This window comes from Drosophila erecta, unplaced genomic scaffold (assembly GCF_003286155.1).
Source record: "Drosophila erecta strain 14021-0224.00,06,07 unplaced genomic scaffold, DereRS2 tig00000021-arrow-pilon, whole genome shotgun sequence".
In the NCBI taxonomy this organism is placed as follows: domain Eukaryota; kingdom Metazoa; phylum Arthropoda; class Insecta; order Diptera; family Drosophilidae; genus Drosophila; species Drosophila erecta.
This window is the reverse complement of record NW_020825198.1, coordinates 5,545,249-6,078,687: the sequence shown is the minus strand read 5'-3', so window position 1 is coordinate 6,078,687 and position 533,439 is coordinate 5,545,249. Positions and strand designations below refer to the sequence as shown.

General features: G+C 44.6%; 103 protein-coding genes and 1 long non-coding RNA gene across 168 annotated transcripts; 57 read left to right on the top strand and 47 right to left on the bottom strand.

Moving 5' to 3' along the window:
* Positions 1-272: 272 nt before the first annotated feature.
* LOC26526422 (putative neutral sphingomyelinase) lies at positions 273-2,050 on the bottom strand. Its single transcript, XM_015158789.2, has 2 exons — positions 1,871-2,050; positions 273-1,775 (listed from the first exon to the last, which is right to left on the bottom strand). The coding sequence occupies exons 1-2, from the start codon at positions 1,909-1,911 to the stop codon at positions 491-493; spliced, it is 1,326 nt and encodes a 441-aa protein (XP_015014275.1). The 5' UTR covers positions 1,912-2,050; the 3' UTR covers positions 273-490.
* Positions 2,051-2,115: 65 nt separating this feature from the next.
* On the top strand, positions 2,116-10,045 carry LOC6544351 (protein KIAA0100). Its single transcript, XM_015157866.2, has 10 exons — positions 2,116-2,297; positions 2,378-2,504; positions 2,562-3,098; positions 3,154-3,429; positions 3,486-3,629; positions 3,692-5,757; positions 5,815-6,295; positions 6,358-7,396; positions 7,453-9,554; positions 9,617-10,045. The coding sequence occupies exons 1-10, from the start codon at positions 2,245-2,247 to the stop codon at positions 9,686-9,688; spliced, it is 6,897 nt and encodes a 2,298-aa protein (XP_015013352.1). The 5' UTR covers positions 2,116-2,244; the 3' UTR covers positions 9,689-10,045.
* On the bottom strand, positions 9,704-21,882 carry LOC6545415 (trafficking protein particle complex subunit 11). The gene is made up of 10 exons (XM_001971678.3): positions 20,969-21,882; positions 20,682-20,912; positions 20,186-20,623; positions 19,729-20,127; positions 19,237-19,671; positions 18,942-19,135; positions 11,249-11,757; positions 10,391-11,185; positions 10,136-10,330; positions 9,704-10,078 (listed from the first exon to the last, which is right to left on the bottom strand). Exons 1-10 carry the CDS (start codon positions 21,706-21,708, stop codon positions 10,052-10,054), a joined length of 3,963 nt encoding a protein of 1,320 aa, XP_001971714.1. The 5' UTR covers positions 21,709-21,882; the 3' UTR covers positions 9,704-10,051.
* Positions 12,112-14,098, top strand: LOC6544349 (trypsin alpha-3). Its single transcript, XM_015157867.2, has one exon. The coding sequence runs from the start codon at positions 12,112-12,114 to the stop codon at positions 12,946-12,948; it is 837 nt and encodes a 278-aa protein (XP_015013353.2). The 3' UTR covers positions 12,949-14,098.
* Positions 12,129-14,173, top strand: LOC26526638 (trypsin beta). Its single transcript, XM_015158835.1, has one exon. It carries the CDS (start codon positions 13,091-13,093, stop codon positions 14,087-14,089), a length of 999 nt encoding a protein of 332 aa, XP_015014321.1. The 5' UTR covers positions 12,129-13,090; the 3' UTR covers positions 14,090-14,173.
* LOC6544348 (trypsin alpha-3) lies at positions 14,727-15,613 on the top strand. The gene has a single exon (XM_001971682.3). It carries the CDS (start codon positions 14,788-14,790, stop codon positions 15,562-15,564), a length of 777 nt encoding a protein of 258 aa, XP_001971718.1. The 5' UTR covers positions 14,727-14,787; the 3' UTR covers positions 15,565-15,613.
* LOC6544347 (trypsin alpha-3) lies at positions 15,702-16,566 on the top strand. Its single transcript, XM_001971681.3, has one exon. The coding sequence runs from the start codon at positions 15,702-15,704 to the stop codon at positions 16,485-16,487; it is 786 nt and encodes a 261-aa protein (XP_001971717.1). The 3' UTR covers positions 16,488-16,566.
* LOC6544346 (seminase) lies at positions 16,689-17,810 on the top strand. The gene has a single exon (XM_001971680.3). It carries the CDS (start codon positions 16,689-16,691, stop codon positions 17,460-17,462), a length of 774 nt encoding a protein of 257 aa, XP_001971716.1. The 3' UTR covers positions 17,463-17,810.
* On the top strand, positions 17,949-18,919 carry LOC6545416 (seminase). The gene has a single exon (XM_001971679.3). The coding sequence runs from the start codon at positions 18,073-18,075 to the stop codon at positions 18,817-18,819; it is 747 nt and encodes a 248-aa protein (XP_001971715.1). The 5' UTR covers positions 17,949-18,072; the 3' UTR covers positions 18,820-18,919.
* A 213-nt stretch (positions 21,883-22,095) lies between the features above and the next one.
* Positions 22,096-23,101, top strand: LOC6545414 (stress-associated endoplasmic reticulum protein 2). The gene is made up of 3 exons (XM_001971677.3): positions 22,096-22,201; positions 22,328-22,444; positions 22,774-23,101. Exons 2-3 carry the CDS (start codon positions 22,361-22,363, stop codon positions 22,882-22,884), a joined length of 195 nt encoding a protein of 64 aa, XP_001971713.1. The 5' UTR covers positions 22,096-22,201; positions 22,328-22,360; the 3' UTR covers positions 22,885-23,101.
* Positions 23,102-23,509: 408 nt separating this feature from the next.
* On the top strand, positions 23,510-24,109 carry LOC6545413 (UPF0235 protein C15orf40 homolog). The gene has a single exon (XM_001971676.3). The coding sequence runs from the start codon at positions 23,647-23,649 to the stop codon at positions 24,064-24,066; it is 420 nt and encodes a 139-aa protein (XP_001971712.2). The 5' UTR covers positions 23,510-23,646; the 3' UTR covers positions 24,067-24,109.
* Positions 24,105-28,006, bottom strand: LOC6545412 (heat shock protein 83). Its single transcript, XM_001971675.3, has 2 exons — positions 27,611-28,006; positions 24,105-26,660 (listed from the first exon to the last, which is right to left on the bottom strand). The coding sequence occupies exon 2, from the start codon at positions 26,658-26,660 to the stop codon at positions 24,504-24,506; it is 2,157 nt and encodes a 718-aa protein (XP_001971711.1). The 5' UTR covers positions 27,611-28,006; the 3' UTR covers positions 24,105-24,503.
* Positions 28,007-28,576: 570 nt separating this feature from the next.
* LOC6545411 (intracellular protein transport protein USO1) lies at positions 28,577-30,436 on the top strand. Its single transcript, XM_001971674.3, has one exon. The coding sequence runs from the start codon at positions 28,651-28,653 to the stop codon at positions 30,319-30,321; it is 1,671 nt and encodes a 556-aa protein (XP_001971710.2). The 5' UTR covers positions 28,577-28,650; the 3' UTR covers positions 30,322-30,436.
* LOC6545410 lies at positions 30,437-31,136 on the bottom strand. Its single transcript, XM_001971673.3, has 2 exons — positions 31,084-31,136; positions 30,437-31,006 (listed from the first exon to the last, which is right to left on the bottom strand). The coding sequence occupies exons 1-2, from the start codon at positions 31,102-31,104 to the stop codon at positions 30,581-30,583; spliced, it is 447 nt and encodes a 148-aa protein (XP_001971709.1). The 5' UTR covers positions 31,105-31,136; the 3' UTR covers positions 30,437-30,580.
* Positions 31,137-31,323: 187 nt separating this feature from the next.
* On the top strand, positions 31,324-33,126 carry LOC26526380 (chitinase-like protein PB1E7.04c). Its single transcript, XM_026977145.1, has 6 exons — positions 31,324-31,390; positions 31,440-31,652; positions 31,710-31,758; positions 31,840-32,130; positions 32,317-32,911; positions 32,967-33,126. The coding sequence occupies exons 1-6, from the start codon at positions 31,367-31,369 to the stop codon at positions 33,085-33,087; spliced, it is 1,293 nt and encodes a 430-aa protein (XP_026832946.1). The 5' UTR covers positions 31,324-31,366; the 3' UTR covers positions 33,088-33,126.
* An 87-nt stretch (positions 33,127-33,213) lies between these two features.
* On the bottom strand, positions 33,214-34,430 carry LOC6545409. Its single transcript, XM_001971672.3, has 4 exons — positions 34,249-34,430; positions 33,698-34,178; positions 33,498-33,637; positions 33,214-33,438 (listed from the first exon to the last, which is right to left on the bottom strand). Exons 2-4 carry the CDS (start codon positions 33,722-33,724, stop codon positions 33,318-33,320), a joined length of 288 nt encoding a protein of 95 aa, XP_001971708.1. The 5' UTR covers positions 33,725-34,178; positions 34,249-34,430; the 3' UTR covers positions 33,214-33,317.
* Positions 34,431-34,474: 44 nt separating this feature from the next.
* On the bottom strand, positions 34,475-35,764 carry LOC6543748 (cell wall protein DAN4). The gene is made up of 5 exons (XM_001971671.3): positions 35,571-35,764; positions 35,416-35,512; positions 35,060-35,363; positions 34,714-35,001; positions 34,475-34,660 (listed from the first exon to the last, which is right to left on the bottom strand). The coding sequence occupies exons 1-5, from the start codon at positions 35,595-35,597 to the stop codon at positions 34,534-34,536; spliced, it is 843 nt and encodes a 280-aa protein (XP_001971707.3). The 5' UTR covers positions 35,598-35,764; the 3' UTR covers positions 34,475-34,533.
* Positions 35,707-42,155, bottom strand: LOC6543747 (girdin). 3 transcript variants are annotated; one of them, XM_001971670.3, is made up of 9 exons: positions 41,616-42,155; positions 40,312-41,048; positions 39,974-40,252; positions 37,852-39,910; positions 37,555-37,793; positions 37,428-37,503; positions 37,179-37,342; positions 36,942-37,046; positions 35,707-36,730 (listed from the first exon to the last, which is right to left on the bottom strand). In XM_001971670.3, exons 1-9 carry the CDS (start codon positions 41,682-41,684, stop codon positions 36,313-36,315), a joined length of 4,146 nt encoding a protein of 1,381 aa, XP_001971706.1. In that variant the 5' UTR covers positions 41,685-42,155; the 3' UTR covers positions 35,707-36,312. The 3 variants fall into 3 exon arrangements, with proteins under 3 accessions (XP_001971706.1, XP_015013787.1, XP_015013788.1); XM_015158301.2 differs by having other exon boundaries at positions 35,707-36,727; XM_015158302.2 differs by lacking the exon at positions 36,942-37,046.
* A 223-nt stretch (positions 42,156-42,378) lies between these two features.
* LOC6543746 (titin homolog) lies at positions 42,379-48,344 on the top strand. Its single transcript, XM_001971669.3, has 4 exons — positions 42,379-42,813; positions 43,382-44,145; positions 44,213-45,626; positions 45,721-48,344. Exons 1-4 carry the CDS (start codon positions 42,735-42,737, stop codon positions 47,805-47,807), a joined length of 4,344 nt encoding a protein of 1,447 aa, XP_001971705.2. The 5' UTR covers positions 42,379-42,734; the 3' UTR covers positions 47,808-48,344.
* Positions 48,345-48,511: 167 nt separating this feature from the next.
* On the top strand, positions 48,512-49,530 carry LOC6543745. The gene has a single exon (XM_001971668.3). The coding sequence runs from the start codon at positions 48,602-48,604 to the stop codon at positions 49,391-49,393; it is 792 nt and encodes a 263-aa protein (XP_001971704.1). The 5' UTR covers positions 48,512-48,601; the 3' UTR covers positions 49,394-49,530.
* LOC6543744 lies at positions 49,517-51,913 on the bottom strand. Its single transcript, XM_026977510.1, has 3 exons — positions 51,806-51,913; positions 50,063-50,224; positions 49,517-50,001 (listed from the first exon to the last, which is right to left on the bottom strand). Exons 2-3 carry the CDS (start codon positions 50,222-50,224, stop codon positions 49,828-49,830), a joined length of 336 nt encoding a protein of 111 aa, XP_026833311.1. The 5' UTR covers positions 51,806-51,913; the 3' UTR covers positions 49,517-49,827.
* On the bottom strand, positions 50,238-51,798 carry LOC6543743 (tRNA (guanine(37)-N1)-methyltransferase). The gene has a single exon (XM_001971666.3). The coding sequence runs from the start codon at positions 51,665-51,667 to the stop codon at positions 50,294-50,296; it is 1,374 nt and encodes a 457-aa protein (XP_001971702.1). The 5' UTR covers positions 51,668-51,798; the 3' UTR covers positions 50,238-50,293.
* Positions 51,914-52,204: 291 nt separating the features above from the next.
* LOC6543741 (mediator of RNA polymerase II transcription subunit 24) lies at positions 52,205-57,708 on the top strand. 2 transcript variants are annotated; one of them, XM_026976654.1, is made up of 8 exons: positions 52,205-52,232; positions 52,415-52,573; positions 54,311-54,397; positions 54,456-54,613; positions 54,683-55,525; positions 55,591-55,951; positions 56,015-56,832; positions 56,980-57,708. In XM_026976654.1, exons 2-8 carry the CDS (start codon positions 52,484-52,486, stop codon positions 57,602-57,604), a joined length of 2,982 nt encoding a protein of 993 aa, XP_026832455.1. In that variant the 5' UTR covers positions 52,205-52,232; positions 52,415-52,483; the 3' UTR covers positions 57,605-57,708. The 2 variants fall into 2 exon arrangements, with proteins under 2 accessions (XP_026832455.1, XP_001971700.1); XM_001971664.3 differs by lacking the exon at positions 52,205-52,232 and having other exon boundaries at positions 52,357-52,573.
* LOC6543742 (chaperone protein DnaJ) lies at positions 52,554-54,256 on the bottom strand. The gene is made up of 2 exons (XM_001971665.3): positions 53,519-54,256; positions 52,554-53,419 (listed from the first exon to the last, which is right to left on the bottom strand). The coding sequence occupies exons 1-2, from the start codon at positions 54,114-54,116 to the stop codon at positions 52,665-52,667; spliced, it is 1,353 nt and encodes a 450-aa protein (XP_001971701.1). The 5' UTR covers positions 54,117-54,256; the 3' UTR covers positions 52,554-52,664.
* On the bottom strand, positions 57,662-58,985 carry LOC6544398 (nedd8-conjugating enzyme Ubc12). Of its 3 annotated transcripts, none has more exons than XM_026976657.1 (4): positions 58,861-58,985; positions 58,606-58,787; positions 58,229-58,530; positions 57,662-58,011 (listed from the first exon to the last, which is right to left on the bottom strand). In XM_026976657.1, exons 2-4 carry the CDS (start codon positions 58,703-58,705, stop codon positions 57,868-57,870), a joined length of 546 nt encoding a protein of 181 aa, XP_026832458.1. In that variant the 5' UTR covers positions 58,706-58,787; positions 58,861-58,985; the 3' UTR covers positions 57,662-57,867. The 3 variants fall into 3 exon arrangements, with proteins under 3 accessions (XP_026832458.1, XP_026832457.1, XP_026832459.1); XM_026976656.1 differs by having other exon boundaries at positions 58,606-58,781; positions 58,861-58,963; XM_026976658.1 differs by having other exon boundaries at positions 58,606-58,778; positions 58,861-58,948.
* Positions 58,986-58,993: 8 nt separating this feature from the next.
* On the top strand, positions 58,994-60,327 carry LOC6544397 (probable deoxyhypusine synthase). 2 transcript variants are annotated; one of them, XM_001971662.3, is made up of 2 exons: positions 58,994-59,323; positions 59,382-60,327. In XM_001971662.3, the coding sequence occupies exons 1-2, from the start codon at positions 59,132-59,134 to the stop codon at positions 60,294-60,296; spliced, it is 1,107 nt and encodes a 368-aa protein (XP_001971698.1). In that variant the 5' UTR covers positions 58,994-59,131; the 3' UTR covers positions 60,297-60,327. The 2 variants fall into 2 exon arrangements, with proteins under 2 accessions (XP_001971698.1, XP_026832456.1); XM_026976655.1 differs by having other exon boundaries at positions 58,999-59,323; positions 59,393-59,772.
* Positions 60,328-62,091: 1,764 nt separating this feature from the next.
* LOC6544396 lies at positions 62,092-63,458 on the bottom strand. Its single transcript, XM_001971661.3, has one exon. The coding sequence runs from the start codon at positions 63,359-63,361 to the stop codon at positions 62,186-62,188; it is 1,176 nt and encodes a 391-aa protein (XP_001971697.1). The 5' UTR covers positions 63,362-63,458; the 3' UTR covers positions 62,092-62,185.
* Positions 63,459-63,824: 366 nt separating this feature from the next.
* Positions 63,825-64,399, top strand: LOC6544395 (vitelline membrane protein Vm26Ab). The gene is made up of 2 exons (XM_001971660.3): positions 63,825-63,925; positions 63,991-64,399. The coding sequence occupies exons 1-2, from the start codon at positions 63,917-63,919 to the stop codon at positions 64,387-64,389; spliced, it is 408 nt and encodes a 135-aa protein (XP_001971696.3). The 5' UTR covers positions 63,825-63,916; the 3' UTR covers positions 64,390-64,399.
* A 13,662-nt stretch (positions 64,400-78,061) lies between these two features.
* On the bottom strand, positions 78,062-78,890 carry LOC6544394 (APOBEC1 complementation factor). Its single transcript, XM_001971659.3, has 3 exons — positions 78,743-78,890; positions 78,494-78,672; positions 78,062-78,437 (listed from the first exon to the last, which is right to left on the bottom strand). Exons 1-3 carry the CDS (start codon positions 78,854-78,856, stop codon positions 78,062-78,064), a joined length of 669 nt encoding a protein of 222 aa, XP_001971695.2. The 5' UTR covers positions 78,857-78,890.
* A 1,286-nt stretch (positions 78,891-80,176) lies between these two features.
* On the top strand, positions 80,177-82,096 carry LOC6544393. The gene has a single exon (XM_026977144.1). It carries the CDS (start codon positions 80,232-80,234, stop codon positions 81,894-81,896), a length of 1,665 nt encoding a protein of 554 aa, XP_026832945.1. The 5' UTR covers positions 80,177-80,231; the 3' UTR covers positions 81,897-82,096.
* A 1,763-nt stretch (positions 82,097-83,859) lies between these two features.
* LOC6544392 lies at positions 83,860-84,559 on the top strand. Its single transcript, XM_001971657.3, has 2 exons — positions 83,860-83,971; positions 84,038-84,559. Exons 1-2 carry the CDS (start codon positions 83,942-83,944, stop codon positions 84,251-84,253), a joined length of 246 nt encoding a protein of 81 aa, XP_001971693.2. The 5' UTR covers positions 83,860-83,941; the 3' UTR covers positions 84,254-84,559.
* A 2,353-nt stretch (positions 84,560-86,912) lies between these two features.
* LOC26526428 (vitelline membrane protein Vm26Ab) lies at positions 86,913-87,548 on the bottom strand. Its single transcript, XM_015158792.2, has 2 exons — positions 87,464-87,548; positions 86,913-87,398 (listed from the first exon to the last, which is right to left on the bottom strand). The coding sequence occupies exons 1-2, from the start codon at positions 87,470-87,472 to the stop codon at positions 86,979-86,981; spliced, it is 429 nt and encodes a 142-aa protein (XP_015014278.1). The 5' UTR covers positions 87,473-87,548; the 3' UTR covers positions 86,913-86,978.
* A 3,125-nt stretch (positions 87,549-90,673) lies between these two features.
* On the top strand, positions 90,674-91,411 carry LOC6544391 (vitelline membrane protein Vm26Ab). Its single transcript, XM_001971656.3, has 2 exons — positions 90,674-90,752; positions 90,955-91,411. Exons 1-2 carry the CDS (start codon positions 90,741-90,743, stop codon positions 91,330-91,332), a joined length of 390 nt encoding a protein of 129 aa, XP_001971692.1. The 5' UTR covers positions 90,674-90,740; the 3' UTR covers positions 91,333-91,411.
* A 6,293-nt stretch (positions 91,412-97,704) lies between these two features.
* On the top strand, positions 97,705-99,017 carry LOC6544390 (eukaryotic translation initiation factor 4E1). The gene is made up of 6 exons (XM_001971655.3): positions 97,705-97,889; positions 97,951-98,209; positions 98,272-98,346; positions 98,402-98,501; positions 98,563-98,650; positions 98,708-99,017. The coding sequence occupies exons 1-6, from the start codon at positions 97,838-97,840 to the stop codon at positions 98,866-98,868; spliced, it is 735 nt and encodes a 244-aa protein (XP_001971691.1). The 5' UTR covers positions 97,705-97,837; the 3' UTR covers positions 98,869-99,017.
* Positions 99,018-100,437: 1,420 nt separating this feature from the next.
* On the bottom strand, positions 100,438-103,841 carry LOC6545806. The gene is given in 6 exon segments (XM_026978103.1): positions 100,438-100,507; positions 100,509-100,595; positions 100,597-100,646; positions 102,449-102,745; positions 102,905-103,602; positions 103,660-103,841. Coding segments are annotated over 6 exon segments (1,380 nt in total). The 5' UTR covers positions 103,838-103,841.
* Positions 103,842-104,222: 381 nt separating this feature from the next.
* LOC6545804 (Down syndrome cell adhesion molecule-like protein Dscam2) lies at positions 104,223-148,544 on the top strand. 3 transcript variants are annotated; one of them, XM_026976644.1, is made up of 32 exons: positions 104,223-104,571; positions 111,973-112,354; positions 118,538-118,674; positions 119,083-119,204; positions 119,282-119,340; positions 124,110-124,186; positions 124,359-124,548; positions 126,510-126,675; positions 129,417-129,507; positions 129,841-129,928; positions 130,009-130,157; positions 133,481-133,604; positions 135,671-135,798; positions 136,401-136,537; positions 137,143-137,285; positions 138,143-138,304; positions 138,897-139,041; positions 139,141-139,577; positions 139,771-139,924; positions 141,113-141,230; positions 142,049-142,211; positions 142,579-143,076; positions 143,411-143,557; positions 144,034-144,186; positions 144,452-144,546; positions 144,893-145,943; positions 146,006-146,152; positions 146,212-146,546; positions 146,626-146,698; positions 147,058-147,138; positions 147,264-147,432; positions 147,503-148,544. In XM_026976644.1, the coding sequence occupies exons 2-32, from the start codon at positions 112,303-112,305 to the stop codon at positions 147,648-147,650; spliced, it is 5,739 nt and encodes a 1,912-aa protein (XP_026832445.1). In that variant the 5' UTR covers positions 104,223-104,571; positions 111,973-112,302; the 3' UTR covers positions 147,651-148,544. The 3 variants fall into 3 exon arrangements, with proteins under 3 accessions (XP_026832445.1, XP_026832443.1, XP_026832444.1); XM_026976642.1 differs by lacking the exons at positions 104,223-104,571; positions 111,973-112,354; positions 118,538-118,674 and having other exon boundaries at positions 119,099-119,204; positions 146,212-146,416; positions 146,468-146,546; positions 146,989-147,138; XM_026976643.1 differs by lacking the exons at positions 104,223-104,571; positions 111,973-112,354; positions 118,538-118,674 and having other exon boundaries at positions 119,099-119,204; positions 146,989-147,138; positions 147,487-147,542.
* Positions 148,545-149,215: 671 nt separating this feature from the next.
* On the bottom strand, positions 149,216-156,633 carry LOC6545803 (collagen type IV alpha-3-binding protein). Of its 3 annotated transcripts, XM_001971651.3 has the most exons (9): positions 156,478-156,633; positions 155,941-156,248; positions 154,610-155,002; positions 154,395-154,543; positions 154,075-154,135; positions 150,778-151,002; positions 150,482-150,713; positions 149,969-150,307; positions 149,216-149,906 (listed from the first exon to the last, which is right to left on the bottom strand). In XM_001971651.3, the coding sequence occupies exons 2-9, from the start codon at positions 156,211-156,213 to the stop codon at positions 149,779-149,781; spliced, it is 1,800 nt and encodes a 599-aa protein (XP_001971687.1). In that variant the 5' UTR covers positions 156,214-156,248; positions 156,478-156,633; the 3' UTR covers positions 149,216-149,778. The 3 variants fall into 3 exon arrangements, with proteins under 3 accessions (XP_001971687.1, XP_026832446.1, XP_015013783.1); XM_026976645.1 differs by lacking the exon at positions 156,478-156,633 and having other exon boundaries at positions 155,941-156,376; XM_015158297.2 differs by lacking the exons at positions 154,075-154,135; positions 154,395-154,543; positions 154,610-155,002; positions 155,941-156,248; positions 156,478-156,633 and adding an exon at positions 152,844-153,202.
* A 514-nt stretch (positions 156,634-157,147) lies between these two features.
* LOC6545802 lies at positions 157,148-162,216 on the bottom strand. The gene is made up of 4 exons (XM_015158296.2): positions 161,855-162,216; positions 158,278-158,650; positions 157,798-158,209; positions 157,148-157,742 (listed from the first exon to the last, which is right to left on the bottom strand). Exons 2-4 carry the CDS (start codon positions 158,627-158,629, stop codon positions 157,469-157,471), a joined length of 1,038 nt encoding a protein of 345 aa, XP_015013782.1. The 5' UTR covers positions 158,630-158,650; positions 161,855-162,216; the 3' UTR covers positions 157,148-157,468.
* A 1,772-nt stretch (positions 162,217-163,988) lies between these two features.
* LOC6545801 (ras-related protein Rab-43) lies at positions 163,989-165,383 on the top strand. Its single transcript, XM_001971649.3, has 4 exons — positions 163,989-164,342; positions 164,407-164,491; positions 164,683-164,939; positions 164,993-165,383. The coding sequence occupies exons 1-4, from the start codon at positions 164,130-164,132 to the stop codon at positions 165,095-165,097; spliced, it is 660 nt and encodes a 219-aa protein (XP_001971685.1). The 5' UTR covers positions 163,989-164,129; the 3' UTR covers positions 165,098-165,383.
* LOC6544778 (ADP-ribosylation factor-like protein 5A) lies at positions 165,367-166,704 on the bottom strand. The gene has a single exon (XM_001971648.3). It carries the CDS (start codon positions 166,161-166,163, stop codon positions 165,624-165,626), a length of 540 nt encoding a protein of 179 aa, XP_001971684.1. The 5' UTR covers positions 166,164-166,704; the 3' UTR covers positions 165,367-165,623.
* Positions 166,705-166,717: 13 nt separating this feature from the next.
* Positions 166,718-169,293, top strand: LOC113563875. The gene is made up of 2 exons (XM_026976533.1): positions 166,718-166,800; positions 166,951-169,293. The coding sequence occupies exon 2, from the start codon at positions 167,036-167,038 to the stop codon at positions 169,124-169,126; it is 2,091 nt and encodes a 696-aa protein (XP_026832334.1). The 5' UTR covers positions 166,718-166,800; positions 166,951-167,035; the 3' UTR covers positions 169,127-169,293.
* Positions 169,290-171,020, bottom strand: LOC6544776. Its single transcript, XM_001971646.3, has 2 exons — positions 170,695-171,020; positions 169,290-170,330 (listed from the first exon to the last, which is right to left on the bottom strand). Exons 1-2 carry the CDS (start codon positions 170,861-170,863, stop codon positions 169,465-169,467), a joined length of 1,035 nt encoding a protein of 344 aa, XP_001971682.2. The 5' UTR covers positions 170,864-171,020; the 3' UTR covers positions 169,290-169,464.
* A 411-nt stretch (positions 171,021-171,431) lies between these two features.
* Positions 171,432-174,007, top strand: LOC6544777. Its single transcript, XM_001971647.3, has 2 exons — positions 171,432-171,514; positions 171,665-174,007. Exon 2 carries the CDS (start codon positions 171,750-171,752, stop codon positions 173,838-173,840), a length of 2,091 nt encoding a protein of 696 aa, XP_001971683.1. The 5' UTR covers positions 171,432-171,514; positions 171,665-171,749; the 3' UTR covers positions 173,841-174,007.
* LOC113563876 lies at positions 174,004-175,734 on the bottom strand. The gene is made up of 2 exons (XM_026976534.1): positions 175,409-175,734; positions 174,004-175,044 (listed from the first exon to the last, which is right to left on the bottom strand). Exons 1-2 carry the CDS (start codon positions 175,575-175,577, stop codon positions 174,179-174,181), a joined length of 1,035 nt encoding a protein of 344 aa, XP_026832335.1. The 5' UTR covers positions 175,578-175,734; the 3' UTR covers positions 174,004-174,178.
* A 411-nt stretch (positions 175,735-176,145) lies between these two features.
* LOC6544775 lies at positions 176,146-178,721 on the top strand. The gene is made up of 2 exons (XM_001971645.3): positions 176,146-176,228; positions 176,379-178,721. The coding sequence occupies exon 2, from the start codon at positions 176,464-176,466 to the stop codon at positions 178,552-178,554; it is 2,091 nt and encodes a 696-aa protein (XP_001971681.2). The 5' UTR covers positions 176,146-176,228; positions 176,379-176,463; the 3' UTR covers positions 178,555-178,721.
* Positions 178,695-180,469, bottom strand: LOC6544774. Its single transcript, XM_001971644.3, has 2 exons — positions 180,123-180,469; positions 178,695-179,758 (listed from the first exon to the last, which is right to left on the bottom strand). Exons 1-2 carry the CDS (start codon positions 180,289-180,291, stop codon positions 178,893-178,895), a joined length of 1,035 nt encoding a protein of 344 aa, XP_001971680.1. The 5' UTR covers positions 180,292-180,469; the 3' UTR covers positions 178,695-178,892.
* Positions 180,470-180,664: 195 nt separating this feature from the next.
* LOC6544773 (selenocysteine insertion sequence-binding protein 2) lies at positions 180,665-181,949 on the top strand. The gene is made up of 3 exons (XM_001971643.3): positions 180,665-181,321; positions 181,383-181,603; positions 181,657-181,949. The coding sequence occupies exons 1-3, from the start codon at positions 180,681-180,683 to the stop codon at positions 181,881-181,883; spliced, it is 1,089 nt and encodes a 362-aa protein (XP_001971679.2). The 5' UTR covers positions 180,665-180,680; the 3' UTR covers positions 181,884-181,949.
* A 5-nt stretch (positions 181,950-181,954) lies between these two features.
* Positions 181,955-183,788, bottom strand: LOC6544772 (gustatory receptor for bitter taste 66a). The gene is made up of 2 exons (XM_001971642.3): positions 183,379-183,788; positions 181,955-183,309 (listed from the first exon to the last, which is right to left on the bottom strand). The coding sequence occupies exons 1-2, from the start codon at positions 183,617-183,619 to the stop codon at positions 181,967-181,969; spliced, it is 1,584 nt and encodes a 527-aa protein (XP_001971678.1). The 5' UTR covers positions 183,620-183,788; the 3' UTR covers positions 181,955-181,966.
* Positions 183,789-183,814: 26 nt separating this feature from the next.
* LOC6544771 (bax inhibitor 1) lies at positions 183,815-185,667 on the bottom strand. 2 transcript variants are annotated; one of them, XM_001971641.3, is made up of 4 exons: positions 185,418-185,667; positions 184,809-185,262; positions 184,410-184,580; positions 183,815-184,016 (listed from the first exon to the last, which is right to left on the bottom strand). In XM_001971641.3, the coding sequence occupies exons 1-4, from the start codon at positions 185,483-185,485 to the stop codon at positions 183,978-183,980; spliced, it is 732 nt and encodes a 243-aa protein (XP_001971677.1). In that variant the 5' UTR covers positions 185,486-185,667; the 3' UTR covers positions 183,815-183,977. The 2 variants fall into 2 exon arrangements, with proteins under 2 accessions (XP_001971677.1, XP_026832396.1); XM_026976595.1 differs by lacking the exon at positions 183,815-184,016 and adding an exon at positions 184,253-184,342 and having other exon boundaries at positions 185,418-185,485.
* Positions 185,668-187,207: 1,540 nt separating this feature from the next.
* LOC6544770 (cleavage and polyadenylation specificity factor subunit CG7185) lies at positions 187,208-192,327 on the bottom strand. 2 transcript variants are annotated; one of them, XM_001971640.3, is made up of 7 exons: positions 191,866-192,327; positions 190,733-191,452; positions 189,782-189,922; positions 189,056-189,522; positions 188,484-188,783; positions 188,340-188,408; positions 187,208-187,921 (listed from the first exon to the last, which is right to left on the bottom strand). In XM_001971640.3, exons 1-7 carry the CDS (start codon positions 191,926-191,928, stop codon positions 187,726-187,728), a joined length of 1,956 nt encoding a protein of 651 aa, XP_001971676.1. In that variant the 5' UTR covers positions 191,929-192,327; the 3' UTR covers positions 187,208-187,725. The 2 variants fall into 2 exon arrangements, with proteins under 2 accessions (XP_001971676.1, XP_015013780.1); XM_015158294.2 differs by lacking the exon at positions 189,782-189,922 and having other exon boundaries at positions 191,866-192,326.
* Positions 192,328-195,457: 3,130 nt separating this feature from the next.
* LOC26526189 lies at positions 195,458-195,906 on the bottom strand. The gene is made up of 2 exons (XM_015158752.2): positions 195,694-195,906; positions 195,458-195,644 (listed from the first exon to the last, which is right to left on the bottom strand). Exons 1-2 carry the CDS (start codon positions 195,782-195,784, stop codon positions 195,502-195,504), a joined length of 234 nt encoding a protein of 77 aa, XP_015014238.1. The 5' UTR covers positions 195,785-195,906; the 3' UTR covers positions 195,458-195,501.
* A 2,076-nt stretch (positions 195,907-197,982) lies between these two features.
* LOC6545722 lies at positions 197,983-199,381 on the top strand. Its single transcript, XM_001971639.1, has 2 exons — positions 197,983-198,359; positions 198,970-199,381. The coding sequence occupies exons 1-2, from the start codon at positions 197,983-197,985 to the stop codon at positions 199,379-199,381; spliced, it is 789 nt and encodes a 262-aa protein (XP_001971675.1).
* Positions 199,382-202,941: 3,560 nt separating this feature from the next.
* Positions 202,942-204,261, top strand: LOC26527080 (cuticle protein 8). The gene is made up of 3 exons (XM_015158907.2): positions 202,942-203,135; positions 203,225-203,456; positions 203,988-204,261. The coding sequence occupies exons 1-3, from the start codon at positions 203,130-203,132 to the stop codon at positions 204,164-204,166; spliced, it is 417 nt and encodes a 138-aa protein (XP_015014393.1). The 5' UTR covers positions 202,942-203,129; the 3' UTR covers positions 204,167-204,261.
* Positions 204,262-205,703: 1,442 nt separating this feature from the next.
* LOC6545721 lies at positions 205,704-207,444 on the top strand. Its single transcript, XM_026976594.1, has 3 exons — positions 205,704-205,828; positions 206,395-206,533; positions 206,587-207,444. The coding sequence occupies exons 1-3, from the start codon at positions 205,796-205,798 to the stop codon at positions 207,351-207,353; spliced, it is 939 nt and encodes a 312-aa protein (XP_026832395.1). The 5' UTR covers positions 205,704-205,795; the 3' UTR covers positions 207,354-207,444.
* A 6,534-nt stretch (positions 207,445-213,978) lies between these two features.
* Positions 213,979-215,727, top strand: LOC6545720 (histidine-rich glycoprotein). Its single transcript, XM_001971637.3, has 3 exons — positions 213,979-214,099; positions 214,905-215,144; positions 215,262-215,727. Exons 1-3 carry the CDS (start codon positions 214,088-214,090, stop codon positions 215,496-215,498), a joined length of 489 nt encoding a protein of 162 aa, XP_001971673.1. The 5' UTR covers positions 213,979-214,087; the 3' UTR covers positions 215,499-215,727.
* Positions 215,728-216,402: 675 nt separating this feature from the next.
* On the top strand, positions 216,403-217,633 carry LOC6545719 (peroxisome biogenesis factor 2). Its single transcript, XM_001971636.3, has 4 exons — positions 216,403-216,544; positions 216,609-216,686; positions 216,742-217,173; positions 217,228-217,633. Exons 1-4 carry the CDS (start codon positions 216,509-216,511, stop codon positions 217,537-217,539), a joined length of 858 nt encoding a protein of 285 aa, XP_001971672.1. The 5' UTR covers positions 216,403-216,508; the 3' UTR covers positions 217,540-217,633.
* A 21-nt stretch (positions 217,634-217,654) lies between these two features.
* On the top strand, positions 217,655-221,730 carry LOC6545717 (DNA primase small subunit). The gene is made up of 3 exons (XM_001971634.3): positions 217,655-217,857; positions 220,301-220,463; positions 220,520-221,730. Exons 2-3 carry the CDS (start codon positions 220,310-220,312, stop codon positions 221,674-221,676), a joined length of 1,311 nt encoding a protein of 436 aa, XP_001971670.1. The 5' UTR covers positions 217,655-217,857; positions 220,301-220,309; the 3' UTR covers positions 221,677-221,730.
* LOC6545718 (UPF0183 protein CG7083) lies at positions 218,095-220,211 on the top strand. 2 transcript variants are annotated; one of them, XM_001971635.3, is made up of 2 exons: positions 218,095-218,425; positions 218,488-220,211. In XM_001971635.3, the coding sequence occupies exon 2, from the start codon at positions 218,494-218,496 to the stop codon at positions 219,808-219,810; it is 1,317 nt and encodes a 438-aa protein (XP_001971671.1). In that variant the 5' UTR covers positions 218,095-218,425; positions 218,488-218,493; the 3' UTR covers positions 219,811-220,211. The 2 variants fall into 2 exon arrangements, with proteins under 2 accessions (XP_001971671.1, XP_026832393.1); XM_026976592.1 differs by having other exon boundaries at positions 218,095-218,429; positions 218,488-220,193.
* Positions 221,731-221,742: 12 nt separating the features above from the next.
* On the bottom strand, positions 221,743-223,578 carry LOC6545716 (heat shock 70 kDa protein 14). Its single transcript, XM_001971633.3, has one exon. The coding sequence runs from the start codon at positions 223,400-223,402 to the stop codon at positions 221,861-221,863; it is 1,542 nt and encodes a 513-aa protein (XP_001971669.1). The 5' UTR covers positions 223,403-223,578; the 3' UTR covers positions 221,743-221,860.
* Positions 223,579-223,842: 264 nt separating this feature from the next.
* LOC6545715 (rab GTPase-activating protein 1-like) lies at positions 223,843-229,620 on the top strand. Its single transcript, XM_001971632.3, has 9 exons — positions 223,843-224,816; positions 225,113-225,391; positions 225,588-225,771; positions 225,834-226,021; positions 226,080-227,176; positions 227,233-227,421; positions 227,484-228,203; positions 228,266-228,718; positions 229,091-229,620. The coding sequence occupies exons 1-9, from the start codon at positions 224,510-224,512 to the stop codon at positions 229,256-229,258; spliced, it is 3,585 nt and encodes a 1,194-aa protein (XP_001971668.1). The 5' UTR covers positions 223,843-224,509; the 3' UTR covers positions 229,259-229,620.
* A 9-nt stretch (positions 229,621-229,629) lies between these two features.
* On the bottom strand, positions 229,630-233,934 carry LOC6545663. Of its 3 annotated transcripts, none has more exons than XM_001971631.3 (6): positions 233,315-233,934; positions 232,922-233,252; positions 232,454-232,858; positions 231,583-231,951; positions 230,818-231,522; positions 229,630-230,751 (listed from the first exon to the last, which is right to left on the bottom strand). In XM_001971631.3, exons 1-6 carry the CDS (start codon positions 233,909-233,911, stop codon positions 229,874-229,876), a joined length of 3,285 nt encoding a protein of 1,094 aa, XP_001971667.2. In that variant the 5' UTR covers positions 233,912-233,934; the 3' UTR covers positions 229,630-229,873. The 3 variants fall into 3 exon arrangements, with proteins under 3 accessions (XP_001971667.2, XP_015013777.2, XP_026833751.1); XM_015158291.2 differs by having other exon boundaries at positions 229,630-230,765; positions 233,315-233,664; XM_026977950.1 differs by lacking the exons at positions 232,454-232,858; positions 232,922-233,252; positions 233,315-233,934 and adding an exon at positions 232,011-232,442.
* LOC6545662 (isocitrate dehydrogenase [NADP] cytoplasmic) lies at positions 233,713-238,356 on the bottom strand. 4 transcript variants are annotated; one of them, XM_001971630.3, is made up of 3 exons: positions 235,826-236,404; positions 235,327-235,383; positions 233,713-235,248 (listed from the first exon to the last, which is right to left on the bottom strand). In XM_001971630.3, exons 1-3 carry the CDS (start codon positions 235,925-235,927, stop codon positions 233,968-233,970), a joined length of 1,440 nt encoding a protein of 479 aa, XP_001971666.1. In that variant the 5' UTR covers positions 235,928-236,404; the 3' UTR covers positions 233,713-233,967. The 4 variants fall into 4 exon arrangements, with proteins under 4 accessions (XP_001971666.1, XP_015013773.1, XP_015013774.1 ...); XM_015158287.2 differs by having other exon boundaries at positions 233,713-235,218; XM_015158288.2 differs by lacking the exons at positions 235,327-235,383; positions 235,826-236,404 and adding an exon at positions 238,223-238,356 and having other exon boundaries at positions 233,713-235,218.
* Positions 238,357-249,855: 11,499 nt separating this feature from the next.
* Positions 249,856-267,700, top strand: LOC6545661 (myb-like protein X). Its single transcript, XM_001971629.3, has 7 exons — positions 249,856-250,058; positions 252,217-252,486; positions 256,472-256,643; positions 257,194-257,325; positions 262,948-266,780; positions 266,846-267,395; positions 267,493-267,700. Exons 2-7 carry the CDS (start codon positions 252,391-252,393, stop codon positions 267,561-267,563), a joined length of 4,854 nt encoding a protein of 1,617 aa, XP_001971665.1. The 5' UTR covers positions 249,856-250,058; positions 252,217-252,390; the 3' UTR covers positions 267,564-267,700.
* An 863-nt stretch (positions 267,701-268,563) lies between these two features.
* On the top strand, positions 268,564-269,524 carry LOC6545660 (serine protease 1). The gene has a single exon (XM_001971628.3). It carries the CDS (start codon positions 268,711-268,713, stop codon positions 269,491-269,493), a length of 783 nt encoding a protein of 260 aa, XP_001971664.1. The 5' UTR covers positions 268,564-268,710; the 3' UTR covers positions 269,494-269,524.
* Positions 269,525-271,910: 2,386 nt separating this feature from the next.
* On the top strand, positions 271,911-278,170 carry LOC6545659. 2 transcript variants are annotated; one of them, XM_001971627.3, is made up of 5 exons: positions 271,911-272,263; positions 274,617-274,676; positions 275,375-275,662; positions 275,848-276,410; positions 276,479-278,170. In XM_001971627.3, the coding sequence occupies exons 3-5, from the start codon at positions 275,392-275,394 to the stop codon at positions 277,706-277,708; spliced, it is 2,064 nt and encodes a 687-aa protein (XP_001971663.1). In that variant the 5' UTR covers positions 271,911-272,263; positions 274,617-274,676; positions 275,375-275,391; the 3' UTR covers positions 277,709-278,170. The 2 variants fall into 2 exon arrangements, with proteins under 2 accessions (XP_001971663.1, XP_026833979.1); XM_026978178.1 differs by having other exon boundaries at positions 275,803-276,410.
* On the bottom strand, positions 277,895-281,080 carry LOC6545658. Its single transcript, XM_026978179.1, has 3 exons — positions 280,995-281,080; positions 279,880-280,287; positions 277,895-279,824 (listed from the first exon to the last, which is right to left on the bottom strand). The coding sequence occupies exons 1-3, from the start codon at positions 281,068-281,070 to the stop codon at positions 278,251-278,253; spliced, it is 2,058 nt and encodes a 685-aa protein (XP_026833980.1). The 5' UTR covers positions 281,071-281,080; the 3' UTR covers positions 277,895-278,250.
* Positions 280,316-280,997, bottom strand: LOC113563981 (tRNA 2'-phosphotransferase 1). The gene has a single exon (XM_026978180.1). The coding sequence runs from the start codon at positions 280,973-280,975 to the stop codon at positions 280,349-280,351; it is 627 nt and encodes a 208-aa protein (XP_026833981.1). The 5' UTR covers positions 280,976-280,997; the 3' UTR covers positions 280,316-280,348.
* A 14-nt stretch (positions 281,081-281,094) lies between the features above and the next one.
* Positions 281,095-283,028, top strand: LOC6545656 (NADPH-dependent diflavin oxidoreductase 1). Its single transcript, XM_001971624.3, has one exon. The coding sequence runs from the start codon at positions 281,210-281,212 to the stop codon at positions 282,956-282,958; it is 1,749 nt and encodes a 582-aa protein (XP_001971660.1). The 5' UTR covers positions 281,095-281,209; the 3' UTR covers positions 282,959-283,028.
* LOC6545677 (intraflagellar transport protein 122 homolog) lies at positions 282,937-287,267 on the bottom strand. The gene is made up of 11 exons (XM_001971623.3): positions 287,085-287,267; positions 286,774-287,004; positions 285,251-286,705; positions 284,708-285,190; positions 284,380-284,654; positions 284,175-284,322; positions 283,916-284,116; positions 283,733-283,853; positions 283,525-283,681; positions 283,192-283,469; positions 282,937-283,136 (listed from the first exon to the last, which is right to left on the bottom strand). The coding sequence occupies exons 1-11, from the start codon at positions 287,147-287,149 to the stop codon at positions 283,041-283,043; spliced, it is 3,510 nt and encodes a 1,169-aa protein (XP_001971659.1). The 5' UTR covers positions 287,150-287,267; the 3' UTR covers positions 282,937-283,040.
* A 233-nt stretch (positions 287,268-287,500) lies between these two features.
* On the top strand, positions 287,501-291,520 carry LOC6545676 (exocyst complex component 7). Its single transcript, XM_001971622.3, has 8 exons — positions 287,501-287,660; positions 287,714-287,879; positions 287,940-288,451; positions 289,833-289,897; positions 289,960-290,690; positions 290,750-291,072; positions 291,135-291,268; positions 291,324-291,520. The coding sequence occupies exons 1-8, from the start codon at positions 287,613-287,615 to the stop codon at positions 291,424-291,426; spliced, it is 2,082 nt and encodes a 693-aa protein (XP_001971658.1). The 5' UTR covers positions 287,501-287,612; the 3' UTR covers positions 291,427-291,520.
* Positions 288,577-289,599, top strand: LOC26526900 (protein matrimony). The gene has a single exon (XM_015158870.2). It carries the CDS (start codon positions 288,710-288,712, stop codon positions 289,361-289,363), a length of 654 nt encoding a protein of 217 aa, XP_015014356.1. The 5' UTR covers positions 288,577-288,709; the 3' UTR covers positions 289,364-289,599.
* Positions 291,457-297,911, bottom strand: LOC6545675 (agrin). The gene is made up of 4 exons (XM_001971621.3): positions 296,570-297,911; positions 292,439-293,459; positions 292,187-292,384; positions 291,457-292,125 (listed from the first exon to the last, which is right to left on the bottom strand). The coding sequence occupies exons 1-4, from the start codon at positions 296,787-296,789 to the stop codon at positions 291,582-291,584; spliced, it is 1,983 nt and encodes a 660-aa protein (XP_001971657.1). The 5' UTR covers positions 296,790-297,911; the 3' UTR covers positions 291,457-291,581.
* A 2,664-nt stretch (positions 297,912-300,575) lies between these two features.
* LOC6545674 (E3 ubiquitin-protein ligase CBL-B-B) lies at positions 300,576-307,541 on the top strand. Its single transcript, XM_001971620.3, has 6 exons — positions 300,576-301,533; positions 302,068-302,475; positions 302,595-302,719; positions 302,790-302,911; positions 302,970-303,101; positions 304,747-307,541. The coding sequence occupies exons 1-6, from the start codon at positions 300,980-300,982 to the stop codon at positions 306,025-306,027; spliced, it is 2,622 nt and encodes an 873-aa protein (XP_001971656.1). The 5' UTR covers positions 300,576-300,979; the 3' UTR covers positions 306,028-307,541.
* A 1,035-nt stretch (positions 307,542-308,576) lies between these two features.
* Positions 308,577-314,619, bottom strand: LOC6545673 (cold shock domain-containing protein E1). Its single transcript, XM_001971619.3, has 9 exons — positions 313,791-314,619; positions 313,111-313,646; positions 312,643-313,037; positions 311,854-312,580; positions 311,630-311,783; positions 311,398-311,567; positions 310,391-311,338; positions 310,145-310,322; positions 308,577-310,081 (listed from the first exon to the last, which is right to left on the bottom strand). Exons 1-9 carry the CDS (start codon positions 313,825-313,827, stop codon positions 310,065-310,067), a joined length of 3,162 nt encoding a protein of 1,053 aa, XP_001971655.2. The 5' UTR covers positions 313,828-314,619; the 3' UTR covers positions 308,577-310,064.
* A 2,651-nt stretch (positions 314,620-317,270) lies between these two features.
* On the bottom strand, positions 317,271-317,999 carry LOC113563866. Its single transcript, XR_003407640.1, has 2 exons — positions 317,936-317,999; positions 317,271-317,319 (listed from the first exon to the last, which is right to left on the bottom strand). It is a non-coding gene; the product is annotated as an uncharacterized LOC113563866 (long non-coding RNA).
* Positions 318,000-318,593: 594 nt separating this feature from the next.
* Positions 318,594-324,975, bottom strand: LOC6545672 (UPF0687 protein C20orf27 homolog). Its single transcript, XM_001971618.3, has 2 exons — positions 324,700-324,975; positions 318,594-320,081 (listed from the first exon to the last, which is right to left on the bottom strand). Exons 1-2 carry the CDS (start codon positions 324,734-324,736, stop codon positions 319,576-319,578), a joined length of 543 nt encoding a protein of 180 aa, XP_001971654.1. The 5' UTR covers positions 324,737-324,975; the 3' UTR covers positions 318,594-319,575.
* A 464-nt stretch (positions 324,976-325,439) lies between these two features.
* LOC6545814 (arginine-glutamic acid dipeptide repeats protein) lies at positions 325,440-347,084 on the top strand. 11 transcript variants are annotated; one of them, XM_015157884.2, is made up of 15 exons: positions 325,440-326,053; positions 327,339-327,680; positions 337,159-337,290; positions 338,262-338,495; positions 338,561-343,325; positions 343,386-343,509; positions 343,589-343,733; positions 343,794-343,954; positions 344,116-344,172; positions 344,667-344,750; positions 344,822-344,939; positions 345,341-345,440; positions 345,537-345,631; positions 345,683-345,735; positions 346,398-347,084. In XM_015157884.2, the coding sequence occupies exons 3-15, from the start codon at positions 337,228-337,230 to the stop codon at positions 346,411-346,413; spliced, it is 6,015 nt and encodes a 2,004-aa protein (XP_015013370.1). In that variant the 5' UTR covers positions 325,440-326,053; positions 327,339-327,680; positions 337,159-337,227; the 3' UTR covers positions 346,414-347,084. The 11 variants fall into 11 exon arrangements, with proteins under 11 accessions (XP_015013370.1, XP_026833006.1, XP_026833005.1 ...); XM_026977205.1 differs by lacking the exon at positions 346,398-347,084 and adding an exon at positions 345,994-346,106 and having other exon boundaries at positions 326,016-326,053; positions 337,159-337,275; XM_026977204.1 differs by lacking the exon at positions 346,398-347,084 and adding an exon at positions 345,994-346,106 and having other exon boundaries at positions 326,016-326,053; positions 343,797-343,954.
* Positions 347,085-348,053: 969 nt separating this feature from the next.
* LOC6545813 (tetratricopeptide repeat protein 28) lies at positions 348,054-365,604 on the bottom strand. 2 transcript variants are annotated; one of them, XM_001971616.3, is made up of 8 exons: positions 365,427-365,604; positions 364,457-364,546; positions 360,104-360,295; positions 353,882-355,951; positions 352,648-353,815; positions 350,908-352,585; positions 350,077-350,846; positions 348,054-350,006 (listed from the first exon to the last, which is right to left on the bottom strand). In XM_001971616.3, the coding sequence occupies exons 3-8, from the start codon at positions 360,245-360,247 to the stop codon at positions 348,271-348,273; spliced, it is 7,566 nt and encodes a 2,521-aa protein (XP_001971652.2). In that variant the 5' UTR covers positions 360,248-360,295; positions 364,457-364,546; positions 365,427-365,604; the 3' UTR covers positions 348,054-348,270. The 2 variants fall into 2 exon arrangements, with proteins under 2 accessions (XP_001971652.2, XP_026833003.1); XM_026977202.1 differs by lacking the exon at positions 364,457-364,546.
* Positions 365,605-365,742: 138 nt separating this feature from the next.
* LOC6545810 (zinc finger CCCH domain-containing protein 3) lies at positions 365,743-368,082 on the bottom strand. The gene is made up of 4 exons (XM_001971613.3): positions 367,244-368,082; positions 366,601-367,146; positions 366,308-366,503; positions 365,743-366,249 (listed from the first exon to the last, which is right to left on the bottom strand). Exons 1-4 carry the CDS (start codon positions 367,921-367,923, stop codon positions 365,863-365,865), a joined length of 1,809 nt encoding a protein of 602 aa, XP_001971649.1. The 5' UTR covers positions 367,924-368,082; the 3' UTR covers positions 365,743-365,862.
* Positions 368,083-368,286: 204 nt separating this feature from the next.
* LOC6545809 (pseudouridylate synthase 7 homolog) lies at positions 368,287-371,294 on the top strand. Its single transcript, XM_026978040.1, has 5 exons — positions 368,287-368,492; positions 368,548-368,750; positions 368,811-369,182; positions 369,237-369,339; positions 369,394-371,294. The coding sequence occupies exons 1-5, from the start codon at positions 368,374-368,376 to the stop codon at positions 370,811-370,813; spliced, it is 2,217 nt and encodes a 738-aa protein (XP_026833841.1). The 5' UTR covers positions 368,287-368,373; the 3' UTR covers positions 370,814-371,294.
* LOC6545807 lies at positions 371,023-379,173 on the top strand. 3 transcript variants are annotated; one of them, XM_026978038.1, is made up of 7 exons: positions 371,023-371,320; positions 374,159-374,253; positions 374,471-375,525; positions 375,585-376,138; positions 377,731-377,789; positions 377,857-377,958; positions 378,013-379,173. In XM_026978038.1, exons 2-7 carry the CDS (start codon positions 374,177-374,179, stop codon positions 378,203-378,205), a joined length of 2,040 nt encoding a protein of 679 aa, XP_026833839.1. In that variant the 5' UTR covers positions 371,023-371,320; positions 374,159-374,176; the 3' UTR covers positions 378,206-379,173. The 3 variants fall into 3 exon arrangements, with proteins under 3 accessions (XP_026833839.1, XP_026833840.1, XP_026833838.1); XM_026978039.1 differs by having other exon boundaries at positions 371,193-371,251; XM_026978037.1 differs by lacking the exon at positions 371,023-371,320 and adding an exon at positions 373,162-373,344.
* Positions 372,052-373,103, bottom strand: LOC6545808. The gene is made up of 2 exons (XM_001971611.3): positions 372,862-373,103; positions 372,052-372,803 (listed from the first exon to the last, which is right to left on the bottom strand). Exons 1-2 carry the CDS (start codon positions 373,007-373,009, stop codon positions 372,355-372,357), a joined length of 597 nt encoding a protein of 198 aa, XP_001971647.1. The 5' UTR covers positions 373,010-373,103; the 3' UTR covers positions 372,052-372,354.
* A 134-nt stretch (positions 379,174-379,307) lies between the features above and the next one.
* LOC6545778 (pyrimidodiazepine synthase) lies at positions 379,308-381,108 on the top strand. The gene is made up of 2 exons (XM_001971609.3): positions 379,308-379,530; positions 380,105-381,108. The coding sequence occupies exons 1-2, from the start codon at positions 379,503-379,505 to the stop codon at positions 380,800-380,802; spliced, it is 726 nt and encodes a 241-aa protein (XP_001971645.1). The 5' UTR covers positions 379,308-379,502; the 3' UTR covers positions 380,803-381,108.
* A 185-nt stretch (positions 381,109-381,293) lies between these two features.
* Positions 381,294-382,080, top strand: LOC6545777 (pyrimidodiazepine synthase). Its single transcript, XM_026978042.1, has 2 exons — positions 381,294-381,887; positions 381,946-382,080. The coding sequence occupies exons 1-2, from the start codon at positions 381,327-381,329 to the stop codon at positions 382,078-382,080; spliced, it is 696 nt and encodes a 231-aa protein (XP_026833843.1). The 5' UTR covers positions 381,294-381,326.
* On the bottom strand, positions 382,080-384,202 carry LOC6545776 (pyrimidodiazepine synthase). Of its 2 annotated transcripts, XM_001971607.3 has the most exons (3): positions 384,048-384,202; positions 382,379-382,965; positions 382,080-382,319 (listed from the first exon to the last, which is right to left on the bottom strand). In XM_001971607.3, exons 1-3 carry the CDS (start codon positions 384,076-384,078, stop codon positions 382,182-382,184), a joined length of 756 nt encoding a protein of 251 aa, XP_001971643.2. In that variant the 5' UTR covers positions 384,079-384,202; the 3' UTR covers positions 382,080-382,181. The 2 variants fall into 2 exon arrangements, with proteins under 2 accessions (XP_001971643.2, XP_015013772.1); XM_015158286.2 differs by lacking the exons at positions 382,080-382,319; positions 382,379-382,965 and adding an exon at positions 383,046-383,868.
* A 193-nt stretch (positions 384,203-384,395) lies between these two features.
* Positions 384,396-385,646, bottom strand: LOC6545774 (pyrimidodiazepine synthase). The gene is made up of 4 exons (XM_001971605.3): positions 385,443-385,646; positions 384,802-385,385; positions 384,621-384,742; positions 384,396-384,543 (listed from the first exon to the last, which is right to left on the bottom strand). The coding sequence occupies exons 1-4, from the start codon at positions 385,468-385,470 to the stop codon at positions 384,513-384,515; spliced, it is 765 nt and encodes a 254-aa protein (XP_001971641.3). The 5' UTR covers positions 385,471-385,646; the 3' UTR covers positions 384,396-384,512.
* A 470-nt stretch (positions 385,647-386,116) lies between these two features.
* LOC6545773 (zinc transporter foi) lies at positions 386,117-394,655 on the top strand. 4 transcript variants are annotated; one of them, XM_026976996.1, is made up of 6 exons: positions 386,117-386,411; positions 391,314-391,892; positions 391,966-392,305; positions 392,372-392,541; positions 392,604-393,620; positions 393,685-394,655. In XM_026976996.1, the coding sequence occupies exons 2-6, from the start codon at positions 391,464-391,466 to the stop codon at positions 393,826-393,828; spliced, it is 2,100 nt and encodes a 699-aa protein (XP_026832797.1). In that variant the 5' UTR covers positions 386,117-386,411; positions 391,314-391,463; the 3' UTR covers positions 393,829-394,655. The 4 variants fall into 4 exon arrangements, with proteins under 4 accessions (XP_026832797.1, XP_001971640.1, XP_026832798.1 ...); XM_001971604.3 differs by having other exon boundaries at positions 386,117-386,592; XM_026976997.1 differs by lacking the exon at positions 386,117-386,411 and adding an exon at positions 389,550-389,658.
* An 882-nt stretch (positions 394,656-395,537) lies between these two features.
* LOC6545772 (protein ERGIC-53) lies at positions 395,538-398,508 on the top strand. Its single transcript, XM_001971603.3, has 5 exons — positions 395,538-395,792; positions 395,980-396,698; positions 396,771-397,246; positions 397,475-397,600; positions 397,666-398,508. The coding sequence occupies exons 1-5, from the start codon at positions 395,561-395,563 to the stop codon at positions 397,700-397,702; spliced, it is 1,590 nt and encodes a 529-aa protein (XP_001971639.2). The 5' UTR covers positions 395,538-395,560; the 3' UTR covers positions 397,703-398,508.
* A 7,605-nt stretch (positions 398,509-406,113) lies between these two features.
* On the top strand, positions 406,114-435,165 carry LOC6545869 (talin-2). Of its 5 annotated transcripts, none has more exons than XM_015157887.2 (16): positions 406,114-406,264; positions 416,527-416,758; positions 422,263-422,521; positions 422,587-422,985; positions 423,044-423,314; positions 423,373-423,876; positions 423,940-424,028; positions 424,381-424,469; positions 424,818-424,934; positions 424,995-429,582; positions 429,649-429,839; positions 431,792-431,908; positions 431,970-432,485; positions 432,846-433,505; positions 433,720-434,294; positions 434,353-435,165. In XM_015157887.2, exons 3-16 carry the CDS (start codon positions 422,386-422,388, stop codon positions 434,609-434,611), a joined length of 8,511 nt encoding a protein of 2,836 aa, XP_015013373.1. In that variant the 5' UTR covers positions 406,114-406,264; positions 416,527-416,758; positions 422,263-422,385; the 3' UTR covers positions 434,612-435,165. The 5 variants fall into 5 exon arrangements, with proteins under 5 accessions (XP_015013373.1, XP_015013371.1, XP_026833483.1 ...); XM_001971602.3 differs by lacking the exon at positions 406,114-406,264 and adding an exon at positions 407,577-407,809; XM_015157885.2 differs by lacking the exons at positions 431,792-431,908; positions 431,970-432,485; positions 432,846-433,505; positions 433,720-434,294; positions 434,353-435,165 and adding an exon at positions 431,164-431,562.
* Positions 435,166-435,233: 68 nt separating this feature from the next.
* On the bottom strand, positions 435,234-436,914 carry LOC6545868 (isovaleryl-CoA dehydrogenase, mitochondrial). The gene is made up of 3 exons (XM_001971601.3): positions 436,582-436,914; positions 436,400-436,525; positions 435,234-436,338 (listed from the first exon to the last, which is right to left on the bottom strand). The coding sequence occupies exons 1-3, from the start codon at positions 436,794-436,796 to the stop codon at positions 435,417-435,419; spliced, it is 1,263 nt and encodes a 420-aa protein (XP_001971637.1). The 5' UTR covers positions 436,797-436,914; the 3' UTR covers positions 435,234-435,416.
* Positions 436,915-437,730: 816 nt separating this feature from the next.
* Positions 437,731-460,713, top strand: LOC6545866. 12 transcript variants are annotated; one of them, XM_026977677.1, is made up of 8 exons: positions 437,731-438,150; positions 440,316-440,472; positions 446,795-447,771; positions 448,267-449,741; positions 454,485-456,453; positions 456,632-456,873; positions 456,940-457,182; positions 457,499-460,713. In XM_026977677.1, exons 2-8 carry the CDS (start codon positions 440,361-440,363, stop codon positions 459,993-459,995), a joined length of 7,515 nt encoding a protein of 2,504 aa, XP_026833478.1. In that variant the 5' UTR covers positions 437,731-438,150; positions 440,316-440,360; the 3' UTR covers positions 459,996-460,713. The 12 variants fall into 12 exon arrangements, with proteins under 12 accessions (XP_026833478.1, XP_026833481.1, XP_026833479.1 ...); XM_026977678.1 differs by lacking the exon at positions 437,731-438,150 and adding an exon at positions 439,447-439,676; XM_026977676.1 differs by lacking the exon at positions 437,731-438,150 and adding an exon at positions 439,447-439,804.
* Positions 460,531-461,981, bottom strand: LOC6545864 (negative elongation factor E). The gene is made up of 4 exons (XM_001971597.3): positions 461,732-461,981; positions 461,157-461,674; positions 460,932-461,098; positions 460,531-460,867 (listed from the first exon to the last, which is right to left on the bottom strand). Exons 1-4 carry the CDS (start codon positions 461,810-461,812, stop codon positions 460,791-460,793), a joined length of 843 nt encoding a protein of 280 aa, XP_001971633.1. The 5' UTR covers positions 461,813-461,981; the 3' UTR covers positions 460,531-460,790.
* Positions 461,982-462,005: 24 nt separating this feature from the next.
* LOC6545861 (60S ribosomal protein L14) lies at positions 462,006-463,474 on the top strand. Its single transcript, XM_001971596.3, has 4 exons — positions 462,006-462,108; positions 462,385-462,486; positions 462,717-462,911; positions 463,181-463,474. The coding sequence occupies exons 1-4, from the start codon at positions 462,106-462,108 to the stop codon at positions 463,379-463,381; spliced, it is 501 nt and encodes a 166-aa protein (XP_001971632.1). The 5' UTR covers positions 462,006-462,105; the 3' UTR covers positions 463,382-463,474.
* Positions 463,475-463,489: 15 nt separating this feature from the next.
* LOC6545737 (LETM1 domain-containing protein 1) lies at positions 463,490-465,257 on the bottom strand. Of its 2 annotated transcripts, none has more exons than XM_001971595.3 (4): positions 464,981-465,257; positions 464,346-464,930; positions 463,990-464,278; positions 463,490-463,930 (listed from the first exon to the last, which is right to left on the bottom strand). In XM_001971595.3, the coding sequence occupies exons 1-4, from the start codon at positions 465,070-465,072 to the stop codon at positions 463,592-463,594; spliced, it is 1,305 nt and encodes a 434-aa protein (XP_001971631.3). In that variant the 5' UTR covers positions 465,073-465,257; the 3' UTR covers positions 463,490-463,591. The 2 variants fall into 2 exon arrangements, with proteins under 2 accessions (XP_001971631.3, XP_026833482.1); XM_026977681.1 differs by having other exon boundaries at positions 464,346-464,924; positions 464,981-465,220.
* A 3,825-nt stretch (positions 465,258-469,082) lies between these two features.
* LOC6545736 lies at positions 469,083-478,985 on the top strand. The gene is given in 6 exon segments (XM_001971594.3): positions 469,083-469,459; positions 470,524-471,156; positions 475,566-475,727; positions 476,559-476,766; positions 476,834-477,029; positions 477,186-478,985. Coding segments are annotated over 5 exon segments (1,443 nt in total). The 5' UTR covers positions 469,083-469,459; positions 470,524-470,964; the 3' UTR covers positions 477,871-478,985.
* A 136-nt stretch (positions 478,986-479,121) lies between these two features.
* LOC6545735 (cytosol aminopeptidase) lies at positions 479,122-481,330 on the top strand. The gene is made up of 3 exons (XM_001971593.3): positions 479,122-480,409; positions 480,465-480,929; positions 480,982-481,330. Exons 1-3 carry the CDS (start codon positions 479,348-479,350, stop codon positions 481,120-481,122), a joined length of 1,668 nt encoding a protein of 555 aa, XP_001971629.1. The 5' UTR covers positions 479,122-479,347; the 3' UTR covers positions 481,123-481,330.
* A 452-nt stretch (positions 481,331-481,782) lies between these two features.
* On the top strand, positions 481,783-483,975 carry LOC6545734 (cytosol aminopeptidase). Its single transcript, XM_001971592.3, has 3 exons — positions 481,783-483,083; positions 483,137-483,601; positions 483,659-483,975. The coding sequence occupies exons 1-3, from the start codon at positions 482,031-482,033 to the stop codon at positions 483,797-483,799; spliced, it is 1,659 nt and encodes a 552-aa protein (XP_001971628.1). The 5' UTR covers positions 481,783-482,030; the 3' UTR covers positions 483,800-483,975.
* LOC6545733 (TBC1 domain family member 13) lies at positions 483,923-485,819 on the bottom strand. Of its 2 annotated transcripts, XM_015158285.2 has the most exons (6): positions 485,636-485,819; positions 485,490-485,569; positions 484,959-485,431; positions 484,878-484,883; positions 484,297-484,820; positions 483,923-484,243 (listed from the first exon to the last, which is right to left on the bottom strand). In XM_015158285.2, the coding sequence occupies exons 1-6, from the start codon at positions 485,653-485,655 to the stop codon at positions 484,129-484,131; spliced, it is 1,218 nt and encodes a 405-aa protein (XP_015013771.1). In that variant the 5' UTR covers positions 485,656-485,819; the 3' UTR covers positions 483,923-484,128. The 2 variants fall into 2 exon arrangements, with proteins under 2 accessions (XP_015013771.1, XP_001971627.1); XM_001971591.3 differs by lacking the exon at positions 484,878-484,883.
* Positions 485,820-486,265: 446 nt separating this feature from the next.
* Positions 486,266-500,603, top strand: LOC6545730 (PDZ and LIM domain protein 4). 11 transcript variants are annotated; one of them, XM_026976617.1, is made up of 9 exons: positions 486,266-486,572; positions 488,857-489,005; positions 489,265-489,568; positions 496,397-496,597; positions 496,880-496,959; positions 497,539-497,610; positions 499,249-499,408; positions 499,954-499,992; positions 500,060-500,603. In XM_026976617.1, the coding sequence occupies exons 1-9, from the start codon at positions 486,372-486,374 to the stop codon at positions 500,144-500,146; spliced, it is 1,293 nt and encodes a 430-aa protein (XP_026832418.1). In that variant the 5' UTR covers positions 486,266-486,371; the 3' UTR covers positions 500,147-500,603. The 11 variants fall into 11 exon arrangements, with proteins under 11 accessions (XP_026832418.1, XP_026832419.1, XP_026832420.1 ...); XM_001971588.3 differs by lacking the exon at positions 486,266-486,572 and adding an exon at positions 488,106-488,408; XM_026976618.1 differs by lacking the exon at positions 497,539-497,610.
* Positions 493,273-495,922, bottom strand: LOC6545731 (cell division control protein 6 homolog). The gene is made up of 2 exons (XM_001971589.3): positions 494,178-495,922; positions 493,273-494,078 (listed from the first exon to the last, which is right to left on the bottom strand). The coding sequence occupies exons 1-2, from the start codon at positions 495,760-495,762 to the stop codon at positions 493,660-493,662; spliced, it is 2,004 nt and encodes a 667-aa protein (XP_001971625.1). The 5' UTR covers positions 495,763-495,922; the 3' UTR covers positions 493,273-493,659.
* A 4,198-nt stretch (positions 500,604-504,801) lies between the features above and the next one.
* On the top strand, positions 504,802-507,773 carry LOC6545393 (alpha-protein kinase 1). Its single transcript, XM_001971587.3, has 3 exons — positions 504,802-505,241; positions 505,301-505,468; positions 507,234-507,773. Exons 1-3 carry the CDS (start codon positions 504,954-504,956, stop codon positions 507,591-507,593), a joined length of 816 nt encoding a protein of 271 aa, XP_001971623.1. The 5' UTR covers positions 504,802-504,953; the 3' UTR covers positions 507,594-507,773.
* A 1,355-nt stretch (positions 507,774-509,128) lies between these two features.
* On the bottom strand, positions 509,129-510,968 carry LOC6545392 (dual specificity tyrosine-phosphorylation-regulated kinase mbk-1). 2 transcript variants are annotated; one of them, XM_001971586.3, is made up of 3 exons: positions 509,930-510,968; positions 509,333-509,453; positions 509,129-509,247 (listed from the first exon to the last, which is right to left on the bottom strand). In XM_001971586.3, the coding sequence occupies exons 1-3, from the start codon at positions 510,661-510,663 to the stop codon at positions 509,179-509,181; spliced, it is 924 nt and encodes a 307-aa protein (XP_001971622.1). In that variant the 5' UTR covers positions 510,664-510,968; the 3' UTR covers positions 509,129-509,178. The 2 variants fall into 2 exon arrangements, with proteins under 2 accessions (XP_001971622.1, XP_026832848.1); XM_026977047.1 differs by lacking the exon at positions 509,129-509,247 and having other exon boundaries at positions 509,383-509,453; positions 509,930-510,060; positions 510,236-510,821.
* A 254-nt stretch (positions 510,969-511,222) lies between these two features.
* On the top strand, positions 511,223-515,140 carry LOC6545390 (peroxisomal targeting signal 2 receptor). Its single transcript, XM_001971584.3, has 4 exons — positions 511,223-511,392; positions 513,647-513,756; positions 513,821-514,591; positions 514,658-515,140. Exons 2-4 carry the CDS (start codon positions 513,665-513,667, stop codon positions 514,830-514,832), a joined length of 1,038 nt encoding a protein of 345 aa, XP_001971620.1. The 5' UTR covers positions 511,223-511,392; positions 513,647-513,664; the 3' UTR covers positions 514,833-515,140.
* Positions 511,398-513,105, bottom strand: LOC6545391 (phosrestin-1). The gene is made up of 3 exons (XM_001971585.3): positions 512,104-513,105; positions 511,843-512,037; positions 511,398-511,782 (listed from the first exon to the last, which is right to left on the bottom strand). Exons 1-3 carry the CDS (start codon positions 512,957-512,959, stop codon positions 511,628-511,630), a joined length of 1,206 nt encoding a protein of 401 aa, XP_001971621.1. The 5' UTR covers positions 512,960-513,105; the 3' UTR covers positions 511,398-511,627.
* Positions 515,141-533,439: the final 18,299 nt, after the last annotated feature.

Sequence of the window (533,439 nt, the reverse complement as noted above, 5' to 3'; positions counted from 1 at the left end):
TCTGTGTTCACTTGTCGGTAATTGGTCGCGACGAAAGTACAGCATACTTTGAGGCGGTATATTGATAATTAGTTCACCTAATGTAGGTTTTAAATCGATCTTCTATAACCTCGAATGAGGTTACTGAACCTCTATTTTTTCTGAGCATTTTTTGGGATATGGAAGATAACTTGTTGATTAAGTTAACTAAATGCGAAACTATAGGATTGTATTTACTAAATTCTGTAATTATTTGTTGATACATAGAATATGTAAGCATCAATACACTTTTGTGTTCCTAAATAATTTTCACTTTTATTGAACTTTAATTCCTGGGATATGGATTATGGATGACGTTACAAAGAAAGAGACCATGGAATTGCATTGAAGATTACATGACGTAAAAGATCAAGTAAGAGTTATATAAACTCTAGTCAAACATACATCGCTGCTTAAACTATGCTACACAGTGATTTTAAATGCGCATTGAGCTTGGTTACTACCCACAGCTTCAGTAGAAGTACTCGTACTTCTGGGCGTGGTGCAACATCACCTCCATTGACTTCTTGCCCTGAAGGACTCCATTTCGTTCCATATAGTTCCAGATGGAAGCCATGAACAAGCAGAACAGGATCACGCCAAACACGATGAACTTGAGCAGGAGAAAGATCGTGCGCATGCCCACAGGGGCGGTGAATTCCACCAGCAGGACCAGGAGGACGAACAGAAAGGTGGCGGCGCTGTAGTACAGTATTCGATCAGTGTTTAATTGAAGCAGGGAAGCATCGCACAGAGCCAGAGCTTCGTGAAGGGCAGCAGTTCTGGCGGCGGGCATGGATTGGATGGAAGTTGAGCTTCCATTGCATTGAATCTCCGTCTGCTGCTGTGACTGATCGTCCTCCCCTGTCTGAGCATCGCCTGCTCCTAGTTCCCTTACCGCACAGCTTTCACCATCCTCTACCAGGCAGTTTACCTCTATCGTGGCCACTGGCTCCTCACTTCTCGGTGCTAGCTTGAATAACTTCAGCTTGGCCATCACTGCCTCGTGGTCGGAGAAGCTAAATTTCTCGCCGGGCACTCGCTCCGGAAAGGGTAGATTGTACTCCGCTATTTCAGCATTCACGTGATCGCCACCACGCACAAAGATGTGATCGATGCGGATGCCCTGGGGATTTCTCTCCCGTGCTTGCTTAGATGTGTACGAGTTGTGTTCACATTCGTTGGTGCGAAAAGAGTCCGAGGCGCAACTGTCGAGCATCTTGGAGGTGTAGAGCAGCACCTTGTAAGAGATGTCCTGTGGCTGGGCATTCAGGTCGCCAGCCAGGATCTGCAGCGCAGAGTTCCCCCTGGTGGCCTCAATGAATTGAGCAGTGTCGAAGGCCTGGATGACGCGATGCGTCTTGTACTCGTCGTTGGCATTGTCGTACTCCGCGTGCAGATGGGCATTGTATAGGTGCACCATCTGCCCGCCGACGAGTATGCGGCACAGACCCACACCCTTGCCGCCGAACCAATCCGCATGCTGAATACGGTGGAAGTAGCCATTCACGGACCACGCGTGGAACAAAGTGCCCAGTATGGGGTACTTGGAGAGCACCAGCAGACCAGCGCCCATCACGCCGCTATGAAAGTAGTGGCTGTGGGGCAGGACCGCCTCCGTACCCTTCTGCAACAGCTCGCTGTCCTGTTGCGCCCACACCTCCTGCAAGGACACAATATCATATTTTCCGCTGTTCAGCTCCTTGCAGATGGCATCGATGCGCGGTCCGCGATCACTCGACACATACGGAATGCCCCTGAAAATGCACATAATTAGCTTCCAGAGATCGGTGTCAAGGCAAGTGGTGCTCCAGCAGCCGTAGAAGGAGATGCCTTAGATGCATGCTCTCACCATATATTCAGGGTCAGAATGTTCAGCTCCAGCAGCAACATAGCGACTTCTTCGGTTGGGTTTCACGTTCGCATGCTTACAATGGAATATCGCGGGAGCAGCGATAAGATAACTTTTTGATTTTGTTATTTTTAAAAGATATAAAGTCACAGTGTGACCGTCTGGGGAAAGCCAAAAAAAGTTTTTCTTATTTTATGCATATCGCGAAGGGTTAAACATTTAAAAAACTGATAGCTTATGGAGGTATTTTTGAATTTTATGCACTGGTCACTCTATTGCCGCAACTAGTAAATTGTTCAGTATTTAGTCAAAAAATTTAAAAACATTAAAAACACAACCTAAATGTTGGAACACTATGGTATTTAGGCACCAACATGATGCTACAGCTGCTCCTATTCTGCCTGGCGCTCTTCATCTTCGTTTATTGGTAAGTTTTAACTGGTCTGGGGCCTCATAAATAATCCGTCATCGTTATAAACATACAACATTTATCACTTTCCATTTTAGGGTCTTGCCCACGGGCATTAGTTGGTATTTGGTCAAGAGATTTCGGGTCAAAGTACGGATTGGCCGTATTTCGCTGCCCTATTTGTCCCTGAAGAATGTGCACATCAGCAAGAGTGGATTCTCGGTGGTATGGATAATATTCGTACTCTGGTTTCCAAGCGATAAACACTTATATTTTTTACAGCAAATCGAGGAGGTGTGCCTGCGTAGCAGTTTCTTCACCACCGAGGTGACCAAACTGCTCTCCATTTACATCCGCGACATTCGCATCAACAAAGACATTCACAGTCGACAGGATGACTCCCAGGACACCTACGAACTTCGGCGGACTCAGACGTCGGAGGGCAAACCCTCGGAGGCGAAGGGTGTGCCAGATTTCCGGCAAACGAAGGTGCCGGCGAGCATTATCACATTTGCCCAGTTCATGTCAGTTCACGTGAACAACATTTCAGTGGTCTTGATGAACAATGACTTTGATCCGGGATGGTTCATCCATGCCACAGCGAAGGAGCTTCATTTAGACGGGAGTATAGTGCAGAATGCTCGTGTGCTGTTGGTTAATGCAGCCCTAAGCGAAGCCCAAGCCAAGATGTTGAGGCACTGCAGCTCTCGCCGTCAATCGCTGGAGAATCTGAACAAGATTCGGCCTTGCTTGGGCGAGGTCAGCTTCGACATGACTCTGGATGCATCGCTCTTTGCCCAAGGCCCTCTGTCCATGGATGTAAGTGATATACTTGTGTCTCCAGTGCATAACTTACATTGATCTCCGTTCGCAGACCCTTAGCCTGGTCATCAACAATGCCAAATCCGTCATCCACGGCGGACTGTACGAGTTCCTTAGTGAGGCCAAGCGAAGGACATCGACCGGTCAGCAGTCGCGACGCTCCCCACAAGCCCTAGCGCCCTCGAAGAGGTCCTACGACAATGACAACTACGAGAAACTGGCGCCCATTATACCAAAGAACTTTAACTTTAGCATTAGAGCGGCAACATTTTCGGCCGTCAAAGAAAACTCACAAAACGATTTTAGTGCCAAACTGCAGTCGTTTCAAGTATGTTAAAACCACTCCTATGAGTTCATCGATAATACTTAATGGTTTTTACACAGATCTCGGGAAAGTTTAACTCGAAAGTAACCGATGAAAAGACGTTGTTACCGTCAATGCTGGCCAAATTGGGGTTCCATCATTTAGACATTGATACCAAATATGAAAAGCTTCTCTTTGTTGAACAATTTACCATAGACTCTGTGGTAAGTAAAGACATTATGTTCCACTTAATTTATGAAATACTAATTAATGCTTAACCTTTCAGTTGGAAAAAGACATATTCAACTTGTATGTAAAACTTAAGACATTCCAAATCATATATAACCATAGTGAGATTTATGACTTTGTCAACAACAACTTCCTGGCCCGCCAGCGATCGAGGGGAGCGCAGCCCATGCAGTTGATACATAAGCAGAAATCACTGCCGGATCACTTGGACCTGGACACGGCTGTGCAGAGTAATCTCCGGGCGAGTCAGCGCCGCGAGGGAGGCGTTCTCGAGTGGATTATGCAGCGAATTGTTGTTAAAGGCTGCGCGGAACTGTTTAATGTGTCACTTCTTATGAAACTGGAAGATGAGCATATTGCTATGAGTGTGAGTCACACGAGATTCCTCTTGGAGCAGATCGAGGAAAAACGAAGTAATCTCTATGAAAACAAGTTCCTGAATTTATTGTTGAATCAGCGACAATGGAGTATGGAACTCATGGTGGAAACTCTGTGGTCAAATCTAGGAAATTCCATCAACGATACCAACAACTTGAAAAAGACTCATTCGCCTGGGTCGCCGTTTTTCCTCGGAGTGAGCTTGGTGAAGCTCTGTTCCTATGCAAACACAACTAAATTGGACATATCAGTGCACACTTTCCGCACGGAATACAGCATGCAGCTGGCGGAATTTGTGGTCAAGTCAATGGAGTGCCTTCGGCAGTACGGGGGAATAAAACCAATGACTATGTCGGGACAATCTCAGGCTAGACCAAATGCAGGCCTTACATTGTCCGTGCAGCCATCACAATCATCTACCTCACTGCGGGTGTCTGTTAAGGTCAAGGATATTACGGCCTACTTTGTCAATCATCATAATGTTTATACGCTGCTCAGTTTCTCAGAGCTAAATTTATCACGGTCCCAAAGCCTAACCACCCTAAAGCTTGAAGAGTTTCAGATGGCAATAATGCGCTCAATGACGGCTTCCTCGCTTTGCCTCACCGACTTTTCGGACGTTTTTGCCACTTGCAAAATGATACGACTGGAACATGAACAAGTTGAGGGGACACTGGGAAAGTTATCCATTTACATACCCGGCAACATGGAGGCCACGTGGAACGCTAACTTGCATATGCACCTGTTGACATTAGTGCGGGATATGCAAGACCTGAAGACAGAGCTGGCTATTCCGGCGTCGTCTGTTAAGAAAACCACTCCTAAGGGAGGACTTGTAGTGGAGTTGTCTGCAGAACGTAGCACCATCTTCGAAATAAAGTTTTCTGATCGTCACTCAATTCAGATCTTTGTGGAAAGCCTCTTCTTCAGCCAAAAGGAACGATGCATCATTTATGCGGAGAATGTGTTTGTCAAGATCGATGATCAGCACATATTTACTGTGAAAGAGCTCGATCTACAATCAGTTCCACGTCTCGAGGTACTCACCCAAGAAAGACTAAACTTTCCTGGTTTTCAACTGCCCTCCAACAAGGTGTGGGTCACCACAATTGGATCCTTTAAGGCCATTTTCCCGTATGACCACGACTTTTATAACGCAGTCAATGGAGAGTGCACATCCCACTTTAAATGGCTAAAAATGGTTCACAACTACAAAAAGAAACCTTTTACAGTGGACTCACCGCTACCCTGTGATTTGGTTATTAAGATCAAGGAGTTCTTGCTGGAAATTAGCGACGATCCCTTTGAGGTTAAACTTCGTGATAACTATGTTCTACTAGTGGATGAATACTTGGAGAGCTTGAAGCGCAAAGCGCTTTTTGATAAAAAGATTGGCGAGCTCTGCTCAGAACGTCTTTTGTTGCCATCTGGAACGATCGAGGGCCTCTATGCGAACCTGGTGAAAAAGAACTCAGAGATCTACATTCAGCGATCAAAGAAGATACGAGAAAGTGGCCCAGTTCGTACCCGACTGCTGGCCTGGATCATGACGGACGTGAATATAATGGCAATGGCGGACACCTCCATCCATGGCTACGATAATGTGACGCGTATTATGCGCGAGATCGATCACGAGAGTCCCTGGCCGGAAGAGGGTTTGGAATTCTCTACACTTTGGTGCCGCGGGGTCAACATCAGCTGTACTGAATGGAAGTTTATGCTGAGGTGGGTGGTAATATAGTGGGACAAGTTAATTCAACATTCATTTGATTATATTTTCAGGGATTTCCCACAACCAATGTTCTGCGTAAAAAGCATGCGACTGTATGGAAACCTTTGTGGAGCCGAGCAAATGGGCTCCAAGCGAGCCAAGCGCGATGTGTTCATTGACGTGGGCGAACCTTTTGGCACTGATGTGATTCAGCGCAGCATGCCCTCCCTAAAATTCTACCATGACTTTGATTGCGAACTGGAGAGCTGTAGCTACGCCTTTGGGGCGTGCTGGGAACCAGTAATGGCCCAGTGCAATCTAAGTTTTGAGAAGATATCGGCTCCCTCTAAGGATCCCTCGCCCCCTTTGCCATTTTGGGATAAGCTGCGATTGCTTTTACATGGTCGGTTGACTCTGATAGCCAAGCAATTTACAATACTCCTCCACGCCTCGCTCGATCCGTATAACACGACAGAGGAAATGGAGTTGACCTGGAACAATTGCGGGATCGTGCTGACGAATGCCAAGATTATGTTTAAAGGGGAACTTAATGTAAGCGTATTGCTTATTATTTTATAGTTGTTTGTACAAATTAAATTATGCTCTTCTTTTAGGTCACTGTACGAACCGCGTCCCGCTACGACGATTGTCGTTTACTTCATTTTCCCAATCTTAAGTTGACGATTAAGCTGAAATGGGTATGCCTGGCTAATCCCAACGACCACCATGCTGTGATGCCCTGTGCCCCAGACAAACTGCCAGAGTACTCCAGTAATCAAGTTCACGACTCCTTCCGCGCCTTCCGCTCACTTAATCTCAACATTTGGATATCGTTCGAGACTAAGCCAAAGGCGGGCGAAGATTTGGAAGTCGACATACCCAGCCTGGTGCTGTACGGCAGCACTTTGCGATGGTTTGAGAGTCTGCAACTCATTTTATCTGGTGTAACAAGGCCCACGCGACGGGGTCCGGTCTTTAACAATGTCAGACCGCGAAAGAAACCCCTTAGTCGACACTACAAGAAAGCGAACTTGCAGATGTGCTTACATAAGTTTCAAGTGCTTTACTGGATGTCCCACGCCCTCCAAAAGGGTTTCCAGTTGAATGGCCGGCGAGTGTCTTTCAGTTCTGAACACTCGCTAACCCTGAATCCTATTGACGATGGGCTCATCCATCGGCCACGAGCGGATTGGTCAACGATCTACATGAACTGCGAGCTCAACGACGCAGAGATCTGGCTTAAGAGCATTCTCACCGAAAAGATGGACAGCAGCTCTGAGAACTTGGCCAGTGCAGCAGATGCCTTCAAAATCGTGAGATTCTACTTCCTCAGCGTGGCCAAGGTTTCCTATGGACGCGAGGCACTGATACCCACGACGGCCACAAGCACGGAAGAGGATGTTAAAGCGCAGTCCACAACACCCACGCATAAATTGGTAGTCTATGACCTAAAGGGTGCCTGGACAAAGAGCAATCGAGATGTGGCTTTTGCTCTTTTTGATTCCTTCATGAAGTCACAGAAACTAAAAAACAATTTGTCCACGGAGGCGGTAAAGAGCTATCGCAAGGAGGGCCCAAACTCTGCTGTTTTGAAACATAAGCGAAGTGACAGCACCATTACCTTGTCTAGCACCAACAGCGAGGTTTTGCCAAGTGAGCTGCTAACTCATAACTTTTTAGTTTTTTTTTTCTAAAAACCTTTCTTCTAGTTTCCAACCCAAATGCATCGCTGAAAAAGGCCCCCGCTCAGATTCATGCTACAGCCATGTTGCAGCAGCTCATCGCAGAGGCGGACCACAAATTCAATGTGTATAGTGATGATCATAGCACCCAATCTAGGGAACTGCAGCTCCAGGGCTTGCAGGCATGTTCCGCTCAGGATATAATCCACGAGAACTGGTCCATCAGTCTGGTGAACTCGCAAGTACTGCTAAAAGGCTGTGAGACGTCTGGCTATGTAATTATCAGTGCTGCCAAAGCTGAAATTTTGCAGCGGGAACATCGTCCAGTTTGGCGCGAGCGCTCGCTAATTTCAAAAACCACATGGAAGGGATTGTTGGAGTGCATGCAGTACTATGCAACAGTTAGTGCGGGTGATAATAATTCCCTGTTGGAGAAGGAGATCATGTGGCTGACGGTGGACAACATTCAGGACAAGGACGAGACTGTGATCAACAACTTGCCGGACATATCACATTTGGTTGGCAGTGGGCGCAGTGTGGGCGGCGTAGTTTCAGAGACTGTTGGAGCTTTTTTGAGCGACAATTCAGGAGGTGCACAACCCGTCCAGTTGCAGCGGATTGTGTCCAAGTGTAAGTGCGAGTTCTTCTACGTGAGCTACGGCGATGCCATCGATCCAAATAGCATTACGGAGGTACCGCCACCTCCTTCAGAGGAATTGCAATCGCCATGGGAAAAACAAGACGATCCCGTAGATGCTTTCACACTCATGCATCACGACCTGGATGTATGCACCAACTCGCTGCAGTACGCCATGATCCTGGATATTGTCAACAATCTATTGCTTTACGTCGAACCCCAGCGAAAGCAGGCGGCAGAAAAGCTGACAAGGATGCGCTTTCAGCTTCAGTTGCACTCGACGGAGGATCAAAAGCGACCCATCCAGCAGAAGCAAACGGTAATCCGTAGTCTACTGATGAAGATTCGTTCGCTGGAAAAAGATACACACATGATCAGCAAAGAGCGGATTGAAGATGGCGACTCACTGGAGCTGCGTCAAGAGTACGACCATGTCCAGCAGATGATCCGGGAGAGCAAGGAGGAGCTGAACACGTTTAGCGAGGACCTGGACATGATGTTGCTCTGCTACAAGGAAACTCAGTTGTCACAGCTTAGCAAGATATCGAACGTGCGCTCCGACGAGTCGGTGACGATGGTGCGTACCAATGAGATCTGTTTCAAGCGTGCCCAGTGGCGGCTTACCGAAACGGATGGACAGATTGGCATAGCTGATCTTGTCCTTAGTGCTTTTTTATACACCAAGAAGTCCAAGAGTGACGATTCGGTGGAGCATCTGCTGGAGCTGGGCAACATACGCATGGAAAATCTTTTGCCACGAGAAATTTATCGCGATGTTTTGCTGGCCACTGAAATCCAGAAGGACATGCCCGTTGACACCCACAAGCGGGTGCTGCGTATTTTCTGCCGTGAAAAAGCTCCAGTGGGCGGCATATCCGTGAAGGAGCATTTCGAGATTAATGTGGCTCCTATTACAATTGCCATTACGAAAAAGTTCTACAGCACCATGCTGAAGTTCTGTTTCCCGGACCGCGATGCCTCCGAAACGGAGGTTAGTGACGAGCTGGATGACAACGCTTCGACTAGTTCGGCGTCCACAACGAATTTACAGGCCAAGTCATCGTCATCTTCGTCGACCAAACGTTCGGGCAAGGGAAAGAAAGGGGCCAAGGACTCCGAGTTCTATGTAAAGATCGAAAAAGATGACGTGGAGAAGATGAAGGAGCGCGCCGAGAAAAACAAGCTGTTTATCTACATCAAGATACCCGAAGTGCCTGTGCGCGTCAGCTACAAGGGTAACAAGGAGAAGAATCTAGAAGACATCACAGACTACTCACTAGTCATACCTACGCTGGAGTATCACAATGTGACATGGACCTGGCTGGACCTGCTCCTGGCCATGAAGTCGGTGAGCCGGCGGGTGATATTCTCGCAGGCCATCAAACAGAAGCTACATATCCACCAGCGGCAGCCGATTCTGTCCGCAGGGGAACGTGCAACCCCGCAAGAAGCGGAGGATAAGGCTGTGATGTTGTTCGGAAATCGCTTATTGGTAAGTTTACTACATCTGGAAGATAAGGAAGTTGTGGTCCTCACTGCTTTGTGTATTTGCAGAATGAAAATCGTAACCAGAAAAAAGGCGTGTTCAAGTTTGCCTCGAGCGGAAAGAGATCCGGAAATGATTGAAATGTTTGTGCTCTCTCAACGATATTTGTATGCTTTATTGATTTATTACTGTACGTTCAAAGGATGTACGAAAATATGTGCAGTTTGCGGTACTGGCCAAGACTTAGTACTGCTTATCTAAAACGCTGTAATCAACTAACAATAATGTCGAGTGCGTCTTGGCCCGTTTAACAATACATTATACAATACAATCACACACACTCTCAAGTATTACGCTATGCAACTCTCTAAATATAGCTATTTATGTATGTATTTTTGTTGTTAGCAATAAAGAGGGAGTAGGCGTAGTTAATTTTTACACACCAGTGATATTTGTAAACTTTAAAACACTTAAACTAAAGCGGCATTATATCAGTATCATCCCTACTTGTTCTGTTGCTTCAGAGGTGGCTGGGGGATTGAAATTAATTAGAATCGGAAGAAATCTAAACATGAGTGACCACTTACCAGCACAAAGACTCGTTTGGGCAGTGCACGCTGCACCAATTCGTCGAGCAAGGCATTCTGGCTGTCTTTCTTCTGTGGATCGGCCTTGGTATTGTACTCCAGACTCAGCACTGGTAACTCTTGCCAGCCCACTTGCAATGGATACAGGTTGTAGACCAGTTCCTTTTCCTCGTAGGCCATTATGGATATATCCAGCTGGAACGATTAACAGTTTAATTTGGGAAAAACCAAAGGAGTTCCATAAAAAGGACCAACCTGCTTGTGACCCGAGCATATAAAGTTATCCGTCTTACTGATGCTGAGGTTGGCTATCAGGTGAAGCACATGCGTCGTGGGATTCTTCAGCACCACCTTAAAGGCCATGGGCATTTTCACGAACATCTTCTCCTCGATGGTGCAGTAGATATTCAGCGGTGGCTCTGCAATGTCTAAGCCCCGGATGACGAACTTGGACTCGTTCTCTTCCATGCCATTGGCCCGTCGCCAGCGAATGCAGAACACCCCGAAAACGGGCACAGTAGAAGGATAACCCTCCAACGTGTAGATACCCTTGATAAAGCCGCGGCAGTGTCCCGTGCCCTGCACAGCTTCCAAAGCCTTGTTGTATATGAGCCGAGTGGTTTTGATTCCCTCTTGGGTATTTATTGCTTCCTCAGCCACATTGACATCATCCGAGTGCATTGAGTTGCTCATCACTCCAGCGTTGGCGACCTGCAGTGCATTGGACACAGCCGAATTGCTGTTTATGATGGTCATGGTAGTGGGTATCTTGGTCACCAGACTCTTGCTCATGTAGGCACTCATTCCGGCTGGCGGTGTGGGAGCAAGAGGCTCCTCTGAGGCAGGTTTAAGTGCGGGCCTGATAAACTTACTAACTACCGCCTTGCCCTCCAACTTGCCGCGGTGATCCAGATCTCGGGCAGTCGTCCAGTCCCGCAGAGTGGCATTCGTCCGGAGGACTATCACGCTTTCCAGTTGCTCACCGGCGCTGTACTTGTTGGTGTATTTCTTTTGCTTAAAGCTGTAGTTTGATTGCACTATGTTGTGATCCTACAAGGAAACGATATATGGCAATGAGCCTATGGTTTTTTGAATGTCCTAAACTACACTTACACATATAAAGAAGCTGTCTAGTATCTCCACATCGTTCACGGCCACCACTTCCGTGTTGGATCTGAGCAAAAAGTTCTCGCCACGATACACCTGGTTCAAAGGCTTCCTATCCATCGTGTAGAAACGTGCGGTGAACTTAAAGTCGCCGTAGCATCGCACAGTGAGCGTATCCTCTCGTGACTTTCTCAAGCGCGTCTCGTCCAGGTACTCGATCTGCACCGGGGAAATGGCAGCCAGGCTCTGGGTCACACTCTTCACCTCGTGATCGGGCGTAGATTCCGAGCTGTTCGGAGCTGTGCTCACCCGGGCATTGGTGCCACTTCCTCCTGGACCGCGATCCACATCCAAAGTGTAGCTTAGTCTCTGTTGCAGCTTGATTTCCGCCTCAGTCAGGCTGAAGATATAGAAAGTGGCCGTGTTGCTCCCGTGGGCGGACAGCTCGCCCACGTCTATTTGGATCTGAGAGTGCAGCTTTTGGCGACCCGGAGAGATATCCGTGGTGAGGAATACTAGAAGTTGCAATATTAATATGTTAATTGATGGATGCATAACATACATATATTTTATGTGCATTTTATTTTATTGCATAAATTTTTTAATTCAATTGGCATTCAAATTTAAGCGAACTGTGATGGAATTTAATAGCATCTAATGGTCGGAGCTAACAAATCAATAAGAGTAAATGTGTTCCCACTATTCGTTATCTATTTTCCAAGCCCTAAACAAACACCATCGTGCTTCCTCGTAGTAGCCTCCACCATACCAAGTTCATTGCCGTCTGTAAACACCGAAGAACAGGTGTTTTTGTAAGTGGTTTTCGTTGAGAAAGGTCAGTATCGCCCCGCTCTATAAATGATTGTGCTATGCAGCTCGTCGTTCTAGTCGTCCGACGTTCACATTACAGACGAGTCGAAATCGAGATGCAAGGTATGCTGCTGCCAGTGTTGTTGTGGATGATTTGGAGTCCGGAGTCTGCGGCTAAGGAGCTGGAACTAAGCCGAAGCCCACGTATTGTGGGTGGCCACCCGAGCGGTGTGCGGAACCAGCCGCACGTGGTTAATATCCGGCGACGTGGGAACTTCGAGTGCGGCGGTTCCCTGGTCACTCCACACTGCGTCCTGACCGCCGCCCACTGCCTTAAAGATGGCAAACCATCGGATTTTGTGGTTCGTGGCGGGGTGACCTATCTAACTGATATGCGTAACTCCCGCTATGTGAGGAAAATACTGCTGCCATCGGCCTACAACCGCGCCACATTGGACCACGACGTGGCGCTCCTCCAGCTTCAGCAACCGCTTTCAGCCTCCATTGCGAAACCCATCTCCTTGGCCGTGCGGTCTCCGCCATCTGGATCTTTCGTCCGGGTTTCCGGCTGGGGATTAACCAAAGCGAGCTCCAAGTCGCTGCCCAATCAGCTGCAAAGTGTCCATGTGCAAGTGATGCCCCAACGGGAGTGTCGGGAGTTGTATCGGGGCTACCGGAACATCACGGCCAGCATGTTCTGTGCATCCGTGCCGGGCTTAAAGGATGCATGTGCCGCGGATTCCGGAGGGCCAGTGGTCAATTCCCAAGGCATCCTTGTGGGCGTCGTGTCGTGGGGCAGGGCACATCGGTGTGCCGCCAGGGATAGTCCAGGAGTATACTCTGATGTGAGCTACCTGTCCGACTGGATAGTGGATAATATTCACAGGTACTGCTAGCTCCGCTTAGATTCTTCGACTTATTAATCAGTATTAGATAGTTAACCCTGATCGTTGATGGCACCTGGAGCTGGAATGCCATTGAAGTGGCAATGCCTGCCATTGTGACCCGTACCGTACTGTTTGCTCAGGTGATTTCTCGATGTTTTGCCAAATATCCGGCCATAAAAGCCGGGGCAAGGTCATAAGCACAACAGTTCACATCGAGATGCTTTGGCGCTGGGAGTGTCTTATTTTGGGCATGCTGCTCTTGGCCGAGCTCATCCAGTTGGGCGAAACCGTGGCAAGCAATCAGCAAAGGAGAAACAGGAGACTGAGAAGAGTCAACGGAACCAAGCAGTTGGCAGGCAGAAAAAACCAAACCGGAAACAGAAGCAAGCGCAACCAAACTACAGCGAGGAAACTCAACACCAAGGGCGTCAACCAAAACAAGAAGATCGCCACATCGAGCAAGATTCAGTCGAGGATTGTGGGTGGCACAAGCACCACCATTTCCACCACACCCTACATTGTCCAGTTGCGTCGAGGCTCGAGTCTGTGTGGTGGTTCCCTCATCGCCCAACAATGGGTTCTAACTGCCGCCCATTGTGTCAAGGGATACCGTGCCTCCGATTTCACGGTGCGCGGTGGAACCACTACTTTGGATGGCAGTGATGGCGTCACTCGCTCCGTCAGTTCCATTCACGTGGCGCCCAAGTTCACCTCGAAGAAAATGAACATGGACGCCGCTTTGCTCAAGCTGAACCAATCCCTGACGGGCACAAATATCGGAACCATATCAATGGCCAACTATCGACCCAAGGGCGGTTCAAGGGTACGCATTGCAGGATGGGGTTTGACCAAGGAAGGTAGCAAAACGGCATCCAAAACGCTGCGGACCGTACAGATAAGGGTGGTCAGGCAGCAAAAGTGCCGGAAGGAGTACCGCGGTCAGGCTACCATCACCAAGTACATGCTCTGTGCACGCGCTGCCGGCAAGGATTCCTGCAGCGGAGATTCCGGTGGCCCAGTGACCAGGAACAACACGCTCGTGGGCATCGTATCCTTTGGTTATGGGTGCGCCAGAGCCGGCTATCCAGGCGTATACACAGCCGTGTCTTCGATCCGCCAGTGGGCCACCAATATCATGGCCAACAATTGAGAATCGCAAGTTTGAGCGATATAAAATTAGAACTACCCTAGATCGTAAGGTCGTTGAAAGCTATTTGCGACATAATAAAAGTTTGTTAACTAAACACCATCTTTCATGACATTTTGCAATATGGTACTTAAAAATAAATTCTATTACTAAAGAGAGGTCTCATGATCAACAGATATATCTTGACGCAGGAAACGTTAGCCTCGCCTATAGGCAATATAAATAAATATATTAGAACAATAGAGATATGAAGACATTGGAAGTAAACACGAAACGAAAACGAAACATAAGTGGGTTTGGCAGAGAAGATAAACAACTGCCTTAAGTAAATGCAATGCAAACAGTTAACGAACTCTCAATCTAAAAATTGTTCTTAATAACAGCTTATTGTTCCTCAGATCTTAATGACGAATAACCACTTCAGACAGATCTTTAAAATATTTGTACATATATGAGGTAAACATGATTGGGAATATGCTGTCTATGAAGTCCATAACAGATTATTTTTGTTACGTACGGGATTAAATCCAAATCTAAAATGTGAGCGTTTCCGTTTAAATATCATTGATTGCGAGTTAATTAAACTTCCCAGCAAAGATGTTTGATTGAACAATTGTGCAAATGTTGAAGTCTTGTTCCGTCCGCACTTACATAATATATAATCAAGTTTCAGCTTCATTCGGTATAGTTGGATAACCGCAATGATTGACCGGTGTCTGGCTACGCTGTTCCTTGTTCTGATTTTGGTTTTCCTTTCAGCTTCGGACGCACATCCCGACAGCGTGGAGATGCAGCCCCGCATCATTGGTGGTTATGTGTCCAGCATAAAGGAGGAGAAATATCTCGTACAGGTTACCACAGCCGAGGAGCTATGTGGCGGATCATTGATCAAGCCCCGATGGGTTATCACAGCGGCTCATTGCGTTTACAACAAGACCAAAGATGACTTCAAGGTCTATGGTGGTGCCTCCAATCAGGGTGGTCCCTACGCCATCATTCGCACTGTGGATTTCATGGCGATTCGTCCAGATTTCAATCACAAAACCCTCAATATGGATGTGGCTGCCTTGCGCCTGAGTTCTGATATGATCGGAGCTAACATAGAGACCATAGCTTTGGCAGCACAATCCGTTCCAGCTCGCGCTGTGGTCAAGGTCTCGGGTTGGGGTGCCCTAAATGCCGATACGTCAGAAACTGCCATGCGGGTGCACAGTGTCCTGGTGCCCATGTGGTCACGCGCTTCCTGCGTCTCTGCTTTCAGAGGGAAACATCGCATTACTCGCTCCATGGTGTGTGCCGCGAAGCTGTACAAAAGGGATTCCTGTGACGGCGACTCGGGAGGACCTTTGGTGTATCGCGGCCAGCTGGCGGGGATTGTATCCTTTGGGTATGGTTGTGCCTCCGCCTTGCCTGGCATATACACCAGTGTGCCTGTGATCCGCAAATGGTTTCTGCGCGTCGTGGAGGAGCATTCCTGAGCGTAATCTTAAGTCTTAGCTTTAACGGTTAATAAATAGTTTAAGTTTATCTGAAGGCAATTAACTGGGGAATGCAGGAAGAGATAGTATATAATGATACATATAAACTTGCTTCCAGGCTGACACTTCCGTAGACCATGTTAAGACTCCTTATTGGACTAGCACTGCTCCATCAACTGGAGGGCAGCTCCCTCTTTACTCCTCGTCAGGGTAAAATCTTTGGAGGAAAAACAACGTTGGTGAAAGATCATTCCTTCCTGGTCAATCTTCGACGCGGTGGCAAGTTCCGTTGCGGTGGCGCCATCATCTCGCCAAACTGTGTTCTCACAGCAGCTCATTGCCTGGAGGGACGACATCACCAGGTCCGGGATTTAACTTTACATGCCCAACAACAGTGCCTTGGCGATAAGTCACCGCCGGAGCATGTGCGTTCGGCCTGGTATGTCGGCGTATCACCAAACTATTGCCGTCAACGTGGACTGGACTCCGATGTGGCAGTAATCCGATTGAGTAGTCCCTTTGACATCGCCGGCAATGCGAGCATGGTGAAGATAGACTTCAATGACCTGCCACCGCATTCAAATCTCACGGTTTTGGGTTGGGGAGCGATCAACGAGGAGGGTCACAATTGGAACCAGTGTTTGCAGGAGGCCAATGTTAAGCTCATCTCGCACAGCGAGTGCATCCAATCAGTGGGATCAGAACAGCAAAAAGTAACAAACAACATGTTTTGTGCTCGGGGGGATAACGCCAGGGATGCCTGCCAAGGTGACTCCGGTGGGCCCATAATCCACGCTGATCGCTCAGTGGGCATAGTATCGTGGGGCTACGGATGTGGCAGTGGTTATCCAGGCGTCTACACCCGCCTCAGTAGTCCAGCGATTACGTACTGGGTGAAGAGCTTTATAGAGCGACATTGCTAAAGATCTACCAATCCATTTGTTTAAACTTTAACCCAATAAATTGTTAATAAGGCAGTTATCCCATGCAGTGGTATTGCAATTGAGATATTTTTCCGAATATGCAATAATAATCCCATTAGTCGCATTTCCGGAACAGATGCAAGCCAATCACTTCGAAAACTAGAGAGCAATATACATAGTAGCCGTCAGTCTGGACACGCCATGGTTGGCTTGTGGTTGCTCTGGTGGCTCTGCCATTTAGCATTCGTCGTTCCCAGCTCCTCCAGCAGAACGCGCATAGTGGGCGGCAAGGAGACAACTATTTCGGAGGTTCCGTACCTGGTTTACCTGCGGCAAAATGGTCACTTTATCTGCGGAGGATCCCTAATCTCCACCACAGTAGTCCTAAGTGCAGCGCATTGTGTTTATGGATCCCAGCCGGTGGACTTTACGATTCATGCCGGCGCAAGTCGTTTGGAGCAAGAAGCTCCAGTGGCTCGCAATGTAGCTATGTTTCACACTTCGCCCAGCTACTCTTCCACCAACTTCGACATGGACGTAGCTTTGCTGGAGCTGCAGGAGGCCGCTTTGCTAATCCACGGTAAAGTCGCCACAATTAGTCCTTGTCGCAATCCGCCGGAGGGTAATGCGTATGCCAGGATTAGTGGTTGGGGAGTGACCCGCGAAAACGACCGTGATCCTGCCGAACAGGTCCGCACTGCCACTGTGCGAGTGCTTCCAGGAGCGGAATGTAAGCTCTCATATGCCGGAGTTGGCCAATTAAGCGATTCTATGCTATGTGCCGCCGTGCGCGGTCTCCGCGATTCTTGCTCTGGAGATTCCGGAGGTCCTTTGGTCTACCGCGGTCAGGTTTGTGGCATTGTCTCCTGGGGATTCGGCTGCGCACGACCTTCTTTTCCAGGTGTTTACACCAATGTGGCTAGCGGAAGGGTTCGTGACTTTATAGAACAAACTTTACGCAGGATTGGAAACTGAAATTGTTATGGAATGTGCTTGTTGATTTGCAATTTGTATTAATCATCTAATGATTATAGCCATTACATTTTGATCAGACAGTATTGAATCTTGTTATTTTTTAAAACTATTAGACCTCGACAAATCGTTTCCTTATTAATTGAGGTTTCATGATCACCATACCTTTGTATCGGAAACGGGCTAAATGGAACAACATTTAAACGAAATTAGAATGGCACGATGATCTTAAAAAAATACAGTTTAATCGCCAACTATTCAATGAACTAATTTATGGATTTGAACCAACGGCAGAAGGTCGGTAAAAGCGCCTAGAATACCCACATAAAGCCCCCTTGCGCAGCACTTTTTGTTGGGTTTCAGTTTCTAAAGTAAATACGATGATGGAACCCGGCGATAAGCCATACAAAATGGTTTATTAAAATAATTAGTAATTGCGCCATAAAATAATATGTGTGCTGTGTAATGATTGTTTGCTAAGAGGCATATAAATCGGAGCACAGAGCCGCGCGTATTGACTCGGAACAGCGATCGCAGCTGGCCAGCGACTCGCAAACTCGGTTGGTAGTTACATCTACCGGATACGGCAAATATCGAGGGATGGAGTGAGCTGATGGCGACGCTATGGCTCGTGCTCCACCTGATCCCACTTTGCTGGGCGGCCAGCAACGAGGCCAACAGTCGGATTGTGGGCGGTGTACCGGTGGACATTGCTAGTGTGCCCTACTTAGTGAACCTGCGCATCAGTGGGAACTTTATATGCGGCGGTTCATTGGTTACCCCACAGCATGTCGTCACCGCGGCCCACTGCGTCAAGGGAGTCGGCGCCTCTCGTATCCTAGTCGTCGCCGGGGCAACGAGACTTACGGAGACGGGTGTAAGAAGTGGTGTGGACAAGGTTTATACCCCAAAGGCTTACAACACCCGCACCCTTGCCATGGACGTGGCTGTATTGAAACTAAAAGCTCCCATCAGCGGTCCCAAAGTGTCCACAATCGAGCTGTGTAATGCTAGCTTTAAAGCTGGTGATCTGATCAAGGTCTCCGGCTGGGGAAAAATTACGGAACGGACCAAGGCAGTGTCAATGCAGGTGCGCAGCGTGGATGTGGCGCTCATTCCCCGTAAGACCTGCATGAGTCAGTATAAGCTGCGCGGAACCATCACGAACACCATGTTTTGCGCCTCAGTGCCGGGCGTCAAGGATTCCTGCGAAGGGGACTCCGGAGGACCTGCCGTCTATCAGGGTCAACTATGCGGAATTGTTTCGTGGGGCGTTGGATGTGCACGAAAAAGTTCACCGGGAGTCTATACCAATGTCAAGACTGTTAGGAGCTTTATCGACAAGGCTTTGGGCATGTGAAACCAATTAGTACAGTTTGTAGATGCTTAGCTTAAGTCGAATAAGGACTAAAATTCATAATCAAATTAAAATTTAAAGTTTTCCACTAATATAAGTTCCATTACATTTTATCTCGTACTTACCACTATTTCGAAGACCCACGGGAATACTAATGTGCACGCCCACATTCTGCAGATATACATTGTATGGATTGCTGACAGTGGTCACAACAGGATAGTACTCGTTAACCAGCATTTTTGTAGCCACCACTTCCTTTTCCTCACTTATGCCGCTATCATGTCCATGGCCAAGGTTGGTTTGCGTGTCCAAATGAAAGCTGGTATAGAAAACCGTGTTTAGTAGAGCATTAAATGCGCTGATTGCATGCAATTGTCCGGAAATAAGTCTCTGCTTCCGTTACCAATCGCTTTGACCTACGTGGGCGCAATGTAGCAAATGGGATTGATCGTCACGTTATCATCGAGATCGCGACTGCGCGTGTGATGTCGGAACAGCTGCCGTGAGTAGTTGGAGCTGCACGTGAGTAGGGCGGCTACCTGGTCAGTGCCCATGTGGGCCTCCAGTCGGACGATGCGCAGTTGAGTGTTCTCGTGAAACTGCTGTGCTTCAGTGCTGCAGAAAAGTTGGTAGTAGGAGCCGGGCTCCAATCTCATATTCTTTTCAAAGTTTTTGGGCTCCTTTAGCTGAATTTCCAGTTGCTCCTCATCCGGCTGCTTTTGGCCCCGTAGCTGCGTGAGGCTGGGAAAGCAGAAATACTTGAGGGCCTCCAGTTTGTAGCTGTTCTGGGGATTCCCCGCATCGGCTAAAATGACATGGAAGCTGCGTATTCTCAAAGGAACATCCGTGAGCACACTAAGCAGAAGGAAAAATAAGTAGATGCACATAAGTTGTAAAGAAAAGAAAACTTACCGCACTATTAGTTGCAACTGGAGCAAGTCGTCGTTGTTCAACTGAACCCGCTCGAATGTGGCACACATTTCCACTACATCGTTGACCTTATCTAAATCAATTTGAATGGGCGATTTCACGCTGGCCAGCGCACTAGTCCACAACGCCTGCGCCTCGGGCATCAGCTGAGTTTTCGGTATGGGTGGCACGCCTTGAAACACCTGCCAAAGGTTCTCCAGTATCAGAATTCGCTCCGACTGCTCGCCTTGATGGCGCAAAGACAATGCTTCAACGCTGCATGCAATGTAGTCAGCTACAGATCCCGAGAGCAACGCACAACGGAGTGTTTTAAGCAAAACATCAGTGAATATCGTAGACCATTTCTCTTGACGATAATCGGGCAGCATTAAGGAATACAAACTTGGGAAAGAATTGAAGTTAATTTTTTTGCAACGGATCAAATAAAACATAATCTTACGTCAAAGCCTTGGCATGATCCCCACTCTTCAGGTACTCCTCGGCCATGTCGATCGCTAGTTTCTTTCGAAACCTGAGGCACTTGTAAATTTTGAACTGGGCCATGGCCTGGCTGAGCAGGGCTATGATTCCCGCTGAATGGTTATAGCTGCGCTCCTGATCACATATCTGCATATTGGCTTGTTGCTCGGCCACCAGATCGCCGGTCTTAACCGCTCGGATCCCGAAAAACTCTGTGTACAGGGACAAAGGATTCTGAACCGCTGTGGATGTAGCTTCTGAGGAGGATTGAATCGCAGCATAGGCCTCCAAAGCTGCATCACGTCGCTTCATCACATATTCAGCTGCTTTGTGGTAATAGATTCCAGGGTGTTGCGTCTGTAGGGCGGGCAGTCCGTTCTTGATGGCCTCGCAAAACAGCTCAGCGAATACGGAATGTCTATAATAAAATGGTAATTAATTATGATATCTAAAGAAGTGCTACAGCTCGGTATTACTGAGTGCTTAACCAGGCGTGATGCTCAAAGGCTAGATCCTTGAAACCCACTCTAGACTTGTATTTCTCCACATGGATAATAAACTGATTAATGGCATCCCTGGGAGTCTTTAGCTTAAACATAAGCCGACAGATTTTATAGTTCAAAAATCCTGCCAGAGTCTTAATCTCCAGGCAATTGCCGTCATTGATGCGAATCTCGTCCAGATTGGCATAGGCTTGGAAATAGTGCCTGCGAGGAAATACATAATACTTAAATGCATAACGAAAAGGCTAAAGAAAACATACTTTTGGCCAGTGCTGAAATCTTGCCGCATCTCCGCCACGAACCCCAATTTGAACTGGTGCCGTATCTTCAACGATGTGTGCGCCGCCGTCAGCTGATCCCGATGGTTGCGTATCCGTTTGGACATGAGGGTGTAATAGGACTGAGCCATATCCAAGAAGGCGGACTCTAGTCGCAGGGCGTAGCCTGTAAGATGCTCTGTGTGGGGGAGAATAAACAGCATCTTGCTAGTTATTGCACAAGCGTTTGTCAGACTGGCGGCTCGCTCTGCAGCCAGCAGATCTTCGCCAGGTGGAAGCGGCGCTGCCTTTTGCAGCAGCACCAGGCACAGCCGGGTATTTCTCTCTTGCAGGGCGTTCTTTAGGGCCTGCACAATTGCCGCACACTGCACCTGCTTCTCCGTCCACTGTAGATCATTCCACTCCATATCTTGGAACAGCACCACCACCGAGGGCAGGACGTGCAGGTGCTTTAGCATCCAGTTCCGCTTGAGTATGCCTTTCGGGTGATACCACTCGTAGTTGGCCCGCTTGGGCTTGGCTACCGGAAACTCATAGTTGGGGGGCAGCAGCTTGTACTGCACGGCTGCCCGGTCTGCGGCCTTGCGTTGCAGACTGCCGCTAAACGCCTCCCAAACGGCCTTGTGCACCGACACCCGGGCCGTGTCCAGCCCACAGAAGCCAACCAGCGGCTGCGGGGTCACGAGCAGCTCCGACGGCAGGGCGGTGGCGTCCATCGTCATGGTTCCGGCCGCTCCTGCTCAGAATTGGATGAGATCGATCTCTTCGTCACCAACTGCCACTCCTCTCCTGCGCTGCAATTGATGATCTTCTCCAGCTACGTCGTCTAGGTGTGACCGTGTTCGCTTGAGGACTATGCGACTCAGTGCGACCGTGCGATGCTCCTACAATAACGGTTACTAATAGCCAGATGACTAGCTGAATGTTAAGGTACACAAATGTAAGTTATAACATAATTATGTTGGAAGGTTTTAATCTATCATATCTTTGTGCAATGATTAATTTAAATCAAATAAATCCTTACATTACATTACATGCGCATTAATAAGGCCTATGTTTTTAAAATGTTTAATGAACTCGATTAATGTTAATGCAAGTTGAATGGTACTCTGCATCCCTGACAGCCATCGTTTGCAGCCCTCGCCAATGCAGCCCTGGCAGTATACGTGTCGTGTCGTCGCTTTCTCATTCGTTTTGTTATTTTTGAGCTGAAAGGTACGGTGTTTTCTCGGACAACTGCAAAGCGACATCTTGTTCCGTTTCATTTTGAAGTGATCAATTGCACGCAAGCTGCAGCTCGAACAATTGGCAATTGACAATCAATTAATTTACTAATTTCAGTGCGATTGTGCTTCACAACAACAACACAAGAAAATGGCTCCACCACAGAGAATGCGCGTCGCCAACGAGAAGGCCAGCAAATATGTGACAATGCGTGGCAATGTACCCAAATCTTCGGTAAGTTTCGCTTAAAACTAATAGTTGAAACCACTCTGATTAAGGGAAAGTGGAGATAACAGCAAAAGGTTGATTAAAATTGCTTGATAATCAATGGCGAAAAGTGCCACGCCGTCATTGATTTTATTATTGGTCATATGTATGCATGTTTGTACACATGTGTGCGGAGGCTGGCGTGTGTATGAGACTGTTATCGGCACTTCTGGAAATTCTGATTAGATGTTGCCGTCCCATCGACGATTTCCACTAATCTCTTAATGCAATATACAATATACTCCCTATACAAGAAGTGACAAGTCAAAGCTAATCTGAACTACTCTTCTTCGCAGAAAACGAAAGAGGGCCAGTATTCCGTGGGACCTTGGCTCCTGGCGCTGTTCATCTTTGTGGTCTGCGGCTCTGCCATTTTCCAGATCATTCAGTCGATACGCGCCGCGTAAGGAAAAGCTCCAGCTCCCATATGATACACAGAGAGCAGCCGCATCTGGAGGAAGATAATAGAACTTTCCGGAACCTCCACTTGCTACTACTAACACCTTCCCTAGCTGAATAGTTCCCGGCAACATGTGCAACCAGAGGATGACCCCAAACAACTTGGCTTTATTTTCGTGTCCGCAATATCTACTCCCATAAAACACATACAAAATTTAAGTCCATTTAAAGCATTTTGCATTAATTAATTTAACTGTAAGCTCTGCAATGTGCATTCCTGCAATTCTCTCCTAAGCACTCACACAACAAAATCAACTGAATAATGATCCCTGATCATTTATAGGCGATAAATGCATTTTTAAGATGCTTCTCGGCGCAGTTTTAAATAGTGCAAAGTGTTAAAGCGTTGTTTTCTAATGCAAAGACGAGTAGAGAAGAAACTATGAGTACATACAATGATGAATATATGATAATTTTTTACCTAATCATATTTTGTTTTAATACAAGGAGATTTCTTTTAATGTTGGGTGTAAGGAAACTTTTGATTCCGTTTAGATAATCACTAAGTTATAATTAACGAATTAAAATACATAGAATTTAAATTAAAATTTTTTTTCACTCACGAGATATGCTCATCCCTATTTGTGCGGCATCCCTGGTTTTGCCCAAGAATCAGCTGATAGACGCCAGCAGACTTCACAAAATTTGCCACAAGTTGCTATTAAAATGCATTCAAACTTCTAAATTATTTAAAAATAGCCAAAAAGCTAATGCGACGCTTGCTTACATCGGTCAACGCCCAAATAATGTCAAAGAACAAGGGAAAATCAAAGGCCGCCGTTGAAAGTGCGAAAAACGTTGCTAAATCGACGCCGGCTAAGGAACCCAGTCCGATTTCAGTCGATAAGAGCGGCAATATATGCATACAAATCCTGGCCAAGCCGGGTGCTAAGCAGAACGGAATCACAGGAATTGGCCTTGAAGGAGTAGGCGTCCAAATCGCCGCTCCGCCCAGCGAGGGAGAAGCCAACGCGGAACTGGTCAAGTTTCTCTCGAAAGTTCTGGGTCTCCGAAAGAGCGACGTTTCTCTGGATAAGGGATCTCGTTCACGCAACAAAATAATAATGATAACCAAGGGAGTGTCCACGGTGGAGGCCATTGAGGAGTTACTGCGCAAAGAATCCGATTGATAGATTTGCCTCTTTTCCAATAAATACTCATTCAGAACTACCATTTTTAAAACACTTGTTTATTTGGTTTTATGTTTATCATCGATCGGGTCATCAAACCTTATTTATATACTCGATTCTTTATATAGCTATACCAACTATGTAGCGCGTATGTAGTCTTTAGTTATTATACATAAATTACTTGGATTCTAAATTATAAGTTCTTAAAACGACAACTGCTCTTGAATGTTCTGTGGGATCCTAACCATTTAACGAGTTATTATTGGTTGTTTATGATTTAAGCGTATGTCTGTCGCTTATAACGCGGCAAAATGTTAATGAATACAAAATTTAACTCGGCCGTAGTAAACTCAGTATAAAAGTTCGAAACGCAAGTAAATTGTGTATGTGAATGCGAGTGATAGAATGAATTTTGGTTGTTTGTTTCGGCTAGTCGCTTAATCGACCTCCTCCATGTGGGAAGCGTCCTCGGTGTCCTCAACCAGCGGAGGGGCATCTCCGGCGCTCTGGGCATCTTCGGTGGTCATGGGCTCGTCTTCGTCGATTCCCAAGCCCAGCTTAATCATGCGGTAGATACGGCTAGCGTGCACCTGGGGACTGTCCAGCGAGAATCCGGAGGACAGCAAAGAGGTCTCGAACAGCAGGATGACCAGATCCTTGACAGCCTTATCGTTCTTGTCGGCATCGGCCTTCTGGCGCAGAGTCTCCACAATTGGATGATCGGGGTTGATCTCCAGCTGCTTCTTGCCGGCCATGTAGCCCATGGTGGCGGTATCACGCAGAGCCTGGGCCTTCATGATGCGCTCCATGTTAGCGGACCAGCCGAACTGCGATGTGACAATGCAGCAGGGCGAATCCACCAGGCGGTTGGACACCACCACCTTCTCGACCTTGTTGTCAAGGATGGACTTCATCAGCTTGCACAGGCTCTCGAACTTGGCCTTGTCCTCTTCGCGCTTCTTCTTCTCGCTTTCATCCTCAGGGAGCTCCAGACCCTCCTTGGTGACAGAGACCAGCTGCTTGCCCTTGTACTCCTTCAAGTGCTGGATGACGTACTCATCGATGGGCTCGGTCATGTAGACCACCTCGAAGCCACGGGCCTTGACGCGCTCCACGAAGGCAGAGTTGCTGACCTGGTCCTTGGACTCGCCAGTGATGAAGTAGACGTGCTTCTGGTTCTCCTTCATGCGCGACACGTAGTCGGACAGGGAGCAGAAATCGTCGCCGGAAGCCGAAGTGTGGAAACGAAGGAAGTCGGCCAATTTGGCACGGTTGTTGCTGTCCTCGTGCACGCCCAGCTTCAGGTTCTTGCTGAACTGGTCATAGAACTTCTTGTAGTTCTCCTTGTCCTCGGTGAGCTCCTCAATAAGCTCCATGGTCTTCTTAACCAGGTTCTTGCGGATCACCTTCAGAACCTTGTTCTGCTGCAGCATCTCACGGGAGATGTTGAGGGGCAGATCCTCGGAGTCGACCACGCCCTTCATAAAGTTCAAGTACTCTGGGATGAGGTCCTCGCAGTTGTCCATGATGAAGACACGACGCACGTACAGCTTGATGTTGTTGCGCTTCTTCTGGTTCTCAAAGAGATCGAAGGGCGTGCGACGGGGGATAAAGAGCAGAGCACGGAACTCCAGCTGACCCTCCACGGAGAAGTGCTTGACGGCCAGATGGTCCTCCCAGTCGTTGGTCAGGGACTTGTAGAACTCGCCGTACTCCTCCTGGGAGATATCATCGGGATTGCGGGTCCAGATGGGCTTGGTCTTGTTCAGCTCCTCATCCTCGGTGTACTTCTCCTTGATGGTCTTCTTCTTCTTGGCATCCTTGTCTTTCTTGTCGGCATCCTCATCCTCGCCAACATCCTCGATCTTGGGCTCATCGGTCTCCATCTCCTTCTTCTCCTCATCACCTTCCTTCTTCTCATCATCAGCCTCATCGTCGCTGACCTCCTTCTCGCGCTCCTTCTCTACGAGCAGCTTAATGGGGTAGCCAATGAACTGGGAGTGCTTGTTAACAATCTCCTTGATCTTGCTCTCCTCCAGATAGTCGGTCTGGTCCTCCTTGATGTACAGCACGATCTTAGTGCCGCGGCCCAGGGGCTCAGAGTTGTCGGCACGGACGGTGAAGGAGCCTCCGGCAGAGGACTCCCACACGTACTGCTCGTCATCGTTGTTCTTGGAGGTGACAGTCACCTTGTCGGCGACCAGGTAGGCGGAGTAGAAACCCACACCGAACTGACCAATCATGGAAATATCGGCGCCAGCCTGCAGAGCCTCCATGAAGGCCTTAGTTCCGGACTTGGCGATGGTTCCCAAGTTGTTCACCAGGTCGGACTTGGTCATGCCGATACCGGTATCGATGATGGTCAGGGTACCAGCCGTCTTGTTAGGGATCAGCTTGATGTACAGCTCCTTGCCGGAGTCCAGCTTGCTGGGGTCCGTAAGGGACTCATAGCGGATCTTGTCCAGGGCATCGGAAGCGTTCGAGATCAACTCACGCAAGAAGATTTCCTTGTTCGAATAGAATGTGTTGATGATCAAGGACATCAGCTGAGCAATCTCAGCCTGGAATGCGAAGGTCTCTGCTTCTTCCGGCATCTGCAATGGATTTACAGAGAGATTAGGATTAGTTTTAGTCTGTGGGTGAAAAATCAGGGATAAACAGCTGCATTTTCAGCAGCTGCTCTCCGTTTTATTTTTTTTTTTACCCCCTCTTTCTCTTTAGCACATGCCTCATTTAACATGCGCATGTACAAACAGTGGTGGTCGAAATTATAGCATTTACTTTGCCAAGTTCAGAAGTTAAATCTATCATATAATTAAGCTACGCGAACTCTTTCATCGCAAAAGATTGTTAAGTCAAAATATTTAAATATTATTATGCAAACTTGGTTGGTTGCTAATTTTTCTACCCCTGCTGTGCCAACTCGTGTGTAAGTAAGCATTGCATTGAAAATTCGTACATCACCAAGGAAATTTGTGGAAACGTCTAGAAGCCCAAGGAAAACTTATCTGCCTGGCAACCAACATAAAAATGGAGCAAGTAGAATTAAAAACCGCAATATTAAGATTAGCCGACTGACGCCACATTTTTATTTGGTAGTATTCGTCATTGGCTTGCATGTGTGTGTTTGTGCACACGCACATGTGCATGTGCAATTTAAAATGGAAATGCAAAGAAAGCACGTGTAATTGTACATGAAGGAAAGTAATTTATAATTAAAAGGCCCATTTGGCATTAGGTTTAATTCATGCTGATGCATAGAAACTCTTAGAACATTCTCGAGCGACAGAAAAAAAAAAAAAAAACCGGCATTTTGTTACTAGGCACGTTGTCACCCCTAAAAAGAGCGGCATAAGTCCATTTAGTAGTAAAAGACTCTTGCGTTAACATAAAAAATAAAACTTGGCTTCTAGAAATTTCAAATCGATATCTTGCATTTGGGTCAAGAACATTCGAGATGCCAGGACCAGGCAAAATGCACATTTTAACCATTGCCACTGATAAATAAATGATTCACTATTTTTTTTGCAATTTGCATACTCACCTTGTATGTATGTTTTTCGTTCTATTCACAGAATAAAGGTAAAAATACAGATATTTTCACTTTGCTTTGTATAGAATTGGAAATTCACAAAACTTCAGACGCTATTTGCTGCTACGACGCGCACTGCACGAAATTTTTTCAAGACTCGAACCGGCGAACGCCGCGAGTCTGCTTTTATAGAAAAATCCGACCCGAAATCGAAGCGTCCAGAAACTTCTAGAGTCTTCCAGATGCCAGGGATGCAATTTCCTGTGAATATTAACGTAGATCAGTGTTGTAATACGGTCGAAAAGTGCGCAACCTGTGCGGGCGAATTCAAAAATTGTACTGAACTATGTTTGGTGGAAATTCGTCTAAATGGTCTGAACGATTGAGCACAGCCCACTGGGATTACTTAAAATACTCCCATTGGTAATAAAAAGGCCCACTAGGTTTACATTGTGATTAAATAAAGAAAATTTTATTTTCACCCAACCTAATTTATTTGTTTTGTTCTGAAAACAAAATAATGTAAATATGCCCAGCATATGATTTGAAATTTGTTTGCTTCGTTTCAAGCTTGTTTACTTTTTCCCACCAGACTATCGATATTTCCAGAGTTTCGGTGGAGCAGTTCGGTGGAGCAAGTTGGTTCCTGTGGAATAAACTAGATCAATTTTAAGCTGAAAGTAAAATTTGAAATGGCTTGAGTGGTTTTTGGAAGAAAAAATATTAGAAGGATTTCCTGGTTAAGTTGTTTAAAAACAGACGTGTTATATTCCCGAAAATCATTGCTTATTTGAAAAACCCGTTAAGCACACATTCATTATTAGGTCCAAGTATAAAACCTTATTATTTAACTAATGAAGAAATAAATAAATAAATAAATAAATGTTTTTTATTAACTAATTTAGGAAGTATCAAATTACTGATCATTTCGTTATAGTCATAGTATTTCGTTATAGTATTTATACTATCGATAACTCCTATCGATATCCTCAGCTGACCTTAACTTGTCCACCACTAAGAAACATAAAAGTTGTTTATTTATATTTGAACAAATGGGCGGCACTAAGTGTTGTTTTCGTGATTGTCCGGTGGGTTCTAGCCGCAACCCCAATATGCACTTCTTCAAGTTCCCCGTTAAGGATCCGAAAAGGTTAAAGGACTGGGTGAGGCATTGTTCCAACCCTGATGTTTCAAATGCACCACCGGCCAAACTGGCAGCTAAAACAGTTTGTGCCCGGCACTTTCGTGTTGAATGCTTCATGAACTACAAAATGGACAGACTCATTCCCATGCAGACGCCCACTTTGTTCAGGATCAACAGGGATCTGGCACTCGACTTTGAAAGTCTCGACCAGAACGGGGAAGCCCTTCTCGTGAAGTTAATGCCTCCAAAGCAGCCCCATCTAATACCTCCCAGGGATTTTGAGTGTCCTCTGGGATTCGTGGATGATGAGACACAGAATGTGGAGGTTATTAAGAAACTGAATACAGTTGACTTCAGTGAGGAGGAGGAACAGCAAAAAGAAAACGATGTAGCCGACGAAGTTTCCGGAGATTTTTTTGATTCGGAGCAGGAGCAGAAGCAGTCGGTTGTAAGCAAGGAGAAAGCAGCGGTGTCAGGTAATACTTCTACAACATCAACCAGCGGTTCGGTGATGCCTCAAAACATTCTAGATATAATAAGTCAACTGCAGCCTTCATTGGGCATCAAATTGATTAAAATGCCAGTCACAAGTCAACCAATAAGCGAGAATATCTTGCCGCTGCTTGAAGAGCAGCTCCTAAAAGAGAAGACAGATGATCTAAGCATGATGAAAACAGTTACTAAGGAAGCAGAAAAGCATCTTAAATCGACAAGTTGTATTATTGACGTCATTGAAATGCCAAAACTTGCCGATAAATGTCAAGAAAAGCAAGTCCCCACCAAACAAGAGTACCGGCAAATTAATAGGACTGTGATTAGAAAGCGTGGGATGCAGGAAAGAGAGGCCGATAAACTGTATGAAGAGCAACCAACCGAGGAGCAGTCTAAAAAAAGGAAGCCACCCCAAGAAGCACTAAATACGGACCCCTTCGCTCAAACTGAAAACGGTCTTATATTGAACCGAAATAGACAACTGCAAGAGAAAGTCTGGGGTGAGCAGAAGCAAACTGCGAAATTTGAGAAACCCACTCAATCAATCCAAGAAAATCAAAGTAATCCCATTTCCGAAACCTTATCTGAATCCTGTATAAGCCTTGAAGAGAATACACTTAGTAGTGACAGTGAGGACGAGTCTGCACCAGACGAGAAACCATCTTCCTCTGAAGATGGCCTGCGCGACAAGCTTCGTCAATCCTACGATAACCTACAGGCCGAGTTTGCCAAGCTGTCAGAGGAGAATGCTAAACTGAAACGACTGCAAGCGGAATACGCAAAGGCTTCAGCTCACGTCAAACCGGCAGCCAGCTCCCTGACCAAAGCTCAGCTTTACATGGCTATAAAGAAATACGTGGGACCCACTATGGCCGCCTTGCTACGCATGGAAATGTTCGGCGGCTCTGAGGATCGCACTTGGAAGGATGACGAGCGGGAGTTTGCAATAGAGCTACTCCAACTAGGCGATGAGGTGTACAAGTACTGTTGCGACGAGTGGCGCTTCCGCTTGCCCTCCATTCGGATTGCGCGCTCCTGGCTAGAGAAAAAGAAAACGGAAGATTCGGAAGAGTTTCTTGACTTATAGTCTATTTGCCATAATTGGCTAATTTAAAAGGTATTTTATTCATAAATTATTTGATATTTTAGTTTAAGGCATAACATCAGTTTCGATTAATTTAATAAAATAAGTTAAAAATCCATTTACGCACAAAGAATTTATATTTATTACCAAATTGAAGCAATGATTATATTTGACATAACATTTATAAATTCGTTACAAAAGAATAATATTATTAAGCAAAAGCAAGTATGTATATGCTTCTTACTCCATGTAAATACCAAGGTTAATTCAAGTGGCAGATGATGGAGTCATCAGTGGCCTTAGTGACGCAGATCTCCTGAGTTGAGGCGTCGCAGAAGTAACCATCCGGGCAGCTTCCGGTCACATTTGTGGGCGTTATGGCGCCAAAGCAGAAGGCGAATGTGGAGCGCGAGGTGCAGGCGAATGTGTAATTGGGAGCACACTGGCCACAGCTATCCGTATCGCCACAGCTGGCGGGAGTCTCGCTCCTCTGGAAACAGATCACAGGCTCGTCCGTGCACACCAGGCCATCCGTGCAGACAAAGGTCTGGTTGGTATTCGGCTGAGAGCCGCCGAAGCACAAATTGTATGCGGTCTGGTTGATGCAGGAGGCTCCATTTGATTGGCACACATTACAGTCTGCCTGGATCCAAGCGATTGGAAAGGCCCCCAAGGCTGCCAAAGCAATCTGAAAGTATATAAGGAATGTTCAGACAGAACATTGTCGTACAAAACCTTTAGTGATCAACTTTCTTTTAAACTTACCAAACCAAGCAATTTGTACATCTTCACAAGTGTGTGGATATTCTGCGAATGATCATACACCTAAGTGCCAGTCTTATTTGTACATTTTGGCAGCCGTGCCGAATTTTGTTCTATGACACGCTAAAATTTAGGAGCCTTGGGTGATAAAAATATCTGGTTATCTTTTTATGGGCGCTAAGCAAACGCTAACTGAGGGTGTGGTCCGGCTTAGGCTCTATAAAGAGAATTGACACTTTAACCAGCCATCACAAGTAAGTTGCTCTTCCCGGCAAATAGACAAACTATGCCAGCCAAAATTACCCTAAAGGTGAGTGTGCAGTAAACCAGAAGAAAGTAACCCATTTCGCATATTCCAGGTTCTCCTGCTCCTTTCGATTTCGAAAGCGGCTCTTGGGCAGTCCGATTGCTCCGACTGCTCCTTGACAAATGAACAATATGCGTGTGTCAGTGAGACTGCCTATGGGCTTTGCTTTGATCAAGGCACCGTGGACGAAAATGCGGTCCACAACTGCCGCGATGGGTACTACTGCGTTCTTGAGGGATTCTGTGCACCCATGGCCTCAGCAGAAGTGAGATTTAGTTAGCTCCGTGGACACTTGCCAATTCTCATACTTCTTTTCCCTCAGCCGGCTTGTATCACAGTCACTTCTACGACCACAACGGATATAGTAACAGGTTGGTAAATATAGCACATATCTCTTTTTTTTATGAGTTTATTGCCTGCGGTTTCCATTATTTTGTACTTTGAAACCTTAGAAACTACAGAGTCAACAGTAACCACTGCAGCTGAAAACACCGATTTTACAGATTCTACTACTTCTGAAATTATTACCGAATCTAGTACAGATTCTACTACTTCTGAGCCTACTACCGCCGAATCGAGCACAGATTCTACTACTTCTGAAATTAGTACCGAATCCAGTACAGATTCTACTACTTCAGAAATTATTACCGAATCCAGTACAGATTCTACTACTTCTGAAATTAGTACCGAATCCACTACAGATTCTACTACTTCTGAAATTAGTACCGAATCTAGTACAGATTCTACTACTTCTGAAATTATTACCGAATCCAGTACAGTTTCTACTACTTCTGAAATTAGTACGGAATTCACTACTGATTCTACCACTTCTGAAATGACTACTGATTCGAGCACCGATTCAACAACAACTGCTACTAGCACGGATTCGAGTATTCCGCCCTTTACAACTGAACCATCTACCAGTACTCCAACTACTTCTGAAATTAGTACGGAATCCACTACTGATTCTACTACTTCTGAGCTTACTACCGAATCGAGCACTGATTCTACTACTTCTGAAATTAGTACCGAATCTAGTACAGATTCTACTACTTCAGAAATTAGTACCGAATCCACTACAGATTCTACTACTTCAGAAATTAGTACGGAATCCAGTACAGATTCTACCACTTCTGAGCTTACTACCGAATCGAGCACTGATTCTACTACGTCTGAAATTAGTACCGAATCTAGTACAGATTCTACTACTTCTGAAATTAGTACCGAATCCACTACAGATTCTACTACTTCAGAAATTAGTACCGAATCTAGTACAGATTCAACTCCATCTGAAATTAGTACCGAATCCACTACAGATTCTACCACTTCTGAAATGACTACTGATTCGAGCACCGATTCAACAACAACTGCTACCAGCACGGATTCGAGTATTCCGCCCACAACAACTGAACCATCTACCAGTACTCCAACTACAGTACCTTCGGAAATAGATCCTAACGTCTATTGTGCAAAGCTGAAGACCAAAGGATACTTTCGAGTTGAGACTGATGCAACGTGCCAAATGCAAGTATATTTATCAAATTCAATATGCATTGGCCTTAAGTGTTGGATTTTCTAGGTATGTCTATTGCTATAAATTGAGTCTGGATTACCTGGGTTGGCTTTATTATTGCAATACCAATGAATACTACAACTCAGATACAGAGGCCTGCCAATCCACACGACCGAGCAACTGCTAGGTTTCAACGATTAAAGGAAACTCCATGAAAATTTCTATGAATTATCCATAAAAAATAAAAATATTTTGATTTGGTATTTGCTACGTGTTGCTTAAGTAACTGAGAAAATTTGTACTTCCACTTTAATAGTGTTTTTAATTTTTAATGCAATAAATTAGGAAATCATTCATATGTAACATCTAGTGCACTACTATTTAAGCATAACTAATGTGTTTTAAAGCTTTCCCATTTTACACACATCCCGCTGGTTTGCGTATACTGCAGAATTTGAGATCGGCATCAAAGAATAGGCCGCTGTGGCAGCTTTTGATTAGTGCCCAAGTTGAATCATTGACATAACAATAGACGTAACTGCAAGTGAATTTACATTTTAGTACGTGGTAATCTGCATAATCAGCCTAGTTGCTTACGTGGCGCATGTGGAGTCATTCTGGTTCGCAATCATGACCGATTTAACCGCTTCCTGACACGCCTCATCCGCACTCCAGGACCCCGCGTCCGAATCCCTCAGTGCAGGAGCTGGCCCAGCAAGCAGGCAGTGAACCAAGAGCTATTGGGTGGATTCATTTGATTGAGGTTATGGAGCCACCGGCAGTCCTTGCATAGTTACCAGGGATATAATTACACTCGTCCACATTGTCGATTTAACCTTGCTACACTTTGCACACTGAAACCTTGAAGAACCTAAGTGGCCTTTAAATACCGATAGGATTTAATCTGTTGTATCGTTTATCTCGGTACGCTTTGGCAATGTATTTAATGTTTATTGCCTACGTTTATTAATTTGTTTTGTCACCCTCACTCATACGCATGTATGTACTTTGTTTATGGACTTCTCAGATATGTGTAAATTTCTGGGTAATTTCTTGGTGTTATCAAGAAGAATCATCCGGGTGTTTTGAATATGCAGAAATGAATTTATTGCCGCATTAAGTTCTTGTCTTGAAATATGCTTATTTTTAGTTTTTGTTGCCATCAAGAAATGTAACGTTTATGTATAACCATGGGGTTCCAAGAAAATCAGATACAATAATCAATCAGGTTTGAAGGCGCTGCAGAAGTTCAAAGTGGCATCAAAGTATTCGATCGTCCTGCAATTCTTAATTATGTAGAAGACATATCCATTGCCAACATAACAATATATCCTAATAATATTCATACCTATTGCAGGTGGGATCATCTTCGGGTTTCAATGTGCTAGACTTGGTAAGGCCATCGCATTTGTCACTGGACTTAGTAGTGGGTTCGGTAGGCCTGTTGCTTGGTGACCGCACTGCCTATTGCTTTCTAAAGCATTACAGACCCCCCTGGCTCTTAAGTAGCTTTTGTATTGCCCATCAATCTTATCCAATGCTATAAAATCTTTTTATTATTCCAAGAAAACTTATCTTTTATTGCTATCAATAAATATGATAAGGAACGATTACTTTTGTTGGAACACCAAAATTAAGTGCAATAGTCCGGCTTGGTATCGGTGCATGTTTTCAAGGTAACATCATAGTATTGGTTGGCCTTACAGTTCTTTATCAAAGCTATTGTTGCAGATCCATTGTTAACATAACAATATAGATACCTAGAGGGAGTGGTTTATGTAAGTTAGTCCGTGGAAATTCGTGGTTTACTTACGTAGTGCAGGTCGGATCGTCTTGGTTTTGAAACAAAGTGTTCTTAGTGACAGTCGAGCAGGTTGCCTCAGCACTCCAGGGTTCCGCTGTGGTGGTAATAGCCGTTGTTGTGCTCACGGTGCTGGCGGTTGGGGTAGTTGTGGCCACAGTGGTTGTCGCCTCCACGCATCCATCCGGCTTGGTGGCGGTACAAACATTCAAGCTTGTGCTGAAATACTGATTAGTCTTGCATGACGTGACTTTTGTGGAATGGGTTCCGCTGTCGCTATCAACTGAACAGGTTATAAAACTGAAAAATGTACTTTTTAGTCTAACATCGAAAAAAATTTTCATCTGAGGGTAATCACGTGGTGCAGGTGGGATCATCTACGTTTTCGAAAAAGGTCTGTTTAGTGTATTGCTGGCAGATATCATCGGCATTCCACGGAGCTTCAGTCGAAGAAGTTGGGATAGCAGTGGATGCCGTGGTAGTTGGAATAGCAGTGGTTGTCGTGGTAGTTGGGATGGCAGTGGTTGTCGTTGTCTGGATCTCGGTGGTGGTACTGTCCTCCTCTGATTTGCAAACTGGATCAGCATTTTGATAGCAAGTGTAAAAGCCATCTGTGCAATAAAAACCCTTTGGACATGGCAAGAGATCATATGATGGCTCTCCTGAAAATTAAAACGTGCCATAATCCACATATTTTATTAATAATCTACCCACCGTCATAGCAGATGGAAAAGGTGGTTTCACTGTGGCAAGCGACATTGCTGGCACTTTGACACACATTGCATGTGGCCGCCAAGTATCGGATCAAAAGCTTGAGTTTATTAATTAGTGATTATTAGCCAGAAGTTTGCACAGTTTGTAGTAGTTACCAGTAGAATAAGCGCCTTTAGCCACATCTTTTCTGTCTCCAGTCGCCTTTCATTCTAAAATACTGGGGACGAACGAATCACCTTTTATGTACCTTTGGTTATCTTTAGAGACTTGCCGAAAAAGTGAGATATTTTCTGTATGTTTGCTTAGTTTTATTGCGGTGTTAGGCTTTGCGTCAATAAATAGTACTAGGCTACAAGTAATTTATAAAAATATATTCACAAATTAAAGGCGCGTTGGTTAGCTGAGAGCAGAGTACGAGTGTGCTTTACAACATATCTAGGAATACATAGATTCGAGTCGAGTTTACAAAACACCAAATGAACGGATATAAATATTTATCTTGTCTTATCAGCGAAAAAGAAAGCCTTTTGCTTAGGACGTACATTGAGGCCGGTACAGCTAATGTTTAACATATTTCTTTATAGTTTTGTGTATATAGGGGTGTATACTGGATAGTTATATGTTCGCATAGTTGTCGCGTAGTCTTGTGGAGTTTTTATATTGCATAAATAGGTACAAACTATAGTATAGTACATAATCTAATTGTAAAACATTTCTTAAGGCAAATCATAGCGGTTTAAGCAGCACTTTACATTTACATATGTAACTTGCTTAAGGCAACATCGATGTTCTAATGCGTTTAAAAATAAATTCGTTAATTTCTAAAACGAAATAATACTTCGTCAGCAAATGCATTATATTCGAGTTCATGTTGTGGACGTATACTGTTTGAATGTTTTAGACGCAGCCGTACTCATACCAGATGCTATTGCTCTTGTCTTCAGTCCGCTTCCTTGCCGACTTGTCATCCTGCATGGTCGTTCCCGAAACGCTGCCGCTGGCCTGCAGCAGAGGGCTCTGGTCCCCGCTGCTCGGGGATCCTCCGATCGTGGTGTTTATCCGGTTGTACATCAGAAAAGTGGCCGGACCCACCGGAGCACTGTTTTCGGTACTCTTCTGAGGCGTCTGAGGTTCTGCGGGCGTAGGAGTTGCGGCATTGCCGGAGCTACTGCAGCCACCAGACTGTGACTGTGCGGCGCCGGGAGTGGAGCCATCGGGAAGCTTCTGATGTTCATCGATAAGATAAACAGTGCGTCGAGAGCCGGCCGTTCCGAGGGTCAGACTGCTGCCTGTCACGTCTGGCGCTTCAAGACTGCTGTGAAGCAAATGATTAATCAGTAACTAGATGAACGAAATTTTTTAAACACAGGTGGGGAGCAACAACGAAGGGAAATACGCATTCTGCAGAGGGAGCTATGGAATAAGGATTGATAGTAGCCACTTGAACCCTTGGAGCAGACTCCAATCTGTTTCAAATGGCATGTTTTAATGGGGTAGAATGAATGTTAAACATCAAAAGCGCATACCCGTGCACGCTATTTCTACGTGAGTTATTCAAATCCGTACGTTTCTGAGCCTGCAGGCTACTGCGCACGGCGCCGCCGCGTTGGATCGAGTTATCCAGCAAATCCCTACTCGGACATAATGTACAGTGTTTGTTTGGTGCGAGTGTTGAGTTGTGTATAATACATGTAAAAAGAACAAATACCGTGAACCCAAAAATCTAAAAAACCATCCTTTTCCATTCCAACTGAATGGCTTACCGCTGCAAACTTTGGCGGAGCGGAACATTCCTCTGGAGCAGGTGCGTGTCGGAGGCAATCGACAGTGGCTCCTCATTGCTATTATCCGACTCATTGCCGCCTGACTCGGAACCGATCACGAACTGCGAATTGGTACGGGCGTCATCTACCCAAGAGCGACGGTTCTGAAATAAAATGTGTTTTTGTTAGTGAGTTTCCTTAACAAATCTATTTGGAAATTGTGATTTTAGTTTGATCCAGTTAACTTACTCGACTGGGCACTTTGTTCATCAGATCCGAGCTAGCCTTCTTTACCCTTCTAACTAGCATGCTGGCAAACGGTTTTCTGAAATTTATAGTTAATAACAGATGTAAATTGAATGGTTTTATTATTTACTTCTTGTGCACTGTGGTCTCTGACTTCTTGTAATGCTCCATAATTTTCTCCTCCAGCTTTTCCTTCTGGCGCTTGAGGCTGTGCACCCGTTCGGTATAGTTCTTCTCCTCCTCATGAAAGTGCTTTTTGTCCTCCAGGGATATGGCTAAAAGTTCTTGATATTGGGAGAGCAATTGTGACACATTGTCCATCAGAGCCTTGCGCTCCGAGTCCAGTTCAGCATTGTTTTGAATCAACATCTGCATGCAAATAGTATATTAATAGAGTGGATTAATAGCTTGGAACTTTTGAACCCACCTCACAACGCTGCTGAACCTTGCTGTATTCCATCTGCAGGCAACGGACTTGATCGCTCTTGGCATTTAGCTCGCCGGAGAGCTCAGTGTTTTGTAGCTTCAGGCTGGAATGCTCCATGCGTACCATCTTATACTGCTCCTGGATGTTTTTATATTCGTTCTTAAAGCGATCGCTGGTGGCGAAAAGATTGCGAAAGTCGTCTGTCAGCTTGGAGTGCTCGGTACGCAGGATTGACAGATCCTCGCTGCATGTTTTCATGTTGTTGTTTTGAGTGGTCAACTCCTCAATGCGTTGCTCCAATGCCGACTGCTGTTCACGGGTATCCCGCAGCTCCTGGCGCAAATCCCGCACTGCAGCCTTCAGCTGTTCCTTGTCTTTGTTCAGAGACTCGTACTCCGCGGAGAGTTGATCATGCAGGCATTGCAACGTAACCTGATCCTGCAAAGCATGTTTATGCTCCTGCTGCAGTGAATCGATATCTTTGAGCAGCGTGTCCTTTTCGGCAGCCAACTGGGAGTTTGCCAGCTGTAGGGCTACATGCTGGGTATTCAGCGAAGTTATTTGCGAGCCCAGAGCAGCCACGTCCACGCTGAGACGAGCATTCTCCGTCTGGAGCTGAGTGTTAGAATCCTTAATACGGGTCAGCTCTGCTGATTCTCGTGCTGGACTTAGACGTAGCTTGTGCTCAAAGCGAAGTTCCTGCGAAGAAGGTTGCGTTGGTGCAGGAGCTGGAGTAGCTGCGAGTTCAATGTTCTTTTCCACAGTAAAGATCTCCTGACGGTGACAAAGCACACACATGTCGGACTTAACGCCACCTTCTCGCTCCTCCTCATCCAGCTGCTCTCGGGTCACGTTCAGCATTATCTCGCGAACCGTTTTAAAAGTCTCTGGGTTGCGCACCAGTTTTTCCACCACATGCTCCACATTCAGCTCACCGGGCTCTTCGTCCGCCAGTCCCAGTTTTTCCAAGTTGTTGCGCACTTTCTTCGTTACTAGAGTACCGGTGACCAAGTCGTTTCGAAGAGTGCTGATCATCTCTTGATCAATGATGCGCTGCGAAGCTAGCTCTTGGTTTTGCTTTTCCAGTTCCACAAGCTTCTGATGCACTTGCTCCGAATCTTCGAGTGCTTTACCCAGTTTTTGCAGTTCCTTGCTCTGTACATCGAGTCGATTAATACTGTCGTCCAGCTGCACAGACTTTTGCTCGCTGCCCTCCTTCAGTTTGGACACTTCCTTAAGCAGGCTGGCGTTTTCGCGCTCGTATGTGGAGACCTTGGCTTCGATTTCATAGAGCTTATGTTTAGTAAGCTCGTATTGCTTTGATTTTTCCAAGTATTGCTCTAGTTCCTTTGTCTTGCTCTCCGCCAACCGTTCAAGATCGTCGGCTCTTCGCTGAATGCTTTCATTGAGGGTTTGGATGCGTTGCTTTTCCTTGTTTAGGGTTTCGACATGTTGCTCGGCATCCGAAAGCTTTTGACGATCAGCCTCGCGTTCCAGGCTCTGTCGATCGTAGCTCTTTTGGCGATTATCCACGGCATCCTGTAATTTTTTGTTCTCCTCAAGGGCATTTTTAAATACCCCTTCCAGTTCCACATTCTGCTGAGTCAGACGCTGTATGTTTTCTTGCATCTGTTCAATTTTAAGAGACAACTTTTTCTTTTCCTTCTCCAGTTCTAGCATCTTGCTGGTGGACTCGTGGAAGCTACTTTCTTTTAACTGTTCCAGGGCGGCAGTCAAACGACGGTTTTCCAGCTCGAGCTTCAGTGCACGGGTTTGAGCATTGTTTGTTAGCTGTTCCGAAAGGCTATTGTCACCTGAGTTGCAATCGTCTTCGTTTTCGGAAAAGGATTTATCCAAATCCATCGTTGAGTTGAGATTCCTGGCTACCAGTTGCAGTTGCGCGTTCTCCTCCAGCAGCTCTTCTAGCTTGGAGCGATCTACATCCCGTTCGAGAGCCATGTCGTTGAGTTTCTGCTTGTATTTAATGATCTCGGATTCCAGGGAGATGGCATGTTCAGACCTCTTTCGGTAGCGCTGCAGCTGCTCCTCCAGCATTTCCCTGAGAAGGTGAAAGGGATATAAGTTGGGAAACATTTAATGGTATTTTGATTGGCAAATATACTTGGATTCAAGCAGCACACGGTTATCCTCCCGCAGTTCCTCAACGCGCGATTTATAAAAGTCAGAGTCTCCGAGTTTCTCGCGGTACTTCTGAACTTCCACCTCCAGGCGATCAGCTCTTTCAGCCCTTTCCCGGAGGATGTCCACCTCGTCACGATATGCAGATGCCCGCTTGGCCTCCGTGAACCATTCCTGACTTTCCTGACGCAGCTTGTCAAACCGCGCCTTCTTGTCATCCAACTCCTCACGTAGCTCCAATAGATTCTCGGACTTTTCCTCGCTTAAAGAAAGTTAAGGAGTTACCTAACTGTTGGTTAAGTAAATAGTAGTTTATCTTACAGTTCCTGACGCAGCTTGCGGTTCTTTGAACGGAGATCGGCACATTCTACTGCAAGGTGATTACTTTCCGAATTGGAAGAGGATGAAGGTGTTGAGGTGGCAGTTCCGTTTGAAGGAGAACGTGAGACGCTGACACCTTGGCCACACTCCACCAAATTGTCGCTGGCTGCCATTTCGGTCTCCACGCACGCCAAATCGATCCACTTGAGATACATGACGTCCCGCTCCTTTGTCAAGCGCAGGATGTGCGTGTACATGCTCTGTGGCGTTAGTCGTTCCAAGGAGTCCTCGGTGAGCACCAAACTGTGGCTGTCGGTCACCTGTTTGATGAGTCCTACAATAGCGTGCTGGGTTTCTAAGTCCAGTTCCTTGATGCGAGCAATAAACAGTTCCTTGTTGGGACATTGCACAGCTGCACCGAGGAGCAGGGTCAGCAAGGTCTTCATCTGTTCGAGTCCGTTTTTACTCTCCGGATGATGACCCAGGGTGAAGGCATCTGGTAGGACCAGTATGGTTTGACCTAGCTCCTCCTCAAAGAAACACTTTAGATTCCTCACAACGCACTCGAAGTTCTTGGCCCTAGCGATGCTGAGAGACTTTCCGTTAAGATCGTTCAGCTCGCTGGGATTATTCTGCGGCTCAGGGTCGATCTGCAGCCAAACGCTGTGGATTATGTGGCCATCCAGCAGGGAGGTGTATCCGGCGAGAAGCTCGGCACGTGGCAGACATGATTCCAGCTGTAAAGGAAGAAAATACCAGTTTTAGATACGGAATTCAACAAAGCGGGAGTGAATATGTATGTTTATTAGCTGGACAAGAGCTCACTATGCTTGACTTCTCATTGTACCGTAAGCTGTCTTGAGCAAGTTACAATGACCTTGGTTCTTTTGCTTGCGGAAAGGCACATCAATACATACATATATACAGTTTTGGTCAAAAAAATAAGAGTCAGAAGTGAAGTACGAAACAGATTGTTGTTATGATTATAAATTAAAGAATTATAAACGTACTGAGATTTCATATATACACTGGCTTTCGTCGTAATTAAACGCAGTTAACTCTTTAGATATTATAATTATTCACTTTTTGGAGGTTTCCCTGTAACGAACGATTCTATTTCGTTGACCCCAGCTGTGTATATGTGTGAGTGTAAGCAGGTTGTTCTCACGACATTGTTGTCGTTTTCGCCGTTTCCAAATGTGAGCGCTTGGCAATCGAACACTTGAATTATTTATGCCAAGCACATAGGCCCACTGGCGATGCAAATATCGAGCATGTTTATCCATAGCAGCCGCAGTACTCACCCAAGAAATTATGGACGAATTTACAAATTCATCAATTTCCATTGGCGTCGCGGTCGCAGTGCCAGCCATTATTGTTGTTGTTATTGTTATTGGACGGACGGGTGGAATAGGTAAATGCAGGTATGTATGTATGCGTGTGTGAGTTCGTGCCGCTGCACCTGCCGCAATGGAACAGCTGCGGCTTCTCCAAAATGCGATGCTATGGGAAATCGCTTTTATTTTCCCAACAAGTAGAGTCCAATAACAGCCTCCCGAAATTTATGCCAAGGACGGGGCATTTTCACATTGCACATGCAGGCAAGTCGCAAGATCACAGTTATAACAACACTAAAATACGTTGGAGAGCACTTTGCGGGTTGAATTTGCTTTAATAAACTAGACAACAAGAAAGCCTACAAGGCAGCACTATAAAAAAAATAGTGAAATATTTTTTGGGAAGACTGAACTGTTGGAAAAAAGCATAATTTGTGCCGGTGATGACACTCGACTGCTGCTGCCAACTATCGAATGCGGTGGAGGGGCTTAGTGATGGAACTTTGTGGCGACAAGTGGCTAGCTTGTGACTAGCTAGAAATTAGCCAAATCCCAGTAATACACTGTGGAAATTTATTGATAATTGATATTTAATAATTCTGTATTGATTTAACTTTAAATTAATTGATGTTATCATATGATTGTGATTATCTGATTATATCAACAATACATTAATTATCCCTGGAAAATAGCTAGAAAGAAGCTTATTCACTTCCTTAACGATTGCAGATCCTATCGATGTCGATAACTGATGTCGAGCCCAACAGAAATCAAATTTGAAAGAGAGCAGAAAGCTTTCGTGGATCGGCGGAGGAGGAGGATGCTGGGCTAACGAACCGAACGGAACGGATTATTTAACGCGCCGCAAAAATGGCAACGCTTGCAAACAAAAGCCTGCAAACGCTACGAAAGTTACATTACTAGAAGCTAACCCACCTGAAGTTAAAATATTTGAAGTGGAAAGTGCTGTAATTGGCGATTCGAAAACGACGGGTTAAGTTAAGTTAATTTCGACTGTCTATATATAGATTCTCTGTATAGGCAAGCACAATATTGCAAATAGGTTAAATATCTAAATATCTCGAAATGGGAAATCAGCCGGGAAAGCTGCACACGCATCCGCAGGGCGGTCGTCCCAAGAAGAATGTCCACTGGAAGTCCGCAGGCAAGTAGAAACTCCAGATCACATCAGTGGCCCAGTCCCAGTACGTATTCCTACCCAAATTGCAAGATATTAGAGGAGGCCCCACATAGCTGGCTGGCTGGTGGGAGCGCTAGAAATGGGTCTATTTATAGCCACTCGCACACTCAGTGGTTGCCGTGTTCGTCTGTTTGGCCCCAAAATCTAGCAACGTCAAAGTAATGTTGTCGTTTCAAAAGCGGAAGAATCATTATGCTGAGATAAATACTTTTGTAGGTGCATAGTTTGTAAGGCCCTTTAACGGCTACAAAATGGAGAAGTGACAGGAAATATACTTAACCTGAATATCTTACCAATGCAATCTTTTTGAATTGAAATTGTTTTTTATATCAAACCGCTTAGGACCTTTATTTGTATTAGATATTCAATATTCTCAATTAAAAGTCAAATATCGAGGTATTTGCTTTAAAGATTAACGTTTTTTTTTTTCGCATTATATTATATTTTTCGTTTTTTTTAAGCTTTAACCTTAACTAACATGAAATAGTGAAAAAATACGTTGTTTAAATACCATTATTTTCTCGCCAAGCAGAGCGACCCTCACCGCCTGGCCGACCCATTCTGACGCCAGTGGCACTGCCAGAGCAGCAACCGGACGTGGTGAACCTTCGCTGGGATCGGCCACTCCACGATGGAGGTTCACCCATCACTGGCTATACTGTGGAGCACCGGCGCATGGGGTCACCCCACTGGGTGAGGGCCACGCCCACTCCCGTAGACCGGTGCGATGTGTGCATCAGTGGACTGGAGCCAGGATGGCGTTACCAGTTTCGATGCTTTGCCGAGAACATTGTGGGGCGATCCGATGCCAGTGAGCTATCCGATCCACTGACGGTGACGCTGCAGCGAAATGCCATAACCGTGCCCCGGTTCATCGACGAACTGGTGGACACGAATGCCGTGGAGGACGAGCGAATCGAGTTCCGAGTGCGCATTCTTGGCGAACCGCCGCCGGAGATCAACTGGTTCAAGGATGGCTACGAGATCTTCAGCAGTCGCCGCACCAAGATCGTCAACGACAACGAGGCCAGTGTCCTGGTGATCCACCAAGTGGCGCTGACCGACGAGGGCGAGATAAAATGCACGGCCACCAATCGAGCGGGACATGTGATTACCAAGGCAAGATTGATGGTGCAGGCTCCTCCCAAGATCCGATTACCCCGCACCTACGAGGATGGACTGATTGTTGAGGCGGACGAAGTGCTGCGCTTAAAAGTGGGTGTGGCTGGACAGCCACCGCCCGCTATTACGTGGCTCCATGAGGGCGAGGTCATTGCTCCGGGTGGACGCTTTGAGGTGGGTAGTCTTACCCTGCTCTACCCCTTTTGTACTCACTAAATAGGTAACGTACTTCCTATTGCAGATCACCAACACGGAGAAAAACTCGCTGCTCAAGATCGATAATGTGCTTCGAGAAGATCGCGGCGAGTATATGGTGAAGGCATGGAATCGATTGGGTGAGGACAGTACCTCCTTTTTGGTTACAGTGACCGCCAGACCCAATCCGCCGGGTACTCCCAAGTTGAATATGTCCTTTGGCAAGTCGGCCACTCTCTCCTGGACAGCTCCACTTGACGACGGAGGCTGTAAGATTGGCAACTACATTGTTGAATATTTCCGTGTGGGCTGGAACGTTTGGCTCAAGGCGGCCACCACTCGGGCACTGACCACCACTCTTCACGATCTGATAGAGGGATCCGAGTACAAATTTCGGGTGAAGGCAGAGAACCCATATGGCCTAAGCGAACCGTCGGGGGAATCGGAGCTGCTCTTCATCCCGGATCCCAAGCGGGGAATCACCAAGCCGAAATCAGCTACAAGGATAGCAGGAGATGAGAAGGACAAACCGAAGGCAGGAGCTGGAGGGGTGCAGGTGCCACCACGCAGAAAGACTTTATCTCCTCCACGGCCACAGGCAGATGCCTCCACGGGCATGTCACCCAAACAGTCGCCCAGTGTGAAGCGGAAACCCAAACCGCAGCTCATAGACAACGAGCAACTGACCCACGAAATGTCCTACGGAACTTCGGATCATGCTCTAAAGATGGACGTGCGCAAGAGTCCCTCGCTGAGTAGCGCTGATTTGGCTAATAAGCCGACGACAGATGGTTCCAATCCAAAGCTCAACGTGACACTGGTGACCACTACACTGGCACCGCTAGATAAGTCTGTACCATCCGCCAAGGCACCTAGGACACCAGCTACGTCTCCCTTGAAACTATTCAATCCTAAACCCTCAGGAGCCCCTAATAATAGGTCACCAGCGCAGCCAAAACCACAGCCACTGCCCACTCCGCCCAAAGAAAAGCCGGATAAAACCTCACCTAACCAGAAACGGAGCTTAAGTCCACCCAACAAGAGGCAACCAGCTCCACTTCGCAAGAGTCCCACGCCACCGGAACCAATAAAGATTACCCCAGCTCTGTTGAGGAGTGCGGAGCCCGTTCAACTGGGAGTCAACCAGAATGTAAGACGCTTTTCTGGACAGACCCTAAGCCCGGCCAGAAATGTGCCTACTCTGGCGTTGGCAGTGGCTTCCGGTGTGTCAGCTGTAATTGGTGAGAGGCTGCCCACCATTGAAATCAGTGCACCACCAACGCCCCAGGAGGAGGAGCCTCCACTACCAGAGCCCAGTCCATCTCCAGAACCAGCTCCAAAGTCCCAATCCAATGCAAGGCGATTCTCCAGGTCAGCCGACAAACACGACGATGTCCACACCAGCAATGAGTTCATGCTGGTCGTCTTCGACAAGAATAGCAGGTTCAAGGATAAGGATAGTAAGTTTTCAATGATAAGCATTTCAGGACTGAGGATTACCCACTAAATCACTTCTTATGCTAACTAAACCCACCCCATGATTCTCTTCCCCAGAACAAGATTCCTTTGAGCTGGACCTGGAGGACGCCATCCAGCCGCCACCCATTTCGATTTCTGCGCCGGATCTGGCCTTCCTAGAGTTTACAAACTTGCACACCACCTTCCCATTGCGTCGCTCCGTCAGCTCCACGGAACTCCTGTATGAAAGGGCCATGGCCAGGTTCTACGAGGCAGTGGAACTCGAGCAGGCTTCCAAATCCCGCAAGGCTTCGCGGGACAAACTGGACACTCCGGTTCCCCATCAAACGCCTGCTAATCTCCGCAAGCGTCTGGGTTCCATTTCTGAGGCTGAACGCTTGTCTTTCGAAAGAAGGAGTGAGATGCGACGTCAATCGGCGGATATGGTGTCCATTTCACGAAAATGGGATTCCAGGGAAAATGTTAATGAGATGGGTAACATGACACGTACTCACACCACTGGACAATTGCCCTTTGAGACGCGAAAGGATCTTCGCGAGCCGGAAGCGGAAGAGGACCAAGATGTAGAGGAGGAACACTTAACTGAGAGTACGGCTGATGATAGCGAAGATATGGATCTGGATTACGATGAGGATGTGGACGTAGAGTATCCGCCGCAAAAGAAGCTGCAGCAGCAGTCCAGTAACGATCTTGGCTCGGATTACACAGAGAGCACTGCATCCTCGGAGCAGGACTCCATCGAGAAGTTCAAGATGGAACTGCTGGCGCGCACCCGATCACCCAGTCCTCGGGATCTGGAGACCTATCATCCGCGTACCATGGGTGCTGGAACCTTTACACCATACAGGGCCCCCACTCCGGAGCAGGCTGCCGTTGTGCTCAACCGTCCAGTGCCCCTGCCCAGTCCGGATTTTGTGCCCAAGCCGATCCTTAAGAGGTCCTCCAATGAGCATGTGGAGCAAGCTGTTAGTCCCTTGCCGAGTCCTTTGTCCTTTAGCAACGAAGCACCGGCTATCATGGTGCCTCCAACTTCAACTGTTTCAACTGCAGCAACTAGCAATCCCAGCACCCTCAAAATGGACCTGGCTAAGGGAATCAAGTCCTTTTTCAGCCGCGACAAGAGATCAGCCACCGAGAAGAACACTGAGGCTAACGAGGAGATATCCAATCCGTTGGAAAAGACCAATGCTGCTGCCATCGCAGCGGACTTGGAGGCCAAGCGGAAAGCGAAGGAGGAGGAGGAACTGCGTCGCAAGGAGGAGGAGCGTCTTATGCAAGAGGAGGCCCATGCTGCAGTGGATCACTACAGCGATCTGGTGAAGGAGGTGGGCAGTTCTCACAAATACCATACTCCTCTATACCTAGACCGGGATGAACTGAAGCGAGCGGCTGCAAAGGCAGCAGCGGAAACCGACGAGGAGGACGTACTCACCCATGCGGAGGAACTGAAGAAGAGACGTGCCACCGGTGGCAGCGAAGACCTGTTCCTGGCTCCCCCCGTGGTCAGGGAGCGAAGGCTCTCCATCTCGGAGCGGGAGCAACTTGTCCATGTCCGGGATGCAGCTAGTAGTCTGGCATTCCACCGTTCGCCCGAAAAGCCAGAATCTGACCAGGAGCACGAGTCACAGCCATCACAGCAGGACGAGGAACCGGAGTACCCCACTGTTCTGGTGGTGCCCCCTCCCAAATCAAAGAACAAGAACGACTCTGAGACTGAGAGCGTCATGAGCGAGATGGTGGAGGCTCGTCCGGATGCCAGGGGACGGACTCGCTTGGTGAAGGTGAAGAGGGTGATCCGGCGAAGGGTCCCTTCGAGCACTCGATCCCGAGACGCCTCACTCACCAGACCTGTGATTCCGGATGTAGACGGCAGTCAGCAAACTTCCTTGATCCTCTCCGCCGCCGACAGGGACATGCTGCAGAAGGCAGCCACTCTGGCCATCCTCCAGTCGGAGGAGCAGGCCCACGAGAAGGTTCGCTCGGCTCTCAGCTACTGCACGGACCTGGTCCTCTTCCTGGTCGCCTGCTATGTGTACTTGTTCAAGGACGCACGCCTGGTCCTGCCCATTCTGGGCCTCATCATCTACAGGCAGCTGGGCGAGGCAGTGAGGGGTTATGTGCCCGGTTGGGTGCGCCGCAGGTTCACCGGGGATGGTAGCTAGACCAGCCAGTTAGGCATCCCATCCCCTGCCCACACTCACATGCGTTTATCGGTTAAGTTAGTTTTTATTACATACGACTTATTTATACGTCTTAAGGTAAAGAAGAAGGTATCCCCTCCCCCGAGTACATCGTACTAGAATCTGTATACGTAAAATCCCTGCAATCCTGCTCTGGTTTTAGCAAATAAGTATAAGGAAACACTTACTTTGGCATTAACCACCAAGTCCGACCAACATCTATGAACCAGAGTAGGGAACTATGATAAAACCAAAGTTTATTAACCCACCCATGAATATCACTCAACATAATTTCTTATCGTCGGTTTTCCAAAGTCCATTTCGGAAGGATAACAATTAGTTATCATCCCTAAAAATCGAAAAAAAATTAATCCTATATATCCCCAGTTTTGGTTTGCTTTGTGTATGTATGAGGAGCTATGTAGATCCTAATGTTATGAAGTGTTTGTTTGCGGTTCTATGTGGTCCATCCGGATTGTTGGTGATTCACTTTGAAAATAAAGCTTAGCATGTTATAAATTCGTATTCTTTCTTTGCAAATGTTTACCAACCCGCCAGTTTATCCCAAAATATTGACTTCCGTGGCGGATTTAAAATTGGGTAGACCCATAAACAGATCGAAATGCGCTTATCAGATGACGACAATGGTCAACAGAAATGCTGCGCCAAATTTAGGAAGACGTTATCAGTAGATAGCAATAGCAAATCTTGGGAAATGGATATAAAAGCTTCTGCGACTTTCATTTTGGTAGTCGTTTTTCGCTCCACTGTCAGTCATGGCAATCGCTCTGGACTGGCTGATCGTGATCACTCTGGTCAGTGGATCCCTGGCACTGTGGTCGCCTCAGGTGGTGCCTCCACCCGGTGGTCTGTTTCCGCAGCCCCCGCCAGCCACCTTGGCTCCACCGCCTACTCTATCAAAGGATCTGGAAGAAATCCAACGTCTGATCCAGTCAAAACCCTTGAACCAGCTCTTGGTGCGCTACCTAATCAACGATGCCCAGTTCCAGGCCTTCGTGCGTACCATCAACAGCAATGTCGCGGTCACGGCCCGCTGGCGTTTGCTCTCCCAGCCGGAGCTCATCCTCTTTTTGCAGTGGACGAGCCAGCAGCTCCTGGCCTCGGGCGATTCCTTTGAGTTGAAGGAGCAGAGGCTCAAAGTGAGTCTATTGAACGAGTTTCCCTACTGGTCCGGCACCGTATTTGGCTGGCAAGGATTCCTCAACGAGGTTCAGCTCTACTTCCCACTGTATGCCATCCGGGCGCACATCGATGCCAAGGTCCTGCAGCAGGGAATATTCGCCCAGTTCTGGTCAAGATTACAGGGTTTGAGGGTGATGTATGAACGCTGGCTGAATTCAGTGGAAACTACACAAGTTCTGGCTGAGCTTCAGAAGGCGGGTATTGATACCGTCCAGTTGGATGGCATCATTCGAGAGCTCTTCGGCTGGAATGTTGTGAATGGTACGGTAGAAGCCACCACTGCTGCACCTGGAATTCCCGCTGCTCCCACCGTAATACCAGGTGCAGTTTTGCCACCAGTTAACACTGTACCTGTGGTTGTCTAGGTTGCCATAAAACAGTGATGGGGAGCCACCCATTCCTAGGAAGGAATCAATATATAACTACTATACCAACTAGGTAAAGTACATCGCACTCATACGGTAAGAGTTGCACAATATTTATAAAAATAAATTGGGGATTAACTATTATATTTCAAGCCTATTCCATGGATTTATCAGGTGTTTCAGATTGTTAACGGAATGAAAGTCTGAATTTATACTAGCTTTAAGGAAGGTCAAGAGGTATTCGACTACATAATCTCTGAGCACTGAGCTAAGCACTTCCCATCACTGTCCGAATAGCTATCGTATATTTTGGATAATCTTTGCTAATGCTGGGAACATTGGACCAAGGTCTTTAACAATTAATGGGGACTAACTACATCTATCGTAATACGTATATGTATCTAAAGGAAAAACGTGGTCTCCGGCGGAGTTGCTTAAAACTTGAGTTTGCCTAGTGTGTCGGAGACTTTCTGAGCATTGGCCCCCTTCTTCTTGTTGTTCTTGATGGGTGCCGCAGGGGCTTTTGGCTTCTTCACCACCAGATCCTTGTGCAGAGTCTTCAAGCTGGCGTCCACCTTCTCCTGCTTGGCTTTGACAGATTCCTTGATCTGCAAATTAAGCATATATGTACGTTAAGGGGATCTCTCCAGCAGGACCTAATCCACTAACCTGCTTGAGCTTGCCCTGCACTTCCTTGGGCTTCTTGCCCTTGCCCTTGTTACCGTCGCCCACTTTGAACACGTTCTTGGCCTTCTTGGACTTATTCAGCGGAGACTTTGGCTTGGCGGCACCAGGAGCCACCTTCTTGGTGTTTGCCTTGTTGCGACCCATCTGTAAGTATGCATAATAGGAGACTCTTTTTAATTGTTTGGAAATTACAACTTTATTGTATTTATTGTATCAAACACATTTCACTTTGGTGGCGACCTGCAGCTCCTCCTCTGCATACCGTTTTCTCGTGATTTCAACTTCCTTTAAAGTGGTTAGCAAGTTTAGTGAAAGCTTGAAGGACACTCTATACATGTCCTTGTTCGGGGCAACGTTTCGTACAAAATTGATTCCATGGAGCAGGTTCTCGTCCAGACTGGCTCCCAGATTGCTCTCCACCAGTTGACGCACTAATTCCTTGGTGTTCTCACCCTTGGCAAATGAGTAAACATGAACGGTGGGATAGCATACGTTTTCAGGCAACTGTGCCAGCTCCTCTGTCTTATAAAGACCACGAAATGCGTCCAGGAACTCTACAGCCGTTGCTGGTAGATTCATTGTAATATGTATGTCATAGGTAGTAGTATCCGTGGTACGCAGACGCTTCAGCAGATCCTCCCGTAGCTCCTCGACTATAAACTGCCTACCATCTTTATTGCACATTTGTATATTGGGCAAGCACTTATTTCTCTTGGCATTATGCTGCAGCCAGCGAAAACTCTCAGGGTTCAGATCATTGGCCAGGACATGGCATCCCTTCTTGGCAGCAGGAACACTAAATGGTCCCACGCCAGCAAATACATCATACAGAACATCGTCCGATTTCAGCAGTTTGACAATCCTTTCGTGCTCCGTGGAGAGACGGGGATTCCAGTAAACCTTGGAGAAGTCAAACTCGAAGGGGACTCCGTTCTCCTTGGTTTCCACCTGGTATTCCGGGTCCCCACAGATCAGCTCCAGCTGGAAGTTTCGATAGGTGTTGTCAATGGAGGATGCTTTGTTAACTACCGTGCGGCAATTGGGCAGCTTATCGCGGAGCACCTGACCGATGAGCTGTTTATAGGGCAGCAGATGGTCCCGAAGATTGAGGTGGGCAATGTGGCCTATGCGAGAGTAGGAGGTGAGACCCTCCTCCTCCGTGGGCAGCACGCTTTTCAGGATTTCATTAGCGCTCCAGTTTTCATAGCTCAACTCGAGGTCGGCGAAGGAGAAGTTCTCGGCGGTTACTTCTCGCTTTTGCAGATCCTCTGTAGGCAGGGATTCCCAGTTTTTGACAGGCGTTGGATGCAGCAAGATTTCGCGGAAGTTGTCCACAGCTCGGACAGGATGCAGGTGCTCCATTTTGAGCAGGAACTTTTTAACCAGCGGCATCACACGTTGCACTTGAGACTCGGGCAAACGTAATCGGGGAACTTGAACACTCTTCCGGAACTGCTCCCTTTGGAGCTCCTGCATTCCGCGCACCGAGCCGGGAGGCTGCAGCTCCTTTGCGTCCATGTTTCGAAAGTAATGACGTAAACGATTCGTTATAATCGTTAAATCCTTCAATCTGGACACCATAAGCATCCAAACACGTGCGACCCAGATTCTTGTGTTTTGGTGCTTTTACAGGATGCAAATCAGGTTCGTATGATATGGAAGGAAGCAGCCGCTTCTGGAGCACTCGCAGATCCCACAAATATCAATTAGGTTTTGAATATATACCTTATTTCCAAAATTCAAGATCGGATGAAAAAGCCAAACAAACGCAGAAACCTGAAAACAGAGTGACCATACGGATGACCGTTACAATATACTATATATTAGACAAATAGTTGAAATAGTAAGGACCTCTAATTACTTATGTCGTATATAGATAGTTAGATCTGTCTTTACCTAACATTTTTGGATTTTTATTTTTTTGAATTCAACTCCAAATAACAAAAAAAAAAAGAAAATAATGAACGTTGCCATGCTTAATTTTCCACCGTTCTTATATAGCCGCTCACTAATCGACGCTAATTTGAGTCACATCATTTTTGGTATATTTTCAAAAATGAAATTGGTATAAAAAGTATATTTTTCTTAGCCGGAAGGTATAATTCATAAATGATTCCGCGGTCACACTGGGCGGTGCTAAGAAATATAATAGGTTTGAATTAAATACCACCGTTCTTATATAGCCGCTCACTAATCGACGCTAATTTGAGTCACATCATTTTTGGTATATTTTCAAAAATGAAATTGGTATAAAAAGTATATTTTTCTTAGCCGGACGGTATAATTTATAAATGATTCCGCGGTCACACTGGGCGGTGCTAAGAAATATAATAGGTTTAAATTAAATAAATTGCGTGAAATACGAGAAAAGGAATAGTTATATTATTTCCACGGACGCGCGAGATGAAGGAGAACAACAAGATCCTCCAGCTCATCTATGTGGCGTGGCGTGAGCGCTGGACGGATTCCCAGTGGGGCATCAACATAAAAAAGGCAAGGCAACCCAAGCAAATCAACACCAAACAATCAATATTCGTGTTTAACAATATATTGTAACCGCAATGAAGCCTGTACATTGAGAATTTTAGGGGCTCAAATTGCCCGTCTCCGTGCCTTTGGTCTTGGGCTCGAAAACCGGATCCTCTGCCTGGGACAGGGCCAAAACCAGTTGGCGTTGCTTTACGGATAGATTTCGCGGAATGCGCACCTTTAGCGTGACGATGTGGTTACCCACGCCCTCGTTGGAGCGTACCCCCTTGCCCTTGAGCACCACTTGGGTATGGGATTGGGTGCCAGGCTCCACCCGCAGTTCCACGCTTTCGTACAGACTCCGTATCTGAAAGGATCCGCCCAGGATGGCCTCCGAGATGTTTAGGTGCTTGTCGGTTAGAATGTCATTTCCAACGCGACGGAAATAGTCGCTACATGGAACCGTCAAGCGGTAGGTGACCTGCTGCTTGGTTTCCGGATTAATAAGGTTCACCACATCTCCGTCCCGGGATCCGGAAGGCACCGAGACCATAACGTCCACGCTGGAAATCACAAAGCCCCGATTCGAACAGGTTTCGCAGTCGTTGCGATTCGTGAACCGCTTGCCTTTGCACTGCGTGCAAGTGTTCACTGATGTGAAGGTTGGCGTTTTGGTCGTTACCTTTCCAGTTCCATTGCATCGCCGGCAGGGCTCCTTGCCCACATCCCGATGCGCCATCAGTTGGGACTTGCCCTTGCAGGTCTCGCACTTCCGCAGGTAGCGCAGCTCTATCCGCTTCTTGCATCCCACTGCCGCTTCAAGGAATTCAAGTGGAAGATCGAACTCGTTGGTCTTCAGTTTGTTTATCTCTAAAAGGCATTTGAAGGCATCGTGTTCAAATCAAAGCAATTGTAATAGTGAATTCACCTCAATTCCCAAATGGGGCGTGATAAAATCGCCTTGCTTACCGTCATTTACCGTCTTATCCGAATCGAACTTCTTGACCTCCTCGGTGCTCACATTCATGGGATTGCCCGCCTGTTCGAGAAAAGCGCGCTCATCCTTAATCCCGCCCAGCTGATCGTACTCCAAACGTTTCGTCTCGTCCGTTAGGATGTTGTACGCGTTGGACAGCTCCTGGAAGTGCTTCAGCTTTTGTTCCGAGTGCGTGGAGTCGGGATGATAACGCTTGGCTAGCGCATAGAAGGCTGATCTGATCTGCTGGATGGTGGCGTGCCTGTTGACGCCCAATACTTTGTAGTAGTAGTCCTTGGGCATGCCTCGGCTTTGAGAGGCCTTAACGGCCGGAGATGACACCTGTTGAGGCGCGGCTCCCGCTGCATTTCGCTTCGCCTCCCGCTGGCGATCTGGATAGTAGGCCGGTTTTGTGGTCCTGAACTGATATTGACTAATCAACCGCATCCAGATCCAGCAGGCGGCGACCGTGGGAGAACGTTGCAACTCCAGGCAAGATATTGCCGTGCTCCTGCAGCTCTCGGTTGTCGCTCCGCAGATTAAAGTGCTTAATAGGTCTCCGGGACTGCGAAATACTTTTAAACGAAACATTTTTTTATCGCGTAACGAAGTATGCAACCGTGTGTCTTAAATATATAAGTGAAAATCCTAACTAGATTTTTAAGTTGTATTATTTCTGGTTATTTTATGGGATTGTGACCCAGATATTGTGTGAAAGTTTGACAAATGTTTCATTGTCTGCCATGCGATCTAACGTATCCTCCTTCCCTTGATTACTATTTCAGGTGCTGCCAAGAGGAGTCAGTGGAGATGTGTACAATTTGGCGGACTGTCTGATGCAGCAGGCACTCATTGGTTCCACAGCAAATCCAGTGGGTAGTTGATGTAATTATTTAGTTTGCTTTCTTAATTGTAATTAATTCTGTTTAGTTGGTGCTGAACTACCTGAAGCACTCACTGTGCGCCCATCTCGTTTCTCACGCTGCTGTCCTTCGGTGCATTGCTAAGTATGACAAATTGGAGCGCGTGTATTGCATTACAGCGCTCCTTGAATTCCTGGCCAGCATTGTGGATGGCGTTACCTGCCGGTAAGTACTTTTTGTTCTATATTTCTGCAATAAGCAAGAGTAAAAATAATTGCTCATTCTTTTTTCCAGAATAAAATCTGAAGAAGCGGTTTTACCGAGTTCCGTCGTCCACTTGGTGTACTGGCTGCTTCAAATCTTCGCCAGAACTGTTCAACATTATGAACTGTATGGCGAGATTAGCGCTGAGCAATCATATATGCTGGACCAGACCTGCGTGGTGATAGATCGGCTAAGCCAGCAGCAGTTTCTGCTCTCTATGCTGTACGTGGGCTGCCACGAAGAGCTCGAAATATGTGGACGGATTCGGGATAAGTACGCTACCATAAAGGGGTCGTTGACTAACTCAAATTTCACGCTAAACGCACCGCAAGCTGAACAGCAATTGCAGCAATTGGCCTACATCGAAGCCAAGCATCTTGAAATGCAGCAACTGAATCCGGCGTCAACACTCGAGAAGATCTCGTGCTGCGTGCAACCCTTACTGGCGGTGGAAGTGCTGCTCAATCCGTGCAAGGACACAAGCTACTACGTGGCTGAGTTGCAGATGCTGCAACGATTAAAAAAATACTCAAACACACGACTGTTCTACGAAATAATCCGTGCTGGATTCCTCACGCTAAGCAATGTTGCGGATACAAGTCCTGACACTATGTGGGGTGCCTTTATGTTTTTTAAAATGCCGCACATCATTAAGCAATTGCACGCCCTTCAGCGGATTCCCGGTGAGCAACCACCACCGGCCGATTACATACCCGAGTTGGTGGAGGCTTTGGAACTGCTCATCGAGGACAACCTGCTGCTGGACTTTATGGATACCAAGTGCTCGTGCAATATGATCGAGTTCCTTTTAAATGACTGGACCAAGCAACAACTAGTCAATGATGTCCACGTAAAAAAGTTCGCCAGTCAAAGGTTAGTGGAGAGATCATGTATTTTGTACACTTATCTTAATTGAAATTTAAAACGAACTCTTCCAGGGAAACCGCCTCTCAGTTACTCCAAAAATGCGACAATGGCCAACAGACACCGTCCAATATAAACTTCATTAAGCGTGCAGAAGTTCCGCTTTCCGGAGTACTAAAGACGTTGTGCACCAACAAGGTGCAGGACATGGTGAATGTCCTCTGCCAGGTGCCGGTGGGCAACAGCTTTGAGTTGATTCTTTCAGTGGCTACCGTCGAGGGACGTCTCAAGACATTCGTATCTCGTCTAATCCAGTGCAATGAAAACTCAAAGCCAGTGCCGGGCGAGTTGGGCAAGATGTGCGTCAGCCGGTCCACACTGTTTGATGTTTCCTTCCTGATGCTGACTAGCATTGTGCAGACCTATGGTTCCGATGTATGTAAACCCATCTAACTTAAGTATTTCACTGCAATTTTAATGAATTCTTGTTCATTTCAGGTGGTTTTATCTGAGCGTGGTGACTCATTTTTTGAGAAATGGGTGCGTGAATGCATGGTGGAAAGGAATAAGCTTAAAAACCCGCGTCAAATTCTCGCTCTCTGTGAAGACAGTATTGTGGATGAGCTTTTGCTTAGTTTCAGTAAACCAGAGGCAGCACAACTGAAGCCAAACAACTTAAGTTGGCAGGAGACTTGCCTTAATCTGCCCGGAGTGCTCCACCATGTGCTAATAGCTTGGGAGCAGGAGACGCTATCATCGGCAGACGTTAAAAGTATTCTGGACAATATTAAGAGGAGACTTTTTAGCTTTTCCGTTTGCGCCACTAGTTTTCTGTGCGCCTACATGTATTCGGTGAAGGAAACGGAACTGCTAAAGCCACTGAACATGATACAGCAGTTCCTGGCGCCATTGACCTGCGAAGAACTTTCCAGCCAGGAAAACGCCAAGGAGCGACTAGCTCTGTCCTATCAGATCATCAGAAAAATGCAGCACGATGTGCATCCTGCTCCAAGTACCAAATCCCGCCTCATTTCACATTCCCCGCTGGTCGAGCAGTTCCGGGATGTGTGGCGAACTGTAGTCGATGCTGGTCACCTGCCCGTTCGCGCCGCTCAGTCACTAGAGTCGCTTCTGCTGGCCGGCGGAGCGGCGTGGCTGTCCACGCAGTTGGTGGAACAACTTCTGGCCTGCAAGTACACAAGGGATATGTCCCGAACAATGGATGTAGTTTTTGCCGTAATGCACCTCGACATTGAGAAGACCACGGAGGCGTTGCTGCAGTACGTGGTGGCTCCACTAATACTGCGACGACAAGGGTAAATACCAATATTTTTTCTGTATATTACTTTATTTTATTTATATCTACAAATTGAATCGATCTATCAAGAAAATATGTAAAATTTTAAACTGCTATTTAGAACTGCTCTCACAATTTGGCAATCTTTGTTTTTTTTTTTTTCTAGTGAGGACATTAACGAGCCCCAATCCCTGGTACTGGCCCGCCTCTGTGTGTACTGCATTATTTCCTGCCTGGAAAGCCGCAAAGGAAATGCCACCTCCGCTTTGACGGCCATGAAGAAGCGATCGAGATCTCACGATGAGGAGGAACTGGCGGCCAATGCAGCCAAAGTGCGGAAGGTGATTGGCGATGGCAGCGATAACTCCAGCGACTTTACGGATACTACGACCGGAGCTGGCTTGGCAGCATTATTGGGATCTAGTTCCACATCTGAACTGCGGACTACGCCACTTACTCTAAGAGAACCACTGCAGACAAGCGTACAGCACATTTTCGGAGTATTCCTGCAGTTTGTTAGTGGAGATGAACTGTCGCCAAAGGCCGTGTTTGTTTATCAGTTCATCTCGCTGCTGGTTGAATGTGGTGGTGAGAGGGTGGCTCCCGTCCTGCGCTTGCTCCCCAACGGATTGGTGCAACAGCTCCTGAAAGTTTTGGTCACTGACGACATAAAAGTGGGTCTCATCAGCAGACTATACGATCTGCGACTCCAGGCAGGAAGATTGTCAGCTGTGTCTGATCTGTGCCTGTGGCGAAATATGCAGATGGCCAGGCACAGCATTCACCTGTGAGGGATTTCGAGGATAGCCACTTTGGGTGTACCGATTAAGATTAAGAGACGGGTGGGCGAAATTGCTAAATGAATTGTATTAAAAACTAGACATTGGTGACTTGACTCGGCTTCTTCTTCGCACGCAGTGGATTTTGCATTAGTTTATTACAATAATTTGTTGTCGCCGATTTTCGTCTGTGTTTGCATCATCTTCTTCAGTTAGCGGATGTTGGGAGGGGTGTATGGACAGGCTTAAAGTAAGAGACCTTGGGATTCCCTATATCACTTGAGCAGACAGCACTCGAAGTAGGTCTCGCCCACACAGCCTCCACGCATCGCCTTCTTTACATTGCTCTCGAACTGACGGCGATTGGTCTGCAGGACGTCGGCCGCCTCCTTGTTGAGCGGATCCTCGGGATTGGGTTCCTGCAAGCAGTTGATTTCGATTAGTAAGACTGTTGTGTTGTGAAGTCACAAGTAATTTTAGAAATGTTTTATAGATCGTTAAACGGTACCAATGAGTATTTTATGTTTTTTTTTTTGTTTTCGTAACATTTTGGGGCACAATAAGGAATTAAATGTTTCCAGCTAATACAAAACAAGAAATGAAAAATCTAAAAAATGTCCAATGGTAAGTACAAACCAAAAACAGAAACTGCAAGCCATAGACGATTGAGTTGATGTTCAGCACTGGATTCCAGTCCTCGCGCAGAATGTTGAGGCAAACGTTGCCCTCCAGGTCAATATTGGGATGGTACACCTGGGTGGCGCACTTCACCTTGGGCGGCTCGTGCGGATAGTTGGATCCGACGCGGAAATTGAACACGAAGCGCCCGTCTCTGTAGAAGCCCTCGTCGGGCGAGATGATAAGCTTGAAGTTGAGCAAGTCATCGGGATCGGGAAAGTCTGTGGCGCAAGTGTTTGGCAGGTTCAGTTCGTTAATATCTGGGGGTGAATGGAAGCATCCCAAGAGGTATAAGTAATAAGAGCGAGTTGGCCATACCAGGTGCTGGATATTACCTTTCTGTATGCGCAGCTGGGCGGCGGACGCCTTCTTCTGCTGGCTGCCCTTTTGCTCGCCGTCTTTCTTCTGCTGCTTAAGCGTGAATAGTTTAATCATCTTGGCGTCCTCGTCTCGCTGGCGTTTCGTCTTCTGTGTTTGGCTGCGCTCGAAAGTATTGCTCTTTGGGGGCCTTCTGTTGCTTATGGGACAGGGTGCATTGTTTAAAATATCTGTGGTTTTCAGGCAATTGTTTCACTGAATGTTTGGCCTACCGTTTACAATAAATCTGCTTTCTTTCCTTTCCTTGTTTCTGCCAAGCGATATGTGTGAGTAATCGATGGTTGCACCCGATAACTGTTTGGCCGATAGTTGCGTAGTGCTGGTAAACGGATTTCGGATTCAAGCCTTCTGCAACTAGTTAGCTACTTTGCAAACGCCATCTCTATCCGACACCAGGGCTGCCATAACCAGCACATGTTGATAAATGCAGCAAGATTTGGCTCCCTTTGAGCTGTTTATTTTGAATTTCAAGAATTCCTGACCATGTCGACGGAGCCAGCGGTGGCCAAGGATGCAGTGCTGAAGCGCAGCGAGGCCCTGGCGGAGAACACGCCCCAAGTTAGTGGCTATGATTTCAACGACGGCTTAAACTACAGTAAGCTTTTCGAGTCATATGTGAACACCGGGTTTCAGGCCACGAATCTTGGCCTGGCCATTCGGGAGATCAACAGAATGGTTAGTTAGTAACTTAAATACTCAAGTCCGATATGTTACAAACCCCTAACACTGGCAGCTGGATTGCAGGGACCAGCCTCTGGAAGCGGATCAAATAGACAGCCATGAAACAGACGACTTCATCCGTCGAAGGAGCAAGTGCACCGTATTTTTGGGCTACACATCCAACTTGGTTTCATCGGGCCTGCGGGAGACCATTCGCTTTCTGGCAGAGCATCGTATGATCGACTGCATTGTGACCACAGCCGGCGGCGTCGAGGAGGATTTCATTAAGTGCTTGGCTCCCACATTCATGGGCTCATTTGAGCTGAGCGGCAGGGATCTCCGCGAGCGGGGAATCAACAGAATTGGCAACCTGCTGGTGCCAAATGATAATTACTGCAAATTCGAGGACTGGGTCATGCCGCTACTTGACGAAATGCTGGAAGAGCAGAAATCCCAGGGAACTATATGGTCGCCTTCGAAGATTATTCATCGCTTGGGCAATCGCATTGACGATCCCAGTTCCATCTACTATTGGGCAGCCAAGAATGAAATACCAGTCTTTTGTCCCGCCTTGACGGATGGCAGTCTGGGCGACATGATGTACTTCCACTCCTTTCGACAACCTGGACTCGTGGTGGACATTCTATCAGATCTGCGGCGGTTGAACACCATGGCTGTTAAGGCGGTCAACAGCGGGATGATCATCGTAGGCGGCGGCGTCATCAAGCATCACATTTGTAATGCCAATTTGATGCGGAATGGAGCGGATTACTCCGTGTTCATCAATACCGCCTCGGAGTTTGACGGCAGCGACAGTGGCGCTCGGCCGGATGAGGCCATATCCTGGGGAAAGATCAGAAAGGATGCAACCCCAGTTAAGGTCTATGCCGAGGCTAGCTTGGTCTTTCCATTGATTGTGGGCGAAACGTTTGCCAAGCGACATCATTGCGCCGGTAAAGAGTTTCCCCGCGAGACTAACCAAGTGTAAATATATACGAGAAAATAAGTACAACGCAATCAACGCAAATGTACAGATGTAACTTATTAAGGAATGGTTGGGCTGCAGATGGGTCGTATTACGAGCCCGGAATGGGAGTCCCCGAAGTGTTATGCCCCGCCCAGATGCAAACTGTCCGGGCAGGAAGCCATTAAGCGCCGTCGGAGTTGTTAGCTGCAAGTGATAAACACCGCCGGCAACAGCAGCTACACTATTGCACTCCAGTGGCACCTCCAGTGGGCAATACACATTCCGCCATAATGGTACTGCTGGAGTCGTTTTAGTGCTGCAAAAATGCAGCTCTTAGCGGCGGTCACAGATGCTGTATTCCTTCTGGCCTTAGTTTTATACAAATATTCCCTTACTTCTGGCCTTAGTTGTTGGCGAAGTTCGCTCTAGCTGGCAGGAAATTGTCCGCCACGGAACAGTGCATCCGCATAAGCCCACGAAATTTGTCGTTAATTTTATGCCACTAATGTAAGCGCTCGACTTCCGTCACTTCCTCAAATTTTTCTCCATTTTCCCCATTTTGGCCAACCAAACTTTGGCTTGTCTGTACGCATCATTAAAGCCATGCGGAAACTTTCTCGCACACTTACATTTTGTCCCCTCTGTTCCGGCTGCTTCGACAGTTGGCGCTACATATTTTGAGCTATTGTCAGGATGCAGTCGGGAAAGATGGACTGGCAGAAAGTTTGGGTGATTGCAGAGGCACTGCATTTTCTTTGACAACTTTTTCTCGACTGCTTGCAACTTTTTCCTGGCTTTTTGGAAAATAAATGGCAGAGTTTTGGAGCTGCGGCGAAGAAAAACTATTATGTATGTATGTTCTTAAGCGTACGCATGGCGAGCAATGTTGGCTTTATCAAATTTTCGAAATTTATACGCTTTTTTAAGGCGCTATAATGTTCTTTGCTTTTGAGATGTTTCGCTTTTAAAAGTTTTAATTTGGGAAATATGAAAATTAAAAATCATACACAGGCTTGCAATTTTGTATTAAATAGTGAATTTAAAATTCAAATGATTCAAATGACCTACTAACAGAACAAATACTGCATAAAACGATTGCATTAACAACAATTTATTTCTTAGAAATTTATGTTCGCTGCCAAGAAAATCAATTGCACTTGCTTTGGCAAAAGGCCATTATCGGCAGTCAGCCATCGTTAAGAAGTGCTTAACTGCATGTTGTCATAACCATGGCCCCATCACACCCACACACGCACACACTCTATTTGGGCCCACTTAGGATATATATATCCGCCACCACATACTCTTTCGAAGCGCTTAAAAACTAATTACGAACAAAGCTGTTGCTGCTCTTCCAATTTTGTTGTTTCTGACGGCGTTTTCTTTTCCCATCCTCGCAGGATGAAGAAATGGACACTACACTGAGTAAAATGAAAGATGGAAGTTGGCTGACTTAGTTGTCCTAGTTTGTGCTTAGAATTTGCAATTACACAATTGACCGATTTCTACCAGTGGATATTACAAATCTATTAATTTATAAATCACTTTAAAATAATTTTTTTAAATTTAAGTTGAAATTCTGTAACTGGTTCTCCAAAGTCTTTAAGACCAGCAATAGTATTTGACCCTTATTATATGAAGTCATAAGCACTGATGTTTTTCAAACAAAACTTTCTTCGCCGTGTAAGTGCGTAGATGATTGCCGACTTTCCAGGACTACAGCCAAGTTCCCTTCGTGATTACGAGAAAATTAAAACTACATTAAAAGTTTTGCAGTTGACAGGGGCGCAGGCGGTGAAAAGTGAGAGGCGGCCAGAAGTTTTAAAAGCAACTCAACAATTTATTGATGCCAACAAGAAAATAAAGAAATATATAAAAACGTGTGCTTGGCAGCGGTTTTCGCAAGAGGATTACCATTTGTCTATGGACAGATCGCTCAGTTCGTCGGATAATTTTTCCAGATCTACGACACTTTTGGCTGTTACAACATTGCTGCTCCTGCTGAAGGGATCCAGAAGTCCTTTTCCGACGGATTTTTCTTTCGAACACGACTTACACTTTGAGTCACTGGGACTGCGTTGCTCCTCGGAGGAAAGTCCTGTAATTGCGATCGTGGCGAGGGCCTGGTGCCTCCAAATCAAGTCCTCCCGGCGTTTTAAGTCCTCGGCTAGAACTAGCAATCTTTGGCGCTCTAGCCTCATGGAGTCCTGCAATCGGCGCAGCTTGTCCTTCTTTTCCTTCAAGTCGTTCTTGTCGTGCCTCAAAATGTGGTCATACAGCATGCGCACATTGTCGTCCCTTCGTGAGCAGGCCTGTGTCACCATGCCATTCAGAGTATTCTCCAAGCTGATATCCAACTCGGAGATCTGCAAACTGGTGGGCACATCATTCCGGAGAATGGGCTCCAGGCAGGTGGCCAGAAAATTGAGTCGCTCTGACTCGCCCTGCCAATTCTTTAGAAGATCAATGGCCGCACGGCAGGCTTGATAGATATTCTCCTGAACAAGTTCCGATTTGGGCACCACCGACTTTCCGACCATCTGCCTCTCCAGAACTTGGTTCTTGCTGATGAATAGCTTTTCCGTTTCCACCGTGCGACTGTGCAGTGAGTCGATTTCCTTTAGCAGATCCTGGTTAGCTAGCTTAATGCTCTCGAATTCGGGAATGGAAATGGGATGCATTGGGGTCATCTCTTGCGAGAGACGACTACTCCCATAGTTCGAGACATTGGTTTCCGCGTCCTGCACATCATCAACCGCCGGCGGCGGCTGCTGCTGCTGCTCCTCCTCCACCGCCGTCGTCCCATTGTACTCGTTCAGCAAATCGTCCATGGAGCGGCTCAAGTTCGCCAGTTCGGTGAAGGGTTTACTTAAGTGACCAATATCTCGCAACTGGTTGAACATCATCAGCAGCATGCAGTTGCGGGCGAATTTATCCAGACCCTTGGCTTCTTGGAATTGTTGCATCCAGCGCTGGCTAATGTCGTGGTCCTCTTGGCTGACAGGGTGCTCCTTAGAATAGGACTGCAGGTTGCGCAGCTGGGAGGCAAAGTGGCGGTCCAGGGCGAACTCGCTCAAATCGCTCATACTGGGACGCTTTTTGTGGGTTTTTGAAATTTCAATTGAAATTTTTTTTAAGAATTTTTAGTTGGAATTTTGTGATAGGCGGAGAACGAACGGTTGATCGAAAATGTTACAAATATTATAGAAACAATTCTGTTATCCGACACTTACAGATTCCATAGTTTTTGATATCCATTATAAACCTTCTTTTTAACACCAACGAATTTTCTGTTTCAAGCTGGACAGTGCAAGAATTTTGACTTGAAATGGAGTAACTGAAATCGATTTCGCTGAAGGTCGCTCAGGTCTAGGAAACCCGGCAATGCCCTTTACGAATTTGGCCCGCACGTGACCAGTTAGTGTGTGGAGCAACAACGTCTTCAATTGGCAAGTAACTCGGATCGGAGTCAAAGACTTTGTGCTGCGATGTCGACGACGACAGCTGCATGTGTAAGCGCGGCCTTCTCCAGATGGCCAAGTGAGGTGTATATAAACTGGCCAGCTTGGTTGAGTCAGTATCAAACCAAGCTCACAGCTCCAAGTAGTCACTGCTACCAAACAAAACCCCATTCAACAATCATGAAATTCGTAAGTCCATTGATCACCTAAAGGATTTAAAGGACTTAATTATTAAGGAGTACTTCCATTCACAGTTCGCCGTCTGCTTCTTCGCTGTTGTGGCCGTGGCTGCTGCCAAGCCCGGAGTTTTGGCTCCTCTGGCCGCCGCTCCTCTGGCTTACACCGCTCCGGCTGTGGTGGGCAGTGCCGCCTACGTGGCTCCCTACGCCTCCAGCTACTCCGCCCACTCGGTGGCCCACAGCGCCGCCTTCCCAGCTGCCTACACCGCCGCCTACACCGCTCCAGTTGCCGCCGCCTACACCGCTCCAGTTGCCGCCGCCTATACCGCCCCAGTTGCCGCCGCCTATACCGCTCCCATCGCTGCTCCTTACACCCGACTTGCCACGCCCTATGCCGCCGCCTACACCTCGCCCCTGGCCTACAGCTCTCCCTATGTGGCCGCCGCTGCCGCTCCCTTGCTGCTGAAGAAGTAAACCGACGGACTGTGAATTCCTAAAATATATCAATCTACCCTTCAAGAAAAAATGTTTAAATACATGATTTTTAAAATCCAATGCTAAGGCTTAGCTCAACCTGTTAACCCCTTAAAAATCGCGGGGTCTGAGTTTTCGCGCATTTTTGTCACCTTTCGCTGCCTTTCGTTTGCCTTAATGGCACAAATACCGGAAATACCTTCGAGGAGCCAAACGCCTCGTGCTCCCCATTGCCTCCAACTTCCTTATTAATTTCTCGAATGCCGCTTTGGCATTTCTTCAGCCCGCCTGCCTCTCATAAATTGCGCAAATTCCTTTTGCGAGCGCCAAAGAAAAATGTCATCAGGACGATGGCGGTGCAGAGGAGGTGGGTGGGATGGCGGCTCCTGTGGCCACATCTAATTTCTCTGCGTGTCCCGAGCACGCTTATTAAAGTATAAATCATTTGATGACTGCCTCTGCAAAGTGACCAACAAATACGTCACAAAGATGGAGCCGGCAAACGACAATCAGCGCAAAAAGGAAAGAAGAAGTAAATGGGTGAGGTCCTGGGACCCGAAAGGACTGCACTGCCCGGATGGTTAGCCAAAGTACATTATAGTCCTTGGTCGGCTGCAGGCGGCAACAAATGTAGCAGAAAACCGCAGCCGAGAGTAGTGCAATTAAATACAGGAAATAATGGCCACCGCAGCACTGGCAGAAGCAAAAGCAAAGGCAGGAGCAGCTGGATGGTGGTGATGGTGGCTCGGGGGCGGATCGCTGGTCTGGTGGGCACAGGAAACGACAGGATGCAGGAAACGCTCGCACAGCATCTTGGCCAGGCCCACCCCAAATTCAGAGGCGGAAAGAAAGAATCCAGCAACATGCAGCCAGATGGAAGCCGGTGAACGCTATTATGTAGACGCATTAAAACAGAGATGGCCCAGGGGTATGAAATCTCATTAAAAAATAAAATTCTAAATTTTTTTAGAGAATTGCTCCGAAAACTTTTACAGGTATGCCACTTCAAAACTCCATTAAGAAACCTTGAATTATAAACTTATAAACATCAGTCTTGGGACATTTTTTATATTTTTTTAATTTCTACAATATCATAACATCAAAAAAATTACAAAAAAATTTAGAAAAAATAAAATTCCAAATTTGAATGCAGATTTTTAGAGAATTGCTCCAGAAATATTTAGAGGTATGCCACTTCAAAATCCGATTAAGATAAGTTGAGTTATGGACTTACGAACTTCAGCCATGGGACATTTTTGAATATCTCGACATCTTACCATCAGAAAATTTACAAAAAATTTAAAAAAAAAAAAAAATTTCAAATTTAAATGCAGATTTTTAGAGAATTGCTCCACAAATATTTAGAGGTATGCCACTTCAAAATCCGATTAAGATAAGATGAGTTATGTGCTTACGAACTTTAGCCATGGGACATTTTTGAATATCTCAACATCTTACCATCAAAAAATTTACAAAAAAATTAAAAAAAAAAAAATTTCCAAATTTAAATGCAGATTTTTAGAGAATTGCTCCAGAAATATTTAGAGGTATGCCACTTCAAAATCCGATTAAGATAAGATGAGTTATGGGCTTACGAACTTTAGCCATGGGACATTTTTGAATATCTCAACATCATACCATCAGAAAATTAACAAAAAATTTAAAAAAAAAAAAAATTTCAAATTTAAATGCAGATTTTTAGAGAATTGCTCCAGAAATATTTAGAGGTATGCCACTTCAAAATCCGATTAAGATAAGTTGAGTTATGGACTTACGAACTTCAGCCATGGGACATTTTTGAATATCTCGACATCTTACCATCAGAAAATTTACAAAAAAATTAAAAAAAAAAAATGTTCAAATTTAAATGCAGGTTTTTAGAGAATTGCTCCAGAAATATTTAGAGGTATGCCACTTCAAAATCCGATTAAGATAAGTTGAGTTATGGACTTACGAACTTCAGCCATGGGACATTTTTGAATATCTCGACATCTTACCATCAGAAAATTTACAAAAAAATTAAAAAAAAAAAAAAAATTTCAAATTTAAATGCAGATTTTTAGAGAATTGCTCCACAAATATTTAGAGGTATGCCACTTCAAAATCCGATTAAGATAAGATGAGTTATGTGCTTACGAACTTTAGCCATGGGACATTTTTGAATATCTCAACATCTTACCATCAAAAAATTTACAAAAAAATTAAAAAAAAAAAAATTTCCAAATTTAAATGCAGATTTTTAGAGAATTGCTCCAGAAATATTTAGAGGTATGCCACTTCAAAATCCGATTAAGATAAGTTGAGTTATGGACTTACGAACTTCAGCCATGGGACATTTTTGAATATCTCGACATCTTACCATCAGAAAATTTACAAAAAAATTTAAAAAAAAAAAATGTTCAAATTTAAATGCAGGTTTTTAGAGAATTGCTCCAGAAATATTTAGAGGTATGCCACTTTAAAATCCGATTAAGATAAGTTAAGTTATGGACTTACGAACTTCAGCCATGTGACATTTTTGAATATCTCAACATCTTACCATCAGAAAATTTACAAAAAAATTAAAAAAAAAAAAATTTCCAAATTTAAATGCAGGTTTTTAGAGAATTGCTCCAGAAATATTTAGAGATATGCCATTTCAAAATCCGATTAAGATAAGTTGAGTTATGGACTTACGAACTTCAGCCATGGGACATTTTTGAATATCTCGACATCTTACCATCAGAAAATTTACAAAAAAATTAAAAAAAAAAAAATGTTCAAATTTAAATGCAGATTTTTAGAGAATTGCTCCACAAATATTTAGAGGTATGCCACTTTAAAATCCGATTAAGATAAGTTGAGTTATGGACTTACGAACTTCAGCCATGGGACATTTTTGAATATCTCAACATCTTACCATCAGAAAATTTACAAAAAAATTAGAAAAAAAAAAATTTTCAAATTTAAATGCAGATTTTTAGAGAATTGCTCCAGAAATATTTAGAGGTATGCCACTTCAAAATCCGATTAAGATAAGTTGAGTTATGGACTTACGAACTTCAGCCATGGGACATTTTTGAATATCTCAAAATCTTACCATTAGAAAATTTACAAAAAAATTAAAAAAAAAAAAATTTCCAAATTTAAATGCAGATTTTTAGAGAATTGCTCCAGAAATATTTAGATGTATGCCACTTCAAAATCCGATTAAGATAAGTTGAGTTATGGGCTTACGAACTTCAGCCATGGGACATTTTTGAATATCTCGACATCTTACCATTAGAAAATTTACAAAAAAATTAAAAAAAAAAAATTTTTCAAATTTAAATGCAAATTTTTAGAGAATTGCTCCAGAAATATTTAGAGGTATGCCACTTCAAAATCCGATAAAGATAAGTTGAGTTATGGACTTACGAACTTCAGCCATGGGACATTTTTGAATATCTCAACATCTTACCATCAGAAAATTTACAAAAAAATTAAAAAAAAAAAATTTCCAAATTTAAATGCAGATTTTTAGAGAATTGCTCCAGAAATATTTAGAGGTATGCCACTTCAAAATCCGATTAAGATAAGTTGAGTTATGGACTTACGAACTTCAGCCATGGGACATTTTTGAATATCTCAACATCTTACCATCAGAAAATTTACAAAAAAATTAAAAAAAAAAAATTTCCAAATTTAAATGCAGATTTTTAGATAATTGCTCCACAAATATTTAGAGGTATGCCACTTCAAAATCCGATTAAGATAAGTTGAGTTATGGACTTACGAACTTCAGCTATGGGACATTTTTGAATATCTCAACATCTTACCATCAGAAAATTTACAAAAAAATTAAAAAAAAAAATTTTCAAATTTAAATGTAGATTTTTAGAGAATTGCTCCAGAAATATTTAGAGGTATGCCACTTCAAAATCCGATTAAGATAAGTTGAGTTATGGGCTTACGAACTTCAGCCATGGGACATTTTTGAATATCTCGACATCTTACCATTAGAAAATTTACAAAAAAAAATAAAAAAAAAAAATTTTCAAATTTAAATGCAAATTTTTAGAGAATTGCTCCAGAAATATTTAGAGGTATGCCACTTCAAAATCCGATTAAGATAAGTTGAGTTATGGACTTACGAACTTCAGCCATGGGACATTTTTGAATATCTCAAAATCTTACCATTAGAAAATTTACAAAAAAATTAAAAAAAAAAAATTTCCAAATTTAAATGCAGATTTTTAGAGAATTGCTCCAGAAATATTTAGATGTATGCCACTTCAAAATCCGATTAAGATAAGTTGAGTTATGGGCTTACGAACTTCAGCCATGGGACATTTTTGAATATCTCGACATCTTCCCATTAGAAAATTTACAAAAAAATTAAAAAAAAAAAAATTTTTCAAATTTAAATGCAAATTTTTAGAGAATTGCTCCAGAAATATTTAGAGGTATGCCACTTCAAAATCCGATTAAGATAAGTTGAGTTATGGACTTACGAACTTCAGGCATGGGACATTTTTGAATATCTCAACATCTTACCATCAGAAAATTTACAAAAAAATTAAAAAAAAAAAAATGTTCAAATTTAAATGCAGATTTTTAGAGAATTGCTCCACAAATATTTAGAGGTATGCCACTTCAAAATCCGATTAAGATAAGTTGAGTTATGGACTTACGAACTTCAGCCATGGGACATTTTTTAATATCTCAACATCTTACCATCAGAAAATTTACAAAAAAATTAAAAAAAAAAATTTTCAAATTTAAATGTAGATTTTTAGAGAATTGCTCCAGAAATATTTAGAGGTATGCCACTTCAAAATCCGATTAAGATAAGTTGAGTTATGGGCTTACGAACTTCAGCCATGGGACATTTTTTAATATCTCAACATCTTACCATCAGAAAATTTACAAAAAAATTAAAAAAAAAAATTTTCAAATTTAAATGTAGATTTTTAGAGAATTGCTCCAGAAATATTTAGAGGTATGCCACTTCAAAATCCGATTAAGATAAGTTGAGTTATGGGCTTACGAACTTCAGCCATGGGACATTTTTGAATATCTCGACATCTTACCATTAGAAAATTTACAAAAAAAAATAAAAAAAAAAAAATTTTCAAATTTAAATGCAAATTTTTAGAGAATTGCTCCAGAAATATTTAGAGGTATGCCACTTCAAAATCCGATTAAGATAAGTTGAGTTATGGACTTACGAACTTCAGCCATGGGACATTTTTGAATATCTCAACATCTTACCATCAGAAAATTTACAAAAAAATTAAAAAAAAAAAATTTCCAAATTTAAATGCAGATTTTTAGAGAATTGCTCCAGAAATATTTAGAGGTATGCCACTTCAAAATCCGATTAAGATAAGTTGAGTTATGGACTTACGAACTTCAGCTATGGGACATTTTTGAATATCTCAACATCTTACCATCAGAAAATTTACAAAAAAATTAAAAAAAAAAATTTTCAAATTTAAATGTATATTTTTAGAGAATTGCTCCAGAAATATTTAGAGGTATGCCACTTCAAAATCCGATTAAGATAAGTTGAGTTATGGGCTTACGAACTTCAGCCATGGGACATTTTTGAATATCTCGACATCTTACCATTAGAAAATTTACAAAAAAAAATAAAAAAAAAAAAATTTTCAAATTTAAATGCAAATTTTTAGAGAATTGCTCCAGAAATATTTAGAGGTATGCCACTTCAAAATCCGATTAAGATAAGTTGAGTTATGGACTTACGAACTTCAGCCATGGGACATTTTTGAATATCTCAAAATCTTACCATTAGAAAATTTACAAAAAAATTAAAAAAAAAAAATTTCCAAATTTAAATGCAGATTTTTAGAGAATTGCTCCAGAAATATTTAGATGTATGCCACTTCAAAATCCGATTAAGATAAGTTGAGTTATGGGCTTACGAACTTCAGCCATGGGACATTTTTGAATATCTCGACATCTTCCCATTAGAAAATTTACAAAAAAATTAAAAAAAAAAAATTTTTCAAATTTAAATGCAAATTTTTAGAGAATTGCTCCAGAAATATTTAGAGGTATGCCACTTCAAAATCCGATTAAGATAAGTTGAGTTATGGACTTACGAACTTCAGGCATGGGACATTTTTGAATATCTCAACATCTTACCATCAGAAAATTTACAAAAAAATTAAAAAAAAAAAAATGTTCAAATTTAAATGCAGATTTTTAGAGAATTGCTCCACAAATATTTAGAGGTATGCCACTTCAAAATCCGATTAAGATAAGTTGAGTTATGGACTTACGAACTTCAGCCATGGGACATTTTTTAATATCTCAACATCTTACCATCAGAAAATTTACAAAAAAATTAAAAAAAAAAATTTTCAAATTTAAATGTAGATTTTTAGAGAATTGCTCCAGAAATATTTAGAGGTATGCCACTTCAAAATCCGATTAAGATAAGTTGAGTTATGGGCTTACGAACTTCAGCCATGGGACATTTTTGAATATCTCGACATCTTACCATTAGAAAATTTACAAAAAAAAATAAAAAAAAAAAAATTTTCAAATTTAAATGCAAATTTTTAGAGAATTGCTCCAGAAATATTTAGAGGTATGCCACTTCAAAATCCGATTAAGATAAGTTGAGTTATGGACTTACGAACTTCAGCCATGGGACATTTTTGAATTTCTCAAAATCTTACCATTAGAAAATTTACAAAAAAATTAAAAAAAAAAAAATTTCCAAATTTAAATGCAGATTTTTAGAGAATTGCTCCAGAAATATTTAGATGTATGCCACTTCAAAATCCGATTAAGATAAGTTGAGTTATGGGCTTACGAACTTCAGCCATGGGACATTTTTGAATATCTCGACATCTTACCATTAGAAAATTTACAAAAAAATTAAAAAAAAAAAATTTTTCAAATTTAAATGCAAATTTTTAGAGAATTGCTCCAGAAATATTTAGAGGTATGCCACTTCAAAATCCGATTAAGATAAGTTGAGTTATGGACTTACGAACTTCAGGCATGGGACATTTTTGAATATCTCAACATCTTACCATCAGAAAATTTACAAAAAAATTTAAAAAAAAAAAATGTTCAAATTTAAATGCAGATTTTTAGAGAATTGCTCCAGAAATATTTAGAGGTATGCCACATCAAAATCCGATTAAGATAAGTTGAGTTATGGACTTACGAACTTCAGCCATGGGACATTTTTTAATATCTCAACATCTTACCATCAGAAAATTTACAAAAAAATTAAAAAAAAAAATTTTCAAATTTAAATGTAGATTTTTAGAGAATTGCTCCAGAAATATTTAGAGGTATGCCACTTCAAAATCCGATTAAGATAAGTTGAGTTATGGGCTTACGAACTTCAGCCATGGGACATTTTTGAATATCTCGACATCTTACCATTAGAAAATTTACAAAAAAAAATAAAAAAAAAAAAATTTTCAAATTTAAATGCAAATTTTTAGAGAATTGCTCCAGAAATATTTAGAGGTATGCCACTTCAAAATCCGATTAAGATAAGTTGAGTTATGGACTTACGAACTTCAGCCATGGGACATTTTTGAATTTCTCAAAATCTTACCATTAGAAAATTTACAAAAAAATTAAAAAAAAAAAAATTTCCAAATTTAAATGCAGATTTTTAGAGAATTGCTCCAGAAATATTTAGATGTATGCCACTTCAAAATCCGATTAAGATAAGTTGAGTTATGGGCTTACGAACTTCAGCCATGGGACATTTTTGAATATCTCGACATCTTACCATTAGAAAATTTACAAAAAAATTAAAAAAAAAAAATTTTTCAAATTTAAATGCAAATTTTTAGAGAATTGCTCCAGAAATATTTAGAGGTATGCCACTTCAAAATCCGATTAAGATAAGTTGAGTTATGGACTTACGAACTTCAGGCATGGGACATTTTTGAATATCTCAACATCTTACCATCAGAAAATTTACAAAAAAATTAAAAAAAAAAAAATGTTCAAATTTAAATGCAGATTTTTAGAGAATTGCTCCAGAAATATTTAGAGGTATGCCACTTCAAAATCCGATTAAGATAAGTTGAGTTATGGACTTACGAACTTCAGCCATGGGACATTTTTGAATATCTCAACATCTTACCATCAGAAAATTTACAAAAAAATTAAAAAAAAAAAATTCCAAATTTAAATGCAGATTTTTAGAGAATTGTTCCAGAAACATAAGGAGTTATGCCAGTTCAAAACCCGATTAAGATAAGTAGGTCGTACTTGCGGATATACTCGTATATCTATTAAGTATTTTCTGGATGGAAGATTGCGGTGCAATTAAAGCGCTTAGGTACTATGCAGTAAGAAAATAATGTCACATGGAAGCATAATAAGCTGAAAATCTATTTATTTAAGTGTCAAATAATTTACTATCTTGAAGATAATTGGAAGTTTATATTAAAATATCTTATATCTATTGATAATTTAGGCTGTGTAAGCAGTGTGGCTATACGAGTTATTTCAAAGAGCTCCTTATGTTAATATTTATTGATTGGATGACTTCTTAATGTAGCGCATTCCAATCTGAACTGCACACACACTCTCACAGAGACAACATCTGACTGCGGTTTTCCATGTTCTGTTGCTCAGAAGGACAGCTCATCGGACATGTTTGGGGAGTGTGAGTGTGTGTGCGAAATATTTTATAATTCAATTTTCAATTGGCAGGTTTGAATCCTTAGATATGCCCGCACAGCCACAAACTATACGGATTCTACGAGTGCATGTATGCAGAATTGCATGGGGTTGTCGGGCTCTAATTGAATTCAATGTGCACTTAAGCGACATCCGTTCATAATGAAATTTCGCAACAAAATTGCGGCAAGGACAAAAGAGTCGGTAAATATTGTTGCTATGCTAATGCAAAGTTGTAGCCTCTCCTGGTTGGAGTATATACTACATGTACATATATTTTTTATTGCACCATAAATAATCTGAAATCGGAGATGGAGAAAGTCACAGAGAGTGCAGCCTGGCAACGTAGAAATTGAAATTAAATTGCCGTTCGACTGAAGGAATTCGATGCCAGGATCCAGTGCCAAAGCATAGCCATCCATATCGTACATATCTCCATGGGTATGGTATATGGCAAATACATTTCTATATATTTTTTTGTGCATTTCAGCCAGTCCTGTTTTATTTCATTTGACGTTTTATTTCGCACTCTGCAAATAATCGATTGTCCGTCCGTCCAACTCGTCAGTTGGACCGTTTGACTCTCCATCGGAATGGAATGTTAGCTAAAGTATGAGCAGCTGCTTCAATATTGCGCATAGAATTTCACAATTTCGCACACTGCAGGAAAATCGAGCTGGGCCATTTTAAATAGGGTCAATTAGCAGATTTAAATGGCACCCACATGACACTTATTTAATTGGAACACGTTAAATGTCCGAGCAATTCAATTATAGCTATAACTGAAATAAACGTAGGATGCACACTCATTTACTATTATAACAAAATTATAAAAGATTTACCCTGACAAGTATTAAAAGCGAACTTATATATTTAACATTTTTTTATAATAATAACTCACAACATCTTAAGTCTCAAAGCTATACATATAACTTTAAAGACATTATAACTCATATTAAGATGGGTTTGATCGCTTTGCACAGTGTGCTTTTCTGAAAGCAATATGCGTTTGATTGTGTGTTGCGTAAAATTCCTTACGATTGACTTGCCCTGGCGTTTTATTGATTGATTTGCAATGCCACGAGCGGCTGACAATCAGCAACCAGCATCGGGCTTCCGATGGAGCAACAGCCTTAGCTGAGCTCAGCTCACGTTGCGTATGCGTAATATTGTTATGCCACATCCTTGCACGCTGCTCCATGGAAAGTTTGCACAAGAAATTCAAGCAATGATCAAGTGTACATTTTAATGAAGCCGCCTCCGTAGAAATGCAGACACACTCATACTCGAACTGTTTGTATGTAAATACAATAAATTGCGCACCGAAATCAACTCTATTGCATGCCAATTTCCGGACCAAAAATATGAGCGATTTTCATGTGCTTCGCAGTTGGAAAAGTTTTTTCATTAAAACTCTCGAATGATGGCAAGTATGGCCAGAAAACAGAAAAGCGGGTAAAAGCCCAGCTGGGCTAAGTGAGTGCAAAATGTTATTTTATTGTCAACAACAAGCAAAGTTGCCACAACCACTCACGCCGAAGACGAAAGCCAGAGCCGGAGGACTTGTCGTGGCGGATGTCAAATTTATTTAATATGCAGCATAAACAAAGCAGCCAGGACACGACGACACGCTCGTAAACTCATTTGCCAGCGAAAACAACTGTTCCCACCGGCTGCTGTTGGCAATTTTTTAATACGACCTCCAGGACCTCCTAGGACTCCCAGACCTGCCTTCATTCGACTTATGAAAAGTAAATATTTTTGTGTTTTATATATGTACATCCCAGTCGGACAGGGCAACGCCCACAAGTTTTTCATTAATTTGCGTTATCCAAAGTGCTAGTCCCAAACCAAAAATGAGAAAAAACCCTGAGGAAGGCATTACGTAAAAGTCAATAAAAGTGTTGTTTTAACTTCTGACACTTTTGGCCTTCCTCAGCACTCGTTGTCAACTTCAGCTTTCAACGCAGTTGAGCAGCATCTGGGGGAATTTTCATAATTTTTGGCGACAAAGTTGAATTGATTAATAAAATATGAGCTGCTGGGTGGGGAAAGTTAGTTAAGGAAAATGATAAAAAATTCAATTCTTTATTGCTTGTACTGAATTGATGATAAGTGCTCTTCAAGTCTTTATTAAATTAAAATATATTCATTCGACATCTCCCCAGAGAAATATTTGTAGTATAATTGTATTTTCTTTAATTTAAAAATGGCAAAACAATTACATTATCAAAAATTATTAGCAGTCCCAAAATTTTTTTTTTGATTTTATTGCAGAGCATCTGCTATATAACTTTAAACATCTTGTTTGTTTGTTTTAAATGATTGTTACTTTGTAATTGTAAGTTAATGAACTTGCGTTTATTTTTCATTTAACATAAAAACAATTGTTTTGATAAAAATATTTTTAATTTGCTGACAACAAAAGTTAATCTGGTTTTTGTACTCTTCCATCACTTATGAAAACATTTCAGTCTTTCAGGTCTGTTTAATATGCAAATTTCAGCGGCAAACTAGTTGCAAACTTTTTAAAGACGCTCCAAAAGCTCATATAGAATTCTTCACATCCGACAATCATGCTTCCTACTCCATCTGGCTAAACCAAAGCCACCGGAGAATGGAAATGGTGAAGGGGCCCAGAAAAAAACAAGCAGAATCATCCATATGCATGATGCATGTCGGTAATGGCATTTCCAAGCCAACGACAAGTTGCTTAAAAAATCATCCAAAAATTCGCGTTAAGTGCTGGAGGTTGACGGCTCCTCCCTCATCCTCATCCTCATCCGTATGCTCAACCTCACCACATCCGCGTCCGCATCCAGTGGCACATCCCCATTCTCCTGCACATCGCTATATCATGCACATCTGTCATGCTCTTTGCTGCAGATGCGGTTAGAGAAATGCACGAAAATGGAAAAGGGCCAGGAACGGAACTAAAACCGCACTCAAAAAGCTGAAAGCGGCAAGAAATTGGACTGGCACATTCCCCTTAAAGCTTGAACTCAATATGTGCATAACTTTCGCTTTCCGGCGACAGGACCCACCGCCAACCCGCCCGGATCCCATTCCTTTTGGTTCCTTTGTCCCAGGCAATCTGTGACCCAAATCCAAGGACCGACCGCCTTAAAGCCTAAACAAACTGTGTCAGTTGGCAGGCACCTCTCGGTCCTACTCCCCCACTTGACTTTTGGCCCCCAATCCCGCTCCTTCGGCCACACTACATCTCCCTTATATTCTTTGCCGCTCGCATCAAAAGGCAAATATTGGCACTTGCCGCAATAACCAGGTAAGCTCTGGCTGAGTTGCCCTCCATCGCAGACTCGAAAATAGGTCACACTACAGTGGTGATCAGGAAAACAGGGTCACTCCATAGGGTTATCATAATAATAGTGTAATATATTTTATACCTTTGTTTTTCAAGCATGTTTAGTAGAATACTTATGGCTACTGAGCTCCTAACTATCCCGATTAAATCAAAACGTACGTTTAATTAAATTTGATTTTAACAAAACTACAAAAACCTGAATTCTGTGGTTTCGCATATTTCTAGGGATGTGTATAAAAGTTTCTGTGGAAACTATTGTTTTGTTGCCATCTGTAAGTTGAAAAACGCATGACTGCATGGATGGCATGTAGAGCAAAATTAGAAGCAAACTTCGAGCCTTTGTAATTGCGTCACAGATGCGGCTTCATGACTTTAACCCTTCGTCGGCGAGCGCGTGCTTTGCGCTGGGAATTGCCAATGGGTTAAGTCTCGCACAATCCCTCGCATGGCTTTGAAATTTTAATGGGCTATAAGTGAGTGAATCAGGGGCGTGGCGTCGCGCTTGAATTAACAAATTAATGCAAATGATTTTGGAAAACATTCAGCTCGGCTTGTTTTTCCCTCAATACTCGGAGAGGATATGTCTCGACTTAAGCTTAATTTAATGAATATTTATGAGGCTGCCGCCAGTCGTTTCTTATTTTTGCATCATCGTGTTACGACTGCATTTCGATTTGAGGCTCTAATTTAATTGCAACCGTGCGGGGCTGAGAAGGACAACAACATCCGTTTCCGCCTGCCACGACATCCCGTCAAGTGCGGCAATCGCATTAGAATGCGCAGCGGACCTGTCCCGCATCCTGTGCATCCTTCGTCTGACGGATGAGTTGCGCTCCCTCTACTCCTGTCCGTCGATCACGAGCAGTACCCAGACTCCGTGTCCAACACAATGCCAGCCAGAGGCTACCGTCGACTCCTGCTCGCTGCACTCATTTAATTGCATTATGCCGCAGGTTGTCGCATCGTCCTGAAAGTCCTGACTGCCACTCCGCCACTCCAAAGACACTGCATTAATTTGCATGTGAAAAACTGCAGCTCCGCCTGTCGCTGTTGTTTTTCATATTTTTATGGCTGCTCGCTGTTTTTGCCCAGAGTTAATGAAGTCAACAAGCTGCGGCTGCATTTCGTCAGACTGAGGAGCTGCGGGCCAAAAGGATTTGCCTGGAACAATGCTGTGTATAATTTCACTCTGTCCTTACAACTGGTGAAAGTTCATGTTTTATTCGCTTAGGCAGCAACATAATTTACTGCCCAGAGGGCCACAGTAATCTCAAAATCTGCTTGGTTAGTTTCCGAAGCATTTTTATGTATATTATGTATCCTAAGAGCTGTGCAACTAGGCTTTAAATTTCTATTTAAAGATCAAGACATTATCTTCGAAACACGCTTATATTATTGGTTTCAGAATTTACGTATTACAAAAACGTACACACATTAACCGATAAACATCTGCTTTCATAACTAAATGGATTACTTATTGAAAGGTACTACCATTTTACGTGTTTAAAAAATAGAGAAAATATGAATAAAACATTTAAGGATCCTATTACTACTAGTATGTACTAGATACCAGAAGCTGAGAAGATTTACATTTCCACCTACTTACATGTGGTACAAACAGAAAACTTTGAGCTTAATGGATTCGGTTCAAGCAAACACGCAAATAACTTACTCAATAAGAAATTCTATCACTTCCGCTTAAAACTGGAAACAGCCCTTTTGATTTTGGCTTAGTTCCTGGTGGAGACAGGAGCTACCCTGGACCCCGCTCAAGATGTGCTCCGGACTCAACCAGGCGATGTGCGCACGCTTGCCGAACTTCCTGATCGCATTCCGTACTCTTTTATGGGCACTTGCGGCGGTGTCATTGTTGCGGTACCCAAATATGTAGAAGAACTTGTCGAGTCGGTACTCGTACACTCGAAGGACGGTGAATGGATGTATCTGGAGCATCTCCTGGTAAACTTGCCATGGTCTAAGCGACGATTCCACCCAGTTGAGCACCAGCTCTCGGTTGTTCATCGACGTCGTCACCTTTATGGGCAGATTATGTTTGCGGAATAGCATTGGCAGACTGCGATTATTAAGGTTAGTGCTATTATATGTTTGAATCATAAATCAAAAACCTACTATTCCAGGGCTGCTTCCTTGAGGGGCGCATTGATATATTGCAAGTAGGCGTAGCCGCGAGAATTGCCCGAAAAATCAATCTTATAGCGCAGAACGTAAACTTCACCCAGTTCGCTGGCCAGTTCCACAATCCTCTCCGGAGAACAGCTCTGATCTTTGGGTATACACGTGAGAAACAGCTGGAAGCATAAAAGTACTAGTGATACTCGAAACTTTGAGATGATGCTTGATGCTTCACTAGAAACTCACCTCGCCGTCTCCCTCCTCCAGAAGGGATTTCCGACTTTCATCAAGGACTTTGCGCGTAATTATGGAAATAGTGCCATTTAGCTGACTGGTGCAGTATTTGCTATCAAAATCCATTTTTGACCTAAACTAAAATAATCAAAGCAATACACGCGTGCTTAAAAAAAAAGAAAGCAAAGCAAAAAATGTAGTGTGACCAATGAAGCTTAAGAGCCCATAACGGTCGCGATGTTGCCAGATAGTCAATGAAGTTAACATTTGTCATTAACATCTACGTTAACATGAACTTTTATTGTCAATTATCTGCTTGTCCAACGGCTGAGTTTTATTTTCTTATCTCCGTTGATCGCTACTTTGTTGCTTTACAAGTCGAAGTTTGTAGAAAATAAAGAATACCTTTTCATGGGACCTTTTTGCGTGTAAGGTCTTTTATTAGCCTTGCTAGGAACTCAGCACCATAACTAAGGTATTCTATTTTTGCGAGGTATGTACGTTATGCATTTACTTAACTTCTTTCCAACCGCTTTTTGCATGTCAGGCCATTTCTTTGCTCTTGTTTTTCTTTGCTTTCTTTTGACAGGCTGCGCGTGCTTTTTTCTAGCTCATGTTTAACAATATAAATTTATGCAGGCAGTCGGTCGTTTGCAACTTTTGCTCACAGTTCGCCACAAGCCGCAGCACCTACATACACATGTACATACTTATGTATGTACGTAGCGCATTCGCTGTTGTTGTTGCTGCGGTTAACCCTCCCATCCGCCACCCACCGACTCCACCACCCACTCACCCCACCAGGGGGCATCTTCATGGAGGTTGCGGTGCACTCAAGTGCCTGCTGCTGCCTCTGCTGCTGCTGCTTCATTTTCCTAATTTATACGCGCGCTGCGCTAATGAAAATTTACGTGGCAACCGCATACTGTTTTCTTCCTACTGCTGTTACACTCGTAAATCATTGTTTCGAAATGACCATAGGCAAATTACTGACATTAAACTATTTGTTAGGTAACATGTTGTTGGATTTATACAATATAGTTTACTAAAGTGAAGTGTTATATGTAATACCTTTCACTGTGGGCGCCAGTCCGCCTAGTGACGAAACGCACTGGTAGAGTGTGCGAATTTATATTAATAGCATCAAATTTGTTGATGTGCTTCGAAAATCCATGAAAATTATGAATCAAACTACAAGCTTGTCTCCTTTGTTTTCAGTGTAGAGTCGCTGCTCCTTGTGCTTGTTACCAGACTTGGGCCCACCACTTGGCGCATCCCTGAGAAACCCTGAGCTCCACTTTCGGCCCCTCCGCTTTTTGCGGTTGAGAAGCGCTTGGTGACAGTCGCCGAGTAAAGTCACTAATCCCATTTATATTTCCTCATTTCCTTTCCCGATTACAGCCAGCGGGTTTGTTTTACTCAAATCATTCAAATTTTCCAGTAAAATTAATATTTTTGGTAATTAAAACAGTCGATTGCGGTTGAATTAGCGAGTGCGGCCATGAAGGAACCAAGCGAGGAGTTACTGGATCGCCATTTCCGGCAGCAGGTGGCCAGTTACAAGGATGTCGATCAGGCACTGGCTAAGCAGTCGGATCGCCTCATTATAGCCAGGTGGATGAAGGTCTTCGAAAAGATTCCGCTCAGCCAAAAGTTGGCCAGGAACAGCCTGATGCTGCTCATGCATGGCCACTTGAAGGATTTTGGAGTGCTCAAGGAGCCGTTCACGGATGTGCGTAACTGCAGTAGGAATCTGAATGTCATTTTGGATGAGTACAGAGGCCAGCCATGCAAGAATGCATCACGTCAGGAGAAAAGCATGGGCTCCGCTAAAAGTGTTGCGAAACAGAAGCAATTGGCTTCTGGCAAATCATTTACGCACAACCTAATGGTCAAAATGTGCTCCACGCAAATTTTACGACCTAGGAATCTGGAACCCATCCAGGAGGTTACCGAACCCTCGGAAAAGGAACCCACAACCAGCAGTTTTGCCAGCATTGTTACGGTGGTTCGACAACCGAAATCCGGATCCTCTGGCTCGAAAAAACACTTAGATTCTCAACGGACTGGCTCCGAGTGCGCTGATAGACAAAGTGTGAAGCAGAGAGTCCAATCATTGGGGGATGAGCCCTCGAGGAATACGCAGCATCCACTGAGGATGAGTTCAATGGAAAATATCAGAAATAACTGCCAAAAGAGCCCAGGCTATTGTGGTGATTCCACATCCAATCGGGATGAACTTGGAAGCGGAAAAACCCGTTCCTCCAGTCCGTTATCCCAGGAGAAACTCATTAAGATCACCAATGTCATAGAGCAGGTCAACCGCAGATCAAGTGCTGTAAAAAATTTGACGCATTGCTTTGAGGAAATGGCCGAACGTCTGAAGAACACAATCAAATCGAAAAGTGTCGCACCAATGGGACACAAGCCGAAGATTCCGCCGCCAAAGACTCCAAAGAAGTTCAATAGGATTCACCAGGATGTTTCTCCCCAGCCAGCCAGGCAACCAGTAGACAAATGCCATCCTCCTGTATGTTTTGAGGACATAAATGTACAGGACTTGCTGATTCGTAGGGAGAAGCTGCGTGTCCAGTGCTTGGCGTACTACAACTTGGATGGCACGATGAAGCATGTAAAGGACATGCCGGATCCCCCAATGAATATTAGGAAAGCTGAACAGAGAGTCAGGGGCTTCATAATTGGTGCCTACAGAGCCTTGGAACGACTGAAGCGCTGGCGGGGAAAATCCAAACAGTTGAGATTTTTCCAAACCTGTTTCCAGAAATGTGGACTGGGCGATTTCTGGGAACTCCAGGCTGCGGATCGAAGATTTGAGAGGGTGGCACTCAAGTGGTATCGCCGCAAGGTGATGGCTAGTCAACGCAACACCTGGCGTATTTATCGCAGGAACATCTTGGGGCAGAAAATATCATACGCAGAGGAAGATCTACAGCAGATGCGCCACCAGTTGGAACTGCAAGAGGAGCTGCAGCGGGAGCGAATGGTGCACCTGGCCAAGATCAAGGAACTATGCAGAACCAACTGTTGTGGAATCATCAAGCCGGAAGTTCTTTGCAATATGCTCAATCGCCTGGACGATGAACACGCCCAGCTAGCCGAAGATCTCAAGGTACTGCTCCGCCAGAAGGAGCAACTGTTCCAGTGAAGCATCCTGCGAATGTGTAACTTTCCTCGCAACTGTTTTTGTAACCATTTTGCACCTGTGTAAGCCCGTTTACACCGCGAGCTACGCTGCTCATTAATTAATTCAAATACTACGCTTTATTAAATTAAGAACTGCTGAAAGGGATGCAAAGTACAGGGGAGTTGGGGGAAGGGACCAAAGCTGGAGATGACTACACAATAAACAAACAATCTACTCGTAAACAGCAGCTATTTTTTAATTATGCAATGTTTCCGTTGCAGCTTTTGCGAAAACCAGAAACAGTAGCTATGTTACTGGGCTAAAATGGAATATTCGAATACCCTTTAAGGTTTAGTGAATAAATTTCATAGATTTTTGATAATAGTAATGTATATTGATAATACGGTACGATATATTTAAAAGATTACCATAGGATTTTTAAAGTATATTAGTGTTATGTTACAAACTCCAGTTGTTCAGGAGCCAGCTGCCAGCTGCGACTATTTGCCATTTTGTAAGCAGGCAGGGAATTAGCAGCAAAGCCAGCCAGTAAAGAATACAAAAGGCAAAAAAAAAGGCGGAAAAGCCGGGAAAAAGGCAAGCGAAAACTGTCGCTAAAAGCAGTTTTCCAAAGTACTTTCCATGGAGTTGCCTGGGCGTGGCCGCCATTGAAGTCCATCGGTGGTCAGTGAACTTGCCGCAACATAATATCCGCAAAGTATCGGAAATATATACACACATATAATTATGACAGCGTAAGCGTCTAGTATATAGGGTACCATGTACACTGAGCGCAACTATAGGTAGGGCATAGTAAATGATGGCTTCATCGGGCTTCGTTTGGCTTCTGAATTTATGGTCTATATTCGGAAATTTGCATAGAACGCTCAGTCGTCTCACAAACCCTTTCCCTTTCCCTTCCCATTAAACTCGTCTACGTCTGAATTAATTAATTATTTATAGCTTGCGAAGCACAGTGCTACCCTTCGCTACCCTGCCCATCGTTGGCCATGTTTTGTTTGCTCGGTTGCAAATTCAGCTGGCTGTTATGGCTTAAAGTGCCAGTGGTGTCCTAGACCGGAGGCTTTAAGCAAGACGTCACCCTTGGGAATTGGGCATTGGGTATTGGGCATTGGGAACGGGTCTTATCTAAGCGAAGTGATCGCAAAATATGGTTTCTTTTCGATCCCCGATTTCATGTGCTCATGTGCATGGCAGGCACGCACAGATAATTATAATTTTTACAACGTCTAAGTAAAGGCAAATATTTTATGCAATGTGCCAGCTTTTGAGGGGGATATGGTGAGCTACAGTGAGTCAGGTAGGGCGGTTCTACCTGTAGTAATGAACGACACTCCAAAGAAGGCGGCGCGACATTCGCTGCTAGCCATCAATTCTCGAACAAAGGGTATCAAATGCGGTGTGGAATTGTTTGGTGTTTGGCTGACTTTGTGACGCAGCCGGAAGTAGAGCCAAATATGGTCGAAGTTGACGCAGAGAAAGCGCAGGGGTAGATATAGGAAACATTCTTATCCATTGGTTTGCATTCCTATAATTATTAGTTTTATTCCAACTAAAGTATGCAATATAAAGGTAGTAGGGCGGATAACTGGTTTATTTATATATTTTTTTTTTACTTCTATATCGGCATATTTGTATTTTCTTTTTGGTCATCAATTTTGTAAAATAACTTTTTTCAATCACATTTTAATAACCATTTTATGACCCACAGAGTACACGGAATTTCATCAATTTAACATGCTTATTGGTCGTTGTCTTATATTTATTCTTTCTCAGCAATTTCAAATAGCATTAAGAATATAATTTATGCCACTCAGCGTGCTCAGGTCTAGCAATATTAATGATGGCCCAACTTCTCCGGCTCTCTCCCCGATTCTCAACGATTCTCTGGCCCGATCCGATGTGATCCGATGCCCTGCCATCCAGCCAAAGGCTATAAATATGATTGACTAGCCCGTCCAGTCGAGCAGTAAAATTTTGAATTTCGTTCGCAAAAGGCAGCCAGTCCAGTCCAGTCCAGTCCAATCCGCAGGAGCTGTAATCGAATGGGAGCCATGTTGGTCAAGGTCTTAATGGTGAGTGCGCCGAACTGTGGATATGTGGATTTGAGGATATATCAAACCTATCAATAATCCTGCCAGCTCGCATTGCTCGTGGCTCTGAGCCAGGCGAAGCCCCAGCTGTTGGTCACGACGCCAGTGAGTTATGCCACCGGAGCGGGTGCCTCCTGGCTGGCTCCCTCCTCCGCCGCCTACTATCCGGCCTATGCCAGCTATCCGGCCTACGCGGCGTATGCGTATGCACCGGTTTATGGCGCATACGCCACGTATCCCTACTACTCGTATCTAGGGCGGTGAGTCCTGCTGCTGTTGGCCAACTGGAATACTCAGTGAATTTGTAGGTATTCCACATTTTTGTGTACATTGGTTTTTGTTAAAAGTGCAGTTACTGCAAGCAGTGTGATTGGATTTATAAACGTAACCTGATTGTAAGAAATGAATAACTTTTTTGTTTGGTAAATATAAATTATTACTTCAACGGATTGTAAATGCGTTGGAGGTATTACTAATATAACATTTGAAGAGTGCCTTGTAAAATTGCTGTTCTTAAGATTTAGTAGGCAAATCTACAGCCTTCTTTTAAAATTTAAAATTGGCCCGCCTTTGGATATTTTCTTAAGAAATAAAGGAATAAACTTAAGCAATAAAAACCTGTCGACTCGAAAAGTGTTAAAATAAAATAAAAAAAAGGTATACGAAACTCAAAGTCTCCGCTGCGAATATTTTCCTGCCCTTTTGTGTGTGCTCGGAATAATCCTGTTGGAAATGTTTTATTTTCCCTCGCACTTGATTCGATTTGGCGCCTGAAATCAAAGCGGCATAAATACATAAAATGATAAACAAATCAATAAATGGCAAGAGGCATCATCTACCTTTAGCCAGGTTCTGTGGGATTTTCCGTTTGGTTTTTCCTCTCTTCCAGCACATTTTGCCCTCCGTCGTTCCTCAAATTTGCTTACATCTGCGCATATTTTCACTGGCACGTCTTCAGTTGGGAATAGGGAGTTGCTGTGGATGGGGAAAACTGGGGGGAGTACGGAGGAGTAGGGGGGAGTAGGGAGGAGTAGGGAGGAGTAGGGAGGAGTACGGAGGAGTATGGGCAGTGCAGGATGTCGGTTAGTATCTTGGTAACCCGCTACTGATTTACCTTACGTGTATAAATCTTTTATTCATGTAATCCATTTGAAAAACACGTTTGCACATGATTGTGTTCGTTTCGAAAAAGGGAATCTTTCTAACATATGTATGTATGTACGTATATGTCTGGCACATCCGACTCTTATATGTATGTGCGGTTCGCGTGTGTGTGTGCGTCTGTATTTGATTTGAAAAATCGTCAAAATTATATAAAGTGAATACAAATTTCATTTGCTCGGTTTTATTGCTTCGCCAGTTGCTATACAAACATCGGTTGCCAATTGCCATTGCCACAGTGCTGGCAATCAAAATAGTTACATTTTTATTTAGACAGCCAATTAACGAGGTGTAAAACTCTTTCAGTCGGCAATTTATTTAGTTTGGGGTAAGATAGAAAAGTTTGGGTAAGTTGTAGAATTTGAGTTCAGGTCAAAAGGTTACTTTTAAGCGTACATATTACATATTGTATATTTTCAAAAAGTATACTAAATTGCTTTAATAAATATAAGTAAAGTTCATGGTATACTCGTATGTATATTTTGTGACCTGGTTTTTTATTAAAAACCCAGAAAGTTATGCTCATTAAGCGAGGAAAATCCTTTTCCGAAAACTTGGGCCCCCTGCTTATCATATTTTCGACAACTTTTGGGCAACAAAAAGTGGGCGAAAAATAAAAAGTGGATGACAAACACGATAGGGCGACAACAAGTATTATACAACGTGGAAAAGGTAAAAAGTTGACGGCGCTCAACGCAGTTTTATTGAATAAAAGGTCATTAAATTTGGACGCTATCTGTTGCGAGAACTTGCGAAAATGGAGCAGCCATTTTCCCCTGTGCGGATTTTACTAGCCTTTCCGCTTAGGTAGCAAACTTTACAACTACTTGGCATTTACCACCTGAGCCAGGTGGAAATGTGCGAAAGGGGGGAGATTTGGGGGGGATTTGGCCGGACGAGGGGCGATGCCAAAGTTATGATAAGGAGCAGCAGGATACCGCCGAGGGGCAGAAGGCTCCACTCGGCCCTTTCAACGCGCAGGACAAAGTCAAGCAGAAAACTTAACTGGAGCCGCTGGCTGCGCGGAAAAAAATAAAGTAAAAAAAACTGAGAGGGAGCAGGAAAAGGAGCAGGAGGGAACGCGCAGGAAACGCTGAAAGGAAGCATATTTCATATAGAAAAGAAATCCTTTTAAATGGAAAGTTTAATCCTGGCCAAGGCGAGGCGCAGACTTGCCGCCTAGGTGCAGATGGATGGAGGGGAAAATCGCGGAAAAGCGCGGAAAATGGGGAAAAGGGTACGCCAGATGCCTGGCTTTCGATAAGAACTTAGCTCAACCGAGCCGAGTGGAAAAAGCGGAGTACAAATTGCCACCCATCACTGCTCAAAGCCAAAGGAGTTCATTTTGCCTCGGGAAAACTGCACAACGGAGGGGCAAGTAGTACACTAAAAAACAAGATTAACTATGCATATTGCAATAATTAGATTAAACAGCTTTACTGAAAGCATAATAAATAGTGCTTCATTGGTCGGATAATGATATTTTGTTCACGTAATTATTAAAAAACCTGTATTTCTTCTATTCTTCTATTTGTAGAAGGGGTTGAGTGAAGAAGTTGTGAAGTTCCTTTTAAGTAAAGACATATTTTTTGTGACAAAACTTGTATTATAAATCAGTGCATCCCTTTTCAAATAGTTCTCAAATTTGATATAATTTTCCAAATTTTCTTAGTGTTGTGGAAAGTTTGAAAGTTTTTAAGATGCTTGCCACTTCATTAACATTTTGTAGTGTGTATATATTTATAAAGAAAACACGCTTGACTTGTCGTCGGTATGTACAATTCTTTATTTACACAAATTGGTCAAGATGGGATTCACAAACGGCGTCTTACTTCTTCAGCAGGACGGGAGCAGCGGCGGCGATGGGGGCGGTGTAGGCGGCAGCCACGGGGGCGGCGATGGGAGCCGCGAAGGGGGTGGCGGCATAACGGGCAATGGGGGCGGTGTAGGCAGCGGTATAGGCGGCAGGAGCGGCGTAGGCAGCGGCCACTGGAGCGGAATAAGCGGCGGCAACTGGAGCGGTATAGGCGGCGGCAACTGGAGCGGTGTAGGCGGCGGTGTAGGCAGCTGGGAAGGCGGCGCTGTGGGCCACCGAGTGGGCGGAGTAGCTGGAGGCGTAGGGAGCCACGTAGGCAGCACTGCCCACCACAGCCGGAGCGGTGTAAGCCAGAGGAGCGGCGGCCAGAGGAGCCAAAATGCCGGGCTTGGCAGCAGCCACGGCCACAACAGCGAAGAAGCAGACGGCGAACTACGGATGGAAGTACTCCTTAATAGGCAAGTCCTTTAAATCCTTTAGGTGATCAATGAACTTACGAATTTCATGTTGACGGTTGACTGGTTTTTGTGCTTGGTTGTAGTGACTACAGAAAGCAGTGAGCTTGATTTGATGTTGAGTTCAACCGGCTGTCCAGCTTATATAGTAGCCAAAGCCACTTGGACACGAAGGCCGCGTTTTGCCATGCAACTGGCATCGCTGACATCGCAGCTCAAAGTCTTTGACTGCGTTCCAGTTTAGTGGGCCATGCCAATCCAAGCCAAGTCAAGTCAAGTCAGGCCAAGCCAATCCGATCCGATCCGATCCGATCCAAACCCATCCCATCCGTTGGTTGGTGGTGCCCACGCACACTTGGCACGTGCCGGGCCTAATTCGATTTGACTTTGTAACCGGTGGCTGAGTAATTGAAATGCGGCAGTCCACGAGGCGGAACAAAGGCCGTAAGCCAATTATGATCGCAGAATCCCACTTTGGGGCGTGGCTATTCAAATGGCAAGGGATTTCGATGGATACTGCTATTAAGCAGAAACTACAGAGTAAAGAAGGCCAATTCCCCGTGACTTTGCGCAAAAGTATGGAATATTTAATGAAAGGAGAATGCAAAGATCATTATTTTAATATATTAGAATTTAAAATTTAGAATTGAAATTCCTATAATTAAAATGTGAGCATATATATTATTGCTAGCGAAGTTATGAATTTGAGAACTTACATGTTTTAATTTCAATCAAGCACTCAAGTGATTTCTCGGCTAAATGCTGAAAACTTTATGCCACCCCTGGCAGCGTTTTTCGTATGATTCCCACATCATTTCCTCCTTTATCCCCGGCACAACTGCTTTGTTCTCATGAATAATTTGTGGAAACCACTTAAAGGCGGCTGCCCCTTCCCGTGCTCCTTTCCAATGTCGCTGGCGTTTTCTAGACGAATTCAAGTCAGAATTTTTTAATAGACTTCATCTTGATGAGGGCTCCTGGATACGGATGCGGATGCGGATACGGCTTACGACTGTTGTGATGAGGTGGGCTGGGCTGTGTGTGTGGGTGGCATGTGGGTGTCATGTGTGCCGTTCTCTTTTTACGGCACTTAAACGACGCATTAACGCGCACGCACAGCTGCTGCCACGCCCCCTGCCCCCTGCCCACTGCCCCCTGCCATGTAGCACCACCGACGCCCCCGATCCCCATCCCGATCCCGATGCAGACATAACCCCGGCCAAGTCAGAGGCAGTTGCGCCTTTATTACGGCAATAAACTCAACTTGGGCGAAAAGGGAAAAGTGCCGCGAATATTTCACGCAACTTGTTCAAAGTCGCTTCGGACTGCCCATCACAAAATGGGATTTCTGGGTAGCTAGGTAATAACAATCATATGTATATTCATTTTTAACTATTTTTTATCTATAATACTTCTTAGTAGTTATGAGAGATTACTAGACAGTTCATAAGTGCTTACTTACTTTCATTTATTTTCAAAGATTTGAGTTTGGACACAAAGAACTAATAATAATACTTAACTAAAAAATACATGTCTTTGTTCGTACTTCAATAAATTGGTTGTGGATATCCTGCAGTCGAGCACGCCGCGATGCTCACTTCTTCTGGTTCCGAAGTCCTCGACCCAACCTTTGTCGCTGTCAAACGGAGCGATTTTTTGTGCGCGACTTATTGTTGAAATTTCTTGCTTTTTAATTACTCGCTGGCACTCGTGGATACATATACATTATCCGCAGCTCTGGCGGCGAATCCTTTGCCTTCTCCCAGGGGACTGCTCTTTGATATGCTCCCCTTTCGGGCCACTCGAAAGTTGTGGGCACTCGAAGCGACTGCCATGTGAAGGATGGAAGGTGGAGGTGCCATCCAAGCTTTTAGGCGGATTAACCAATATAATAATTTCAGTAGCAAGTCCTCGCCACAAACTTGACAATGAAAGGCAGCCTGGCGGCCAGGAGGGAAGTCAAGTGTCAAAACAAATATGTTTGCCGCCTGCGGTTGCCGTTTGCAGTTTTCAATACGTGCCCGCACCCAGCAGCATGATTGTGCATTTAGTAGACACCACATACACAGCCTGCTCCAGCTGCTCCTCCTCTGAGGAAGCCCATCCACGGATGGCAATAGGCTGGCTCGTATGCACAGGCACATGGCAAACACTTGAGCCGCACCAAAGGAGCGAAGGAAGCGGCAGGATGCGCGCCAAATCCTTCGCCTGCAACATCATCATCGGCAGCGCCTGAAGAGCAAAACAGAAGGCAGACTGGCAACAATTTGCTGTAGTCGCAAAAAAGACGCATCTTGTTTTAATAAAAAAGGAAAAAGAAAGTTTCCTCTGGTATAAATTTAACCCAAATGTGTTTCATGCGGAGTTTAAGCTATAGCTGAGCATAGGAATAATACAGACTTCGAAGTAAGTGGATTTCAAATCAGTTTTTCTCCCTGTGTATGGAGCAGGGCTGCTCCGAACCCATTTTGTGCCATTTTATCGCCACCATCCACCAATCCATTGCGTGGCTGAAATCGCGTAATTGGCATTTTTAAGCAAAATTCACGCTTCAACACTTTTTCAAGTGTGAGCTGGGCGCAGCAGCAGGAGTGGCAGGATTCGCAGGACTCGCAGGATATGTGTTCCTGAACAGCCAGCAAGGAGTGGCTGGAGTGGCTGGAGTTGGGTGCACTTTGTGGTGGTGCATTCTTGCGGCGGGCTGCACTCGATATTTCTAATTAGTGAGTTCTAAGCTCTTTGCCCGCAATTTGCGACATTTATTAAATAATTTCTGCCAGCGGTGAGAGCGCATAATTGCACTGTGATTAGCCGGATTTATTGTGGTCTATTAAAATAGGCAATTGGGCAAATGCTAATGGAGCGGAATGACTTGATAATTTCCTGATGTCGCGTCGCCATAACATTCATAAATCACTCGAACTTCAGCTGCCGGTTCGCTGGCGGTTAAACCCGTAAGACCTATTAAATTGTAAGCCCATTGCAATCGTCAAGGTCAGGGACAAAACGCCAAGCCACTCGAAGTAACGGACGCTCAGGCACGCACCAAAAATAAGACATGGCCAGGTCTAGACCACGAAAACTAAAAAAGAGTTGAAAAAATTCGAATACAGTAGCCAAGAATTGCGCATGCGCAACGTCAATCGAAAGTCGTTGACTTGGCAACCATCGATGGCTGATCTAAAGGCGTGATCTGCATTGCCAAGTGGCTCGAAAAGTGTAAGTGGCTATAAAAGAGCCGTGCAGCTCCATGTTGGACATCACAAGCCCATTGGCCATCCACCAAGTGACACTCCAAAAACAAAACCAATCCATCAAGATGTTCAAACTCGTAAGTACAAGGAAGCAAGAGTTCATCTAACATCTAAACAAAATATGGCAAAATATCTTTTCCTACTTTCTGTTGCAATTGAGTTACTTCACTCAATAAACCATTTTGAAGTGATCATCTTTGAAAGCAATGATAAATTCTCCTGAATAATATATTTTAATATTATATTACTTATCACTTCATTGAACCTCGCTCCTTTTAGGCTGCTATCTTCTTCGCCGTTGTGGCCGTGGCTGCTGCCAAGCCCGGCATTTTGGCTCCTCTGGCCGCCGCTCCTCTGGCTTACACCGCTCCAGCTGTGGTGGGCAGTGCCGCCTACGTGGCGCCCTACGCCTCCAGCTACTCCGCCCACTCGGTGGCCCACAGCGCCGCCTTCCCAGCTGCCTATGCCGCTCCAGTGGCCGCCGCCTATACCGCTCCCATCGCCGCTCCCTTGGCCGCCGCCTACACCGCTCCCTACACCCGCTTTGCCACGCCCTACGCCGCCGCCGCCTACACCGCCCCCCTGGCCTACAGCTCGCCCTATGTGGCCCGCCCATATGTCGCCGCTGCTGCCGCTCCTCTGCTGCTGAAGAAGTAAATCGACGGACCGGGAACCCTGCGAAGGATATTGCCCCGTGAGCTTGGCTCATGGCCTGGCTCTTATTTCCCACGCAAACCCCAACTTGTGATGCATTAAACCTCTTAGAATCTACACATTCCCACTGATTTTTACTTATATTGGCAAGCCATTTATGGACTGAGCTCCTCCTGAAAGTTGGTGCACTCCAGTACAAGTAGAAGCACTCCAATTTGGAACTACTTTGAAGATTTTAAGCTGATATCCAGCTGACTGCAAAACCTCCACACAACATGTGAGATTAGGTTTTTTAGATTAGCATGCGAAGCATTGGCTTTCGCATATTAAAATGCTCCATTAGCGAGCGGTTTTTTGCGGCCATTTGAGCTAAGCGTTCAATTATTGCTATATGTCGAGGCTGCGGAGTGGGTCTGCATATAAATGAGCATGGAAACCTCTTTCATCTGCCATGAAATTGTTGGGCTCCAGCCGCAGGCTTCAATGAGTTTGGATACGTACGTACCTACATCCTGAAGCCTGCGAAAACCGAAATTGCCGCAGCAACCGCAAGCCACCAAAATATGGGTTAGCATCCTGCATCCTCCATCCTCCATCCTCCATCCTCAAACCTCAACCCTCAACCATCCAACTCAAAGCCAACAGCCCCACCTCAAGCCAAACAGACATCAGAGATGACAAGCCGGCTCGGAGCAGTAAATTAAAATTGACACCTGATGCTGACACAATTTGAGTGCTCCCGGTATCGAAGGCGGACTTGGGTTTACTTCGTTCCCGGCGCTAATGAGGCCTGAAACCAAAATGCGTCAACAGTTCTGCTCGGTTCAGTTGGGTTTAGTTTGGTTCGGGGGGCTGGGCTCCTTCTTCATGGTGATGATGACTTTGATGACATTCGAATACGGTGATCCGGTGCTCCATATATCCGTACTCAATTGCCACCCCCGAATCCAAGTACTTAATCATTATTAAATGGCATATGAAGTGCTCGGCTGAACACTTTAGTGAGCGGATTTCTCAAGAACATTTTGCTAATGAATTCGGGTGGTGGGTGTTTTTTCGGGGGCTCGGATTTCTGGCCTTGATGTGAAAGCTGATTGTTGAATTGTGTTGCCAGGTGCATATAATTCTAAAAGTAATTGTATTGGCAGCACAATCCTACATTTCAATGGAAAGACCTTTTGTAGGAATTTTAATTGAATGCCTTATTTATCTCCTAGCTGGTTGCTCATGTTACAAAGTTGGGGCTCCAGCAAACTTGTTATCATATAGGCCGTGACCGATGTTTGCTTTAAAAAGTTGTTCAGTTATTGGTTTTCGGGGTGGTTTCCTCGGCCAAATAAAGGCGAAAAAAGCAGATGTTTGACTTCATTGTTGACTTGGTTAAATGGCCGTGAATGACCAGCCCCAAAAGTACTACTCTGCCATTTGGGGCAGCAACAGGCTTCCCCCAACTTCTTTGCAGGATGTTTTGTGTGTGTTTTTGGGCAAGGAAGAGCAAAACGTTGAAGGGTTAAAAGTTTAAGCAGTGCGTGATTCCTGGCTTCCAGGACCCCTATTGCTCACATGTTTCCCTGTGCGAAAACTTTTTGCATATGCTACAAGCTGTCCGCCGGCAGATTACCGCAAATTTTGCGCTTGAATAATCGCTGGGCAAGGGGTGGCTCCTGGAGGAGCAGATGGGCTTGGGATCCGGATGAGACGGGTGCAGCCAGCATCCACTTTCATTACAAAATCTGACAGCCCGTAAGAAACTTCTTGCGGTTGCTTTTGTACGGCAAGCGCAACGAAACGTAAGCAGGTGCACTGAAAAAAACAATGCTGTCTACTAGACTTAGCCAAGAAATAATCTCCATTCGAGTGTGGCCAAATTTAATTAAATCAAATATTTATGGCCGGCATTCAGAGGTTTTCGTATAGCAAAACTCTACCTCTATTGAAATTAAATTTGTGGGAATTATTTGTTTGGTACGCAATATAACATTTAATTATAACAATTTCTTGATGTAATAACATAAATGTAATAACCAAAAGCTGTTTTAAGTGCTGCTACCACAAACAAACTTTCCACACCCATGTACCACTTCAAATTTGAGCTTAATCAAGTCGACCTAGGGTTTCGGAAGATTCGCAATTTGGCTACCAGATCCTAGCACGCACATTATAAAAATGACTATTAAGCTTTCTGCTAAAAATTGAATTTGCCCGTAAGGAACACGAAAAATACATCAAATCGTAGCGGAATTATTTTCAGTTTAAGTGCTGAAAGTAGGGGGCATAAAGCGAAGATGAGCAGCAACAACAAAGCGGAAATACCTCATTACAACAAAAAGTCGTTGGGATCTGCTGCTGGTGCCTTGCCATCGTCCTTTCGCGTCCTTTTGCTTCCTTTTGCTTCGTTTGCCTCCATTGCGTTGGAATTATGCGGCATTGTCTAAAAATGAGTTTTCGTTGCTTGTTGCTATTTTTACGTTTCATCGAACAAAAGCAAAGTACCTTGCTGAATGCGGAGTAATAACAAAAACAGGACGACGAACAGTAAGGACACGAGCGTGAACAAAGAGCTGAAAGCTGGCAAACATAAAGCATTAAGCAAGCTTCGGCAGCAAAGGATCTCGATGAGCAGCCGGCAAGACAGCCACAAAACACTCAGCGGAGGTAGCAGCGCAACGAACCATCACTGCGTCACTGCGGCAACCTGGGACACTCCTGGTGCCAGCCCTCCTCTGCCCCCCAGTGCATCAGTGCATCCCATGCCCATCCTGGAAGCCCCTCTGCGTAGTGGCAGGAGCACACAATACGCACGCATTTGTGACGTGTTGTGCACAGCAGCTGGCAGGCGACAAAAGTTGTGTAGGATACTTATAAGGATAGGACTAAGGATGGTCCGTAGTATCCTTAATACATTGAATTATCTTGGGGAAAATCCCAGACTTTTTCTTTTAATATGGGTCCTTGACATGGACTTTTTACTATATAACATATACATACCATACCATACAAAAGGTTAGTTAAAATCATAAATAAGTTCTTAATTGATTTCATTTTAATAGATCATGGGTTTCCAAACATGAAAACAAGTTTGTAAACTAACGAATACTTAAACGATTATATTTTTAAAGAATTCTTCAAAACCATTCCTTCGCTTAATTTTGCTTCTGTCGCCTGTTGAAAGTTTTTGCGCCCGGCAAAGAAATGCAGCCGGCTTTGTAGTTATGTGCATGATGGAGAAGCAGCTCTTTGCACCCCAACCCCAAGGTCTCCCTTCCCCTGCCTCCCTTCACCCGAATGGCATTCCAACCCCCTGAAATGCCCCTCCCCTGAAATGCGGGCTTACTGGCAGTCGTCGCATTAAGTGAAGCACGCGGCATGTTGGATCAAAATGAAGTGCTGACAACGCAATGCTGGCAATGTCCTGGAGGACAGGACGGGCGCTGAGTTCTGGACAGGATGAGGCTGCGGTGGGGTTGCGCCAGGTAAGCGTCTTAGCGCAGACCGCAGCCCTAAACAGAGGGATGCGATGGTGGGATGAGGTCCATGGCCATGGCTGCCACTTCAGTGTCCCTGCAACCCGGTTCCATTGCCCTTTAAAATCCCCATCTGGCACCTACTCTTCGGCTCCAACGGGCTGTTTAATTTACGCGCTGCTATTATTTTAATCTTTTGCGCTACACACAGCGTGAAATGACTTTCACCTGGCCCCGAGCACCGACTTCAAAGATATAGAAGCTATAGCTTCGGCTCCAAGTTGGGTTGGCCAGCGCCCAGAGGCGTCGTCTTGGTCCAAAGTATTTAGCACCACAAACAGGCACACACACGGACAGCAATGGGCGAATTAATAGGCATCCTCTAGCCATAATACTTTAAATTATACCCTATATATGCTCAACGGATTATATCTGAAGTAAAATAGATTATTACATTTTTAAATAAGTAGGTTTATGATTTCTAATACATTTCTTTAAATGTGAGGGATTATCCTTAAAATTTAAAAAAACAGCAATAGTGGTTTGGCATAAAAGAAACTCAGAAAACATTTAAAGCATTTAAAGCCACTAAAGTGCTTGCTACTACTGTGGCGATACTTTAGCCTCGTACACCTGTATCTTTTTGTCCAGGTGAGAGGGCCAAACGACAACTGGGGGCGTGGAAAGTGGAGCAAATGGGGCAGATGGTGCAGATGGAGCAGACGGACTGGGGGCCGCCGGAAGCTGCTGTCAGTTGGCTTGGCCTCAAGGTGCTGGATGCGCAGGATGTCTTGTTGTTACCCATCCCCGACACTTACCACTGCTTTTTATTGTTTTATGTGGCTGTCTTGCCGCAGTGAGTGGGTGGGGGAGTCGGTGGAGTGGAGTGGAGGAGTCCCTCCACCGCTTGCCACTTCAAGGTGCAAAATGTACGACGTGCGTCGTTCCGTACATCATCGCATGCTTTGTGCTCTCAGCACTGAAATCTTTTACAATCAACATGAAGCAGCAGCAAAGCAATTTTGTAGCCAAAAAAGTAAAGGAAAAAGCGAAGAAAAGACAGCCGAAGCGAAACGGGAAATGGCGGGCTGAAAAGCGGGGCAAAACCGGAGCGAACATAATGCCTCAAATCATTTTCATTTCTTGCATGCGCTTGTCTGCACAGAACTGCCTCAAGATGAGGTCCTAGCTCTGGGGTCCTTGGATACTTGGATCCTTGGCTTCTCCTAGTAGTTTGCCCCATTTACGCGCTTTTCCCCTTCGCCTTCCTCGGCAGCTTGTGGGCGTTTTTACTGCTCCGGCTCTCAAATCGCTTAAGCTGGTGCGGAGCCATCCCCCTAGACTCCCCCAACATTACAATATTTTAAAAGATTTACTGACCATGTATTTTCAGCTCAGCCAGCAAAGTGCAAAAAGCTGTAAAATATTGCGTATACGCCAAAGTGCCACCTGAGAAGCGCACAGCACAAAGTCAAATCTAACAAAGCATAGCTAAGCGTTTGCCGGCAACTTAACTCGAATGGGGGAGAAGCCCCAAAAAAGAGTTGGAACTAAAGTTTTCCCTTCCGGGAATTTATGTGCTCCAACTCCATTTCGGAGCAGGTAATTTTTAGTTATGGGATTGAAGGAGTATAAGCGAGTGTGTCAAAAAATATAAATCGCAGGACCAGAGGTAACTGGAAAAGCTGTATTTATTGTTGAAGTAAAAATAGGGCGATAAAAACATATAAAATGTACAAGCTACGAAGGCCTACATATATATTAATCAACTTTCTGAAGTTGTACAATTCCTATAACTTTCCCTGCTTTAACTTATTCCTCCAATTAACGAACAAATTTGGTGTAGTTTTTCCTAGAAAAATCCCAAGGAATACGAGGTGGAGCAGCAGCCAAAGCTGCTTAAGCAAAAATAAATAGAATTTTTAAGTAAATTGAGGCTGGCAACTTATTTGGCTGCGAGAACCAAGAGCAAGGAGCAGTGCCAACACTTTTGTTCCAAACTTGGCCGGCATAACTCACCCGAGCACCAGCAGATGGAGACGGAGCTGGAGATGGTGCGGTGCATCTTGGTTGGAGTGCAAGTTGGTGCCACCGCACCACCAGTCGCGCAACAAATGGTGCACATTACAAGGGCCCAAAGCTACTTTGCCAACGCCAAAGGAGCTGCCACGTAGCGACTCACATATTTTATTATCTGCACCGCCGCCACCAGGGGCGTGGCGAATGGGGGCTTTCCGAAGGACTCCGCCACGGAGGAGCAGAACCTTGTGTGTGCAACATGGCGCACAACTTAAGCGGCGAAGACAAATTTTTATTGCCACAAGCCCAAGTCGATTTCGATTATTGACTGCAGGCCAAACTGTTGCACAAGGAGCAGCCACTGCAGACAGGAATGGGGGATTCCCCCATTCGATTCAGGTCCATTCCCAATCGGATCCTTCTTTCCGGCTGCCAAGTTTGTGTGTCTGTGGCTGCCGTCGCCGTCGTCGTCGCTCATTTGAGTCACATTTTATTATTTTCGTGCATTTATCGTATGCTCGGTGGCATTTTATTTTATTAGCGTGACATTTCAATTGATAGACCCTCGGGTCCGTACTTAACCGACTCAATTTGATTTTGCAACCAAACTGTGCGAATGGCAGCTGCATTATCTGAGTGTTTGAATGGGGTCCTTAACACATGGAGACATTTTTTATTCTTTGGATGTTCGGAATAAAAAATCTGCCCCGATTTACCATAAAATATTTTAAATCAAAGAGAGCTTCTTAGAAGTCTGTATATACAAGACTTTAAAATATACACTCCTTAAGCGCACTTTCCACCGAAATGGTCACACTTATTTTCCAATACTTTTTCAAAACCACGGTGGCAACGCTTTTAATGTCATATTTTAATTTGTCGAAGTGCAAACTAACATTCAGGCATTTTCATTAACGCTTATACTTTGCACGAGACATATACTATTTCAAGGAGTTTTTTTTTAGTAAAATATAACGAGAAAACTAACATAAAAGGTTCGCTTATCGAATTGAATCATTAAAACTATGGTGTACACCGGTTACGTGAGCAACGGATTGCTGGCTGCTGAGGAAACTGGTAAGCCCACAGTATGGTTTCGCCCATCATTCTTTGTATGCTCTAAATCGCGAAATTATAGGATGGGTGCCGTATGAAGATCCCAATGACTGGAAGCACGGCCTAGCCGTTTATGATGGCTTGGAGCTGATGAGCGGCGATGAGCAGGAGCTGCAGCCCTCCTTGAACCGTGTGATGAGAATCATCGACTACGACCTGGCCATGAAGCATCCATTGGAGCATACCTGGACTTTGTGGCACTGGGAGAACGATCGCACCAAGTGCTGGACCGAGATGCTCGTCGATGTGACCAGCTTCAATACCGTTGAGGACTTCTTCAGGTCAGCTACATATTCCTATTCCTAATACCTATATCCTATTTCAAACTAATTTGTTTTGACAGCGTGTACTACTTTGTGAAGCCACCATCGGACCTCAAGATTTTCAATGACTATATGGTCTTCAAAGAAGGTATTCGGTGAGTTCTACCCGTCTTCCATTTGCGTGCCTCCTTTATATAGATCCCGATTTAGTCCTATGTGGGAAGATGATGCCAACAAGGAGGGTGGTCGTTGGATAATGCTCTTGGGCAAGGCCTCTAGGACCTATATAGATAAGATGTGGCATGATTTGGTAAGCCACTTGGTTGTACCATGAAGTTAAGCTCAATGCATTATATAGCATATACCATTAGCTTTTGTGCATGATTGGCGAGTGTTTCAATTACACGGACGAGATATGCGGAGTGGTCATCAATGTACGCAACAAGGTTAATAAGCTATGTGGGTATATGACAGCATTCCACATTGGGGTATCTCAAAGGCCAACTCTCTTTACAGCCCTTTGGACAAAGGACTCGCGCAATGTCGAGGCCGTTCTATCCATTGGCAGACAGATGAAGGAGCTGCTGCAACTGGGCGATATGGAGATCCACTACCAGGTGCACAAGGATGCCATGGTACACCATGGACCCAATGTCAATGCCATCTACAAGTTGTAGGCCAAATGAAGGCCAACTTCCCAGGGCGCCATCGTATATGCCCAGTTCTTGGTCAGAAATGTGCATCTACGATACCACAGAATATCCACGCGCCAATACTTTTCGAGATAAATAGCGATTGTACCATGAATAAAGCATTTCGTAGAGCAGTAGAAACAGAAACTACTTTCTGGCCACGATTCGTCTCCTGGTGTCCTGGGACTACCAGAGTCGTCTCACGTATTCGCCGGCGGAGTGGGAAACACTCGCTTCACTACGATTATCCTCGGCGTCATAATTTTGGGCGACTCTAGCCATCCTTTAACGGCTGCCATCCCGCGGCAAGTGCTTATTTCCTATGCGTGTGCGTCGTCCTTTCAGGGCTTTTGTTTTCCCTGCTGCTGCGCATAGCAAATTGTGACCAATTTATGGAAATATGCTTGGGAAGCGTAATATCCTCCATTTCCAGGAAAGTGCTGCTCTCTTAGCAGGATTTTCATGCTTAGCTTATTTGCTCAGATATGTTTTCTAAAGCTGTCAAAGGTATTTTTTGTACTGATTATAAAAAGAAGATATTCCTGGAAATTACAATACCACATTTATAAATATTTTAGAACACCTATTATATGTACAAAATATACGGACCCTGCGATGTCATCACTGATGCCCATGTGAATCGTATGATTTGATTGCTGTAATTTGTAAGGATTTTGCTTTTATTGTTTTATTGAATTATGAAGTGGCAGCCACCAAATGACTGGAACGTGATACACTGCACATGGGGTTATGACAGTGCCAATGGCAGCGTATCCCTGGCATCCTGTCCATCCTTCCGGCGCTGTCACCCTTCGCCTCTCACCCGCCGAACGAATCCTGCTGGATACGAGCTGGATACGGGATTCCTTGGCGCTGATGAATGCATGCAGTTATTCGGTTCGTAACGTGAATTGATATGCCAACACGTACGCGGACTTCGAGGAGCAAGTGATGTGGAGGACAGGTAACAACGTGGAATAGGGCAAATAGTTTTCCCCAAGCCAAGCACTTAAAGAGCAATTTAATAACCGCTATAAAAGGTTTTCTTTTCGCCGGAGAAACAAAAGCCGGCCGGGGGATTCCCCTTCCCTTGGCAGCGGCAAAAGCAAATAGAGGATAACTGGACAAACACAAACAGAGAATATCCGGCAAAGGGCAGCAGCAGCACTAATGTTGCAGAGTTCTCTACTATATTAAATGAAATGCAAGCTTAATTGAAAAACGCTGACTTGGCTGCACGGCAAAAAATGCTATAGTGCATATGGTGCACTAGGATCGACTTTATACAGTCTTAATGTTCAGTTATGTTATGAATATAAGGAATTGAAAAATAAAAATGTTAATGCTTGAAATCGCCCTACAATTAAATGAATTAATATAAGATGTTTCTGCCTTTAACTTCCCAAAATATAGTAACTAAATTGCTATTATTAATAATACAACCATTTCTTGAGTAATTATTTTTAGCATGTGCTTCAGTGTTTTTATTTTTGGATTTTCTTTGCCATCCTCCTGTTGCTGCAATGCGAGCTACGTAGCCTGTTGCAATTTTAATTAAACGAAAAGCGTAAAATGTTTGACCATTTGCACCGTGCCGTGATGTTGGTCCGGATTCGACTTCTGCTGCCTGGGCTGCATCTACCAATTGTCTTTGGCACGTAAATTTTCTTTGCCAACAAGCTCGAAATTGTTTGGCCCTCCGCTGGTGTCCTGTGTCCTGTGTCCTGGACGCCCGAGTCCTGTTGTCCTGGTTTTCTGGTGCTCTGGTGTCCCCTTTGCGCTGCAAAGCAAATTAATTGTCTGTTTTTCACATCAACTTTTGTCGGTCTCCAGTTGCCGCTTAGCTTCCAGCTCGCGGAGCTCTCGGGAGCTCCTCCTGCTCCAGCTGGAGGTCCTGCGGTCGTCCTGCTCGTCGCGTCTTTCCAATTTTCAGCTCGCTGTTTGTTGCGTAAATTGCGGCCGTTCTGCTTGTAATGGTCAATCTCCCCCAATTTCGCCCAACGTCGCACTCGAATTTCACTTGGCCATCGCTTAGCTCATTTGCTGCCCATCACTTTTGGCGCAGGGGTTCCCGTTTCCATTCTTGTCATAATTCAAATGTAATTTACCAGATACCCACCGTACACCCAAACACAGAGACACTAGACTTCCCTGTCGCTCATAATTAGTTTTTGATTAAAGATGTTCCCTCAGTCCCCCCAAAAAAAGACATCGCCAACTTGAAGCTCGTTGCTTTTCTTTTGTGGGGGAAAATTATGGCGCCGAACAAAGAGGGGTAAATGTTGGCGAAAGCTCTTGAATTTAAATTTCAATTAAATTTAAGTTTGAAAAATATTTTTCTAACAAAATGAAGTGATTGATGCTGGGGGAGCTTCTACTTTCAATATATTTCCACGACATCCTCTTGGTTTTTCATGCGAGTTTTCCTATTTTCTCTAGCAAATAATTCTCCCATCCAGCTGCAATTTCGTTTTCCATTTCGTTTTATTTATTGGCATGGAATACGCCAGAACTTCGAGTGCAAAAACAAGGGTGAGGTACAAGCATATGTAGATCTGGGAATGCAATTAAAATAACGAAAAGTGGAAAATGCAATAAACACTTTTCAGTTGCCCATGGCTGTGAAACACAGGCGGCAAATTAACTAGATTAACTCATCGATGGATGCGGCAAATCTGTTGGCCACTTTGTATTGGCCATGCGACACATTCGCAGCTAGCCAAATAAAATTTAAGCCATTTGGTTTTGGGGCAGATTAAATCGAAACATTTCAGTGTGTATTTTGCTGGCAGTTGTTGGCGATTTGCATTTTAAAATAATGACTACATAAAAAACTAGTTAAAAGTTGACAACAATGAAATGTCAAAAGCGCTGGAAAACTTTACGCTCCATCCCCGAGAAGTGAGTCGGGTAAACTTTTTTGTGTCTTTCTGTTTAATGCGACTCCAGCCCGTGTAGACCCACCTATTTTCCGAGCCCATCCTTTTGCGCCAGCTCTGCGAAATCCTTTTACCCCTTTTGTTTTGCCCGAACAATAACAGCAAATTTTTCTAAAATTTCATGTCGCCCCCTAACCACCCACCGCCTACCGCCCCCTGTCTGCCACGCCCCCGGGCTAAGCCCTGCCCAAGCTATTTGCAATTTAACTTTTTCCCCCTCATAAACATGAGGGGGAATTTGGGGGGTTTCTGGGGCCAAGTCAAAACAGGGACACGTAGCCCAACTCGGCTTTAGTTTTTAGTTGGCTTTTATTAACTTTTGTCTCTGTCTGTGTGCTGTGCTTTGTGTGTGTGCGTGTTTTGTATCTGTGTGAGCACTGCTCTGGCATTTCCACTTGTTTTTTGGCATTAAAGTTGCACAATTACCGAGATTTGACACTAAGACGATGGCGGTGCTCTGGGGGATTGGAGGATTGGGGGATTCCCACAAACTGCTCGACCAATTTACAGTAGTGCTCAAGTTTCAAAAAATCAACAAGGGAAGCCACTCCTTGGTGTTGTTATCCACCCATTTGAAAGTACTATATGTAGCCAGCAAACCCGCCCGGCGTTCTGGTCAATTTAACTTTGCAGGCTTAGGGGGTCCTCCGCTTCCTCTTCATACGGGTGGTGCGGACTTCGACCAGGGACTGATAGAAGCATTCCGGCGGCGGTGATATGTCGATGTACCAAAAGTAGGCGTTCACAAAATCACTGCGTATGGAATTCCGCAGCACTGCATCCGCCAGCATCGCGTAGACGCCACGGGCACGCAGCAACTGCTTCCGGATGGCCATCAAGCGACTGCTCCTGGTGGCCTCGTCGCCGTTAGCGTTCCCGGCCACCGCCTTGTACAGATTGCCAAATACCTGATGGAACATGGTCTACATGGAGGGGAACGAAGAAGTTAGGGCGATCTAAAAACGAATCTAAGCCCCACTAATCCCCTGTTCCCAGTGCTAAAATATAAACTTTATGGTATAAATATAAACCAGTTGGCTATTACCCAGCTATTTCATACGAGTGTATACACGTCCACTCACAGTGATAGTCAAATCAGCGACGCTCATCCGATGGAAGTCCAGGCCGCGCTCCTCGGTGGCCATGACGAAGGCGAACTTGATGGAGGCGGGCAGGGCGAAGCAGTAGCACTGCTGGGCGCTCATCAGGCGATACAACATGACCATGCAGTTCAGGGCAATGAGCGAGGCGCCGGGCGAGGAGTCCTGCCACTTGGGCACCAGCACAGCCCACTCCGCCGGGTTGGGATCCTCGTCGACGGTCATCCTGCCGTAGGCAAGCCATCGGTTACTGAGCGATGCCTGGAAGTACGGTGGCAATATCATATCCGCGCCATGGAACTCCACGGCCAGAACGAAGTCGAAGCGGATGAAACGCTGCCCATTGCTGCCCCGCTCCAGGGCCACCACTTGGTGGACGAAGGGCACGTGGTTGAGGCTCAGCACCGAATACTTCATGTCGTAGACCCGTCCCGTGCACGGAGATGACGCGCTCTTCAGCTTGGAAATGGCCCGATGCAGTTCCCGCTGGAGCAGAAGGTTCAAACACTTAACATTTACCGCATTCCCGAAGAAGAACGGGTGCTGGCAGTTGGTTCTGGTCAACTGCACACTGCGGTTCTTTTCATCGTAGGTGGGCACCACTGCCACTGGCAGTCGAATGGGCAGGAAGATCTCAAAGTTCAGCGGCATGTCCAGGTACAGGTTGTCCACATAGGAGGCTGCTCATTGGGGGCACGTGAGCAATGTGCTGGAAGAGATCGCTTCACCCAACTCACCCGTTTTGTGGAGCTGTCCCAGTTGGTTCTGGAACACCGCACCATCCTGGAGCAATTGCTGCTGAATGGCCAGGGATAGCATGCGTGAATCGTGGATGAAACGCTTGTGGTCTTCCTTGTCCACCGTAAACTCCAGGGTCATGTTCTCCATGACTTTCATAAAGTTGTACTGCTGCATGCTGCAAAAGTTTTCACTTCGTCAAGTGCAAATTCCTCAAGGAAGAAATTAATTAATTCTATATAATAAAGGGACCTTTTCGGTAACTCTAATTTCCAAATGACAGGAAACTCAATAGATGAGTAGGGAACTCTGGTTGTCGATAAAGCTACATATATTTAAGTGTTGGTAATCGATAATCATAAAATATCTGAATAAATAAAGTTAATAATTTAACTATTATTCATATTTTTCGGCTTGATTGAAGTGCGCCAAGTAACGCTTAGCTTCTTACTAGTTAGTTTATATTAATATGCGTTTGTATAAAAACATTTTCTTTGACTATTTGGACTATTTGACTATTAGAAACCATAAAAATACATGCATAATATTTAAGCAATAACCATCTTGGCGATCACAACTCTTGCGATGTGAGCGTGGCGAGAGAATCTCTGTGAATGAAACCCGAATAGGATCCAATTTACTACGCGTTTACTACGCTCCTGTTGATGCCGCTTCGGATGCGGATTCTGCGCATCAGCTCCAGCATCCACAGCCAGGTGGGGTGGCGAGTCCAGTGGGTGGTGGATGGTGGAAGGTCGAGGGGGCGCTGGTGGTGCACATGGCGATGTGGCCACCATGGCAACCTGCATCTGCACAAAAATCCTGCGGGACAGCGCAATCAGGACTCAGTTGCTGTTCGACGTTGCTCGCGTGCGGTTGTTGTCTGCTCCTTTCTGCTACTGGCAAATCGAGTAAGTGCTGGAGCAGGCGAGATGGGGCACTGTGCGAGGGAGACAGCCTTGCTGTTATCAGAGAAAACTACAACAACAACAAAACACCAAGAAAAACAACAAAAATAGAAGAAACTCTACCGAAGAGCGCGCCGTCGCAGTTGTTGTCGTCAGTTGTCAGTGTCGCAAGTGCAACTCGCAGTTCGCAACTCGCAACTCGCAATTTGCGTTGCAACAGCAACAAGAGAAGCGGCAAACGTGCGTGCCACATATACTAAATGCCCCCCTCCCCCATATATACATACACAAGTACATATACACACACATAGATACAGTGCCGGGCAAATGTGTATTGGTGTCTGTGAGTGCAACGTGAGCCGGCCGCTGAGACAACGAAAAATCCGCCAAATCGCGCTTGATAATGTTGTGTGTCTAATCGAAAAGGGTGTTAAAGGTGTTTAGCCCACCTCCGACTTTTCGCCTTGCATGCGCGCAAATTGAAAATAAATTGAATTGCAACAACGTGCTAAAACCGAAGGGAAACAGCAACTGCAACAGCCGCGTTGCCATCTTTTTATTTTCGAGTTTTCCCCGAGACTGCCCCACGTATCCAGTGGAAAAGTGCTGCTTCCCCCATGGGGGAAAATTGCATGCAAATTTGCTTAGCTGCTGATGGCTTGACGGGCAGATAAGTGTGTTTTATCAACAAATTGAATGGGTTTATTTGGGCGACTTTGGAGCAGCAGGAGTGATTGTGGTGATTACGTAGCGATAAGAGGTGTGATTAAATAAGCGAGTGGAAAACTGTCAGTTATGAGTGAGAACAAATAATTTGATTTGAACAGTTTGAATATATGTCACTGGGTATTTCTATTTGTAACTAATAAGATTTAGAATTGCTATGAGATTTATGGGTATAGGTTCACTTACTTCTCTGGGAAATCTATTGGTATAGCTATCCTACCTTATTTTTGCGATATTAATGTGGTGTTTATTTGCGTATCCAAGGAAACAAAAGAACTGGAAAGATTTGTTTAAATACAGTACCTGTAAGACTTTCTCAAGTAGTGTTCCACATGGCCTTAGTCCGTTTGCCAGCTCCTCCACCTGGGGGCTTATCAATAAGGCATAATGCAATGCTGCTTCCCGTCCTGACTGCCTCGACTGCCTCGACTGCCTTGAGTGCCCAGCTTCCTTTGCTCCTTGCTCCTTGCCCGCTCCCTTGGTCCTTTCGCCTGCTCCCTTCCATGCAACCCCCTTTCGACGAGCCGAAGACACGTTTAGCAACGCTTTCACGTAGCAGTCGCCCCATTTTCCGGTCCTCCGGTCCTCTGGTCCTCCGGTCCTCTGGTCTTCTGGTTGGCTGCTGCTGGCACTCTCGAGCTTTCTGCTAATTGCCGCTTAATTGTTTGACATTTTCCCCGTATTGTGTGGAGGGCAAATGGCATTTATTTATATTTCTTTTGTGCCAGGGCATCTGGAAGCTGGCTCCTTGCTCTCATTTCGTTACGTTACGTTACGTTTCGCATGCGAGCAATTAGCAGTGCTGCGTGCACTCCATGTACTCCACATATAGAGCTGCTCCGCACATATGGAGCTATTACCTATATGAAGGCAAGACCGGCCGGCTAATGCAGTGAGAGAAACCGGGGGAGGGTGGTGGTTGGGCGGCCTATTGATTTTATGAACGAAAAGTGCTGCATGCCTCGTGAGCGGGAGAGAAGCTGCAACTATTTTGGACGCTGCCGCCATGACAAACTATAAATCTGTCTGTGCCGGCATATACTCATGCGGATACTCACTCGCTGTGTGCATACACATGCCTATATATGTGAATGTATATATGTATATATACCTCGTATCTGGCATATCTGGCTTATAGTGCAGTGGCTGTGCCTTTGTTGTTGTTCTTCCTGCGCTGCACACACAAAATTTATCGATTGCCGCATACACACATGTCGCATGTTGCAGCCTCTGTGATGTGTAGTAGTAAAAATGGCTCGTATTTCATGCGTTTCACAGCGGAAGTGACCACAATGCACTCGCACACACACACACTTACCCGGGCGTAGTAGTTGTAGTAATAGTAGTAGCCGGCATCGAGTTTTGGTTTATTTAAATTTTCGGTCATCGTGGCCGCTCTCTCTCTTTCTCCTTCTCATTCTCTTGCTCTCTCGCTTGGGCTTTATGTATTTGCGGGTGGCCAGCAAACTGCAACAGCTGCCCACAGTGCGTATACGCAATTTTTGAATCGACACCACGCAGCGTATGCGCAATCTTCCAGCTAAAGCAGCAAGATATGAACCCATGGGGCAAATAACTTCCTGCCACCGCTATTGACATTAATTAGAAGGCGGCACAAGTTTCACTTTTACACCCACCCACTTACTGATCCATCATTTTCCACAAAAGTCACGTACGATTTTTTTCCGAGGGCCCAACTCAAGAAACTTTCCTTCCTGCTTTCAACTTTAACCCAGAGAAATATGGGGTAGCGTCTTGACTAAAGGGGATTTTTCTTGTGCCAGGCGGGGAGGTTAAAGTTTTTCTGTAACAAATTAAGAAATCACTTTCCCCCGCCTTTTCCCGCACATATGCATCAGAAATTGAGACGAGATTGTCGAGGGAAAAGTGGAATACTCCGAGTGCCAAAGTTGCCAAAAGTTGGGAAATGATATTTTGTTTGGCCTCACATATAATTCATACTCAAGCGATATCGGTCGCCCCGCTGGATGTTTATTTATGCAGGCAAACATGCTTTTGATTGGCGTGTGACATTTTAAGCGGCGGGGAACTGGCATTTCAAAATTATTACTGCGGGTCGACTGACTGCTCATGATTGATGTTCAGCTCTTCGGGGTGAATAGGTCCTATCCAAAGTTCCGCTGAGACACGCAAACTCGGGGAGGTCGAAGTTGATTTGATTGGCTGCGCGAAGGCGAAGTCCTTGGCAGCAATGATAAAAATAATTAAAAACGTTCGAAGACCTACACTACTGCTATTTCTGGCTTCCCCAAGTGGAGCAAGTAAAATATCTGCATAGCTTGATAAATTTACATTTCCCTGGCCGCATCATTATTTCGGTTCGCTCCAAAATACTTCCCACTCAGGTGCTCGGGCTGAATTTTTCCTTGTTTTCCATTCGGTACATATTTTACTTAACCCAATATTCGGCTCGTTAGCCAGGAGGAAACAAAAGGCCGTAGTAACGGGCCCAGGAAAAATCACTGAGCAACTATGGCGCAATAACAAAAAGCCCACAGTTGCCTGTAACCGAAACGTGTTGGCATCAGCTGCTATGTGGAAAAAGTTTATGACTTTAGACCCATTTTGTGCACATCCCCCCTCTTTGCTGAACTCAATTTTCCGACCGCCCGCCCCTCGAATCACGACTTACCTTGGGCCCGGCTGGGAAAGCCTGGGAAATGCCAGGGAAATCTGTGCAGGGGGGTGGGGGATGGGAAAGAGCCTTTTTCTTCCCTCCTCCTTCTGTCCGTCTGCATGGCTGCTGTTTTTAAATGATTTTTATGTGCACTTCAGTGCAAGAGGCCCCCCTTTGCGCCTCCTCTGCCTTCTATGTTGTATATATACATGTATATTTATGTATATGCATATAATTTCTTGCACAATTTTGTTGCTGGCTTTTCATTTCACAGTTTGTTATGCATTTCAGGCTCTCTTTCTCTTCGTTTCGCTGGTTTTTCGCTGGGCTTGCTTGTTTGTTTGTTTGTTGCTTCATGCCTTTGCTTTATTGATTTTCCGCCTATTTTTTTGTTAGTTTCATTTCGCTTCTATTTCCACTCCTCTTGTTTTGTGCTGTTTCTCTACTTGTTAGTTGGTTTGTTTGTTCGCGGCCAGCCGGTCGGCCAGTGTTACAATTACAATGCAACAAACGACAGCCGGCTGGCCATTACAATTCCAGCTAGATGTCCAGTGTCCCCGAGCCTCTGCATTTTCAATCCCATTGCCCATTGCCCATAGCCCTCTATCCACAATCCTGTAGCCTGTGAACCTTTGTTTCGCCAGCTGAGATTCCCATGCAGAGGCCCTTTGCATTCTATTGATTTTTTGTGCCTTCGCCGGCAGCAGCAGCCGCCAGAGACGCCGTAAAAAGTCATTAGCGAAAGGTTCCAAAAGGGGGTCCAAAGGGGTCCAAAGGGGTCCAAGGGGGGCGGATGGAACTCGAGTGCATAATGGCACAATTTAAATACGGCTCAGGAGAGGGCAGGAGCGGATGTGCCATGTGAATGAACCGTGAACTATGACCGGCTGTGGCAGCCTCAGCGCTTAAACTGTTGGCTTTTCATGTGCCGAATGCAAATAGGGGTTAAAGTGAGTGCTGGTCTAGAAAAAATAATGTTAACAGGGAATTTAACAGATATGCCTTAAGGGATTATGCCACATATTAAAGTGCCCAGAAAAGTAGGCAACGAAATTCTTAAGCGATTTGGAGGACAGTTAGGAACAAATTGGCAGAATTATTAGCCAAATTGGCCAAAGAATCTTCTCCGTATTTATTTATTTTATGTTTTAAAGGTCCAAAGGCTAGAAATACTGTATTATAAAATATATAAAAAACAGAGGAGTGTTTACATTGGCATATCTTAGGGAACATTTCCAAATAACAAGCCACTTTTTTGTTTGACCAACCTGCAACCCACTTAAAGGTAAAAGTAAAACCCCGAGCTTCATTCCCTTCGCACTTTACACGTGGCTTCAGCAGGTCGCACATGTTTTCTATTTACCCACGCAAAACAATAAGCTGAAAGCCATTTGATTTTGATTTATTGACGCACGTAGCATACGAGGGAATAGGAAGAAGGGACGAATGGGGGCATGCAACAAGCGAAACAGAGTCCAGACATGATAGAAATCGATGGCATAATGATTATCTATTAAAATAAATCACGTATTTGGCAGACGATGGCTGCCATACGGCACCAGTCCAGACGAGAAAACTTCGTAGCCGGCCAAGCGTTGAAGTCTATAAATTGCACTTGTCCTGACCTCCCCATCCTCAACCTCATCCCCATCCTCATCCTTCCTCATTGCCACCCAAACACATAAGGAGCTGGATGGGCAGCCTTCTATGCATTTTCCCGGCACAAATTGTCACAGACAGAGAGCCCAAGATCGAGGAGACAACGTTAAGTGTAATATAAATAAATCGAAGCTGACTTCAAGTGTTTAAGCCGTTGGCAAAGACGCCTAGGAAACAGTAGATCAAAGGGAAGGCTTTGAAATTGGAGAAGAAGCCGCTCACAAAGGCGGCGCACAAGAGTATTCCCACTTTGATGCAATCGTGCCCCTTCTGATTGGGTGGCAGACAAAGTTTGCTCAGCCATCGAAGTCCATTTAAATGTTTGGTTTAATGTCTAGTCCTTTAGGGAATTCTTTAGAGGCAATTTGATTCGAACTCAGCACAGAGAACTACCAATGTTTTGCCTGCACGGCAACGTGGCGTATACGTGATATCGCCGTCGGTAGATGTTAGCAATCATTTCCATGATGGTTGAATTTTATTGACAGGCGGTGCACCGTGTGCCATTAATGGGTTTCTGATATTAAATAATATACCTAATGAAATGAAGTAATAAATCTGTTACTTGAATATGCTAATATTCGTTGTATTTTCTGTATAAAACTAATGATACAAGTATTAAAGTAGCGATAGTTCGCATTTTTTGAATAGGTGCCTACAAATTTGGACCATAATTTTCTGAGAATTTCTTAGTATAATTCCCTTTTCCGTACTTTTTAAATGAGATCTCGGGCTGCTTTCAGGCAAACACGGATATGCAGAGCGTTGCTTAGCGGTGAAAGCTGCTTAGGCCAGCAATTTTGATTTTTTGCTGTCGCACTTTAAACTAATTGCCAGCAATTTAGCAGTTTGCAAACGCTGGCAGTGCAATGCGGCGTATGCGTAATATTTATGCCTGTTCGCCTCCTGCCATCCGCCGTGTGTGCAAAGAGAGTCTGCTCTGTTTGCCCGTGGTGGCAGTTGGATAGCCCAGTGCGCACATTTGCCGCATAATTGCCAAGTCATGATTTTTTACACACCAAGAAGGACCAGAGAAGACAAATACAACAAGTAACGAAGGAAATAAACGAAGCATTTCCACCAGCAGCACTTTCCCCCCGTGACTTTCCCATTCATTTCCCGCCCATTTGCTGGCTGTCCGACAGCCATTGTCTGTTGTTCCAGCAGTTTGCTGATGATATTCGCACTGGGCATAATTTCCATGTTGCTTAAGCGGCATTTTGTTGTTACTGCTCGTAAAGCCATCCATATACAACCATGTACTCCCAATCCAACACCCTTCGCACCCGGGAAAACCCCCACCCCCCTCCCTGTACGCCTCTGTGCTTTATCGTTATTGACAGTTTTATACGTTTTCTTTTTTATCTCCATCGTATCAAGTTGTCCTGTTCCTGTCCCTTTTGCATAGTTTCAAGTTTCGGCAAATATCGTTCGCTTCCTGGCGCATTTTTGCTCCCCTCGTTTTTTCGAGTTCTTTTTTTCTACAATGTCCAGAAGCTTACCTTGGGGAGTCGTCTGGCTTTTGGGACGGATCCTGTCATGGCTGGCCACAGGCAAAGTTAATGTAATGGCAGCCAGGCAATACAATGTAGGGGGATTTTGTCGGAGGCAGGATGTACCGAAGGGACTCCCACACACACGCGTGTCTTAGCATATTTTTGTCATATTTTGCATCCACGAGATACTCGTCGTCGCATCCGCACAGCCAGATACTCGGCTGCAGCCTCAACTTCAGATGAGGATGTCAGCACTTCAGTGGCAACTTATGGCGCTCCAATTTCGCGCTGATGCATAATTTTTTCGCCTTCATCTTCTCGCATAAAAATGCGCTCAAAGGGGCGCAAAAGCCGAAACCCGGAAAAAGGGGAAAACTATGGGGAGTCAGAGCAACAGCACCCATTTTCCGAGTGCCCAGATTCAGGGAGCACAATCTACACCAAGGGACTATCTACACCAAATCCTAAAAAATGTAAATATATGAACAAACATTGTGTAAAGTTCATTTCAAGTATTAATAGAGTTATCCATTTGGAGATTTATGTTCTGAATTAAGACTAAGTTTATTTAATTTATCAATTTTTTTCGGAGTGTTCCCCACTCTGTTGTTGCGCTTTTCGGAGCTCGAGGACTCCCCAGTGGTTCAGTTGGGTTGGATGGGTGCTTTGTGGAGCTGACTTGACATGATTAATATCTGACTGACTGTCGTCAAGTGAAATCAAAAGCAAAGGCATTCCATAGTAACCACTTCAAGGCAGCTTAAAGCCATTCGTATGGTTCCCCTACATCCATAAATTACCTCCGAGTAATAGAGAATGGAAAAACTCCAAACCTATGCTGTTTGCAGTGCCTATATTTAATGTCGTAATATTTTGGTCTTTTAGGCGATGCATAAGCGCTGAAATCACTGGTCGCATAAATCTCTGGCTCTAAACTCCGTGGCGCGTAATTCGAAAAGCAAATAAACAACAAGAACAAGAACAACAATAACAAAAGCATCAGCAGCAACAAAGTTGTGCCAGAAAACCATTAACATTTTCAGTCGGCTTCAATCAGAGCAACGCATTTGTGGATGTGAGAAAGAAATTAAATAACCGAAACAAACAGAGCGAACGCGATCCAAAGCGACAGCAATAACAAATAAATCAAGCGAAATTCGGCATTTAAAATCCAGACATAAAAAATGTAATGGAAAGCATTAGTGCTCATAAAAAATGGATTTACACAGCCTTTTTAAGGCCATCCTGATCCTATATGTCATCAGAGGTGAGTACTTCTCTTTTTTCGCTTCCATAAAACACAGGCACCTAATCGATTCGCTGGGAAGCAAGTGAAATTAGTGAAATGCTTTAAAAGCATATAAGAAATTTGCTAGTATTTGTATCCACTTAATTAAATTCGCTATAAATGCCGTTAATGGAATAGAAAACAAAACTGTATACAAAGTTAGTTAGCGACAGCATTTAACTCAACCTTTTTGATTAAAAAACACCATTAACTGGCTTCTTAAAACCCACTCCTTGAAACTGTTAATTGTATCGATGTTGTACCAGCATTTTTATCCTCATTACATTCGCCATTGCCTTGCCCGCAAAAGTATGCAATTAAATTTGCAACATAAGCGCAGGGAACAAGGACTCGAGGGGTTTGGCGTGGGGCCGTGGAATTGAAAAGCGAAAAGCATTTCAATTAACGCAACGCCATATAGGTGCATATATGCACATATATCGCCGTTAATGAGCGACTGCCGCCTCAACTTTCGCGGGTGGACAAAAGGCTGGTTGCGAAGTTGCGGAGTTTGTGCCATAAAACTGAAATATTGAAAGGCACACGTTTCACTTTTGTTTTTGTTTGTGCTGCGTTTGCGTGGCGCTCAAAGAAACGGAGTCAACAGCAAAACTTTGCAGGCCAGGACATCGCAGGAGTCACACGACCTGGAGTCGCAGCCGCAGGAGCAGGAGCGCCATTTATGAAACTTTTTGCCACTGGCGTGGCTCGACACTTCAAGCCATGTGCACAAAAGAAGGAGACCCCCTGAACCCACTCACCCATACGAAACAGGCTGGATCAAATGTTAATTGCAGTTTTCGAGCCATAATTAGAGATCCTCATTGTCTTGTGTGTCACGGCGTTTAGCAACCGAATCCGTCTGCAACACCAAGGTGCATGCTGCAATGTTTTACACCAGCTGAGCACTTAGGGAAAAAATTCAGAAAAACTCTATATCTTTACAGTATAAAAATGATTTAAGAAACCTTTGTTTATGATTTTAATGCAGTTTGATCTCTTAAAATCCCCACTCTTAACTCTATAATTTTTCGACATTTTCGAATCTCGATTTTTCATAGCAAGTTTCGTAAGCTTAGCATTTTTTGCTAAGCACAGTACAAATTTTGTAATATCTTGAAGTTTGTCGTACGAATATTATATAGAAGTACACATATGTAAAATACTACAAAAGTTATTCATATAACTCAGTCTTGCATATGCATAAGTTTCAACACCTCAGAAGTATTTTATTTCGCTACCTGCAGCCTTGAGAAGTCAGGTGCGGAATGATTCCCGGCAGGTGGGCTAAGCTTAGCTCGGAAAAGCAAGAAAGCCAGCCAGAATCCCCTGGCTTTTGGCTAAGATAGCCCTTTCCAAGAGATGGCTTACATCCCGCAAAGTCCGCCCCTGGGAGCTGCGGCTTCTGCATGGCTCCTGCTGCAGTCCACCCGCTCCTCCTCACACCAAGTTCAACAACACGCCCTCGAAATGTGAATGACCTCGAATGTCACGTTTGCTAAGCGCATGAAAGCAGTGGGTTGGTCTATGGAGGGTGGTGCTGCTCCTCCTTCTGGCAGTTCGTCACATCGCAGCACAGCGCAGCACAGCAGGAGGGCCAAGATTATGCTGCTTCTGGCTCCTGACTGCTGACTGCTATTTTATGAAACAAAAACAAGCCCCAAAGAACCAAAGAACCAAAGCCAAAGGCAGGCGAGTTCCTTTTGTGTGGACCAGGCAACATTGTCCAAGGAGCAGACCGGGCTTAAGTCCAAAGCATGCAGAGCATAATCAGCTTCATCATCAGAAGGAGCGGCAGAAAAAGCAGCAGCAGCAGCAGCAGCAGCAGCAACAAGCAGCAACAACACGCAGCAAGTAGAGAAAGGCCTTTACTGTCACAGTCAGCAGCAGAATCATCGGATTCAACCAGCAGCAGCAACATCAGCCCGCAGCTTAGCCCATGGATGGAATACAAAGCACCGGGAAAAGGTCGACGAGGATGACGAGGACATGGTTGTAGATATGGACTGGTGGGGGGCACCGAGTCGTTGATCTTTTGCTGATAACTTGGCTTTTCGAGGGAAAACACTCGTCAAGGAAGTGTTGCGGGCACAAAAGGACAGCATAAAACATACTCAAGCCCACCACTCAGACTCTGGCAACGCAGCTTAATTATTTTCGCACAAAAATGCAGCTGCAAAATGCTGGGTAAATGCAGGATTGAATAATGAGATTGCCTGGCCAAATACAATTCGGTTTTAAAACATTCGAGCTTTCAATTTGTGCAATTTTCCTGTTTTTCAGCTTGTTTAGTCAAAGCAAGTCAAGTTGGCGCAGAAGGCCCTCCCTGGCTGCTCTGCGACCTACGTGCCCTGACCTAAGCAAATACACTTTACACTTAGCCCGGATCCTGGTGCACACACATCCACATCCACAACCACATCCACATCCACATCCGTGGAGTATTCCGCTTTGTTGCGCACCCAGACAGATGAAGATTTCGCTTCGACATCGCATTAGTCGGGGCTTTTAAGCAGAAAAATGCGTGCACTTGAGGGCCACCTCCTGAAAGCATGGAACACTCGGAGCAGCCGGAGCAGCCGGAATACCAGGAATCGCGGAGCACCCAGAGTCCCCAAAAGCAAACGCGCTCCATCACTCATCCGCCCTGTTTCCCTGATCCGTGTGCTACTTTAAATATTAAACGCTGCCTACTCTACGCCTGCTGAATACAATCTGCTCAGGATTCAATGTATACAACATACATATTACCCAATTTCAAACATAAATAGTCAGACAAAATTTCGTAAAGCTTTGTTGTAAAGGATGGTAAATATCAATATTTAATCTATTGCATTGGAAAGCTTGAACGTATTTCGAAAAAATCTTGTAACATCACACATATTAAACCATTTTAAATCTTAAAAATAAAATTTGATTCATTAAATGGTCAATTAATCAGAAAAACTTTTGAAAACTTTGTTATAATGGATGGAAAATGTTAATATTCCCTTGGAAATCCAGAAAATATTTCGGAAAATCTTGTGAAAGTGTCGATAAGCGCACGACGGTATACACTTTAACATTTATATTTTCCAAGCCATTTTCCGCTTCCCAAAACAAACAGCACCCCTGCAAAATCACAAGATAAGATATATATAGGATAGATATAGGGGCAGCGAGGACAAGTCTCACGGCATATGCAAATCAGCTTTAATGTTACTGCTCTTGTTGCTCGGCGATTTTCTTCTTTGCTGTCGCGAAATTGCGATTTCATTTAAATGGCGTGCGGGAAAAGTTTTTCTGATTTAGTGAGCGCTTTGAAGCAACCGGCAACTGGAAACTGGCAACTGGCAACTGGCAACTTCATTATTGTTTGCAGACACTTTTCGAAAGATTTTTCCGCTCGCTTTGTTCTGGCGAAGTAAACGTAATGTGAATTTAAATCTCCATTCCTTGGTTTGCTTTTCTGTTTTCCAAATCCCTTGGATATTCTTCGTAATTAAGCACGACTACACTTTTACACCGAAAGTCCTGCAAATTATAATTATAAAGATTTTTTTTAATTAAATTAAATCAGTTTTAAATGTGCCTGCAGCTGAGCTGTGAAAAGGGAGTTTTATATGTATTTTTGTATACTTCTAAGCAAGTTTGAAACAAATTTCTTTAAACATTTTCTTGCAGTGCAGCTTTGCGTTGAGTAGTCGCCGTCGAGTGTGAGCTGAATCTTTTTCTCCCGCTGCTCATTTGCATTTTGTCAGCTCGGCTGTCAGTGGTCCTCCACTCCTGGTTTCTGCTCCTCTGTTGCCAGCTTTTCTTTTCCCATTTTCCATCTCCTTCGCGGAGCACCCATTCATTTCCTCCTTCCAGCTCAGCTTCACGGCAATTTTTAATGATCCGTGATAATGATGCAGGCTGCCGCTGGCAGTGCTAGTTTCATTTAGTTTCCATTCTCCAGCTTGCGCGTTTCTTGGCCCGTAATTGATTTTAGTCCGGGAAATGTGCTCGGCACTTACATTAATAAGCCCCACTTTCCCAGCAGCTTCCTTGATTGACGCGGCTGACAAATCGAATCGAGTGCCAGCGACTGTGGGCCATCGCAAATGGATGCCATGGATGGCGGCCATTGTCCAGCAGGAACCTTCGCATTGAAATGTGGGACACTTTGCTGACAGTTTTGCGAGTGGCGAAGTGCTCTAATTAGCTTCAACTTGTCCCGGGCCTTAGACAAAGTTTTAATTGAAATCCTACCTGCAAATTTACCACACCCACAAACACACACACACGCTTCACAATTACCACGGATAGAAGAATGCTCAAAAACAAAAAAAAGCAAAAAGGCACCACTCTTCGGATGGATAATTAAATTTTCATTAGACCGTGTCTGGCGGAGTAAAGTTTGTGGGGGGCGAAACTTTATCTTAAGTGACTTAAAAACTAAAACTGCAAATTTAATGTGCTCCCCCGTCGTCATGTGGCAACCGCTGCAACTTGCGGCAAACACTTTTTACTTTCCGCAAACATTTTGCTTTTCTTATTCCAGCCAGGCTTTTCCATTTTTTCCCCCATTTCTCCTGCATCCTTTGCGGCGCATTTCCTTTGGGCATTGCAGTTGACAGCGTGTTGCCAGGCGAAGGAAAACCAGGAGACGACTGGAAGGGGCATGAGGGAGGGGCTCCTGCAAAGGCAGGGGCGTGGCAAGCGGTGGGCTACCGCAACGAAAGTGGCACAAACTTTGCAACACTTTGGGGCATGCAACCGGGCCCAAGGAGCTCGGCCGTCGTTATCTGCCGCCTAATGCCTTTTTGACAAAACAATTTTTCATATTATTGCTCTAGTGCGGCGTTGCTGGGGCTGAAAATTGCTTACAAATTTAGTGTTGCATACTTTGCGGCTGCTGCTGCTGCTGTTGCAAGTGCCACAAGGAGCTGCGCTCCTTGCCAAGTCCTGTGGCCTGGCCAGACGACTGGGACTCCTCTCGGGGCCAACTGCCAAAAAGGGATTCTTGAAGTGACAGAAAGTGATAGAAAGATCTCCGGGAAAACCAACATTCGCAACAATACCACTGCACTTGGGGAAAAGTAACCAGCCATTATCATTGCAGTAAATAATGTCCTTTGCTTCAGGATCCACACTTTTTTAAATTTATTACATGTTAGCTAGGATTCCTGAAACAGATTAATAATATAGATGGTAATAATATTAATGCAAACATTCTATTTAGGACATATAATATTCTGAATGGTTTTAAAATAATTTTGTAATTTTAAAAATGACTCGAAAATTGAGAAGGGTATTTCATTAATTTTAAACAATTACTTTAGATGTATTCTTCAACACATTGCCCTTTGAGCACACAACTTTTGTTTGATAAAAGTCAAAGCGTAAAGGGTGTGATTTCTGCTTTTGGACACCTCATCCCCCAAGATTTTGGCATTAGCTTTCCCTTATGACGGCCGAAATGACTACAATTTAGATAAATGTGTACAGCCCAGGCATACAGTAAAAGCTATTTAAACTGAACAATTTTCGCTCAAGACGATGTCCGAGTGTAAAGGACATGGCGATGGTGCTGCTGCGCTAAATTATTCATGTGTCATAGCCAGCTCAGTTGGTGCACATGAATTTCTGGTTATTTTCCGGACAGGAGACAACGCCTCAGCGTGTCCTGCCGCACAGGTCCTGTCCCAGAGTCCCTGAATGAATAATAAATAAGACATAAAAGCCGCATCACAGCCACATTTTAAAGCATGCCGAAAATTATGCAATGCTCAGCGCCTGGTGAAGCAATTAGAGCCCGTCTTTTGTGGCCGGCGACCGCAACAATGGCCGGCAGGTAAAAAGCAATTGTCTCCGCAGCATCCTTTGTTGTGGGCCAACGGCACTCACGACGCCTCATTAAAATTTAGGCCAAGCCATCCAGCCCACTCAAGCGGAGTTGTGCGGGAAAATGCCAAAGCCCAAAGCCCAAAGCCCAAAGCCGAAAGCCGAAAGCCACTGGCATGCTTGCTACTTAATTTTCTGGGTGGGTGTGGAAAAGTTGGCTGGTCTAACAAAAATTGAAATTAACTTTGGACAACACACAGCGAACAGGGAACAGCGAGCAGGGAACAGCAACCATTTAATTAAAATTTTAAATTTCAACGAATTTTCAACGGAATTCCTACTTCTTCTCATTTGCAGCCGAGAGCAGCCAGTTTGTAAATGGACTGGATCTACAGGGACCGATTTTTCTCCATGAGCCACCGCATCGCGTCGAGTTCTCCAACAATTCGGGCGGACTCATAGAATGCTCTGGGCATGGCAGTCCCCCGCCGGAGGTGAGAACTGCTCCTTCTCCTTCTCCTGCTCGTGCTCCTTCTCCATTTCCGTTTCCTTTCCCATTTCCAACTTGGCTCCTATTTCATTCCTTGCCGCCATTTAATATTGCTGTTTAATTATGCATGGCTGTGCGGCATTTGGCGCTGCCTCTGCTCATTTCCAAGTTAATTGACTGGCCAGCAAGGAAATGCTAAACGCTGCCGAAGGAACACTCAACGAAATTATTCCTTTCTCAAGATATTTTTAGTTATACATTTGACCGATTAGAAAAATAAACACATGCCCATAATATGTTTAATTGTCTCCATAACTACACATCATTTACGACCAGATCCTGTCCGCTTACAATTTAGAGAATTCAATTTTTTGAGTGCCCTTCTCACTGCCCCTGTGTTTACTTCGTCCAGGTGGAATGGACGCCCATCCCGCCGCAGCAGGACATGGTGTTCCAGCTGTCCAACGGCAGCATGATGTTCTACCCCTTTACGGCCGAGAAGTACCGCCACGAGGTGCATGCCACCGTCTACAGGTGAGCTGGACAGGATCGGGGCTCCAACTCCACCCCTCACAGATTGATTGTTAATTCTTTGTCCTTTAAACCGGCAGATGCAAGTTGCGCAATTTGGTGGGCACCGTGCTCAGTCGAGAGGTTCACGTGCGTGGCGGTAAGTTGAAATAAATTTTAATTAATTTACGTACAACACAACCAGCAGCGAGTGAGAGGCCAAAAAAAATATATATATAAAAAAGAGAAAAAACACTGGGAATTTATAGCCACCGAGTTGATTTGTGCTGACGAAGTGAGTTTGGCTTTCGGCGCTGTCGCTGTTGTTGTGGTTGTCGAAAACTTTGGCCTAATTGGAAAGTTTTTCGCGCTGCCCATGGAATATTCCCAACTCCGCCGCCCCTGCATTCCCAATCCGAGTCCCGATTCCGGCTCACATCCACATCCACATCCACATCCCCCCCATTCATCCAGCAAAAGCCTAAAAGCAGGCAACGCAAGTTTTAATTACTATTGCTGCCGGCAAATGCTGTCGGCCAGGCGCCATCTTTCTCCCCTTCTGTCCAATCCTCATCCCAAACCCACACCCATACCCATTCATTATCCCCTCGAAGCCACCAGTTCCTACCCAATGCCGTCCAAGCCAAGCGGAAAAAATGGTATGCTCCGCGCTAATTTGGCGCCTCAGTGTGTGAGAATTGACTGCGGGAAAAATACCCTAATGGCTAAAGGGTACTAGGGGTTGTTCATGAAGTTAAAGAAAAACCATATCGCTAATATTTTATGCCACATGCAACGCATATTTCCGAGTAATATTAGTAGACTGAATTAACTAAATCAATTAATTAAAAATTAAACCACTAAGCTAATGTACCGCCACATTGAAGAGCATTGGATAGGCGCCCGTGCCATCAATCTTCCAACCGCCTGGTCAGAATATTCAATATTCATGTTATCCGTAGCCAAAAAAAAAAGGCGCCTAACTGCTCCGCAAAACTTTGCCATTCTTCGCTAAACTGCATTAATGAACTGAAACTTGGAGCTCGTCGTTTTCCGAGGCAATCATTTTGATTGCCATCACATGTCGCATAGATTTTGCGGCTCATTGGGCACAACCACTTGGTCCAAAAGCCGCACGGGGGCTGGGCAACAACAATTAGCAATGACCATAAAAGATATGCCATATAAATGGGTTTCGGGACTTGCCCACAGAGCAAGGGCTAATCCACAAAGGGTCCACTTGAGTTTTGGGCTGGCGTTTAATTAACGGCGGGGAAAAAATGGAGAAGACCACGGCAAGTCAGTTCAAAGCGAAACAAATGGCACAAAGTCGCAACCGCAAGGATCTCAGATAAAGTCGAATTTCCCACGCATAGGTACATATACTACATATATATATATATGCACCAGAAACGAGACCATGCGTAGCCCTTTGTCCATGCAAAGTTTCAACGTCCGGTGGCCATTATTCAACAGCTAACTCAACGTTACGTATACGCCATGTCCTCCGGCTTATTTTATTTGCGGTCTCCCTGGGCATTTTTTGGGCAAGGACCTGGGCCCTTCGCTCCGTGCTTTCTAGTCTCCTTGTTTCCGTTTGGTTTTTATGTGCGCCAGAAATTGTTTTTCCCCCCACCGAAACTCGTGGCGAGCGCTTTCCGCTTGAACAATTTGACAGCGCGTAGATTTGGCGCAAAACGTTTTGCCTAATTTGCAAAAGTTCTTGCAGAAATCTGCGATCTCTGCTGGCCAGTAATTCAGTTGCTAATGTGAGCATTTTGGCCCGGAGTCGTTGCCTTTAATTGGCAGCGCTTAGTTTGATGCGGCGCTTTGGAGCTGGAGCAACTGGAAGAAGAATAACTTGGCGAACCTAGAAACCAGAACTTGGAGGGAGCTTGCTAAGTGCGCGTAATTAGCGCAACTTTGCAGCAGAGAAAAAACAAACCCTTGACAAATTCCCGCCATATATATTCAAGTCAAGCTTAAACGCAATTGCTGGCATTTGGTTTTGTCAGGCCGCAGGACATCCCCAGCCCACTGCCCACAACATCCCGCATCTCGCATCCCACAGCCCATCCTGATCCCCTTTCCAAAGCAGGGCAGAACTTGTGCTGACAGTGATGAATGATGCTGGGAGCCAGAAAGTTGCCGCAGCCACGACTTTCAGCGCTGACTTTTCCTGCACTTTTGCATTGCATCAAACAAAGCAAACACCATCCCACCCACCTTAGATAGACGACCACGCATAGGTATATGCACTAGGTACTAGGTGCCCACACCAGCCATGCCAAGTGCATATAGAAAAGTCCTTGGCACATCCTTGCAAGATTCTGAGGCAAAGTTTGTGATTGAGCTAGGAAAGTTTGCCAGTCGACTGCCGCTGGCTGCTTGTGTATGAAACCTGCGTAATTTGTTTCTAATTAGTTGAATGCACATTGTTGAGGATGCTCCACCTAAGTCCTCCTCCAACCTCCAGTTCCCCCCACGAACGGCAACAGGATACGGAGCTTACAGAGTTTTGCATGTGAAACTTTTCATTTTCGAGTTGAAAAAGGCAGTGATTATTCAAGTTCTTCCCATTGCCTTTCCTGTCACACACATATTAACATACTACGTTTCTACTTCTATTTCGGGAAATTCATGTTGCAGTGCTGTCGAAGCTCATCGTTTAATTGGCAGAGATATGGAAAATTATCGATTTACAGCATAGACATGTGCTAATGATTTCCATAAATCAGTTAGTTGTTATACACATATAACGGGAATATGCACAAACTATTTATCATTAGTGCATCAACTGATAGCATTTCTTTTTCCCCATCACATGGATAAATCGAATTCCGAATCAAATCACAATTTAATAGTCAGCAAAGCAGTCAGATGAAATAAAATACAAACACATTCCGGCCGAGAGAAATCCGCACAATAGCTGCAAATCAGCGAAGACTGGCATACCAAAAGCATCTTTCCGGCACGCACATCATAAACATAAATTTCCCGCCCACCAAAAAACGCCAGCCCCGCCCCCTCGAAGGAAAAACTTTCCCACACACAAAACAAAACGGAAATGAATTTCCGCACAAAATCCGAGTGCAGCGAATGTCGCCCGCTCCCTTTTTGTGCACTTACTTTGTGCGGCGACTATAAACTTAGCTTTCATATTTACTCTCCTGCCCAGCTGTCCTGTTCCTGTCCTGGTCCTGTCCTGGTTCTGTCTGCTCTCCCCCCCCCCCCTTTTTTAGATGCTCCCCCGCCCCTCTTGGAGCGCCGCCCCTTCGACAACATTGTTGTGCGCCCCTGTCCTTCAGTTGCGCTATTTCCATGCAAAATGCAACATGAAAGGCGAAAAAACTTTTGCCTTGCTGAAAATAGAAAGCTTTACGCCCGAAAAAAGAAAATAAAAGAAAAGAGAAGAGAAGAAAAGCCAACAAAAATGGAAGGAAGTGCACAAAAAATCGGTCGCTTGTTCGGGAGTCTGGCAATACAAATAATGAAGATACAAAAACAAAATTGTACTAAACTACACAGAGCGGCCAGAGGAATTATAATAAAATGTTGTCACAAAGTTTTTCAGTCACTCTCACAGCACCAACAACCAGAACAGCAACAACAGCAACAACAACAGCAGCAGCGGCAGGGGGGGTAGGCAAACAATAACAACAACTTTTCAAATTAAACTTTTATCCAATTTTAGCATATTAAAGTTGGCAAACAAACGGCGAACCAGAAAAAGTCGAGCGTGATCAACATTTGCGAGCGGTTTCGTTTGGGCCAAGTTTTCGGCTCCGTTTTGGCAAAACGCCGCTGGCCAACGGACCTAATCTATTTACGATTAGCCCTCGAAGGGGATTCCCGATGAGGGCCAACACCGGAACGCACTTTACGCACGCCAGCTGGCAATTGCCTTTGTCCGTCTTAATTAATTTGCCAACTGCCAGCAGCAACTAACCTGGGCTAAGCTCTTGGCTGGAAAGTGCAAGGCATTTGGTCACTGGCATAGTGGTAGAAGGTATTTTCAAAATGCTATCTCCGCTTATTGAAAAGGAAAATGGCTAAAACCATTCAATTCTAAGTATTCAAACATGTCTTGTCTAATATATGCAGATGTTTAGAATGAAATCGTTTCCTAAAAGAATCTAGGATTCAAAACTTAAATCATTTTGTATTAAAATGTTAAATAATCTTTATTGCTGTGTTAGTTTATTTTTTTGGTTTTTTTTTTCCATCGCTAAAAAAGCTAAATTTATAGCTCTATCATATTTTAATTGCCATTTTCAACACACCTTCAACCACTGTGCCTTAGCGCACTTCTGTCATTGCCAGGATCCTTGTCATTCTTAATTTAGCGCCGAGCTCGCACAGCGAAAAAATCTTTAACTCAAATTGCCAAATCCAATTTTTTAACGGCCTTGTCATCCGACCCACAGCACCACCCCCACCCCCACCAGCCTGCCACCCCCCTTTCCGCCCGCCGAAACGAAACGAACCACCTTCGTCTGGCTGACAAACGGCAACACTTTTGTAAAGTGTCACAATGTGTTGGACATGTTAGGGCAGGCGGGCTTTGTTTTCCCGTTTTCCGTTTTCCGGTTTTCCGGTTTTCCATTTTCATTTTGTGACGGCGAGCGGGGCAACGACTGAACTTAATGTGGCACATATTTCGGCTGCCGCAGCCAAGCGGATCCCTTTTTTTATGCGGTCCTGCCGCATTAAAAATTAAAAGTCGCACAAAAACACACAATACTGGAGCCAAATGCAAGGTCCTTTGGCTAATAAAAGCAAAACGCCAACGGCGGCGAGTGGGAGGTAAACATAATTGTTTCGCTTTGTCGGCCCACGTCGCGTATACGTAATACTTCAGTCAGTCGGCAGCATTACCCTAAAAAGCCAATGCCATTTGCATAAAATATGCTTTTTAATTCGTTACAGTCGTCAACCAGAAGTACGCGGTCCAGGTGCACGATGAATACGTGATGACGGGCAACACGGCGGTGCTAAAATGTCAGGTAAGTGCATTCACATCCATCATCCGTTGTCGCCAGGCGACTCAAGGGACTTTCGCTTGGCCGAAAAAAAATGCACGTAACCCACAAATCTCGTTATACGAACCAAAAACATGGCTTGCTCATCAAATTTGCTCATCTCACACCCGCAACTCGAATGTGTTTATTATCACAGGTGCCCAGCTACATGTCGGAATTCGTATTGGTCACCGCCTGGGTGCAGGACACCGGCATGCATCTGTATCCGAACACGGACATCGGTGGCAAGTACACGGTGCTATCGAACGGCGAATTGTACATAAATAATGCGGGGCCCAATGATGCGTACAAAAGCTACACATGCCGCACTGTAAATAGACTGACAGGTACGTGATAATCGCATTTCCAGCTTAATCGTCCATCTGGGCGATGCATGAGTTGCCCCCGAATCCGGGACTTTGGACACTGGGCACTGGATAGTAGACTCCGTGCGCTGCGACTCCGGACCCGTACGGATTGTTGGCTCAGCTGGCGGGGCAGCTATAATTAAGTTATATAAATAACCAATGAAGGTCATTTTGAAGGGCGAGGTGTGTGTGTGCCACGACAATTAAGCAGCTTTTTTCTTGGGCGACACTTTCGAAAAATTGAGCATATTTCATTCTTGAAACCAAATCCTCTTACGGTCGTGGGTTGTTTAAACTTACCGGGCTTACTGACCAGCACAAACATTCCACTTTTTACTTTGTTGGTGAATCCTAGCTTTAAAGTTCTGACAAACTGTTGAAAAAGACTTTCCCTTGGGCTCTGTTAGCAGTAAAACTCTTTCTTGCTGGAAAAATATGCTTACAAGATGTAATTCAGAACATAAATACGGGTCTGTTCCGCTTTCTGTCCTTTATGTCTTTTCATCTTAAGTCCCAAGCAAACAAGGAGTAGTTTGTCCTCTTCGGCCAAAGTCAATTTGTCGTTTTGTGCATAATTTATGACGCGTGACATTCAATCGGCAGGCAAAGGGCATTGAGCTCCTGGGAGTTCTGCTCCGAAATGGAATCTCCACCATGCGTGCACCATCCACACACAAGTAAATATGTAGTACATCGGATTCTGGTTGTGTGCCGACAGTCCGACAGTCAATACGTGAGATGCTAGCCGAGATAAATTCTCTCCCTTATTTGAAGTTTATTGTGTGTGAAAATGCGCTTAAGCTGAATTTCTATTAGCCTTTGTGCGCATATTTCACATCATCAATCAATACGATAAAAGTTCACTGCTTTCAGCCGTTTTCCCCCTTTATTCTTTACGATGTGAAATCCTTTTCCTTTTGTGCGAGTGATTGTACGACTTTGTGTTCTGTTTGCCAGGTTTATTTACAGTTCACTCGATGTTTGCATCTTGAAAACAGAATTTATATGCTATATTAATGTTACATTTTATGGGATTCTCCGAACCCAATGCAATTTGTGGTTGCCGGTATGCCAGCCATTTGCTTAATTAATCAAATTGAACCGAGCCGCAAAAACCGCAAGTTGCGCTCGAGTTTTGGCCAAAAGCGAAAATTATGAGCTGCATATTAGTGGCTCCTGGAATGCGTAGCTGTGTGTGTGAAACAATGCCAATTTGGGTGATTCCCTCACACTCAGTAGAGGCAACCACTAAAATCCGCCTGAATGGCACTCATTAAAAGTGTAACACGAGGATGGTGGTTGTGCAACGGTCATGAGTAATTCATTTATCAAGCGCACGCCGCACCAGATCCTTGTACCTGGCCCACAAAAGTAGGCAACGGGTTTCGGGACCGACTCACGTAATTACAATTTAAGCCAAAAATCCATTTATTTTGCACAATAACTGGACGGGCGAACAATGGAGCTGTATCCAAACAATGGCCACCGTAATGAAGATGCAGAATTGAGTTAGGCCAGGCTGCATAATACACAGGCGCACAGCAGACCGATATCTCTAAAGTTCGTTATAGATTCCCATGGTTTTGCCCTGATTTGACGACCCACCGGAGCTGCAGCCTTGATTTAGGACCTGTGCGTGTGCTGTAACAAAGATTTTTCCAGCCATAAAAAACAGAACAGAAATAACATAAAAAAGGTGAAGGAAATGAGAGGAAAAGGGCGGCCAGGTGGCCCAGCAATCAAGTTGATTGCTTTCATTTACTTTCAATTAATTAAAATATATATGCAGTAAAACGGGGACCGCAGGACATGCCATAAATTCGGGGCGCGCTTAAATCTAAGTAAAAGCCATGGGGGTCACTGTCAGCTGCCATCACTTGAACAATTTTTTTCGCATATTTTTCAGCATTTTCCACCCATATTTCTTCTCTCGTCCCCAGGTGAAGTACAAATTTCCACATATCCCGGCCGCATTATTGTAACGGAGCCCAAGGGCATGGTACAGCCGCGCATCAACGTGGAGAAGCATTCGATGCGGCATGTTGTCCTTAATGGCCAAACAACGTTGCCGTGCATAGCTCAAGGACATCCGGTGCCAACATATCGGTGAGTAAAACACAACAGCCACATTGCAAAAAACGCGCGCAAAAAATCAACAAGAACGGCATGAGCTCTTCGAACACGTGGCCATGTCACAGGACACGGGACATCGGGACATTGGGACACCCGGACACCAGGACATCGCGACACCGGGACATTGGGACACGGGACACACAGCTGCGATTCTCAGTGGTTTTCAGCGTTAACCAAACCGCTGCCGCAGTTGGCGCGCACTTTATAGCAATGTGAAATATTTAACGCTCTTGGCAAATACAAAACAAAAAATGCGGCGAAACGAACCGAAAAGCGAAAAAAATACCGTGAGCCCCACGATGTCACAAAAAATCATAATAAAAATGTCAGCCAAATTGTCAAAATGTGGGACGCACGGCGGCTGGGGAGGCGTTGCCCTCAGGGACGCCCTCTGTGGGCGGAATTCGGGGTTAGGCCGCTGCCGGCAGGACCTCTCTATGCGATTCTCATGGAAATGAGGGAGGCCCTCGCTCCTATTGGGGGATAATAGGGGATAAGCCTATGATTAAAGCTATTTGAAGTTAATCAATGGGTTTTAATGGTACTTACAATGAACGTATTAATATGAAGAAAGATTTATTTCAGAAGTCCAAAAGTTGAAGGGTCCTTAAGTCGTGGCCAATTTTATCGCACGCTGCCAGCTTCTTGGGAATTTCTTTTCTTTTGCTTGTCCGGGAATTTATGCTTACGTCCGCTTTGGAGTACGGTTAACAGCTGCCAGCTTTGGAAGGCGCCTTCGTACATCAAAATTGTTTATTGGGCCACTAGCGGAGGCGTTTGTCTTGACAAGAGCCGGGAGATTGCCTGACCGAGGACACAAATCAATCAAAAGTCGAGCAGCGTTTATGGCCGAAAATGGCAAATTGCTTTCTGAAATGTCGTTCAAGTTTTTAGCACTTTCAAGATACGGATGAGGATGAGAGTGAGGAGGTGGCATCTGCCATCGATCCGTATACAGAGCGGCCACTTTGGCACTTGGCTCATCATGGCGATTTTCGGGCACTAAAACATGCATGGCGGGAGTTGAGATCCAGAACCGAGTATCCTTGTCCGAGCAGGATGCCATGTAATATGCCATTGTAGTTGGCAGCACTCGGTTCATGGCTATCCCTCGTCGTTCGTCGTTCGTCCTTCGAGTTGCATGCATAAAAAATGCGCCCCGGATGTGGCACATCGCGAGTGCCTCCTTTCATTTGATGTCTCCCGCCGTGCCGAAAGAGGAAAAACCCAAAAGGCGGGCAAGGATCTGCAAAAGAATCGCGGGTGTGTGGGTCGGATGAGTTTTGTTTGCCGTCGCTGCATTGTTTTGCCGCGGCGACCTGGAGGTCCTTGCTCATAAATGTGAAAATAGTTGGCCATGCTGCTGCTCAGTGCCTGGGAGTTCTGTGTGTTTTACGCTGTTTTTGTCTCGCTGCTCTGGCTTCTATTTGAAAAATCCTTTTTCATTGCATAGTTTCGGGCGAGTGACGCTTTTGTTTCGCTGGCAATTCCTTTGTGCTGTTGTGTACACACCTACACATACCGATACTCCTACTGCTTTCGATGGCATTCAGCTCCCGGTGGCATATTGATGCAGTGGTTGATAATCACTGACCATATTTCCAATTTGACAGCATTTCATATGGAAATAGCTCAGAGTGAAAATCGTTCGCATTGCATGCTCGGCATTTTCAATGATTTTAATTAAGGAATGCCATGCCAGGGGCAAATGGGCATGCCTTTGCAAAATGCTCGTCGTAAGACGTGAAATGCACTCAAGTGCAATTAAAACCAAATTAAAATCAATAACTTTTATGGGGAAAAATCCAATTGCATGTGTCTGCGTGCGCCTTGGAAAACTCGCAGGAGGATGTGGGGATGTGAGGATGGGGCAGCCATCAAACAGATTATGACACGCGCACCAGATAAAAGTGGAAAAAATCTGTTGATTTACGCAATTCAGATATTTGCAACCTTCAACCAGCATTCGTTCTCGTTCTTCTGGTTGAGAAATTCATGCAAATTGAGTTCACAGATACTGAAAATACACTTTATGAAATGCATGTCAAGGCATATTAAATAAAAGATGGGAAATTAATGTGGACTCACATTTGATTTTTTGTGTTAAGAATAAAATATATTAGGTAAATCAAAACACAAATAAAAAAACGCACTGATTACTGCAAATATAATACCAGTACTCATGTAATGTTAAGCTTAAATATTGAGATTTTTCACATTATTGCGGCACAGCATATAACACACTCGATATACCCGACTCATAGACCATTCGAACACAAATACCCGTTAAATAAGGCAATGCATATTCATATGTATGAATAAAACCCACACCACCCGCTTCCTCTCGTTATGCCCACTTAAGTGCAATCATTTTTACGAACTATTGAAATACATTTCATCTGGCATGGACCTCGACCTGCACAACAAGCCAACAATCAAAGGCTACGTGCATGGCAACAATATAAAAAAAGAAATGGAAAAACGTGGCCGAATCGAAATTATTGATAATTCAATCGTCATTTCGATTTGTTTAAAGCCCGCGAATGCGTCCACGCCACTCGCATTCAACTGTCAAAATCTTGGGCAAATAAAGCGGAAATGAATTTCCCGATTTCCCGATTCCCCGATTTCCGCCATGTTTGCCTTTGTTCTTGGCCCTTTGTTTGGTCGGCATTTCATCTCCCTGTCATCCCTTTTCTCTCCGTTTTTTCCAGGTGGTTCAAGGAGGAGAACGAGCAACTGCTGCCGCTGCAACTCAGCGAACGCATCACCATCGTATCCGCAGGGCTCCTGAAAATCACCAAGGTGCGTAGGTTGCACTGCGAGAAATACCAGAAAATTTCACTTCATTTGCAAAGTTTCATTTAATTTTATGATGTTGCTTTGGATAACAGCCCCAAAATGGGTTGCATATTTTTAATAAGGAATCGATTGATATTTATCCTATCATTTCATCAAATATGCCAAGAAATGGTTACCCACCTTTTTTATTTTCGAAAAACCTTAGCCTCATCTTCAAAAACCAATTTCATTGAGATAGAAGCCTGAAACTTTTTCTTTACACCCATAATGGGCGGGTTGAAGGGGCAGAAGTGATGGAAAACCCCGCTGATTGCCAATTGATTTCGTCCATCGCAGGCACGTCTCGAGGATAGTGGAAAATATTTGTGCTGGGTGAACAATACGGCTGGCGAGGAGACCATCCAAGTGTCGCTAACGGTGACAGGTGAGTGCATCTGGCTCTGGGCTTCACTGTATGTGTGTAGATGGGCACTCAAAACGCTGGCAACCCTTTCGCAAACACAGCTCCTTTGACGGCGCACCTGCAGCCACAGGTGCAGACGGTGGATGTCGATAAGGATGCGCAATTCCAATGCATTGTCTCTGGCCATCCGGTCCACGATGTCAACTGGCTCCACGACGGCAAACCCATACTCAGGGACAATCGGGTTGAGGTGAGCAGACACCCCCATATTATCCATAATTTAATCGGCTTTTAAAATCTCAAGCGGAGAGGTTATTTCGTTCAATTCGGTATGATTTTTATGACACTTCGTGGTTGAAAGTCTTGACATCATTCCTATAAAGTTGCCATTAAATTGAGACAATATTTCTAATATTTATTGACAACAAGATAGAATGCTATATTCGACTTTCCCGACCATCAGTACCCGTTGCAAATTTTGATGATGTTACCCCTTACAAAAAAGACGAAAATTGTCTAAATATGGAATGTCATACATCGTTGAGCTTGTTATTTAAATTCCAATCGATGTGAATTCAAAGTTTGGAAATTTAATTTTTTGCCATTTTTTGCAAATTTTGATGATGTTACCCCTTACAAAAAAGACGAAAATTCGGCCAAAAATAAATTTTTCAAAGTCCGTCAAAAAGTGATAGCGATGGTTAGTAGAGGTAATTAGGAGTAAAAAACTGTAATTCTTTTAGTCGTGGTACCATTTTTGACCAAGTTATGCAGAAAAGACGCATCGTAAATATTGAGTTTTTGAATAAATTGGATTCTATGATTTTTTGAATAAATAAATTCAGTTTTTTTATCACAACATTCGAAATAATTGTCCAAATATAGAATGTCATACGTCGTTGAGCTTGTTATTTAAATTCCAATCGATGTGAATTCAAAGTTTGGAAATTTAATTTTTTGCCATTTTTTGCAAATTTTGATGATGTTACCCCTTACAAAAAAGACGAAAATTCGGCCAAAAATTAATTTTTCAAAGTCCGTCAAAAAGTGATAGCGATGGTTAGTAGAGGTAATTAGGAGTAAAAAACTGTAATTCTTTTAGTCGTGGGACCGTTTTTGACCAAGTTATGCAGAAAAGACGCATCGTAAATATTGAGTTTTTGAATAAATTGGATTCTATGATTTTTTGAATAAATAAATTCAGTTTTTTTATCACAACATTCGAAATAATTGTCCAAATATAGAATGTCATACGTCGTTGAGCTTGTTATTTAAATTCCAATCGATGTGAATTCAAAGTTTGGAAATTTAATTTTTTGCCATTTTTTGCAAATTTTGATGATGTTACCCCTTACAAAAAAGACGAAAATTCGGCCAAAAATTAATTTTTCAAAGTCCGTCAAAAAGTGATAGCGATGGTTAGTAGAGGTAATTAGGAGTAAAAAACTGTAATTCTTTTAGTCGTGGGACCGTTTTTGACCAAGTTATGCAGAAAAGACGCATCGTAAATATTGAGTTTTTGAATAAATTGGATTCTATGATTTTTTGAATAAATAAATTCAGTTTTTTTATCACAACATTCGAAATAATTGTCCAAATATGGAACGTCATACATCGTTGAGCTTGTTATTTAAATTCCAATCGATGTGAATTCAAAGTTTGGAAATTTAATTTTTTGCCATTTTTTGCAAATTTTGATGATGTTACCCCTTACAAAAAAGACGAAAATTCGGCCAAAAATAAATTTTTCAAAGTCCGTCAAAAAGTGATAGCGATGGTTAGTAGAGGTAATTAGGAGTAAAAAACTATAATTCTTTTAGTCGTGGGACCATTTTTGACCAAGTTATGCAGAAAAGACGCATCGTAAATATTGAGTTTTTGAATAAATTGGATTCTACGATTTTTTGAATAAATAAATTCAGTTTTTTTTATCACAACATTCGAAATAATTGTCCAAATATAGAATGTCATACATCGTTGAGCTTGTTATTTAAATTCCAATCGATGTGAATTCAAAGTTTGGAAATTTAATTTTTTGCCATTTTTTGCAAATTTTGATGATGTTACCCCTTACAAAAAAGACGAAAATTCGGCCAAAAATTAATTTTTCAAAGTCCGTCAAAAAGTGATAGCGATGGTTAGTAGAGGGAATTAGGAGTAAAAAACTGTAATTCGTTTAGTCGTGGGACCGTTTTTGACCAAGTTATGCAGAAAAGACGCATCGTAAATATTGAGTTTTTGAATAAATTGGATTCTATGATTTTTTGAATAAATAAATTCAGTTTTTTTATCACAACATTCGAAATAATTGTCCAAATATGGAACGTCATACATCGTTGAGCTTGTTATTTGAATTCCAATCGATGTGAATTCAAAGTTTGGAAATTTAATTTTTTGCCATTTTTTGCAAATTTTGATGATGTTACCCCTTACAAAAAAGACGAAAATTCGGCCAAAAATTAATTTTTCAAAGTCCGTCAAAAAGTGATAGCGATGGTTAGTAGAGGTAATTAGGAGTAAAAAACTGTAATTCTTTTAGTCGTGGTACCATTTTTGACCAAGTTATGCAGAAAAGACGCATCGTAAATATTGAGTTTTTGAATAAATTGGATTCTATGATTTTTTGAATAAATAAATTCAGTTTTTTTATCACAACATTCGAAATAATTGTCCAAATATAGAATGTCATACGTCGTTGAGCTTGTTATTTAAATTCCAATCGATGTGAATTCAAAGTTTGGAAATTTAATTTTTTGCCATTTTTTGCAAATTTTGATGATGTTACCCCTTACAAAAAAGACGAAAATTCGGCCAAAAATAAATTTTTCAAAGTCCGTCAAAAAGTGATAGCGATGGTTAGTAGAGGTAATTAGGAGTAAAAAACTGTAATTCGTTTAGTCGTGGGACCGTTTTTGACCAAGTTATGCAGAAAAGACGCATCGTAAATATTGAGTTTTTGAATAAATTGGATTCTATGATTTTTTGAATAAATAAATTCAGTTTTTTTATCACAACATTCGAAATAATTGTCCAAATATGGAATGTCATACATCGTTGAGCTTGTTATTTAAATTCCAATCGATGTGAATTCAAAGTTTGGAAATTTAATTTTTTGCCATTTTTTGCAAATTTTGATGATGTTACCCCTTACAAAAAAGACGAAAATTCGGCCAAAAATTAATTTTTCAAAGTCCGTCAAAAAGTGATAGCGATGGTTAGTAGAGGTAATTAGGAGTAAAAAACTGTAAATCTTTTAGTCGTGGGACCATTTTTGACCAAGTTATGCAGAAAAGACGCATCGTAAATATTGAGTTTTTGAATAAAGTGGATTCTATGATTTTTGAATAAATAAATTCAGTTTTTTTACCACTTAGTTACCATCTCAGTTCCTGAGGTCCAGGCGTTCATACGGACAGAGGGACGTACTTTTTATAGTCGGAAACGCGTCCTTCTGCCTGTTAAATACTTTTCAACGAATCTAGTGTACCCTTTTACTCTACGAGTAACGGGTATAATAATAAATACGTTTTAATCGTTATGTTAATATATATTTATAATTTATGCTTTAATTAGATCCTCACCGATCCACCTAGACTGATAATTAAAAAAGTGCAAAAGGAGGACCCGGGAATGTACCAGTGCTTCGTCTCCAACGAATGGGAGCAGATCCAATCCACCGCTGAACTGCAGTTGGGCGGTAAGTTATGATATTGCCCGCCTGATGGGGCTAATAAATTTGCCATTTATCGTTATGGCCATTAATAACCACTTATGGCCGCCCACGCCCTAAACATTCCATCTCAATCAAAAGTGTAATATCCTCCTCGAAGCCGGCGAATGATGACCGCAGACCACACAAATAATTGTTTGCCATAATTGCATTTCATTATTTTCTAATTTAGCAAATTGCTAACATTTTTCACCAACAACACGAACAACAACAAACGCACGGACAAATCACAGTGTAGCAACAACAACGAGGAGCTGCCCATAAAACGCAGCGACGACGACTTAATTTTATTACCAGCACTAAAAATCTAGCCGCAGCCACTAAACAGAGGGGCATTGTTTCTGGGCGGGGCAGGATATTACAGATGAATGGGGGAGCACATTGTACCGCTTAGCTGGCTTGGGGCCACGTACACTCCACGAAACAGGAGCATAATGAATCCGGGCGCTTTGAGGGGTTTATGCGTAGCTCCAATATGATTAAAACTAATCTGGGATCATCAGCATTACGATGGGGAAAATCCCTAAGCAGTTAAGTCGGCTTAGAACATCAAGTATAATTTAAAAGGCTTACCTACAGTTCTAAAATACAGATTTCTGGTCCTAATGATATTACCTCAAACAAAAGTTAAATTTAATAAATCTGATTCAATAGCAATTCGGCTTTGCACGTTTTATTTTGTTAAAAAAGATTAAAAGAGATGATATTCTCTACAAACACTCGTTATTATTTATTTTGTTTAGTATTTGCCAGTTTGTCATAAAGATTATGCGATAGAAAGCCTTAATTCTCAATTAAAAAACTAATTTATTTCCTGGTTTCAGTTTCCAATAGAAACATGAACTAGTCAGCCACACAATAACCCAGATTCTCCACTTCCCGTAGGAGAGATAATCCGCTTTATTGGCCTTCCATCTGTGTTATCTTGTTATCCGATGCCGCATGAACATCAAAGCAGACACATTCGCGCTTTGTCGCTTTGGCAACATTTTGTGATTTGCTTTTAGGCGTAAGCGGAAATTGATTTCGATATATTATTGGCATGCTTGGCACAATAGAGGAAAACGGGGGAGAAAAGCGGGCCAGGAAGTGGAATCCCACCGCCTTCTTTTTTCCTTTGGGGCGTCAAAAGCCCCCCGCACCCCCGCACCACCCACAACCACCGAGAAAAGCGCCATTAAGCGGCCGGATATGGCAGCAATTGTGTCAACGCTGCAACAGTATTCGTATGTCACTGTGCTCTGCAAGTGTGTGAGTGTGCGAGAGAGCAAACAAATATGGCAGCTTATAACTGGGAATGCCAGAGCCAAAAAATGCTACCACTGCGCCAGAGGAAATTGATACAATTTCCATCAGCTGGATAGCATTTGCTCGCTTGTCAAATGCATTTTCCGTTTGCCTTGGCTCAACATAAGCAATACGCAAGGAAAAGCAATGAAGGCTGAGCAAGTGCTTCGCACACGAAAAGTGCAAATCTGGGAATGCTTACTGAAATCTCTCGAAGCGGGATGTTGAATGTCCTTTTAAGGGAATCGGAGCTTCAAAGCGCAGAAATGCACATCATATAACATATAATTTGATGAAGTGTAACATATGGAAAAAAACATATGGAAAACGCAATCAGCAAACTAATAAATTTAGAAAATCTTGTCGCATTCCTTTCGCATTTATTTACATTTTTTTGCTCGGAGTATTGGATTCCCTTTGAGTGCCATTTTAATGAAGATTTCCACACCCGCTCGCACGTAACTCAGTCATGTGCATAATTAAGAAGCAAGCCATCGATGCAATCATCTTTCTGCAATCAAAAAAGCTGAAGGATGAGAAAAGACACAAGCTCAAACAGCCACACACACACACATGTGCAGCAGAGCCATTTCAACAGGCACTAATGAAAGCCCCACAGACAGGCACACATCCTTCCATCCTTCCATCCATCCCTGCATCCTTTCCACAGAGTCAGCCTCCTCATTTGAGCAAAGTTTTCAACTAACACCCATCCCCTCACATTTTCCGTTTAATGTTCGTTTCAGATGCCTCGCCGGAACTGCTTTATTGGTTCTCGGAGCAAACGCTGCAGCCAGGACCCACGGTATCATTGAAGTGCGTAGCCACCGGAAATCCACTGCCTCAATTTACATGGTCCCTGGACGGATTTCCGGTGAGTTCAACCGCCAAACGGCCAAACTCAGCTTGAGCTTAAGACGGAAATGCAGGCAGTACTTCCGTTTCCGCCAAGCAGTTGCCGATAGTTAAGTCGTCATTTGAAACTATTATACTATTATTTCGCTAGATATTTGTCACTGTTTCTGTTCCCACAGTAATATTTTGATCCCAAATAATAATAATATTAAATCCCAAATTTTCCTTTGCTCAAAATGCGACCTAACGCAAAATAACCCAGCCAATTTCAACCCTTGAAAGCTAAGTGCCCCTCTTTTGCTTTTCCTTCCTCAGCTCCACTTGAATTTTTTCGTTTCAAGAAATTCAGTTCTGTTGCCTTTTTTGCCCTGGCTATATTTACAGGGATTTGTTTCGTTTATTTGCATAAATTTTCATTTTCCCTTCAGAGAGAGAGGGAGAGAGAGAGAGAGCGAGGGACAGACTTTCCACTTTGCAAGTCTTGTGCAGTTTCAATCAATTCGATTTACATGCATTTTTTACTTCACCCCGACACTCCCCTGATTTCCCCACTGAGCCTCTCCAAAAGGGCCTGGCTAATTGGCCCACTCTGATAACGAACTTCCACTCCCCCCACTTCAGATACCAGACAGCTCGCGCTTTTTAGTGGGTCAATATGTTACCATCCACGACGATGTCATCAGCCACGTGAATATATCAAATGTCAAGGAGGAGGACGGCGGGGAGTACACCTGCACGGCCCAGAATGCAATTGGCAAGTGAGTAGCCGCAGTTCCATAAATAAAAAAATAAAAACCACACTCGGCGAGCACTTTCCTATATGTAGGTATGGATCTGCTGCATGGAATGGGTATGGGTTTGTTGTGCCATGTATGTTGCATAGGCTCGATAGGGGCATAAAAAGCATTTCCATGCTAAATCATAAATTTAGCCGTAGCATAGAAAAAAACATTCAAGGCTTGTTGGGGGAAAAAGAAGTCCTACACAATGGGCGCGCATTGTTTGCAGGCAGGGGAGCGGCATAAAAACCAAACGATTTGCTGAGGCAGCCAAGGCAACTCCACCCTAGAGATGGAAAAGTGTCCAGGATCAGGCACGGAATCATAAATAGATATGTGGAATAGATGAGCATCATTGTTCATAATTTCATTTATATTTAAACCTAGTCTAAAATTGAATGAAGCTAAAATCTTAAGTAGTATATTTCATGTATTTGAAAGAAAGGAAATTATGATTGCAAATAAAGAAAGCAGTTAACTAAAACTATAGAAATATTTTCCCGAATAAATTAGGGAAGTCTTATGCCCATTCACGACCCCATCTCGAGGACCAAACTAAAGGTCTGCCAATGTTTTATTTCCAGAGTCTCGCACAGCGCCAAAGTGAACATCTATGGCTTGCCTTACATACGCGAAATGCCAAAAATAACAGGAATTTCTGGCTCTGATTTGATTGTTAAATGTCCCGTGGCTGGTTACCCCATCGATAAAATTCACTGGGAGCGAGGTGAGCTATATGTATAAAAATATATTTAAAAAAATATGTGCATATGTATATACTCGTATATCTGTGTACCCATTCGGATATGCGATGCGGTGTGTGGCATATATATTTGATATCTTTTTTGGTCATGATGTTTCGCTTTATGCTTATTTGCCTTTTGGCCAGTTGTTTGTTATTAAAAATGGTATGTTTGTTATTGCGCATATCAGTGAAAATTATTAAAACTGCAAAACAAACGTTATTCTTTTGAAACGCAGTTTCTTTCGGTTTCAAGCGAAATAAATTTAAATTCGAATAACCGCGTTTTTTATTATTATTAATTATTATCTTTGCACGCTCGCATGTGAGTGCGTTAACATATATTCTTGTTTATGATGCATATATTTCCAAAAATAAAAATAAAAACAAAAGTAATCAGCAATACTCTGGCGATTTTCAGTTTGAGGTGAATAAATATTGAAACACGAAGTGAATTAAATATGAAGTTTACACTTGAAGGCTGTCAAAGCAATTTCTTAAATGTATAACTATTCAAAAACATTAAAATAAAATGTAAAATTAAAATGTAGGTGTTTTATTTCAAAGCAGCTAGCATTGATATTTTCCCCAAGCTGAATCAATAAATCCGCTTTTATTTTGCTTATTTCTTATACAACTACTCCGCTTCCACTAGTGCATGCAAATAAATAAGCTGTGCCAAAAAATAGAGACACCAAATGCTATATGGCCAGTCATAAATCGCATAACTTTGTTTTATGCGGTGCAGCCAAATTAATTGCCAACCTCTTTCCGCTTTCTCCCATTTCTCACGCTCTTTTTTCTTGCCTCAAAATGATGGAAAAAAACGAATAATATAAAAGATGGCCAAACGCTGCCCATAAATCGCAGGCAGCGTGCCTACAACAATGGCACCTTAATTATCGAGCAACTGCAGCGCCTCGAGGATGCGGGCACCTACACGTGCATGGCCCAGAACAAGCAGAAGCAAACATCCCGCCGGAATGTGGAGATCCAAGTGCTGGGTGAGTTCCTCTTTTCCGATATTTAAAATTGCGAAAGCGCAAGCTGGAAATGGAGGCTTGAAAATGCCGCTGCAGCTGCTACAATGAAACTATTCCAATTAGAGTGGCGAGCGAAACTATGCAGCCGCAACAGCAAAAGCAACAGCAACTATTTTCCCAGTTAATGCACATGCAGGCTGTGGGTGGTGGGTGGTGTTTGATGGGTGGCTTGCGGGTGGTTGCTGGATGGCTGAGGGGTGGCTGTGGGCTGCTAGTAGACCCACAATGGAGTCATTGACTTTTGTGTTCTGTCTGCGGCAACTGCGCCTCGTCATCCGACTCCTCCTGCCTTACTCTTTATAATAATTCACTCGGCAGCTGTTGCCAAGCCGCAGTTGCATTGATGCGAGTGCCACGCCCAGCGAACGCCCCCTTAGTTCCACCACCAAAACATCCTTGATTATCGAGCTCAGTGGGTTTTGTGCTCAAGCCAACTGCCATGGCAATTGTTAGCCGATTTTCGCGACACTAACCGTTTTTGCCCCCCGCCCATCAAAGCGTTTTTTGGTTTACGACTGTTGTTTCATGTTTTATGGCTTCCTTCCGATTGCAGTGCCGCCGAAAATTATGCCCATCCAGGCGATGACGAACATGCTCCGCGAGGGAATGCGCGCCGCCATTTCCTGCCAGATCCTCGAGGGCGACCTGCCCGTCAGTTTTCGCTGGGAGCGCAACGGAAAGCCACTGATTGGAACGGGGTGAGTTCTAGACTTTGTTAACTTCACTTTTAGTCTAAATAATTGGGAAACATTTTTGAAGAACACCCTGAACCATAAATACTTCCTTTTGCTCAACAGCAATGAGGTGTTCCGTCGCCTGGATGAGTATTCGGCAAGTTTGGTCATCGAGCACATATCCTCTGACCATTCCGGAAACTACACCTGCATTGCCAGCAATGTGGCGGGTACGGAAAGGTTCACCGTACCCCTGACCGTGAATGTGCCGCCCAAGTGGATCCTGGAGCCAAAGGACTCGAGTGCCCAGGCGGGGGCAGATGTCCTTCTGCACTGTCAGTCCTCAGGATACCCCACACCGACAATTACCTGGAAAAAGGCGATTGGACCAACGCCAGGGGAGTACAAGGACTTCCTTTACGAGCCCACAGTGCAGCTATTTCCGAACGGAACCATTTTCTTCAAGAAGATCAGCAAGGAGTCGCAAGGACACTTCCTGTGCGAGGCCAAAAATAACATTGGTTCCGGTGTGAGCAAAGTCATCTTCCTCAAAGTGAATGGTGAGTACATTCCTGAGTAGTTGTGACGTAACAATAATTGTATGAAACGTTTAAGGAATTGATAACAAGCCTTTGCCTCAATTGGCCTTAAAGAACATTAGATAATATTGAAGTTCTGCACTTGCTTGAAATGGGATTGAGCTCAGACTGCATATTGTAACACTAATTTAATGCCACGCCCCTTTTCTTGCAGTGCCCGCCCACTTTCAGACAAAGACGAAACAGATTTCGGTGGCCAAAGGAAAGCAGGTCCATGTGCAGTGCAACGTGCAGGGCGACAATCCCATCGACTTTAAATGGAAAATCCAGGCAACGCAACAGTATCTCGACGAGTCGCTGGATTCCCGGTAAGAGAGCGAATCCAATCCAATCCCAATCCTGCCCACTTTTAGGGATTTTCCCATTCCTAAGTGTCTGCGTGTCTGGCGAAATCAATTCCAAGTCGATTGCAAACAACAAATTGCTTTTAATTAAAGGAGTTCTGTGTGGGCTTGGATTTCGTTTCCAGATCTGGTGCTCTGCAGCTGGGCAGGGATACCAGCACTTGGCCAAGACCTAACTCAATTTTCACCAGGCAATGAGTTTTCAGTCCTTCTGTGTCTGCCTCATATTTTCGCAATGAGAATTCTCATATGCCAGACTCTAATCAAGGGCTTTCAATTCCCCAGCGTATTTGCCAAACACTTTGAAAAATTTCTATTTGATTCTCTCGAGTGTGAACATCAATATCAATATAAATATGAAATATCACAATCTTAAACAACTTTTGCCAATTATGAGCACAACTTAAAAACGGGGAAATAGGTCAGCACTTCGCTTGGAATCTAATCCAAGTCTTGAGTTGATAACTATTTTTCCGAGTATCCTCGCTCCAAGAACTTCACAAAGACCATCCAATGCAAAAGAAAACTTGTGCCTGCATTTGCTATTTAGAAATGCCATTTCCATGGCCTTCGAGCTGGAGATTCAGTTCCATTTTAGTGCCCACTTGTTTCCTTGTGTATTTGTGTATCGTAAGTGTTTTAATGTATATGTATTTCCGGCTTTCTCTTTTCTTCCGGCCCACACCACACCCCCACACCACCACACCCCCAAACACACACACATACACTACCACCTGCCTTTGGCTTCGCAAACAACTGAATATGCACATGCGTTTTATTTATTTATGCCATTTGCACACGCACACGAATGCCACGTGTGTGCCGTGCGCCTGTGTGCGTGCATGTGCGTATCTGTGTGCGCATTTCGGACTCGTACGTCTTCGTCTTTGTCAACAAAACTACAACTGGCACACCAACAACGTGGAAAACATTGTTATAAAATTGCATTGCATCGCTCACGTTGCGCAAACACGTATCCCACATTCACATTCACATCCACATCCACGTATCCGTATCTGCATCTCCATCTGTGTATCTGGTTCTGTATCTGCATCTGCACCTGGCGTGCATCTGTATTTGCATCTGTATCCGTGCGTCCGTGTCTCCTGACTGCATTTACTTGCATATAAATCACACGACACACACACATAGCTACACAATAAGAGATCAAGTGCTCGACGACGGCATGGTCTCCGAATTGGGCATTTCGCACACATATCGCCAGGATACGGGCATTTATATCTGTCAGGCGAGCAATGCATTCGGACAGGTAAGTTGCAAGGCTGACACTTTTGTGTGGCACACGACACCGAGCCCCTGATATTATTATGTATCGAGTTGACTTAAATCAAACTGTCGGTGGACTAATGGAATTGGGCCGAGCTCTAGTTCATTTCGATCGCTATTTGCAACGTTGTCAGCTCTGTGAGAGCGATAAATCACTTGGATATACACGGAAAAATACGCTTAAAATACGCTCAACATGTTCTAGATGTATTCGCAGAACCCAAGAAGCCATTAGAACCAGCCCCATCAATATCACAGCAATGTCTACATATTTATATGCCTAAAAGTATACCAGGCTGATTTCTTTCTTGGATTTTAATGGAAAGTCCATTTTTAACATTTTGCTGTTGAATTTTAAAACTATAATTTTTCTTAATTTTAAGCTTTCAAATATTAATTTTTTTGGCTTACTCATACAAGGCCAATACTGCGAATTAAAATAGTTAAGCAAATTTAATGTTTGCGGTGTACAAAATCTACAAGTTTGCTGCTGGCTGGCTGGCACAACTCACACACTGTCAAAAAAGTTTTGTCCCAGCCCCGTCTGTCTGCAAGTTGGCCCAGAGACCCTCTTCTCCCCTTCCACCACTGCTGTTAGCCCTAATTTATGGCAATTTGAATGAGACTCAAACAGCAGCTGCAACTGGCTGCCTGTCATGACCCCCACTAGGCGCAAATGAACTCTTAAAGCGCTAACTCGGCCCAAGTCCATATCCATTATCCATTATACACCACCACCATCATCATCAACGTCAGCTAGGCGGAACTAATACAAGTCCATTCGATTTTCCATTTCGGCAGGACGAGATGTCAATCCAGCTCATCGTGCAGGAAGTGCCCGAGCAGCCGAAGAACCTCCGCATCAACTCGCAGCAGTCGCGCAGCCTCCAGCTCACCTGGAGCCAACCCTTTGCCGGAAATAGTCCCATCGAGGAGTACCACATCTACTACAAACAGATATCAGGTAGGAAAGGAATATTAAGTCCGTAAGGTGATATAAATTTGAATATTTTGATATAAGACAAATGGCATCTACAATTATCTTCAGTGACTTCATTGCCAAATATGTAACATACACTACCCACAAATGTCTTATAAATATTACGTATCCGCCTAGTAATTGCCAGGGAAAATATGGCATATCCGCCTAGTTGTACGGACTCGAAAGAATACAATAAAATATTAAAAACATTAACAAATATTTTAGGAGTAAAATATATTGACGAAGAATTAAATATCTTTTTTGATAATTGATAATTGATAATTTACTGAACTCTGCCGACATGTGACTATTAAAATACACAAATAATTAGATTTCTTCTCGCCCTCAGACATTTGGCAGAATGCGGAGCACCTGACCATCGCCGGAGCCCAGACCGTGATCAACATCCAGCAGCTGCGACCGGCGAAGGCCTATCACATCCGCATGTCGGCGGAGAACAAGCTGGGTGCCTCCGAGTTCTCGGAGGTGGTGCAGGTGACCACGCTGGAGGAGGTGCCCTCGGGTCCACCACTAGCCGTGCGAGCTGAGCCCAAGAGCTCCACCGAGATCTTCGTCACCTGGGATGCACCGGAGCGGGATCACTGGAACGGCATCCTGCTCGGCTACTACGTGGGCTACCAGATGTCGCTGACGCCCGAGGACAAGGAGGTTAATCCCACGCAGGGATTCAGCTTCAAGACCGTCGAGGTGCGCTCCCACTTCGGTGGCGAGACGGTGCTGGCCAATCTCAACAAGTTCACCCAGTACCATGTGATTGTCCAGGCCTACACGAGCCAGGGCAGCGGACCACCGAGCAAGGAGATTGCCGTGCAAACAATGGAGGACGGTGAGTGTTGAAGGTGGGATGGGGCAGTGGGATTCGGTTGGGTTGGGCTGACATTGATTGCTTTTGTTAATTGGCCGTACACGAATTTTGACCTGGACCACGGCTGACTTCGAGAGGGAGTCACGGTATGCACTCGGAAAAATCAAGAAATCCGAGGTGTTTTTCCTTAGTGTCTAGGGAAATGAAAACCACATTTATTATCTTAGTGCTTCAAATCATAGAAAAACAATTTGGGGGTGAATTAAAAAAATTTTGAGTCAAATTTACTCGAACATCATAAGTATTTTGGTAGTGCAAGAAAATCGTTTAACAAGCTCTTTGCCCTCCTCTGCAGTTCCCTCATCGCCGCCTGAATCGCCGCAGTGCGATGTCCTGGGCTCCACATCGATCTATATCACCTGGTCACCGCCGGACGTTGATGGTCAAAATGGAAAAATCAAGGGCTACAAAGTGTTTTACATATCGGTGGACGAGCTGTACGGTAAGTCTGCCTCGAAATTTGCTTTTGAGAGGCCATTGTGGCACAGCTTAATTCGATGCTCCATCAATCGTAAAATTATTTGAATCGGCCAGTGCATTAAATGTAAGAATAAGCTAATACTTTTGTATATTTTTTGCAAAGTAACTTTCACAAAAAATATGTTGATTAAGCTGAGACTCGTGGCTGCTTACATTATGTTTAATTCGCAATTAAACATCTCATCACCAGTAAAGTACGACAGTTTCATGGGGATTTCAATGCATTTACGCCACAGCAGCGCTGGTCAATTACCACGCTGGAATGTGACCAGAATGCTGTCGACCAAAACCACAGCCTCTTGGCCAACTTATTTTTGAAATTTATGGCACTCGGCAATTAATTAGCCCACTTCATGGTCCTCATATTTCCAATCAGCGCTAATTGTTCTTGTCTCTCCTTCTCTCGCCGCCTGCACTGCTTTGGATGCACGTGCTCAGAAACCGATCCGGAGGTTGTCAAGTCAACAAATCAATACGTCACCATCGAGAATCTGCGCAAATACACCAACTACACGGTCTGGGTTTTGGCTTACACCAAAGTAGGCGATGGCATGAAAACCAAACCGTTTTATTGCCGCACCCACGAGGATGGTAAGTGGCGTTCGGTTCAATGAACGCGAACGAGGTGCGGCACACCCCCAATCCCATCCAGCAATCCAGCCATCGTACCCATTGCGCCCCTGCTCATCCCCAATCCTCGCCAGCCACCTCGATTCGTTGTCGCTGCCGCGCCGGCAATTTCCATGCAACACCGTGCACACGACCACCATCTGCTGACACATACATTTATTTATATACCATATCTATGTACATATATACGTTCATTTATTTGTGCAATCGCAATCGTGGAATGCAGTGCCCTCCGCCCCGCAGGCCATCAAGGCGATACCCGCGTCGAGCACAAAAATCATAATATCCTGGCTGCCGCCCGACCTGCCCAATGGTGACATTGTGAGTATATTTTTGTAATAACCCAGGGCTCGTTATCATTGGATTAGTTAGGGAAGTCTCGTCAAGGTCAGCCCTTTTGAGGATCAAAAGGAATATGTTGCCCATTAAAAGCAAGTGGAGAGGAGGGATAATATTATTATTAAAGATAATATTCAAAAATAACATTATTGAACATTTTGAAAGAGAGTTTGGTATTAGCATTGGTCCATTTCTGACCAATATCTAAGAAATTTAATGTTCGGGAACAGTCAGAGTCCTCTGAAACTGCTTGGCGCTTCTACATGTTCATCAATATAATCATCAACAGCTTATAAATACTATTATTCGACCCGTTCTTGCATTCCAGACGGGCTACACCTTCTACATGTCCATGCTGGAGGGCGGACGCGAGGAGGGCACCCATAAGCGTCTCCTAGGTCCATTCGTGGAGATGCACGAGACGGTGCGCACCCAGGAGTCGGCCACGTACCAGTTCTGGCTGACTGCCTCCACCAAGATGGGCGAGGGCGAGAAGACGCAAGTGGTCACGGTGCCGCCAAACAACAAGGTGCCCGCCCGCATTGTGTCCTTCAGCCAGCGGATAGTCACGCCCTGGAAGGAGCATCTGGAGCTGCCGTGCCGAAAGGTGGGAGCCCCTGCTCCCGTTACCATTTGGCGCCAGGATGGCCACAATATGGAGACGAGTGCCCGCAAGACGATAGCCAAGAATGGCACGCTTTACATGAAGGAGTGCCAGGCGAGTGATGCGGGAAACTACACCTGCAGTGTGGAGAACACCTGGGGTAAGGACGAGATCGTGTACAACATTGTGGTGAAGGTGCCACCCGAGGCACCCAATCTCACGGTGATAAATGCCTACACGGACAGTCTGCTCCTGGAATGGATGGACAATAGTCACGGTGGCAGTCCCATTCTGGGTTACGTGATCAATTACAAGCGCGACAATGGGGACTGGGAGGAGCTGCAGGTGGACTCGAAGACCACGTCGCACCTGCTGACCAACCTGTGGTGTGGCACTCGATACCAGTTGTATATAACCGCTTACAATAAGATTGGAACGGGCTTACCCTGCGACATAGTCAACTCCTATACGAAGGGAAATCCACCCGTGCAACCAAAGCACTCCCAGATGATCACCAATAACTCAACGAGCGTCACTTGCTGGCTGGACTCCTGGGGAGATGGTGGCTGCGGCATCCTGTACTTCATGATCGAGTCGAGGGTTTATGGCCGCTCCTCGTGGGCGGTGGTCTCCAATCACATTCCGCCGACGGAAAGGATATACACGGTGAGCGATCTGGTACCCGGCACCAAGTACCAACTGAAAGTCACGGCCCACAATAATGCCGGTTCCACCACTGCCATCTACAACTTTACCACGCTGTCCACACAAGGAGGTAGGCTCTCAAACAACGCTCTTCTTAAGATGGGATATTTAAAAACGCATTTTATATTTTAGTGATCTATAACAACGACCACTCCACACCTGTATCCCACCTGAGCGACCTGCCCTTCTATGCCAACTTTAAGCTACTGCTGCCCATATGCTTTTCCCTCCTGATGTTGCTGGCTTTGATTGGTGCCGCGCTATTTCTCAGAAAGCGAAGTAAGGGATCAACGGATTAAGTTAAAATGGAACATGTAGTTATAGCTTTTATATTACAGAGCTAGCTAGCCAGGCCCGTCTGGCCAGTTCCTCGATGTCGGAGTCGCCGTCGCTGGCCAATCTGCAGAACAAACAGAATCGGGACCAACAGTACCTAGCCGTGCGATGTAATCCGGGCACCTCCGCTCCACGGGGATCCAACTCCAATGATTCCGGCAGCTTTGGCAAGGCGGAGGGGAACGAGTACATCGAGGACATCTGCCCGTATGCAACCTTTCAACTGAACAAACAGACTTATAGCGAGAGCTCCTACAGCGGCAATGTCTACAGTGGGCCCTACCACTCGGTGCGCGGATCCTTTGTCTACCACGATGTCAAGCCGGAAAGCTATCACGTAAGTACAGTAGCCATCTCCAATAACTTATTGATACAAGACACTGTATTGTTGATAATTATCATGTATCTGTACGTAGTCCAAGGAACCGGAGTACACCAAGGTGCGGCGAAAAGTGGGTCGTCTCAGGGATCCTCATTCAGAGAGCCAAGGTAGCTATGACATGGTCTTAACGTTCACCCCTCCTGTCATTCGTACAAACCCCGTGTCCCTCCGCCAATCCACTGATTCCGTCTAGCTGTAAGCCAAATTGAATCATCGCTTGTCACAGTCTCGCACCCAAACCCATCCAGAAGCCAATCCAAACGATCCACCGAGCCCTTGGTTTAACCCATCTTTTTCTCATTGCTCTCAACGTTTTTCTCCACCCACATTCGTACATCATCTCGATAAAAACCAACAAACAACGTACAAATCCATCGAATCGTACTAAACTTTTTAGAATCGGACAATCCAGGTTCAACAGATTCCGAAGTTAGGAAAATCCTAACGCTTCACATCCCAATTACAGAATATGACACACTCGGCTCCGAGTCCGACAATGATGTGTCTGCGCGCGCTCTAAACTCGGCCAAGTATCGTGCACAACGTGGTAAGTCTGCAGGAGAATACCCGGTATACCATCTCTGAAGTTCTATTATATACTATACTCGTAGTTAGAAGATTTAAACGAAGTGTAGCTTACTGTAATACTAAAGGGCGCCTTTGCACTTTCAGATACCCAGGACGAGACTTCGTCCTCCTCCGAAACCACGCCCACTAGTATGACCCGGAAATCGAAACCGCCCTTCGCCGCCCGGAAGAGCGGAAAGCCGGGCACCAGCGGAAAACGGCACGTGCGAAGTTCCAGTGGTTATTCCAGCCACAACGAAGAAACTACTTTTAGGTAAGTGATCTCGTTAAAATGCCATGTGTCGATTGCCGCTACTTACGTAATCAGAACCCTGTACGTTTAGCATATCCAACTATCCACCAAACTATCAGGACCACATAAATCCACCAGCTCGTTTTTCGGATGCCAACGACAAGACGAAGACCCAGACGTCGCCACGAATGCGTGCCAATCAGAAACTACACCGGGAGGCTTTCCAGATAAATGTCTAGGCCCCCAGGACGAAGGAAGTTAATTTTTAAACGTAATCTTAAACTACAAAAATGTATAAACGGAAATCGCGCGTAACGAAACTGTACAATTTGTTGTAAATCCACCCAAAAACGAGGAAACAATTTCGAAATTGTATTGAAATTTCGACAGACTTCAAAGAAAATCACTTCCAGCTATAAAAAAAAAATTGAAAACAATACCTAAAGTCAGTAAATGAAATGCATTTCAACTATTTACAAAAGAGCGGACTTGCAGATAAGTGAATGAATCAAATATTAAACAGATTTAGAAGGAACTTGCTTTTCAACGAACATCAGATGTGGCGAACGAATGGATACAGCGCGAGAAATAAACCATAAGACTTATTTACACACTGATTATGCTTAGTTAAACTTGAAAAGCTGCGTATGTGTAATGAAGATAAGCTTGAAAAAGTTGAGGCGAGCGCAGAGACGGAGGAATATAAATAAATTAATGTTATAGATCCTAACTTAAGCATTTAATGTATGATAAAGTGAACTGCGGCAGGCCGCAGATGTGAAGTGTCGGGCAAAAGCAGATAACGTATAGTACTATATACGCATAATAATACTATAAACGATATTTGAAGAGAATGCGGAAATTCTTTGCATTTGTAGTGAATTATGGACATTTGGTTGAACTGCATTGTTTGTTTCCAGTTTTCAAGTTTTCAAGTTTTGCATCAGTTTGTAAGTGTTTGCGACCAGAATGCTTGACAACTGTTAGCTAGTTACTTAAATAAATAAAATTAATTTACGGGGATACAATAACACGAATGCATTCACATAGTTTATGAAACTGTTGTACATAGCTAAGCGTCATACAATTACTTCTAAAATCGTATTATACAACAAAACCGAAAATACATGGAGCATAAGAACGTATTAAATGTTAGAGGAAGATATTACCGAAAGCCAAACCAGCATGCATTTCCACAAGCCGAAACTAAGCGACCGCTCAAACTAGACCACTACCAACCCAATACCAACAGATATAGACGAATATTTGCCAAATAGCATACACATCCGATACACAGACACTGCTCCTGTACCATATGGACACTCGTATATATAACTCTATTTTCCAATAGCTACTACAACGACAAACAACAACCAAGCAACCAATTACATGACAATATGACACAACAAGTACACACATATAGAAAGCATTAACGTAAAAACCAAAGATTGTAAACGTAATTCCAGTCGTGGATGATAAACTTATAAAGTTGAAGTTGAACGAATTAATTAGAATCGATAAACACATTTGGCAAGGCAACTTTTCAGACTGCACAACAAAAAACCAAAGAAAATTGTAGGCATTTAATACTCTTCAACTGCAGTACTCGGTTGTAAATTTGAAAAAAGGTGTTTTGGCACATTGCGATTAAAAGAAAGAAAAAAACATAAGCAAGTTGTAAAATTACACACGAAAATTCTTCTAAAACAGCACAATTTATGTACATTGAAAATAGTTCGTGGAATCTATGAAAAACTTCAAATACATGACTTGACATATGATAAAACCAAGTAAAGATCTATCTTTTTTTTGGAGATAACAGTAAGTCGCATTTATTTACACTTGACAGTTGAGTAAAACCGGTGTTTCTGGGCGGGAGTATGGGAATATATATACTCGTCTCGTACGTATGCGGATATACATATAATATAGATTCACACCAAAAGGAAAGCCTTCGTATATGTAGCTATGCATCCCTCACATCATTCTTGCAATTGTTGCATTTAAAGCATTTTCATAAAGATATACATTACAGATAGAAAGTTTCGGAACTAAGATCTATACAATGATTGTGTTTCACTTACAAATAACTTACGGCTAAATAGGTTACACTATATCTTAGTTGCCCTAGCGCAGATACAAAAAGCGATTCTAACATTTCGCATAGAGAACACTCTTGTACAAAAGAACCAAAGTCGTGAAACTCAACGAAATGGTTATAGAATTGAAGTAAGGAGTAGCAAAACAGATTTCAAAATATAGTTGAGGCCACAAACTGGAGGCTTATTAAGGATAAAGTTCAAGCCAAATACGTGAGACGATTCAGCTTTGATTGGTTTTTGATTGCTTTGTTGCTTATGGCAAATATCAGAACATGATGGGCTTGTCCTTGCACTGGTCTATTACGTATCCCGTAAAGCGCTTCAGAAACTTGGGATACTCGCGCTTGTACACGGCTCTCAGAGCACTCGCAGGCGCCCAGCCTCCAGGATTAACTGATAATAGAAACCCACGTAAATGAAATGTGATATTTTAATTTAAGATCGAGGGTACTCACCAACAGAGCAGTAGGTTATTTTGCAGGTTAGATCGTTGCGATTCAGGGGCTGGCCCTTCACGTAACCCTCGGGCAGATGGGTTTGGCAGGCCAGGATTACGGTCAGGAAGATTCGTACGCACTTTCCATTCTTTGACTCCTGCTTAGCGTACTCCGTCGAGTTGTTGCACACCACCCACATGTCCCGGGCGCCCGGCTCCAGATTGTCTGTGATCTTGCGCATGTGCGACCAAAATTGCGCGTCCCGCTGACTCGCCGGCCATATCCGCTTATGGGTTTGCAGGAAAAGCAGGGTGTCCGCCGAGATCTTTTCCAGGATTGTGCAGTCCTCCAAAGTAGCTAAAGAGTACAACATTTGAATAAAAAGTTAGATAAGCTTTAACAGATAAGCGCACATATCTTTAGTTATGATATTAAAAGCGAAACGCTGCATTAAGCCTTGCAGTGTTTCATTTTAGCGTGCTTTAAGCTAAAAGAAATAAAAGTGAAACCCAGTTTAATGCAATTACTTACTCTCCCAGTCATTTCGGAACTCGGGCATGAAGAAGTAATGGCACATTTCCCTCGCCGTCACGCCCTGCACCGTGTGATAGGCCTTCAGGGGATCCATGACCAGCCCGTTGACCTCCTCCTCGCGTTTGTACATTTTGATCTCCCCCTCGTCGGCAAAGATTTGCCAGCCATTGCCGTCCTGGCCAACGCCCTCGCGTGCGTAGTGCAGTTGCTCCTTGCACACGCGATCGATCTGCGGGATAAATCCAATTAATGGCTGGTTGTTAGGGGGCCAGATTGGCAATTTCCGGTCTTACCTCCGGCCACAGGGCATGGCTGGTGGCCTCCGCACCCGTGCCGAACTCCTCGCGCGCCTCCTCGCCTTCGGCCACCGCCTCGTGTGGAACGTTAACCAGTGTCTGGGAGATCTGGGATTGCAGCTTCAGCTTAAAGCGCAGCTGCATGTCCTCCTCGATTTTGTCCAGGCCCGTTTCGACCGCATCGAAGAACTCATCCTCGGGCAATGTGGAATGTGGACCCTCCTGCAAAATTGAAAGGGAAATGTCATATAATATACATCTCCATTAGCACCGAGCACGTTTCGTGCTTATTAACTAAGTGAAGTTTAGCCCAAAAGCATCTTCGAAGGTTCGGCCTAATTAATTTTAATGACGAAACCGCATTCAATCCAATTGGAAAGAAATGGAACGTGCTTTGTATAAATTAATCGCCGACACTTGTGCGGCCAAATGGCCCAAGAAAATCAAATTTATGCTGTTGTTTTTTCGCCCGTTCCATACCCTAACCAGTCGGCAGGCGGAGATTCTCGCAGTCGGCTGGCATGCGTAATTGGGCGAGCATAATGGACACAAAGGCGCATCATTGTGCCATGAATACGAAAGCAGAAGACCGCCAGACGGGGCTTGGTACTTGAATCCCATTAAAGCAGTGGCATCTCTTCGGGAAAACCACCAATAAGCTAGACGAAAATACTGCCAAAATTTAATAAAGCTTTTAAATGTATAGGTTTTATATTTTTGCATCACGGTTAACCATGTACAAACTTAGTAAACTTTGTTTTGAAGATTTTTTCGTTGAAATATTTATAATATTACTCTTAAAAGGTTGACTACGGTTGATAAAAAAGATTGAACACGAAAGTATTCCTTAAGGTACATATGTATCTGTATGTATATTTTGTGCTAGCCAGTGTTCACTGTACACATTCTGACGTCTGCTACTGGCGCGTGTATCCCCAGAACGGCAAACGGCGCAAAATAAATGCCTCGAATGGAATTTGTGCGGAATTGAATTAATATTTATTAATTAAAGTAGACATGTGCGCAGCCAAAAGCGGTGAAATAAATACACCCAGCGGCGTGAAGTCGAGTGCATCATCATCTTGGCCAAGTGGCACTCGCAAGTGGCCAGCGATGAAGTCATGGGCTATATGTGTACTTATTCCTGTGGCGTCGCTGTGTCTTCTCTTACCAGGCTCCTCCACAAAATGTTGCAGTTGAACCCAAGAAAAGCAAGAGGTTTTCGGGCAGCAAAAATAAAGCTCCTTTTCAACAGGAAAAAATCAGGAATCCGACCGCAAGAGAGCCAAAGAGAGCGAAAGGTTTGCGTGGCAGGCAAAAGCAGGAGAAGCGAGCGAACTTGTGTCCTGGCGAATCCTTCCGTCGAGCACAAGGACCCAAAACAAACTGTTGCTGATGACTCAAACGCACTGGCAACTTGGCCAGGATGAGAGGAGCAGAGAGATGGCCAGAAAGAGAGCAGGAGAAAGCGGGTAGCTAAGAGTGAAAAGCGAAAAGCCCGCAGAGCTAAAAGCTCAAATGAAAAGGATTTCTTGCATTTAAATAATAAATCAATGCGTGGGGTTGTTTGGCCACCGCACTTCAAAAGTTACAAACATTCAACAGGGAGTGGGTTGCTCAGAAATGAGGCCAATTTTGTTTGAAAAACCACTATCAACATTTTATCATACTTATTTTAGGCAACATTACCCACACTAACAGAAAAAAACATAATTTTATTATAGCAATGCTTGCGAACTAAAGCTTTTATCAAAACCCTTTACTTTTTAAGTTCCTTGAATATCATAATATTGAAATATGGAACATTCCACATTCAGTTTATCAAATTAAGAATTTTAAATAGAATTGTTAATCATAAACACATAAAAAAAATAATTCTAAATTTTTAATTGATTAATTATGTTATCAAAATTTAATTTGCAAAATATTTGTTGTATCTTTTTTACAATTACACGTTTATTGCTTATGGCAGTGATAGTGCACCTTTAAATATTTCCATACAAAAACAAAAAATATTCCTCCAGTCCTTTATATAAATTATTTATAATTTTTATTTAGTGTACCTTTATTTTTTTAACGTTGCCCTTCTGGAATCCGCCGGAGCGCCAAAGAAATCGCGCCGAGGGCATCACGTTGGCGTTGTTTATAATTTTATAAATTTGTATATTTGTACAGCGATGCGTGCAGCGATTTTATATTTTTGCAACATGAACTAGCATTTGCTACAATTGTGTACACTTGTATATTTATTATAGCTCTTTCAATGCAATGCAAGAAATTTCACAATCTGCACACTCAATTAAATGCCACTACAAATATAGTACGAAAAAGAAACAGTCAGTTTCGTTTTGAATTGTTTGCCTGGCAAATTTGTTTATGATTGCTACGTGTTGGCCACTCGATCGCTAACCGCCGACTGACCAGCCTAGCTCACAAGCCATAAACGTGACAGCTGTAAGCCAGGCTTAAAGCAAGAGCTCAAAAATTAAGGTGGACATTGAATGCTCTAAGCGTGAATGTAGGCGAAATACAAACAAATAACGCTAGTCGCCCTTGACGTTTACTAAATTATACTACGTCTGATAAATTGTTACAGTAAACTAGAAATTTTATAACAAGATTTTACATGAAGTTCAGTAGGGATGTAAAAGTAAGTATACCCCTTGTACAAAGTGCTCTCTAGCCAACTGCTGGATCGTTTTTCAACCTCAATGTCTGCAATATTGGCTCGAGGTAGATCTTCATCTACGTCCAACTGTCAATCCGGACTAAAGAAACCGTCTAGACGCCCAGTTTTTCAGCTTGAGTAGTCGCCAAGTAAGTGAGCCACAAAGAACAACCAAGTTGAGCACTTATAATTCGTAGGAAAGCTGTTTTTTATAAAGCTATTGTGGACATATGCCATTAAAATGAAATGGTATGGATCAACAAATGTAAGCGGAAAAAACGATATTGCATGACCTAATTCCAGATAAAAACGAACACAGGATTTTCGTGTCAGCCGAAAGTTGGAACCAAATACTGGCATTCCATAATCCAATTGAAAACGCTTGAATAATAGTCCAGCGTGTTCTACTTTCCTTGCATATGATGAAATCTCTGACACAACGTCGAACTAGGCGGTTTATTTTAAGACGCCGACAAATCACACGCAAATCGTTTATACGAATTTCGCGCCACTCGTTCGGTGATTGTTTGCTTTTTCAGTGGGAACGTGTTTGGCCCCGATTCGGGCAGTCATGACCGTGAATGCGATTACGCTTTCGCTCTTACGCGCTGTAAACTTGGACTCACCTCGAAATCTGGGCCAGGATACGATAAGCGCTTCATTTTCTCGACTTCGTCCTTGAGCTTTCTGCAAAATATGAACCAAGGGAATTCTTTTTAGTATTAAAATATTTTAAATGAATAAACTTGGTAAGGGAATGTATACATTAAATGTAAATATATTATGAACCATTTTTTTAATAAATTGGACCATGGAATAGTATCCACCCTTTGGAGAAACGTATGAGAATTTGGAAAACATAGGACCTTGGCTTTTAAGCAAACACGAAAAATTCAATTTAAATTGCTTCTTCTTCTATGAATATATTTCGACTAGGTCAACCTACTTGCTTTGGTCCTCTGAACGTCGGCGCTTATCTATTTCACGCTCCAGTTTCCGTTTCCATGACTCATCGCTCTCGGCAATGATTTCTAGGCAATGCTGCAGGGTGGTGAGCACGCCGGACGTTGTGGCCCGAAACGTGATGGATTCCCCCTGAGAAAATCGAGTGTTGTACCTAGTATACTTTGCATATATGGCCCCATAAGTGCACTACTTTACCTTGAAATCGATGGACTTCAGACCGTCGCCCAGGTCCAGTGGCTGGGCATTATTTTTGTTCACCTCCGAGCAGGCGTCGAAGTATCGCTGCAGAGTCTCGATCTGTCCAAATAGTATGTCCTTAAAGGTCTCCAGCTCCCCGAATTTTTCGCGCAGGTTGCGCTGCGTCTTATTCAGGCTTCCGCCGCTGGTCAGCGAGATGGTGTTCGATTGCAGGCTCATGGTGCTACCATGGCGACGCAAGGAAGTGGTGTCCGTGCTGCCGGAGTCCGCTTTATACAGCTGCAGCACATCCACCCAGTGCATGCGGTCCTCGCTGGTCTCCGCCCGTAGGCACCAGTTATTTAGGTTGTTCACCACAACATCGAAGCGCAGCTCGTCGGACTCATGGGCCTGCAAATGAAAATTAATGAACTTAAGAAAAGGTACAAAATAGGTGCAGGTAAACTTAAATCAAAGCACCTGTATATCGTACTTATATTTGATGCTACATTAATTGCTATTTTAATGGAAATTGCTATGAAAGCAGTTATTAAAACGAAATACAATAAGTTCGACGAAAAAAACCTAATTACCTTTGAATGGATGATTATAGTAGAACGCAAATCAGTAGTAAACATGAAATCAAAGAGGAAAACACCCTAATACAAGATTGTTTGCAAATGAAAATTACAGTAGAACCTCACTAAGTCAAAACACTAATGCCCAATAAATCACTTGCCAATAAATTAGTTTTGAGTAATTTAAACTACTTTAACTGAACAGTATTCCAATGAAGGCTATATTCTTGATCGATTAAGTCTGTGATGGTTGTTTTTTTTTCTTTTAGGAAATTTCTTAAAAACCAAATAAGGCTTCAATATCTTTGAATAAGATCAGTGTTCGCAAAGTCAAAGCCAATTGGTGGAAGGGCCGCTTCTAGTGAGTCAGCATTGTGTATATGCTTTTGGCAGCTCCTACAGTATAAATAGATAAGTACACACTCATGGCGAAACACCCTCCTAGAACAACACGCCCTCCTGTCAACAGAAGACCTTCTAGCGCCCAGGCCTAAGGGGCACCCCACTTACATTGATGACTTCAATTTGGTCTATTTTGGTCGCCCAGCGCGTTAATTGATTGCGCTGCATTGATTGCGTCGCTCGGAATTGGAATGCGAATGGGTGTATTGGCTTGGGAATGGAAACGGAGACCTCAGGTCGTGGTCATCGTTAGTTAATGTGTCGGAAACACATGCGCACACACTCACGCCCATTACTTTTTTATTAGTCCAATAGAAAGCACTTGGTGGAGGAGCTCCCAGCTCCGCCCTCTCTTCTCGGCCGTCCTACCTTAATGGTGGCCTTGGTCAGGCTGATGGCTCCGCGGCACCCGAAATCCGATTCCGATTCGGACTTATAGTAGGAGAGGGTACCATCCTTCAGGACTATGTAACGCGGCTGCCATCCATAGATGTAGTTCGTCCATTTGCTGAGATAGCCCCTCAGTTCGATACTGTTGTCCAGATACTCCTCCTCTTCGGAGGCATCGCTCTGGGACTGGGATCCGGCCGCCGCCTCATTGCTAGATGGCGGCGATGCCGACTCCCCAGCGTTTGTGTCCATCTTCTGCCAGCTCCGGAGTTCAACTGCCAAGTTATCTGTACAATGGAACGGTGTCGGGGTATCTTAATCAGCAGGTTGCCGCAGAAGATTAAAAATATATTGCGCCACGTCCGCGCAATGTAAACAACTACAATGCCGGCTGGCAATTCGTTGATGGCTCCAATCGTGATAATCCAATTCAATCAGCTAGCACATCGCCTGACTCAGAGCACCGCCTTTTCCCGGTTCCGGAGCGGCAGCTGTCCCCCACCCGGGAGCACTCACCTTTCGCTTATTGATTGCCTCGACGATCCGCAAACATCTGTGCAACACGTAATGCGCTGGTTTGTTTGTGCGAGGCTTTGTAAGTAAACGGAAAAGAACTCACGACGCTGCTGTTTTTTTCGTTGCAAAACCAAAACAAAGCTGTCTTAGAGATGGGCTGACGGCCGTCGATAGTTTCGATAAGTTGACGAGCTATCGATGTTGTACTTTCGATAGTTGGCGGAAGTGCCTTCTTGCGAACTTTCTTTTTCCTCTTTTAAATACACAAGGCTTGCATTTGAAACCTTCCCGTCAAACTTATTAGATAGTAACTTTACTATAAGGAAAGCTTTGGTCCAATAAACCGAATATGGAATACCATTTTTTATTTTCTTTATAAATTACATTCACTTCGAGTGTTTTGAATAGCTTCCATTGTAACCAAAATCTAAAATGTTTTCACTGGACAAAATATTAATTTCGTTTCAAACTTTATTATATTGTTAAATAAATTTGATTTTAAAGGAAGTCTTTAAAAATACAGACCTTTATAAGTAATGTATATTTCTTCACTTGCCTGTTTTTATTTGTAACTGCTGACAGTGCTGTGTAATGTAAGCAATTGTCGTTTATGGCGCAAGTTTAAATCTAAAAAAGCCATGTTGTATTCGCCATTATTGCCGTAATCTGGTAGATTAAAGAAAACAAGCTTTGAGCACCTTTTTAAGGGCAATTTATTCTCTATTCATTTGACACGATTTCATTTGTTGGTTGGAAGGGATTATGCCACAATTGCAATTATTTACAGACCACTAGCATGAATACAAATCTAAGCAATTAACAACGCCTAGGACTAACAATAAATACATTGCGTAAGTAAAATAAATAATTATAAATTAATAAGTACACGTTAATTACAAGCAAGTGACTTTGAGGACGCGCTCAATTCAATCGTAATCCTAAAATCTAGACGAGGTCAACAATGGGCGTTCGCATGGAGTTGGTAACTGTTCTACATATACACATTGTTTTCTTGATCTCGAGTGGTGGGCAGCTGTATCACCTGCTCCTCATGATATTCACCCACCGGTCTGTCTGTGGGTTTTGTCTTTTTCGTCTTGCTCGCAGGAGCTGGTTTGCTATATTTGCTGGACAAGGCCTTAAAAATACTTTTTGGGCAGTCCTTAAAGTAGGGAAAACATTCTCCTGGAGCCTGTTTACCCTCGCCCACCTCCTGGGCTTGCACATAGTCGGGTACGAGGTCGGAAAATGGGGATTTGGTTACCCTATAAGACAGATTTATATAATAAAGAATTTTTGTAATAGAAGGAAACTTCTCACGTTAAAAATAGCTTAGTCATTTCTCCAAAGACGCCAAACTTCTCCAAGCTTCGGGAGTGCATCTCGCAAATGGTTCTCAGCAAACAGGCCTTCCCATCCATGCCAAAGGTGGAAAGGAAGTCCTCCACAACGCCATAGAGCAGAACCCTCTCTCCACCATGGAAAATATGCTGCAGTCCGGCAGGCAGTTCTGGATACTTTGGACCCTCTTCGTGTACCTTAAAGGTATGATCCTCGTTCCTTCTGCTCCGCTGCTCGCTGAGGTCCCTCTTCCTGCGCTGTACATGCAGATACCTGGCCACATATTCACCAACCATGTGACCTGCCTCGTGACCAAAGGAACGAGCGAACAACGGCGGCAGATCCCCAAGAGGATTTTGGTTGTCTGTAAGGCCCAGTTTGTCGAAGTCAACTGCGGATTGAGACAACAAAAATCCAATTAAATTGATTAATCATTGGCTTTGAGAGCTGTCTACGCACTGGTGACGGGAAAACTGATGGTCAGGTTGGAAAAGAATCCCTCTGGCGGATGTCGAACCAGGGGCATCGCAATGGTTGGCACAAATGTCAGCGAAGTGCCCGGCGGCAAGGCCAATCTGCCATCATCCGTAATCCAGATAAGTCGCTTCTTGCGTATGTGCGGCGTATCCGGGGAATCGGCATCGTAATCCGGCCTGGCCACGGCCTCCGCATCCGCCAGCTGAGCTGCCATATCCAAATCCTGACTAGCATCCGCCTGTCGATTCAGTGCTAATGCATTTGGACACAAAATGACAAGCGGCAGAAGCAGTAGGAGGAGGAGATGATGGCGTCGCTTTAACACGTTCTCCATGGTCACGTTAAGTGATGAGTGCTGAGATGGTAATACAAAATTTTTATTGAAAAACTTGAGAAACAGCTATACAGACACAACTTATTACTTAAGGGGTTTCAGGGATAAGATCAGCAGAGCTCATACATAACATTTCAGTTCTTAAGATATTCTGGTGTTAAACAGCTTTTCCAAGCTCGTTGCTAAACTATCAATAAACTATCAAAATGCTGTCATAATAACGATTAGATGCTGATAATAGTGATTAGAGTGTAACAGACTGATTGATCATTATTATAATGGAGATTCTCGATTGCTTTATTTTCACTAGGAGTAAGTAAGCAATATGGGTAAGTTTCGAAACTAATTTGATTGCTCCTGCAGTTTCAAAAAACAAACAAAAGACTTAGGCAACAAACTCGACTAGACACGGACTTCCATTCCAATTTCGACTGCCTAGCAATTGAGTCGGCAAAAGACTGGCCTAATGGCCATCATTATACAACAGTTGTATAACAGCAATGGTGGCGCACATATGGCGCCTACTCACCTACTGGACGCTTACCCCATTCTGCATTCTTAACTAGATTTCCCCTCGAAACATCCCCCTCGATATTCATCTTTTTAACTGGTTTCTTTGCTTAGAGCTCATGTCGATTTTTTGGGAAAGCTTCTCCACACTTCTTAGCCTGCTTGGCATTGTTCCAGGTGCACTGACTCAAACCGTTAGCCTTGGCAGCTTGAGTTCCGATTACGACTTGCAGCTATAGCCGCACAAATCGACATCAATCGCCGGGGCAAGAAGAATTGGCAATAAGCGTGTGTATTCAGTGAAAGCATGTTAACAAATTGATTTATAAGTCTAAACGAAACCTGTTGACTTCAGAAGACGATTTCACCCCGAATAGAATCTAAATGGAGCAAGACGCACTTTTACCGCACCACCAATGATGCAACTAAGCGGAGAACTTGCCACAGCCGGTTCGGTTTGGTTCGCTTTGAGATGTCCATAGATAGATGGAGTGTTTGCTATCCGTTAGCGATCCGGGCGATCATTACAGCTCCAGCCAGATTCGCCAGCACTCTCCCAAAGGCTGCAATTTGATGGCCAACTGGGAGGTGCAGGTTCCAATAGCTATCTAGACCAAGGCATTCCAGCCTACTCCACACACTTCTTGAAACTCATGGACTTAATTTACCAAAAGGTTTGACAGAGTTTCTCCCAATTTGACAACGTTACAACTGTTATAAACAAGATATCAAGCAGGCCGGTGGGCGTTTCTAGTGGTGCAAGATCTTTGATACCTGTGAGGTGTTAGGGGAGATACAGGTACTTGTGACTAGAGCTGCAAGAAAACATAAGGAAAGGAATGAAATAAGATTTTTAATAGTCTAACCTATGCTACGTTTTCTTCACCTTTATTTCATTACCTAAGCCGTGTACTTACCACCTAAATCAATTTCTTTAATTTCTAAGAATGGTTCAAAGTCAGAAGTTGTGCCTAATGCCAATTTTCGAAGACCAAATGAGATTTTGGTTTCTAAAGTGCCAATTTTTTAAAATAAAAGTAATTACTATTCTTCTGAAGAATAGGTGACGTTTCCATAATTAACTTCTTTTTTAACAGTTTAGCTGCCGAATATTGTAAAGTACTTAGTCAATTAGTGTTCCCTTCAAGTAAATCAATTAGCGTAACGTTGGGCAGAGTTTCTCTGCAGTGACAGCGCTGCAAGGAAATTAGGCCTAAACAAACTCGGTTTCAAGTTGTCACTTGGGGCAGACAACCGAACAGCCAGTAGGCGTGGCCAGCGCTAAAGGCCGAAATGCAGATGAGATTAATAGCAGTAGAGTGATAGAAGTGAAATCGAAATGAGGTCACCATCTAGGCTGAACAGGGAGGAGGACGAGGCGGAGCAAGTGCCTCCGACTGGGTAAGTGCGTTGAGGAAGCGCCACAACTTGCCGGGCCACTATCCCCCCTCCACTACGCTCTAGTCCTGGACAAACCAATCCAATCCACAGCAGTTGACTGCGGCGCCTTGGCGGCGACTCTCGCTTATGGCCATGAATGGTGGCCAAACACATGTTGACCAGGGATCATTTGGATGTCCGGAGTCAGAAAACTGAGTCGAAGCTAAAATGCCTTTCAGCCGAATAAAAAAATTACTACTCGTGTCTGAATTTTTTTTAAATTTTAATGCTCATGTGAAATTACTGTTTGACAAAAAAAAGAAAAATAATGAATCTTTGCAAGCAATCGAACAAAAAGTAGTGTAATTGTAATTTAAGAAATCTTTAAAAACAGCTTTGCATATTCGTTATGTTTTATGGTGCTAGGCCTGGCATCGCGACCTACATTTATCATCAGTTTTTAAAAGAGTTCACTGGGAGCACCCAAAGTCTAGTGATGTAACCTATAATGTCAGTACATTAAAAGCTAAATATATATTTACAATTATTCAGCATTAGTTGTACAACTTTCGGTAGCCAGTTTTATGTGCCAGGGGAGTTACCCTTTGGTAAAAAACAGCCAGACACTAACAAACAACAAACACGCAACAAATGTCAGGTGGGAATGCGAGAGAAGTGATTTGAGACAGAAAATGGAGTCGAGAAGGAGACAGAGAAATAGAAAGAGACAGTGTCCGAGACAGTGAAAAGCCTCGGCAACTTATGGCGAATTAGTGCAGCTGAGCTTTAATTGGCGCCTGCTAAGTATGGACGTATCCATGTCCGTCTGCCAGAATTCGGAGAGTTTTGCTTTAACGGCGACATAAAGAAATGTACTTAATTTTTGCAGTGAAACCGAAAACTGGGTCAGCAGGTGAGCGCTGGCACTTCGGATCGAAAAATAATTTTGATTATTTCATACCCGATCGCCGTCAAATTGACAGTCGCCGAAAAGTTCGTTGCTTAAGTCTTCCGTTTTAACGGGCACGTTGCACCCGCACTGCGAGAAATGGTGCTGAATAATTAATCAGAAATGCGGCAAACAAAACAAAAACACTTATTGCGAAAGGCAATTTCGACAGAGGAAAGTGCAAGTGTCCACCGGATTTCGATTCAAATTGGATTTGAATGTGGATGTTCGTGCTCCGCATAAGTGAAGAAATCAATCAAAATAAGCGGGGGTAGAAAGTTGTCAAACGATAACGCCGGATGCATGGCAATTAGGTAATTGGGTTTTTGTTTTCCTTTTCTTATTTTTTCTTTTGTCACATTTCGCGGAAGGAGTCTGAAGCTTACATAATCTTTAGTTGCTGGGAAAAATCGACAAAACTGGTCAGGCTGCCCGTGTCCTAATTTCCGTTGGAAAATCCTCCTTCCTCTTTCCACAAAGTTCAATGGTAGAGATCAAGCGTAGGTTATTCTACTAGGCAACGGTCTCAGCACGTTTTTCACTTTTCAAACTGCGCTAGGCAATCCTTTTGGTCGAAGGAAAAGCGTCTCCTAAAGCCTCACTGGATTTTACGTTTGGATTTTATTTTGGTTTTTGATTATTTTTTCGCGACACGATCCGACAACCGCGCGCGCAAACGTTTGAAATTCAACTAAAGCGGCCAGCGGTCGAGGCGAGCGATAAAAAGCAACGACGAACGGGCCAAACTACAATGCAAAAGTGAGGCCGAGAATTCCGAGGCTTTTCAGTCGGAATCCAGGGGGAAGTAGTCGGGCAGAAGCTACCCGCCAGCCAAAATGGCAAACCAGTCAGCCAGGCCAGCAAAAAATTCGTTTGATCTGGTCTTCGTGTTTCTGACGAGCTCTGTGTGAAGTTGCCAATTCGCTGTTTGATTTCCTTTTGCCTGCGGCGAAGATCTCAACCTGCGGGGGAGTGGAACGTTTTGCTGAGGAGATGGGAGCAAGTCTAGCCGCGATCATTTTCCAGCATTCCTCTGACTCATTGCCATCGTAAGGGCTTTCCTGGCCCGAAACTAGGTTGCGGTTGCAGCTTCAGGGTGCAGTCAATTAATTTCTCTTCAAAGTGTAACCAGAAAAAGTCGGGACGATGCATAAGTACACCACAATATTGACTTTAAAATGTATGCAGAAATATTATAACTTTTTTATGTAGAAATTTATGTAAGTGTAAACATTATAAGTATAAATTTACCTAAATCCCATTTTGATGTCTTTGTTTTTTTTTTCAAATGTAAAGATTAAACAAAAAGAAAAACATACATGTTAAAATGCTAGTTTCGGAGAATACGTATTATTATTCAGTTTAACAAACCCTCTCCATGTTTTCCGACACTTAGAGTACAGTAAAACCATTAGAAATGCGACTGATGATAGTCAGAGCTAAAGACCCTGTTTTTTGCGTTTGTGGACGATGTTCATCTGCATCGGGCTAATCGTGGGACAAGTTCTTTGGAAGACTTGGCCCCCAGATCGGCAATTAAACTTTCCACGCGAAATTGATGCGACAGTGCGTGTGCGCATGCGCAACTGGCATGCGGTTTCCAATTCGTTTGGCAATCGAAGCAGTTGGTCAGCTTATTTGCATTCGGTGAGATACATAGAACATGTTTCCCGGCCGCTTCCGCTGCGGTTTGAAAGTGAGTCTCGTTTCGCTGCCTAGAGATAGAAGTTGACATGTGGGTCAAGGTCTGCATTTTGTACAGATTTCCATGGGGAAATCCGAGGAATTTCTTCGAAACACATCGTAAATAATTACAAGCCCATAAAGCCAGCTCTTTAGCGTCAAATGGCGCCATCATCAAAGTACGTGGTGAAAATTTATTGGAGTCCCATGCGTTATCAGAAAGCCTGCACTACGTGATCGCCGCTTTAATCGGGGCAAGTACCTCGATTCACATGGATTTGCACGCAAGAGGGCTTTCCATTTGTGAGTCAATTAAATAAATTGTCAACATATTAAGTGCTTTATTGCATAATGATAAAATCAGCCCAATAGATTTCCATTTCTAAGCCATCAGTGAGAGTTGGCAAACACGATTCGGAAAATCGTGTAAATTCGTTTTGACCACATTTGAAAAGAGAAAATCCAATATAATAAAATAAAAATGCTTTTTACACTCCTTGGCTAATATTAGATTATAAATAAAAAACTTAACTTTTATTACAATAAAAGTAAGAACGAAAATAAATATTACTTGAACAAAGTACAATTTAGCTCTCCTAATGTAGTGTAATTAATTTACAAAGTAATAAATATTACTATTTAAAAAAAGTAAATGACATTTGATTTATATTTTAATTGGTGATGAAAAAACCTAACGGTCGATATCACATGTAAAATTAAATATCGATCAATGAGTTTTGTAAAATATATAACAAATTATATAGATAAACCATAATAGAAACTATAATTAGTACAATACATATTAAAACTAGAATCCGTAAGTATAACCATTTGACCTCCATATCGATAAGTCAACTATCGATTGACATCAGCTGATATTGCGTATCAATAAAATTAGTTTTGCTTCACTTTGTTGTCATTGGAAAAGCAGGGCGCAGGCAAAAGAGACCAGTTAACGGACAGGAACGGCGGCCAAAGATGACCGCCCGCAATCCACAGACGTTGATGGCACTGCCAAACGAGGAGCACTTCGACTTCCTGTTCAAGATCGTCCTCATTGGTGACTGCGGGACGGGGAAGACCTGCATAGTGGACAGGTTTAAAACAGGGAACTACATAGAGCGACATGGGAACACCATCGGAGTAGACTTTTCGATGAAGACCATCGCCGTGGAGGGCAAGCAAATCAAGGTGCATAATGGATTACCCCAAATCCCAATACCAATATGACTCATATCCTGCCCTGCTTTTTCAGCTACAAATCTGGGACACTGCTGGTCAGGAGAGGTTTCGCACTATTACGCAAAGCTATTATCGCTCGGCCAACGGGGTCTTAATTGGTGAGTCCAATATCGGGATCTTTTGTTTCTGGTCGAAGGCATACGCCCATCTATTTGTCATGCCAAATAAGTACTACTGATAACCACATAACGCTTTAAAGTGATTGCCTGGCACTGATTTTAATAGCGTAGCTCCTTATCAGTGGGATGTTTGTTTACCTTGCTTGAATACCATGTGTTTCCCCTGACAGTTTACGATATCACCAAGCGGTCTTCCTTTTCCAACCTGCAAAAATGGATCGAAGAGGTGCGCAGGTACACCGCTTCCAATGTTTTGATAATCCTGGTAGGCAACAAGTGCGATTTGGAGGAGCAGCGCGAGGTGGACTTCGAAGAGGCGCGTCAGATGTGTCAATATATACCTGAGATCCTGTTCGTGATGGAGACCTCCGCTAAGGAGAACATGAACGTAGAGGACGCCTTCCGCTGCCTGGCCAACGAACTTAAAGTGGGTGTCCAGCTCTTAATGGTACCTAAACTAATAATGTTTCCATATTACAGCGCCAACACGATGCTAATAATGTGGAGGAGGTGCCAGAAAACACTATCACCTTGGGTCAGGGAAAGCCTTTAAAGAGTTGCAGCAGTTCCTGCAATCTCACCTAGACCACTCACTGCTCTTTATTTTGCTTTTACTTTTGTGATCAAATTGTTCTTGTGGCTATATTTTAGTATGCTAATGTTTTAACCTAATCCTAGACACTAACTTTTACACAACCATGTATTTATTTTAGACGATAGAGTACAAACAATCTCACACATCAGCGAATCGAGCCAACAATGTCAATTACAAGGCAATGCTCAGAGAGGCAAATACGTCCACTTCTCTATTTGTAATTTGTATTCAATTTGATACGCGACAGTGTCGAAATAAACTCGTTTATTTTGTAATTTTATTGGAAGTATCGTAGTTAATTGGCTTAGCTCCTAGACATTATCCATATACACGTAGATTTAAATCATCAAGGGACTCCTGTTCGGACGTATTTTACACTTAATAAAAATTGGCTTGGCAACAACTTTTCAAACAATTTGGAAACGCTTAAAAATTGTTCATATCAAAATTGGTTTACTTTCTCTAGACAGCTAGTCGTTAATGATTAATTAGCTAGTACGTAGCATGTGTGGCGGGTCATTTGTTCTTGATGCGCTGCACGATCCACTCTAATCCTTGATAGAGTCCTTCGCCGGTAAGCGCACAGCAGGCCTGAATGTGCCATTGGTGCTTCTTGATGGAGGTGAGGTCCAGTTGTCTTGAGATTTCCGCCGCCGACATGGAGCCCTTGAGGTCCTGTTTATTGGCATAGACCAGCAAACTCGCCTTGCTCAGATCCTCATGCTGCAGCATCCTGTAGAGCTCTTCCCGCGTAACAGCTAACCGTTCCCGGTCCGTGGAGTCGATGACCATGATCACCAGCTCTGTGTTCGTATAGTAGGTGCTCCAAGCCGCGCGGAGGCTCTGCTGACCACCAAGATCCCAGACAAGAAAGTGTATATTCCGCCAGACGACCTCCTCCACATTGGAACCGATCGTGGGACTTGTGTGGACCACTTCGTTCATAAGGAATTGGTACAGGATGGTCGTTTTGCCCGCGTTGTCCAAGCCCACCATGACCAGCTTGTGCTCCTCGTTGCCAAACATCCGCCAAAGCCGCGATAATAACAGTCCCATATTTTAACCTTATATTTAGCTATTTATGTATGTATGTATTCAATTGTTGATTATGCTACTGCAGCTGCTTTTGTTGTTTCCACCGATTAGAGATTTGATTTCGAACGATGACGGCGATTGCCTCACACACAGGTTATCGGCTGGCCTGCGTGTGTATGCGTGGTCTGTCCGTGTGTGTGTGTGTGTGGGTGTAAGGGAACGCTGGGCTTAGTTGTTGTTTCTCCAAAGGCGAAGGCCGTACGGTAAATTATTCACTGATTTAACTATTCAGCTATTCACTCCACACTCTCACACCCTAATTACTGTTGCTGTTTTTGCCAAATATGATTTTTTTTGGGGATTGGTGAGCAATTTCCTGATAGTTTTCCTTCGGGAGGTTTCCTTTTTTCGTCAAAACGTCAAAAGCGACTTCGTTTAAGCGTCGCAGTGGGTTTATAGCAGCCGTTGTTGTTAATTTAATTAACACAGTTTTAATTAAGAAAGTAAACAGCAGAAGTCATTAATTAATATCACTTTGAATCGATAGTGCTGCTATCGATAACTGTGGGCAGTGTGGGGCAGAATGTAAAGCTTAGAGACCGTATACCATTTAGTGCTCAACAACGTTCTGTAACAACGATGTAAAAATCTTAACAAGGTACCAACGAAAATAAATTCATTCTTTATCCTTAAACTACTTATATTATTTAATGTATTCACCTTACACATTTGTAATTTAGAAATGTAATTTTCTTATTTAGTTACTATATATAAACTTATCATATTAACAACACAACCCACGTTACAGTGTGACCATTCTCTCCGCAATCATCTGTTTATATCGGTTGTTGTTGGGTTGTTTTTGCCATCTAATTGGCTTCCCACCGGTTGCAATGAAAATATATTTCCTGCTGCTCTTGGCTCTCCCTATCGCCCAGTTGGACGCCTCAAAGTCCGGCACATCCGACCAAGCGACCATTGTCGAGTGCCCCGGACGCAGTGTGCCCCAGATCCGGTCGGAAGCATCAGAGTCCGAGATCTCGCTGCTTTTTTACTACGTGTCCTGGGCCAGCGAAGCACGTCAGGCACGACTGGTCTACAATGGAATGGCCCACTACTACCAGGAGTACGCCTTCTTCGGAGCCATCGATTGCTGGCACTTACAGTGCAATTGCAGTCGTACTTTAATGCCGGCATCCGGAGTCGCCGGCGCAGGCGGTTATCCTGACAAATGGCCGACACTGGTCGTGCGTTACGGCCAGAAGCAGTTGCTGCAGTACCAGGGTTCGTGGAGCTTTGAGGAGCTCGCCCGGTTCATGAATAACCTGCTTCAGCCACTGGACCGGGCACACAGTAGTCAGAATCTTGCCGCCATTCGAAAGCACTCGGATGCCGTGGTTCTGGGACTGCTCGACTCGCCGGACGACAAGGCCTACAAGCTATACTTGGCAGCCAGTCTGCGCTGGCTGGAACTGGATCCCGAGAGGAATATCCGCTTCACCGTGAACTTTGGCAACAGTGCCAGGAAGATGTGGAAGTCTTTAGACGCCAAGCTGCCCCAGTTTGTAGTTATCGACAGCCGAAATGGAGTTCATACGTTTAATGGTACTTCCGGAGTCTGGAAGTCCATGGACATTTTGCGCTGGGTACGGAGCACCCTCAAAAATATGTCGCTGTTTTCCAATGGCTATGGCAATCCTATGACCATTGCCATGAAGGCGCGACATGTTCCCGTGCTAGCTATGGGAGTTCGAATGAACCAATATCACCATGCAAGTGTCATGGGTGAGGAGTTGGCTAACGCTCAAAAAAAGCAGTCGGAGGGATGCGAGAATTACTGGAAAAAGATGGAGGAGCAATCTGAAGGCTCCCCCTCCCTAATGCAAGTTCCCAAGGAGCTGTTTCGGGATTGTGAACAAACCCGGAGTTGTTATCCTGCCTGGAGTAAAAACAAGGCCGTACTGAAGAATTATTATCGGATTAACAAGTATCTTAACCACCTATGGAGGCAGTACTCACACCATAATCATCCAAGTTATCGAAACGTCCCCCACTTGCTGCGGCTGCACTCCAGAAACCTTTGCCTGGCACACTCACAGCATGGAACGCCGGCCATAAAAATTGGCATTGCCAAGATGGTAACCAAATATGGCCAGCTCATTTGGCAGCATTCTACTGAGCACGCAGCACACAATCGTTCGCTGGGCGTGGTGATCTTCGATTCTGTGAAATATAGAGACTATTTACATCAGCTTGGCATTCAACAGCAGCATCAGCAAGTGCAGGCTTTCATCTTGGATGCGGCAGAAGAGTCGCTGTATGTTATGCCACAACAACACACATTCTCCTACGTAGCTCTCAAGGATTTTATACGGCAGTTTTACGCCAGAACTTTGCCAAGGACTCACAAGAATGGTCCTGCCATGATGGATTCTGGGTTCAGTAAAAAATACAACAGGCAAATGCTGTTGCAGGCGCTTCAGCGACCAAATGCCACCAATGTGGTATTTATACACCGTCCTGACTGCGCTCTGTCCGCCGTTCTATCCCAAGCATTTCTGCAGGTTTCGGCGCTACTGAGCAGCCCCGAGGTGCACTTCATACGCTTCGATAGCCAGGCGAATGACTTGCCCTGGGAGCTGGCCATGCCAATCACGCCCTCTCTAATTGTCTTCCCCCAGGTAAAGACCGCGGAATCCGTGGTGTTCCCGACCGATGTGCGGATTGATGTGCAAAGCGTTTTTGCCTTCGTGATCGCCCAATTGGAGCCGGAGCAGCAGGTGCGTTCGGTCCTGACCAGCTGCAGGCGGCGGATGCGAAACGTTAGGAGCTGTCTTGACTTTGCCCGCAACCTGGTACTGCAGCACGTTAGCCAATACCTCAAATTCTGGGAGATCTATGAACGTGAGCGGGACGCCATTCTTTCCCACCTAAAGGAGTTCAACAACCTCCACATGTCCATCGAAAGTAGCATTCGATTATAGCGAAATCCCTCTAAAAAATATAACTTTAGTTAGTAGTTACCGTTGATAATTCCAGGATAGGCAGCTGCCCACCTGCTCTCCTTTAGCACGTAAGTCTAAAGTTGTCTCTTCATAAGGTATTTAACAATCATAGTTGTATAAAGTTACATATAAAAAAGATAAATCAATTTTAAGCTTTATTATTTTTTTAAACAAAGCTTAGGCACAATCTAGTTAACATTTATCCCTTACAAGTTCTGTTATGCAGCAAGATATTTGCTTATTCAACATCGGATATAAACAATTATATCTGCTGTGCCCTTGGAAATAAACAACATTTGTGCAAGTACGAATTTTTTCTAATAAGCAAATGGAAAGAAGAACAGTTCGGCCAAATGATTATAGGTTCCATATGACTGAGCAAGGCGAAGTTTTTGTAGCAGAGTCTCTGCGCCTGTTAGACATTTTTTGATTTCCTTTTGATTCATACGTTGGAGAACATTGTGATCCTTTGCCAAAAAGAACTCCAGCCTCCGAGTTCTTAGATGATCCACCAAATGACTCCACATCTCAACTAAAAGGGTGCCCAAGTCCCTTTCCCAGTCAGCACTTTTGATTCGATTAAGCAAGACAGCTTTCAACATGTAGCTGGACAAGTGAGGCAACTTCGAGGCGTGGGCGTCCCGCAATCCTTTCATTAGCCGAAGGACGTTCTTCAAATTATTCGTGTCCTTCATAATTTCGCGCTCCCAATGTGGAGCACAAACCATGAATGTGCATTTCGGCTTCGTCTTCTTTTGCGGAATGGCGAACCAAGCCCATTTTTCGCGAGTCTCAGCAGGAACCGGGCAAAAAGCAAACGGCCATTGGCTTCCAGAGAATTCGAATGCCGGTACTAAATCAAAAGATATCGAGCGACTACCAGAGATGGCCAAAATGGTGTGGGCACAACCATACCCCTCAAGAGTGTAGCTCAATTTGTAGACTCGTCCCCTGGTAGTGGCAAATGTCTTATACGAATCGAATACCTTGCGGAACGCTAGGCGTAGCCAATGCTGAAGATGAGTACGATTGATGAGTTGGGGACTGATTACGTGGAAATTACCCTTTAAACGGACAAACCCTTCGCCGATCGGTTCCGGTTGGATATCATACGGGAATTTTAGTTTCATGTGCAGGTCAAATTCATCGGGCACGTTTAGCTTGACGCAATCCAAGTAACTTCCTGAAAAAAAAGTGCTTACATTTATTTGTATGTAGTACATACATATGTACAAAGATAATGATGCATTTAGCAAAGCACAAGATTTCTTGCAAAAATTATCTGACTCATAAAACTCGAGCAGTAGTTATCAATCAATATGTACTTAGTAATTGTATAACTTTCGGATGTATCGACTTAAATTTTTATTACTTCTTGGAAGTAAAGTAGCCGATTTTAAGATAATATTGAATCGACTAGATTAGACTGAGATAATCGAATATACAAATATATATACATATACGTATACAACATATTAAAATTATATAACATATAATATTTAAAATTAAATATTTTAAAATTAAAAATTTAATTAAATTAAACTTACCGCCTAGACTGAGTCCGTCGAATACCTGGCGAAAGGTATCGTCGACCCTTTTAAGTTCGTCAACAACGTAGTTTTGTATTTCCTCCGAATCCTTTGTATATGCTGCCCTTTCATTATCAGGAATTAACAGTTTTTCAAGAATTTGTTGAAAATGCTTAGCGGAACTCATTTTTTCGCGGAATCCAAATTTGAACTTACAAAAAGAAGCTTTTGAAAACGAATGGCTGCTCTTTTCGGGTTTCCGCTTTTATTGTCTAGCCTCATTTGTTGTACAGCACTGCTTCTTCGCTCTGAGGTATGGTGAAAACGCAATTTCACCATCTGCCCCGACTACCAATACTACAGTGATGTCCGTGTGTGTGTGTGTGTGGGTGTAAGGGAACGCTGGGCTTAGTTGTTGTTTCTCCAAAGGCGAAGGCCGTACGGTAAATTATTCACTGATTTAACTATTCAGCTATTCACTCCACACTCTCACACCCTAATTACTGTTGCTGTTTTTGCCAAATATGATTTTTTTTGGGGATTGGTGAGCAATTTCCTGATAGTTTTCCTTCGGGAGGTTTCCTTTTTTCGTCAAAACGTCAAAAGCGACTTCGTTTAAGCGTCGCAGTGGGTTTATAGCAGCCGTTGTTGTTAATTTAATTAACACAGTTTTAATTAAGAAAGTAAACAGCAGAAGTCATTAATTAATATCACTTTGAATCGATAGTGCTGCTATCGATAACTGTGGGCAGTGTGGGGCAGAATGTAAAGCTTAGAGACCGTATACCATTTAGTGCTCAACAACGTTCTGTAACAACGATGTAAAAATCTTAACAAGGTACCAACGAAAATAAATTCATTCTTTATCCTTAAACTACTTATATTATTTAATGTATTCACCTTACACATTTGTAATTTAGAAATGTAATTTTCTTATTTAGTTACTATATATAAACTTATCATATTAACAACACAACCCACGTTACAGTGTGACCATTCTCTCCGCAATCATCTGTTTATATCGGTTGTTGTTGGGTTGTTTTTGCCATCTAATTGGCTTCCCACCGGTTGCAATGAAAATATATTTCCTGCTGCTCTTGGCTCTCCCTATCGCCCAGTTGGACGCCTCAAAGTCCGGCACATCCGACCAAGCGACCATTGTCGAGTGCCCCGGACGCAGTGTGCCCCAGATCCGGTCGGAAGCATCAGAGTCCGAGATCTCGCTGCTTTTTTACTACGTGTCCTGGGCCAGCGAAGCACGTCAGGCACGACTGGTCTACAATGGAATGGCCCACTACTACCAGGAGTACGCCTTCTTCGGAGCCATCGATTGCTGGCACTTACAGTGCAATTGCAGTCGTACTTTAATGCCGGCATCCGGAGTCGCCGGCGCAGGCGGTTATCCTGACAAATGGCCGACACTGGTCGTGCGTTACGGCCAGAAGCAGTTGCTGCAGTACCAGGGTTCGTGGAGCTTTGAGGAGCTCGCCCGGTTCATGAATAACCTGCTTCAGCCACTGGACCGGGCACACAGTAGTCAGAATCTTGCCGCCATTCGAAAGCACTCGGATGCCGTGGTTCTGGGACTGCTCGACTCGCCGGACGACAAGGCCTACAAGCTATACTTGGCAGCCAGTCTGCGCTGGCTGGAACTGGATCCCGAGAGGAATATCCGCTTCACCGTGAACTTTGGCAACAGTGCCAGGAAGATGTGGAAGTCTTTAGACGCCAAGCTGCCCCAGTTTGTAGTTATCGACAGCCGAAATGGAGTTCATACGTTTAATGGTACTTCCGGAGTCTGGAAGTCCATGGACATTTTGCGCTGGGTACGGAGCACCCTCAAAAATATGTCGCTGTTTTCCAATGGCTATGGCAATCCTATGACCATTGCCATGAAGGCGCGACATGTTCCCGTGCTAGCTATGGGAGTTCGAATGAACCAATATCACCATGCAAGTGTCATGGGTGAGGAGTTGGCTAACGCTCAAAAAAAGCAGTCGGAGGGATGCGAGAATTACTGGAAAAAGATGGAGGAGCAATCTGAAGGCTCCCCCTCCCTAATGCAAGTTCCCAAGGAGCTGTTTCGGGATTGTGAACAAACCCGGAGTTGTTATCCTGCCTGGAGTAAAAACAAGGCCGTACTGAAGAATTATTATCGGATTAACAAGTATCTTAACCACCTATGGAGGCAGTACTCACACCATAATCATCCAAGTTATCGAAACGTCCCCCACTTGCTGCGGCTGCACTCCAGAAACCTTTGCCTGGCACACTCACAGCATGGAACGCCGGCCATAAAAATTGGCATTGCCAAGATGGTAACCAAATATGGCCAGCTCATTTGGCAGCATTCTACTGAGCACGCAGCACACAATCGTTCGCTGGGCGTGGTGATCTTCGATTCTGTGAAATATAGAGACTATTTACATCAGCTTGGCATTCAACAGCAGCATCAGCAAGTGCAGGCTTTCATCTTGGATGCGGCAGAAGAGTCGCTGTATGTTATGCCACAACAACACACATTCTCCTACGTAGCTCTCAAGGATTTTATACGGCAGTTTTACGCCAGAACTTTGCCAAGGACTCACAAGAATGGTCCTGCCATGATGGATTCTGGGTTCAGTAAAAAATACAACAGGCAAATGCTGTTGCAGGCGCTTCAGCGACCAAATGCCACCAATGTGGTATTTATACACCGTCCTGACTGCGCTCTGTCCGCCGTTCTATCCCAAGCATTTCTGCAGGTTTCGGCGCTACTGAGCAGCCCCGAGGTGCACTTCATACGCTTCGATAGCCAGGCGAATGACTTGCCCTGGGAGCTGGCCATGCCAATCACGCCCTCTCTAATTGTCTTCCCCCAGGTAAAGACCGCGGAATCCGTGGTGTTCCCGACCGATGTGCGGATTGATGTGCAAAGCGTTTTTGCCTTCGTGATCGCCCAATTGGAGCCGGAGCAGCAGGTGCGTTCGGTCCTGACCAGCTGCAGGCGGCGGATGCGAAACGTTAGGAGCTGTCTTGACTTTGCCCGCAACCTGGTACTGCAGCACGTTAGCCAATACCTCAAATTCTGGGAGATCTATGAACGTGAGCGGGACGCCATTCTTTCCCACCTAAAGGAGTTCAACAACCTCCACATGTCCATCGAAAGTAGCATTCGATTATAGCGAAATCCCTCTAAAAAATATAACTTTAGTTAGTAGTTACCGTTGATAATTCCAGGATAGGCAGCTGCCCACCTGCTCTCCTTTAGCACGTAAGTCTAAAGTTGTCTCTTCATAAGGTATTTAACAATCATAGTTGTATAAAGTTACATATAAAAAAGATAAATCAATTTTAAGCTTTATTATTTTTTTAAACAAAGCTTAGGCACAATCTAGTTAACATTTATCCCTTACAAGTTCTGTTATGCAGCAAGATATTTGCTTATTCAACATCGGATATAAACAATTATATCTGCTGTGCCCTTGGAAATAAACAACATTTGTGCAAGTACGAATTTTTTCTAATAAGCAAATGGAAAGAAGAACAGTTCGGCCAAATGATTATAGGTTCCATATGACTGAGCAAGGCGAAGTTTTTGTAGCAGAGTCTCTGCGCCTATTAGACATTTTTTGATTTCCTTTTGATTCATACGTTGGAGAACATTGTGATCCTTTGCCAAAAAGAACTCCAGCCTCCGAGTTCTTAGATGATCCACCAAATGACTCCACATCTCAACTAAAAGGGTGCCCAAGTCCCTTTCCCAGTCAGCACTTTTGATTCGATTAAGCAAGACAGCTTTCAACATGTAGCTGGACAAGTGAGGCAACTTCGAGGCGTGGGCGTCCCGCAATCCTTTCATTAGCCGAAGGACGTTCTTCAAATTATTCGTGTCCTTCATAATTTCGCGCTCCCAATGTGGAGCACAAACCATGAATGTGCATTTCGACTTCTTCTTCTTTTGCGGAATGGCGAACCAAGCCCATTTTTCGCGAGTCTCAGCAGGAACCGGGCAAAAAGCAAACGGCCATTGGCTTCCAGAGAATTCGAATGCCGGTACTAAATCAAAAGATATCGAGCGACTACCAGAGGTGGCCAAAATGGTGTGGGCACAACCATACCCCTCAAGAGTGTAGCTCAATTTGTAGACTCGTCCCCTGGTAGTGGCAAATGTCTTATACGAATCGAATACCTTGCGGAACGCTAGGCGTAGCCAATGCTGAAGATGAGTACGATTGATGAGTTGGGGACTGAATACGTGGAAATTACCCTTTAAACGGACAAACCCTTCGCCGAACGGTTCCGGTTGGATATCATACGGGAATTTTAGTTTCATGTGCAGGTCAAATTCATCGGGCACGTTTAGCTTGACGCAATCCAAGTAACTTCCTGAAAAAAAAGTGCTTACATTTATTTGTATGTAGTACATACATATGTACAAAGATAATGATGCATTTAGCAAAGCACAAGATTTCTTGCAAAAATTATCTGACTCATAAAACTCGAGCAGTAGTTATCAATCAATATGTACTTAGTAATTGTATAACTTTCGGATGTATCGACTTAAATTTTTATTACTTCTTGGAAGTAAAGTAGCCGATTTTAAGATAATATTGAATCGACTAGATTAGACTGAGATAATCGAATATACAAATATATATACATATACGTATACAACATATTAAAATTATATAACATATAATATTTAAAATTAAATATTTTAAAATTAAAAATTTAATTAAATTAAACTTACCGCCTAGACTGAGTCCGTCGAATACCTGGCGAAAGGTATCGTCGACCCTTTTAAGTTCGTCAACAACGTAGTTTTGTATTTCCTCCGAATCCTTTGTATATGCTGCCCTTTCATTATCAGGAATTAACAGTTTTTCAAGAATTTGTTGAAAATGCTTAGCGGAACTCATTTTTTCGCGGAATCCAAATTTGAACTTACAAAAAGAAGCTTTTGAAAACGAATGGCTGCTCTTTTCGGGTTTCCGCTTTTATTGTCTAGCCTCATTTGTTGTACAGCACTGCTTCTTCGCTCTGAGGTATGGTGAAAACGCAATTTCACCATCTGCCCCGACTACCAATACTACAGTGATGTCCGTGTGTGTGTGTGTGTGGGTGTAAGGGAACGCTGGGCTTAGTTGTTGTTTCTCCAAAGGCGAAGGCCGTACGGTAAATTATTCACTGATTTAACTATTCAGCTATTCACTCCACACTCTCACACCCTAATTACTGTTGCTGTTTTTGCCAAATATGATTTTTTTTGGGGATTGGTGAGCAATTTCCTGATAGTTTTCCTTCGGGAGGTTTCCTTTTTTCGTCAAAACGTCAAAAGCGACTTCGTTTAAGCGTCGCAGTGGGTTTATAGCAGCCGTTGTTGTTAATTTAATTAACACAGTTTTAATTAAGAAAGTAAACAGCAGAAGTCATTAATTAATATCACTTTGAATCGATAGTGCTGCTATCGATAACTGTGGGCAGTGTGGGGCAGAATGTAAAGCTTAGAGACCGTATACCATTTAGTGCTCAACAACGTTCTGTAACAACGATGTAAAAATCTTAACAAGGTACCAACGAAAATAAATTCATTCTTTATCCTTAAACTACTTATATTATTTAATGTATTCACCTTACACATTTGTAATTTAGAAATGTAATTTTCTTATTTAGTTACTATATATAAACTTATCATATTAACAACACAACCCACGTTACAGTGTGACCATTCTCTCCGCAATCATCTGTTTATATCGGTTGTTGTTGGGTTGTTTTTGCCATCTAATTGGCTTCCCACCGGTTGCAATGAAAATATATTTCCTGCTGCTCTTGGCTCTCCCTATCGCCCAGTTGGACGCCTCAAAGTCCGGCACATCCGACCAAGCGACCATTGTCGAGTGCCCCGGACGCAGTGTGCCCCAGATCCGGTCGGAAGCATCAGAGTCCGAGATCTCGCTGCTTTTTTACTACGTGTCCTGGGCCAGCGAAGCACGTCAGGCACGACTGGTCTACAATGGAATGGCCCACTACTACCAGGAGTACGCCTTCTTCGGAGCCATCGATTGCTGGCACTTACAGTGCAATTGCAGTCGTACTTTAATGCCGGCATCCGGAGTCGCCGGCGCAGGCGGTTATCCTGACAAATGGCCGACACTGGTCGTGCGTTACGGCCAGAAGCAGTTGCTGCAGTACCAGGGTTCGTGGAGCTTTGAGGAGCTCGCCCGGTTCATGAATAACCTGCTTCAGCCACTGGACCGGGCACACAGTAGTCAGAATCTTGCCGCCATTCGAAAGCACTCGGATGCCGTGGTTCTGGGACTGCTCGACTCGCCGGACGACAAGGCCTACAAGCTATACTTGGCAGCCAGTCTGCGCTGGCTGGAACTGGATCCCGAGAGGAATATCCGCTTCACCGTGAACTTTGGCAACAGTGCCAGGAAGATGTGGAAGTCTTTAGACGCCAAGCTGCCCCAGTTTGTAGTTATCGACAGCCGAAATGGAGTTCATACGTTTAATGGTACTTCCGGAGTCTGGAAGTCCATGGACATTTTGCGCTGGGTACGGAGCACCCTCAAAAATATGTCGCTGTTTTCCAATAGCTATGGCAATCCTATGACCATTGCCATGAAGGCGCGACATGTTCCCGTGCTAGCTATGGGAGTTCGAATGAACCAATATCACCATGCAAGTGTCATGGGTGAGGAGTTGGCTAACGCTCAAAAAAAGCAGTCGGAGGGATGCGAGAATTACTGGAAAAAGATGGAGGAGCAATCTGAAGGCTCCCCCTCCCTAATGCAAGTTCCCAAGGAGCTGTTTCGGGATTGTGAACAAACCCGGAGTTGTTATCCTGCCTGGAGTAAAAACAAGGCCGTACTGAAGAATTATTATCGGATTAACAAGTATCTTAACCACCTATGGAGGCAGTACTCACACCATAATCATCCAAGTTATCGAAACGTCCCCCACTTGCTGCGGCTGCACTCCAGAAACCTTTGCCTGGCACACTCACAGCATGGAACGCCGGCCATAAAAATTGGCATTGCCAAGATGGTAACCAAATATGGCCAGCTCATTTGGCAGCATTCTACTGAGCACGCAGCACACAATCGTTCGCTGGGCGTGGTGATCTTCGATTCTGTGAAATATAGAGACTATTTACATCAGCTTGGCATTCAACAGCAGCATCAGCAAGTGCAGGCTTTCATCTTGGATGCGGCAGAAGAGTCGCTGTATGTTATGCCACAACAACACACATTCTCCTACGTAGCTCTCAAGGATTTTATACGGCAGTTTTACGCCAGAACTTTGCCAAGGACTCACAAGAATGGTCCTGCCATGATGGATTCTGGGTTCAGTAAAAAATACAACAGGCAAATGCTGTTGCAGGCGCTTCAGCGACCAAATGCCACCAATGTGGTATTTATACACCGTCCTGACTGCGCTCTGTCCGCCGTTCTATCCCAAGCATTTCTGCAGGTTTCGGCGCTACTGAGCAGCCCCGAGGTGCACTTCATACGCTTCGATAGCCAGGCGAATGACTTGCCCTGGGAGCTGGCCATGCCAATCACGCCCTCTCTAATTGTCTTCCCCCAGGTAAAGACCGCGGAATCCGTGGTGTTCCCGACCGATGTGCGGATTGATGTGCAAAGCGTTTTTGCCTTCGTGATCGCCCAATTGGAGCCGGAGCAGCAGGTGCGTTCGGTCCTGACCAGCTGCAGGCGGCGGATGCGAAACGTTAGGAGCTGTCTTGACTTTGCCCGCAACCTGGTACTGCAGCACGTTAGCCAATACCTCAAATTCTGGGAGATCTATGAACGTGAGCGGGACGCCATTCTTTCCCACCTAAAGGAGTTCAACAACCTCCACATGTCCATCGAAAGTAGCATTCGATTATAGCGAAATCCCTCTAAAAAATATAACTTTAGTTAGTAGTTACCGTTGATAATTCCAGGATAGGCAGCTGCCCACCTGCTCTCCTTTAGCACGTAAGTCTAAAGTTGTCTCTTCATAAGGTATTTAACAATCATAGTTGTATAAAGTTACATATAAAAAAGATAAATCAATTTTAAGCTTTATTATTTTTTTAAACAAAGCTTAGGCACAATCTAGTTAACATTTATCCCTTACAAGTTCTGTTATGCAGCAAGATATTTGCTTATTCAACATCGGATATAAACAATTATATCTGCTGTGCCCTTGGAAATAAACAACATTTGTGCAAGTACGAATTTTTTCTAATAAGCAAATGGAAAGAAGAACAGTTCGGCCAAATGATTATAGGTTCCATATGACTGAGCAAGGCGAAGTTTTTGTAGCAGAGTCTCTGCGCCTATTAGACATTTTTTGATTTCCTTTTGATTCATACGTTGGAGAACATTGTGATCCTTTGCCAAAAAGAACTCCAGCCTCCGAGTTCTTAGATGATCCACCAAATGACTCCACATCTCAACTAAAAGGGTGCCCAAGTCCCTTTCCCAGTCAGCACTTTTGATTCGATTAAGCAAGACAGCTTTCAACATGTAGCTGGACAAGTGAGGCAACTTCGAGGCGTGGGCGTCCCGCAATCCTTTCATTAGCCGAAGGACGTTCTTCAAATTATTCGTGTCCTTCATAATTTCGCGCTCCCAATGTGGAGCACAAACCATGAATGTGCATTTCGGCTTCGTCTTCTTTTGCGGAATGGCGAACCAAGCCCATTTTTCGCGAGTCTCAGCAGGAACCGGGCAAAAAGCAAACGGCCATTGGCTTCCAGAGAATTCGAATGCCGGTACTAAATCAAAAGATATCGAGCGACTACCAGAGATGGCCAAAATGGTGTGGGCACAACCATACCCCTCAAGAGTGTAGCTCAATTTGTAGACTCGTCCCCTGGTAGTGGCAAATGTCTTATACGAATCGAATACCTTGCGGAACGCTAGGCGTAGCCAATGCTGAAGATGAGTACGATTGATGAGTTGGGGACTGATTACGTGGAAATTACCCTTTAAACGGACAAACCCTTCGCCGATCGGTTCCGGTTGGATATCATACGGGAATTTTAGTTTCATGTGCAGGTCAAATTCATCGGGCACGTTTAGCTTGACGCAATCCAAGTAACTTCCTGAAAAAAAAGTGCTTACATTTATTTGTATGTAGTACATACATATGTACAAAGATAATGATGCATTTAGCAAAGCACAAGATTTCTTGCAAAAATTATCTGACTCATAAAACTCGAGCAGTAGTTATCAATCAATATGTACTTAGTAATTGTATAACTTTCGGATGTATCGACTTAAATTTTTATTACTTCTTGGAAGTAAAGTAGCCGATTTTAAGATAATATTGAATCGACTAGATTAGACTGAGATAATCGAATATACAAATATATATACATATACGTATACAACATATTAAAATTATATAACATATAATATTTAAAATTAAATATTTTAAAATTAAAAATTTAATTAAATTAAACTTACCGCCTAGACTGAGTCCGTCGAATACCTGGCGAAAGGTATCGTCGACCCTTTTAAGTTCGTCAACAACGTAGTTTTGTATTTCCTCCGAATCCTTTGTATATGCTGCCCTTTCATTATCAGGAATTAACAGTTTTTCAAGAATTTGTTGAAAATGCTTAGCGGAACTCATTTTTTCGCGGAATCCAAATTTGAACTTACAAAAAGAAGCTTTTGAAAACGAATGGCTGCTCTTTTCGGGTTTCCGCTTTTATTGTCTAGCCTCATTTGTTGTACAGCACTGCTTCTTCGCTCTGAGGTATGGTGAAAACGCAATTTCACCATCTGCCCCGACTACCAATACTACAGTGATGCCAATATTTTTCTTAAAAAAAGGACAGATTGAAAATTAAAAAAAAAAAGGATGAAAAAACAGGACAGATTTTTTTTATGTTTATTATTTATTTAGTTAACTTTTAATTTAATATTTTAAATGTTTCGTCCACGACGCATTCGTCCTCAACGTTTGATTCATACGTTGCCATTGTTCCAATGCGTTTCAAATACATTTCGGGTTTTTAGATGGGTTGGGGCTGTTTGACATTATTTCCGGATGAAGCAGTAAAAAACAGGACAGATCTGTCCGGAAAAAGGCTAAATTGGCATCACTGCAACACTATATCACTATTCTATGCATCTACAAAAATGTCTGAAAATATAAATGTTAAATATCACAGCACAGACAGGAAAATCCGGACCAAGAATGTCCAGGATACAGAGACCAAGATTACCCCGCGGAGCTCCAAGTACAAAAAGCAACATAGGAAACCGGATCAGCAAGCGTCTCTCATGGACTTTGTCATTAAGCCGAGACCAAAAACACAAAGGCAAACTAAAGCAAATAAACTTCAAAAGGCGCATTTAACCATAACAAGGAGTAGCTACATAGTATACAAACCCAAGGGCAAAACCCGCGTTGATCCCAAGAAGAAAATCACCAGGTTGAAGAGGTCAGTACGGGTATATCGCACCTCAAAGAAGGCGGAAAGAGAAGCCGCAGAGCAAGAACTTAAAGTAGTTCCAGAAATTGCTGTAGATATCGATCCGAAAGCTATTCCGGTGGAGCAACAAGTCCAAAACCTATCACTTAGTGAAACCACTACACACAAAGATGATTCACAATCAAAGACAGTGCATTCTATTCACTCACGGCGATTTAGAAGGTTTGGTTCTATTGTTTGTACCTTCTATAAACGTCAAAACATCATGTTTGATCTCCCCCAGCTATTGTGACAACTGCACCCGCCCTCGCCTCAAGGAGTTGACCATTCAGTTGCTAAAGGACCTGGATCGCTTTCAAAAGCGCGCTTTTGCCAAAAACGAGATTAAAGCGCGGGCACATCCCCGCTTGGTTTTGGGTGTTCGAGAGGCTCTGGCTAGGTTAAGGATAAACAAGGTAAAACTGTTGTTTCTGGCCACAGACTGCGAGATCTGCCCCGGAGAAAGTGAGTAGTCCAATTGTTCGGAAAGCAGCAGATAACAATATCCGCTTTCGAAGGTGGTCTAGATGAGACTATAGAAGGCTTAAAATTTCAATGCCAGCAGCAACAAGTGCCCTATTGTTTTTCTCTGCTGAGAAGGGAGCTTTCTTATGCCCTCCAAAAGCGAGCACAGATTTGTTGCGTGGCTATCCTTGACTTCGACGGAGCAAACGCCATCTACGCAGATCTTCTTAATGAAATAGAGGACGCACGTGCGGAGTACAAACGCAGAACTGCGACGTGAGGGTTTATTTGGTGACAAAGATAGAAATAAAAGTGCCATGACGTGCTCGAAACATCGAGAAAAATATTCAAGAAAACAAAGCTTTAGCCCGTCGGTGTCATGGTGGTGGTGACGAAATCATGCAGCGTCGAGCTAATATTATCCATATCGGTGGCGGCACCAACCAAGCCAGCGGTGTCATTAAGCGAGTTAAACGTCTGGATGGCCTCTTTGGCTTGCTGGGCGGCCAAATTGAACTGAATCAGGATTATCAAGTAGCTAGTGATCCCGCCACTCACTCCATACAATGTTTCCATGTCCAGAGTAAAGAAGCCACAAGCAGAGAAGTCCACCGAGTGGTTAAGCAATTTCAGCGATAGGTGGTTAACTATTTCGTAGAGAAGATTATCATCTGCCACTACGCCGCACTTGTGCAGACTGATTCCCGTGCGCTTGGAGGCCTGCGACGTTTTCCAACTCAGGTAGATGAGGTACACACATTTTCCGGACGTATAACTTAGAACTATTACAGTGATGAAGGGATTCTTGGCGGAACGAAAAAGCGATGGAATCGATTGGTTCTGTGTGGCACAGTAGAGGAAATATAGTTGGGCAGTGAAAATTAGGAACCCATAGGCCATTAGGGATAGGATGGGATAGCTCCACAGCTCGTTCAAAGCCTTTCCGATCTCACAGATCTCGTCGTGAACCTGGCACAGGTTGTTCAGTTTCTCCTCCACCTTAGCGACATTTCCAAGCTCACTTTCTTGGACCATGTTAGAGGGCAAGGGAGGCGGTGGAGCCTTCCTGCTGGCCGCATTAATTGCTTCGCCAAAGGAGTTCATGGAGTGGGCCACTGGTGCTACCTTGTTTTTCCCCGAACCAGATACCGAACTCCTGCCAATAGAACCAATGTCCAAACCTCCTAGTTCCTTATACAGATACTCCAGGTTGCTGTCATACTGAGGCGGCTGGGAGTTGTCTAGAGGTGGCGGAACCTGTTGATCGCCTCGGAGCCACAGCTTATGCTTCTCGTGCGTGTCCACCAGCTCCTCTAGGTTAGCGTTTATGGCCTCAAAGCGTTCTTTCAACGCATATAACGAAACAGCGAACCAGATCTTGTCAAGCGTGTTGATGAACGTGGGAATGGCGGAAATTATCCATAACACTGACATCCATTGACTATAGTCCACCAGCTTGACGTAGGTAGTCAACAAAATGGTCAATTCAAAGATGACCGTCATAATCAGCATAATCCGTATGCGCCGTCCAATTGTGGTGTTGTCCATAACACACCCCTCTTTGTAAAGGCGCTCATCCACTAGACGGATGCGCTCGTAAAGCTCTCCTATTCTACCCTGGTTACGTAACGCAGTCAACTGGTCTGAAGCCATCATAATGAGACCGATATAGGTTAGAAACAAGCCAATCACAAAGGTCAAGGTGCCTGGGAAGAATAAATAACAGAGTTTTGAGTGTACACCTTCCAAGGTTTATGCTGAGGGTTTATACTGACTTTGCGAGGCCTTTAGGGTGCGGTCCTCCTCCCCAAAGGAGTATATCAAAATATTGTAGAGCACGACGTAGAGTATCAGAGTACTTAGCATGTAAATCATGCCATTGCGGGATTTCTCCAGCAGATTCCTACAGCGAAACTTTTCGAGATCCTGCGGCAGAATTCCAGCTATTTTGGATATGAAGAACAGTTGCTGGAACTGCTGCAATAGTGGTTCAACTGTGTCCTCTGCCTGCGCCATGTTGTCCGTTAAACACTACAACTTTGAATGACCGACTCAGGTTAACATTAAGCTATAACCTGCAGCTTGCACTTAGCCTAATTAATTGACCCTTTCGCCCCAATCGATACTATCAACATGGTCAATCTACTGCGCCATGTTTGGACAACAAATGCGGTTGAGCTGACTTCTTGTGGCATTTATTAAATGAGAAAATTTCATGGGTTTTATACTGGATATATGTCTGTAAATTTAAAGCCAAATGTACACGGCATTATTTTTTTTTATACGGATAAATTTGTAGAATCAGAAAACTGCCAACCTCCAAATTCCGTGTCAGATGTTTTACTTGTGGTGGCTGGTACAAATACAGGTTTATTTAGTTTCTCTTACGGCGTTCATTCTGTTTTCGCTCCTCCTGCAAATAATTAAGGACATTACTGAATTGCCTTTAAACTGTGCCGAAGCAAAGGACATAAATATAGTTTCACAAACAGCTGGAGAACTTTGCAAAAAGTTTCATTGGCAGTTTTTGGAAATAAATATACTTCCCACAAGCGGTTCATAAAGACCTAAGGATCCTAGCCTGACTTTGTGAAAGTATACTTATTGCCTTGGCTGCAGGAAATACCGTTTTTAGTGGGTTTTCACAGAAAATTTTATACTGGAGGATTTTGCAAAGTGATCAGCTAATTCGAACGATTCGCTACGGCTTGAACTGCCTTAAACCATGAAGGTCTTGAGCTGGGTGAGGGGTGAGGGGGCTATATAACAACTGATCGTTGGGGAAACCCATGTCGCGGGAACCTACCTTCTGCGTCAGGATAATCAGCAACCGGCGGAACATGCTGAGTACATCGAAGAACAAATCTAAAGCGTGCTGCACTACATCTCGGTTTCCGTTTCGGCACTTCTCAACAATGTTCTGTGTGTCGTAGACGATGAAGGCAGCCATTACGAAAACGCCTACATAGAGTTGAGTCTAAAAGGCAAAAATAAAATGTTTAATAATGTAATTATATAATATATTTTTACACTAAAAAAATATATATGCCTTGAAATAAAAGATCTATTTAGGTGTTTTTGCAAAATGTTTTATACAAATGAATACTCATCAAAATAACATAAAACTATTTATAAATAATCTAGAAGATGTAGCACATTTTTAAAGATAATAGAAGATAGGAAAGGGAGACAAATTGCCACTCACCACTTGTACGAAGTAAGACTTGAAGACCATGTTAAAGAGACTCAGCAGTGCCATAGTGTTGATGACGCTAACTAGCATCCCACCCAGATAGAGGTACTTGCCCTGCTCGGCCAGAAGGGCGGCCAAGGAGAGCGAGATGAAGGTGACGAATGTGCCTGTAAGGGCAGACAGGATTATGGCCGGATTGATGCTGCATATATAGCCGAGAAGCGGTCCGAGAGTTTGGCCGGAACAGAATCCGAAGGCGTAGAGCATGCCCAAACGTGTGTAGTAGTTCTTGCCGTCGTCCTTGTAAAAGTGCAGACCCAAAACCAGGATAAGAGTGGCCACCGCTGCCAGGACTCCAAGATCGAGAAAGTCACGCATCTGGAGGAGGGCTCCCATGGCCGTGGCAGCGGCAGTGCTGCCCAGGACCATGTAGACCTTTGACAGGTGCTCGCGCACATAAGGCTCACTAGGAAAAAGAGAAGGAGGAGAACCATTAGTTTCAAGGTCCATCGATCCGATGGCCAACTGTTGATGTGGTTGAATACCAAAAAAACACGTCAGTGCGACGCACTTGGACCCTAGACCTTTTTGGGGGGTGACCCATCGGAATGTCATACTTACTAACGGTCGCCGAGGCCGTTCATGAACGTCTGGAAACGGTCTTGGATGTAATTTGCAGTATCTGCCATTATGGTATTTTATCGCGTTTGCTCTTCCTATTTTCCGGTAATATTATACTTCAGTTTGTCGTTCAAACGGAGGAGTGAATTTGAACTGTTGTATCGATGTATTAAAACTGACTGTTTACTTTGTCAGGCCTACTCGGCTCTTCTTTTTCGCCTTTTCTTTCTGTATTTCACAAAAACTGTTTTATCAGCATCTAGTGTTGAGTAAGGTTTTATCGACTAGTGCTGACGACGTACTTTTTACCGCTACATTTAGGTCTTAGCTATATGAATAAGTCACCATATATGTATACGTAGACATACTAATTGATTTAACTGATTTAATCATTTAAAATGATTGATTTTAAATGATTTAAAACGATACATTTTAATATACACCATTGTGACAGCTATACCAAGTGTTCTCTTCTTATTTTGCTAGAATACCGCCAGCACTGATGATAAGAAAGTGTTGGGCCACTTGTCCACCTGGGTTAGTGTTGCATAACGGACACTTTCCGAACCTTCCAGATGATTCTGACGTGTTTCAGTTGCGCGCGCTGCCTACTTTCCATTTGAAAAGCAACGAAGTTCGAGACGACTAATAAATAGTTTTTTATTTCGCGCTAGATCCAAACAGTTCAATTTGCGTATTTTCTAAAAACAGTACATGGTAAATAATAAGCTATTGCAAATTGGGCGACTAGGTGCTGTTGCTTGTCCATAAAACAAAGAATCTCAAGAATTTTATCGTATATACATATATGTATGTATAGGGTCCCAGAAGAATGGGACAACTTTACCTGCTTGGCATGACTTAACAGACAGTAGTTGTTCGTATAAATTCATATGTAGTTCGTTTTATCAACATCACAATCACAGTATAAATTGTACAAGACTTCGTTAAGCTCATAATACTCATAACACCTCTAGGCTCTCGCACTGCGGTGAGTTACAGGTACTTTTCAAATCGTGGGCTTGCTTTAACAAGGTGTAATTGCAATTCGGGATTAGTGGGACATGATCTTAGTTGAGTATCGTTTACAAAATGTATGTACAAATTAAAAGTAAAGCTAGAATTTAAAAAAGTAAAATGTAGATGATACAATAGGAAGGCTAAGTTGTGTAAAGTGAGCCGCGAGTAGTACAGTATCTCGGGAGGAACTGGATGACTTTGTTCTTTTCTTGGAACCTACTTTAGGAACTACATTAACTTTTAACGTTAGTATAGTTAACTACGATAAATGCGATTAGGGCGTTTCTCTTTTAGAGTAATTTAGTCTAAAAATCATGGTATTTTGGCTAAAAGCACACACTCGACTTATTCTATATAAATATATGGTTTTCTCTATCCGTTTGTGCGGATGGAATCAGTCGGCATATAAATGCTACAAAAATTCACTCACACTCAGTCTCAAGCACACAATTATGATTGACTTAAGTTTATATGTTAAATAAAAACAAGATTAAACAAATGCGTGGAGAATGTTTACAACAAAAGATTGCGAAATCTTTGAAAATACATTAGGAATAACGATTTTCGGCCTCAGTCGGCAAAATGATTTTGTTAATATAACTATTTCAATATTAATTGCACGCACAAGTGCAATATTTTGGAATTTTTACATACAATTTTGTTGTACAATTATAAATTCATTAACTAATAAGATTGTTTTTTTTTTATAATAAGAGTACAAGAAGACACACAATGCAAGACAGTTTTGGTAGAGGTTTTTTCTGGAACAATTCTTTTTTCATACGTTTATGTTTTATTAAATAAACCGAAATTTTAGAGTACAATAATATTGAAATTCTGCTGCGAAGACGGAGGTGCAGGAATGCAAGTTGTTTGTTATTTGATGATCCAGTGCGCATCAGTGTCTAAAATGTCCCACGCTGTCTCTTCCTTTGGCTTCTCCATCGATCCTCCTGCTACTGACTTCGCTGCCGTTCTTGCTGCTGCCAGGATTCTGCGATGTGAAGTTAGATGGATCCAGAGACAGTTCTCGTCCGTCGTTGGTAAAATCTTGTCAGCATTTCGGCTTATTATAGTATGTCTAGAAGAACTATGCTGTTTGCCATATTCATATCCTACGTATTGGTAATGTTAGATACAAATCGAAAATCTGTTAATTGTGGCTAGCTTGTCATCCTATCAAGCTGCGGCTTATTGTTTGTTAATAGAGTGTGTTTAGTATATCTGTGTTGCATCTTTACACTTGATTACGGTCCACTGGCGCTGTCCCAACCTCCACTTATGGCAGTCAATGCCGGGAACGGTGCTCCTCACGCCTGTCGCGATCACGCTCTCGCTCGCGATCGCGGTCCCGATCGCGGTCGCGCCGCTCCCGGTCCGAGGAGCGATACCTCTCCCGATCCTCGTAGTAGCGCTTTGATGATGGCGCCTCTACTGCTTCGGCGACTACGGGTTCCGGAGACTTTCGTGGACGTACTGATCGGCTGTTGTAGGATTATGGTATTAACATAAACTCAGATCTTCAATTCGAGATTATAAATAAATCGCTTAATTGTCACCTTTTTTGGTTGCACAAATAGAACGAAAATATTCTGATAAGTTCAAACATTTGAGATTTAAGTGAACATCTTAACAGAAAGAAGATCATTTTAAAAAGCTTTTTTTAAATAAAGTAAGATTACTATTATTTTATATTTTATACAATTTCTCAAATATTTTATCATAAAGAATCAAGACTTTACAAATCTAAAATTGTTTTTATTGCAAAAACTTGTTATTAAAAATCTCTTTATAAGAAAACAAATTATGAGTTCGATGCTATCACATGAAGAAGAATGACAAATTCGTACGCAACTTTTAAATGAGACAGTGTAGCGAATTATAAACAGTATAATATTTTACCTGTCATCCCTGTAGTGATCTGGAGCCTGACGTTCACGTTCCCTGCTGCGTGACCTCTCCCTATAGCTTCTATAAAATAAATACACAATCAATATACAATTATATGCGAGGTTTAGGTTAACACATTGTAAAGCCAAATCTTACCCGCCATCCCGTTCACGCTCGCGATCCCGATCGCGTTCCCGCTCCCGAGATCGCTCGCGGTACCTGGACGTGGAACGCTCACGTCGCTGCCGGCTGCGATGGGAACGCTCCCTCGACCGCGACCTTTCGCGCCTATTGTAGCTCTTGGCCTCGATGCCATGCAACGTGTCCTGCAGCGAGCTGATCAGGATTTTGCATCGCTCATCGTGCGCTACCTTGGACTGTTTGATCAGTGAAATGGCTGTGACCAGTGTCTCGATGGCACTCGAGTATTCACCAGCGGCCGCATCAGAAACAGCTCTGAAAATAAATTGGCATACATAAGAGAATTGATTTTCGACCAACAAAGTAAAATCTTCGTTTCATATTTCACTGTTTTTTTTTTTTTTAGACCGGATCCTCGGCCTCATTTTATATGAGGGCCTTGCAATAGTTTAAACATTTCAAATTATGTATGAATTTGTCTTGAGAGTGGGTCAGTTTCAAACAAAAAATACAAGGTTTTTTTTGATTTGATTTTTTTTTCGATTTTGATTGCTGCTCAGCAGTGAATTGAAGGACTGTGCACTCACCTGGCAATCGCCGAGCTGCTGACTGTGCGATTTCTGCTCATCACCTCCTCGAACTCTACCTCCGTCAGTTGCGGACCCATCTGCTGAGGATCGGGGAAGGGACCTGGTGGCTTACCCTGCGGTGGCGGCCACGGACCGCGTGGTCCATGCTGGGCGAACTGTGGCGGCGGTCCATGCTGTGGCGTCATGTTCATGCCCTGTTGCGGTGGCATATTCATGCCTGGCTGCGGACCTGGGGCTCCGTGGGGCGGGCCACCCATGCCCGGATGCTGGGCAGGACCACCAGGCTGGTTGAAGAATGCCGGATTCACGTGGGGTGCGGGTGCGCCGTGTGGTCCGCCCGGACCTGGTGCTGGTGGAAGGCCACGTGGCGGACCTTGCGGGGGGAAACCACCGTGCATGGGTGGACGACGCCAGTCGGGACCTGGCGGACCCCTGACGGGCATGCCCATGGGGCCTCCTTGGAACTGCAAGGCAGAAGAGACAGAATTAGTTACTGTTTCCATTGATCGAATCGGTTTCTAGGCTAGGGTATGAGTTGGTGTTGCATGGGTTGATCCGTGGAATTACTTTAAATGTTCTGAATACATCGCTTAAGACTAAGTTAACTAAGGTTAACTTAAGTTGGGTTAGTCAGTCATCCTTTATCTTGCTCTCTTTCTGACTTCGTTAGAATTAAATTAGGGCATAGATACAAAGAGGACTCAGTGCTTTGGGGATTGTTACCATTGGTCGCTGCGGCGGTCCGTTCGGTGGACCTGGTCGTGGTCCGCCTGGCCGCTGACCTGGCCATTGGCCCTGCGCTGACGGATACCGGGGTGGCGGCTGTTGGTTGCCCATGAGCCCGCCTTGCGGATGCATTGGCGGCTATATTAATACGAATTACGTTTTATATTGGAGTAGTAGTTGTTGTTGTGGGGTAGAAGTGTGCGTAAGCGTTGTCAAAGACATGGAATAGAACATAAATCGTAATACATAAACATTTTGTATAACAATAGCGGGCGATTTTACAATTACAGATACTCGGGGGGAAATACATTTACGGAATTAAATCAAAAGTATATTTTATTTGAGCGGAGCTAGGAAGGCATTACGTACCTTTCTGGCTCTTGATTTTAATTTATTACATGTGCTTTTTTGTTCAAATTCTATAACTAGAGTAAAGAAAATAAAAACAAATACAATGGCCTTAGGCTGAGAAGTACTACAAAAATTGCTCTGAAATTACGTGTGAGTAAAAAAAAATAAGAATAGTACTTAAAGACTTAAATAAAAAACCTTAGAAACTTAATTTGTACGACCGCTTTAGTTTAGTTTATAAATTTCCAAATTAAATAATCAAAATAGTTCGGATATTTCAGATTGATACATCTCACAACTAAAGTCGTTTTATTTTTTTTTTTTTCTAAATAGTAAAACTTAGTTTGTACGATTAATTTACAAAAGAACATCGAACAAAAGTAGAACGTAACGTCTTCTTTTATAAACCATACATGAAGTCGTATATTTAGGGTTTCTAATTTTACTTAAGTAAGAAAATTTTGCATTCAGAACAATTTTGATGAAAATAGGAAATAATGTAGGAATGTAGAAACAAAACAAAATAGAACCGGGCGATATTTCTACGAACGATGAGACCTTTGGGGGCCATGCGGGACTAGAACAATGGGTGTGTACCTGCATTCGTGGAGGTCCTGAGTTGGGTCCGCCCACCTGGGGCACCTGGGACATGTGCTGTGGTCGGTACTGGCCCGGCTGCATGATGGAGTTCATCCCGCGCGGTGGATGTCCTGGTGGACCTCCGCCTTGCGGTCCTCCTGGATGTCCGGAGGGCATTGGCCCGCCACCCATGCTGGGTGGTGCCGGACCCCTCGGCGGTCCATTCTGCTGCGGCGGCGGCACTGGACGCGTCTTCTGCAGGCTCTCAAATTGGGTGAGTGCCTGCTTGCTGGGGTACGTGACCACTGGCGCTTGGCCGTGCATCTCCTTCTTGGGCAGCTGGTCGAGCACTGCGCGCAGGCTAGACTCCGAGCCGAGGGAGATTACACTGAAGCCCTTCGACTGACCGTTGGCCCGGTTTTCGAAAAACTTCACTTCCTGTAAATCACTCACGCCAATGTCTCGCAGCGAATTGGCGATATCCTGGTCAGTGGTCCACCAGGTGAGATTGCCCACATACAGCTGATAGCGGCGGTTCATGGTCGGAGTGAGGCTACCACTGCTCTGATGGTAAACCCCATTGGGACCACCGGAATTCCTTTCGCCGGTTTCTCCGGAGCCAGGTCCTGCGGCTCCATCTGCGGAGGGAGTTCCACCGCCCCCGCCACCTGAGGCGGCCGCTTCGGTGGGACCGCCTATGTCATCGTATAGGTCTACTCCATCACCTCCAAATTCGTCCTGTCCACATAAAGCAAAGTAAGAAATTAACAAGTGGGTCAAACTATCGTGTAAGCACCGTAAAGTCGTTTTTGTTGGTAGGACCGCATAGCAAGTAGGGCGAATAGCAAACCTTTTAATGTTTAAACAGATACTTTGTTGAAAATGTTGTAAAGCTAACTAGTAAGTTTTGCTTTTATACAAATTGGATATAACTCTAATTTTCATTTAGAACATTCAAAAAGTATTGGTATTGATATTCGAACAATATTCTACTCTAATCCTTAGAACCCTACATTACAGGGTACCATGCGTTTCGAGTGCTCCTATAACGCCGTTCCACCCCCTAACACAATTCATTCGCACATCGATCCACCCTACTGTATACATACACACGCGGCTTGCAAAGCGACTGCTTTTTTTCCACGACTTACCTGAGCCTGCCCGGCAAAGTCCTTGTCGAGGTCTTCCGCGTACAGATCCAAGACCTCGGCCATGTTGAGCCGGCAAAGGTGCTCTTTCTAGGCGTAATTGCTGATTTTTCGCCGCTTTACCCAACTTTCGCACGCACACCAAGGCACTCAGCACTCGTTCGGTCTCTGTCGCACTCGCACTCGCGCCTCGTACAGTTTTTTTTTTTTGGGGGGAAGCCGGAGCAGAAACCGGCGTGCTACTCGGCGATCTAGCCGGGGAATCGCGCCCGCTGAACAATTAATTGATTAATTGCTTAAGCGCGTTGTTGTCCGTGAGAAGAATTCTGAAACTATTTACATTCTATTCGTGCACAAATTAGTTTCCCTAATCATGCGAAAAACGGTCAGCGTAAAATGGCGGAGCGGTGCAGTGTGACCGTAGAGCTGAAATGTCAAAACACAATGCAGTATATTTCTGCTCTCTTGCTCTCATACTAAAAAGTAACACAACTTGGTTGTGGTATTTCTACAATTTGACAGTACACGGGAATTATCCAAACATAAAAAATATTTGATGAAAGCGATTCAATTGGAAGTGTTTATTAATAAAATCGCGTTAGTATTATTTATTGTAAAAATAAGCATTTCATTATGCGAAATACTCAACATCAATAACCATTTGCATTTTGATTGTGGTCTTAGTGTGGACACAAACCATCATAAATAATTTTACTTCCGTCAAATTTCAATTTTATAATCGACCGTTAGGCCGCTTCATGGACTTTCTTAACAAATTTAATAAATTCATTGAATTGAATTTGGTTGCAACATTATTTCTTTAATTATTGGCATAATTGGTAAGTATGTTTTACCATTAATTACAACACCCATAATAGGTATATTTTAATGTAAATGAATATGCACACTTCAAATAAATGAGTCATTTCAGTGGACCACCATCACACACATAATATATTAACTTGCATAAATTACCAATCCTGCCCAAAAAATATTGCCATGCATTTGTTAGATTTGCAGGTCCAAATGAACGCTGACCGTGTCACTTGCACAACTAGACAGCGCACTTGGCCAGAGCTCCAAATTTAGAATTTAAATATAGCAATTAAGCTGATTTATGCAGCCCGTTTGCAGGTTACAATAATTGCCGCTAACAACTCGGCTCTCCGAAATCTTCGAACTTGCCGGAGGCTGGGAACCGAGGAGATTGTGGCGCCGTCGACTTGGCAACTTGTATGCAAATACGCAGAGCAAAATTGGAAGAAAAAACCGAGGCAACATTTTTTTAGTCGGGCCTGTGAAAAAAGCACATATCCCGAAATCTAGTGCATGATTAGCCATGTTATTCTTGTATCTGATGTTTTTCCATTTTTTTCTTTTATTTCAGCAGTAGTCCACCTGCTGGTACTCAGTATTTAGTTTTGGCTCTTTGACTCTCATGTGTTAGCTGCGTTAATGAATTGCCTTAAATGTCAATTACCACTGGCTTTTATCGTCCAATATGAACAGACGGCAATTATAGTTGCTAAGCTCGCCTTATGCGATTGTGTGCTTTTAATTATCAAGACTAGGTTTTTCACTGCTCGGTAATTACGATCTTTACTGCAATCAATCGATTTTTAAATGCTTCAGCGACGCTTGCCGCCGAGCATTCGAATTAAGTTATTGCAGATTGGATTTTTGCGATCTGCATATGTGGAAATCTGTTTCCAATTCAGGGTGGGCGGCTGTTCAAGAGCGAACACGCCGATGAAAATTGACGGATGTTGGAGGCGCGGGTGCAGTCAAATTAAATTCTCGGCTAATCGCTGACATTTTTGGGGCAGAGCTGGCCTTAAAGGTGCAACATCGAAGGGGAGGAGACATACGCACGTAGTATTTATCATAAATTAAATATGTATAAGAGTGTTTATTGTAGTGGAAGGGTAGAATTACATTCCACTTATATAAAAAAAAATTATTCATTCAAAATCTCTTTTAAAAAACCGCACATTAAGCAGCAAAAAGAAATCAATAAATAATACTATAATACTCCTACGCAGTGTGGCCTTTGCTGGCTCCCATAAAAATTGTATAAGTGTTATTGAATGTTTCTGATCACTTAGATCTACATAATGGGCACCACTCATTTCAATTGCCCCCCCATCGAACATTTGGGACGTGCGTAAGTCATGTCAAAAATTTATTGCGTGACCATTGGCTGGGATACTTTATCAAAAAGCGGCGCCGCAGCTACAAAAGTGCCAACTTGCAACTTCCAAGCTTCCAACTGCCCAGAAGCCGTCGTGCCGCTCCACCAGTTGGGCAATGGATACGCAAAGAGAACATGCATAAATCTCACACCAGAGCCGGCCATCAAGTGCACCTACACAGCAGCCATTCGATTCGATTCGATTTGATTCAGTTCGGTTCGGTCCTGGCCAAGTGTCGAGGTGCCAATTAAGGCTACACACTGCTGGGTATTTTGACCATATCATACTGCATACTGCACACTGCACGCTGCATACTGCACTGCATGGATAATTTTTTGCCTCCATGGAGCGACCGAAATGGACCAGACCGAGTGTCATTTGATTCTTGTGGCAGGCTGGCGTCGTTTCATGCGCCTTTGACATGCAACCAGGGTCCAAATCCAAAGCTCCATGCCGAGTCGGCACAGTTTACACGAATCACCCAATAGCAATAGCCACCATGCAGAAAGAAAAACAACCAGAAACCGACAAAAAGCGAACAAAAAAATTACGAAATTTGTCGTCTGACAAAAAGCTTAGAAAACGATATAAATTAAATTTACGTTTTTGGTGCTCATTAAATGTTCACAACTTTGGGCCCAGCGAGGAATTTTCGGTTGCAAAATTAGAACATCGCTTTGGGAAATCGCAGCTAAAATGCAGTTAATTGTTTATAGCTCTTGATACAGTTTCTTTCTCGGTTTTCTCGCGATTGTCACAAATTGAATAATGTCTCAATTGCGCGCGGCAGTTTAGAGAACATTCAAACATTGTTTGCCAACTGTTTGCAATTGTTTGCCGCCATACGAGGCGTCTAATTACGTGACGATCGGGTAGCTAGCTATATTGTATAATCGTGCCGTTTGATATATATCCTGGCACAGCTGGCCGATCCAGATCCAGATCCAGCAAAAAAAGTGAAAGGCAAACATGCAACGCCCACTTCTCGCCGGGATACTCGCCAAGTTGCCAAGTATAACTAGACCATTATATAATTGTTACCATTTGACTAATTTGCCTCTGGCCAGATAAAACCGAGCGAATAACGAGGAAAGCGGCTCTAGAAAGGCGCAAAAAAGGGGCTCAAATCTGGCCAACTGGTGGCCATTTGCCATGTCACGGTGCTCCAGCCACTGGCAATCGCACCACTGACCAACTTATCCACAACCGGCTCCCAGCTGAAGCAGAGCCACTCCGAATATGGGTCAGCAACGTGAGTAAATCCATGCACCCGATGCAATCTTAATTGCCAATCATCCATGGAAGCGATCGGGATGGGAAATAGGAGGAAAACCGAATTTCAAACCAAGAGCAGTGTTTTAGTACCGCTATGTGAATTAGGTATCCAAAAACAAAAGAAAATATTCAAGTGAAGAACAACTATATTAGAGCCTGGTTTAATTCGCTTCTACAACCTGGGATGCATTCTTCCCGGAAAGTGATGAGTTTTCTGGCAGCGACTGAGTTTGTTGAACCACTTGATGTAGCCTCTTTTTGTGTGGATTTGCAAAGGTCTCTGAAAATCCCTCGGTGCAACTGGCCTTACAGAAGCTAGGAAAATATATTTAGTACAATATATTTGAAGGTACTCCCACCATACCGTTGCTATCCTTTTTCTCAGAATCCTTGGATCTCTTTGGTGGCCAGACACTGGGCAAGTTAATGATGACCAGCCGTGACAGGCAAATCATTGCAAAAAGCTACGACAAAATGTAAAACGTAATTTTAAAATTTGATCAGAATTCTATGTTTCAGTCTTCCTGTGTGTGTTGACTTGTGTGAATGAAAGTGCTACAGCCAACTGATTGAGTCAAGTTTCCTCGCTTCGCTTTCAGTGAACGAGTGTGAGTTTTGCAATCGCGAGTGAAGAGAAGCTGACCAGGCCGAGACTCGTTCCAGATCGAGATCTCAGTCCCCGTCTCCAGCTGCTCCTCCATTTGGAGTTGGTGCAAATGAAATGGAAAACGAAGCCAAAGCGGGTTTTCAGCTTAAATGGGGCAGAAGCCGGCACAGTGGATGCCTTACATAACCGTTCATAGAAAAGCACACATGCGCACTTGGCGAATCAAAATATGAGATGGGATCTAAATCGACCAAATATATAAGGCATGTTAAGTACAAGGGTGTAGAAGAATTATAAAAGGATATATTTAAAAAAAAAACTCATGACAAATATTATACATTTAAATTTACCATACTTTTAACAACGTAGGTAGATATATACTTTAAAGTCCGTAAGAAGGCATTTCTTTTAGGAAAGCAGGATTGCAGCGATTCTAATAGCTTTAAGTATATGCATCTTATTTAACATTTTTCCGAGTGTAAGAGTGGCACAGTGGCATGTGCAATTTATCTGGCCGCAGAAATCTTTCCTGGCTGGCTCGGCTAGGATACCCCAGCCATTGGGCCAATGCTAGCCGCAAAAATAAAGCGAGCAAAATAGAAAAAGCAGTAGCAACACGACTCGCTGGCATGTGGCTTAGTTTCGCTTTAATAGCCGCCGACTTGGAGGCATTTGCATTGCGCCATTTGGGAGTCATAATGCAGTGACACATTTGTTGCGTGTCACTAAAGCCACTAAAGGGCAAACGAGCTGCGTCTTAATTACGTTAATGGCAGCCAAAAAAGAGTTATATAGTGGCGATCCATGTGCGATTCTCGTTGCCTCAGCATTTGTGTAATGTGGGTAATTAAGCGACGCTTTCTGCGCAGACACTCACACAGACAGGTGCAGCCAACTAGTTTTCCCACGATGGCCAGTTAAGTCCCAGTCCCAATCCCCCTGAAACCCTCGTGAAGTCGCCTGCGAATCCCCCCCAAAAGCAGCGACTACTGTGCGCACAACAAACTGCCGCCAAGTACCAAAGGCCAATGATATATGCATTTTTCAAGCATCGCCAACAATGGCTGCCTCTGCGCGCTTTGCTTGTAAATTGGAAGCAGCCGAAATAAAAGCCATATTTTGGTTGCTTTTCGCCAGTTTTGGTTTTTGGTTTTGGTTTTCGGTTTTCCAGCTCTTTTTTTTCTATATTTTTCTTTATATGTTTCTCCTTTGGCCAGACCCTCAGAAAAAGGTCAAAGCTTCAGCGATTGCAGCTGCGCCTGCCGGTGGCCCGTGGAGGTGGCTTATCTTGGCCATCGGCGGCAGTTCCATGTTCGACTTTTTTGGGCACTTGCACAGGGGAAAAAATAATTAGTTAGCATCTACAGGTTTTTAATTGCATATTTTAATATCTCAGAAATGTTGATGGCAATGAACGAAAATAATGTCTATATGCATCTTTAATGCTCGTAAGTGTTCAGTAAATTTTGTTGTAATCGATCTAAACTAAGCATTTAAATGAAGGCAAAACTCATTCATATATTATTTATAAGTCATATATTTTATGGCAGAGATTTCACAATTGAAGTTCATTCAATACCCACTAATTTCTATGAGTGTGCCTAACTGGCGAACTGAACGCACTTAAAGCGATTTTCAGCCGAACAAATTGCGCCGCTATACGCGATGGTCAATCAGGGATCGTGGCATTTGCGAGAATTAATATATATTTAATGCCTTCCAAGTTGACCCCCTTGTCCGCGAGCCCCTGCGAATCGATGACGTCAGGCGGGAGGCATTGTGTAAACCCCGTGGAGTGGTGCAATTTGTGGCCTGGTCCAACGTCATCGGTTGACCACATCCCTGCTGAAGTTGAAGTTCCACTCGGCTGCTTTCCATTGAAGCGCATAATTTCGCGGAAATGCAATTTCCCTCCCAAAATCGATGTTAAATTGATGGCTATATAAATACCCGGTAAGTGCGACATTTCACGCTTAGTGTGCGAGAATCGGGGGATCGAAGGGTTGCGATCATAAGTCATAAGTAACCAGCTGTTGATAGAGAGCTATGAAGAAGCGACGCATAACCAGCCCAGCTGGAGACGTCGATGGATTTCGATTTGGATTTGGACCCCAAGCTCGGAGTCCAACACGTTTGGGCTTCCGCATTGCGGCGCGGCCACTGAAAGATTTGCTGCCACTGGTGGCGCTAATTGCTGGATTCGGGATGATGGACGCATGCGCAGCGGTTGGATACTCCTATGCGAGATTCGAGGGTCCGGTGGTGGGGCCGGAGCACCTGGTCACCGTGCACGATGGACGCACCGTGGACTACGTGGCCCGTCCCGAGTACAGCTTCGCCTATGGAGTCGAGGATGGCAAGTCGCGCGTGCTGCAGAATCGCAAGGAGACGAGGAACGGGGACGAGGTGAGAGGAGTTTACAGGTGAGTTTTGAGTGGTCAGTGCGAATGGATTTGATTGGGATGGGGACAACTTGTCAACGCATTCATTAGCGTCACACTGAGCTGAAATCGATATGGCATCGCGGACACTCTGAAACCACTTAATATCAGAGGCAGCAGGCACAGTTTGTTGGCACTGCTTTTTAACAAGTTGATTTTAAAGATTGCTGCAAAGTTGTATACATTGCATATTTGATATGATTTTTTAAGAACGGGTTGTATATAATCAATCTTGAAATCATTTCGAGCTGTGCTCAATAAAAAGGCAGAAGGGTCTAGACATGAATAACAACGGATATGCATCTAAAATGTCTCAAGATAATAATAATAATAATCGATAATAATTATCAATTAACAAGTACAAATATTTTTTAAATTATAAGCAAATTTTAGCAAATATGAACAAATTTAAAAAATAAATGGTAAAAAATTCTTCTAACTCTCACCATGTGCGTGTCATCAACATCATTGTACTGATTGCTAATGCTGAATATTCATAAAAATCCAGCTAAACACCAATTACACACCTTTGCACATGCATTAAGTCGCACATTGAATTCATTTTATATCTCTTTCGACGGCCTCCACGCAGCGTAGTCGATCCGGATGGCACCTTGCGTGTGGTTAAATACACGGCCGACGATGCCAACGGCTTCCAAGCTGAGGTTATTACGAACGGTGTGAAAACTCTGCACGGCCATGGATCCGACGGGGATGCGGGTGGCGGTTCGGTGGACAACCAGGTGAGACACCACAGCTCCGAGGCCCACAAAGCGGACACGGATGAGGATGAGGAGGAGGAGGAGGAGCGAGCACCGCACCAGGAAAAAGGCCAGTACCAAGTGCACGAGGATTACGATGAGGGTGGTGGCGAGGGGGAAAAGGACGAGGAGGGGGAGGAGGAGGGTGGGGATCACCAGGAGTACGAGGGCAGCAGCGAGGAAGGATATGTCGAAGCAGATGCTCACAGTCAGCAGGAGGAGTCCAGCAGCGAGGATTACTAGACGTCTTGTAATACCTATTAATTATATTTCATGTATTGTGATAAATTACAAATAAAACATATACCCGTAGCATATAAACAATGTTTACTGCTTCAACTACATTTTAAAAAATTTTTTTTTTTATTTCAAGGATTTATATTAAAATGGTCCCAAAACTCCTGGTGCTGAAAGAGTGGAGAATCTAAATAAATCGCTAATTGAAATATCTGGCGAGCTTTTGTCGCCGGTTCAACGGGGTTACGGGGGGCAAAGAGGCGATCTTTATGCAACCACAACATCGACGTCATGTTGGGATATGTACACATATATCAGCCAGGTTGGTGAAGCGTGTGCGTTTTACGTGGACTCAATCTATTGGAGCCCGGACTGTGATTTTGATTCAATTTCGATCTCGATCTCGATCTCCATCTCGTTTTCTTTTTCTTTTTCTTTTTGATTTTCATTTTCGCATGGACTCAATCAAGCGGGCCGATGGACAGGCAAGTTTGTTGCAAGCTCGGAAAATCTATTTTCCCCCAGTATGCGTGATCCACTTTGGTCGCTGGCTGATGTCTGGTGGTTCCATTTCGTCACTCTCTTAATTTCAAACGCGCAAATGCGCAAAATCGCATTAAATGTGCGAAATGCAGAGAGCAGACTGGAAAAAGTGGATCAAGCGAAGTCTGGCTGGTTGTGCCAGCCGTGCGATGCGGTAATAATGCTGAAATGCCAGGCAGCCTGACCAACTTTGCGTCGCTAATCTCACAATTGAGCCGGGGACAAAATTGGGCTGACGGCTTTAACCGGACCGGGCTAATTGACAGCCAACTTTTGGTCCACTAATAACCGCCTGTGTACCTGCCCCTTTTGGCGGCATAGAATGGAAGGCCGAAAACCTCTAAACATGGTTAGCATGCGTCGGTCTCAGACGTGCAAGAATCCTCCCATTTGGAAATGTTTTAATTGGCCACAGTCATACGATGCTGCAGTGTCATTGGATCTCCTCCAAAGGGTATCGGAAGTGGTGGGATTGCGTAATGTCCACCGGATGTAACCTTTGTGGATGTGTCCACCGAACATGGCACGTTATGCATACGCAGCGTTGTGCAACGATGCTGGATCACATTCACATTCACTGCACCCACTTTCTAATGGAAACACCCCCGAGAGCTATTGTCCAGTTTCAAGTAATGCATAGCCGAAAGACCTTCAAGTCTCAATCACGAAAGAAACGAAATATCGTTTTGACCACTGCATAAATCAAGACACAAATCTATAACTGTCAAGTCATTTAAGCCAAAGGGTACAATTTAAAAAAATGTGATTACATTACCATAAGTGGGTCGACTTTTCGATGCTTAGTACAGGAACATTTAAGTGTTATTATAAAGAAATAAAAGTATCAAGTATCTGTGTAAAAATATACTTCTACCAAGCAGTAAACTCAAACTTAATTCGTTTACTGATTTTTATGAGTTTTACCAATTAATTTTTAATACCTCAAATAGCCGAAATTGCCCAGCTCAAATTCCGAAATCCGATGCAAAGTGCGTTTACATGTTCAATGGATCCATTAGCCTTCACTGCCCCGCCCTGACTGCCACCCGCCCACATCAAACCATTGTCCAAACATAGGCAAACAAACTGCCAGATAGGCGAACATAAATCAAGATTAAATGTTTGTTCTAGTTATCGACAGATGGAGCACTAAGTGTAATAAATCTCGAGTTGGGTTTGCGCAGATATGGATTTCGATGGGAGGAGAAGGGGGATTGGATGGGGAGGGGGGGAGGGTTATGCGTGGACAAGTGCAATTAACGCATGCAAAACAATTCGATCGATCAAGCAATGTTGTCTCTTGGCGGTGCCATTGCGCAACTATCTATCGATCCAGACAAAGCATGTCGTAGTCACTGCGATTTTCCAACTGTCTTGTCCAGTGACCAACTAACCAACTAACCATCTAACATCCAAACCGAGCCCCTGCGACTCCTTGGGTCTGTCAAAGTGCGATCGTGACGTGGCCAACTTGTTTGGCCCGAACTCTTTTTTTGTGGTCCATCGGTTGGCAATTGTTTCGAGCGATTTTCGGCCTGCCGTGTAAATGTGTCGCCTTTAAAGCCGTTTTATGTAAGTCGATTCTGTTTCTTTGTTTTGGCTTTCCATGCTAATGGCCAGGCCCATTCCAAAGTGATCTCTTATAGTGTGATCTGAGTATCTTTTGGTTTGTCTCGATTTTTTGGTGTTTTTTTTCTGGCCAACGCTTTTTGCACCTAGCAAATGAACATTGGACCTTTTTCCCATCGTTTGCTCAGACGTCAGGCAGTCTCCTCTTTGGCCTCCACATCCCTCGGCTGTTTGTCTCTATTTAATGGCCACTTGTGTGTGTTTTATAAGATACAATCATAATTTTCTGATATGTCATGCCAGAGCGGTTAACTGTTTGTTGTGGGTGTTACCCGAATAAGTGTCAAAAAAAACTGTTTTTTGAGTTGAGCAAGCGTAAAATATGGAGGTGGAGTTGATGATATAATGTTTAGTTAGTTTAGTGTTAAATACAATGGTAATTGCCAAGATTGGTTGAGAATCTTTTTAATCACTAAATTTATTATCAGCCATTGCTTATATCAGATACTGATATTACACAACAAACAAAAATGCATTTAACCATCATCTCTTAAATGAAATCTTAATAATTATCTTTTCTGAAATCTTGGTCAGGAATTCCAGTTAATAGAAAGGCAGCTTAGATCCTAAATAAAATATATCCAGTGCATTTTTTATATACGTGTAATATTTATTAACATTCCGCTACAATCTCTTAGCTAAAAATGCCATAGAATATTTATCATTTCTCGCAATCTTGGCGACAAACATTTGTCTCATGCCTCCGAAAATTATTGATTGAGCCGCGTTTGATTTGCTTAGCCATGTCAAACTATTTGCCAACACCGAAATTCCGCACACAGTTCTCCAGATCGTGGAAATAACAAACTGAAATCGGTCTCAAAAATGTCAGGCAACAAATTGCGTGGCCCGAAAACTACGCAAGTTTTGCTTGGTATTGGTGGTGATGTTGGTGCTGGCGTGGTAATTATAACGACGCCCCGTTTGATTGCCACAGATATGGTAATAATATTTTTCGGCCAAGTTGTGCGGACCCGAAACGATCATAGTTATGTCGGCAAATCAATAAATAAAGAGCTTAGATCATTAGAGCCAATGCAAAAGTGTCGCTTTCAATTGCAGCGCCGTCATCAGCGAGAGGCAGACAAACAGTCAGCGAAACTAAGAAACTAAGTCACCGAACGCCTTCTCAGGCCGAAAAAACAAATGCCGCACCTAGCTGCAGATTTTTGAACGGGGGAACTCGGGGATCATTGTTGTGGCACATGCGTGGTGTGGTACTGCAGCACTGCTCCGCTGGCAACTGTCATCTAGCTCCCCCGGCACTACCAGCACCACCAGCTCCACCAACACCACCCACCGCAACCCACCGGTGGCACAGCTGCACCGCCATCGGTCGTTCGTTCCAGTCGTTGTTGATCGTGTTGCAGTCGTCGGCGAGCGACGCGTATATAAATACTTTTGGTCATCGTTGCAGACATCAGTTCAGCTAACGATTTCGTGCTCTTAACGGTCCTCACTCACTCGAGCTCACTCCTTACAGCCTCCTCTACAGGATTCAGCGTCCAGTCGTCCTTCGTCCTTGTTTTTAGCTACGTGTTCGCGCCGTGTGTCCGTTTGCCGTTCGTGCTCGATAATTAAAATGAAGGTGTGTGCTCGAACCCTCTGCCCCCATCAACCATAGCCCCATCCAAGTGATTCCCCCGATCCTGATGCTCACTTCTCCATACTCTTTAGTACTTTGTTGCCATCGCTCTGCTGTTCGCCGCCGCTCAGGCCGTTCCCATCGAGCTGGGCCACTACGCCCCTGCGCTGGTGCATCATGCGCCAGTCCTGTCGCACGCCGTCCATGCCGTCCACGCCGAGCCGGTGGCCTATCCCAAGTACTCCTTCAACTACGGCATTAAGGATCCCCATACCGGCGACATCAAATCGCAGGCCGAGGAGCGCGACGGTGATGTGGTGAAGGGTGAGTTTCCAATGGATCATCGACCACAAATGATCCTGAAGTTCTCCATTAGACGAAAGACTTAGGCAACGAACTTAAATAAAATGACTTAGGCAACGAACTTCAGAAAATCGCACAATGGACAATCTTAAAACTTTATTTTTCTGCTATCAAGCAAAAGACTATGAGAAGGACTTTAGTATGTTATTTCATACAATATTTTAAATTTTAAGTCGAAGGTCTATGTAAATTTCAACGAGTTGAAGTTAATATATTTATTGTATAAAGATTTTCTTAAGAAAGAAGATTCTTAAAGATTTTCTTCACATTCTTAGTTAAAAAACAATTACGACATTTATGTAAATGCGAAGTCAAAAGATTTTGAACTCAGGTAGCTCAGTTACAAAAATGTTAAAAAATGTTAATAGCTTGCTGCGTAACATTTATGTCAGCTTTGGTTTTTATATAATATGGGCCCGTATTTATAGCTACAACCTTACAGTACTCACCCACTTAAAATTGCATATCCATTTCGTTCAACCCCTTTTATAGGCCAGTACTCCCTGGTTGAGCCCGATGGTTCAGTGCGCACCGTCGACTACACCGCCGACGATCACAATGGCTTCAATGCCGTCGTCCACAAGACCGCCCCCACCAAGATCATCGCCCATGCACCCGTGCTGCATGCCGCCCCCGTGCTGGCCCCCCACACCCTGCTGCATCATTACTAGGAAGCGGGAGCCTGACTTAGTCACCAAGGTGCTCTCCCTCTCGCTCTCATCCATTCACACCAGAATCTTCATAGGAACAACAACAAACAGAAAAACAAACAAAAAACCACAAAAAAAAAACAAACAAACAAACAACGAAAATGAAAATCTTTTGTAAGTAAGCGTAGCGTAGAGTTTAGTAGACACGGACCGCCTTAGGGGGCGTGTCCCGGCACCCGGCTGATCCTGGCATGGCACAAGGACGAAGGATATAAACCGAACCGAAAACAAACAGAAATTCATAACGACTTGGCATTCGGAATGACTTGATCGCGGATGATGAACGCGCAAAGGATGACAACCGGAATTGGAGTGACAAGTTTTCAAGTTGTATATACATATGTACGTACGATGAACCAGAAACGATTTCGCTGGCAAACTTTTGCACAATAATTGTATTTTAAGGACGGCAAAGGCTTCTTTTAGGACTTCTCCTCACTCTGTACATAGAACTTTATTTATACGCTTAGTTCTTTCAGTTTCCCAAGCTAAACTTTTGTAATATATTTATGACTATCTCTCTTCTATGCTATACATTTTCCTATTCTACATCATCTTCTTTAGAAGCCTTTGCGATGACTGTCAAACTGTGGCCAGCTTCCTCTAACTGCCACGCCCCATTGAGAGCCACGGTGGGCGTGCTAAATTGTGTGCCATTGCGGGATTGCTGACAGTTTGATAGGATCTCTAGCAGAACAGGTCCTTGGAAGGCAAAAGATTGCGGTAATGGGCCGGTCATTGTGCATTAGTAGCTAGTACTCTAGAAATCCCCGCTGTTATCCTCGTGACCGCATTCCGCCTCTCTCTTCCACTCTCACCCGTCTCACTCACTCAACGACTCACTGTCTATTTCTCTCTCTCTCTCTCTCTCTTTATATATCTCTCTCTCACTCACTTACTCTCAGTCTGACACCTTTGTATCTAGTTTCATTTTTTGCATTTAGTATTTTTCACATTTATTGTGTATTTATAAAGAATTATGCAGCTTAATTATAAACAAACAAAGAAAAACATACGAAAAAAGCTACAAAAAAATAAACATTGTACTCAATTAGGAGGATACAAGAAAGAAAAACAAACTCTCACATGTCTCTCACGTCTCAAAAGTTCATTTGAGTCCTACAATTATGTACTATATATTCCCCATAAACATTTGTATGCAAAAACAGCAACACGAACAGCAGCAAACAGCAAACGAAATGCGAAAACGTTATTATGGAAATAGAAAGAAAAAACTAAAAAAAAATTAATAAAAAATCATATTGAAAAATTAATGATTATCTCGTTTCTTGGTTTGGTTTTTGAAGCTACAGCGAAGGTCGTGAAGATTAGCATGGTGGGAAAAAATTATTATAATAATTAGCAGAGCAAAAATAAGAAAATTACTTAGCATTCCGCCGCAGTATTCCAAATGGGGATTCGCACCCACATAGATTGCCTCTCCATTTCGTTTTAGCTTCTCGGGTCTTCAGTCTGTTTATGCCATCGAAAGTACGCGCAACTCGCCGGTCAAAAATAAATTAATAATAATAACAGCACCGAAATAAATGTGATAGACCGATCTACAGGCGAGGAAAATTAAAATTCAGCATGGGCCATTCGTCACATTTATTTTGGTTCTTTGTAAGTGCTTAGAAATTGGCAATCGAAAAGAGATTAGTTCCATGCTCAGGAATGTTTAGTTGTGTATAAAAAACATTTAAAAGTACTCAGATTTTAAAGTGTTCTGGCAATGAAAGTCAATAAAAAGGTTTTTCTTTAGTATTCCTCAATATTTTTTGCTCTGAATGTGTACTTTAAACAACAGCAGTATAACAGATATATTGTTAATTGTAAAAGCTTGTATAAAATGAAAAGAAAAATAATGTCTTGAAATGAAACAAAATATTTACAGTACAAAAAGCAAATAAACCCACTGATTGTGGCCCTATTTTAATATACATTTAGTTTTTGGTTCATTTGGTGAAAACACGTGTGTTATTACTTTTGGCAACACAATCAATTAACTTGGCATTTGAGCGTTTCGACAACCTATGCGGTTCAATCAAAGACCAGAATGCAAATATAAAACAATGTAATGTAAAAAAATTAATTACCAAGAAGAAAAATTATGTTACATATTTATTTTTTCGCTTTGCTACACAAGCTTTACGCCTTAATATATACTGATCATTTTATTTCACCTGTAGCTTTTTGTATTAACCACAAAAGTATACGCCGCGTTGTCCAATCCATTGCCCGAAAAAGTCAAAGTATACGATCAGCCTGAAGTTAAACCTGGGAAAGAAAAAGCCAAAGTGAAAAACTATTTCGTGCACGAGCCTTACGGTATGCAACATTAAAAAATCCTTAAAAATTATTATTCCAAATTTAATTTATAGGGCCCAACACATATTCCTTCGGCTATGAGATTGATGATCCACAGACGCAGAACTCTCAGTTTCGAGAAGAAAAACGATTTGTGAATGGCAGCATCCGGGGAAGCTATGGCTATGCTAGGCCAGATGGACGCATTGAAGTCACCCATTACATGGCGGATGAGGATGGAGGTTACTCGGCCCAGATTCAGATTTTTAAAGCAGGCGATGAGAAAATAAAATCAGTTTGGCCCACCGAAAGACCGGATATCCTTGTGGAGAGAAGCAAATCGGATGCTCCTTCAAATGTCACCTGGGATCCCAAGAGCCATCTCAACGTGAGCGTCTCCCATGTGGCGGATCATGTGGCCCAGCAGCTGAAGGAACAGCATGGTCTCGACCTAAACCACATCGATGTGACCAAGGATGTGCTGAAGCCGGCGGTGCTCGATGTGATCCAGGGCAAGGACCCAGCCAAAGGGCGCCCGGTTCAGAATCTAATTCCCCAGCAGTTTCCCATAGTTCCCTTCCAACTGCCGGCGGATCAAGAAACCAGCAAGGCCACCACTGCAGAACCCAAAAAAACTGAAAGTTCAAAATACCACAGGGCCCAAATCAACAATGCCGAGAAGGCTCCCCAAGTCGAGGAGGCGGAGGCTAGATTACCGCCACCCAGGCCACTAGTCAATAGCAGTCCAAGCGATGCAAATTGGCAACGGCAAACCATTGAGGCAAATCGCCGTGAATTCCTGGCCAATTTACCCAACCTAAGTGAGGCCAGGGCAGAGTAAATGTTTGAAAATGTTTCAGCAGGCCAAACCAAATGCTAAGGAGTTTTTACAAGAAATATTAAATAGGAATTACACAGAAAAATATTTGTTATTTATATCTCTTGGAAAATACAAATGTAAACCTTTTAGATCTGAGGCACTTTGTATTGGACACTAATTCCGAAGTTCTATTTAAATTTAATATTATATCGAGTATACTATAATGTAATTGTAATTAATATAAAATTTACAATATATAGTATGTATAATGTAAGTCTTTTTTGACTTTTCAAAATATGTTGTACTATAAAATCGGTAAGTTATTTTTTTCCTCGTGAGTTATTAAAGACCAGAGCGTTCCCCAAGCTAGGTATTAGGTAAGCTTCTTTCACTTTTTATTCACCACGTATTTTTATTTTGCCGATACCTTGGCCATAAAAAAGTGATCACAATTTGGCAATAAAGGCAAATTCAGAGCCACAAAAGAATTCCATACACTGAAAAGCATAATTGTGGCGGCTATAAGCGGTGCCGCGTGTGTGTGGTGTTTTTGGAAAATATGTTCCGGGTGCCAAAGTGGAGCAGCCAGATTGGCGGCGTCTTGATCCCAGTCTAAAGCGCTTGCCACCTTTGAAGTTTCAATTTTATTGCCTCTGTGGGTTAATTCGCGTCGCCCGTCGCCCACAACGGGTCGGATTGGGTTTGGTCCGCTCTCCATGTGGATATTCCCCCCATTCAGGAAGACATCGGTTCAGATCACGTTGCAGTCAAGTGTAAATGTTTTGCCATTTAATTGCTCCAAATTTCCAAATGCGTTTCCAAGCGTTCAAATGCCGAGCTGAGTTCGAAACTCGAAAAAAACGGAAGGAAATGCGAATTGCATTTTGATTTCTGTTATCGTTTTCGCTTTCCACGCCATTTCTCTATCTTTTCCATCAAATGCATATTTATGCTGTATGCTGATTTATTATTCCATTATTGCGGCAGCTTTAATTTGTGGCACGCACACTCTTCGTAGATTGCGAAATTTCGCTGCCAAAAGCACTCACAAACACTTTACACGGTATTTGTTATTTTTAGCACTTTACATTTGCACAGTTTTGATTTTTATTCACTGTGTGCATTTATTGCCCACGAATTTGTATCTCGCACATTCACTTTTATGCTTGACTGAAATGGCTAAGAAATAAAATCCCATTTGGATGGGGAAAGGCCACAGATAGTTTGAAATGTGTATGGAAACTCTGTTCTTAAAACTTATATAACTTATTATTCCACATGTCATTGCTCGATTTTTTCATATTTAATTATACCAACTGAGCAAACTTGCATATGCACTCGACTGCTTTATTGTATGGTAATTAAACGTCCGCTACTTTCAGTTCATTCCATTCCAATTCATTGGGTTCGGTTTCTTTCTTTTCGGCATACATATTCGGTCATTAACTAATTGCTGAGGCAATTCGCTTGCACCACCATTACTACCACCCCACTGAGTGGCTATGTGAAAGTGTTTATGATTTTCTCCCTCATTTTTGGCTAGGGCGTGACGTATACGTAATGTAATGCGCGGGCATTACGTAGCCGCACAGTGGGCCCCGCACAAGTGGCACTTCACTTGCACTTCAGTTGCACTTCGGTTGCACTTCAACTTAACATTGAGATCGCGGGCGTTGTCCCTGCACCGGCCAGCTCATAAACTAATAAAGCGCAATATATTTGAGTGCGGAATGGAAATATGTATGTGCAGGCTGACAACTTGATTAGGGGATCTGCAGCCGGTTTCTGGGTCCTGCCGTCCAGCCCCGAGGCGGTTGCATAAATTTAGCCATTTTATAATCTCGATATGGCACTCGAAACTGGTAAATTTCATAATATCCGGTTCGGGCGAGCTTGAAAAGTTGTTAATTTGTTGCATCTCCGCGCCGCTCGGCAGCAGGAAAAACAAAGCAGCGCCAAAAATGACAGCAATTAGCCGGCTACGGAATAAGGTAAAAGTATTTAACCTACTTTGCCGTGGCACTGCTCCAACCACCTTTTCCCCCCTGGGAAATTCAGCGCTTTTCACTGTAGGAAGTGGAGAGAAAGAGAGAGGGCGAAGGAGAAAGAGACACATTCAATTGGCGCCTAATTAATGAGACGCTCTTGCCAGAGGCTGAAACCGAAAGTCCAAGGAAGTCTTCATGGGAAAACCATGCCACCAGATTTCCTCAACACCACCACACTCGATGTGTGAAAATGGCAGTGGCACTTGGTGGCGAATTTAAAATATTTAACAATTACACCGGGCTTGTGAATGCAAAGCGTAAATATTTTGATTAGTCAATGATACCATTAGAGCTGCAAGAAAATCAATTGGAAAATTGCTCAGTCGCTCGCCGACTTTTCCGCATCTTGCTCCACACACGAGACTATATAGCAGATATGCTGGGTGTCTCGGAGAAGTCTTGAAAAATGAAAAATGAGTGACTCGAAAATGAGTGTCGCTCGACTGTCTCAGCTGCCATATGATATGATTATGTGATTTGGCAATTTGCATTTAATTAATTTCTTCAGCTATTTATTATGTCAACGGCAGCAGCCGAGGCTTAATACCACCGGCAGAAGTCGAGGGGTTCGGAGGAACCAGATGGGGCGGGTGCAATTGCTGTTACCGCACCGAATTCAAGTGAATATTATTTGTTACCGTTGAAAGGCTTTTCAGATTATGCCTCCACTCGCCAGTTATATCACGGAATGCATAATCGAAGCTGACGGCGCCGTCGGGTGGATGCGATTGAGTAATGAAGAATGCCAATCGTAGCTGACGGGGATTAGTTAGGCGTTCTGAGGGTAACAAGGCGCACTGAAAAGCTAATATATCAATTAATCATTCGATGTTTTTATAACTACATATCAATCAATCTGAAATATTAAACCGATTTATAGAAAAAATTAGTGTTTACACTTTATTAAAGGATAGGACTGCATTCAGACTTCATCAGACAGTTCATTCAGATTTCTAACAATTATTTAGCCATTCATTTTTCCCGCAATAATATCTCGACTTGGTGTCATCGGGACAGGTGAAGATGTTGCACTGCTTCCACTTCACTTTTATTGCTCATACGCACTGTGTGACGGCTGAAAACGATCGAAGAGAGAAAACTGCAACGGCTCGTTGTCCGTTTGTTTTTGCACTTTAAAGTTCAATGTGCGCTGGCAATTAGCCATGTATTTCTCTCTCATTTTCCTTTTGGCCACGCACATTTCTCCACGAGACCGAGCCAACTAGTTCCCAGTGAATTCGTGTTTTATGCGCATTGCCTTCGAATGAACGAATAATATAAATTGCTGGCAATTGAATGCGTTGGGATGCCCTGGCTCCACTGGGCTCCTCGAATGTAATTTTCAATTACAGCAGCTGCCGTTTGCGTTGCGTAAGCCCGGGCCGCATAAAAGGATAACCATTAAATGATCAACATCGGCGGTGGCTTTAGTGGCCAAAAAACTGATGCCAAAGCCAATTCCCACAACAATTTTGGAAAGATGCACGCGTCGCTGGCTTGTTGAGTTGTAAGGTTTCAGCCGGGACTCTAATAAATATGAAACAATGAGACAAAAGTCAAAGTTGGCTGCTGATTGCCAGCCATTGTTGTTGTATGTTTGCAAGCGATCGCTTAAGCTACACTGAGCAAAACTATGAATATGGTGCTTGGTGTTTGAGTTGAGAAAAGAAAAATTGACATGGGGTTATTTACTTAAAAAGTTTAATAATGAATTTAAATCTAATTTCAATAAAGTAAACTATTCAAATAAGATAAAATAAATATAAAATAGATATCCATTGTGTCAAAAATGCTATAGTAAATAAAGCACTATTAGCAAAAGTTTCTTTATAAATTAATAAACAGAAAAAGGTTTTCCTCTTTTTGCAGTGTGGCAAACTTTTGTCCAATTGTTTTGTTTTATTTTGTTTGGCCGATGTCGCAAATGTACACCAGAAATAGCTATAGCAGTGGCTTTTGCTGTGGCCGCGGCGGCAGGAGCACTTCAACTGCTTTTGGCCAAGTTAATGCATGTACTAAATGTCTAACGGTAAATATGAGTTACTAGGTAATTGCTTGGTCTGCTTACCTGCAGCTGTTACATGCGCGCATGCGCATAACCAACAAAAGCAGCAACAACGCGTCTTGACTTTTCACTTTTGTGAGTGGGAATTGATTGAGTAGCCAAGTGCTCTGGGTAAAAGTAAGTCATTCCAGGCCAAAAGGAAAAACAAAAACGAAGTGAATCTAAGCTATGGCTAACCCAAAAATTAACACCTGCTGGCCGGCCAACAAAATGAAAATTTGGTATGCAACTACAGCGACAGCAAGGAAAAATATAAGTTTTTGAGCCGATAAGTGGCAGCGAAATCAGCCGAAAAATGTTGCATATCACAAGACAAAAATGGGTGAGATGGTCAGAGGAGGAGTAGCCAACAACGTATACCCTTAAAACATTTTTTATACGAGCAAAGCTCTACTCATTAAGATTCATAGTCTGGAACTATATACATATGTGCATCTGTTAGATGCCTAGCATTTTCAGGAATTAGCTTAATATTCCTTCAAGAGAAGAGTGCGCAATGTAAAGAAGAATCAATCGCAACTTTCTGCCATATTTGATGGACTCCATTTGGAAAAACCACCAAATTGGAGCTCAACATTGTATCAGCAATGCGTTCAATTTGCGGCGCTTCGTCGAATTGCCAAATGCTGCGGCAGATACACTGCGGTACGTGACTGTATGTGCATCGGGAATGCCGCAAAGGCGACTGCAGCCGTTTGTCGAGTGTGGCATGTTGACTTGCGTTATTTTTTCCACCTGCCGCAACGCCAACGCTCTCCAGCTAAACATATAAAATAGTAGCAGACGTAGACCCCAAATCGTGGGCCATAATTAAGCATTTATTTTATTTGCCATATTTCTTGTGCTGCTTCGGGATTTGCTGGGATTGGATTGGTAATCATCGTGAAAAAAATGTTTGTTTTTATCCCCAAGTTTTTCGGTTTGTCATGTCTCGCAATGTTGTCAAACGTTGTCGACCATAATATAGCAATTAAAACTGTGCTCGTATTTAAGAGTACATCAACCCGATGTCACTCGTTTCGTTTTGACCACATTGGATTCGATCCATGGCTGATCTGCCAAAAGGAGCTTGTGAATCGGGGCTATGCAAAGTGGTTGCTGCAAAGCTGCACGAAATCCACATACAAATCCAAGTAATTTCTCGAGATATTGGCAAACAACTTGCCGATGAACTAGATTACTTGGATGGAAATGAGTTGAACGAGTGCATGATGGGCAGGAATTTGAGTGTATGGAGCTAAGTAAATCCAAACATGTTGTGGAATTTCCTTAAACTTGTGGGAAAATAATGAGGATTTCATTGGCCCACAATTATCGCTATTTAAACGAATTGTATTTGTATTAAAACAAATCGATTTTGGGTAACTTAATATATTTTAATTACAGCGAATTGAATTGAAATGCAGCTGGAAAACAAAGCGCCTTTGTGTCACTTAAATGCATTTGACAAAACGATTGTCTCAACCTTCGAGGTGAGAACCCCAAAGTCACAAAATTCCACGCTTCGCTGCCTAATTAGCACCAACCAATTGCAACTTGACGAAAGACCCAAAAAATTGCTAGCATTGGTTAATTTTCTTTAACGCAATTGTGGCACTTAACTTTGAATTGAAGTACCTGGCAGCCAAAGTATGTGGGGCCCACACACAAAAGAGCAAAAGAGCTGTGAATAAAACTTCTGTTTTATGTGAAACAATTAAATATTACAAAACTGCCTTATACTGGGCCAGCCTGCAGACCCAATTGAAATTGCTATTTACCAGTTACGAATTTACGAAAATCAGCGCATTAAAAGTGAACGATTAACCGGAGGCTAGCCGCAATAGAAGGTTGCCCCAAAAATGTTGCCCAGCAGCAGCCACGAAAATCATCAGGCCGAAATTTGGGTCAAACTGCGTTTAATGAGCCTACTTGCACAGCAACAATGCAGGCCAGCAATGCAAATAGGCTGCCAAGTTGGCCAAAGCGAAAATACCAAAATATTAACAAACTTGGGTTCGATGGGGTGGGGGATGTTGCAATGTTGCAACTGCCGATCAGCCACAACGATGACGACTTATCAACGCCATCGCATGCGTCACTAATGACACACACAGAGTCCTGGACAACTAAAAATTGAATACAAATGTTAAGGAATAAGAAGGAAACATTTTAAAATATATACATTTTTATTATTTGCTATCCATTATGAAACTTTTATCGTTAATTGTAGGCACAGGGAATATATATGTTTGTAATACATTTGAAACACTTTGAATATTTCTTATTTCTAAATTGTTTTACTTTTGACTTTTTTCCAGATTTGAGGCCACTTTTTGTTCAAAGTGCATTGGGGCTGCAAACATCAAACCCCAAACAATGGCAAACAACAACCACAAGTGAACTGTTTTACATTTGGGTAAGAGACGCTCCGCTCACCAAAGACTCCGAAGTCGCTGCTCCAACCACCGCTGCTTGAACCACCGATCCACGAATCCCATCCAGCAATCCACCGAACCACCGCTGCCAGCCGATTCACTTTCTTCCTAACTATATAAAAGCGGCGCATTTTCGTTGCAACCACATTATTCAGTGGTGAAAAGTCGTTGCGTGCAGTCATCCATTGATCTCCAAACAAATCGCGAGCTAAATCTCAAACTAAAATGGCTTTCAAGGTGAGCAGCAGGAGCCAAGGATAAAGGATAACGATTGTGAACAACAAACTGTACAACGAATGTATCCTTAAGGATACTGCAAAACGATCTGAGGATCAAGTGATATTTAAACAGCCAAGTGATTTGGTGGTGAAGTGGAAAAAATGTGTCCCAAATTGCAGCAATCGTTAAAAGGATATTCATTTTGAAAATGTGATATTGACAAAACATTTTATTTAAAATCGGATATAGGGATTTTACTATTTACTAGGCAAAAGAAAAATTAACCATTAACTAGCTAAAATGGTCAGGATCACAAACCTTCAGTTTTAAAAATCATCCTTGCTAAATCTGTCTAAAACAATTTTACCATTAGCTTTTTCGTGGTAATTGAAATACAAATTTAAATGCAACCACCAAAAAAACCACAGTCCAAACAAAAGCCCCTATTAAAGCTAATTTTTTAGGATATAGAAAAAAAAACTTAAATGTCTGCGTTAGTTAAATAAAACTCCCCAGAGTTAACCAACATATTTACAGTCAGCCAGTAAACCGCAAAGTAACCACTAAAAATATATCCAAACAAAAGCGTCAGTCGACCACAGCAAATTGCTTATGAATTCATTAAGACCAGCCAGAGAAATAAGTCCGAAATTTGCTTACAAAGCAGCCATAACATGGATAGCAACTGTCTGTGGCCAGCAAGTCCTCCAAACTCACCCACCCACTCCATGTGGCCCCCGCTAATTGCAACACTTGCAACTGCACACTCCGCCAACGGAAACAATTAGTTGCTAATTATGCAACCACCTATCTGATTTTGCAGTATCTGATCTTCGCCTCGGCTCTGTGCCTGAGCCTGGCTTATCCGCTGGAGCACCAGTACTACGAGGAGAGCCATGGGTATGAGCACCTGGCCCACCACGAACCGGAGCCCATCCACGAGTATGGCCACCACCAGATCGAACGCATCTCACTGGGCGAGGAGCACGGTCATCACGAACACGCTGAGCCCCACTACGAGACCCACGAATCCCACGGACACGATGAGCATGTGGACTACTATGTGAGTATAGGATACTACCAATTGTCAAAAATCATGTTTATATGTTTACCTATGATCAAACCAATTCTTCTTCGTCAAAACGAATTGTTTTAACAATTTGATATTATTTCTCCATAGGCTCCTCCCAAGTACGCCTTCAAGTATGGCGTGAATGACTTCCACACCGGAGATGTTAAGTCGCAGCACGAGACCCGCGATGGCGACACCGTCAAGGGCCAGTACTCCCTGGTTGAGCCTGATGGTTCCATCCGCACCGTGGACTACACCGCCGACAAGCACAATGGATTCAACGCCGTGGTCCACAAGACCGCTCCAGTGCATCATCATGAGGAGCTGCACGAGCACCATTACTAAGCCAGGACACACAGCGCACTAGAGTTAGCCAAATTGCTCATCAGCCAGAAGTGGAAGGAGGATTATGAGGACTAGGAGGAGGGACAAGCATATCCACATCGCTCGACCATGGAATCAGCTTCATATCTCGTAATTAGGACATCAGCACACACCCAGGCCTAGGATCACATCCTGTCCATGGCCATTTCATTAACATTTTGTATATTGTATTTTATTCTGTGATAGCGAATAACTTCTATGTGTATCTTCCGCTTTCAACTGATCCTTAGTCACTATCTGCTCAGACGAATTTACCATTCACTACTCGACTGTATACCTTAATCTTTAATCTATAATCTTTAAACTGTAATGTATACTTATGTCTTCTCGTAAAACTTGTTACAGAGATCAAACGAACGAATTGAAAATTATGTAATAAAGTGTGAATTATGTACTTTTTATAAAATCAAAACTCACCCGACCACTGGCCATAATTTTTATTTAGCTGGGGGCCAATCATTGAACTTGTACTCTTCAAACAAATGGCCAAATGTCTCAACTGACCAACTGGTTTATACGTTTCCAGACGTAAACGGCAATGGGCAAGATTTCACAAATTACCAGACAACGTTAGACATTTTCCGGCTCACAAACGAGTTCTTCAATTCATTGATTTTTTTAGGTTTGTTTTCATTGAAATTACATAAGCCTTATTTGATATGTTGGCGGAAAATGCTTCCTAAATGGTGAAAAGACCAGTAGTATCTTAAAAATGTCGAAGTAATTGATATATAAGCTTATTTCAATTACCAATAAATAAATGAAAACAATCATCATTGTTAAGTTTAATAGTTTAAATTTGGCGGGCATTTTCGACTAACTTTACCAGCACTGCTTAAAAATACCGATTGCAGCTAGTGAACTTTCTTTCCAATTGCCATCTCTAATAGTTGATAAGAAAGGGCAGAGTACATGTAAATAAGAAATATATCAATGGTTAGCTAGCCAAAGGTAAAAATATAAACAAAATAATGGAGAAAAACAAATATGTACCACGTGTAAATCAGGTGAGCTAAGCGTACACTTATTTCTAAATTAAAAGTATGGAAATTATACATTTTTACCTTTTAGATAGATGCCATCTATTTGAACAAGGACATTGCCCGCCTGATACGAGATAATCTGCTGGAGAACTTGCAAGCAATCTCAGTGAGTTAATGAGTACCGCCATAATTGGCAGTTTAATAGTGTATATCTTTCACAGCCCGTTTTGTTCATCAAAATCCAACCGGAGCTCGACTTGCTCATTCAATCCGCCATTTGGTTTGGTTCCGTCGGCAAGCGGTGCTCCACTTTTGGCCAACAGCTTCTGGTTCTGGCTTATGATGCCGAAAAGCTGACGGTGTCCAGGCTGGTGCTCCATTTCGTCCTGACCGTCTTGCCGGGCTACGTGAAGAGCTGGGAGGAGCGGCGTTTAACCAGGCGCGTGGAGTGGTTTAGCGAGGCGATTACGTGGGCGGAGAACAGTGCCCTGGTACTGAACATCCTCAATTACTTTCGGTTCCTGAAGACAGGGCGAAAACCCACGCTGGTGGACTATCTTTTGGGGTTGGACTACATTAGTCTGAGGAACAACCAACGGAGGGACATTGGCTACAAGTACCTAACGAGAGAACTGCTTTGGGGAGGATTTATGGTAGGTGCTGGTTAGTTCGTGTTGTGTTTTTATATATCACAATTAATATTATAGGAAATCCTCGGACTGGTGTTACCCATCATCAATTTCCGTAAGCTACAAAGATTGCTAAAGTCGTGGACATTTGGTCAGGCGATTTCCGGACGACGGTTGGAGGATAGAGATGACCCGGCGTTCTTGGCGCCGCAGATGACCCTGAGCACCACCTGCACCTTCTGTGGGGAGCGACCCACATTGCCACACCACATGGGCTGCGGGCATATCTATTGCTATTATTGTCTCAATGCCAATGTTTTAACGGATGCCAGTTTCTGCTGCCCCAAATGCGGTTCTACGTGCCCTGAGTCGGGAATCCAAAGTGTCTGATAAATAGGAAGATATGCAAGTGATGGTTTTATACGTGTTTTTATTAGTTTTAAGAGAAAAGTGGGCTTTAAGTAATAAACAAACAATTTTCATATTCCGCCAAAAGTTTAGTGTTGGCAAGTATAGTAGTGTTGGTAGTCGTACAAAACCATCTATTATTTACAGGCATGGTGCCAGAAGAAGTGCGATAAAAACTAGAAGAAAACTGTATAATTTAGCGAAATTAAAAAGCAAAAAGTTGCTTGGTTGAAGTATTAAGCCTTGTGGATTCAAAGTAAACTGCGGACTAGCCAAGTACATTCCAGTTAAGACCAAAAAGTAAGTTCTAAGTCTTTGTCGTTGGTAAATAAAAAGCGCGCGAAAAAATGGGAACAGCTGTTGCATTGTGAACCAGCGTTGCCAAATGTGTAAATTAAGCAATAATATGAAATATATTCTTAAAAAGCTCACCTGCATTCATCACTAGTTTGGATAGTTAGACTAAAAGATAAATGAATAATCATATAATTTGGGATACAAAGCCACACCCCCTTTGTTTTGCAATTTCGCAAATCAGCTGCCCACGGCGATCTGGCAACGCCATTACTTTGTTATTATCTCATTTTTCTGCTGCGCATTTCGTCTTTGTCCGAATTTTTTGAAGAAAACCAAACAATTTATCGCTTCGCCAAGAACACGACAAGTAGTTTAAACCCCACGAATTAAACTATTTTATTGAAGTTAATGTAATTGCTTATAAATAAACTAAAGCATAAAGAGCAGAACGAGAGCAAACAGTTGAAAACAGAAAGTGCTGAAATAATAACACCAAATACAATTGACCATCAATTGCGCATATATAATTGTTTAAATATATTCGCAAAGTGAGCTGATTTCACATATCAAGGTCAGTAAGTGGATGACTCGCAGCAAAAACAATAACAAACTAAGATCCCTTGAAAACCCCAGGTGAAAATGCTAGATCTGGAGATCGCGCCGGAGATTTCCCTGGGCTGCGATGTCTGGGAATTTGTTCTCGGCATGCACTTCTCGCAGGCCATTGCCATCATCCAGTCGCAGGTGGGCATCATCAAGGGAGTCCAGGTGCTGTACTCGGATACCAATCCCCTGGGCGTGGACATCATTATCAACCTGCCCCAGGACGGCGTTCGTTTGATCTTTGATCCCGTCAATCAGCGCTTGAAGACCATCGAGGTTTTCAACATGAAACTGGTGAAACTGCGGTATTGCGGCGTCTACTTTAACTCCCCGGAGGTGCTGCCGAGTATCGAGCAAATCGAGCACTCCTTTGGAGCTACACATCCTGGGGTTTACGATGCAGCCAAACAGTTGTTTGCCCTCCATTTCCGTGGGCTAAGCTTCTACTTTCCCGTGGACAGCAAGCTGCACTCGGGCTATGCCCATGGACTGGGTTCTCTGGTTTTCCTGAACGGCGCCTCACCCGTCGTATCCAAGATGTCACTTTACGCAGGCAGTAATGTATCAGAGAACAGAGCACCACCCCTACCCTTGGCCTGCTATCACCGCCAGATGTATTTGGAATCGGCCACTGTTCTCCGAACCTCCTTTGGTCACACGAAGGGTTTGAAGCTGAAGCTCTTTACTGAGGGTTCGGGAAGAGCTTTGGAGCCACGCCGCCAGTGCTTCACGCGAGAGCTGCTCTTCGGCGATAGCTGCGAGGATGTGGCCACCAGTCTAGGAGCACCCAATCGTATATTCTTCAAGAGCGAGGACAAAATGAAGATACACAGTTCGAGTGTCAATCGACAAGCGCAGAGCAAGCGGAGCGACATTTTCTTCAACTACTTCACACTTGGAATCGATGTGCTCTTTGATGCACGAACGCAGACCTGCAAGAAGTTCATTCTGCACACCAACTATCCTGGGCACTTTAACTTTAACATGTACCATCGCTGCGAGTTCCAGTTCCTGCTGCAGGCGGATCATCCTTCAATGAGCGATAGTGGGCACGATCTGGTGACGCCGACTAAGCAAGAACATGTGAACATAAGCGCCTACACCAAATGGGACGCGATCAGCAGCGCATTAGCCACCTCAGAGCGGCCAGTGGTGCTTCATCGCGCCAGTTCGACGAACACGGCGAATCCGTTCGGCTCCACCTTCTGCTATGGCTACCAAGACCTAATCTTCGAGGTGATGCCCAACAGCCACATCGCCTCGGTAACGCTCTACAATACTGCGCCACCCAGGCAGCCAGCGCATTCCTGGCAGCAGCACAAAATGCAAGACATTCTCCTCACAGTGGCCTAGACCTGTGGGATTTACTGGGCTCCTTTCGCTGCTCCATGATGCTGAACAAGGGAACGCCCGCCTGTCGTGCTCTAATCTTTAAGCTGCAACATTGATCTAACATAGCCGTAAAGTAGACACATACATTATATAGTAATATATATATATATACATGGTACACGTAGATTTCCAATGTAAGCTAAGCCAATCATCGGACGAACTTTCTGACCAGGTTCATTCTGCGTTATTCCATTGCGATAGCTCGATTCGATTTGTTTCGACCCATAACTGACAATTAATAAGCCTATTACTTTTAAAAAATGCATGTCGTTAATATATTTCAGTACCTTAAGCTCCAATCGTGTATCTCTCTTTGAAAAAGAAAAAATCAACAAAAAAATATATAAATATAAGGTTTCGACAAAAAATGTAATGGTTTTAATTTCTTTACGTTCCTTAGTAATTGTTTCATTTTATGGACTTAACGATGAAATATATGGTTCATTTTCAGTTCCTTAAAATGCAAGTTGCAGATCAGGAGAACCAGGCTCCGCAGCAGCAGACGACTGCTGTGCATGCCTACAATCCAGAGGTCCTTCAGGATATGTTGCCCGTGTACTACAGGCGTCTCTTTCCCCACCTGCCCTTCTACCGTTGGCTTTCCTATGGATCATGTAAGTGCATCCAACTGCAATCCTTAAAAACAGCCATTGATCATTATTCTTCTCAGCTGAGGACGCCATCTTTTCCAATCGCGAGATTTCCTTTACGCTGCCGGACGATATCTACATACGTTATCTGTGCTTTGATACCCAGGCTGAATTGGAAAAGGAGATCTGCTCGAGGAATCCAATTAAGATTGACATAGGTCCAGTGATGCATACCAAACCCAAAAATCATCGTTCGATTCCTGGCGGCTTAACGCCCGTACAACGTGAGCTGGTTTTTGATATCGATATGACGGACTACGACGATGTGCGTACCTGTTGCTCTGGAGCAGAGGTATGCCTTAAATGCTGGAAGTTTATGGTGCTGGCTGCCAGGGTTTTGGATGTCGCTCTGCGGGAGGATTTCGGTTTTGAGCACATTATCTGGATTTTCTCCGGTAGACGAGGTATCCATTGCTGGGTGTGCGACCACCAAGCCCGTCACTTGGACGCACGTGGTCGCTATGCTGTGGCGGAATACCTTAACATTATTACCTATGCCAATTTCTCGGGCACCAATTCACCCAGATGTGCAATGGGAGAGCGACCGCATCATAGCCTGAAGAGAGCCTTAAAGATAGTAGAGCCCATGTTTGAGGAGGTAATACTAGAGGATCAGAATCTTTTTGGGACTCCCAAGGGAGTTACCAAACTACTTAACATGGTCCACGATGACGCTGCACGTGGCGAACTAGAATCTTATCTGCAAAAGAATTTGGAGGATGGAGCCCACTCGCGACTCATCTGGGAGAGCTTCAATAAGTACGCCAGCTCTATGAGAACGTCCACAGCAAATGCCTGGAGTCGTAAGCTGAAGAACATTGTAAGCGAGGTCCAGCTTGGACTGCTCTATCCTCGTTTAGACATCAACGTCACTAGGGGATTTAACCATTTGCTGAAGGCCCCGTTTTGCATTCATCCAGCCACTGGAAAAGTGTGCGTTCCATTTAGTGTAAGTGCTGTAGCCAAGTTTGATCCTACCACAGTGCCCACGATCACCCAGTTGCTGCACGAGATCAACGCTTTTGATGATAAGAGCAAGAGCTACATGGAGGCGCCGGAGGATAAGAGCCGCATCAAGGATCATAAGAAGACTAGCATGTTCAAGGGTGTGGTGGTTTTCGAGGAGTTCCTGCGAAAACTGGAGCGCAACCAGAAATCTGCTAGCTTGCAGTTTTGATTATAATTTTTGAAAATCTAAGATAAGAAAATAAAAGGTTAATGAATATTTCAGTATGCACCCACATTTTCTCGTTTGCCGCTTTCGTATTTATCTTTATTAGGTGTTTGTATGGTAATCATTAGGCTAGCAACAATAAATAGTCTAGGCGACATCGCACCGATTCCGGTTCACAATCCGGATCTCACATGCAGCGCAGTCGCACCAGCGGCACCACGTTGCCGTCCTTATCGTCCACATCTACCTCAACCTCTAGTTGGTAAAGTCCATCCTCCGGTGTCGTGCTGTCGGGCAGACGGGCCAGTATCTCGCTCTCTCCAGTGCGCAGCTTAAACGAAGCAGCTCCCTTGCTTACGTCGTCACCCTTACCCTCCTCTGATTGGGGCAGTGATATCCGTATCTTGGCGGGCAAAACGCTACCCCTGCCCAGGACCAACTTGGCGTTGGCTTCGTCATTGCCGTGCCAAATGTATAGGTCATCCTCAACCACCACACAATCCTCCTCCTTGTGAAGCTGCTGTTCAAGGGGATCAATTAGGCACACAGCTTGGCGCGCACAGCCGATGGCAACCACCTCGTCCGCCGAATGGCTGTTGTGAAGCTTCGCGTCCGGGAAGCGGGCTCCAACTGCCGCCTGAAGTTTGGGGATTTGCATTGTGGCGCCGAGTAGAACGATGTCATCTATTTTGCTCAATCCGGGATGCTCCTTTTGCGCCTGCTCTACACACTCGCCCAGTTGCTGGATGAGGTTATTGATCACTGGCTGGATGAGGCTCTCAAAGCGAGCTCGCGACATCTGGGCATTGTAATCAACGCCGTCCATTAGGGAGTCGATATAAAGTTGCGTGGAAGGCATAGTGGTAAGGATGTGCTTACAGTTGGCGGCGGCAGTGCGGATTTTGGCCACTGAGCGACGAGACTCATGCGGGTCTAGCTTGTACTTGCGGCGGAACTCCTCGCAAATGAACTGCACCAAGGCCTCGGTGAATTGCCGGCCACCAATGGGGAAGGGTCCGAAAGTTGCCAGCTGAACGAACAGGCCATTTTGGACGGCATAAAAGGCGATGTCGCTGTATAAACCACCACATTTGATTGTCAGCACATGGCGTCGCTGTTCCGTCTGCTCCTCGCCAATACTGTAGCCTAATACGGCAGCCGTGGGTTCCGTAATAATCTGGGCCACGTGGAAGCCAGCAGTTTGAGCGGCATCTGCTAACAGTTTGTAGGCCGAGGCGGGATAATAGCTGGGTATGGAGAGCACGGCGATGGGCGCCTGTTCCCCGTCCGTGTGATATTGATGGGCCAGCTCCAGCTCAGCGCGCAGCAGCTCCACCGTCACCTGATAGGCGCTGAGGTCCTTAGTCACAACTCTGTCGTCTTGATCCTCCTTTTCGGAAGGTACAGTATGCTCCATCCGGAACACCAGCTCCTCCTTGTCAAAGTCGCAGGGGATTTCCCGCAGCGCACTGGACAGTTTCTCCTCAGTGAGCTGTTCCTTAGACTGAAGCAGCTGAAAGCTGTGGGCCACCGCCTGGCGCGGACGAGTGGCCATCTTCTGCTTGGCCGTAAGGCCACATTCGATCTCCGAGGCGCCGTCCCAGAGAAGGCACGCCTGTGACACTCGGTCGCCCTGTTTGTTGGCGATCACCTCCGCCTTGCCATCCGCGCGCACGTGGGCGATGCAGAGCGTGCTGTTGCCAATCTTGATGCCAAATCGCGGCCACATCTTTGGGGAGTCGGATTCGGAGGCAGAAGTACACGGATTTAAGGAAATATCTTAACAAAATGCGACGAATAAACGCGCACGTTTTTTTCCAGCACGCGCGGTAGTGTTGTATGACAGAGTATTTTGCAACACTGGCGGGGTATTATGTCACGGCGATGTCACTTTTTCGATATATATGTATGAATTCCAATTTCAGAACTAATTTTGCCAACTAATATTGAAAATATAATATTTTCCATAAATGACACAAGACGTGTAAGTTAAAGATATTAGTTCTTTGAATTGAAATAAAAATGTATTTTCTTATTTGTATAAATTTATTCACTATAAGAAAACTATTTAATGTTATTCGGCTATTAGACTCCTTTATAATATTTTTTAAACATTAAAAATAAATAGTCGATTTAATCGATATGAAAATTTCTTCTCACTTTAAATAAGTAGTATTGAATAACGCTAAGCAGCTGGTTTGTATCGATAGGATCGAGCTACTGCAGACCATCACCAGCTAAAAAATATGTAAACAAAACAGACGGAAAATCGCAAGAAAATTGCTGAAAACTCGATATAAAATACAACACAACAGGGCCAAAACAATGTAATACAGTTCCTCAAAGTGTAGACCATTATATGCAAACCAAAGTGTTAGCAGAAAGCATCTATACGTACAGAAGTAACAAAAAATCCATAGGAATCCAAGCGCAGAGGCTAGAGAAGCAAACTGTTGACCCCGCCGACCCCACCGTCCACCACCCCCTTGAAGGTCCAACCCCCCTATTCCCCCCGCGTAGTGGGCACTGTGTGACATACATGCGCGTGTGTGTACGCCCCCAAAAAGCCAAGCAAACCGTACCGATTCGTCATCGATTTACGGCGGAACCAAGCCAAACAATGCGACTCCGCTGAAAATTAGACAAATTGAAAACGAAATCTAATAAAAGAGAGTGCGAGTGCGTGGCCTTGGAACAGAAATTGATTTGTTTACCTGCCCTGAAAATGCGCAATTCTTAGGGCTTACGAATAAAGAAAGTCGAAATACATTACACACACAACAAAGAGTCACCCAATTGGGAGTGCCTGGAACTGAGGCAACCTTGAGTGTTTGGAATGGATGATAATCTGAGCACCAAGTCCTCGGAATCCTCGATAACAACCAGCGGGGAGTACGAAATAGTTACCGACAGCAATGTGGCCAGTCCCATGGAGCAGGTGAAGCAGGTTGTCAACCAGCAGGGTACTCAGCCAGAAGTGGGAGGCAAGCCGCCCACTTCTCTGAGTGCTCTGGCTCTGTCCTCCCCCGAAGCTGGAGGAGATCGCTCGCCTACACTGGACATGGCCCATAATCGCAACCTAAGCGACATGCAGCACGAGATGACGGACGCCCTCAAAGATCTGGAGCTGGAACGCGGTGGAGGTGAGTGAAGAAACACAACTGAGGGTGGAATGGGTTGCCCTGGGTAGCCTGAAGAAAATTCAGTCGCTGCCCAACGCCAGCTGTACACACAACGTCGCGGTCGCTCCAATATTGGAAACATCAAACGATTGCTAAGCCTAACCAGCTGCAATCTTATCGGCGCAGAGCCGTAGTGCTACGCTGTCATGGAAACAACGACAAACAAACCGAATAATAATATTTTCCTTAAACTAAATTCCGCATAATTCGGCATTTGTTATTGCTCGTCGCGTAATTGACAATTAACATTTTTGCAGCTGCCATTGGGGAGAAGTCAGCGCCACGTCTCCCGAGTCACCAGCAAAAGTCTCTCACCCTACCGCTCACGGGCTCCGGCGGGAGATCTGCCGATCCCGAGATGCGTTTCCCCTGCACCCTGTTCTCGCCCAAGAGCGAGGAGACCCTCGACGATGCCTCCAGCTCAAACAGGGTGGGTCATTCGGTCTTCTATGACTGCATAGACACGAGTCCCGCATGTGTGGAGGAAAAACAGGATGCCATGAAGCCGGAGAAGGGCGACACCACCGACGAGGAGGGTGAGCAGATCTCCTAGCTTTGTTAAATTTCCGAATATCCAGAGAGTAGCCTATAAACTTTGTTAATGTTACGAAAGCCATTTTTCTCATGGAGTTCTTTTTTATTTATGCCTAGACTCCTTAAAAATCTTGAAATCTATGTATCTATTTCTATAACAAAAATTTAATTGAGTTTATTTATTTATTTTTTCTTTAGTTTCTGAAATCGATCAGGGCTGCACTATATTTTCCGGAGTTACCTACCTGGGAGCAGCCAACATTAATGCCCCCAAATCCGAGACGGAGGTCTATCGCATCATGGGAGAGCTGAATAGTGGCTCAAAGTCAGTGGGCCTGAAGATCACTGTGAGCATTCCCAACTGCTCAGAGGGCCTGGTTGTGTGAGTAATGTTTTTACTGTCCCTTGAATGGCTCACTGAACGTCATAATGTTTATATTACAGCCTCCACGATGCTGAGAGCAATACTATTATTGCCACCTATGAGATATCCAGCATTATCTTATACTATCGAGGACCAGTAGACACGGTAGAAAACGGATGCTTTGCATTCACTTGGCTCCACGGAGATGCGTTGTTTCAGTGCCATGTGTTTCGGTGCCATATTCCCGAAGCGGTTAATCAAGTCAGCGGTGAGTCAGATCATGCAGTGATTTCATCCACTGGTTTATTTTAAATCTTCATCCACAGCCTGCTTCCAGAAGGCATTCCAGACTTATCCGCCCAGCATGAGTTGCAGCCTTAATTCGGCCGTTGACATGGCCAACTCGGTAACCTCCGATGTAAGCGGAAATCCTTTAAATACGGCTGGGTATGAGTTCATAGTCTCCTTAGAGATCCGTGAGCGGGTGGCAAAGAACTCGTATGCCGCAGTTCCTCGCGATAGGGGATGCTTCAAGCTGCGGGCGAACACAGATAAGGAGGTGTGCATCACAGTCAAACAGACTCCGTCGAACGTTCTTCAGCCATTGCATATCGAACGTTGTTTCGGTGTTCTAGTGGCACCCGGAAAACTAGTAGTCCAAAAGGATATGCATTTGATCGACATGCACAGCATGGGTTACATGCAGCCAGGGGGAACAGGAGTAGCAACCGAATCGGACAGCAATGCCCAGCAGAGTTCCACCTGGCCTTATACAATTCGAGCTGAGTGGAAAGCCCAGGAGAAGGCCTTTGAGCAGTTAAATCTTGAGTCGTCCAAGACCAATTTGACTGTGGCCGTAGACATTGTGATGCGACACATACAGGAACCGGTTAGGTTCGTCATCGAGACCCCAGTGACCATTCAGTCGGCCAGCGAAATGCGTATTATGGACCATTTTATGTCGAAGCGACCCATGACACTGCGTTTCTATTTGCATCTAAAGCGGACCGACGAGTCCAACTGGAAAGTGAATAGCATTGATCCCTCTGAGGAAATCGCGGAGCAGCCGGGCCACCAGCAAAGCTCTTCTCTGCTCAAGATGGGAATGAATAATCTATCGCGCATTGTGCGCAGTTCGTCCATTGCCTCAATTGAGGATGATTGTCCCTCGGACTACAGCAGCGATGGGGATGAGCCGCTGCTGAGTGGCACTGGTGAAGTATCCAAGGATTGCTCGCAGGATACGCTCGACGAGTGGGATCCCATTCTGCGGGAGTGGGACTCTGAGAAAAGACCGAAAAACTTGGCGCCTCTAGTTCGCCTCGGTGTTCCAGAAGCACTGCGTGAAAAGATCTGGCAGAAGCTTGCTAACGTCGAGGGCAGGTTGGAGATGAACGACAAGTACAAGATCTTAATCACCAAAGTGAGTATTAACGTATTATCCATCTGAGAAGAAATTAATTGGAAATTAACTTGCAGGAAACCAAATGTGAGACCGTTATACAGCGGGACATCCATCGCACTTTTCCGGCGCACAAATGCTTCAAAGAAATTGGCGGTTCTGGCCAAGACGCACTTTTTAAGGTGTCCAAAGCGTATGCCGTCCATGACAGCGAGGTTGGATATTGTCAAGGTCTAAGCTTTATAGCAGCTAGTTTGCTCCTTCATGTAAGTAATTGATTATGTTAATGCACTACCCAGCATAAATGCTTAAACCCATTTCTCCTCAGATGCCGGAGGAGGATGCGTTCTGTGTCCTTGTAGCACTTATGTACGACTACGGGCTTCGTGATCTGTACAAAGCCGGATTCGAGGTCCTTTACCTTCGTCTCTACCAACTGGAGCGCTTGATCAAGGATCAGCTGCCCAAGCTGCATGAACACTTCACGGCCTGCGGCATTGAGACGCACATGTACGCCTCCCAATGGTTCCTAACCCTATATACAGCGCGATTTCCATTGTGTTTTGTGTTCCACGTGCTGGATGTCTTTCTGCTGGACGGACTACCTGTGCTCTTCCAGGTGGCCGTAACTCTCCTATCAATCTGTGAAGCCGATTTGCGACAGCTTGATTTTGAGGGTATTCTAAAATATTTCCGGGTAACGTTGCCGAAGAAGTGCCGCAGCTCCAGTCAGGCACGCAAGGTGATGAAACAAGCCTGCGAGCGTAAGATAAAAAAGTTGAAGCAGTACGAGGAGGAGTTTCTGCTAAAAAAGCAGCACAAGGAGCGTCTAGAGAAAGAGGCACAGATTTACGAGAATCGTTTCGGCGAGGAGAGGCGCAAAATGCAGGCGGAAATCGACGCACTGAACAAACAACTGACTTCCGCCAAGGAACGAGCTGTGGAGAAGGAGAAGAAGCACACAGGCATTATACAGGAATACAAGCAAATCATCCAGCGCCAAGAGCAGGACATGAACACTCTAAGCGAGACTCTAGGAAAAGTGATGGTGCGTTGTTTTTTTTTCTTTTTTTTAACTGAGAGGATATTAATTTCTCGATTCCCCTTCAGCACATGGTTTCCAATTGCCAGAATTGTCAGCAGCAGATTGACGCGGGCAATGACAACGCTAAGTCAGATGGCAGCCAGACCAGGCGGCAAACCGATGCCATGCGGAATGCCAATGAGCATCCACTGGGGCCACTTGATCCGCTAAACGCTGCCTCGCAACGCATCCGCGAACTAGAGTTGGAGTTGGCCCAGGCCAAGCTGGCCCAAGTGGAAGCCGAGTGCAAGAACCAGGACCTGAATCATCAGCTCAGCAACACGCTCAGTGAACTGCAAACCAACCGCAACAGCTGGCAGCCCTGGCTATCGAAGACCTTCAATTCGCTGCAGGAGAAGGTGACCACCCGAGGCGGCCATCGGGATAATGGCGGTGGCGGACCGATGCCCACATTCCAATCCTACATGGGCCAGGCGCCAACTACACTGAGCGAGGCCAGCTCCCCCAGCGGCAATCAGGTAACCTAGTGTCCAGTGATCCAGCCAACTGTTATGACTGAAATCTCTTCAGTTTATTATTTTTAAGTTTTTTATGTATAATTTCCATATTTAAGATATGGGTTATCAGCCCACGAGCTGAGCTCCATGAATGTTTTCGGAATACCCAGCCATTACTTATCATTGATTAATTTAATTACTCACATACGCTCACACCATGACATACATTGAGAATCTTTATTTAGTCGACTCTACACATTGAACCTTTCTGCTGTTTCTGTTAGTACGCTGAACCTGGTTTGCTTATGATTTCATTGATATTTTGCATTGCAAATAAAACCGTGTATATAACATACTGAATCTGATACTTTGGTCTCTCGAACGGCTGCCCAGGAGTACAAGACCTTTGCATTTGCATCGGTGGGAGGGTCACCGAAGTTGCCCAGCAAATTCCAGGCCACCAAGCTGCGCAACAGCATCGACAGTCTGCGCAATATAGTGGTGCCCCTGGACACCGGCAAATCGCTAGCCGAGAATCTCAAGCAACAGCTGCAGCAGTAGGATGAGCAGTGCGGAAAAGATACAGATACAACGTAGGAGGATCTGGATAGCAGGCAGACCTACGGCATTGACTACGTCTGGTATTATTTATCATATTCGTCTATATATACATATACAAATGTGCATTTTGATTTTCATATATACGCGACGCGAGTAATAGATTTTCATTATTTTGCACTTTGAGGCACCCAAAAGGCAGTGCTGGTCAGGATGTGCCCCAGATCAATTAGTGGGTTGAAGTGAATCTTGGGCGATGGATGTTCGTTGTTATTTGTGATCTGATCTGGGGCACATATTGATTTGCTATGGCAAATGCTACACGTATAACGGCTATAAATAAATAAAGTACCAAATAAAATGCTAAATATTAATGTAATTATTTATTTCTTTTTGTGGGGTGGTACATATAATAAAGAATACAAACGCTGAGACCCGTTCCCGACGTGGATAAGGCTCGATGGAGTTGGAATAAATGAATAATTAATAATTTCAGTAAGCTAATAACACTCGAGCAAGGAACAGGCTTATTTATAAGTGACTAGATCCCGACCAGAATCACACCAGGCTTTAATACTATCGTTCCACTTATCCACTCTCCAATCTGGAATCTCCCGCTCAGATGAAGAACAACCGCTGAATTGCCTCGGTCCTTTTTTGTGGCGTTGAAACCGCCATTGTCGCATAGTTCATCAAAAGATCGGCCGACGAGCTGCGCTGCATGAGACGCCTTCTTCCGGCACTGCCACCTCCTGCATTGCTAAAGGATCGGCTTCTTACATGACCCCGATGACGCCGCTTGGGCCTCTGGGCTACGGCTCCAAAGCAGGATACCTGCTGCTCCCCTTCGCTCTCACTTTCGCTGTGACTCCGGCGACTTTCCTCTAGCACATGGGATTGGAGTGTCTGGTTGGAATGCTCCATCTCCTGGGTGATGGTGTCCGATTCACTTGTGTCCTCGGGGGTCAAGCGAGCTCGCTTTCCCACACTATAACTCGATGGATCCCTCGACAACTCTGAGCCGAAATTACTGCTGCTCCGTTCATGTGGAAGATTGGTGCCGTAGCTGAGGAAATCTGGATACGGCAGATGCAACTCATCGCTAGTGAAGGCCTCGGGAGAGGAGAAGGTATGTCGCAGTCTCCGGACTCGGTAGCCCCTTCCAGGTGGAACCTGTTGCACCACCAACCACGATCTCTTCAGGTACGTGTGCTCCGTGCAATTGCTGCTTGTCTGCTCCGGACTCTGGAATTGGTTCTGGTCGGTTGTCACAGGACTCTCTGCCGTCGTGGAGGGGAGCCCTATAGTGAGTGAAATGCTAAGTGAGTCGCCTCCCTGGGTGCACTCATCTGCCGTGCTACCGGGCGTCGTGGCTGACCCACCTGCTGTGGGTAGTTCACCCCCAGCGGATAACGGTGACGGGCTCGTTGAAATCCCCACGGATTGGACCCGGTGCCCTGGCTCCTTTGCTGCCGTGCGAGACGTGCCTGCAGTGCCTGCAAGTGGGACTCTGTGGGTAAGTTAGCGACTGCAGGGAGGGATTGGGGGAACTCTCGACCTACCACAAATAGCCGTGGCGAGGAGCATTCGCTGGGCCATCGTCTGAACGTTTTCTGCATCCTCAGTGGTATCCGTGGCCGCCACCGCATGGGTCATTGCCGCCGCCGAGGTACTGGGCTGTTCTTGATCTCTTTCCAGGCTGCAGCTGCGATGCAGTGGGAGCACTGATTGCATGGTGCAATTGCTTGCGGCACGACTGCAGATTCGATCTCGAGGGGGAGCGCGACGCGCTCGTCGCTGGCGACGTGGCTCCCGTAGCTCCTGTTGCATCCCCACCTTGATGACCTCCTCGTAATCGGGTGGTGCCTCGTAGCTGGGAGGTTCATCTGGCGTGCGATCCTCGTCCTGGCGATCCAGCAGCTCACTGATCGTCTGCAGGTGACTTTGCAGCTCCCGCTGGTGTCGTGCTCTAACCCCCATCCTGTACAGGATCACCATCCAGCCGGACAGCACGCCGAATATGCCCAGTGTGCTGATGATGAAGATACCCGTGGCCGTCTTGAGATCTGGATACTGGTCTATCTTGGGGAAATAATAGTTGGGCTTGTGGGAGTACCAGCGACGATCGTGATGCAGGTGCGCCCAGTCCTCCTCACAGGAATCCGGTTCATCACTGCCATCCCCGCAATGGTCGAAGCCATCGCAGTGGAGGCGAATGGAAATGCAGTGGTTGTTACCGCACAGAAACTCCGAGCCAATGTAGCAATCTAAGCCATTGGAATTGACAATTAAACTATTAATATATTCCGAACTTCAATCGAACTCACTCAAATAGTTGAATACGCTGTAGACGATGGCCAGCTTGGAGGACATCCCGAATACCCCTCGCAGTCGAATGTAATAGCCATTGAGGATGGGCGCCACATGGCTCTCCTTGCTCAGTCCATTGTTCGGCCACATCACGTTCTCGATCTCCACGGCATCCGAGGTTGTGCCCTGCCGGATTGTGAGCTCCGATCTGGCGGCCATGCCGTAGAAGTCGTCCACTCTCAAGGAGATGTGGGTTTTCATCATCATGTAGTTGTTGCCGGGCTTAATAATCCAGATGCAGTCAAACAGCCGTACGTCCGTTGCATTTTCGATCATGTTCATCATGGTGATGGCGCCACCAGGTCCGGTAACCATTCCTCCGCAATCTATAGGAAGAATGCACATAAGTATTTCTTTGCTGTTGCATCATGCAATGTGATCCAACCTGCCCCAATAGTGCATAACCAACCCATTCCCGGATTATATACAAGTGTGGGCCTCACCACCACCCATCGGGCAATGATCCAAGAAATCGATTGTCTTACCAAACCGAGCCCAACCAGAGTCACCCAGTTTCCACTTCAACGCCTTGCATTGACATTGATATTCGTCAAGTGGCCACCACCCACTTCTTCTGCCAAAATCAATACGGCTATTGCCTGCAGACTTTCAAGTGCCCGACTAATCCGACAATTATTCAAATGTTCCTATTCCCACAGAGAAAAGAAATACTACTTGAGTAGTAGCTTAAAGCGAATTATGGTTTTTTGAAGTCAGTCAGTTCCAAACTACAGACTGCTAAACGTATTGTTGTATACTTTTCAAATCGCGGTGTTTTAAACTTAGGAATAAACTCTTTGTTCAGTGTACTGCAACCCACTCACTCACCTGTGTAGGGCACCAGTCGTTCGTCCTTGAGCTGCTTGGACGACACAAAGCTAACCTCGGCGCGAAAACCCACTCCGGTGGCGGAATTTCCACGGAACTGCAGGAGCAGGGACTTCCCGCTGCTCACCGTGATCGGCGGACGGAAGTGCTCGCCCGTATAGGAGTCCAGCATCTGGCCATTGGAGTCGAAGATCTCCAGAGTGGAGGTGAGGCCCAGTTGAAAGTCGGTAAAATCCAAGCGCACCTGGCAGTTGTCCGCCTCGCACGTAAGGATGTGTTCGATACCGTAGTCGCGAGGATATGCCATTGGAAAATACGGCGTGGAGATCACTTGCGGCTGGGACTTTGTACTCCCATCACCCACAATGGACTGCTTGGGTGAACCACTGACTATCCGTACGTTTCCTAGATTGTGGGAAATCCAGATAGAGCTTTCTTAAAAACCTACCAACTGATTCTTAAACTTACGTTCCGAGAAGTATTGAAGAGAGAACACGTGCGCATTGCTGGCTCTATAGAAGAACTTTAACTGCAGGGTCCGGGTTTTGCTCCGGAACACCTTGCCATCTCCGCAGAACTCCTGGCCGGAAATGGTGGAGTCGTAGGGCGGCTCCGAGAACTGTATATGCTCGCAGGGACACATGCTAGACTTGCCACCCGTATTGCCACAACTCTTGGAGAAGTTGGCATAGGTGAAGGCCACACGGATGACGCACTCGGCACAGGTGACCAGCTCCAGGCTGCACTGGTACCACACATCTCCAGCCACTGCATCGCTCTTAAAGCCCAGCGGGGAGCTCTGTTTTTAAGTTCATAGCTGCTGACGTAAGCCCATCCAGAAAAACAGATAAATACACTTACCCTGTAGGCAGTAGTGGTCACATTCCGGGCGTGCAGCTCACCGGCCGGACTACCCAGCTCCAGGAAGTGACGTCGTCCGTCCCAATGGTTGCATATATCCAGATCCCGGTAGCTACTGCCGGCGGGATACGCCTCTCCTGGCCAGCAGAGCAGGCAGATTACGTAGGCCAGCAGGTAGCCATAGCCCAATGCTTCGGCTAGCATCGATAGTTTCTTCCTTCTAACAGGATCCTGATCCCCTTCCGCCTGAACCGTCTCGGTGTGGTGCCGCCAAGTGTTAGAACACAACTGTGGCCATTTCGCTGGCAAATCCAATAAACCCAGAGCCATCAGAAGCCGCACAAGTGGACCGGGCCTCGTAACGAGCCCACCCTCGACTGGGTTAAAGACCTCTCGAGTCCAGTATAAAAATACATTTATTTGAAATTTTTTTCCGTTAGACGTTAAAGGGAAATCAGGGTTTTTTTGCGTCTCGCAGAGACAATGAATAAGTGTGAAACATGCATCGAGGACACGGATATTTAGCCTAGGACATGCACATCTACAAAAACGAATGGAAGTATTGTGAATATGGTGACGAGGACGAGGACGAGGCATCGCTGAGTGGTTCTCTAGAGATGCGAGGCCTGCAGCTCGGTCTGAGCGCCGGATAGTCACTTGGCGGCAGCGGCATTCTTGGCCAGGGCAACCCCCAGGTTCTTGGCCAGCGTGTCCATGAACTCGAAAGTCTCCTGGTAGTCCTTGCGCTCAACGGCGTTGATGCTGCCCTTAATGCAGATGGCCAGATCCTTGGTCATGGCGCCTCCCTCGATGGTGTCGATGCACACCTGCTCCAAGGTCTCGGCGAACTGCTTCAGTGGCTCGTTGTCGTCCAGCTTGGCACGGTGCAGCAGGCCACGAGTCCAGGCGAAGATCGAGGCAATGGGGTTGGTAGAGGTCTCCTTGCCCTGCTGGTAGAAGCGGAAGTGGCGTGTCACCGTTCCGTGAGCGGCTTCAGCCTCCACGGTCTTGCCATCGGGGCAGAGCAGCACGGAGGTCATCAGGCCCAGAGATCCGTAGCCCTGGGCAACGGAGTCCGACTGCACATCACCGTCGTAGTTCTTGCAGGCCCACACGAAGCCACCCTCCGACTTCATGGCATAAGCAACCATGTCGTCGATGAGGCGGTGCTCATACCAGATGCCCGCCGCCTCGTACTCCTTCTTGTACTGCTTGGTGTACAGGTCCTCGAAGATGTCCTTGAAGCGACCATCGTACTTCTTCAGAATGGTGTTCTTGGTGCTCATGTACAGCGGCAACTTGCGGTCCAGAGCGTATTTGAAAGAGGCGTGGGCAAAGTCCACAATGGACGCGTCAGTGTTGAACATTCCCAGGGCAACACCGGGGCCCTTGAAGTCATTGATCACCTCATCGATGACCTGACCGTCAGCACCCTTCCAGGTGAGGGTCAGCTTGCCGGGTCCGGGAACCACGTAGTCGACGGCCTTGTACTGATCGGCGTGGGCATGGCGACCGATCACGATGGGCTTCTGCCAGCCGGACACCAGACGGGGCACGTTCTTGCAGATGATCGCCTCACGGAAGACGGTGCCTCCCAAGATGTTACGGATGGTGCCGTTGGGCGACTTCCACATCTTCTTCAGGTTGAACTCCTCCACGCGCTTCTCGTCGGGAGTGATAGTGGCGCACTTGATGCCCACGTTGTACTTCTTGATGGCCTCGGCACAGTCAATGGTGACCTGGTCCTCGGTCTCATCACGGTACTCAATACCCAGATCGTAGGTGTGCAGCTCAATGTCCAGGAAGGGCAGAATCAGTTTTTCCTTAATGGAGTCCCAGATGATGCGTGTCATCTCGTCACCGAGGACATCCACCACGGGTCCGGCTTTGATCTTCTGGGCCATCTGTTCGGGAGAGCATACCACAATTGAGTGCTTGAAGGGCGGGATGGATCTTATTAGCTAGGTGAAAAATGGATTTGTATCTGCAAGCTGCGGTGTTGGGGTATTCACCTCGCTCACGGCGGAAATCCTTTCATTATCCATGGATATCTTGTTAGTCTTGGGGTCCTACAGACAGGCGATACAGGCGAAACTTATATGACGATAATAAAGTGACAGCAGGTCAAAGCAAAGTGAACTTTGATCCGGCTGGGATAGAGTGTGCGATGTTGATATATAGAAAATAAAAAACATTGTTTCGAAAGTAAACCCCTCATATCTCGGTAGTAAATATTTATACTTTACAATCTTTTTTTATGGCGATTCGTACATATATAACTTAAAAAAAAGTCAATAGGGTAATCTTATCTTTTGGATGCTAGCTGAACTGCATAGGCTTAAGGTAACTACTTGGTTGTTAATTGCTTTAATTCTAAACTTGGAAAGTTAAAAATATCTTTTAGAACTTAACTTTTTCTCCTACTCATCGACGCACCCTATTCCGAAATTTGGTAAGCAGAAAGATTTAGAGCGGCAGAGGACGATGAAGTAGGATACAAGGAGAACCTACCGCGGCGCTGATGGCGAAATTGGCCCGGAAAACGGCCTGGCTGAGCTGCGGCTGCCGGTGGACCGACGTCATCATTGCGGCTGTGCGGCGCAGGGCGAACATTTTACAACCGGGTGGATGTGGATGTGTATGTGGGTAATTGTATTATGAATGAACCGACGACTGGAAACGAGAGACGAAAGTGTTTGTCACCAATGTGTAACAATACGACTGACACTGGAGTCCCGGGAAAGCGACAAATCTCCGGACAAAGCAAAATGCTGTGGGCGTCAGACGCGCTCAAACAGTAACTGATAACTGTAAAGTGCCGTTAGCCGCTGCAGTTTCAGACTCTCTTGGGTGCCGTACAATCATCAAATTGTTGCGCAATCGGCGTAATCACCACGCTCTAAATGCCCAGTAAGATAAGACTTGGAACCTCGGACTTTGATAAGCTGCTCTCACAACACTCGGCGCACTTAAAAGCCACCGTTTTAATTAATAATGTAACAAGAGTATAAAAACAAGAAACACTCGGCGAACGCGTAAACATGTAATCGTTATCGCCGGCTGACTTGTCAATCGTTTTCGCATTGCGGGTGGCATTGTCCCCTCTCTCACACTCTCACTCTCTCGCACATGCGAATGACAACTGTTGCTTTTATCAGCTGGCGAAAAACTTTTCCACTATTAAGGGGCGAGCCACTTTTATTCGAAGATCACGGCCGACGTGTTTTGATAAGGTATAATAGCTAGAAAACGCGTGGCATTTGGCAAATTTATTCAACTTTATTAAAATTCTATATCAGCTGGTACGCGTGGAACTATCGATAACGATAGTCGAAATGACATGTCAAAGCTTAGATAAGTTTTGAACTTGGGCGCCAATGTGTTTTATTGTTGCGAGGGAGGCTCGCTCCGATTATCTCGAAACGTCTACCACTCTTATCTGCCCAGTCAATGCCATTCACTTCCAAAACATAATAGCAATAGCGTGATGTTTTTTTTCGGTTTTTCTGTTCATCGCTAATAGACCCATCGTCTGAATTCAATATAAATATCTCTAAATCTTCACAGCTCCATACATATGTACCTTCCACAAGCTAATTAACATATCGAGGTGGCGCGATCGTTGAACACGCCATAAGCTTAGGCCACGCCCACAATTGGGAGGGGAAAAATGGGGAAGTCGGTCGAAAAAATAACGATATTTATGCTTTCACCATACGAATTTCACAAGCGTTATTTTTTCTAGTCCAACTGGCAGACTTCGAACATAGTACCATTCTGATAAGATTTGCTATTGGTAAATAAGCTTGTGATGACGGGGCGAATAAATTATCTAGATCTAATCAATCTTGTATTTTCTCATTTTGAGCTCTTTTGGTCCTAGAATATTAAATGGTTGAAACTTAAGAAGAAGTGCACAAAATTCAGCATTCAAATTAAGAAGACTTCTGAACCTTGGACATTATTAAACCCTTCATTTAAAAATCACTAGAAATTTAGAAAAAAACAATCACTATACATCTTTCGACTAACAAGTTAACTTAAAATTTCTGTATAAATAATAAATGTGTTTTTTTTAAATTTAATTTTTAATGAATTTACAAATACATATGTACGTACATACATAATTAAGGCAATTACTTGTACGAGGTCTGTTTTCTGGCCTGCTAAATGAGAAAAGTAAACGTTAACTATTTGAGCAAAGGTCTGTTTTTAAGAGGTCTAATTTAAAAGTGCGAAGCTGCACCTAATTTTCAAAGCATATAATATTTAAGCACTCAAAACATAGGCAAACTTAGAAAGTTACAGACTGTATTAATTTGTGCATACAAAAGTGCTAATGATATACGAGCTATCTGGAGGTCTTCTCGAACCATCTATTTGTAGTAATTGTATAGTTTTAATTAAAACTGTCGACACGAATTCAAGATTAAACTTTGGACAGCACCTGGAGAATCAGGTGGAAGTGAAAAGGCCTGTCGAGTGGGTTACGTGTCTCTGTCTATCCACATATACCCCTCTCTTTCTCTGCCATATCTTCTCTCTTTTATTTATCTGTATCTCTCTTTTTGGAGGAGGCAAACCGGTGCGAAGAAAAAACAAAAACAGCGGCAATCAAATAAAATGCATACGAAAACCGACCGGTGGGGAAAGTTCGGGACTAAATAGGTTGGTTCAGAGGTTATGCATAAAGTTAAACAGCGCAACTTATTTGCAAAGGGAAGGCTTGGATTGTGGCAAATTTACGTATTGCAACCGATTTGGAAATCCACCATTTTTTATTTGCTCAGATAAAGTGCAAGTCAGCAGCTGAGTGGAGTAAATCGTCGTTTGGAATGCGATCAGAAGTGGGTGTTTGCCGTGGAGTTTAGACCGTCTTATATAACGCTTCTTGAATGCTCCACTTACCTTAGAGAATATTTAAAATGCCGGATTTAGAATGTTAGAGCACAGACTAATTTAATTGCAGACCGAAGAAGGCGAACCACTCCCAATCAAACGCAGCGAATAACTGAAACTGATTTGGCGACGACAACAATAAGAAGCAAGAAGTGGCGCGTGTGAAAGATAATTTCGTAGATAAAAACATGTTATTCCAATCAGCTGGTCGCGCAGAGCTTTGCCAGCTTTACGCGAACTTTAAGCTTCAGTCTCGAGTTCTGCAGCACTCAGCTTCCGTTCGTCTTGCCGAACCGCCAAACTTCAAATTTGAACTCTCTATTGCCACAATTTGTGAGAGCTTGCTTTAATGACGCCAAAAGAAAATCCATAAAATGCGCTCCAAAAGTGAAATGTTAGCCATAGCCGTTTAACTGGCCTTAAATACGCTAAAAATAAAAATTGCCATCTTTTGTTGTGACCACTTTTAATGTGCGAAAGTGTGTTGCCATTAAGACGCGAATGCTACGTTCTTTCGCAAATGAATATAGGATATTCAGCAAATTATCACTGAATTAGTTATTTTTAATAGTCTTATTAACATTAGAGATCTTTCAAAATTAATCTGTATTGTATGAGCATTCTTTTTAATAGTCTTATTAACATTAGAGATCTTTCAAAATTAATCTGTATTGCATGAACACAAAATGCTCTGTTGTTATTCTTATCGCACAAAATTACATATTTTATTTTCCCCCCTACATAGTCATAGTCCCATCTCATTAGGGACCGCACCCGATGAGCATATTCAACAAACGCAGCTGGAAAACATCAAATGCGGCGACTGCCAACCGCCAACCGAACACGCATGAAATTCACTCGATCTTGGGCCTATTATCTGACAAAAAACTGGCTAGAAAACTCGTCTAATTGCGACGCTTTCTTTGCTTTTGCCGTGTGGCATTAGATAAGCGCCGTTTATGCGCGCTTACATAACCCCCAATTATAACGAGTCTTAATTTGTGCATGCCAATGCATTAAATAACATATTCGGATTTGGCCCATCCTTTCAGGTAAAATAAACGCGTGCCGGCGAAACCTCCATGTAGACGTGCTTTGGTTTCTGCCCTGCACCACTTCACTTCACCTTGCTGGAGTCTTAGCCACCAGTGCCAGCCATTAGCCATGTCAATGAACGTGAAATGGCCACTGGTTGCCACTTGGCCACATGCTCTTGCCCAGGCACATCGTTCACACTTTGGATGGCAGATAGTTTCGTGTAGTGCGTGCCCGCACTGCCTTATTTCTTAGTTGGCATTGTTAAACTATTCCTTTTTTTTGTGGTTCATCGTTATGTAAACAGATGGCAAAAAAAAAATTAGGCCCAAGACAGAAGCGTCTAGTAGACCACTTTTAGTTTCAGCCAGCGGAATGCTAAGGAGAAAAGTAAAAGCAGCAGCAGCAGAAGAAGCCATCCTAAATATTAGCTAAATATGCTTTCTGTCTGTCGTTTTGAAAGTGAGAAGTAGACAGCGCCCTCGAATGCAGACAATTTGCATAAATAACGAAATGTGGCAGATCTTTAAATACGTATAGAAAAATGCTCGTAAATACCGGCGCACATCACTCATCCGCCCCGGTGAGCGGCTGGCATTCCAGACTTTTCACTTGTTACCCATACGCCCCGTGGTGCGGTGCGAATTCCTTTGGCCACCACGAGGAATTCTCCCACTGAGATGCCGTGCACGTGCAGCGGATCTCGCTGTGATGTGATGGATTTTCGAACACCTTTCAATCTCTAATGCACGCCTGCAATAACAAATTACTTCCTGTTCACATTCCAAGCGGCCGGGTGTCTTTGGTTGTTACCATTCTGAAGACGTGTGTGTAGCCAAGGCATCGGAATATTACTATTAATTATATTGAATGGAGAAAGTCAATTTCGTCAAACAGAAGAAGAAAAAAAAAAAAAAACAAAAAACAGCATACAAAACCAAAAACAGACCAAAACGAACGAACTCCTATGCTGAACAGCAGCGGCAGCTTGTCTTTTGTGCGCCATTTCTAAAGACGTTGTGTGGCTGTCAGTCAGTCAGTTGGTCAGTAAGTCAGTTAGCCAGTTAGCCAGCTAGCCAGTTAGCCAGTTAGCCAGTTAGCCTGGCCAGTTTCCATTTCAATGGCGCTAGCGATGGGAGCGTGCTGATAGGCAGCCCAACTCATCAAGTCTTCTAATTTGTATGACTGAATTCAAAGAAATGAAAGTATATATAAAATTAGAAGAGATCTTAAGTATATCATTAAGATTTCTATATATTATATCTTTATGACTATAACAATTCATCTGCACAGCAGTAGCACTAACAGCATGGCGCCCGAACTGGGACTAGGTATCATCCCACTTTGAAGTTCCGTCTCAATTTCTCCAGGTCTCCAGGTCTCATCACTCAACACTCCCAATATTCAAAGCGCTTTCAACTCACCTCCTATCTTTGTGGAGCGGCTTTTTTTGGGGGGTGCGGGGAGGCTCATACCAAAGTTGATGTCTTAATCGCATTGCCGATCTGCTATGACACATATTTCATTTCACGCCCAGCTCAGATGCAAATGTCTTTTACGAGTAGAATGCATGGAAAGGAAATCTCCGACTGCTCCATATCACTTTCTTGGTCTCATCGCTTCTTCGATCTTCTAGAAGGCTTTTTCATGTTATTTATCAAGCGCTTGTTTCATTATGTTTACAGTTATGTATCGGACTTTACTGCTTATGCAAATTTATGCTAAGCCGATACAAAAATAGCCAGATTTGAGCCCACCATTGACGATGTGGGCTACTGAGGCAATGGACTTGGGTTCGTCTTCGTCTTATGCGGCATCATTTACTTCCCATCGATTTGATTGGTTTTTAATTTGACTGCCCGTCTGATTCAGACGACGAAGCATTGTTCATCAGTCCATCAGGTGAAAGGCGTTAACGTTGTCTACTAGGAAACCTTGCCAATAACTAGCAAATATTGTGAATGGCTTTGGAAAATGAATGCAACACGTGAATATAAGTGCAAGTTAAATGGTAAACGTCGAATAAGTTCATACCCTGCTTTTTGGTCATACAAAACAGGATGAAATGAGCGGCTAAAATAAGACCCAAAATGCAAATTACTTTCTTAATGCAGTAATCAAAAAATTAAGTAAGACATACTTTTTAGAGATAAATACTACATATTAATTTATTAAGCGAATATATTTCGGAGAAATATTTACAGTCCCACACAACTTTGTGTAAGGGTAAGCGAAATCATTCAAAATCGAAAGCAATGCCAAGGCATTTGTTTTTCCCATTTCGCCTCTGAGCTTGCCAATGAAGTGCAGCCAGTTGGCCACATTGCATACCAATTGTCCACTGGGTCAATGTATCGACCAGGCCCAGAGACATCCACATGAGCCCAAGGGTCCAAGGGCCATGATCACAGCTACGCAACTTGGAATTCGCTACTTCGGTTTCGGTTTTGCATCCAGCTCCATGTGAGAAATCATTAATGCGCCCTCGAACCGGCGATCTTGGCTGGCTGGCTTTCGGCTTTCACATGGTTAAGGCCAGACATGGACTGCTTCTATTGTTGTGTCAGCTAAATATGGCCAATAGCCAAATATTAATTCATGTGTTCCATCTGGTTGTATGCAAATTTTCCACCGGCTCGAAAGTAATTGAAGTTGCAGCGGAAATGTTGAAAGCGTTTGGGTTCTAGGATGGGGAATGGGATTGCGATTGGGATTGGGATCGGAGAGTGGCCTAAAGGCAGCACAATGAAGAGGAGACAGGCAACATGGAGTCTCTTGATTACAGGAAGAGACTTCTGGCCGACATTAGGAATATATATTTATATCTACATATTTTACTGATTGTTCCTTAATTTACTTGGCTTTACAATTCTTACTTTAAGAGCTAATATGTTCTGAATAAATTACTATTAATCTTATTGATTTCTACGAAGACTGAACCCCTGATTACAGGAAGAGACTATTGACTTCTTTTTGTAACATTTATTTTTAGCTCGTCGGTTGTATAATTATTTTCCCATTTCTTTTGCTAATCAAAGAAGCCCTCTTTTCGTGAAATATAATAAAAATACATTTCTGGCTGCTGCTTTCTGGTTTTTGGCATCTCAGCCAAATGCCAAATTCATTGTGGCCGTGACAGGCCTGAAGTTGTGCTTAAACCCTTCACGGCATTGGGATCTCTGTCTTTCAGATGACTTGTACTTTGGAGGGTGAAAATCAAACTGGAAAGAAATTTAATTATACAGCATAGGACGGCGCAAATAGTTCCACATTGTCTATCTCATTTTATTGGATAGAGCCCTATCTTCCGCCTCCATTCGAGGTCTGTCTTTTTGTCGTCGAAAGTAAAATTTCCAATTGATTTTTGTGCGATGTTTTACATGCTTTTCGTTTCCATCATTATTCAGCCCGGCAATAGTTCAGCATCATGCCAAGGAGAAATGCCACCAAGAAGCATTTAAATAAACACTGAAAGAAACGAGTTGACCACTGACACTGAATGTAAGACTAGAATGTAAGAAAATGTAAACTGGCCTTTTTGAAAAATAGGCGCTTCCGAAAATAGTTATTGCCCATATATGAGTAGTCAGACACTATTCTATTGAAAATTGAGAGCAAGCTTGTCTAAGTAAAGATCGCATTATTTTTTTTAGTGCCATCAGACAGGCAGCACTTTCATCGTTTTACGCTAAAACGCTTACGCAGCATGAGATCTTCCTGGGGTTTTATTTTTTGGTAAGACATATTGCCCACGAGGCCTGGAGGGCAGGCCTTCTATTGCGGATCCGTGCAGTTTTGAAAGCATCATGGTTTGTTTGGCGAGGAAGGAATCGCGGAACCGCGGAACCGTGGAACCGGGCAACCTTCGCTTTCGAAGCACTTTTCTCACCGCAAAAAGATGCCAGACTTCCCATTCAAATGTCCAAAGTAATCATTACGATTTTCAGCTGGGGGACAGTAATGATGTGCTAATGATGCCTCCTCAACGTGGCCGGCAATTAATCTTTTCCAGTAGAGCAGAGCACAGCATTCGCATTCGCTCATTCATGCACGATGCGCGTTTTGTTAATTGATAGCGAAATTATTCGAAATTGAATGTGTCTTGAGGCACTTTCACTTGCTTCCAGCATTTATTACTTTTGCCAACGAGAAGAGGAATTTTCACAGATGTTGGTCAATGCCGAATTGGAAAGGGACTGAGGAAGTTGGAATCTGTGGGCTTGAATGGATTACATTTTTAAAATTATTAGAAATTAAAATTAACAAATTAAATGTTATGCTTCCTAAAATGTTTAGCAGGTAATAGCGGACCATAAAATAAATTTAAATAAGGAATTCTTGTCACAACATTCATAGATTCATTAGTGATTATATTTACATATGAAAGTTGGTCTGGTGATCCGCAGACACCGAATTGGGTAATGTGTCATACAATATTGCCAACTTTTACTCATCCATCTGTCAATGGCGTTCATTAATCCTTCTAAATGAGCAGCAAAATTAGCATAATACCGAAAAAGTCGAAAAGAAATGCTTACATAAAGCTGGCAACAAGAAACAGAAACTAAATCGCTTAAATGATCAATTAAAATTACGTATACGCAATTTGTATGCCAATTTGGCTTTGCCGTCCCTTGCCAATGAAATGAAATCAAATGAGTAGAGCGGCTTCATGTTTTCACTTTTAATATACTCATACTCACTCGCGGAGGAGAAATGAGAAACGATAACGAAACGACGCATTCGAAACATTAAAGTTTTAGCTTTGCTTTTGCTATAATTTGACTTCGGAAACACTGGGCATTTCATTCGCTGCATTCATTCACCGGTCATTTTTTGGCATTTAATGATCATCATCATCGTCCACACTCCACACACTCCTCAAACTCCTCGATCTCCACCCTTTTTGAACGCGTTAAAAGCCTTTCATGGCCCAAACGCTGTTCTGCTTCATTTTGTTTAATGACATTGCTGGCCGGCCATACGCTACAAACAAAATGTTTAGCTTACGTTTTGCTTTCGTTTATGAACTTTCACGTGTGCCCCAAGTCGAAGAAGATTTGAGCGTTTAAATGTTTTCCTCGCTGCTTCTTCGCTTTTCGAATTACCTAATTTCGGTTACGAAACAAATCAATTAATGTATGCTTCGAATAAAAAAGAGGCTCTTACTACCACAAGGCCCTAATGAATCTTGAGCATTATTCAATCGGCCGTGTAGAAAGCGTCGGATGGAACAGTTCTGTACTATATATGTATGTGTATATGCGAGTATATGGGATGGTGGCTGCAAAACCGCAAGAGCCACCAGATGAGATTTCACCTGCGTTTTCAACTGTGCATTTTAATGATCAGTTTTCGTTTTGCCGCAGCGGAAGCCCCGAACCCGCCCCTTTTGCCACCATTGACGGAATTTTCCTCCAGCTAAACCGCATACTCGCCCAATTGCAGTTTTCCCATTTTCCAATTGCGCCAAATCAAGTCGTAAAAATATTCATCTGGGCAAATGGTTTTCTAATGGTCTGTCATTTTAATTAAAGTCGACTTAGTATGCCATCCGAACCCCTCGACTACCGCGCGTTTCCATTTCGCACTAGAAATTGCGCATACGCCCCATTTGCCTTGGTATGTGCGTGTATGGCAGAGAAATTGCGCTCCAATTGATTGATGCTTCCTAATGGCTAGCGGCGCACTTTCTAAGGATAATGCCATTGATTGGTCATAAGAGGAAACTTCACCGCAGAAATAAACCGGGATAAGTATTCTAATGACTAATAAAAGATCATAAAAATTTCACAAGTTGCGAAATTCCTGAAAATTGTTACAGATCATCAACATGAAAATTAGGTCATTTAAGTTTAGGCACGCATTAATTTTCTTGTAATAATTTTCAGTTGATAAAAACGTTTGGTTTTAATTCTATATCTAATTCTGCTCTACTTTTTGTGAGTGATGCGCGTCGTTTTAAATTCCTAACCAAATAACTACTTTTTGAAACCAGTTCAACCTCGTAAATAAAGCTTTTATTATTCTCCAGCAGAATAGGTTCATAACACTTCCTAAGAAGGTGTCAGTTGAATTTCGGTTTGGTTTTTGGTTTTTCTCGGACTCCGTTTTTTCTGAGTACCCAGCTGAGACATTAACTGCAGCTGCCAGACCTCCCGAAAACATTGCCCTAATGAATTTACGATCTGTCGTGGCCAGTTCTCAGCCAATTGCTTTCCACCCATTCTCCGTCCTCCGTCCTCTGTTCTCCATTCTCCATTGGCCACTTGAGGTCTTCATCGCCGACCAGCGATCGTGTGCTCCAGGTTGCCCAGTTGTCCAGTTGCCAAGCTGCCCGGTTGCACGGTGCATGTCAGTGGGTTCGGTTTGAGGCCAACTGCTACTTACTGCAAGACTGGCCATAATATGTAATTTCAATGATTTGCATACAAAACACTTTTCACCAAACCCAAATGAAAGAGCCAGCAATCCACTGCTCCCGAGCATCGGAGCTCCATTTCCATAGCTTCGCAGCTCCAACTCCAACTCCAGACCAGAATTCGAAGCTGGAGCTGAAAATACGGCAGAAGCCATGGAATTGGCATGGACAAACAAACACGTTAAATACTTCCGCGTTCGCGGTGCTTCGATGTGGATTGGTACTTGGCATGGGGATGAGGCTGTGCAGATGGAGATGGGAATGGGCATGGAAATGGGGATGTGGATGTGGATGTAGCTGCCCGTGACTGGACTCCACTCCTCCTGCGGCCCACTTCAGGCTCTCAAAAAATATTCATATTTGTCACGAAGCCAAATACCCGAACAAGTTACACCTGAATACAATCCATGTTACTATCCTGGGCTGTAATGATAATCGTTTGATTTTAGGCCCAGTACCTGATCTGAATTGAGTGTTGAAAAAGATGATGAGGACTGAAGGTTTAGTATGCATGTTAATGCCATATGCTCTGTACCATATGAATAAATAAAATTAATAAGAGTGGGGTTTTCTAGAGCTTGCGAAAAATGTGAAATTAATTTGCTGTTTAATAGAAAGGATACCTATAGGTGGTCATCCGATTATCACTGATGGGCAGTCTGGAGGAGGACTTTAAGTTCCGTTTTCTGTCAGTGTAGAGCCTATTCGGGGGCTGGGACGCGGGCTGTCATGTGGCCAAGCCCAGTTCCTGGACCCATCGGCCCGGGAATGGGGCCAACCTAATGGGGGACGCTGGCCGGGCAGCTGCGTGCAATTCTGCGAAAGCCGAAAAATTATAATAACCAGTTTGGGCTGCTATTTCTTTATTTTTTACTTTGTGTTTTTTTTTTTTTTGGCTTGCCAAAACCCTCGTTCAATGACCCTGGGCAGGAATAGGGTCTCAAGATGGGAAGAGAACCCATCCATGAAAGGGCAACAACTCTCCGTTTTTTTGTAATATTTTTTTGCAAATTCTGCGGCGAAAGTTGATCGGAGGCAAAGAGATGGAGAGCGATCCCCGTGCAGAAATCCCGAAAAAAGGCAGTAAAGAAAAGCACATCTAGATGTAACGAGATATTGGACAGAAGTGGGCAAAAGGTACGCATACCTTTCCTTTGCCACATGGCCGCAAAACTGCAATAAACTACTGGCCCAAAACGAACAAACAGCAGCAGAATGATGCCTTTTTCCCCTCTCTTAAATTTTTGTTTTTTTTTTATTTTTTTGGTTGTGTGTATGCCTTCTGTTGGACAAAAATTCCGAAAAGCAAATCCATTTTGTTCCGACTTTCATTTTGGAGCAGCGGCAAGCGCGGCACAGTTTGAAGACAATTGTATAAATGAAAGTTTAAGATCTCCGGCGGCAACTGAGCATTTTGGTCATTTTGGGCACCTGTGTGCATGTGTGTGTGTGTGTGTACGGGGGGCGGGGGGCGTGGCGGTAGCGACAGGTACACCGGCACTCAAGATCGATAGCAGTCCAAGAAAAAAAAAGAAGTATACAAAATAAAAATCCAAAAAGACCCGGCACGTGTTCCCCCAAGAGCAAAGCAAAAGCACTTTTCAATTGTTCACCACTTGTCGATGATCGTGGCCATGATAATGATGCCACCACCGATATTGCTGCTGCTGTTGCAGTCCCTGTTGTTGCTGCGGCTGTTGCGGCTGCTGTTGTTGCTGCTGCTGCCGCTTCTACCACTGATGATGATGAACATTTCTCCAGTGCAGTGTCTTCAAGTTTGCTACGATTTCGATTTACTTTTGCTTTTCATTGTTCCTAATGCGATGATGATGGCCACTGGCTGCCGGCTGTTTGTCGAGACATTAATAACAATTTCATGGTTTTCAACACAAAATGCACACCCATCGGAAACTTTTTCGATTTTCAATAGTTTCTATTCCATTTACACTAAATTTTTTGCAGTTTTTTGGGTTTGCTAAGAGGATTACCAAATGGGTTCAGTAAAAACCATTATGGTTTCTTCTTGGAAAAGAAAGGTATCATTTCTGTATTCAAATTGCAATGGTTTTGAATAACAGTTTAAGAATTTTTAAAATATAAACATTCTTATTTAATTCTTACAATAGCGTTGGTTGGTTGTAAATTATATGCAATTTTCAGAGTTATTGATTGCTCTTGATATTGGAAAAACTAGAAACAAGCTTGTTTTTCGAAACCTTTTACTATTTATTTCAGTTTTGCAGCATTACATACAAGATTGGCGTAAATCTTTTATACTTTCTTTAGTTCCGCCTAGTTTCATTATATTCCCCTTTATAAGCAATTTTAAGGGTTCAATCCTCTCCCATTTCCTCGATCTTGATCGATCGATTCCATTGACTCCGATTCCATTGCCCCCACCCGAAAGTGAGGAATCAGAACTAAGCAAGTAACCGTGAACAATCAGCATCAATTATGGCTATGTTTCTAACCATACATATATATGTACATATATGGGCATTATATGCGATTTCGATTCGGGACAATCAACTCTTTTTTTGTGGAGGAGGGTGCTCCGCTTCCGGTGCTTGAAATAAATCTTCAAATTAAGATGCTGTCTTCCAGAAAATGCTCGAAAATCGAAGCAATTTTTTGTAGTTTTCGCCGAGAATGAGCGAAACAAAGCGGGCAGATATAAAATTGAATGTGAAATCAAAAACGATCAAAAGCGCTTTGAAGTGACCACTTGGCACAATATGCGATGTCTACACCCGGCTTGAGTTCAGTTCGTTCTTGGTGAGTGCGTGGGTGGTTTAAAAAGTTCTATTTGCATTTAGTATTTCATCAGTTTCAAAAATTACACGTAACATTCATTACATTTTGTATGTAACAAAACTCTTATGTGTAGGAAAACGTGAAAGTAGCCGTGAGCATTTCATAACTTTCCGTACCACCCTCTTGATAATCTGAAAATCTGACAGCGAAAAACAGTTTGTTTAAAATGAACTCAAATGCGAAAATTACACCCCAAGCGACCAATTTAAAACCATTAAATTATAATTTTAAATTTTAAAGAGACCGAACAACTTAAAGGGAGGGCAGCCGTGGCATTATTCAATTAGGGAAGACGCATTTGTATAGTTTTTGGACTCCCAGCCAAATGGAGTGCGTTGGATCCGACCACGATCATCCCCATTCCCATTCCCATTCTCATTTCCACCTCCACTTTTCACTCGGAAGATTATTCTTAACGTTTCGCAAGTCGATTTCAGTTGCTTCACTTGCCTCATTGCGATTGCAACACGGGTTCAACTTCAAGTGACGGAAGTGGGAAAACGAAAATCAACTACAGTTGAGCCTCTCTACAGTGTATTTTCTCAAACGTAATATTCAATAATATCGAACAAGAGACATTGAAACTGGTGCCTTTCTAGGATTGAAGAGCGTCATTAAGAAATTTCAAACAAATCTCATACATATTTGAATGCTTAAAATATTTCAGATTAAATATAACTGAAATTTTACCATTTAACGTAATATGCTGTAACAGGTCAATAACATGATAAATTTTGCCTTAGTTTCTACACATATTTTATATCGTTTAATATTACGAGTTAAAATACGCATATACAATATACGTATATCCTTATTTAAATCGTATTATTAGGCCCATTTGATCTATAGATGTGGCACTGTAAGATGAAGCGGTTAATTTCGAACTGAATGCAGCTGCCGGGCAGCAACAAGTGGCGATTTCGGCGTGTAGGTGTACAAACGCTTCGCCGTTTATCTCTCTTAATCTGTGCGTTCGCACTCTCTCGCACCTGACACTCATAATTAAAGAAACAAATAAAGCAGCCCGCTTGCTGCTGCTGCGCCTGCGCAGCGGTCACATTTGCATAGCAGCAGCAGCAACATCACTCGCAACAGCAGCCCAGCAACCCAGCAACCCAGCAACAGCAGCAAGCAGCAGCAACAGCAAAAGCAACCATGTGAGTCCAAGAGCTCGGCACTTGTCGTGTCTTTGAAAGCTTCGCTGCCTTGACTTTGACTTTGGCCAAAAGCTCTCTTTTCAGCCAAGAGTTCGCCTCGTGTTACTGTTGTTGCCGCTGATGTTGCTGCTGTTGCTGCTGTTGCTGCTGTTGCTGCTGCTGCTGCTGCTGATGTTGCTGCTGCGGCGCGACTGCGACCGCGGCTGCTTGTCTTGGTTCTTTAAGTCCGTGGCTGGCTGGCTCCTCTTCAGTTCGTTGCTGACCATCGTTACGTGCGGACGTGCCCAGCTCAGCTCATCTTCGTGTGATGTGGCTGCACTTTGCACACTAAACTCAAGACCTGAGCTCAAAACGTTTTCTAAACTGAATTTACGAAAAGTGCCGCGACGCGTGTGACATACGAAAATCTAGAAAAACGGTAGCTAAACAATGGTTTATGAATATGAAACAAGCGAGCGGAAAAAAAAGAAGGAAATAATACTAATAATAATAATGATCGAGGGATATTTTTTGGAATTGGACTAAGGCGCGGCCATCGGGCCAACTGAGTGTAATTTCAGTCAGTTTCTTGCGCACAGACACACTCGCCAGGAAAACAAACAAACAAACCAACTTACCAGCCAACCAACCAACCAACAAACAAACAGCAAGCGTTCAGATAGACAAACATACATGGGAAGGCAGTCAAGTGAAGACAGTGCAGCGTTCTCCTGTCCAGTTTGCTGCAGATGCGGTTGGAGATGCAGTGGCAATGGCAGTGGCACCAGCACCAGCACCAGCCACAGAACACACAGCACACAGAACCCAGCCGAACCAAACCGAACCGAACAGATGCAGATGCACCCAAAGCCAGTCCAGCATCAGCTCGGATCTGGCTTTAACTTTGGCTTGGGTTCCAACTACAACTCCAGCTCCAGCTCCAGCTCCACTGGCACATGTGCTGGTGGTGGAGTCGCCATATTGGGTGCATAACGGTGCCAGAATCGCGCTGCTTTTTGCTTTTGCTGCCTTGTGTCTGAGTGTCTCTCGGCCAGCTTCTTAGCCAGGCTGTTGCATTTGGCTCTCGTTGCACCGCATCCCGACCCATCTTATGCCATCGCATCGCATTGATGACGACCCAGCGACCGATAGACCAAGCGCAAAAACCGCAAACTAAAAATGCTCCTCCTCTTCGCCAGCGACCCGCTCTTTAGCGGTCGCCAGCCCAACACTTCGCACATGCTGATCGATTGCGGAAGATCTCCGCCATCTCCAGTTCCATTTGCATCTGCATCTCCATCTGAATCTATATACATATGTATCAGCATCTCCAAGGCTGACTGGGTCACAATATTGAGCCAGCCAGTTGTCCAGACACTCCCACAAACGCCCCTTGACCAAATGCGAACATTCAGTACTAATAAATTAGTCAGGTTTTTGTCAGGTTAACCAATTATACATTGAAAAGACATACATATTTATATCCGAAATTGAAGAAATATAAGAAATGTATATTAAGTTGTATCAAAAACAAACAAAAACATTTTTCAGAAAGACCAATGAAGCATGTTATTCTTATCCATGCATTCAAATTAAAATAATAAGTGCTGAGTCAGTTGGAAAAATAGGAACCCTCATTTTAAGTTTCTTTGTTGAAGATAAATGCAAATTTCAAATTCAACTTTTAAAGATAACCTAACGTTTTTCTCTGTGCAGCGACTAGTTCTCAGGCCATCTCACCTTAGACCAATTTAAATCGAACTCTTATGCCCTGCCTCATTGTCAGCCCCATTTTCCCTTCCATTTTTCACATTTTTTATTAAGTTATAAAAATGCTGGAGTTAGTAGATGTTTTATATAGGCAGAGCTCAGTTTTTTTGTGATGTTCTTCACAGCCGCCTAACGGTAATGCCCTAGAGCGCCACATTCTCAGACCCAGTCTTCCAGTCTCGAGCTCTGCGGCCCAGACTCATGCATTGCAATAAAATGAAATTTTATAACAGCGGCAGCAGCGGCGAACAGATACAACGATGGCCACAAAAACGTTACCCAAATTCCAAAAAAAAAAATATAATAAAAAAAACTGAGCGAGAGGGAGGGAGACAGGCAAAGGTCGTCACAGCAAGTGAAAATAGCAAAAAGCAAAAAAAAAAAAAACAAAAGACAAAAGACAGCGGTCGAGGAAAATAAACGAAAAAAGTTGTAGGGCCTAGTGGCCCAAACAAGCGCTAGGTGGTTCAGGTGTTAATTTCCCATTTTCGGGGTTTCTTCGACTGCCGCGCAAGTTCGCTGCCTAAGTCTTTCGTTTTAAAGTGGAGCGGCAGTAGAGCGCACCGCTCGAATGCCCATTGAATGCGAATGAGGGGCGTGTGAGCCGCAAGCCGGCCGGTTCAACTGCAAAATAATAAAACAGAAATTATTATTATTATTATTTCCCTCTTGTTATTTTTTGTTGCTTGTTAGTGGGGCGCATTTCCTTTACCCCAAAAAAAAAATGAAAGAAATGAAGGAGAAGAGACCTTTTCGTTCCGTTTTTGACCCTCAAAGTTCAGAGTTTAAGTCAAGCCTCCCCTCACCACACTGACTCCTTTCCACAGCGAAAAACATATATTTACGACTGCAACAAGAGGAATACCAGCTACAGGAAAATAACCCATGAAAAGCGGCTGATAAATCGAAAAACAAAAAGAAAACACACAAAAGGAGGGAAAAGCGAGAAAAGCCTTCCCAGGGAGCTCCAAAGCAACTTCTTTGGAGATTCAGAAGCGGCAATGACGGCGACTGCGAGGCAGTCAGCAACATCGAGAAAGCAACCTGCGATCGCAATGCTCAATGGAAACGCTTTTACGGTTAAGCGGCTCTTAGCGGTAAGTCAACACATCTAAGGCCCAAAAAAGAACTAACGACGAAAAATCAAATTGCACTCCCCCATACAAAAGTCATCATTTGGGGCGTTGCCAATTCAAATTGCTCCACAAAAAGCAGCCAAAGCAAATGTTTGTCACCTGGTCACTTCCCAGAGCCATTGTTGAGCACTTTTTCGCTTTCTTAAACAAAAGAATCATTTTTTGGCACAATTTTCGGTTTTTCATCGCGTGGGCACTTCAATCGTGGGCCGCTGCTCCCCAAGATATTCTTTCTCCACCTCGTGTGTAAAGAGCTGTGAAGTCGGCCATTGGGTCAAATTGTTGCCGATAGATGGATAGGCAGGCGTCGAAGATCATGATGATGTCGGTACTGTTCGGTTGGGGGTCGCCACTTCACCGACTGAGTAATGTGGGCAAATTAATCTAATAAAAGGTGGGAGTCTTCGTTACCTTTGCTCCACTGGACCGAACTTCATCCCAAGAAAAAAAAATTCAAAGCTTAAGAGTGGGCATTAAATTTAGTGAATTATTTGCTTCATAAAATTTCATTGCCCGGCACTTAATCATTATTACTGCGGGAAGAGTCATTATGGGAGTACTATGGGAACTAGTTTTTCTATTAATAAACGATTCTATTGAATTTCCTGGCTATTTTCGGATTCAGGGAAAGGTGCAGACAATATACAAAGGAAGTTCGCTAAGCTTGGAAAAAAGAAATCCAAAGATAAAGACTTTTTGTTATTTGTTAATTTATTAAAGTAATATTAAAGTTTCAAGATAAGCTAAGCTAACGTATTTTCTAATTTTCTTCAAGTAAATTTCAGTTTAAATATAGTATGAGAATATATACCCTCTTTGTTAGCTAAGACCCATTTGTAATTTGTTTTTTTTTTCAAGCTTTCTGAGTTAAATGTGTTTATAATATCGATTATCTTTTTTAACATTCATTGTGTTAATTTATTCATCAGTGCTTGCATATTTACTGGGACTAGCATATAAAGTTTGCAATTCAATATTATCCATGATTTGTAATTGAATAAGATTTTCCCGTGCTATGAACAATTAATGGTGCTAAATCAATGGAATCTGTTTGGTAGAAAGCAATCGGCCAAGGGCTCCTCAACTGCAGCACTTGAGAGAAAATTTCCTTCCAGCAGTTTTTTCACTGCAGCCAAGACTAACAAACAATTTATTCGTTTCGATGTTGTTTGTTATTATGGTTCGCTGCTGCCCTCGGCCGGCCCATTCAACCCATTTCGAGCCAAGTGCATTAAGTCTTGGCCAGAAGAGCCAGGAAAGACAGTAGATGGCCAGAAGGCCCAGTAGTTGGCCAGAAAGCCGGAAAGAGCCGCTGCATCTGGGCGCTCCACCTGCATTCGGACCGGCCAAAGGTCACCAGACGGTCTGGCGCCCGACGATCATTAAAAGAGTACGAAAGTAATTTGTAAAACACGAAAACTTACCTACTCTTTTTTACGCTGCTGCTGCGGCGAACTTTTCTTGCTGTTCTTTTACGATTCTAAATTACAATCACTGCAGAAACAAAAAATATGCCACTGCAACGGGTCTTCATTAGCACCGACTGGTCGTAAACCCAAAAAAAAAAAAATCCACAAAAAAATAGGCAGCAATATAAATAAGCCAAGTCAGTTCGCGGCAAGTGATGAATGGGGTTTTAGCAGCTTGGACCTTAAAGACCGGACCTTTTGGCCAGGAAGACAAATGGCCTTGCGGAGGATTACAAATGGCGAGGTGGACATGGGTTGACGGTTATTAGCAATTCGCCTGCAGATATTTGTTTACGCGTTGTTCATTTTGGCAAGATGACAATACTGTGGGCAATTACGAACGTAACTTCCGAGTTATTGGGTCAAATCGAAACAAACACTCGGATATAATAGTCAACACATTCTCTTTATTCTATTTAGTGCCTCGTGCTCGAATGCCGCTCGAAAGCGTAAATTAACAATTTCTTCTCTGTTTATTGACATTTTATTGATGCCGCCGAGCTTCAGCGGTTTCATTTCTTGTTCTGCGGCTGTTTGTGATTCCAATGCCTATTCGGATACAGATACTTTTTCCCCATTCGAGGTCTTGTTTGTATTGTTGCTCCCATTGAACGATACTCCTCAGATTTTCAATGGGTCTTGTGGAGTGCTGCAAGTGTTGTTTTGAATAGAGGAGCACCGAATGAGTGGCGAAATGATCTCGAGACTCGAGGAAAACACCTCTTAATGGGGATTATGTGGTACGGTTTATTTATTTATTGTTATTGAAAGAAACCAAGGAGTAGTGCTTTTCAATAAACCCAATTTGATGATCATAATAGTCAAATAAATATTTCGGGGAAAGCTATTGTAAAGAGTGTTCACATCAATCTTATGGAAAATCCAAATAATTTGAGATCTAAACAACATCCTGTTATATATCCTGTTATATAAACAGGAGAATTTAAGAATCATCATCATTTCCGTAGAGACACAGTGTTCCTGTCTAAAACCACAACCATTTGAAGATCACTTTCAGATGAGATCCATTTGTCCATAAAATTTTCAGTTCTCTTAGCAACAATTTCACATAACCATTTATCACAATTAGGAATTGCTAACAAAGTTGCATTTCGCCAAACGATCCTAACTGTGATTTTAATGTCTCAACTTGCAACTTGTATGAATTGCCAAGTTGCGTGTCTGAGGAATTTGGATCCAAAACGAAGAGCTCTTACCAATTAAACGAAACCGGGGAATTTCCCCCTCGCGAAAGCATGGCTAACTTTATGTAATCATTCGATTTAATGTGTTAACAAATTTAAACAGAAAATAAGAACCACAGGTGGGGGAGTTCGTGGTACCGTTTAACAGTATGCAAAACCAAAAACCCAGAACGAGAACCCCTTAGAAGATACCCAGTTACCTAACTCGTATCTGTATCTGTATCTGTTTTGGTTTTGGTTTCGGTTAGGTAATGGCAGTCCCAGGGGCCGGGCTTGTAATTAATGGCGTGTGGCGCTCATTCTCGATGAGCAGAAAGTACATTGCACCCAGCGATGGCCACAAAATTCAGCTTATTTATTAGCCAGTTCTAACTGCAAAAAAAAAGAAAAAATACGAGCAAGAAAAAAGACCAAAAACACACATGAGGTGTGGTAGTTTGCAGTGGGTACCCTTGTTTGTTTCTATCTTACTTTGTTTTTGAATTATAGATCTTGGGCTATACCACCCCACCTTCGCGGATGGGCGTGGCCCGGTGCTCAGGCAACTGTTAATTTTGCTTTACAACTCCGGCTGGAGTATCTTTGGAGCATCTGATATAACGTTAACTGTGTGTCTGCGTCACAACAAAAGCACAGCTCGCTGATGCCTTAGATGCCGTAGATACCAGATACTTTTACACACATCGCACTTCATTCATAAAGCGAACAAGATAAAAAATGTAAGAAGAAACCGCAGCTTGTATGATCTGCTACGATTAACTACGGATTTTACGGCTCTTTCGTCGGACATTTGGCCCACAGGTAATTGCGTGTACTCGGGCAATTTGTTCGGCACTCCAACCAGACTTGGTCAAGACATGGTCATGCCGTCCAATTTGTTGGCTCATTTCGGTTTCGGATGGTGCTCCATGCCCGACTTAATCACGGTCTATGCAAAGCTGGGCACCTAATTGAAAGAATTAAGTGATGTAATAAATAACAGATCACAGATCTAAGGCGATTGCATAAAGTTCAGGTCGTTAAGTCATTTCTGGATTCTCTGATTGCAGCTTCTTCTAAGAAGGTAATCATATGGATGGGTTCGGCATTCCTTGGAAATATATAGGTGTTATGTGAGCTAACTGTGCCATTTTCAAATTACAGACCTTTCTAATCGTTAGTAATATTAATATGAGAGCATTTATGGAATTCGTGATGTCTTAAGTATTAGATATAACCTTAGTAAAAAGCAAAATGAACTTGTTTAATATCCAAATTCTGGATTCCTTTCAGCTGCTGATCATCGTCACAGTTGTGGACGCGAGTCGATCTCTGGAGCTGGGCGACAAGTGCCAGCATGACATGGACTGCACGGATTTCATCAAGGGCAGCAGCTGCTCCGCCCTCGGATACTGCGAGTGCGCCCCCTACTTCGTCCAGTTGGATTCCAAGCGCTGTTTGTCATGTAAGTAGGCAAAGTCAATCTTTGGCTAACCCCAAAGTGGGAGTACAGAATGTTTGTCGGGCAAACAATGGGGCGGATATGTGTGTGTGTGTCTGTTTGTCCACAGAAGAGCCGTTAGATGCACTCACTGCGACTTTCTTTACACAGAGAAAACAATTCTAACGATTTCCTGAGTCTAAATTAGTAATGCAAATCGTGAGAGATGCCTGGAATGTATGATGATCAAGTTGTGTTCTAAGTAATCAGTAATTCCCAGCTAAAAATTACGAGTTAAAGAAATCTTAAAACGATCCATGAATAATCATTTTAAGATTTCTTTAACTAGCTGACTAAAATAAATCAACGTCTTGAGCTTTTTCGTATGGCATATTCTATAGATATGCTCCCAATAACTTTAAATTTTCTCCCTAATGAGGCGTTTAAATATAATTTTAAGCTTTCATGTCTTCTGCAGAACCATTATGTGTTACCAAGAAAAGTTGCCATCGAATGGGCATATTAAAAGTAGACTATAGTGGATTTTTTAATGATATTTCTCTTTGTTTTCCAGCTCAACTCCTTGGCGGCGACTGCCAGCTCAGCGAGCAGTGCTCCATGAAGGTGGCCAATAGCAGTTGTCTGGAGGGGGCATGCCGCTGCGTCGAGGGATTCCTGCAGTTCCGCAAGCACACCTGTCTGGGACGTAAGTATCAGCCGACTGCTGGCCAGCTATTGTGGCCCTAATCCTCACCAGATTGCCCGGGACTACTTACTCACATACTGCATAGATAATATAATTAACTGTTTGGCATGCGGTCTTTTGGTGTATTGCAATAAACGGACAGCCGGGCAGCCGACTAATAATCCCCATCTCTGATTGCTTATCATTTCTCGTATTCCCCTGGAATGTCACGCAATGCCCGTAGCATATAGTACCTACATATATAGCATGGGGTATGCACTACCATTTCCTATTTCTTGGCACTTGACACTGGCAATTAACACGGGCATAACACTGAAAATGGCTGTGTAACAATAAGAATAACGATGAAAATACCCCGACCAAACAAGACAATCGTGTCACTAATTATACGCATAATTGGTTAATCTTCCGAGAACTGGCCAACAGCCTGGTGGAATCCCAGACACCACCAACTGCAGATCGTTGAACGTGAAAAGCCTTAAACGTTAAATGTAAAATGTAAATGTAAATGTTTGACTTCGATCTCTCTTAGCGAAGTGTTTGTGTTTCTGTTTGTGCACTGCGATGTGTGAAAGATACATTTTCAGATTCTTGGCTCCAGTCCAAGATGCAACTGAAATCTCATAGGGCTCTGGGCTACGAATATATAAGCAAGTGACTCATTTGGTTCACTTGGGAATAAATCATTGGCATGTGACTCATCTAGTGACTAACGCGTTAAGAAGGACAGAAAGTCAAGTTGCTATCACATTTATGCAGTAAAGATTAATGATGTTTAGAGAAATGCTATTTTCTTTAAGATAATATCGTAAGATGTTTTAGTCACTGTTAGATTATTTATTTTTAGTTGTTCATTAGGTTTTATATACTCGTAGCATTCTATCACTTCTTTTGATTCAGCTTACAACTTCATTATTTTGTTCGAAATAATTCTGGAGCTTTAGTTAAAACGTTGTCCTAGCCATTTTACGAAAACAGTGACTGAGAGTATAAGCGGACTGCTGCCAACCCTGCACTGATTGCAATCTAGTTTGAATTCGGTTCACTTCCTTTTGGCACATTGGCGCCAAGTGGCGTTAATCTGATTAGAATGTTGACTAGAATCGGGAGGCCATATGGCGGGGTTATCCCCTCTTCCCCTACCCCACACCATACATCTTTTAAGTTTAAACACGCCAAAAGCAGAGCAATGAGGCACGATCGTGGACATGGAGGCACTGCAACTGGCGCAGTTCGTGTCATTGCCATTCACCTGATGTTGCAGAGTAGTCCTCCCCTCACTCCTGAGCTCCTCTCGAGCTGTTGACTTAATTATATAGCATAAGAACTCAATGTAAATACTATTAAATGCAGAGCAGGAGGCGTGGCAGAACAGCTGGTAGAGAGTGGACTTGGTATTTAATTAAGAGTAATTTTAATGACAAAAAATGAAGTTGGTCAGGTTAAGGTACAAGGAAATAAATGTAGTAAATGTCATCAGTTTTTATTAGTGACACACTAATTTAAAGATAAGCACCAGGAAGTAGAACTCTTTGCAGAACTTATTGAGATCGGCATAAGTTGGCGATAAAGACTAATGGCATATTTGCTTCTCTCAATTGTTTCGTGTGTAGCGGGGAATTTGTGGCAAGTGCAAGAAGTGGCAAGCCAGTCATTTATGAGATACTTTCACCAAAAACACAATAAAAGAAAGAGGACGCAAGAGAATTAGAGAGAGATAGAGAGGAGTGAACCTTTCACCAGACACATCCTGCCAGGGCAGCCTTTCCTGCCTTTTAAAAGCCAAAAGTTCCCCTTTTGATTTGTATCTTTGGCTACTTTACATGGCTAATTGCCTCGACTCGTAATTAAATTGCACTGATTAGCCACCAATGCAAAAAAAAGAAAGTTCAGAAAACCCAATTAGTTCTCAGTTGGAAAGAGATGGAAAGATCGATATACATATATATACATATATATACGTATATCTGAAGAGGAGGACAACTGATCGGTGGAATTCCCGGAGAAAGAAAAGCCAAAAACTTTTGTATGCAGTTGACAAAAATGCTGCCACATTTGGGATTGGCCATTCACTTCATCCCATCGCCATTCTGCTCAGCCGTCGGGTCAAGTGAAGCAAGTGGTGTGCCAGATTTTGTTGGCTTGTCAGGCTTTCCATTTAGCCACTTGTTCCAGTTTCCCATGCACCTTAACCCATCCAATGGGCCCAAGCCCATTCCGGGATTGGCTCATTCGGTTACTCGTTTTTGTGTTTGGTAGCCAGCCGTTCTTAACGAGCCACCAACATCCACCATCCACCACCAAGAATGAGCCACTTCTTCCATCTCCATCTCCTCCGATCTTTATGAGTTATATATGCACATATGACAACACCCCCTTCGCATCCCCGGGTAGCTCTTTAGTCTACTCTACTCTCCCCGTTTCTCGGGCAGCGGCAAAAAGTATGCCAAATATATATATAGAATGGTATGGCATAAGTAGCATATGTACAGATAATGAACAGATAGTCCAGACACACGGCCAAACAACGGAGGCTGCGGCTGTCAGCAAGATCGAGATCTTCTGCATACAAACTTGCAGGAAAAGTGAACCACTCTGACGTCGTGGATCATCAGAGCACTGTGAAAAAAAACGTGATAAGTCAGATGGATATATTTTAAATATATTACAGTATCACTGCTTCTATATCTGATACTCAAATACAAGTCACTTTACATAGAAGTATTCTACAAATGTAGATGTAATGATGATGTAATAAAAGCCATATAGGGTGCATATTTGGTTACGGGTTCTTAAACACCTTTTTGAGAAATGATGAGAACTGGTTTCTGGTAAAGATTTGTTTTCAGATCCAAAGGTATTCAGCATTTTTGTGTGCCAGCATTTATGGCATTCCCGGCACTCATTATATAAGGCATAGGAAATCTCCTAGTCACTCTTCCCAGCCACACGGCTCACTTTCTTCCTGCCTCAACACCTTCGCAACACCAAAACAGGGAAAATACTTTCCATTGCGACACCTTGCTCCCAAAAAAAAATAGTTAAAATAGAAAGAAAGAAACGACCAAAAGCAAAAGCCACCGAAAAATTCCATTTCATTTCGCATGACCCACAAAAGCAGCCAGTCAAACTGTGTTAATTTGTGGCTAGAAACAAAAAGAGAGAAATACGAAACAATCTTTCTTGAATGGCCATTTCAAACTAAATTGCGCCAAATGCTAAATTGCATGCAAATTATGTGGAACACTCGACTTCCGTAAGAAGACAATAATAATAGCCAAAAATCTTCATATTTACCAGTACCATTCATTTCCACCAAAATGCAAATCGCAGCTATTAATTAAAACATCTTTTTTGAACTCAAAATAGGGGGCCTTATTTTTTTTTTTGCTTTTTTCGTGGCAATTGCAATTGACTCTTGTGCCTAATGAAAGTCGACAGCATAAATAGCCGCATTATAGCCGCAGGAATGCCGCTTCAGATTGAGATACATTTGTATCTCAGTATCTGTGCGTGCCAGGCGGTTGACACAGTTTTTTCAATTCCGGCCACCGGCAGCGATTCAAACCAAACAATAACGCCGAGGAAGCAGCAATTTAGTTTATGCTGATTTCGATGGAAATTATTGCTTATGATGCCTAGCTTCCCCCGTCGCGCCAAAGCGCTCTTGAAGATCTCGAAGTTCCCAGATCCATTGGCCAATTTTCACACGCATCGTGGAGATCTTGCAGATCTTACGGCTTTAGCCGTAATCGAAGTGGGTTAGGTTAGCAGTGGCAGTCGTGCAGCGATTCGCATGCATGCAACCTGTCACACCAGCTGTCCCAAAAAGGGGCGGGGCCAGCGCTGAGTGGCCGTGGCCATGGCATTGGCCCCCAGCCTATCGATCATCGTTTTTGGTGGCCAGATCAGAGGCGTCGACTCTTGCCCAAGATGGAACAATGCGGCTACACATGGGAAAATCTTCACAGCATTGTGCCATTTTAGAAGTGTGTTTATATCTTTTCAATTTTAGGGTTCATTCATTTATGGATTTCTTAGCGAAAAATAATACTTTTATAAAGCAACGTGGGTTTTTTGTAAGTTACTAGAAAGATGACAGCTCAATAGACAAGAGACGGTACATATTTTCTCCGTGTGTGACCGCTTCTAATGCAGTTATATAAAAGTGAAAGATGGGGCCAACAGCTTGGGGTCTGCAGAGAAACCCCCTTTGGATTCTTCCAGCTCCCCGTTTGATTCCATATTGGTGTCAAACTGCGGCAAGACACGTTTGAGTTACTCGCATTTGGAATGGCAATGGCAATGGCAATGGCAGTAGAAATGGCAGAGCGCAGATCTCAGAGCGCAGTGTCAGTGTCAGGCGGCGCATTCGTTAAGTATACGCCACGCTGGTCGTATGCCTTTTATGTGCCTTACAGTCACCGCTCTCAACCGGTTCCCCAATGGCCAATGCCAATGCCAGAGCCTTTTGTGAGTTTGCCGACAAATGTCGAATTTGTGTGGCCGAAATTCCCGCGAGTAATCCAAAAGGGTATACCGATTTATGATCTTGCTCGGATTCCAATCGAATTGAATGGCCAGCTGGGGGATAGTGGGAATGAAAATGGAAATGGATCTCCTTGGCCAGACACTGCCCAAAGGGCAACTGCAGGTGGCTGCTTTGGCCAGTGAAATGGTAAATGGCATGTCTCCAGTTGCTAGTTGCAAGCTGCAAGCTGCTAGTTGCAAGTTGCTAGCTGGCAAGCCAAAAACGAAACAAGTGAAAACAAGTTGGAGCGGCAGGCCGGAAAGTGGGTCAGAGCTGAGATTCCAGCGGAGGACAGTGGCAGACACGCAGGTGGCTCAGTCTTCGCAGTCATCGGTGCAACCAAGAGTCGCCGTCTCTTTTTAGCCAGTTATCGGCGAGTGGAATGCTGATGAGCAACGGTAATGGGAATGGGCGACGTCACCGACGTTTCAGCGTCATCTTCTGGTTCCCATCTGATCCCCTTCTTAGTCAGAAATGCAGAGAAAGAAATTGTACTTACTACTCAAAACAATTTGGATTTGTTCTTTAGAATTCTCTCTGCCAATCTCATTATATTCATATGCATTAATTAGTTTAATCTGGTTACATTGCAATTAAAAATTAGGGATCATCCCTTAAGGTCCCTTCTTAGAAATATTATTGGACAGTGAGCATTTATTTAAAAGATTCATTGAATTTTTAAATGATCTATATATTATCTGGGCTTTGAATTTTGATTTTTTTACTCTGTACCAATCTCGGCTATTCTTTACACTTCTCTTTCGGCCATGCGTTGCGGCTGATGCAGTTGCAGTTGACTTTATTGACGGTTATTAGGCTTTTCGAAGGCGGGCTAATGTTTTGATGTTGTTCTTGTTCTTGTGGCGGCTTCAGCTCCTCCTTGTTCTGGTGTGGCTGTTCACGATGATGATGATGAGATTTTAATATGCATTTGGTGCTTGGAGTTCGGTTTACGGTTAGCTTAATAACATATCCCATCCATTCATCCTCCTTAAACAAAAACCACATACACAACACTTAGAGCAGAGCAGGAATATATTCAAGAATCTCATGAGAACTTTTCGCGACCGATCTTTATCCCCCATCCGCAGCTGCCCATCCTGGTGCCGTTTGCTACAGCCACGCCCACTGTCAAATGTTCGACACCCGCACCCATTGTGACTTCCTCATCCCGAATCTCTTCGGACGCTGCCAGTGCACAAGTCCAGCCAAAATGGTGGGTGGTCTCTGTGTGGCCCCAGCGGCGGATCAGGAGGATCAGAATCAGGAACAGGCCATTCAGAAGGTAGAGCAACCAGCTAGCAGTACCACTACCACTACCACGACGACGACAACCACAACCACTCCTAGGCCCACAACGAGAAGTACGAGAAGAACAACGACGACAACGACCACCACTCCAGCACCACCAACAACAACCAGAGGAACAACAACGACCACAACTACGACAACTGCTGCTCCCATTCTCCTAGAAGATGAGCTGCCAGCCAGCGTGGAGGAGCAATCGCTGGAGGAAGACGATAGTGAGACCACCAAGCTGAGACCCGAGGTCGTTGAGGTTGATAATGGTGAAAAATTGGAGGCGGTGGACCTGGCTCATGAGGAAACTGAACTGACACAGACGCAAAATCAATTGGAGGAGCAGCAACATCAAGAGGAGGAACAGAAACATCAAGAGGAGGAACAACATAGGGTTGAGCAGCAGCAAATCCAAGAGAAGGAGCAGCAAAATCAGCAGGTCATAGCCCAACCGAGCGAAACAGAGCATCCTCAATTCTCCCAAGATGCCACCACTGGAGTCCAACAGCTCCTCACCCCCGCAGATGTACCAACCGAGGATGCCATTATTGCGGAGCAGGAAACTGAGGCTGGACCCACCGAGGATTACCCATACAAAATCGATGAGGAGTATACGGAGGAGCATAATGACAAGCCAGAAGCTCCAGAGCTGACAGTGGATCAACCTGAGCACGAAGAATCCCCTGTAGCACCTGAAATCGGGCCCATCGAAGCGGATGAGGAGGTTGCTGAGGCCTCGGGTGGTCAAGAGATTGCCTCATCGCCCATCGACGATACCATGAAATTCGATTATGAAACCTCAGTGGATGAAGTTGAGCCAGTCAAGCCTGAAGATGAGACAGAGGTAGTAAGCCAGGCCATTAATGAGGAGGTGGTGCCCATCGATACCGAGAGCGAGACTGATGCAGAGTCTAGCACCGAGCCCCAGATCCCAACGCAACTGCTGCAGGAGGATGGAGAGCCAGAGACATCCCAGACTGTGGCCGATGAAGAACTGATCCCGGTTAATGAAGTTGAAATCGAAAGTGTGACGAAGGCAGCCGACAAGGTTGAGGAGAAACCGGAGGAGGAAACACCTGAGGATCTGGCTTCTGGAGATCATGAGCTGGATGTTGCTGTCGCCAGCCACGACGATGAGGTGGAGCCGCCCAAGCAGGAGGAGCCAACAGAAGCGTTGAAGATCGAACAGCCAGCCCAGGTGGAGAGTGAAAGCCAAGTTGTCGACGAGGTGGTAAAACCAGAGGAGCCACAGACCGAAATGGAAATAGAAAAAGAAATAGAAGAAACGCCAGCGACCGAAGCCGCAGAAGTGGAGCTGCCGGCCACAGAAACCAAACCAGATATAGAATCCGAGATCGATCAGGTGGAACAAAGCGCCGACATCAAGCCGACAAGTGGCGAAGATGATTTAAATGAAGCCAATCAATTAAATCAAGAGCAAGTCACAGAGCCAGTCGCTCTGGAGCAAGAGGAGATTGAAGAAAAAGATCCCGAGCAGGTGGTGGAAATCCATCAAGATGCAGATGAAGCCACAACGGAGAAACCAGACCAAGATCACGATCAGGGGGAGGTGGAGGCAATCACCGAAGCGGAGCACGAACAATTGACATACCCAACAAATGATGATGAATTGGCGCCAGTGGAAATAGAAGCAGAGCTGACCACAGAGGAACCAGAAATCGCTGAGAATACCACCGAGTTCGCCGAGCAACAACAGCAGCAGGATGAGGAGGAGACTGAAGAGGCGGCACTTACACACAAGGAGGAGCAGCAGGTAGAGCCTGAGGAAAATGCAAATGCAATTAAGACGCCCGAAGTGTCGGAAGCAATTGCAGAGCCCCAGGCGGATCTAGAAACCCCGTCAGCCACCGAGAAAGAGATCGAACCACAGACAGCGGACCATGTCGAGGAGGAGCCAGTGGCGATAACCGAGCGTATTCAAGTGCCAGAGCCAGAAACTGAGCCCACTAATGACGAGGTGTCGCAGGTGGATGCGGATCAGGCCGAGCTAGAGCTGCCAATTAAGAGCGATGCTGGCATCTCGGAGGAAGCCAACGAAGAACCGGCTCAGACGGAGCTTGCACCCGAAGTGGAAACGGAAACCGAGGCCAGTGAAAGTGCTCAGACACCTCCAGAGATTAGGGTAGAGCAAGCTGAAGTGGAGGTCGATAAAAACGAGAATGACAACATTATCCAGGGAGCCGAACCCAATGAAGAAGAGGAACTAGTCCCAGAGCCACAGCATACGCCAGAAGAGGAGGAATCGCCAGTTCAGGAGGAAACCGCAGCTGTTCCAGAGGAGCAAGAACTAGCCAAGCCAGAAGTGGACTACACCAGTGTGGAGCATCTGCACGAACTTTCCCAGCCAGAAGAAACTACAGCTGCTATTGAGGCGGAAGAATTTGACTCTCGCGAGTCCACTCTGGCTCCAGAGGCTCCAGATGCACATATTGCCATTGTGAGCGAGGAACGGGATCCCGAACATGACCCTCAGAACTTCCATGAGAGCGAGAGCATTGCCGATATCCTTAGCGACTTGATGTTGGAAGGTGACAGCACTGTGCCCCCTGTTCCATTTGGTCAACAACCCGCCCAAACGGTTCCCATGGTGGAGGCCAACCCGGAGAATGAGGAGGAGCACGAACATGAAGCCATTTCGGATCTCCAGGCTGAAGCCGATGAGACACAAGATCATGCCGAGCAAGTGCAACCGGCTGAAGAACCAGGAACTCAGATTCCCGAACTGTTTGCAGAGGCAGCTAAGGACGAAGAAGAAGTCCCAGCTTTCCCGGAATCTGATGAAGTGAAAACAGAACCACCAAGGGCTTTAGAAGAGGAGGATCATATCCCCAGTGAGGGAGAGCACACGCCAGTGGACGAGGAGCACCAGGAAGATGAAGAGGAGCACCAGCAGGATCCAGAGGAACATCAGCAGGATGAAGCAGAGGCCCCAAAGTATGAGGAGCCCCTTAAGGAAGTAGATACCGAAACCGTGCCTGAAGAACCCACCACAGAAAAGTTCCAGGAACCCGAGCTCGAAGAAGAGCACGCTTTGTCGCCCGAGGAACTGCCCTTCGATCTAACAGATGAATCCGATGCGATCCGCTTTAATAAGCTGGAATCCGAGAGTCTAATCCTGGAATCCACCACCCTCATCGATGGTCTACAGGAGCTGGACAACAACCATATTGAAGAAGAGGAGCCCGCAGCTCATGTCATCCCACATGAGGAGGCCACGCCCAATCCTGCTGACATTGTGGAGATCACCACCCAGACCATGTTGGGCCTGGCCAGTCGTGTGACCTTAATGGAGCCCGCTGCTCCCGTGGTGACCACGCTAATGCCCCTGATGACCGCCGATGAACCCACTCCGGAACCCGTTTCACCGGCTGCCATTCTTCCCGCATCCCTGGCTGCCATCAAACCCGGTTCGGAGTTGCGCAAGCGGGTGGATTTGGGCCTGGAAGCAGTTTCCCTGGGATTGGCGTGCAGCAGCGATCGTCAGTGCCAGTTGGCTGATCCCCACACCGTGTGCAATAGACGCGGAGTCTGCGATTGCGCCGCCGGAGAAGAGGGATCGCAGTGCAGCGCCGAGAGAACCGGATGCAGTCCGGGTACATTCCAGGTGAGTCATTACACAGGGAAAAATTTTTAAAATAAATATAATTATAAATTATATTCCCAATCCAGTGCCGCTCGAGTGGAGTGTGCATCTCGTGGTTCTTTGTGTGTGACGGCCGCGCCGACTGCAATGACGCCTCCGACGAGGAGTGCACCCACAACGCCCGCCTCAACCAGACCTGCCCCACCGAATCCTTCCGCTGTCCGCGAAGCGGTCGCTGCATCTCGCGGGCTGCGCTATGCGATGGACGGCGGCAGTGTCCTCATGGCGAGGACGAGCTGGGCTGCGATGGCAGCCTGAAGGGCGGCAACGCCTGTCCGGAGCACACCTTCCGCTGCGGCAGCGGCGAGTGCTTGCCGGAGTACGAGTACTGCAACGCGATCGTGTCCTGCAAGGACGGCAGCGATGAGCCGCCGCATCTCTGTGGATCCCGCGCCCTCCCCAACCTATTCATGCGCCTCATCGAGGCGGGCGGCCTGCTCGGCGGTGGGCGGCGGGAGGCGGACGCCTACTGCCCGCACCGCTGCAGCAACGGACTGTGCCGCTCCACCGCCATCGTCTGCTCCGGACGTGATGGCTGCGGCGATGGCACCGATGAGCAAACCTGTGCCGTGTGCCGTAAGTAGCCAAAGGAACCTTTGGAACCTTTAGCAATTACTAAACACTTATATATTTATTTTACCTTCGATTAATGTCGCTTTTCATCATATTTTAGGTTGTCCCGCTCCAACTGCAGCCAGCCTGCCTGCATTCTTGGCCCGGCAACGCCCCATGCCGCTGTGGTAGGAAACTTCACCACCTGCAGCCCATGCACCACCCAAAACATCTGCACACCAACCACTTGCGGTCACCATTTATCATCAACTGATTCTCGCTGACTCGCTGTCTTCCGAACCCTTCAACTCTATCGCTTTACCCAACCATATTCGAAACGATTTTTGCCTAGCATTTAAGTGGATATTTACAAATTATTTATTTATTTATTATGACCTTAGCTGTGCCCTTGCCACGCCTAATTGCCACCTTGCTATCAAAGGGGGTTTTCCAGATCCCCTTTGAGCCAGTGATGTTTGTCAATTGAGCCACTGGGCACAACCCTAATCCACATATAACACCACACGCCACAAAAACACACCACCACCACGAACCACACTTCGCCTCCATTTCGACTATTTATTCTACTCATCTAAACCATCAAAACTATTTATTTATACCCACAAACAGACACTGAACAACACTCGAAATGGATTCTTCATTTAGCTTAGTTTTATGCAATTTTCTAATTTATTTAAATTATTGGCCAGGCAAACCAGAAACGGAAAAAACAAGACAACAACGAAAACCATGAAATTATGCATTTTTATCGATTAATATTTTGTAAATAAAAGTAAACGTGTTCGATGTACATGATAAACGACAATGCCTATAAAGAAAAAGAAACATAGTGTATCCAACATAAAGCAATCCAATCATATCCCTTATATAGTTTATTATATTTACGTACGTGTGGGAAACAATCACACACTTTTCTCAAAGTCAAGACGCATCACAGTAAAACTAAAAAAAAGAAACAATAATAAAAAATATATTTTTAGAAAACTATTGAAAAATAAACCATCTTCTATTCGTTTGGAGGATATTTTTGGGATGAACGATTTGAAAAATTATCGAATTTGCCAATGAATTCCTGTGTTGCTAGACTCTACTTCCATAACCAAGTGTCCCTAATAAATTGTCATCTAGCCATGATGATGACCTCAGTAAATTCACACGTTGATTCCTGGTATATCCCCAATAGGTAGAGCGATAATGGGGCATTGATTTAGGACAGCTCTCTACTAACAATATCATTCAATTATCAGTTGCAAAATTTCCATTTCTGCAGCTATAAAAGCCGCGTCGAAACTCCAGCAGACCAAGTTGTTTCTGCAACATGAAGGTGTTCCTAACTATTCTGGCTTTGGCCGTGGCCTCCGCCTCGGCGTACGAGAGCGTCGTCCACCCGAAGGATCTGCCCAAGGTGGCCAAGATCGAGGGTCGCATCACCAACGGCTATCCGGCGGAGGAGGGCAAGGCTCCCTACACCGTGGGTCTGGGCTTCAGCGGCGGCTGGTGGTGCGGTGGCTCCATCATCGCCCACGATTGGGTCCTCACCGCCGAGCACTGCATCGGAGGTGATTCCGTGACTGTCTACTTCGGAGCCACCTGGCGCACCAACGCCCAGTACACCCACTGGGTTGGAAGCCACGACTTCATCAGGCACAATTCCGCTGACATCGCCCTCATCCGCATCCCCCACGTGGACTTCTGGCACATGGTGAACAAGGTGGAGCTGCCCAGCTACAACGACCGCTACAACGACTACAACGAGTGGTGGGCTGTTGCCTGCGGTTGGGGAGGCACCTACGACGGAAGCCCCCTGCCCGACTACATGCAGTGCGTCGATCTGCAGATCATCCACAACTCCGAGTGCGCCAACTACTACGGAACCGGCACCGTCGGCGACAACATCATCTGCGTGCGCGTGGTCGATGGCAAGGGCACCTGCGGAGGCGACTCCGGCGGTCCTCTGGTTACCCATGATGGCGGCAAGCTCGTGGGAGTCACCAACTGGGTGTCTGGAGCCGGTTGCCAGGCTGGCCACCCCGCTGGCTTCCAGCGTGTGACCTACCACCTGGACTGGATCCGCGACCACACCGGCATTGCTTACTACTAAGCACCGATTTTCGATTGAATAAAAAAATTTGAAGCGCAAACTTGAATTACTTTGTAAATATGGGGTGAATTACACCATGAATACTCTCTAACTATTGAAATAATCTTGGGTTTTTCCAAAAGTAAAAACAATCGTATGCAGTTCAAAATCCAATCAGTCAGTTACGATTATCTGGCCATCTTATCTTAACATTCAAAAGTCGGAAACATTTGATTAGATTTAAGTATTTACAATGTCTTTCGGATGTGAATTACAAAAACCTTTGCAATAATATACTTAGAAAATCGATCTATCTTAAGAAACACAAAATAATAAAATTTTCCTGGTAGGCGAGTGTAACGATGAGGTAAACTTAAATGTAATACTTCCAGGCGAAAGTGGGAGACAAAAAGAGTGCAAGTAAATCAAACCGTTGAGAGAACGAAAAAAATATGCTTTAAAATTGATCTCCGAACATATTATTGCCATGGCTTCACGAAATTTCACGTTCATACGGTAATCGGTTTCCCCTTATGTCGATATTTCTAGCACCGCAATTGCACTCACCGAAAGTTCTGCTCCGACGAAAGCGTTTTCCGATGTCACAGCAAACTGTGGGATTTTACAAAGAAACACATAAAAAAAACACAAAAAAATAAGCCATGCCCACTAACAATATCACTTAAAGCAAATGGCAATTTATAACAAATCAAGAGCACTGAAGGAAACTGGCCTCATCTTTACTTCTATTTTTAACCACCTTCACTTTCCTCACTGTCACCGTTCACCACTTAATTCACCTTTACATACATATGTACATAACATATGTATGAGTGTAGACTTGCTACTTCACGTTATGCTTCAGTTTCAACACTTGACCAACCCTTGGCTAAAAAAAATAATAACAAAAATATTCCCGCACGCGTCCAGCTCTGTCAAAACCGCGAACCAACTAAACTTCCTGGGCTTCTCTCTCCCTTCCTTGCCCACGCCGTTGGAAATACTGCGGACAGTTATTCCATTCTCTCCATGACTGTACCCTTGCATTCCACGCTTTTCCAAGATCTCGGGGCGCTTGTTGCGAAATATTTCCTCATTGCTTGATTTTATTTTCTTTCTCCAAACCATTTTCTCCACCTCTCTGCCTGGGTCTCTTCATTTCTCCAAAATGTTGGTTCTTCAACACGCAACTGGCTCGAATGGCTGCCAAAATGGAGGAGTAGGCTACCGATGTCACGTGCCTGGCGGAAACCTCGGATCGTGCTCTCCATCCCAACAAATCAAACTTATTTTATTGGTAGATGAAAATGACAAGTGCTTAGAAAATGAAGTGTGGGATATCCTTAAAAATAAAAGCTTAAGACTTTGTTTTGTCTACTTTCTTGTTTTGCTAACGATTTAAGTTTGACGACCTTGCCGGCGGCAAAGCAGAGGCACTTGCCGAAAATTACACCCACTTGCCGCCCCCTTAAATTAATCGCGCAGAACCAACAAGTGGGTGGTGAAAATGGTGGAGGGGCAGTGGGAAGGAAAGAGGCAAATAAAAGAGAGAGCGTGCAAAATTCCGACGCAGCACGTGCCAACAGTAGCTGTTAAACTGCGCAGACTCAGTGAGTGTCAAACTGTGCATCGGGCATTTCGCAAATAAACATTGCATACTTTCAGGCAGCACTCGTGAATGTGCAACGCATTGCGAGTAACGATTGCCAATGCACTTGGAGAATCTTAATATAAATTTGAAACTTCGAAACTATTAAATAACCATATTAAGCCAAACCTTTTCTTGGCATGACATCACCCGAATACACATCGATATTTTCACATTATGTGTAACATAAATTACTAACAGACATGCAAGGGGAAATATCTTAAGATTAACAAAAAGCGAAGGATTATCAAAGGGAATCGTTTACATATACTAAAAAAAAGTAAATTTTATTTATATATTTCATAATTTATGCTTTAATTTGTTTTAATTTTAAACGTGTAGTTTATACCTTACTTATATTTAAACAGCATTATCTTCCTATTAATGTTTGATTTAGGTTCTGAGGAATTGATTAATAGAATAATACATTCTCTTATCTAGAATGCGAGTTGACGTTTTTAGACATTGCCACTTGTCTTCTCCGAAATGAAATAAATGTTTGTTAAATCGTAGTTCATACTTAATTAAATGTGTAGGTAGTGATAGAATTGCATCCGCTCAATGATATTCTTAATATAGCCATTACTCGTAGAGTAAGCGGTGATATATTTGGTAAAACGAATATACTAGTACAAGGATTGTATTATTCTTGCCAATTCTATGGTTTTGCCAACAAAATGTTGATGTTTCCGCTAGCACTTCCATCAGCTCAGTAATGAGAACTTGGACCAAAAAATAAATAATTCTTTAACTTCTGCTATTATTTAAAGGCAACTAGTTCATTTCCTCCCCTGTTCTGTACTTATGATCATTAAACCTAATGATTTCGTTCAGTGTCATGCCTGCTGGTGCTGCTGTTGCGCGTTGTTGTAGTTGCCAGTGGCTGCCTCTTGTTGTTCTTGCTGTTGCCACCCAGCGAGGGTGTAAAAAATCTCGCGTCGGCAACGGGTCGTCGTCATTCGTCGTGGGTCTCCGCTCGCTGGCAGTCGCACATCCGCTCAGTTGTGTCGTGCTATCCGTTCCGCCAGCAAGGACCTCAGTTGCAATCGCGCACAGACCCGAGTTCCTTGGTTTCCAATCGCACTGCAAATATTTGTATATTTGCTGCAATCAATGGGGATGTACACATGGCGAGTGCGAAACGTGAGTGTGCGAATATGAGAGTGGCCCATATCTGGGATGAATCCTTGCCCAAATGCGCTGGGTGTTGACAAACTTTCAGGCTGTTCGGCAAAGTTCGCCATTGGCGCGCGCGTGTGTGTATCCGTGTGCGTTCCTTTTTGTATCTGTGTATCTCTAAGCTTTGTATCTGTATGTGTATCTGTAAATGTATCTGTATCTGTATCTGTATCTGTATCCGTATCTGTAGGCAGTGTGCTTGACGAAAAACGATTGCAATTTTACGCTGACGCTGCAGCAGAAGCAGTTCGCTTCAATGGAACTTGACATAGTACGCCACCCAGCCCACGCCCACTTTCAACCCCCAACCCCTTTGCGTTTTACTTGTACATCTATGCACATGCATATTGTTGTATCGCATGTGTTATTTTTACCACCGCAAAGTGTCCTCGGCACACACTCACACACACATTCGCCCCGCGTCCTGCAGCGGATCGGGATCCCACAGCACCCTTCACCCCTTCACCCCTCCACCTCATTCACCCCTGCAGCCATAGTTTCATTATTATTTCTATATAGTACTGCCCCTTTGAATGGCTTTCCCAAGTGCATTTGCCATTAAAATGCAATGCATTATCTAGATGCATGGCTACTCGTGAAAAGCCACGCCAAACTAATGTCGCTTTTTAATGGCAGACTTAGTCGGTGCCTCACTAATTTATCCAAATGATTGTTCAAGCCGAACATTCGATTCAATTAGATGAAATCTACTAAGTACTGGTACAGCAAAAGTTGTAAAATGTGGAATAATCGAAGTATGATAGCTAGCTATATACAAACAAAATGCGGTCCACATACAAATATGTTGATTTTTTTGAACTGATTTCTTATCGCTCTTCCTGTCATAATATGTATAAAACAATTGCTTTAGCAATTATCTTGGGTTGAAATAGTTGCAGCCCGCATATATCTCAAAACACACACTATTTGGAACTTGCTTCATATGCGCTGTACCCTTATCTCAGTGCTTAGTATTCCTATTCCTTTATTCACATTCAAAAATTATATTCATTTCACATAATTTTTGCCCTCCACTTTTAAAGTTAGATCTGTTGAAAAGTAAATTTATATTTATTCTCGATCAGGATCTGTCTATTAAGCTGTTGAGCTTGAACTCAGGTGTTTTTAAATTATAAATAAAAGGCAATCGCACGATTCGCTTAGTGCCGAACTACACCCGGTAGTTGTCTACCGGTGCTGGGCATGAATATCACATAATTATATTTAGACAGCCATAAAAACGTGTCATGGATTAACACCACACAACGTCTGATCAATGTTTGCTACATGAGAAGCGGCAGAAAAGTGAAATCTAATGATCAGAGTCGAGGCGAGTCGTGATCGATGAAATAATGCCGGCAAAGGCGCAGGCGAATCGCAGATCCATCATGAGGCCGCATCAGCTCTATTTCCCATTTCGGAATCCCAGACCCCCAAGACCCCCAAGACCCCCATACCATACCATGCCATGCCGCACCATGCCATTCCATATAGCCACAGCAAACTTATTTCTGGCTGGGGCTACTCGCATTCGCGATTCAGTCGTCATAGTGCTCGGACCGCTGCCGAAAAGATAGCATTGGCAGAACGATGTACGCGGTGTACACTTAGCAGACGTTGCATTTCCATTAATTGAATTCGGCACCGCCCCTTTTGGGAGCCCCAAAATGCGCCCATCCAAGGTGGGCAAAGCACGTGTTATTTATGTGCCCGTTGGCTAGGACAGAACAAACATCTAAGAAAATCAGAGTGCTTTCAATGCTCAGAAGATTTGAATGGGAAATTGTGTTCGGGTGCGATACGCAAACGATTGTTGCCCCGGTGTACTACATGCGTACTACAAACGATAAACAAAAATGTAAACAAGTGCAAGTCGGTGAAAAGCAATGCTTATATAAACCTATAAACCTTCAATACACGAATGAGTACCTAACATAATATCTATAAATAAACTAAATCCCTAACGAACTCAAACTGTACTCGTATACATAATATATTATATATTGTACGCCGCAAAGCTATTGAAAGACGAATAATCATAGGATGATGTAGTCTTGAGCGTAATTAAAAAATAAATCAAAAGTGAAGCAGCTTTGAAATGCAAAGTTCCGGACTTTGCCAATTATAAAGTCATCAGCATTATCAAATACATTTTTTGCAAGCATTGCAAAACACATAATTTATTCACTCACTACACAGAAAATTTTTCTGACACTGCTAACTGACCTTTGTAATAAGTGGAAATGAGTTTTCCAGCTAACAGCTAAACACAAGTTGTGCATTCGCCAGCTATTAATGCATTGCACTTCAATTTCAGTTGCGAAATCGACAATAATACGCCAATGAATCGAAAATCACTGCAATAAGCATAACAAAGGTAAGTCAATTAAAACATATTATTTAAATAATACTACTCATGCGAGTTCTAAACTAAAGTAATTGAGCCCTAGAGACTAACAAAATACAAAATAATATTTAAATAATACAACTCATGCGAACTCTAAACTAAAGTAATTAGGCACTTGAGACTAACAAAATACAAACAGTGAATTTGGTGCTTGCTTTACTAGTGGAGTGCAGGGTATACTAGGCTTGTTGAAAAGTATGTAACAGGTAGAAAGAAGGCAAACGCCCGCATTTATAAAATGTTTGATCTGTATACCCTAGAAGGGGGTATAATGATTTCAGGCAGCACTCGCTTTGCTGCGCTTCACTATCAGCGTAATGGGTATCTTGTAGTCGCGACGCTCGATGGCTTGCTTCGGTTTCAACTCGTGTATTTGCAATTGTAATTAGCGTGACTTTCTGGAAGTGTAGCCAAAGCTTTAACGAACAGCTGTTAGCTTTAATGATTTTCAGCCCAAATATAAACGTAAATAAAGTTTCCTTACAGCAAAAATGTGCCAATATTAAAATAGAGCAGCTAAGAGCCTAAACAAAGTAATTTAAATAAAATTCAACTCGCTCTTACAGCCAAAGAGGGCAATTTTAATTAGTTTGAATTAAATTTTTAGTTTCCATACATGTCAGTCGGATCGATTCGAACTAAGTGATTTCCTTTATGATTTTGAACAGTCGAGAGCCTAAATGACATGGCAGAGAAACGCCTATTGCTGGATCCATCCGCCACCGCAGAGACGGAGGAGCCGGAAGTGCATGTGACCCGACGGGCAGCAGGAGTGCTCCATGCCATCCAGCAGCGCTCACTTCCGGTGAGCAGGAAGTCGGTAGTTGGACTGCTGGTGTCCTTTACGTTCTGCTACTTTCTGATCGGCAGAACCGGTTGGGTGAATGTCCTCGATCTGGACGTCCTGCGCTCGGACAACTACGTCGCGGTGCAGCATCAGTCGACGGTCATGGATGGTGAGTCCACCAATCGAACGACTAACTATTTATGCACCTATTTTATTGTTTTTGCCTGACTATTGTTTGCATGTTAGTAATTATGATTTCCGCAACCATTTTCGTTTTTGTTTCTTGTGTTTGTGCTTGCCCACGCCCAGTTGAACGTGTGACCATTACTGAGCCCATTCCATCTGTCCCGAAAGGCTTCCTGGTGTACAGCAACTCCTGCCGCATCATGGAGGTGGATCCCTACAAGAGCGAGGTGATGCGCCACTTTAAGAGGATCAAATACAAGTCCTGCCAGAAGTTGCCGCCCCTGACGCACGTCAAATTCGAGGCTAGGTCCCAAAAGTACCTGCTCAGCATCGACGCAGCTGCTCTGAGTCGCTACCCGGCGGGCAAGCAGCTCCACTGCTGCTACATGGCGGTGCAGCGGGTGGACGAGATGAAGGTCAAGTACACCAAGTGTCAAACCTTCAAGGGGAGCACCCCGCTGCCCGATTCCGCCGAGGGCATCATCGTCAAGTGCGATTCGGGTGGCCACCAGATCTATATCAACGGTCATGCGACCGTTCCCGTCAAGGAGGCAGTGCAGCAACGATTACAAGTGGCATCTGAGGCGGACGCCAAGGGCTATCCGAGACCTCCGAGCGTCTTGATGCTCGGCATCGATAGCATCTCTCGTGTCAATCTTATCAGGGCCATGCCCAAAACGGCCCAGTACCTCTACGACAATGGATGGTTCGAGCTGGCGGGTTATAATAAGGTGAGAGTGATGCGAAATACGGTTCCAAGTTCCAAGTTTCATGTCCATTTCCTGTCCCCCGCTCCCAGGTGGACGACAATACATTTCCAAACATCATGGCCGTGGTCACCGGCTACAATCTGCCCAATGCCATGCACGCATGCTCGCCATTCGTGGTCGGTGGCCTGGACAAGTGCGACTACATCTGGAAGCAGTACCAGCAGCGGGGCTACGTGACCGCCTACGCGGAGGATGCCGTGAAGATCAACACGTTCAACTACCTGAAGAAGGGCTTCAAGAATCCGCCGGCGGACTACTACTTGAGGCCATATCTATCCGCCGCCGAAACGCAGCTGGATCACACGACGGTCAATGGTCTGGTGCACTGCCTCGGTTACCTGACGGCGGCGGAGCACGTGTACGACTACGGACTGGAGTTCACCAGGAGGTTCATCAACGAGACGTACTTCGGATTTTTCTGGACAAACACGCACAGCCACAGTGACATATCGCAGACCAGCAGTATGGACAGCTATATGGAGGAGTATCTCCGGAAGCTGGTGCGCCAGGGCACCATGGAGAACACGGTGGTGGTGTTCTTCAGCGATCATGGCATGCGGTTTGGACCGACGAGGGCCACCTGGTCGGGTCACTTGGAGGAACGTCTGCCGGCCATCTTCATTTGGTTACCCCATCACCTGCGCAGCTCACATCCGGAGTTTGTGCGCAGCCTACAGCTGAACAGGAATCGCCTGACCACGCCCTATGATCTTCACCTGACCATGAAGCACATACTGTCCATATCTGGGCGCGCTGAAATGGAGTCGCTGGGTCCGGCACCCGATTGTCCGCAGTGCCAGAGTTTACTGACCCCCGTTTCGCCGCTGAGGAGTTGCTCCGACGTGGGCATCGCGGATCACTGGTGCACCTGCTGGGAGTACGACACTATCTCGAGCAACTCGAAGGAATCGCGGATGCTTGGCAACCGGGTGGTCAGCTACCTCAACAACTATGTGGCCGAGTTCCGAAACGGCACCTTTGCCAAGCTGTGTGCTCCGCTCTCCCTGCACAGCATCAAATCCGCGTTCCGGGCGCATCAAAATGCCCTCGATCCGGAGGAGGTGCACACCTATCGACTGATCTTCGTCACGTCGCCCAATAAGGGCCAGTACGAGGCCACCGTGCGACACAACCACACGGATGACTCCGTAAAGGTGACCGGTTCCGTGAGCCGATTGAACGTCTATAGCGGGGAGGCGGATTGCATGAACGATTTTGCTGCCAAAAAATATTGTTATTGCCGAAAGAAGAAGGGGTAGACATGGTAGGATTATACCTAAGGCTAGTGCCCAAGTGCCGTTACTCAGATTAGGATCTAAAAGTACAATTAACTTAATACTATTTAATAGAAATTCTTCCTCTCTCTCTCTCTGCCTAAAAGTATCTGGTGTCTGATGGCAATGGATTTTTAAGGCCACAAAAACGTATACTCAAAACTGAACTCCTTACGCTTTGAAGGTTTTATTTGTGAACACTGTTCGCATAATTATAGCTTCTTTATTCTTCTCGTGGAGTTCAAGAGACATCCTTGTATATTACTTAGATAAGCTTTGTTGTTACCTCTGTAAATAATTCCTCCCTGCTCCAAGAGACTTTTGCCAAGAACTAGTTTACATATGATGAGTCCTTAGATTACTAATAGTTACACTTATAATTTGATGTATTTGTTTAACCTATAGTGATATTGTAAATTCAAATATAATGATGTATGTAAAGATGAAGTAATTAAGGTGTCCTTTCAATTTGGCATTGAATTGATTAAAAAGTATGTACGTAAACGATATTAGACATGGTAATGTTGTCAGATTTGGTCAGATCTGGCGCAAAACTTCCAGGTACTGGCCTTCTCTTTAAAACTATAGTTGCCCAGCAGATTCTTGAACGCCTTGAAAAGCTTTGTTAGCGGACTATTGCGCTGCAGTCCGAGAAGATCTCCTTGAAGGGGCTGCACATCCAGGCGCAGCTCCTTGTAATCCTCGCTGGCCTGCAGCGAGAAATAGCCGCGCAAATTGACTGCGTATTGCGGATTACCCATTCTGGTCTTTGTAAACTCGATCGTCTGCTGCAACTGGTGGGCGAAGAAAGATTGACCGGCGCCACGTTGGAAAGAGCGTCCTGTCCAAGTGTCGTAAGAGATGCTGATAAGCCACTTGTAGTAAAGCGGCTCCTGCGATTCTCTCAGTTCGACATTCAAAGCATAGAGTTGCGTTAGCACATCCTTAATGGTATCCACATAGCAGACCAACCAGTAGTAGTATATGGGCCGAGCCTCCTCCGTGTTGCTGCTCAGCACAACGGAGCGCAGGCATTTGAGATCATTTGTGGTGGGCGTGATGACATGCGATCGCACTATGGGCGGTGCATTATACACACCGCCTGCCTCGACTTTTGTTTCTTGTGCCTCACCGACGATCGGCGGTTGCACACGGACGTTTTCTATTTTTTGCTGCTTTCGCGGTGTAGCACTCCCTGTTCTTTTATCCGCCACTATTTTGTCGGCCACTAACCTATCCGCCAGACCAAATAATAGGTAGTCGTATAGCTTCTCTGGCTGCGAACTTAGTTGCTGATCGCCACAGGCTTGAGCTGCCAGAACTAGGCATTGTCTGAGGAAACATAAATTTGAAATGGACACAGTTTTGGCCACGTTGCGCTGCAACTCGAAGGGATCCTGTACGCACATGGCCCGATCCAGCTTGAAAGCTTCTGGCGGCGCACCTGTCTCATCATGCATTAGCTTCAGTTGCTCGTCGTACTCGGGAAATCCTCCCGGTGTGCCCAGCGTTGTCTCCTTGTCCACACAGTCGCCCAAAAACGGACTCAATACACTTTTCTCAAAGTTCACAGTGCAGTAGTATACGAAAAAATTTTTGATTAGATCCAGCGTGGTTATCCGTTCTGGAATCGGTGGCATTAGGTCCAAACTGTAGGCATAGTTAACGCCCGACCAAATAACCGGGGGACAGAGCGACTGGAGCTGCTTGACGGAGGGCAACAGTCGATTCACTTGCAAGTTAACGATGATCATGGAAATTAAACAATAGCTTGTCATGCTGCCATGGCCAATCAATTTTAGTTTCCGGGCCCAGATTTTCAAAAACAGACCCAGCTCGCGAAGCCGCTCATCGCGAAACATTAGTTCGCGCACAAATCCGGAGTTATATGTGCTATTCGGATTAGACATATTTATGTCTATGTTCAGTCCGGTGAGCTCATGCTTACATCTAATGATGGGCACGGCGGCATGACGAATGGTAAAGACATCCACAAAGCATTTCGATCTTCGTAAGAAGTGTGAGACCTTGTTGTATAGCTGCTTATAGGACAATGGTGGCTGGTCGCCGTACGACTGCAGATACAAATCGATGTCGCTCTCTGCGGGAATGGATTCGGATTATGTGCCTTCTTGCGTTTACTGTTGACCACTTACCCTTCAATGCTAAACCAGTAACCATTGAACCGAAGGGGAACACCCTAACCCTGCCCCTCATCTCCTTCTCTATGCAGTTGCGAACATGCCCGAAGCAGGTTTCCATCTTTTGAAGATCACAAGCGAAGAAATTTATTACAGTGCGCAAGTGCCCGCCAGACTCGGAATTTTCTAGAGCCTCCTGCAGCTCAGTGCGCTCGGATTGGGTTTGTGCGCTGGTGAATATCTTGGTGATGGCGTTCAATCGTTGTCGCAATTGCTTTTGGGGCTTGCTAGCATGCTTCAGCAGCTCGTGGGCGAGGCAATCCTGCATACTCTGGAAGGGAGCAGCGCATACCATGCAAAGCACCAGATTATCGTCGCCATCGCCAGGCGGAGAAGTTACTTCCGAGGCAGGGGCCGGCATTTCTGCAAGAACACGTTTTAGTTATTGCTTAATGTCAAGGTTTATTCTATTCAATAACAATGATCAATATGTAAGGGGTTGCCTTGTTTTCCTGTCCACCACACGCTGAAAGTAGGAGCTATGTATGATGCCTCTGATTCCCGGACAGAGTAACACATTATTGCTGGATCGATAGATGGGTATACCTGCCGCCAGCACCTTTTCCACGTTTAGGTATATCAAAATCTGGCAATCGCTGCGGAATCCACTCAGAGTGCCATTGGTCTCATCGCTGCAAGCAAAGTGCACATGGTTGCGGTTCATTCTACTTAATCCTTGATTGCTAATGGCCTCCCAATATCTGTAGTAGGTGCCATGAACTGCTAGGGGTATCTGTCCCACATGGGTAATCCTCTCCAGACCGCCTGCTTCGCCTTCCACTACCGCCATTGAGTGTCCCTGATTGGCGCGAATCTCGTGGACTTGAAGTTCTGCATTCCAGCGAAGTGTATATCGTTGCTTGGCATCCACGGCTGCAATCTCCTTCAGTTTTTCCAAGGTAAAGGACTTGTAGCGTGGGTGCTTCTGCAAATCGGGGACACTAACGAATCCATCCGCACGGATGGTGACACCCTCCGTTTTCGCGCCGTGCCGCAACAACCAGGATAGCGTTTTGCTCAATTGCGTGTCGGTTCGCTGTTTAGAGGCCATTACTTGCGATAAAACTTACTTTTATTTATGCAAAACAATGCAATGTTTTTTATTGCGTTTCTATAGCATTCCACAAGTGCAGCATCTGGCGGCATAATTTGGTACTAATATGCGTGGGCTAACGAGTGCTGTTAAGTTAAGCATCGGGCTGTTAGGCGCAAATTGTAACATATGAAATCAGATCATATGTCCGGTAATCAATAGAATTTATTTAAAAATTCCAAATTCTAGAAAATGCGACTACTAGTGCTCTATGGCAGTCAAACCGGCACCGCCCAGGATGTGGCGGAGCAGATCTGGCGGGAGTCACATCAACTGGGCTTCCAAGGACCCGTGCTGCCATTCGACGAGTACGATATGTCCAAACTTATCGAGGAGCGCCTCGTGGTCTTTGTGGTGGCCACTACTGGCGACGGAGTGGAGCCGGACAACATGAAGCTGGCCTGGCGATTCCTCCTGAAGCGCAGCTTACCCGCCCAATCCTTGCAAGGAATGCAGTTCGCCTGCCTTGGACTCGGTGACTCCAGCTATCCGAAGTTTAACTATGCCGCCAAGAAACTGAGCAAGAGGCTGCTGAATCTGGGAGCCAGTTCCGTGTGTCCAGTGGGCCTATGTGATGATCAGCATGATTACGGACACTTGGGTGCATCACTCACCTGGACGAAGGAGTTGTGGACTGCTCTAAAGGGCATCTCTGGTCTTGATGAAAGTAAACTTAGCAACAGCACCCAAACTATTGTAAAGTGGTCAGTAAAGGAGTTGCCTAGGGATTCCTGCATTGCTGCCTTGGACAATCTGCTTTGGAGCCAAAAGCATACTGCGCACTCTTTCAAAATTCTGGATAACCAAAGAACAACGGCAATGGATCACTTTCAGGATGTACGCTTCCTAAGGCTGCAGTCTCCAACTGAAGATCTGAGCTGGGAACCCGGCGATGTACTCGATGTTCAGCCGCAAAACAGCGATGAAGCTGTCAAAGCATTCTTCGATCTCGTCCATGAACACAGCCTGCACTTCGACGAAAGCACTGTAGTGGAGGTTTCCAGCGCCCATCAGGATATGCCCCTACCCATAGCCTATTCCAATCCCTTGAGTCTCCACCAGGCCGCCAAATTCGTTTGGGACTTGAGTGCTAAGCCACGGCAACGTTTTCTCGAGGTGCTAGCACAGAACTGCAGCGATGAAATGGAAAAGGAGAAGCTGCTAGAGTTCTGCTCCGCGGAGGGAATCGATGACTTGGTGGCTTATGTGAACAGGCCGCGTCGTAATCTTTTGGAGGTACTTGAGGATTTCCGGCATGCCACCTCTAGCTTAACTCTACAGCAGCTCTTTGAGATGATGCCACTGATCCAGCCACGCAGCTTTTCCATTGCCTCGGATGTTTCCGCCTTAAGCTTGGATTTACTGGTGGCCGTTGTGGAGTACAAGACAATAATGCATACTCCACGTATAGGCTTATGCTCCAACTGGCTGAGAACTTTAAAATCAGGTACGGAGTTGAGCGGGGCAGTTAAAAGTGGAACCATGGCCTGGCCAAAGGACTTAAGTATACCACTTATAATGGTAGGACCTGGCACAGGCATCGCTCCATTCCGTAGTATTATCCAAAGCCGACTGTATGCTCAATCAAAAGGTTCCACTATTGGTCCCCTGGTTGTTTTCTTTGGCTGTCGAAACAAGGCGGCAGATTTCCACTTTGGCAATGACTTCTCCACCTGGACCGATGCGAAACAGGTAGAGGCCCATTTTGCCTTCTCAAGGGATCAGGATCATAAGGTCTATGTCCAGCACTTAATCAAAAAGAATGGTGCTCATCTGGCAAAGCTTATAAAATACCTTAATGCCTACATTTACGTGGCTGGCAACTCCAATAATATGCCAAAGTCTGTCAAAGAAGCCTTCATCGAGATACTGGATGGCGATGTGGATTACGTGGATCTAATGATAAAGCAGCGACGATATCAGGAGGAAACCTGGGCGTAACACCGTATTTATTTGCGTATAGTTCCTATTTGTACAGTTTTGGACGGAAATTATATCTTTGCACTCATTACTTATGTCAATTTCAAAAGTCTTCCAACAGCTTTTCGGAGGATGTGTGACAGAAGGGACAGTATCCTTTCTGAAGGACTTGCAGCTCAAAGTCTTCAGCATAGAACAGCTGAAAAAGTTCACTAATAATCCAAAATTAAATGATGGTGTTTTATTAAACTTACCAGCAAGCATTGAGGACAATAGGTAACCTGCAGATCGGGTAATATATTACGATAGTACACATTTCGCACGTTCTTGCCCCTGCGTTTAAGAATCAGCACATGATTGGGATCTATGGCACGCAGGCCATTGCGATCCAAGCTCAAAGGCAATGCACTGGCCACATCCTCGTTGAAGGGATCCGAATCCTCCGCGTGCTTTGCAGGAGCCAGCAGCAAGCGCTCCGCCTCGGCATCAGATATATCCACTTCTGGATAAAATTGTACTAGAGGTAGAATTTCTAAAAAGAGATATGATATTAACAGATATCTAAGCTAAAAGACAAAGCACCATACCGAAGGAAACGAAGGAGAATATATAATCTTGGCGGCAAGTGGGACAACAATTGCTATTCAAATGTTGACTGTAGTTGGAGCACTTGTAACAAAGTGGCAGAAGCTCCTCCGGGTCGTTAAAGCCACTTTTGCAGGCCTTGCTGTTTAGGAAATTGAGCTAAAAAGGCAGTTCTTAAGTGTGTCATTCAAGGGATTATAAACTACTCACATCAATCTGCTCTTGGACTCCAGCTGGTGGCTTCAAAGACTGCAGTCTCTTGTTGATAAGAAGGCACAACTTGTTGGCCTGCAAAAACTTAGCTTGCTTGGCCAGCGTAAAAAGAACCGAACTGGAAGACAAGAATTCAAATTGATTTACGTTCTACTTTTGCGATTTAGGCTCTTAACTTACAACATGCTTACACCTTTGGGGACACCTTTGTGCTCCACTTCGTTTAGTATAAAGCGGCTTACGTTAAATAGGCTAACTGGGGAATGTGTGGTGAAAGGTTCTTTCATATAAGAATATATGACGCTGTAGGCGTAATACACCTTGGCAACACGTAAATGATTTTTGTACTCCATAAGGTGGTGATCAACTGGATTTTGTTCTCTAAAAAATACAATTTATATAATTTAAGGGAGTGCGCCCAGGTAAATAGTATACATACTCCTTGGCGTGATATACATCTAAATGTTGCTTAGCCAACAGCCAGTAAAAATAGCTCGCATCCAAATAGCGCTCCTCCACGATGGCCGTATTGCTTAGTTGCTTAAGCAAACGATTGGCTTCCTTGGTGCGTCCTGCCTTTATGTAAGCTAAAAAAATGCAACTTTTTAATGAACAAAAAAACGTAACAAAAGTGATAAACTCACCCTGATGCGCCTCTATGAACTGATCCGTTTCGGCCAGCCATTGCCCATGCTGGTAGTGCACTGTGGGCAGCAGTTCCGGCAACGATTCCGCCAAACGAAATGCCTCTGGCCAGTCGCGTACTTCGATGTGCAGTTGCACGACTTGGGCTTCGTCGCCCAGCTTCTTGAAAATCTCAGCAGCCAGGGGAAGAGCTTTGAGGGTCTTTAGATTCTGGGCCACCGACTCAAGGGCATCGCGCTCCGTAAGACTTAGTCGTCGCCCGATATCGTACAGCCTGAAAAAAACCAAGTTAAGTATAGACGATAAGTGTTGTCTTGATTTAATTACACATCGGCCCATCCTTGCTCTGCAACAATGTCAATGGCCTTCTGATTTTCGCCAGCTGAGAGCAAAAGTTCGGCTGCAGCTCGTGGCTCCTTCACCGAGTATGCCCATTCCGCTCGCTTGCGTACAAGTTCTTTTTTCTCCTGCTCAGTGCCGTCCTTGATATATTCCTGGGCTAAATCGAACATGCGTAGATCTGTGTACATTTCAAGTGCTCTCGACGACTGGCCGCACTTGAGGAATAGACGAGCTGCCTCCTTAAACTTTCCGGCAAAGGCGCAGTTCTCTGCGAGAAGCACCTCTTTAGGAACCGCCGATCGCTGTTGCTGATCTCGTAGTTCACCGATGAGCTTGAGCCACGGTAGGTTCCTGACTTTGACGTAGGCATCGCGGGCGATATTTATGTGCAGTGCCTCCAGAGCTGATTGAGCTAATCCCTCCCAGTCGCTGGTGGTAACACCCAGACAGGCGACCTGGTAGGCTTCGCTAAAATAACATATGACATCTTTATTAGGAGGTACCATGCAGAATTGCCATGTGTCTTACTCAAACAATCCAGCTTCGATGAACTGCCACATCGTGGAACCAAGGGCCAAAGGCGTATTGTGCATGATGTTGCCGCGCAGGCAGAAGGCAGTGGCTCCGCAAAGTCCCACCACCACGCCATGCATGTTCTGTGGTGCCCTCGGCGGTAGATTTCCCACACGAACGCTTAATCCGCCTGTTGTGTGGGTATAGCAGAGCATCGAATCCAGATGCGTGTTCCAAGTGACGCTGTTTACACCCGTATCCTGGTATAGAATTGTATCGTTGATTATGTCCCGCACCACCAGGCGACCCACATCGTCCACAACGGCAATCTTGCTGCGCTTTGAATTGATGTCCAAGCAGCGAACCGCAGACACGGCAGTGGTGATGAGCAGGGGTAGCGAGTTGTTGAGAAAGATTCGGAATACTTGGCCGTTCTTTAAGCCCACCATTAGTCCTTCTCTTCCCACAGGGCCACCGGTGACTTTGATGTATCGTATGAACGAGTCCATGATCCACTCTCGCTGCAGGACACCCATGAAATCCAGACATTGGAGGCGTTTCTCTTGGCAGAGGACAATGTGACAGCCACAAACCACCAGCAAGCTGCAGTCGAACTTTTGTTGGATCTTTTCGCGCACCTTATAGTGCATTGGTTGATCCTCTCCAGAGCTCAGCTCATAGAGAACAACACGTTCCGGCAGCTGAACGGCCAGTCGATTCCGATAAATGGCTATTTTCTGAACCAAATCTCGACACTTGATGCGCACCTTTTGGCCAGAGATCAGGTGTTGAATGATCACATCGCACATGTTTTCCCGGAAGGCATAGCGCTCGCGGTAGAGGGCGTGTACGGTACTAGACGCAATGTTGAAGCAGGCCAGAGTTCCATCTTGACAGCCAATGGTGTAGGATTGGCCATTCGGATGTAGGGCGACTGTCCAGATCCAGGTGTCAAAGGTATCGCCCAGCGTACCCAAACGAATGCCTTCCCTGGTGAAGAAGTGAAGACCTCCGGTGCAGCCGCCCACGAGGCAGAACTCCCCATTGGGAAAGTACTGCAGGCACAGGGGATCAAAGCCCAGGGTTCGCTCCTTGCCTATCATCTGGCCGCTCAAAGTGTGAAAGGATAGCGTTTGGCTCCAGTCCACCACACCAATGGTGTCTACACTGCCAGGACCACTGGCCGGACAGCATTGGACACTAAAAACATTGCTATTGGGGCCACCAGGCCGATCGATCCTGCCCTTCTCCTCGCCCAACTTGTTCCTAATTGATATGGTGCCATTGGCCAGGCCCAGGATCAGGTACTGTCCATCATTTGTCCACGAGCATCCATTGACCCGGGCGGATATCTTGTACTTTTGCACCGCCTTCTGATCAGCCGACCAAAAGGCAAAATCCGACAATGAACACGAGGCCAGGTGGTGCGAAACAGGATTAAAGCTCATGCACTGAATGGAGTCACCGTGCCTGTGGGTGTAATTACATTTTATCACTTCATAAAACTAGAATTTATTGAAAGTATGGTGTGAACTCACGAATACTTGAGCAGTCCCTCGAGCTGCGGTGACCATACGATGACCATTTTGTCGGAGGCTCCGCTGGCGAACCGCTTGCCATCCCGCGAGTAGGCCACGCAATTGACCGTGTCCTTGTGCGCCTTCAAAGTGTTCAGCAAGGAGCCATCGTTTGGGTCATAGATGAGCAGCCGATCCCCAGCAGCCACCACCAGTTGGCTGCCATCGGGGGCGTAGCACACATTGTGGACACTGGAAATGAGGTTTTCCGATTACCGTTATAGCGTTGCGCAGCAACAGGTTGTGGTTTTCCAGGAATGCGAAAGCTATACCTGATCTCGTTGTCCTTGCTATTGGGAAACTCGATGCGTTCCAGCCATTTGAGAACTCCCCTCATTGTTGCACAAATCGAGTTGGCTAATCCTGCATAGTTGATAAAAATTCCTAAATGCAGGTGCGTTGTTTACACACGGATTCCATGGCAACCAACCACAACAAAAGTTGGCGTCTTGGCTAGAGATGGCAGTTTGGCGGGGTTTTCCGACAGTTTTGGCTTTTTAAAGCAGATTTGGCACGTTAATATAAATCTTTGAAAAACAGTAAATAAAAACATAGCCTAATTATCATTTAACTATTGCTCAAGTGCACAATATTTTAAGACCTGTATATATTGCTTTCTGAAATGACCGTTATAATTTTATTAGCTATAAAGACGTTGGCAACGCGGTAATCGGTAGTATGACCAAAGCGATTGTGCATAAAATACCTAAATTCGTGCTATCAAAATAAAAAAAGAATTGTTGTGTATTTCAGAACCATTGCTTGTTTTTATAGGGTTTTGGCATTATATACGCTTGAAAATGAACAATTTGGACAGTTCATTGCAAGCGCACAATAAATTGGAGAAGGTACGCCTGGTTGTCATCGCCAAAACCTCTACACTTACCTATTTTATCCGTAGGAAGCAAACAATTTAGCTCTGCTGAAAGATCGGGTGGATAAATATCATGATCTGTCCACGCAAATGTCCAGTATTCTAACAATCTTCGAGAAGCGCCTGGGAAACCTAGAACAGACCATATTACCCGTGTACCAGGAGACGGAGCAGCTCCAGAAACGGCAGCAGAGTAGGAAAATATACTCCATGGCATTCCGGCAAACTAATGTGTCACCGCCTCTTTTTTCAGATCTGGAAGCAACTCTGAATTGCCTGGAAAGTGTCTTGTCCCATTACGATGTCTCGCAGGAGGTGTGCCAGTTGATTCACCAGGGTCCGGTGGAGGGTAACATCTCCGTGTTCCTGGACGCACTGGCCAAACTGCGAGATGCCAACGATTACTTCAGGCACAACAATTCGCAGAGCGTGGAGCTGGAGAATGTCACCAGTTTGTTCAACACGGGATGCGAAGGCCTGAGTCAGCACTATAGCATGCTCCTTAAGAAGCACAGTGCGCCGCTGAAGCCCGTGGAGCTGTTGGATCTTATCTACATAGAGGACGATTCCAGCGATGAGTATACCTCATTCCGGCAGCTCTCGCAAACGACTCGCGAGGAGCTGTACACCATCTCGCACTGGCTGGAGCAAAATTTAAGGGAGTACACCAACATCTACGCGACGGAACGGGGCGAAGTGGTCCTCCGGTCGCTGCAGCTGCTCAAGGATCACCAGAAGAGCAACAGTTGGGGCCACGAGGCCCTGGTGAGTACCCAGTTCCTCTACACTCAAATTAATATTAACGTATGTAAATTAAGTGGGTAAAATAGTACGTAATGGACTAAGAATAGCGATATGTACGATGCTGGGTATATGCTTTTCCCATCTCTGATCGTTTCGGTTTAACGGTGTTGGTTCGAAAAAGCTCGTGTTCGGAGGCATTACATGTCAGTTTCGATGTCCGCCATTTGCCAGCTTGAATTCGCAAAGAACGCATTATTTTCTGTGTCATAATATCTAAAAATGGAGAATTGTCGTACGCCCACGAACAAGACGAAAATTACTTTGAATTGCACGCCAACGTTAAAGGAGCGCAGATGGAACACCCTGAAGGTGAACACCTCCAACGTGCGATGCTCTACTCCGATTTTCGGCAACTTCCGTTCGCCCAATCTTTCGCCCATTGAGAATATGGGCACAAAGAAGAGTCCAGTGTCGCCCATGCGGTTCGCCACCTTCAAGAAACTGCCATCGAAGGCGCATCACCATCACCATCATCAGCACCATCACCATCAACCCAGTCATGGCACTCAGCTGAAGCCGCCGCCTTTTATACTGCCCAAGTCGCAGGAGGAGATCATCGAGCCAGAGCGAGAAATTAAGATCTCCAGTAGCCCGGACACCTGTTCGGACGACTCGAATATGGAGAACTCACTGGCCTTGGAGTCGCGTCGGCGTTCCATCAAGGCATCGAACCACTCGTATGTTGTTAACCATGCCGCCAATGTGGAACAGATACTTATGCACATGGGCTTGGAGAACTATGTGACCAACTTCGAAGAGGCTCACATCGATCTGGTGGAACTGGCGTCTTTGGAGCGTGCGGATCTTATCAAAATTGGCCTAAATACCGATGAGGATTGTAACCGCATCATGGATGTGCTCCGCACCCTTTAAGTGTATCGCTGGCATATCCAACAGGAATCGTACCTTAAAATTTAAAATGTTTTATGTGAAGAAAAATTTTGTGATTTTATTATAACTAAGTGATATTGTAAAAAAAGACCTGGTGTCTTGAAGCTTGTCTTCTTCAGTCTTTAAAAAAAATATATAATTTAATATTTAATGTAATTCATAAAATGTTGCACCAAAGCTCATTAAACAAATGTACTGTTATTTCATAAGCTAGCAAACTACATAATACTTTTGTCAAAAATATTGGGGTATAAACGCTTTGTAAAACACTCATTTATATAAAAAAATAATTAAACTGTAAGAATCAAATGCATATTAAAAAGTAAAAAAAAGTTGTTAATTTGTTTACATTTTAGTTTCTTAATAACTACGAAGAAACACCATTTTGAATTATTATTTAAAAGTAGTGGAAGAGGAGTAAAAATTAACGTCTGTAAAATTTTTCTTGCAGAGACCTCGACATAGTGGACGCCAAACGGAGCCAAAAAAGACCACCTCCGCTCGTCTTCAGCAAATGTAAGAATCATTACACATTTTCCAAGTTTAAATAGGCGATTAATTTCATTTAATATGCATAGATTCGAAAAGAAGGCGAACAAGTTATATCTACGGGCGACGCAGACGATTGAGCAGTCCACAGGGTTCTCCATTAAGAAGGCATCATCCCACAGCGACCACCTGACCTCCGAGGACTTGATGGACGGAGATCAGGAGCTGGACAAGTATTTGGTCATGCTGCTGGGATTGCAGCGGCTACTTAACTGGGAGCGAGCCATCATGATTGACATTATTCCCCAGTCAAAACACAACGATGTATTCGCCACTTTGGCCTACAATGCCATCGATCTGGTGGTCAAGGACGCTGAGGCCATAACCCAACGCATCCTGCGCTGCATCTCCCGCAAAGAGTGGACCTCGGCGTTGGGTATATTTTCCGCGCTGAAGCGCGTAATACTGCTGCAGCCGGATATCGACCGCACATATGATCCAGCGCAAAGGGAACAGCTGAAAAAAGTACTGAAAAAGTTGCAGCATACAGGAGCCAAGGCATTGGAGCATTTCCTGGACGTAGTCAAGGGTGAATCGAGCACTAACATTGTGGGCCAAAGCAATGTTCCAAAAGATGCCACCGTACACGAGCTGACTTCCAATACGATCTGGTTTATTGAGCACTTGTACGATCATTTCGATGTCATTGGTTCCATTTTGGCACAGGACGTTCTGTACTCCACTCAACTGGACACAATTTTGATGAAAAAGGCGCTGCCGGTCGAGGAACGCAATAGGGCGCTCTTGGCGATTTACATAAGTGAGTGGCAACTAAATCATTTGTCAGAACATTTTGAAACCATTATTTACATTTTGCAGAGAAAGCTTTGGCGGAACTGAATCTTTCTATCATGAATAAGTGCGAGCAGTACAATGACCAGGCCACTAAGCATCTCTTCCGCCTCAACAACATTCACTACATCCTCAAGTCGCTGCAACGCTCCAATCTTATCGATTTGGTTACCCTGGCCGAGCCTGAGTGCGAACACAGCTACATGGAGATGATACGCGAACTGAAGGCTAGCTATCAAAAGACTTGGTCCAAGATGCTGGTGGGCATCTATTCTTTGGATGAACTGCCCAAACCAGTTGCCGGCAAGGTCAAGGACAAGGATCGCAGTGTGCTCAAGGAGAGATTTTCTGTAGGTTTTTGGACTATGCTGAGTTTCCTTACCTTAAAAAAACATCCCTCAACCATTTGCAGAACTTCAACAAGGACTTTGAGGAGGCATGTAAAATCCAGCGGGGCATCTCCATACCCGATGTGATCCTGCGCGAAGGCATCAAACGTGATAATGTGGAGCACATACTGCCCATATACAATAGATTCTACGAAATGTAAGCATATATAGGGTTTCTCAATTTATACCTAACCATCTTGAATCATTTTTAGCTACTCTGGAGTGCACTTCAGCAAAAATCCAGACAAATACGTCAAGTATAGACAGCACGAGATCAACGCTATGCTAAGCAAGCTCTTTGATGATTCGGCATAGACCTAAAATGCAGGCCAGGCGTTGAGTGCATTCCTTGTAAGTTCGTTGGGGGCTTTAATTCAAACTCAATAAATATCGTTTTAAAAAAGTACAATACAAGACTATAGCCTACAAATATTAAATGCCAAGTGAAATGAAGGCGCCACGCAAACGTCCTAGTAAAGGAAGTTAGTGGATGGTGCTTCGGGGCGGCCACAGGCGCCGTAGTAGTTGACGTTCACCGTCTGGTTCGCCCTGCAGTTTTCGATCTCCAGGAAGCAGTCGTTCAGATACGTCTTATTGTCGCTGCCGCAAACAGGCTCGAATTCCCTGGGACAGATGCGGGCACATCCTTTAAGCTGGAAGGCGGCGAGGCAGCGTTTCAGTGGCACCACAAAAACGTGCTTGCCACAGTTCTCCTTGCGCATGTGGCACTCGGACTTGTACAGGTTATTATCCGATCCGCAGACGAAACTTGGCGGCTGGGCATCACAATCCGATTCGCAGTCGGCTGTTAAAGCGCAATTCTTCAGCGAAACGGGCACCACACGGAGGTCGCAAGTGCGCCGCTTGAACTCGCACATGGAGGCGAAGGTGTTGCCATCCGAACCGCACACTGGCTGCTGTTCCAAATCCGCCCGGGTGCAGGCATCCCCGCAATCCTTGGTGGGCGAATTGAGATCCGTGCAGGGTCCAATGTGGGCCAGATTCACGCCGCGTCTGAAAAGAGTTGGAAAAATGAAATCCATGACTGATGGATGATCCTAGAAGGAGCACTTACAGGCAGGTGGCGTGGGCCAGTTCGCACTCATTGTTATAAGTCTTGGCGTCCGTACCGCAGAGCTTGTCATTTCGCTTGGAGCTGAAGATGGAACCGAACAAGCTGTTGAAATCCTTGCAAGGAGGCAGCTGTTTGCAGCGAGTCAGTCGATTCTTGCACTTGTCCATGCTCACTTTCTGTATGGACTTACGCTGTGGACTGAAAGATCAAACTTAAGCATGGCTACTCCATTTCCAGCTCATCCAAACTCACCCGCAGTTCAGCATTTTCAGTTCACAGAGCGAAGAGTAAATGTTACCATCACTGCCGCACACGTACTGCGACGAGGAATCCGTTTCCGATTTGGAACACTCCGTGGGGCAGGCATCGGATGCACCATGCCTCTCCTGCGACATGCAGTAGGACAAGGGAACCTCAAAGACGTGCTTGCCGCAATTAGAGGAGCGCATTTTACAGGGACTGGCATACAGTCTTCCATCTGAACCGCATGTGGGCCTCGCCACACGCCAGCAGGATTCCCTGCACATTCGGGTGGACTGGCAGTGCTTCCGACTGGTTTTCACCACACCCTGTCCACACGTTTTCAGTTTCATCTCGCACGTGGAGTTGTACACATTGCCATCCGATGAGCAAACTGGTCCATCCTTCGGTGCACTATTGCAGTCCACCGGGCAGGACTCGCGAACGGCACTCGTATTGCTGCAAGGACCCACATGCGAGAGCTTCACGGCAGCCAATCCTACGCGACACGATTGCACCCTCAGCATGCAGCGATTCAAATAGGTCCTTCCGTCCGTGCCACAAACCGGATCCTTTTCGGTGCTGCAGCGGTGCTTGCAGTCCGAACCCTTCGACCTCTCGCAGCCATCTCGCACGTCCTTGATCAGCGACACTCCGCTGCGGGAGCAAGTCTTCTTGCGCAGCTCGCAGATATTCGCGTAGATCAGACCATCGCTGCCGCACACGGGCTCTGCTCCCACGGTGATGCTCGGTGGACAGGATCGTGGACAGTTGCCGGTGCCGGTGGCACTGGCCCTATTCCGCCTGCCCATCTGTGCCAACTGCTGCTGCTCCATCTCCTCGCGCAGCAGCGACTCCAAGGCAGCCGCCGCCGCACCGGGTGCCTGCATCAATGTGGAGGACAGCTCCGGCTGCGCATCCTGGCGGTAGTTGATCAGCAAGGAGTCCGGCGCCGCATCTGCACTGCGATAGCGGATAACTGGCGCCTGCGCCGGCAGCCGGATAATCTTGATGGGGGAGTCCGTCACAGCGCCTGTGGGGATAGGGTGTTTTATTAATTAACTGATTAATTAATTAGGAACATAATTCTAAACAAATTAACAAATTAACAGTTAAAGGCAGACCAGAGTTAAAGGAAGAGTTCTATATCAACTATATTTCAATACACAACAACTCACTAATAATTAAGCTTTAATTATAGGGAAATTGACGTGTGCTTATTATTGTTTCGCATGTAATGAGTTGTTGTCCAACGAATTTTCCCAGGGTAACTCTGTTTCGAGCCGCCAGAAGAAACTTTCCCTTTGCATTTTCCCCAGCGCTTTAGCGGCATGCGGAAGAGTCGACTCTGGGCATACAAATGTCAGATTAGCCGCACGATCATAGGGCATTTTACGCAGTTGTGACCCACTGTGTCCATGCCGCCACCCGGACTCCCCCGCATCCGAGTCCAGATTCTGGAGTGATCGCATGACCGACTCAAGTAACCAGCCATTAACTTGAATAATTCTTGTTTTTGGGCAACGGCAACGGGAGCGGGGGGAGTTCCCTTTTACTAACGGCAACGGCAAATGTTACCCGTCGTCAAATCTCGATTCCAAGTAAAACGACACAAAGGCATTTATGTTTGGATGGGGGGAATGGGATTTGAGCACAAGTATACACTCGCTACGCTCATATAGACTATCAACGACCTCCATCTATAATTGTTCATGCTAATCCCCTCCAGAAATCGTAAGCTTAATCTGTGCTAAAAACTGCAAGTGAAATTTCCACACTAATTGCCTACGGCGCCGAACATTTCTGTTGTCTTTGGTCGGATCGGATGTGGAACTGCTGGTTTAGTTTGGGTTAGTTTGCCCATTTTTTTTTTCTTGTATATTGTTTTTTTTTTATTGTTTGCAAAGAAAGCTGTGAGAGCCGCCTCCGGAGGAAGCACTCAACTAAGTTAAAGATATACACACGTAAATGCACATACCCACCAGCAGTAGAAAATCTATTAGCGCTCTTTGGGGCTGCCACGATTGTTTGGCTGCGATAATTGAACCCACGTTCATTATTCCAATTTGCTGCTGCCGGCCATAAAGATGGAAATTTCAACATCCAGCCAGCCAGCCAGCCAGTCAGCCAGCCAAGCAGACGCATTCTCAGCTTAATGGACTTGGACGCTGCTCTGGCTGGATGCGATTCCGAATCTGAATCTGAATCGGAGGCATCGGAGGCATCGGCAGCAAGAGGAGCCATTAAGCTCGGAGAAAATTAAGCGGCGTTAGGAATTAATGCACATGTAAACGATCCGCTGGAATGGTCAGTGGCAAAAGCCGAGACCACAGCCAATCGCACTCGGCATGGCAGCTATGCGACCTCAACCGCCCCACCCACTCTCACCAATCCTGCACTCGAAGAAAAGTGTGGCGCTAGTATTGCAATGAAATGTAAATCTTTTTCAAGATGAAGTACAAATCGCTAATGAAAACATAGTGTATTTTATCGGATTATTTTCGTTATCTTGCGAGCTGCTTAACTTGTGAATATATTTCCTGCTTGTTTTGCTCAGTGCAGGTGCAGTTTCCTGGCCTCCAGCGAATTGCTGCAGGCTCCTGCCTATCGGATGCCATCAATTGCAAAAAAAGCACAAAAAAAAGGCGAGAGAAATAATAAAAGCATCCACCGTATAATTTTCAAAAGTGGAAAAATCCAGCAACCAACGCACTGCACTGCTGGGCATGGACTTTTGCATGATATATACTGGGTATATATGGGTACATATGTACATATATGTGCACATAGAGCACACCAAGTGTACTCGGTTTGCTCCGGTTTGGTGTGGCACAGTGGCGAGCAGAGACATGACCAAGCCCATAGATGAATCACGGCGCCACTGATTGGGGCCATTAAAATATATGCATATACTCGTACATGTGTACATACACGCGAGATCACAGCATCCAAAACTAATTGATCTTTCACCCATCAATCTCTGATGAAGAGCTGTTATCAATTAGCCAAATGATCGCGCTTACAAGTAAAACAAATCATTTCGCTCCGGGTCAACGTTAAACGATGTAACCCCCCTCAATTGACCCGCCTCCGTCGACCCGTCCGTTCATCACGATTTCAAGCTCGCTGCCACTGTGCGGTCAGCTTGATTTCCCCATGTGCCAGCGCATCCCCCCTTTTCAGGGCCCCCGGCTTCTGTATCGCCCCTTCGTGCTTTTAATGAATTTATTCGAATGTTGGACAAATTGTGCACGAAAATATTTACGAGCATGTTGTGCGTCGAGGAGTGAGTGCCACAAACTGGGGAGTTCGAGGTCTGGTGGCATTCGGGGCCATTTGGGGGGACCTCAGAGGTCTGGAGGCTCTACTCGCGTGTGTGTGCCAGTTTACATTCACTTTGTGCGGAGTAGTACCTTAGAAATGAATAGCTGCTGCGACGGCCTTTCTACCACCGCACAGCTGTAGGTCTTAGATCCGGACCCCGATTCACCTTCTCCGTTTCAGCACCCGGAGAAATTAGGCGGTAATTGAGACGGCACTCACTGGGACTTGACTAGTCTGTCCACAACTTTCATTTAGCTCAAGATCAGTTGCCGTTTTGCACTGAAGAACTTGGGTTTCCCTAGAACTCCGTCCGCAGTTTCAACTGCAACCTGATAACGTTGCAAATGCAACTTGCTATAGTTGTAGAGAAAGTATATTTAGCAATAGGAAAGTTAGCAAGAATACCCTTTGAAACTCTTATTAGACCCTTTTGAAAATAGCTCGTCTGGATTTCAAAGCAACCATCTTCGCCTAAACAATGATTTTTAAGTTGTATAGTCGGTTTTCTCTTTTATGATTAACTAGCTTTACCTATATTAAATACACTATTAAACTGAGCTATAACTTGCTTTAACTTGTACATTATTACGACTGAGGACGTAGTTTTGTCATCTGATTTCAATTTTAAGTACACGTGTACTTAGAAGATTTTTTTAATCTGATTCGTTTCTTTAGGGATAAAAACAATTTGAATAGGGAGAATCCCTGTGAGAAGGTTAAAAAGGTAGTTTAAATGTCGGCTGGTCCAAGAGAACTTTCAGTTACTTTCTACTCAGCTTGTCGCACTCATTTTGCGCTTTCTCGCAGTGTATGACTTACCACTGGCGGTTGACGCAAATGCCGCCAACGTGAACATGGCCAAGAGTGCGCCAAACAGCTGTCGCTGGCTCTTGGAGCCGCCAAAGCTGAGGCCCAGACTGGGCCTGTGGTTATGGCTGCATCTCTCGATCTGGCTCGGAGTCTGGCCAAGACCGTGGGCCTGTGCTTGGGAGGCTTTTGGGGCGGGGGGATGCTGATGCTGATGCTGTTTGTGGTGCATTTTCGCTGCTGTCTGCTGCACTTTTCCTATTAGTTGCGCGATGATTTGTTGTTTGCTGCTCGGATCGGCTGCGTGTGCGTGTTGTTGAGACGTGCGGCGCTTTCGCTCGTTAACAATTGAAATCGAAATAGTAGCAAACTTTTATGCGTCTGCGGCTGACGCTGGAGGAAAGTTTTTCTCTTCCTTGGTCGGCCAGGGAGATGATAATATAAGTGCTCGTAATGGCGCTCAAGCTGCTCGAATTAACGGTAATCTTGCGGTCATTTGGGCCTGGCCGGCTCTTCTTCTTCCTGCTCTTCTTGTTCTTGTTAGGCGATGTGTCGATGTGTTGCCCTCTCTCTCTCACTCAGCCGTTCGCCCTTTTACGAGTTCATTCGTTTGCCTATTAACATTAAGCTCCAGTGCCTTGTGCTGTCTTCTGTCTTCAATCTTCTGTCTCTTTCGCTTTTCCCTTTGCCTGCCGGGCACTTGACCTTTTCACACAATCGCACAATGGAGCATAATTTCTTTTTTATCGCCCTGGCTTTATGGCCTTTTCTTGATGTTTTGTGGATTTTTGCACGGCCCGCCTTTAATTTGATTTCAATTACGTTCTGCTAAGGCTTTATATTCCTTTTATTTGGTTTTTTTTTGTTATGTTTTTTTTTTTGTGTTCGTTCCTATTATGCGCACTAAACAATTCGCTGTTGTCCGTTACTCTTTCGCCGTTTGAATTTGACTTTGATGCGCGCTCTTCGAGTTTCGATTCGCATATGAAAAATGATCTCTCTTTCGGATTTCGATGCTGCTGCTACTGTTCTGCCTCGGCCGCTGCCTCTGCTGACGGCTACTGCGACGCCGACTGCGACTGCAACTGCGGCAATTGCATTTTGTATTTCATTTCTTTTTTATTGTTCTCGAATGAATGAATGGACACTAACACACTCGCGCTCGCATCCGATTTGTACAATTCGTATTGTCGTCTTCGTCTTCGTCGATGTTTCTTTTTCTTTTTTCGCCTTTTAAACTCTTTCTTCTCCCCTCGCGCTTCTTGGACCTTTGTTTAGTGACGAGTCGCTCTGAAATCTCGGAAAGCTTGGGGCTCCAAATGCGACTGGAAGGTTTGACAATGCGCCGACGAATGGCAAAAAATTTGCAATGAAAAGAAATTTATATGGGTGAAAGGCAGCGCAGTCGGCGCCGGCAGAGCAGAGCATACAGCGATGTTGTTGTTGCAGCTACACTCGAACCAATTCACTCACCGGTTGAATACAAAATCAAAGGTATTTGCAAAGGTATTTAAAGTTTACAATATAATGAGAAAATAAAATATGATATAAAAGACAAAATGTACAAATAGGTTAGAAAAACTCAACTTCCAAGAATATATTTTCTTAGATTCAAAAAATGATAAATGATCACTTGACTGAAGCAAGAGTATTCAAATTAAGAACATTTATTTTGGAACCCTTTTAAGGACCTCAATCTATGGATTTAAAATATTTTTTGTTTTTCTTTAGTAAATAAAAGAACATATCAATTTTCTATTAATTTCCAATGGCCAAAAAAAGATTACAGCCAGAAAAACCCATACTTTTTTTAGTTTTTCCCAATATTTCCACTACCACTGGTTTTCCAAGCGCATTGTTGGGTGCCGGGGCACATTGATTAAATGGAGTTGTCGGTATTTAAAATAACAACTTGGTCATGTCTGCCTGGCCTAATCGGTTTTGCGTACAAATTTAATTTGCCAAAAGTGGCAGCAAAATGCAGCCAAAAAGGCGCGCCGCATTTGAAATTATAACGCACACACACGATTCGACACAATGCGATTCGATCGGATCAGATGCATCCACATCCACCTCCGTGCGCCCCCGATATCTCCGATGCCCAGTCCCAACCCAATCCATCCCATCCCCACACTCAATATACAATATTCACGATCCGCGTCCACGATTCAGTTGCAGTGGCAGTGGCAGTTGCAGTTGCAGTAGAAAGTGCAGCCTGGAAGCTGTGTTTATAGACTTGTAGACTTTAAAGCCATAAATTTTACGCCTCAGCGGCCGTTGCGAATAAGGGTCACACACACATAGCCTACTATCACCTCGCACAGTGTCCTAATACCCAACTTACACAACAAATATTTGCAGATTTCCTTATGAATTTTACACATCGTTCACCCAGCAGAGTCTAGACCTAATCACATTGTCTTGGATGCTATGTATATGATGGTTTAATAGTTCTAGCCTTTTTACTATTCGCAAGGGAAATTTAACCAAGTAACAACATAGCAGAAACTTTACAAGGGTCGTATATATACATAGCTTATCTTTGATGTGGTTAGAAAACATTTTTAGTGCAGGCCATTGTATATATTATTTTTGTTAGAGCAATAACAATATTCATTACTCTAAAGACAATCAAAATTCTTTCCAACAATTTAAATAACAAGTCACAGTACAGCTTTTCTTTTCCTATGAGTACTTACCCCCCTCTTCTTTGTGCAATAAATCATGATTTTGGGGAAATGTGTTGTGGGTAGTTACTCGCCATCCACAAAATTTGGAACCACTGTGCAGGGGCGGCGGGTGGAGGAAGCTGAAGAAGCAGATCATTGGCGGCGGAGTCGCGTGCATTAAAGAAAATTGAGTGGTGGTGGAGGTGGAGGTGGAGCTGGAGCTGGAAGTGGCCGCCGAATGGGAAAAGAGGTCAGTAAGTGAATGTTTACAGTTAGCTTTTTGGGCAGCTCAGTGAGAGCCAGGTCCAAAACGCCGAGCCGAGCTGAGCCGAGCCGAGCTGGACGGGAAAAAGCCAAACTGCATATGACAGGCGTGACTCGGCTTTAAGCGCCAGTGCCCAGAACTAATACCCCAAACACGACGGCTTGCAGATCCCCAAAAAAAATAAGAAATAACCATAGGAAAACAGCGCCAAAAATAAGAAACTGAAAAGAGAAGAGCAAAATTTAATTAAAAGAAAGCCAGGCTGGCGGAGACGTAAAAACCTTTTGGCAGCCGTGCAGTTTCTTTTTTGGCCAAATATTTGACGGCGCTCGCCTGCGGTTGCCAATAAAAATGGAAAGTGAAAATTGCGGCTGCAGTGCCACTGCATATTAAAACAAAACAGCAAAAAATGGAAAGATAGAAACAGGCGTGTGTGCGAAAAGATGGCCATAATAAACGATAGAAGGCCAGAGCCACGCACCTGTTCTGCGGCTTTTCTTTCCATCTAATCACTGCTCTTTTCGTTTTTCTTTTCCCGCTCGCCAAGCAAACCAGTGCGAGTATTATATAAATAATGGATCGCTGGATAAACGGCGGAAATTATATGGCAAGGGGAGAGTTCGCGCCTCTGCCGGGAAAATACCCATATGTTGGAATGGAAAGGAATTTGTAACTCTTGTACACAATATAATGCATTACACTACATTTCATTTGGGAAATGTGAGGATCTGCCAGTATTCATTTCAGTCTTCGTGCATTTACATGGTTTACATGGGCAATGTATATTTAACCCAAAATCATCAAACAAACTGGAACTTCGATGGAGCAATAAACAATTTGAAAGACTCATTTTCGACTCAATTGAACTGGATGATAAACTTAAGATATTTATTAAGATCGAGATAAGGTGTGGGCTAAAAAAGTTTTTACTATACTGACTTCTAATATAAAGCGAATAATTTGTTATATATAAGTCCAAAGCTGATTTCCAAAATGATTATTTAAATAAATTTAATTTGTAACGTTTTTTTTCAAATGGTCGCCATTTTGTGACGTCTTTTTACAACGGTCAATGGTGACGTCACAGCGAAATGCAGCCCTCTGACTAGTGTGCCCAACTGTGCGTAATCGGTTGGTATTTACTGGCGTTGCGGCCGCGGTCATACCGAGATTTCATTGAAAAAGTCGAAAATATTGTGTGGGTTTAAAAAACGCAAACGTCGCCGAAACGCGTAGCCCCAAATGCACACGCCAGGTGCAAGGATAAAGCCGTGAGGATCGGGCACCCAATCGGATAGATCGCGTTTGCTTAGCTTGTGGGGGAAAATCGCACTGAAGTCACCACTACTACTACACACGGGCACCAGCAGCAGCAACAACAACAACGACGAGAATAGCAGCAGCAGCAGCAACAACAACAAGAAGGAGACGAGCTGAGAAGAGGAAGCAGAGGCAGCGCAGTCGGCAGCGCAGCGGCAGAGAGAAAAGATGGCGACGAGAGGCAGTGGAACCCGTGTGCAATCGCAGCCAAAGATTTTCCCATCGCTGCTTTCCAAGCTGCACGGCGCCATCTCGGAAGCCTGCGTCTCCCAGCGTCTGTCCACCGACAAGAAGACGCTCGAGAAGACGTGGAAGCTGATGGACAAGGTGGTTAAACTGTGCCAACAGCCCAAGATGAATCTGAAGAATAGTCCACCGTTTATTTTGGACATCCTGCCGGATACGTACCAGCGCTTGAGATTGATCTACTCGAAGAACGAGGACCAGATGCACCTGCTCCATGCCAACGAGCACTTCAATGTGTTCATCAACAACCTGATGCGAAAGTGCAAGCAGGCCATTAAGCTGTTCAAGGAGGGCAAGGAGAAGATGTTCGATGAGAACTCCCACTACCGCCGGAATCTCACCAAGCTCAGCCTGGTCTTCTCCCACATGCTCAGCGAACTGAAGGCCATATTCCCCAACGGTGTCTTTGCCGGGGATCAATTCCGGATCACCAAGGCGGATGCGGCCGACTTTTGGAAGAGTAATTTCGGTAACAGGTGAGTGGTGCCTATTGGACAGTGGAACATCATATCAACTACAATACCAAGTCTAATTGGTAGCCATAACAATATAAGAACTAAATGAATTAGTTGCTGATAGTGTGGATTCAACCAAAAAACAGTTCATTCATTGTGATTTGATTTGATATGGATAATTCTACTTGAATTGAAACTCTGAATATCCAATATCGTGTCTGAATCAAACCAGTTTCAACTGGTTCGGTCTCAGCGCAACCATGGGTACGCATGCTAATGCCCATATTTTAAAAGGATAATACTACAAAGTGGATATCAAATGTGTAATTATCAAAGACCACACATTGTATATTTTGAATACCCCAAAAGTGTTCCCTTACTGTTTGTACTTTTACGATGATACATTACGATTGTGAACTCCCTTCCCAAACTTTTTATCAGTATAGTTGAAGGTATTATTGTATGAATTCCGATTCATACAAATAATTTATTTGTCCCAAGGCAATAATATACCACAAAACCACTTACGTTTCTTACCACGTCTCCCTCCTGCAGCACATTGGTTCCGTGGAAGATCTTCCGACAGGAGCTAAACAAAGTACATCCCATAATCTCCGGCCTGGAGGCCATGGCCCTAAAGACCACTATCGATCTTACCTGCAACGACTTCATTTCCAACTTCGAATTCGACGTCTTCACACGCCTCTTTCAACCTTGGGTGACACTGCTGCGCAACTGGCAGATTCTGGCCGTCACACATCCGGGCTACGTGGCGTTCCTCACATACGACGAGGTGAAGGCGCGCCTACAGCGCTACATCCTCAAGGCGGGCAGCTATGTTTTCCGGCTCTCCTGCACGCGATTGGGCCAATGGGCCATCGGCTACGTAACTGCCGAGGGAGAGATTCTGCAGACAATCCCTCAGAACAAGTCGCTGTGCCAAGCGCTGCTCGATGGCCATCGGTGAGATATTGTAGATCATTAAAGAATATCATATGTTGACCACGAAACTGGCCCCTAATGTCAGATGTAATTGTTTTATAAAAGTGTATTCGTTACTGATAATTTTGTTTGCCTTTCAGAGAGGGCTTCTACTTGTACCCAGATGGCCAAGCGTACAATCCGGATCTGTCGTCTGCCGTTCAAAGTCCCACCGAGGACCACATAACCGTAACCCAAGAGCAATACGAACTTTACTGTGAAATGGGTATGCTATTGTCGCATAACAACCACTTTCTTTTTTTCGTTTACTAAGAAGTATTTATTTGGCATTATAGGCAGCACCTTTCAGCTGTGCAAAATCTGTGCGGAGAACGACAAAGACATCCGCATCGAGCCCTGTGGCCACTTGTTGTGTACTCCCTGCCTCACATCCTGGCAAGTGGATTCCGAGGGACAGGTGAGCGGAGTTAATTGCGTATTAAAACAACACCCACTTAACAATGGATTTCTTGCAGGGCTGTCCGTTTTGTCGGGCCGAAATCAAGGGCACCGAACAGATCGTTGTGGACGCCTTCGATCCGCGCAAGCAACACAACCGGAACGTCACCAATGGGCGACAGCAGCAGCAGGAAGAAGACGACACTGAGGTATAGTTTTGTTCACAGCCTGATCAGCCTGATCCGCCTGCTCCGCTGCCGCCTGTGCTGCTATTTATATACATATTACTCTTATGATTACCTTTGGTTCGTTTATACAGTTATATATGCCTATATATACATTATATATTTTAGATTTTACAACTGCTATTGTTTATATAAGTTTAATGTTTAGCCTGCAGTTCGCAGTGGCAGTTTCGAGTTTAATTTTGTTTGTTTAGCTGTAACATATTTAAATTATTAGCCAAACTCATGCAACTAACACTCACAGACCCACGCACACACGCCCAATCACAAGCACAACCACAATCACAACCATTGTCCATCGAGCACATGCATAACGTAGTTAAAGTTCTTTGACCGGAAGTCGCTCATCAACCATCGTTTGCTATCGCTTCCTCTGTTTTCTCTCCGCCGGTTTGGTTTGTGTGCGTTCGTTTAGTTGTTCGTTTTTCCTCTCTCACGCTCCCTCTATCTATTGATCACGTTCGCCTCTGTTTATGAATCATTTTAATCGCTCCGATTCGATTCAATTCGCCCTCGATTGCACTTTTGTACATAGGCACTATGGAATTTATAATTGTAACCTGTTCTGTAGTATTTGGAATTTTCTCTTCCATATCGAGCTTGATTATCTCCTGTATGCCGCAGTATTTTTTGTATCTTTCCCTACTCTAGAGTCATTCTCTTATTCATTGTACTCCGTTATGTGTTTATTTCATTTTAGTTTATTGTTTAATACTTCCAAAGATACATTTAGTTTGTAGTAGCGTGCGTTTACTTCCCCCCATCAATTCAATTTTATTTGTAAGCAGCCAACGCGCTGCCCTAAGACTGTAATTTATTATTAAAAGAAAAGCGAAAAAGTTTACGAAATCAGGCTAAACATAGGAGGCCTCGAATCGATCGATAATTTAGTTAGATTGTATGTAAATTAATTTTTGATTTCCTGTGTCACAAGGCCAGAATTTGTAGCGCTCGTTGCTATCAAAAATACGAACGAAAAGTATTAGCTTACAAAATCGAACCCATTTTTCGGCTCATTTCGTTAATTTAATATAACAATAAATCAGATCGCATTAATGTACACAATAACGATAACGATTATTTATATAATACATCTAATGCAATTTTTATACATTTAGCGATTAGTTTTTGATTTCCTTAATAAGTTTACGGCTAAAAACGAAACAACCACACAACCACAAAAACAAAAAACTGAATCAAAACAAAATATATGCATAATATGAATATTTAAATATTGGTTTGAATTGATTTATATGTTTTCTTATTTATTTAGCTCTGTTTTTACTAGTGACTCTTATTTTCCTCAGATTTTCTGTTTGATGTGCATGCCAATTTCCTCCAGCCAGCGGCATGCTCTTTGATCAGCGAACTATTTGCTTAAGTGGTCTACAATAGAATGGAATAGTAGAAGAACTTAACGTTTTCGCTTTTTTTAAAGCATTTATTTAATTCGATTAAATTGTTCTGTTCCAAAAGATATCTAATATGAGTTGAAGATCGTTGTCCATAAGATTTGAACGAAAACATATTAAGTTTCATTATTCCATGCCTGGTGTTCACTGAACCGCAAGGAGACCTATAATCTGATTTCTGTTCTGGATATGTTTAGGATATGGGCGACTTCAACATAGCCACTTCATCGCTGCACGCACTCAGCACCTCGTCTACGGTGGCGGCTGAGAAGCACAGTCCGCACACATCGCCACGTTTGGGACGCCGGAGCACCACGCCCAGCTTGATGGCTGTGCAAAACGATCTCTATGCAGGCGGCACGCCCACCCTCAGCCTGCCCAGCAGCTCCTGCTCCTCCATCGCCGCCGCCTCCACATCCTCCTCCTCCTCTCTAGCCTCGGTAGCAACAGTGGCGGCTTCGGCATCCTCCTCCCAGCATCAGCACCAGCAGCCACAGCCCTCGGCTCCTCCTGCTTCAGCGGTGCTCAGCAATGGAGGTGGTAGCGGCGGAGCCAGCTCCAGCCAAAAAAATACCAACCGGATGAGTGCTCCGCTAATTGGCTCCTGCGTTGCCAACTCCACCTATGGCCAGAAATTGCCCCAGAACTGCAGCCACAGCACCAGCAGCAGCGACAATGCCTCCAGCTCGAGTTCGTATGCCATCTTGCAGAATCTCCACGATCCGGGTACACCAGCAACGGCAGCAGCTGTTGTGGCGCCTCCCCTGCCACCACGAAAATCCTCACCTGGCGTGGAGACACCCAGCAAGGCCACGGCGCCACCAGCACCCAGCAGCAGCAAGAGTATCGACAACATCCAGTGCAGCCTAGACAATGTACCGCCCCAGACGACAGCTCCACCAATTCCACCACACGTCTCGCCTAGCGTGGACACCTTTGCCGAAGATTTGATGCGACAGCAGCTGATAGCAACTAGTACCACATCGCCAGTGCTCTCTCTGTTAGATGAGGACATCGTAGAGGTGGGTCCGGCGGAAACTATAAGTGGGGTGATCGATACCCGCCCGCTGGAGGCGCGCGGAGTGACCTTGAGCCGGCAGGACTCGGCATCCTCCCACTACACGCAACTGTGCACCACCAGCAGTGGTGGCTCCTCCGCTGCAGCACTGGCCAACGGAAAGAAGGCGACCTCGGCTAAGCAGAGCCAAACGACAACGACGACATCGGCGACAGCGGTGGCTGGCAATGGGTCCAATCCTGCCCAGCAATCGCAGCCGCTGCTCTATGCGAACGTGACGATCAATCAAAAAGACTGCGGCACCGTGCCCTACGAAAACATTAACCTGGAGTACATAGCCCGCCTGATGAACGCTGGCTACTCCAAGGAGAACGCGATCACCGCCCTAGGGATTTCGCGCAACAACATCGAGATGGCCGGCGACATCCTGCGCGAGTTTGTCTCCAAGAACAGCGCCTGAAGTGCCCAGCCGTCGGATTGTTATATCGGATGATAGTCCTTAACCCAAAACAAAACGAAAACGATCACCAGTCGAACTTCTCTAAATCGAACATTTGAGTATTGGCATAATAATTAGGTTGTTAAATTTGTGAAATTAACCAAAAAAAAAAAAAGATAATATTTGGTGAAATTGTTTTCTATTAATATAGGAAGTTTCTTTCATTCATGTACATCTAAAATTAATTTTTTATTTTAGGGCATCTTTATAGTTCGTTAAGAAACTATATGATTTGTGTGTGTAGTAAACCCAATTAGTTTTATTGATTTAAAATATGATAAAAGTGAACCAGAAATATTTTTATATAGCTCACAGATTGTAGCAAACCCATCGTTAAACGCTAGTGTTACTAAATTAAACACATAAAACCAAGTTGGAGAAGTTCGACTGTATGAAAATAAGAAAATTCGCATTAGACTCTAAAAGCATGGTAAATATTATTCGATTTAGGAGCACCAAAGCCACACCTGTCCCACAATTACGATGGGCTCTGCGATCCCAGCAGATGGAGCCCTTGGAAGTCCCCACTTGGCGTAGCCAGCACAAGCAATTCACGTTTCCCCCGGTTCGAAAAGTTAATGACGAAAGAAAGATAAAAATATTTGCCAGTAAGGCGAGCAAAAAATTAAGCACAACCCTTGGATATCAAATATAGCTATGTACACTTAAATTAAGACTATCTAACTTCTTCCTATTAAGAGCAAACAAATATATAAGAAATTATAACTCGTATTTACGCAGTTCTGGAAGAAAAACTTGCCCACCCCAAACAAACGAAGAATATATTCAAATTTTCTCGCTCTCACAAAAAAAGTTAAGGAAAAAGAAAAATAAAAAATAAAAACCAAAAGACAAAGCCAGATCCGGTATCTAAAGATATAGTATCTCAACTAGGTCTATGCTTTCTTTCAGTGTCATGCTCATGAGCCCATCTATAAGTAGTTCATCGTTTCATCCAAAGTAAAATCCAACCGAATATTGAAGAATTAGAATCGAACGCAGCCATTATTGAAATGCCTTCGGTGGCGAATGCCTCCAAACAAAAAACAAATAAATGAAAAAGAAAATGAAATGAACACAGAATTCTGAGTTTCCCATGAACACCAATTGCAAGCAAGGATAACACACAAGTTAAGGACACAACACCCAAACAGATCCGATGCACTATCAAGTTTACCTCGATTTTTTATACAAAGCTTGAACGTTTTTGTAATAGTACTTGTAAGTTCGATACGAATCAATTAATCTCCCTGAAGTTGAACGAGAAAATATGCATAATTCAATTTGTATTACGAATCCCTTTTTACTGGCTTTATATACATATGATAATCGATCGATCGGTTTTAAAATTCGTCAGAAAATGTTCTAGTCCCTCACACGAAAAATACAATTTTTGCCATACTCGTATATCTACTACACCTAAGGCGATATATATTTATAAATAGGCGATATATTTAACATGCGACAACCAAAAACAAAAACGAATCTAAATCAATGCAATATATTCACTAAAACGAGAAATCAATGCAAACGCTAAATCGTAAGATTATTTGACATTACCTAAACGCATACAACGTTTAGAAGTATTTAAGCGAATGGATCGTGAATTTTAAGCAGAAATTTGAAATTCCCAGCATATAGAGAGCCCAACATCCGAAAAGCAAAGTCAATGAACCGAGAATTTTGTCCAAATGGGGCAGCAATTGAGAAATGATGATACCATACCATAGTCACGTCATGTAACCGAACAAATCTAAGCAGATATAAATTATTCTTATAAATAAAAGCGAAAAATTACACCAAAATACAGCAACGTTTCACTTGGGGGATCCCTTGGAACTCCAGGTTTGCCAACTCAAAAGCATATGTTTTCAAATAGTATATTTTATTATTAGGGTTTACTCTCAGACTCCAGCAGTAGATAACATAAATACACAGAAGGGGGACTTTTAGTTTATTGAAATATGTATTTATTATTTATTCTGTTGTTGTTGTATTATTTGACTTATATAGTTTGCGATTTTTTTTCGTATTCAAGCACATATGTATGTATGTATTTTTCTTGTATATTTTTTGTATCTTTTTTTTAGATGTTTTTGTTACATTTTGAAGATTTTACGATTTTTTTGTTGTGTTTTATTTGAAATGTTTTTTTTTTGTATTTTTCATGTTGGTTTTGTTGCTTTCTCGTAATAAGGATTTTTAGTTACTGTGCTGTTCATTTCTTGCATTGCATGAATGACAAAACGCCCAGCTGCCGACCACTTTGAAAATCTTTTGGGCTGCGATGGCGATGGCGCCGTTTGGCATGTCTGTCGACTATCTCATCAACCTCGATTACCCCACCCACCCGGCAGGATGTGTCCCTGTGGACCTCTATCCCCCATATATCGCCCTATATGTACGCTGATGTATAATCCTTATACAATATTAAAGTTACTATGTTTTCATGCTCTTTGTTCTGGTTTTTTGTCTGTGAGTGTCAGTGTTGCTGCTTAGTGTAAGTTCTGTTTTTTTTTTTTGTGTTTTCTCTGTTGTAGTTGTATATAACATGGCTATAATAGGACGTACTGATCCCAAATTTGTTGTTAGCTTGTTAAATGTTGTTTTTCTCTTATGTTTTCTTTTTGTTACATTTAGTTTTTGTTTCTTTAGTAATTGAAATTCATAATTTTCACAATATTTGCTCTTTGTTACCGACACACGACACGCTCATAAAGTTTTTTTTTTTTGTTTATTTTTTTGTAGTTTTTTTTCTCGTATATTTAGATTTTTTAAAAATTATTTTTTTTAATTTTCATTAAATGGTTTCAACAGATTTGGCGCAGCAAATTAAATTTGCTCTTCATCGTTACACAAAACTTTTCGTAATTTTCTTCTCTCCTGGATATTTTGTTTTTTTTTTGTGAGTTTTCGTAATGCGATTTGTTGTTGCTTTAAATAAATATTTACGATGTAGCATGTATGGTTTTGTATAATATGTTATGTAATAAGTTAATGCAACTGTCTGAATGCAACTAAAGAATTGGCAAAACAACTTGACGTGCTTATACAAGCGAAGATCAAATCATGGGAAATAATAACATTAATATTAGGTATGTTTACGTTAATGAATATGTAAAATATATATGTACTTGTAGATATAAATACTTTCTTCATGCTTCACTCCATTGATTGATTTCTTGTTTGCTGCCGCTGCTGCGACTGTTGTCCTACATAACTTGCAGTCGTAGTACAACAATTGTTCAATAAATATAAATCGTTAACAGTAAGATTGAAAGCAGTGAAAGAACATTTTTCGAGAAGTACCAAAGAATACGAGTAGATCAAGATACAGTAGAAGCAGGAACTATGCCAGCCATAGATAAATGTTAATAGAGTGTTGCATTTATACAATTTCTAACGCAATTATGCAAGGAGTTCGTTGCCATTCTAGAATAAATACTTCATAGATTATGTTGCTTGTTTCCTTGTTCTCACTTATCGCATTGGTTTTTTAATTAGTTAAATTAAAGCAAACTAGTAGAAAATAGTATACGTATACAAACGTTTTGGTTTTATCTCTCAGACACTTGGATTTCAATTTCATTTTGTTTCAAACTGGCCACAACTTGGATCACCGTTGCGTCTAGTTAAAAACAAAGCGTTACAATGGTGGAGGGGTTAGTTGGTAATATTACAAATAAGTTTCGATTTCAGACACGAAGAGCTCTCTTGTTGAGTTGCCGTTAAGTAGTTTCGTAAATATTAAATGTATGCCTTTGCTATCCATTAATATGAATTACAATCGTTTCCAATAGTGTTTGCTTGGTTCTAGGGATTATATTCGTTATAAATGTTTGTGTATATGGTAAGGGCGACAAGTTCACGTTGCTGTTAGTTTGTTGATTGGTAGCCTGCTCGGTTATGGCTTGCGTACAAGAATATATATAGCTGTAGGTAATTGTCTTTGAAGTGCATCTAATATCCTGACTTGCTTATACAACGTTTTCAGCAATCTACTCCACCAAGTTGCCTGCAAAATTCGATTTCGTTACGTAAAAACCTTCACTTAACGATGGGATATGCGCGGTCTCACCTGGAATGCGTGGATGACGGGCCAGAACGGAAAAGCCTTTGCCCTGCGGTCCCTTGGGTGCACGTATGAGGATTAAGCGCGGCACAGTGTCATCGCCGTTAAGCTTAAGGCGCGAGATCAGACGATCCGGACGATCGTTTATTTTCAGCACATTGCAAGCCGAAGACTTTCCATTGCGCTGATTAACAAAAAAAAAAATAATAATAGTTAATATGACATCAATGCAGGAAGTAGCTATTAACCCACCTGATTGGTGACCACGGAGAACTCCACGGTGTCGCCTGGATGTAAAGCGACAGTATTGCCCTGCACCTCAGACATGTGGAAGAAGAGCTTTTTGCCGTCCTCCACCTCAAAGTTGAGAAAACCAAACTGACCCTTGATGGAGTCCACAGTGGCACGCTTCTTCTGCCTTACGGCGTTTACGTTTGCTGCTCGACCACTCTCATCGATGCGGAAGCTAACGAGATCGCCCTTCTGGAGCAGATCCCTCTTGTTCACCAGACTAGTGATCCCGAATTCGTGTTGCGAAATGACAGTGGTACGTAGCTCATCGAGGATTTCAATGAGACCGGCATATTCCTGCTGGTCGGGATTGATGCAGCGCAGTGGACGAGCAACAACGCCATTGTGTGTGGTCTCCAGCACAGCCGGCTGGGGAATAGAGTTCTTTGGCAGCATACGGACATTTTCGGCCGGCAGGCAGTTTCCAGAAACGGATGTATTCCCGTTCCGGGCGAGAGTGTACTCCACCTCCTGACCCAACTCCAACCAGTTGGGATTGCCCATATAATTGCTAAAGTGAAAGAAGACCTCCTCGTCGTGAGACAAAGTCTCAATGAATCCAAAATTCTCCTTCATAACGGCTATGAAACCACGGTACACCTGACCGGCATCGGAACCGGCATGGTTGTTGTTCTCCATCTTAAACTCATCCAGATGACCCGGATTGTTGCTGCCCACGCTGCTGGTGCTGCCACCAGGGCTGCCGTGCATGACATAGCCATTCTGTAGCGAAGCATTCGAGCTGCTGCTACTGATTCCATTCGACAATCCTCCCAGCTGGTCATTTTGGTTGATATTTGGCCCAGCATTCGACTGATTAAGATGCAACTGCTGTTGCTGCTGTTGTTGCTGCTGATGCAGCGATACTTGCTGTACGTTGACGGCTATACACTCCTTGTTACGTTTGACCTATTGGTTTAAAGCACATTAAAGTATGCTCCTCGAATTTGCTTAAATTATGAATTTACCATGTAAATATCGAAGCGTACGCGCTCCCCAATCCTTGGTGGTTTTTCGCAGTCTTTAAGAAAATACATTATAGTCTTTTTAACATCGGCATGCTCGTAGGTAATCACACCGCCCTCGACGCGATCTTGAGATTTAATTGGGCTCTTGGGCGCCTCGCGAGTTACACATCCTGTTTAAAGATTTTACGAATTAGTAAAGGTTTTAACTTTGAATGGTACTGAAGAAACTTACCCTCTATGTTGCTGGCCACTAGAGTTTCAAATTGCACTGAGTTGGGCGGCAAGTGTTTAATGCGTATGGCCTGCAAACGCGAGTTATTATAGGCCAATCCAGGCTCCTGAATGACAGTGAATTCTACCTCATCGTTGATATCGATTTCGCGGCTCTACATATAACAAAGTAAATGATCGCTGACTTCAATATAACCAAAAATAATTTGTATTAGCTATTCTTACCGTATCTAAAACTTCAGTAAAGTGGAAAAATAACCGAGCCTGACGCTCTACACAGCGCAGGAATCCAAAGCCCTCCTTGAGAGAGGCGATAGTGCCCTGCTCTCGCTTCTCGCCGGAAACCTTGAAGGTCTCGTCTAATAGAGCAATCGAGGTGGCCCGCTGCAATTGATCACGCCGATCAGTGGCAAGGAGGAACTGCACCCAATCGCCGTGGCGCAGGGTGAAGTCACCCTTTTGATCCTTATCTCCAAACGGAACTTCCACCTCGGAGTAATCCAAAGCCCTGTAACGGATGCGACCAGGCAAGGGATCGTTGTTCTGGCGCACCGGGTTGTTGCGATCAAGCGACTTAAGCACCTGGCCCTTATACACCGTGCTATCCACGTCCTCGAAGATCACTGATCCCGGAGCTAGGCGCGTGATATTGCACGCAAATTCACGGCCCTGCGGGGGCACAGATGCAGACTGCATTTTCGATTGGAGGATGTTGGGATTGGTCGGATCGCCGCTGCCACTTACGCTCCGCGTCTGGATGGTGAACTCGACATCGTCACCGGGACGCAGCTCCACATTGCCCTCAGCCTCTGAGAAGTGGAAGAAAATCTCCTTGACCACATCGGCACGTTCGATAAAGCCAAACGATTCCTTCATCGAGCATACAACCCCACGATACTTAACCGGCTGGGCCGGATTTTCCAGGCGAATATGGCAGGCGCCTAGATTACCTCTGCAATGGAAAAGGTTCATTCGTTTACAATGGGCATAAAAAGGATCAATATCAATCCTTACCTTTGGTTCGTTGCGATTTGAAAGCTGACCTTGTCGCCAGCGCGCAAGTTGACATTACCTTCCACATCGTCTTTGGTATAGGGTAAAAAGAAGCATTCGCCTCGGTTCTCATAGCTTATGCGACCTGTGGTCTCGCTGGAGTTGAGCACATTGTTGGCGCTATCTGTGCGCAGCTCAGTGGTCACCGTACCGGTGACCCGCTCCTCGGAGAGAACAACCTCTGGGGCTATTTTAGATACTTGACTAGCTATCGGCTTGCCGGTGCGGCGATCATAGGTCATCTCAAACTCCACGGGATCTCCGATTTTCAAATGATCAATATTACCGCTGAATTGCGAGAAATGAAAGAAGAGACGCGCCTGCCTCTCACAGCACTGAATGAATCCATAGGAATGCTATAATTAAGACCAAACAAATAACGTAAAATTAGATATTGTGGTCGCGCGAAAGTTTCTCTCATCTACTCACCAGCAACTTTTCAATGATGCCAGTTTCCCGGGTGGTCTGGCTGGGATCTGCAGCTGCGGCCGATGAATTGCTCGACTGGGAGCCAAAAATGGATGAGCCACTGCCAGCTCCGTTAGTCAAAACGCTGTTAGACTGGAATACCCCGATTTGAGGAGGATTCTGAATGACATCGTTAACCTCGTTGGCATCAAACATTCCAATGCTCGGATGCTGTTGTTGTTGCTGCTGCTGATGTTGCTGCTGTTGTTGATGTTGCTGCTGCTGCTGTTGATGTTGCTGCTGATGTTGTTGCTGCTGCTGTTGCATATGTTGCTGCTGATGTTGATGGTGATGCATATTTTGCTGCTGCTGATGCTGCTGTTGTTGTTGTTGATGCTGCTGCTGCTGGGGCGACGGTCCCTGACCTTGCGGCTGCAGTCCCAACGTAGTAGAGTCGAGCGTAAAGGTTCCAATGGTCGGAAAAGTGGTTGGGATTCCCAGGTTGCGAATGGCATTCATGTTGAAATAACTATCGCATGGCAAGTTGTCATAGATTTCTGCAGCATTGCGGGGGAAATAAAATCAAACATTATAAGGACGAAAATAACAATATTCCAAAAAGTTAAACCCCTTTAAAATGTTTCAAGTAAGGTAAGGACTTACATAAACTACATTAATAATAGACCCAATATTGGACTTACCTTCGCCAGTACGGTACACCTTCGATTGGGTATTCATGTTTGATTGATTGGTTTGATTGGATATTAACGAACAAAGAAAAATGCTGATAAGGACTAGCAAATTGGAGACTGGTTCTTGACGATGGTGATTGCGATGTTATAGGTATTATTGGGTGGTCAGTGGTTTAATCCGATCAACCGATAATGGATGCGAATGACGAGAACGATTGGAACGAGAGTTAAAGTTGAAAATTGCAGAAAGCGCGAAAAATTATCGAAAACAGATTTGTTGATCTCACTTGTGTTTAATTTTGTTTTAATGATATATTTTTTTTAAAGTTTTTTTCGTGTACTTTTATATCAAAGAGAAAAAACTAAGCAATAAATACGTATTTGTTTTTTATTTGTTTGTTTTGTTTTTTGTGTATATATATTTTGGCTAAACACTGGCACAAGAGGCACTGAAATTCCTTGTCTTCGAAGTTAATAAAAATTTTTGTCTTTTTTTGAGGGCATGCCCCGCAAAAAATGTGGTTATTTTACTTAGCTTTCCTTTTCTGTGGTTGGTTTGTTTGTTTGTTTTTTGTGTTCCTTGTTATTTTGTGTTTTTATTTCTTGTAAAAAATGCCGACAAATATTGTAACGTTGTTGGTTTGTTTTGGTAGTTTGAAGTTCCTTCCTGGGTCTGTTGTAGTTTGTTTTTTTTTCTAAAGTTGTTGTTCTTTAAATATTTTTTGCTTGTTTTGTGTATTCAAAATATTGTGGTTTCACGATGAAAATGCATACCAGCTGCTGCCGTTGGTGTTTTTTGTTTTTGTTCGAGTTTTGAATTATTATTGAATTATTGCATTTTGTTTGAAATGATTTTGGTTGTTTTATTTTTTTTATTTTTACTTTAGTTTTACTAGAAAAATACACTGGGAATACTTTTTACTTTTGGGTTAGATTAGCTTTGTTTGATATTTGAATATTTTGTGTGATTTGCTTGATTATATTGTTTTCTATTTAGTATACATATATATAATATATATTTTGTAGGCAATCGTTGTGGTTTATAGGAAGTAGTAGTGATTTTTTTATTTACTTTCGAATACCTTTAGTACAACGATGATTTTTGGGGGACGAGGTTTAAATCTCCTTCTTCCTCTTCTCGGGACTTCCGTTTCCGGTTCCTCACTTTCTTTCTCTCTCTCTTTCTTTCTGTGTCGATTTCCTTTTTTGTTTCGCTGTACGTTGCTATTACTTTTCGGTTGCACGATTTGTATAATTTGTTTTTTTTTGTTGCTGTTTTATTGCTGTTTCATTTACTATTCACTAAGCAAAAATTATGAGTTTTAAGGTTTTTTTTTTGTTTTTATATATGTATATAATAGATATAGGACACCCGTTATGTAAAGTTATCCTCGCTCATTTACTATGTTGAACTTTAAGTCTACGATTTATTTTGTTTTGTTTAAATATATATATATTTTGAATGCGTTTTGAAGTCTTTTCATAACCTAAGGTTTTTATTTTTGCTTTGTGTTGGTTGGTTTTGTTATTTATTCACTTATTCCTTTGTTTTGTTTTTGTTTTCTCGGTTGACCCTCACTAGATTTAAGCTTAGTTTAATAGTTTATATAATATAATATATAATATACTATAGTATATATGTATCGAAGTCCTTTAAGATATCACGAATTTGTTTCAATGTTTTTTATCTTTTCATTTGCATTTGCTCTTAAGTGTAAAGTTGTTGTTGGTTTAAGATGTTTTTCTGCTTTCTGCTTCCTCTTTCGCTCCTTCTTCTTCGCCTATTGTTAAAAATTACGGGTTTTTCCTTTCATTTCATTAGAGATTTTTTTGTTGTTTTTCTTTGCGTTTTTTCCTTTTTTGTTTATTTAAATTTATAAATTTACAGTAATTATCACAGAGTTGTTAAATCTTTCTTTGAATTTGTTTTGTTTTTCTTTTCTCCGTTTTACTTCCGTTTGTTGCAGTTGCTTTTGCTGTTTTAGACTTTTAACATTTCTCACTAGGTACACTTATAAAAAAACTGAATTGAAAACTAGTAAAAAACAATGTTTTATTGGAAAAAATAAAAACTGTTGTTTTGGCACAAGGCCGCAGTTTTGAATTTGTTATGTGTTCTCTATATATATTTTTTAATCCGTTTATTTTTCTTTTCACTAATTTATTGTTTTTTTTTTATTATTAAATTTATTGGCTAAGTTAAATTGCTGGTGTTGTTGTTGTAGGTCTGTGTAAAACGTGACTTAAAACTTATAGAATTCTTGTAGATTTTTGGTTTTAAATGTTTTCTTTATTGTTACCGTTATTTTTTAGTATATATTTTTTATTCACACTTTTTTTGCGGCACAATTGTTGCTTAATCGGTTCTATCCAGCTCTCCTTGCTTCTTTCTCCGTTTATCGCTCTGTCTTTCACTTCCCTTTCGCCCTTTTGGGCTTTTATCAGTTATTTTTCGACTTAATTTCTAGCAGTGTTTTTTTTATGTTTAGTTTAATAATTTAGATTGATGTTGCGTTTTAAATTAAATCGTTTTTAATATGTTTAAATTATTTGTTGTTGATTTACTCCCGGTTATTTTGTACTTTAAAACATTAATTCAGTTGTTTGTTGGTTGTTTGTTTGTTGTTGTTGCTGCTTTTGTAGCTCGGTTGTTGTTGTCTTAATTAAAATTAATTAGCAAATTGAATTCACTCTGACTTAACAACAAAAAATTCGTAATTAAATAAAGCTTTTCAGGAAAAATAATGAGGAATTTTGGGATTTATTTAGCGATTTTCCAAGTGTATTTTTTGCGGTTTAGCTTGAATTGTTTTTTTTTTTTGTTTTTGTTTTATTCGAGAGTCCGAACGCCGAAGCGCCGTTGCCTTTAATTTCACGTTAGTTTCGTTTCCCGTTGCTTTTTTGTTTTCAGTGCTTTTGCCGTTTTCTTGTTAAACTCCGTTTTACTTGCTCCTTCGTGGGTTGCCTTTTATTTTGTTATAGCTTTTCTTTTTATTATTTATTTGTTGGTGCTTTTGAGTATTGACGAGTTAATTTCACAGCGTTTCAATTTGTTTGGTTTTTTGTTGGTTTTGTTGTTGGTTTATTTGAAAGTCTTCGTTTCAAGCTTGGCTTGTTTTTTATTTTGTTTGTTGTTTTGTTTTCTTTTTTTATTTGCGCAGTCGCTTTATCTCCCTCTCTCTGTCTCTGTCTGTCTCGCTCACACCGACGGGCGGCGTACAAATTCTCGTTTTTTTTCCTGTTTTGTGTGGTTTTCTTTGCAAAGCAAACGAAACAAAAACAAAGAAGAGTCCAAAAAACTTAAAAAGTTTTTGTTTGAGTTTTTCCTTTTGAGCTATGTTGTTGTTTGTTTTTTTTTATGTATTTCTGCTGTAACTTTCAATTATTTGCGATTTATATTTGTATGTATTATTTTTTGATTCGTTTTCGATGGTTTTTTTATTTTTATATCATATTTGTTGTTGTATTTTTATATTATTATTATTTTTGTTCAGATTATGATGAAAGTGATGTCAAAACGGAGTTTTAGTTACAAAAGCTGTTGGGTGAGAAAAAGAGAAAAGTGGAAACGATTAGGACATATTTTTTACAACTTTTGTTTTTTTTTATTTTTGGCTACTGAAATCTACACCGAAAAAGTCTTGCTGCAGTTTTATCGATTTTTCAGTGTTGCAAATGGAGAGATTTTTGCCTGCCGGAAAAAATTGCACACACACTGACTCAAGCTACTACGAACACACACATGTACGCCCATACACACGCACACGCAATTGCAATTGTAAACTATTTTTACACATTATTGTTGTGGTTTTTTGCGTAAAATTAGCAAGTCCGCCGACTGCACACACACATGCACAGTCACCCAAGTGCCAAGTTGTTAAAAAAAACGAATCTTCTTCCTCAACTTTTTTTTGGGCTGCAAATTTGGTACCCCCAAACACACACACACACACGAGCACAGGCGTAGAAAATCTGGCTGAGCATCGAGAAAAACGTTATTTCGCCATTAAAAATCTGATTTCCCTAACACTTTTGATGTTTTTTCATCACAGTTTTGTTCGCGGCACATTTTCTGCATATTTTCGTTCCGAATTTGAGTTAAATAATAGTCCCATTCGAAGCGAACGAGAATTTTCTGGACCAGCCACACGTACCACACGACAGCACAACAACTGCTAGCGGGCGCCATATTTGCCGACAGAGCGATGGCAGTGTTGGAAAGTGCGCGATGTGAGGGTCAATTGTGACGTCAGTGGTCATGGGAGTAGAAGCAGGGCTCTCTTAGCTACGTTTGCATACATTTTTGTAATCCCAACTTTGACTATTTAACATTAGCTTAGTTCTATCTAGTTCTAGCCTTAATAAAATGTCTGATAAAAAAGGAATATCGAGTTTTAAAACTGTGTGATTAAATGATGAATTGGATGCATTTCTCTTGTAATATTTTTACATTTAATAACAACCAAACTTAGCTCATGAAATCAGTTGAAATGTATTAGTTTTAACTGCTTCAATCCAAGACAAGAACCTTCGTTAACAGTCTCAAACTTAAGCCAGTCGCAAAACATTAAAAACTAATTTTGCTGATATATTGGTTAAAACAAATGAAACGATAAATTTTAAATACTTTTCTGATTATTGAATAAAATGTTTAAAAAAATTTGTAAATAAATAAGTTATAAAGGCTTTATATATTTTCCAAGCCTTAGAAATGAATATTTAGTTAAATCAAAATTTTTCGGAATTTTTTTTCGAATTTTGTTATTATTTTCAATTCATTAGATTCCTTTAAATATTCCACAGAAAAGCATATAAGTTTCAAGTCCTCCTGGGTCTTTTAACGAATTTTATTTACGGCATCTTAAGCAGCTCCCTAATTGCTTAATCCATAATTAACTTAAATGGTATTCTTTCGTATGATAATGGGATCCAATTGGTTATCCTTAAACAGATTAAAGATTACAATTTACAAAATCTAGTTAATTGGTTACTGTGCCTTTTATACAATCGACAGTGCAAAATGTTATCAACATGATTAGATTATCAAAACGCCCTCTCTAAATATAAATCTGGGCTAATTATAGTCAAAAAGATTTAATATCCTGTTTTATTAAAGATTATAGTTTTTACGTAACGAGCACTTCGATTTGGTCATACAATAAATTGCATCTGGTTTTGCATACTTCAGGGTTAGTTAATTTTTCGGCTTGCATTACATTTCTATACACATTTGAAAAAGGTCCAAAGTTTGGTCTCTGTGTAGTTCTGAGAATATATTTCAAACAGATATTTTTGTGACAGTAATTTGTATGTGGTGCAGTTATATGGAATATAAATAAATACGATTTTATGTATGTACAGCGATATCTAAAATTTTTAAAAACATATAAGCTGGACTGTCTCTGCGTCCCAGTTAAATTGTTCAGATTGCTTTAATACATGTCGAAATTCATTTAAAGACAAACTGTTTAACATTTTTATCTTACTGGCGAAATCAAGAATTTTGGGCATAACATGGTCTTGAATATCAATCAAAATGTCAAGAATTATTGGCAGTTCGTCCACTCACGTGCAACACAAACGGACACGGTTATTTTACAAATGTTAAGTACAATAAGCAAAACTGAAACCAAAACCTAAATGTAAATGCTGAATGAGTTTTACGTACACAATAACTGTGTAGGTAATAGCTAATGTTACATATTATTTTCTTCTCTTTCACTTAAGAACTATGCAAATATTTGCAATTAACTAAGAAAACAAGTTGCGGCAAGGCGGTAATTGGGATTCCAGCTTAGGGCTTGCTGTCAAAGCCAGCGAAATCTGAGGCCTCCGACTCATCGTCATCCTTCTCGACGCCGATGCAGTGGATTCCCGTCCGCAGCATAGGTGTTCCTTTGCCCTTTCCCAACACTCGGGCGGCGATCACCAGCTGTAGCAGCTCCTTGGCGTTGGATGAGCTGACTATGTGAAGGACCTCGCGCAGCAGCTTCTCCTTGTAGGCAAAGAACTCGATTTTCATCTCGAAAAAGTCGTGTTCGTCGTGCTTGGTGCCCTCGAACTCCGTGATCCTGCAGTGCAAACTCGGTGTGGCGCTGATCACCGGCTCAAACTTGCTGGCCAGCGTCTTGGCATCGCCGAAAAGCGACGTTGGCAGCTTCAGCTCGATCAGGTAGCGATGTCTGATCTGCAGAAAGCCCAGGCTCACCACAATCGTGTCGCCCGACCTCTGATATGTCACACAGCTGTCCGATTCGAAGTCATCCTTGACCGTGTTCGTGTCGAAGTGCACATGGTGGTCTGGAAAAATAAAGGTAATTGTAAGATTTTGTATTCAGAAAATAAATCTTAATATTACAATTATATGACTTGATTTATGCATCTAATGACTGATGGTTCTATAGTATGTCAACGTTGAAAAACATTTTAATTAAATGTAGATTCTTAAAGTTACCTCTGAGGAAATTATGTATAATATGTTATTTTATATTTCATAGTCGTGTCTGCCATAAGCCATCTTCAAACCTGACCTCTTACAAGTTACGGCAGTAGAGTTTCATCGTTTTCCCAAGCTGTTTGCATGTTTGCTAATTGTAAATTTACACAGAATTTAATTGAGTATCTTATTTGTTAAATAATGAAAAATTGTGCCTCTCGGAGCCGAAGGTCAGTCAGGTAGCCAGGTAAAATCGAGTGAAATTACCCTAGCAAGTCAAATATTCCGAGATAAACAAGCTAGCAAACTCGGGCTCGCCTCAAGTAAATTCACTCCAGCGGCATTCGCAGCGGAAGTTGCGTGTAAGCGTGTAATTAAACGCCCCTACCACTTCCCCCCTTGCATGCACTGTGAGAAAAATTGCACTTATTTAAGCACTGAATAATAGGTAAGTATTTTTCTAATTATCGTTCTACAACGTTGCCTATTTTACTGCATGATTTGCGATGCTAGTTCTTTAATGCAGTTTATTTTAAGGATTCTAGTTGATTTACTAAAGTTAACAATATATTTTCCCAATGTTCTCTGTGTAAGAACAGCAGAATAAATGCTGAGTCGAGGAACTGGACTCTCTGAGGGCTCAAATCACATTAAAACTGGGTCAATTGGGACCAAGTGCATGAAATGATGTTAAGAGATTCAAAGCGTCGAATTTCGCGCTGACAATAGCACTTGGATGGAATTTATAAATGAAGTGTCTTCTGCCAGCATTTAATTGTTGCTAACACATGGCAATTGTGAGGTAACAATGATGAATAAGCGAAGCATTGCCAAAAAAATGTGAACAAGGTGTTGAGAAATAGATATATGTATGCACAATACAAATAAATATACGCGCAATGTTTAGCACATAAATCAGCCTTATATTTGCACTCAAAACAGAAAAGTTTTTATTTGATTTACAAATAAACATTGCAAATAACCGTAGAGAAAATAATGTTTAGCTGAAAAGTGATCTGCTAGTAGGTTCTCTCGTATTTTGAGTTGAATTATTATACTAAATCACAATTATATTTAGCGCTAGAAACTTACTAAGCGCTTCTTGCTAATGACTGACATGGGTTATCGCATACTAAAAATGAGTTAATGATTTTCAATAGACCGATTGCTTTATCTTCCAATTAACAAAACGCTGACAAGTGTTTCTGCAGCTCTAAAAATTTAACAGCTCGTTTACTATCAGATTTTCGATCTCAACCGAGCAATGCCCTGAAATATCTAAAAAGTCGCCTACTTAATCATAGGCGATTGCCTCAGATATTGTTTGCCATATCTCATGGCCCCCAAAAAGTTGACTCTTGGCTAAAAATAAAACCCTTGTCTAGTTGGTCATGGCACTGGCAACGGAAATTGTGGCAAAAGTTTGTTCTTTTCGGAAAAGTATTTCTACAGAAATTTGGAAACTCAGACAGTGCGTTTCAAAAAAGTAAGATCTGAGCGAAATACGTACCTAATTATTGGTAACTTTCGCCCTAATTAGCTTATTCTACATTTGTATATTCGTTTTTGAACTAACTTTTTCAATTTGAAACGTGCTGTATGTTTGTTTTGCGTTTTCAAATAGATATTTTATTTTGCTCGGTGTTCTGGTGTCGCAACGATTGGAATGTCTGCGCAAATGGTTGATATTTTATTTTCCTTTTCTTCTCTACCATTTCGGCTGTATTCTTTTGTTTATTTGGCTGATCGCCCGCTCAGCAGAACGTAATAATTCAATTTTGCACTTTAATGTGCAGGAAATGGACATGATTTTTATGTGTAATTTATTTAATTTTTGCCGTAAACGCAGACGTATGCGAAATTGAAGCAATTTTCCGGTTGCTCCTTGGCCGCTTCGCAGTATGTAAGCAATTCATTGTAATCCAACTTAATCTGCTTAAAGCCGCCTCCACAATGGAGGCAACATTTTCACAATGCCAATTCATCCGGTCTTTTTATAAATTTCACTTGGAAGTCATGCGCCTCACTTAAAAATCTGGCTGAATGAAAAGCGCTCGGTCTCACGTGCCCTCCAATCACCATTGATTACCCATTAATGGAAATTCACAATCAACTGCCATCGATATTCAAATTCAAATTTGTGCACAGGCAACTTTTTCGGGATTTCGTTGCGGCACACAATTTTTGTATAGAGATAAATTATCTGATGCATATCTGACAGATTGTCTACCAATTGAATTCTCGTTGGCTTTCGCTATGTATCTCAATTGGTTCGTTTACTTGAAATTAAAGCATGGAAAATGTGAGAGAAACTTCATGCAGGATCTGGGTATATAGATCTATAAGGAGGTGGTATTTAGAGAATCTTCGAATTTAAGGAGGTTTTTTGAAGGTCTGGTGCTAGTTATATATTTAGTTCATGATCCAAAGACATTCAGTTAAAAACTGCTGCCATAACAGTTCCTGATTGAATATTTTCCGGCATGCTTGCCCAATTTGTCCAGCACTTCACTCCCTCACATGCGGCATTATATAACTTTGAGCCATCAAATATAATGTTCATATACTTTTATTGTTGGACAGTACTTGTGGGTCTGCCCCTTAGCAAATGCAGGTGCTTCCCTGTTGGGGGATGCCATAAAAAGGCCACCATTCGCCGTACGTGCCAAATCGCATATAAAATATAGAAAATGCCTTATGCCATATGCCAAATGCAAAACGAGAACGAACTGCAAACATGCATAACAATATGTAAGTTGTTTATTTCAGATTGCCTCTCGAATCAAAACAATTGAAAAGGTGTCCGTGCCCCAATGAGACAAATATCAATCACAAACCACTCGATGGGGCTGTGGGTGGTGGGTGGCCAAAGCGGTGCTCCCTCATGCAACAAAAACAACGTGCCTGCAGGCATCCAACGCGTCTATAAATAGCCCAACTCATGAGGATTGCACAATTGCATATCACGTTTTAGAACACATAATAACAACAACAAATAACAATGAAAACCTCGGCTGGCGGTCAGGTTATATGCAATTTAATAAGCCCAATGGAAGGCGTCCGTTGATGGTTTTATCTCTGGGGTGTCGAGAGTACAATTCCTGGGGCGGGCGCCGAATAAATTTGCAATTAGCATTGCTCATAAAACGCTGGGCAAACATTGTACTCGTAAAGCACTAACTCACGTCAATTTGCATGGCTGGGCGATAAGCGTAAGGAAAAACAAATTTATTAAATACTATACAAGCCAGTAACAAGTACAATAATTTGAAAGATCCGCCGAGCTCGTAGATCGCTATTATATCACGTTCAAACATTTTGTGTTTGTTTTCGCCATATATTATTCGCGAAAACGGATCGAATATAACTGCCACTTGAAATGGCCCCTCAAAAAGTCTGATAGCCCCTAATTGATGAAGAAAGTGTGTGAACCAAGCAATGAAAACTATTTTCGTTTTCCATGTGCTTGCTGCCCACAATTCATTAGCTTCTGTCAGTGGATCATAAATTAAAATTAATCTAAGACAATTTAAGAAGGCTGCAACAGGCTGATAAAAATTCTGGTCGAGCGTCGCTTGAAAAGCGATAAGGAAACCCATTTAAGTCACGCGAATAGCGACAAAGTAGGCGAAATGGTCATGAAAATGAAAACCATCGATTGCGCGCCAACAAAAGTGGGTGGTAGGTGGTCAAAATTGGCTTAGCTTTGGCCATGAACAAATATTATTTTTAATATTGCGGCAGAAAACCAGGAAGAAGAGGTCAAAGATCAACAATAGCGGAAAATCGAATGTGTGAAGTGAACGGGAAGGAAATGGCCAAAACACTCGTGCATACTTACACTGAACGAATTAATGGCTTACAAGCACAAATGTGCCAAAGCATTGAAATGTATTTAACGTATTTCTAATAAAATTTATAAATTTGACCAAAAGAAGGCATGTTAATCTTAATTTTGCTTTGCGTACTTCAATTCAGATGGCAACCACTTATCGGCAATTTTATCAAGGAAATATGCATGTCATTCATTTGGGTTTACTCATTCAAAGTTACACATTCAATAACTTCGAAATAGAATGTTCTGCATGGCGCACTTATTATTCGAATTGTTTGCCCAAACTTTTTTCAGTGCACTCCCAGCTGCATGACGGCTTCCCAGCCAAGAAGTGCAGCTGTGCTGAATCGCAGAAAAGGTCAGCAAACAGGCGATTGCCCTGAGTGGCCTGGCCTGCCTAAATTTAGCTCACTCTTCCTATTCCGACCATTCCAATTAAACCGAATTAATCGCCAAAATCCACGCGCAATTACCCCCACTTACCCTTTTTCCATTCTACCCAAGGAGCTAGAGCCCAAGACGCCGCCTTTTCCTAATGATATTTTAACGCACTTAAAGTGCTTTCCATGCAAATATTGGGCGCCGCTTAATGGCCAAACAAATGAGTTGGGCAAACAATAGCGACAAACGGAGTTACTAATTCTTACCTTGATGCTCCACATTTTCAATGGACTCGTCGCACATTTTGAGGATCCACAAAATTGCAGCTCTTGATTTGGTGGGGTTTTCTTTTTTGGTGGGAGCGTTAAATGCCAGTCGTGTTGTTTACACTGAGAATTTAAATAGACGACGAGCTTGCTCAGAATTTCCCGATTTTCGCCGCGAGGTGATTTAAATCAGAATCCAAAAACGACGAAAAACAAAATAAACAATAGTGGTGGTGGGTCTGTCGATTGTTCGTGGCTATCGATGGCGCCGAGTCGATAGTCATCTTCTGGCTTCCCTCTTCTGCCGCAATGGCGCTTTGGTGCACTGCTTTAACAGGAATGTTAAGTACATTGGGGATATTCAATAGTCCGTTGAATTGTTCAAATTAAACACTAATTTATGCAATCGCATTTATTAAAAGGTAACCTTCAAGAGCTATACAAGTAAATTTGTAAATTTGTCCACAATATACTGCGACTAAATGTTAAAAAAAAATTGGGCTATTAAATAATCAAACTCCAACTTTCTCCTAATAAAATTTTCATAGAAAATCTGAAACGTATTAACAATATTATATCATAATATTTTCAAATATTATCACATTTGTTATATATATATATACCATTTACTTTGGGAGTACCGAAAACAATTTAAAACAAGTAAATTATAATTTTAAGAGAAAAACAAACGAGTGCTCTCTAACGAAAGCTGATGGCTATACAACAACTGCTGGCTTATTTAGCACCTGACCACCAGCAATGCTGCCACTCTTCCACCGCCAGCCTTGCCAGACCCCGCAAAGTATATATTTTTACAAAATGGTGGCTTCTTCGCGGAGAAATTCGTAGTGGCGATTTTTAACAAAAAGCACGCATCTTGGCCAGCCAATTATTGCAAATTGCTGGCGAAAACATTCGCAACGACGCTGGCTGCGGCGTGTGGTTGGAAAATCCGCGGAAAAGCGACCGAAAATCGCACAAGAACCGAGTGAAAATAACTGAAAGCGAAGGCAGGCAATAAAAAAAACGCAAGCAAGCAACCAAAGTGCGTGCCTGTGTGTGTGTGTTCGTGTGTACGTCTGTGTGCGCTGCTCTCTGTCTGTGCCTGTGTGTGCGAGTGTGCCTCTCTGTCAGTGTGTGTGTGCGCAAAGTGTATGCAAAAAAAGAAGAAGAGAAACGGAGAAGAGCATTAAAAAAAGCGTACGACGAGTTTCACGCGCGCCCAACAACAAAAACACCAGAAAGCAGCAGCAGCAGCAACAACAACAAAAGAATCCAACAACACTTGGCAGCAGCGGCAGCAATAAATAAAAAAAACAACAACAACACAGCAACAACAAGCAGGCAGTAAAACGTAAGGAAAAATCTACAAGTGTGCGAAAATTAATTATTACTAAGTGTGTCACTAATTTAATTTGAAATCGCAGTTGCGCAGCGCGCAAATCATTCAAATTTATGTGAAATCTTTCGGGCATCAAAAAACAAAAAAAAAAAAAGAAAATATAACAGCAAAACAGAGAGACAGTGGCGTAGCACCTCCCCCGCAAATTTTTTTTTTTTAAGGGGGGCCGACGGGTGGGTAGTTTCAATCCAGTCTATTATGAACTTTTTGGGGTAGAACAATGCAAACACGAACGAAGGCTCAACAAATTTGCTGAAAAGGAATCGCAAGCGCAGCAGCAACAACAAAGCAAAAATCCAAGCGTCAGCAGCACAGGCAGGCGCAACTAGAACAACAAAAACAGGGCAAGCAACAACAACAGCAGCAACCCACCACCGTTGTTGTGCCTTTGTTATTGTTGTTGTTGCTGCTGTTGTTGTTGTTATCGTCGGCGTCACCACCGACGCGACGCAACGCGACGCTCTTGCGGCCAGCGCACCCACCACCCCCAAGGATGCTCCTGTTTCGGACTAACCCCCCTCCTGTAAACCCCCACCCCCACACAGCTCCCCTCAAGTACGCCCCTGTTCCCGTGACCGCTCCTGCTGGTCGTGCTTCTTCTTCCACTCATTCAACTGCTGCTGCTGACGTTGTCGGAAAAATGTGTCTTGTTGCCTTTTTGCTTGCTGGCTGCCTGATAAATAAGCTAAAATATGTACTTACCCACTATTAATGCTAGCGAAGTGTTTGGAATATCTCCCCAACATAAGGCTAATTGTATTTATTGGCAATAGATTATGAAACATATATCGTTATAACTGGGGATAAGGCACTATAGATATAGAAACTACAGTTCACTTAGATATGGTATCTGGGTTATATTGAGTTACTGAAGATTTGTATAATATTTCATAAGCCTTAAAGTCAAACTAAGTAACTTTTTTTATTACATTTAAAAAAGTAATGGGTCAAAGAATATGGGTCAACATGTTTGTCTCATGATAAAGTAATTATAAGTTTTCAACTCATAACCAGATAGTTACTGAACACAGGGCCAACGTGTAAAATTGCTACGTTTTATGGTCCCATTTTATGGATGCTTTTGGTAGTAAGATCGCTACTGGGCCATTGTTTATCGCAGGGGGTTCCTTTTTGCCCCAGCTGCTCAATTCTTCCGTTTGGTTCTTTCATTTTCTTTTCTTTGCTTAATCATCTCCCTCGTCTCGGCTCTCACCTACGTCATCTCTTCGCCTTCCAGCTGTGTTTGTGCAAATTAACCAAAATATACATTTCCGGCTATCCGCTGCCCCCTCGCTGAGCAACAACTACAACAACTACAGAAGCAGCAGCGGCAGCAACAACAACGATATCAAGAACAACAGGAGCAGAGCAACAAGAACAACCAAGACCGCCCACCACCCCCTTTGAAAATTCATCGACCCATCACCACATCATCATCATCAGCATCCTCATCAACTTGGAATCTGGAGACGGAGACCATACACCGTAGACCGGAGTTACTTTGCCGCCTGCAACTGGAGAGAGGAGCATCTTCGGGTGGAACGCCTCGACGATACACAAACCCGACTACGGATTCATGGTGAGCCCAGACATCTGTTCTCGAGCCCGGCACACATTTAATTATAATTATTTGTTTGCTTAATTCGATACTTCACGCTGGCCGGCCCCGTCTCATGTGTCACATACCCTCGATGGGGTTGCTTGTTCATTGCACCGAACGGTTTCCACTGGGCTGGCTAATGGAGGAAACTATTTTTCAATGGGATCCCAAAGCAATTAGACATACGGGGGGCGTGTGCCCATTAATCCGTTGCTATTGTCGCTCATATTCGGATTTCTGCTGTTCATTTTGTGACCTGGTATTTAGGGGAAATACGATTAGATCGCTGATAAGGTTTACACATACCCTAAAACCCACTGAAACAGATCTTTATCGCAGCACTTGTATATTGCTAATGAGTTGCCTTGTTGGCCAATTAGTACACTCTTGTTCGGAGTAAATAAAAAGATTGACCGGGATCCGTCAGGTCATAATTGGAAAATATTCCACTTGTAACTAGGTTTAGGCATTAAAACGCTACAAAAGAGAGAATACTGATTGGGAAGACTAGTAGCCATTTTTGCATTTATAGTGACAGTGTTTTATGGCTAAAATCTAGTTAAATAGGTTAATTTGTATTGCATGCACCAAGTGAGCAAGCTATTGTAGCTCACTTGTTGTTCAAACAACATTGTGCAGGCTTAAATCAGAGCTAATGGGGGATTACCAGGTCATATGATACCTATTAGCGCATTTACGCATTGTATATGGGGGATTTAGGGATCTCTTTATCTCTTCTAATGAAGTGCCAGGGGTCCATTTAACTTACTTTTAGCCAACTGTAATTCGAGGCAGTTAGTTCGTGGAAAATGGAGATTGATTTCAAGGAAATTCCCACACAATTTGCACCGCTGTGTGTGTTTGCCGTGCTTATCTTCAAAACGCACACCCTACCCATTTCCACATTTCCATTCGCTTATCAGCACCCACCACCGCCACCACCCCAAAAGCACGAAGAGTGCGGCGGCGAGGCCATCTGATTAGGGACGCATTAAAAGGCTGGAGTGTTTAATTAATAAATAACGTGCTAATAATGCATTTAATAAAAAAGCAAGACGAGTGCCGCGAACGGAAACTTAAGGCGCACAAACAAATAACACGAATATTTCAAAAAAAAAAAAGGAAAAGAAAAACATTAAGTGCTGTTGGGAAATGGATGAGTTCCCTCGCGGTTTTCCTGCTCCTCTGGTTTGGTTCGGTTTGGTTTTGTATTTTGTGTTTGGACTTTTATTTCTTTCTTGGGTACCTCTGGTATGTTACACAGTAACATAAGGCTGCTCGCCTTTGATGTCGGGGTTTTGTGCGCGCTTTCATATTATATTATTAGACATTTGGCTTATTTATAAGGTGCCGTTAAAGTTTAACTTTTATTAATCTGTTTTGTTGCGCTTTTAATTTATAAGTGCTGCTTATCTGATTGAAAAGTCCGTCCGTCTATCCGCGCACACTTGACTCGAGTGTGTCGATTTATTGATGTCGATTAGAAGTAAACGGAAGGTTCCCCTGTTCAGCCTCGGAACTCTCCCCCCCTTTTTCGATCTGCTGTCCATTACGTAACCGAACTAATTTGCATTGCTGACTGGGCAGCCAAGCGGCTTGATCTCAGCCATCGCCATCGTCATACCTAAATCACTAAATCCTAAACCTTGAACCTAGTGGTGTGTACGTGAGATAAGCTCGTGCGGCGGCAATTGGTCAGTAGACAAATTGTTTGACCTTTTGATAGCAAAGTGTCTAATCTAGCATTGCTTACATTTTTTAAAAGCGCAAATCCGGCTCAAAGGACCAAACTGAATATTAGACTGGGTGTTTATCAAATAATCTTTTGTCTTCTCGACAAAATATAAAATAAACCTCTTTTCCTCACGATGACATCGTTGATCAAACACTCGCAGTGCTAAATCAATTCCAGTTACTGTTTCTGTTACGTGTTAACTCCATTTAGCGATAAGATAATTAGCACACACAGAGTGCTTATTAAAATATACAATTCCGAGTGATGTATTTGTGGCCCGGCTGCATGTCAGCGTATTATTATTATTTATTCGTTATTTATAAAGCGAGATGAAAAAAAAAATGATGAATAATTAAGCTCGTGTTAATCAGTGTAAAATCATTGAACAGACCCAAATGGGTGCGAATATAATGCAAAAGCGTGTTAAATGGGCCCATAAATCTTTGGCGTTGTGTGTAATTCTATTAGCCAAGCGGAATAATACGCGGCCCAGGAGCGGGAGGCACATCATGCAAAGAGCTCATTTACAAACATACAGGCACTCGTGCAATGCCAAGCAAACAAATAACGACAGTTCCATAAGCACTAGGAAAAAAGGGCACCAACGAGGTACACGGCATAGAAAGGTGGAAAATGGGAAAAGAGAAAGGAAAACGGGAAAAGGAAAATGGAAAAGGGACCAGACAGACAGGACACACAGACACCCGCACATCCTGCCGCCTCCGGACGAGACACATCCCGACATAAGTAACACGAAACAATTTCCAAATGAAGCGCGGATAAGCCGCAAAATCCTTAAAATACTCGATAAAATTACATAAAACTAATCGCACAAGCACACGCACACATGCACAAGCCCACACACACACAGACACAGACATAGAAAAAGCCGCAGACTACAGAATTGGCTGGATACTTAGGGCAGAGAAAGGGGGCGGGGCTGAGCAAGAGGATGTGAATGTGAATGCGAATGCGGATGAGGCGGACGGAGGAAGGAGGACGGAGGACGGCGGCGTGCAAAATGATGAAGGTATCTACACCGACAATCTGTTTAACAACTTCATGAGCAAATCCAACAAATCGTATGAAACGAAGCCGACAGCAGGCCAATAGACATGAGCGGACATCGTTGTATTACGATTTGGACTCGTATTCGGATTCGGATTCAGATTCGGTTTCTTTTTCGGATGCAGACGACCCCGTTCGGATCGGATCGGTTCAGTTCGCATCGGATCGGGCCAATGGATTTTTGCAACTGGGGTGGACCTTGCACTCGGTGTTTATGGGAGTCATAAAACGCGAAATAACTAGAAAAATGGGTTTTTTTGAAATATCTGCTAAATGGCTCCGCTTGAGTTGTTAACATGTTTTTTTTATTACTTCCATTTTATAGCAATTGCTTATAGTATATATAATATTATATATATTATGGCTGGGCATTTCAAACTTTTTAATTTAATGATTATTTCAAATATATAAAAATAATATTGAAATGGTAGTGGCTTCATCTTGACACTCTATTTGTGTATTAATCAGACTTTTGTGTAAGAGTAGTGTACCAAGAACAGCGTTGTATTCCGATTAGAACCCATAGAAGGTCCACCCTAGAGAGCACAGGTTAGTCGGAGGAGGCGAGTACAGTGGCAGCGTTGTGGGTCGTTTATTTGGCTTTTGGAGCGTTGACTCGTCGTTGTCGGCTGTGGATGATGATGATGACGATGAGGATGAGGATGATGATTATGAAGAAGAGAATGATGATGATGACGGCGACGACGGAGACGAGGCTGCTTGAATAGATGCTCAATCGTTTGGGTTGAATGAAGAAAAGCATGTGGAGTGGCGAGTGGAATGAAGTGAAGTGCCCATGAAGTCCGTGTCCATGTCGGTATCCGTGTGTGTGGCAGAGATTGGAGCATGAATAGGAATGCCAAGAAGGAAACGATGAGGAGGAGCAGTAGCACCAGCGTGAGTGCCACTGCGGTGGCATAATGTTCTTGTTGATGTTGAGTAATGGGCATAACAACTGTAAGCTGCCTGTCCAGACAAAAACGAGCAGAGCTGAGTGAACCTGGAACCAGCAACCTGAAACATGAAACAAGCTCGTAGCGGAGCAAGTCGAAAAATGTCCAACAGAAGCAAACAATTCCATTACCGAGGCGAAGAAAAGAGAAATTTGTTTTATGGGTTTTTTGGCTAAACGCTGCGTCTCTCTCTCTCTACCTCTCTCTCGCCACTTTGCCATCAGCCTTTGTTTGTTTCTATCTGACTTCTGCAACGTCTGTTTTGACTTGTTGTGAAAATTTGGCTTTCACAACACGGAATACTGAGGCTACCCATATATGTACACACACACGTTGTCTCTGCAAAGTGCCTACGAACATTTAATGGGATTTCCGTACTTGACACGAACCCTTCAAAATGGACAGATGCCCAGGCACACACCGTTATTCACTCAAATGCTCGCTATTTGGTAGATATTTGTGGATATATGTATATACATATACATGCCTACCTTATGCCCCATGGTCAAAATGCCTATGACGAACTCAATTGGCCATGCTGCATGGTTAAATGTGTGTGTGCGGCCCTCGGTCTTGGTAATTAAATGGACTCCTCTCGAACGCCTCAATAGAGAGAGGCTTTTGTTATGCCCCTGGGAATGCGGCGGAGCTGGGTAATTTCAGTTGAGTTATTTAGGTGAGGATTTAAGGGGGTTCTCAAACGGCTAAATTAGTGGAATTTCTCGTTCTTTACAAAATGACTTCAAATGGAAGTGGTAATTTAAATGATTACTTTCCAAATATATATATGTTGCTTTAAGCACAAAAATGCAAAAGACCAGTAATATATTAGCAGTGAAATATGGGAAAGCTCATTCTAGTGCTAGTAAACTGCTAATTTATTGCATAATAAAATGGCAAATTAAATGTGTTGTAAATCTGCGTGTGTTTTTTTCATATGAAATAGTTTTAGATAGATAGATCGATTTACTGTGATATATATTACAAAGAAATATAAATTTTTACAGCCAAAACTAAAACATAGAAGTTTCTAACGAAATTCTAGGGCGCACTTGAGTGCGTTAATTTAAAGATCTCAGCCAAATGAATCAATAAATACACAAATTGGGCTATAAATAAAATAAACAAAATAGCTATACACAGAAAACAGGAATTCAACTGGGATCAAAGGTTCGGTTGAGTGGTTCAATTGAAAGTTCCGGTCGATTGGACAAGTTCAGAGCGATTGAACCCCACTCGAGTTGTGGCGAGTCAATTGAAAACTGAAGGATTCCATGTACATATTTCCACCCCTTTTCCGACCCCTTCTCGACTCAATCACAGTCGGGGGTCTAATTCATTTACGGGCCATATCACTTAAACTTCGCCATCACATTACAGACCCGGCTACTAACCTAATAATCTCGCGCTGAGAGCGCCGTGTAGATAAGGATAAAGTCTCGGCCTTTATGGGCCAGCGCCAGGCCACCCTTAATGTACAGTTGTCGATGGCGGCATAAGGGGCTTTTTCCAGTTGTCTATCTGTCTGCCTGACGCTCTTATTAACGCCATCACCATCACCGTCGCCATCGCCATCGTTGGCGTGGTTGTAGTTGTTGCTGGCGTAGCTTGATGCCTATTTGTCAGTCAATTAGTCAGCTTATTGGCAAGCGATGATTACGAAGAGAAAAACAAGCTAAGAGCTATAGCTAAGCGGGAGAGCCAAACACCCAAGCGCCCAAACAGCCAGCCAAACAGCAAAACAGCCGACAAGCCAGCCGACGACAGTCGACAGCTTTTCCATTTCAAAAATTATACTCGACAAGTCTGTGGGAGTGAGTGGAGCAGAGATAGCGAAATTGAGAGAGACAGCGACAGAGCGAACGAGTGGCCCCTCGTCGGATTTTCCCCACTTTCCATCCCCACATGAAATCTCCCCCTCTTGGGGGAGCCACTCGCGTCCGTTTAGCCGCGTGCGTACACACAATTTTCCGCTACTCATGCTACAAATTGTTTATTGAATTTCCTCTTTCTGCGGCCGTTGTCGACGTTGTTGGTCTTTACACTGTGGAAAAATACGAAGCATATGCGTTCGCTGATTTTGAATGTGATTCTCGCAATGCAAAATACCACACCAATGTGAGAAAGAAACTACAGAAATAACCTACTTTAACTGAAACTTCGATTAAAGGGATGCCCAGTTTGTAAGGGAAATAACCAATAGTTATATTACACAAGTCTAATTTCATATAGAAATTGTGTTTTTATCAGTGTACTTTGGCTGTTGCTGCTGCTGGCATTCCAAGTTTTTATTTTCATTTACATTTCTCGCTTTGTTTTCGTTTATGTTTATGGGCTGTTTAGAAAACAATTTCCAGCCACAGATAGGAGGCACAGTCGAAGTTGTTAATCCAGTGTAACTTTATAATATGCGATGACATTAATTGAGCGAAGACGGACGCGCCAGTTGAGCCTGACAGCATTATTGGCCTTAAATTTACACGCAGGTCACTGCCGCTAGATCAAGGGGGGAAATCCAGGGGGGCAGTCTATGGAAAAAGCCAAGCCAAAAGCTTCATCCAAAGCGACATTGCTGACTCACAGACTGAGTGAGTCCAAGTACTCGAGAACGTCACGTAGTCAATGTACAGACTCTACCTCTCCTCCTAGCTACTTCCGTCTCTGTTAGACTGCATATGCCCCTCCCTTTCATCGGGCTTGTGCCATAATTTGTGGTCTTTTACGGGGAAAAGGGGACCAGGAAAGCAGGGGAGTGGCAATAACACACTCACTCACTCACACACACACTGAGGGCACTTTTTGGTGGTGGCAAATGTGTGTTCGAGCCTTTCGTTTTGTCTTTTCAGATTTTATGGCTTTGTGCGTTTACAACGTCGCTTTTTGTAGTACATTTGTTTTATAACAGCCGCTCGACACCGCCACAGAATAGAGCAGCAGCAGGAGCAGGAGCGGGAGCGGGAGCAAGGGCCCAAAGAAGCCCACGGGCGGCGGGAGGAACAGCTTAGCACATTGCCAGCAGTTATTACACAATTTTTCCCAAAGCGCCAGCCAACCAGCAGCCCAAATGGCATTGCACACAGCGGAAAATGCAGTAATAAATCAGGGGAAAATTGTAGGTACATAACTTTTGGGCAAAGATTAATTCGATCATGTTCCGGGGTGACTGAATTACAACCCTTGAAACTCTATGGGTGGTTTATGAATCGATTCGATAGGAAAACCTACTTGGGAACCTTCCAAATATTACATAGTTTTTGAAATAGATGTGTTTGATACTATAGATGATGTATGGCGGAGAGTTTGGAAACCCACAATGTTCGGTTGAAACTGGAAGTTCTACGACGTGATTGTAGAAAAGATGTATATTAATAATTTTTTACTGTGCAGCTGCCCGGGGCCAACAGCAGCAATCCACCGACAATGCTCGGCATGTGGGGATCGGGACTCAGTCGGTCGCGTGCCCTGCGCCCTGGTGGCCACCGCCACCTTGTGTGTGTTTATATGAAATTTTTCCACTCACGACTCCCCCATAAAAAAGTTTGCTGCCAGTTAAACCAACCAGCCAAGCAGTCAAAACCCAACCGGGCCAACAGGGCCAGGCCAAAGCCAAAGCCAAAGCAAGTAACCTGGTCTGATGTGATGTGGTATGGTGTGGTGTGGTTTGCTTCGGTTTGCTTTTTGGATGTGGTGTGGTGTGGTATGGAATGGTATAGTATGGTGTTGCTGCTGATGTCGTTGATAAGTGTTGGCCCCAAACGCAGACCGTTCGTTGCACAGTGGAGCAGGGTACTAACGAGTACTGAGGGACTCAAAGAGTTGGGGGTTTTCAGACCTTTCTGCCGGTTAGCCAAGTCTAAGTTGTTATACAATAGGCTAGGCGACTGTACTGATATTCGTAAAAAATCATAAAATCTTTTCTTTCAACTATAAACCACAATTTCACCTATGATAGATAGCAAATACTGCCTTATTATAAACCTAAAAGTAATTCATGCAGGTTTATAAGACTTGAAGGGTGATGATGAAATAAGTAGAACAGCACTGATGCGGAAAAGCAATCCATTGATATCTCGGCTTTACGCTGGGTAAACAATTATTCATAGGTAAACATTCATTGGCATATTTCGCTGGCAGTCAAATAAAAGACGGCAAAAATGCTGGCATTTATTTCTCCCTTTCGACTCTGATGGTCATGAATATTTCATTTGTGTGCCTGTGCCGAGGGGATTACCGAATCGAATCGAATGCGACCACGGTGCAACCCTCGGGTCCAGGTCCAGGTCCTCCACTCCCAGGCGTTTTGTGCCCCTCCTTCGGGTCCACCTCCTCGGGGATCGTGGTGTGGTGGCCTCCTCGTCCCGCTCGCCGTTGTCGTCAGTCATTTAGGCGGCGTGTCGTGCCTTATTGAGTGTAAATCTGTCGACAATGCGCACATACACCTCTATATATAGGTGTACATATATCTGCTTTTTTATTTTTATTTTTTTTGCCTGCCGTTGCAGATGTGAGCCGATGTGAGTCGGGCAGCCGTAGTCGTCGCTCCCGTAGCTGTCGCTGCATTTAATTAATTGATTTTAATTGCCATAATTTGTGTGCCGCTGCCACACAACCGCAACACCGCCGGCATTCCTGATGTGAGTCGGCAAAGGCAACGGCAGGCAACGCACTGCGTCCGTCTGTCCGTTCGTCGATTTGTCCGCCAGTTTGTCCGTCCGCGCGTCCGTCCGTTGGCCTGTCATTGTGCATTGCCAATGATATTGATTCATAAGAAAATTTAATGATAATTCCTCTTGGTGGGTCTGACATGGCCATGCGTATGGCAGTATAGAGTATGGAGTATGTAGTACGACTGGATGGGATGGGATGGGATGGTTTGGAACTGGAGAAGGCTTACTTAACCGCCTCGTTACAGTTATTCGCGGACTTACTTGAGCGGAAAATCTGTTTACAGCTGCACGCACACTCGAGAGACAGCCCCAGACAAGGCGAAGAAATAAAAAATAATAACATGAAAAAACACCAGCTGGCGATGGCCGGAAAAAATGAGTAAAATCGGGAAAGAAGAGCTTTGTGGTGGGGTGTCGAGTCGGGGAGTACCCTTGTGATAGCTACACTAACTGCAGATATGATTATATAATGCAAGGTACATGTATTATTTCAAAAATCATATAACCAGTTTTTAAACTGAAAGTTAGATAGACAATAAACGCATTGAAAACAAACAATTGGTGCTAGCTGTAAAGCCCAGTAGTTAACAGGGTACAATGGACATGAAGCGTACCGAAAGCAAAACCATTCGCCTGTCAGTGCCACAGTCCAATCCTCCGATCCTTCTCCGAATCCCTTGGGCTCTGTACGTGGCGGGCACATTAACATATGCAGGCGATTAAGTGGCAGAGAGCTCAATCGTCCCGTCCGACAGCGTAAACCCCTAATTTCCCGGCCCCGTCAGCCGTGTCCCCCGGCCACACGATGCACTCCATCCATTCCACTCATCTACTCATCGCCACTCCATCGTTCGCACATTACACGGCATTATTTTTATGGATTATTTATTTATGCATGTTGATATGAACTTCATCGCTTTATTGAAAATGCTTTTTACACCGCCCGTTCGCCATTCGTTGTCTCTATGTTTGAATTCTTTTTGTTTTTTTTTTTTTTTAACGAATTTTCTCTGTGTGCTTGGATTTATTTGCAGTTGAATTTTCATATCGTAGAGGGCATAAAAAGGCTTAACACTGGACCGGAAGCGTGTTTTTAAAGGGTGATGGCGGCCTCCACTCAAGGAGAAATTCGAGTGGGTCCCGGCCACCAGGTAAACGATGTCTATGTACGTACATAACTCTCACAAATCAGAAATTCAGCTCACGGTAACAAAAATGAAATCAAAGAACTACAAAATTTAACAATTATGCAAAACGATAATGTAGCTCCTATTGCTTTTGTTTATTGCAAAAGTTGTAATTTATATTCCTTTGTTCTTCCTTTTCGATGTCTTCAACAAAAACTTCTATTACCAACTGTTTTTAAGCGTGTAGCCTTTAAAGGAACGGAAATTATTTAACGAATGTTATGGCCCTGTTTCCTTTTCTGATTTCCGATTTCTATCAAGGGAATTTGTAAAAAAATTACCTTTGCTGGCGTATTTTGCAAACTTTAAACAATTACCTCAAGAAAAAAGACTTCATAAGGTCATAAGGAAATTATTAAACATTTAAAGTACACCATATGGATTACTTCGCTCGTTAACTATTTGGCATTTATTACCTATGTTCTTCACTTCTGTAGAATAATCTATGCAACCTGAACTGATCAATATTCCATATCATAAGATTCTATCGTTCCTCCTGATAAGGCTACATCAAAGTGCATTTCTTTGAATAAATATATATAAATATATATATCGGTTACACGTAGCATAACCTTGTATATAACGCCTAATTCCTGTAAATAATTTGTAGTTCTAGCGTTTATGCAATTGGCTATTAATAGTTCGAATCCTCGACGAGTAGAAGTTGACCCAGATCCAGATCCCAACCTGCTTCCTTGCTTCCCTACCGAAATCCGTTCGAGGAAATTCGTAGCACACATTATACATTATTCATCCATAATCATGCATTAGACTTAAGTTTGTGTATCATCTCGTGGGTGCTGGTAATCCCCCCGGATTGCCGGCACTAGCTGTCTTGCCTGTGGTGTGTAGTGTGCGTGGTGTGGTTGTGTGACTAACCCATCAATCGTTCTCCTGGAGTTTTTGAACTAATCCCAAAACTTTTCGTTTGTCTCCTGTGACGACTGAAGGCAAAACTGCCCGATTATAATCCAATCTCAAGCTTCCCCATCGACAAGGAAACCGATGAACGTGAACTAGAGGAATCAAGATGGAGTCCAGGCGTTGTGGCCGATGGCGACTTGTTAATGTTCTTGCGTGCGGCTCGCTCCATGGCTGCATTTCAAGGAATGTGTGATGGTGGTTTAGAAGACGGTTGTTTGGCTGCCAGTCGCGACGACACTACAATAAACGCACTCGACGTGGTGAGTTTCCCGAGATGATAATATATGCACATTGCAGCACTCTTTAATCCGCAATGCCTTTTCAGCTCCACGATTCTGGCTACGATCCAGGCAAAGCTCTACAAGCGCTCGTAAAGTGCCCCGTTTCGAAGGGCATCGATAAGAAGTGGACCGAGGACGAAACAAAGAAATTCATCAAGGGTCTGCGTCAGTTTGGGAAGAACTTCTTCCGCATCCATAAGGACCTGCTGCCGCACAAGGACACGCCGGAGCTGGTCGAGTTCTATTATTTGTGGAAGAAGACGCCCGGCGCGAACAACAATCGGCCACACAGGCGACGCCGCCAGAGCGCCCTGCGACGCAACCGTGTCACGCGGGCCAACAACAGCAACACTCCTCCGAAGAAGGAGGAAACTCCAGAACCACAAACTGCGACGACGGCGACGGCGGCGGCAACCGCGGCGTCCGAGACGGCGAGTCGCTCCTCGCCCGCTGTCTCCAAGGAGGAGAACAGCTCGCTCACCGAGGACGACGCCAGCGAGTGCGACAGTGATTCGAGTCTGACCCACAAAAGGGATGAATCACCCTCAAGGATGAGGACGCGCAACAAGCAACAGAACAACAACAGCAGCACCAGCAGCGGTAACAACACGGCCGGAAACGGTGGCGGCAACGCCACATCCATAAGCAGCGGATCAACCGGCGGCGGTGCCGCTGGCGGCAACAGTTCGTCTAAGGATCAATCAGCCAACGCCGTGGCTAATGGCAAGCGACCCAAGAGGGGCTCCGAAACACCGGATGTTTCCGGCGGAGCCTCGGTCGATAGTCCCAAGACACCGACGAAGGCTGTGGCTGAGAGTTCGGCCAATAAGCGAAAGGGTGGCAAGCAGGATACGCCCAATAAGAAGAAGCGAACGGAGCAGGAGTCCAACGAGCCAAGCGCCCATGAGGAGAATGCTGTCAAGGAGAAGCGCAAGCGACCGGACAGCCCGGTTGAGAGCATGAACTCGGATAGCAGACCGGATTCAGTGCTCGACGATGGGGAATCTAATACCACGGACACCACCACAGCCGAGCAACAGTCGACAAAGGACAGCAAGGAGACGGTCAGCTGCAAGGAGGAGCGCGAAATGGTCACCAACGATCTGGACGCGAAGGCCGACGAGAAGGCCATCAAGACAGAGGCTTTGGCGGAGGACAGCAAGGATAGCGCCATCAAGAACATGGACGAGGAGACAAACATCCAGGCGCCAAGCAGTGCAGAGACAAGTTTGGTGGATGGTCCAAATCCCAATGCCTTGCCCAGTCCTGTGGCCGCACCAATTACTATGAAGGTGCCCACCATTGCCACAGTTGAGGCGCTCAACGCATCCGTGGATCGCAAAGAGGCCATCGAGAAGATGGAGTCGTGCGACAGCGATCCGGAGATGCTTAAGAAACTGGCAACCATTAAGCAGGAAGTATCTCCGCAGCAGCAACAGCACTTGCAACAGCAAGTTGTACAGCAGCAGATGCAGCAGCAACTCGCACCTGTTGGCATACAACCACCTCCGTCTTGCCCGCCTTCAGAATCAGTCTATATCAAAAAGGAGCCTATGGAGGACTCGATGGACGCAACCTGCAATCAGAACAGCAATGAACCACAGGATCTGAAGGTGAAGATCGAGATTAAAAACGAAGATGCACTAAAGCACAGTGCTGGCGGTCTGCCGCCTTCAGGTCCCTGTGCACCACCTTCAGCTCTACATCCGCTCTCCGGAGCTCCGGTAGAGAGCGGTCAGGAGCCACTGCACCTGCAACACATGCCTCATGGACCGGTAACAACGCAACCGCCTCCTGGCTACCTGATTGATGGCCAGCTGAAGTATGGACCATCGGGACAAGGCGTGCCTCCACAGCCACCACAACTGCACAGCGATGCGGCCGGAGGAGTCAGTGGAGCACCGCCTGGAGCGCCGACCACGCCGCAAAAGTATCCGCCCGAGATGGAGATGAAGTTCGCTCCTCAGGATCTCAAGTATCCCCCACCGCCGCCCCTAGACGCACTCAAGTACAGCCAGGAGATGCAAGCTGCGGCGGCGGCAGCGGCTGCTGCTGGCAAATACGATATGAAGTACATGATGGAGCAGCAGGGCAAGTACAACGTAGAGTTGTCAGCTGCCCATCAGCCGCCAAGCAAGCCGGGCTACCAGGACTCGCTAAAGATACCCGATATTAAGCCTGGTTTTGGCCACCTGCCGCACAACGTGGGCTCGCCGCTAGACGCCGCCCATAAGTACGGACCGCCTCCAACGTCGCAAGAGTCCCAGCAACAGCAGCCCCAGCCGTCGGCACATCAGGTACCGCCGGGAGCAACTCCTCCACCTGGTATTGCCATGCCCAAGCCGCACTACCAACACGATGTGCAAACACCACCGTTGGGACGGCCCTTCGAGCCGACCGGACTAATGCTTAAGTATGGCGATCCGTTGGCAGCCAAATACGGGCCGCCACAGGATCTCAAGTACCCGATGCCTCCGGTCTCTCAGACGGGACCAGCGGACGTAAAGCCCTATGGCGGTGAGAATCTAATCAAGTCCTCACCGTACGGACCGCCGCCGGAGAGTCCTATCGATGCCTCAGCGCGCTCTACACCTGGTCAGGATAGCCAGGGCAGCAACAGCAATTCACAGCCGCCGTCAATGCCCCCGCAACCCCAGCAGTTCCAGTCGCCGCATCCCTCGCCGCATATGCCTTCGCCAGCCGGAGGTGGGCTGCCCCCGGGAATGCATCCGCAAAATCTCATCCACGGCCCGCCACCAGGTGCTGCGGGTGGTAGCGGTCCCCAGCCGCCTCCACCGCCCACATCGCTGCATCAGCCCACGCCCACGTCTGCAGGTCCACCCAGTCTGCAACATGGACTACATCCTGGCCATCAGCACTCACAGCTGTCTGCGGCATCATCGCTACCGCCGAGCTCGATTGGAATTCCTCCCACGCTCTCGACTATGGCGCCCTCGCACATGCACCCGCACCTTCATCCACATGCGCATCTGCAGGGTCTGCATCGGCCGCACGATCTGCCGCCCAGTATGCATCCACATGCGCCCATGCCGCTGTCGTTGCAGGGACATCCGCAGCACGGACATGGATTGCCGCCCTCGCATACTTCTCAGCAACAGCAGCAGCAACAACAACAGACCGGCGGACCAGCTGGCACCGTGCGAACCCCGTCACCTGCCCAGCAGCCGCCGAGATCCCTGCACGATCCGCAATCGGCTCGAGAGCCGCCCACCTCGCAACCCTCGACCACTATGGCAGGATCGAGTGGTCCGGGTGGACCACCGCCGCAACAGTCGCCGCACGCGCATCGCACATCGCCGTTGCCAGGGCTCGCGGGTAGTGGACCTCCACCTCCGGGACTCATCGGTCATCCGATGGCCATACACCCGCACCTGGCCCACTTGCCGCCCGGGCATCCAGCCCACGCAGCGCTGGCTCATCCCGGACACCATCTGCTGTCGCACTCGATAGCGGGCTTGGGACCCGGCGGTGGACCCATCGCGCTGCTGGCCGGTCCCGGTGGACTAGGAGGTATTCCAGAGTCCGCTCTAAGTCGCCGCACCCCGCCCTCACACCTGCCACACTCGCATGCCTCTCCGGCCCCACTGACGGCTCACTCAGTGGCCAGCCTGACGTCCACCAGTATGTCGCTGACCACCAGCACGGTGCCATCATCCGCCTTTAGCCGCGCCAGTCCCAGCGTACAGATCTCGAGCAGTGGGGGAGGTCCTTCAGGCCCCGGAAGCGTTGGACCTGGAGGATTGCCAAACTCTTCGGCAGCGGCGGCAGCTGCAGCAGCTGCCCATCGCGCAGCGTCCCCGGCATCCAGCGTCAGCAGTCTGAGTCGGCAGAGTCCGCTGCATCCGGTGCCGCAGTCGCCGCTCAGCCATCATCCGTCGTCCTCTGCGTTATCTGCCGCGGCAGCTGCCGTGGCGGAACGGGATCGACATGCGCTGATGCGTCAGCAATCGCCACATATGACTCCGCCCCCGGTGTCCAACGCCTCGTTAATGGCGAGTCCACTGAGCAAGATGTACGCTCCTCAGCCGGGTCAGAGGGGCTTGGGAACATCACCGCCACCGCATTTGCGGCCTGGAGCATCACCGCCGGTCATACGCCATCCGCAGATGCCGCTACCGTTGCCACTGATTGCGCCTGGCGGAGGAATCCCGCAGATTGGAGTGCATCCGGGTCAGTCACCGTATCCGCACCCGCTACTTCATCCTTCGGTATTTTACTCGCCGCACCACCATCCCTTCAATTCGCCGTATGGCTATGCGCCCTATGGTCCTGGATTCCCGGCATACATGAAGCCGCCACCACAGCCGGGACAGCTCGATCCGGCAGCCGTGATGGCGGCCCACCATGCTGGATTGCAAGGCCCGCCGCCCCAGCAGATGCGGCAGGACGAGCAGAATGCGGCGGCCGCCGCTGCAGCAGCAGCTGCCGAAAAACAACACCAAGCGGCTGCAGCAGCGGCAGCGCAGCAGCACAAGGCGCCTCAACAACAACCGCCCGGCGGAATGCCACCCAACAAACCGCCAACGCCAAAGACGCCACAGGGTCCGGGCGGTGGAATGCCCCCTGGAATGGGTGGACCGGGAACACCGACGGGATTGCCGCCCGGCGCTTATCCAGGCAGCCATATGCCGGGCTATCCACAAGGACCGCCTCATGGATCACCCTTTGCGCCACAAGATGGTCAGCCCCACGGACTAAAGCCCACATCGCACATGGACGCCCTGCGAGCGCATGCGCACTCAGCCAACTCGGCGGGAATGGGTGGAGGACACCATCCGACGGAGCCATGTACGATAAGCAGTCAACAAATGAATATTAGGATTTATCTTATAATATGACTATTTTCAGTGCCTATTGATATTGAACCGGATCCAGAGCCAGAGATTCCCAGTCCAACGCACAACATACCACGTGGTCCCAGTCCCGAAGCAAAACCGGACGACACCGAATGCCATCGCTCTCAGTCTGCCATGTAAGTGACATGCCAAACCATCTAGTATTTCTGCTTTAAAATTATTATATTAATAATAAATAATTGGTTAATTTGATAGATTTGTGCGTCACATCGATCGCGGGGATTACAATTCATGCACGAGAACCGATTTGATCTTCAAGCCGGTGGCCGACTCAAAGTTGGCCCGCAAGCGTGAGGAACGCGACCGCAAACTGGCCGAAAAGGAGCGTGAGCGGCGACAGGTTAGTGAAGTTGTCACTTACAAGTCTACCAAAGCTCATATCATTTGTAATCCCACACAGCAGCAGCAGCAACAACAACAGCAGCAGCAACAACAGCAAGCAGCTGCCGCTCAACAGGCGGCTCAGCAGGCCAAGATGAAGGCGGAGCTAAAGCCTCCGTATGCGGATACGCCGGCACTGCGTCAACTGTCTGAATACGCTCGTCCCCACGTCGCCTTCAGGTAAGTTTTAGGAGATGGATTAACCATTCTCCGCCGAGTTTTACGTCTGGTGCTAGGATTTTGTTCAGTTCTCTTTTGCCGTTGCCTTTTCCCAACTCCATGTGGGAGTCCACCAAGTCGCGTTTGATGATTGTAATTATTTCCATTCGATTCAATTTCAGTCCTGTTGAGCAGATGGTGCCATATCATCATCCAATGGGCCCCATGTACAGAGAGAGGTACAGTACCAAAGCCTGACTAGCCCTGTCTTCAATGCAAAAGCCATCTCACATATCCCAACACACAACCATTAATCCTCTCACGCCGCATAAATTCCAAACACACCTCATAAAAACTCGATATTCATCACTCCCTCATTCTCCTTTTACATATTCAGTACCATTAGGGATCTCTAGACTAACCTCTAATCTATTCTAAAATCTAATATTCATATTGAATATATTGAGATGTAACAATAAATTAAGCAATGATTAGTGGGATTAAGTCAAAGGGATTCTAAAAGGCATCTTCATTTTCCTGCTTTAATACCATACCCCCAGCATTTTAAGAATTCGGTATCTTATGCGCACGTCAAAAATTATGCTTGATCTACTTATAATTTGCCATTTCGTTGTTTACTCCAAGCTATGAATAACCCTTAACAAAAACACATAGATCCCAATACAGCCAGCATTAAATCCAGGTGATCATACTAACATTTTATTACTTGCAGGGAACTGGAGGAGATCAAAAACGCACAAGCTGCTGCGGCGAGTCAATCCAGACTAGATCCGCACTGGATGGAATACTATCGACGGTTGGTCTAGGCTTCCTAAGTAATTGAAGATGATACTAATTCTATAGATTACTTTCTTCTTGTTCCAATAGCGGCATACACCCCTCGCAGTTCCCACTGTATGCGAATCCGGCGATATCGCAGATGGAGAGGGAGCGTCTGGGAATTCCACCTCCGCACCATGTGGGGTTGGACCCGGGCGAGCACATGGTGCGTATGGTAGGCTACACTTCTTTTTTACTCCACTCGACTCATATTCACAAAATCAATCGTATTTGGAACGTCAAGCGATCGAACCGCAAAACCGAACCAATCACTTTGTCCACTTGTCAGCTCACCTGTTAACCAGTCCAGTACCCGCATTAAAACCAAAGCACGTGTCCCGTCATGCCGTTCATCTTCTGTGCTAACCATTATTTGCCATGCCATGCTTTTTGCCCATCTCGATGGGGCACCTAACCGAAAAATCAAACCAAAATTAAATCGACATGTGTCGCCATCTAACCCGCATTACGCATAGTTACATACAACTTTGTTTATCTTCTATTGGCGCCAACGCCCACGCAGCACTGGCTCTTTTGAAACTTTCTACGATATTCGATAATTTTCAGATACGATTGACGAGAGAATATCATGCACACTCTCATACTCATTTACATTTGCCTTTGCATCCACAGCCGCAACCACCGGAGGCCGGTTTCCAACTGCCACGTGAGTTTGTATAGCCCTTGAGGTTTTCGCCCTATATTCAGAGCCCAGAGGCCACATAAATAACTGATTCATCTCTTCTGTTCGATCACATTTCAGCGAATGTTGGCCAGTATCCGCGGCCAAATATGCTTATACCTAGGGAGCCGCACTCGGACGTCCTGCTGCGCATGTCCTATGCCGACCAACTACAGGTTTCCCAATTCCCTAATCCACATCCTAACTCATTAATTACATATATACAGTATTTACAGGCCGCCGAGTTTCAGCGACAGTCCCTGCATGATCAGTACTTTAGGTGAGTTTTCTTGGCCCTACAAATAGAGAGTCCACGACTCGGACGGTGGGTGATCTGTAAATCTGCTGTATTTTTACTGAAAGATGTGGCCTTTAATCTAAAATACATAAATACCAATCTGACAAGGGTATCGAAATTCAAGATAGGCTCATCCAACCCATTATAATATATAGTTTATCCATTGTTTTCTTGTTGCTTATGTTGCCATTATGTTTCCGTTTCCGTTTGATCATCGCCCGCTCTCTCTCATCCCCACAGACAACGGCCCAGATAAGTGGACAGGCAGCAATTGTAGAGAGCAAGCAACTGAACAAAGACAATACTCGGGCCGCGGCCGTGAGGAACTGCTTTGTGTGATTTTTGTGTTCAAGCGTTTACATTTTGTTTTCCGCACATACAACCCCCCACATACTCACCACAACAAAAAAAAAGAAAACATCAACATCATCTGCAGAGACGACGTCAGCGTATGGCTCAAGAATCCAGTAACCAGAAAACCAAGCGACTCTAAGTTGCGCAACGCCTTGTCACGTTTTTATGTAAAAAGTTAGTAAGCCTTTTTTATTTAACTCTCATCCGTAGGCCTAAATATCATCTAGTAAATGTAGTAATCTCGAGCTGGTGTAGTACTTGATCTAATATTGTATTTTGGTTGCAAACAGGAATCAGCTGCGTTAATCGGGAGTGGTTCGTCGATTGTTCCGGCTGCACACAGCACACATCACAACAGACACTCACTGACCAAGGCATCCAGAATCAAAAAGCAGAAACCAACTACAAAACTAAACTAAACAAAACAGGACACGATGGTCGCAATATCTTAAGTATCCTCTTCATAGTGTATAGTGTTAAATTCTTAAACGTAAGCGAGATATGGAGCATGTTACATACGGTCTAGACTTATTAAGGCAATGGAACAAAATCGAACTTGGCACACAAATTTTTATGGAGGTTTTCAAACTGCTTATATATGTATATGACTATGCTACACTTCGACAAAAAAAAATCTATCTAGTAAGCTCCACAAATGAATTGATTTAGACACGATGATAACTAAGCAAAACCAAAACACAAACTCACCCGCACTTGCTGCAGGAGGCAAGGTACATAAATTAGTATAGAAAAACGATTAAGGATAGACGAATCGAGCGTTCATATATTCGAGAGTACTGTACAAATGGATTCGGAGATAGTTTTCTTTTTACAACACAGTTTAACACTCTACGCAATAGAAACGCCTAATATTATTTAAATGTATTTACTTCCAGCCACCATTGAACTATGTACGGTTTATATATGCTTGCTGCTTTCGACTTTTTAGCTAAAATAAAATGTAAAACGAATCACGACAATGCCTAGATTTCGCTTTTTGTAGTCCCTGTTTGTGTTAGCCTAGCCATCAGCTTTGCCTACCAACTAACTGCTACTCATTATTTATTATTTTGCTATGACTAGAGTATTATATGGGTGGGAGATAACATTTTTGTAAAAAGTGCATAAAAACGAAATAATTATATTGGTATTATGTGAATGACTAGATGCTGCTCTCAAACCCAAAAGCACAGCACAGCGATGGGTGTGTGTCATGCCAGCATTTGAAGCAGCTGCAATTTTGAGTGCTTAATTTATATTAGTAATTTATACAAATATACGCTAAAACATGCATTGAGTACACAATATTTAAAAAGATCTAGATTGTAAGGCCGACAAACCGCAAGGGTGGATTGATTAAATGGCAAACAAAAGTGTGAATTATACTAAACAAAAAGAGAAACACAAAGTAAAAATATTTTTAAATACAGTTTTTTATTTCACATTTTGAGTATACACATTGATATAAATATATTGTAGCTATATACTAATTATGGAAGTTTATTGTAGGAGTCTTGCAAGCATATTCAATGGCACACAAACGACAAAAAACAAAAAAACAAAACAAAAATAATACAAGATTTGGAGTAGTTAACATTTAAGAATTGTAAAGTGAAGATGCATACATATTTATATATATATACAAAACAAAAACAAACAAATGCAGCTATATTATTGCAGCTATATTACTAAATAAATTATAAAACAAAAAGATCATACAAAAAAGATAAATTATTAAAACCTGTAAAAACTAAGTAAAACAAAATAAAATTAGTTACATTAGTTACCAAATCCCAGAAAACATTCTCTGCTTTCACACGCGGCGGTAAATTTGTTTTCGTTCAAGAAATTTCATGGAAAAGGTTACTAAGTGGGATATCAAAAAATGATTGAAGCGGAATTCTTTTCAGCATTATTAATAATATTAAAATAAAACAACATTTTCATTTGCAGATATTCAGTATAACAGTTTATTTTTGCTAAGTCATATTCTATAAATCCTATTAACTTAGGTGGCTCTTAATATAGACTTACAAAAATAATTGAATAAATTTTAATCAGTGGCTTGGTTATGAATATAGATATGCGTAATATCAGTTTAATGAAGACTATGAAAGAAATAAATATGTTTAGTAATTGAAAACAACGAGGGATAGAGTAGGTCTAGACAAGGCGAGCAGATGAGACCGTTGCTCCCGAGGAAGCACTCTGCGCTTCCGCCTCGCTTCCTTTTCCAATGCCTGCCAGGCTAAGGGCTCCTCCGGAGGCACTGGCCAAAACTCGTTTGTAGTTGCTGCTGCATTGAGAATCGGCTACCGATCGGCCATCGCCTTCATCGCGTCGAGAAAGATCGACGGAGTATGGAGCTCCTGAGCGGAGCTCGGAACTTGTGGCCGTGTGAATCTCTAGACGACGCTCCAATATATCGGCTGTGGTCAGTTCGCTGGCCTGCACCAAACTGCTATCCGGCACATTGCTAAGCCAGGGCTTTAGGATGCTCTTCTTCTGAATGGTGACCGCCTTGCAGCGACAGATGACGTCGGCGGGCTCACCACAAATGGAGCACGTGTTTTCTACGGACGTAGCCGAGGCGACCTCTACTTCATTGGCTCCTCCACCCACCACCGTGGGCATGGTGGCTCCGGATGAGCTGCCACTCAGCTCCAACTCGCTGACAGCGTCCACCAGAGTCTTGAGATTAGCACCCGACTGTGGACAGGCCTCAGTTATGGACACCACCTCCTGCTCCTCGTAGTTGGGACTCAACAGAAGCTTGGAAAGAGGTGGAGCCAGTCCTAAGCCCACATTTCGGTCGTGATACATTTCCGATATGCTTGGAGTCAGTTCGCGGTTCATGTGCCGCATCATGCTGTCCTGCAGGCTCTTGGTGCTTGACTTGGAAGGGGGAGGAGTCTCTTCCTGCTTCGGTTCGTTCAGCAGATCAGAGTCTGTCTGCGAAAAATACAAGCTGGATGGATTGAAGACAACATTGGAAACGTCCTCCTCCTCGGGCAGAGCAAGGGGTTTTCTTGCAGCAGATCCACTGGTCATGGCATTTCCACTTCCAGGTGCACTTAATTCCGTCCTTACACTCAGCCGGTCCATAAAGAGAGCATGCTCTTTGTTGACCCGCGCAGCCAGAGAGCTCTGAGCACTTCCCAATTTAATCTTGGGTTTGCTGCGTCCACCTGCACCCACGCTCAAATTGTGGAAGGTTGGTGGGCGTGGAGGCGGTAGTGGTGGCTGCTGCTGGGGTATTGCTGCACTAACTCCACGTCTGAGTACGGTAGCATGTCCGGATCCCTCCCAATCAGTGGTGCTGCTGGCCGAGCTGGAACTATCCGGTCTTCTATTGAGAGCCGTGGATGCTGGAGGAACTATTGCTGCTGAACTCGTTTGGGAGTAGAGACTTCTAATGCGTGTCTGATGAGCCAGCGCCAGTGATAGGCTCGGATCGGTCACTGGTGGACTGGGAGTGAAGGCTGCATCGCTCTCGCCACCTCCACCAGGTCGGGAAACTCGCACCGGAGCACGCATGCTGGCATAGCCAAGTCGAGGATTGGATAAACCAAAGCCAGGTTGAGTGACATAGCCATCCGACAGGGAATGTTCACTGTCGGTGGTGTTGGCCAGACTGGAATCCAATGCGCCACTTCCTGCACCGCCAATGGCATCAGTTCGTCCGCCATCTGGTTCCCCACGACGTCGTACATATGAGATAAAGGCACTGCGTGGATGCAATGGCAGTGGTGCCTTGTTACCTCCATTTACGGAGGGAGTGCTGCTGGCCGTAGGTGGAATTGTAGCTACGTCCATTTCCGGTTCTGCCAGTGACTCACAGCTGCTGCTGTGATCAGAGTCTCGATCCAATCCCAGGTTTTTGGGCGCCTCCCGGGTGTCTAAAGTGGAGAAATCACATCAGATTATCATCATTATAGTCAATGGGTAACCAGATGCAGCATTACTTACCAAACAAGGCGAGGAGTGCCTGCAGGACAAATTGACACTGCCGACGGTTGGCCTGTTTTCCGGTGCGCAGGATCACTTGGTCCGCACCCACCTCCGTAAGATCAAAGCCCACGGAGGCGAGCAGTTCGTGGCACCCGGCTACCCTCCAGAGTCTTACACTTAGCGGCATTTCAATAAAGCACGTCTCGGCAATGACATCCGATTTGGTGGAACTCGAACTGGTGGCGGGGTTGGAACCCGGAAACTGGGCCAGGATATTTCGCACCACTGCAATGATGTCGCCCGCATACTCGGCACTATTCACATGGACCAATTTGCCCAGAGCTTGGAGCGTAGCCGGAGTCAGGGCAAGAAGAGCCTGGAGGCTGGCTGAGCACTGGGCCAGTCGTTCCTCGGGATCAGCTTGGGGAAAGAAAACGCTGGCCGGAATCCCATTAGCGGCCGGCTCCACGCGGAAGCCCACTGCCATCAGCAGATCCTTCCAGCCGGCCACCGGTCCAGCCTTATTCTCAATGCTCTGCTGAGTGGTGTACATGGCGTTCTTCTGGCCGCGGTGAATCCGCTGCAAGCTCTTTTCCACCAGATGCAGGCAGACGCGCAGCGCATCTCGACAACGCTCTGGAGTTCGGAGGAGTTCGCAAAGGGCATGGCCCATGGCCACCTTGTTCGATAGCCTGATATTGCTGCCCACCAGTAGAAATCCGGCCCAGTTAGCCGGATGGGCAAAGTGCTTGGTGTGCTGCACAGTTTGCATGGCTTCTGCCAGGGCGCTGAAACAAATGAAAGTCATTAGTATATCAATTCTAGTTGTGAAATAGGATAATTACTTACCGGGCTGCTCGGGCACCCTGCAACAGGGCGGAGTAGAAGGCGCGGAGTAGAATCTTGGCCGCTGTTTCCGGAACGGGCCAAAGCGAAATAAGCACGACTCCGGCTCCGGCTAAAAGCCAACCGCCCGCCAGTTGTGCCACCCCGTTTCCGGTGATGGGTTCCACGGAGTGATATGAACTCAGCACCACCAGACGGGCACTCAAACGCAGTTGTCGCAACTCTCCAGCTGCCAAGGTAAAATCAGTCATTTGGGGCTCGTGCGGCTCCTTTTGCTCCGGCTGTTCAGCCGTAACCACATCGCCGGGACTCAAGACCACTGCTCCCAACTGCCAGCTGATGTTCGCCGCAAAGTGGACGCACTCGGCGGAGGGAAGCTCCGCCAGCACCGATTCCTTGGTGGCATTGGAACCGGCCAGTGCGGTGGCCTGCAGCATATCAGCCACCATGGCAGCCTCCTGCAAGGCTGCAGGCGATTCTGCTCCAGCCCAGCCCCACAGTTCGGCGAGATTGGCTGGGATACGCGGTCCTCCAACCACAAGAGCCTTGGGTGGACGAGCTCGATCCCGTCTGATCCTCGGACGACTGCGCATAGATTGCAGTGAGGGAGCTGTAAGAATTGCACATCTCTCACACAAGTATTCACCATCCTCTTGAGCTGCTCTCAAAATGGCAAATGGAACCAGATATAGCGAACTATCTAGTATCAGGACCAACTCCCTTCTTCCCTGTCGGTTGGCATCTGCTTCTCCAGCTGGCAAAAGATCATCGAATGGCGCTAAAAGAAGATTGTACAGGATGTGCAGGCAGGACGGTCCTCGCCAGACCGGCAAGCCGGGAGCTCTCCGGGAACTGCGACTGCCAACGGATCTCGTAGAGCCTTGTAGGCTGGCCACTGAGCCACCGACCGATCCCACCGAGAAAAGCGAACTCAACGAGTAGTTCGAGGAGTTGAGCAGTTGATTGCGGCTAACCATGCGAAGAAAGCCTCCTCCGCCGGAACCTCCAGCTCCAGGCAGATCCTCCAGCAGTTGTTCCGTGCTGGCACGCCATCCACTGCCGTCGCCTTCGTGAAGGAGACTCTGGGAGTTCACACCCAGATTATCCCTTACCAAGCTCATATAGCGTTCCAGCAATCGATTTGCCTTATTGGATGTCCCCTCAGCCTGCTCCTGACTCTGATCCCTGTTTATCTTGAGTTCCCTCTCCATCTCCAGTTCTTCCTCCTCCTCTTCTTCCTCACTGAGGGACAAAGGAAGCTGTAGGCTATGGGCATCGATCTTGGCTGCATAGAAGCGTACAATGCCAACATGTGGTTCCAGCAGCCAGGAGAAGAGCTGATCCCCAGCCAAGCTGTAGTAAAGTACGGTCGTGCGACCACGGTCCACCGTCTCTTGAATGGACTCGCTGTCGGCCAACGGAACCTTCGAGCCCTCTCCGCTCACGGCATCTGCTCCGCCGCGCGCCTTGCATCGCTCGGCGGCTACCAGGGCATCCTCATTGCGATTCAGTGCCACTAGGAGAACCTGAAGCAGTTGATAGCAACTGGTCTGTAGATCGTACAACGCCTGCCGCGTCTCCGGACTTCGCTGTTCATGGCGCACGGACTCCAGCAGTTGGGCGGCAGTCTCTAGTTGAATGTGGGCTCCTTCGGAATCGCCAGAGGATCGAAGAGCAAGACCTGCAGGGGAAATCCAGAGATAGGTTAAAAATGATCATAAATCACTTGTATTTGCCACTTACCTAATTGATGTCTTATCTTGGCTTCCTCCTCTGACTTTCCCGTGGTCTGAGCACTGGCTAATCCTTGCCGTAGATACTCCACCGCTTGATTGTGTTGCTCCAGCTGATGGTGAACCCTTCCCAATGCCAGGCACGCCATCGCCTTTGCCAAGCGATCCGTACTCAACTCCAATTGCCGTTCGTAGCACTTGAGTGCTTCTGCCTGCTGGCCCAGGGATTCGTGGACGGATCCAAGATTACTCAATGCTCTCGCTTGTAAGGCGGGGGCAGCGAGTTCCGTGCAAATCTCCAGATCCTGCCGGTGCAGCTCCAATGCTTGCGCATGCTGCCCCATTCGCTGTTGCACCTGCCCAAGGGCACACATGGCATCCGATTCCAGAGCTCTATCCTGCAGACCCTGCGCCAACTCACGCTGATGCTCCAGGCAGTTCAAAGCCTGGGCATGATTCCCGAGGGCGGCATGGACGTGACCCAAGTCACCATAGGCTAATGCTTTGATCTCTGGGCTGTGCAGTTCGTGGGCAACCACCAGACGTTTCTCGAGACAAACAAGAGCGGCGGGCAATTGACCCAGTGCTCTTCTGGCTTGACCCAATCCTCGATAGGCGCGCTCCTGATCCCGATGGCTGGTCAAACCCAAGGCCAGCTGAAGCTGACGGTCGTGACACTTCAGCGCCTCCTCATAGTCTCCTAGTGCGGCATAGCAGTCACCCAAATGTCCCAGCGCTCGTGCACGATCTGCTTGAGTGGAGGGTAGGGACACTCGTTCCAGGGTTCCCAATTGCGCCTCCAGGCAGCCAATGGCTGCCTCATAGTGGGCCATGTTTAGTCGAGCAATGCCTAGATTCCCGTGCGCTTGGGCCTCCACAGCAGCATCCCTTTGCTCCTGGGCGCGCTCCAATTGCTCCTGGTAGCACTTCACCGCATTTGTCCAGCTGCAGAGGGCCATGTGCACGGCTCCCAAGTGCCCATGGGCACGACATTCCCCGGACAAGTCGCCCAGCTCTTGGCGCAGCGTCAACTCCTGGGTGTGATGACCCAATGCCTTGTCCCAACGTCGCATCAGTCTGTGGGCCAATCCCAGAGCTCCACAGGCAGCTGCTTCCATGGAACGATCTCCAGCAGCTCTGGCTAAAGCCAACTGACGTTGATACAACTTAATGGCCTCCTAGAAAGGATGAGAACGATCAGAGAAAGGTGTTTAAGGGGAACTTTAAGATAGTATGTACTTTACCTCATATGATCCCGTTCGAATGAGGATATCACCAATATTCCCCAACGCTCTAAACTTGGCTGGCAGTTGGTTGGTGGCATGGGCCACGGCTAGAAACAGCTGCTGACACTCCAAAGCGGCAGCAGTGTGCCCCAGGGCCAGATGAGCGAGTCCTAGATTGCAGTAGGCCCTGCCCATGTTCGGTCGATGCTGGGCATCCTTGGCCAGGGCCAGATCCTGGTCGTAGTATCTCACAGCAGCCCGATAATTCCCCAGCGAGAAGTGGGCGTAGCCGAGTAGATGACACGCCTTACCCTCGGCGGCCACGTCACCCAGTTCCTGGGCGAGCATCAGGTAACTCTCGTAGTGAGGCACCGCCTCCTCATACTCCTGTCTTCCACTCAGGCAGTTGCCCAGGTTAAGCAGGGCACATGCCTCACCAGCGGTATCCTTCAAGGATCTGGCGGTGGCAAGATGCGCTCGATAGTGAGTCAAGGCTGCATCATGGGCTCCCAGTGCCTGATAGGCTACCGCGAGATTGCCATGTGTGGCCGCTTCGGCACTGCGATCGTTCATCGCCTGATTGATGGCCAGTTCCTGCTTGTGGTACTTCACTGCCGCCTCGTAGGATCCAGCCATGTGGGCCATTCTGGCCATGTTCCCGTAGGCTTTTCCCATGCCCGTTCGATCGCCCAGGGATCGGGCAATTCCCAGATGAGCCTGGTGCAACTTCAATGCGGCATCGTGGGAACCAAGCATCTGGTAGACAATACCGAGATTGGAGCATGCTCTGCCCTCGCCCAGTTTATCCCTCGCTGCCAGTGCCATGGCCAACTGGCGTTCGTGGAACCTCTTGGAGGCACTGGCATCACCGGCACATCGCGCTGCATGACCCAAACCTGCGTAGGCAGCCGCCTCCATGGATCGATCCCCTAGAGCTTGAGCAATCCGGAGTACCTGCTCGTGACAGGCTGCCGCCTGGGTGAACTGACGCCGCTGATGATGAGCAGAGCCCAGATTGGAGTACGCCCTGGCCTCTTCCACCTGGTCGTGCAACTTGCGTGCCAATCTTAGGTGCTGCGAATGGCAGTCCAAGGCGGCTTCACATTCTCCGAGGGCCAAGTACACCGCTCCCACGTTGCCAATCTCCCGAGCCTCCTGCAATCGATCTCCCAGTTGCTTGAAGAGCTGCACACACTGTTTGTGGGAGGCCAGGGCATTGGGATAATCTCCGCTAGCCGTGTACACGTGTCCCAGTGAGGTCAAGGCTGCCGCTGCCGCCTGCGTATCCTTGCACTTCATCGCCAGGACGAGTTGGTAACGATGCGCTGTTAGTGCCTCCTTGTGGGCTCCTTGACTAAAGTAGGCCGAGCCCAGATTGCCATGTGCCCGACACTCGCCTGCGGTATCTCCCAAGGATTTGGCCACCGCCAGATCCTGCTGCATATAGCCAATAGCCTGGTCCAACTGATTTAGGGCCCAGTGAGCGGAACTCAAGGCGCTGAACACAGAACCTCTCAGTTTCAGCGAGCAACTGCCTATGCGAAGAGCAGCCTCCAGAACAGTTACCGCCGCCGGATACTGTGTCGCCTGGAGGAGCTCCTGACCCACCACAGAGCTGACCACAAATGGCGACTCCTGCAATTGCATGGTGCGCAATTGCTGCAACGTGGGCTCCAGTGCCGCACGCAAAGGACTCTTTAAGGAGGCTTCGACCAGGCCTCCCATCAGCTGCTTGTTGCTCGGTTCCTGGGCCAATCCGGAGGCAAACGCAGCCAGCGCCTCACCATAACGACCGAGGCACTGCAGTGCCACGCCCTGGCGGAAGTACGCCTTTGGCCATTGCGGACACAAATCCCTCGCCTGTGTCGCATCCTGCAATGCGGCCGTAAATTGCCCCTGTTTCAGCAACGCAGCCGAACGATTGCTGTACAGGATGTGGTTGCCCGGATCCAGCTGCAGTGCATCCGTGTAGAGCAGTACGGCCGTAGCAAAGTCGCCGCTCTGGCAGGCGGCATTCGATTGACGCACCTTTTCCAGGAAGAGGGCGCGGTTTGCAGCGGGCAACTCCGGCGTGCATTCCGGCTCATTCTGCGGATTAAATAGATTCCAAGTGAGTATAAGTAAATGTAAATGATAATAACATTTATAAATGGGTCACAGATGGCTTTGCTCTGAAAAGACCGCATCAGTTGATATTTTCTCTATGTGTAGCCAGCCGATTAGAGTTAGCATTGATTATGGCCAAATTACTGGGATGAGGAGCATTCCACAATGCGATGGCCTAAGTAGAGCAATAAACACAACTGTACAAAAGTGGAGGAGCAGGCGGTGCACGGAGTGCCAGGTGGGGATTTGCAGAATTGAGGGAAGAGTCTGTATGATTGCACATCTGCCGCTGTTATTGGGAAGTACAGTGGGCTGGAGTTGCATTTTTTTAGAGTAGAAAACTAATGATTCTTGAAACTGAAACACTTTGAACGGCAGTCCACGTAGTGACGATGCCAATATATTTTGGCTCGAAGAACAAGGTGGAAGAAGTTTAATGATTTTTAAATTACCCTGCCTTGTTTTATTTCTTATCCAATGTGCCTAATCCCTAACCTTTATTTCCAGGTAAACCCCTACTGGCTGGCCCACAGTGCGGTCGTCAGTGGGTTGTAATTATGTTAAATGCCGACGCACCAGCTTGGCGGCCAAGTCAAGTCGCCTGCCCTCGGAACACAGGTATGCCGCCACCGAGTCACGTTTCCCGGCCAACTGCTGTTCACAGCTCGCACTGCTCGCAGCTCCCAGCTTCCAGCTCCCGATCCTGTTGGCTGGCCAGGCCTTCAAATGCGGAAGCAATTCCACGAATTCGTGGCCCAAGAACTGAACTGAGCTGAACAGAGCCACGACTATGCTGCTGGTGAATCAGTAGCTTACTAGCTGAGTAGCTGTGGAGCTGTGGCCTTTTTTGGCATGGGCCACCGATGGCCATGGTCACGGCCACATCCACATCCACATAGCCGGGACGTTGAGAGACGAGACCGTGACAACGACGTGGAAATTTTTACATATTTTTTGAAGCAATTAAATGCAATGAGTATGCAAATGCATTAGGCCAGCGCTGAAACGGCGACCGAGTCCCAGTTGGTCAGTCCTTGATAGGAAACGTGGCCAGCTGGCGAGGCGTGAGTCTCGACGGATACCTTGCCTAGATTGGCCTTCTGGCCGAGACCTCTCCGAGCTCCGAATAAATCAGCCAGCTACAAAGTGTCTGACAGATGCAGAACGCAATTTTTCGTTTTTTGCTGCCTATAAAAGCCGGCCAAAACGGACTTGGCCGCAGCGATAAGGCCCAAATGAAGAGGGCGTTTCCAAAAAAACTAAAAAATTAAAACACCGAAAAAAGGAAAGCGTCCGGAAACTGAATTGGTAAATACCCTAATCTCTTTGAAAGTGAAGTGTGCACATATGTTTTACGAATCTCCAACTAACCAAAAATGAAGTCAGAAGTTGGCGAGGGACTAACTGAGTTAGCTGAAGCTCCCTTTGCAAAGGGTATCCAAACAGAAATTGGACTCTTCATCTTCAGAGCGTTGGCGGTGCTAGCCGAGTAGATCTCGCAGACATGATACGGCGGGTCTGCTGCCAATGGTCAAAGTCAAATAACACGCACAGAGAGGAGCATGCCCTCCAAATGGCCAACGAAGAAGATCTCCGGCGGTAGGGAGCGCCGCTCTGGGAATTCAGACGGAATGGCATTAGCAGATGTTATCACTTTGACTAAAATAATAATAGTAATAGCAGTCAGTCCGAGAGAGTTAGGCCGAACTCGAGCCGGAATGTCGATGGCTTAGGATAGGGATAAGCTCAGACTGTGGGAATGCTGCAGCAGAATGAGTTTTCCGTGATCCAGCGATGACAGATGGTAGACATTACTTAAAGTAAGTATTCCCTTGGAGCAAGTGCTTACTATGTTTTATCTCTTATGTTAAGGCTTAAGCCTACGTTCAAATTAACTAAAAATTCGTGAAAGCATCCTAGCACATAAAACGGGTTATCTAATGAACCAAGTTTCTTTTAAGTAACTGGCTACCGCTTTCTTATATTCCCTTGCTGGATAAACTCCGGATCAGTAACAAGATCACTAGAGGCACTTTTCTGTATTTGTATCTCCTAATTAACTACCTTTCTTTCCTTTTCAGAGGGTACAAAATCTCAGTGGATCTTTTTCTGGATATTCTGCCCTTTCGCTCTGTTTTTGTTGCACACCGTGCTGTATGTCAATTTAGGAATTGGCGCCCAAATGGCACATAGAGAAGTCATGTAAAGTGATAGTCTGGCTATCTAGCCTCGCCAATTCCAGCTAAATTGGCAGCAGCAGTTGCAGTTGCAGTTGCCGCACCAACATGGCCAACAGCAACTGCAGCAGCAACTGCAGCAGCAACTTCAGCCAACCAACAGCAGCATTTTAGAAAATAGTCAAAGACGGACAAGAATTTTATGCAATGAGAAAGGGAGAAAAGCGGGTAGAGAAAGGAAGTCGGCGGTTGGAATTCAGGAATGCAAGAGAAAAACCTGCGATTCGAGAACTGGTCGCCGTTTTCCTGGCTGTCCGCCCAGCAGCCAAAGCAAAAAGAGCAGAAAAAATGGATAAATAAAGTGAGCGCTCAGTAAGACAAAAAGTGGCACCCATAGATGCACTCGGGCTGCCGCCTGGAACCAAACGGACTAGTATGTGTTGGCCAAGTTGCTTTTGGTCCATATATGTATACGGTTGGGTGGGTATATGTGTGTTAGCCCCAGAGGCTGGAGCATCGATAAAGTCAGCCGCATTGGAATGCAAACAATTTCACGATTGCTTGTGGCGCACATTGGCATGTTTTGCGCTCAACTCGAGAATTTTGTTGCAATTTAACGCGTAATAAAATAATTAGCTGCGGGTTGAGCTCCTCTGCATCTCTTCCTCTTTAAGAACCGCGCCTAATCTCCGATTATCCCATTGCAGCGTAGGCAGGAAGTGGGCCTCTAAGAAATTAAATCCAGGCATTAAACTTTAATTATTATAACTTAATGTAGATTATCTGCCACTTAATAGTCTCAAAGGATGCGGCTTTCACCAGAGTACATAAATTTACTAACTTCATTTAAACATAATTATAAAACAAATATAAAAGTATATTAAGAATGAGTTGCACATATTAAATTATTATGGAGGAATAAAAGCGAATATAAACTGAAGAATTTATTTTATATGATCATCACAGGGTAACCTTTAAATATTTGTCTGTTTAGACTTAATCGAAATTGACATTAGTCTGGAATTTATGCACTCATTTAGCTGCTGATTCCCCCACCTCGCTGCCCACCAACATTAAATTCCTGGCCACGCTTCTCTGATTGCAGAATCTGTGGGGAACGGGATTGGGGGTTATGGGAATGGGTTGGGGAATGGTTACTTCCTATCGTCCGTCTAGCTGGCGAAAAGGGACACTCGAATGCCAGTCAGTCAGTCAGTCAGACGGCGAGACAGACCGCAGGGGTCTGGACCTGGATGGTGGATGCTGGGGACTCGCTCACTCCGACTCCCTGATCCCTGGATTCCGAATTCTGGACTGGTCCGTCGCAGAGACAGAGTCTGAAACTTATCCAACATCGTTGACGTTGTCGTCTGTTCCTCAAGTTGTTGGATCTTTTTTTGTTCTTGCCCATGACATGACAGCGCGGAATATGATGAAAGGGCCCAGGGAACAGGAGTCAGGGTCAGAGGAGTCGGAGTCGGAGTCGGAGTCAGTGTCAGACCCATTCGCAATCGCTTGAGGTTTTGCGTTTTGGCATTTTTATCTCCCCGCTCGGCTGGGCTTTTGTTTAATTTGGCCCTTGTAGCTAAGCCCTTTTGTAGTCTTGCCGCTGAGTTAATCAACATTGAAATCATTTTGACATCATTTTGATTATTGCCCCTGATTGTTTTTTTCCTGTACAAAGAGCACAGACTCGCTTTTTTCTTATTCATTTCCACTGCCTCATCTCATCTCTTTGTTGAAAAAGTTTTCGGCGAGCGTAATGCCTGATTAAGTTTTATACTTTTGAAGGCCATAAATAATTGTCATGGTGTTTGAACTGCAAACTGGAAATACATGGCTGGCAAACATGTTTTTCAATAGTTGGGGTAAGGGGAGGTGCTGAGGTGGTCGGTGCGGCCACAGTACAACACAATAATTAAACAATAATACGATTTCCTTTCGCCTTTCGACTTACCTCGGAGAAATCCCGCTGCGACATCTTATTCAGCAGCTGCTCGCCAACGATGGCAATTTTGGCATTGTTCTCATTATTACTAGCGGCGTGATTATTTGCATTAAAGTTTAATGGCAAATTTATAATGTTCTCATAATTCGTCATTTGTGTGCCAGCGAGGAATCATTAGGGCGCCCTCTGATCTTCGTATCTCTGCAAACAAAAGAGGAGTAGATGGTGTTTTTGTTTATAGAGCAGCTTATATAAATACAGAAAATAAATCGAACAAAAAGCAAAAGCCCCTGACAAAGAGACTTTCAAATGCCGGGGAATTCTAGGGAATCAAGGGACGCCTCTTATGCAAATATTGGCCGATCCTCAGCCGCAGTCACATAAACTTGACAATTGAATGTGGCCATAAATTTGTGCGATACCCAGACCCCCTTCCCCCAACTTCCCCCTCACAAAAAACAGACAAGCCGTGCGCACAGTGGCCTCAACTTCGGTGAGAACTCTGTTACCACTTTGGTTTTTCGTTTGGGTGTCGGTTTTGGGTTGCGAGATTCTGATTGCGCCATTCACTTGCCAGCGGCGCCTGCCTATCATCAGGATCGGAATTGAAAACCCGCCTCTTCCCTTCGAATTTGTTATCATTTAATTGGCTCGCCTTCTAGAGAGAAAGTTGCGAAAAGCAAACAGGAGGCTGCAATTAAAAATCACCGAAATCAATTAATGCGCTCTTCATAGGCGGAAGCTCCCAGAACCCGAGGAGATGCGATTCGATGCGGCAATAGTGCGTTGCGTCTTTTAATGGGCTTCCATTGGTGGCCAGAAGCCATAGGTACACAGATGCACATATACACGGCCCTAATTGAAATGTTAGGCCTTGTAACAAGAGTGACTTGACTTGAGTGACAGGCCTAGGAAAACCGCAGTCACCATGGATCCATGAATCCCTGGAAAGGTGCGTTCCCCCTGCTGAATTGATTATTCATCGCAACTCGCATGGAATTCTAATGAGTGAGTCGCGGTTTGGGAATTTCTACAATCAAATTTTATTGAGTGCACAATGCACTGATCACCGGCAATTATTGTCCGCTCTTCTATATTTTTATGGCCATTGCTGTGCTCTCAATTCGCTGCTATCGTCGGCAAAACGGCCCACATAAAAATGGCATAAACCGTAATGCATTCAGGTGCTTGTCATAAAGCGCTTATCAATTGGTCAGCGTCTATGTGGCGGCACTTTCAACAGTTCGCTTTTATTACTTATTACTTTGGCTGTTCGCCATTTCTTTTTTCTTTTTTTTTTGGCACAATTATCATTCGTTTCTGCGGTTGCGAGCTTTTGCTGGTTTTTAATGCCCGGTTATGATGTCCGGTTTCATAGCAAATGAGATAATTTAGATGCCTTAATGGTTTTATAATTGTACTTGGTGGCAGCTTTTTATGTGCCAGTGTTTCAGTTTTTCTGTTTAAGTTGGATTATGATACCTAGGGTTCGGAATGGGCGATTTTTTCGCTTTCGATTATGTTTTCTGTTACTTTGTTGCTTGCAAAACGACAAGTTTGTGCCTTAAGTCTTTTGTGCTTTTTTTTGAGTTGCGTGGAAATAAAGTCATAGAAAGTTGTTGTTTGCTTAGCACTTAAAAAAAATGTATATGCTGTGATGCTTTTCAGTTAATATTTCGTCTTTTTAACTAACGCAAAATCATAGAGTGGAACCAATTTCTTCAAAAATTTCATTGGTATTGGGTATCCGTTTGTATAGCTCCAAACAAGGAGTAAAGCGTAGTATTTAATCTCTTTTTGCAGCTAATGAACCCTTACAGTTTATTTGCGCCAAAAGTCAACAAATGCCACACCACAACAGCACCACCAACAAGAATCGCTTTGAATTGCTTTTGTCAGGTCATTAGCGTTGACTAAATTTGCCTTAACTCAGGCTCCTTTGGAGGGGCCAGCATCAACTACACCTTCACCCCTCTTTCTGCCCAAGCCACTGTCACAGTAACAAAGTGTTGCAACAGTCTTGCATTTGGCTACGTTGGCGGTCGTTTAACGAGCACAAAACTCAGCCCTGGGCATCATGGAAACAGCAACACGGATGAAAAGGAGCACTCCTCGGCATCAACCGAAAAAAATAACATGACCACCAATGGTTCAGATGGTTCAGAGGAGGTAGCGGGTATGCTGCGACTTTATTACAACTTCTATAAATGATTTCCGCTATTAAAGTGAAACATTTTTGCATAATTTTTCACTTAGAAAGGACAACAAGGAACAGCACCAACGAAATCGATCAGGCACTGGAACGGAACGGAACGAGGGGAAGGAGAAGGAGGGCATCGGAGAAATTCCTCACGCTTCATGAGACCCGCCAGGTATGCCCCAAAATATTCCACACCACAACGCCTACCCAGACCCATATACTGATCCGTGTTAAGGGTCTCCTGCCAGACTGCGTTCATCGTCATCGTGATCGTCAACGTCTTCTTCGGTCGGTTTTTGATGATAATGCCCCTGCTCCGGCTCCAACTGCATCCCAATGCCCCTCCTTCGATTCAGCCATCTCGTAACCTGTTGAAATGTGTGACAAATTGGGCGTAAAGAGGCCTCAGTCCTGTCCCTTCCCCAGGTTCTGTCCCATTAAACCCTCGAGCATGAAACGTGGGCGTGACAGCACCGATTTTGGTTAAGATTTTTTTTTCGATGCTTTTCCTTTGTCCGAAAAGGGTGAAACATATATTTGGAGCGTTCTCAGTGCAGAAATTGAGTCATAAATTATTATGTTTACTACATTTTGCGATTAAGTGCACTTGGTGGGATGCCTTTGTGCATAAATATATATAAAATATATACTTATCACAAGTATAGGGAATAAACATAATATATTTTCAATAAATCAAAAATTTCTTACTTTTAGTCATTTGTCTATGGTAACCATAATAAAATCATAAAAACTATTTGTAAATTATTTTCTTACTTACAGCAATTTTCCTAAAAACCAAAAAGTGTACCTAATACAATTTCCCAGGGTTTTGATCGTTGTCACTTTCCCCCTAAATGGCCGCGTCTTTTTCCACACATTGGACACTTGTTAACGGACAAATCGGCAACAAAATTAATCACACAACATGAGATGTGTTGCGTCTAAAAGGTGTTTATGTTTTTTGTTTCGTAGGCCTAGCGTTTTCGCAGCCGTAACTGGCATGCTGTACAATTTCTGAAAAACTCATTAAAATTGCTGGCTGGCAAGGAAACACACCAGTGCAGATACATATTTTCCAGTTGCAACAACATGAAAACAGCATTGAATAGAAAAAGGAAACAAGGCGGACGAAAGAAGAAAGATGCAGGCAGGCCAAACGAAATGCAATTTTAATGAAGCCAAAGTCGCAGCCACTTGTTGCAGTTGCAGTTGTTTCTGTGGCAAGCCGCATTGTTGCCGCCTTATAAGCACGGCATGCATTTGTTGCCCGCAAATGCGACGGGCACGATGTAATTGACATCATTAGACTAAAGCGCACCGAGTTCGACTGGAAAGTGGCCGGCTCTTCCTCTTCCTTCCCGGCATTGGGACATCGTTAGCCCCATTACCACTCTACGGGCAACTCAGCCCACCCAGTGCAAGTTCCTGTCCTAAGTCTTTTGCTTTTCCTTGGAATTCCACTTCAATGAAATGGTATGGAAAATACTTTCAGCATTGTTCTGTGTTGTATAGAATAAGTAGTATAAGGTATTTTTAATTGACTTGGCCTTGATTTGAAATAAGAATTTGGGAGCAAATATCTAGGCTGTATTAAAACCACTAAAAAAATTATTTAATTACTACAATATTTTACATACATTTACAGGATTTACAATAAATGGTTGATAGTAAGTGCATATTGCTCGTGTGCTAAGTCTTTTAAGCTTTCGAAGATTTCCCCCTAAAATAAGTACCACTATTTCATTGGGTCATTTTTCTAATAATTATAAGATGAAAAGTGGTGCTAAAATATATGCTTACACTGAAAAGCTAATTAAGCTTCAATATGTAGCTCGATAACTAAATACGCTGAGCATCATTATTTTTTATGGTATCGTGCTACGATGCATGTTGAAAGTCATTGTAGTAAAATCCGACCAAAAAGTAACCCCTACACGGCACCGTTAGACCGACTGCACGACCCACCGCGAAGAGGAAGATTCCAAGGTACCCCACAGCGATCCAAACGAGGCCCCAATTATGCAAATTATTAAATGAAAATAAAATCTAATATAATTATTTCGTGCTGGAGATACGAATTCCTAATGCCATTGTCACATAAATTTCAAGTTTAAGCATTTTCGGTTGACTTTCTTTGGGAATTTATGGGGATTCATGCTCACCATGGAATGTGGCTGGAGACTGGAAATCTCTGCTTTGTTCTCCACTCTCTGTTCCCCTTTTTATTGTTTCTCGCTTTGTTTTATCACAGGCTGCCGCAGAATTAAATTGAATTAATGTAATGGGTGAAAATGTGGCTCATAAAATTGTAATTATACGAAATTAGAGCAAACTTGATGGCGATTTTCTACGATTAAGTTCGTAATAGGTCAATAATAATGAGTAACGAACGGTATTAAAAAGTTTTGCACTCAAAATGATTAATGGCTCATAAATGCAACCGTTATTTGCTTATTTTTCGCAACCTTTGGTTGCAAATTACATAACTTTACAGATTTATGCAGCTTAGCAGAGGTTGCATAAATTAAAAATACATTTGTGTGGCTCTTTGGTGTCATTTTGGTTAGTAATTTATGTAGAATACGGCTTGGCCAACATCAAGAATCCGAAGAAGAGGAAAAAGCAGAAGGAGAAGTCGCACTCTCTCACACACTCACACACACACACACTGGAACACAAACGCGGGTCAAACAAGTCAGGCAACTTTTTTCACCTCTTCGGCCAATCTTCGGATTGCCTTCCTTTTTTTCTCTTGTTATTAGTAGCATTTACTTAGGAATGCACCAAAGCGAGAACGTATCGGAAAAAATGTACCAACAGCCACAAGTGCACAATTGAAAAAATTCGGTTGGAAAATGGTTTTGGCCTGGTTTTCTGGAACAAGAAAAAGCGAAAGAGCGACAGTGTGCGAAAGAGAGTTTCGAAAATTCCCGATCGCGAACAGATGTCAAAGCCAGTGGTTCAAAGCGAGTTCAAAGGCCATTTGCCGCAAATCTCCCAAGTTTTTGTCAACTCTGCGCCTTTTTTTAGCAACTGCACTAACATTTCGCTTTTCTTGTTGGCCTGGTGAGCAATAAATTTGCAACAGCCACCGCTACACACACACACACACGAGCACTAGCACACACTCACTGTATTTGTTGTTGCTCGAAACGGAATCCGCGTTTGTTGTTCAGGTGTTGTACGAGCCGCATGCAAAATTCAACTGTGGCGAGCAAATCGATGCTCGAATCGAGAGAGAGCGGCTTGAAAACAGGTACACAACTATGTGGCGCCACAAAATCCAATAACAAGTGGTGCCACCTGGGCACACTGCACGATCAGCATGTTGCCAGATGGTATTATACACCGAAAATAACTCTCGAGCGTTGCAACGTTATAAATATATATCCAACCCAGAAAGTACAGCTTTTATTTATTTTACGCAAGTAAATTTGTCATTATTGAATATTTTATTAAAAACTTGACCTAAGCTACTAAAGTTATATCTTAGAATATACTCTAAAACGATACTTAACCGAATTAATTTGTACCTGAAACGTTGGATCCAAGTCCCCTCGCAATAGCCTTACAATTCTTCTTCGCCACCTAAGGGAATAAAAGAGGGCAGAGTTCCCAGCTGTGGACGTCGTCGAGGGGCATTAGTTCCCGTTTCCGACTTGTCCGCTGCATCCTCCGCTTCAGGTTCCTCCTGTTCCACGTCATTCGTGGTCAATATAGCCTCCGCGGGTTTCTTGTGGGACCCAAAATACCGTGAACTGGTGGGCAACTCCTCCTCGGTGGCAGGTTCTTTCGCGGTATCCGGGACGGCGACAGGTTTACTGGCCTGTTTGGGACGCGACTTGACCTTAGCCAACCGCTTTGATTGCGGTTTCTTACAGAACACGCACCTGGGCAATTCGCACTTGCCCTTGCGCTCCAACTCGGGACAGGCAAACTCGTGACGCTTGTTGCACTTAAAAAGGATTGGAGTTAATAGGTTATCAAAGCAAATAAGTGCGAGACAAACTTACCTCGGCAGCCAGCGGACAGTAGCCGCGCACAAAGTCAATGCAGATCTCGGTCTTGCTGCTCAGCTTCTTGTGTAGGTACGGGCAATCCTCGCGAACGCAAACGCCACGCAAGTAGTATCGACAGACGGGCATCTTCTCCAGGGTGACATTATGGGACAGCAGGCATTCGGGCTTGGTGCATTCGCCGCGCAGAAAGCTGCAAGTAAAAGATTTTAAGAAGAAACCCGCATTGAGAACTTCGAACCTTGAACGCCATCGAAGGTTTAGCACTCCTCGCTTGGCCTAGGACAAACCTGACACAGATGGCGACCTGCCGCTTATCGTGCAGCTTGCGGCACTTGCCGCGACTGTGGGCAGCGCACTTGCCCAGTTTCTGGAAGATGGCACAAGGCACATTGGTCTTCACCAATGATTTGTTGAGCAACGTCAGACTTCTCTGTTTGGCTGTGATTAGATGAGCTCTCGATACGTGATTGGTGGTGCGTACAAAGACATTCAGCGCCTTGGGCGAAGCCACATAGGTTAGGCCACCAATATCGATGCGCCGTAGGATGCTACGATTTACGCTACTCTGGGTAGCACCACCTCCTGAGGGTGGTACTCTGGTCAAGCGGCATCCGGAAGGATCTAGGATGAACTTATTGCCGCTGACGAAGAGGGTTCTGCCAGATAAGGTACGCTGCAAGGTCCTGGGACTTTCTGTTTTGGCTACCCTTGCGGCGGAACTAGCATCCAGCTTGGTTATCTTGTTCTTCGATATCTTCTTGTACATCACGCCGTGTATGCTGACCATGCTGAGGGATTTGTTAACGCCCAGCTTCGGCACCTGCGGCTTGGAGCTGTAATGAATGTCAAGTTAGTTGATGTACGTTTTACGGCCTAATAGAGTCGACTATTGCTTGACTGGCACTAGCGCTCGTATCCGAACTTCATTACCTCAGTTTTTTTGTAGGCTGCGCTTCATTGGTGCGTCTCAATGCGTACTGACCCACAAACTCGCGAAGAGGACGACGCTTCTTGACCAGCGGTGTACAGGTAAGTGATATGGCGCGCACTAATTTGTACCTAGTGCGTTTGGCAGGTGGAGGAGGATGGGGGGCAGCAACAGCTGGCGCTGTTTTCAGAGCTCCTTGGCGCACAATCTTCCGCTTGGAAATGCTTACCAATGGAGGCTGCACAAGGCTGGGAATAGGTTTGGACACAGGTACAGGAGCAGTGGGCTTCACCGGCGGAGCGCTTGGCACCACTGGTGGCTTGCGCACGAGACACGTGCTCACTTTGCTGATGATCTTGGCGGGCGGAGAAGGAGGTGTGGCCAGTAAGGGAATCGTTGGCACTAGGGGATCCTGTTGATAGTACGAGGCGGAAACCTGTTGCATCATAAGCTGCTCCTGCTGCTCCCACTGACATTGCTCGTACATGGCACGTTGGCGATGCAGGAAGTGCGGATTGATGTGGATCGCGGGCTGAGGCAGCGGTGGCGCCTGGAACGCCTGGAAGCCCATTTGGAATGGCAGCTGATGCGCCGTTTGACCTTGCAGCTGGAAATTGGGATTGATGTACACCTTTCGCGTCATGGACGGCAGTGCCTCGTCCGCGTTCATATGCGGTAACATTTCGTCGCTTCCTTGGCTGAACCTAATGAATGAATCGTTTCCTATTTTTGGTTATTTCTCAATTTTAACACTTATTTCCAATGCTTCTTTGTATTGAACACAATGTTACGTTATGTATGCAGTGTGAACCTGAACAGGCATGAGACAAATACCAAAAAATACTATAGTGTGAATGATTAAAATATACTAACAATGTTTAATTGTTAATGATAATATATATATGTAATTATATGTATGTTAATCACACAAAAAATAAAAATTATTTTTATATATGAACTTATGCTGAGAAATCATATAAACCATTTTAGAATATTAGTTTTTTCGAATTAATAGTTCTTGTGGTCACTCTAAAAAAACGTTTTAAGTTTATTGTGAATGGGCACATTATATGTGCTGCAAAACGTGGATTTCATTTGCCGACTACTTTTGAAACGAGCATTTTGAATCGCGATGGGCAAGGATCGGGGCAGAGGACGCAGAAATCACCATTCCGGACCGTACAACAAGAGCAACTGGCGTGGCCAGAAGCGGGATCGCCCCCAAAACAATGGAGGAGGTCCGCGCAACAGGTATATATTCAATCCTATAAACAATATCGTTGCTAACCGGCGTTTTTATTTTGAGATTCTTGGATAGAAATGCTCCACCACAGAAGTGCACGCTGCAGGAGAACCAAGTGGGCATTACGGAATTCACTAACCCGGATGCACCTGGTTTCACGGGAATACTCAAGTCGCGCTTCTCCGATTTTCACGTTAACGAGATTGATAGCAACGGAAAAGTGCTGGAACTGAACGATCTTAGTTTGCCAAATGTGGCTATTGCGGGTCTGTATTTGACAATTTTACTCCATTCCAAACGTTCTAATGCATCTAATAATACAACAGCTGTGCCCGAAAAAGAACTGGACAACTGGCGGCAAGAACTGGAGGCAGTAATTGGCCCAGAAGTTTGGCAGGATATAGCCAATCTGGCCGCGGCCAAAAACGATCCTAGGATCGAGCAAAAGGTGGAGATTGATGTGACCACTCTGGACAAGGAGCAGCGAACACAAGTCCACCAGTTGATAAAGCAGCTTTACAAGGGTAAGCTAATGTCCACCACCATTGGACAGCAACAGGCTAAGCCCAAGGTCCAGGAGGAGGCATCTGTGGAAAAGAACGATGCGGCTGAGGATGAAACCTCAACTCAGGAAGCCTCACCGGTGCCGGCAGAGGAAAAGAAGACTATAAGAATACTTAAGCCAAAGCCAGGACGCAGTTAGTAGAAATGATTAGCTAGGGAATCCATTTTTTATGACTCCAATTCGATAGGTGACAAACGCTGGAGTTTTCCCGGGGATTACGTGACCTTTCTTGTGCACAAAACCAATTTGGTTACCAGCGATGTGGCCTCCACATTAGCATCGCGACTGAAGTAAGATTAATTAAATTTTAAATGCTTTAATGTACTAACAATATTTTCTGACAGCTTGCGACCTTCCCAGGTTAACTACAGCGGCATCAAGGACAAGCGGGCCAAGACCACCCAGAAGTTTTCCATCAAACGCCGAACACCGGAGAGCATTTTGGGTGCAGCTCGCTGCCAACGGAATGTTCAGATAGGCAACTTTGGATTTGAATCCAATACACTAAAGCTGGGAGACTTGCAGGGCAATCGTTTCCGCATTGCCTTGCGACACATCGCCAAAGAGAAGCGGGACGAAATCGAGCAGGCACTGCAATCATTGAAGGAACGCGGTTTCATCAACTATTATGGGTTGCAGAGATTCGGCAACAGTGCCAGCGTGCCCACCTATGAGGTGGGTGTGGCTCTGCTCAAACACGATTATAAACTGGCCTGCGAACTGATACTAAAGCCCCGGGACTCGGATGTAGAGTTTATGCGTCCCATACGCGAGGAGTGGTGGAAAAATCGCGACTCCGCGGCGGCAGCTGCAAAAATCTACGGCGAAAAGTTCATAGAGAAGAAGCTGCTGGACGGCTTGGCTAAATTTGGGGAATCAGATTACTCATCAGCTCTGCGACAGATACCACGCAACACGCTGATGCTATATCCACATGCTTACCAAAGTCTGATCTTTAACAGGATTGCGTCTAGAAGGATTAAGGAGTTCGGCTTGAAACTAATTCCCGGGGATTTGGTTTATGTGGAGCAGGATCAGCCGGAAGACGTGGAAGCGGAGTTACAACAGTCCGAGGCCTTGGATGAGCAAAAGGAAGAGGAGCCTAACGATGAGCCCATGGAAGCAGCTAAAGAGGATGAAGCCATCGAAGAGGAGTCTGTTTTCAAACGAAAGGTTCGCCCGCTCACAGCAGAAGACATTGCTAGCGGCAAATATAAACTCTCTGATGTGGTCCTTCCCCTGCCAGGACACGACATCACCTATCCCGCCAACGAGTGCGGTGCCTGGTATGAGGAATTGCTGGCCGAAGTGGGTCTCTCATCGGATCAACTTAAGCACAAGGAGAAGACATATGCATTGGCCGGCGCCTACCGCAAGATGATCATATCGTCCAGTGATCTCAAGTGGAGCTTTAGGATGTACAACACGCCAGAGGATACTCTTATTGCCTCCGACTGGGAGCTGTTGAAGAACATTCCGGTTACACCAGAGCCAGCTGAAGCTGAGGCCAATTACATGGCACTCCTCTTAGAGTTCTCGCTGCCCACGGCCGCCTATGCCACCATGTTTCTGCGGGAACTCTTGAAACAGGACACATCCTCAACGTCGCAAACGCTGCTAGAAAAGCAGGCAATGGGCAAGGAGGACAATGAAAAGAAGGCGGTATCCCAAGAGGAAGACATGGAGGTGGCGAAGGAGGTGGCCGACGAGGATGGGCAGGAAACTGAGCAAGCGGAAACTCAGGGGGCTGAGGAGGCGGTGTAGGCCAAGTGAGATACCAAAAATCAATATGCAAGGGAAATCAATTTTACGCGCGCTTCGTATCCAACTTCGAACCAACCACAACAATAACAATGCGCACGTGAGGACGAGGGCTGCTCTCTCGCATCCTGTGGCTCGCACCCCGTCTATTTCAGTGCTCTCTCTCTCGCCTGGGAGAGTCCTTTTGGTCCTGTTTCTTTGACTGCGATTTCATTCGTTCGGTGGGCACCAACGCGAAAGCTCAAACGACGCGCTGCGCAGTTTCCCCAGCTCAAAAGTCCAAGTCGCACGGTTTTCCCCAGCGTTCTCAATGAAGAGCAATAACAAATTATTCATTTTTAACAAATAACGAACTAGCACGGTCCCCCAAATTCCACGGACTACATCCAATTCATCCAGTGAAGCGAATTAAACCAAATAAAAACCGCGAGGCGAGACAAGGTGAATTTCCAGTTAAATGTAGCATTTAAACATTTTGGGCGCGTATTTTGAAAATCAATTTATTAAGGCGTAAGTATACATCAGACTCTACCAATTGTTTATAACTTTTAGGGCGGACAAGAACATTGAACTAACAATCACAGAACTGTACAATATTTGATTTTGGCTCTGGCAGCTTATTGATTTTTGTTGTGTGCTTGTGCTGGAAATCAATCGATAATACGGTGTTAATACCAAGAGCTGGGTCCGGGGATTGGGAATGGGAAGGTGGCTGGCCGTAGGAGTAGTTCATATAGTGGCTTAGTGCGTCGAGGGTTCACCATGTACGGGGGAATGGGAATGGGAGACTGTGGGAATGGGGGATTCAGTCGGTTCGACGGGGTAGTGTGGCATCAGTCGTTAAGGGTGCACGACGCTCCTCGCTCGTTATGTTTTTGTTTCGGCCCACCGCGCCCCTTTGGGAGTCCTCGAATTATTAAACTAAATGCTTGTTTTGGCGTCGTCGTCGCCCTGTCCCCGTGCTGGGCGCCTTCCCCCGATCCGATCCAGACATGGATATTGGACATGTTATTGCTTGCGCGCGCACTCTTTGACTCTTTGACCAGTTCCCACCAGCAGCTGCGTCATAGTAGGAGTTTTTTGGCGTGGCTGAATTCGATTTTCCCTCGCCTACCACCTGCTCCTGCTAGCCCAAAGTTGGCTTGGCCCATACAGATAGCTGCCTACTGCATTACTATACTATCCCCTGAATCTCTGGGTCTATAAACGACCTTTGGCGACAATTGATGCAGACATGATGCTTTGGTTTTTATACAAATACAAATTTAAATTGCCAAAACAGCTGATTTTAAAAGTTAATCTGTTATCATATCTTAAATTCAAGATTTAGTTTGAATAGCAAAAACTCATTAGGTTGAATTATTAAGAAATAAGTTAAGTTCAACAAATGGATTAACAATAATTCATAGGGAAGCATAAATTTAAAAAATGAAGTCTCTTAGTGTACACTACGGATAATTGTCCAAAGATATAAACTATAACTATAACATCGTTATATGACCAGTGATGTTTGCTGCTTTTGATGTTCTATCATGGATATCTTCCTAAATGACTATATCATCGATTTGCTCGTCGTTGAGGACGCGCAGATTGCATTTGCATAGGTAGGCCAGAATGCGTTTCTCCGCCTTAATTCGGTTCGCTTCTCCTAGTCCTTCAAGCAGAGCTTCTATCCTCCTTTCTGCCCTGACGGGAGCCACGGCCGGTGCTTGGGCAGGATTTGTGGTTGGGGGTGCAGCTCCCGCCACGGCCAACTGCTCATCCATGGCCTCCTGGAGTGGATCCTCCTCATCGTTGACCTCTTCATTGGATTTTAGTGCGTTTTTACTCAAATCATTAGAATGCCGGTGATTAAACGGATGGTGATGATGCTGCAGGAATTTTAAATGCGGGAGAAGGCTCCAATCGGAGCCAGTGCCTCCGGCCTTTTCTTTGGCCAGCTCCCGACGGTGTTTGGCCACCAAATGGTTCCAACGACTGACACAGGCACTAACTAAGTCAAAATATAAAGAGAATTTACCAAATATCTATAGAAGTTATTAGTTTCTTACCATCTGTATTTAATGAGGTGGAGATGCTGCTCCAGATTTCCGGATGTCGCTTCTTATGGGCTTCATAGGGTGAGTTTCTAAGTTCCCGCTCATAAAGCTTGGGATTAGCCCGAACCAACTCAATTAGTCGCGAGTCAAACTCCGACATTTCAATAATTTCAAAATAAAAACAAAAATATGTAAACAAATGGAAACTAGGGATGTGAAAACTATATCAAAATATCAATATATCGATATTTTTTAATAAAAATAAATACTTATATCGTGATATTTGTTCACATGAGAGATATCGCGTATATCGCGTTTTCTGCAAGAATATGTTTTTTATATTTCTCATTGGTCCCACTAATATAATCAAGTGCAAAATGAAAGGACGTAAGGAAAACGGAAGAAAAATGAGCGCGGCAAAAAGCTATTATACTGCAGTAATTAACAACAGCGCAACCTGCAATCTATGCAGCAAGTCTATTAGAACGAATGGAGGTAATTCAAACCTCTTGTCGCACTTGAAAAATAAGCATAAAGATGCCTATTTAAAGTGTGTAAAAGTAAGTGCGGACATTCAAAAACGCATTTCCCGCAACATTTTTAGCCTGAGAGCGCCGATTTGTTTTCGTGTGTGTGTGTGTTTATTCCCGCCAAGTTTTGGTGACTGATTTACACTTACAATATGTGTATAGTCTTGAATTGGAATTTCACAATTTAAAAATCCTATCCATACCCGCAAATAATTTATTTTTTGAACGCACAAAATTGTTATATTTTGACAGTGCGTTTGAAATATTTTCTTTACCTGAATTGGTTCCGATTTAAAAATCCTTTATGCGTTTTTTTTGTTAAAGTAAGCTGAAGACAGTACATTTTAAAATACGTGTTAAAACTTCTTTCATCAGCAAATTAAATTGATTAATTTTGTATTTTTAAATGAGGTTTCTAAAACCGCCAAACAAGAAACGAGTCCTTTGACAATTTATCTTTGGAAATAGAAATAAACTAGAACAGTGTAGACCAATGATTTATATAAATTCTTTCGAAATCTAAAATCTACTCAAGATAAATAAGAGAATTTAGAATTATCTTTCCCCACTACTACAATATTTTTTTACAACCACAATGGAAACGAGTCAATGAGTATGACCGTTGCTCCATCTGATAAATATACTGGCACAAGGGCATGGTGGTTTGACCCTCTATTCACCACACCTTGGGTGGTGTGGTGTGATCGGGGGATTCAAAATACACACCCCACTGACTGGCGGCATTTATTGATTTATTTATTGATTTCATCGTTGTACAGGAGCCGCCGGCCGCAGAGATGGCCGCCGAAAACTATCACCTCAAGTGGGACTCACACCTCACCTATCTGAACTCTTCCATAGCCACACTTTATAAGTAAGTACCACTATACCACAGTCCGTACATGTCTGAAGTTTTTGGTCTTTGTAATTGTGGGCTGGCAACGTTTTTAATTGTTTAATGTTCAAAAACAATGAATATATAAATGTAAAAGGATCAAACATACACTTCCTAAAATTCCTTATTCAATATTCTCTAAGAAGCCTACCAAATACGTATGAATGCTTTATTAACGTATAACATGTTCCTTTAGGAATGAAAAGTTCGCCGATGTCGTACTGTACAGCTCATACAATAGCAGCGGAATCCCCTCGGATATACCCACGGTGGGCATCTCGGCCCACAAGTTCATCCTGAGTGCTTCGTCCCAGTTCTTCGCCACCATGTTCGAAACGGCACCGATCACAAATCCCAATGGAGTGCTCTATGTGGTGTTGCCGCCGGATCTTAGTCACCGAGCCATCCAGATCCTGGTTCAGTACATGTACAGCGGCGAGGCTACCGTCTCTAACGACATACTCAACGAGGTACTGCGCGGCGGTGAGATCCTCAAGATCCGCGGCCTGTGCCGCACCAGCTCTTCCAATGGCGGTGGCTCCGGCTCAGTGGTCACGACCACGCACCACCCCCATTCACTGGCCGGGCATCTGCATCCGCGCGAGGCCAGCACCATGTACATGTCGAATGGCACTCGAACCGCATTGCCGCCTCCTCCGCCGCCACAATCAACCATGTCGGCACAACTTCAGGGAGATCTATACACAGGCAAGCCGGGAGGATCGACTCGATTCGCTTTGGATCACCACCACCTGTCGTCACACCACAGCCACCTGAATCACCATAATCCTCAACAGCAGTTTCGCGGACTTGGTGCCTCCGTGATGCCCAAAGACTCGCCCGTGATCATTAAGTCACCCAAATTGGCCGCTCATACGGGACTCCTAACCGTCGCGAGCAGCAGCAAGCTGGGCATTTCCGTCAACAAGGAGGTGGCCATCGATCCGGAGGACAAATGCTGTTTCGCAGCACCCAGCCAGGTGGAGTCACAGTCTCATCCGCCACCACCAACCTCCACGACAACGACAGCAGGAGGAGCAGTGGGAGGTTCAGGTGCCCCGCCATCGCAGCCCATCTCCATTTGCACGGAAGTGGGCTGCAGCAGTTGTCCCCTGGCCGCCGGTCCGGGTGCTGACCAAGCAGAGACCACGCTCCGACGGACAGAGTACGAGGAGCAGGCACTTCGTGAGCGAAACGAGGTAGGGCTGGTCTTCGAGAGACGTCTGAGGAGGGAGAGCGCATGCGAAAGATGTGAGTACCATTACTCAGCACAGAAGATAAATACTTATCGTATGTTTGAATCCCTTTAGCTCGAGACTACTATGAAGCACCTCATTTTGAGCACGTGGTGCCGTCACGCCTGGCAGCCACACCTCCTCCACCACCACAGCCGACACCACAATCACATCCGCCGACACTTCGACATCCGCACAACTTCCTAACCATCAAACAGGAGCCGACCGACTGGAGCAACAACCCACCAAATGCCTCCAGTGCGTCCAACAACAACAATCTGGAGGAGGTGCCATTGGGCTCGCCCAAGCAGCCGCTCGACTTTAAAATGTCTGCCGTGAAGCTGGAGGTGAATAGGGATCGCGGAACACCCTCCGAGGAGGGTGAGGAGCACACGCTGCGCGACTATAACAACTTTAAGCAGCTGCTGGTCTGCGAGATCTGTCAGAAGTCCTTCGAGGATACCAAAATGCTGGTCCGTCACCTAGGCACACATGCCGGAGATCCCACGGGCGGCACAGAGAGGAACCTTCTGCCATCCAGTGCCAGCGGAAGTACCACATCCGTTTCTAGCAACCACGCCCTGCGATCTGTTAAAACCTATGTGCCAAAGAAACGACGCCGAGTTTCGGTGAGTACTTGGACATCAACTTATCCATTCGATGAATAAATCAATAATTGCCGTTTGAGAACTACCTAGTATATTTATACAAATTTACATGATATATTCAAAATTGAAAATATCACATTTTTCAAATGTGTTTGTGTGACAGTTTTGGGCATTTTGTGGGCGTAGGAGTGGGCGTGGCCACATTTACAAAAAACTTGCGCTGCGTCTATGTCTCAAGAAGCTGCATGCTCAATCTCAACATTCTAACTTTCGTAGTTCCTGTCCAGACGGACATGGCCAGATCGACTCGGCTATTGATTCTGATCAAGAATATATATACTTTATATACTTAGATAAGTTGAGTTATGGAGTTTAGAACTTCAGCCTTAGGACATTTCTTAATTTTTTTCAATTTCTACAAAATCGTCACATCAAAATTTTACAAAAAAATTAAAAAAAAATAAATTTCAAAATTTGAATGTAGATTTTTAGAGATTTGTGCCAGAAACATTTGGAGGTATGCCATTTCAAAATCCGACTAAGATAAGTTGAGTTATGGAGTTTAGAACTTCAGCCTTGGGACATTTCTTCATTTTTTTGAGTTTCTGCAACATCGTCACATCAAAATTTTACAAAAAAATTAAAAAAAAATAAATTTCAAAATTTGAATGTAGATTTTTAGAGATTTGTGCCAGAAACATTTGGAGGTATGCCACTTCAAAATCCGACTAAGATAAGTTGAGTTATGGAGTTTAGAACTTCAGCCTTGGGACATTTCTTCATTTTTTTGAGTTTCTGCAACATCGTCACATCAAAATTTTACAAAAAATTTTTAAAAAAATAAATTTCTAAATTTGAATGCAGATTTTTAGAGATTTGTGCCAGAAACGTTTAGAGGTATGCCACTTCAAAATCCGACTAAGATAAGTTGAGTTATGGAGTTTAGAACTTCAGCCTCAGGGCATTTCTTAATTTTTTTGAATTTCTACAACATCACCACATAAAAAAAATTACAAAAAAATTTAAACAAAATAAATTTTTAAATTTGAATGCAATTTTTTAGAGAATTGCGCCAGAAACATTTGGAGGTATGCCACTTCAAAATCCGACTAAGATAAGTTGAGTTATGGAGTTTAGAACTTCAGCCTTGGGACATTTCTTCATTTTTTTCCATTTCTACAATATCGTCATATCAAAAAAATTGCAAAAAAATTAAAAAAAATAAAATTCTAAATTTGAACGCAGATTTTTAGAGAACTGCGCCAGAAACATTTAGAGGTATGCCACTTCAAAATCCGATTAAGATAACATCCTGGTTATGTAGTTCCTGAGATCGAGGCGTTCATACGGACAGACGGACATGGTCAGTTCGACTCGGCTATTGATCCTAATCGAAAATATATATATTATAAAATTTATATGGTCGAAAACGCTTCCTTCTGCCTGTTACATACTAGTAACGGGTATAACTATATGTTTATATTATGAATGAAGTCAATTAGCCGTTTGCTCGGAAATATTACATAATATAAGTAAGATATAAACTCGTAATAATGATCAGTTCTCAAATAATATTAGCAAAATTAAAACCAGATATATATTTCGTTTTTCAGCAACAGGAAAACAATATGGATCACGATCACGTAACCCTGCTCTGCGATTTGTGTTCCACGTAAGTGCTCAGAGATAAAAATCCATTATAAAACCAAAATATCCAAATATCCCCTTCCAATGTACAGATCCTTCGATACGCCAGCGGAGTGGGTGCGTCACATGAACAGCCAGCACACGGAGATCGAGTTGGCCATGTTTAACAGCAAGAAGGATGGCGAGCAGAAGGGGTGTGTGTCCTAAGGGCTAGCAAGAGCACACTGATGAACTCTGTTCACTTGCAGCCATCAGCCACCGCCGGCGACCAGCAGCTCTTCCACAGTGTCCAACAGCCAAATGCAGCCAAAGTATCTCAGTTCCACCGCCACCAGATCGACGCACTCCCTCATGTTACACAAGATGAGCAACAACGATGCAGTGGTATCTGCAGCAGCCACACCCACATCTCCTGGAGCATCCACCTCACCGAATGGCTAAGGGCAGGCATCGGGATCAACTTGAAAACACCATCGATTCGTTCTGGACACTTGGCAAGTGGAACTGAAGCATTCGGGGTGCCCAGGGATAAATTTGAAAAGCAGCCATATTCTTTTTCTTTTTCAAAAAAATCAAGTCGTTCCAATAATCAAAAGAGAGAGGGATGTGTTTATATGCAACAGCAAGAACCGTGATCAAAATGCAACCAGTTTGCATATTTTATAGAGCAACAAACAAAATACAAAATTGCGAAAAAAAATTAACGAAACTATAAACGAAACTTAGAAACGGAATCGTCAGGCAACGATGCAAAACAAAACAAAGCAAGAAATTCAGAAACGAAAGAAAAGCAACATTTAATTCCAGTGTGTAGAATTTTTTTAAGTGTTCGTATCTACTTAGTTTTAGCTACTTACCCCATGTAATTACAGTAACAACAACGCGCAACTGATTCGGGAAAAACGTACAGTTTAATCATTAAAAGTGTACGAATAATTTTAATGTTTTCCATTTGCGGACATTTTTAAAAGGAAATAAAAATCAATCCACTTGAGTTTTCAAAAGGATGCACCAAAAGAAATCCCATTTGTAGGACCAAAAGCAGCGGATAGATATTTTTACTTTTGATAAACAATTAATTGGAGCAACAAATGCAGTAATCATTTTTTATTACGTTCCAATTAGTTTTTTTTTTTAATGCAATTACTAATAACTACTATTTATCGCGACTTAATGATGTCAGCAACTCTGTTGTATATGTACTAATACATTTTTATAGTTTTTTGTAAGGCATGAACAGAAATTTCGAGAACTTTTTTGTACATAGATTAAGTTTTATTTTGAAAGTCCGCCGATTGTAACTTTTTGCGAAAAGTTCATAAACTTAAAACTCTAAATGTATGTAGTAGTTCGAAGTTCAATTAAAAAACTCCCCCCAACAACCATGTAAAAATATAATATAATATCTATATTTACAAGGCGTGATTATTAACAAACTAAGTAGATGTATGTATAAACCGGAGGATAATTATTTGTTCCCCAAACAATTCGCAAATGTAGTAGAGCGTTTTAAAACGAAATAAACATCTGCGATGAGAATTGTTTCTATCTTTTTTAAAAGCTATTTCAAGAGCCGACAAAACTAAGAGTCACCATAAAAAAAGCTCATATTCCCATTCCCAGCGATTAATCGCCTTTATAAAAACAGAGCGCCGTCGAAGAGAAAATTCAGTTCGGAATTCAACGTCGCCATCAACAGTTAAGTGAATTTTGTTCAGTAACCAAGTTAGTAACCAAAATGAGTTCTGGTAAACATTTGACCAAAGGTAAGAGAAAACCAGTTGTTGTCGCCACCAAGAGAATCGCCCATGTCACTAGATTGTTTGTATTATTATTTATAAAACAAGTTCTCCAACATTCTACCTAATGATCGAATAACGATTTTGTATTTCATGATGTTACACAAATTCGCATGAATAATTGGGTTTTTTGGGCAAAATATTATATATGTAAAATAATATAATATTTGGCGTATCGTAAATAAACTTCATCATGATTTTCATGATGATATAAATATATATATAGTTTAATTTATAAATTGTATTTCAATTTTGAGCTGCACCTTAAACCCGATATCAGATGAACCTCAATATTTACACTTTAAAAGATAACGTATCGACAAAATTTGAGCTATATCACGACTGGGCCCTATCAACATCAACTTTAGTGCAATGACTTGCTAAACGAATAATACAGGGTCGGATTTTCGAACCCCTTAAGTGACTCATGAAGTTATGTTGATAGTAAATAAAATATTACAAAAATACATTTGTTTAATATCTAAATACAAATTTTATCGGCTAACAGAATCATTAACTGGCATATAAATACATTTCTCAGGTTCCCCCAAACCTGCCCTCCCTGACGATGGAGTTCTCCGCCTGTACTCCATGAGGTTCTGCCCCTACGCACAGCGAGCACATCTCGTCCTGAATGCCAAGAATGTGCCCCATCACAGCATTTACATCAATCTCACCGAGAAACCAGAGTGGCTGGTGGACGTGAGCCCACTGCTTAAGGTTCCTGCCCTGCAGCTGGTGGCGGAGAAGGATCAGCCCTCGCTCATCGAGTCGCTGATTATTGCCGAGTATCTGGACGAGAAGTACCCGGAGAATCCGCTACTGCCCAAGGACCCATTGAGGCGGGCCCAGGACAAGATTCTGCTGGAGCGCTTCAGCGGCATCACCAATGCCTTCATGAAGATCCTGTTGCAGAGCACCGGTCTGGAGGATTACTGGGCGGCGCTGGACATCTTTGAGCAGGAGTTGACCAAGAGGGGTACCCCATACTTTGGTGGCAACAAGCCCGGCTTCGTGGACTACATGATCTGGCCTTGGTTCGAACGCCTCTCTGTGATCGAGTTGAAGTTGCAGGAGGAGTACAACTTTGACGAGGCTCGCTTCCCCAAGATCAGCAAGTGGATTGCTCTTCTGAAGGCGGACTCGGTGGTCAAGTCCTTTTATGCCACTCCCGAGCAGCACAACGAGTTCTGGCGCACCCGCAAGGCCGGCAATGCAAACTACGATCTGCTGGCTTAGATCACTGCTGTAAATAAAATATAACAAGGAGATTTATTTATGCTCTAAATAACAATAATAAATAAAATATTTACTTATCCTTTACTTATACAAGGGTACATGGTAATCTCCTTGGATTAATATTATTATGAAGAAGTATACACCAATTTTCAATTGGTAGTAAAATCTATATAACTGTAGACTTATCGAGAAATCAGTTCATTGTTATATACAATGCTTTAAATGCAAAAAACAGTTGTTTGCGCTTATGGAGCAGTGTGCAGATTCCAAAGAGGCTTCACTGTATCCACATGGCTTGGTATGTGTGTCAGCCGCAAGCCACCAAGTTCAGCCGGGTAAACGAAGACAGCCGGCGAAGGGCAGTCAGCTGCTCTTTATAAATCACTCGAATGGCAATCGCTATCACCACTTGCATCTCTGGACCCGAGCAAGCACATCATGAGTAACGGCAGGCATTTGGCAAAAGGTGGGTATATCCAGGATGTTATCGGAGATATAAATAAATATGTCCCATAGGCTCACCCATGCCGGATGTTCCCGAAGATGGTATCCTTCGCCTGTACTCAATGCGCTTCTGCCCATTTGCCCAACGAGTGCATCTGGTCCTGGACGCCAAGCAGATCCCGTATCACAGCATCTACATTAATCTCACAGAGAAGCCAGAGTGGCTGCTGGACAAGAATCCACAGGGCAAGGTACCAGCTCTAGAAATTGTGCGAGAACCTGGACCACCTGTGCTCACAGAGTCGCTACTGATTTGTGAATATCTGGACGAGCAGTATCCACTGCGACCACTCTATCCACGTGATCCGCTGAAAAAAGTGCAGGATAAGCTACTAATCGAGCGATTTGGAGCGGTGCTAGGTGCCTTCTTTAAGGCATCCGATGGCGGTGATCTGGAGCCTTTCTGGAGCGGCCTGGACATCTACGAAAGAGAGCTGACTCGCCGCGGTACAGACTTCTTTGGTGGCGAGCAGACGGGCATACTAGACTACATGATTTGGCCCTGGTGTGAGCGCCTCGACCTCCTTAAGTTGCAGCGTGCAGAGGATTATAACTACGATGAGCGCCGCTTCCCGCAGCTCGTGAGCAGCTCCGTATATTCCCGGATTGTTGAAGTAGATACTATATACTATTTTTCAGACTCTTTGGGTGGAACGCATGAAACGGGATCCGGCTGTGATGGCCTTCTACATGGAGGCCGAGGTTCAGGCAGAGTTCTTGCGCACACGCAGCTTGGGTCGACCTAACTACAATCTGCTGGTGAAGGATGCCTGATGCACTTGGTATATTTGAATTGTTCGATTGGAATGAATAAAACATAAATGCAGTCCAAAACCGGTTGCAAAGATTTGATCTTGGCTAAACCTGTTGGCGTTCTAAGGCTTTCCCTTGAAGGCTATGTCGTACTGGGGACTTCCAATAGTCTTGGATTTCTGGAACTCGGCATGCAGCTGAACATCCAAAGCTGTCTTCTGCACAGCCTCATCCTGGGCCATCAAATCGCGCCACTTTAGCTGAAGGAGAATGCATTACAATGAGGTACATATATCTTTATTGTATAATTTTAACATACCAGCTTCTCAAATCTTTTCACATCCAGCTCATACTTTTGCTCCGTATTGATTTTCATACTGGGGAAACGTTCAAACCAAGGCCAAATCATGTAGTCCACGATTCCAATGAGTTGTCCGGCAAAGTAGGGAGTTCCTCTTTTGCCCAACTCCACTTCAAAAACATCCAAGGCATTCTCGAAGTTCGGTATGGCATCTGCCGGGGCATTGGGATTACATGTCAGCACAGGGTAAATAGCACTGACCACTGAAGCAAATCGTTCAATTAGAATCTTGTCCAGCGCCTTCTGAAGCGGATCCTTGGGAAAGAGTCGTGTTTGGGGATATTGTTGGTCCAAGTACTCTGCTATGATGAGCGACTCCACGAGGGTAGGTTGATCCTCTACTCCAGTGAGCTGCACGGCTGGCACTTTGCCCAGAGGACTGAACTCCTTGTACCATTCCGGCTTCTCAATCAAATCAATGTAGATCTTATGATATTCAATCTGTTTGGCGGCGAGCATGAGATGAACTCGGTGGCTGAAGGGGCAGAAGGCCATGGAAAAGAAACGAAGAACTCCATCATCGGGCAGCTCGGGTTTGGTGGAACCTGTAAGATCAATGTAAGGTTGATAAATTGGCAGGAATAAAAGCCTAACCCAAATCCACGTTGAAGAAGCAAAGATAACATTTTATGGTCGACTTTATAAATGGGTTTAATATATTCTTGGTAGGCGACTTCACAATTTATGTTCAAGTATCTTCAATCCCGTCATCCATTACTGCATTCCTTACAAAGGCTGAAAGGCGACATCGTAGTCGGGTTTGTTCTCATGACGGGTCTTCATGAACTTGGCATGGATACGGGCATCCAAGGCGGTGGCCTTGACAGCCTCATCCTGGGCCACCAGATCGGTCCACTTCAACAGATTCTTATAGCGCGTCTTGTCCAGCTCGTAGGGTTCATCCAGAGTGTACTTGAGGGCCGGGAATCGCTCGAACCAGGGCCAAATCATGTAATCCGCAATGCCGATCTTGTTGCCTCCAAAGTATGGAGTTCCTCGCTTGGTAATCTCCTGCTCGAAGACATCCAAAGCGGTCTCAAAGTTCTTAATGGCATCGGCTGGTGGATTCTTGGTGAAGAGCACGGGGTAAATTGCACTGACCGCGGGCGCCAGGCGTTCAATGAGGATCCTGTCTAGCGCCTTTTGCAAGGGATCCTTGGGAAAAAGGGAACCCTCGCCCGGATACTGTTCATCCAAGTACTCGGCAATGACGAGGGACTCCACCAATGCCGGTTGCCCTGGCAGATGTGGCAACTGGATAGCCGGCACCTTTCCCAATGGACTGTAGTCGATGTACCACTCTGGTTTCTCGCTAAGATCGATGTAAACCGTGTGATGCGGAATCTTTTTGGCGGCCAATACCAAGCCGGCACGCTGCGAGTACGGGCAAAATCTCATCGAGTAATAACGCAGGACTCCATCGTCGGGAATTTCCGGTTTGGGTGAACCTGTTGAAGGGTGATTTGTGACGTCAGCAGAAAGTTTTCCATTATGCTTGGGCTAAAATTAAATCTCTATCTCTGCGTAATTTACGCCTCTCATGGTGAGGTCTAGATAAAACTATGAAATCAATTGCTAACTTTTGCAGAGTCACTATCCCGCTGACCTTGAAGTGCCCCCCACTCACCCCTCTTGAAGTGCTTTTGCGGCAGAGCCATTTTGTTAACAATTTTAAGATAATTCCCAAGTCGTGAAATGTTGGTGGCAAAGCAGTTCTGATCGACTGACAACAAATCGAGGGATTCCGCGACCTTATATAGTGGTGGCAGTAGCTGGACGAGCAAGTATATCGAATATAAATCGATTGTGGCGGGGCTGAATGTAAATTATTTAAGCTCATACCCCGGAATCATAGTAAAACAAAGTATAAAAATTACATTTTAACTAGGAATCGATAATTGGATACATTAAACTGTTGCTTAATACTACATTCCTATAAATTTGTACTTAAATAGCGAATAACAATGCCTCTTTTAACAGTGAAAATGCTATGATTTATTTTTCAATCACAATAATGCTGCCGTAATAGGTACAAAGTTTTAAGTGCAATAATATGTACAATGCTGAAGCCTAAATGCCATCAGCCCGTTGACTAACCCAATTTGACACGTTTGGCCTCATTGCTAAAAACAAAAAATTGATTAGTTTAATAAGTATTAAATTAAGTATTAGTATTATAAGTATAATCTTAAAATCTCACTATAGCATATTGTAATCGGCATTGCCCGATCGCCGGGAATCCATGTATTTGGCATGAGTCTGTCCATCCAAATAGAAGCACTTGACAGCACGATCCTGGAGCATCAAGTCGCGCCACTTAATCTGGAATGGAATAATCTTGATAATTTAAAATGCATAATAAGCAACATAATGAAACCCACCAAAGTGGGAAAACGTTCCCGACTCAGTTCGAATTTTTCATCAAAACTGAACTTCATAGCGGCAAACCGCTCGCACCAGGGCCACATCATGTAGTCTAGCATTCCAGGGTTGTCGCCACCAAAGAACTTGGTACCACGTTGCTTCAGTTCCTCTTCGTAAGCGACCAGACCGGCGTAGTGATCGATGTCAACCAGCTGCTCGGGATTTTTGTGCAGCACCAGGTTGTAGAAGTCGCTGATGAACTGTTCAAAACGTTCAATTAAAATCTTCTCCTGGGCCTTCTTAAGCAGATCCTTGGGATACAATGGCACCTCCGGAAACCTCTCATCCAGGTAGTCACAAATAATCAGCGACTCGATCAGAACAGGCTTACCCGGTTCCTTTACCAGCTCCAGTGCCGGCACCTTTGTGGAGCTGCTCACCAGGGGGAACCACTCGGGTTTCTGGCGAAGATTGATGTAGATAGCGTGGTAGGGAATCTTCTTGGCATCCAGAACCAGGTGCACTCGGTGTGCATAGGGACAAAAGCGCATAGAATACAGTTTAAGAATCCCATCATCCGGAAATATTGGCTTTGCCGAGCCTGCAACATACATGCATTTTATAATGGTGTATTATCGACTTAGTAAGCCATACTAACCAGTAGTTAAATGCTCAGTATTGCTCATTTTGGCAATAATACTTTTCTGGGACAAAAACAACCTGTTTTGCGCGTTATGATAATTATCGATATTTGACAGTAAATGTTAAGGTGGCTCGGTTACGAATAGAATTTATATACATAGAACTGTCATAAACTTTTTAGAATGATATATTTTTAAATCATATTTTATTTAAGCAGTGGTGTAAGTTTAGATCTTTTTATTTTAAATTTTAATTTTTTACTTCTTTTTATAACATTTATTTCAGTTATCGAAAGTTAATCCTTTTTAAGATTACATTTTACAAATATTTTCAAATGGCATTAATATATTGGTCTTAAATTTGAATTTAATAACATAATTAAAGCGATAAAATCGCTGGCGAATTTAAAATATCAAAACACTCTGGCTTAACATCTATCTACATATAAAAAGCATAACTCGATACCGGGCTCTTTGCCCCACTGCTTCAAATGCATAGATCAAATTTAGAGATGAACCTTATTCGGTTTAATTTAAGATCAAACATACATATCTTCGAATCATCCGATATAAATATAGAGATATCTATATATATATATAATATATATATATTCAATATTTTTAAAACATGCAAGAGATTACATTGTTTTGGCAATTTATCGATGTATGGCATTAATAGCAATGAAACACCGATAGCTATCGCCAAAGATTCGGTGTTTTTCCACATCCCTACCGCCTATCGATAATTGTTATAACAAAATTGTTTTAGTTGCGGATTTTTTATGTTTGGCGGTGTGAGCGAAAGAGAGATGGCTGCTGCGGCATATGTTTAGTTTGTCCGGAGAATGTTTACAGTTAGCCCGCCCTTGCGTAATTGAGTCCGAGTTGGTGTTGGTGGCCACATCCCGTACTCTGTATCCGTGCAAATCTCGCCGCTCCATGCGGATTCGATTCGATTTCCCGTGCCAAACGGAGATTATTAAAAGGTAATTGACACTCGGCGTTATCGCGTCGGCTTCTTTAATTCACGCCGACCGCGTCGGCAAAATCTATAGATCCCAGCATCATTCAGCATTATCTTCGATCCCGCAAATAACTCTTGCAATTTTGTGAGTGTGTGTTAGTGTTACGGTGTGTGATGTGCTAAACAGTCCGGCAAATTTACGGGTGAGTTGCAGGTTCCATTAATTACTCGCATTTGTGATTAGTCTTGGTTTAAGTTCCTTCAGTATTTGGAAGTGAATGCGACGCGTCCCCCATCCCACCGTCCATAATCCACCCACCACCACCCACTAGTATTTATTTATAGCGGGACATTTCCATGTGCGTCTGATTTTGACACCCATTCACTTACATGCATACATATGTATTTGTTCTACACCCACATACACAGATGCATGCGTAACAACACTGGTATTCAGCACGTTTTATGCTATTTTCGATCGACATACTTAAGTATGTTCTATACATAATTCAGCGCAATTCCAAATGCCATTTCCATTCGCGCTATCTTCAGAGCCTAATTACATACGCAAAGTCAGAGGATTTAGCAAACGGGGCAAAATGCTGATCGCCCAGTGGCGGATCACCCCCAAAGGGGTTGACAGCATGGAATGGTCTTCAATTCGCAACTGATGTGGTTTAAAAGTTCGACAACCTTTCATAATCTTATAATATCACAAGTAGCTTATACGTTATCTGAAGCACTATCAATATTTAATTTAATCAATACATCAATAAAGATAACGATCTGCACAAACTTTGAGTTGTGCATACATATGTATGTATGTATGTAAACACTATGGTTATCTCAATTTAAATCATAAGTGGGTAGAAAATATTAAATTCCTGATGCGTAGCCCCCTTTGGAAGCCGTCACTGGTATCGTCACTGACCCATAACATGTACATATGTATATCAACGTGTGTTTCCTTCGCACTTTTGGCTGCCATCCACATAGTTATGTTTGTTTTCCTCTTTTAGAAGTGTAGATGGTGCATGAATCATAAATAGTAGTGTCGGTGGTGGCCAAGGAAAAGCATCCTTATCGGGCGAGAACTTTTCCATTTCTCCAATAAACGCCCGCCGCCAATCAATTATTCATGAGCCAGCGCAATTTGCAAAAGCTGATATGTATTTGCAAATAAAAATATGCAATATCAGCAGCGAGTGCCTTGCAAGATGGCGCCAACAGGTGGCGCAGCCGCCATCCATTCAACCATCCAACAACATACGGAAAACAAACAATTCTCGGCGATCCACGATCATTTCGATGCCCCCAGATGAATTATTTATCGCATATGGCCAGCCCTTCAACATCAGTTATGTGTCAGTGGTCGTACTAGCTGAATATTAATCCAGCTAGCCGCCACACACTCCACGTACATAGTATGTAATTCAGCAAACGACTAGCATGGCAAGGTCAGAGCCTCGTCCCGTACGGATTTGATCCAATCGGATTGGATCCGTAGCTGTCCATTCGGATTCCGAGTCCGAATCCGACGTGAGTGACCTCAGCTTAGTCTAGTCTTGTGTACTTGGCTTCTCTTCATCCAGAACTTCAGTTCCATGTGGCCATCACATGACCCGAGGTTTTTCATATCTTCCGTGTACTGAAATTTCACATCGAGCTTTGGGCCAACGATTTACTGGCTCATGACAAGGTAGAAAAAAAAAAGGAACGAAAAAGATAATGCCCAAATTTGATTGTGTGTGTGTATGCTTGGACTCTTGGGTAAACCTTTTCGCAGGTTATTTCGCTGAAGTTTCAGGTATGAATTTCGTTTCAAGATAAATTGCTCAGCAGGTAGAGAGACTATCTCGAGATGTATGTAGATATAGGATTGAAATTTCAGACTAAGCAAACTGTAGATTGCGCTTAGCACTTGGTAAATATCTGAATGTACATACATATAAATCGTACGCTTCCAGATTTTTTATTTGCAATTTACATGGGTTTTACATGGAATAAATGAACTATTTTGTGTCAAGGCCTAAAACGTGGATATGTACATACATATCATGTGAAATTTATTTCAACGTTTAAAAGTGATTTATTAAAAGTGATTTATCAACTTTGGCCCGCTATTATCTACATATCGTACTATGTCAAGTGTCAAGATGTCAAGAGAAATTTGATTATGCGATCTAAGTATAAATTGAGATTTTATGTGAAATTTCATAAAGTTGACTCAACGGAAATTTACCAGAACGTATTGAAATTTCACAATTTTGCGATATGAAACTCACTCTAAAATTTCAGCATGGACATATGCGATGCCAACCGAATTTATGTACAAGTGGAGGTTTCAAATGAAATTCATTTATGTTGGCTCAGCATTGATAAAACTGCGTACTCATTTTCTGTAAAGGCGTACTCTGCGGAAATGTAAGCTTGCTACGACAGCACGATTCGTTGGAGATATCATGCAAAACTTGGTGTTCGTATGGAATTGAGTCAGCAGCGAGTTCAGTGACTTTCCAACTGTACAATTATCGCAAAAGAAACAGACGCGTACAATTTTGGATATGGAGATGTTATGCGAACTTAAGTTGATTCAGCAAATCGAACTGTACGTTTCAGTTGAAACTGTAAACAATAAAAGCTAGCTGCTTCTCGCAAATTTATTCAAAGTTCTTGAAGAAATACATAGTTCATTAAAGTCAATATTTTTGTATAAATCATATGTATTTACTTAAAAGTACTTGCTGCTAAAATTTTGTTAAATTAAGTCCAGTTAAAATGTTCAAGTAAGAGATAACTTAGTTATTGAAAGCTGTCCAAAAATAATAATTATTTTTGAATTAATTAGTTTGGATAGAATTTAAATAATCCGCTGATCCACTCCTATAATATTGACGTTTAATTTAGATCTGCGTTCGTACCGCATTAAGTCTCTTGGCCAAGAGCACAAAATGAAGGTGGAATCATTGGGTTCTGTGGTTCTCGTCGACATTAGACATGGTACGAAATCAGCCACGCCCCACCAAGTTAGCACGCCTTCGATGTGGATATGCTTTAATATGGTCCCAGTCATATGCACATAGATATACACAAATGTACACACATCTATATACATACATATACATCACTCAATTAGGCAGCAATGAAACTGGCTTATAAATCGAACCGCAAGCAAAGCGCGCCGCTCAGTTGCAAGGCGTTTGGAAAGCTCACTGGTGGTGAGGATCGCTGATCGGTTGGGTTTAGTGGTTCCCAAAGATTTCCATTCGGTACGAGCACCATCCGGATATTTTTAAAATATTTCAATAAATATGTGACCAGTGTGTGTTGTGGAAGAAAGTGAAATGAATTGATGGCCCCGAATAAAAAAGCCGTATAGCATTGACGCTGTCATAAAAACGAGATCGTTAAACATTTTCTCGCAGTGGTTCCATTCAAATCACGCGAACAGAATTTAAATGAGGCTTGATTTAAAAAAAAAACACTAAATACAAACGAAACAATCGGTCAATGGCGGCAGCACTTGACCAATTGACTGAGTTTGCTGGATTGATTGGGAATATTGCCGATGAATTGTATCTGATCTGATTTTGGGAATTTGTATGCAAATAAGAGCTTCTTGATTGATTTTTATTGCGCTGAAATTAAGTTTCTGCCTGGCAGTTATTATTCGCAAATTTACTTTGCCAGTTTGGCAGTTAATTTCCTCAACAAGTGCCAGAGCTTCAGCCTCAACCTTTAACACTTAACCCCTTGTCAAGGCGACGTGTGTCCTTGTCAATGCCGCGGGTGCAACGGCAGCCCGCCCACTTCCTGTGACCTTGACGCCACCATACCGAACTTTATGCAACAACAATGACGCTTCTATTATTCTATTATTATAGTGGTTTTGGATTTGGTTTCGCTTTTATTTAGTCGATAACCAGCAAGCCACCCACGTGTATACCTGTGTCGTAAATTTTCGCCAAAGTTTTATCAATAAATTGGATTTCAATGCAGGACCGTTGAACTAACTGCCATTAATGCGCAATTGCAAAATTGTCCGAGTCCCAACAAGTTGTTGTTGCAATTCCACTACAATAACAAACTAATTTTCGTTTAGTTGCGGTGGCGAATTTCTTTTTTGGCGCGTGCCACTCGTATTTTGCTCATCGAAGAAGCCGCATGGCATCAGCCAATTTGGCTCCCGGCTAGGAGCTGAAAAGTAGTTGGCCGATTAGCCGCAGTTAGTAAATACCAATGGTTATGTAACCTCCCTTTTGATTTTCGTGCAATGTAGTGTCATAAATTCTGGCATTGAAAAGTATATTAAGACCAGTGAAATCTGAGATTGTGATTCGACAAGCAAAGATAAGAAGTGATAAGAAGTGGGAATGTTATGGGACTTCAAAGTGATAAAAGTCGAAATGGTTTCTATTAGGAGTGATGTCTTTTGAATTCTTAAATATATTAAATAATTCCATTTTCAAACGGTTTGAGATACACAAAAAAATTAAAAATTTTATACTTTTTTTTTAAGGATCTAATCGCTTTCAGGAGGCATATTCATTTCTAATTAAAGTGATATTAATCCCATTGCCTTACCGAAAGAACTCTTTGTTTATGACAGACAACGAATGCAATCGCCCATTTATGGCGATCTTGAAGCACCTAAAACCAGTTGTTTGGTGTCCCATATTTGGAGGTGTCGATCCACCAACGAACGATCTTGAACTTCCGCTTTGGTTCGCTGGCTATTTTGGTTATGCAATGGGCAAATGGCCTTTGTAAATCGGTTCTGGCTTAATGAGTGTGGGTTGGTAATAAGGGGCTGTCAGTAGCGAGCCCCATAAACGATATTTAATCAAATAGAATTGTGTGTTGGCTTGATGTACTTGTTTTCGTTTTTGGCTAATCTCCTGCTGACATTCCCATACAATTCTAGATCGAAATAAGCGCGTGAATTGACGACTGACTGATCGGCGGATATATAATGATTGTAGCCAACCGTGCTGGGCAGTAAACCGAATCGAGAGTCAGAGCCATTAGCATTAGTCCTAGGAGTGGAAGAACGAGAGCAAGTCGGGCCTGAAAAATGGCGCGTCACATTATGGCCGTATGCGTGGTGTGCCTACTCTGTGCACACCGCCTGCACTGTCAGGATCACATCGAGAGTCTGCTGGGCCCGGCGCTGGTCACGACCCACAGCAGTCAGGAGCAGCTAAATGCCCGCGTCTACACGAACCTGAATCCCTCCAGTGAAACCACCGATCGGCGACAGCAGCGATCCGCTTCTGGCGACGACGACACCTCTAACTACAGCATCAGCCCGCCATCGAGGAGAGAAAAGCGCCATGCCGACCATGCGCACGGCCACACATCCGAATCCCGCGTCCCGCAGATCACCCAGTACTATCTCGAGAAGCTCATGGCCCAGGATAAGCTGATGAACAACAGCGAGTTCGATGGCCTACTCCAGCAGCTCAGCCTCCACTCGTTGGGTAGTGGGGAAAGTGAAGGAACTGTGAGTAAAGAACCGACTGTTCCGTTCTTCCTTTTATTGATCACTAATTTCGATGTACTATTAACTTTAAAAGTGCGTTCCTGCTAGTCGCCTTGTGCATCATGTCCAGCCCCACGATCATCACCATGATAGAGAAGAAGTTAGCAGTCTGCAGAGGAACAACTGCACGCTTATCCAGAATACCACCACCTCCAACGTCATATGCGCACCCCTGCTCAACAACAACACACATACACTCGATAAAAAGGCCAACCCCTTTACGCTGAGCGATAGGGACTTGCTCCATCTGTGTCCGATACTTTTATATGAGATAAAAGTCCAGAGTGGTGGATGCATAGAACCTGTTGTCTTATCCGCGATTGACAGCACGGAAGAGCTGCTGGAAGCTGAGAAGGACAAGGATATATTATATGGTGCGTTGTCAGGCACAGCTTAAGACCCATTCGTTGTTTTCAACTAATCTGTTTCTCATTTTCCAGTGTGGACCTATGCTTTTTTTTCCGTGTTTGCCTGCGGCCTCCTCGGCTTGGTAGGCGTGGCCATCATACCATTTATGGGTTCCAGGTATTACAAATACATCATCCAATATCTGGTAGCGCTGGCCGTGGGTACGATGACTGGCGATGCCCTGCTGCACTTGCTGCCTCATGTGAGTAATGCTGATAATTCTGTTGGGTTAGTCCAAAGCCATGACTAACGTTCAATTAATAGTCTCTTGCAGGCCAGGATGAGCAGGGGATGATCATGAAAGGACTGGGTTGCCTGGGTGGCATCATATTCTTTTACGTGATGGAGCATGCGCTCACCATGATCTCCGAGTGGCGCAAGAGCGTGGAAAAAAAGGAGACAAAGAAACCATCGCGGGCGAAGGTGATGCGTGATCCCGACTCGTCGGTAAACAATTCGGTGGCCGGCGACAAGATCTGCAAGCAAAAGTACAGCTCCTATCCATATTGCTATGACGAGATCACAATGAACAACAAGCAGAGCGAGTGGATGCACCTGCCCGGCGAGGCAGTGAACTCGGCGGCGGGCGCTGGCGGAGATGCTCCTTCAGCATCGGAGCTACGTAATGGTGTGGGCGATCACGATGGCTCCAATGACGTGGCCGCCGCTGCCGAATCCCTATTATCAACGGTGCACACGAACTGCGTGGAGATGAATCACCATAATCACAACCATAACCACAATAGCCACCAGCAGAGTCATGAGAGCCAGGACAACAACACTATTGTCACCGATTTGGACGGAAACGCGGTGTACGCAGCAAACAGTTCGAAGGATAAAGACGGCCGGAACGATCATGTGACTGTCATCCTGCGGGAGCACGAGTCCTCCCATCACGGTCACAGTCATCGCCATGGACACGTCCATTCGCCGCCGGAAACGCTGAGCGCTGTGGCCTGGATGATTATCATGGGTGACGGTCTGCACAATTTTACGGATGGCATGGCCATTGGTGCAGCCTTTGCGGAAAACATTGCCGGCGGTTTCTCCACATCGCTGGCTGTCTTTTGCCACGAGCTTCCACACGAGCTGGGTGACTTTGCCATTTTAATTAAAGCGGGAATGTCGGTGAAGTCAGCCGTCTACTACAACCTGTTGACGGGTGTCCTGAGTTTCATCGGAATGATCTTTGGCATTGCCTTTGGCCGGTCGGCGGATGTGGCCCAGTGGATGTTCGCCGTAGCGGCGGGTCTGTTTATCTACATTGCATTAGTCGATATGGTGAGTGGTCAACTTAAGGTATACCTCTATACAATTATTTATTAACGATTTTTCCTATTTCCAGATGCCAGAGATCTCGGCCTCGCACAAATCAGTGGGCCAGTTCCTGCTGCAGATTCTCGGCATGCTCAGCGGAGTGGGGGTAATGCTATTGATTGCCCTTTACGAGAGCGATCTGATGAACGTGTTCGGCACAGCGGCACATTAATAACATAAGTGAAAGTGTAACCAACCGGTTCGAATCTTGTATCGAATTATGTGAATTGCAGCGAATCTTGCATTTTTCCGCCAAGCCTTTAGGACCTCTTGAATTATTATTTTTTGTATAGTTTCATTACATTGTTGTTTACATTACTCAACAAAGTTAGACGAAACAGAACCACAGACACAGTCGGTTGTCGCTTATCAAACGCATTTGTTATCCAGTTTATGAAACACACAGCCACACACGTTTTATATTCGTTCCTAATTTTGCTTTTGAACTGTGTTCGAATCCATTTCACACCCAATTTAATGTAAGATGTCTTGAAATTGGCTAGTTTATAAAGTGATCTTGAATTTAGATGAAACCATTTGAAAAGCATACCGAGAATGTTGCTGTCAAATGAGACAAAGAAAGTAACAGAATATGGATTGGATCTGGATCCCATAATCCACTAATTACTGATCTTATACACAGAAGAAAGAACCTAAAAATAATGATATATATATTGTAGGATATGTATGCATACATATACTTTTTGTATTTTGTAGTCTAGAGTGCGCACGTTTACTTTATGCGAGTTTCACATTCTAAACCCAGAATAAAGGGATGTCCACCACTGTTATGATTTCTGACAGTACTTAACGACTTGAACGCAAATTATTTCCACTTCAGGAAATGTACACAAAACCCATTTAAGCTTAATTTATTATCTTATTCGTAATAAATTGAAATGATTAATATATTGCACCATCATGCATAATTTAGGTTTTCGCTACCCTGTAGCGCCCTCGTTTAATTATGATTTTGTAATAAACCAAGCTAAAACAAAATCTTTTACTTTGTTATTACTGATTTAAGTGGGTTTTCTTTTGACTGCGCACACAACTAACACGAAAGTGATTGTGATTCAAAATGAGTAACTAACATTTGTAAAATGGCGCGTCTTGCGGCACGATCGTCCTTAATGACTATCCCCCACACACCGATCTGCACACGAAGCTATCACTTGTGTAAACTGAGCAACTAACAATATTTTATGAAGCCCACACTATGTGCTACCGAGGCATTAAAACCTATATTAATTTTAGCTGTAAGCTCTACGAAAACTACAAACGCGAAACCAGAAACAAAGAATAAAGATGTAAACATATATACACACACTGTGCTAAAGGAATTTTGAAGAAATGGATGTAATACTACTTTGGTGATATCACGCAAAAGGCAATTGAAACAAGAACTAACGAAATAATTTTACAATAACGTATTGATAAACATGTATGTATGTAAGTCGTGTAATTGTGCACCAGCACATGCGAATGGCTCGTATTTTGCTATATTTATGTTTATTTTGTAACGGGACGTAAACACTTTAAATTTTCAAAATAAATGTTTTTCCACCTCAACATCATAAAAAGATTTCAAGAACTTTTGAATTTGACGGGCATTCGCGATATCGATAAAAAATTTTCCGAAATCGAAAGCGATTATCGCCGTTGCCTTGAATATTTTTTAGATCTACCATGTGATTTACTTGCACTGAATAACAAATGCAAAAATTTGATCTGAAAAAATTAGATCATAGCAATATATCCACATTTTTATAAGCAGGATGGTTGATCTAGAGACATTTTTTAATAATTATTACAAAATGTTAACGTTCCCAAAAATATTGCTTTTAGTACATCCAGTACGATACCATCGAATATCGGAGCCGGTTGTCTATCGATATCATCAAATGCGTCATCGTCGCCCACCCATCACTAGTTGTCAACATATAATTGCAAAGATGCGGCCCACATTCCTGGCCATTTTGTGCTTCCTGGCGTGGAGTCCCAGCTCCGAGGCGACCGGCAACCTGAGTCCTGGAGCCGTGGGCGTGCACCGACGCTTCGAGTACAAGTACTCGTTCAAGCCGCCGTATTTGGCTCAGAAAGACGGCACCGTGCCGTTCTGGGAGTACGGGGGAAGTGAGTACAAGTGGGAGACGCAGCTCCACGTCAGTTGTTTTGGCCCACTCGCTGCTGCTCTGCGACCGTAGGTGCGAGCGAGATGGCGCGAGGCGGCCAAGTGTACACGCAGGCACTTTGTTTGGATGTCGATTTGACCACGATTCCGGGTGTTTCTATAGCCACTACTTGTTGCTCCTCATTCCAGATGCCATCGCCAGTTCGGAAAGTGTGCGCGTGGCGCCATCACTGCGATCACAGAAGGGTGCAATCTGGACAAAGTCGCAGACGAACTTCGATTGGTGGGACGTGGAGATTGTGTTCCGGGTGACGGGACGTGGCAGGATCGGAGCCGATGGATTGGCCTTCTGGTACACCACAGAAAAGGGCGACTACAATGGGCCGGTGTTCGGATCCTCCGACCGCTGGAATGGTCTGGGCATTATGTTCGATTCCTTCGACAACGACAACAAGCACAACAATCCCTACATCAGTGCTGTGCTTAATGACGGCACCAAGCTGTATGACCATGCCAACGATGGAACCACTCAGCTACTGAGCGGTTGCCTAAGGGACTTCCGTAACAAGCCCTTCCCCACGCGGGCGCGCATCGAGTACTACAACAATGTGCTAACCGTCCTTATCCACAATGGAATGTCCAACAACAACGATGACTACGAGCTGTGCCTGCGCGCGGATGGGGTTAATCTGCCCAAGAACGGCTACTTTGGCATCTCCGCCGCTACTGGCGGTCTGGCCGATGACCACGATGTGTTCCATTTCCTGACCACCTCGTTGCATGCCGCTGGACAAGTGCAGGAGCAGCCCAAGGTGGACAACCAGGAGAAGCTGACGCAGGAGTACAAGGAATACCAGGATAAGCTGGAGAAACAGAAGCAAGATTACAAGAAGGAGCATCCCGACGAGGTAATTGCCACGCAGCCAGCTGATAAAGGCTTATCGCTAGTTCTGATAATCAATTTTTGTATAATCCTATAGCACAAAGACGATGAGGAATGGGAGGAGTTCTACGAGTCGGAGAACCAGCGTGAGCTGCGTCAGATCTGGCAAGGTCAGAGTCAAATTGCAGATCACCTACGCGAGCTTTCCCGTAAAGTGGATGAGATTATTGGACGCCAGGAGACCACGCTGTCGCTGGTCTCGCGTAATGCTGGACAGGCTCTGCCTCCGCCTGCTGCCGGCGGAGTGCCACAGCAACAGCTGCCCGTTGGTGCTGTCAGCAGGAGCGATGTCGATCTTCTGCTTACCAATCAGAACATGCTGCTCAGCTCCATCCGCGAGATACGTCAACTGGTGGGCGATATCAACGTGCGCACTGATAACATTCAAACGAATCAGAAGCATGCGCCCACAGCACAAATCCAATCCACCGGCTATGATGTACAAACGCTCATCGCCGAGATGCGCGATGGCATGAATCAGGTCAAGCAGGGCATCACCCACGTGGGCCAAAGGTGAGAAATACACTCGAAAGTCTAATAATATTTTCCTAAACCTGTTATCATCGAAGTCAAAATTTATTTAATTATCAGAGAGAGAGATTCAATCTGAGCTCGAACTAATTTTAACCTTATTAGTAATATTTTGGATCAGAGGAAATACTCTACTGAGGAAATACTCTACTTTATTGCCTTTTTTTAATATCTCCTTGAAACTCAATATGCGTTTTCCTTACTTAATAGATTGGGAGCGCCACAGGGAGCAGCGCAGGTGGCCAATTGTCCCACGGGCAATTGCGTTGGAGTCACATTGTTCCTAAGCGTTACTGTTGTGCAATTGCTGTTAGTCTTCATCTACAACATCTTTAAGTGAGTTCATGGAATCTTTAAATCAGGACTCGCAACTAATAAATATATCCAATTATTTCTTGCAGAAACCGTAGCGAAGCGCAGGCGAAAAAGTTCTATTAGGCGAATTCGCGACTCATTGGGATCGTAACGAATAACACACACACCCACACAAATCACGAAGAAACAGATTCGCACACCTGACTAGGCAGCAACTAAATTTAGTTTAAATGAAAGATTTAAGACTTCAGCGTAGCATGCTCTACCATTACGTGTAACTGTTTGTTTTTAAATAGAAGTCTGTTAAAGAAGTCAGGTACAGAATAGAAACTCAAGTCGTTACTTAATCAAAGAAAGAACAAGAAAATTGATCAATGATGTATGCCTCATGACAATGCCACGCAATACAAAACGAAGAAACCGTCGAAGAAGCCACAAGACAAACTTCCCTTAGTAATAGCCAACAGAAGATGTTTTATTATTTGTTTTAGCAAGTCAAGTCGAAAGTTTCACTCCATTCTCAACTCTGCATATCATGTGTGCAGGCATTTATACAAAGCACAAGAAAATCTATCCGAGAAAAAAATAAAAATCGCAAAATCTATATACATATGTACGAAAATTCCGTAAATGTAGCTAATTATCGTGTATACTTTTGAGTTGAGATGAGTCCTTTGGGCTCGGCTCCTAAAACTGAATTGGCAACATAAATCTTTTTCCCATTTTCATGCGCCGAATGGTCAAAAAAGCTAGTTAGCCAGCTTTTTTGTTATTACGCCAGAAAGTGAATTTATTTAATAATTATGATGAATTATGATGTCTCACTAAGTTTTTGTTTGGTTCGCATCATCGTTGGTGCGATGTATGGAAGTTTTATACTGAATAATCTTAATATACATACTGATAAATTATAAAACAATTGAAGTGAAGTGTGTTTTTATATATGTTGTCCATTCCAGTCTCGATAGAAATGTTTAAACTGAAAATAAAAATCAATTTATAGAAAAGTCTATCTTTAACTGTTCAACTTGATAGTTTTACTCTGCGTCTTCATTTTATTTTTATACTCTTCCGAATGCGATATTATTTTCGCTGATGTCGACAGAGGAAAAAGTTTATTTCTTGAAAAGTCCTCGTAAGCATAAACTAGAATCCCTGTCAGTTGCCCATCCTCATCCTCCCATTGATGACAATGCGGCAAAAATGGCGCCACTTGGGCGCCAAAGTGCGTGGAGCTGGGGAACGAGTTGGGCTCTGGTGAACTTTGGCCATAAAATGTAACTGCCATTGGTGGCATTGTGGGCAGGTCCTCTGTGGTTTGAGTGCCCATCCCATGCCATCGAGGGAAAATCCCAGGAAAAACCCGGCCAAAGATAAATGGACAGAAGCCAACGGCAGTCGCGGGCCATGCTATAAATTCTCTGGGGGATCGGGGAATGGGCTATACGGGGGATTCACGTCTCGCAGTCCTGGTGTGCGGTTGGATGGTAGCTTCGCCTATGTGTTCCACGTCCTATGTACTTTCAGTGCGCAGGAGCAGGACCAGTTTATAAGTGGATTGGAAGGGGGGCTTGAACGGCTATTAACTTTTTATAACAGCCAATCGGCATGAGGCTCGCAAGCAGAGAAAATGGCGAGGGGGTTTTCGCAGCAGGGATGCGATGTGTGCACTGCAACAAAACGTACTTCATAGTATACGATTTACACACGAACGACAAAACTAAGTTATGATTTGGACATCCTTGTTGAGTTCGTAAACATAAAACTTAGCTGGTTCTTTAATGATTCATAGATACAGTTCACATAGTGTTGTTGCATCAAAAAATATTAATAAAAAGGTAAATTATTTGTTAAAGTGGTCAGAATTGACTACTTAAAAAATATATTACTTTCCAAAAGCTAATGATTTAAAACAATTTAAAAACCTTTAGGAAATAATAATATATTTAATATAAGAGGTATTTGCTATTCACCAATTTCATTAATGAATCAAAAGTGTTAAATAGTTATTAGTACATAGTGAATAGTACAATTTATTCTAAAGTACTATAGCAATGTAAACTTTTATTACTGTCCGAAATACACAAGCTTTTAAAATAAAATTAACACTTAATTTTATCATTTAATGATGATATGGATAGTATGCACATAAACGTATATAACTAGTTTTGATAACATTTTACGATATATAAATGCATTTAAGATATCTCAGTATCAGCAAGTAACATTTGGAAATACAAAACATTTTAGAATTTCTGGTAAATAATATATTTAAGCGCTAAACTATACAATTTAAGACCCTAACATGTAATCGTTTCCAATCCATTTACCCATCCAGATCAGTTTGTTTTCCCGAATCAGATGAGTGTAGTCGTGAATGGATATTAAAACTTTAATAATCCATATTGCATATTTACACATCTGTGGAATTTCAGAGCTCACCACAATCCATTAGTAAATGAAATTCATAAATCCCCTCCCGAATGTCCTTATTGCCTCCCCCTCCTCCAATCAACAAACCGACAAACGAGGACGACAGTTTGCAACATTTGCCAAACATTTGCGAAAAAAGGGGACATAAAATCAAAGTCAAAGTAGTTACGATGTAACGGGGTGGATCTGTCTGGATATATCGGTGCGATACAAGTATCCTTCGCTGTTGACAAATCCCCAGACCATGTCCTGCATATCCTGGCAATGGAGGAGCAGCGGCAGCGTGACAAATGTTGCGCAAACAAATGGATTACATTGCTACCACAGCCAGCTACCCAAATGCCTCGCAATGAATCATAAATTTCCATAACTGTCATCCGATCTGGGCAGATTTCTTTTCCTCATCAGTCGGCGAAGAAAGCAAATTGGCCGTCAACGGATTAAGAACTTTGTAGCTAATCCGTAAATTGAATTGCGCTCCGTAATTTGCTAATGACCCGAACGAGGCTTAAAGGACCAAGTTGAAATTGATACAGGCTCCAATTGTCATAGGAAATTTTTGCATGTATCTGAAAGCTTAAGATGTCTAGCTTCTATAGATTCTTAGATTTCGACCTTCATACAAAAAGGACATACAAAAGGACATGCCTGATCGACTTGGCTAGTGACAATGATCAGGGATACATTCACTTTTTAGATTCTTCTGCCTGGTAAATACTCTACTTTTACTCTACGATTAGGGGGTATAATAGTGATGGGTAAGCGAAATTTTTTTATTGCCGATGCAATACTTAATGCAACTGACAAATAACATGAAAAGAGTAAATCATTTCAATTTAATATTGAATATTATATTTAGTAATAAAGAACATATCGTTATTATCAAATCTTAAAAAACCTATATTATATAAAGGATTTCAAACTCCTTAGTTAAGTAAATATGTATAAACTGATATTTCCAAACATCTAAATAGTGTTCTATGTATTTATAGCAACCGAAGCTCGTGATTTATGAGTTGATAGTTTTCGTTTCGCTTGATTTCTTATCAATGATTCCTGCACCGATTGAAAATCATTCCATCTGCATTCGAACGAATTTAGAGCAGAAATATTCCCATCCAAAGTGCAAGGACAATGGGAAAACTGCTCCTCGGCTGCTGGATGTTTGTGCAACTGCTTTAGTTTCCCGATGCCATTAAGTCGCGGGTCGCGGCGGATGACAAAGGATAGCCCATTAGACACAAGTCACAATCCCATTGAAGCGCGCTGGCAAATGGGAGTCCCATTGAAACCCTTATCCTACCATTTCATTGCGGACTGCATCCTGCGCCCTTTGTGAATCATTTTTGCGAGCGAAACCAGAACAAAAGTCGGGCCTGGATAATATTTTGCGCTTTTTGGTATGACGAATCCACATGTCACACACGAATCGAATGGGCAAAGTCACCTCCTGACCGGGGGAGGGAGAGGGAAAATCCGGGAAAACCCCTGCCCCCTGCATCCGTTTAGCGGGCAATCAAGCGTGTAGGGCAATTCAATAAGCCGGCAATGGATGGGGTGCCACAAGTTTGGAGAACTTTATCAACACCCATGTCGGCATTAGTTTTGTTTACAAACTTTCCGTTGCCTTTTTGACAGTTTGCCCGGGGTGGACGCCATATCATTTGGGCACCCCTGCCACTCCAAACATTTTCCCAATCCACATTTCTTCCGGGGTGGATTTTTGCGAGGATTTTTATTTATGAGCACTTAAATCGAAGCGCAAACTGAAATTGCACAGTGCACAGTGCGCATCTACATAAATATGCAATTGCGGGATTGTGAGAAAGTAGTCGTCCCGCTGATAAATGATGAAAAAATTATAAATAAATACGAAATACATCTCGGCCCCTCCTCCTTGTTGTTATATATGTTTTTAGAAATGTTTTTTTTTTCCTACTTGCGATTCAGCCCATCCCTCATGTAGATGTCACCCCAACCAGTTCCTTAGATGACAGCTCCCGATAATGGTGACATCAATTTGAAACTCAATTGAGCCTGTGCTCCGAGCTCCTTGATAAATGCTGTGCGCTATCAGCGCCGTTTATCGTCCTCCGGTTTTTGACTGGGTGCGACAAGTCAGCGAATTGGAAACGGAATTGGACAGCCAACCCCCACAAGGTGAGGGGTTCCATCTCCCTGCCCCTGCTCCGCATGCCAGCGGCATCCTCGTCTAGAAGCCTCTGGCTCATCCTTGCTCAATCCTTGATCTCTGGGGCGTTGCGAGCAGTTTACATGTTTAATGCCTGCTTAATTGCTGCCTCGGCCAGCGGGGCAGATCCTTCAGCAAGGATAAGCAGTCGTCCTGTGAGTAGTAGTGACATGTCAGCGCTCGCAAAAACTAAAATAAATTGCTCATTTCGGGAAAATTAAGTGAAGACTATTAAGATAAAATGCATTTGGAAATGTTTGCTCTTCGATAGTGTTTTGGTAAGGATATATACCACATACGGTCTTTGAATATAAATATATTAAAGTATAAAGAAGCTATGATTATAATTAAAACGATTAGTGCTTCTTGGTGGAATTTAATCAAAGAACTGATAATGAAGTTTCAAATGGAAACCTAATCCAAGATATTGAAGAAATTGAACACAACTTTCAATTACGTGCTGCCAATAAACATTTTAATGCCTCGAAATATCAATAAATGGCCAGAACGACTGGAACTTTTAACAAGCTCATTGCACCATCTCCTCCACTTGACACCCCTGACTCCAAGCCGAATTCCAAATCCTCGGATACGAACTCAACCTCAACATGGCCATTAGGCCATGTCGGTGCATGGCTTCGCCAGGATAAATAGACTGTTGAGTCATTAAACAATTTACGCAGCCATAAATTTACGCAATTTACTTAGTGCGCAAACACACACATCCCGCAGGATGCCGAATGTCCTGGACAGGGCAATAAAAAATTCCCCTGTTCGAGGCTGGCATCGAGAAACATTAACACATCTGGCCAGATACAAAGTGCCGGGCTTGGGCTGAGTCGTCCGCCTGGGCGATTAACTTTTTGCATCCTTCACACTTGGCTGGGCGAGTTAACCCAACGTCATCAACTCCATCATCTACTCCTGGAGCAAGGACATCGCCCGCGCGCCGCTTGTTTGCATTTTTATTGCCCCACGCTCCGGGGTTGCAGGATGTCGATTTTCAGCACTGCCGCCACTGCTGCCTCGAAATTTTAATGAAATCGTCATCAATTAAAATACGCTCTCTTCCATGTCCATGCCTCCACACGACAGTGACAATGGCCATGGCAATGGCAATGACAATGACACGGCACAACAGTCCAATCCCACTTTTGGCTGCACTCAGAGAAAAGTAATTTGCCATAAAGCTAGGCACTACCAAGTCTAAAGTATCTAAAGTTAAAGTATCTATGGTAAATAGGAAAAAATCCCAACACAAGCCATCTTATGGATAGAGATGTAGAAAATTAAATTCTTTGCAAAGTCTCAAAGATTTCTTGCTGTGCACTCCTTTGGGCTTGTCCCATCTTTTTACGACCGAGACGTCCATCCGGGCACTTCTACGGGCTTAGTCCCGGCCTGCTTGTGAGATTCTCCGGCGCATAACTCGCCGTACTCGTGCCTGGGATCGGGCTCAGCTATAAAAATAATTTGTGGCTAAAAATTCCCCCTCCATGCGGCTGCAATCCCGATCTCGAACTCATGCAAAGGGGTTTGGGACGCACGACGGCTGCCGGCAATTTGTAGTCATTTGCTTGTTTTTCCAGCCTCGCCCTAATGGCTTTTCATAAATTTTTATTGTTCTCAATATAAGTTTTATACTCGCCTTGGTTTTTTGTAGCTGCCCGCATGCAAATGTCGTTCGAGTGCTATGAATTTGTGGGGAATTTGTCGGGCAATATGAAAACGAGTTTACGCATTTCTATTGTACCAAACAAATTGGGTAGAAAGGCTGCTCACGTTATAATTGTCAAGCAAATCGAATTTGAAGGTTTTGAAACGAATTTTCCATAAATTTTATGAGAATCTCTACGAAATAGTACATAGATGCGCTTAAAGACATTTGATGCATATGAATTTTCCGGGAATATTTTGGGCATATTTTTATAACATTTTGCAAGTATTTGGTTCCAAGTTGTTGGTTCCAAGTTGTTGGTTCCAGTTTCTATCAAATATATATAAGTAATCTAAGCAAAAACGATTATAAGTTGGTTGGCAATCTTCAAGCAATTAGCTCTTTCGAAAAACACTTGATACAAAACTTCTTGCCCTCATAAATTTCCACATTTTTCACTTCAAGCTGAGCTCAAGTTTTTCTAGTTTTTGTTGCACATAAAATATGAAAAATGCTTATTATATTTCACCCAATTTATTGGTCTCCACAGAGCTGAGATTCATTCTCTTCCGCAACTAGAAACCAGATGTGCATTCAGAAAACAACAAACTCAATTAGATGGTCATAAATCTCCGGCAGAGCCAAGAACCCTCTAAATTTTGGTTGATAAAATGCCGAAATTATCACAGCCAAGGGCATGATATATGGGCACTCGGCTTGGCCGGTTTAACCCATTAGCCAACCGGAAGATCGCTCAATTAGCGTTGCTCCTCGCTGGTCAGTCCCAAGTGGGTCACTCGAGGAAAGGATTTGCGAATCGGATTTTTATTTCCCATTACCGAAAACCAAAGACCCTGGCCCCTTTGTTGGCCCAACAAAGTGACATAAATCTTGGCGAGCGCTGGCACAAACTCAACCGGAACTAAAGCAATGACGCAGCAGGAGCACCAGGACACATGTCGATGCGTTCGGTTCATCCATTTGGCTTGCTCCTTGGCCAGCAGTCATAACGGGCGTGTGTGTGAGCGAGTGTGCCAGTTCCGAGATTTATCGGTCCGAGGGGTGAGTCCATATCTTCACATCCTGCATCTACTATCTGCGTATCTGTTTGGTAGGACTCGAATCGCGGGACATCAATGCCCAATGCCGAATGTCCGGATGCCCTGAACGACAGGCGTTCGATTGAAATTAATTGAATTTGCGCCCAAGCCTCGAACTTGACTTTATTTCAAGAAATTTCCCAAGCTCGCACAGGGCGGGCCTTGTGCACAGAAAGAAATATTAATCATAGAAATATTAAGCACAGAATACGTATATATCTTTATAATGTTGCGATAATACGGATAGTGAATTGTTTTATATAGGTATTTCGGAAAGTTCGTTCTAAACATGCTTCCTTCAAAAATTCCAGAACATTAAGTTGAATTTGTTAGTTGCTACAGAAATGTTTATCATGCCCGATGCTATTATTGGAACATATTCTTAACTGCAACTCAATTTCTAAGAGTGTAGCGAAAGAAGGACCGTGGACGGTAGTATCCTGTTTATGCTCGAGATGTTTTGCAGCATAAATTACGCTTACACATATACCCATGTACGCGCATATGATATCCTTGACAAGTCGAGAAAGGCGGAGGGGAAAAACAGGAACATTAAATTTATTTTTATTTCACTGGCATAGGGAAAGCAACCCCAGTGAAAGGGCCCCCAAAGTCGCGCGCTATGTGCGGTCCGCCGACTTTGGCAATGTCATGAATTCGCTTGCTTATTTTTATGATTTTGGCTAGTTTTTGTTTTTCGGCCCTTAGATTGCTCGTCTTTTTTCTGGGGGTTGTAAGTTGCACACTTGGCTGCCCTTCAATCGCCAAAATCAAAACGGAAACGATGATCGTCTCGGAGAAAATTCAGGAAAGCCAGACAAATTTATCAAGTTTGTGTGGGGGTGCGCTTTGGTAAGCCTTGTACCCTTCATCAATCATCTGAAGATTTTGTTTTTATAGGATTTTACTACACATCGCTTAATCTTTAAGCCTTGTTTTAGTTGGACTGCATTAGTTGGGGTTTTTTTAAATTTGGCGCCCAAGATTTTACATTTGGGGTGACCCTGCACTTAACAGTCTGCCAATTACCTAACAGCGCTGTATGCGCGCAGAATTTTGCATGCCGAAACAATTACAATTATTATTAAAATAAGTCAAGCTATAAATAGCTTATATAAAAACATTTATTTTTTTTTGTTTTGTAATAAAATGACCAAATGCTAATTGGTTCCGATAGCCGCATAGTCTTATCGATAGCTGCTTGGCGCACGGTCACACTGTCATAACTACGGAATTTTTTGTAAAGTGTTAGTTTTATTTACTCGATTTTAGCACTCTTTAAGCCCTTTTCGCCGTGTGTTTCTGTAAGTTAACCAATGTTTAAAGTCCCAAGTGTGAAAATCAGTAGAAAGCGACTTTCCCGCGGCAGGAAATCGCAGTAAACAGAGCCAGTGGAGATTCAGCTGCGGCCTGGCCAACAAGAACTCATTTCGATTCGTTCGCATATTTTGTTGTTGCCGCCTAGTGGGTGCTCCTCCGGGTGGAGTCATCATCGTCATCCCTAGCCACTACCCTCCACCCCCAGTTGGTAGCGGTGACTCCCCGGATTTGAGGTCTCTCCCACATGTCCCGCACATTTGTTTTTGTCGGTCACGCGAATTCCGCCCTTTTAGCCAAGTTTCTATTGTAACAACAAAAAGGGGAAAAGATTGAAAAGGGAACGCCCGCATTTGTATGTTTGTTTGTATGTTACCTATGTACTTACATCGCCTACGTTTTATGCTAATTAAAGTGCAACTTTTTTTTAGCCAAAGCTGCGAATATAATTCAATTAACGAGAGTCCAACTGCGACTGCCTCGAATTATCAGCGCAGCAGTTGGTTTGGTTTGACGGCTTTATCTGGACAGCTGAAAGGGGGTGCAGAATGCCGTGGTGTATATAGTAGGGTACATTCCATCCGCGATAAGATAACCCCCACTCGCTGAAGGAAGCAGCAAATTGCCTTCAATTCTCAACTTAAGTGTGGAGTTGACTGTGCAACTGCAACCCCCGAAGATCCGAGGACCCACAAGACTCGTGCCGACATCCCGCTGGCACTGGCATAGAGATTCACTCTTCCCGGGATCAGGCCCTCAATTGTGTCAATAATTGGACCTAATTGAAGTCAACAGGCTATTATTTAGCTTCTTTTGTTTATGCACTTTTTTGGGAACTGTTGTATTCAATTATTTCAACTTTCCTAATCAAAAATCTGCAAAAGAGCGGCAGAGATTGAAATTACTCATGTATTCTGTTTGTCCTAGAGTTGCAAACTGATTAGCCTATTAGTGACTCTTCAAAAGCTGTAGTTATGCCATTTTCTTAGAAAACCCCAAGTGACTAAGCGCACTTCCTCCTCCACTTTGTCGCTTCTGCTCGATTGTGAGAAGAAAGAAAGAGCCATACGTTAGTCACCATTGGCATGGGTCCATCACCTTGTGGCTCGGTTCCCTGGCCACCGCCTCCTCCTCCGGCTCTTCAATACAACGCCCTCCTTCTGGCTGGCACCTTTTGTTTTGTTTACATTTGCAGACGGCGATCGGGAGAAACGGAAGAATCGGGGAAGTAACAGAGAGGAGCAGGTGGCTCTCTTCGCGGCTCTCCCAACTGTTGCTCATGGTGCTCATGCTGGGCATGGAACCGAGCAAACTACTCGCTCTACGGCCCGCTCATTCGAGTTTCGTCCGTCGTCGGTGCCAATTCGTTCGATTGTGCCGCGCCCGATATCGCTATTGAAATATACATATATATGTACATATACGCACATATGTATAGCCGATTCGTACATATATGAATATCACATATCGAGCATATCGTTCAAGTTCAAATATCAAAAGAGTTTCCAGCCCAATTGTGGGAATTAAAGAAGGTATACGAGAGTGCGCGGGCATAAGTGTGTGACATATGGTGTTATTTTTACACATTCAGTGGGGAATATGTGCCACAAATACGCTGTTCCGTTGTGTAACTCAATTCAAACGCAAAATGCACGTTGCGCCTGCGCGATGCGCGCCAAAAAAGAACATATCGGAAAACCCTTTTCCCCATTTCGGTTGTTAAGCATTTTAGAAAACAAGCTGAAAATTACCTCATCGCGCTGCCGGCGCCAGCGTCGACGTCTGCCCCTGACTACGCTGGTCCACAGAGAAAAATTGGGATTATAATAGATCACTATGCTATACCTTATATATGACGTGTTAGGAAAATCTTAGGACTAGTCAGATTAGTATGATTTCGCTTATCATGAGGAAGTATTCCTAGTATTTGCATAGAATAATCAATTAATTTTAATGTGGCTAATGACATTTTGATTATGCAATCAAAACGTATATTCGTCTGCATTATTTATGCTATTGTTTATCAATGATTTGCACAGCAAAGTACCATATTATTTTCTGTGTAGGCTAACATATAGATGTATCATTCTATATTTCTTGTTTGCCTAGTAGCTGGCTGGCCTCCCACTTCCCTCCTCCACAAATGCGATTTATCTTTAAGATACACGTACGCTAAGATTTGTTTTGTATCTGTACGTAGATTTATTGTTTTTGTTTTTTCGCTCTTTCCTCGCTCTTCTCTATACAGATTTAAATATCTCGCGTCTTTCGGTGTTTTGTCATCATTTCGCTGGCTTTTGTGCTGTTTTCCTCACATTTGTTGTCTGATTGTTTGGCGAATTCCGCCGTCGCTCCATTTTGTGGGCGTATTTTGTATTATTTATCCATTATCTCGAAATGTCAATGCGCTCGTTTAAAGCTGTTGTTATTTTCAGTATCTCTCTCTTTTTCGAGCGTTTCGACCTTATTAGTAGTGGGCTTCGGTTTTGGAATGCCCGCCACATAAACACGCTTCGGAAACATAAAGAAATCGAGATCGGAGCTCATTTTCACTCCATGCCACTGTGTGGGCAGTGCATCGGCTCCACATCCACCAAATAATTCGGACGCAGACGTGGGGACTTCTGCATCCGCCAAGATATTAGTACACTTCTCAAATATTAAGGCCCAAACATGTAAATATCACTATCAAATCCTTCAAATATGACTTTGTTGTGTTGTACTGATCTTACTTCGTTTTTGGTGATTGAAGTCTCTTGGGTCTACCATTCACAATAAATATTTCAACACTTTTCTTCTCTCTAGATAAGATCTGTACTACATGTTAGAACACTCGGACAAGAATAAGTGTGTGACTGTTCCACTTTCAACACCTTATCTGTAATTCGAGTTCCTTCTCAAATCCAAGATATACATTTTTCTATGGAAACTGATTCATAGTTTGATCAGTAGATTATATTTTAATCAGCCAAATGATTCGCATGTTCGGAATGTGCAGACATCGATTTACTATACATTTATGCGCTATTTACAGCAATTATCCAAAAAGTATTACCCGGAATTTGTTAAGTGATCCGCGTGTACAATCGGCTCTGCTAGAGCGGCAATTCATTGAGCAAACTGATTTGTAACCAGGTCACTGGTGGAAGCACTGGTGGGCAGCAGCTTGTGTTGCCCATTTTGGGGCACGTTTCGATTGCCAGACAAGTGACTGCATTTTCCACTTTTATCTGTTGGATATTTTTTATGGTTTTGCATACTTTTTGTTCGCCATTTTATTAATTGAGCTGTATTCATTAATTCGCTTTGCTCTGGGCGAGACGAGTGCAAAGGTCTTCCACTGATCGCTTGCCATACAACTTTCGAAAGCGAGATTGATATCCCGGGGATGTTATTGCAGCGAGGATTAATTCATAATTTCGGGACTAATTGAATTGGTTTTGTGGCAAGCGTGAAATGGGAAGTTTTTGAAATGCCACGGAAAGGGGTCGTAAAAGTATAAATTTCCAATTAAACTTCTACGGAAAGTTGAAACTGCACAAATCGCTAATGGAGTACTATTCAATATTTATTCAACCATTTTACCTATGATTTAGTTCGATTTTCCGGCCAGTTGTTCGATTTATTTTGCAAGCTCAATTAAAGTAAATTAAGCCACTCGTTCAACTCGTTACAGTATCGAAAAAAACTACTGGCGGCAACCAAAAGAACAAAAACAAAACGACCAGCGTAATAACAATTAAAAAATAAAAATAACAACTGATGTGTGTGCTCTATTTTCTTAACGCCTCAGCATTTTCAATGGTTTTGTATTGCACTTGAGATACATGAATGCATACATGCTGAATATACATAGGCTATATATAGCTACACTGGGCAAACAAACCCTCTATTAAAGATCTTGGGGTAGAAGTCTTATGATAACACTCAGATATGTTGTAACTTTAGTTTTGAACCAAAGTCGTCTTACAGTTGTGTCGAGATACCATATTTAAATCTATGAAGATATGGGAATATGGGGCGGTCATTTAAACGGAAACAAGCTGCTAAAAACGAATACTTTAGTCAAGTTTGATAAACGTTTTGAGAAGATCTTCAATATTCTTCTCTCTGTAGATGATACAGCTACTTGGGGCTCATGTGAGTTTATGTGGGTTTAATGCTGCCGCACACATGTTTCGCTTTTTCACCGGACCTGAATCAAACAACCGAAATGCTAAATAAACAATATGGGCCGCAGAACTCGGAGCTCGTAGATGATTCCGTATTGAGTTCGATTGGCCGTAGCGTATTGTGGAATAGTTTATTGTTTTGGAATGTTTCTTAATTACGCGGAACTCGAGTGGCGGAGGCGGAGGTGGTAGCACCGACCAGAAACGACCATCTGAATCGGAAATTCTAACATTTCCATCTCAACTCAACTCGATTAAACTCGATTCGCATTCCCTTTTCGCACGCACACTCATCGTTGAGTCATTAAAAATCGGTGGCAGGAAAGTGTAGAGATGGAACCCCTTGTTTCCTATTAATGCTGATAAAGAATATGCATTCGCTTCTAAAAATAAACGGAAAGTATTCATTCGCATTTGCTGTCTGCCATTGGCGGCAACTTTTATTGTCACCATGTTTGTATGCAGACAAACGCATGCAAAGATGTATGCAAACATTTCATTTTCCCCATCGACCACGGGACTACCGAACTCGGCGAGAGATGTGAAGGTATCATTTTTATTTGGGATTGGGTTGGGTTGGGCTCCAGCGATCGGGTTGTCGCCTCCTATATCTCGCAGTGGGTGTCGTAAATCCCTGCCCGATTACGTCAGTAATTCATTGGCGCTTTTTTGCCTGAGGGCCGAGTGAACACGCATTTGGGCACTTCATCAATCTGTCAGTCCATCAGCGAAACGATTCGATGCGGTCAGACGATAAGTCCACCTTGGCATTCCCATTGCAACGGGTTTGCGGTTTGTCACACCCCTGGATACCCGCCGTGTGGGATTGTAATGAAAAATCGATGGAAATCTTGAGGATTCCGATTTTATAGCCTGCTAGCGCCAAGTGAAATTTCTCTAACCTAAGACATTAGACGCACAAATTTGCATACAGATTTTGATTAATTGGATTTTAGTAAATGACAAAATCTATGGTTATAGGTGTGGTACATGAAGATTTTCTTTTCGATTTGGTATATAATTTTAAACATTTAAACCGGATAAAATATGCCAATACATAAAGAACTAGATTTTAATGATCTGTGACTCAGTTGCGTTGGATCCAGAATAGTTCCTTTGTACCTTGGACGTTAAAGAAGCTTGTGCGTAGTTAACCACGCATTTTATGCATTCCTTTGCCGATTTGATTATCTCTCCTCTGGATGGCTCCCCTTTTCCGGAGATTGTCGTGTCCATCGGCAGTTATCGCTAGGCTTGGCCTTGCCTCGCAATTTATTTCCATCTGGCTGGGGGATTGGGGAATTGTGTGCCTCTTTTAATCAATGGAACTGCTTTGTGTGTCGCCAGTGCCAGTGAGTGAGTGTGAAAATAAAAATTCATTTCTTATTCGGCTTATGGATGCATTGGCATTCAAGTATTTGAGTGCTGCCCCTCAAAGTTAACTCAGTTGCAGCTCCCCCTCTCGCAAGGATGCCCCTGACTATTTGTTATATGGCTATATATAGAAATACGCACATATAAATTTGTATGTATATTGTGTGGCACTGTCGCTTTTGGCACTCACTTGTGCGAAAATCCATTGGAGCCCGACTGGCGGGAGCCTAATTTTTTGCCGTCTCCGATTGACGATGTCGGCTGTGGATGAGGGGCTGAAAATGGAAGGAAAGGGAGAAGTAGGTGGCCACCAGAGAGGGTGACTCAAAGGAGGGGCTCCTTCTTAAGTGGGCAGGCAGTGGCATGGGAATGGAACTTGGCATCCAATCATAAAATTGCTTGGCAATGTCTTTCGTATGTAGATGGTGTATGGGGCACGTTGAGAAAAGGAAGGAAGGAAGCAAGCTAAGGCAATCCATGTTGGCAGGAAATGTGAAATTTGTTGGGGGAATATACACTGAAGTCCATAAAAGTGCTGACGGAATGTATTTACAAGCCATATCTAAAGTTAAAATCAGTTTGTGTAATATTAAGGAAAGTAATATAAAAACTTTTAAAATAGAAAACTCTGGGATATTGAAGTTTTCAACTCTGCTTTATTTCAAATTACAACATATACATTTGCATTTCCTATTTCTTAGCAAAGGAATACATATACATAATCCCTTTATTCTTCGATGAGTTTGAGTATCATAAGTTGAGCTAATTACACGCACGCTCCTATCCAAAAGGATTTTAATTAGAACATTGATCCTTATCACTCGGTTGACATAATTTGGCCACATTATGGTGTGCCACCACCTTGCTGATAATTGAAAATTACAGGGCCATCGAGACCTTTCAGTCAACCCGATCCCATCCAGCAACCACCCACTTGCAGCCGCCTTCCCCTTTTGACGTCACTTTTGTCATCATCGTCGTCGTCGTCGATTCATTCGATTTGATTTGTTTGTTTGCCTAAAGCCACCCACCCTGCCCATCTGCCCACCCATCCATCCATCTAGGGATCTCCATCCATCCTTTGGCCGTTTGTTCATTTGTTTATTTGTGTATTTTGTTACTTTTAATGCATCTTTTATCTGGATTTTGCCATCATCATTGGCTGCCCATTGTTGTTGTGCTGGCGATGCTGATAGCGATACACAAATTTGAGCCCCATTGTTGGCCACATTGCTCATTGCCCATTGCCCATTGCGGAGTTGCCCCAGCGACGATGTCTTGTTTACTCAAATTACGGCCACAGTCAGGGGTTATCCAAGGTGCACATGTAGTCCCTGTATGTCAAATCTGCCAAGTTGACCCCCGTTGTGAGTTTCTGAGTGCTGGACTGTGCGGACTGTGCTTTTTTATCGGTTAGTCCATCCATGGGGAAAGTACTCGATGAAAGTGCAAGCTCAAGGAGAATATTATTTCAAGTAAAACAGTGTTTATTGACGATCATTTAAGTAGAGTTGATTGAACCTATCAGAGAAAAGGAAACGCAGGAACGTGACTGTTGATTATAAATCGTTTAAATGTAAACGAAAACGAGTTGAATGTGCAAAGTGTCCAAATAAACATTGTGGCCAATACTTTGCGTGCATTGTAGTATACAATCTTCCATTTCGTTGAATTCTGTTAGCCAATAATTGCTATTCTATAGTTCTCATTGCACTGTAAAACGTTTTAAGTGCATCAATATGATTTGTTTAAATAGTTCATTGTGTGTATGAATGGACACTCTATCGACCCAGTTTTTGCCTAACAATTTCGGAATAATAGATGTTTCATCTGACTATAGCTTACATAATTCCGCAGTATGAACTAAATGGTTTTTTGGGGCATCCGTATAGCTTTTGGCTCTCATAATTGCACTCATTAAGCCGTTTTCAGTACCTTTTCACTGGATCGTGACACATTTGTTCAACGACTAGTTTTTTTGCTGACCACCTCGTCAGTTTCCGCTGACATAAAGCGTGAAATAAAAGTTTTAACACGAGTCGTTTGATGATGCTGAGTTACATTACTCAAGCGCAACTAATAATCAAGCGAGTCGCCGGTGGGCATCGCTCCTACGGCCATCTGTTGGACCTCCAAACTAGCCCGTTGTAGTACACAAAAATTGAAAATTTCTATAAATTCAGCTATGACTCAGGGATCGAGCAAAAAATAAGCAAATGAATGAGCCAAGAGCAGCAGCATCATCATCATCGTCGCCGCCGCCGCCGCCAGATAGCCAAGTACAGTGAAAGCTCTGCAGAAAGACTAATGCGATGGATCCAAGAAATGTGTGTTAGATGAGATGCGGCTAGGAAAGAATTGACTGTGTGAAGATTCGGGGGCCGGCTTCCTGAGATCCTCAGCTTATCCGCTTAGCTGGCAGTGTTCTATTTCCAATGTTGCATGAACATCGTGCCACAGTTTCTGTTCAGGGGGCAAGTGTGATCCGTGGGGATTGCCTTTTCTCACACTTTCAGCAGTTTCGACACTGTTCATTGATTTTATACTTGGGGGCGCATCGAATGGAAAATCCAAGAGATTTGCCTGCTCTCCAAATAATATTTGTTTACCTTGAAAGTTCTCGTTTAGAAACGGTATTTATAGCGCTCCATTTATATATATATAGAATGGATTTGGGCTTGGGCACATATAGTATGGATGTTGTTATGGTTTAATTAAAAGCTGTTTTGCTTTTATCGTAGAGGAAACTTTTTCTCTGGCGCTTTTTTCAACGCAATTGACGTTGGATTTTCTTTGGCAGCTTATTTAATTTCTCCTTTCTCTCGTTTTATTTTTATTGTGAGTTGTGATGTGATTTATATCATTGGAAGCTGATTTAAGCACTTGCATGTGTAGTCATCTCCGCCCGCATGTATGATTTACATTTTATTTGTCATTACGTGTGTACATTATTAGTGATTTTAAATGGGAAAGCATGGGGTGACAGAAAGGCAGCTCACTTTAAACACTAATCCAATCCACAAAAATGTGAGCAAACTTGCACACTTGATCCATATGAGTATAAATTAGAAATGAATAGCTTTTAAGAAAGGCAATTACTGGGCTTAAGACAGAGTTTCTCGCGAGTATTATGAATATCTGCCCGTTTTTATCTCGGATCTGTACATGTGTATCTGCTTCTGTTCGGGTCAATAAACCCATCCTACAGTTCCTCTTAATCTTGCGTGTCCAAGTTGTCTGCCTCGGCCATAAACCACTCGGAACCCTTTCAGCAGCTCGGAGGTTCGGCATTGTAGAACGTGCCTGAGCACCTAGACTGACATCTGGCTGCATGGCAGAATCGTGCCAAGGTCTCAGATTGTGTTCGGCATAACTACGTGACGCTATCGTTTTGTAATTTTGATTGCTCCCGCCATGAGCGATACACATGCGAACCAATGTAGTCTGTATGAACGCAATCAGCCGTCGACCCACTGAACAGAAACTACACAAGCTACAAAAACTTGTCCAACGCCCACAATCGCAGTTTCGCTTTCATTGAGCGGCCGAGGTGGAGACCAGATGGGGGCCAGGAGATCAGTAGGAGGCACCCACGCCCCAGGCTTTTGTCTTGCCAACGAGTCGAGGGCTAGACTGCACCTGTAATAGGTCGAATTGGGGGATACGAGGCGATCATGAAGTTTGTAAAAGTACTCATAAAATGTATGATTATTAGTCTTATACATATATATCTATGGTGTAACTGATGGAAATGTTGTTAATAATACTTGAAACTTACATCTTTAAAAATGATTCTTAAGAAGTGGACCTTTGAGACCTTTGACTTATTATTAGATTCTTGAATCATCAATTTAAATATCTTTTTGTGACTAAACGCCTGTGGCTTTCCAAATTCTCTGATATATATATCTTAATTATAAGTTCAAGCTAAAGTCATCTGTTTACTCATTTATTGGAATGTTGAATTAAGCACATTTATCACTAGGCATGAGTTGCTGCTTTGAATACTATATTTAAAATATAATTTTGGCGAGTCAAAAATATTTTTGTTTTTCATATTTTGGGTACTTTAAAACATGCAACAAGAAACTTACATAAGATTTGTATGAAAAAGTAATAGTTATTGCTTAGAGGACTAATGGTCAGAAATGGAGACCGCGGCAGCCGCATTCTTGACCAGCTGCAGCTGACAACCAATCTCCACCCGATCCTCCACATTGATGCACTCTTTTGGGCATTTGGGTGTTGATTGATATTTTTTGTTGCTATAAACAAAAGTCGGGCTGGCGATGTGCGAACGCTAATGGAAAAGTCTGGTGCAGCATTCTTGGAATGGTTTTCTATGTGCGCACATATCGGTGGCCGTGCTCTTGCTCCGGCTGCCTTGGTGGCATTAACCGCAATGCCGACATCTAGCCATATATGTGCTGCTATATCGGCTTCTTCTCCTCCAGCTTGCCCCACCTAACAGACTCATCCACATCCACATCCTCATCCACGTCCACCCATCGGCGCCGAGGTCGAGCTGTGCTAATATGGAAAATTAAAACAGGAAAAATACTTTGTGCGTTTGCAGTAGCTTTGGAGTGGATTGCTTTGGGTTGTGTTGAAGTTGCCACAGTGGCAACTTTATAGATAGATAAAGATTTTCCTATAACTGCCTGCAGTTTTAACCGTTTGCTCTGTGTTTTTTCTCTTTGCAGATCTTCTAAACAAATCAAACAAACGACAACCGCAACGAAGAAACAAACAACGCAACAACAACGACCACACTTAATACTGCCTTAATACCTACACACACACACACACATCAACACACGGGCGCACACACAGCAAACAACTTTCGTTAAACACAATTCTCCACTATCTACTGAAAAACTGAAACTAAAACGAACAACCCATCGGCCGGTGATAAGCGGCTGACTACGAACTAAGGTAAGTGAAGCTGTCAATGGGGATTTGCATAATCAAATAATTAGTTTTGGAAATAGAAAGTTGGTATTCTTGGAGAAGTGGCTTCTATTTGGACATCTTCTCAGCTACATTTACTTTTGAGAGCTCTAAAAAACAAAGTTATTTGAGGGCTTCTAATAAAGTTGGCATTCATAATCAAGTCGGTTGTATAAAACCTCTCTTCTATTTTATCGTGTGTAAAAAGATAAACTCCTGTTTTTCTTCATCCCGACAAAACACAATTAATCAAGGCGATCTGATGACCAATATCTACCCATAAAAGAGAAAAATGCCTTCGCGACTTTATCACTGTAGTTTATGCCTCAGACGAGTTCTTTGTATCTGGTCGAATTCTATTTTTCCACTTAACAAACAGAAATAAAAACTGTGCAAATTACATAAAACGGCTCCACATTGGCGCAGCTCGATGGCATTGCGTTATCCCTTCCTGGAAAGGACGAGGAACAGCAGGGCGTAGCAATCAGAGGGGAAAACATGGCTGCGAAGGAGTAAACGTGTCCCAAGACAAGTGAATACTGTGCAGATTCCTTGGTGGCCACCACAGGACTCCTACGCACGGTTACACGCGTTCCAGGACGAGGCAGGGCAGGACACACTCACTCGGATACCCATGTACTCGGCTATATGGCCAGACAAAATGGTGGCTTTGGCGCCAGGATGTCGCGCCAGTTGAGCTTATTTCTTGTTGTTGTTCTCCGCTGGCTTTTATGTCGACAGCGTTTGCACAGATAAGTGGGAGTGGTTGAAGATTACTATCCAACCGCCTTCCCATTTGTATCTTACGGATTGTTGCTTACTGTCCTGAGCCACAATTTTCTTAACTCATTCGGTAATAATTAATCAAAGTAAATCAGATTAATTAACGAATATAACTCAGAAAACGGCGATCTCCCGCTGTCCGATTTCCCGGTATTCTTTAACCATTATTCATTTTGCATGCCCTGATGAGATTGTTAGTTGCTCAGCAAAAAAACACTCAGCCAAGTTTAATTTATACAATTTTAGCCATGTAAATGGCGCTGGCAAAAACAATTCTCGCAGTACATAAGCCGAAAGCGAAGTTCAGCCATTGGTGGTCCATGCCACCCATTGGGTGCTCCCAGTTGGTGGTGGATTTTCCGCACATAGCACCCAGAACCCAAGTGAAAAAGCCAAAATGTTACTATGCTGCAACCCAAACCCTCCCTTCAGTGGATAGGCAATTTTTACGATCTCGCATAGCCGCCACCTACTCACATCCTTTTCGCGCAGCCGGGCAAGAAGGCTGCCCAGGCACAGGCCATCTCATACCGACATCCCAACAGCAGAGCAACCAAGCAGCCCAGCATCCTGACATCCTGGCATCCTGTCCGCGGAGCATGCGCTGATCAGCCGCCAGGACGACGCCGTCGAGTCGCGGATTCACACAACGGTTACGACTAGTGGAATGAATGATGCTGACATCAGAAGCTCACGATGTGTCGCCGGCATAGCACATCATTCTAGGCCTAGCCGCTGATCGGGCAGGACTTGCCAGTTCAGAAAGCACACAGAAAGCCAGAAAGTCAGACAGAAAGTCTTAAGTCGCGTTCTGAAACCGTTTTGTGCCTGAGTTCTTGTTGAGTTTTTGAAACTGCAAAGCAAATTCGTTAAGTTTGGCGGTTCAAGTGCCTTTTGTACCGTTTCGGTTCCTGTTTTTCGTCATAGTTCGTGCCTTATATCTAAGAAATATTTTTAACTTTTTAAAAACACACACCAAAAAACATAGCCACACACACACACACATACTGCGTTGTTGTCGTCGAGTGCCTTGGACAGATACTTTACTTTTAGTAGACCTTAAGTCGATGCGATCCAATCGCCGCTCAAAACTCTGCCACTAATTTGCCTTAGAAAAAAAGAACACAAAAACAAAAAAAAATAAAAAAAGAAATACAAAAATAATATAAAAATTTGTTACCAAGCTTTACACGTTTTTAACAATATATATACAAAAGTCACACGTTTATATATACTTTACAAGATTTACACAAAAACCAAGCTTTTATACTAGAGAACTCGAGAACATTTGACACGTTATTTGTTAAAACCAAATTAAGAAATTCGAGAACATTGAGAATTCACACGTTATTGATGATGTATACGCGTTTTTAAGATTTTCCAAATTGTTAGCGGTTTTTGCCATCGTTTTGTGTTGAGTAATTTGTAAATTCAGTTTCGGTTCCGTACAATTTGTTGTACAAAAACGGTACGCTCCGTTGCCAACACCACAAACGTGCCTCAGCTCGTCGAGCAGTTGCCGCAGCAGGATCCGCAGGACTCGCAGGAGTCGCAGGACTCGTCTGAACCAGCGCTGCCGTCGCAGTCAACGATTTTTAAAATCCCCTTTCAACAACGCCCTGTAATGCCTTTCGATGACAACGTCTAGTAAACGATCGCAAAGATCTTGTTAAAACACCAGAAAACCTTAAAAAACACACTCTAAACACAACACCACACACAACGATACACACACTATGCCCGAGCGTGCCTTTATAAGCATTAAGCCCTAAAAAGTAACCCCAAGCTTTGTGCCTTAAAATATTAACATCTTCGAAAAGAACATCATTGTTAATAAGATCACGCGATGACAGTTACAAAGTGTTCGAAAAGTAAGTAAAACATAAAACAAGATCTTGAAGGTTTTTGAACAAATATCATATATTGCTATAGGCTCTTAAAGTACAATATGTTAAATTGTTTTAGATGGGCATTTTATGCATTCTATAAACTGGGAGTTTAGTTTGCTTAAATTCACGAACTAGGCATCCAGCTAAGGATGACTAATATTTGAAGACCCAAAAGTTTCCTTCTTAAACCTCCGTTTTTACCATGAGCCAGAATCTTCGTCTAGATAGTTTCCCTGTATATTGCACTCCACAAGTTGCCTTGCTATCCACATCCACACTTAATTAATTAGATGTGCTCGTAGAAAAACGTTGGCGGCACTAAATTACATCCATTAGCAGCTCAGTGTGACTTCTGGATGGAAAGTGGTTGCCAATTAGTGAGAGGCTTCGACTCCACCCCTCCGACTCCTTGCATGGGTTCCATTTGCATTCGGATCGGATGGTATCGCCTGGTGGCCAGCTGTGGAGGAGGAACCATGAAAATGGGTGTGGATTCAGGGAGGAGTAGGGGGAATCTGCATTTTCCAAGCGCCCACTGTGAAAATTCGTGTCAACCGCAGGCGAAATTTGCCGCTTAGTTTGTACTAAAATTACCGAATATTTCCATGATTATTATGTTTTATTACCTGTCTGTAAATTGCAACTGGTGATTGCCGTAAGGAAATGTTGTGGGGAAGCAATAACTTGCTGGGAAACTTGAAACCTTAAATAAGGGGTACATTGATATATTGATTCCGTGTACTTTCTTGTTTGCTCTTTTGTCAGGACAAATCCATCTTAACGTGACTATGACAGCTTTACTTTTCTTACTCGAAATCAGTATGGCCTTTTTCTTTGGCTGTTTTCGCTTGTTTGGCACATACGAGCACATAAAGTTAATTGAATTAATGGGCCGTATCGTATTACAATATTTACTAGGGTTGAAAGATGGTCTGCGAGAAGTTATTCCGGTGTACTTTTAACAAACACAAATGTTAAAAAACTAAAACTGAACCGCTTGCTCCACCAATGCATTTAAGGCTGGCAGAAACTTAAAACACTTCACCCCCATAAAAAGATTATTTTGCTGAATGAAAACTTTCGTTGTAATATATGTTATAATATATAGTATGTGTTAAACCAAAATTTGATGCCCTAACAGTTTATTTATTATTAATACTTAGTAAGCCGAACAATTAACTTTTGAAAGTAGGTATTCCCACTCTAAAAGAGCAAAAGTTAACCCCATACCACCCACTGCTCTGAACTTTGAACCTGTTTTCCCGTCGCGCAGTGTACTTTCATATCGGATTACGCAGTGATTGCTGGCCACCACCCTCATTTGCCGGCTGATGGTGCGCAGGATTCAGATACTTTTTGGCCGACTGGCGCCACTCAGGCGCCCTAAAAAGTCTACCATTTCTCCAAGAGAAAGGGGCACCATGTGAGCGAACTCTCCGGTGGCAAAAAGGGGGGTGAAATGCGGTGACTGCACCCTTTGGCCATAAATTTCTCTCCAAAAAAAGCACTGCGCAAGCGCTGCTCTCTCCGGCGCTCTTTCGGACTTTCTCTTCCGAGTCCTGCCGGTGGTGGCCACCCACCACCAGACAACGTTGATGTCCTGGACACCGAAGGGATGCTGCTGCTGACGTCGGCGGAGCAGCATCCATCCCTCTGCCGCTGGCTGAGCCGCAACGTTGAGTCAACCTTTTCATCACTTTCGTGCCAGATTCCGTGGAGAGCAGACGTGCCACTCCAGCCGGACGCAGGATGCCGACAATCGGTGCCATCCACAGTCGCCATATGGAACCGATATCCTCGTCCCGTCCTCGCTGCCCCCCTACAAAAAGTAATTGTGAAAGTTTGTGCGTGATATTGTGTGTGTCGTCTGCCGGATATTTCAAGTGCTTCCTCCGGCTCTCTCTGTGTGTTGTGTGTGTTCTCCCACACACAGGAAAAAAATAAGAAGAAAATAACAAAACATTTGTGTAAATTATTGATTTTCACATGCTAGAGAAAACAATAATGGTAGCGCTTTTCCACCCGAACTCTGACACACTTAGGCAGCTTTTGTCTTTCAACGTGGACAGGATCAAAAAGCGGGCGACAGAAAATCAATTACTCCTGCCTTTCGGGGATGGAGAATGTGGCATTATAAGGGAACTTGGCTTAAAATCCAAAGCCTAATCATGGAGAGAACGGGGCATAAAGAGAGAGTTGGAGAAGTCACCAGAGTGGGCTTACTTTGCTACCCCATAAGGATACACTACAAAGAGGCTGGGTTTTCAGGCTTTGATTTGGCCTGAACTCAAGTGTCCTGCGTTGCCCTCTCCCCTGTATGTGTGTGAACATTTAATGCCTTTATGTGTGTGCGAGTGCTTCTGGAGAAGATTTTCATCAGCAATTTTATCGGCCGTCTGCGTTTTGGGTGGTGGCTGCCACCGCCATCGCCCCTGCCCGTTTTGCCGGAAGATATCCTTGCGCTTTGGGGGTGGTTTCAGTTTGGTTTCGGTCTCGGTCGATGGTTCCGGGTTTCGGCTTTTCTGGTGTCTGTTTTCCACTTTTAGTTTGTCCTCATAAGTGTAATTCATTAGGAAATTAGTGTATTCAAATGTGGGCTAGCAACACCCAATACCATTTAAGTCAAATTGAACTTAAAATGCACTTTTAACTTGTTCTTTTCACTGCATTTGACTTGAAAACAAATGTCCGAACATTTATAAAATAGGAAAATTTCTAATCCATATCGTTGAAGTGCATTTATCTTAGCCTAGTTTCATAGAAACACCCAGTTGTTAAAGTGCCTTTAAACATAAATATTCCCTTTTATTTTTGCAGTGCCCATTGCATTTTTCACTTCCTTGGAAGTTTACCCAAGGAAACGACGACGAGGCGGAGGAGAAAGAAGTAAAAGAAAAGGAGCAGCGGAAGTCGAAGTGAATCAGCGAAGACGACGCCAGGATGTCCACACTATCGCTGCGCATCCAACTGGAGGGTGGTCGGGTAACCAAGACCATACAGTTCCAGCCCAATACCACAGTCTTCGATGCCTGCAAGGTCATTCGCGATAAGTTCGCCGAGGCAGTGCAAGGACAACGTATGTGGAAAATAATTTCTCAACAAGTCCTTCTTATATTAAAAAATTTTCCATTTACGTTACAGCCAGCGAATATGGGCTGTTCATCTCTGACGAGCAGAACCAGCAGGGGGTTTGGTTGGAACCGGGTCGCACCCTGGGATACTACATACTGCACAACCAGGACACGCTGGAGTATCGCCGCAAGACGCGAACCCTACGTGTTCGTATGTTGGATGGCGCTGTAAAGACCATTCTGGTGGATGACTCCCAGCCAGTGTCGCAGCTTATGGTGGTCATCTGCACAAAGATCGGCATCACCAATCATGAGGAATATGGATTGGTGCGCGAGGACAACGAGGCGCAGAATGAGAATCTGCCGGACAACAAGTTCGGCACGCTCACCCTCAAGCGCAAGATTATGGAGAAGGATCGGGATGCCAAAATGGAGAGTTTACGCAAAAAACTAAAGACCGACGATGAAAGTAAGTTACTATTTTGGTCTAAAAAAAGGAAAATACTGAAATCGAATTTCATTTCCAGTGAACTGGGTGGATGTGAGTCGCACCTTGAGGGAGCAGGGCATTGATGAGGCAGAAACTGTTTTGCTCCGTCGTCGCTTTTTCTTCTCGGATCAGAATATCGATTCTCGAGACCCCGTGCAATTAAATTTGCTATATGTGCAAGCCAGGGATGCCATTCTCGATGGAACACATCCTGTCACCCAAGACAAAGCTTGCGAGTTTGCTGGCATCCAAGTGCATATTCAATTTGGACCGCATAATGAGGCCAAGCACAAGACCGGATTTTTAGAGTGAGTTCAAGATTTGTCCAATGTGCATTACATCATCTAAACTAAATCTCATCTTTAGCTTGAAGGACTTCCTGCCTCAGTCCTATGTGCGCACCAAGGGAATCGAGAAGAAAATCTTTTCGGAGCACCGAAAGCATGCGGATCTATCTGAAATCGATGCCAAAGTCCTGTACACTAAGACCGCCCGGGAATTGCCCACCTACGGCGTGACCTTCTTTCTGGTCAAGGAGAAGATGAATGGCAAAAACAAGCTTGTTCCTCGTCTACTCGGAGTGACCAAGGATTCGGTGCTGCGCCTAGACGAGCACACCAAAGAGATTCTGATCTCGTGGCCCTTGACAACAGTACGACGTTGGGGCGCCTCGCCAAACACCTTCACCCTGGACTTTGGCGACTACGCCAATCAATACTACTCGGTGCAGACGACGGAGGCCGAGCAGATTGTCCAGCTTATTGCTGGCTACATCGATATTATTCTTAAGAAGAAGCAGACTAAGGATCATTTCGGCATTGAAGGCGATGAGGGCTCCACAATGGTGGAAGAGTCAGTGGCACCATCCAAGTAAGTGCATCTGCTTTGTGTGAGTAATACAGATTTGTAATCATTTTTCGATTTATATTATAGAGCCACCTTCTTGCAACACGAAACGAATCGTATGGAGCAACTAAATGTGGAGAGCTTGGCTCATCCGGGCATTATGCGTCCTTATGATGGTAAGTTTTATTTGTAAAACCAATGTTAAGCACAGTAGCTTGAGCTAAATATTATGCGTTTGAATGTCATTGTTATTATTCAATTTATACGTTGGATAAATGAAGACCATACTGAAAATGGTTTATAAAAAAAGTGCAAATATCTTTGATTCTAGAGATAAAAACACAAAAGAAATGTTTTAAGACTATGGTTTTGCGACTTCAAATTTATTCTTAGATGCACTCGACAATGTGTAATATATATTAGCTTTCTGCTTTTTTATTTTGAATTGCTTATCCTGTAAATGCTAATTTATATTTTAATTTCTTTTATCAATCCCCTCTGAATTCCGCCCAACGAATCAAACAAAAGGCGAGCGCCCTTACATGGAGAATGAAGTGCAGACCGTGCAGTACGGTGCCTTCGTCGGCCAGGTGAACCATGCCCACCAGCCGCCCTCGGTGAGTAGTCCACACCCCCATGCTCAGCCCAAAGCCACCAAGCATTCTTTAATAACTCCACTTATTTACACTCAGCCATTTATTTATTTCACACGCATTTCGCTTGAGTTGCCACTGCACAAACTTGTAACCCTAGCCAAACAACTAAATCTGAACCACAAAACCATAATCCCACCTCATCCAAAACAAACTAACATGAATCATTTCTCTAATTCCTTTCTCCTAACATGCTGCAATCTCTAAAAAAAAAGCCAGTGGTCATCCAATGTTTTACAAAGTATGCATTTAGCTGGAAAGAGTTCCTTTAAACGCAAATACTAATTCTTCATTTCAAATATGTTACTTCAGACTAAGGAAGTTCGCATTAGTTCTGTAAATCTGACGGAGCCACAGCGAGCACTAATCGGTTACATATCCGCTGGCCAGGATGTCTTAATTCGCGCCGACGAAGAGCTGCGCACTAAGGTAATTGATAATTGACATTCCTAAAGTACTAGCAATCTAATATACAGTTTCGTTCCTCAGGCACCCATCCAAGAGCTGGGCAGCGATTTGCGCTCTATTGAATGGCGTGAGAACACCCTAGACACTTCAAAGCAGGCGGTTAGCAGTCATGTGGCCACAATGAGCGCTGCCACTGCCCAAATTATAACCGCCTCTCATCCGGATGAAGTGGATACGGAAGCCATTTCGGCATCGGTCTCGCAGATCGCCCAAACAATTCCTGAGGTCACCAAGGAAGTGCGCCTTATTGCCGCCTTAATGGAGAACGACAAGAATGGTGCCCATCTGCTGGAGGCCGCCCGCAACTTGTGCAATGCCTTCAGTGATCTCCTCAAGGCAGCCGAACCAGAAAGCAAGGAGCCACCACAGCACCTGATCAATGCAGCCAGTCGAGTGGGCGAAGCTACAACTCATGTACTCAGCACTATTGCCGAAGAAGAGGTTCCCGAGAACCGTGACCTCCACGACATGCTTCTGGCCTTGGCCAAGGCAGTGGCCAATACCACTGCTGCCCTTGTGCTGCGTGCTAAGAACATTGCCGCGAGCTGTGAGGATGAACAGGCCAGGAACCGTGTTATTGGAGCTGCCAGTCAGTGTGCCCTGGCTACCAGTCAATTGGTGGCTTGTGCCAAGGTGGTCGCACCAACGCTCCACAATGCTGCCTGTCGTGAGCAACTTGAAGCGGCTGCCAAAAATGTGGCCAGAGCCGTGAACTCCTTATGCGAAGTCTGCAATGAAGCCAGCAACGACCCCAAGCTTAAGGCCGATCTCCTAGCAGCTGCTCGTGATGTGTCCAAGAGCCTCACTGATATGTTGGAGCACGTAAAGCTGAGCTCCAGGGAGCATGCCAATCGCACCAGCACCGAACTAAGCCCCGTGGAGAATGTGATTATCGGCACTGATATCCTGGTATCTACCCACGATCCCCAGGAGATGGTGCGCCATGCACGTACCCTTGGTCAAACCACTGCCCAGCTTATCCAGAGCATCAAGGGGGAGGCGGATCAGCAACAGGATGCAGACATGAAGCGTCATCTGTTATCTGCCGCCAAGCAGCTGGCGGATGCCACTGCCAAGTTGGTAGAGGCCGCTCGTCTCTGCTCATCCAACCCTCATGATTCGGATAACCAAAACGCATTGCGAAAGGCAGCGGAGGAACTTCGGGAGATCACCACTACTGCGGCTAACACGCCTGCAATGAAACGTGGGCTTATCCAGCGACTGGAGTTCTGTTCGAAGCAAGCAGCCTCAGCAGCTACCCAGTGCATCTCCGCGGCCCAAAATGCTGTGCAGCACAGCCAAGATCATCAGACTAAGGAGACCCTTCTGCAGGATTGCAAGCGAGTGGCGGACACTATTCCTCGACTGGTAACCTCGTTGAAAACAACCCGTGCGCAACCCGATGATCCCAATGCCCAGCTCAATCTTATCGAGGCGGCGGAACAGTTCATTGAACCAGCTCTGCAGGTGTCCAAATCGTCGAGAGCTCTACAGCCCACTGTCACTGATATTCCATCTGCTACCCAACTATCCAAGGGAGCCTTGCACTTGGGACAATGTGTCTCGGAGCTACATTCGGTAGCCCAGCGTGCTCGTGATGCCTGTGGTGGTCAGGAACTGGAGTCAGCCCTAGAGGAGGTGCGTAAACTGCACGACGTGTTGGACGATACACGTCAAGCTGCTATCGCTGGTCAGTTGCGTCCATTGCCAGGGCAAACCGTGGAAAATACAGCCGATGAGCTAAGGAAATCGGCTAAGAACGTGGGAATCGCCTTGAGCCAACTGCTCTCCTCTGTGCTGCACAACCAGCGCAGCTACGCTGGAGCTGCAGGTCGGGACACTGCGCTGGCATTGGGAGATTTTACCAGGAGCGTACACGGAGTGGCGGCCACAACACAGAATCCAACAATCATCGACTGTGCAGATGATGTGGTCACCAGCTCGGCGCGACTCATTGAGCAGGCCCAACGTACGTTGCAGGGAGCATGCAACCCGGAAGCTTTGACCCAAGCTGGACGAGAGGTCACCGGAGCCCTTTCCGCCACCGTGGACTGCATTCCCGGACAGCGTGAAGTGGATGTGGCTTTGAGGAATGTCAGCGATTTAAGTGAAATCCTATCAATGAGCGAATTCCCACCTTCAAGCCGTCCATATGCCACACTGCAGTCGGAGCTTAAGCAAGTGGCAGAGCAGTTGAGCAGCGCCGGTGGTGAGATTGTTGTGTCGTATTCTTCCCCAGCTTTGCTAGCCGAGAGTAGCCAAAACTTTGCTGCCAACTACCGGGATCTTTTGTCCGTCAGCATGGAAATGGCCGGCCAAACGCAGGAAGAGGAGATTCGCTCACACATGATCGAGTCCCTGCGACATGTCTCCACTCAATCGTGCTCTCTCCTTTCGACGGCCAAGTCGATTGCCGCCGATCCCGGCCAGCCTAATGCGAAGAATCTGCTGCATGCCGCTGCTCGAGGTGTTACCGAGAGTATCAATCAGTTGGTTGATGCCAGCATCCAATCAGCTCCCGGACAAAAGGAGTGCGACAATGCTATGCGCAACATTGAAGCCCTGCGACTGATGTTGGACTATCCGCATGAGCCTATCAACGAGTTGGGATACTTTGATTGCGTAGAACAGGCCACTGGAAAGTCAAGGAACCTTGGCTATGCCATTTCCGAGATGATCAACAATGCCAAGCAGTCGCAGCATGTGGAGTTCAGTCAATCGGTTAATAACGTTAACGACTCCATCCAGGGATTGATCGAGAGCTCATCGCAGGCCGCCTACTTGATTGGAGTTTCGCATCCTTCAAGTGTCGCAGGAAGACCAGGAATCATCGACCAAGCCCAGCTGACTTGGGCCTACCAGGGAATTCGTCAGCATTGCGACATTGTGAGCAGCCAGCAGTCTACTAAGCCACAAATGATTTCTGCCCTCACGGTGATTGCCAAGCACACTAGTTATCTGTGCTCCATTTGCCGTCAGGCCTCGATGAACACATCGAACCCTGTGGCCAAGAACGAGTTTATTGTGCTTGCTAAGCAGGTGGCCACGGCTACTTCGGACTTGGTGCAGTCTATCAAGGCTATTGAGGAGCAGCCATCCGGCGGAAGTCGGGAGCGTCTCGTGGATCCTTTATTGGAAGCTGTCAAGGCTGTGCGCCAGTATGCCTCGAGTCCAGAGTTCAGTTCAGTGCCGGCCAAGATATCCGCGGAGGGCAGGAAAGCCCAGGAGCCAGTCATTCAAGCGGGTCGCGGTGTAATCGATGGTGTTGTGGAGATGGTCAAGGCTGCCAAGTCACTGGCCTTAACCCCCGACAATCCGCCAGTGTGGCAACAGCTATCGATGCACTCCACCCCGGTTTCGGAGTCGGTAAAACGATTGGTCGACAACATTCGCGACAAGGCACCTGGACAGGCACAGTGCGAACAGGTGCTCCACACCCTGGGCACATGCACCCGAGAATTGGACAGTTGTGCCCTTGCCGTTAATGCGCAGGGTCTCAGTCAGCGCCGCGATAACAACTTGCACGGATTCAGTGGCCAGACGATGAACTCTGCTTCCGAGCTTATTGATAAACTGGAACCTATTCGTGTGGCTGGCAAGAACAATGCTGAGCAACTTGGTCACGCTGTGGGCGAAATCTCGCGTTACGTGGTGCCCATGGTTAATGGAGCAATTGGAGCCTGCACCCACATTGTTCACAGCCAACAGCAAATGTCGCTAATTCAACAGACCCGTTCGGTGGTGGAAAGTGCCATTACTCTGGTCCAATCGGCCAAGGATTCGGCTGGCAATCCCCGTGCCACTCAGGCCCATCCCCGACTGGATGACGCAATCGATGGCACAAGGGAGGCCATTCAGGAGCTGCAGCAAACCGTGGAGAAGATCAATGCAGAAACGGGCATCGTGACTGGATTGATGGAGCAGGTGAACCGATCCATCAGCCGATTAACCGATAAGCGGCAGTCACTGCTGAACGCCTCGTACTCGGATACCTTTGTTGATTACCAGACGCGAATGGTGGCGCGAGCAAAGGAAATCGCAAGTCTGGCCAACGAGATGAACGCCAAGAGCAGCGTGGAACCATCGGTTTTACCTCAACTCGCCGTGGACATGACACAAAACTATCAACAGTTGACTCAGGACTCTGTGGGAGCAAGTACCACTACATCCTCGCCGGATGTAGCAATGCGTATTCGCACCACGGTTATTGATTTGGGTCGATCAGTGAGCTCTATGATTCAGTCGTCGGCAGGCGGAGCTCGACCCAACGATGTGGGCGCTCAAAAAGAAATTGCGCGCAGCGCTCGGGAGGTGTCCGAAAAGGTGGCCCAGGTGCTGGCGGCCTTGCAGGCCGGATCGCGTGGAACTCAGGCGTGCATTAATGCAGCCCACACGGTATCCGGCATCATTGGAGACTTGGATACAACCATTATGTTCGCTACCGCAGGAACTTTGCATTCGGATGGAGATGGTAGCTTTGCCGATCACCGCGAGCACATACTTCAAACCGCAAAGGCTTTGGTGGAGGACACCAAGGTTTTGGTCACTGGAGCGGCTGGAACTCAGGATCAGCTGGCCAACGCCGCTCAGAATGCTGTCTCAACCATAAGTGAGTGCAATTTAAAGAAAATATTACGATGCTAGCTCACTAATAAACTGAATTTTACTAATTTAGCTCAACTGGCTGAGGCAGTGAAGCGAGGAGCCTGCTCGCTGGGATCTACCCAACCCGATTCCCAGGTCATGGTCATCAACGCCGTCAAGGATGTGGCCTCGGCACTTGGCGATTTAATTAACTGCACTAAGTTGGCCTCTGGCAAGTCCATCAACGATCCCTCCATGCAGGATCTTAAGGAGAGCGCCAGGGTAAGCCGCACCCGTCCCACTGTATTCCCCTGTCTTTCTCTCTTACTCTCTTTCTCTTGATCTTACGTAGTTATTTAAACTCTTGCTAATAAGCTTTCGTTGTTGTGGCTTTTAGTATATGCAGGGTAATTCCCTTAACTGATTGTAAACTGTTTGAAACATGTACTTTTCAATAATGCAGTTAAGCGAATTGTACTGCTTTAGTTTCTTATCCTCACTCACAAAATTGTAACTGACTTAAAGTGGTTATGGTTTGTGATCCTAAACTGTATCAATTTGTTTATCATCAAATTCTAAAGGCGACCAAAGACTATGAGTTAAATAAGACTGAATTATTGGAATACTTATCGGACGGATTTCAAAGGATGGAATTCATCTTAATTTTTATAATCATTTTTTCTTTTCCACGCAAAATATGTAACGCGCATACATAAATGTTGTTTGTGGCATATTGAAAATTCAACATGAATAAACATCAAATGGCTTTGGCACTCATCTACTCATACACCTAAAAAAAGGGGAATCCCAACACCCGCTCGAAAAACCAACCTCATAAAAGTATCTGTGTATATTTGGCATAACTCAAAAAGACCCACTGCTGCTGCCTGAATTTTTGAATGCAAATAATTGCAAAAAAAGGCGTCTCTCTTGCATCCTGATCCCTTTAAAGCTTCAGCTCTCTGTTGTCGTTTCTTTAATGTTATTAATGTTATCAATGTTTAACCGAACGCACCCATGAAAAGCCCACTACTTGCATTAATTCCCTGGCAGCATTGGCAGCAAACAAGAGATTTCTCGACCGGCTACTCAACCACCCTTCTTGCCCAGCTCTAACACCGTGGGCATGCCAGTACCATCCCTTCCGGCCCTGCTGCTGCTGTTGCTTGCTGCGCTCTCCCAACCACCGAGGCACCCCAACCACCCACCTATCCAAACACCCACCCTTCCCAAACACCCGACAACCCACCTACTATCTACCACCCACCACTTCCAACGTTTGTAAAAAGAAAACCAAATGGGAAAATCCATAAATTGATGTATTTTTTCGTTTTGCTAATTCTTTGTGCCTTCGACGTATCTGCTCTTCTTTTTTTCCCACAACACACAAACCGAAAAATAAAAAAATACACTCATGAACTGTACAAAAATGCAAATCGAATTCAAACCGCTCCACGCTCCTCCTTCTCTTCATGCGCTGCGCTCGCTGTGGAAAACAATCTGCTATCAAATCGATATCAAACAAAAATCTCCATTCATCCGCATATACATATGTATGTACAAATCGAAAAATATAACGAAATCGAACAAAAATAACGCCGAGCAGACGCTTCAAGATGTTTGCCAAACAGCTGCCCACAATGGCCATTCAAAAACTAACCCACAGTCTGAAATGCGAAGTGGCAGCCACATCCTCCTCGGCAGCAGCAGCGTCGACATCATGGCCAACTGAAATTCTGGGACAGAATTCTACTTGCATTACTCCATTGCACAATGAAACATAATTTTCGCCACTCGAGAAATTGAATTCAATCTGATTGTAAGAGAACTTTTAAGTGCTGGGAAGAGCAATGAGAATTAAAGTCCTCTTAGACAGCAAACAATTTTGAATTTGAAAACGCTTACCTTGCGCCTAGAAGTTCCCATTTATCTCTTTTGAATGTTATCAAGTCATTTTTAAAACTAATTCTTATTACTTATGCGTATAATAAAAAGCAAATGGAATATATTTGTTCTACATTTTAGTTTTATATTGATTTGTAAGAGTGCCAAAGCCAATTAGAATGTTGTAGTAGTAGTAGAATATCTAATGTAGTGGTAGAGTAGTTTGTAATCGTAGACATGCTCCTATCTATAAGCAACTCTTTTCAAACCACTTCTTTACTGACCAAACATTAATCACAAACATCTCTGCTCTGCTCCCAAAAAACTTATTTACATTCGCAAACAAATAGGTAATGGTGCTGAATGTGTCCTCACTGCTGAAGACTGTGAAGGCTGTCGAGGATGAGCACACTCGCGGTACTCGTGCAATGGAGGCCACCGTGGAAGCGATCTCACAGGAGATTCGGGTAAGTTTATAATATTATTTGTAAGGAACTTATGTTAACACTGTAATTTGTATTCTTACAGGCCATGCACACTCCCCCACCAGTTGGAAACACCCAGGTGGGACCCGAGGATTTGATCCGAGTGACCATGAATGTGACGGCCGCCACTGCCAAGGCTGTTGCTGCCGGAACCTCCAATTTGCAAGCTGATATTGTATCTGCAGCCAATCTGGGACGTCGTGCCATTTCTGACATGCTAATCGTCTGCCGCTCCGTGGCCTGGAACTGTGCCGAAACGGAGGAGCTGAGAGCACGCACTCTGGAGGCAGGAACTGCTGTCGGGGAATCGTACCGCGAGCTGCTCAGTGGTATCCTGCACAATTGCAGTGCCGACGATCGCATGCATTTGTCGCGTCGCGTTGCCAAGTGCGTCACCGATCTGGTGGGCATGGCCAGGCTGCTCAAAGGCTCCGATTGGATCGATCCCGAGGATCCCACGGTCATTGCGGAGAACGAGCTGTTGGGCGCTGCTGCCTCCATCGATGCTGCCGCCAAGAAATTGGCCTCACTGCGTCCTCGTCGTCAGGCCGATGTCAAGGTGCGTCTTTGCTTTTCTTTACATACAAGTATTCAAACCTAGTTTTAATGGTGAATGATAACTAACTATAGTGATATAATTGAAAACTCATTCTAATATATAAGCGGTGCTTGACTTATCCCTAACTAGCCCTTCAAATCGAACTAATTGATGGTTCCAGTGAGATATGTTTGATATTCTTGGTTGTTTCATTCAAAAGTTCACCCAGGAATCAAACATATTATTACTGTAGCCTTCGCCAATCTACTAAAACACTCAGCTCGAGATCTTAACTAAACCCCATTGGTGATTGTTCTATTCGTATTCATACATTCAGTAAGCATGTAATAATATTTCATCTTTGATTTCTCTGCCACACAGATTGAACTCGACGAAAACATGAAGTTCGACGAAATGATCTTGGAGGCCGCCAAGGGAATAATGGGAGCATCTGCTGCCTTGGTGCGTGCTGCAAACGCTGCTCAGCGTGAGCTCATCGACACGGGCAAGGTGGCCCGACGTCCGCTGACGAGCTCCGACGATGGCCAGTGGTCGGAGGGTCTCATTTCGGCCGCCCGACTTGTGGCCGCCGCCACTCACAGCTTGGTGGAGGCAGCCCAGAACCTGGTGCGCGGAGTGGCCACCGAGGAAACGCTAATTTCTACAGCCAAACAGGTGGCCGCTTCCACTGCCCAGCTGCTGATTGCCTGCAAGGTGAAGTCCAATCCAAACTCTGAGGCTGGTCGTCGTCTCCAGGCCGCTGGCAATGCAGTGATCAAGTCCACAGACAACCTAGTGCGCTCTGCCCAACAGGGCCTGGAAGCCGAGGAGGAGCGCTTTATTACCATAAATACATCTATGGTCGACGGCATGGCTCAGGAAATCAACGCTCGATCCGCCGTGCTGCGCAAGGAAAAGGAACTGGAGGAGGCGCGACAGCGTCTGAAGAATGTTCGCCACGCGCAGCGCTTCGCGAAGAACGCTCAGGGATTCACCACAGACGAAAGTGACACCGAGTACGCCAATAGAAGCCAGAACAATGTATGAAACACGTTTACCTTTTTTCCACATTGTTATATTTTGTATTAGTCTTTGAAAGCACGAACAAAAGAAAATTGGCATTGAGATGGCTAAATTGAAGCACCATTTTGATTCAAGTAGTCTAGTTCTAATTTGGTGTGGGTAGCCAATCTAACAAGTAACCAATCTAACCGGCAGTATTTCTTTTCTCTCTTCTAACCTCTAACCATAACAGACTTTGGGTCGCAGCGGTTACTACGGTTCCAGCGAGATGCCCAGTTCGCCGAGCTACTTGTCCGGTGGCCAGCAGCAGAAGCATCACTACAACAATACCAGTCCGCGGCCGCAGCACTTCCATCACCCAGGAGCGGTGTCTCCACCGCCGTCCAACTATCCACCGATGGACGATCCCAGTGGAGACTTCCCACCACCACCGCCACCACTGTCTACAACCATTTCTAACATGCAAACCGCCACATCGGGTCACAGTTTCCGCCCTAATCCCAAGCTAACAGCCAATGCGGTGCCCAGGCCCTATCCAGGTAGTCCAGGCGGCAGCAATGGCTTAATCCCTGCACCCACCACCTCAGGCACACCCACTAACACAAACTACCAGCAAAGTTATGAGTCGTCCAGCATTAAAACGCTAAACTCATCTCCACCGGCGGTGCCAAAGAAGCCCACTGCAAACCGGAATCTGGCGGCGTGTGTGCAGGATCTGCATGACAAGACGTTCGGTCAGGGCGGTGTAGTACAGCTTACGGGAGGAAATGGCTATCCGGGTCAAAACTACGAGGGATACACGTCCAGGTGAGATTGAACTCTTACCTTCTTGATTGCTTTTGCTAATCCTCTTGGTAAATTGCAGATATGAGACGCGTAACTTCGACAAGTCAGCCAACAATACCACCAGCAGCAGCAGCGAACTTGGAGCGGTCAAGCCATTGGAGTCAAGTTTCTCGCAGATGACCCTCAACACCGATGGCGGCAAGATCAGCATTGTTGACCAAGGCTCGGAGCGACTCACCTCGATGACCCAGCGAGTGATGGAACGCAAGTCCTTTACCACAACAACGGAATCCCGATCGGAGACCAAGACGGAGAAGCATAGTTTTCGATTGGATTGAGCGCTCCAATTGAAGCAATTCTAGTTGCTTAAGTAAATGTTCGAGCTTGGTGATGAGCAGGTTGATTGATGATTGCCAAAAGTGCTTTTAACATTTACACACCCATAAACATACTAATAGAAATAATTTAATATTAATTGTAATTAGCCACTAGCGGAACTACATCTATATGCCTCTACCCCTACCATATAATCAGCCTAATATTAACAACCTAATATTGCTAATCAAGTTTCTGTTTTCGTAAATCTGTGTTCTACGTGTTTATTTGCCATTTAATTGCCAATATATATACTGATATGAGATGTGCGATACTTATTCAGGCAAACTTCTTTAAATTCAACGAAATTACAATTAACCTCTTATAAGCGTAACACAAACAAATTTGGTTCTTCACTTTGTTGTTATTTCAATGCAATTTATTACTGTGCACTAAACATGAAACTTGTTTTTCACCCATACGTAGAGCAGTCAACCCTTGTTCTATAGTTGTGAATTTTATTCGATGTAATCAATACTTTTTATTTCTCTTTGTATATACGTACGTGTGCGAGTCGTGTATGCAGTTGCATATTTAAATTGTGTATTTTTTGTAAATTAATAAAAAAAAAACAATATTTTAACATAATGGTTACTTCTTTTATTAAGGCACATATAAACATTGATAAAACATACAGATTTTATAAATCTTCAAAAATAAATGCAACATTTAGTCTGTCAGGTAGTAGAGTTGCTCCACGTCATTGCCACAGTTGTCAAACCATAAATACGATTCTGGGTTACATTGGAAAAAGAGTAGGTACTCTATTTACTTGTACTCCTGGTTGAGCTGGCGACCAATCAGCCACCGTCTGATCTCGGAGGTTCCCGCGCCGATCTCGTACAGCTTGGCATCTCGGAGGATGCGGCCAGTGGGATTCTCGTTAATGTAACCATTGCCACCGAGGATCTGAATGGCATCGAGAGCCACCTGGGTGGCCTTCTCGGCGGTGTAGAGAATAACGCCAGCGCAATCTTTGGGACTGCGATTGCCGGCGTCACAGGATCTGGCCACCGTGTACAAATAGCTCCTGCACGCACTCAGTGTGGTGTACATATCAGCCATCTTTCCTTGCAGCAGCTGGAACTCTCCAATCAACTTGTTCATCTGCTTGCGCTGGTGGGCATAGTCGAAAGCCACGTCGCAGGCGGCCTGCATCAGACCCACGGGTCCGGCGGCCAGCACAAGTCGTTCAAAGTCCAATCCCGACATTAGTACATATACGCCTCTGTTCTCTTGGCCCAGAATGTTCTTGGCAGGCACCTTCAGATCCTGAAAGACCAGTTCACAGGTGCTGCTGCCCCGCATGCCTAGCTTGTCCAGCTTTTGGGCCACACTGAAGCCTTCCCAAGCGGTTTCGACAATAAAAGCGGTAATGCCATGCTTGTCCGGAACACCACTGCCGCCTGTCTTGGCATAGACTATTAAAGTATCTGCATCAGATCCATTTGTGATCCAGAACTTTGATCCGTTCAGTACATAGTAGTCTCCTTTGCGCTCGGCACGCAGCTTCATGGATACTACATCGGATCCAGCGCCCGGTTCGGACATGGCCAGTCCTCCAACGTGCTCGCCACTGCACAGTTTGGGAAGATACTTCTCCTTCTGCTCGAGGGTGCCGTTCTTGGTCAGCTGATTGATGCACAGATTGGAGTGTGCTCCGTAGGATAAGGCCACGCCTCCAGCAGCACTGCAAAGGTTTATGAAGATCGTTTAGCTTATCTTGTAAGCTTTGTATACATATATCTTACCGGGAGAATTCCTCCATGATAATGCAGTGGTCTAAATAGCTGCCCCCAGTGCCACCAAAATCCGGCTCCGCAGTGATGCCCAGAAAGCCGAGATCACCCAGTTTCTTCCAGAAAGGGCGCATGTCCCTAGAAAAAAATATTTAATTAAAGGTAATTGGGATATTTATTCTGCATTATCCTACTTGAAGTTATCCAGTTTGTCGATTTCCTTGGCCAAAGGCGCCAGTTCCTTCTGGAAGAAATTGAATGCAACTTCCCGCAACTTTTGGCGATCCTCATCCAGACCAAACATCGCATCGTTGACGGGATAATGAGCGAGGGCACGGGTCCAGGACAAAGGCCGATCGCCACGCTGCAGCAAGGATCTGCATGACTGGGCCACAAATCTCAGAGCCATGTTAATTTTGGGGAATACTATTCTATACTATTATCTAATTGCGATCAGCTGTTGCCACTCGCTACGGCGAAATCAACGAGTAGCGCTCAAACAAGTGGGCATGCGGCCAAACCAGCGAGTAGGAGTCTGGAACTAAACACTTTTACTAAATCACAAAAATATATAAACAAAATATATAAATAAATAAAGTAACCTTTAATTAAAATAATATGAGCATTCAATATATTAACTCTTTATTTAATTTAGATTTGTTATAAGTAACATTTATATAAAGATATATACTTAAAACCTTTACGTTAGGACAACCAACTTAAGAAAGAGTAGACGTAAATACTAAAATAAAAATGTAACACTTTTTAGCATTAGGTAAGATCAAACAAATTTCAGTGTTCTAAGCATTAACCAACACTATTTGGCGCAATATTTAAATATATAAGTCAAAAGTGCCCGCCATTACTCTATTACGACTTGAAGTGTTTTAATAATCGAAAATATTTATTGGAAACGTAAGTTAAGCATGCATTATGTATACATAGTTATTTTTAAATAATATAAGACAGTATATTTTATTTCAAAATCGCAATGCCCGCCATTCTATAGTAAACCTCGCCTTGCTGCGCATGATTCACCAATCGCCCTTAGAAGCCAACAACGGTGACTACCAAAAGTACGCATCCCTCCAGAAGCAGGTCATCAAAATAGCTTCTCGACCAGCACATGAAAGGAACTGCCGATGGGAGCGCTAGGAACACTTGGCCACCAGTGCGCATGATTCACCAACGGCAGATGAACGGGTCACCGCTGCCGATGCCGGCAACAATAGCAAATACCACAACAAGGGCAGTGCAGGCGCAGGGATAAACATAAACAGAGCCACCAGTCTGCCAGGAGCTTCGGTCTAAATGGAATTAAAGTGGCGGCGGCGACCGAGCCCAAAATCCTCAGTGCTGCAGTCGGTGTCCATCGCCGGACATATCGGATTGCGAACCGGATGCGGAAGTGTGTTGCCCAGTGGAAGGCTAAAAGGATAATTAATTGATGGGACCCAAAAGCAAAGGGGAAAAACAAAAAAAAAAAAAAAACAAGACAGTGGCAAATGTGCAGTGGTGTTTCGGCTCCCGATGGGCAGAAGTAACCCAAATAATTGAACAATTCGGCAGGCAAATCGATAAATATCCTCATAAATAAGTCGCTCCGGGCAGGTGGAGCTGCTCACGTGTGTGCGTTTGATTAATGGCATGTTACCCGGTTGAATGTTGTCAAGGATTCCAGCCAGCTAGCTAGCTACTCCCCCAGTCGTCGTCGTCCACATCCTGCCAATCAACTTCGACCCACTGAGGACACAGTTGGTATTGTAGGTTTCCATGGATTTGGATTTGGACCCGGATCCGGATCCGAATCCGGATCTATTTTTGCTGTTGTCCCACGCACGTGTTTTCATGCTTAGCTTTAATTAGCGACCATAGAAATCCACGCCCACTCATTGCACCTGCACTTGGCTCAAAGGTCAAGGATGTAGTAGATGTCCTGGTTTAGGCTAATGCAACTTTAATGGCATGCTTTTTGCCTGATTAATCAGGGGAATGGATTGGACTCTGGCAAATACTATGCACATAGTTTTTATGTAACCAACTGAAAACACTCCTGCAGTCTACACATTCCTTTCCCAGCAATTAAATGCCGACCGGGTCTATAAACAGATCTCACTGTCAGTGTCTGTTGCAGCATTCTTGGGTTGTTTGTTTGGGCGCACTTAATGCCAAGTGGAATGAACTTGATGAGCAGCAGTAGCAGTTGCCACTTTTAGTGGCCCACAAAGGCGTCTCCATCTCCGATGGCTTGTAGTGCGGCAATTGAACCCGACTGCTGGGTTGTTGGGCTCTTGGGCCCTTCGAGTTGGGGGGATTGCATCCTCATAAACATGGCTGAAACACAAAACACGCAATCTGCCGACTCAACAGCTTGAACTTGTCGCGTCCACTGCACAAAACTTTTGATGAACTTGCCGTTTTGAAATCGTAATCACAGTTTAATGCACCCCAGACAATAGATGCCATCAGTGCTGAGCTTTATTAGTTTAATTGCAGTGGCTTGGTGAAGGGGAATGCCAAAACTCTATAAAACTTTAGAAATTAGTTATTCAAGAGAAGGGCCAATCATAAAAATACGACTTTTTCTAGTGCTATACACAACACATGAAAATATTCCTATTATTGAAAAAACACAGAAATTTTGATAGCTTTCCCTGAATTGGCTTTTGATATTCAATTAGCAGTTTTCCATGCAAGATTTCTGATACAAACTGAGCTGATGGGTAAAATAGATCTGAAAAACTCCCTTTACCAAAACGCCTTATCGAGTCAAGAGAAAACCCCAACCCTTTTTCCATTACCAATCTGGCTGGCAATCAACCAACTCGATATGGCAGAGGCTATATCCCTGAAAATACCTTTTCCAAGCGAAATAGTGTGTGATGATAAGCAAGTGCATTTCGATTGATGAATTCCGGAAAGCCGCAGCGCCGGAGAGCGGCTCCGTAAAAATAAATATTTTCCGCCAGAGAACGCGGAACAAATGCTCGCGGCGTGTGACCACCACCAGTGACAAAAAACAAAAAACAAAAAAAAAAAACAAAAAACCAGCCAGTCCAAAAGTGAAACCAACTGAAAAGCTTTCAGATCTCGTAGTCGCCGCAGGTTTAGTCGGCGTTAGTCGCGCGCGGTACGGCACGGCAAACGATCCACGATCCACGATCGACGACAGATCATCGACAGAAACCAAAAACGACGACGCATGGACGACCAGCGGACTCCGTGCGCGATTTTCATTCACTTTTCACCCAACACCCAACTTCTCGGGGCTCAGTTCTCGGTTATACCTGTATGTGCCCACTTATATAGATAATACCAACCCGACCAGTAATAAGCGAGGCAACCGGCCAGCGGTTCGCTTGTCCGGCAGTTCATCAGTTTGGCGGCGGCAGTTAGGAGGAAAACTCATCATTATCCGTAATAATCGTTAAAGTTAGAGCTTTTACCCCTCCTCCATAAGCCTCGATTCCAAACTTCGCATTGTCACGTAATGCCCATACAATTTAATTTGGTAATTAATTTTTTTTGGAATACGAGTATATCGTACTGAGGAGGAGCAAGTGCTGTCGCCATTTCTCGTGATTTTTTGGCAAGTAGGGAATATGAAAAGTGGCCGAGTGTGTGTTAAATTAAATCACCGCATTATAAATAACTTGAGAAAATTTTAAATCTAAAATATATATTCAAGCCAAATATATATACATATATATTCGTGTTTCGCTGCGGACGCGCCAAGTAATCGAAGCGACAAAAAATACGCAAAGTTCGAAAAAACGCGACAGAGTGCGGGATTTTGTGTGTGTTTGCCAAATGTCACTTGTGTGTGCGTCACGGAAAAAGATAAACCACGAGCACATAAAAAACGCACACACCGTCCTATATCCGACATAAAAATATATATTATTCTATTTACGCGCGTGTCTTGTAGCCAAAAAGTAAATCTTAGCCAGCAGCCGCAGCCGCATCCGCAAAAATGGAGTCGAAACGCTCCAAAAGAGGACGCAAATCTCGGGCAGCTGAGGCCGAGAATCCATCCAACCACCAGCAGGAGCAGCAGCCACATCAGCATCATCCCTGGGACGAAGGTAGGGCCACCCATGGTACATCTGGGGTCAACTTGCAACCCACATTCGCGTCTGCCCCACAAATTAGCTGCGCATTACGCATACGCCGCGTGGGCGGTGTATCGCATCGCCTGTAATGAGTCGTTGACGAATATAGAACAAGTTGAATTCTGTGGGGCACCGAGAACCACATAGTACATATGTGCTCATGTGCTGGGGAGCAAGAACATTACTTATGATTGCCTGCCAAGTTGAACGGCGGCCAAAAACTGTGACAAGTTCTCTGTTTTGGCGCCGCAGCGGAGAGGCGGTTCCCCAATTATGCCCTCGTATGCAACTTTGGAGTCGGCCCCAAAAGTTCCCACACCCGGACCCCAGACCCCACACCCCAGACCCCAGAGCCATTCCAACGGAAATCGGCAATCAAATGCAATGGCCACTAATATCACACTATTGTCCGGCCATTGGGGTAGTACTAAAGCACTAGCTGGATCAACCTGAAGTGCAGAACGTTGGAAAGCAAATGAACTTTGGGGACACCACTTAGACGGTTAATGGAATTAGTTCTTTAAACAATTAAGAGCACTCAGCACAAAACAAAATGCATACAAATCAAAATGTTTGTAAACTTCTAAATAATATTCATTTTCTTTAAGAAATAGTAGAAATATTATAAAATGTGTTTACAGGGCAAAACACAATATATGTTAGAAGGTAACATTCCTATATAATATTATCATTTCTAAATCATTTTTAATTTTTTTTTCATTATCTAAAATAAGGCTTGTACGTCCTTGACAAGATTTTTCAAACTGAATAGCCACCACCTTGTTTTTATTAGTCAGAATTCTTGACCTTCGCAAGAGCATATAATATTCTGCATTGGAAAAATATAGGTTTCCCCACAAGTTTGCTCATGGATTTCGGCATCTTGTGAACCGCCTGGCATTCAGTTAGCAGATAAACAGACCAGACGAACTGAAAACTGAGTTCCATCAAGTGGGTCCGTGTTAGCGGCATCTTCTGTTTGCTAAGCACAATGGGCGTGGATCTGGCCATGTGAATGAACAAACCGGTTATACGCCACCCCATTCACCTCATCTCGGGTTTTTTCTGTAGATTACCGCTAGCTGTTGCATCGATCATGATTAAAATTAGCCAGAGAATGAACTTTTCCGCTATTCTATTCACATTTAGTAGCAGTGGCGGTCGAAAGTGAAAAACAAGCGCCATAAAGCGAACAAAACCCGTTCGAATTTCCGTTCCCAGATGGCCCAACAAAGCAGTTCTTATCGCTGAAGAATGCAGACTGCACTGCTCCGATTGCCACTTGACGGAAACTTTGAGTTGATGACAATTAAGACGGCAAATAGGCCAAGTTCGGGATCCCTGCACACTGGGATCAGAGCACGTAGACCGTTCCTAGAGCGTCATATGGGTCATATGACGGGCTCTAAACATATGGCTACGCTATCTTATCGAGGTTTTGACAAAAAAAAAACTGCTGTGCCGCCTCTATCTGTTTAACAACCTTGTTGATAACTAAAACATTTGTTACGTAAGGCGGGCAATTATTTATGACGCCATAATCTTTGCACTTTTAGTTTCTCGGGAAACTCCTCTACAAGCTGCATCAAATAGTATACTGCATATTGGAGTAACAGCTTTAGTAATTTTATATTCCATATAATGGATATATAGTAATATATTGGATATGGTATTAAATTAGGTAGTATATTTATATGTCCACGTTCACGTACAAGTTTACTTGACCATGCGTATCTGCATTAATATTTCATTATGGCCCTAGACATCAGTCAACTATGAAGTCAGCTGCTATTCTTAGCAGGCACCGTATGAATACTATATTGGAATCATAAATCAATAAGCTCCTGCCCTTCAATTTGATATTGCAGCTACTTTGGTATAGATTTTTGATAGATCAAGCAATGGAGAAACCACTGAATTCCTGTTACGTTAAATGTGCTAAAATGTGCAGCCCAAAATGTCAATAAAAACCTCTCATAACCATAAGACACGGAACATTTCGCCCACTGATTAGCATGGCGAATGGAAGCGATGACTCAGAATAGGTGAAAATTGAAGGTAATTGGCAGAGAAACTGATCTTCGATCGGCTGGAGGAGTTTATGGATAACGAAGAAGCCGGCTAATGGTGGCTTGATTGATTTCCAATTAGCAGCAAACCACATTCCATCACATGACCACCACCAGACTAATATCCAGTATTAAAGTCAACTCTAACCTAATTGCAGACCCCTCGGCCAAGAGTCCCCAAGCGAATAGGGTAATTCCCAGCACGGGCACAGCACTGACCCGATTCCTGACCTGTATGGCACCAGTGATTGGTAAAAGATTCTCCACCCTTGCCCAAAAGATATATATATATATATTTATTCGTCTTGTGCTGTCCCAACCACGTTCATTCACAAAACAAGAGTTCAAGAGATTTGCTCTGGCAACATGTTGCCCGGATTGTGTGTACCACCATTGTTTACATTGTCTCGGGATAGTCTGCATCTCATTTCCATCGCTTCTGCGAGGCTCATCGGAATTGTACTCAGTTTTTTGTGGCCACTACTCACTCATTCTTGTCCGTACTTTCATTATTTATGAGTGGTGCTCGAGCTTGTGTTGTGGCATAGGTTCCTTAACTATTGCCTCTAGTTAAGTACACAGCTTGTGCCGTGATTTCTTCAACCCCTTCGAACTGTCTCTCTGTGTCATGTGCGCTACCTATACGTATACGTTATATTTGGTGCCCGTTTGATTTCTTGATTGGATTGCTGCTCCGTCGCTTTCGTTGCGTTGACGTCGTCTTCGTTTTTGTTGTCGCTCGCCGACGGTTTATTTTTATTTCAGTTTGGAACTAATCGTCAATATGAAGGAAAGCCAAAATGTATGTATATACCAGTGTTCTCCCTGAACTATACACGTTTGTATAGGTACATAAATAATTCAGTATCTGACCAGTCAAGGTCAGAAACCGAAAGCATCTGCGTGGTCCGTTGGCCCAGCCATTAAAGTGCAATGAAAATATAGAAAATGGAAATTGCTGAAAGTGGAAATCAATTAGGTTCGGCAATTTCCGTTTTAGTTACGGCGATTTCCATTCGCTTGGAATAATTAGGCCGTCCAATGAACTCACAATTTGCAATTGTGTCGCCAGAATTTCAGAATTTATTTTCACAACAAGCAAAAATTGGCCGGGCAAAAACAAAAAAACACAAAATATTTAGCCGGGACGGCGACCTGAATCCACATAACGCATACGCACCGTGTGCCAGTTTCGCAACATTTTCGCTCATTCATTAGAATTCACCCAGCGGTGGCCAGAAACGTTGCTTCCAAGAGAGTTCCAACCGCACATATTGAGCGGATTTCTAGTATTTACTAAAGATATAGAAATAGTGTATCTTTTAACAATCGTGGGATATCTAATACTACTTTTAAGGGAATCCAATGATTTCACAAGAAATTAAGAAAAGGAAATTATTGTTAACTAGAAGCTTAACTATTTCTTGTAAATTGTGAAAGACCCTAGGAATATCTTTTCTCTCAATGGTCTAAACTAGTGAATTGATTGGCTGAGTGCCGTGGCTGGCACCAACAAGATACCGACTCATTAATAACTTGGCCTGCCGCGGTGGCCCTTGAGTGCGTTACGCTTAAATGATTCTAAATATAGTGGAGAGCGCCCGGTTGCGAAGGCGACCTTGGGCGTTTGACGTCGCCACATTCGCATGCAACCAGTGGCGAAAGTGCAGCACGCTGGTGGATCCCTTGGAGGAGGAGGAGAAGCAGCAGTCGGCGGTGGCGGAGGAGGAGGCGTTGTACCCCGGTCTCTTCTCGCGCATTTCAATCAGCATTTCACGTTTCGCGATTCGAGAGCAACGTCAAAGCTTCAACGTCAGCGACAAGTTCGCTGCCGGCGGCGCTGCCACAACTTTTAGCTAGTTTTGTTGTCAGCTTCGCTTTTTTACTTGCTAGTATTCAAAACGCGATTAGACGTCGAACATGTGAGGCTCAGGCGGCGCTCACAAATAATACTCTTTTCTTTTCGGTTTTCTTTTCCAAATTCATATTTTTGTTTTTAAAAAATTTATTTGAGCATTGGTCACCTAATGTAAATGATACTAACTGAAAGTTCCTACGACTATGGTTTATGTTTTCCTCAGTGTCGCTGGCAATTATGGTGAGTGAGCCCAGCCGGCGAGCATTTAATTGATTTGCATGTTACGCAATTCAACGGTACTGAAGGTTAAGGGTTCGGCATTAAATTGACAACAGTGTAATGGTTTCTAGGTTCGACTATTTTTAGAGTTCATGTATTACGTATACGCCGCATATGCACAGCGGGTTCTACTCCGACTCACCCCATTTCGCGAATATCCAAGCTCTTTATCTGTCTGCTCACAAATTCATGTGTAAAGTTCAGCGGCGACAGTGTTCATGAACTTGTCCGTGATTCGGATACGGAAGGGGATTGACTCTCAATGGAGGAAGTGGAGGAGCAGGAGGAGGAGGTGAACGCTCCCGGAGGCAGTTGTCCATGTTCATTTGAGTACGAAAAGTTGATATTGAGGAAAAGCAGTCAACTGCGAACTGGGATCTCCATGTAAAGCCAGTCGAGCCAAGGCAGTTACGCTCGAGTTGTTATGGTAAATCCATCCACACGTGGCTGTTTACCGAAACAGATGAGCAAATATGAAATGGGCTCCAGGGTAAATCAGTACAGATGATTGAATGCCAAAAGATCAAAAGCTATAGTCAGGTATTGTTATTCAAGAAGTTGTTTAGGGTGAGGAAATGTAGCACTTCTGGTTCTATCAGACAAACACTTAAGTTTACACTGAGTGCCAATATCAACATCTTTATTTTATGATAATGAAAATAGAGGCATATTTAATAGTTTTCATTGCGTAAGTTCTCAAAGTAAACAATACGGCGATGTATGGAAATAATATTTTTTAGTCTTTCTTCATCGTTTCCTCTAAACATATCTAAGCTGTAGATTATGCATTTTTGGCATCACTTTCCTAAAATTACCCACCTAAACATTTACCAGATTGGTATTATTTTGACATGATGTCACACACGAGGGGAAAACAACTTTGAGAGCCAAGACTCTTACCTCACTTTCCGCATATGGGAAATGATTAAAGCGATTTGTCATGATATGGTAAATGCATTGTAATGAATGGAATTCTCCTTTTTGATTTTATGGGGTAAACTCTTCATATCATCCGAAAGCCAAACCAGAAAGGCGTAACGGAAGGCGAATTTGTTCATTTTGTATAAGCCATTAAGTTTCGTGGGCTTGTAAATTTGGATGTGATTACGTTAGACCCCATCGCATATTTACTAATTTGAAGTTACAGATACATGTGCATATAGCAACGATAAGCAAACAATAATTGTTGAATGTAAAAGCACACAGAGAATTGGGTGCATAAATGTAATACGAAATTTACTTTAGGTTTTGTTTTTCGTCGATTTCGTTGGTTTCTCTAGGTGCTCATGTTTATCCGCTGTGTGCTAAATTAACGATAATATGTGTGTAAAAACTGCAAATTGTTTACGACTGGTTGTGTGTGCAACTATTTTGCTCGGACCAAGCCAAGCCAAACAAAAGTAGAGGAAAAGGCAGACAAATCGCGAGAGAATGCGAGCGAGGAATAGTACAAAATTTGCTTAACATAAGTATTAGTATTTTGAAAGCAAAACAATTGAGCGTAGCGCCAAGGAAAATTGGTCTCTGGTCTCTCGACAATTTTTCTTGTATTATTCGGGGCGCTGTGCTGTGCGAAAAATCCGCTTGGACGGGCCAGTTGGCCCCGGACAATTTGAATGCACGGCTCGTGTACCCGCGAATTGCGCAGATATTCGAGATATTTGTAAAAACAAAAAAAAGCAACCCATTCGATTGATTTAATTTTCGATTTTTAAAATCAAAAGGCAACCGAATAACCAAACGAATAACCCAACGAAATACGAAAAGGAATCAGCCAGATATCGATCAAAAACTAGTTGATCAATTGTGGTAAAGGCACTGCTATTCGTCACTACATTATATTCGTATTTCGTAATTGCAGCTTTCGAAATCGAAATAGAGTGAAAATGCTATAGAGAATGTTTATATGTCCACCACATCGCGATGTTGTGTGTTGTCTCCCACATTTCTCGAGCTGCGAGACTTATGTAATTGTGTCTTGTCTAGTGTCCGTCGATTGTGCTTATTTTTAGCACCTGTTGCTGGCAAAGTGTAAACACCTCACTTACTCACTTTTCCACCTGTTACCTCCACCCCAATTTTATTGTAGTGTCGCTACCTGGCGCTGGAACTGGCCCCACTGAGCAGCCGACCATACTACTGATCAACGGCATCGCCAGCGATACTCAGCTAGAGGATAAGCAGTCCAAAGCAGCCGCCTTAAAGTTAGCCCTCGATAACAACAACACCGAGGCCGCTACACCAGCGCAGCCGCCACAAGTGCCCACCACACCGGGTGGCTCCCATCTTCTGGACTTCGAGTCGCATCTCATCGAGAGCATTGCCGACGAAGCCAGTGGCGTTGGGATAAGGGAACTAACGCCGTTCGAGCAGGAACTGCAGCAGGGCACCTCCAAGGCGGGCACCAATGACACGGAGCCAGTCATTGAGGTAGAACCAGCTGGTGTCAGGACCAAACAGCCTGTGGAAATCTCACCGCCGGCTCATCAAATCGCCGAGGTTGACGAGACGGCCACTCCGTCGGAGGAAGTACGTCGCACTGCCGAGCAGTTGGTGGATGAGATCGAACAGGAGCTGATCCAGGCACTCAGCCGGGATGTAGACGAGGCGCAGCGTGTACACGAGGAGCAGGTCCAGCGAGATCGCGACGAGATCAACGCACTCACCCAACAGGTTGAGGTCCAGTTGAATGAGCTGACCGGCATCCTTAAGAACAAGCCCCAGGCGGAGATTGTCTTGGAACTGCCTGCGGAGGAGGAGGAGCCAAAGCCGAAGCCATTTGTGGCCGCGCCCAGTGAACTGAAGCTCGTGGAGGTACCCACTCCCAAAACTGAGGCTGAGGAACAGGAACGCAAGGAGTTCATCGACTCACTGCCCCAAATCGAGCAGAATCGCCTGCAGGGAGGCAGTGGATCAGAGGAGACGGATGCTCAGAAACTGTCGGCGGACTGCAAAAGGGAGTACTACCAATCGCTGAAGAAGTACCTCCTGCACAGCAGCCAGGAGAAGCCACCGGTGCCACTACAGACATATCGCTGGGAGGACCTTAAACGAGCCAAGGAACGGGTAAGTCGAAACTATCAGGAACATAACATTACCTAAGTTCTTTAAATGGTTTTATTGCTAGAAAAATATTTTATTACATTTTTAAATGAGAGAATTAGTCGAATAATGGAGGTTTCCTTATAGCAATGAGTAAATTCAAATAATTTAGTAAGTTCGCGATGAGAACACGATTCACTTGTAGATTGAAGACCCTGAAGAATTTATGATTTCCTGAATACAATTGATGTGCTCTTTCTAAGTTTCATTAAACAGCATTACTCATGCAAAATAATTTTAGAAATATGGTACAAGTAGATTTTTTTTTTTCAGTTTCGAAACTTTTGGCGCTTTTCTTTTTCGAACAGAAAAATCCCCTATAAAAGCAAAAAACATTTGAATACAGGAAAGTGGCAATTAAGGTATTCATTTAATGAAACTATTTTAATGCCACGATTTCAAGATATTTAAATCCCTCTTGAACTAACAGTATTAAAACTCATGTTTGTTCCATCGTAGGGCGGCTATCCCTGGACACATTTGTACAAACGCCCACTGGGACCCGACGAGCAGCCGGAAATTGTGCTGCTCCTGCGAAAGTCCCAGGAACTGCGCTTCAAATCCGAGTCGCCCAAGTCCCTGAAAAAGGTACGCTACGACGAGCAGGTGCTGGTGAAGGAGACCGAACGTTACATTCAGGACCTTTCTGAGGACGAGGCGGTAGCCACCACCACCGACGACAGCAGCGAGGAGTCCTCCGATTCAGAGACAGAGTCGGAACGTGATCAGCACAACGAAGACGCTTTAAGTGAGTGCATCTCCTGCGTTTCCGATTCCGTGCTAGCGGTTGGAGGTCACGCCCGACCACGTAAGACGAATCGCCTGGCCCACATCCGTGACCTTATACGGCGCAGGCGCAGCGGACGCACTCACGAGGACGCCCAGTCACTGCCCGGTAACTCAGCTAATCCCAGTCGACAGAGTAGCGTTCACGAACTAGCTCCGCCGCCGGGTTCCCTAATTCCCAACGCCGAGAAGCCTTCGAAGTCCAGCAAGCCCAAGCAGGGATTCGACATCATGAAGAAGCTGAAGAGTCTGGCCGAGCGGCAGAAAAAGCGGCTGAACATTAAGAGGATCACCCTGAAGAAGGACGACAAAATCGTGCTTGGCGAGCAGCAGAAGATCATAAAGCTAAAAGCCTCACCCAAGTCGGATCGTGGCGAGATTCCTCACTTCATCGAGAAGCAGGACTCCGACGAAATCCTAGAGCTGGTGGAGTACGACGAATCGCCGTGCCGCAAGCGTACTAAGGAGGAGCTACTGGAAGATCAGCCCAGTGGCAGTGGAAGAGTGCCTGAACCCGATGAGATCATCGAGCTGCCTGTGGTCAAGGCTGAGACAGAGGCTCCCACAGTGGAAGTCACCGAAGCCGCAGAGGAAACGCTGGATCATAAAGCAGAAAAGGAATCGGAAGCAGAGGAGGACCCGCCCAAGAAAACACCTCGCATCCGGCGGGAGCATGTATACGAAGAGATTGGCCAGGCTGGAACACAGGAACTTGTGGATCAGCCAATCCTGGAGCTGGAATCTCTTAAGAAGTCTCTGACGCGTCAGGACAATCTCGCCATCGATGAGATCGAGGCGGCCAAGGCAGTGCCTCTGGACCGCATGGGCAGCAGCGAGGAGGAGCAGGTGACCGCCGGCAAGCCAGGTGCGCTTTTTGCTCCCATCTCGTCCATAGACTCCACCTCCTCGGATGAGGATCGCGCCCGCCTGGCGCAGCTTTCGCCCGTTACCGAGGAGAGTGATGAACCCATGGATTTCAGTCCAGATCTGCGTCCAGCCCTTAAGAAGGAAGCCTCCCCAGCGCCCTCGGACAAGAAGGTGACATTTTCTCACGTCGAAGACGAAGCGGAACCGCATCGTGAGGATGTCGAGCTGCCCGAGGATGTCCTGGAGGCGGCCACCAATGCCGCCAAATGGAAAAACGAGAGGTAAGTGGGAGAAGGGCTCCAATATAGTACCATCCGAAAAGAAAAAAAAAACACTTCCCGGCTTGACACTAACACCCAGCACAACCCGAAACCGGCTGCTGTTGCTCTAACAATCTTGCAGAGGCTCTAACCTATTTGACTTGCTCATGAAATTGTTACTAACCCTGTTGCCGGGAGCTGGAGGTGGAGCTGCGGGCGGAGGCAGAAGGCGCCGCCGGCTCACCAAGCACCACCGTGCCCGTGCACCGCGATACCAAGACTACCACTACACTACCGACACAGACACCCCTAGTGCACCCACCAACACCACCCAACACACTCCCAGCACATGGCGCATCCGGGTGAAGCGATCCGCATCCTGGACGCTCTGCTGCTGCTGCAGCGGCGGCGCCACCAATAAGTTTTGGTAGCGGGCTCAAGCCAAAGGTGGCCTGAAATGATTTAGACCTAAGGTAAGACCTTGGCGGGGTGGTACAGTGACTATCGGTTATGAAGGTACTTGCGAAAGGATTCCAATAAATATAGTATTTTTTGTGCACTTTGACATGGTCAAAGCAGTCACATAAGAAAAATGAACGAGGCATAGTTAATTTGTCTTTTTTTTTCTTAAAAGAAAAAGGGTTAAATAATTTAGCCATGTTGAACCCTAAAAGACTTTAATAAAAGCAATTCTATAGATTCGAATAGCTAGTTATATTTAGTTATTATATTAAAACTAAGCTAGCATGCAATGCTAATGTCCAGTCTTGGCATTAAGATAATCTTTCGAGTTTCTTTGAATCGGTAATTACTGTACTCACCCAACTGCACTTTCCTTGCTACAATGTGTGCGTCCCCTCCACTTTTCCATCGGTGTTGGTTAAATAAATGTGTAAAAACATGCATATACATATGTACATATAAATAGTTAAATGTTTTGGATGTACTCTTGTGGATTTGTGGTGGTAAAGGGACGGGATGGATTCATTGGCTCCTTGATCAACTGAAAACTACTCCCCAAGGTCTCGTCACGTACGTTTCTCGAGGACGAAATTCAACCTATAATTACATGGATAGGCCAGGAACTAACGACGCGTGACTGGCGAAGATTAAACGGCAAATTGAACACTATATATTTAGCGCGCTAAAGGTCGACGAATGACAAGAAGATTTCCGGCAGGCAGACCAAAGGCCCCCAAAAATAGAACGATAAAGTGCAGGCCAAGCGACTAATTGTTACTTCTCCTTATTCATCTGCCGATTATCCTCTGCCCCACCACACCCCAAGCCACCACAGCCAGTGCAAAGCTCACCACGATCGCAATTATGATCAGTCAAGTTGCTTTGTGACCACACTCACACAATGACGCGCCTAATCCGTGTCGCGACTATGTGTGTTTTTGCTAATTTTAAAGAAAAACATTTTCATCTTTCGAACAAGAAATTCGGTTGAAAAATTTGTGTCGCGCAAATGGCGAAAAGCTCTCCCATTCGTCAGTCCTGGCCGAAAATCGCAACGATGTAGACGCGCTCGCGCACGCATAAACAAGCACGCATACATAACGGGACCCAAAACACCATCTTCGATGCGAGCGACAGGGACAGCAAAGAGTGATTCCAAAGCCCGGTATCAATAAACGATTATTAACCACTTGTAGTTGAATAACTAATTCAAACGATTGCAATTTGCAACACCGCAGAGCAAAATTCTTGGGACCCCGCAAGAATTTCGAATTCGGGGCAGAAAATAAATTCAATGTCTGCTCTGGTGGTGCTTAAAAATAGCCAACGACTACGACGACCACACAACGAAAACGAACAAAAGCACTGAAATTGGCAAAGAAACGAAGGAGGTGGAGAGAAGCAGTGGAGGAATTACGTCCGGGGACAGTGAGCAAGTAATAGTTGGTGACCATGTTGAACTCCCGACGATCCGCCTCCGTGGGCGCCCTGCCCGCCGAGAAGCGTCACTTTGTGTCTCGCCAGGAGAGCGCCAGTGGTGCCTCCTTGGACGTGCGCTGCGCCTGTCAGTACTTCATGTGCGATTCCCTGCTCCCAGAGCGTGTAAATCCAGTCGATTCGCGACCAGGTTCCCGTTTGAGTGGACATGCCGAGGAGCATTTGCCACCTGGCCACCTCAATCTAATGCGCGATGATCTGTCTACTCACAGTTTCGAAGTGGTGAGTCATGCGGATGTTGCACCCTCGGTGGATCTTAGCTTCATGGAACGCTATCCGGAGCTGGAGCAGACTGCGCGTTCTCGAGGATTGGTGGTGCGCAGCATCTCGGATGCCACGGAACCGGATCAGTTTTCTGCTCCCCATCAGGGAGTAGGTGGAGCCCTTGTGGCTGGAAGAAGACGACAACTGTCCATGGGTGGTTTGTCCTCGGGCAGCGTAAGCCGTTTTCCCGATACCCTCTCCATGCGAAGTGGTCCCTCTCTACGCCGCATCTCAGCCGGGAACTCCAAGACGGATCTTTACTGTGCAGACATTAACATACCCAGTGGACAAGCCACTGGCGGACGTCGTTCGGCCAGCACTAGTCGTCGAGCATCCAATGCCGACCTCTTCCAGGCGAGCATAGTGCCAGGATCACTGCAGCCACCGCAGCTGAATCTTATACCAGCCACAGCCACTCCGGGATTGATGGACCAACCACCACTCTTTCCATCGCACCAAGCCTCGCCAGCTCCGTCGCAGCAGGATTTCCGGATTGCCAAGCCGCCACTTTCAACGGATTATATGCGCCCCAGCGAGGTTAACAAGGAAAATCAGTTACCCGGCAATATGCTTCCCCAGAATCGACCCATCGATGTATCCCGCTTTGGTGGCGATGCAGTGCGTCCTTCCTTCCTTGTGGAATCCGATTTTCAGCAGCTGCAAAATCCGTATCAACCCACAGTCACTCCCATTGATCCCTTGGCCAAAACAGTGGCGGAGCTGGAACAAGTGGCACAGGAGCACAGTATTGTGCAAATCAGGGACAACATCCAAGCAGAGACCAGACGACCGCCATCCATTGGTGGTGATCTAAGCGTTGCTCCCCTAAAAGTGGGGGAACAGACGAAAATCGAGATAGTCCACGACATACCAGTGGTGGATATTGATCAACTGGTACGGGATGAGGAGGAGAAGGCAGCGGCGCACCGCAGCCGAAGTCCCAGACCTTCGCCAAGGAGACCAAAGTCACCGCCTGTAATGGCCACTCTCCAGTTGCCCTCCAGTCGGACAACCAGTCCCAGTCCAGCGGAACCATCGGTGACTTCAGCAGGCCAGCAAAATTTGAAGCGTCAGCATACGCCGGAGAGGCAACTTTCGCCGGAGAGACCAACCCAATGGTTGACCCAGCAAGAACGCGTAGTGAGCCCCATTCCAGCTCCCACTGCCATCAGTCTACAGGATGCCTCATCGGAAGTAAAGAGTTCCTATACCTCGCGTTTTAAATCGATGTTTGGCGCCAAGGAGCCACGCCAGAAGTCACCGTCTCCGGCTCCGGCTCCACAGCGTTCCCGAACGCCCAGTCCCAGAATGCAGAGGCACGAGAAGTCGCCCTCACCCGTTAAACTGCTATCTGTGTTTTCACGCAGTAAACCACAGGCCATGTCCGTGGTGACCACATCCTCAGCGGCAGTCAAGGGAAAAGAAGCAGAACCACTCGCAGTCCGAGTTACTGAGACGTTCTCCCTCAAAGTGGACGACATGGATCAGTACTGTGCCCGGCCAACAAAGCCACTGGCTCCTCCGCCGAATGCTCAGACGATGTACAGCAGTCGCGAGGATTTTGCCGCCTCGGAAAGGGCGTCGGTGTATGTCAGTGAGGCTTTTGCACCGGTGGTGGTGTCCGCAGTACCGAGAGGAGGAAGTGTCAGTGCTAGCATGAGCATAGGCGGTGGAAGCTTTATGGCCGGAAACAGGAACCTCTACTCCAGCGAGATCGAGATGCCGGATCCGGGCTATGGACACAGGGACTCCGCCAGCAGGGATATTTCGTTGGGAGGCAGTCGGCCACTCATCTCGGTGCCCATTCAGATATCCGGAAGTGGCAGTCACGTGTACCGACCGCTCCAGCATCGTGCTCCTTCCGAGCAGCGCGGCTTTGGGGTTCAGCGGAAGACGTCGTTCCGCGAACCGCGCACCCAGTCGCATGACCGCAACTCCCATTTGGGCCGATCCCAGGAGCAGCTCTATGGGGTGGGCCGCATGACAAAGACGGTTAGTTTCCATTTTGACGAACGTAAATCGCGCCTCGCGGAATTCGAGTCCAACTCGCCCCTGAACCAAAAGCAATTAGAACACAGAGACTTTCTCGAACGGACCTATTTCACTCGGTAAGCCATCGACGCCTGTTCTGACCCCCCTCCTGAGCCTCCGACCACGACACTCAAGCAGCAGGCCTTCTCTAACCAACCCACCAACCGCTTCTACACCACACGTTCCATGTGCACAATATCACTCCCCTTTTTTGAAACGCAACACAAGCAATTAGGATCTGCGAAATTTATTAAAATATAGAAACTATTTATATTTCTGTTTGGTTAAATGAAAAGTCAGCCTGAGATATAAAGAATTCCGATCGTGGTAAATCATTTTGAAAGCTATATATTTTGAATGGGGAACGAAAAGTGTTAAATATAAAGAAGGTATATATTGTAAATAACATTGTCAATTTCGATACCCCAGAGCTACGCATCCCTCACACAAGAAAGTAATCCACTTGTAAATCCATTGAACTAATCTTAGATTCCCCTTCATATTTTCCAGTGATCATGAATACGAGCCTGTGGGCGTGACGCCGGCGCACGAATCCTCGCCAGCACCTAGCCCCCAAAGCGAACTGCAGCTGCCCATGGACATCGACTTACCGCTCAGTTCCGCTGGCACCACGCCACGCACCGAATCCCGGACGGACTACGAAATCCACACCAGCCAAGTGGACTCGAGCGCATTGGAGGAGCTGCCGTTGCAGCCGGAGAACCGACGTAAGGGTTTCATGGCTTCTGCCCAGGATCGAACCAAGAAGATGCAGGATGGCATTCGTCTACAAGCTGGAAAATTACGCACCCGACTCCAAACCAAACCAAAACCCGTTTCCGGAAGTCCCAAAGCTAAGGCCAAGGAGCGACGACGCTTCAAGGCTCCAGAGTTCTCCAAGATCAAGATGCCTGAGATTAAGCGACCGGATATGTCCAAACTGAAAGAACTGAAGCGACCCGAGTTCACCAAGTTTAACAAGCCGGACATGTCCAAGTTCAAGTTGCCAGAGAAGTTCTCCACTCTGAAGCTGCGTCGTAGCAAGAGTTTCAAGGAAAACGAGGGTGAAGTGGTTTCGGATGAGACACCGGAAGGCACGGGAGGCACAACATCCCCAAGTCAGCCGACGCCAAAGAAGAAGTTCGAGTTTAACTTTGGCACCTATCCACGTGCTTTCCGTAAGAAGAAGCCCGTAGAGGAACCAGTAGCGGTGGCCACGGAGTCATCATTGGGAACAGAAGGCCTTAGTGTGATTCCCAGCACGGAGACGCAACCGTCGCAGACTTCTACCAGCTCTCCGCAAGGTGATCGTGGACCCGGACCCGTTCGTTCCCGCTGGGCCGATAAGTTCTCCGATGTGAGCTACAACGATAGCGAAGGATCCCGTTACCGGCGCTACGGCAGCGAACTGGAGAGCTTCGACAGGGAATCCTCTCTGGAGCGACGCATGAAGGAGGATCTGGAAGGCACCGAAGATACGGCCAGCGAGGCACAGCCCCAACAGGAGATGGGCATCCTGGGCGTGGTGGCCGATAGCAAACAGTTTGCCGAATTCGATGAGGAAAACCGGGCCATTCACGAGATATCAAGTAAGAGATCCCGGGAGTTTAAGCGTCGCCCTATGGTTCATCAAGATTCGGATCTGCGCTCGGAGGATAGCAGAGATGCCGAGGGCTGGACGGAGAAGGATATACAGAAGAACAAGCTTCTGAGGAAGGCGGAATTGGAAGCGGAGGCCGGCTTTTACAAGTTCCACGACCTACAGGATGCCCAATCCACAGCCAGTTCTGGCAAGAAGGTGGTCATCGAGCCAATCGATGATGATGAGTTCTTCCTTCGCAAGCGCGGTATTTCCGAGGATAACATCCAGTTGCGACAGTACATCAGTGAGGCTATTCGCGAGGGTTACGACATGCCCAATGCCCTAAAGCATGTGGGTTACTCTGCCGAGCAGGTGCCGGCCGAGTTTAGTGACTACGATGTGCCTCCGGCCAAACCACGTCGCCTGCATCGAAACTACCAGCCGGACTTTGACTCCCAGGAGTTTCAGCGCAGCGATTACGGCGACGATCTCTCCATGTCACAAAATGGCAGTGAGTTCACTCCAAAGCGTCCACTTCGCAAGGCCCGCAGTCGCAGCAAATATTCGATTGAGGGCAGCCAGGACATCCCCCAAGATGGTGGCAGCAGTATCCAGTACTTCGAAGACGACGAGGAGTACCTACGGCCGCCGGTTAGGGATCAACCGATTACGGACTCCGAGCAGGCACTCAATAACCTCGATCTCGGCGGCAAGGCAGCGGCGATGATTCAGGAGGAGATGGAGCAGGAGCTACAGAACAAGCCCCGTCCGCAGGCACCGAGGCGCCAGAAGAAACGCACAAGGGACGACGCATCCGTGGAAAAGGATGCGGACTCCTTTATCAACGGCTTCGGTGGTAGATCAGTATCGAACACCTTTTTGCAGCCACACGAAGATGTGAGTACAATTTTAATCAGGGAGTCGTTTCTCAGAGAATAATACCAAAGACACTAGAATAATTCTAGAATTCTGTGAGTGTCTTTGATAATACCCATTAGTTATGAATGATCTTAAAGGAACCCATTGAAGACTTTTGACTGGATATACTTAATAAACCACAATCTTTCCTGTTTAGGTAATTGTTTATCGCACTGAGCACGAATATCGTCACATACCGCTAGCCACGCCGGACAGATTTACGGATGCCACCTCTGCACGCACTCAGCGTTCCGAGGACGACCGCACTTCTCGTGGTGCCGACTCCCTGATTCTGGACGGGCAAATAAAGTCCCGGCCCGAATTGGAGGACAACGAGGATGTGGGGCCACGGACAAGGAGCGATGAGAAGTTCGTTATCGACATGCTGGAGAGTGATGGGTAAGTACAAGAACCCCTTTCCCCCAATAAAAGAATGCCAGGAGTTGCTTTCTTGCCCGCTTCCAGCTATGCGGTGGTCCGCAAGGAGACTGTTCCGAAGCCCACGCCACCTGCCCGCCGAAAGAAGTTTACACGATCGCCGGGTGAGCGGTTCGCCACTTTGCCCAGCATGCGAGGCTCTCGAGGATCACCGCCACCCGCACGACCACCGCCACCTCAGCAGTATGTGCCAACAGAGGACTCTCCGGTGGTGCCACGCCGCAGATCCGCTGCCAGCCTGGACGAGATTCCTCTGATGATCAAGTCGAAGTAAGAGTATAGCCTCTTGAGCTTTGACCAATTGAGTTGTTATAATTTTTTGGTTAACTTGTCTTTTGCCGTTAACTTGTTTCGAATGCATTTTTGTTAAGTTTTTATTTAATATTCCTTTGTTGTTAAGTCTTAGACTAGGCTAGGCTAAGCAACTAATCCGATCCTCTCGATACACGCACTCCACACACAATAAAGCCGATCACCACACAACAGACACAGCTCTTTTTGCCTTTTGCCTTTGGCTACTGCTCAGTTGCGAACCCCAACCCAAACCCAAAATTCTGTCTAATGATCCTCAAACCCTTTTCCCTAGCTACGAGTCACAGAAGGAGAAGCCGAAGCAGGCGGATGAGGAGGATGACTACGAGGAGCCGGGTGCTTTGGATCGCTCCAACTTGCAGTCGGGCGCAGTCATCAACAAGATGAAGTTCCGACCACTGCCGCCGCCACCGCGTCCTCCGCGCGAGAAGCGATCCACGAGAGCCGGAAGTCAGACTCATGAGAGTTACGAGGACAGTGAACAGGTGGCCAGCTCCAGCCAGGCGGATAGTTATGACCAGGGTGAGTTCGAGGTGGAGGTGTCCACCCAGACGGATCCGCTGCCCGATGATTTTGTGTGCGAAGAATTCGAGATCACTGAGGATATGAAGATCATTGAGCCGCGACGCTCCAATGGATCGGGTAACAAAACCCTGGAGGATCTCTTGCGCAGCGTAGAGGCTGCTCAGGAGCAGGATGAGGTAGATGGAGCTCGAGTTCTTTCCGAGGACGAGCAGCTGGCTAAAGGTCTGCAGAGATTCCGGGACGCCAATCAGCGCAGCATGTCGGAGAGATCGCGGGCTTCCTCCCAAGCAGATCGTTCCAAGTCGCTAAGCCGACCGCAGACACCTTCATCAGCGGTGATCATCGAGCGACGTGTGCCCACTCCCAGTCTAACTGCTGGCGAGGATGATGCCACGGTGCAGGCCTCACTAATTGTAAGACCCATTAGTGCCGCCGATTTGATAGACGACGATCTGCGGCGGGAGGAAGAGGAACTTCGCCGCGAGGGCTTGCTCTCGGACAGCTCGGTGCAAAGTAAGTCCGACGTGGAGGATGAGCACGGTGAGGTGGCATTGAGTGACTACGCCGCCAGTACGGCAGACTTGGACGCAGCGGTGGAGCAACTGCAGCAGGCTCAGTTGGAGAGCGACTACGAGAGTAGAATGGAGGATGATGAAGTTGAACGAACGCTCAGGGACAGCGAGTATGAGGAGGAAAAGTTTTCGGAACAGGAGGAAGAGCAGGAAATAACGAAACTGGAAAAGGAACTAACTGAGCAGGAACTAGAGGAGGCTCTAGAGAAGGAACTTCAGGAAGCAATGGAGAAGGAGCTATCCGACTACCGCCAAAAGGAGAAGGAGCAAGAATCCGAGCAAGAGCAGGCCTTCTCCGAGGAGGAATTGGCTGCCTCAGAGATCGATTACCACCAATCCGAAGAGGAGCAGGCCACCTCAGAGGTTGATTATCACCCATCTGAGGATGAGCATCCATTGTCAGAGGGAGAACAGCCTCTTTCCGAGGAGGAGCACACTCTTTCTGACACGGAACAAGCCCCGAATGAGCCCGAATCCCAGGAAGTTGAGGATACAATTCATAAATCTACAGCTAGCGAACCCACCGAGGCCGAAGTTGAGCTCAAATTCGTCGCAACTTTGCCCACCGAACCCGCTTTTGGAGACAAAGAGGAGGAACCAGAGGAGCCTCCTCTTCCACCACCACGTCGGAAGTCCACCACCGCCCTGGAACCCCTTGCCACCACAGACCTGACAATCGCCGAACAGTCCAGCCGCGAACTAACGCCTATCCAAACGGTGCAATCCGCGCCAGAACCGCAATTACCCAGTCGCCTGGCCGAACTGGAGGTGGAACGATTGCGAGTCCATGCCCTGCAGGCTGGCCAGATTCAAGTATCACAACTACATGGCAATCAAATCAAAGCAGACGACCTGCAGTGCAAGTCTGGCCAACTGGTGGTGCAAAATATCGAACTGCCGCCTGGATTTATTGACGATATTGTGGAGCGAGTGCAGCGGGAGCAGCGTCCATCTTTGCTGACCACCGAAACCCAGACCAGTCGGCAGGCCAGCAGCGAACCCGCCACCTCCGAGAAGGAGCTACCTGTTAAGCCACCACGTCATAGCAAGACCACCGAGCAACCGCCACCGCCTACCAATCTGGACGAGCAGACCCAGACGGAGGCCGGTTTGTTGCCACTACCTCCGCCGCCGCCGGTCTATCCCAGTGTTGAGTACCTTCAGTCCTTGGCTCCCCTAGCCTTCTTCAATCTCCAGCGAAGCGCAGAGGCTGAGCAAGCGGAGACCTTGACAGCAACCGAGAGAAAGGCACCACACAAATGTCGACGTCGTCATGTCCAGGAGCCCATCGAACTGGAATCAGGTTCCGAGGCAGAGGAACAGCTAGTGGAGCGACCACGCTCCCGATCACGTCGCTCTCGCACCCGTAGTGCTACCCAACCATTGGAGGACGACTACGACGATGATCAGCCCAAGACGGTTGTTCAGGCTGGTCGGAATTTTATCTCTGCCTGCAGTCTGGAATTGGTGAACATCATCAACCAACTGACGCACTATGTTCGCGGTGAAGCAGTGGAGCCTCAACAGGCGACTCGTAATATATCCGCACTAATGCTCCTCTTCATCCTGATCACGATCGGAGTTTTGGTATTCCTGTTAACGGGGCGGCAGGTGCACACCCATCATTGGGACTACTTTAATCCGCCCGGGAACGAACATGGAAGGCAGACGTGAGGGACTGTGGGGAGTCCCATCCTGGTTTTGCTATCCTTTGGAGCGGTATTGCATTTTGGAGCATCGAATCTGGCCAACAATCTTGGCGGGATGAAGAAACGAATTTAAACGCGGCCAGGTGTCCGCTCGAAACTTGAAGGCCTTAATGATACTAACGAGAAATTACTTTAGGAAAGAGGTGCGCCAATGGGGGCGGCGTTGGGCAGGGGCGTGCCCGTGCTACTAGTCACACAAAACAACCGAAACCAGAATCCCAGTTCAATGATCCATCATCATACACATACCGACATCTAACTTGTACTAACCAGAAATATATGGGGAACATTTTTCAACATTGTCTACCAACGATATAGAAATCTATATGGGAAAGCATAGCAACAGAAGCAACGACCATGTATTAACTATTTACTTAACACATGCTATGTACATATGTAGACGTTTTCTGTTTCATGAGAAGAGGGGGCGAGGACCACCAATAAACACTTATTTTGTTTGCTCATCTTTTCTACCACATAAGGCAAAGCGAGAGATTCAATTGTTGAACAAATTGTTGTTTAATTTAGATCAAAAAGTAGGAATTAATATACAAAACATACACTCTTTTTCATTGAATTCATTTGAACGTTATAATTTGAAATGCGAGTACTTAGCCAGAAAGTGAACATATATACATAAATATATAGAAGCGTATTTTCAATAAAGCAAAATGATTTAAAATAAACTGAAATGTTTTCTGTTACTAAGTAAAAAAGGAAGTAAGTAGAAAGCTAAACGTAGAAACTAAGTATTGACGCTCTAAAGCAAGAAATCCTCATCGTATTGAACCATCTCGCGGTGGTCCTTGTGGCTACCCTTTTGAGATTTGCTGGCGGCTATTTGGGAAATACATAGGGTTTGATTTTGTTTTCAAGGTATTGAGAAACACTGAGGACTTACCAATAGATGACCAAACTGCCGACGACGAGGCATCGTTAATGGGCTCAATCTGGGGCTGGCGTCTAGCCAGCTGCACCTGCAAGTTGATGCCATTCACATTCTTGCCATGGATTTCCGCAATGGCCCGATCTGCTGACTCTGGTTTGGCGAAGGAAACAAAGCCTCGACTGTAAAACCATCTAATGTTAATATACTATTTCTTCAGTTTTGTAAGCTAGAATGTACCTCTTTTCGATCTCCATGGAGACATTCACAATGGTGCCGTAGTCGTTGAATGTCTTCTTCAAGAAATCCTCAGTGACCTTGTTGCCGGACACGAAGATGGTATTGCCGGCCCGTGGCTTCTCTGGCTGCGCTGTGTCCATGGGCACTTTCTCGGGCATGCCGCGCTCCTCTCGATCCCGTTCGGTGGCAAAGTGTTGGTATAGGTTCTGCCGGCGCGGTTCCTCCTTAATGATCTCGCTGATGATCGTCTCCTGGGCCACGTCATTCTGTGTGGACGAAAAGGGCTGGTAGGAGGCGACACTGGTCTCCGAGGTGGAGCGCTTGGCTCTCTCCTGCCCCTTGGGCCGCTTGAAGGAGGTCTGATCTTGTTTGGTCTGCTTCTGGATGGCGGGAATGGCGCCGCTTTTAATCAGTTTCCTGGCCACTTCGCGGGCATCTCGGGCATCCGTGGGACGCTTCAGGGTCATGGAGCTCTCCGGCTCTGGTTTGGGTGCCTTGTGCGCCTGTAGGGCTTTTTTCTACGGGTTAAAAACTTATTTAAATAAATATCAAATTTGTTGTATGAGTTTTCCCACCTTTTTCTTGAGTTTTTGATACTTGGCCTGAAGCATCTGTTCCTCTTCAGTTAAATTGCTTGGGAAGTGTATGTAAACCATAATTGGGCAATGTATTCCCAAAGTTATCCCAGTATAAAGAAATTTAGCAGCAAGTAATTATGTTTTTCCAAAATTTTGTTTATATTTGCTATCGAAATTGATCGAATTGGCTTAGTGTGACTGTAACAGCCCATTGCCAGAATTGCCACATAATTTTATTCGATTTACTGCCACACTAACTTGTGCTGCACAACACTAGTCCACATGCAACCCTGCGCTTAGCAACACTAACGCCATGCTACCACCGAGCTGTCAAAAAATTTCTTTCCTTCTCTTTCTTTCCGGTTAGCGTCATGGTAAGAATCGACGAAGGTTTCTCCGGATCGGTTGAAAAATGTGAAAATTCAGCGGTCCAAAGGGCTCGAGATGAATTAAATCCAGTGGCCAAGCAAACGGGTCAGTGCGTTGATCGCGTGAAAAGTGAAAGCAGCAGTTAAGCGATGAATAACCATGGGAAATTCACCTTTCAAATAATTCACGTGGTGTACACCAACACAAGCAACGCGCTGGCCATGCAGCACCTGAAATCGAGCATTTTCAGCCTTTTATAATGGACTTCTCTCTGCTTGCAGCCTTTCGAGAGATTCGTACAAACTGGTCGCATTGCCAAGGCCTCCGCCGGTCCCCTGAAGGGGCGCCTGGTGGCCATTGTCGACGTCATTGACCAAAACCGAGTAAGTGCATCATTCCAGCGAGGAGTAGCAGCAACAAATTGCCAAGTGACAAGCTCTTGCACATGATGATAATTTGTCTTCTTGATAGGAAGTGCCAACTGACACATACATGAAGCTAGTTTAACCCTCTGAAAGCAAGCAAGCAAAAATCGCATTTGTTGCTGTACTACGTCTCTTACCATAAATGTGTATAGAGCATCCAAACTAATTACTGGCTTATCACTCTGCAGGTTCTGGTTGATGGTCCCCTGACTGGCGTGCCCCGTCAGGAATACAGATTGAACAATCTGCATCTGACCAAGTACCGCATCAAGTTCCCCTACACCGCGCCCACGCGCATCGTGCGCAAGGCCTGGACAGAGAGCGACCTGAAGGCCCAGTGGAAGGTCAGCCCCTGGTCCGTGAAGGCACAGAACATCTGCAAGGTATGTACACTGAGCACGAGGTGGAATCCGAGCTGTGGGAGACACCTACCTAGGCAGAGCAGAAAATCCTCACCAACATCTTATTTCGATAGAGTTGGTGTTTACCGCCTTGAACTGCACATGATGATAATTGAAAGTTCTTGATAGGAATTGCCGGCTGACACATATATGAAGCTAATTCTAGTTTATCTGACAACAATCTTAGCTAGTTGTTTTTGTAAACAATCAGAATAAGTCAAGTACTAATTCACAATTCATCTACTTTGCAGCGCTCCTCGTTGAACGACTACGACCGCTTCAAGCTGCGTTATGCCAAGCGCCAGCGCAACAAGCTGCTGACCATCGCCTTCAACACACTGAAGAAGCGCACCAAGGCTGACGGCACTCCCCGCGTCCTGAAGAAGGATCGTCGCGAGCGTCTGCGTGCCGAGAAGGCCAAGGGTGGCAAGAAGGCCGCGGCCAAGAAGTAAAAACACTACCTTTAACGAAAGTAACTGCTTGATGAACATCCACCACCATGGAGAAAATAAAAGAAAGTGTTATTTTTAGGAAAAACACACGCACACTGCCCCCTCTTTTTTTGGTTTAACGTTTTTTATTTGCTCTCAAGAAACAAAATGATCTTAACAGTCCAATCTTTAAAGCACAGTCTACCAAATAGATAACGACCAGGACCCCGCTCAAGTGGGGCACTTGCCGTAGATGGTCTTCCAGTTGTTGGGATGGTTGTAGCCCAGCAGGATGGGCAAGTGCAGGAACAGCGTGATATGTTCGCCTTGTATCGATGTGGACACCTTGACCCACTTCCGCAGCCACTCGATCATGGCCTCGCTGTTTAAGCCGTCCGGATTCAAGCCGCGCAGATAGCAGGAGTAGCGCAGAGCATCCGGTGTCAAGTTGTGAACTCCACCCTCGCGGGTTATGGCCTGGTCCATGTAGTGCACCAGGAAGGCGTGCTCGTGAAGGCGATGTCGCTTGAAGATGCTGCTGGGCAGTCCATGAAGGTTGACTAGGTTTTTCTGGAACGTATGAATTAGCGATAAGCCTAGGCTGCACAAAGTTGTCTGCATAAACGTACAACGTGCTTCCGCGACATTCCCAGCAAGGAGTAGGGTCCATCGGCAAATATGTCCTTAACATCGATGAGCATCTCAGGCGTGGGATGTGTGCCGCTGCCCAACTGGCCCAGGATATTAGCAAAGGCCGAGTGCTTGGGATGCGATGCCGTCGCTTTGAGCTTGGCCTGCAGGCAGCGAAAGACATCCTTGTTGTTGCCCAATCGCCGTTTCATGTAGTAACTCTGGAACTCGGAGCGCTGCTGTGGAGTCCAGAAGTGGGCAGTGAGAAAGGAGCGGGGGTAATAGAAGCTGGCAATAAACAATTCGATGTATTAAACTTTCCAGGAGTGTGTTAAGAGAGAAAGGCATATCTTACACCAGGGGAAAGAACGCATAGCCCACCATGGGAAGGGAGCAGCCAATCAGAGCCGGTGCCACCTTCATCATGTCCCTGGGCATCTGCATGTACAGCTCCAGCTCCTGGCGATTCAGGGCTCTGATTCCTTGTGGCGAATCATTGGCAATGCGGGCAATCTTCAGGAAACGCTTCATGTCGCCAAAGAAGTCCTTGACGCCATCGAAGAACACCCTGTACAGCTGCATAGCCTTGGGAAAGTTCTTTTCGAGCACTTTGTCATAGTTCTTGACATAGTTGAAATAACGGGTGAATATATAGTCCTGCATGTTGTCACGCATCTGATCCCGCTTCGATTTCAGTGTGTCCAGGTCCTTGCGCTTCTCGTCGTCGGGTTTCTTGGGCGGCGGTGGGCACGAGGAGCTGCTGGGCTGCATCTTCGGCTTTTCAATGGGCTTATTGGCATCCCAGCCCGTTTCGTAGATGACCTTACCCACGCTGGTTATCTCGGCAGCCACATTACGCTTGATTTGCGGTGGCGCCGCTGCTTCGGGCTTCGTTGCGTAGTTCCTGCTGCAGAAAGCTGTTTGCCTCTTATCGCTGGCGCTGGGTAATTGAATTTTAATGCTGATTGATAATCGGGGTCAACTACTCACCTGCTGCACAGGTGAAGCAGTCGCCGGCGATCCCGGGGCCAACAGTTGGCCGGAATCGAGCCGAAACGGGCCACGCGCAGCGCCAATGCCATGCTGGAACTGCAAGTGCCAGCCAGAAAGCAGGAAGAGGCGCGTTATTACGCAACCGCCGACTCCAATGCAGGAGTTGCCCACAAAAATAAAAAAATCAAGGAGCAATTACGATTTCCTCGATTTGAACAGCTGTTGTACTAGAGATGGCACGTTACAGAGCTGCTTCACGTTTAGCGAGTGCACGTACCACAGCTTAGCGAATGCGCAAACCTATGCATCTTAACGAAAGTTGTAGCCAAGCAAATACTGCTTTACCTTAACGAAGATGTGTTATCTGTCATGTTTGTAATTATTTTTAGCTTTGTTATTTGCTTAATTTTACCATTGTAGTGCAATACCTAATAGGGAGACTCTTAATTATAAATTACTAATGGTGGATTCTGAAAACGAAAACATGCTGGAATTTTAAATCTTTGGCGCCTTCCTCGAAGCAAGCAGTGCGCACTGCTTGGCGGGAGCCTTTCTCTCGGCTGGCTGCAGAAACTGCGCTGCTGCTGCGGGAGAGCAGAAAGTGAATTTCAGTCCACCCGGAGTCGTCTGTTGCGTCGGTTGCTCGAGTCCCTTCCGTTGGCCAGCAAACTCGCGGCGGTTGCTGGTGTGTTTGTTTTCGCCTCGTAGATGCTGTCTGCAATCGAGTAGCAAAAAAAAAAAAAGACATTGAAAGCAATAAAAACCAGAGGCCAGCGCGGCAACAAGGAGAGAAATTAAGCGTTAGAGCGGCAGGAAACAAACAAAACATAATCGTAACTAATCACCAGGCCACTTTTGGCCATTTTGTGGCATAAGCGGAAACGGAAATGTGCGTTAGTTGTTTGGCAGGTCGACAGGAGCGTTGAACGTGGGAGGTGGGCGGTGAAGGGGGAACATGGCCGGAAAAGGGGGCGACAAGACCTTCAGCGGGAAATTGTAAAACTTAGCGCGTGTCCAACTTGCTTGACTTTCCACTTGTGCTTTCCACAGCGCTGAGAAAAGCGGAAAAAAGGCGGACAAAGTTACCCGAAAGAAACTCTCTAATGTCTCTTTCTCTAAGCACGTGTGTGCGTGCGTGTGTGTGCGTGTCTGTGCGAGTGTGTGCGAGTGTGTATGTGAGCGCAACGGTGCGTATGTGTACGCGTGTTTTTTCCGCTTAGCTACTATGCGACTTATTTATCTGCCACAGGATATGGGATATATCGCACACACACATATATGTTATGTTTGTGTGTATATTTAGCCAGCTGGAAAAGCTACAGTTACACTATTGACACTGGTACCCATTTGTTTGTTCGCCCCCCTACTCGTAAAAATAGAACTAACCGAGCGCCATAAATACCACCGACAAAGTGCCTGCTGGCCGGGTTTAATTGAAAAAACGTCAATATTCCTTCAGGCAACCACCCGTTGAGTCCTTGTCCGCGTCCGCATCCGCTGCCGTCCGAAAAAGTCCTTGGCCAAACTCTGTCGAAGTTCAAGGTGCTGCCATGCTGCCATGTTGGCCATATTAAGTCAATTCCCACGCCTTGTTCGCTGGGATTACATAAAGTGCCAATCTTTGCAGCAGAATGCGTTATTTATGGAGACCCATCAATATGGATTCGGCGTTATTGAATTGCCCGGCTTTGAGTTGCACTTCATGAATATTTCAGCTTAATACATTTCCATTGTGCCGGACCGAAGGGAAAACAATTTCGTCGGATTACAGCAGAATCCATTTCCACAGATGATATCACTCTGCAAACTTGAATTTCAGCTAAGCACTTGCTTGGGGCCAGTTACCCATACGTATATGCACATTTGCAGCTGCGAGTCAGCCAAATAAACATATTATTTAAATTGGTTCACTCTAAAGCCAGATATTTGTGCTTAGAAAACCTGCAAGGTATTAAATAACTTAAATAACTGGTCTGAAATACTTCGTTCGAATCTTAAATCACCTTTGAGCCGCAAATCAAAAGATCTAGCATCAAGGACTGCTAAAGAAATAATTACCCCCCAAAGCATTCATTTTGTCTAAACGTGAGGACGTGTATCTATTTTCAATTACTTGGGCAAAACTGCATGTGGATGCAGCAAATTGCGGTCGGACATGTATAATTAAATTAGGTTTGGTCGCCAGCAGGGAATGTTCGACGCCATTAATTGCTAGAGACATCCAGCAAATCCGGCAATCAATATGGTCAACACAAAGCGTAAATTGTGGTAGCTGTCTAATAACCATTGTCGCTTTAAGGCCAACGCTGTAGTTTCGAAACTATGACAACAATTAGCATAAACGGCAAACAGGCAGTCACGTAAGTGGTGTATCGTACAGCAGGCAATTTGCTGCTCACTAAATGAAAGTTGTTTAGTCCTCCGCTTTGCCGCTGCCATAAAGTTAATCATACGCACCGTTGAACCGCAGCCAATTCCATTACATGGCTGCAATTTTCAGTGCCAAGAGCACGAGGCACACACACTCACCCCAGCTTGCAGGAAAACAAATACGTGCAGTGCAAAATACATAGTAGTTGCGCGCGAAAAATCGAGAATGGTCTTGGCTCGAGCGGGAAAATGTGTTGTAATAGTTTTGGGTTTATATTTAATCTGTTTTGTGTCCCCCTAATGCAAAGCGCATGTAAGTGCACGGCAAGAGGTGTGAAACTAACGTCGAGCTGATTTTTCCAAGCCCCTCAATTACTTACACTCTACTTTGGAATTTAATAGCACTGATTGTAGATACTTGAAAGGAGAAATCGTTTTCTTGGCCAGCTTTTGCTGGCAAATCCATTCAATTGACTGGCAAAGCTCGCCTGATTCGATTTGTCAAAATTATTAGCCGCAAACCCCATTGAAATTGGCTTTTCCTGTTCAATTGTGGGGGAAAAGTGCATCGTTGCCATTCCTTAATGCCCACAAGAAGGTGGCGACAATGGCAAACGACGCTGGCGAAAAATGCAAAGCACGCGAAAATGCGTTTAAAAGTGGGCACAGCTTGGGGAAAAACTATTCGTTTCCAGGGTGCAGAGTGTGGAAAGTGAATTGTGGGGGAAACCGGGCGACGGGGTCCTTGCCGCATATGCAAATTCACTCCTGAGCTTTGCCACACACAAACACAAACACACTCTCACTCTCACTCTCGCTTTGATACTAAGAACACAGCACAGGGAAAACAACAAGAACTGCAGTGAGTTGCGGTGAGTGTGAGTGACAGCCTGGCAGACACCTTGTCAATGTCTTGCGGCTACGAATAACCCCTGTCCGCTCGGATTCCCACACTCCGGCGACTCTGCCACGCGTTGCCGAGCAGTGCTAAGTGCACTGCAAGAAAGTACGGGCTACTAGGGCAGCGCCTGGCTGATCAACAGGCGGATGAAGCTTTGCACTTTACTCCGAAGGATTCATCTTCTTAGATGATGTTGTCTTAATGTTTAAATAATAATTTATTTGGAAATGCATTTCTCATTCGATGAGGTGCAGCAGCCTAGTATTTTTGTCTGTGCATTGAGAGCTCAAAGTAACACAAACAACAGCAACAATGACAACGACAACGAGCGAGGGGCAAGCCAAGTGGCAACAGCACAGCTGACTGACTACACATTTGCATACACTGAGGTGTTTTTCCTTTCTCTTTTCTTTTGCTTTGTAGGTGGCACAAGTTTAACACGGTTGCCGCCTTTGTTTTTGGGCCTTGAATGCGCCGCGGGTGTTGCTTTAATGAATGTGCCACGCTGATGCATTTCTTTGGCAAGAATGCGAGGCACAAAAAGCATTGCCTACTTTTGTGGGCCCCAGGGGGATGCAACTTGCAGCAAGTCGCACGAATAGGATTAGCTTGGCTACAGTTTGTGTGTCCGACATCGGCAATTAGGAATTCAAAATTCTTCTGCCTCCACGAAATTCGCTAATTTCACACTCGATTGCAAAGCCGAAATGTAATTACCCAAATTGCAATTACAGTGGCGAAAAGCGCTTAAATTAATAGGAAATCCTGGTAAATGCAATTAAAAACACATTAGGAGCAAATTCTGAATTCAATTAAATAGCATTCAAATTTTTTAGAACTAATACCGCACTTTCCCTAATTTTGGTAAATAGGCGCTTCGTTATGCCGTAAAAGTTAATTTAAAATGCAGATTATAACACGTTTAGCAAAACTTATTGGCCGGTAAAAAGTTCTGACAGCTGCCATGAACTTTATTTTCGAGTTAAATTATTAAGGAGCATCACTGAACAGAATAAAATCCAATTGAATGTCCTAATAGAAACGAACACGGAAACTTTTTAATTGCGGAGTAGTAAAATTAATTCCAACTGAAGTTTATCCCGTCAAGAGAAAAGTTTTAAAAGCGTCTTCAGACTTCTGAATAATGGAAAATCGTTTAAGCACGTTAAAGTTGCACAACTTTTTAAGTGAAATGGGCTAAAAGGGTAAATTCTCTATGAGCAATGAGTAGTAAATCAATTGCAAATTTAAATCTCTGAAATAATCCTTGAAAATGCACATTCAATTGAGTTGCACAACACAATTAAAACATTTCAACAACCATTTCAGCCGCAACTAATCCGTCGGCAGTACATTTTGCACAGCTTTCCCAAAATCGATGCCCTGCGGTTGTCCACCAGCAACTATAAACTATAAACTATAGCCACGCTATGTGCGGGCCCAGATTTGCGCAATGCATCCCAGATAACCAAGTCGGCCTGTTAATTATACATGCAGGCTGGAAATGTTGCCCAAATAGGGATCTCTGAAGAGCCAGTGTGTGGGGATATATTTGGATAGTCGAGGGTGCCCAAAGGAAGTGCTGTGCAAATGCAGTCAACACCAAGGGGCAAATAAAGGCTCAAGAAGTTAAGCCGGGCAGCTGAAGTATGTGCCATATAAAGCATTCCGGCAGACACTTAAAGTCAGCACCAGTGGCTTAGGCGGGATTTTTTGAAGGGGGTGCTTAGGCATCTTCGATTCCTGAATATTTCAGTGGGTAATCCATTTGAGGGCTCGACTTCTGCATAATTCGATTAGGCGTTTGATGTGGCACTTCACACGGCAAGTGGGTGAGCTCATTAAGCTCACTTAATATTAAAAAAACCGCATTAGTGTGGCTTACGAATATATCTCTGAACTATTTGCAAGGGCTGTGTGAGTGGCTTAAAACCCCCAGGACATTTCCCACATCTACACCCCTGCCCAAGATGGATGGATAGCATATGGCTCTAGTCTCCGTTTCGCCAACGATTTGCCGGCTCAATGCACACAGATTCGCACAAACGAGTCTTGAGATTGTTGCCATATCGAGGTGGTTTCACTCAAATTTGCTTACAAAGCTGCTGGTTAAGGGGCAAACTGTGGCTTTTTCGTGGCTGTGGTGCTCTTAGATGGTCTTAGCGTGCCGCTGGGCGCGGGAAATTGAATTAAGTTTTCATTTAGCAAATACTCGTAACTTGCAGCTGCCGCAGCATATACAAATTGCATTATTTATTGCACTTTGCAGAGGCGACCGCAATATAAACAATCATCACATAAATACGTAATCAACAAGCGGCCCCCAAAAAAACAGACAGAGACTCCTTGGCAGGCGGCCAGCGCCACGGACCACCACTCACCAGCCACCACCCACCAGCCACCAGACGGCGAAGGCACCACCCAACCACCCAACCACCGAGCCACCCACCACAGCATGTAAAGGCCTGTGGGCGGTGGGAGTGGCACACACAGACAGCAGTTCGGAGGCGACTTTGGCTAGGTGTGGATGAAGCGATGTGAAGGCACAACATTTTGCAATATTAAAGAACTGCAAAGGGAAGGAGCAGGAGAAGCAGCTGGTGGCCAGGTGGTGGAGGACCATAACCTGTTGCCGACGCGTCCACAAATAGAGCGGATTGGGTGAAAGCCTGTCTGGCTGGGTGAAAGGTGAAAGCCGAGCGCCGCCACAATGGCCGTAAATGTACTGGACTACGATCACTTCGCCATCAGCGCCATCGTGGTGGGCAGTCTGCAGCTGGTCTTCTTCCTGATCAACTCCGTGCTCCAAATGGACAAGCTGACGGACTTTGCCGGCGGCGTTAACTTCATCATCATCTCCCTGCTCACCTTCTTTCTTGGCCAAATTGATCGGCCTTCGAAGGTACGTAAAAATGATTTATTATGTAGTTGAAGTATATTAAGTTTAATATTTGTGGGGGCAACTAGATTTGGAAGTTTAATTGTTAAATTTAAAGTTTATTTTTTTTAAAGTTTATTGAGGCTATAGATTAGGAATTTCTTAAACTCTTTAATGAAACATTTTCACCTGATTCATTTGGGATAGCAAGCTATTCAGGATACCAAAAAACACGTATGAAACTTAAAATGTTAAAAGGGTATAAATAATGTGTATTGTGTACTGCTGCAATGCAATAATCTTAACTCCGTTTTGCGTAATAAATTATTAAACATCAAAAACATATTAAATTGGTAAAATTGCGTTATTTTCGCAATGTCAATAATAAATATCCCATGACTGCCATCCAATTTCGTTGGAAAAGAATGCTTTGAATTGCTTTATTTGAATAATTAAAAGTTCAATATATTTAACATCTGATGTGTGCATAATTTATTGCTATAGTTCAATTTTAAACAATGCATAATTTATGTGCCTTTTTTTGTATTTTGTTTAACAGCTCGTTGGTTTTCATCGTGCGTTACTTTTTTGTTAGCGAAATTAAATTCTGTGAACTTGAAGCGTGTCCATAAACAAGTCAGCCAACTGGGCGTAAATGGGCTGCAGTTGTGGGCGGTGGGCGTTGGGCGGTGGGTGGTGGTTTCGGCTGCTGACATTGAAAACTGAGTTTTGCATACGCACGCAGTCACAGACACAGACATAGACACAGATACAGACATCAACGCATACAGACGCAAACATCCATTGCCGACAAACAAAAGGTTACGCCCACCCGCCCATCGAGGCGCACATTTCAGCTGTTGTTCCTCGTTGTTCGTTTGTTGTTTCTGTTTTATTTGTAGTTGCTCTAGGTGGTCTCTGGTAGCTGGTAGCTGGTAACTGGTAGGTACTAGCTGGTGGTAGTAACTGGTGGATAGATGCAGCTGGCACATACACATACCCACACACACACACACACACATACACAGAGGTCTCCTTCTGGCTGAGCCTGACCTTGGCATCGTGAGGGTCCTCAATCTGTCTGTCGGCATGTCCTTCCGCCAACCCAGCACGCTGCCTAAGCAGCTAAGTAAGGCTATTTGCGGCCGAAAGCAGCTCGAAGCCGCTCAAAAGCGAAAGCCAAGCCGATTGAATACAGCCTCTGCCGAATGGCCCACAGATTGCCATTGATTAAGCCAAATTGATGGCCAATTTCGCAGTTTTCCCGCTCATTAGCACGGCAGTTAAGAGGCAAATTATGTTCACCTTAATTAGTGTCTGCAGGCAATTACGGAGTACCATATGCGTAGCACTGCCTATAAAGGAACAATATTTGAAACCATCGAAGCCATACATATGAAATATAATTTCTTATCTACAATGTAGTCAAGATTGAATGCACTTCACTTAAACAGATAAAAAGGATTTAATTATCAAGTTGAATTGAAATGGGAAATTATTTTGGTTTCAATTTTCAGTGTTCATTAAACGCAGTTATCTGCTTCATTATCCTGCTTATCTAGATTGTCTTACCCGTTACTCATAGCGTAAAAGGGTATGCTGGATTCGTTGAAAAGTATTAACAGGCAGAAGGAAGCGTTTCCGACCATATAAAGTATACGAGTATATATTCTTGATTAGGATCAATAGCCGAGTAGAACTGACCATGTCCGTCTGTCCGTCCGTATGAACACCTCGATCTCAGGAACTACAAAAGCTAGAATGTTGAGATTAAGCATGTTGCACGCCCACTCTAACGCCCACAAACCCACATTTAAATTTGTAAATGTCGAACGCGACTATAGCATTCTATCTTTTTTTTAAATTATTTTGATGTGATGATGTTGTAGAAATTCAAGCAATTAAGAAATGTTCCAAGGCTGAAGCTCAAAATTCCATAACTCAACTTATCTTAATCGGATTTTAAAGTGGCATACCTCTAAATGATTCTGGCGCAATTCTCTAAAAAACTGCATTCAAATTTAAAAATTTATTTTTTATTAATTTTTTTGTAATTTTTTTGATGTGATGTAGAAATTCAAGCAATTAAGAAATGTTCCAAGGCTGAAGTTGTAAACTCCATAACTCAACTTATCTTAATCGGATTTTGAAGTGGCATACCTCTAAATGTTTCTGGCGTAATTCTCTAAAAAACTGCATTCAAATATAAAAATTATTTTTTTTTCAAATTTGTTGTAAATTTTTTCATGTGATGATGTTAAAGAAATTCCAAAAAACTAAGAAATGCCCTAAGGCTGAAGTTCAAAACTCCATAACTCAACTTATCTTAATCGGATTTTGAAGTGGCATACCTCTAAATGTTTCTGGCGTAATTCTCTAAAAAACTGCATTCAAATTTAAAAAATTTGTAAATGTTAATTTTCTACCGATTTCTACCGATATTACAGAAAATGTTGAAATTTCTCGTTTGCACTTCCACCAGCTGAGTCACGGGTATCTGATAGTCGGGACACTCGAGTATATATCGACTAAAGCATTTTATCTTGTTTTCATATAATTTAATTGAGGCCTACTTTGCGAACATTATGGCTACTTGAAACGAGCTCAGTAGAGATAAATCTACAATATTAACAAAATATGATACGCTTGAGGGACCTCTTCATGAAACAAAGCCGTAAAAGCTGTTCGTTCGGCTTTCAGTTTTAAACGCCACCCGGATGTATCGATTTACTTTATGTCTATGGCCCATGAAAGCTGGTTAAGGTCTTTAAGCCATTACCCATGACAACAGATACAAATTGAGTAATGAATTCATTCTTATCTGTTGTTGGTCTTTGCTTTCCAAACACACGGGTGTGTGCAAAAATCAACACAATGCGCTGTTCTCTCGACCGCACACATTTATGTGCATTAAATTTGTCATCCCACACGCAAAATAAACATTGAGGCATTAATTCTCGCTCGGGCACTTGAGCTATAGTTTAATTAATTTTTGTTGCCACATTGGCTATCGATCGTAAATTAAAATTAAGTTGCCGCCCCCTGCTCAGACTCAGTTGGCAATGCAAAATTTATTGGAAGCCTTGTTGCGGAAGGAGCGGGTGGGGGAGGGGTTAGGGGAAAATGGCGGTCGCAGGACGTCGACCGGAAACGGAAGTGCTGCCGTTGCTTGTGGCCGTTGTTGCATGTACTGCACTATTGCACTATTGCGCTATGCCACTATGCCAGTATGCCACTATGCAGCTGTGCTGTGATGGCCATAAAAATGGTTTAGTGCCGCCTCATGCAGTCGTCCCGCCTGTGGATGGTTTATCGCCGTTCAGAGTCGCTTAATAAATCGAGCCATAAAATGCTTGAGCCCCATGGCTGGCAGGCAGCTCAATCAATCGACAAAATGGGCAATCAAGTCCGCCCTGCGATACGACAAACCCATTAAACTATCAACTGTTTGCCCTTCCATAATGCCACACAACCCAGTGACCTCGTCCTGCCAGTGACTTTGGCTACGGTTACGGTTACGGTTACGGTCATGAACCAGGCCGCCCATTCGCTGCCATTGACAAAGCAATTTAGCAATTTTTTTCTTTTTTTCTGCATTTTTCACGACGACGCTTGACGGCTCCTCCATGAGAAATGCATTTCGGATTCAGTGCGGCCGTCAATGGCGTTTATAAATATGCAAAGTGCAGTCGACTCATTTATTATTGAACCAACCAACCAGCAAACCCGGCTGGCCATGTCCATTTTTGGCCAGTGGAGAGGAGCACCAAACCACTGGTACTCGTGCGTGCTGCGCTTTATTTATGCAAAAATTTGCATGACCACCGAAAGTGGTTTTGTAAAATAAAATATCGCAGCAAGAAGTACAAGAACATTTGACTTTGAGCGGCAAACGCGAAAATTCGTGCAAATTGCCCGTTGGCCAATGAATTTTCCTACGCTTTAGAGGTGTGGGCACCAATGGCTGGATACCCTAGGTGAGCCCAATGCCCGTTGTTATTGTATTGTAGTGAGATACCGAAATAGTTACGAGTGTGCCCACCTGTCCAAGGATAACAACCCAGCCTTGAACTCTAACTTTCCCAGAGCCTCGCTCAATTGCCTCCCGAATATTTCGCATTCGTCTAAATGGCGGATAGTAAATGTTTATTGCCGGCGCAGATGATCCAAACACCAGTTTATTGCCCAGCAACACCTTTACTATTTTGGCCTACTTCTTAAGCTTTAAAAGCTTACTAATACAACGAAAATGGATAGTTTGTGAAAGGAATACTTAACTTTATTGAAAGTGAATACGTAAGATAAAGTCATAAATAGCATGGGTACCATGCATGGTCAGTGCCAAATTGTGTATTTTTGTAGGTATTTTAGTGGCATTTCGCACTTATTTAAGGTCCTGGTAGCTTAACTATAGTTATTAACTTTTGTTCCAGGCCTACGACAGTCGGCAGCTGATGGTCACGCTCTTCGTTTGCCTGTGGGGCGCGCGGCTGTCGGGATACCTACTATATCGCATCGTGAAGCTGGGCCGCGACAAGCAGTTCGAGGATACCCGCCGCAACATCATTCGCTACGCGGTCTTCTGGACCTTCCAGGTGAGTTCCGCTGACGGAGGGCGGAGGACGGAGGAGGGAGGAGGGAGGAGGGAGGACGATGGGTGGGCCACAGAAAAATCGGTTGCGTCAGCCACTTTTCAATTCGACGCTCAATGACAGAACCTTCAACTTGCAGGTGGAAAATCAATCAAACTGTCACTAATTGACACGCGCCCACAGGTTTTGAATATTTCATATTTCAGCACCTGTCGTCCGTTTGCGCTCGACATGGCTGGTGGAAATTGTAATCTCAATGTGGCCCAGAACCAGAGGCTCGGATCCAGACCCCAACTCATACCCATACCCATACCCATACCCAGACCGTCCAACAATTAAAGCGGCATTCTCTCCGGCAGAGTGACATGACACATGTGGGCGACACCAGCTAAACGTTAAGTGGATGGGTGGGTTGGGTAGGATTGGGTGGTTGCGGGTTGATGGCTGGTGGCTAAGTGGGCGGTTGGACGCCAAGTAGGCGGTTGGATGCCAAGTGGGCGGCTGGTGGTTGCAGTCCATGGCATTGCCATTGGCATTGGCGTGCTGCATGTGGCATGTCCTGCCATCGTTTTGTCTTCATTTATTTCCCATTTCACCCGAATTCCAATCACTTGTTGCCAGTTGAAATACTGACATTGCAATCGGAGCATAACTGCCGCAATGGAAATTCGCCTGGTGAATTTGCATGGCCACTTTGCCTATATAAATTCTGGATTGATCGAAAACCCAACTTAATAGGTTACATGAAACCTAGCAAATAAGGAATCAAATCGATTTAAATATAGCACTGTTATTGGAAACATAAAGTGATTATGAATTCATGTTCTTTTTTAGGCCGTTTGGGTGTATATTGTGTCACTGCCTGTAATAATAATAAATTCACCGCGCCACTCGCAGCCGCGCGCTCCAAAGACCATGACCACACTGGACTCCACGGGCACGGGCATGTTCATCGTTGGATTGCTGGCGGAGACCTACGCGGATCTGCAGAAGTTCTCCTTCCGCCAGGATCCGGCCAATCAGGGCAAGTTCTGCAATGATGGTGAGCTGGGAATAATATACTAACTAATATTATATAATTTACAATCGTTTTAATGGAAATTGAAAAGGACTGTGGAGCGTGTCGCGGCATCCCAACTACTTCGGCGAAGTGGTCATCTGGTGGGGCATCTTTGCCATATCGCTGAACGTGATCAGTGGCCACGAGTGGGTGGCGATTGCCTCCCCCATTTTCACCACGATGATCATCCTCTTCTTGTCGGGGATTCCCCTTCGAGAACGAAGTGCCGATGAGAAGTACAAAGAGTAAGTTCAAATATCACTCTACAACACACTTTTCAACGGATCTAGTATACCCTCGTACACTACAAGTAAGGGGTATTTAGTGATAATAGTTCATAAATAAATCGTAGAGCTGTCTATTATTGAAATGATTTATTATACTATCCTCGCTTTTTCCAGCCAACTGGAGTACCGGAAGTACAAAGCGTCCACCTCGCCGCTGATACCAGTGCCTCCCGCCGTCTACGTGGAGGTGCCCAGTGCCCTGAAGTTCATCCTGTGCTGCGAGTTCCCCATCTACGACTCGATGCGCATCCAGAAGGACCTCAGTCCCTACTCGCTCTCCATAGCCCGCTCCCACTCGCACATCTAGCAGTCAGTGGCCCACTCCAGCAGTGCGGCTGGGGTGGGTCAACTGAATGCCCATGGCCACTCGGTGGGTCACTCGCTGCACCGGGGTCAGTGCTATGGGGCCAATGGCGGCGATGCCGAGAGCCACCAGAACTGCGGCGGTAGCTGCCGGAACGTGCACGTCAAATCGAATCCGTACCAGTGCGAGGCGGGCTACGGACACTATCCGGTTTGCCACACGGACGACGACACGGATGATGGTATCATCTACATGGACCGCACCCACTTCTACCATGAACAGGAGGAGCAGCCGCACCTGGCCAAATCGGTGGCGGTGCCCAGTACGAAGTGCAGCTACCTGGCCGAGGAGGAGCTGGCCTCCGACTATGATGAGGATGTGCCCGCCATCGATCTCAGCAAGGCCACCAGTGTGGAGAGCTTCGGCACTCGTGTGCAGACGGAGCATGCCGTGAATGCCGATGGGTTACCCGTAACAGTGACCACGATTTTGTGATTGCCACTTTAAGATTTGGTCCCGATCAATGTGAGGCTCGCATTGGGTTTTTATATCGGTTGTACAACAGGGTGGAACTCCTTTGCTCGAGTTTTGTACCTTTGAAATGGTTAACTTTAAACTGCTATTGGTGGCATACAAATGTCCAGCCATTTCGTTTTAGCCGTGGCTACTGGGAAGTAATATTCTGCTATAAAGAGATCAAATTTATTTATTCGCAATTTGGTAATAGAAAAATATGATGGGCACAAATAAATCAAATTTAGAAACCTAATTTCGGTGTGTAAAGGACAAAGCTAGAAGGTGAAAGCCTCCACGATAAATGTTCTTGTAAATATAATGAATAGCCAAAAAAACGTTAAAAGTGCTAGATAAGAACTTCGTTCCACCCTCTTGTACAGAATGAAAGCCAGGCTTTAAAGTGCTGGCTTTGGAATGACTTTTTTTGAAGACGAATGCCAAAGTACCGCTGCGTACCAAGCATCTTGGATAACACTCTAGTCTCTATGCTACAGTTGCTCAAATAACTAATGTGCCTCTTATGTGCTCTGCGCACCCCTAGATTGTTGCACTCCTTCAAAGTTTACGCTAGTCTCTGTTGAATCCTCGTTGCCCCACCACCCCACTTGATGAATGAACTTCAACTATATAGACCTATACCTGTATCTATATCTATATCTGTATCTATTTCCCAACTGCATATTTTCGCATCGAACCGCGAACCGCAAACCGCGAACCACACCCCACCAAACGAAAGGAATCGAATCTGAAGCCATTTAAACTGAAACATATCCGAGGCAACGGCAACCCAACCAAAAGGTCGATTTACACACACAATAAGTACAAGAATTGTCGCAGTGAATTACGATAGAGGACGTTCGATAGCCATTGTTATTTTATATACCGGAATATATATATCTGCTCATGGTAGCTAAATCGAAAACCGAAATATACGTTACCACAAATGTTCTCCATAGGTGTACGTGTACGTGTACGTGTCTGTGTCTAGTTGGTGTCTCAAATGTTAAGCAGTATTATACCTAATGAACGAATTGTACCTAATGATTATGCTGAGTATGGAAACTAATAAACGAAAGCAAAGTAAATTTATTTTATTTTGCCTGGCCTTCTTCATGCAATCCGTATGGGCATCGTATCGTATGGAATATCGTATAGATGGCCCTGGGTCATCCGTCATCCGAATTTCGAATCCGTTTGCTACCCAACCCCTGGGCAGCTCCACAGAACTCAGTATCCGTGATCGTTTCGTAGAGTTAACAACTAACTCCACAAAAGAAAAATTTAACGTAAAAAAATTGCCATACTTGCACTAGCCCCTATTTCGACTGGTTATCATTTCCAATTTATTGGAAACTAAATTTTACGAACGATAAATTCTTAGTTTGTTTTCTCGATTTCGGAACAACATTTTTTTTTTTGAAGGGTACTTTACGTGTGAAGAAAAAGTACTGGGACAATGTTCGGTAAATCGCGCCAGTTACTCTTCCGCATCTGCACTCGTTCGCCGGTGTGCCGCCAATATGCCCCGAAGTTCATCAAGCGATCCTACGCCTCGCAGGCGGTCAACCAGATGCTGCTGCTCCAGCAGATGGACATCTGTGCGGATCAGCCGTCGCGAGCCTTGGTCATTGGCGTCTATGCGGATGAGGAGGACAAGAACGATGCCGGCATTCTGACACCCGCCGGCTGGCGGTATAATCTTCAGAAGACAAATGGTCGTCTGATAGAGGTGCTCCGGATGTCGGGACCCATGCCCAAGAGGGGCGAAGCACGTCTGCTGTTCGCCGTCGAGCCGGAGCGCATTCCATATTATTCAGTGGTGGCTGTCGTTGGTCTGGGCAAGGAGTGCTTGGGCTATAATCCCTATGAGGTCCTGGACGAACAGAAGGAGGCCATCCGCAGGTCGGTGGCCGCCGCGTGCAGGATTCTCGCCGAGCTGGATACCGATCGTATTGAGGTGGAAAACTGCGGACACGCCGAGTCGGCTGCCGAAGGAGCCGCCTTGGGTATCTGGTTGTACCAGGAACTGCGCGATCCCAAGACCCGAATCTTTGTACCGGCCATCGATTTGTACGCCACCAAGGACGAAGTTTGCGACATAGAAGGATGGCGCATTGGGCTGCAAAAGGCTGCCGCGCAGAACCTGACCCGCCAGCTGCAGGAGATGCCCTCCAACCTTTTGACCCCCACTGCCTTTGCCCAGAATGTCGTCGAGGTGCTCTGTAAGTCCGGTGTCAACGTGGAGGTCAAAGTCGAGGGTTGGGCCGAGAGCCAGTCGATGCACGCCTTCCTGGCGGTGGGAAAGGCCTCCTGCGAGCCACCCATCTTCCTGGAGTTGAGCTACTACGGCACCTGTGCCGAGGAGCGACCTATCGTCCTGGTTGGCCAGGGCATCACCTACGATGCCGGCGGCTTGTGCCTGAAGAAAAAGCACGAGCTCTTCCACATGCGCGGCGACATGACTGGAGCTGCTGTGGTGGTGGCCACATGTCGGGCAGTCGCTGGACTTCGATTGCCAGTAAGGGATTTGAGACTCGTTTAGGTAGTTCCTTTATTAATCAATCCGATCCTAGGTCAATATCCGTGGGCTGATCCCTCTGTGTGAAAACGTAGTTGGTTGCAACTCCTTCCGGCCGGGTGACATGGTGAAGTCCATGAATGGCAAGACCATCGAGGTTCAGTGCACGGATCACGAGGATGTCTTGGTGCTGGCCGATGCCCTACTCTATGCCCAGAACTTCTGTCCCAAGTGCATCATTGACATCGGCACCTGCTCGGGATATATGCGCCAGTCCCTCGACGAAGCTGCATGCGGTGTCTTCACCAACTCGGAAATCCTGTGGCAGCAGATCAAGCACGCCAGTATGCACACTGGGGATCGCGTGTGGCGCTTCCCCCTGTGGAACTTCTACAGCAAGGCGGTTCGTGCCGGAGGACGCAGTGATGTCCAGAACTACGGCATCGGCCGTGGTGGTCGTCCTTGCAAAGCTGCTGCCTTCCTGCGTGAATTCGTGCCTTGTGGCCAATGGATGCATATTGTAAGTTCCGTTTTTATTGATCGTAGGACTTTGAATGAACTAATCCTTCCAGGACGCCACCAATGTGATGGTTACCAACGGCATTGATTTCGAGTACCTGCGTCGTGGAATGGCTGGCCGACCCACTAGGACTCTAATCGAATTCATTGCACAGACGATCTGCAAGGACACCGCTCCCAAGATGGGCAAGTAGGACCAAGTGGAGAGATCGGGGCATGAGCAGCTGACCGAAGATGAGAAATCCCAACGGCAGTAACAGCGCTATCACTATGTCCATTTTTGGTGAAATATTTTGAAGTCTGTGCAGGATGGATGTCTTTAGTCAAAATTTCCAACAACATTGTTCCTGGGGAAAAAAATGTTTGTTCGTTTTAAGTAAACATATTAAACATATAAATAAACTTTAAATTCACGCAAATATGTTTTTGTAAATACTTGGTTAACATTCTTATTTGGAAAACCAATCATGGCAAATATAATAATTATTTTGAATGGCAAGTGTACTTATTGCGATAATAATCATACAGCAAGGTCTAGATATTTAGGTTAATGAGTGGGTTAGCATAACATTGGTTTCCGTCTTTATTAATTTGTCCTATATATTTCCTGGATATCGTCTTTAGGTTAAAATAAAATGGTAATATAAATCTAATCTGCAGATCACGTAGGCTATACAAGATTTGGTATTGGCAAAGAGTGGTTTTATAACTTTTTGCGGAATGTATTGGATTGCTGGACGCAAAATAACCATTGCATGTTCTAGTTGCTGCTACTTTATACAATTGGCCTTATTCACGGACGACTGTGGGACATTTTCTCTAAAAGCATCGCACTAAGCAGGCACAGATTTTAAATTAAATTCACGAAGATCTAGTAACCTTATGAAGGTTTCTGTCAGTGCTACGTGGGAACTGAAACATAAGACTATATCAGTCTTATGTTTATTCGTTTCGAGGTTGAACACGTACACACTTTTAGCTAATCTGGGTGAAAAAATTTCATGAATAATTTTGAAGCGGCACAGAAAATCGAAGAGCAAGTTTTCAATCATAGTAGTATCCTTTAGCATTCCTCAAAGTTTTAAGTTGAACTACAAGCAAAATGTTTCGGTTATCTCGCAATGCCATAGCCCGGGCGTGTAGTCTCACCATTCGCCGGCCGGAGGTCGTCCGTCATCGTAGGTACGCCTCGCAGGCTATCAACCAGATGCTGCAGCTGCAGCAAATGGAGATCTGCGCGGATCCGCCGTCGCGCGGCTTGGTCGTAGGAGTCTACGCCGACGAGGAGGACAAGAACGATGCCGGCATCCTGACGCCGACCGGCTGGAAGTACAATGTGCAGAAGACGCACGGCCGGTTGCTAGAAGTGCTGCGAATGTCCGGACCTATGCCCAAGAGGGGAGAGACCCGCGTCCTATTCGCCGTGGAGCCGGAGCGGGTGCCCTACTACTCGGCGGTGGCGGTTATCGGTTTGGGTAAGGAGTGCCTGGGTTATAATCCGTACGAGGTGCTCGACGAGCAGAAGGAGGCCATCCGGCGCTCGGTAGCGGATGCCTGCCGCATACTCGCTGAACTGGATACCGACCGCATCGAGGTGGAGAACTGTGGACACGCCGAATCTGCCGCGGAGGGAGCAGCTCTGGGGATCTGGATCTACCAGGAGCTTCGGGATCCCAAGCGGCGTATTTCAGTGCCCTCCATCGATCTGTACGCTACAAAGGACGAGATCTGCGACATAGAAGGATGGCGCATTGGCCTCCAAAAGGCGGCGGCGCAGAACCTGACCCGCCAGCTGCAGGAGATGCCCTCCAACCTTTTGACCCCCACTGCCTTTGCCCAGAATGTCGTCGAGGTGCTGTGTAAGTCTGGTGTCAACGTGGAGGTCAAAGTCGAGGGTTGGGCCGAGAGCCAGTCGATGCACGCCTTCCTGGCGGTGGGAAAGGCCTCCTGCGAACCACCCATCTTTCTGGAACTTAGTTACTACGGAACCTGTGCCGAAGAGCGTCCCATTGTCCTGGTTGGGCAGGGAGTGACCTACGATGCGGGTGGCTTGTGCTTAAAGGAGAAGCAGGAACTTTTCCACATGCGTGGGGATATGACTGGAGCAGCCGTTGTGGTGGCCACTTGTCGGGCTGTCGCTGGTCTGAGGCTACCGGTAAGTTATTGGACTGCTGCATGGTATTCCTAGGATAACCATCTTGCTCTTAGGTCAACATTCGTGGATTAATACCTCTGTGCGAGAACGTCATTGGATGCAATTCCTTCCGTCCTGGAGACATGGTGAAATCCATGAATGGCAAAACCATTGAGGTGCAGTGCACCGACCACGAAGATGTTCTAGTGCTGGCGGATGCCCTGCTTTACGGGCAGAACTTCTGTCCGAAGTGCATCATTGACATTGGCACCTGCTCGGGATATATGCGCCAAGCGTTGGATGAGGCGGCCTGTGGAGTGTTTACCAACTCCGAGATCCTATGGCAGCAGATCAAGCACGCCAGTATGCACACTGGCGATCGCGTGTGGCGCTTCCCCTTGTGGAACTACTACAGCAAGGCTGTGCGTGCCGGAGGACGCAGTGATGTCCAGAACTACGGCATTGGTCGTGGTGGTCGTCCTTGCAAAGCTGCCGCCTTCCTGCGTGAATTCGTGCCTTGTGGCCAATGGATGCATATTGTAAGTTCCGTTCTGGTTAATCGTAGGACTTTGATTTGATGTAACTATTCCATCCAGGACGCCACCAACGTGATGATCACACGTGGCGATGAGTTCGAGTATCTGCGCCAGGGCATGGCCGGACGACCTACAAGGACACTCATCGAGTTTATTGCACAGTCCATATGCAAGGACACAGCTCCAAAACTTAACAAGTGATCCTTCGAACAGTGTTTTAGGTTTATTAGACGATGCCACACGTTCATCGGTATTCTTTTAACGACTGACCAACCTATGACTTCTTTAACGTTCTGACGTTTATCTAATTGGGACCACAAAATGTTAAAATTAATTCGTTTATTAATGACATACAAATTATAAGTCATGTAAAAGAAGTGAAAATGCGTGTACTTATTGGTTTTCCTGTAAGGGTGCGTTTCGAAGATTGGAGCTAACTAAAATATAGTTGATTGCTTGGTTCTTTCAGTTAAAAAACTAAGGTGGCTTTGCAAGCATTTGGGCACAAGGATCTTTTCCTGGGAGAACTGCTACGCCAATGATCCGGCATGAGCAATCACAACATTAATATCAATTGGCGGATAGTTTTGCAAGAGTTTCACATTCGAGGCGAAGTCGTTTTCCAATATTGCTTCCCTTTGGATTCTGCAAAAATTCAAAATTAGTTTTAGCTTTCTATCAAAGTTACGTTTACTTACAGTATCATTGAACAGCATATTTTTATCAGGAAATCAAAACGCTGTTCGTCCGCAAAAACGGAATCCCAAATGCGGAGTACATCTGGCAGTGGAAACTCCTGCGAGAGGAGCAGTGTGAGCCACCTGAAGCTATAGTACTGCGGATGCAGCTCTTGGCTCCTAAGCAGCTCGTAAATGCTTAGGTCTTTTGATTTCAGCATATTAGATAGCCTGGCCATCATAAACTTGATGCCGCCTTCCGCGTCGTCTAATGTTTTAATGAAAAAGTCTCTTATCTCGCTCATCAGGGCGGTAAAACAAAAGAAGCAATCAGCCTCAGCGTGGGCGCGATATGAAAGATCGGGATCGGAAGCCATAACATAGTAAATGGGTCCCACGATCTCGTTCATACCCTGGACATATCCCTGGCCGGGATTCAGTTTGGCATAGATGAACAAAATGCGTTGCACAACCTCCCAGTGAGCCTCTTGGCCTTCCTCCATGGCGGCATAGTTTTCAACAGAGCGTTTTGTAATCAAATTTATCTATAAAAAGGGCAAATAATCATTAGGTTTGGGGCATCTCGTGGTGGGCTTACTTACTTGCTGCTAAAATCCACACGGTATGCATAAAACAACACATTCTGAGCTTATTGTCTAGCACAAATCCAATCTGTAACTCACCTTTGTCATGCCCAGGCCTTTGCGTTCCACGTTCGCCGAACTGAGAACGGCGGGAACCACCCGTTCGTGGAGCCGTCGTCCGTGCTCTCCTTTGCTGTGAACCACAATTTCGCAGGGATAATCGGTGGGCTGCTGGAAGAAGGATATGTCCGGACACAAGCGCCGCACGTCCTTGTCGATTTGCAGTAGGAACTCGTTGTCATTAAAAAACGTGTTCCACGCGCTCTCGGGTCCCTCGCTCAGCGGATGATCTTGCAGGCCAACGCCCCCCGAATCGACTTTGTCCCCATCTCCACCGTCTACGCCCCCTCCATTACTCGAGTGCCCTGGGGGCAGGACTAGCTCCTCGATGAACTGTTTGTACAGGGCTCGCTTTTGGGCCAGGGTCGTGGTCCAACTACTGCGCCTGGGCCCCAAGTACCCCAGGAGTAGCTTCCAACTAAGTGCTCGAAAACTCTGCACGTCGGGCACACCTGTGGATTGTTCAGACTTCAAATATTGCTACTTTCAAATGTACTTATAGCTTTCTACCATTAAAGGCCAGCTTCCTGAGTTGTTTCAGGTCAATTAAATCCTGTGGCCCCGTCAAAACATCCTCGAATTCCTTGACTCTGCAATTTGGTAAGAGAAAGTCTTTGTTTATGGGCACTTTGAATTAGCTTCGAAAATCAACTTACCGCGCCTTGAAAATAGACATTTGGCGGCCTTATGTGAGCGGGGCTATGCTGGGTCCTTGCAGTACCCCTATATGTATTTAATTAAAGCTTTATCTCCGTTTAATGCTGGGTGAAACCTGCAGATAAAAAACACAACAAAACGACGGGGTTGCCAGATGGTGCTAGCTCTGATAGAATGCTCGCTGCGACTATCGATGTTTGGTGCATTGCGCGGCAAAATTCAAAACACGAAATCTGGCAACGATCCAAACAAATTATTTACCCATAAAAATCAGCTAGGGAAAAATGATTTAAAACTATTTAATACGCAGTTGTGTTTTCCTTTTAAAAATCGATTTAATTACACATTATATATTTTATATTTTTATTTATACTATATTGTACTTTTTAATCAATTCTGATTCTGTTCGAGTTTCAACCCAATGCTGACCATTTAATGAAGATTGTTCGATATTGTTTGTAAATAAGCTAATTTGTCATGTCGCTACACTGACTAAAACACCAATTTATCCATTCATAATTCTCCAGCTCTCACTTTTTCACTAGCTTTTGAATGATTAATAATTGCTTGCGCTCATTTCCTCGCATTTTTCCTACGCTTTTATTTGATTTTTCAATTGCCTAGTAGTGCACACACACACGCAGTCGCGAGCAGACGCGTTCGAATCGTAGAATTTAGCGCATATTTCTGAATGTGCGGGGCATTTCTTTTGTTTACTCTAGTCGCTGGCCAGCAATGACGACCAGCAGATCATCGGCGTCCGCGTCATTCACTCGACCGGCTTTCTGGAAGGTGCCCGGTTACGAACTGCCCTCGTCCTACCGCCCACAGCCGCCACCAAAACCGCCGCTTGTACCGCTGCCATCCCCCTGCAGACGGCGCAGCAGCAGCGGTCTGAAGAAGCGCGTCCGTTTTGCCGATGAACAAAATGTGGGGGTGAGTCCGCTGTGGCCGAGAAAAGTGAAAAAACCCCATTTCCCCTTTTAAATCGGCGGCTTGTCAATCATCGCACGGGTGTTCTTATTCGTGTGCCATGTATATGTGGCCCCAATTCACACCAGGCCGACTCAGAAATCAGTTCAATAACATTTCGCCCCTGGCGGCTCGTAAATTTGTCAAGCCAAAGCTAATTAATTGGCCACTGCTGCACTTTTCGGTCAAGTAAAATGGCCCAAAAAAGATGGATGGATCTATATTTCCATTGGCACGACTTTTATGCCATTTCAAATGCGCTGTGTAAAGATTTTTAAATGATTTACAATCCGCTCAAGGCTGATCTAGAGCAAAAGTCACCCTAAAAGCATTACATGAATTCCAATGGAAAATGAAATGAAAACAATTCAAGCCGCAAATAGCAGAAACTTTTCAAAAACCAGCCAAAAAGTGCCGAAATCAGAATGTATAAAATGAAAAATGAAATGGCAAGCCATATATTGTGTATATATGAACATACTTTCAGCGGAAAGCCGAGCGGCAGGAAAACATTTTCCGCTGTAAACAGTAAAATTGTTGCCAAAATCGAGAGGCAGACTAGAATGTTTAATACAAACCAACGTCCTTCAACCGTTGACCCGTGCACATTGCTCATACGTCACGTTGACCGTAGACTTTTCCATTGACTAATGCAATATAAATCTGATATGATTAGCTTGTTTAAATTGGGCAAGAGTGGCGAATTTGTTGCTTCGATTCTGCTAGTACCGCCTCAGTAAATAAATTTAATTACACTCTCTCTATGGGTTGCCTCATCGTTGGGCAAACAAGTCGGGGGAAAAAAAAAACAGCAATAAAATGCTGAAATTGTCGGGGAAAAACAGATGCCTAGAAACTTGATTTTTATGCTTTGCATCGTGCAAGCTCATCAAAGCATTCGCCCAGATGATGATATGTGGCATTCATTTCTTCAGGGTCGACGTGCAACTGGATCAAGTGCTGCCCTAAAATGTGGTCAACGAAATGCAGAATGCCACAAATGCAGGGCACACGTCAAACTAAACAATGGGAACAATGGGGAGAAGGGTTTGAGTTTGTGGTGGTTTTTGGATGCTCTATTGGATTGGGCGATATATAATAGGGATCCATTTGTTCAAGTGCTAGTTGGGAATATTATGTCTTCAAAAACATGGCATGTATGCCAAGCAATCGTGCTCATTACCACTGCGTATGCGTAATTTGATATGCAACCGCTTATCAAGTATACGCCCAGTTACCTTCTGTTAATTATGAGTTCTGCAGAGATGTTTGTTTTTTTGAATCCACGACATCCTCTCTGAGAAATTGAGAGTACTCTTAGCGGAAAAACCATTTAACAATTAGGATTCGCCAATCGAATTCATGTTTCTCAGCATGTAGTCGCCTTTGCCGGCGGATATAAGTTGTATATGTATGTGTAAGAAGCTGATTTGTGGCGCAGTGTACTCTGCTGCCGCTGCTGTTGCTGCAAAAAGGAATACGAATTGTATTTTAAAATTAGTACTTGAGCAGCTTTGCGATCGAACAAAACGCTTAACGGATTGCAATCTCGCGCCGCCTGCGCCTCGCAGGCCACAAAAAAACAAACAAATAATAAAATATATACATATTTTCGGGATAATCCATCGTTTGGATGAGCCTCTGAGCTGACCACGATCGTCTTGCAACATCTCCAACAGCAGGATGAGCCCCAAGCTGCATGAGTTCGCGGTGGTGCTACTGCGCGATGGACAGGCCACGCCCTGGGGCATCCGTTTGGTAGGCGGCAACGATCTGGACACGCCGCTTATCATTACCAGGGTAAATAACCAGAGAGTTATATAACCAGAGAGACTGTCGCCTTGTGGCCGCTTGTGGTCCATTCATCAAAATTGAGGCACAGACGAAATGGCAGAGGAAAAGCGATTGGCCTTTGTGCCCCCGCCTGCCGCTTTGTACTCAGCGCCCAAATACTCGTAAACAAAAACAAATGAAAATAGCGAAACGGGCACAGCAACAATAAACACTGCAGCGTTGCCAAAATGCGACGCCAGTAAAACTAATTGAGGCGCAACAAAATAGTCGATGCAATTTTCCACTTTTCCTTACCCGCTCTCCCTGAGCTGCAATGTAAACACACACAATCTGGCGATCATAATTCTGTCTGCATCTATTTAGGCACCCATAAATCTATGTCAAGGCTGCGCCCTATAGTGTGTGTGTGTGTGAAATGACCTTGCCACATGCTTTTCAACCCCTCCCGTTGCAGGTGCAAGCGGGCAGCCCAGCGCAGGGCGAACTGCTCCGTGGCGATATCATCTCGAAGATCGGCGAGTACGATGCACGCGACCTGAGTCATGCGGATGCACAGCATCTGTTCCGCGGTGCTGGCAACGAGATTCGCCTGGTGGTGCACAGGTGAGCCAGGAAGTCCGCGTAAATGCACGCAGCAAACGGCGATACCAGAGATCAGTTCCGTATGTTGTTTAGTTATTCACACTACAAAGAACTTCAGCTTACAACCATATATCTTACAACCTTCTGGTTCCAGAAACCATATAACCTCATAGGAAACTGAGCTGAAAAGTGAAAAAATCTTCATTTTACATTAGGCAACGTTCGGAACTGACTTCTATTTTGTATGGTATGTGGCAGTACTAATCCTTGTAAGTTCCAGGGACAACAAAATCGCCTACACGCAGGGCGGAACTCAGGAGGCAGGTCCTGGATCGCGCAGCAACTCCACCTTGCCGCCACCCACTCCGGATCTGTTGCCCCATCGCGGTCCGTCGCCCTTTTTGCCCGGACCCAGCCACTTTGAAAGGGCCCTCCAGTTGCCAGTGGACACCTTGCCGCAGACCGTGTTTCCCCAGCTGAACTCATCCGGTGGCTATGAAGTACCATCTGCTGTGTTCTCGCCCAAGCCAACCAGGGACCATCAGCAGGATGTCGATGAGGAGCAGGCCGCCATTGTGAACCAGGTGAGTTGGCATACTAGTAGTGCTGTAAGGGTTATTTATGCACTGTGTGTTTAAGTGTAAGTTTTAAATTTAAAAACAAAAGCATTTATCCCGAAAGGTATGCTGCGAGTACTGAAATTATGAAAATATCAAACTGAAAAATACGCGTTTGATTTCATTAAAGGATTTATCCATTTCTATAAGTTTGGTTCTACCTATTTGCAACTAATAATTGAAAAGTTTCATTTTGGATTATTGTACACTTCACTGCTTAAGATTGCATTTTAGGCAAGTTGTATTTTTGCTTACCTATAAATATTGCAAAATTTTCGAATATTTTTTAAATGACTATATTCAGTGCAACGCTGCATACTTTTCGGAGATTCACTTGGAAAAATGTGTGTAAATTAAATGTGGTAAAATATTTTTTGCGATGCCAGGCCAAAATAGCTACGTGAATTGTTTCAGACGCCGTGTTTTGTTTTTCATTTTCATCGTGTGTGTAGATATTGAAAATGTGCATGTAAAACGGCGTTCGAAAATGTAGAAAACAGATAATTTTTGTAATTTGAATACACTCAAACGATGACATCAGCACATAACAATGTTGTTGGTCAAGGTTCCATCGTTTACATCCGCTATATATAGACTTGGGATCGAGGATGTGGGGGGCTAAACAGGAAAAGGCTCGGTGACGCAGTGCGCAGGTGGAAATTGGCTGGGAATCAAAGAAAAACAAGTCGGAATCTCTTACAGGGAACTAGAACGCCCCCAAAACTCAGCGGAAAATGCCAAGAGGCAAAGACGCAAATAAACAAGCGTCTATTTTCCGAACTATTTCTGGGCAGGTGAGTGAGCTGCAAGGCGGGGATTTTGATCCACTGTCCACAACTTGTGATGCCCCGTGGCAAGGCCACTGAAAGCACCCCCTCCATATGTCCCATCATCCTCGGATGACGCCGCTAATGAATCAAGACACTTGCCAAGGTCGCAGTTCGGTGTTTGCTGTTGTGTCGGTGCGGCACTGAAACAAAATCAAGGTGCCAGGTAGGCACCTACGTGATTTGATGTTTGACGATTTGTCATACGAAAGTGTGGGAGGAAGGTGCCTCGGGAAAAAGTTCCAGAACAGGTGACCTCCCCGTGGATGAGAGTTGGTCTATTCTGAGCATTATACTGCGAGGGGTTATTGTACTTTGCCTCAACTAATTTATGGTTAATATGTGCCTTGAATGCGTTCTATTTGTGTTTTGGATTTCTTTGTTGGAGGCGTGAAACGCACAAAACAACATCAGTGGGATTGTTTATTGGTCGTTTTGTTTTAAGCAAGCGGGGGTGCACCGGGCACAAATTATACTGGCTTACTCAAAATGTAGACGGAATGGTTTACAAACGCTTAATCATGCGAAAAGGTTGGTCTCTAGAAAAATGGCATTAATATTCAGCGTATTAAAATTCCCACTTTCTCTTTAAAACTATCTTCACAACGAAATAGAGAACAAATTGGGAAGAATTTTCATTATCTTTCTGTTAACCATAATTTTCTCCAAGTGCAGCACACAGTCAAATGAAGTGCAACCTTCGCAGTGGGAAGCACAGCCCATAATTCCGTGTAAGTTATGCGCTCCTTGGATCCTCCATCGAACTTGAAGCTTTTCCAACAGCCTTTCAAGGCTAATTACACCTGCTCGTGTGTTTTTGGATCAACATCAAATGATATGCCCAATGCCCTGTTCCAATGCCAATTGCTTATGACAGCCAAGAAAACTCAGCATGCCAATGCCAATATAGACGAGGATCGGTATCTTTGGAGCTGTCACAATTGGTTGACAAATTTGCGAATTGAAAGTGCTCAGTGCCAGTGCAATTTGGCGAAAGCAAACTGAGCAAATCAATAATTTGGCTGCAGATTGGCGAAGTGTATCTATATTCACATTTATGTTGCTGCAGTGGGGCGAAACAATAACCTCGAGTCCGATAAATATTTGTGCCTAATTCTCGAGATGCGAAAAGAGTGTTATGTGAAATGGTTCCACAAAAGCAGCAATTAAAACATATACGCGAGATGTTATATGTGAATAATTCTCGACCGAGGTGGCAGGACAAACAACAACATCCGCTGAGGGGGAGGAAATGGGGTGGTTAAGGTGGCGCGTGGGCGGGAGCTGGGGAAAAATAAAAAATATAGATCACGCCAAGTCCAAGTTTATACGATGGCGTATTGTTGTTGCCCGTGGTTTACGCTCGGTGAACAGGCTATTTGCACAAAAACATATTTTGTATATTTAAGAAAATCTGCTCTCTCTACCTCGAATACATAGGATTTTCGAATGGATTGGTGTGGGTGCGTGGGTCGGACGGCCTCTGACCGTCAGCACTCAGTTTTCTATATGCTGGCTCACACAGACAGACAGACACACTCTCCAACCAATACCGAGTTGGCTATATAGACAAATTGGAATTCCGCGCAGTCGGAATAGCAATAATTCGCCAGCATTTGAAAATTTTCGAATCAGTTGCGTTCGGAATATTGAAAAATAAACAACAATAAGACTCGAGCTCGAGCATCCTTTTTGTAGTGAATCCTAGTGAATAGATCTCCGATCTCACCAGCTGCAGCGTTGATTTAAACGTGACGAAGAAGCAAGTTACCAATCATAAAATACAAAAAATAAAAAAAATTTACATACAAAATATTGAAAACACTGCGTGATCTTCCATTACGTAATTGCACCTGGCTATAATATCTTTCGTTTCTATTTTGTTCGAATTGAAGGAGTTTAAATTCAAGCCAAAACACACACATTACAAAAATGGAGTACGTTCAGTTCAAAAACGGATCCCCAGTCTACTACAAGGAGCAGCCAGACCTCAATGAGTGCATTCAATACCAAGTAAGCGAGCCAGTGAGCAATTAACTCAACTAAAATAAATGCAGGGAAATATTAAAGTCCCAAACAAAGATCTAACTTCTGGTTTTAAAGAGGAAACAACTTCTAGCTGTCAACGGGACTCGTTTAAGCCAAGTAGAGATACAAAATAGAGCAAAGCTAGCTGAGATTTGATCATCTATATAGATATAAACATAAATTATTTCTAAGTACATGGCACAGTCCAGATGAAACATTTCACCTTTACCGTCAACCATTTGATCTTGGAATTCAAGTTCAAATACAAACGCCAGCGCCAACAGACCTGTGTTTTTCGAGGTTTTTCGCCTTACTGCTCCCTCAGAAGTATATATGTATTTGGGAAATAGGAATATAGAACGCCATATACCTACACCCATAGATATATGCATGCATATATCTGGCTGGCGGTTCGCAGCGCCTCTCTGCATATAGCTTATTATTCAAACATTTGTTCGCCTTTCGTCAATACGCGTCGAAAGGCAAGCAGAGTTTTTGAAACATATTTTCATTGCGCTCTGGCTGTGCTGTGCTCAATGTAATTCATACCACTCAAACGGGGTATATTTTTAGAGCAGAGAGCGCAGGAAGAACAACAATAAGCCAGCAAATAAATAAACAAAATGATTATAGAACAAATTAATTTCATGTCGAGATGGCCAGCAAGCCCACACAAATTCAGAAGCACTGGTGTTAATTTGACTCGTACGTTATGAAAACAATGGCAGACTTTCCCTATGGTTTTCACAACTTTTGGCACGGCCCAAGATTTAAACTTGTGGCCCAGCGAAAGTGGAAAGCGTTTTCACTTTTGCGTTTCGTGTATTGCGGAACTATTTAGTTTATTCTTTTTTGCTTAGGGCTAACAGGAAGGGGAATTCTCTATAACTTATTGGTCAACACATCGGATTAGAAATAGATTATGGGCGCAACATTTACTTAAATTTATGACACACACAAGAGTCTCGAGGCTTCGATTCAATTAATAGTCAGAAAATAGCAGATAATGTCGAAAGTGACCGTCAAATGATATTTCAAAATATTTCAGTGCTTGCGCCAGCCACGAATTTTAAAATTAGCGTCAAAAAGTATTCTTATACATATACGTACGTCCCCAAGGTGAATGAAAATGAGAAAAATGCGCAATTAACCAGCAGCAGTTTGTCGGCCACACTAATTTCCTAAAGGTAATCGTCCAGATCGTCACTTGCTCAGGCAGGCGGTGTCGCTGAGGATTGAGGCGATCAGCTGCTTGTCGCTCAGTGCCGCATGCACCTCCTCCTCGTCCCACTGCAGCAGAACCTTGTGCAGGCGGGGCTCCTTCTTGCGCATGATCCGCAGAATGCCTCGGGTCTCGACCAGGTCCACAGTGCCAGTGAACTCCGCTTGGTCCAGGGCCAGGATGTTGCGTTTGGCGCACACTCTTCTGTAGACCTCGTGCAGGCGACCCATGCTGATGTCTTTGTTGCGCTCGTTGCGCAGCATCAGCACCAGGGTGCACAGCATCAGCTTCTGCTGCAGTGGAAAGGATCCCTCGATGTCCTCCTCCAGATTCTGTGAGGCTCCGTAGACCTTGTTCAGCACTGCAGCCACTTGGGTGACCTGAACGGGCTTCAGAGTGTCTGAAATAGTGCAAACATAACTTCTTATAATACATTCTATACAAGCATTTTGTTTTAAGATTGATTTATCTATGTATATACTGAGGAATAATGGTCTACCTTGCTTAGCCTTGGCCTGCTCCGCATCCTTGCCCTCCAGTTGCAGGGCCTTCATATTGAACTCCTTTTCGCCATCGCGCTTCTGCTGCTCTGCTATCTCGACTACCCGTCGTCCAATGTCCAGGGCCCGTCGCACATCTCCGCTGATCGCACTCACCTTGGCGGCCAGCAGCTGCAGGGTAACGGGCGGAAAGACGTCCAGCACCTCCGCCTCGGCTAGACGCGACTTGAATATCTCCACGATCTGCTGCTTGGAGTAGGGCGGGAAGTGCATCAGTCTGGGCTTTAGTTCGCACCTTGCATTCAGTCGCATCAGCGCACGATCTGTGAGATCCAAACTATTGGCAATGCCCACGAGCAGTATTCTGGAGCCAGGCAGAGCTGGCCACTCGAAGATCGTGTACAACACCTCCTGCCTGCTGGTGCAGAGCTGATCAATCTCGTCTAGCACAAGCAGGAGCATTCGCTTTGCCGTCTTCAGGTGACGCTGTATGGCCTCCAAGTGATCTCTTTCTGTGCGACCGCTGACTTTGAGCTGCAGTTCGGTGCATAGCTTCTTGTAAACTGCTCCTACACTTGCTATGCTGGTGCAGTTGATGTAGACACGTTGTAGACGCTTTGAGAAGTCGGGATCTCTTAGAAGAAGCGATAGGCAGGCGGTCTTTCCTGTTCCTGGCTGCCCGGAGACATAGAGGCTGCCGGAAGTCTGACTGTCCAGGTGACTGCTGAAGAATTCACGGAGCTCTTGAAGCTGCGATTCACGTCCTGGCAGGTTTTGCGTCTCGGCGCTGTTGAGCACTCGTCTGGCGTTTTGGTATTTGTTGCGGGAGGGCGAGGGCAGGCTATTCTGTTGGGTTTCCTCATTGGTTTGGGAATTGTTTTGCTCTTTGATTTCAGTTTTATTCGGCTGTCTTGTTGAAGGTTTCTCCAGCGGCTTTGGTGCTAATGGGTCCTCCTGCTGTTTTGGTCGTGGCTTTGTCAGGTGTTTTTCCAGTTGCTTCTGCTGCTGCTCAGCCTTGTCAGTCTTGTGTATCGGCTCCACCTCCACCTCCCCTTCCTCCAGGCGCTCGTCGATGCTGAGCCTGTCCAGCAGCCGCGAAGGACTGATCAGGTGCTGTGGCAGTGGCTGCAACTTCCTCTGCTTGGGCGGCGATCCATGGAGCGGGTCCACCTCTGGATCCTGTTCGCTTTCCATGAACCTAGCGATGGCCTCACGGTTTTCCTGGTCTCGCTTGGCCCGTGAACTACCAGCTGATTGGGCTGTTTTCTTTGTGCTGCGTGGCGTCTTCGGGAGCTCCGCTTGAGCCACCTGCACTTGCGAGGTCCTGCGCTTGGAGACCTTGTCCATTTTGTTGAGCACGTTGCGGTTCTCGTTGTTCTCTGAAACGGTGCTGGTCAGGTCATAGATTGCCGTAGCCACCACCTCCTCCTCCTCGTCGTCGTCGCTATCGGCTAGCACTTTTTTCGGCTGCCTGCGTTTCCAAACTTCCGAGCGACGCGGCGTCTGCGTCGACTGCGGCAGAGGAGAGGCGGCGGTCGCCTTGCTGATGCTACTCAGACGCGTGGAGCGGCGTACGGCAGCCATTCTTTAGTTTAGTTTATTGATCAGCAATTAGTTAGCTATTAAATACTAGTTAATTAAGCCACAGCGTGCGTTAAAATTTTACGCTGGCAGTCACAATTAAAAAAGCGCGCAAATTGTGATTGCCATTCACCACGAACAACAGCTGATCAAGCCTGGTCTGACCATCTGGCAGCCCTGGCCCAGAGCTGATTATCGTCGATCGCTTATCGATTAGCCGCGCTTAGTTACAACATTTTAAACAGCAGTCCGCCAATATTGAATTACTTACATACTCGCGCGTGGACTGCCTGGTAAAAATAAAATGCTCCGCGCCAGATAGAAAACACAAATCGCTGGACGTTGAGCACGCTTACGTAAGCGCCTAAAAATATTTCCCCCTGCTTGTGGGATATTTTTAAAGTATATAACCGGGCGCACATAAAATGGAATTTAGATATAGCGAAAAATTATGCACACACACGCGCACACAAAGTAGAAATACCTAGCACAGTGGGCAAAGATCTGGTGGTTTCTAGAAACTCTGGTAATCTTTGTCTGATTTATTTATATTATCATTTGCCGCAACGTCTGGTCAGCCAAATGTTTGCCCCATTCTGGCGTAAACAAAGTCGTTAATCACTGATCCGCCTTCCAGCCCTACCGTACAACTCCGCTGGTCCTGCCCGGCGCCAAAGTGAAGAAGGATGCGCCCACGACAGAGTCCTACTTGAGGCACTACCCCAACCCGGCTGTGCGCGCCCACCCAGGACACGACTACCATGACAGTATCATGAAGCAGCGTGTGGCCGACACCATGCTGCACAAGGTTGTCGGTTCGGAAGCCGACACTGGCCGCGTGAGTACCAAATTGCTTAAAGCCGCACTTGGATAATGTTAAATTACAGAAAATACTGTTTTCTACATGTGAAATGGACATTTTCAATGATATCATTTCGAATTCGTCACCTATTGTGTTTGTTCTAACCCCTATTCAAAATTTCAATGAAAAAATATAAAGTACCATTAGTTATATGTTTTCATAGGCTTTGTTTACTCTAAGTGGATTGGATTTCATAGACAGTAATTGTATTTAATTAGTAGTTTTGGTTATACTTACATGTATGTCCCTCGATTTCAGGTCTTCCACAAGCAATTCAACTCGCCCATCGGCCTATACTCCAACAACAACATCGAGGACACCATCAGATCCACAGTTCCGTAAGTTGTCACCCAGAAACGTACCATCTGGAAACTCTTATGCTTAGCTCGATACAATGAAAAAAGAAAAAAAAAACACTAATATTTGAACTTTGGAATACGCTTGTCAAATTGAATTTATAAGCCTATGAATTACGCTACATATTCTTTGGATTTTGCAATTTATGAATAAACCTGCGTAGAACTCTTCGAAATTTTTGATGCAGCTTTTCTTTTTGCCAGAGAGAGAGCGAGCCACTCGAAATGCGCCAAGTAGCTTGAAACTAATAAAAACGAGTCACGAACACGGTTACGAGTAGCCTAAGGTCCACATAACCCGAATAATTGGTTCCTGGTTAAGCTGCGGCCATAATCCACTAACCCAAAAGCCACAAAATCAAAGTCGAAACGAAATTTACTAAACCGATGCACACACGAAATGAGAAACACACACACGATTCGAACACATGAATAAACACAAAAACCAGTCCATAGATGTTGTAGCTACTACTCTACTGCCTACTGCCGGATATCTGTTTTACATATATAAATATACGACTCTCTATATATCCTATATATATTCTATGTATATTGTTGTAGCTTCGCCACGAGCGAAAGCAATCGCTTGAAGGAAAGTCCTTTGCATCGTCCTTTGCCAACAAAACTTAACGGGTAAAAGTAAATTCATATCTTGAGCACAGCCTGATTTCGTTCTTTGATTGAATCCTTTCACTTTCACTTTGATATGGAAAGCCCATGAGCGCAAGAACTTGAAATTGTACCTGAACTTGCCTTGAGACAAATTAAATTGAATATGAGGAATGTTTCCCCTGCCTGTCTGTACAGATTAACCCTCTATTATTGTTGTCTCCCGCAACCTCAACAACTGTACTATATAATATCTTGGACCCAGATACAATATCTATGTCAGAACAACAGAAACAACACCACACAAGTTCAATCCCCAAATGCATGTGCTCTGCTGTCAACGAATATGTGTTTCCTATATCTCTCCCAAAATCTTCCTATTGCAAAGAAAAGCTCAAATGACCTGAGTCTGTGATAAGGAAATCCATACTGTGTAAATACGTGTATTTCTGACAACTATTTCCACCGAAACCCACAGCGAACGTTGTTTGTCTTGAGGCTTTTCAGTTTTGGTTATTAGGACATAAGTGTAAGGTATGGCAAAAGAGGCGTAGGTGCATCGGGAAGGGTCTTAAATGGGTAGATCAGGTGCTGATCCTATAGATTAACCACCAAAAAAAAAAAAAAAACAAATAAGCGAACCCTTGACTCTACCACTCTAGCTCTTAGATTCTGATATGCTTAGAACTTAGCTGCACGATTAATGTTAGAATTTTCATCGATCTATCTTTCCTGGAACAAAAACGTATTATTCTGGAGCAACAAAAGCAAAAAGAACAACTTGCAGAGCAACAACGTCAACAACGCCAGCATCAACTGCAAATACTCTATCAACAAAACAAATGATCAATGAAATAGTAGCCAAAAACTGAACCCACTTCTACTAGACTATGAGCCAAATACCCTTACCCAAGAATCCTGCTGAAAGACCATCCCCCTCCTTTTCGACCCGCCCCACAAGACTAATCCGAAACTAAAAGACGTTTGCTGAATTATATTTACGAACTGTTTGAAAGACAGCACTGAAAGTTCCTATTCATGATCCCCATCGCAACCCATCCAGTATTAACCGAACGAGCCCAACTAACCACCCTAATCCCGCCCGATCTCAAGGCTTCGACTCATCCGATGATATATGATAATCTCAATATAATCAAGCACCTTGTTATGCAGTTCTGTTCGATACACTTAATAATAATAACTAGCTCGTAAGCAATTTGTTAATGAGTTTCCTTAATTAATTAATCGCAATCCGTTTGAGGAGTGTGCAGTTCCAAGACAACGAAGCACACCTATTGCCCACCAACAACAGCAACAACAAACTACAACTACAACAAAAACAAAATAATTCTAACGTATTTTGTGCACATCCTGTTTTCTCTTTCTATTCTCTCACTACTCTGTCTCACGCTACTCAACCGATGTAAAAAAATAAAAAAAAAAAAAAAAACCAACATACTTTTTTATAAATCTCGATTAACCAACAAAAATAAAACGAATTAAAAATATAAATCTTTTGAAAACTTGCGTAACACCAAACCAAAACTCCAACGAATAATTGACCAAAATAACGGCGCTTTCAACGATCTCAATGCAAACCCCCGAATTACTGAATCTTAATCCGAATCGGAATCCAAATCACTGACCACTGCCAACGAGCAGCTATAAGAAAACTGTCCAGTACGATCCCAGGAACAGCGAAACCTACAGAGCCATTCAAGAAGAGGGCGGCTACAGCAACTATGGCCAATCCTCGCCACAGGAAGTGACCATTCCTGTGCAGACTAAGGTCTATCAGCCCAATAGATTGGTTCCAGGAAAGGTAAGATCGTGCGCAACCGTTCGAAAATCAAGCAAATCTCTCAATCAACTCGAATCAGTCGAACTCAGTCAAAACTTTATGTGAAGGCATCCGACAATATCGCTCGTTCCTCAAGCTCATCTTGTACAAAGTCTATCTATCTCTCTCTGTTCCTATATCGCTCGCTGTCTCTCTATCCGTGTCAATGTAACGTGTACAGTTGAACCAACCGAATGTTAGTCAACAGTGTCTGTGTGTCCTTGTCTGGCGGCATGTAAGCGCGCTATAACGACAACTAATGGGCCGAAGTAGTGTTACTAACCTGATTTTTGGTCGATCACCTGCTGGCATCGAACTACACTAAACACATCCATTAACTCCATCTCTGTGTATATTTTCCAAATCACAATAAGCACACATCTTTTTGGCATTCTGACTTATAACATCTAACAGAAGCTCATAACAGTTGAATATTGCATTGGAAGTTTGTAATCGAAATTGCTTGACTTAGCTAGAGTTAACAATCAGAGTTATTATCTGTTTACTTCATCCAAATGCTATTACAGAAACCAGTATCAGCGCCAGTATCCCGGCCGCCGTACAATGTGAGTAGCTCAGCTTAGTCACTGTTAACTGAATGTCATACTATTAATGTGTTTTATTGGGCTACAGGTGGTAAACACCCACGATGAGAACATACGCCAGAGCGGCTCCTTCAATCGTCTCATGTACAGCGTTATTGGTGCCACCGAGTACTAGAAGGTGCAGCTGCAACACCAGCGACAGCAGCATCAACATCAACATCAATGCAACATCTGCTGCAGTTGTCTATCTCCTAACATATTTAGCGGATTTTTATGAAATTCTGTTTAACTTACTCAATAAATTCTATGAAGAACGACAAGAAATTGTGAACCACTAACACGCTTGATGATATAATGGATTGGTAATCAATTGGCATCGAAATACAATTAAACACCACTTAACTTCGCCTCAACCTATTTACACTCTGCATATGCAATAGAAAACGTATATAAATTAATTAAATAAAAAAAAGAAAAGAAAGTAATCTTTGATTTATGGCTATGTTTATGTTATGCTGATTCTAAGTTAACAGCCGTCAGGTGTGTTAATACCGAGTGATTCTAGTCATGGAATGTAATAGGAATTAAGAATGTTTTAATTAATAAAAGTGACTTTGATTGGATGAAAGATATGCGTGCCTTATGTGACTTCAATCTAGAAAGGCATATTTATACTCTTTAATCCTTTTTATTTTCGTATGGTTGAACCTGATTTTTATACCCGTTACTCGTGGAGTAGATATTCAAAAAAATGAAGAAATGCCCTAAGGCTGAAGTTCTAAACTCCATAACTCAACTTATCTTAATCGTATTTTGAAGTGGCATACCTCTAAATGTTTCTGGCGCAATTCTCTAAAAAAATGCATTCAAATTTAAAAATTTATTTTTTTTTAAATTTTTTATAATTTTTTTGATGTGGTGTTGTTGTAGAGATTCAAAAAAATGAAGAAATGCCCTAAGGCTGAAGTTCTAAACTCCATAACTCAACTTATCTTAATCGGATTTTGAAGTGGCATACCTCTAAATGTTTCTGGCGCAATTCTCTAAAAAACTGCATTCAAATTAAAATTTTTTTTTTTTTTTATTTTTTTGTAATTTTTTTGATGTGTTGTTGTAGAGATTCAAAAAAATGAAGAAATGCCCTAAGGCTGAAGTTCTAAACTCCATAACTCAACTTATCTTAATCGGATTTTGAAGTGGCATACCTCTAAATGTTTCTGGCGCAATTCTCTAAAAAACTGCATTCAAATTTAAAAATTATTTTTTTTTCAAATTTTTTGTAATTTTTTTGATGTTGTGATGTAGAAATTCAAAAAAATGAAGAAATGCCCTAAGGCTGAAGTTCCAAACTCCATAACTCAACTTATCTTAATCGGATTTTGAAGTGGCATACCTCTAAATGTTTCTGGCGTAATTCTCTAAAAAACTGCATTCAAATATAAAAATTATTTTTTTTTCAAATTTTTTGTAATTTTTTTGATGTGATGTAGAAATTCAAGCAATTAAGAAATGTTCCAAGGCTGAAGTTCAAAACTCCATAACTCAACTTATCTTAATCGGATTTTGAAGTGGCATACCTCTAAATGTTTCTGGCGCAATTCTCTAAAAAACTGCATTCAAATATAAAAATTATTTTTTTTTCAAATTTTTTGTAATTTTTTTGATGTGATGATGTTGAAGAAATTCCAAAAAATTAAGAAATGTCCTAAGGCTGAAGTTCAAAACTCCATAACTCAACTTATCTTAATCGGATTTTGAAGTGGCATGCCTCTAAATGTTTCTGGCGTAATTCTCTAAAAAACTGCATTCAAATATAAAAATTATTTTTTTTTTAAATTTTTTGTAATTTTTTTGATGTGATGATGTTGAAGAAATTCCAAAAAATTAAGAAATGCCCTAAGGCTGAAGTTCTAAACTTCATAACTCAACTTATCTTAATCGGATTTTGAAGTGGCATACCTCTAAATGTTTCTGGCGCAATTCTCTAAAAAACTGCATTCAAATTTAAAAATGTATTTTTTTTTTATTTTTTTGTAATTTTTTTGATGTGGTGTTGTTGTAGAGATTCAAAAAAATGAAGAAATGCCCTAAGGCTGAAGTTCTAAACTCCATAACTCAACTTATCTTAATCGGATTTTGAAGTGGCATACCTCTAAATGTTTCTGGCGCAATTCTCTAAAAAACTGCATTCAAATTTAAAAATTTATTTTTTTTTTATTTTTTTGTAATTTTTTTGATGTGGTGTTGTTGTAGAGATTCAAAAAAATGAAGAAATGCCCTAAGGCTGAAGTTCTAAACTCCATAACTCAACTTATCTTAATCGGATTTTGAAGTGGCATACCTCTAAATGTTTCTGGCGCAATTCTCTAAAAAAATGCATTCAAATTTAAAAATTTATTTTTTTTTAAATTTTTTATAATTTTTTTTGATGTGGTGTTGTTGTAGAGATTCAAAAAAATGAAGAAATGCCCTAAGGCTGAAGTTCTAAACTCCATAACTCAACTTATCTTAATCGGATTTTGAAGTGGCATACCTCTAAATGTTTCTGGCGCAATTCTCTACAAAACTGCATTCAAATTTAAAAATTTATTTTTTTTTTTTTTTTTTGTAATTTTTTTGATGTGGTGTTGTTGTAGAGATTCAAAAAAATGAAGAAATGCCCTAAGGCTGAAGTTCTAAACTCCATAACTCAACTTATCTTAATCGGATTTTGAAGTGGCATACCTCTAAATGTTTCTGGCGCAATTCTCTAAAAAACTGCATTCAAATTTAAAAATGTATTTTTTTTTTATTTTTTTGTAATTTTTTTGATGTGGTGTTGTTGTAGAGATTCAAAAAAATGAAGAAATGCCCTAAGGCTGAAGTTCTAAACTCCATAACTCAACTTATCTTAATCGGATTTTGAAGTGGCATACCTCTAAATGTTTCTGGCGCAATTCTCTAAAAAACTGCATTCAAATTTAAAAATTTATTTTTTTTTTATTTTTTTGTAATTTTTTTGATGTGGTGTTGTTGTAGAGATTCAAAAAAATGAAGAAATGCCCTAAGGCTGAAGTTCTAAACTCCATAACTCAACTTATCTTAATCGGATTTTGAAGTGGCATACCTCTAAATGTTTCTGGCGCAATTCTCTAAAAAAATGCATTCAAATTTAAAAATTTATTTTTTTTTAAATTTTTTATAATTTTTTTTGATGTGGTGTTGTTGTAGAGATTCAAAAAAATGAAGAAATGCCCTAAGGCTGAAGTTCTAAACTCCATAACTCAACTTATCTTAATCGGATTTTGAAGTGGCATACCTCTAAATGTTTCTGGCGCAATTCTCTAAAAAACTGCATTCAAATTAAATTTTTTTTTTTAAGTTTTTTGTATATTACATATCTCACTTATTTGGTAACTTACTAATGCCTGCACCTGACGTTTATGTTTAAAGAGCGATATATTTTGAATCGAACATTTCAACATGGCAACAATAATTTGAATATGACGAGCTCTTTTTTTCCCTTCTGTGAAACATTAAGTAGGGCCAAACCCAGTTGAACCCATAACAAACCAAAACCCAAAAGAAGTAGCCAAAAATCTTTGCATAACATGACGCAGCAGATCTGCACTTATTCCATCAATCATTCCGGCAATTAAACGTATTTATATTGAAACTATATGCACACATGAGCTGAGAAATGAGCGTAGCCATAAATTTGACTTTAATTTGAATGGAAATAAGTCACTCGAGAGTGTACGTGTGTAATGTGCATAACAATTGTCTGCAACACATAATATACTTTCACTTCACGGCTAAGTAAGCCACAAATGTGGTTGGTTTTTCTTTCAATTGTAAACTTTTTGCTTGATTTTAAAGCTGTTACAATGTCAGCGCGATCCCATTAAACGGTCAGCCCCATTTTGCGCCGATTTCGACTCCCCCGAAACGACCTTGTCGAATGCGAATCGATGCAAATTCGGGGCGTATCATGAGCCATACTCAAAGAGTGCTCTGTGGCAATTGTAATCACGTATCAAATGTTGTAGTAGGACTTATGGGGCTTAATGACACGATCACATGATCGCAAAGATCGTATATGCAAAAGGGCTTGGGAGCAGAAAGGGCAGAAAACGCGGAGATTTGGCAATCGGCGACATCGAAGATCGCTTGAACCCATTCAACCGCAACGCAAACGCAACGTCTGATTCAGATACAGATAGGCAGATATACGAGTACAGATTGCTTTTCACAGACAGTTGGATACATAGAAAAACGCTTAGACGAATTTGGGTCAGAAACAATGCACTTGTTGGGTTCGATTTTGACTCGGGTGTGGCCCTCCTCCGATCGCATTGACCTCTTCTTCTCCGAGAGCCCAGCGATTAATTGGGCATGATTATCTAATGGGAAGCCATCAAGAGAATTGCATGGATTGTAGATATATCATATAGACCTGCATGTCGGAGGAGTCAACACCGCAAATGCAATTTACATTTGCTCGTGGGCACTGCATGCCTTCCCAAATGTGTTCAGTGTATAGGTGTTGTAGCTGCAAATGACAAATTCGGGAAAGTTTTCCAATGCTAGTCAGCTGCCTCTGGTTTTGGCCAAGTTAACAGCTGTTGGCCGAGATCACGTAGGGTTACAAAAAGGTAGGGAAAAAACCTTTAACAATGGCCCAGGTCGAGGGTAGAGGAACTGTGATTCGAACGGAAGTGACAGCCGAGCTGGGGGCTTTTGGCCACCCAAAAAACAGCTGTTGTAAATCAGCCAAGAGAGTCGCATTATGGCCAAGAAAAGCGTGAGAGAGCCGACGTTTTGGTTGCCGCTCGTCGTTTGTCGTTTGCCGATATAAAAGTGCAATTTGGATTCGCAGCCAGCGCAGATACAATTGTGGCTCCGTCGAGGTTTCAGTTAGATTTTGTAACTCAATACCAGTGTTACCAGTGTCCCGTCGTCCAAGTGTGATCTAGTATCCAGCGAACGTAGCCCGTAGCAACATGCAACTCCTTCTGGTGACGGCCACTTTGGCGATCTGTGGTGTTGTCAGTGGACAACAGGGCGTGGATCCCGCCTACTTGCGGCAGTACTACCAGCAGCTGCAGCATCAGCAGCAGCAGCAGCAGGCTCAGCCCCACGACGGCACGCCCATTTTCGAGCAGAACTCGGAGCAGACGCAGCAGTACGTGAACTCTGGCTCGCAGATCAGGATCAAGGACACGGTGGCGGAGCAGATCCGAGCACAGCAGCAGCAGGGATATGTGGCTCCATCGGTCAGGGACTACCAGGTGGGTTTGCCTACCTAATTTAAGCAATATTTCCATTTCTATATGGTTGGTTTCCACAGCAATACCAGCCCCAGCAGGCCGCTTACCGTCCACCTGCCCAGGCTGCTCCTCAGCCGCCTCGCAGGATTCAGCAGTCCTCGTACCAGGCACCTGCCACTTCGATCCTCGGCAAAGGACAGCACAAGTTGTCGCTGCAGCAGCAAAACGAGGAGGAGGAATACGATGACGTAAGTTACCTTTCATACAAATATTGAGTTGCGGTTATGAACAAGTAATATTGAAAAAAATGTGAGCAAAACTTATAGTGTGAAACAAATTGCCCACGGTGATCAGCAAATTATCCAGTTTGAATCAATTCCACCTCATAATGAATAATGCGAAGAGAAACAAGTTCAATTAATATAACGCAGCCATTTTGATACATTATATCGAATTGGAATCGATGCTCTTTTTGCGGTGCACCCAGCTAGACTTCGAGTGGGACTTTCGCGCACTTTCCTTTTCGCTTCACTGTTGCAGAAAGAGCAACAGCAGCAGCAGCAGCCGCAGCAGCAACTGCAACATAATTACAATCGAAGCATGCAATGGCATAGCGGGATGGATCGGCGGAGGGCGACTGTGACTGGGGTTCATTAACCACACTCAGTGTGGCAACAGCGTGGATTTGGCCATGGCCATATGTGTGTGCATCGCATTGTGCATGTTCATTGGCCCGGGCTCGCTCCTGGTCCGGTCCGCTTGGACACTTAGCCACCGGCGCTTGTTTATGGCCTTTGCATGCGGAAGCTGGCGAATATCCGTTGCCAAAGTGACCATAATCCATCAGGCTTAATGCGGCGGCGAGTTAACGAGATGGGTTTTAGGTGCTCAGTTCGCGTGTCATCCTATTAGCCACTTAAAATTGATGGCCAAAACAAAATTTGACGGATTTCGTCAAAGAAAAAAAATGAAGAAGAAATGAGGTTAGGAAACACAAGGAAATGGATATGAACATTTACCTGTTTGGTTCACAGAGCTCTTATATTAACGACACAAGTTATTGCACCTAACAACTTACTGTCTCCGCCAGACAATCACTTTCAAATGCGACCCATTTACCCCAATCCCCTCTCAGTGTCCAAAAGGCCCAGTTCCCACAACAATGAGCTCCAATGGACATGGCACGCATTAGAACCGGCTTGCCAACTGGCTTTGCCTTTCCAATTTTTGGCCTGCAGTTCTGTGGGCATTTAGCTCTTTGTTTTTTGGCCACGTCAGGCCTTTGAGGCTGGCCAAAACAGAACAAGGGATCGATTTGCGATTGGTGGCCACGCCTCAGAGGCACGATCTTCTTGTTACCTTAACCCAGTTGCCAAGAATCTTAGATCCGATTGTCTTGGCCAGCCGAAGGTCTTGCTGCCATTGGATCCTCATAGGAACTAGGGGAAATCGTACCAACCTTGTGCATAAATTATCAAACGCCTCGAGCTTTCATGGGTGGTGCTTCCATCGCCTGCTGGTTGCATAAACATAATCCGCAGTCATTGGATCGATCGTGTGATCCGCAGCCGCTGCAACGGACCGGCACTTTGATGCCGTGCGATTGGACCATTAAAATATTCAAGCGGCTCCAAATTACTTTCACTTGTGCGTGATCTGGGACTTGGAGCTGGGAGCTTGGAGCTGCACAGCCTACGCGCATGCGCCTTGTGGCAATGACGTAACCATCGTCTGGACACGTTTTTTGGGCCAGCCTCATGCCCCAAAAGTGGGTCAGCGCCATGTTGCAGTACGCATTTGAAGTCCCAACCCCACAAAGCGGCCAATCTGATTTCATTTCATTCACAAAGTGAATTGGAATCGATGCTGTTTTATTGCACAATTTAATGGTCAATTACTTGGCACTCATATCTTCAATCAATTTAATATAAAGAGTAATAGAGATACATGTGCCAAAATCACATTTCAGTTAAATCCCCATCTTGTAACTAATGTCTGACTGTTGTGTTTTAGCAAAACTCCTCGTACCAGTTCGGATTCGACGTGAAGGACGACGAGTTCACCAACTACCAGAACCGCAAGGAGATTCGCGATGGTTCGGTGATCAAGGGCAGCTACTCGGTGGTGGATTCCGACGGCTTCATTCGCACCGTCAAGTACACGGCCGACCCCAAGGAGGGCTTCAAGGCCGAGGTCATCCGCGAGCCCACCGACATCGTGGTGAAGATCCCCACCCCACCGCCGCCGACGCAGTTGCTCCGCGCCGGAGGCCACAAGGCCCAGCAGGAGTACAGCTCGGGACCCAGCAAGCAGCAGTACCAGCACCAGCACCAACCGCAGCAGCAGCAGCCGCAGTACCACCAGTACCAGTAGGGGATTCGATTGGGGCAGATGGGAGACTCTTGTCGAAACACTCTTGAAAGTTCCGCAAGTCCATGTAGTTTGTAAATATGCCGAGACTCGATTGGCACGAGATTATAACGTTATTATACTTTATGTCATTCATTTAGGTTCGATTTGCTTGCTTAGAATATTAAATTAAATGTTTCAAAATACTTAAATGGTGATCATTTTATTATAGGCGAGTTGCTAAATGTGTTTCTTGGTCAATACTCAACCAGATCGAGTAATATAAATACCCCTTATTCACCAACCTTTCAAGTGATGTAACGAACTCCGCTAAAACTTCTTCCCGGTTTCGGGAAACATAAATATCTTAAGACCATCTTGGGTGTCCAAATTGAGGTCACACCGATGTCTGCCAGCTCGAAGGTAAACAATGTCCTAACCCCCGAGCAATTGGCAAGGTTCGTAAAGGACGAGCACCAAGAGCCCAGTGACACCCAAGGCAGATCTAAGGACAACCCGTTCGGGCAGTTGCTGACAAAGGCCATCTAATGGAGGTTCTCACAGTGGATCGTGGTCACCGAAGACACGGCTTTGGACTCGGACCCGGCTGGACCGGTCAGACCGGTTGTCCTTTGGGAACTCACGCCACAAAAGCAATAGGAATAGCAATCGCAATCGCATCGCAGTCGCATCGCAGTGTCCTTCTGCAATGTCCTTGCATAAATTAGACGAGCGTGTGAGAACTTTGAGCAGCCGAATGTATCCCCGGCTTTGATGACCTTATCGCCCAAGAAGAAGACGGCCGGCGACTACGAACCGGTTCTGGACAATCTCCAGATGATGCGGTGAGGTGCGATGACTGACAGCCAGCCGGGATCGCCTCGCTAATGACCCGCATAGCGGGTCAAAGGGCCTGTAACCCATTTACATATACGTCCGGGCATTTCATATTGATCTGATGCAAGGATCCCGAACATGTGCGTGGTCATTGCGCCCGGGATGTGCCAACAAACAACTGGACATTGGGCCTGGCCGCCGGGCATTTGTGTCATTTGTGCTCGGCCGTCTTGGAGGGATATGCAAATGAGGCGAGTGCAACCCCGAGGTTACAAGATAATACCCTCACCATCTGCAACCCCTTCGTCCTGCTTCTTGGCAGACGCATTTACATATCCTTTACGAGCGACCCGCATGATGGACCGATCGAGCGAGCGATGTCTTGTCCTGTAAGTTAAGTAACTGCAGGACATTCGGGTCACTTCGAGGAACCAGTTTCCAGCTAAAGGACGGCCTGTCGCCAGTTGACCTTTTTGGCTGGCCCAGTGCCCGCTGAACTTGTGTAACCGGTTGGACAGTCCACTTTTCCCGAGCGGCGTGAGAAAATCTCAGTTCTTGAAGATGACCTGAGACAAGAAGAGGAGGAAGCTGCATTCGTATGCAAATCTTTTGCAGTGCTCACTCGAATTTCACGCCAAATCATTGCCCTTAAATAAATAATACGCCAAAATTATGAAAAGTCACGATTTATGCGAGTTCGGATGGGTATGTACAGTGAGTTCTTCGGAAGGGGGAGTGCTCTGGGCTGGAGTATGCAAATCGAGGTCGGATCTCAGAGTTTTCCCTGCGCCATGTCCCAACGATGTTCGCCGTGGCCTCCTTGACGATCTGTCCAAATCACCTAAGTGGGTCGAGCGGTTGGAGGGAGAAAGTCTGGCGAGTTATCTGCAAATTTATGGAGTTTCGGGTCTCCAGCTCGGACTCACCTCGCCCTTGTAGCGGTTCGTGCCACGCTGGGACTCGAATCGCTTTTCCTGGGCCTTCGGATGCTTCAGGACGTGGCCATGACTCCGCGAATCGGGCGCATCGAAGCGCATGAAAATATCACTGAGTATAGGTAATTAAATAAATAATTAGGTTCAAAATAAAGGGTTCAACATAATTTGTGGGCTTCCAAAGCTACATTATTTAAATTAAAAAGCAGGAAGTAATTGGGCTTGCCTAATTGTCAGTTTCATTTGCCTGATAACAACCACCATTTTGTCCAAAAGATTTTACGAACTTTTCACCCTTTTTCCTATAACCGTTTTCCTACTAAAAAAATTGTTGGCACTACTTTTGAAGGTTATAAGGTAAACAACCACCCTTTTTCACTAGGAAAATCCTATTACTTAATAAACAACTGCACCACCACCGTAATTTTGTGATAATTCACCCATATTCAAGCCAAATTTTGACTGATTGCATGATACTTTTTGGTGAAAATGGATGACTGATTTTAGGCATGAAGTGCATGCTAAGAGCTATTCCAACATAGTGAGCAACCACCACTTTTCAAATACACTTCAACCCACTTAACTTACTGAAAGTACTTGGTTTCCTTGGCACTCCTGTCGCTTTGACTTCGGGTTTCCGCCACATCCGTGTCCAGATCCTTGGCGTACCTCCTGGGTCGTTCGGTTTGGACATTCGACGAGGGTTGCTGCTGCTGCTCCTGCAACCTGGCGATGCGCGGTGGAATCACATGCAACACATCGCTGGTAAACAGAGCCGGTGGCACATTGTAGAGTTGCTGCGGCTGCTGCTGCTGTTGCAAGTTTTGCTGCTGCAACTGCTGTTGCTCCTCGGCGCGACGTTGAGGCTGCTGCAGCGAGACCCGCTGCACCGGCAGATAGTTCCCTTCATATCGATATTTGGCCAACTCGGCATGTGGAGCGATGGTCCGCTGCTGATACTGGACACTCTGTTGCGAGTAGAGGGGCGGAAGGGGCGGGGCGGGAGCGGGCAACTGCTGCTGCTGGTAGTCCAAGCCCAAGGGCTGATAGCTGGGTCGGTAGTTGATCAGCTGGAAGTGCGGTGTCTGCTGCTGGAAGTGAATAGCCGGCGGAGGCGCCGGACTGTAGCCGCCCACAATGGGCGTGGCAGCTGCAGCATACTCAAATCGCCGAAGCCGCGGCGAATCGTAGTACAATTGTCTTGGGTGGTAGAAGACATGTGGCTGCTGCTGCAAGAAGGCCGGCGAAGCGAGCAACGCCAATTGCAGGAGCAGCAGTTGCATCTTTGGCAGTCCTTTTAAGTTCCCGATTGGCAGGTCCATCGCGTTGCAGTCTCGTCAAATTTGTGGCAGCATTTTGACAACAACATAGCCATTTATAGTTGGCCACTTTTCGGGGCTTGGCCAAAAGCCGGAAGTCACTTGCCCAGCAGTCAGCGGTGTGTGAAATCGATCGACGCTGCTGCCCCGGATTGTGCAATGCTCCAGCGGTCAGCTGCAGGGCTTATATAAGAAATGGCCAATAAAATAGGAGCAACATGCAAAATAGCAGAGAGAAAACTGAGGCAAATCAGCTAGACTGACGGGGATGAGACCTGGAACCAAACTGGTGGCAGCTGGCGGCCTTAGCCATCATCAAGGTCAAAAGCTTGGGCGATTTAGCATATGAACCACTATTGTGGCAAATTCATTGCCAACATCTGGAACTTCCGTGGACCGTTAGAGCCGGCCGGCCATATCCAGTTCTGGCTGATCCTGATTGGTCGAACACACATCCTGGCAGCCTGTTGCTTCTTTCAAGGGGTTGAAAGCCTGCGATGTGACCTATGAGCATTGGGCTTTTCAACCCCCTGACACCCTGTCATCGTTGGAACCCTTGGAATCACCCCTAGAATCCCTGCCAGCAGATCCTTCCTCGTCGAGCTGCGCAGTTGCGCAGTTCATTCGACTTCTGAAGTTGAAACCCACAGCACCACCAAGCCAAAGCCACTGCCAAAAACCGAATTCCTACCGAAACACTTTTGGATACTCCATTGCAACCGAGAGAAAGAGGTGAGTGCTTTTGATAGACATAACACATTTATAATATAGCGACACGAGGTCTGTTCAACTCATCAACATGCATGTGTACGGGTACAAACTCCAGATCCACCAAAGTTACATTATAGATACGGTTATAATACAAAGATTGTGGCCTCCACGAGAGACTGCTGCAACAAATTTTCAGTGCTTTCGATTAGTTCAATTCGGTTCACAACAGAGCTGGAAGAGATTGGAGGTCGGTGGTCTAGTCCGCCATGTTGACATTGTTCATGCGCATCTTGGCGAAGTCCTCGAATACAATGTTGTCATCGTCATCCTGGTAATAGCCCTTCACGTTGCGATGCTGCTCGATGGACTTCATTTTCTTCATGGCGTTCGAGCGCTTCTTCTCAATAGTTCCTATGCCACATCAAAGGGGTTACAATCAGGGAGTTAGGGCAGTAATCTTCTAAAGCTTACCCGGTGCCGGCTGGAGCAGTTTGAAGGGCACATCCGTCTGCATTTCGCCGCCCAGAGTGCCGCAGTTCAGCTTGATGCGCACCGAGTACGAGATGACAATACCACAGGCATCTCCCGTGGACTTGCCCTCCTGCACCATGGTGGATGAAGCCAGGTTCACATCCTCATCCTTCAAGTGTCCGTCCAGGGCGATACCTGTGTTCACAATCAAACAAGCCATTAGAAACTATCCAGGCTCCCAGCTACCGCAAGCAATCCTACCATGGCGATCCTTGTTGTTGGCCGCCAGCGGAATCAGGTAGAAGGTCTTGGTGAGATTGGCGCCCGGAGTGATGGGGCAGCCCTCCTTGGTCTCCAGCTGGGCCACGTGCTTGCTGAACTGGGCGTTCACCATGGTGATCTCGGTGTGCTGCACAATAAAGCACTTGATGCTCTTCACGGACTTCTTGGAGTTGTTCGACACTTGGACGGTGGCAGCCGTCTTCTCGCCGTGATAGTAGATCTCCCTGTCCAGCGTGACCTCCAGACTGATCTTGCCGTTGGAGAAGGTGAATCCCTTGCTCACCAGCGAGCTGGGCAGACGCTGGCCACGATTGAGGGGAGCGTACTGCAGTTTCTTGATCACCAGACTGACCATGCTGCGCTTGTGCTGGCGATCGTCCTCGGAGTCGCCCACAAATGCCCGGATGGTGTACTCCACGCCCAGGGGCTTTCCATTGTCGTCGCCCTCCTGCTGCAGAGTGACGGAGCTGGGCGAGTTGGGCGGGAAGTGGAAGGTGAAGGGATGAGCGTTGCTGCCCAGCTTGCGGACCAGCTTCTCCTGCATCGGCGTCATCTCCATGTTGGGATTGGTCATGGGCACAATTTGCTCGCGGCACAGGATCAGCTCCTTGGAGAACTTCACTCCCATGACCTCGTCCTCCTCGCGGCCATAGCGATAGGTGGTGGCCAGTTGGCCAAAGACCTTCCTGTTCTTCAGGTAGTCTGGCTCCACCACAATCACTCCATCGACGGGATCACAGTAGTCGATGTGGTCGATGAAGTCGCGGCGGCCCAGATAGAAGGTGACCTTGCCGTTGGGCGTGGCCTTCTTGAAGACCTTCACGGATACAACCATTCTGGATAGCTGGATTGGATTTCTGGATTTCGGGATTTCTCGATTTCTTTGATGCCTGGCAAATGCAACTGGATTCGAGGCTAAGTCGGGCGATGCGCGATATAGAGTTTTCCGTTCGGCGGAGGAAAATGCGAAACCCAAGTGCCGTGCAACCTGCTTATATACCTTTGCCCTGGCCCTGTCCGTGGGTCTTCATTCTGGCCACTAACTGGATTTGCTCGTTACGCAGTTGTTTGTTGGACAAGACACGACGGAAACATAGAAGCAACCAAACTAAGGGAAAACTGCCAACAAGCTGCTTCCAGGGGTTGGTCTATTTTCTGCGCAGTTTGCCACTTGCCCGAGCAAATTGGCTAATGTCAAGTATCTTTTTCCGATTCCGCCCTAGTCGAGGTCATCTGGCCAACTGTTGAATAATTAGGCATGGCGACTTGGAGCGGGATTAGCCTCCGATTTGGTGTTACCGGGTTGTTATCAACTGGCGGGTCTGGTTCTTTCGCGGCCAAACATCAGTCGTCAGCAGGGGCAGCCTTAGAAGTTTTAATTATGTTATGAATCAAACGTCGTTATATTGATTTGTGTGTGAGATGTTTAAAAGGTCGCAATTCATTGCAGATAATATTTAAAAATGCTATTTTTTGCCAAATACAGTTCGGTTAATATCACAACCATATCTTTTCTTTGCAGTTGAGATCTGAAACCAGGATGCAGAGCCAGACACACACCACCACAGATCGACATGGCTACAGCCTGCGCTTTTCGCCCTTCGAGGCCAACTATCTGCTGCTAGCTACAAGGTACTTAATTTACTTTACCTTAAACCAACTGAGGACTAAGTTTATGCCATTTTCCGACACCCAGCCAACTGTACGGTCTTGCTGGAGGTGGTTCCCTCTTTCTGCTGGAACAGAACTCCAACTCCAACTCGAGCTCGAACTCGAACTCCACATCCACAGATGGCCAGAGTCTCGGAGAGCTGTGCCGCCTAGAGTGGTCCGATGGATTGTTCGACGTCGCCTGGTGTCCGTATGCCGCCGATATCGCAGCCACTGCCTCCGGAGACGGATCACTCCAGATCTGGTGCGGCCTGGATGGGGAATCGGCGAGCAACCAGCAGACGCCGAAGCAACCCGTCATCTGCTTGCAGGAGCACAAGAACGAGGTGTACAGCCTGGACTGGGGCGAGAAGTGGAACTATCACACCCTGCTCTCGGCCAGCTGGGATTGCACGCTGAAATTGTGGGACTGCAACAGACAGAACTCCATCACCACCTTTGTGGGCCACAACGATCTGATCTACGCGGCCAAGTTCTCGCCCCTGATCGCCAATCTGTTTGCTAGCGTAAGTACCGATGGACACCTTAACTTATGGAACTCTCTCGATTTTGCAGGTAAACCTCTGATGAGCATCGAGGCGCATGGCAGCGAGGCGCTGTCCTGCGACTGGTCGCACTTCGATCGCAATGTCCTGGTCACTGGAGGATCGGACGGCCTGATTCGGGGCTGGGATCTGCGCAAGATGAGGACCCACGTCTTTGAGCTGTACTCCGGAGAATTCGCCGTCCGGCGATTGGCCTGCTCACCGCACTCGGCGGCGGTCCTGGCATCGGCGAATTATGATTTCACCACAAGGTAGGTGGAATGCTCCTAGCCTTCCAGCAATCGGGCATTTTTAATTATCTGTTCACTTTTGTTTAGGATTTGGAACCTGGAGCGTGGCGAGTCCGCCCAGGAGATCAATGCCCGGCACACGGAGTTCGTGTGCGGCCTGGACTGGAACCCACACAGGACCCACCAGCTGGCCGACTGTGGCTGGGACTCCTTGGCCAATGTGTACACACCGCAGTGCCTGAGCGGGGATCTGGTCGTGTAGGTGACTACTGGGCATGCCCACAACTGGAAACTGGAACTGGTACTCCCTAAATACCGCAAACACATGTGATAAGGCGCTAGTGGCGTCGAAATAGCCAGGCCTACAAGCGGCGCACCGTTAATACGATAGCTGAGCTATATGCAATGCCTATAAGGAACTCCAAGGAGCCGAGGACGAGAACGAGGACGAGGACTCAACGGCGCAGAGATGACGTGTAAATAGCTGTGTGATAAACGCTGAACGGGCTAAAAACCTCAAGCAGGTGCTTCAAAATGTCAATAAAAGCTTACATATATCACGAGTATTATATATGAATTATATGGGCTTTCTGTTGCTGCTGCGATGTGTGTTATTATGCCCATACCACCATACACCATACGTTTCTTGGCCTCTGGCTATAATTTGCACTCTGCCCTGTCTTAACAAGAATTTAACGGATCTCGGAATCGCAGCTCGAATCGGTTAGGTGGCAGCAGCCAACAGACGCTGACGGAGATTGACTAGGCATCCTCATCCGGTTGGCTTACCTCTGACCAAACAAACACGCAATAAAGCGCTAATTTGCTGCAACATTTTATTGCCCGAGTGGAGTGGAAGTCCCTGTCATTCCCGGAATTGACACAGCCAGCAAGGTGGAGATGGCCCAAAGGTGTGCCAGCCATCGCACCTTTTCGGCCGACATGGTGTGAAAAGGCAGCAGTTGCTCCCTGGCATCCCAGGTCCCAGATCCCAGATCCCACAACCCTGATCCTGGCTCCCCGATCCCGTCATTATCAGCAGACTGAGCTTTAACTGCCACTCGAGGCAAATATTTGCTTTGAAGCCAATTGGCGCTGATTTCTTCTGACAATTGGGGGCAGATCAGGAGGACCTCACTCTTGATTCTCGAGACCAGGGAACAGCAGCTGCTGACCTGCAATTATCTGTTGGCCAAAATTGATAGTAATGCCTTGTTTGTGTTAATAAAACTCGGTTTTTGGAGCCTGCCAAGCTGAGAGGTGCTGAATTCATCCTTAGGCCAAGTCAGATCTTGATGGCAATTCGGCACCTCGTTTATTTTAAATAATTATTTAAGGAGGGCGTCTGGCCGGCATCAGATATACATTGTTTGGTTTAAGTTTGCCCAAAAAGTGCACAGCTGAAGTAGATAACCCTAGCTGGATAAAAGATGTTACTAACGTAATTTGTTGTAAATATTAATTTAATATATTATTGTTATATATAATACTAATTTACTTTAAATTTATGGTTGGAGCGCGCAGTGCTATAAATAGGTGGCGCTACCTATCGGCAGTTTACACTACCTTGCTATTTTACACGCATTCTACATTTGTGAACTGCTTTACTAAGAGTGCGCAGGCACTGCTTTACAAATTATTTTGAACTTTGGGCGCAAACTGAAACACTTATTCCTTGATTTTCATATTAATGTGAATTTAAAAAAAAATAAAAAGCCAAAAATGATTATTCAGTATAAATGCATTCCGAGAAAAAACAGCTCCCCATTTGGAGTCATGCCCGTCATTAAAATTAAACTCATTTTTGAATGAAGCAGAACTCCTTAAAATTACAGTCCGTAATTTCGCAAAAGCCAAACAGTTGTAGCCAACTATAAATTAGCGCGCAACAAAGTTGCCAGCCAAAGTCCGCTGGGGGCGAGAAATTGGTCACTTACCCAGCTTGCGTTGTCTAGCCCATAACCTTGAGTTGGCCCTGGCCCCATGGATCTCGTCGGTGTCAAGGTTGCGTTGTTCTTCTGCTGCAGCTCGTTATAAATAAACGGACAGCGGCAGTCTATTTCAACACCCAGCACGCGAGGAGGCGATCGCTTCTGCTTCGGCAGCTCCCTCGAAACGTGTGCCTCCCTCGGAGATCGGGATGGCATGGCATGGGATGGGACCTTATCGTCAGCAGGTTCTGAATCGTGTCTCTACCTGGGTCTCCAGAACTCCAGAGCTACAGAGCTGCAGAACTCCAGAACTCCAGAACTCCACACTCCACGCGCCTCGCTTTGCAGTTCAGCAATTTAAATTGCCTCCACGAGCATTTTGATGGCGATCACGCGCCCCCTTTGAAATCTCGCTGCCCAATCTGCGCCATAAAGGATCCGCAGACGACGTCGACGAGTCCGTTCTGTTTTTGTTCCCTGTCATACATCCACCGATACTGTCTTCTTTTTACGACTGCTGTCTCTGGTATTAATTTTGTTTCAGCGTTTTGTTACTGGGCCTTAATCGTCACCGTTTCGTTTGGTACTCCCGGCTCATTCGGTGCCTTTGGTCAGCTAACACGTGTAGTTGGCATCGAGACCTCCTTCGGTGCACAGTTGGTGCATCATCACAGAACACACCGCAAGCTAGATGGTTTTTCTCTGCGTGTCTTGGGGTTTCAGTTCCACGTTGAGTGGGCGTAACACAAGGGCGATCTTGATAAGGAGCTCTCCGCTCGTTTGATGGAAGACAATAGAGTGCCGGAAATAATTGTCAGTGGAATGATTAGGGCTGCTGGCCCATAGGACAGCTACCTGTCTTCACGGGGCTAATGAAGCTGGAGAATCAGCGCCATCCCAGTTGGGTTAATTAAAAATTCAAAGAGCCAGCCAGGATGTTCGCTACCGTTAGATTTGGTGTGAATTTATTCACCTGGCCGCTGGGATTTATTTATTCATGAGATTCCTTTTGCGCAGGCGACAGGAAACTCTTGACGAGGTGTTGAATGCCCAATTTTCGAAGCCCACGGCCTGGAAATTACCTAACCCACGCACGCCGTGATCCTCGCATATCCTCGCCGATCCTGGCTCGCCATTGTTCTAGCTCGCTTATGACATAATGAGAGCAGCCAGCCAGCCAGGACTTGCGTGAATCCTGCCAGCGGCGAACGCAATGTTATGCAATAGCAGCGGCGAGGCTGGTGCCATAAAACCAAGGCTCTCGGGACCCTAGGACCTAGATGACCTAGATGGCCCATAAAAACGGCCACTGAACTACATTCGCTGCCTGGCCAGTCCATTCCATTTCTGTTGCTCGACCTGAAAAAATCTGCGCACATTTGTTTATGGCATGTTGTTAAAAAATTCAGGACATCGAGAGCGGGTCCGCATTTGGGTCTCTTCGTTTTTCGGGATGGCAATTTACGCAATTCCGGGCAAAAAAGAAGGCCAAGGCACCCGCTGTTAATTCCGCGAAGTATTTTTGCATTTTGTCTTTTTTTTCCAGAATTTGTGTCGTCCTGCGAACAGGATCATGGAAAACAGGATCACGTCATCTCTGCTGGGCTGCTCTAATTTTTTGTTACAATTGTTTTTTGTACCTTCGGCACATTTGCATTCGCGTGGCAGCAGGTTTTTCCTCACAATTTTTTTGTGCCACTTGAGGTTGACCAGGCAAACAAAAAGTTGTCCTACATAAACAAAAAAATTGGCTCAGTCGGCGGCGGTTCGACTGTGCAGACGCGTGGCTAAAAAGGACCCTACTACTGCTGGCCAAATAAATAAAAAGCACAGTAGTCGTGCTGCTTATACAGCCACTTAATATTAAGAGTTTCCTTTATTTACCCATAAATCATAGCGCCGAATTCCCAGTAGCGCCAGCGAGTTCTATTTACAAAAACCGATTAAAATTTATATTCATAAACAAGATGAGGCATCGCGGTTCTCTTCTAAAAATTAGTTCTAGTTTATTTGGGCGACGTGTTGAGTGATTTGAATCTTCACTACTTGTAACCTTCGCATTACTGGCCGTATTTGTAATTCTGCTTATAAATTCAATGCCTAAATTAGCTGTCCATCGCTGAGATTGATTTATTTCCCTCGTTGAGTGTTATATTCCCTAGGAATTGAAATTATTCCGGCTGGCATTCAACGACTGATGAGGGTGAAGGACGTTTTACGGCGTGCTCCAAAAGATCAAGAGAATACAATTAAATCGGCGAGACGAACGGTTTTGGGGGAACAAGGTCGTCTCGCAGGCGGCTATAAATAAGACATTTCATGCCGTGCGAAATATTCTGCGTATAAATAATTTGTTGAATAGATAAAACTGTCCGACCATCCGTTGTCCACGGTTGATCTGTTCGACTTGCTGCTTGTTTTTAAACTCATGACCAAAATACTTCAGCTGCCTGTCTCACCGTCTAAAAATAGCGCCGCCTCCCACACGGCTCACTCCCAGATCCCCCGGAATCCGGATTCCGTATTCCATATTCCATATTCCATATTCCATATTCTATATTACGGCCGCAGTCGACTGACGTGCGCCGCGATGACGCGTTTTGGGATCGCGGGACTGATTCTAAGCAGAGGGCTCCAGATCCAGGTGATGACGATCTCCAATTGCCATTGGACGGCCAGTGGAACCAGCAGGGCTAAAATCGCTAAAATTGGCAAAAGCCAGATCGCATATGGATCGCAATTGCTGGGCGATGATGATGGTGGTCCAAAGGCGTCAGCAGTCGGCCTAAAAATCCATTTCACTGAACGATAACAGTGCTAAGTATTTAAACACCATTCTTGATTAAACGAATTGGAGATGCTCTACAGGATTATTATCATTATGTCAGTCACAGGGAATTCAAAAGAAATATATATATTTAATAAAAATGTTACTTTTTAAAATACTTACATATATAAATTACTTTCTGACTCATACGATAGCTAATAGATTGATAAAGATTCGTTTACATTTCAAGATAGAAAGTCAAACCCTTCGAACTGCTCCAGATGCACGACCAAGGCAGCCCCTTTTGATACCCTATCTTTGCATTACCCTAACGCTAAACACATTTATAACAAAAACAAGCAAAAAGTGCAAAACGCGAAAATATTTTTCACGAAAAACAAATTCCTTTGCAGCACGTCAATGACGTCAATGCGAACGGGGCTGTCAAAAATGTATAGCGAGCGCCAAGGCGGGGAAAACTTTTCTGCGAAAATTAAATAAAATCTTGCGAAGGGGGGCGGTGGGCGGAAAAGGGGCGGCTGCGTCTGTTAAGTCCAGACGTGGGCGTGTAAATCGGAGGAGGTGCTGTTACTGCGGCTAAATCGAATTTTTGGCTGGCGATGACGCGTGAACTTGCCTTTGATTTGTTATTTTTGTTGGTTTCTTTTTCGACTTCTGCCGATCGCGATCTTCCCAAAAATAACAAGGTGGGCATTTGCATTTTGTTATTGTTATTGGTCAGGCGGTTCGCACACGCGCCCCAGTGGGTGGCTGAGATCTTTATGAACTGGCGATTTGATGGCAAGTAAACCAGATTTATGCATACACCTTTCCCACTTCCGGCCAGGATCTCAAGGTGTGATTACCAATTAGGGGCAGTTCATGCGCGGCCGCACGTGTCCTTCGGAGGACTCGGTGCTGGAATGAGGATCCCTAAGCAGCCACATGCTCACTGGGTTCCCGATCAGGCAGACACCTCACTTAAGTGCCATTTCCACATTAAATTAGCAATCATTAGGCCAGCTCCAAATCCAAATCGCCGGCAATCAGCATCCAATTTGGCAACATGCCGCCAGCTTAAGCCTTTTATTTCCCGCCGGGATTTAGTTATAAAAAGATTTGCCCCGGCTCCTTCTCCAGCTAAGTGAGCGTTGATTTCGGACTCGGTTGCGGATGGGGCCCACCTGTTGCCCCATTGTCCTCCAAAGTGCCGGCCTTATAAGTGCCAGCCGCCTGGCACACACATTCGAATATCCATATCCATATATACATATAGATTTTATTCGGCTTTTTTGGCTCGAACGGGGCCGTTTGCGAAATCGCATAAACATAAAGGTAATTGCACAGACATGCCAAAAAATTATCCGATATTCGTCGTCGATGTAAGGCAGTGAGGCGGTACGGATGTACCACTATACTTGTATGTATAAAGCCCGAGCAGCAAAAAACGAGAAAGAAACCATCGATGATGCTTGGCATTTATTGTGATCGCCGCTTATTGCCCGCTTCACTGAGATATCCCAGAGTGCCAAGGTTTTTCATTTAGCTCCCAAAGGGTTCGGCACTGCAAACATTTTGATGAGCTACAGCTGGGCAAAGGAGTATCTTCTGATGAAAGTTTGTCGCAAGAGCGATCCTCAAAAGATACTTCATTACGTTAGTAACTCAGTACTAGCAAAACCTGGGAAAGCAGAGATAAAGTGCTGTTGTGAGTTGAGCACAATATTTTGAAGAATATATTTAAAATATTGTATGCCCCAAAATCGGCACAGGAACTAAGTAATCTCAGCATCCCGCGTGCAGGGTGACAATCCCCAAATAAAAGTGATTGTTCCCCTTAGTCGCAAAAAAGGAAGAAAACCCAAAAGAAGCCAAAATCGGCTGAGAGATTCGCATTGCCTTTCAGCTGCTGCAACTGCTCCTCTGTTTACATGGGATGCTGTTGGCATCATCGCTGTTTTTTTCTTATATTTTATTTTTTTTGAAACAAGGGAAAGGGGCAGTGGACATGGTCGGAGGATCGCCTTGTGACATATGCGAAATTCATTGTCGCGTGTTGCGTTGTCCGTGGATGCCAACGACTTGGCAACCAACCTTGGCTGACGGGCAATCCGCTCGGATCCCCATCTACCGTCGTCCATCCCCCGTACCGCCACCCACCAGCACTCCTCCATCTCTGGGGGCATTACAGGTGCTGCTGCCAGATATGCACTGCAAGAAACCTGGACAGCAGGTGTGATCTCATAACGAGAATGCAAATTCCAACGCTGTTATGTTGTCATCAACCCGTTTTTAATGCATCTCTTAACAGTTTTCCGGTACACACATACCACCTAATTTCTTCCAGTGCAGACAGAGGTAGTGCCATCCGCGACGAACATTATCGCGTTCGTCGTCGGACGCTGGGCATTGAAAAATTGGCAATTGTTTTGGGACAGGGGCGAGAAAAACACAACCGGCCAACTGAAAACAGCAACAGAAACGGACAGACTTTAACTGGCCGCTTAAACGATCGCTTAACTACTGTTAATCTGCGGGATTGGGCTTTAAAACCGGACCGCGATAATATAATCCTGCTCCAAGGTTGAACGCCATTCGTGCGTAAGTGCAATTAGTGTAATGTAATAATGAGCGATGCCCCAGCAATTTGCCCATAAGCTTTTCAGTGCCTTCCCCACAGGCGGGGGCAGCAGCTGTGGGTATGGGCATGGGCATGGGGTGCGGATCAGGTGGGCTGGGATTCCATGATGCAGAGCTACGGATTCGGGCCACGCGTCTGCAGCAACTGACGCACGCGGCCTCATGTGACCGCAGATACACAAGTACTATATTGTGTGGATATTGGGCCTTACGTCTGCAGTTCGCGGTACGTAGTCCCCCACTCCCCCCAGCTTTAGACCTCCCACCGGCACCATTTGAGTACACATTCATTCAGCAGAATTTTCCCGCAAGTGCCCCCACAGCAATCCACCCAAAAAAGAACAACATACACTCACATCCGCACGCAGCTCTGCTGCTTCTCAATGAGCCAAATTAGCAACCGCCTCTACGCAAATCTTTGACGTCAGCATCCGAGCATCCGAGCAGTGGGCCCAGTGGGGCAGTGGGGGATGGGCGCCTTTTGGCAAGGTATGCGTGACCAAATATGGGGAACCAGAAGTGGGTTATGGGCAGCCTGCGCGCTCCGCAGAAATTTCAAGGAAATTAGCACTCAAAACTTCACAATGTGCAATTGTGCGGTGGATATCTAGGTGGGCTTGGAACAGGAAGTCTTAATGCGCAAGACAGTGTTTCGAAAATGAATTATTCAATTTTGAAATTGATTTCCAGACCAGCCAATTGCAGCAAAGCTTTAAGACTGTTTTTGAAGAATCGTTCTCCTTTAAGCAGGAAACGTGTTTTCATATCATAACTTAAATAAACTAATCAGTTGACTGTAAAATCGCAAGTAAATCAAAGCTATTTAAAGCATTCCTAAAATATTGGTAACATTTAAATGAATTAGAAAACAGCACACCAAAACCAAACAGGATGCAAAGCAGTTAGCGTGTTTAGCAGGTGCCCGAGGCATTCCTAATGCCTCGTCATCTCTCCTGCGAACAGCTCCTCTTCGGACTCCGCCGATTCTTCTGTTGCTTCTGATTCTTCTGATTCTTCAGATCCAGCAAGCCAGCCCAAGGTCCCAGTGTTTGCACAACAACACGACGCCGAAGTGGTCGCCACTTGAGACGCTGATTTATGCACGAAATGCTAATGGAAATGCAACTTCAAATGCTAATTGCGGCGACGGTCAAAGACTCGTCTTCAGTGCTCACTCCTCGGCCCGCCTCCTCGTCTTTGGCATCCCAGAAGGCACCCAGAAGGCACCAAGATGGCACCGAGAAGAACCAGAAGAACGGGGGCCTGCGAAGACGACAGTTCATCACAATTGCGTTTGCAAATCAACGAGGCGACAGGCGAAGGCGCGCATGCGCAGCACAGAAGATTCAGATTGGAGGAGGATCGCTGGAGGAGGGCCTAACCCAACTGGTGGCTGATGGCTGATGGTTGATGGCCGATGGCCCTGTCTCCGGGCCTCATTCATATGCAAATCCGTCCACGCTGGTGACCACAAATGAAATGCCAACACGCAGAAATGCAAAGAGAGCATCGAATTGCAAATTGTGGGGATGCCAGCTCGTTGACAAAGTTGTGCCTGAATAATTCCAGCCCTGTTAGAAGCGACAACTTAGCGACTCCGAGTGCGACTACGAATGCGACCCAGACACATTCATACGCATACGCATACGCAAGCGCCCAGATACCAGATCTGCTATCCAATCTCCAAGACGAAGACGAAGACGAAGACGAAGTCCCCAATAGCCCAAGGTAAGAGAAGCAAAAGCGCGTGCCCGCGATCTCAACTTCCGCCGCTGCCAAGTGCTCGCTTCCATGCGTGACTATAGCCACGAGATCAGGAGCGGAGCGAGGTCGCCTCCAGTGGATCGGCAATGTCAGCACAATATATGGGACTCCAAGTAAGTGAAAAAATAGTATAACAAAATAAAACCCGAGAAATAAGAGTCCCTTGTTTGTGCAGTTGAACAGTGAAATTGAAGTACCAAGTATGCAAAGTGTTTCAGGTCTCACTTCGGTTTAAAATACGTACATATATGTATGACAATGAAAAAAGTTGACAAAAGTACAAAAATAATTGAACAACAAAGCGTTTATCAAGTGCTATATCATTTTACTGGCTCTACAATTGCTAACAACAAGTCAAAGCTTGCATAATTTTTTTTATGGCAATACTTAAAGCACTGATATATTTGAATGTTTGGATTTTGTATTTTTGTTGAAATCCTAATCAGTTCGTTTTCCCTCCGCCTTATCGAATACATTTGCATATTGGCTTTTGAGCCTGATTGATCCAGTTTGTCTACAGAATGAACCAGCTTTCTGTACTTCATTTGTTGAATCTTTGGTTATTTATATTTTTAAAAAGCTAATGAGGGTAGTGGGTAAGTCCGCTCCTGGTGGATGGTCAGTGAGTGCGAGTTGACTCCCCCTAGCAGCTTTTCGAAACTAATGCCGAATGCAGGTCGGTTTCCGTGCCTCCACATTCCCAGCCGTTTTGTTGTCTTTTTCTGCTGCTTGGTTTCCAGGAATCTGTGTTTGCTTGGTGACGAACCGCGCTGCTCCATTAGCATACAACCCGTGGAGTTCTTCAAAGGGGGTGTGGTGTTGGTGCGGGCTGAGCGGAGCGGCTCGCAGTGGAACGGATGTGCGCTTGATTATGTTGTTTGCCAGCGAGGCTGCTCCTCCTCCTCCTGCTCCTCCTGCTCCTCCTTCATCTGGCTGCTCGAGGCCGACGAAGATTCTATGTACGAGTATGTATGCCCTGCCGTGGCCGGACATTAATCATTCTCGTTTTTGAATCCATCTCAAGCAAACAGCGCGCGACTGACGCCAGGCGGTCGCTCGTTTGGCTACCAGAAAATGGGAGACACTACACTTATGCTTCTGGTCGGTGGAAAATACGGTGGCTATCAAAATAGCAACGACACGTTTCGGCCCACCCAAATGGTCAAGGGTTTCCTCGCATCTTGATCTCTGTTTGTGCGATCCCTGTCACGATCACGCGTTGCCCGCCGCATTGTCCTAATGCCTCGCCTTGGGCAAATGTTTATCCAAGACAATCCCAATCCCAGTTCCAATCCCCGGGCCCGATTTTCAGCCCGAAAGGATTTGTCTCGCCTCGTCATCATCAGCATTTCAGCATGGCCAGCATCGCCGGAACCATCAGCATCGTCGTCTTCGTCGTCTTCGTCGGCGGCGTTAATGTGATGGCAAACAAGCGTGATGTGGCAATTGTCTGGGGAGCGATCTGTACAGCGTGTAAGTAGCAGACTGCTTGCTCGTCCCCTGTTTGCTAAGTAGCCCCTGGGCAGGAGAGGCTGAGCCCGATCCCGAGGTGTAGATCCATTAGCTACCAGGCGAGCGGCCACACAGGAGTCGGCGAAGTGGGCAAATGGGTGGGTGTAACCCGAATGGAAGGTGCCTGTTTTAGGCCGAAGTCGAGGAAATGCGAGAAGGATTGTGGTTTCCGGGCGAGATACTTCTCGTGTACTCTCTAACGTTTTCGAGGAATATTTCTTTGAGCTCTTAAATAGTTTTAGTTCGCTTAGATTATATGCTTCTCAGCTTAAGCAAGGCACTTTAGCGGTACTAAGGTTACTGGTTTTATAACGTAAAACTGAAGGTTTAATGTATAATGAACCGCAATTACATAAGTAAGTTAACTCATTTCCGAAATGAGCTAAAATAGCACGGCTCGACTGTTTAAACACGACCTAATTGCGATGAACTAGTCACCCTGCTTATTGACTCAAGCTCGGAGAAACCTGATTGATTTATTGACTAATTGTGTGTTTTCAGTTCCCAGGCTGAATCGAAGTCCCGGAATGCGATTTAACCACTTTTGATGACCGGTCCGCGGCTCCAGAATATTAATTCCTCCCCTCCAATTCAGTTAAATGAGCTTCATTAGCAGTGCGCTTGCTTTTCACTTTGGCTTAATTATCACAGCTCCTCCGTGGAGCAAGCGGAAGGGCTAAAAGTGGAGCAGGAGTGACAGGAGCGCTGTGGACGGAGCACCTGCCACTGAAGTGAACTTTCCTCGGTCGCAGCCCGACAATTGTCGCCAATTAAACCAACAGAAATGGAGATATATGAGCATAAGCTGCGAGCCCTTGGTTCCTGCACTGGCAAAAATATAAGCGACCAAAGGTATTTGTATTCAGAAGTATTTCATATCATCTTTCCAGGAATGCCCCTTGCTGCACAACAAGTATTTCCTTGCATATTCTTTATGGCAAAGTAGAAATATACGTTTTTAATGAAATACCAACCTTAACGTGGCCCAAATGAAGCATAACGCTTGATTGATACCCCAATTTTGTCGCTGTTTATCGAGTTAAAGGAGCACATTAATCAAGGTCCGTTGCGCGAAACAAGTAGCTCATTGGGCATATGCAAATTATTCCCGATTACACTTACGCTCCGCCCTGAGCTCACCTCTCCATTATCAATTGAGTCAGCAATAATGACGAAATACTCGTATAGCGATACAACCCACCGCAGCAGATACAATTTCAAGGTTTCCAATGAAAGTGCTGCCCGCGCCCCGAAGTCGAATCATTTTTTATCACAAACATTCGCCATTCGGCTGGCTAATGACAGGCGACAAGTCAGCAAGTCGACGGCTTCACTGGCGACTGGTCATCACTGAGCGGTGACTGTGACACGCTTCTGGTCAATGTCAGTCGGCTGGATAATGGGTATGGGTATGGGCAATGGGTAACCAGATAGCCCGATCTGAAGTCGCACACTAGTATCCAATCCCGGCGAGTGCTTGCACTTTTATGCCCCAATTATTGCGCTTATCGCAGGCGCGTACGTTTTTCTCGGAAATTGTTTACCCTTTCGGCACGAAACAAATGCCGGAATTCACATAAAATAGAGCATTTCATGGAGCATTCATTCTTGAAATCCTAAATCTGGAATCTGAAATCTGGAAGCTGGCCAGTTGGCCTTGAGCAAATGGGTGCAGCCAAATTAGATATGCTTCCCGATCGGCGTTGAAGTTCAAAGGCACTTTCCAGATACCGATCCCAAGTGCTAAAAAGGGTTTCAGCCGCAGTTGAAAAAGCGGCAGCAGCTGTTTGCAGCCATAATTGAAGCATTTCGTAGGTAATTGTTGGGGATTTTTTATGGTCAACGCATAAATTAACACCAGGGACGAGAGAGTCTGAAATCCGACTCCGAATCCTCTGCAGATTTGTGTAATTGCGCTCCACTTGCAGCGGGTACAGCCCATCCTGGTCGGATTTAATATGAGTCCATCACCGCTGGCTGGTGGTTATAGGGCTCTGGACTGAATCTGCAGGGTAGAAAACGTGCAATTTGGGTCAGGAGAGGTGTCTCCTCCTTTTTCATCTGCTGTTTCCATCGTTATTTTATATGTTAATTTTGGTGCCGGACTGCAAAACTCCAAAGCTCCGAAACTCCGCTTTTTATTCCGAACATCATTCTGTTTTCTCGCCGGCCAAACGTTTTGTACCTCATTAGAGCGGCGAAAGCGCGTTTACAAGTGCTAAATTGGCCAAATTACGGGTTGTTAACAGGATATAAAAGTAAAAGTGTCTGCCAGCCGCAATCTCCGCTTGCAGGCAGGTGCCATTAAAAGGGAAAAGGATGCCCATACCCAACTCGCACTTGGGTTTCAATTTGGCCATCAAGCACATACTTAAGGATTTCAAATTTATAGAGTGATGATTGAGAAATATCGATAACACTTTGGTTTTTTAAACCGCAGGCAAGACCACTTCCTTTTTTGGGTGGTGTGCAAGTATTTACTCGACAAATATTTACTTGGGGGCCAATCTTTATGATAGCCATAACTATAGTTCATTAGCAAACATTCTTTCAAGGTAAGTAGCTTGTATTTAACCATATGTGTTTTCACTATTAAATTCGATTTTGGGTTAAAATTTCAGCCTTTCCCCCAACATCTGCTGTCAATGATCATTCAGATACAAAGTCGTTCGGAGTTATCGTGGCCATTATCGTCTTTTGGGCCTATCTCGGCTCCATCAGCAGCTCCTGATCCGGCTCCTTGGCCAGCTCTTCTCCAGCATCTTCTGCTGCTCCAGGCTCCTGGCTCTGGTGACTCGAGTACATGCCGCCAGATGCAGGAGAGGTGATTAATTGCCACCCGAATGTCCCGGCCAACTGGTCGGATTTTACCTTTTCGCGTTTACCTGTCGCCGGTTAATGTTGCCAACTTAATCGCATTTTGCCAGACTCTTGATAATGTTGTTTATGTGCAAAACGATTTGGCTGACCGGGCGATGGGCGATGGAAGATGCGGATCTGCGGATCTGGGGATCTGGGGATAATTAATGAGACAGACTTGTGTAATTAATAAAAAACTTTTAATTACTGAGGGCAGGTCTGTCCTTGAGCTGCTGCTGAAATCCTAATGAGTGGCGAGGGCAGAAAAAATGTTACAAGTCCTGGATGATCCATAGATAGGCGGGGAAAAAATCCAATGTCTCGCGAGATTTTTGCGTAATTTCTCAAGGCCAGACAGGCACAACATAAAAAGGACGAATTTCTTACGTAAGTGCCCGAAAATGTGTTTTTATGAGAGGATCATAAATTTTTTTCCCTAAGAATGGGAACGCGTTCCCGTTTTCTGATCTCAATGTTCTGATCTCGTTCCATTTTTAGCGGAACTGTCCTTTTCGACCGCCTCACGGCATGACATAATTTCGCATAATTTTCAACAATCCTCGAAGGACTTTTCGCCCATAGCACCAGGACACCCAGCACGTGACAAAAAAGATGAACAAACAAAAAAGAGGGCGACCTGCACGCAGATTTTTAGTGCGAATTGCGCAGGTCATTGCCGAATTTTGGCCAACAACTTATGAATCTGCATATATTGGTAATATGCGGGCGTCGTCCTGCTGCTCGACATGTTCCCATTTTTTGTTCTAATTATTTTTTATGGGTTCAGTGCACGCGCAAAAATTGTCGCACTTCTTTGTGGCCAGCCGCAGTCGTGTTTTTCTATAGATTTTCGCATTGTCTTGGGGCTTTTGTTTCTATTCATGATTTTTTATTTGCCCCGTGCCCTGCTGTTCGTTTGGGCCCTGTTTCTTTTTTTGTGGTTAGCAGAGGGCCCAATTTTTAGCTAATAATTGTTGCAATTTTTGTGGTTCTACACAGAGACCTGTTCTGAATTCAGGCCTGAAACCAGTCATTCTGCCTAGGTAGAATTGGCAAACTGGTAAAATTATAAGCTGTAATGAGGGCTTATTACATTTTTTTGGGTCCATCAAGTTTTAGAGATCTTCAGCAGTTCCTAACATCTTCTACCGAAAGAGTATCACTCCTTCACTTTAACTTTCGCTCTCAGTTGCCTTTTACCTTTTCGACTAATGATCAACTTTAACCTTTGCTAATGACAACTGGCCAGAATCGGTCTACCTTTAGCCTTGACAAATCGCCGTGGCTTGGTGACAGATGAGGGGTTTTAACTCAGCTTGAAACCGAAACCTAAAGACCTAAAAACCTAAAAACCTAAAACACACCATAATGTCGACACTTTCCCTGCTAACCATAAATACTCGAAAAACCCATAAAATCACCGAAATTCAGACGAGCGCTGGGCGAAACCCTTTGCTACAATTAAAATGTTAAACTGGAGTAAATATCATAAAAACAATAAAAACGCGCGGAGACGCTAAGGGAATTGCGCTACTTAAGCCGAAAAACGCGCTGCTCAAAACAATTCCCAAAAAGTTGCCTCAAAGCAAAGCAAGACTAATTTTTAACAAAGCGGAAAAAACAAAAAAACTCTGAGTCAGTTCTTCCGGGAACCACGGAAACCATCCGCTGAAGGGTCACCAAAGGGTTCGCGAGGATGAGGATCGAACACCCGAACTAGGTCACTGGATCGTCGGGCACAAAAAACGCACAATGCCGGCCAATAAAAAAGTAGAGCGCAGCCCAGGACATCATTGTCCTGGCGGAAACCCTTTCCGAAATTTACGATACAGAGCGAACGGCTTTTTGTGTCCTTTTTTGGAAACTTCCTCATAATTGTAGCAAAAAATTAGTGCACATCTTTAGAATTTACATAGAACTCGACCTTCGTTGACACTGCGTTTAACTTTTGATTTGGCATCTTGACTGAGTACGGCCACCAGGGGAATAGATGCAAAATGGTGGCGGGAAAGGCTGGGTAATGGCTTTACAACTTGTTGTCTCTAATTATGGTCGAAATGGGCCGTAATCCTTTGCTAAACGCAGCAACACAGACCGCCCCGTTTCGCCAGTTCCCAGTTCTTCAGCGTGGCTGCGGAATCATTGAGTTTCCGCGAAATCCATGTCATGGTTAAACGCGACTAATCCTTCCCGTAAGCCCTTCGCAGCGACCTGAACCCGGTTCAGTTCACGGCAGTTCAGTTTGGTGGGCGTTTTTGTTTAGTTTCGAAATCAAAATATTGGCAAACACGCTGAGGGAATACGGCTGAAAGGGAAAATGTGCAAGGATTAAGCCGAAACACATCCTTTCGCAACCTTGGACCCTTCCACGTTCGCGCACACGCTCGCAATTTTACGACTTTCTCCCGATTCCGATTCCGATTCCGACTTTGGCGAAAACGCATGCCAAGCGCATGTCCTTGCCACGATCCTTCGATTGTTTCGTCCTCCGAGTTGACTTTCGTTTTTTAACTCGTCCCTGCCGTAGGACAATCCTTTGCCCAATGCGATTGGCCCATTGTTGCGGTTGTCTCAACTCCTTTTTTTGCCAGAGGGTTACGGCCCTTTGTGGTGGCGATTGTCGAGTCCTTTGTGGCGAATTTCGACCCGGGATCGCCGTTTTTTACGATCCTCAGCGGCTTTTACGACCTCCGTCCGTTTTTTAAGCCTTTCTGCTCTGCTCTCCTCTGACCCGTTCAGTTCAGTTCGATGTCAACTCTTTCTGGTCCTCTTCGCGGGTTGTAAAATCCGTCAGGAACAATAACATTTTTTACCAGATTCTGGGAAGTTTGTAGCGATTTTTTAAAACATTTTTTTAAGAAGTGCAATCTGTATTTTGGCAAATTGTAGGGGCTTAAGCGGAATCTATCAGGTTTCTCGGAATTTCACCATATTTTGATTAGGCAAAAGGCTTAAAAAACAGCCCGCAACCTTGGTGTTAATTGAGACGAATAGATAAAGAAGATGTCCTTAGGAAACTATGTTTTTAAGTCGAAAAGCCAGAAAGTCAAATACGTTTTTTATGGAAACAAGACAAAAAAGGGTTTTGCGGAGATTTCACGTGGCGCGGTATCAGTTTTTTCAGACACTTTTTAGGAACTTACAAAGACGACCATAAAGTAGATCTTAACCCAAAGTTAATCTGCTTTCTGGGAAAAACACTGCGGCTTAAACGAAGGCAGTTGAAATCTAAGCAACAGAGACAAGCAAAACTTAAAATAAATGAAAATATTTATATTACTAATATTAAATTTGTTAGCTCAATCATACTCATCGTGCCCTACTTTGAATTACAATATCTGGTGCCTCAGATAATTATAATTGGTCCCCCATACTTGAAATTCGGTGCAGCAAGCTTACAAATTTACCAACTCATTGAAGCACAACATTTCAAAGCTACGTCTTAGCCATTTTTTGATTGCCTTCATAAATTGTACTTCCACTTTGGAGCTGATTTCGGCATTTTCCAACTATGTAACCAACGAGGTTAATTATCGCCGCATTGCTCAATAAGAAAAATTAACATTTTCTGGCTGGTGCGACTTCCCTTTGGGGCCAGACAAAGAGAAGATCGGACCCTCACTGAGTCCCCTCCCATTCGCCGGTGCCCCCAAATCCGCTCCTCCGCCACTCGCCACATAGCTCATTACGCGGGTCGTGACTTGCCGAAATGAAAAACAAGTAAAATCGGCCAGGGGAGCAGAACACAAGAAGAGTTTATTGCAACGGATGCTTGTCGGAGATGCTGCTATCTAAGGAGGGAGCCTGGGAGGGGTCTTCGAGGGGGCGTCGCGGGGAGGGGCAGCCGGGTGGCAGACGCAGCAATGTTAATCTCCATAAAATGAAAACAATGCGCCGGCGCGACGGTCGCTCGCCAGCCTCAAATGTTTGAGCTCTGCAGCTCCCGAAAGGCACTGGGAAAAAATGCATATAAACACCTATTTTAGTTGCAATTCCTTTTATATGTTATTAAAATGAATGGTGGCATTAGCATTATATTACACTTATTAGTGAATATTTTTTCAAAATTATTATTCCAACTCTTTTGCTTATGTGTATATTTACTTTATTAATACAAGTTTAAGATGCCCAATCGCTTGGTAAAAATGTAGAAAACTCGTTATTAAAATAAGAGCAAAAAATCGAAACTTGTTTCTTGAAGTGCTTTTATTTTGTGGCAAGCACTACACTTCTCTCAGTGTATTTTTTAAACCCCAAGCGAGCTGGCCATGCTTCGTGGATCGCGCATTTTGCGCAATAAGTGTGCCAGACGATTCGGATTCAGATGCAGACGCTGGCACAGAAGGACGGACCTTTGGACCGGTTGGTCAGCATTCGCGATGCTGATCCCACCAAGCCGCCGCTGCCCCTCCGCCCTCCGCAATATAATTTATGCAGCAGCGGCAGCAGCCGCAGCAGCAGCAGCTCAAGGATTTGAAGCCGGACTCCCTGGGTCTGTGTGTGCGTTTAGGTAATCGCTGGGCATGATCTTGGCGAACCTCCAACGCCACCGCCGTGACAAGCTGCCCGCTGAGTGGTTGGGGGATCTGGATGTGGATGAGGATGTGCATGCTGCAGTTCCTCCACTCAATCCCCTTTTCCAACCCAACGGTTCGGCGAGTGTAAATTACAACTTGCCTCTTGGCTCAACGCCCCGACTTTTTGCGGGTCGGCCGCTTTTGCCGCTTCTGCTGCCGCTTATTTTGCTGCAGCCTGTCGGTTTCATTCAGAAAGTTCAATAGTGCATGCAACGCCAGCCACGACTTGGTGGTACCGCCCTCCCCTAACCCCATCCCTCAGCCCCCCTTCCATGGCGCATTTATGATCGATACCAGAGCCGATTTCTTTGAGGCTGCCTTTTGTGATTGTCGTCGTTCGGTTTGGTCGGATGATCGGATGCCTGAGTTGCCGGCGCGGTTGAGCTCCCCAAGTTTCTGCTCCTCCTGCACGCGATTACCTTGTAGGGGGCAGGATGTACTCTTCCTTCAGCAGATACATGCGGCAGAGAGGATTATTTTGAATTGACAAAAAAAGGAAATTATGGCTTTGATACCAAGCTTATGGAGACACTGAACTTGCTAAGAATAGAGCATGCGATCGTCAAGACGCATTCCATCCCAAGCAAGGGTATTTTTAGTTCGCCGATCGGCCATTTCCTGGGCCATTCCAATTCCGATAGAGCATCGACACCTTCCACTTGGGCCGCTGGTGGGAGAGCTTTTCGGGAACCTGGGATCTGGGATCTTGAGTCTGCTGCTGCATGGTGTTGGATGCGGCCATGTCTGGGTCTGGTCACGATTTGTTGGGACTCGTAAAACATTTTTAGCACCTCGACGACGACCAAGTCGACTGACGAT

Bases quoted from the DNA above. Each gene is read 5' to 3' on its own strand.
- LOC26526422 (XM_015158789.2), bottom strand. From the start codon at position 1,911: ATGTTGCTGCTGGAGCTGAACATTCTGACCCTGAATATATG. The intron at 1,776-1,870 runs GTGAGAGCATGC...GTGCATTTTCAG, and splicing joins ATTCTGACCCTGAATATATG to GGGCATTCCGTATGTGTCGA.
- LOC6544351 (XM_015157866.2), top strand. From the start codon at position 2,245: ATGATGCTACAGCTGCTCCTATTCTGCCTGGCGCTCTTCATCTTCGTT. The intron at 2,298-2,377 runs GTAAGTTTTAAC...TTTCCATTTTAG, and splicing joins CTCTTCATCTTCGTTTATTG to GGTCTTGCCCACGGGCATTA. The intron at 3,630-3,691 runs GTAAGTAAAGAC...TTAACCTTTCAG, and splicing joins AATTTACCATAGACTCTGTG to TTGGAAAAAGACATATTCAA.
- LOC6544349 (XM_015157867.2), top strand. From the start codon at position 12,112: ATGCAGCTCGTCGTTCTAGTCGTCCGACGTTCACATTACAGACGAGTC.
- LOC26526638 (XM_015158835.1), top strand. From the start codon at position 13,091: ATGTTTTGCCAAATATCCGGCCATAAAAGCCGGGGCAAGGTCATAAGC.
- LOC6544348 (XM_001971682.3), top strand. From the start codon at position 14,788: ATGATTGACCGGTGTCTGGCTACGCTGTTCCTTGTTCTGATTTTGGTT.
- LOC6544347 (XM_001971681.3), top strand. From the start codon at position 15,702: ATGTTAAGACTCCTTATTGGACTAGCACTGCTCCATCAACTGGAGGGC.
- LOC6544346 (XM_001971680.3), top strand. From the start codon at position 16,689: ATGGTTGGCTTGTGGTTGCTCTGGTGGCTCTGCCATTTAGCATTCGTC.
- LOC6545416 (XM_001971679.3), top strand. From the start codon at position 18,073: ATGGCGACGCTATGGCTCGTGCTCCACCTGATCCCACTTTGCTGGGCG.
- LOC6545415 (XM_001971678.3), bottom strand. From the start codon at position 21,708: ATGACGATGGACGCCACCGCCCTGCCGTCGGAGCTGCTCGTGACCCCG. The intron at 20,624-20,681 runs GTAATACCGAGC...ATTTTATTATAG, and splicing joins CACGCCTGGTTAAGCACTCA to ACATTCCGTATTCGCTGAGC. The intron at 19,672-19,728 runs GTAAGTTTTCTT...CCTTCTGCTTAG, and splicing joins CAGTTGCAACTAATAGTGCG to TGTGCTCACGGATGTTCCTT.
- LOC6545414 (XM_001971677.3), top strand. From the start codon at position 22,361: ATGGCTCCACCACAGAGAATGCGCGTCGCCAACGAGAAGGCCAGCAAA. The intron at 22,445-22,773 runs GTAAGTTTCGCT...TCTTCTTCGCAG, and splicing joins GCAATGTACCCAAATCTTCG to AAAACGAAAGAGGGCCAGTA.
- LOC6545413 (XM_001971676.3), top strand. From the start codon at position 23,647: ATGCGACGCTTGCTTACATCGGTCAACGCCCAAATAATGTCAAAGAAC.
- LOC6545412 (XM_001971675.3), bottom strand. From the start codon at position 26,660: ATGCCGGAAGAAGCAGAGACCTTCGCATTCCAGGCTGAGATTGCTCAG.
- LOC6545411 (XM_001971674.3), top strand. From the start codon at position 28,651: ATGGGCGGCACTAAGTGTTGTTTTCGTGATTGTCCGGTGGGTTCTAGC.
- LOC6545410 (XM_001971673.3), bottom strand. From the start codon at position 31,104: ATGTACAAATTGCTTGGTTTG. The intron at 31,007-31,083 runs GTAAGTTTAAAA...ATATACTTTCAG, and splicing joins TGTACAAATTGCTTGGTTTG to ATTGCTTTGGCAGCCTTGGG.
- LOC26526380 (XM_026977145.1), top strand. From the start codon at position 31,367: ATGCCAGCCAAAATTACCCTAAAG. The intron at 32,131-32,316 runs CTACTACTTCTG...CTACCAGTACTC, and splicing joins TACCGAATCTAGTACAGATT to CAACTACTTCTGAAATTAGT. The intron at 32,912-32,966 runs GCAAGTATATTT...TGGATTTTCTAG, and splicing joins ACTGATGCAACGTGCCAAAT to GTATGTCTATTGCTATAAAT.
- LOC6545409 (XM_001971672.3), bottom strand. From the start codon at position 33,724: ATGTGGACGAGTGTAATTATATCCCTG. The intron at 33,638-33,697 runs GTAACTATGCAA...TCCACCCAATAG, and splicing joins CGAGTGTAATTATATCCCTG to CTCTTGGTTCACTGCCTGCT. The intron at 33,439-33,497 runs GTAAGCAACTAG...ATTCACTTGCAG, and splicing joins AATGACTCCACATGCGCCAC to TTACGTCTATTGTTATGTCA.
- LOC6543748 (XM_001971671.3), bottom strand. From the start codon at position 35,597: ATGTGGCTAAAGGCGCTTATTCTACTG. The intron at 35,364-35,415 runs GTGGGTAGATTA...TTTAATTTTCAG, and splicing joins CTTTTCCATCTGCTATGACG to GAGAGCCATCATATGATCTC. The intron at 34,661-34,713 runs GTAAGTAAACCA...CACTCCCTCTAG, and splicing joins GACGATCCGACCTGCACTAC to GTATCTATATTGTTATGTTA.
- LOC6543747 (XM_001971670.3), bottom strand. From the start codon at position 41,684: ATGGCTGGCACTGCGACCGCGACGCCAATGGAAATTGATGAATTTGTA. The intron at 41,049-41,615 runs GTGAGTACTGCG...CTTCCTTTACAG, and splicing joins ATTCGTCCATAATTTCTTGG to CTGGAATCATGTCTGCCACG. The intron at 36,731-36,941 runs GTATGCGCTTTT...TTTGCTTCACAG, and splicing joins CGTAGAAATAGCGTGCACGG to CAGTCTTGAAGCGCCAGACG.
- LOC6543746 (XM_001971669.3), top strand. From the start codon at position 42,735: ATGGGAAATCAGCCGGGAAAGCTGCACACGCATCCGCAGGGCGGTCGT. The intron at 42,814-43,381 runs GCAAGTAGAAAC...CTCGCCAAGCAG, and splicing joins TGTCCACTGGAAGTCCGCAG to AGCGACCCTCACCGCCTGGC. The intron at 45,627-45,720 runs GTAAGTTTTCAA...TCTCTTCCCCAG, and splicing joins CAGGTTCAAGGATAAGGATA to AACAAGATTCCTTTGAGCTG.
- LOC6543745 (XM_001971668.3), top strand. From the start codon at position 48,602: ATGGCAATCGCTCTGGACTGGCTGATCGTGATCACTCTGGTCAGTGGA.
- LOC6543744 (XM_026977510.1), bottom strand. From the start codon at position 50,224: ATGGGTCGCAACAAGGCAAACACCAAGAAGGTGGCTCCTGGTGCCGCC. The intron at 50,002-50,062 runs GTTAGTGGATTA...CTTAATTTGCAG, and splicing joins TGCAGGGCAAGCTCAAGCAG to ATCAAGGAATCTGTCAAAGC.
- LOC6543743 (XM_001971666.3), bottom strand. From the start codon at position 51,667: ATGCTTATGGTGTCCAGATTGAAGGATTTAACGATTATAACGAATCGT.
- LOC6543741 (XM_026976654.1), top strand. From the start codon at position 52,484: ATGAAGGAGAACAACAAGATCCTCCAGCTCATCTATGTGGCGTGGCGT. The intron at 55,952-56,014 runs GTATGTAAACCC...TGTTCATTTCAG, and splicing joins TGCAGACCTATGGTTCCGAT to GTGGTTTTATCTGAGCGTGG. The intron at 56,833-56,979 runs GTAAATACCAAT...TTTTTTTTCTAG, and splicing joins CTAATACTGCGACGACAAGG to TGAGGACATTAACGAGCCCC.
- LOC6543742 (XM_001971665.3), bottom strand. From the start codon at position 54,116: ATGTTTCGTTTAAAAGTATTTCGCAGTCCCGGAGACCTATTAAGCACT. The intron at 53,420-53,518 runs GTAAGCAAGGCG...AATGCCTTTTAG, and splicing joins GGATAAGACGGTAAATGACG to AGATAAACAAACTGAAGACC.
- LOC6544398 (XM_026976657.1), bottom strand. From the start codon at position 58,705: ATGATTAAACTATTCACGCTTAAGCAGCAGAAGAAAGACGGCGAGCAA. The intron at 58,531-58,605 runs GTAATATCCAGC...ATTCACCCCCAG, and splicing joins CCAGCTGCGCATACAGAAAG to ATATTAACGAACTGAACCTG. The intron at 58,012-58,228 runs GTTTGTACTTAC...AACTGCTTGCAG, and splicing joins GCTTGCAGTTTCTGTTTTTG to GAACCCAATCCCGAGGATCC.
- LOC6544397 (XM_001971662.3), top strand. From the start codon at position 59,132: ATGTCGACGGAGCCAGCGGTGGCCAAGGATGCAGTGCTGAAGCGCAGC. The intron at 59,324-59,381 runs GTTAGTTAGTAA...TAACACTGGCAG, and splicing joins TTCGGGAGATCAACAGAATG to CTGGATTGCAGGGACCAGCC.
- LOC6544396 (XM_001971661.3), bottom strand. From the start codon at position 63,361: ATGAGCGATTTGAGCGAGTTCGCCCTGGACCGCCACTTTGCCTCCCAG.
- LOC6544394 (XM_001971659.3), bottom strand. From the start codon at position 78,856: ATGGATTTTGATAGCAAATACTGCACCAGTCAGCTAAATGGCACTATT. The intron at 78,673-78,742 runs GTGAGTTTCTAG...TTATGCTTCCAG, and splicing joins TGGAGGAGGGAGACGGCGAG to CTGTTTCTCACGTGTATACC. The intron at 78,438-78,493 runs GTAGGTTTTTGA...TAATAATCGCAG, and splicing joins AAGGAAGCAGCCCTGGAATA to TCTGCCAATGCTATTCCGCA.
- LOC6544393 (XM_026977144.1), top strand. From the start codon at position 80,232: ATGAAGGAACCAAGCGAGGAGTTACTGGATCGCCATTTCCGGCAGCAG.
- LOC6544392 (XM_001971657.3), top strand. From the start codon at position 83,942: ATGGGAGCCATGTTGGTCAAGGTCTTAATG. The intron at 83,972-84,037 runs GTGAGTGCGCCG...TAATCCTGCCAG, and splicing joins TGTTGGTCAAGGTCTTAATG to CTCGCATTGCTCGTGGCTCT.
- LOC6544390 (XM_001971655.3), top strand. From the start codon at position 97,838: ATGGTGTACACCGGTTACGTGAGCAACGGATTGCTGGCTGCTGAGGAA. The intron at 97,890-97,950 runs GTAAGCCCACAG...GCGAAATTATAG, and splicing joins GCTGGCTGCTGAGGAAACTG to GATGGGTGCCGTATGAAGAT. The intron at 98,210-98,271 runs GTCAGCTACATA...TTGTTTTGACAG, and splicing joins ACCGTTGAGGACTTCTTCAG to CGTGTACTACTTTGTGAAGC.
- LOC6545804 (XM_026976644.1), top strand. From the start codon at position 112,303: ATGGATTTACACAGCCTTTTTAAGGCCATCCTGATCCTATATGTCATC. The intron at 146,153-146,211 runs GTAAGGGATCAA...TTTATATTACAG, and splicing joins GCTATTTCTCAGAAAGCGAA to AGCTAGCTAGCCAGGCCCGT. The intron at 147,139-147,263 runs GTAAGTCTGCAG...TTGCACTTTCAG, and splicing joins CAAGTATCGTGCACAACGTG to ATACCCAGGACGAGACTTCG.
- LOC6545803 (XM_001971651.3), bottom strand. From the start codon at position 156,213: ATGGACACAAACGCTGGGGAGTCGGCATCGCCGCCATCTAGCAATGAG. The intron at 154,544-154,609 runs GTAAAGTAGTGC...CGATTTTCTCAG, and splicing joins TGAAGTCCATCGATTTCAAG to GGGGAATCCATCACGTTTCG. The intron at 151,003-154,074 runs GTGAGTCCAAGT...TCAATTTTGCAG, and splicing joins ATCCTGGCCCAGATTTCGAG to GAGGGTCCACATTCCACATT.
- LOC6545802 (XM_015158296.2), bottom strand. From the start codon at position 158,629: ATGGAGAACGTGTTAAAGCGACGCCATCATCTCCTCCTCCTACTGCTT. The intron at 158,210-158,277 runs GTGCGTAGACAG...CTCAATCCGCAG, and splicing joins CATCAGTTTTCCCGTCACCA to TTGACTTCGACAAACTGGGC. The intron at 157,743-157,797 runs GTGAGAAGTTTC...TCTGTCTTATAG, and splicing joins ATGACTAAGCTATTTTTAAC to GGTAACCAAATCCCCATTTT.
- LOC6545801 (XM_001971649.3), top strand. From the start codon at position 164,130: ATGACCGCCCGCAATCCACAGACGTTGATGGCACTGCCAAACGAGGAG. The intron at 164,492-164,682 runs GTGAGTCCAATA...TTCCCCTGACAG, and splicing joins GGCCAACGGGGTCTTAATTG to TTTACGATATCACCAAGCGG. The intron at 164,940-164,992 runs GTGGGTGTCCAG...TCCATATTACAG, and splicing joins GCCTGGCCAACGAACTTAAA to CGCCAACACGATGCTAATAA.
- LOC6544778 (XM_001971648.3), bottom strand. From the start codon at position 166,163: ATGGGACTGTTATTATCGCGGCTTTGGCGGATGTTTGGCAACGAGGAG.
- LOC113563875 (XM_026976533.1), top strand. From the start codon at position 167,036: ATGAAAATATATTTCCTGCTGCTCTTGGCTCTCCCTATCGCCCAGTTG.
- LOC6544776 (XM_001971646.3), bottom strand. From the start codon at position 170,863: ATGAGTTCCGCTAAGCATTTTCAACAAATTCTTGAAAAACTGTTAATT. The intron at 170,331-170,694 runs GTAAGTTTAATT...CTTTTTTTTCAG, and splicing joins CGACGGACTCAGTCTAGGCG to GAAGTTACTTGGATTGCGTC.
- LOC6544777 (XM_001971647.3), top strand. From the start codon at position 171,750: ATGAAAATATATTTCCTGCTGCTCTTGGCTCTCCCTATCGCCCAGTTG.
- LOC113563876 (XM_026976534.1), bottom strand. From the start codon at position 175,577: ATGAGTTCCGCTAAGCATTTTCAACAAATTCTTGAAAAACTGTTAATT. The intron at 175,045-175,408 runs GTAAGTTTAATT...CTTTTTTTTCAG, and splicing joins CGACGGACTCAGTCTAGGCG to GAAGTTACTTGGATTGCGTC.
- LOC6544775 (XM_001971645.3), top strand. From the start codon at position 176,464: ATGAAAATATATTTCCTGCTGCTCTTGGCTCTCCCTATCGCCCAGTTG.
- LOC6544774 (XM_001971644.3), bottom strand. From the start codon at position 180,291: ATGAGTTCCGCTAAGCATTTTCAACAAATTCTTGAAAAACTGTTAATT. The intron at 179,759-180,122 runs GTAAGTTTAATT...CTTTTTTTTCAG, and splicing joins CGACGGACTCAGTCTAGGCG to GAAGTTACTTGGATTGCGTC.
- LOC6544773 (XM_001971643.3), top strand. From the start codon at position 180,681: ATGGGTTGGGGCTGTTTGACATTATTTCCGGATGAAGCAGTAAAAAAC. The intron at 181,322-181,382 runs GTTTGGTTCTAT...GATCTCCCCCAG, and splicing joins CACTCACGGCGATTTAGAAG to CTATTGTGACAACTGCACCC. The intron at 181,604-181,656 runs GTGAGTAGTCCA...CCGCTTTCGAAG, and splicing joins CGAGATCTGCCCCGGAGAAA to GTGGTCTAGATGAGACTATA.
- LOC6544772 (XM_001971642.3), bottom strand. From the start codon at position 183,619: ATGGCGCAGGCAGAGGACACAGTTGAACCACTATTGCAGCAGTTCCAG. The intron at 183,310-183,378 runs GTCAGTATAAAC...TATTCTTCCCAG, and splicing joins CACCCTAAAGGCCTCGCAAA to GCACCTTGACCTTTGTGATT.
- LOC6544771 (XM_001971641.3), bottom strand. From the start codon at position 185,485: ATGGCAGATACTGCAAATTACATCCAAGACCGTTTCCAGACGTTCATG. The intron at 185,263-185,417 runs GTAAGTATGACA...TCTTTTTCCTAG, and splicing joins AACGGCCTCGGCGACCGTTA to TGAGCCTTATGTGCGCGAGC. The intron at 184,017-184,409 runs GTAGGTTCCCGC...AATTATTTGCAG, and splicing joins TGATTATCCTGACGCAGAAG to GAGGAGCGAAAACAGAATGA.
- LOC6544770 (XM_001971640.3), bottom strand. From the start codon at position 191,928: ATGGCCGAGGTCTTGGATCTGTACGCGGAAGACCTCGACAAGGACTTT. The intron at 188,784-189,055 runs GTGAGTGCACAG...ATTTATTTTCAG, and splicing joins AGCAGCTCGGCGATTGCCAG to AGCTGTTTCTGATGCGGCCG. The intron at 188,409-188,483 runs GTAAGATTTGGC...TTTATTTTATAG, and splicing joins GAGCGTGAACGGGATGGCGG to AAGCTATAGGGAGAGGTCAC.
- LOC26526189 (XM_015158752.2), bottom strand. From the start codon at position 195,784: ATGATTTGCCTGTCACGGCTGGTCATCATTAACTTGCCCAGTGTCTGG. The intron at 195,645-195,693 runs GTATGGTGGGAG...ATATTTTCCTAG, and splicing joins TGAGAAAAAGGATAGCAACG to CTTCTGTAAGGCCAGTTGCA.
- LOC6545722 (XM_001971639.1), top strand. From the start codon at position 197,983: ATGAAGAAGCGACGCATAACCAGCCCAGCTGGAGACGTCGATGGATTT. The intron at 198,360-198,969 runs GTGAGTTTTGAG...GCCTCCACGCAG, and splicing joins GAGGTGAGAGGAGTTTACAG to CGTAGTCGATCCGGATGGCA.
- LOC26527080 (XM_015158907.2), top strand. The intron at 203,457-203,987 runs GTGAGTTTCCAA...CCCCTTTTATAG, and splicing joins CGACGGTGATGTGGTGAAGG to GCCAGTACTCCCTGGTTGAG.
- LOC6545721 (XM_026976594.1), top strand. From the start codon at position 205,796: ATGGGCCATTCGTCACATTTATTTTGGTTCTTT. The intron at 205,829-206,394 runs GTAAGTGCTTAG...TTTCACCTGTAG, and splicing joins CACATTTATTTTGGTTCTTT to CTTTTTGTATTAACCACAAA. The intron at 206,534-206,586 runs GTATGCAACATT...TTTAATTTATAG, and splicing joins TTTCGTGCACGAGCCTTACG to GGCCCAACACATATTCCTTC.
- LOC6545720 (XM_001971637.3), top strand. The intron at 215,145-215,261 runs GTGAGTATAGGA...ATTTCTCCATAG, and splicing joins ATGAGCATGTGGACTACTAT to GCTCCTCCCAAGTACGCCTT.
- LOC6545719 (XM_001971636.3), top strand. From the start codon at position 216,509: ATGGAGAAAAACAAATATGTACCACGTGTAAATCAG. The intron at 216,687-216,741 runs GTGAGTTAATGA...TATCTTTCACAG, and splicing joins AGAACTTGCAAGCAATCTCA to CCCGTTTTGTTCATCAAAAT. The intron at 217,174-217,227 runs GTAGGTGCTGGT...TTAATATTATAG, and splicing joins TGCTTTGGGGAGGATTTATG to GAAATCCTCGGACTGGTGTT.
- LOC6545718 (XM_001971635.3), top strand. From the start codon at position 218,494: ATGCTAGATCTGGAGATCGCGCCGGAGATTTCCCTGGGCTGCGATGTC.
- LOC6545717 (XM_001971634.3), top strand. From the start codon at position 220,310: ATGCAAGTTGCAGATCAGGAGAACCAGGCTCCGCAGCAGCAGACGACT. The intron at 220,464-220,519 runs GTAAGTGCATCC...TATTCTTCTCAG, and splicing joins TTGGCTTTCCTATGGATCAT to CTGAGGACGCCATCTTTTCC.
- LOC6545716 (XM_001971633.3), bottom strand. From the start codon at position 223,402: ATGTGGCCGCGATTTGGCATCAAGATTGGCAACAGCACGCTCTGCATC.
- LOC6545715 (XM_001971632.3), top strand. From the start codon at position 224,510: ATGGATGATAATCTGAGCACCAAGTCCTCGGAATCCTCGATAACAACC. The intron at 224,817-225,112 runs GTGAGTGAAGAA...ACATTTTTGCAG, and splicing joins GGAGCTGGAACGCGGTGGAG to CTGCCATTGGGGAGAAGTCA. The intron at 225,392-225,587 runs GTGAGCAGATCT...TTTTTTCTTTAG, and splicing joins CGACACCACCGACGAGGAGG to TTTCTGAAATCGATCAGGGC.
- LOC6545663 (XM_001971631.3), bottom strand. From the start codon at position 233,911: ATGCCTCGTCCTCGTCCTCGTCACCATATTCACAATACTTCCATTCGT. The intron at 233,253-233,314 runs GTAAGTGTATTT...ACTTAAAAACAG, and splicing joins TGACCACTACTGCCTACAGG to AGCTCCCCGCTGGGCTTTAA. The intron at 232,859-232,921 runs GTAAGTTTAAGA...CCCACAATCTAG, and splicing joins TCTTCAATACTTCTCGGAAC to GAAACGTACGGATAGTCAGT.
- LOC6545662 (XM_001971630.3), bottom strand. From the start codon at position 235,927: ATGTTCGCCCTGCGCCGCACAGCCGCAATGATGACGTCGGTCCACCGG. The intron at 235,384-235,825 runs GTAGGTTCTCCT...GCCTGTCTGTAG, and splicing joins ATTTCGCCATCAGCGCCGCG to GACCCCAAGACTAACAAGAT. The intron at 235,249-235,326 runs GTGAATACCCCA...CCGCCCTTCAAG, and splicing joins GGATTTCCGCCGTGAGCGAG to CACTCAATTGTGGTATGCTC.
- LOC6545661 (XM_001971629.3), top strand. From the start codon at position 252,391: ATGACGGCGACTGCGAGGCAGTCAGCAACATCGAGAAAGCAACCTGCG. The intron at 266,781-266,845 runs GTGAGTCATTAC...TTCCCAATCCAG, and splicing joins GCAGTCCGGGTACATTCCAG to TGCCGCTCGAGTGGAGTGTG. The intron at 267,396-267,492 runs GTAAGTAGCCAA...ATCATATTTTAG, and splicing joins GCAAACCTGTGCCGTGTGCC to GTTGTCCCGCTCCAACTGCA.
- LOC6545660 (XM_001971628.3), top strand. From the start codon at position 268,711: ATGAAGGTGTTCCTAACTATTCTGGCTTTGGCCGTGGCCTCCGCCTCG.
- LOC6545659 (XM_026978178.1), top strand. From the start codon at position 275,392: ATGGCAGAGAAACGCCTATTGCTGGATCCATCCGCCACCGCAGAGACG. The intron at 275,663-275,802 runs GTGAGTCCACCA...GCCCACGCCCAG, and splicing joins TCAGTCGACGGTCATGGATG to TTGAACGTGTGACCATTACT. The intron at 276,411-276,478 runs GTGAGAGTGATG...CCCCGCTCCCAG, and splicing joins AGCTGGCGGGTTATAATAAG to GTGGACGACAATACATTTCC.
- LOC113563981 (XM_026978180.1), bottom strand. From the start codon at position 280,975: ATGGCCTCTAAACAGCGAACCGACACGCAATTGAGCAAAACGCTATCC.
- LOC6545658 (XM_026978179.1), bottom strand. From the start codon at position 281,070: ATGCCGCCAGATGCTGCACTTGTGGAATGCTATAGAAACGCAATAAAA. The intron at 280,288-280,994 runs GTAAGTTTTATC...GTGTTCTTGCAG, and splicing joins ATTGTTTTGCATAAATAAAA to AAATGCCGGCCCCTGCCTCG. The intron at 279,825-279,879 runs GTAAGTGGTCAA...CCATTCCCGCAG, and splicing joins TACTGGTTTAGCATTGAAGG to AGAGCGACATCGATTTGTAT.
- LOC6545656 (XM_001971624.3), top strand. From the start codon at position 281,210: ATGCGACTACTAGTGCTCTATGGCAGTCAAACCGGCACCGCCCAGGAT.
- LOC6545677 (XM_001971623.3), bottom strand. From the start codon at position 287,149: ATGAGGGGAGTTCTCAAATGGCTGGAACGCATCGAGTTTCCCAATAGC. The intron at 284,655-284,707 runs GTAATTAAATCA...GGTTTTTTTCAG, and splicing joins GAGCAAGGATGGGCCGATGT to GCTGTACGATATCGGGCGAC. The intron at 284,323-284,379 runs GTGAGTTTATCA...GCATTTTTTTAG, and splicing joins GTTCATAGAGGCGCATCAGG to CTTACATAAAGGCAGGACGC.
- LOC6545676 (XM_001971622.3), top strand. From the start codon at position 287,613: ATGAACAATTTGGACAGTTCATTGCAAGCGCACAATAAATTGGAGAAG. The intron at 287,661-287,713 runs GTACGCCTGGTT...TTTTATCCGTAG, and splicing joins CGCACAATAAATTGGAGAAG to GAAGCAAACAATTTAGCTCT. The intron at 291,269-291,323 runs GTAAGCATATAT...AATCATTTTTAG, and splicing joins TACAATAGATTCTACGAAAT to CTACTCTGGAGTGCACTTCA.
- LOC26526900 (XM_015158870.2), top strand. From the start codon at position 288,710: ATGGAGAATTGTCGTACGCCCACGAACAAGACGAAAATTACTTTGAAT.
- LOC6545675 (XM_001971621.3), bottom strand. From the start codon at position 296,789: ATGCACCACAAACAGCATCAGCATCAGCATCCCCCCGCCCCAAAAGCC. The intron at 293,460-296,569 runs GTAAGTCATACA...CTATCCCCACAG, and splicing joins ATTTGCGTCAACCGCCAGTG to GCGCTGTGACGGACTCCCCC. The intron at 292,385-292,438 runs GTGAGTTTGGAT...TTGATCTTTCAG, and splicing joins CTGAAAATGCTGAACTGCGG to TCCACAGCGTAAGTCCATAC.
- LOC6545674 (XM_001971620.3), top strand. From the start codon at position 300,980: ATGGCGACGAGAGGCAGTGGAACCCGTGTGCAATCGCAGCCAAAGATT. The intron at 302,476-302,594 runs GTGAGATATTGT...TTTGCCTTTCAG, and splicing joins GCGCTGCTCGATGGCCATCG to AGAGGGCTTCTACTTGTACC. The intron at 303,102-304,746 runs GTATAGTTTTGT...GGATATGTTTAG, and splicing joins AGGAAGAAGACGACACTGAG to GATATGGGCGACTTCAACAT.
- LOC6545673 (XM_001971619.3), bottom strand. From the start codon at position 313,827: ATGAATACCCAATCGAAGGTGTACCGTACTGGCGAAG. The intron at 312,581-312,642 runs GTAAGGATTGAT...TTTCCATTGCAG, and splicing joins CAAATCGCAACGAACCAAAG to AGGTAATCTAGGCGCCTGCC. The intron at 311,339-311,397 runs GTAAATTCATAA...TTAAACCAATAG, and splicing joins TACGCTTCGATATTTACATG to GTCAAACGTAACAAGGAGTG.
- LOC6545672 (XM_001971618.3), bottom strand. From the start codon at position 324,736: ATGTGCGACGAGTCCATTGAAAATGTGGAGCATCAAG. The intron at 320,082-324,699 runs GTAAGAATTAGT...TTATTTTTCCAG, and splicing joins TGAAAATGTGGAGCATCAAG to ACCACCATGTGCACTTCGAC.
- LOC6545814 (XM_015157884.2), top strand. From the start codon at position 337,228: ATGGCGGCCTCCACTCAAGGAGAAATTCGAGTGGGTCCCGGCCACCAG. The intron at 337,291-338,261 runs GTACGTACATAA...TGACGACTGAAG, and splicing joins ACCAGGTAAACGATGTCTAT to GCAAAACTGCCCGATTATAA. The intron at 338,496-338,560 runs GTGAGTTTCCCG...ATGCCTTTTCAG, and splicing joins CAATAAACGCACTCGACGTG to CTCCACGATTCTGGCTACGA.
- LOC6545813 (XM_001971616.3), bottom strand. From the start codon at position 360,247: ATGACGAATTATGAGAACATTATAAATTTGCCATTAAACTTTAATGCA. The intron at 352,586-352,647 runs GTAAGTGGCAAA...TTTCCCCTGCAG, and splicing joins CAAGATAAGACATCAATTAG to GTCTTGCTCTTCGATCCTCT. The intron at 350,007-350,076 runs GTAAGTAATGCT...TCTCCACTTTAG, and splicing joins GGCACTCCTCGCCTTGTTTG to ACACCCGGGAGGCGCCCAAA.
- LOC6545810 (XM_001971613.3), bottom strand. From the start codon at position 367,923: ATGTTACCGCATATGAACGCGGACGAGGCACTGCCGTCCATGACGCGA. The intron at 366,504-366,600 runs GTTTGTCCTAGG...TTTTACTTGCAG, and splicing joins CAGGTCGCCATCTGTGTCAG to CTTTCTGCGCGGCGAATGCA. The intron at 366,250-366,307 runs GTAAGTTTGTCT...ATCCTTTTTAAG, and splicing joins ACTGTCCGCTGGCTGCCGAG to TGCAACAAGCGTCACGAGTT.
- LOC6545809 (XM_026978040.1), top strand. From the start codon at position 368,374: ATGGGCAAGGATCGGGGCAGAGGACGCAGAAATCACCATTCCGGACCG. The intron at 369,183-369,236 runs GTTAGTAGAAAT...CCAATTCGATAG, and splicing joins TAAGCCAAAGCCAGGACGCA to GTGACAAACGCTGGAGTTTT. The intron at 369,340-369,393 runs GTAAGATTAATT...ATTTTCTGACAG, and splicing joins ACATTAGCATCGCGACTGAA to CTTGCGACCTTCCCAGGTTA.
- LOC6545808 (XM_001971611.3), bottom strand. From the start codon at position 373,009: ATGTCGGAGTTTGACTCGCGACTAATTGAGTTGGTTCGGGCTAATCCC. The intron at 372,804-372,861 runs GTAAGAAACTAA...ATTTTGACTTAG, and splicing joins CACCTCATTAAATACAGATG to TTAGTGCCTGTGTCAGTCGT.
- LOC6545807 (XM_026978037.1), top strand. The intron at 374,254-374,470 runs GTAAGTACCACT...ATGTTCCTTTAG, and splicing joins TCCATAGCCACACTTTATAA to GAATGAAAAGTTCGCCGATG. The intron at 377,959-378,012 runs GTGTGTGTCCTA...GTTCACTTGCAG, and splicing joins AAGGATGGCGAGCAGAAGGG to CCATCAGCCACCGCCGGCGA.
- LOC6545778 (XM_001971609.3), top strand. From the start codon at position 379,503: ATGAGTTCTGGTAAACATTTGACCAAAG. The intron at 379,531-380,104 runs GTAAGAGAAAAC...TACATTTCTCAG, and splicing joins TGGTAAACATTTGACCAAAG to GTTCCCCCAAACCTGCCCTC.
- LOC6545777 (XM_026978042.1), top strand. From the start codon at position 381,327: ATGCCGGATGTTCCCGAAGATGGTATCCTTCGCCTGTACTCAATGCGC. The intron at 381,888-381,945 runs GTGAGCAGCTCC...ACTATTTTTCAG, and splicing joins AGCGCCGCTTCCCGCAGCTC to ACTCTTTGGGTGGAACGCAT.
- LOC6545776 (XM_001971607.3), bottom strand. From the start codon at position 384,078: ATGGCTCTGCCGCAAAAGCACTTCAAGAGGG. The intron at 382,966-384,047 runs GTGAGTGGGGGG...TTGATCTTACAG, and splicing joins GCAAAAGCACTTCAAGAGGG to GTTCCACCAAACCCGAGCTG. The intron at 382,320-382,378 runs GTATGTTAAAAT...ATTCTCCTTCAG, and splicing joins TGAAAAGATTTGAGAAGCTG to CTAAAGTGGCGCGATTTGAT.
- LOC6545774 (XM_001971605.3), bottom strand. From the start codon at position 385,470: ATGAGCAATACTGAGCATTTAACTACTG. The intron at 384,743-384,801 runs GTGGGTTTCATT...ATTCCATTCCAG, and splicing joins GGGAACGTTTTCCCACTTTG to ATTAAGTGGCGCGACTTGAT. The intron at 384,544-384,620 runs GTGAGATTTTAA...TTTTGTTTTTAG, and splicing joins GCCGATTACAATATGCTATA to CAATGAGGCCAAACGTGTCA.
- LOC6545773 (XM_026976996.1), top strand. From the start codon at position 391,464: ATGGCGCGTCACATTATGGCCGTATGCGTGGTGTGCCTACTCTGTGCA. The intron at 391,893-391,965 runs GTGAGTAAAGAA...TAACTTTAAAAG, and splicing joins GTGGGGAAAGTGAAGGAACT to TGCGTTCCTGCTAGTCGCCT. The intron at 393,621-393,684 runs GTGAGTGGTCAA...TCCTATTTCCAG, and splicing joins ACATTGCATTAGTCGATATG to ATGCCAGAGATCTCGGCCTC.
- LOC6545772 (XM_001971603.3), top strand. From the start codon at position 395,561: ATGCGTCATCGTCGCCCACCCATCACTAGTTGTCAACATATAATTGCA. The intron at 397,247-397,474 runs GTGAGAAATACA...CTTACTTAATAG, and splicing joins ATCACCCACGTGGGCCAAAG to ATTGGGAGCGCCACAGGGAG. The intron at 397,601-397,665 runs GTGAGTTCATGG...TATTTCTTGCAG, and splicing joins TTCATCTACAACATCTTTAA to AAACCGTAGCGAAGCGCAGG.
- LOC6545869 (XM_015157887.2), top strand. From the start codon at position 422,386: ATGTCCACACTATCGCTGCGCATCCAACTGGAGGGTGGTCGGGTAACC. The intron at 424,935-424,994 runs GTAATTGATAAT...TTCGTTCCTCAG, and splicing joins ACGAAGAGCTGCGCACTAAG to GCACCCATCCAAGAGCTGGG. The intron at 431,909-431,969 runs GTAAGTTTATAA...GTATTCTTACAG, and splicing joins CGATCTCACAGGAGATTCGG to GCCATGCACACTCCCCCACC.
- LOC6545868 (XM_001971601.3), bottom strand. From the start codon at position 436,796: ATGGCTCTGAGATTTGTGGCCCAGTCATGCAGATCCTTGCTGCAGCGT. The intron at 436,526-436,581 runs GTAGGATAATGC...ATTTTTTTCTAG, and splicing joins GACAAACTGGATAACTTCAA to GGACATGCGCCCTTTCTGGA. The intron at 436,339-436,399 runs GTAAGATATATG...AAACCTTTGCAG, and splicing joins ATCATGGAGGAATTCTCCCG to TGCTGCTGGAGGCGTGGCCT.
- LOC6545866 (XM_015157892.2), top strand. From the start codon at position 440,361: ATGGAGTCGAAACGCTCCAAAAGAGGACGCAAATCTCGGGCAGCTGAG. The intron at 440,473-442,726 runs GTAGGGCCACCC...ACCTAATTGCAG, and splicing joins GCATCATCCCTGGGACGAAG to ACCCCTCGGCCAAGAGTCCC. The intron at 447,772-448,266 runs GTAAGTCGAAAC...GTTCCATCGTAG, and splicing joins TTAAACGAGCCAAGGAACGG to GGCGGCTATCCCTGGACACA.
- LOC6545864 (XM_001971597.3), bottom strand. From the start codon at position 461,812: ATGGTTTACATACACTTCCCAAGCAATTTAACTGAAGAGGAACAGATG. The intron at 461,099-461,156 runs GTACATTCTAGC...ATGGTTTTACAG, and splicing joins TCCATGGAGATCGAAAAGAG to TCGAGGCTTTGTTTCCTTCG. The intron at 460,868-460,931 runs GTAAGTCCTCAG...TTTCCCAAATAG, and splicing joins GGCAGTTTGGTCATCTATTG to CCGCCAGCAAATCTCAAAAG.
- LOC6545861 (XM_001971596.3), top strand. The intron at 462,487-462,716 runs GTAAGTGCATCA...ATCACTCTGCAG, and splicing joins ACGTCATTGACCAAAACCGA to GTTCTGGTTGATGGTCCCCT. The intron at 462,912-463,180 runs GTATGTACACTG...TCTACTTTGCAG, and splicing joins AGGCACAGAACATCTGCAAG to CGCTCCTCGTTGAACGACTA.
- LOC6545737 (XM_001971595.3), bottom strand. From the start codon at position 465,072: ATGGCATTGGCGCTGCGCGTGGCCCGTTTCGGCTCGATTCCGGCCAAC. The intron at 464,931-464,980 runs GTGAGTAGTTGA...TCAATTACCCAG, and splicing joins CTGCTTCACCTGTGCAGCAG to CGCCAGCGATAAGAGGCAAA. The intron at 463,931-463,989 runs GTACGTTTATGC...CATACGTTCCAG, and splicing joins GAATGTCGCGGAAGCACGTT to AAAAACCTAGTCAACCTTCA.
- LOC6545735 (XM_001971593.3), top strand. From the start codon at position 479,348: ATGTTCGGTAAATCGCGCCAGTTACTCTTCCGCATCTGCACTCGTTCG. The intron at 480,410-480,464 runs GTAAGGGATTTG...ATCCGATCCTAG, and splicing joins TCGCTGGACTTCGATTGCCA to GTCAATATCCGTGGGCTGAT. The intron at 480,930-480,981 runs GTAAGTTCCGTT...TAATCCTTCCAG, and splicing joins GTGGCCAATGGATGCATATT to GACGCCACCAATGTGATGGT.
- LOC6545734 (XM_001971592.3), top strand. From the start codon at position 482,031: ATGTTTCGGTTATCTCGCAATGCCATAGCCCGGGCGTGTAGTCTCACC. The intron at 483,084-483,136 runs GTAAGTTATTGG...TCTTGCTCTTAG, and splicing joins TCGCTGGTCTGAGGCTACCG to GTCAACATTCGTGGATTAAT. The intron at 483,602-483,658 runs GTAAGTTCCGTT...TATTCCATCCAG, and splicing joins GTGGCCAATGGATGCATATT to GACGCCACCAACGTGATGAT.
- LOC6545733 (XM_015158285.2), bottom strand. From the start codon at position 485,655: ATGTCTATTTTCAAGGCGCG. The intron at 485,570-485,635 runs GTAAGTTGATTT...ACCAAATTGCAG, and splicing joins ATGTCTATTTTCAAGGCGCG to AGTCAAGGAATTCGAGGATG. The intron at 484,244-484,296 runs GTAAGTAAACGT...GAATTTTTGCAG, and splicing joins ATATGCTGTTCAATGATACT to AATCCAAAGGGAAGCAATAT.
- LOC6545730 (XM_026976617.1), top strand. From the start codon at position 486,372: ATGACGACCAGCAGATCATCGGCGTCCGCGTCATTCACTCGACCGGCT. The intron at 496,598-496,879 runs GTGAGTACCAAA...CCTCGATTTCAG, and splicing joins CGGAAGCCGACACTGGCCGC to GTCTTCCACAAGCAATTCAA. The intron at 499,409-499,953 runs GTAAGATCGTGC...ATGCTATTACAG, and splicing joins ATAGATTGGTTCCAGGAAAG to AAACCAGTATCAGCGCCAGT.
- LOC6545731 (XM_001971589.3), bottom strand. From the start codon at position 495,762: ATGGCTGCCGTACGCCGCTCCACGCGTCTGAGTAGCATCAGCAAGGCG. The intron at 494,079-494,177 runs GTAGACCATTAT...GCACTATTTCAG, and splicing joins GCAGGCCAAGGCTAAGCAAG to ACACTCTGAAGCCCGTTCAG.
- LOC6545393 (XM_001971587.3), top strand. From the start codon at position 504,954: ATGCAACTCCTTCTGGTGACGGCCACTTTGGCGATCTGTGGTGTTGTC. The intron at 505,242-505,300 runs GTGGGTTTGCCT...TGGTTTCCACAG, and splicing joins CATCGGTCAGGGACTACCAG to CAATACCAGCCCCAGCAGGC. The intron at 505,469-507,233 runs GTAAGTTACCTT...GTTGTGTTTTAG, and splicing joins AGGAGGAGGAATACGATGAC to CAAAACTCCTCGTACCAGTT.
- LOC6545392 (XM_001971586.3), bottom strand. From the start codon at position 510,663: ATGGACCTGCCAATCGGGAACTTAAAAGGACTGCCAAAGATGCAACTG. The intron at 509,454-509,929 runs GTAAGTTAAGTG...ACCTATACTCAG, and splicing joins AAGGAAACCAAGTACTTTCA to TGATATTTTCATGCGCTTCG. The intron at 509,248-509,332 runs GTGAGTCCGAGC...CGACCCACTTAG, and splicing joins CGAACCGCTACAAGGGCGAG to GTGATTTGGACAGATCGTCA.
- LOC6545391 (XM_001971585.3), bottom strand. From the start codon at position 512,959: ATGGTTGTATCCGTGAAGGTCTTCAAGAAGGCCACGCCCAACGGCAAG. The intron at 512,038-512,103 runs GTAGGATTGCTT...TTGTGAACACAG, and splicing joins CAACAACAAGGATCGCCATG to GTATCGCCCTGGACGGACAC. The intron at 511,783-511,842 runs GTAAGCTTTAGA...GATGTGGCATAG, and splicing joins ACTGCTCCAGCCGGCACCGG to GAACTATTGAGAAGAAGCGC.
- LOC6545390 (XM_001971584.3), top strand. From the start codon at position 513,665: ATGCAGAGCCAGACACACACCACCACAGATCGACATGGCTACAGCCTG. The intron at 513,757-513,820 runs GTACTTAATTTA...TCCGACACCCAG, and splicing joins TATCTGCTGCTAGCTACAAG to CCAACTGTACGGTCTTGCTG. The intron at 514,592-514,657 runs GTAGGTGGAATG...ACTTTTGTTTAG, and splicing joins AATTATGATTTCACCACAAG to GATTTGGAACCTGGAGCGTG.